The 545,509-nt window shown below is 38.3% G+C and overlaps 3 protein-coding genes, 1 non-coding gene and 1 pseudogene across 8 annotated transcripts; 2 read left to right on the forward strand and 3 right to left on the reverse strand.

The window, feature by feature from the left end:
- Positions 1-196,104: 196,104 nt before the first annotated feature.
- On the reverse strand, positions 196,105-451,575 carry DCHS2 (dachsous cadherin-related 2). Of its 4 annotated transcripts, XM_024246399.3 has the most exons (20): positions 448,849-451,575; positions 337,228-337,419; positions 326,199-326,430; positions 293,876-294,112; positions 291,494-292,510; positions 288,540-288,727; positions 287,107-287,206; positions 281,406-281,563; positions 279,448-280,291; positions 274,794-275,033; positions 263,902-264,036; positions 263,475-263,684; positions 256,178-257,035; positions 234,556-234,669; positions 224,170-224,381; positions 220,131-220,282; positions 207,410-207,540; positions 204,921-205,207; positions 203,549-203,681; positions 196,105-201,518 (listed from the first exon to the last, which is right to left on the reverse strand). In XM_024246399.3, exons 1-20 carry the CDS (start codon positions 450,883-450,885, stop codon positions 198,895-198,897), a joined length of 10,101 nt encoding a protein of 3,366 aa, XP_024102167.2. In that variant the 5' UTR covers positions 450,886-451,575; the 3' UTR covers positions 196,105-198,894. The 4 variants fall into 4 exon arrangements, with proteins under 4 accessions (XP_024102167.2, XP_054410575.1, XP_054410577.1 ...); XM_054554600.2 differs by lacking the exon at positions 263,475-263,684 and having other exon boundaries at positions 196,535-201,518; XM_054554602.1 differs by lacking the exons at positions 196,105-201,518; positions 203,549-203,681; positions 204,921-205,207; ... (7 more) ...; positions 274,794-275,033; positions 279,448-280,291 and having other exon boundaries at positions 281,527-282,398.
- Positions 451,576-488,366: 36,791 nt separating this feature from the next.
- Positions 488,367-490,448, forward strand: LOC100462450 (methylosome protein WDR77-like; annotated as a pseudogene).
- Positions 490,449-502,126: 11,678 nt separating this feature from the next.
- PLRG1 (pleiotropic regulator 1) lies at positions 502,127-516,090 on the reverse strand. 2 transcript variants are annotated; one of them, XM_002815231.6, is made up of 15 exons: positions 515,944-516,090; positions 514,475-514,581; positions 513,353-513,495; positions 512,651-512,704; positions 511,760-511,850; positions 511,476-511,563; positions 510,084-510,185; positions 507,797-507,889; positions 506,405-506,554; positions 506,214-506,315; positions 505,572-505,674; positions 504,726-504,834; positions 503,589-503,728; positions 502,906-503,099; positions 502,127-502,359 (listed from the first exon to the last, which is right to left on the reverse strand). In XM_002815231.6, exons 1-15 carry the CDS (start codon positions 515,950-515,952, stop codon positions 502,300-502,302), a joined length of 1,545 nt encoding a protein of 514 aa, XP_002815277.3. In that variant the 5' UTR covers positions 515,953-516,090; the 3' UTR covers positions 502,127-502,299. The 2 variants fall into 2 exon arrangements, with proteins under 2 accessions (XP_002815277.3, XP_054410591.1); XM_054554616.2 differs by lacking the exon at positions 515,944-516,090 and adding an exon at positions 514,120-514,191.
- On the reverse strand, positions 509,567-509,671 carry LOC112133214 (U6 spliceosomal RNA). Its single transcript, XR_002914898.1, has one exon. It is a non-coding gene; the product is annotated as a U6 spliceosomal RNA (small nuclear RNA).
- A 12,582-nt stretch (positions 516,091-528,672) lies between the features above and the next one.
- On the forward strand, positions 528,673-536,784 carry FGB (fibrinogen beta chain). Its single transcript, NM_001133381.1, has 8 exons — positions 528,673-528,790; positions 531,443-531,634; positions 532,125-532,308; positions 533,232-533,459; positions 534,022-534,135; positions 534,888-535,013; positions 535,221-535,506; positions 536,124-536,784. The coding sequence occupies exons 1-8, from the start codon at positions 528,677-528,679 to the stop codon at positions 536,353-536,355; spliced, it is 1,476 nt and encodes a 491-aa protein (NP_001126853.1). The 5' UTR covers positions 528,673-528,676; the 3' UTR covers positions 536,356-536,784.
- Positions 536,785-545,509: the final 8,725 nt, after the last annotated feature.

Here is a 545,509-nt window from a genome sequence, read left to right on the forward strand (position 1 = left end):
CCCAGCAGCTTACCTGGGCTATACTGCCACAAGGCTTCAGGGACAGCCCTCATTAGTTCAGCCAAGCTCTTTCTCATGATTTACTTTCTTTCCACCCCTCTGCTTCTCACCTTATTCAATATATTGATGACCTTCTACTTTGTAGCCCTTCCTTTGAATCTTCTCAACAAGACACCCTCCTGTTCCTTCAACATTTATTCTCCAAAGGATATCGTGTATCCCCCTCCAAAGCTCAAATTTCTTCCTCATCTCTTACCTACCTTGGCATAATTCTTCATGAAAACACAAGTGCGCTTCCTGCCAATTGTGTCCGGCTGATCTCTCTAACCCCAACCCCTTCTACAAAGCAACAACTCCTTTCCTTCCTAGGCGTGGTTGGATACTTTCGCCTTTGGATACCTGGTTTTGCCATCCTAAAAAAACCATTATATAAACTCACAATGGGAAACCTAGCTGACCCCATAGATCCTAAATCCTTTCCCCACTCCTCTTTCCGTTCCTTAAAAACAGCTCAAGAGACTCCTCCCACACTAGCTCTCCCTGACTCATCCTAACCTTTTTCATTACACACAGCCGAAGTGCAGGGCTGTGTAGTCGGAATTCTTACACAAGGATCGGGACCACGCCCTGTAGCCTTTTTGTCCAAACAACTTGACCTTACTGTTTTAGGCTGGCTCTTATGTCTGCATGCGGCAGCTGCTGCTGCTCTAATACTTTTAGAGGCCCTCAAAATCACAAACTATGCTCAACTCACTCTTTACAGTTCTCATAACTTTCAAAATGTATTTTCTTCCTCACACGTGATGCATATACTTTCTGCCCCCCAGCTCCTTCAGCTGTACTCACTCTTTGTTGAGTCTCCTACAATTACCATTGTTCCTGGCCCAGACTTCAATCCAGCCTCCCACATTATTCCTGATACCACACCTGATCCCTGTGACTGTATCTCTCTGATCCACCTGACATTCACTCCATTACCCATATTTCCTTCTTTCCTGTTCCTCACCCTGATCACACTTGGTTTATTGATGGCAGTACCACCAGGCCTAATCACCGTTTACCAGCAAAGGCAGGCTATGCTATAATATCTTCCACATCTATCATTGAGGCTACCACTCTGCCCCACTCCACTACCTCTCAGCAAGCCAAACTCCTAGCCTTAACTGAAGTCCTCACTCTTGCAAAATGACTGCATGTCAATATTTATACTGACTTTAAATATGCCTTCCATATCCTGCACCACCATGCTGTTATATGGGCTGAAAGAGGTTTTCTCACTACGCAAGGGTCCTCCATCATTAATGCCTCTTTAATAAAAACTCTTCACAAGGCTGCTTTACTTCCAAAGGAAGCTGGAGTCCTTCACTGCAAGGGCCATCAAAGGACCTCAGACCCCATTGCTGAAGGCAACAATTATGCTGATAAGACAGCTAAAGAAGCAGCCAGTATTCCTACCTCTTTCACTCATGGCCAGTTTTTCTCTTTCTCATCAGTCATTCCTACTTACTCTCCCACTGAAGTTTCCACCTCTCAATCCCTCCCCACTCAAGGCAAATGGTTGTTGGACCAAGGAAGGTATCTCCTTCCAGCCTCACAGGCCCATTCTATTCTGTCATCCTTTCATAACCTCTCCCAGGTAGGTTACAAGCCACTAGCCCATCTCTCAGAACCTCTCATTTCCTTTCCATCATGGAAATCTATCCTTGAGGAAATCACTTCTCAGTGTTCCATCTGCTATTCTACTACTCCTCAGGGATTGTTCAGGCCCCCTCCCTTCCCTACACATCAAGCTCAGGGGTTTGCCCCTGCCCAGGACTGGGAAATTGATTTTACTCACATGCTCCAAGTCAGGAAACTAAAATACCTCTTGGTCTGGGTAGATATTTTCACTGGATGGGTAGAGGCCTTTCCTACAGCATCTGAGAAGGCCACCATGGTCATTTTTTCCCTTCTATTAGACATAATTCCTCAGTTTCACCTTCCCACCTCTATACAGTTCAATAATGGACTGGCCTTTATTAGTCAAATCACCCAAGCAGTTTCTCAGGCTCTTGGTATTCAGTGGAACCTTCATACCCCTTAGCGTCCTCAATCTTCAGGAAAGGTAGAACAGACTAATGGTCTTTTAAAGACACACCTCACCAACCTCAGTGACCAACTTAATAAGGACTGGACCATACTTTTACCTCTTGCCCTTCTCAGAATTAGTCTGTCCTTGAGATGCTACAGGGTACAGTCCACTTGAACTTTTATATGGATGCACTTTCTTGCTCAGCCCCAACCTCGTCCCAGACACCAGCTCTCTAGATGACTATCTTCCAGTCCTCCAGCAGATGAGACAGGAAACTCACCAGGCTACTAATCTTCTCTTGCCTACTCCAGATTCTCAGCCATATGAAGACACCCTAGCTGAATGATCAGTTCTTGTTAAGAATCTGACCCTGCAAACTCTACAACCTCAATGGACCGGACCCTACTTAGTCATCTATAGTACCCCAACTGCTGTCTGCCTGCAGGACCCTCTCTATTGCTGTTCTAGTGATATGTCCCCCTCCATATCACTGTTCCAGAATAAAGCTGTATCTGTCAGCCAGCCAGCCTGATCTGTCCTCTTCCTCCTGGAAGTCGCAAGTACTCACCCCTACTTCCCTTAAACTCACTCTCATTTCTGAAGAACAGTAATAACCCTTTTGAGCCTAATACATCTCTTCATTCTATTACATCTATTCATCCTTACCCTACTTTTTGCAACAGGGCTTTACACAGTCACCCCCACTACTTGGACTGCACCCTAAAAACTTGTCATCCCTACTATCTTCTGTCTAGTCATACTCCTATTCACCATTCCCAACTACTCGTAAATGCCCTACCCTTGTTTACACTGCCAGTTGACACTTTTTCTCTAAACCATCATAACTGATATCTCCTGGTTTTACCTCAAACTGCCATTCTTGACTCCCTCTTGGAGTGGTTAGGTGATCTTTGCTGACAGGGCACCCTTCAATACTTTCACCCTGATGAAGTCCTATTCTTTACTTGTATACGCACTCTTATTCTCATTCCTGTTCTTATGCCACCCTCTACCTCTCCCCACCTATCTCTACCACACTGTCAATCTCACTCACTCTCTCCTAGCTGTTTCTAATCTTTCTTTAACAAACAATTGCTGGCTTTGCATTTCTCTTTCCTCCAAAACCACCTAGGCCTCAACTTACTCACTGCTAAAAAAAAAAAAGAGGACTGTGTATATTTTTAAATGAAGAATGTTGTTTTTACCTAAATCAATCTGGCTTGGTATATAACAACATAAAAAAAAAGAACCTCAAGGATAGAGCCCAAAAACTTGCCAGCCAAGCAAATAATTACGCTGAACCCCCTTGGATACTCTCTAATTGGATGTCCTGGGTCCTCCCAATTCTTAGTCCTATAATACCTGTTTTTCTCCTTCTTTTATTCAGACCTTGTGTCTTCTGTTTAGTTTCTCAATTCATACAAAACCACATCCAGGCCATTACCAATCATTCTATATGACAAATGCTCCTTCTAACAACCCCACAATATCACCCCTTACCGCAAAATCTTTCTTCAGTTTAATCTCTCCCACTCAAGTTCCCACATTGCCCCTAATCCTACTCAAAGCAGCCCTGAGAAACATCATCCATTATCTCTCCATACCACCCCCAAAATTTTTTGCCACCCCAACACTTCACCACTGTTTTGTTTTGTTTTTCGTACTAATATAAGAAGACGGGAATGTCAGGCCTCTTAGCCCAAGCTAAGCCATCATAACCCCTCTGACCTGCATGTATACATCCAGAGGGCCTGGAGCAACTGAAGAACCACAAAAGATGATATTCCACCATTGTGATTTGTTCCTGCCCCATCCCAACTAATAAATTGACCTTGTAACGTTCCTCCCCTGGACAATGAGTCTCATGATCTCCCCATCCTGCACCTTGTGACCCCCGCCCCTGCCTGCCTTGCAAGAGATAACCACCTTTAACTGTAATTTTCCACTACCTACCCAAATCCTATAAAACTGCCCCACCTCTATCTCCCTTTGCTGACTCTCTTTTCGGACTCAGCCCACTTGCACCCAAGTGAAATAAGCAGCCTTGCTACTCACACAAAGCCTGTTGGTGGACTCTCTTCACACGTACTTGCGTGACACTATGAAGATACCTGAAAATGTGGAGGTGACTTTAGAACTGGATACTGGGCAGAAGTTGCAAGAGTTTGGAAGGCTTACAAGAAGACAGGAAGATGAGGGAAAGTTTGGAACTTCAGAGACTGGTTAAATGGTTGAGACAAAAATTCTGAAGGTGATATAGACAGTTGAGTCCAGGCTGCTGAGGTCTCATATGGAAATGAAGAAGTTTTTGGGAACTGAAGCAAAGGTCACCATTGTCATGCCTTAGCAAAGAACTTGGCTCCATTGTGTCCATGACCTAGAGATCTGTAGAAATTTAAACTTGAGAGTGATGACCTAGGGGATCTGGTGGAAGAAATCTCTTAGTAGCAGAGTTTTCAAGAAGTTGACTGCTTTGCTTCTAACAACCTATACTGAGATGTGGGAACAAAGAAATGACTTAAAGTTGGAATTTATATTTAAACAGGAAACAGAGCATAAAATTTTGAAAAATTTGCAGCCTAGCCTTGTGGCAAAGAAAGAAAAAGCTTTTTCAGGAGAGGAATTCAAGCAGGCTGTGGAGCAACTACTTGTTAGAGATATTTGCATAACTAAAAGGGAGCCAAATGTTAATATCGAAGACTAACAAGGAAAAGGCCTTAGAGGCATTTCAGAGAACTTTGATGCAGCCCCTCCCATCACAGGGAAGGCTCCCTCCCTCCTAAGGCCTAGGAGGATTAAACAGTTTCATGGGCCATGCCCAAGGTTCTGCTGCCCTGCATAGCCTCAAGACACTGCTTCCTCCATCCCTGCTCCTCTTTGGGAGCCCCCTCCTCACACCAGTGTGCCCTGAATTGTGGGAGACAGAGTCAATGAAGATTACTTTGAAGCTTTGAGATTTAATGATTGCCCTGCTGGGTATTGAACTGGCATGGGGCCTGTAGGTCCTTTTTTTTTTTTTGGCCAATTTTCCCCTTTTAGAATGGGGATATATGTATATACCCCTATTGTATCTTGGAAGTAAATAACTTGTTTCTGATTTTAAAGGTTTGTAGGTGGAAGGGACTTGCCTTGTCTCAGATGGGACTTTGGACTTTTGAGTTACCACTGGAATGAGTTACCACTTGGTAACATTTGGAAGAGTGTTGTAAAGGCATGATTGTATTCTGCAGTGTGAGAAGGACATGAAATTTGGGGAGGCCAGGGATAGAATGATATAGCTTGGATATTTGTCCCCACTCAAATCTCATGTTGAATTATAATTCCCAGTGTTGGAGGTGGGGCTTGGTTGGAGGTGTTTTAGTCATGAGGGAAGCTCTCTCATGGCTCAGTGCTATCTTTGCAATAGTGAGTGCCTTGCGCGATCTGGTTGTTTGTGTATGACACCTGCGTCCCTTCTCTTGCTTACCTCTGCTTTCACCATGTGATGTGCCTGTTCCTTTTTTACCTTCTCCCATGATTGAAACTTCTTGAGGCTTCACCAGAAGCCAAGCAGATGAAAGCACCATGCTTCCTATAAAGCCTGAAACACCATGAGCCAATTAAGCCTCTTTTCTTTATAAATTACCCAGTTTCAGGTATTTCTTTATAGCAATGCAAGAATGGCCTAACACAGGGAATTTTATGGTTTCACATGTTTTCATAAGATGGTTATTGTCTTTTCACTTCTAGATGTAAGATTCTTTTGAGCATTTCTTGTAAACCTGTTCTAGTGGTGATCAATTCCCTTAGTGTTTGCTTATCTGTGCAAGATTTTTATTTCTCTGAAGGATAGCTTTGCTGGATATAGCATTTTTGGCTGGCAGTTTCTTCTTTTAAGAAATTTGAACATATAATTTTATTCTTTTGGTTTCTGCCTAGAAATCCACTTTTAATCTAATGGAAATTATCTTACATGTTACTTTATGCTTTTTCCTTGCTTTGTCTTTGACTTTTGACAATTTCACTATAACATGCCTCAGAGAGGACCTGTCTAAATTGAATCTATTTGATGTTCTTTAAGCTTACTGGACCTGGATGTACATCTCTCTCCCAAGATTCAGAAAGTTTTCTACTATTATTTCAATAAATGTGTTTTCCTCACTTTTCCCTTCTCTTCTCCTTCTGAAAGGCCCATAATATGAATATTTGTTAGTTTAATGGTATTCCATAAATCCTATAGGCTTTCTTTATTATTTTTTATTCTATTTTCCTTTTCTTGCCTGCTTGTATTATTTCAAAAGAGCTGTCTTCAAGTTCAGAAATTTTTTTACTGCTTGATCTAGTCTGTTGTTGAAGGTCATGATTGTATTTTTAAATTTCATTCATTGAATTTTTCAGCTCTAGGATTTCTGTTTGGTTCTATTTTATGATATCTAGCTCTTTGCTATATTTCTCATTCAAATCAGGAATTATTTTCCTGGTTTCATTGAATTGTGTATCTGTATTCTCTTGTATCTCACTGAGTTTCCTTAAGATTATTATTTTGAATTCTGTTTCTGGTATTTCACATATTGTCTTATGATTGGGATCTGTTACCTCCTTTGGAGGTAACATATGTACTTACTTTTTCATGGTTGATATGTTTCTACATTGATTCCTATTCATCTGGGGGAAAAGTCACCTCTTGTAATTTTATGGAATAGGCTTTGTAGGGACTTATTTGTATGAATAGGTCTTGTGGTATTGGTCTGATGGGGTACATTGATCTTGGCTCTAGGTGGATGCAGTATATAGTCTCTGTGTAGTTTCTTCAGCCGTAATCCACATTAGTGGTATTTGTGAGTTTCTCAGTGGCCTAGGCTGAGAGAATCTGTGGTGATGGTGGTTTAGCTTAGCCAAAGTTAGGCTTGTCTGACTATTTCTCTAGCTGGGGTTGAGTGAGCTAACTTGGGGTCTGTCTCTCTGGGATTGAGGCCATGGGCTATCTGGCCAGGAGCATAGACATACAGTTGCTTGGCCAGCTTGAAGTTATGCCTGCCAGGAGCAGTATGCAGCATTGTTTCTCAGGCCCAGGACACTGCTTACACTGCTCAGTTTTTCTAGTGGTGTGTTTTCTAAGGGCAGAGCACATGGCTATTTTTCAGGCCTAAGATGTAATAAGATGGCTTCTCAGCTGGCCTGCGTGCATGTTCACTGAGGGTGGCCCATGGGGCTGTTTCCCCATCTTGGACATGGGCACACTGCTGCTCAGCCAGCCTGGGGGTGTGTCTGCTGGGGGCGGCCCATCGGGCTGCTTCTCAGGCTCAAGATGTGGGCACAAGACTGTTTGGCTGGCTTAGGGACATTTCTGTAGGTGGTAGTCCATGGAGCTGCTTTGTAGGCCTGGGACACAGGTACAGGTCCGCTTTTTCAGTCTGGTGGTGTGCTCACCAGAGGTGCTACCTACAGATTTGTTTCTCAGGCCTGTTTCTTGAGCCTGGGATGTGGTTGCATAGCTTCTCAAGCTGGCTTGGGTGCATGTCTGCTAAGGGCAGCCTACATTTTTTTTCAGGTCTGGAATGCAGGTGTGAGGCTGTTCAGCCAGTTCAGAGGCATGCCCACTAGGGGCAGCCTGAAGGGCTGTTTCTCAGGCCCAGTATGCAGGCACATGGCTGCTTGACTTGTCTGGGATATGTCCCCCAGGAGTGGCCCACAGGGCTGTTTTCAGGTCTGAGACATGGGCTCTTGGCTGTTCAGCCAGCCTTGGACTATGCTTATCAGAGGCAGCTTATGGGATTGTTTTGCAGGTCCTTATGGGTGGAGGGTCATTGGGAAGGCCAGGGGTGTCTGCAGAGGGGCAGGGTACTGTGGGGCTGTTTCTCAGGTCCTGAGCCCAGGTCCATAGCCTCTCTGTTGGCCCAGGGTTGTATCAGCTGCTTGGAAGCTCAGGGGCCTCTCCCATTTGGGGGAGATCTCAGTAGTTTGGCCAATTCAAGGGCAGATTTGAACTGGGCAGAGCTGGAAGACTATTCCTCCATCTGAAAGTATGGAGGCGGGAATTGGTTTTTCTGCTGTGCAGGACTGAAGTCACAGCTGATACTGGGTTCAACTCTGCAGAGCTGGGGGTATGACATTTAGCCACTCAGGTAGGCTTGGTGAAATAAAAATGGAGTCCCAGTGCTGAAGAGGTGCAGTGACTGCTGGTCCCCAGAGTAGGGAGGACTCAAGAGGTGGCTCTGGTCTCAAGATGGTGCTGTGCCATAACAGCTTGTCTCCCAGGGGGTGGGTGGGGAGTGCACAACTTGTGTTTCTAATCTGGGGCAATGAAGCTGCATGAATTCTCTCCAAACTGGGCTCAGGGATTGTGAAGACTGTGGGATTCTCCTGTAGTAAGAACCTTAGGTATTTGCAGTGGCAATGGGAGCTGGTGGGGATCTTCTCTTACCTTTCCCTTGCAACAGAAAGTCCCTCCTGTCTCTGAGCAGATTCAATCTAGGTTGGGGAGACAGTGCTGCAGAGGCTTGGCCCCTCCCTGCTGCTTTCCTGGACTTCCAGTCACCACAGTTGCATCTTCACTTCCCTGTTGCACTCTAGCACTCTCGTTTCAAATATTAGCTGTTTGTTCTGTGCCTTGGTTCTTTCTTGTAAGAAGGGCAAATCCAGGCATCTCTAGTCAGCCATCTTGCTGATGCCACTGCAAAAGAAAAAAAAAAAACAAATATTATTTATCTTGATTACTGAGCTTTCTGAATCCCCTTAAATTTGATTTCTGTGTTGACTGCCTCATTGACCTTATCCTAGTCCTGGCCCTGATTCTCAGCCCCCATCTTTGGGACCCTTAGGTGCCAGACAAAAGTGGTAATGGCATTAAGGGAAAGGCCCTTAATATAGGCTATATGCCACATTATTTAGTAGCCTCTATAATGTGGAGATCAGTTAGTTTTATCTGTACAAAACTGCAAATGAGTGGAATCTATGAGCAGGGCAAATGTCTAGCAGTTGGTTCCATAAAAAGAAAAGGAGGGAAGGCGATACCTTCCAAGTGGGAGATGGGAGGAGCATTGAGCAGTACACTTAGGGTCAAACTGCCACCTCCTTTATTCTCATGGGCTGGAGAGCTCTGGGCCATTTGGTTACACTAGGAAGTTACTTCCAGCCTCAGTTCAGCTAGGAGGCTTTGGATGAAATTCTCTCTGGGCCTTGATTTTCTTTAATGTTAAATTAGAAGATTTTTGATTAGCCATTTCTGTTCTTTGTCACAATACTAAATATGTGTGACTTGATTGTGTTTTTCCAATGGTGATTTTCTAAAAATCAGCTCTTAAAAGTAACAGTGTTGGCCAGGCGCAGTGGCTCACGCCTGTAATCCCAGCACTTTGGGAGGCCAAGGCAGGTGGATCATGAGGTCAGAAGATCAAAACCATCCTAGCTATCACGGTGAAACCCTGTCTCTATTAAAAATACAAAAAATTAGCCAGGCGTGGTGGCGCACCTGTAGTCCCAGCTACTCAGGAGGCTGAGGCAGGAGAATCGCTTGAACCTGGGAGGTGGAGGTTGCAGTGAGCTGAGATGGCACCACTGAACTCCAGCCTCACTGACAGAGTGAGACGTCATCTCAAAAAAGAAAAAAAATACAATGTCTTCATTATAAATGATAGCAAATTTGGAAAATCAGAAAAGTGCAAAGAGAAAAAAAATTGTTCATTATTCTACTTCTCAGAGATAACTGCTGTTGATATTTTGGTGTATCTAGTCCACACACACACTGTATATAAAACATACACTAATTTTGGTAACCTTTACAGATTTGGAGGAGAGTGGCTAGAAAGGTGGTAGTGAAGGAAATCTTAATTTGTTTAGAGTCTCCTTTGGAAAAGCTCTGGATTAAGGTTTAATTTTCACAACTGGTGAGGTATTCATTTTTATTTCCATTTTACTAATGAGAAAACTGAGATTCAGAAAAATTGAGTGGCCTTCCCTAGGTCCCTAGGGAATAAATAAGCAAGGCAGGGTAACAGCTCAAGGCTATCTGTAGGAAATACCTAGATTATCTGCAGCCCACCAGACTGTTTCCATCACTCTCATTGGGAAAATAAGTCTGGCAATAAAAGCCGTATTCCATGCATAGGTAAATACATTTTTACTAAAATTAAATATATTGTGGGACTCTGAGAATTCAAATTTAGATAAAGTCTATAAGATACTCAAAAGGGTTTGTTTTTCTGTGCTATTTCTAGAGAATATCTTTTCTTGGGCAGACTTAAATTCAGGTTATGGCAAAAATGCCTGCATGAAATTTTTTTCTGAATGGAAGAAAAGCAATTTTTTATTGAATTTGGAAAGCATATACTTAACATCAATACTGATTGCAAGAGATTAGGCAAAACTTTCTTTTCTACTTTAAAACTTTAATTCAAAATGTGCTGTTGAGAGTGGAGTCAAAATCAGTGCTTTGGTGAAGTCTCTAGGGTTCAGGTGCTATGCAGGTTCTTACATTAGGTATTTGAACCACACATTCTAAGGTAATGATCTCACAGCTGCCTTAAAAATGTACTAACTATAGAAGGAGGAGACATGCAGAAACTGAACATTAGCTGGTGGAACTATGGGAACTCTTTTAGGAGCTGAACTTCAATATGCTTGAATGCTTGAGTTAACTATTACTTCAAGAGAATCTAGATTTAGGAAAAGACAGAATTTTATAGGCTAAACTGAAGCATTTGAGTCTACAGTGGGCATTTTGTTAAAAAGTTCTTCCCATTCCCCAACACACTAAAAAGACAGAAAGTTGAGTTGCACTGGTAAGGAGAGCAGGGTAGGACATAAGGCTGACTCTCGGCCCTTGCTGAGGGGGGCTGTAAATTAGCTCCTTCATTTTTATGTCTTGGGTTTCCCATCAGTGAAACCCATGATACAAAACTTTCTGCTACCTTCTCAACTCTCACCTTCAATGGCATGTTTTGAGAAGATGATTATCTACCTATATATCCAGACAGTTAATTCCAAGAAAAAACAGTGCATAAAAAATCAATGGTCTTTTGCTCTTCATCCCTTCTTTCTTTCTGCCATGGCTAGGACAAGGCAATCCAAGTGGGGAAGTGTGGAGGAAGGGATCCCCCTTCCAGAGTCTGCTCAAAGGGCAGCTCACTACACAGGTGGGAGAGTCAGGTTGTAACTTCATCTCCTTAGCTGCAAATAACCTTGCCCATGTCCCAGTTTCTTCATCTGCAAATTGGAACTAATATTTATGTTGTAGCTCAAAGGGATTTAGTCAGGCCTAATGAGATCAGTTGTGCGGCGGGTTTGGTGCTTGTTGGATGAAAGACATTATATAAATACATCGTCATTTTCATTAGGATTATTTTCATCATCATTCTATGGTAAACACAGCTGTGGCAACATATGTTTTAAAGATTTAAATAAACATTCCTAAATTTGTGAAACCTGATTCACTTTTGCCCAATTTGGCTAAATTTGCCATCATTTTGAATATTCTGAAGGCAAGCCTTTCAATGCACAAAGCCTACCTCCGTAACAAGGACCTATTCACTGACAAGCACAATTTTCTTTCTTGCAAGCTCTTGAAAAACAGCAAAATTGCCCAAAGTGATGGCCTGGTCATTTGGAGGTGGGGCTCCCTTATAGGAATGGTGTGAAGGAGGATCATTTATAAAAGTGACACTGGAGTGCATCCCAATCTTGCCTACCTCCTACACAAAAGCTTGATTCCTGGAAAGGTAGAACAAATCAACTGAAGGGGCTTAAGTAGTTGTTTTGTTTGGTTGTTTCTGTGTTTTAACTTGGAGATCAAATCATGGCTATGTCTTTAGCGGTTCAAAATATTGGCTATGGGCTACTTGTATTTTGGGTCATATCATAACTATTTACTTCATGTTTTCCCAGCATTAAGCATGTGGTGACCCAGCTGCACAATTTAAATGGCCCAAAACATTGAATCCTTTGTGCCCTGTGTGAGTTACATGGAACCAGCTGTAGGCAGTGTTGCACCAGTAAAAAGGACTCACACCTTTTTTGGCTCTTTCCCCAAAGACATTGTCTTCAGTTCTTTGGGTGGCAGAACCATAACTCTCAAGTTTCTTTTGGGGCAATGCAGATAAGTAATCAGCTAAATCAGGGACAATCGAAGGACTCCATATTTTGGCTTTTCCCGATATGCCCATAATTGAACAAACTCAGTGTCAAGGCAGTGATTAATTAGGTTTGCAACCCTGCTGTTGATTACTTATGTATCTTTACACAAACTTGTTCTCAGTCTTGAGTACATTGCATAAACTGGTGATTACCTGTCTTGGTTTTATAACATTCCACACTATCTCCAGTTGCCTTAGAGTTGTACATTTTAAAAATAATTTTATTTAATTTATTGGAAGAATAAATACATGTCCTAGAGTGCTTTTAGGGAGAAACATTTTCAAGCCAAATAATAATAATAGTTTGGGAGTATCTCGCGTAGAGAGATAGTGGTAGAGATGACCAGATTTAGAGCTTTTGCCTTAATTTAGGCTTCAGGGTGTGCCCTGGGAAAGGGTCACCCAGAGGGGGAAAAAAAAGAACATGCTTAGGAAGATGAAGATGAAACATTCTTATCAGGAGACAAAAGGAGGAGGATGTTTTGCTTTTCTCTATAAAGCTAATACTATTTGTTAAGCCAAAGAATCTCAAACCTCGTGAAAACGTTACCTCAGAATCTCATTCTTGGGTTGAGAGTACAGCCAGGAATGTTCAGCTTAACAAATTTGCTAGGTGATCCTGTTGGAAGTGGTTCCTATAATTGCAATTTGAGAATAACTGATTTAAATGCCATCTCTTCTAATCCAGTTCAAAATGAGAGCAATAGTAAATCAGTGTTCTCCAAGAAGACACTAGCTGTATTGTTCTTAGAGAGCTATCCTCCACACTCCACCTTTGTCCTTCATCCAAGAAGAGGAACAGGAGGTAGGAAATGAAAGATGTCCCTGGAGACTCCAAGAAATATCTGGGTGAGCTTTTGGGGCAGGGGGAGACAGGTGAGATAGGTCCTCGTTATCTCATGGTCCTGCAAAGAGATAGGGCCTCCAGGAAGTGGAGGAATGGAGAGCCACTGTAATTCTGGCCTTTGTGTGGTAGGAACCCAATGGGGCTATGGTAGGCTGAATAATGCCTCCTTATCCCCAAAGATGTCCAAGTTCCAATATCTGGAACCTCTGACTGTGTTACCTTACATGGTAAAGGGGACTTTGTAGATGTGATTAAGTTAAGGATTTTGAGTTGGAAAGACCCTGGATTGTCTGGGTGGTTCCAATGTAATCACAGGGCTACTTGTAAGAGTGGGGTGAGAAAGGAGGGTCAGAGGAAGGATATAAGGCAATGGAGTGACCAAAGTAGGGATATAGAGAGATTGGAAGATGCTACCCTTCTGCATTTGAAGATGAGACCGTGAGCCAACAAATGCAAACGGCCTCTAGAAGCTCTAGAAGAGGCAAGGAAATAGATTCTCCCTTGAGCCTCCAGAAGGAATGCAGCCCTGCTGTATTAGTCTGTTCTCATGCTGCTGATAAAGACACACCCAATTGGGTAATTTATAAAGAAAAGAGGTTTAATTGACTCACAGTTCCACATGGCTGGGGGGGCCTCATAATCATGGTAGAAGGCGAATGAGGAGCAAAGTCACATCTTACATGGTGGCAGGCAAGAGATCATGTGCAGGGGAACTGCTGTTTATAAAACCATCATATCTCATGAGACTTATTCACTGTCATGAGAACAGCATGGGAAAAACGTGCCCCCATGATTCAATTACCTCCCACGGAGTTCCTCCCAGGACACATGGGGATTGTGTGAGCTACAGTTCAAGATGAGCTTTGGGTGGGGACACAGCCAAACCATATCACCTGCTGAAACATTTTAGACTTCTGACCTTAAGAACTACAAGAGAATAGATTTGCATTGTTTAAAGCCACCAACTTTGTAGTAATATCTTATAGCAGCAATAGAAAACGGCATGGGAGGGATTTCCCCAAAATGACTCAGGCTTGATGACTCACTACAAGGACTCACAGGTCTAAGAAAAGCTGTTATACTCATGGTTATAGTTTATTACAGCAGAAGAATCCTGATTAAAATCAGTCAAGGAAAAAGGCACATGGGATATTCACCGTGAGTTAGATGTGCTAGCCTAAAATATTTGATCAAACTAATACAGTGTGGTTCAAGACCTCAGGCATACAAAAACCCTTTATTAGGGAGCACATTCAAAGGGTTCAGACATTGTCTCCTAAGAGTTGCTTATTTTTCTTGCATATCTTCTCTTTAGACATTTGTCAAAATGCTCATGGTTATAATAATACCTACCTCTTATGGCTGAGGGTCTTGAAGAAGATGCATTGTTTAGAAACACTTTTAAAATATAAAGTATAATTATCATCTTCATAATTCCTGATTACCAATTCAGAATGACAAATTAAACCAACAAAGAATTGGGAATTAGAAGGCTCTCTATGCCACTATACACCTGGAAGTCTTTGGGTGCTTCGCTTAACCTCAGCCTGTAAAATAAGGCGATTGTTCTAGGTGAGTGGTTCTCAACTGACATATTTTGACACCAAGGGGTGGTAGAATCACTGTGAGCTAGCTAGAAATTGTGCAATATCCATAGCTTGTAGACACACGTGAATGTGTGAAGGAGTGTGTCCCACATGTGAATGTTATCAGAAGAAAGGGGGAAATTGACCACATGAATAATCGGTAAGGTCTAGCTTGCTCTAAGAAGTTTATTCCATTATGTTTGATGTATTCTACCTAAAAAGATGTTGAAGTGTACAGTACATCACAGAATAATTTTGGCCAAAAACACTTCAATGTAAAACATTCAAGATTATACTAAATGGCACATTAATTTGCGGAAATAGAGATTATGTTGAATTCTACTTATACTGGGTTTCTGTATTTTTGTTTTATATTTTGTTTTCGGCAATAATCAATTTTTGCTCACATTTAGTTTTTCATCACTTCTGCCCTGCAGGCCTTTTTCTGATTAACAAGTGCCTTGACTGACTCTACTTAATTTGTCTGTTGGTTTATTTGTTTTTGCTGTGGATTATTTGATCTTCTATTGTCTTTAGTATCTTGTAAGAAAAATTTTTATAATTTATCAGCATCAACTTTCTATTGTATTACTGCTTCCTATATTAACTGCAAATATTTCAGGCAAAGCCAAGGGAAAAATTAACATATTCAATCTGGATATAGTTGTGGAAGTGTTCAACATTTCCGCAATTATAGAAGTGTAGTAACATTTCAGATGCTCAAAAAAGCCATTCTATTTGATTTGTTTTTTGGCTTTTGTTTTTTGGTGAGTGTAGGTATATCTGATATTCAGGAAGTTCATGAATCTTCAAATTCAAAGACTGAATATAGAATATGAATGCCTGAAAAGAAAATAGGACACATGCTGAGTGTGTTATTCCAGACCTTCCTAGCTAAATATCTATTACGTTTTCACCACAGACATAAAATATATAGCAACATTTTTCAGACTGAAGAGCTACCCATTGTTTCTGTCCCCACCCCCCATAATCCCTTTGTTTTCTGCTTGCTGAGTCCTTTTGCTTTCTCATTTAATGTATGTGTTTGCATTAGGAGAATTGATTGACTGTTTTGAATCCATACAGATGAGGGGCTGATTACAGAGTACATTAACATAAAAAAAAATTTAAGATGAGAATTCACTCCTATTTTTATTTTTAAAACTTAGGCTGCAACATGGTTAGGCACTGAGCACAAGTACCAAGAACTCAGAGGTAAACTAGTAATAAGTTTTCAACTTTAAGAAACTCACAGCTCAGTGGAGAAGTCAGATGCAAATAAATACAATAAATACTGTGAGTTGGAGTTAAGGGGCCCATTTCCTGTGGTTACACGCAATATAATTAGCTTCTGATATGTTTCCTTCTTTAGGTCACGTGTTCATTGAAAGCAGGAATTGTGTTTTCTATTAAGCTACCCACAACATTCAGCAAAATTCCTGGCATGCAGAGGTTCCTCAATAACTGATTTCTGATTAAATGTACAGAAATGATGGAGAAAAAGAGGAGAGGATGGCCCCTGTGCCTGAGAAGTTGAGGGAAGACATTCTAGAGGAGGTAGCATTTGAGCCCCACTGGGTGGAAAAGAATGGGCATTTCAAGTGGAGGAATAGCAAGGATACAGGAACAGAGGTATTAATAAAAAGAACACATAGCGTCAGACTATAGACTGGATGGTTCATGCCGGAGAGTGTCATGGGATGAGGCTGGAACAAACATTAAGGACAAGTCACCAGGAGCTTATTTGGAGATTAGATTGAAGCATCAGGGAGACTCTTGCCTGAAAATGTTGTGACTTAGTTTAAACAGTAAATATTTATCAAGTCAAGAACATTTTATATAAGACAGTTTATTTCTCAAGAGTGTTTCTTTTGATTTACATATTTCTGTAGGCCATTGATGTCATCTAGTGCAGCAGCTTGTGACTTTAGTTAACATTAAAGTTAAGTAATCAAACAAGCACACAAATTTAAAATTGCAACTGTGATAGCCTATATAATTCAGGGATTTGAAATAAATCATATTTAATCTGAGATCTGAGGGCTGCACAGTGTGTAGGGAGGAACCAGACTATGAAGGACATTGAGGAGCAAGTTAGGGTCTATGATGTTTATTTTAAGAACCACAGGGCACCACTGAATATGTTAATGAGAGATGATTTCATTAGAATTGCGTTTTGTCAGAGATCACTCTAATTGTGGTGAGGAGAACAGGTGAGAAGGGGAATAAACTGGACATGAGGAGGCCTTTTGTGCTGCAGTGAAGGTGAAATATGGCAACTGACTCCCTTGTGGTGTTGGTCCTAGAGAAGGATGGATATAAGAGCTACTTAGGAGATATTTAAGAGGCAAAATCAACAGGGCTTGTTGATGAATTGCATGTGGCAGAGTGGGACTCCAGTAGATTTCTGGTGTGTACAACTAGATTTGTGTTATGCATTAATGGAAACAAGAAACACTGAAAGAAGACCAGGGCTTTTGTGAGGTGGTGAGTAGAGGGAAATCTTAGTTCAGTGTTGTACATACTGAGTTTGCAAGGCCTTAAAGACGTCTAAGTGGTGACATCAAGTAGGCAGTGGATATAAAAAATACAAAAATTAGCCAGGCGTGGTGGCATGCACCTGTAATCCCAGCTACTCAGAAGGCTGAGGCAGGAGAATTGCTTGAACTCTGGAGGTGGAGGTTGCAGTGAGCCAAGATCAAACCATTGCACTCCAGCCTGGGCAACAGAGCGAGACTCCATCTCAAACAAACAAACAAACAAAAAAAACCCCCAAACCCCCCCCCCCCCCCACCAACAACAAAAAACAACTCAGAAGAGGTCAGGATAGAGTCATAAATCTGTGAGTCATTGGCATGTAAGTTTTAACTATGGGTCTGATGACATCAGTTTGGAAGAAAGTATTGAATGACGGGACATGGTTACAAAATCCTTAAAATTCCTCAAAGAAGTCAACAAAAACTTGACGTTTACATGGATGCAAAACCTTGAAGAAGGTTGAATTTTAGATAAAGTTTCATCTGATGAATTGATAATTAGAGGAAATGGTTTTAAACAAAATAATTTTAGGGTGCAAACTATGGAAGGGCGATATTAGATATTGTTAGTTATGAGGCTCTTGCACTTGCAGAAACAAAGAGATGGTAGGAATCTGACCAAGGAGGTGGCAAAGAAAATGGAGATGAGGGAATGGAGTGAAAGCCTATTTAGAAGGTAGAATGAACAAGACTAGGTGTAAAATGGGATCTGGGACAGAAGACAGAAAGAGGACCATTGGATGGCTCTGAGAATCCCAGCAGGAGTAACTGAAAAGAGGGTGATAATATAAACACAGAAAGGGCACAGGGAGGAAGAGGAAGCTTGTAGCAACAAGAGTGTTTGAGATGTCAGTTTAAGGTACCCTTGAGAGGACCTAGTAAGACATCCACCTGATCCCTGGAAATACACTTGTGCCACCCAGGGCAGGGTCTAGGGTGGAAATATCAATTGCAAGTTACAGGCATGGGCAGGAGGAAGAAGAGTAAATGGGTGATAGGGAAAGGAAGTGGCCAGTATAACTAGCGAAGGGCTAGAGGGAAATGGGGTGGAAGGCAGTGTGGCCAGGAAAAGCCTGAAAACTCAGATTAGCCCCAAGTCACTCCCAGGGTGGCTAATTCAGAGCTTGGGTGACTGTACCAGCAAGTAGTGGAGCACCCAGCTTGCAGGGAAGAGACACGGATTGAAGTGGGATCAAGGCCCCACTTCCTTTCCTCCTGTCAGAAGTCTTCATGAAGGGGACAGCCTGTACACTGCCTTTCAGCATTTCTTTGAAAATGAAGGCCTCAGGTAAAACTACTGTAAATTTCTTAGAGAAAATTTCTCCCCAGAAACAGGTCCTCCCTGAGACTGCCCTATTTATGAAAGATATTGGATTTCTGGGGGCAATTATGAGAACTGTGGCCTCCTTGGGTCTTGAGCCACCAGGATTCAGCTATGGTGAGCGGACAGCTGAGTGCTGGCCATTAGGCTTGGGCTTTCAAACCACTGTACTATGGAGCTTGTGCACCACTTAGGTGCTCCTGCCTGCCCATCGCATTTCCCTGGACCTTCAGGCTACAGGAGAGAGGGATCAACAGAAGGGGAACATTGGAGAGTTAAATGAACTGGGGGAAGCCAGAAGGGGAAAAAAATAAACCTCCCAGAACCTGCAATATCCTTTAATCTACAAATCTCACACTTAAACCACCTCTTCTATAAATATGATCAGCCAGCTCCAGGTCTAGGTCCATTCTGCCCACGTGCGGTAAATCAATCACAGTCACATGGGTTTTGCAAAAAAGAAAAGATTTCTTCACAAGGCCACAGAGTTCTTGCGGAATTGAGACGTGGGAGAACAGCTCTCAATTCCACTTCCCTAAAGATAAGGCTTAGGGATATCTATGGGTTAGGGAAGTGGGGTGGTTTAAGGCATGGGGAAAGCTGATTGGCAGTGGGGAAAAATGAAGTGACAGGTTTATTCTGTGCAAGCTTCGTCAGGGTTTATGGCATTTCATAGGACATGTACAGAAAATGGCGGTATTAGCATGATCTAACGGTGGAGATTTTGGCCCTCTGATGTGAAAAGGCCACCTCTTACGTACTTGCACAGTCCTATGTGAAGGGTTGGTGGTTTCAATGGTTTGAACTGGATAGGAGCTGGCCCAAGTCCCTGAAAAACAACTGAAATGACTGTCACAATGGCGACTTATGAATGTCATCTATAAAGTGGCCAGTGAAGATTAAATTTCAGCATTTAGGGGCATAGCCTTCAGCTACCACAACTTTCAATTTCATAGAAAAAGCACAGCAAAGCAAAACAAAAAGCAAGCAACCCAAAGCAAGCAGAACAGGCAGACCTGATCAAATTAATCCCTTGGGTTCATTAAGAAACCTAAACCAAGACATCATTAACCCTATTGTTACGCAATAGATAAAATGACTTCTGGTTATTACATTTCTAATAACTGAAAGCAAGCATATTGACCACAATTTTTTCCTCCTATCTTTTCCTGTAAATAAGATATTTAGTTAAAGACTTACTAAAATATACACTATTGTTTAGATAGACCCCAGACAATGTTCTTTGCATCTGGACATTTAATTAGTGGTATGTTTAAAGTGTCAACGTTATCTGTCTGCTACTAGAAAAGAGCCTAGAATTTGAATTCTACAGGGGCACCTGTGACCTTGACCAGCTCCTTTATTATGTTAAATCTTTGCATCTTCAAAGGAGAAGCAGGGACTTGGTCTCTGGGGTCTGTGTTCAAAAGGTAGTAATGTCAGTGGAGTCCTTAGAGCATTCCAGAGTCAAATGGCCAGATGTGGCAAACCTCTGGGTCATGCAGTTCCTACGCAGTGAGGGCCCAGGAGGACGGGTCACAGGGCCTGCTGTCCAGTGATGAACTGACAACAAATCTCCCATCTTCTCATTGCAATAGCAGGACAAAAAAATCTTGGATTCATTTTCAGCCTCTGTGTAAAAACTAAAAGCATGTGGACTTTAAACGTGTTTAAAATATTAAGAGTCTATTAAAGCCCAAACTGCAGAAGCTTATAAAGTAATATATAAGCAGTTATTTGAAATATTCTGTACAAGTCTGACTGATCACCTGCCAATGCCGTCACTGATTTCATCCAGCCCCACACTGTGCTCTGGGCAACAGCCCCATTCTGATGAGTTAAGTTGGGCAAACAGGCTTGGAGAACGGTTCCTTCAGAATCAGCCAAACAGTTTCTGTTAAATGTACTTCCCATGAAATTACTCAAAGACATTTTGATGATATTCTGCATTGGTCAAAACTCAATGTAATTAAATATAGCAATGTAATTAAATGTAATTAAAATTTACAACATAGCATGTTTAGGAAACAGTGTGATTTTGATTTGTGTGCTTTTTATTGTTCCCATGCTGGTCACATCCAAATGCAGTTGACATGAACCATTTTACAGATGAGTTTCTTGGAAGACAGAAGTCATGTTCGATATGAATTCAATAAGCATCTAGGGTCCCTTAAAACCTGGCTTGTCTTATCTTTTTTGATTTATTGCTGTTAATTTGCCTCCCACTTTAAAGTTACGGTTTCTGCTCTGGGCTTTCCTTGTCCTTTGTTCTTTAATTTTTTTCTTTCTTTCTTTTTTGAAACAAGATCTCACTCTGTCACCCAGGCTGGAGTGCGGTGGCACAGTCTCAGCGCACTGCAGCCTCTGACCCCAGGCTCAATCGATCATCCCACCTTAGCCTCCGGAGTAGCTGGGACCACAGGGGTGTGCCACCACACCCGGCTAATTTTTGCATTTTTTTTTGTAGAGACAGGGTTTCACCGTGTTGCACAGGCTGATCTCGAGCTCCTGGGCTCAAGTGATCCTTCCACCTCCACTTCCCAAAGTGCTGGAATTACGGGAATAAGCCACTCCTGTATTAGGCTCAGCCATAGTCCTACAGCCCAGATGCTTATAGTTGTATTTAAAGCATCAGGTTTCCAATTGTATTAGTTTTCTATAGCCACCACAACAAAGTACCACCAACCTGGTGACTTAAACCTCAGAAATGTGGTGTCTCCCAGTTCTGCAGGCAAGAAATCCAAGATCAAGGAGTTGGCAGGGTTTGTTCCTTCTGACGGCTGTGAAGTGGGAGCCTGTCTCAGATCTCACCTCTAGCTTTTGGAGGTTTGCTGGCAATCTTTGGTGTTCCTTGGCTTATAGAAGCATATCACACCCATCTCTTCCTTCTCCCTCACGTGGTGTTATCCGTGTGTGTGTCTGTGTCCAAATTTCTCTTTTTTATAAAGACACTAGTCATATTGAATTAGGGTCTGCCCAATTCTGGGATGACTCATCTTAACTAATTATATCTGTACCAACCTTATTTACAAGCAAGGTCACACTGTGAGGGTTAAAACTTCAACATATGAATTTTTGGGGAGGGTATGTGATACATAATTCAACCCGTAACACAAATAAATATTTCTTTAAGGATCAGAAGTGGAAAGAAATTAGTGAAGGGATTCTAATATACAAGTTCTCTTAAAATAACACTTAAAATATTAAGCATAAAGTTTTTTTAATTAAAAAATTGTTTTATTCTTAATTGACTAATAATTGTATATATTTATGGGGTACAATATAATGTTCCAATACATGTATACATTGTAGAATGAACAAATCAGGCTAACTAGCATATCTATTACCTGAAATATATATCATTTCTTTGTCACGAGAACATTTAAAAGCCTCTCTTTTAGCTATTTTGAAATGACAATACATATTGTTTACTTTAGTCATTGGACTATGGAATAGAATCTGAAGTTTCAGTTAGGAGGAAAAATCCCTTTCGTTTCCCAATTCTATTTCTCTTCTCCTTCATCTGTTTGTGGCAGATTGGATGGGGTCTCTCTCTTACCCCCAACCAACAGAAGAGATGTTTGGGGGTTAGAAATTAACAATCTGGGGCTGATACTATATCCCTGAGACTTCAGACAAACCCACGTTCAGTTGATATGGTTGTTTCAAATATAAGTAAGATCAGAGAGAACAAAGATGCTGGGATTATTATTTCTCAATAATATACTCAATAGTATACTCCTCCACATGAGGCTATTCTGGGTTTTTCTTGGGAGGGAAATTAACATTCACTGTGGTGAAGTGTGAGAAAACTGGACACAACCCTTACTAGTGGAAAGACAGAGCTGGAATTGACAGTGTTCATTTCCTCCCACTCTCCACCCTCTTCGTGATATCAGGGCTCACCCTTGGCACCTTCCCAGTGAGAAAAAATATTGTCCATCATCACTTGGCCAAAGCCTGAGATGCTGGCTTCTAAGATAAAAGAAAGGGCCAAAGGCCAAGTTGTATATCCATGCTATCAGGTATATAGAGATGGAGTTTTCTGGTGGAGACAAGTGCAGACACTTGAGGATGAAGGCTTGAAGTAGGGCTATGGGAAGAGGATGGAGGGGAGTGAATGGTGAGGCAGAGTGAGATGAGGGGCAAGATGGCATTCGTGTAGAGTACATGAGGCCACAGCTCCTGCTGGGCAGCCTGGCTTTCTCTAGGTTCCAGTCCCCTCTTTTTTCCCTTTGGGCTTAGGGATGGTAATAGCTCCCCTCTATTACCATCTAATTGCTGGGTACTTCATCATCCCCTACGGTTCCCCTAACATTATCCACATCTTCAAAAAGATTAAATGCTCCATCCATCTGACTGTGGCCTCGAGTTCCTGCCTGTGTTCAGGTTGCATCTCCCCAAGGAGATTTTACATTTCTGGAAGGCAGAGATCAAGTCTTGCTCACCTTTGAATCTACATAGCATTGCATGAAAAGCCTTGTGGAAAACTCTCCATGAATAGTGAAGACAGAAAAGGAAAAAGGGGAAGAGTGGGTGAGGAAAGAAGAGCAAGGAAAGCAGAAAGGAAGGACAGGAAAACATACAGGAAAGTGGAAGGATGGCGGAAAGGTGGTATAACACAAAAACGGGAACCCAACTCATTTCTCCAGGATTATGCTCTCTGACTATCAAGGTAAAGCCAAAACAGCCAGGAAGAACAGGGGCCCAACCTGCCATCTTGTTAGGCCCTGCATAGACAGATCTTTCTTATTTACTGCCCTGCCCAGCTCCTCATTCTGCAAAGTGCTTTTACTGCCCCCAGTGACTGTCATACAGTACTGGGGAGTAGCTTGGGCTTCTCTCTCTGAGTTAGAGGCCTGGGGACCTCCCCTGGGAGCCCACTCAGCACTGCATTGCATGATGTCAATCTTAGCAAGCTGGGCTATCCTGGAATAGCAGCCGCAGGCCCTCTGACTGAAATCATTGTGTTCCTGCTATGTGCAGACTCTTGTAAGTCTTAAGGGTAGAAAGATATACAGGAGACTCCTTCACCCTCAAAAGGTATAGTGGCACCATCCAGGGTCCATGAGACAAGTAGAGGGAGTATTTACAGAGCATCACATCAACCCAAATGGGTGAATTAGGAAGGTCAAGTGAAGCAGTATCAGGCAAGTGAAGTGCAGAGTGCAGATGGGAATAGTCATGAGGGATGACTCAGAAGGACTGGCGAGATTTTTAAGCTATATTTGTGGTCAGAACACTGAACCAGGTAGCTTGGAAAATATATTAGAAAGCAATCAATCAGTGTCAAGCACTGTCCTCAGGAATGTGGGCTTCTAGGTCCTCTGAGGATGCTTTATTGCTGGTGGAATAAAAACTATTATATAAGGATGTGTTCAAGGTTCAGTGTGGATATTTTTTTTTAGTTTGGCAAAGTCTACCAATAATGGTACACAGTAGAATTAAAGGGCGATTGGAAATTCTCTTCCTAGAACCCAGATGATACATATTGATGGGTATGCTGTTTTGTATCTATTCCTATTTATTCATTTACCAGCTCTGCTGGTAAGCTGATGGTGTGCCCAGCATGTCAGAGGAGTCATTGATCCTGCCTCAAATAAAATAGACTAATGCATATTTATTTTTCCATTTTCATTATTAAGTGAAATGCCAGAAAACATTTCAATATAACCTCTAGAGAAAACAAACCACTTTCCTGAAACCAGCTCTGTCTCTTCATAAAATGGAATGAAATATTTGGAAATCCTTCATTTCTTCCAGGCCAAAGGCACATCCATTCTCCTCATGCTGTTTCAAAGCTCTGATGAATGGAGTTCCTGTCCTGGCTCTCCTTCAGGAAGTCATTGATCTCCAGAACCCAATAAATAATGGGAAAAAGAATGAATGGCATATATATGCATTGAGAAAGGACTTAAACTTTCACAATTTTTCTTTTTTGGTGTAGTCTCACAGGTACTCTTTTATTGACGAAAGCAACAAAAGATGGCTCCATTTGTTTCTGTGTTAATTATAAAACTGACAAGTTAGCTCCACAGCACATGAGAAGTATGTTTAACAAATCATATTAAAGAAAAAACAGAGCCAGAAACTGGGCCAGTTTGACCATTACTTTAGAAAATACCACAGGACTGTTACTAGGAAGAACCAAGAGGCCTAGACATAGCGTATTAACTAGAGATGAAGGAGCTTCCATTGTCTCAACCACTTATTCATTCAAAAGCTGTATCCTAAGGACTGCCTCTAGATTCTGGGAATAAAAGAGTGAATAACACATTAAAAATACCTAGTGTTAGAGACACAATAAATCAGACAAATGAACAGGGTAGGGACTTACCTGTAGGTCTTGCTGCCTGTCAATCTCACAATATTCTGCATACAATAAGAGCACAATGACTGTAGTTAGGGGGCCAGTGGCTGCTGCTCCAGGGCTCCAGCTTGCTGGGGTTGGGGCTTGTGTAGCACTGAGTGGGCTCTTCCAAGTGGAGGTTTCCAGGGCCTCTATCGTAGAGAGAGAAGCCCAAGATACTTCTCTAGCATTGTGTGGAAGCCATGGGGGACAGTAAAGTCATTTACAGACTCAGAAGCCAAATAAACAATGGTAAAATATAAGGTATGCTAGATGGGGCGGAGAAGAAAAATGAAGTATGGAAGGGGACTAGGAAATGTTAAGGGGATGCACAATTTGAGACACTTTTAATTAGAACAAAAGAAATCTCTGCCATCTATCAACAAAGAAGACTGGGAAATATCATGAAAGCATGAACTTACTAAGCACCTAGTCAACAGTGAGACCCAAACTACACTTATGTAGTTGACATTCTATGCATTCAGCAGGAGCAGGATGCAGGGTACTGAGTCAGAAGTCCTGGCCCAGGTTGTCAGTTCTGGCCAGATGAACTTGGGTGAATCATCTAACCTCTCTGAGCCACTGATTCATCATCTGCATAAGGAAGAAAGCATCTTCATAGTCCACAGCACAGGGTTATAAAGAAAACCTAATAAATATTGAATTTGGAAATTTTTTGCTGAAATCAGAGCACTGAGAGTGTGCTTGGGAAACACATATTGCCAGGGATTTCTTCCAAGAACTTCTGGCTCAGTAGATTAGAGAGAGAGACAGAGTCTAATCCAGCAGTTCTCAATGTTGGATGAACATTAGGATCACCTGAGAAGTTCCCCAAAAATACAGCTGCCAAAGGCCCACACAAGACTAACTAAATCAGGATTTCTGGGGCACAGGCATAGGTACTTTTTAAAAAAGCTCTCCAGGCTATTCAAATGTGTAGACAGTTTGATAATCAACAGTCTAGTGAAGTCCATGTTACTGTGAATGATTAAAATTACAAAAAATTACAAGCTGCTAAAAGGTCTCAACCACAACTTTATCTGAAATATTAGAAGAGTGGGACACCCACACTTCATGTATATTAAGTGCTCAGGTAGTTCCAGGGTGGAAAGTGGCTTTCCAAGTAGCAGACAGATGCTTAAACATCTGCAAGTATGCAAGAATCTCCTATTTTGTGGGCATTTTCCTCCTCCTAGAGGCGTTGGCTCCCTCTCCCCATTATTTAATCACCCCATGATGAGGAACCCACCCTTTAGACATCCTAAGTCCCGATTGCCTCAGCATGATGATGCAGCACTATAGGAAATGGGCACGCCATGTGAGCATCTAGATGTAAAGATTGAGTCAAGTAGTAGCACGAGGATGCAACTTTAATAGTACGTTTCCTTACTTTTCATTATCTTTTATTGGAAATAGAAATAAACGAAGTGAAATGTATCAGTGCTGAAAACAATCCTGTATTAAAGTATCCATGAAGCATCAAGTGCAACTTGCTGAAGGAAGATAGGCATAGCCTACTGTCTACAATACTGACCAAAAAGGCTTATTTGCAAGCAGGAATGTTTCTTAAAAAAATAAAAAAGACAAAGGAAAGATGATAAAACTGGGTCAGATGATTGTGTAAAGTTTTCTACTTAGATGCAAATATCAAATGATGAAATTTCCTTCTCTTTCCCTGTATAAATCTTTCAGTGTCTTGAAATTATTCTGGATCATTTTCTCTCTATTTCATTTATTTTATAATTTTGCCAGATACTTTTGTATGGGAAAATGGGAAGCTTTGACAGGAAGAAAAAAGGAGTACTGATATCGGGTTCCTGTACTGGGGAGCAGTTTCTGTGAGTTGTGGAGCTGAGGTGGGAGCTGGGAGGAGCTAGAAGCCTGTGTTGTCTTAAGCTCTGTTAAAGGCCATACAAGGTAGTCAGGAGGCCGTTTCCCAAAGGTTGTTTTTCTGATTCACCACAATGTAAATAAAACCCCCAAAGCTCGAACAGTTATCTGCTGAGACCAGGTTATCCCTGGAGTCCTTTACACATCCCAATGTAACATCTTTCAACACTTGAATCCATTTTTTAACTGTCTTGTTTTCCTATAGTAACTACTGCATTAAATTACCACGCGGGAGAAAGATTTTAATCTTGGCTTCTCAGTTTTGTGAAAGCTTATTTTATAACCCCAGATCAGCCCTGTTTTTACATTTTAAAAAGTGAGACAAGAAACATCTCATCGTTTGCAAAGAAGGGCAGGTCTTCCATTTGGTTGTTTGAGAGCTGGTTAAAAAGGTCCCTCATAGCACATTTCAATAAAATACATATAAATGGAAATAGCTGATTTCTATTTTTCAGAAAAACAACAACAACAACAATGACAAAACCCAGCTGGGCGTGGTGGCTCACACGTGTAATCCCAGCAGTTTGGAAGGCCGAGGTGGGCAGATAACCTGAGGTCAGGAGTTCGAAATCAGCCTGGCCAACATGGCGAAACCCCGCCTCTACTAAAAATACAAAAATTAGCTGGGTGCAGTGGTGGGCGCCTGTAATCTCAGTGGCTTGGGAGGCTGAGGCAGGAGACTCACTTGAACTCAGGTGGCAGAGGTTGAAGTGAGCCGAGATTGCGCCATTGCACTCTATCCTGAATGACAGAGCAAGACTGCATCTAAAAAAAAAAAAAAAAATTAAAAAACAAACAAACAAACAAAAAACCCATTGTGTTTAGAAAGAGAATATTTTGTTAAAATTTCAAGGCTAAATTTTATTATTTAGAATATCTTTTTAAAGTGCTCTATGGAGCTTATACTGTAAACTATGCCACTTACATTCAGTCATCTTTCAATGTAGTAATTTTAGCCTTATGCTACTGTTACTAAAAAGCTATTCAAATTATTATGTTGTGACTCTACATTTCTTCATTTTTGACTATTGTTCTGTTATTCTTACTCATTTAGAAGCTCCAAAGAAGATTGTTCCCAGCATATAAGTACACATGAACATATTGTGTTAAATTTCTCTTTGCTTATTTTCTTCCCACCTTCTACCCATTCAAAAAAATCAGTCAAGAATGAGTCAGAGATAACTGAATGGAGTTTGCAGTTCTGCATTAAAATTGAAGCCAAAATTAAGAACACTTTCTGAAGGACTGATTTCAGAAGAAATAATTTGATTCTTATTTCTTAGATGAAAATTGGTTCTCCCTACTAAGCTACATCAGACAAATCCAAATTACATAAATTTACCTTAGTTATATGACTATTTCTGAAGACATCATTATAATCATTGCTATGTTTTGTATGCTTTCAGTTTGTACTCTTTGATGGTATTAGAATACCCTTTCTCTATATCTAGCACTCAGTAGGCATTTGATAAATCTTTATTGACTAAATAGTTATCTCTTCAGCTACTTTCAAGCCTATTTCTATCTTTTCTATCCCTTCTTCTTACTATTTCCATGAGGTAGGCAGAACTGACTACCTCCATTCTCAAGGATGAAGAATCTATGGCCCAGGGAGGTAGAAGACCATCCCCAGTCCTTCTAATAACTTATGCAATATCTTTCCTCTTTTCACCAGCCTCCTTCGCATTCATGATTCTCAACTGGGAGTAATTTTTTCCCTTCCTCCCTCTTAGGGGACGTTGTCTGGAGACATTTTTGGTTGTCACAAGAGGGGTCCTACTTGCAACAAGTAGGTAGCAGTCAGAGATGCTGCTAAACATCCTACAATATATAGGACAGTCCAGCAAAAAGAATTGTCTGGCCCAAATATCAGTAGTATTGCTGTTGAGAAACACTGTTTTGCATGTGCCTGCAATGCCTTTGATGGTCCTCAAAGCCCATGACACCTGAGGACCTCAGCTCCTGTGGCAGGCTGGTGGACTGGCTGGTTGTGAATGCAAGAGCCCAGTGGTAGGTAGCTGAGGGTCCACCTTTTTTCTGGAGGTTGAAGTCACTTGACATATTAATGGATGGAGATTATTTAATTTTAAATATTTTTATCTTTAATTGCAAAAGGAACACATGCTCCATGTGTACAACTTATGTCAATGACCATCTTTGGCCAAAGACCACGAGAAACACACCTATTCTAAAAGTTAGATTTATTGATTTTGCTGTAGCAAGGGAGGCTGCTGAAAACCATAGCAGTAAGAGGCTGTTACAGGGGCTTGTTAGGATTAGCTTGTGTTGGGTATTTTGGGTAGGGTTCGAGGATGTGTGGATTGGGAGGAAGTGGAAGAAGGGGAATTCTATGATTATATTACAAGTTTTTATCTTAGGAGGTAGAAGAACAGAGTAGGTTAACAAACACTATAGTCAGCAAGGAAGTTGAAGTCACTCATATTTGGCTCTTTGTGGTTTGCACAGTGTTTTTATTTTTGTCTGTGTTCAGACATGTTTACAGAGTGGTCCTGTGTTTGTTTTACTTCATCATGGTTACAGATAAAGGTCACATGCTGCTGGTGCAGTGTGAAATTATGTTCATCAGGAGAACAGTATGATGCAGCTATTAGAGCCAGTCCAGCTTCCAGCTGATAGCTGTCAGGGGCTTTTTTTTTTTTTTTTTTTTGGAACACATGAAAAGGCACAAATAAAAACAACAAACAAATAAGCAGAAAATACCTTATAATTGCACCATTCTGAAATAAGAAAATTCAGATGTTTGCTGTAGGTCTTTTCAGTATTTTCCCAGGCATGTAACTATCATCAAAATGATAGTATAATTTATCAAACAAGGTTTAGTAGCCTGCTTTTTCACTTAGCAAGATATTAAAAACATTTTTCTCATGTCAGCAAATATTTTCCTGCAACATGATTTTTTATTGGTTGCAAAACATTCTATGAGATTAATAAGCCTATAACTTACTTAATCAATTCCATATTGTTAAACATGTACATTATTCAAATTTTTTACTATTATAAAAGTATTGAGATATATATCCTTGTACAATGTGTTATTTTCCTCAGAATAAATTTCTAAAAGTATAATCAGTAGGTCAAAGAATAACCACATTTTTAAAGAATTTTTATGTTGAAATAATTATATTTTAGGATGATAGCCTTTGTCTGCTGGTCAGAAGAAAATCATAAGAAATTGGGTTAAGTGATTATTATGGAGATCTTCCTTGCCAAGTTTTGTGTTAGACTCCTGAGTCTAGAAAAGGACAAATAATAATAAGTACAAATTTATATAACTGGAGAAAATCTCTTAAGCTCGATGAGGGATTTGGGGAGAAAACTTATTTTCATCACGTGAAATGTATCAGAAAGTTTTAGCCTCTTACGGAAAAATCAACTACAAATCAGAAAAGGAAACCTGTTGATATCTTCCTCCCCCTACCCATGGAGCATCAAGTTAACTGCTTTTCTCTCTGACAATTAGAAGAGAGGGTGTCTCTGACTCAAAGCAGAGGAGAGTGGTGACTTGATTCCTCAAAAGTGAAGGTACATGTTGGATGAGGTGAGTTCGGATGAAGAGAGGGAAACTTTAAGCAGGAGAGTGAAGCTTTGATTCTTCTTTTCTAATTCCTACAAGTTTTACTTCCTTTCCTGGGCTAGTTATATTAGACAGCATCCTCAGGTATAAAACTGCATAGCAATGGAGATTAAGGGGCATCTGGTTCCTGATTTAATGAAACTGGATTAACAGTTTTACAACTAATGTACTGTTTGATCCAACTTTTTGATAGGAACTCTTTTCCAAGTTAAAGAAGTTTTCTTTTATGCCTAGTTTACCAAGAATTTTAATCATAAGGGAGTAAATGTTGAATTTTATCAAAAAAATTGTGCATCAGTTAGACAAACATTTTTCTTTTAATCTGTTAATGTTGTGTAAAAGATCAGTAGATTTTCTGATATTCAACCATTCTTCTATCCTTGTACTAAACCCAACTTGGTCAATATGAAAATGACTAAATTCAGCTGAGTAATATTTTTGTATCTCTATTTGTAAGTAAATTTGGACTATAGTTATATTGTCCTTTTTTATTTTGGGGTCAACTAGCTTTCTAGAAGTATTGGGCAACTTTCTTTCATTGTCAATTATCTAAAACAGTTTTATAAAATAGAGATTATCTGTTCCTTGTAAATTTGTTATAACTTGCTTCTAAAATCATGTCCTCTTACATTCTTACCCCATTCTCAACCCCCACCAATAGAATAATTGATAGTCAACATTTTAAATGGTTACTCATTTGGGAAAATTTTAATAATTAATATTTTATGGAATATTATACCATTTCATCTACATTTTTGAAAATTAATTAGAATATATATTGTATTTTAATATTTTCTTTTAAAAATTTCCACTGTTTCTATAGTTATGTCTCCTCTCATTTTTCCTGATAATGTTTATTTGTGTATATTCCTGTTATTTTTCTTATTTGTCTTGCTAGAGGTTGCTGTATTTCATTAGATTTTTCTAAAGACTAGTTTTGGAGGTCTTAATTCTTTATATTTTTTTCTGATTTATTAATTCTGTGTTCTATAGGTTTATTTGTATTTTCTTTTCCTATGTGTTTGGGTTTAATGTATTGAGTTTCCATTTTTCTTATTGAAAAAAATTATACAAGTGCCACTTGAATTGCTTCCTATAAATTTTTGCATGCGCTAACTTCACTGACATCTCATTCTAAATAATTTCCGCTGTGATTCCTCTTTATTTAATCAGTAATTTAAGATTTGAATTTTATATTACCTAGGATATGAAATTTTAAAATTTTATTTTATTTGTTACTTAATCAATTTATGGTTAGAGAATGTGACTTGTATGGTTCTGAATCTCCGTAATTTGTTAAGATATCTTTTATGAGCTAGAATGTGGTCAGTTCTGAAAATGCATTTATTAGCCCAAGCTTCTTAGTTTTGTGGTTCAGATTTTTAAGTCCATGCTATTTTTTTTCACTTAATCTATTATTATCTTATAGAAATATGTCAAAATATCTACTACAATTGTGGATCTGTAAATTTCTGTCATGATTTTGTCCATTTATGTGTATATGTATGTGTGTGTGTGTGTGTGTGTGAGACTATGTGTATTCAAGTGTATATTGTTGGCACATGTAAGTTCATTATTGTTATAATTCTTATTTTACTTTTATTATTATATTGTTTCCCTCTGTTTTCCAATAAAGCCTTCTCTCTTAACATCTATTTTGTCTGACGTAAATATTGTTATGTCAGTATTCCTTTCTGTGTGGTTTGTTTCAGGTGCTTTCCTTTTAAAGTACATATAACTTGATATTATATACATATATATGGTTATATAGACATCTATCTATATCAATCAATCAGTCTATAGGTCTCTTTCTTGTCTCTCTCACCACACGCACACACTCATCACACACACACACAAAGTGTATTCACATGAACCAATTTAAACATCTAGGTTCTTCAATAGCTAAGCATAATCAATTACATTGATTGTGATTAAGGATATATTTATCTCTATTTTCATCATCTTAATTTGTATTTTTGATTTATGATCATTTACCTTTGTTTCTATTTTTCTCCTTCTCTTTGGTCTTTTGAGTCAATAATATTTTCTGCAATTATTTTCCTACCTCTGCTGGTAAGGCAGCTAAAGATTATACTTTTAAAAAATTTTATCTTTAAACTTGTTTTTTTTCTGAATCAATTTAGAAAGTTTATTTTCCTAAGGATAAGGACATGCTTGTGACACAGCCTCAGAAGGTCCTAATGACATATGCCCAAGGTGGTCAGGGTATAGCATGATTCTATACATTTTAGGGAGACATGAGACATCAAACAGTGTGTGTTACATGTGCATTGGTTTTATATATCTACATACTTAAGTATAAACTTTTCAACAAAATTAAAATTGCTGGGTATTTTCAGTCTCCTCCTGAACAAGGGTCTTAGCACTCTTTAACTATACATTGAACTACACACCTGTTTTATAACTGTTAAAAGTTTCAATATTTTTGTAACAGGAAATGTTTATTATTTATTTTTATAGCTAATACTTGATTAAATTTATTGGCATTTTAAATGATTTTTCTGCTCATCATTGCTTCCTATATTCTTCCCTACTTCCTGGGTTTACTTTTTAAAAGTATTTTTTTTCAATAATTATTTTCTGTGGAAGGTAAACTATTTTTATTCTTATATGAGATATGTAGTCTTATCATTCTTATATATTCTGAAAGTTTCTTTATTTTGCCCCCTTTTAAAATGATGGTTTAGTTGAATACAGCCATAATACAACCCCTGTTTTCAGGGAGCATTTAGGAATTTTTTTGTCCTCTGGCATGTATTGTTTCTCTCAAGAAATGTGGATCGTTCTGGTTGTTCCTTTGTAGATAACATGTCTTTTTACTACAAGATGATATTTTTCCTTGATGTTTTACAGTTTTCCTATAATGGGTTTCTGTGGGATAATTTTATTTATTCTTATTGGTATTTACAGTGGATTTTTAATCTGAGGTGTCATGATTTCACTTTTGAAAAACTCTCAATAAATATTTCTTCATATTCCTTCCATTTTCTTTTTTCAAACTCTCATTAAATAAATGTTGGTGTTTCTCAAACAATCCTGATTCTAAACTCTCTTATGTTCCTGATTTCAGTACCTTTGTGTTGTGGGTGAATTTCTTAGTGCCATCTTTTAGTACTCAAATTCACTCTTCAACCACTTCTTATCTAGCATATATGTAGTATGTTGCATTTTTATTTTATATATTTTACTTTTCATTCTTAAGATTTCTGATTTTTATTTTTTCTATTTATTATACTTAATTTCTTATTATTTTGTCATTTTTGTTTTTAATTTATATATTGCATCTTATTCTTTCTTATTTCTTATCTTTTTGAGTTTCTAAATATACTTCTATTAATACTTTATCAGACTACTCTATAAAATTAGCTTTACCTTGGGTCAATTCGTATCCTAGTTGTTAGTTTCTCTATTTTAGTTTTGGCTCACAGCGGACACTTTTAGCTGCAATCATTTCATAGGAGCCAATTTTTGTTCACTCCCCCTACTTTCATTCCTACCTTCTAATACTAGATTTCAGCATGCCCAAGACTTCATCTCTACTCACCAGTTTACATTTATGATCTATTTGTGGTCAATAGAAATGTCTTATTTTTTGAGCCTAGCTATGTCTTTATGATTTTTTCTTTATGTATTTCATCTATAGTTGCTATGCTTTTAGTATAGAGAGTGCTTGTATGTGTGTACGTGCTTTTAGGCATGAATTTCCTGTGTCTTTCTGACCAAAATTATCCCTACAGTCCCTCCCAATCCCTCTCTTCCAATAGGTGATTTTTCCAAATTATTACTTTTCAAACAGTCAGTAAATGCTCATAATCACAAAGCATACTATTCTCTTGTGTTTAGGACCTAATGGTACATTTCAAGTATGTACAAGAATAAAAGACAAGGTTCCTGACCTCAAAGAATTTACATCTAGTCACAGAGACAAGTGAGAAGGACAGTACACAGGGTAGTAAGGATTAATTACAATAGCATAGATTTCCAAGAACATATAGGCACTTGATATGGTCTGGCTCTGTGTCCCCACCCAAATCTCATCTCAAATTATAATCCCCACATGTTGAGGGAGAGACCTGTAATCCCCACATGTCAGGGAGGGAGGTGATTGGATCATGGGGGTGGTTTCCCCCATGCTGTTCTCATGATAGTGAGTTTTCATGAGATCTGATAGTTCTATATGCGTTTGACAGTTCTTCTTTGCACACTCTCTCTCCTGCTGCTTTGTGAAGAAGGTGCCTGCTTCCCCTTCCACCATGATTGTAAGTTCCCTAAGGCCTCCCAGCCATGCCTCTTTCCTTTATAAGTTACCCAATCTCAGGGATTTCCTTATAGCAGTGTGAAAATGAACTAATACAGCACCCAATACTTATTTCTTATGTTTCTATGTCTTTGTCCATGAATTATAGGAGGCAGGTGAAATTATATATATATATATATGTGTGTGTGTGTATATATATGTGTGTGTGTATATATATACACATATACACATAGATAGATAGATAGATATAGATATACATATATAGACTTTTGTGCCAGATAGACAAAGTTGAGATGCTCAGTTTTACTTATGAGTTTAAAGATCATAGACAAATAATTTTAACTCTTAAAGTCTCAATATTCTCATTTCTAAAATTGGGATAATAATGTCTGTTATTATGTTAGAATCTGTAGATACAAATTTGAAACAAAAAGATCTTGCCTCTTCTCTCATGAAGCTTTCAATCATTGGGGAAGACAGGTGTTTAGTAAATGGCTCAAAGTGCTCTGAGTATTATCATGGAGAGGTTTAGGGTGCCATAGGAGCTGATCAAGAGTGAGGAGTCTGAGAAGACTAGGGTTGTGGAGGAAATAACATTTTACCTGAGACCTAGAGCATGCATTATTCAGGGAAAGAAAGTTGGCAGGTAGAAGCAGCAAGTGTGAATCCTCAGGGGCAGGAAGAAGTATGGTATGTTTGAAAAACTGAAAGAAGCCCAGTGTATCTAGAGGGTAGAGCATGGAGAGAAGTAGGTGAAAGGAGGCCCCTGGGCCCTCAGGCCCTGCTCTTTTGTTTGTGTGTTAGGGTTGTGTGTCTTTGTGTGTGTGTTTTAATCCTAAGCAAAATGGAAAGCCATGGAAGATTTTTAGCCAAGTGAATGTTATGCTCACACTTCTGGGTTCAATCATGGTGGATGAAGTAAAAAGGAGTCATTGGGAGGCAATTGCAGTAGCCTTGGGAGAGATGGAAGTGGCTGAGACAAGAGCTGGTGTGTAGAATGGAGAGGATAGAAAATATTGAGATAGATTGAGAGGGCCAAATCAGCGGGACTTGGTGTTGATTGGATGGGAGTCCAGGGATACAATGTGAGTGAAATATCTCTTCCATGCATCCATTTCTATCTGGAATTTCTGCTCCTTTTCCTCCATTCTCTCACATAATAAATTTAATGGATTGAACTCATTAAAAAGATTATTAAAAGTTGTCTTACAGAGAATGCTTTCCTTGTGGATGACAAAAGACATACATTTAATATGCTTTTATTTGTTCAGTTGGTTTCCTTAATATTCTGGGCTTAAAAGAAGCGATGATTCCTTTAAGTAATGGCCGTTCAGTGTCAAGCACTCCATGTTTACTATATAGTAGCTTAGAGTTGCCTGCCATCTACTTCACCCAAAGGCTCCAAGTAGGTAAAGTGTGTGATGTCTTTGGTGCAGTGACTGCATGTCCCTCTGCTTCTTCTCTAGAATGTGCTAAAGGCCTTTGTTTTCCCCTTCTCCAGCCACCATTCCCTGGATTGGAGAAAAGGTGGAGTTAAAGGATGAGATCAAATTGTAATTCTGTAAGTAGGAGAGACCATTCAGGTTGATGTCTTTCTCCCCTGGTCAAATTTCATCCATCAGTAGTCATCTAATAGTGTTGTCCTATGCAGCCCATGTTCCCAGGACAACAGTAAAGAATGGAGCTTGATCCTTTATAGATATGATATCCTGGCAGGCACTTTAGAAGCATTCCTGGGGTTTTTCTATAACTGCAGCAGTTCTAATCTTTGAAGAACAATGAGGCCAATATAAAATTTCTGCCTTTTCTAGGACAAGAGATTTGGGGTACTGAATTAGATTTTTTTTTTTTCAAATACCAGAGTAAATATATAGCTATGTTTATATGGAAACTCTGGAGTTTTGTAATCTATTTCCTCGTGAGAACCCCAGGTGGAACTTGTCAATGTTCTACTGGCAATTGGACCTTCTTTTTGGGATGTACTTTCAGTTGGCACTCAGAACCCCATCCAATATATCAAGTTCAAAACATCTAATGCTATGCTCTCATCAAAAACTAAGATGAAGGAAATTGCCTACAGAGAAGTTATCTGAAGCAGAAATTCTCAAGTGAAAGGAGGCAGGTCTATCCCTTGAAGAGTGGTCTTTCAGAATATCTGGTAGCACCTTTCTATCACTCTTGTCCCATCCATTTGAAAATCACTGTGTATTATAGGGAGCATTATTGGTGGAACTACAAATGCTGTGGGAAGAGAGAAAAAAATGTGTGATCTCTAAAATGAAGGGGGTAAGCTGCTTATAATTACATTCACAGACTAACACACACATGTATGTTCTTCCATTTCAGAGCATGTAAGGAAGTCTATTCAGATATCATTCATTAAATGCAAAGATCCTTACTTTCCTATGGATCAATTTACATCTCTAAGTTCTAACTTTGACTCAAATTAGACACTTAGAATGCAGAATACTTTGTTCATTCTAAGTTATGCTTTAATAGTATTATTTCAGCTTTTAGCAAAAGAATAAAAAGTTGCTACATGAAACAAGCAGATGACATTCACTATTTAATTTGCTCTGCAAAAAATACATGACAATTATTCTTTATATAACTTAATGCTTTCAGAACAAAGCTCCATGTGAGAAATTTCTTCTAGAGTTTAAGAGGTTTATTTTCTTCCTTAAACAACTGATTTGACTCCTTTTTCCAATAATGAGAGTAATGCAACCAATTATGTTTCCATTTTTGCCTTGACTGCAAGGAAACTATATAGGCACATTTTTAGCTTCAGCATTTGAATTAATATACTTACACCCTCCTATTTTATTTGTTTATGAATTGATATTTCTATTTTACTCATCTTTTTGTTAATTGGCTTCTTTTTAAACTAACTCAAAATTTCTTTTTAAGGAGAAAAATTAGGGCTAAATGTAATATGCTAGTAGACATTATGTGGCTAGCTTCAAAGTCCAAGGTTTGCAGCAGCCCTGTAGAAAGGAAGCCATTTGGGACTTTCTCACCTGCCATTCTAGCTGAAATCCTCAATCTGGAATTACACCTTATTCACAATCCCATAGAAGCTACTATTGAAGCATTGCCCTCTGTTGAATTTCACTCTTGAACAGATCTAGTGTCAAGAGGCTTAAAAGTACTCCAGGAAGCTTCATATGCAGCCTCCAACTCTAACACAAATCACTCAAGGTGGACTTGCCCAACAAACCTGTACATGTGATGTTTTAAAGATCTTGTTCCAATGTTCAGCCACCTTGAAAGTTTAGGGTTTGTTTTGCCTGAATTTTTTTATTCTTCTCTTTTTTTAATTGACATATAATAATTGTACATATTTCAGGAGTAGATATGATATTTCAATACATATAATATATAGTGATCATGTCAGGATAATTAGCATGTCCATCATTTGAACACTAATCATTTTTTGTGTTGGGAACAGTCAATATCCTCCTTCTAGCTATTTAAACTGTATATTGTTAACAGTAGTCATCCTACAGTGGTATAAAACTCTAGAACTTATTCTTTCATCTAGCTGTAACTTTGCATCCTTTAACAAATCTCCCCCTATCTCCCTTTTCCCCGGCCCTTCCCAGCCTCTAGTATCCTCTGTTCTACTTGGTACTTCTATGAGATCAACTATTTTTAAGCATCCACATATGAGTGAGAACATGAGTGTTTAACTTTCTGTTCCTGGCTTATTTCACTTGACATAATGTCCTCCAATTCCATTCATGTCGACAAGACTTCACTCTTTTTGTGACTGACTAGTATTCCATTGTGTGTGTGTGTGTGTGTGTGTGTGTGTGTGTGTGTGTGTGTGTGTTTTCATTCAACTGTTGTTGGACACCTAGGTTGATTCCAAATCTTGGCTATTGTGAATAATGCTGTCGTAAACGGGGATGCAGATGTCTCTTCAATACTCTGATTTCCCTTCCTTTAGATAAATGCCAGTAATGGGACTGCTGGATCATATGGTAGTTCTATTTGTGGTTATTTGCAGAACTTCCATACTGTTCTCCATTGTGCATTGTGGCTATCCAAGTTTACATTCCCACTAACGGTGTGCAAGATTTGGTGGGAATCCTTGCCAGCCTGCTTTTGTTTGTTTGTTTGTTTGTTTTTGACGGAGTCTTGCTCTGTTGCCAGGCTGGAGTGCAGTGGCATGATCTTGGCTCACTGTAACCTTTGTCTCCCAGGTTCAAGCGATTCTCCTATCTCAGCCTCCCGAGTAGCTCGGATTACAGACGCACATCACTACACCCAGCTAATTTTTGTATTTCTAGTAGAGATGGGGTTTCACCATGTTGGCCAGGATGGTCTCGATCTCCTGACCTTGTGATCTGCCTGCTTTTGTCTCTCAAAGTGCTGGGATTATAGGCGTGAGCCACTGTGCCTGCCCCCACCCCCATTTTTTTTTTTGTCCTTTTGTTAATTGCTATTCTAACTAGATTGCGGTGACACCTCATTGTGGTTTTGATTTGTATTTCCCTGCTGATTGGTGAGGTTGAACATTTACAAAATATATTTGTTGGCCATTTGCACATCTATGTATTCTTTCAAGAAATGACTGTTTAGGTCATTTTACTCTTTCTAAATCGGCTTGTTTGTACTTTTGCTGTTGAGATGTTTGAGTTCCTTGTATATCTGGATATTAATCCCCTGTCAGATGAATAGTTTGTAAATATTTTGTCCTATTCTTTATGGTGGCTTTTCATTCTGTTGATTTTTTGCTTGGCAGAAGATTTTTGGTGTGCTGTGCAGAAGCTTGTTAGTTTAGTATGATCTCTTTTTTTTTTTTTTTGAAAAAATACTTGAAATGTTGACATTTTATTGCAGTGAACAGCATTCCACATTATTCATTTCACATTGTGTAAGAGCCCTATAACTCAAGGCAACACAACACTCAAATTGAATAATACCCCAGCATTTTCACTTTCAGAATTATTTGACTGGAGCTTTGTTTCAAACTAGCTAAAATAGCATTTCTCAAAGGGTGGTCTTTGGACTCCCTGCATCAGAATCACATGGATACTTGTTAAAATGGAGATTCTTGAGTCCCTCCTCGAGACATACTAAATCAGATCCCTTGGGGTTGAGGTCCCTGAATCCACATTTTAACAAGTGTCCCAGGTGATTTTGGTGCCCTCTAAAATTTGAGAATTTCTAGGTGAAAGAGAAACACCCATGGAGGCAAATGACAAAACACAAGCATGTGAGGACTTGAGTTCAAAGATAGATCTGGGCCAGGTGCGTTGGCTCACACCTGTAATCCCAGCACTTTGGGAGGCCAAGGCAGGAAGATTGCTTGAGCCTGGGAAGTCGAGGCTTTGAGCTCTGATCTCACCACTACACTCCAGCCTGGGTGACAGAGTGAGACTCTGTCTCAGAAAAGAAACCACAAAAAACAAAACAAAACAAAACAAAAAACAGTGTATCAGTTAATAGGAAAAGGAATAGTCAGAATACAACAGGGCTTAAGTCTAAGAGTACTGGTCTATTAATCGGAAAAAGGAGCTCTGCTAACCTTGTGTCTGAGAATGACTCACAATCCTTCAAGTTCCTTATCCTTCAAACGAGGATAAGGAACACATTTGTAATTGTGGTAGCTTTCACCCATAATCGTGATGTCTCTCACCAGTAATGGCAGCACTTTGGGAGGCTGAGGTAGGTAGATCACTTGAGCCTGGGAGTTGGAGACCAGTCTGGGCAACATAGGGAGAACCCATCTCTACCAAAAATTTTAAAAATTAGCCAGGCATGGTGGTGCGCCTGGGACCTGTGGTCCCAGCTACTCAGGAGGCCAAGGCGGGAGGATCACTTGAGCTCTGGAGGTGGAGTGATGGCCACTGCATTCCAACCTGGGCAACAGAATAAGACCCTGTTTCAAAAAAGGAAAAGAAAAAAGAAAATACATGTACCAGAAGTTTCTTTTTGTAAGGTCTAATTCTGTGCCAAGGAATCATATAGTGTTTTTCTTAATTTGGGAAAAGAATCCTCTGTAATAAGCCATTTCTGTGGACCTCAATGCTCTGTATTGCAAATTAAGACTTTCTAGAGTTCAGATTTTATTTTTAGACTGTGATCATTAACTTTTTCTTTTACATATCTGATTAGGCTTAATGAGTTAGCTAGGTTCATGACGTGTAAGGTCCCAACAACAATTTTAAAAAAGATATACATGCACCCAAGTATACATGATTGTAAGGTCCAGGTAAAAGAACAAATTTAACAGTGCTTCATCAGTTTTATTATTGTTAATAATAGAATTGGAGGAAGTGCTAGTAGTGGTCAGCATTGGAAGATGTTGCACCAGAAACCAGTGAGTCAGTGTTGACAAGTATAGAGTTTAAGGTCAAGTAATACAGCCCCTGAAATGAGTTGAAGTAGCGGGATGGAGAAGGGAGGGAGAAAGCAGGAAATCAATTGAAGAGCTGTTAAAGTCAGAAGGAGCACAAGTTATTGACAGGATCTACATCAAAAGTGGAACAAAATGTCTCAGTCTGAGTGATGTGATGTGATGTGAACTGAGTGATGTGAATAGTCACCAAGTTGCATTGCCTTTCCCCTCCCTCATTTAGAGTCTGGATTGGGTTGGTGCATGAAGTGAGGGCACACCTGTAAGAGGTGACTACATAAAACTAGTTCCCAGAATTAGGGAACTGAGAGATATGGGGGTTGAGAGGTGGTGGAGGGAGTCCAGGCATGTATTTTTCTGTTGTCACACCTTCAGGACAGGGGAAATATGCTTTCTGAGCAATGTAATTTCCCTTCTGACCTCCATCCTCTTTAGGATTTCAGTTGCCTTTATTTATTACAAAATTACTATATTCCAGTGTCATCAAATCTCAGAGGGTAACAAAGAAACTATATAGCAGTAAATATAGAGATGCATAGTTATTTGAACCCTTCTGAGGCAAGCTCCATTCATTAAGTGTAGTGGAAAGGATGTGGGATTCAAGTCTGTCAGGAACCCCTTAAATTATTCCTGAGTTGGAATTCTTTCTCAATTTCCCACTATCTGTGTGATCTTGAATATGATGTATATGAGCCACATTTTTTGAAATCTGGAAAATGGAGATAAACATTTTTATTTAAATAGTTATTTGAAGATTAAATAAGATATAATAGAAAAAGAACCTGGTACAATAACTGGTACATGGTAAGGACCAGTATCCTTTTTAAATTGATTGATCAAATTTCAATAAGACTTATCCGATTTTCCAGTATAGTGCCTCAACTCATTACTTTAGCCTTATTCTGTGGCGTCTTCAATTCTTCCTCACTAGTTTTAGCATTTTTTGCTTGATCTCACCATCTATCTCCTTTTTTTTTTTTTTTTAGTTGAAAGGAGTTTACTGTGAATAACAAAAGACGCTCCTCTTAGGTCAGAGATTCCAAGGGTTTTAGGAGTTCTGTGCCAGTAATTGGGATGAAGACCAAATACGTATCTTTCATTATATCACAATATCACAGATGTCTTATTTTGTGAAGGGCCTATAAAAATATAAATTTTTTTTCTTTTTTTTTTCCCTTTTTCTTTTTCTTTTCTTTCTTTCTTTTTTTTTTTTGAGACGGAGTCTTGCTCTGTTGCCTAGGCTCTGGAGTGCAGTGGCACAATCTCGGCTCACTGCAAGCTCCACCTCCAGGGTTCACGCCATTCTCCCGCCTCAGCCTCCTGAGTAGCTGGGACCACAGGCACCTATCACCACGCCCAGCTAATTTTTTGTATTTTTTTTATGAAGTATTTATTGATCATTCTTGGGTGTTTCTCGGAGAGGGGGATATGGCAGGGTCATAGGATAATAGTGGAGAGAAGGTCAGGAGATTAAACACATGAACAAAGGTCTCTGGTTTTCCTAGGCAGAGGACCCTGCGGCCTTCTGCAGTGTTTGTGTCCCTGGGTACTTGAGATTAGGGAGTGGTGATGACTCTTAAAGAGCATGCTGCCTTCAAGCATCTGTTTAACAACGCACATCTTGCACCGCCCTTAATCCATTTAACCCTGAGTTGACACAGCACATGTTTCAGAGAGCAGGGGGCTGGGGGAAAGGCCATAGATCAACAGCATCCCAAGGCAGAAGAATTTCTCCTAGTCAGAACAAAATGGAGTCTCCTATGCCCACCTCTTTCTACACAGACACAGCAACAATCTGATCTCTCCTTCCTTTCCCCACACTTCCCCCCCTTCTCTTCAACAAAACCGCCATCATCCTCATGGCCCGCTCCCGATGGTCGCTGTCTCTTTGGAGCTGTTGGGTACACCTCCCAGACAGGGCAGCTGGGCAGAGGCACTCCTCACTTTCCAGACGGGGCCGCCGGGCAGAGGCTCTCCTCACTTCCCAGATGGGGCGGCCGGGCAGAGGCGCTCCTCACTTCCTCCCAGATGGGGTGGCAGCCAGGCAGAGGCGCTCCTCACCTCCCAGACGGGGCGGCCGGGCAGAGGCTCTCCTCACTTCCCAGATGGGGTGGCCGGGCAGAGGCGCTCCTCACTTCCCAGATGGGGTGGCCGGGCAGAGGCGCTCCTCACTTCCCAGATGGGGCAGCTGGGCAGAGGCGCTCCTCACTTCCTCCCAGACGGGGTGGCAGCCAGGCAGAGGCGCTCCTCACCTCCCAGACGGGGTGGCCAGGCAGAGGCGCTCCTCACTTCCCAGATGGGGCAGCTGGGCAGAGGCGCTCCTCACTTCCCAGACGGGGAGGCCGGGCAGAGGCGCTCCTCACCTCCCAGACAGGGCTGCCAGGCAGAGGCGCTCCTCACCTCCCAGATGGGGCTGCCGGGCAGAGGCGCTCCTCACTTCCTCCCAGACGGGGTGGCGGCCTGGCAGAGGTGCTCCTCACTTCCCAGACGGGGCGGCCAGGCAGACGTGCTCCTCACTTCCCAGACGATGGGCAGCCGGGCAGAGGCGCTCCTCACTTCCCAGACGATGGGCGGCTGGGCAGAGGTGCTCCTCACCTCCCAGACGGGGCGGCCGGGCAGAGGCGCTCCTCACTTCCCAGATGATGGGCGGCCAGGCAGAGGTGTTCCTCACCTCCCAGACGGGGCGGCCGGGCAGAGGTGCTCCTCACTTCCTCCCAGACGAGGTGGCGGCCAGGCAGAGGTGCTCCTCACCTCCCAGACGGGGCGGCCGGGCAGAGGCGCTCCTCAATTCCCAGACATTGGGCGGCCAGGCAGAGGCGCTCCTCTTCTCCCGGACGGGGCGGCCGGGCAGAGGTGCTCCTCACTTCCCAGATGGGGCAGCCGGGCAGAAGCGCTCCTCACTTTCCAGACGGGGCGGCCAGGTACAGGTACTCCTCACTTCCCAGACGGGGCAGCCGGGCAGAGGCGCTCCTCACTTCCTCCCAGACAGGGTGGCGGCCAGGTAGAGGTGCTCCTCGCCTCCCAGATGGGGCGGCCGGGCAGAGGTGCTCCTCACTTCCCAGACAGGGCGACTGGGCAGAGGCACTCCTCACTTCCCAGGTGGGGCGACTGGGCAGAGGCGCTCCTCACTTCCCAGATGGGGCGGCCGGGTACAGGGGCTCCTCACATCCCAGAGGATGGGCGGCCAGGCAGAGACACTCCTCACTTCCTAGACGGGGTGGCGGCGGGGCAGAGGCTGTAATCTTAGCACTTTAGGAGGCCAAGGCAGGCGGCTGGGAGGTGGAGGTTGTAGCGAGCTGAGATCACGCCACTGCACTCCAGCCTCAGCAACATTGAGCATTGAGTGAGCGAGACTCCGTCTGCAATCCCAGCACCTCGGGAGGCCGAGGTGGGCAGATCACTCCAGGCCAGGAGCTGGAGACCAGCCCGGTCAACACAGCGAAACCCCGTCTCCACCAAAAACACAAAAACCAGTCAGGCGTGGTGGCACGCGCCTGCAATCCCAGGCACTGGGCAGGCCGAGGCAGGAGAATCACAGGAGCCCGAGGCACGGAGGTTGCAGTGAGCCGAGATCACGGCAGTACAGTCAAGCTTCGGCAACAGAGGCAGACCGAAAAAAAGAAGGAGAGGGAGACTGAAGAAAGGGGGGAGAGGGAGAGGGAGAAGGAGAGGGAGAGGGAGAGGGAGAGGGAGAGGAGTTTAGTATAATCTCATTTGTTTATTTTTGCATTTGTTGCTTGTGCTTTTTGAAGTCTCATTCCTAAAATCTTTTCCCAGACCAGTGTCCTGAAGTGTTTCTTCTATATTTTCTTCTAATAGTTTTATAGTTTTGTGTCTTACATTTAGGTCTTTTATCCACTTTGAGAAGATTTTTGTATAGAGTGAGAGGTGAGGGTCTAGTGTCATTCTTTAGCATATGGATATCCAGTTTTCCCAGCACCATTTATTGAAGAGACTCTCCTTTCCCCATGAAGTGTTCTTGGTGCCTTTGTCAAAAATCAGTTGACTATAGGTTGGGTGTGGTGGCTCATGCCTGTAATCCTGACACTTTGGGAGGCCGAGGCTGGTGGATCACTTGAGCCCAGAGTTCGAGACCAACCTGGGCAATATGGTGAAACCCCATCTCTTTAAAAAAATCAGTTGACTGTAGATATGTGGATTATTTTCTGGGTTCTGTATTCTGTTCCATTGTTCTATATATCTGTTTTTATGCCAGTACCATGCTGTTTCAGTTACTATAGCTTTGTAGTATATTTTGAAGTGTGGTAGTGTGATTTCTCTAGCTTTGTTCTTTTTCCTCAGGATTGCTTTGGATATTTGGTATATTTTTAAATTCCCTACAACTTTTAAATTTTTATACTACATTTCAATAGAATTTATTTGTGTTTGGGCCACATCTAGATGCAATTCTGACCCATATGCCCTGTTCAATAACTCGGAGCACTTTTAGGACAGGATAACACTGTGCCTAATAGGGTGCCTGGTGAATAGTAGGTGATCACTAAATTGAATTGCCTTATGATGCTTCTCATCATTCTCTCTTTAAAGAAAAAAAGTGATGTCAAGTATTCTTGTTAATTTTGGTCTGCATGTGGCTTCCAAAAGCCTCCAAATGCAGAGCTCATATAGCACTGCATGAAACTCCAGGGATGTTTTTTCAGAATGCTTGTTCAGGCTCACAAAAGCCCTTTATGGGTTCCTCCTCAGGCTCATTATATCATCCTCTAAGCCATTAAATCAATCTATTTCAATTAGATAATGACTCCCACTTTGAATCTGTGTAAAATCCATCCCACCTCACTGTGTATCTCCAGCAGCAGATTTCCAATGTCTTGACAGCAGCAGGGCTTTTGTCTTCCCTGTATCCCTGCAGCCACGAGGGGCCAAAGACCAATTTGCTGTAATGAATTTAATATGTTTAGTCTGAGCCATATAATTCCAGGCCAAGCAGAGAGGGCCCCTGTTAGGGTTACTTTCCATTAAGTGAATCAAAGAGGCATGTTAGCAACTGCAGGCTGAATGTGCAAACCCTCTTGATGCCAACCTCATTTTAAATCCAGCCAGCTTCCAGTCACTTTATGGACTGCCTCACGACCATTTTGGCAGTAGTTTATTGTGCCTCTGGCTCCTAGAAACTACACTAGACCACTCCCAAGCATGTACTGCAACTCTTGGAAGACGAGCTCGTTGATTTCTCATCTAAGAGTTGGCTCTTGTTAGTGACAAGAGGTGGTTTTACAAGCAATCAATTTATTTGGATATCTTGGAAACCTGTTTCTGTGTGTGTGTGAGGCAAAATATATCTGATAGTTTTGTTTTCAAAGGAAGGCAAATACAGAAAAGGGTAAGGATTGCCATACTTTAAGGATTTTAAGAGAGTATCCATTCTAGGTCTATACCTCTAGAAATAGACTTAGACTTCCAGTGCTCAGGACATTCATCTTAAGTGGACATTCCAAAGTCCTTGACAAGGTAGATGCTGAATATCTGTTAGATGCATCCAATCATGAATTTTTTTATTTTGCCAACCTTAGCAGCAGGTACCTGGCTAAGTGTTAGGGAAATCAAAGATGAATTTAAAAAGACACCTGTGTTTAAGGAGCTCACAGTTTGAATCTGGTATAGGAAACACAAACAAGAATGATGTTATGAGGGCTTTCATAAAGATACAGGAACATTCTTATTATCAAAGGAAACTTGGAACCAAGAAAAGTCCCTTTAAATTGAATCCATTTAAAGTGGAGACCAACTTTTCTAATTCCAAGTAAATTGGAAAAGGTTTGTTTGAGAATTTGTCTTGAAAAATAAAGCTAAAAATATAAAAATAATTTTTATTTATTAAACTAAATTTAGATTATTATTTAATTTTGTCTATATTGTCATTCCTAGAACAAACAAATAATCAGAATAACATTTTTGATGGAAAGTAGCATTACGGCATGAAGGTAATACATAACAGAGGGTTATTTTGCAAAAATATTTGGAGTTTAATTGGTTTTTCCAAAGACCAGTGTTAACTTTTGATATCCAAATCATTTTATTTCACATTCCTATATTTCATTGTCTATTGATTTTTGTTGTCTTCAATGGCTAATGCATCTAAACCTCCTGGATTTTTGTTCATCAGTAACTTTCCATGTGATTCCAGCAGTTTTCTAAGAAAAAACTTTTCTCACTTTTGCAAAATCCTTCATTGTTTGCAAGATTTGCCATTTCATGTGCAGTTGAAAAGACTTTGGAACCAGAGGAAGGAGGATAGACTCCAGGATGAAGTTGGGTGGCATGTTTTGGTGGGGATTTATATTGTTGATAAACAGTTGATTAGTAAACATTTTCATGTTGTGATGACGATTGGTACTTTTCAAATTCTTAGTTATCGGGATTTTGACAATGAATATTTAGATAATAATAATAATCTGCAATCCACCAAGAGCTCAGGTGGCACAAAAACTCAGATGCCAGAATTTTTTAAAAAATTACATTTACTACTAGGTAAGAAGTGGTTGTATTCTCATGACTGATTCAAATGATAAATTCCTGTATGAATAATATGAGTTATCCATTAACATGATCAATATTAGTTGCAACTAGACTAGTGGTACTAAACTTGTTTGAGATCACAGCAGTTACGGTTCTTTCACTTACAACCAAACATGTCCCTGAGGTTTTCTAATTCTGAAGTCAGTGAGTACTGTTTCACCACACGATTGGCTCCCAAATGTATCCTGGGAGATACTACTTTTATTACTCTATTGGATTACTTTCCCAGAATCTCAATCCTTACAGGATGCTAGAAAGATAGCTCAAAGTGTCTTTTTAAATTATTTTTATTATACTTTAAGCTCTAGGGTACATGTGCACAATGTTCAGGTTTGTTACATACATATACATGTGCCATGTTGGTGTGCTGCACCCATTAACTCATCATTTACATTCCGTATATCTGCTAATGCTATCCCTCCCCTCTCCCCCAACCCCACAACCAGCCATGGTGTGTGATGTTCCCTTTCCTGTGTCCAAGTGTTCTCACTGTTCAATTCCCACCTATGAATGAGAACATGTGGTGTTTGGTTTTTTGTCCTTGCGATAGTTTGTTGAGAATGATGGTTTCCAGCTGCATCCATGTCCCTACAAAGGACATGAACTCATCCTTTTTATGGCTGCATAGTATTCTATGGTGTATATGTGCCATATTTTCTTAATCCAGTCTATCATTGATGGACATTTGGGTTGGTTCCAAGTCTTTGCTATTGTGAATAGTGCTGAAATAATCATACGTGTGCATGTGTCTTTATAGCAGCATGATTTATAATTCTTTGGGTATAGACCCAGTAATGGGATTGCTGGGTCAAATGGTATTTCTAGTTCTAGATCCTTGAGGAATCACCACACTGACTTCCACAATGGTTGAACTAGTTTACAGCCCACTAACAGTGTAAAAGCGTTCATATTTCTCTACATCCTCTCCAGCACCTGTTGTTTCTGGACTTTTTAATGATCACCATTCTAACTGGTGTGAGATGGTATCTCATTGTGGTTTTGATTTGCATTTGTCTGATGGCCAGTGATGATGAGCATTTTTTCATGTGTCTGTTGGCTGCATAAATGTCTTCTTTTGAGAAGTGTCTGTTCATATCCTTCGCCCACTTTTTGATGGGGTTGTTTGATTTTTTCTTGTAAATTTGTTTAAGTTCTTTGTAGATTCTGGATATTAGCCCTTTGTCAGATGGGTAGATTGCAAAAATGTTCTCCCATTCTGTAGGTTGCCTCTTCACTCTGATGGTAGTTTCTTTTGCTGTGCAGAAGCTCTTTAGTTTAATTAGATCCCATTTGTCAATTTTGGCTTCCGTTGCCATTGCTTTTGGTGTTTTAGACATGAAGTCCTTGCCCATGCCTATGTCCTGAATGGTATTGCCTAGGTTTTCTTCTAGGGTTTTTATGGTTTTAGGTCTAACATTTAAGTCTTTAATCCATCTTGAATTAATTTTTGTATAAGGTGTAAGGAAGGGATCCAGTTTCAGCTTTCTACATATGGCTAGCCAGTTTTCCCAGCACTGTTTGTTGAATAAGGAATCCTTTTCTCATTTCTTGTTTTTGTCAGGTTTGTCAAAGATCAGATGGTTGTAGATGTGTGGTATTATTTCTGAGGGCTCTGTTCTGTTCCATTGGTCTATATCTCTGTTTTGATACCAGTAGCATGCTGTTTTGGTTACTGTAGCCTAGTAGTATAGTTTGAAGTCAGGTAGCGTGATGCCTCCAGCTTTGTTCCTTTGGTTTAGGATTGTTTTGGCAATGTGGGCCTTTTTTGATTCCATATGACCTTTAAACCACTGCTCAATGAAATAAAAGAGGACACAAACAAATGGAAGAACATTCCATGCTCATGGATAGGAAGAATCAATATGGTGAAAATGGCCGTACTGCCCAAGGTAATTTATAGATTCAATGCCATCCCCATCAAGTTACCAATGACTTTCTTCACAGAATTCAAAATGTCTTTTTTTAAACATGCCAACCAAGCATTGTTTTAGTAAAACAATAAAGATGTCTCCTAGAGTGGTAGAATTCTACTGAATCAAGTAGCAAACCATTTGCTAGTTTGTTAAGTGGAGTATCTTGTTAAATGGACTACCATGAAGTAGAATATTTTAGGTAGATTATGCATAATTATATGTGGTAGATTATGCACAAATATTTATGCATAATCATAAATATCTACCTAAAATATTCAAGAGTTTAATCGGTTTTTCCCAGGACCAGTGTTCACTTTTGATATCCAGAGTTTTAGGTAGATTAAGCACAAATATTTATTAGATTTTCATGATACCAAGGTGTATTATTCTTAATCTTTCAGAATGTTTATTATGCATATGTTATACAAGATATACCCTTTAAGGTCTTGTGGGAAAATAGTTTGAAAAAATAGAGTCAGACCAATAGCCAAAGTGAGATGACTGCGGGCAGAAGATTATCCAAGTAACAGAAACCAACTATAGTGGTCCCATGCCAGAGTGGGAAGACAACATTAGCTTTAGGGGCTGCAGGTTTAGGACTGCCTTTTAGTTTCAAGTGGGAAAAATCTAACACAAGCTAACTTTAACTCAAAAATGGGAATTTATAGGCTCATAAAACCAAATTCAGGACAAAGGATAATACTGGCCTCGGGAATGACAATGCTGGTGGCCCTTGATGCTCTCAAGGCTCCCTCTCTCCATTTCGGTCTGGCATCTGCTTTTCATCTGTGCTGACTTCACTCTCTTACCTCTGCATCATCTTTCTGCATGTGATGGGCAACAGGAATCCTTCAAGTCAACCCAACAACTCTGCCACCAGAAGAGTAAAGAAGTTCTGTCCCATTAATCTCAGGTGGAAAAATTTCAGGGCAGATCTTAGTTAGGGTCAGTTGCAACTGACCATCACTGACCATCAGTTGTCATCCTGGCTTCCACGTCTGAGAACAGGAGGATACACTAACTGGGCTAGCCCCGGTCTTCTGAACTCTCATGAGGCCAAAGGGATAGATTATGTTACCGGAGAAATGCAGAGAAGCTGAGCAGAAACAGACAACAGCCACTGCAAGGATAAAATCCTTACCTTCTATTACTTTTTGTCTCTCATCTCTTAGTTGTATGGTTTTACATGTTGCATATGGATTCTCATATAGGCCAGTTAAACTTAGGTTAATCTGACTTGGACTTGAGTTACATTTTCATTAGTTTAGGACCAGATTGTGAAACAGGGTTTATGTGGGAAGTAATTTACAGATGGCCTGACTTTGGTTTTGTGAGCCTATTTACTGTATCTAAACCTGAGAAATAGCATGGGTTTTTTTCCTCCTTTAATTTAATTTTAGCTGTGATTTGATACATTAGGTGTGTCAAGAAACACATTGAAAGTCTCAGTTCAAAATAAATTTGTTTCTAAAAATGTCCCATTTAATCTCAAAATGCTATGAGAAAAATTCAGTAAAACCTCTTTCATATCCTTAAATGAAGAGACCAATAGTAATTTAAATGGATTTTAACAGTATTTATGGTTTTTAATGTTTATGCTGTCAGTATATTTATTAATATACATATGGGTTACATTTCTTTATGGCCTTGAAACTAGTTTTAAAAGTCATTAAGTACACCAAAAATTATTTAGCTGGTAAAATTTTCCCTTGGCTTTGTTTAAAGAATCAGTCTACCCTCAGACAAATAAATATATATTGAGCATTCAATAGTCCTGAACTCTGAACTAGGAACAGTAGCAGACAAAGCAAAAGGCTTCAACGAGTTTGCTATGTAGTTAAGGAGACAGGTCAAAGGCTTGAAATAAGAGAGAAATATGCATGGCCTTGTATCACATGTACATAAGCCAGCAATATGACAAAAGGCATTCAAGAGCATGATCAGCTGCACAGGCTTCAAGGCACTAGTTAGGTAGGAAGAACATTGCAATCAAATAATAATGACATTACTTTTCAGTCATTCTCACATTCCTGCTGACTTATGCTAGCTTAAGTCCCCATTTGTGTTTGTAGCACACATATTTAAACTAAGGTGGTGCAAGGTGATGTGACAAACAAACCCTAAATTATATAATGGCTTAGACATAATAAAGCTTAATATGGGTGTTCATGATTGCCAGTTAGTGACTCAGAAACTCAGCCTTCTTCTGCCTTGTGGCTCTGCCATCTTCAAAACAGCTTCCAAAAGGATGCTTTGCTCATCGGAGCCAATCCGGAGGAAGGAGGGAACACCAGGAAAGAGCATCCATTGCAGGTTTTTATGAGCCAAGCCTGGAAGTGGCACATATTCCTTCTGTTCACATTCTGATGAGTGGAAGTCAGGTCCATGGCTTTGTCTAACTGGCTAAGAAATGTCACCTTGGTGTAGGCCAAGGATGAAGAGACAGGTTAGGTGAATAGTTAGCCATAACATCTGTAAACATCAAATTCAAGAAACAAAAAGAGAGGGGGGACAAAGTACTACTTGACATGTGTTTGTTGATGACTCACCCACCATCATTTAATAAACTTGTACTCTGAATCTTATTAGTTTTGTAATCTGAATCTTATTAATTTCTCCAATGCCAGACAGTGATTTGTGGAATGGGTTCAAAGACGGATGAACGTCATTTAGATATGCTGAGCTTGTACACATGTATATATGCACAGCTAGGGAAGCATGACAGTAAAGCCTCATCACACCCTCATGCAGAAGCCTGTGTGGTATAAGATTGTGTGTTTGTGTGTGTGAGAGTTAAGTGGATGGGTGCATGTGTATCTCCACAAATAATACACATATATATGACACCTTGCTATTATGCATGTTTCTCAAATTAAGTGGATATAAATTTTAATATTCCCAGTAGAAACATAAATAATAACTTTTCAAAACTTGTTCTTTCATTTACACAAGGTAATTTTAACATTTTGGTGGAATTGAAACACCCTGTTTTGGAGATGCTGGTTATTATGGGTTAAATTGTGTTCCTCATGATGATATCTTAAAATCTTAACCCCTTATACCTGTGAATGTGACCTTATTTGGAGATAGGGTCTTTGTAGATATAATTGGGCTAATATGAGGTCATACTGGATTACAGCGAGCACTAACCCATTGACTAGTTTCTTTAGACAGTAGGCTTAGAGGATATTTGGACTCAGGGAAACACAGAGCACTCACTTTGTGAGTCCTCCTCACAAAGCAGAGGACACCAGGAGAAGATGAAAGCAGTCATTGGAGTGATGTGTCCCTAGCCAAAGAACATCAAGGGTTACCAGTGACCACCAGAACCTAGAAGAGAGCATGGAACAGATTCTCCCTCAGAACTTCCATAACAGACCAACCCTGCCAACACTGAATTTCAGATTTCTAGCTTCCAGAATTGTGAGAGAATAAATTTCTGCTGTTGTAAGCCATTTAGTTTGTGGTAATTTGCTATGGCAGCCCAGGAAACTAATATATATGTTATACATTTATTTATAGTATGGGTGTTTTCCTCTTATAAATGTTCAACTTACACATTTTCATGAATATAAAGAAAGGTATGAACACCATAAGCACTGTAACTATTCCCACTGCCAAAAAATAAGGCTAATAGTTGCCTTTATAAAATCACTCTGGGTGGCTGGCAAGATGGTGGAAGAGGAACAGCTCCAGTCTGCAGCTCCCAGCGAGATCAACGCAGAAGATGGGTGATTTCTGCATTTCCAACTGAAGTACCTGGCTCATCTCATTGGGACTGGTTAGTCAGTGGGTGCAGCCCATGGAGGACAAGCTGAAGCAGGGTGGGGTGTTGCCTCACCTGGGAAGTGCAAGGGGTGGGGGATTTCCCTTTCCTAGCCAAGGGAAGCCATGAGGGAATGTGCCATGAGGAACGGTGCATTCTGGCCCAGATACTACTTTTCCCATGGTCTTCACAACCCACAGACCAGGAGATTCCTTAAGGTGTCTGCACCACCAGGGCCCTGGGTTTCAAGCACCAAACTGGACGGCCATTTGGGCAGACACCGAGCTAGCTGCAGGAGTTGTTTTTCATACCCCAGTGGCACCTGGAACACCAGTGAGACAGAACTGTTCACTCCCCTGGAAAAGGGGCTGAAGCCAGGGAGCCAAGTGGTCTAGCTCAGCAGATCCCACCCCCATGGAGCCCAGCAAGCTAAGATCCACTGGCTTGAAATTCTTGCTGCCAGCACAGCAGTCTGAAGTCGACGTGGGATGCTCGAGGTTGGTGGGGGGAGGGGCGTCTGCCATTACTGAGGCTTGAGTAGGTGGTTTCCCCCTCACAGTGTAAACAAAGCTGCCTGGAAGTTCAAACTGGGTGGAGCCCATGGCAGTTTGGCAAAGCCACTGTAGCCAGACTGCCTCTCTAGATTCCTCCTCTCTGGGCAGGACATCTTGGGAAAAAAGGCAGCAGCCCCAGTCAGGGGCTTATAGATAAAACTCTCATCTACCTGGGAAAGAGCACCTGGGGGAAGGGTTGGCTGTGGGCACAGCTTCAGCAGATTTAAACGTTCGTGCTGCTGGCTCTGAAGAGAGCAGGGGATCTCCCAGCACAGTGCCTGAGCTGTGCTAAGGGACAGACTGCCTCCTCAAGTGGGTCCCTGACCCCCATGCCTCCTGACTGGGAGACACCTCCCAGCAGCGGTCGACAGACACCTCATACAGGAGAGCTCTGGCTGGCATCTGGCAGGTGGCCTTCTGGGATGAAGCTTCCAGAGGAAGGAATAGGCAGCAATCTTTGCTGTTCTACAGCCTCCGCTGGTGATACCCAGGCAAACAGGGCCAGAAGTGGACCTGCAGCAAACTACAGCAGACCTGCAGCAGAGAGGCCTATTAGAAGGAAAACTAACAAACAGAATGGAATAACATCAACATCAACAAAAAGGATGTCCATGCAGAAACCAATCCGAAGGTCACCAGCATCAAAGACCAAAGGTAGATAAATCCAAGAAGATGAGGAAAAACCAGCACAGAAAGGTTGAAAAAAATCCAAAAACCAGAATAGCTCTTCTCCTCCAAAGGATCCCGACTCCTCACAAGCAAGGGAACAAAACTGGACAGAGAATGAGTTTGGTGACTTGACAGAAGTAGACTTCCAAAAGTGGGTAATAACAAACTCCTCTACACTAAAGGAGCATGTTCTAACCCAATGCAAGGAAGCTAAGAACGTTGAAAAAAGGGTTGAGGAATTGATAACTAGAATAACTAGTTTAGATAAGAACATAAATGATCTGATGGAGCTGAAAAACACAGCATGAGAATTTCGTGAAGCATACACAAGTATCAATAGCTGAATTGATCAATCAGAAGAAAGGATATCAGAGATTGAAGATCAACTTAATGAAATAAAATGTGAAGACAAGATTAGAGAAGAAAGAATGAAAAGGAATGAACAAAGCCTCCAAGAAATATGAGACTATGTGAAAAAACCAAACCTATGTTTGATTGGTGTACCTGAAAGTGATAGGGAGAATGGAACCAATTTGGAAAACACTCTTCAGGATATTATCAAGGAGAACTTCCCCAGCCTAGCAAGACAGGCCAACATTCAAATTCAGGAAATATGGAGAACACTACAAAGTTACTCCTTGAGAAGAACAACCCCAAGACACATAATCATCAGATTCTCCAAGGTTGAAATGAAGGAAAAAATGTTAAGCGTGGCCAGAGAGAAAGGTCAGGTTACCCACAAAGGGATGCCCATCAGACTACCAGGGGATCTCTCTGCAGAAACCCTACAAGCCAGAAGACAGCAGGGGCCAATATTCAACATTCTTAAAGAGGATAATTTTCAACCCAGAATTCCAGCCAAACTAAGCTTCATAAGTGAAGGAGAAATAAAATCCTTTACAGACAAGCAAATGCTGAGAGATTTTTGTCACCACCAGGCCTGCCTTACAAGAGCTCCTGAAGGAAGCACTAAATATGGAAAAGAAAAACAGGTACCAGACACTGCAAAAACATACCAAATTGTAAAGACCATCGACGCTATGAAGAAACTGCATCAACTAACAGGCAAAATAACCAGCAAGCATCATAATGACAGGATCAAATTCACACATAGCAATATTAACCTTAAATGTAAATGTGCTAAATGCCCCAATTAAAAGACACAGACTGGCAAATTGGATAAAGTGTCAAGACCCATCAGTGTTCTGTATTCAGGAGACCCATCTCACATGCAAAGATACACATAGGCTCAAAATAAAGGGATGGAGGAACATTTACCAAGCAAATGGAAAGCCAAAAAAAAAAAAAAAAAAAAAAGCAGGGGTTGCAATCCTAGTCTCTGATAAAACAGACTTTAAACCAACAAAGATAAAAAAAAAAAAAGAAAAAACAAAAAAGGGCATTACATAATGGTAAAGGGATCAATGCAACAAGAAGAGCTATCCTAAATATATATGCACCCAATACAGGAGCACCCAGATTCATAAAGCAAGTTCTTAGAGATCTACAAAGAGACTTAGACTCCCACACAATAATAGTGGGAGACTTTAATGCCTCACTGTCAATATTAGATCAATGAGAAAGAAAATTAACAAGGATATTTAGGACTTGAACTCAGCTCTGGACCAAGTGGACCTAATAGACATCTACAGAACTCTCCACCCCAATCAACAGAGTATACATTCTTCTCAGCACCACATCACACTTATTCTAAAATTGACCACATAATTGGAAGTAAAACACTCCTCAGCAATGCAAAAGAAGAGAAATCATAACAGTCTCTCAGACCACAATGCAATCAAATTAGAATTCAGGATTAAGAAACTCACTCAAAACCACACAACTACATGGAAACTGAACAACCTGCTCCTGAATGACTACTGGGTAAATAACAAAATTAAGGCAGAAATAAATAAGTTCTTTGAAACCAATGAGAACAAAGTTACAATGTACCAAAATTTCTGGGACACAGCTAAAGCAGTGTTTAGAGGGAAATTTATAGCACTAAATGCCCACAGGAGAAGGCAGGAAAGATCTGAAATCGACACCCAATATCACAATGAAAAGAGCTAGAGAAGCAAGAGCAAACAAATTCAAAAGCTAGCAGAAGACAAGAAATAACTAAAATCAGAGCAGAACTGAAGGAAATGGAGACATGAAAACCCCTTCAAAAAATCAATGAATCCAGGAACGGTTTTTTTGAAAAGATTAACAAAATAAACTGCTAGCCAGACTACTAAGAAAAGAGAGAAGAGTCAAATAGACATATAAAAAATGATAAAGGGGATATCACCACTGATCCCACAGAAATACAAACTACCATCTGAGAATATTATAAATACCTCTATGCAAATAAACTAGAAAATCTAGAAGAAATGGATAAATTACTGCACACATAAACCCTCCCAAGACTAAACCAGGAAGAAGTCAAATCCCTGAACAGACCAATAACGAGTTCTGAAATTGAGGTAGTAATTAATAGCCTACCAACAAAAAAAGCCCAGGACCAGATGGATTCACAGCCGAATTCTACCAGAGGTACAAAGAGGAGCTGGCACCATTCCTTCTGAAACTATTCCAAACAATAGAAAAAGAGGAAATCCTTCCTAACTAATTTTATGAGGCCAGCATCATCCTGATACCAAAACCTGGCATAGACACCACAAAAAAAGAAAATTTCAGGCCAATATCCCTGATGAACATTGATGTGAAAATCCTCAATAAAATACTGGCAAACTGAATTCAGCAGCACATCAAAAGGCTTATCCACCATGATCAAGTTTGCTTTATCCCTGGGATGCAAGGCTGGTTCAACATATGCAAACCAATAAGCATAATCCATAACATAAACAGAACCAATGACAAAAACCACATGATTATGTCAATAGATGCAGAAAAGGTCTTCGATAAAATTCAACACCCCTTTATACTAAAAACTCTCAATAAACTACATATTGATGGAACGTATCTCAAAATAATAAGAGCTATTTATGACAAACCCACAGTATCATACTGAATGGGCAAAAGCTGGAAGCATTCCCTTTGAAAACCAACACAAGACAAGGATGCCCTCTCTCAGCACTCCTATTCAACATAGTATTGGAAGTTCTGGCCAGGGCAATCAGGCAAGAGAAAGAAATAAAGGATATTCAAATAAGAAGAGGAAGTCAAATTGTCTCTGTTTGCAGATGACATGATTGTATATTTAGAAAATCCCATCATCTCACCTCAAAATCTCCTGAAGCTGATAAGCAACTTCAGCAAAGTCTCAGAATATAAAATTCATGTGCAAAAATCACAAGCATTCCTATACACCAATAATAGACAAACAGAGAGCCAAATCATGAGTGAACTCCCATTCACAATTGCAACAAAGAGAATAAAATACCTAGGAATACAGCTTACAAGAGATGTGAAGGACCTCTTCAAGGAGAACTGCAAACCACTGTTCAAGGAAAGCAAAGAGGACAAAAACAATGGAAAAACATTCCATGCTCATGGATAGGAAGAATCAATATCATGAAAATGGCCATACTGCCCAAAGTAATTTATAGATTAAATGCTATCCCGATCAAGCTACCATTGACTTTCTTTACAGAAAGAGAAAAAACTACTTTAAATTTCATATGGAACCAAAAAAGAGCCTGTATAGCCAAGACAATCCTAAGCAAAAAGAACAAAGCTGGAAGCATCATGCTACCTGATTTCAAACTATACTATAAGGCTACAGTAACCAAAACAGCATGGTACTCGTACCAAAACAGATAGACCAATGGAACAGAACAGAGGCCTCAGGAATAATGCCACACAGCATGGTGCTGGTACCAAAACAGTTACATAGACCAATGGAACAGAACAGAGGCCTCAGAAATAACACCACACATCTACAACCATCTGATCTTTGACAAACCTGACACAAACAAGCAATGAAAGGATTACCTATTTAATAAATGGTGTTGGGAAAACTGGCTAGTCATATGCAGAAAACACAAACTGGACCCCCTTCCTTACACGTTATTCAAAAATTAACTCAAGATGGATTAAAGACTTAAACATGACACCTAAAACCATAAAAATCCTAGAAGAAAACCTAGGCAATACCATTCAGGACGTAGGCATGGGCAAAGACTTCATGACTAAACACCAAAAGCAACAATAAAAGCCAAAATTGACACATGGGATCTGATTAAATGAAAGAACTTCTGCACAGCAAAAGAAACTATCATCAGAATGAACAGGCAACATACAGAATGGGAGAACATTTTTGCAATCTATCCAACTGACAAAGGGTTATTATCCAGAATCTACAAGGAACTTAAAGAAATTTACAAGAAAAAAAAACACAACCCCATCAAAAAGTGGGCAAAGGATATGAACAGACACTTCTCAAAAGAAGACATTTATGCAGCCAACAGACAAAAAAAGTTCATCATCACTGGTCATTAGAAAAATGCAAATAAAAACCACAATGAGATACCATCTCACGCCAGTTAGAATGGCAATTATTAAAAAGTCAGGAAACAACAGATGCTGGATAGGATGTGGAGAAATAGGAATGCTTTTACACTGTTGGTGGGAGTGTAAATTAGTTCAACCATTGTGCAAGACAGTGCGATGATTCCTCAAGAATCTAGAACCAGAAATACCATTTGACCCAGCAATCCCATTACTGGGTATATACCCAAAGGATTATAAATCATTCTACTCTGAAGACACATGCACACATATGTGTATTGCGGCACTATTCACAATAGCAAAGACTTGGAAACAACCCAAATGCCCATCAATGATAGACTGGATTAAGAGAATGTGACACATATATACCATGGAATACTACGCAGCCATAAAAAGGATGAGCTCATGTCCTTCGCAGGGACATGGATGAAGCTGGAAACCATCATTCTCAGCAAGCTAACAAAGGCACAGAAAACCAAACACCACATGTTCTCACTCATAAGTGGGAGGTGAACAATGAGAACACATAGACACAAGGAAGGGAACATCACACACTGGGGCCTGTGGCGGGTGGGGAGCTAGGGGAGAGATGACATTAGGAGAATTACCTAATGTAGAATTAGGGTTGATGGGTGCGGCAAACCACCATGGCACTTGTATGCCTACGTAACAAACCTGCACGTTCTGCACATGTATCCCAGAACTTAAAGCATAATAAAAAAAAGAGAACGTTCAAACAAAAAAATATTAAAAAAAATAAAATCACTTTGGTCTTATAAATAAATTGACTCTGAGAATACTTTCCACAACCTAGCCAGAGTGCAAGCAAAGGAGCGTCTGTATCATTCAAGTCATTCATATACATTTATCTTATGAGAGATGTACCTAATTGCGTTACATATATAGAAGGAACAGAAAACTATATAGAAAATCAATTCTTCTTTTTCCAATTTATGGAATGTCTTGGAAGGTGGGAATTTCACTTTTCTTACAAATGAGCATTCAAAACCCCCAAACTAGCAATTCCTGTAGACCTATTTTCAAAAAATCAGTCAAGACTTAATGCCTCTAAGCTTCACTTGAGGTAAACTGGATGTTGACCTGCCAGCCAGGGGTCCCTAAGTGTTTCAGGTTGTCCTGTCTCCATGAGACCAATGAATCTGATCCTGATGTCAACAGTGACAGGGCTGTGTCTCAGGCTGGGCCACACTGAGGAGTTGTCCTCACTTTCCAATCACCTAGCCCTGTCCATTGCAGTGGATCAGACACACCACATTTGAGAGTAGGAGGTAGACATTCGTGATGGTTTTGTAAGCAAATGTGCCTTTTCTTCCTTCTTTTTAGAATGCATTTGGCACTTCCAGAATAGTTACTATTTGAGGAGCTCCCTACTTTTATTGAGGAACTGGTACAGGCAGCTGAAGCTTGTAGCAGCATTTTAGATTTTATATTTGCTTATGATTACATTCATGGAAGAACACACTTGTATGTTCTTCAATTTCAGAACATGTAAGAAAGTTTACTCAGATACTGTTCAGTTTGACATGATTATTGACAGAAATGCTAGGATAAAAAATATTCACATTAATGATGCCAGGTACAGCATCAGTTTTTCAGGTCACAGCACTTGGTGAAGTAGCATAAACTGCAATTAATTTAAAAGGTTGAATTTCTGATTCCCTGCATAAGTTGACATGTAAATCTTATAGTTTACCTGAGAGTAAGAATGAATGAATTGAGATTGCGTCATTTCTCAAGAAGATTGGGTGAAGAATAGGCAAGATTCTTTGTACTGAGCCATAAAGTATTAAGAAAGTAGTAATTGCAAAGATTTCTCTTATCCATTCTTTTAAAGCACAGGGAATACATGAAAACAATTTCCTGTACTTTTTCTTTTGATTTAATGCTTGCTATACACATGTGTTACATTTTAATGGGGGTGTGGTTAGAAGAGAAATTGTACTCAATCAATACAGTCAACAAAAGTGTAGTGCATAAGTTTCCCACAGAGGTGGTAACAATTATATTATTGACAACATAAATTTGATTTGGGATACTTGACAAAATTCTAGTATCTATTTCCATGTTGTTTATAATGCTGAGACCCCTTTGCTTCTAAGAAAGGTCCCCTATAATTCTTTCTCCTGCTGGTTTGTTTTGTTGATTTAAGTAAGCACCTTTTACAAGGGGATGCTTGGGATTGGGTCATGTATAATGTTTGTGGCAGAAGAAAAGACATTGACAATACACAACAACAACAACAAACTAATGGGGTTGGAAGTTTATAAATAGAAGTACTAGTTGAACTAAAAATGGAAAATCCAAATATGAAACTTAATTTTAAAAGTGACAATCTTAGAGTGTGTGTTTCTCAGAGTTCTGAAGACTCCTTTTTTCATTTTACTTTCCTGAAATGTTTAACTCATAAAATAGCAAAGGAATAAAATAAAATATAGGCTCAAGGTTTAAAACACTCTCCTAAAGGTGGAGCAAATTTTCTTCTAGAGTGTTGACTTTTCATTTGGACCTAGCAATATGTAGGAAAATGCCCCAGAGTTTGGAAATATTCTTTTACCATGAATTAATATCTTAATTGTTTCTAAAATCCTCTTAACTGGCCTGTCACTTCTGCTAATAAAAAATACCACAGAAATGATAAAGTCTAGATGAATTATGCCAAAGTATGATTCTAAAAGAGTTTATATCTCAGAACAGTTTGACATGATTATTGACAGAAAGGCTAGGACCAAAATATTCACATTAATGGTGCCAAGCACAGCATCAGTTTTTCAGGTCACGGCACTTGGTGAAGTAGCATAAACTGCAGCTAATTTAAAAGGTTGAATTTCTGATTCCCTGCATAAGTTGACATAGCTTTATCATCTCATGCTGGTAGACAGTAACTTTTACCATTTATTTCTATCAGAAGACAGAACTACGAAGGAAATATAATAAATGAATTAAAAAAAAGAAAACCAGAAAGGAAGGAAGAAAGAAAAGCCAGAATCCCCAACTAGGAATTTAAAAAATAATTTCTTAGAATTCAAAGCAAATAGTTCAGTCAGCTAATAGAGAACAGTGAAAAATAGGTACTACTGCAAGGCATTTGGTGTCTTCATCTTTTCGGAGTGCTGATTGGGGCACTCAGATAAACCTGAATTTTTCCAATTATACAGGGCACAGAAAAACTTTACCTTTACTCAGGAACACATAAGTCACAGAAGGAAGAAACACATAAAGCTGTCACATGTATTTTTATATCCAAAATTAAGTAATGCAGGTCAAAATATCCAGTTAGCAAGGTTTGCTTTTTATGCTAAAATTGAGCACTGATAAGAGGTTGGGTGAGATGGTTACTTTTATACATGGTTGTCTGGAAGATGTTACCAAATAATTTGACAATAGGTGTAAAAGAGCTTAAAAATGTTCATACACTGTTGCCAAGTAGTTCTATTTTTAGAAAGTAGTCGAGATGTATTCAAGGATGTATGAACAAAGATGTTCATTGTGGTTATTTACATCAGGGAAAAAAGTAGAAATAAAAGCCCTACCTGTCAGATAAGAGGAGGAAGCCGGCCTGGCGTGGTGGCTCATGCCTGTGGTCCCAGCACTCTGGGAGGCCGAGGTGGGCAGATTACCTAATGTTAGGAGTTCAAGACCAGCCTGGCCAACATAGCGAAACCCCATCTCTACCGAAAATACAAAAATTAGCCGGGCATGGTGGTGTGCACCTGTCATCCCAGCTACTTGGGAGGCTGAGACAGGAGAATTGCTTGAACCTGGGAGGCAGAGTCGAGTGAACCGAGATTGTGCCACCTCACTCCAGCCTGGGCAACAGAGTGAGACTGTCTCAAAAAAAAAAAAAAAAAAAAAAAAAAAAAGGAGAAAGCCTAAATAAATTGTCATATGTCTGTGTAATAGACTATTCATCAACCATTAAACAAGTGAGACTCAACTCAGAGCCCTAGGGTTCATGAGTAAAACTTGGATTTGGCTCAGAATGTGCCAGCTCTCATCATCTCAAACATCCTAGAAGAGGGAACAAAGGTTGAGCCTGTGAGTGAGACCTCAAAGAACTGAAACCTGAAGCCCAACTCCAACACAGCTGCCTGTTTAGGGGGTCTAAGCTATCAGGGCATGACAGCAGCAGCGACTTGTCATAGTCCATTGGACTGTGAGAAGAGGGGACGTGTTCAACATGTGAAGATGCAGTAAGAAGACCCTCACCAGATGCCAGAACCTTGATCTTGAACTTCCCAGCCTTGAGAACTGAGAAATTTCTGTTCTTTATAAATTACTTAGCCTCAGGCACTCATATAGCAGCACAAAAACAGACTAAAACACACATACTACACATACTTTGAAGAAATTTATAGAGGAAAAAGTTTATGTTGTCAACTTAAAATGTATACTGTTTATGTTGTCTTATACAGTCTGGTTTTTAAATGTCAGTACCTGTATTCTATTGTGTTTACTAATCATAACTTACTTTATAAATCTCTCATATAATTAGATTTAGTCTTTCCTAGGATTTTTGTAATTATAAGTAACACTGAAAATGAAAGCATTTAAAAGTGCTCACAGGTCTCAGGCTAAAGAGTGAAGATGAAGGCTTTTAATTGCCAAGCCATTGGAAGGGTGCCTACTGGTGCAGGCATGGAAATGCATCTTATATTGATGTGATATATTCACTAATAAACCCAAAAGGCAGAAACCTTTTGTTATGTTTACATTTGAATATTCACCGGAGGCTACAACAGTGGTTACAATGGTTACAAGTGATAAATTCCATTGGTTTTCCACAACGAGAACAAAACCTTTGAATAGAATGTGTGCAGGCATGCCTTGTTCTATGCCCAGCAGAGTGACCATTCCACGTGGGCTGATTTGGTGTCTCACCATTCTTTCTGCATTCAGCCTGAGGCCAGGCGTGCTCCTGGAGAAGTCATACGAGCTAGGGAATGACCATGGGCCTCTTCATTACCTATCTCAACCCTGCCTCTTGGAGCCTCACTGCTCCGGCCTGTAAAAGACAAGTAACAGTAGTTTCCATCATCATTGTTATCTCACATGAATAAACAATATGATAGCATGCCATATATATGCACATCTGCTTAGTGAATTTCATAGGTAATCTTTACCAGTGAAGGTGAGCTGGGAGGAGGAAGGACAGGAGGTAGTGGCATTGTTCCCCTCAGGGAGTCCCTGCCTCAGCCTGAGCTGTAAGGTAGCTATGTCCTCGGGGTCTCCCTTCTCCTGCTCCTCAGATGGTGAGTGCTCCACCCAGAGGAAAGAGACATGCACAGCATCCTTTAATGTAGCACCTGAATGCAAGCACCATCTTCATTTGGTGCTCAAAGAAATAGATCTGTTCCAAGCTGGAGATTTTCAAGTGCAGTATTGATAATACGAGTGTTGTTTTGCTTTATGTGCAGACTTTGAAACCAAAATCCCTTGTCACTCTTCTCAGAAGCAATTCCTTTGTTACCTTCATTGTATGGAGGAGAAAGCTGGCACCCCAGAGACTGCCAGTCACCTGAGGCCGCAGGGTCATATCCACTGACTTCCAGGTCAACATCACTGCAAAATGGTGGCATGCACGAAGACCCTTCATTTTTACCTGTGGGTGTCCCAGAAAGTCGTGAAACAGAAAATTTCACTGATGTCAAAGGGTCTTCTTCCCCTGGAAGGCCCTAATGAGTAAAGGTGCCCATGAAAACAAAAATTTAATATGGGAGAAACAAAAGTTCTGGTAAATCCATGTATGATAAAGGATCATTTGTTCTGGAGAGGTTTTTACTTCCATCAATCACCCTTCATCTCACTTGGGGATTTCTTAAGTGTTGCTGGGGGAGGAGAGTGAGAGCTGTCTTGTGGCTTGGCTGAGGGATGACTCTCTGGGAGCCTGCCTGGCCACCAGGACAATTGGGCCCCAAGAGGACTTAGTTTTCCTTGAGTTTGAGGATTTGAATTATTTTTCATCTATTTCATTGCAAAAGGGTTAATGTCCTTGTGGTTCCTGGCTCATGGCAAAAATTCCTCCATGACTGACAGTTTTATAGATGCTGGTGAATTTGGTCTGGGATAACATCTTACTAGTTTACCAGGTAAATGCTGGCTTTCCTTGTGTAAATGGAAAATTTAGTGTGAAACTGATTTAGTTGCAGGTGAAAATTGACTGTGTGTATCACAGAGGCGGTTTCTTACCGCTGAAAAAACCATGTCCTGCTTGGGAAAGAAAGCACCAAAAACCAAAACCGCCTTTCGTTTTCATAAGCAATTTTCTGCCAAAAGGAAAAGCAGTTTTATTTTTTGTGAACCCACAAAAATGTGATATTCGCCAGTGAGGAAATCACTTTTGTATAACTGTATTAAAGATGTTTTTCTTATCCAGGCAAATGGAGAGAATTTTACCTGGAACTACTTTGGGGGCAGGAGCAAGAGATAATGCTTTTATATGTTTTAAAAAATAGTCTTCCTTGTCTTGGAAATAGAAATTGCTCTAAAAAGCAGACTCAGAAGCACTTTCTAGTCTCTCTGCAGCTGTTAGTCCATCATTGACTCAGGTTTAAGTAGAACTTCCATAAACCACACTTTGAACTTTTTTTTAGTGAAACATTTTTGATGGATTTAAGCTGTGGCTTAAATCAGTGGCATGAAAGTATGGACGTGACAAGATCACATTTCCAAAGAACACAAGATCATCGGATACTTCCTGGGGGAGGTAGGCATGCTCTCCAAGTCGAGTTGCCTGCAGGAAGCAGACCACACTGGCTTCCCAAACTTGTCCTCTTGCTAATTGGTTCTACTGGGCACTCCAGGGTAGTAAACACTGATCTCCAGGGTCCAGATGAGAATGCATGATTTCTGAGGTCCCACCCTTCTGGAACTTATAACCACCCATGGCTCTGCAATGCTGGCCTGTATGCCACAGGGTGTGGCAAATCCAGAACCACAGGCCAGATGGTCTGTGAGGGAGGGAGTTGCCTACTCTTGCTTAGCTTTAGGAAGGGGCAGGCCTGCCCCCAGCATGTCTCCTCCTTATGCAAGCACAGTCCAATGTCAGGTCTCGGCTCAGTGTTTTCAAAGCAGTCAGAGGCTGTGGCCTTCGTGCCAACAGGGGCCTTCTCAGATTCTGCCTCCTGGAATGGTTCTTAACCTGTCCCTGCTTTTAAATAATTCATATCTCATTCTGTCTATTCTCAGTCCAGAGCTTCTTTACCTAGAGAGCTCTGGACTGAGAATAGATTGAGATGCCTCTCAAAAACTGGTGCATGCTCTTGTTATGTTCCTGCTACCCACTCTGTTTAAAGGAGCCCTGGAGAGTGAAGAGTAGAAGAATGCTAATCACAACCAGGTTTATCATTCAGTTTAAATTGAGTGAATAAAGAAAGGAGAGTTTATGATACACTAACATTTGGATATTAATGATGGTGGGTATCAGCTATAGTTTTCATGAGAAACAAAAAATGCCCTTAAATATCAATATAACAGGTTAGTGAGCATTTGATATTAGCATAAATTGCTGAAGAGAGGCTGTGACAGCTCCAACTGAAGGTAGCTTCATAAATTTAGAGCATTGATGGCCTAATAGATCTCGTTTGAAATGCCACAGTTCTGCTTTAAGGAAGATGATGTGGACAACATATTGTCATCCCTGCCAGCCTTGGTGTTAAAAAGAGAAAAGCCTAAGAGGCAGAAATATGCTGGAAAGCAGTTAGCTTCACCCCCTCCCTCAGTACAGAGCCTGCTGGAGTACTTGAGTTGACCAGGAGGACTTCCATTGACCACACAAGTGAGCCTCTTCCATTGCCAGACAGACCCAACTGCCCGAACATTGCTTTTTATATTAAATTAAAATCCACTTTGTGCGAACTTTCACCAAGTCCAATCTCTGGAGTCCCACAGCTCCCATCTCATTCCCCTCCTTCGTGTGAGCTGCAAAAGTCCCCAGTTTGTAGTGATGAGTGTTCTGGCTCAGCCATCAACATCCCATGGCAGGTGATGTAAACCATGCAAGCTAGTCAATTTTGAAAACATAAATCACAAGCCTAAAAGTGACTGAATACCAGCAACTTGGGTCTCTACTGCCTGTGTTGGCTACAAGGATATTTATTATAACCCAAATGGCTCCAAATTTTACCGGTCTACATCAATGAATATTGTCACCTCCACATGAATACTAGAACCAGGCTGCTCCAGTCCTCGCCTGCTTGTACCTGAGTTTCAATCCCAGGAACCGTCCTGTACCCCATTCCATTGCCCAGGTGAGTTAATCTGGAATGCCTATCTGCCTCCGTGAATCAGTTTGGGATTTTCTGTTGCTATGGCCGCAGCGACTTCCCTCAGGCCTCCCTGCACCCACTTCCCTGCTGCTCTGGTCCAAGTTGCTCTGTGTGCTCCCACTTCCACCCCAGCCATTTCTGCTGTTCGTCCTCAACGTGCTGTGCTAGCTTAACTGTTCCTTGCATAATGAGATGTGAAACTCACTCATTAGTGAGGAAGCCTGCTTCATTTTTGGGGTAGTTAACATTAGAAAAACTTATATTTATCTGAAATTCATATTCTTATATTTTCTACAAACATTTGTTCCCTTGTCTTTTGGAGCAGTTTAGACCAAGTTTCTTTGTTTGTAGGGTATGGCATAGCCTACGTGTGTAATTTCTCTCTCTCTTGCTCTCACTGTTATCTCTTTCTTTCTTGAGATTCCTAGATGGCAGAATATGTATCTTGATGACTGGCCTGTAATTTTTGTGTAGGAGAATGCCACATTTAAACAGAAGCTTCAGCTAAGCATAGTGGCTCATGTCTATAATCCCAGCACATTGGGAGGCCGAGATGGCAGGATCAATTGAGACCAGAAGTTTGAGACCAGCCTGGGCAACATAGTACCTAGTCTTCACACATACACAAAAAATTAGCTGGGCATGATGACATGCACCTGTAGTTCCCGCTACTCGAGAGGTTGAGGTGATTGCTTGATCCTGCAAGGTGGAGGCTGTAGTGAGCAGAAATCACACTACTCCACTCCAGCCTGGGTGACAGAGTGAGATCCTGTCTCAAATAATAAGAATAAGAATAAGAATAAGAATAAGAATAAGAATAAGAATAAGAAGAAAAGTAAAAAACAGAAAAAAAAACCCAGAAACTTTATATATGCTCTAGATGATTATAAAAATTATATAGCCAGGGTGGATTGCAGGTGACTACCTTCGCAGTGTGATATAGACAGTCCCACAAATTTCTTCCCCTATTTAAAATACCTCCTTTATTAGTGTGCCTGTCTATCTGCAATTCCAAGGATTCCATCACTACATCCATGTTCAGATGATGTCCTGGGGCCTTTCAGATGAACATCTGTTTCTGTGGCACAAACACACTAACACAAATCAAAACATTGCTCTAACAGGATTCTAGGAGGAGCTACCTCTACTACTTATACCTAAGTGATGGGAAGAGGGACCTGAAAAGTTTCAGTGAAAGGATCCTGGTCGAAGAACAGATCCTCTTAAGGTGTCTTAGGGGGTGTCTGTTGCAAATTGGGGTGGTGGGTTCCAAAGAAACTGCCAGGCACGTTTAGATTTGCAGCCTTGCATTAGCCTGTTTCTAGCTTCTGTGAATTTGATGCTTTAACCTGCCCTACATGCTAGGCATACCCTGTTCTGGACAACCTCATAATACCCTTGAGTCGCCCTGCCTTTCTGCCTCCCTTGTCACCTCCCTACACCCTTTGGTAGGAGTCCTCCTCCTCCTGTCTCTGAGATCTTTTCTTAAGTATTACCTTAGCATGCCTACTGGACTCTCTTTGGAGGAGGACACGGTGTCTCTACCAAACCTTCCCATTGCCCCTATTGCACTTCCTCTTTTTTGTCCTTCCTAAGGCCTCTCCCTGGCCCTTCTCAATCCCAGCCCCCATGTAGTCAGTCTCATTTATTCTGCTAGTAATTGTCCTCATCACTAGCCTTTCCTCCTCACAGAGTGGTCTCATCAAAATGTAAAGTAGACTGTATTTTATTTTATTTATTTATTTATTTTTAAGATGGAGTCTTGCTTTGTAGCCCAGACTGGAGTGCAGTGATGCGATCTCGGCTCACCACAACCTCCGCCTCTCAGGTTCAAGCAATTCCCCTTCCTCAGCCTCCCGAGTAGCTGGGATTACAGGGACTCACCACCACGCCCTGCTAATTTTTTGTATTTTTAGTAGAGACGGGGTTTCACCATGTCGGTCAGGCTGTTTTCAAACTCCTGATCTCAAATAATCTGCCCGCCTCAGCCTCTCAAAGTGCCGGGATTACAGGCATGAGCCACCACCCCCGGCCAATATTGTATTTTAATAGGTTTCATTATTATTTAGGGATGTCATGACCAATGGTCTTAGGCCATTCCAGCTGCTGTAATAAAAATAGCATAGACTGGGTAGCTTAATATTTATTTCTCACAGTCCTGGAAGCTGGGAATCTAAGATGAAGTTACCAGCAGATTTGGTATGTGGTGAAGGCCCGCTTTATGATTCACAGATGACTGTTTTCTCACTGTGTCCTCATGAGTCAGAAGGAGTGAGAAATCTCTCTGGAGTCTCTTTTGTAAAGGACACTAACCCCATTCATGAGGTCTCTACCCTCATGACTTAATCACCTCCTAAAGGTCCCACCTCCTAAGACCATCACACTGGGGGTCTAGATTTCAACATATAAATTTGGGGGGAACAAAAGCATTCAGAGCACCAGAGGACCAACAGATCAAGAGACAACAGCCATTGAGAAGGTAGTCTGCTATACTCCCAGATCCCAGGAAAGGGAGGGCACATCATGCCACAGGCCACACAGGGAGGCACGGGGAGGAGTCTGGAGGCAGAGAAGGGATGCTGTGGGTGAGATTCTCTACTGTGGCTCCTACAGGAAGGAACAGACATGCAGGAGAAGCAGATGTAGGACTGGCTGGTTTGAATGATTTCAGTGACTCTGGGGCACAGGGGCTGCCCCTGGTTGTCTAGTTCTTGACCTAGAGGTGTTTTGGGCAGGTGGACAGGGGCCCAGCGTGTGAGAGCCTGGTAGAGAAGGTGCTTAGGGGTGTGAACTGTGGATTGGTTGGTTTTGTGCATTTGAAAAAACTGTGCATTTGAAAAATGTGCCCTAGGAGGGGGAACACGGTCTACTTTACATTTTGATGAAGACCACTCTGTGAGGAGGAAAGGCTAGTGATGAGGACAATTACTAGGAGAATAAATGAGACTGACTACGTGGGGGCTGGGATTGAGAAGGGCCAGGGAGGAGCCTTAGGAGGGACAAAAAAGAGGAAGTGCAATAGGGGCAATGGGAAGGTTTGGTAAAGACACCGTGTCCTCCTCCAAAGAGAGTCCAGTAGGCATGCTGAGGTAATATGTAAGAAAAGATCTCAGAGACAGGCAAAAATAAAAGCTGCCTATGCAAAAGATATACATTGAGGAAAATTAGAGAGAAAGAGCCCATCGGGAAGAAATCCATTCCCTCAGTGCAAGGAGTCCAGTACTGTAGAGGAACTTACTCTGACAAATATGCCTGCCCTGCATTTCCAGGAAGTTCCCCCAGGTGAAGGCTCAGGCTTGTTTCTGTTTCCTTTTCTGAGGTTTAGAACGGCTCTGTCTAAACATTTAAAGATCACAGAGAACACCTGCTGTTGTGTGTCCTATGTGAGGTGACTCTGGCAGGAAAGGCCCTAGTATCCCGTGTCCCTGCATCCCTGGACCCTGGCCCGGGGTGGCGGTCGTCTGTTCTGAATGGGCATGTCCGGGGTTTGCCAGATCTCAACCCTAATGGGCCATGTTGTGTCTCTTATTTACTCTTAGCATGGGGCTTTCTATATCCCGTCTCCTTCATCAGTGAGCAAAGCCTCCTTGTTGGCTGACAAGTGTCAGGGAGCTCATTAAGAGCTTTTGGGGTACTCTTCAATGAGCATTCCCCATCCCCATTCTGTTCAGCTTCACTCCATCTATTTTTCCTTCTGTTTATAGCAGGGCCCCCAGTTTAAACCTAAACTTTGAGCAGAGGATCTGGCATGGATGGTGGGTTAATTGATTTGTATGAGTCCATTCAGCTAAAGAATTTACTCTTTGACTCAGTTTTTCCTCCAACTGTGCTCCTGCTCCATCTCAGAAAATGATCCCAACCTTTACTCAGGTCTCAGATCATCCCTGCCTTCTTTCTTTCTCACACCCAATTCATCAGGAAGTCTAGTCAGCTTGGCATTCAAATGATCCGTGAATTCACCCATGAATCACCTCCTTCACTGTTGTTACCCTTGGCCAAGCAGCCACCCTGTCTTGTCTAGACCACTATCTGTCTCCCTGCTTCCACTCTTTCTTTTTAGTAACAGGGTCTCACTCTGCTACCCAGGTTGGAGTACAGTGGCAAACTAACTACAACCTTGACCTCCCAGGCTCAAGTGATTCTCCCACCTCAGTCTCCCAACTATTTCTACTCTGCAGGTCATTATTTTAATTCTTAACACAGAAGCCAGAGTGACCTTTTACAATTTGAAATCAGATCATGTAAAACCGCAACTCAAAACCCTCTGTCTTCCCAACATGCTTGAGATAAAATTCAAACCCTTCAAACTGCCTGGCCTCTGTCCATATCTCCACTTGCCTTCCTACCAGTATCTCCACACCCCTCTGAAATGGGAGAGTTCCCTGACCCCCTCACAGGATATGTGACAGTGGTGTGGTTCATCTGTTTGGGTGGCTGCTGCACTGTGTGCTGAACCCCTTACGGGAGGGGGAACACACAGACAGGCAGGAGCAGGAGCCAGGGTGAGTGCTTCTGGTCTCCAGCCTCATGGTAGTGTCTACAGATTGGTGCCTGTGACTCTTGAATCCCCAGTAGGCATACTACAGTGCTCTTTCAACTCTGCTGTCTGCTGGTTAACTAAGTGTTAACCAGCTCATTGCCCGGTTGGTACTTGGGTTTTTGTTTAATGTCCAGAAAGAATCAGGTCACACACAGACTTGAAAGATTGTGAATGTGGGGATTTTATTGCCAGATGAAGGTGGCTCTCAGCGGGATGGATGGGGAACTAGAAAGGGGATGGAGTGGAAAGATGATCTCCCCCTGGAGTTTGGCTGTCCCACAGCTGATTTCCTCTCCAACCATCCCCAGCTGAACTCTTCTCAACGTTCAGATGCTCCTTCTCTTCTCTCCCTCTTTGCTGCGCCACTTTTCTGTTCCTCTGCTCTTATGTTCGTCTGCTCATCTGCTCATGGAGCCCGGGGTTTGAGGTTTATAGGGGTACAGGATAGGGGGTTGTGTTGTGCCAAAAGGCAACATTTGGGCTCAAAAACAGGAAAACCTATTCCCATTTAGGGCCGCAGATTTCTAGGCTTGAGGATGGGGGCTTTGCTGGGGAACTGCCCTCTTCTACCCAGTATTTCCTGTCCGTATCACCTCCACTGCAGCCACACTGGCCTTCTTGCTGCTTCTCTAAAAGGTCATGTTCATTGCCATCTCGGGTCCTTTGCATTTGCTTTCTTGTTTGGAAAGTTCTTCCTTTAGATCTTCACTCAGATGTCATTTAAGATGTTACCCCTCAGACAGGTCTTCCCTTATGATGTGGGTTCACATAGAATCTTTTTCCCTGGTCATTCTCTTGCTTTGTTCTTTCCACATAAAATGCATGTATGTATTAATAGGTTGCTGTTTCTTCTCTTACCGGAATGTACATGCTGCGAGGTCAAGATTTGTCTGCATTGCTCATTGCTATATCCTAGAGTTTTGAACGGCATCAGTCAGCATTCCCAGCAATGTTCAACTCTTGCTCTAGGTTCTTCCTGGCAAATCCATAAGTTGCCAAAGTTGTGTTAAAATTCATTCAGGGGCAGAGATTGAAATCTCTTAAAAAGAGTACAACTGACTATGCTAAGCAAGAAAAGGGGAAGGAGCTGTGTGAAGTTTAGAGGCACGTGAAGGCAGGGACTGAGCTGGCCTCCTCTTCAGGAGTGTTGTAAATGGCCGTGCATGGAGGGAAATGGCTTGGACGGATCAAGGCAGGGGTGGCAGCAGGCAGTCCTAGGGCTGGCTCACTGGGAGGCAGCCTGGGGTAGGAGATGAAAAGTCTTTCTCAGCAATGCCAGTTTGGACAGAGCTTTGCAGATTCCTGGAGTGTTCCAGCATGGGGCCAGGGAGGACAGGTCAGGAGGGTGGGGTGATGTGAGTTGGGAGATGTTAGAGGGAAACAAGACCAACAGTCTTCCAACAAGTAACAGAAGAAAGTGGCAAAGTGAAAACAAAGGAGGCAGCTCCAATCACATTATGGATATTTCTGTTAATTTGCAAATAAATCAATATTTTAGATTCCAAGAATTCTCAACACTCCTACTCTTTGGTGAGATGGGATGCCCCTAGAGCAGTGTTTCTCCAAGTGTAGTCCTCAGACTTCAGATAGCAAAATCAGCCTCACTTGGGAACTTCTTATAAAAGCAAATTCTCAAGCTCCACCCCAGACTTCTGAATGAGAAACCCTGGAGGAAGGGCCCAGAAATCTGTGTTTCCACAAGCCCACCAGAGGATTCTGGTGCACATTAAAGTTTGGAAACCAGTGCTCCAGAGTAGGCCTTCTCAGACGTTAAGGTACATGGGAATCAACAGGTGATCTTGTTATATAAAAATACAAATTCTGATCAGTAGGTCTGGGTTGGGACGGAGATTCCATGTTTCTTTCTTTTTTTTGAGAGGGAGTCTCACTCTGTCACCTAGGCTGGAGAGTCTACATTTCTAACAAGTGCCCAGATGCCACTGATGCTGCTGGACCACGGAGCCCACAAAGTGAGGGTCTGTGATCAGAACAAGACCAAGAGTTCATGACCTGTGTCATGGGCTTTGTGGGAGCTTTTCTACATGGCCAGGGAGGGAATAGAAGCTAAGTATAACCTCCTCTAGGAGTCCCTTGTGGGGTGATGAGGGCTGGACTGCAGGTCTTGATGCTGCTTTCTGGTCTGTGGGCAGGTGGGAGAGGGGCTGAGTTGGTGGTAGTAGAGTTAAGAGCAGCCACATCTGGAAAACATTTGCTAGATCTGGCCTTGTGGGGAAGGACCCTGGAGTACTTCCACTCAAATTCCTTCTGGGGGTTTCCATGGATGCATCAGTTTCATGCTCTAGACTGTGATTTGAAGTTTCTTTCTTTCCTGGGGGTATAGAGGAAGATGGGAGGAGGCAAACAAAAACAAAAATCAAAAAGTTTGGAGGGAAATTGGCTTGAGAATCTCACAAAAGATGTTTGTTATATTTAATTGGAAAACAAAGGGTTTAAGGTGGAAATAGGTGTCCAGAGTCAGATTATTTTTATTTCTGATCTAATTAGTTGCTTAATGTAGTACTAACATGAACAAGTTTTTTTTTTTTTCTTTTTTTTTTCTTTTATTATTATTATTATTATTATTATTATTATACTTTAGGTTTTATGGTACATGTGCACAATGTGCAGGTAAGTTACATATGTATACATGTGCCATGCTGGTGCGCTGCACCCACCAACTCGTCATCTAGCATTAGGTATATCTCCCAATGCTATCCCTCCCCCCTCCCCCCACCCCACAACAGTCCCCAGAGTGTAATGTTCCCCTTCCTGTGTCCATGTGTTCTCATTGTTCAATTCCCACCTATGAGTGAGAATATGCGGTGTTTGGTTTTTTGTTCTTGCGATAGTTTACTGAGAATGATGATTTCCAATTTCATCCATGTCCCTACAAAGGACGTGAACTCATCATTTTTTATGGCTGCATAGTATTCCATGGTGTATATGTGCCACATTTTCTTAATCCAGTCTATCATTGTTGGACATTTGGGTTGGTTCCAAGTCTTTGCTATTGTGAATAATGCCGCAATAAACATACGTGTGCATGTGTCTTTATAGCAGCATGATTTATAGTCCTTTGGGTATATACCCAGTAATGGGATGGCTGGGTCGAATGGAATTTCTAGTTCTAGATCCCTGAGGAATCGCCACACTGACTTCCACGAGGGTTGAACTAGTTTACAGTCCCACCAACAGTGTAAAAGTGTTCCTATTTCTCCACATCCTCTCCAGCACCTGTTGTTTCCTGACTTTTTAATGATTGCCATTCTAACTGGTGTGAGATGGTATCTCATTGTGGTTTTGATTTGCATTTCTCTGATGGCCAGTGATGGTGAGCATTTTTTCATGTGTTTTTTGGCTGCATAAATGTCTTCTTTTGAGAAGTGTCTGTTCATGTCCTTCGCCCACTTTTTGATGGGGTTGTTTGTTTTTTTCTTGTAAATTTGTTGGAGTTCATTGTAGATTCTGGATATTAGCCCTTTGTCAGATGAGTAGGTTGCAAAAATTTTCTCCCATTTTGTAGGTTGCCTGTTCACTCTGATGGTGGTTTCTTTTGCTGTGCAGAAGCTCTTGAGTTTAATTAGATCCCATTTGTCAATTTTGGCTTTTGTTGCCATTGCTTTTGGTGTTTTAGACATGAAGTCCTTGCCCATGCCTATGTCCTGAATGGTAATGCCTAGGTTTTCTTCTAGGGTTTTTATGGTTTTAGGTCTAACATTTAAGTCTTTAATCCATCTTGAATTGATTTTTGTATAAGGTGTAAGGAAGGGATCCAGTTTCAGCTTTCTACATATGGCTAGCCAGTTTTCCCAGCACCATTTATTAAATAGGGAATCCTTTCCCCATTTCTTGTTTTTGTCAGGTTTGTCAAAGATCAGATACTTGTAGATATGTGGCATTATTTCTGACGGCTCTGTTCTGTTCCATTGATCTATATCTCTGTTTTGGTACCAGTACCATGCTGTTTTGGTTACTGTAGCCTTGTAGTATAGTTTGAAGTCAGGTAGCGTGATGCCTCCAGCTTTGTTCTTTTGGCTTAGGACTGACTTGGCGATGCGGGCTCTTTTTTGGTTCCATATGAACTTTAAAGTAGTTTTTTCCAATTCTGAGAAGAAAGTCATTGGTAGCTTGATGGGGATGGCATTGAATCTGTAAATTACCTTGGGAAGAATGGCCATTTTCATGATATTGATTCTTCCTACCCATGAGCATGGAATGTTCTTCCATTTGTTTGTATCCTCTTTTATTTCCTTGAGCAGTGGTTTGTAGTTCTCCTTGAAGAGGTCTTTCACATCCCTTGTAAGTTGGATTCCTAGGTATTTTATTCTCTTTGAAGCAATTGTGAATGGGAGCTCACTCATGATTTGGCTCTCTGTTTGTCTGTTATTGATGTATAAGAATGCTTGTTATTTTTGCACATTGATTTTGTATCCTGAGACTTTGCTGAAGTTGCTTATCAGCTTAAGGAGATTTTGGGCTGAGACAATGGGGTTTTCTAGATATACTATCATGTCATCTGCAAACAGGGACAATTTGATTTCCTCTTTTCCTAATTGAATACCCTTGATTTCCTTCTCCTGCCTAATTGCCCTGGCCAGAACTTCCAACACTATGTTGAATAGAAGTGGTGAGAGAGGGCATCCCTGTCTTGTGCCAGTTTTCAAAGGGAATGCTTCCAGTTTTTGCCCATTCAGTATGATATTGGCTGTGGGTTTGTCATAAATAGCTCTTATTATTTTGAGATACGTCCCATCAATTCCTAATTTATTGAGAGTTTTTAGCATGAAGGGTTGTTGAATTTTGTCAAAGGCCTTTTCTGCATCTATTGAGATAATCATGTGGTTTTTGTCTTTCGTTCTGTTTATATGCTGGATTACATTTATTGATTTGCGTATATTGAACCAGCCTTGCATCCCAGGGATGAAGCCCACTTGATCATGGTGGATAAGCTTTTTGATGTGCTGCTGGATTCTGTTTGCCAGTATTTTATTGAGGATTTTTGCATCAATGTTCATCAAGGATATTGGTCTAAAATTCTCTTTTTTTTGTTGTGTCTCTGCCAGGCTTTGGTATCAGGATGATGCTGGCCTCATAAAATGAGTTAGGGAGGATTCCCTCTTTTTCTATTGATTGGAATAGTTTCAGAAGGAATGGTACCAGCTCCTCCTTGTACCTCTGGTAGAATTCGGCTGTGAATCCATCTGGACCTGGACTTTTTTTGGTTGGTAAGCTATTGATTATTGCCACAATTTCAGCTCCTGTTATTGGTCTATTCAGAGATTCAACTTCTTCCTGGTTTAGTCTTGGGAGGGTGTATGTGTCGAGGAATTTATCCATTTCTTCTAGATTTTCTAGTTTATTTGCATAGAGGTGTTTGTAATATTCTCTGATGGTAGTTTATATTTCTGTGGGATCGGTGGTGATATCCCCTTTATCATTTTTTATTGCATCTATTTGATTCTTCTCTCTTTTTTTCTTTATTAATCTTGCTAGCGGTCTATCAATTTTGTTGATCCTTTCAAAAAACCAGCTCCTGGATTCATTTATTTTTTGAAGGGTTTTTTGTGTCTCTATTTCCTTCAGTTCTGCTCTGATTTTAGTTATTTCTTGCCTTCTGCTAGCTTTTGAATGTGTTTGCTCTTGCTTTTCTAGTTCTTTTAATTGTGATGTTAGGGTGTCAATTTTGGATCTTTCCTGCTTTCTCTTGTGGGCATTTAGTGCTATAAATTTCCCTCTACACACTGCTTTGAATGCATCCCAGAGATTCTGGTATGTTGTGTCTTGGTTCTCGTTGGTTTCAAAGAACATCTTTATTTCTGCCTTCATTTCGTTATGTACCCAGTAGTCATTCAGGAGCAGGTTGTTCAGTTTCCATGTAGTTGAGCGGTTTTGAGTGAGATTCTTAATCCTGAGTTCTAGCTTGATTGCACTGTGATCTGAGAGACAGTTTGTTACAATTTCTGTTCTTTTACATTTATTGAGGAGAGCTTTACTTCCAAGTATATGATCAATTTTGGAATAGGTGTGGTGTGGTGCTGAAAAAAATGTATAGTCTGTTGATTTGGGGTGGAGAGTTCTGTAGATGTCTATTAGGTCCGCTTGGTGCAGAGCTGAGTTCAATTCCTGGGTATCCTTGTTGACTTTCTGTCTCGTTGATCTGTCTAATGTTGATAGTGGGGTGTTAAAGTCTCCCATTATTAATGTGTGGGAGTCTAAGTCTCTTTGTAGGTCACTCAGGACTTGCTTTATGAATCTGGGTGCTCCTGTATTGGGTGCATATATATTTAGGATAGTTAGCTCTTCTTGTTGAATTAATCCCTTTACCATTATGTAATGGCCTTCTTTGTCTCTTTTGATCTTTGTTGGTTTAAAGTCTGTTTTATCAGAGACTAGGATTGCAACCCCTGCCTTTTTTTGTTTTCCATTTGCTTGGTAGATCTTCCTCCATCCTTTTATTTTGAGCCTATGTGTGTCTCTGCACGTGAGATGGGTTTCCTGAATGCAGCACACTGATGGGTCTTGAGTCTTTATCCAGTTTGCCAGTCTGTGTCTTTTAATTGGAGCATTTAGTCCATTTACATTTAAAGTTAATATTGTTATGTGTGAATTTGATCCTGTCATTATGATGTTTGCTGGATATTTTGCTCGTTAGTTGATGCAGTCTCTTCCTAGTCTCGATGTTCTTTACATTTCGGTATGATTTTGCAGTGGCTGGTACCGGTTGTGCCTTTCCATGTTTAGCGCTTCCTTCAGGAGCTCTTTTAGGGCAGTCCTGGTGGTGACAAAATCTCTCAGCATTTGCTTGTCTGTAAAGTATTTTATTTCTCCTTCACTTATGAAGCTTAGTTTGGCAGGATATGAAATTCTGGGTTGAAAATTCTTTTCTTTAAGAATGTTGAATATTGGCCCCCACTCTCTTCTGGCTTGTAGGGTTTCTGCCGAGAGATCCACTGTTAGTCTGATGGGCTTCCCTTTGATGGTAACCCGACCTTTCTCTCTGGCTGCCCTTAACATTTTTTCCTTCATTTCAACTTTGGTGAATCTGACAATTATGTGTCTTGGAGTTGCTCTTCTCGAGGAGTATCTTTGTGGCGTTCTCTGTATTTCCTGAATCTGAATGTTGGCCTGCCTTGCTAGATTGGGGAAGTTCTCCTGGATAATATCCTGCAAAGTGTTTTCCAACTTGTTTCCATTCTCTCCGTCACTTTCAGGTACACCAATCAGACGTAGATTTGGTCTTTTCACGTAGTCCCACATTTCTTGGAGGCTTTGCTCGTTTCTTTTTATTCTTTTTTCTCTAAACTTCCCTTCTCGCTTCATTTCATTCATTTCATCTTCCAGGGCTGATACCCTTTCTTCCATTTGATCGCATCGGCTCCTGAGGCTTCTGCATTCTTCACGTAGTTCTCGAGCCTTGGTTTTCAGCTCCATCAGCTCCTTTAAGCACTTCTCTGTATTGGTTATTCTAGTTATACATTCTTCTAAATTTTTTTCAAAGTTTTCAACTTCTTTGCCTTTGGTTTGAATATCCTCCCGTAGCTCAGAGTAGTTTGATCGTCTGAAGCCTTCTTCTCTCAGCTCGTCAAAGTCATTCTCTGTCCAGCTTTGTTCCGTTGCTGGTGAGGAACTGCGTTCCTTTGGAGGAGGAGAGGTACTCTGGTTTTTAGAGTTTCCAGTTTTTCTGCTCTGTTTTTTCCCCATCTTTGTGGTTTTATCTACTTTTGGTCTTTGATGATGGTGATGTACAGATGGGTTTTTGGTGTGGATGTCCTTTCTGTTAGTTTTCCTTCTAACAGACAGAACCCTCAGCTGCAGGTCTGTTGGAGTACCTGGCCGGCCGTGTGAGGTGTCAGTCTGCCCCTGCTGGGGGGTGCCTCCCAGTTAGGCTGCTCGGGGGTCAGGGGTCAGGGACCCACTTGAGGAGGCTGTCAGCCCGTTCTCAGATCTCCAGCTGCGTGCTGGGAGAACCACTGCTCTCCTCACAGCTGTCAGACAGGGACATTTAAGTCTGCAGAGGTTACTGCTGTCTTTTTGTTTGTCTGTGTCCTGCCCCCAGAGGTGGAGCCTACAGAGGCAGGCAGGCCTCCTTGAGCTGTGGTGGGCTCCACCCAGTTCAAGCTTCCAGGCTGCTTTGTTTACGTAAGCGAGCCCGGGCAATGGCGGGCGCCCCTCCCCCAGCCTCGCTGCCGACTTGCTGTTTGATCTCAGACTGCTGTGCTAGCAATCAGCGAGACTCCGTGGGCGTAGGGCCCTCTGAGCCAGGTGCGGGCTATACTCTCCTGGGGCACCGTTTCCTAAGCCCGTCGGAAAAGCACAGTATTTGGGTGGGAGTGGCCCGATTTTCCAGGTGCCGTCTGTCACCCCTGGAAGGGGAACTCCCTGACCCCTTTCGCTTCCCGAGTGAGGCAATGCCTCGCCCCTGCTTCGGCTGGCGCACGGTGCGCTCACCGACTGACCTGTGCCCACTGTCTGGCACTCCCTAGTGAGATGAACACGGTACCTCAGATGGAAATGCAGAAATCACCCGTCTTCTGCGTCGCTCGCGCTGGGAGCTGTAGACCGGAGCTGTTCCTATTCGGCCATCTTGGCTCCTCCCCATGAACAAGTTTTAATAAAACAAAATGGAAAGACTTCTAGGCAAGACTGAAATCCACATTGCATTTTCTTTTGACCAGGAGATTTTCTTTGTAGTTGAATAGGAAAGCAAATGAGACTGGATGGTCTGGTATTAACCCCAATTTGGATGGACAAGAGACTCCTTGAACTTCAGTGCATAAGCAAAGAATGAAGTTGAAGTAGCTGAGGATATCTGACTCCCCGTGTAACTGCAGAAACAGAATTGCCGTGTAAATGGGTTTGTGATCATATGGCAGAGAGAATGTTCGTTCAGTGTTTAGTGCTATGTTAGAAAACAAGAAAGCTTTTTTTACTTTCTCCATTCTGGTGAAAGTTAAGTATGTGCTTTCTTCTTTAAATGAAAAGCAAAGGCAAGAGTGTTGCTCTTTTACCTTCAATTTTTATGACACTGGAACGAATCTCTCAGACTCCTGAATTATACAAGTCTAGAAGGAACACAGGTTATTCTTCAGGCTAATTTAATACAAATTAATATGAGTTGCTTAAATTTATGTCATGTGTGTCAGTCTTGTGGGACCTTTGCCTTTAAAGTACTATGATTATTGTTCAACAAAACAATATTAAGGGGTCTGACTTCAGGTGGGAGAGTTCTCAAAACATCTAAGTGGAGAGCTACAATTCCTGGAACAAGATGACCTTCCTTTTCTTTGCTTTTGAGTATGTCTCAAAAATTAGATATGACATCATACTTAATGTGAGAGGCTAGATGCTTCCTTGCTAAGATCAGGAGCAAGACAAGAACATCTGCTTTCACCAATTCCATTCAACATTATATCGGATGTTTTAGCTAGGTCATTTGGACAAGAAAAATAAATAAAAAAAATCAGATTGGAAAGGAAGAAATAAAACTGTTTCTTTCTTTTTCTTTTTTTTTTTTTTTTGAGACGGAGTTTCACTCTTGTTTCCCAGGCTGGAGTGCAATGGCACAATCTCAGCTCACTGCAATCTCCGCCTCCCGGGTTCAAGTGATTCTCCTGCCTCAGCCTTCTGAATAGCTGGAATTACAGGTGCCCGCCACCGCACCCGGCTAAGTTTTGTGTTTTTAGTAGAGACAGGGTTTCACCGTGTTAGCCACAATGGTCTCAATCTCCTGACCTCATGATCTGCCTGCCTCGACCTCCCAAAGTGCTGGGATTACAGGCGTGAGACACCGCACCCAGCCTAAAACTATTTTTATTCACAGATGATATGATCTTGTATATGGTAAATGTTAAGAATTCCATGAAATAACTCTTCAAACCAATCAATCAGGTCAGCCAAGTTGCAGGATACAAGATGAGCAATAAAATTAAAATTAACTGTCTTTCTACACACTGTCAATGAGTAATTTGAAAAGGAAATTGAAAAAACAATTCAATTTAAAGTAGCATCAAAATGAATACTATACCTAGGAGTAAATTTATCAAAAGAAGTTCAAGACTTGTACATGAAAAACTTACAAGACACTGTTGAAAGAAATTCAGCATCTGAATACACAGACATCTCATGTTCATGGATTAGAAGACTTAATGTTGTAAAGATAGCAATGCTTCTCAAATTAATCTACAGATTCAATGCGATCCCTATAAAAATCCAAATAGCTTTTTTTTTTTTTGGAGAAACAGAAAAGCTGATCATAAAATTCATATGGAAATGTAAGAAACCAAGAAGAGCCAAAACAATTGTGAAGAAGACAACATTGCGGGACTCACACTTCTGACCTTCAAAATTTGCTACAAAGCTACAGTAATCAAGACATAGTGCTGGCATAAGGATAGACATAAATAGCAATGCAATAGAATTGAGAGTCTAGAAACAAAACACTTACATTTATGGTTGATTGATGTTCAACAGGATGCTAAGACAATTCAACACATAGTAAGTCTTTTCAACAAATGACATTGGGACAACTATATATCCATATGCAAAAGAATGAAACTGGATTACTTTATATTGTGAAATTAACTCAAATGGATAAAAGATAAACACTTAAGAGCTAAAAGTGTAAAACTCTTAGAAAAAAGCAGTAGTAAATTTTGATAATCTTGGATTAAGTAGTGATTTCTTAGATTTGGCACCAAAATTAAAAGCAACCAAAGGAGAAACAGCTGAGTTGAATTACATCATAATTAAGCAAGTTTTGTAATAAAGTGATAAAATTGAGAAAGTGAAAATACAATATACAGAATGAAAAAAGGTTGCAAATTATGTATCTGATAAGGGAGCTGTATCTGGAATATATAAAGAAATTTTAAAACTGAATAATGAAAAGAAAGCCCAATTAAAAAGTGAGCAAAGGATTTGCATAAACATTTCTCCAAAGAAGATATTCAGCCAATAAGCACATAAATATACCCATTATTATTAATAATTAGAGAAATTGAAATTAAAACCATAATGAGACACTACTTGCCATACGCTAGGATGACTGTAATAGAAAAGACAGACAAGAACAAATGTTCATAAGATGCAGAGAAGTTGGAACCCTCATAAATTTGTTGGAGGGAATGTAAAATGGTGCAGCCATTTTGGAAACAGCTTGGCAATGGAGAATTATCATGTGACTAAGCAATTTTACTCCTAGGTTTTTATCTAAGAGAAATGAAAACATCCAACCCCAAAAAACTTGTACATGAAAATTCATAGCAGCATATATGAATGTTCATAACAATGTTTGGTTATTATGAATAATGATATCCAATAATAATAATAATTATGAATAATAACCAAACATTGGGGACCACCTTAAACTGATAAATGCATAAATAAAATAAAATGTGCTATATCTATACAATGAGATATTGCTCTGAAATGAAATGAAGTTTTGACACATGGTATGACATAGTTGAAACTTGAAAAGTGAAAAAGGCCAGAAGCCAGCTGCAAAACCCCCACATATTTCATGATTCCAATAATATGAAATGTTTGAAATACACAAATCCGTATCTAGAGGAAGTAGATTAGTGGTGACTCAGGCTGTGGAGGAGGGAGTTGGGGGGAATAAGGTGGGACTGCTAGTGTGATGGCTGTGGCGTTTCCTTTGGGGTGATGAAAACATTCTAAACTTAGATTGTGGTAATGGTCACACATATCTGTGAATATGCTAAAACCATTGAAATGTCCAGTTTAAACAGGTGAATTCCTTGATATGTGAATTATATCTTAATAAACATATTTAAGAATAAATAGGATTTTAAGTACGGAAATCTAAGTTGTGCACTACATAATAATTTTCTCTTCCTATTTCTCCTTGTTTGGTTGATATTAAAATGAATGTATGATTATTTTTTCTACTTATAGGTGGCCAATCACATATGGTTAGTTCCCTTTCTTATGCAGAGCTTCATTGTGTGTAAGCAAAGAGCAGATCACTACAGTGAAGAGGAAAAAGTTATATTCCCTAAACACTGAAAGCCTGATTGCAGTACGTGCCTAGTGCTTGGTGCTCCAAAATAAAAGAGACTTCCTGTCTCAAAAACTTTTTTCTTTATTTATTATCTAATGTATCGATTAGGTCTAATCAACAATGAAACCTTGACAATCCAATACAGGATGGTAAATGGAGTTTTACAAATAGTGAATAAGAATAAGAATAAGAAAGTTTTATTCTAAGTCTTATTATAAGAAATAGAATAAGACTCAGCTTTGGAATGTTGTAAAGGTGAGGTGTGTCTCATTCCATGGACATGTTTCATTGAAGAGGCAGAGTAATAATAACTCAGTAAAAATCACTGCAAACATTCGTACTACTCTTTTTCTAGTTTGCATGGCCCCTTGCCTAGCCATTACCATTGCTTTGCTTAATGCTCCCAGCATCCTATGTAAGGTAAATATTGCTACATCCAATGTAAAGAAGAGGCAAGGGAGGCTATGCACTAAGATCCCCTACTTCAAACTCTGGGCCACTACTGGAAGTCAGTGATTCTGTGAGATTTTACATGGAATAATTTTGGAGAATACTTGGAAGACAATTTTTTAAAAAAGGAAATAGGAAAAACCTTACTGAGGGAGTAAATTCAGGCAGCCCAGCCAATCTCTAGAAAATGGGTAAGACATTCCTCTGTAAATTGTAACACCATCACTGAAGCACCTCACAGTAGAGATAAAGAGCTTCATTGATTTGGACACCTACTTAAAGGCTCATTTTGCTCAATGAGGAGCCTTTGTTAAGTTTGTTATTTTTCTCACTACAGAGAGAAAGCAATAATTGAAATTGCTACTTCGTTTTAAATCTGAATCATAACATAGATCCAGGTGGTATCTGGAAATAATGGGAACTGTAGAAAAGTGTGAAAAGGTTATCACTGAATGATTCTGTCCAGAAATGGATGTGTTAGGCATCAGACTTAACTTGGAGTTTGGGAAAGCAGTTTCAAAAAAGTCAGTAAAAAGTTGGATAATTCCATAGCCAGAGACTCTAAAGGGAAGATGCCCAAGAGGTATGGAAAGTTCTGACAGGCAAAATTCTGACCTTTAAACCTGAAGAGTAAAAAAAGAAAAAGACTCGAGAAAGCGGCATGTTTTCCCAGGGTGCTCTTTGAGAAACTGGGGAAGGACTCAGCCTAAAAGGTGGAAGGAGGGTCCCAAAATTGTGGCTATAAAATCATGGCATGTTCTCTGATAATAATGCCAGCTAAGCACAGCATCAGAGTGGGCTGAAGTTTTCTAAAAATACCAGAGAAATTTAAAAAGAGACATTTTTAAAAGTGTTGATTGAAAACAACAAGAAATTATGGGGCTCGTAACAAGGACAATAGAGGTGTAAAGAGACCTCTAAAATAGCACCACTCTTCTCCTGCCCAAGTCCGTATTCTCCACAAGAGGGAAAGAACTTTAAAAGCAATGGGTGCCCAGACTCAGTGGAGATGAGACCACCAGAAACTCAGCACACATAGCTAAGGAGCATGTCGACCCTAACTGAGGTGGTTGCATGGAGGAAATGAGAAAAGAAGTAAATAAGCAAATAAATAATACAAAAGTAAGTGTGTTTGTTAACTGGCAATTCAATATGAGGCTACACAGCACAATGACGTAACCACATAATGAGTGGGTTTGAAAAACAGTCAAAACTGCGGCTTTGTGAGTAGACTGAGAGTGTTGAAAGTGGAACAGGCAGTCTTACCCTTCAGTGCTGGCTAGACCACATTTAGAGTGTTGTGTTCCATTCTGCGACCCACACTTCAAGAGGGGACACAAGAAACTGGAGCACATTATTCTTGTTGGAATAGAGAAGGAGTTGAGGGTAGATAGACAAAATGGTGTCGAGTCCCTTCTAATGCTATGATGGAAGAACCCTTGAAAATTCCCTTCCTAGCACTGTGCACCTCCCAAGCCCTAGCAAAGTAACTGCCTTTCCTCCAGGAATGCTCTCTGCTAAAGGGGAGCGACTCAGCTCTTCCATGTGAAGGTAGGAGCAGCCTCTGGCCTGGACTCTCCTGGGAGACAGCAATGTAGCAGGTGTGAGAGAGTCAAAGCAAAGCCACCATGACTGCGGTGCTGCTGAGGACCTGAGGGAAGTCCCTTTCTTCTGCACCTCATTTTGCTCAATTGCAAAATGCGGAGAGTATGTAGGGAATTTACTCCAGTGGTTGACATGTGGAAAACCACCAGAAACACGCATGGAGATGTTTAATTTTGGAAAGAGTCTACGCTGAGCTAGTCCAGCAGCGCCAGTCATCCTTCTTCCTACAGTCCTGTCTGTACTCCACGCCTTTCAGAAATACCATCCCATTCGGGGTGGGCCAATGCATCCCGAAGAAAAGAGGGAGAGGACGGATCAAAGGTACCGTCTGCTACTTACTAAGCAATTTCAGATTCCAGTTCTGCATTCACTTTTCTCAAGGTTGGATTCATTCCCCACTGCTACCGAAATAGAGACAATGGAGGCATTCTCCGCTGCTAATCACCCCCTTGGTCTCAATATTGATATTTAATAGGGTCATGTGGGCTGCAGGGGGCTTGGCTCTCAAGTCCTCAGGGTTACCAAGATTCACGGAGGCAGGGCTGGAATTTCGAAACACTCAGTTCTGACCCAAGCGCTAAAATGGCAAGGACCTTCCTGACTACTATTAATAATTGGTCCCTGTGCCCAGCAGAGTCTGACGGCACCGTGGCGCCAGGGCCTGGGGTGGCAGTGCGTCGTGCCAGACCCGGCAGGTGGACCTAGTGGGCTCCGGGAAGGGCTGAGCGTGAACCATTCCCGCTTCTGCGCTGGGGCGCCCAGCACACCAACCCGCTCCAAGTAGAAGGGCCTACTGGGGCTCTCGGACGCCAAAGAAATGTTAGAGAGTAGCATTTTAATGAACTGAGTGTAAATGAATTAAAAACACATGAAATTAATGCTCCTTGAAATAAACATAGGTTTAAAAAAATGAGGAAAGCAAATGTTTTGGCAAAACACATTCTGGGTTTTTTGAACCCCAAATATTTGAAAACTATTCATGCAATCTTAATCCAGAGTGCCATTTAGCTCTCCTGTGGTGACGAATAATATGAAAGTAGGAAAATTCAGCGTCTTTCTCTATATTCATGGGATTTCCACAAAGACACAGACCAACAGGAAGGCTTTCAGGGAACAGTTTAAAAAATACTTAGGAAAGGCAGGTTTCGGTGTTTGAAAAGAAATGACAGGAGGTAAACGTGTGTTATTGGATTGATGGAAGGCAAAGGAGTAAATAGCTGCCATATTATTAATTTGAACGCTGAGGTGCAGCACTAACCAAACACTGAAGCTTAATGCATATGACTCAAAAAGCCACGATGTTATTTAAAAAGAATAAAAATATGAAAAAACCCTTTCTCAATACATTTTGAAATCCTGTATTTATGTATGGGACTTGACAAGAAAGTAAAACTGAAATAGGAGAGTTCCCTGATCCCCCTTGCAGGACATGCTCACCTGCCTGTAGGACAGGCTCACCTGCCTATCAAACCCCTAGCGGGAGGGGGAGCACGCCGACAGGCAGGTGCAGAGGCAGGGGGAGTGCTTTGGGCTCTGGCCCCGAGGTAGTGTCTAGGGGTGGGTGCTTGCAACCCCAGAGTTACAAAGCTCTTTCAGCTTTGCTATCTACAGATGGCTTGAGTGTTAAACAGCTCAGTGGACCCTCTGCTTTTTTGCAAAGGCAGAAGACCAGTGTGACAGCTTTCTGTATACTGAGCTCTTGCCCAGCATCCTGGAAAAATTGGGTCACACTCAGGCTTGAAGGGTGAATGTGAGGTTTTATTGAGTGGTGGAGGTGGCTTTCAGTGGAATGGATGGGGAGCTGAAAGCGGGGGTTGGAGTGGGACGGTAATCTTCCCCTGGAGTCAGGCCACCCAGTGGTTGGACTCCTCTCCAACCAACCCAGCCAGACTCCTCTCGGCATTCAGACGATCCTCCTCTTCTGTCTTTCTCTGTTGTGTTGTTCCACCATCCCTCTGCTGGTCTGCTGGCTTGCTGGTCGGCTTCTGGAGCCTGGGGTTCGGGGTGTATATGGGTGCAGCATAGCGGGCATGGCAGGCCAAAAGGCAACTTTTTGGGCATGAAAACAGGAATGCCTGTCCTCATTTAGGACCATGGGTCTTCAGGCTTGAAGGTGGGGCCTTTGCTGGGGAACTGGCCTCTTCTACCCCGTATTTTCCTGTTTCCTATCTGTATCAAAACTACCTGGAAGGCTGAGGGCACTGAGGCCAGGAGCACACCCACCTGCCATATGCCCCACCTGGGTCTGTACCTTGACCACCAGGCCCAAGAAAGATAGACCCCTTCAACCCTCTCCACCACCTGTTTGGAGTGCTCACTGACAACTGACATTCCTAACCCACTCCTAGTGCCAGATCCAGCCCTGGAAATCTGACAGTTTGAGCTTCATCACCCTAAGGTCCTTCAGCTGTCCTCCAGCTGCCCCTACTATTTCCCCACCTCTCTAGGAACTGATTTCCCAATAGGCACGTGCTCTCAGATGGCTGTTGGCTCAGGTGTTAGCTAATAAGCAAGGCGTTTGCTGACAAGGGCTTAACGCCTCCCAGAGGCATTTGTATTTTAATAGGGACTGTTACAAGAATTCAACCCTCAAGGAACGAAGTTATGATGGTAAAATGCCAGGAACCCACGTGGATATTTCAGAGCAGGGAGCCCTCTCCTTGGATCCTAACACCTGGTTAGCTAGCCTTGTCTATAGCTCTCTGGAGTGGAACATGAGATCATTTCTCTTCAACCTGCAGGGGCTGGCAATCAGCTCACAAAATGAGGTAGCCATCTCTAAACAGCAGGATCCAGAGTCCCAGAAATCTTGACTCAGCCAGATGGAATGTCAGAGGAAGCTTCTGAGGAACTGGAGACCAGTTACGGGAAGCCACTATGGAACATCTCTGGGCCAGATTCGGTGTTATCTTAAAGGTACCAGTTTCTAAGCAGTTCCTGACCTCAGGGAACTCTCTGTTTAGTGGAGGGTGGGCCCTCTCAATGAAGATACAGGAGCACAAAGAGGGAGAAGGGGTTTCTGCAGTTGGCTGGGGGAGCTCTCATCTTTCTCCCCGCACAAGCTATTCACCACGCCACTGCTCCGTCTCATCTGTGCTCCTTGCATCTTGCTCCCTGCCACCTTATGCACATTTGGGGCCTTTTTAAAGTTATAAAACTAAGGTAACTTTATTTTAGAAATTTTCAAATTACAGAAAAGCACAAAGCAGGAGATAAAAATCACCAGTAATATCACCATCCCTGGGATCACAGGATTAACTACTATTTTATGTTCTTCTAATCTTTAATCTACACTTAGGGATCTATTTTTTATAAGCTAAAGATCATAAATATATAATTAATACAAATATATTAAATTCTTATAATTTGTAAAAGTCCCATATTGTTAAACATACTTTGAAAATGTATGTTTTTATACATATTCCATATTATGAAAGGTGATGATCCATCTTACAAAGGGTAATAATTAACAAAGAACTTTGCAATATGTTTAGGTTTTAGCAAAATGTCTTTAATTCTTTATTAAATAGTCAAGCTTATGGTGAAGGAAATTGTAAAACTGTAAAAATCTTAAACACAGGAGCTTGTATTGAGCAATATATAACATTTTAGGATGATGCATCTCTTAAAGAAGGTTTGATAATGTTGCATTTTCATTGAAATTAACTCATAGAAATGTGAAACATTATCATTTTTCATTCCAGCCATTGTTTTGTGATTTATATTACCTAAAGTGTAAGTTAACCTTGAGGTTAATTTAGGTTAGAGGTCTGTATTGCATAACAGAGAAAAACCAACAAGTCTTACTATTTCTAGGAGAATTTAGTATCTTTTTTCCCTCGAATGTCAGAATCTTAGGGAACAATGAGGCAACATACTTTGCTAGCAAAAAGTGTATTTGCTTTGAGATTTTTTTCCCCTTTGGCTTAACATATCTGGCAACAAGGATCTTACACGAATTTATTTTCTTAAAGGGAAACTCACACTTCTGTAACAAATACATGTTTTTCTTCTGAAAGAGGAGCTTTCTTGCTACTGCCCATAGTATGTATGGGTGTAGCCAGCCACTTGTCTAAGACAAAGCTTATTGTACAAACTATATGTTTGGAAAACATACTTTGACTCTTCATAGTATCTCAGTATCTCAACCATGACTATAAACAAGAATCACCTGGAAAGCCTGTTACAATGTCCCAGGCCTTATATTCCAACTCATTATTGGGGTGCAGAATAGGAGGCAGGGGTCCTTATTTTCACGAAGCCACACAGGGGATTCTAATGTCCAAGGGCCACACTTTGAGAAACACTGCCCTACTGAATAAAAGCCCAACTCCTTAGCATGGGATGCAAGTCCCTCCTTAATCTCACTCCTATCAGGCCCATCTCCCAACACTAGACCCATCCATTCTTTGTCACACTGATGACTCATTCTTCCCTAACACACCATTCTGCTCCATGCCTTCATCCCTTTGGTCAAGTAGCATAGCTGTCTTTTCCTTTCTGGTCTTAAGAACAAGTAATTCTTGTTCTTAAGAATTTTTCTGCTAATTGGTGCATATCATCCTATCCTGTGCCTGGTGGTTTCCTAGTGCTGTTCTAAGCAATATATATGTGTGTGTGAATATGTATATTTATATAAAAATAAATTTATGTTTATATATAAATTTATAATTTATATAAAATTACATAAATAACATAAATCATACATAATTTCCATATAAATGTATAATATATAAATTATATAAAATATACATTATATATAATTTATATATGATAATTCATATAATATAATTTATATGTTCATATATATGTATAAACGTATATGTTAATATATTATATATAATTATATATAATTTTTAAATATATAATATAAAATATTATTATATAAAAATTATGCTATATACATTATAAATTTATTTATGTATGTATCTTTATAAATATTAAGTATTAAAATATTGATAAATTAAAATATTAAACATTAAATATTTATGTAGAAATTTATATATAAATATATACACACACACACATAAAAATTTATTTCCTCCTCCCCACCTCTCTATTAATGTATTATCATTCTTATATTGCAGCTTAATAAACTATGGCTGAATTAAATGAGTAAAGAGATGAATGAATATTATGAATATTTGTTCAATGTAAAAACAGCTGGAGTAGTGGAGGGGAACAGACCCCACGTCCTAGGCCTGAGACTCGGGGGACATGGGAAATGACTGTTCACATTTCATAGGAATACAAAGATAATGGGTGCTATGGTCTGCATGTATGTTCCCCAAAATTCATGTGTTGAAATCCTCACCCACAAATTGATGATATTAAGAGATGGGGCCTTTTTGGGACATGATTAGGTCACGGGAGGAGACCCGCCCTAAATGGAATTAGTGTCCTTATAAAAGAAGCAGGAAGAGTTTGTTTGTCTTCCACCACAAGGACACAGTGACAAGGTGCCATCTGTGAACCAGGAAGTGGATCTTCACTAGACACTGAATATGCTGGCACCTTAATCTTGGACTTCTCAGCTTCCAAAACTGTGAATAAATTTCTGTTGTTTATAAGCCATCCTATTTATGGTATTTGTCCAAAAGAACTATGATAACGGGATGCTGATCATTCAGAATTTGAAAGAAAAGTATTTTAAAAACATCTGTCTCAATTTTTTGTACATATTGTGTTGAAATTACAGCATAGCAATGCAAATCTTTTTATAATTTTTCACACCTACTAAAAAATATGCTATGGAGACCTTTATTTATGGGCATAAAATATGTTGCTTCCTAAGCCTATTCTTCAGGGGAGGCTTTTCTTCTGGCCCTGTACTGCTCTTTAGTCAAGGCTCTCTGTGTGCCAGCCACAGTGGCCTCCTCTCAGCTCCTCAGACACATCATTTTCTCTCTACCTCAGAGCCCTGACACATGTGGGCCCCCTGCGTAGAGGCTTTCTTCTTGCTTAGTTTCAACTTGTCTTGCAAAGCCCAGATCAGATGGCCCCACCCCTAACATTTTTAGGGCTGGAAGCAAGAATGCAAATGGAAACACATGCTATAGACAGAATTTAGACTTCTCAGATTCCATGCAGTTTCACACGAGAGCGCTGTGGTGTAAGAACAGGGGCTCCTGACTTGTGGCCGAAGCCTCATCTTTCTACTTTCCCCATCCTTGGCTCCTTCTCTCATCATGAAAGGAAGAGCTTGTGAATATCCCAGTGTGTACGTCAAAATCCACACATACACACACTGCAAGCAATCTCTCTTGGTCACCACCCTGAAGCCTTCAGGTGTACCTATTTGTCTTAGTCCCCACTGGCATGATAGACCCAGGGAAGAGGCTTGAGGTGCTTTCAGGAATTCAGAGGTACAGGGCACCCTGAGCCTGGTCTAGAATGGAGGTGTGGGCTTCTTTAAAGTGCTGGTTGTGGTGACTCTTGCCTGGGGCCATGGGTGGCACTAAGCTCAAACATCCGTTTCTCCAAGTTTAATCTTCCAGATAAACTTTCATACTTCTCTTTGAAGTACTTAATAAGGAGAACTCATTCAAAGTTTAATGAGTTATTGTTCAAACTGGTGGTATAAGGTCTGACTCCCTTGCAAAAAAATCAGTTTCACAAGGGCAGAGCTGAATCTTGTCTCGTTCACCTCTGTTTTTTCTGTTGTCCAAAACAATGTCTGGCAAACAAATGGTGCTCATCATATATTTGTTGAATGGATTAATGAAAGGAAAGTCTGCTGAGACTTCTAGAAATAGTTTGGGTCTCTCAAAAATATTTTAAAAACTCTGCTTGGCTTTTTCTTGTATATCTGCATTATTATCAACATTAACAGATTTACAGACTAAAAGTTTAAATATCACAGAAGATTTTTCTAGCACTTTGGATCTAAAGATAAAGTCCTCAGTGGGAACTGTAGGGATAAAGGATTTAGGTAAGATTCCCAGGCACAGGCCCATACAAATATGTGTGGTGTAAATCCTATAACAGAATGCCAATATCATATACAGAACTTTTTCTTTCTGGCAAATTACAAAGTTAGCATTAAAAAAATCAAACTGGAGGTGAAAAAGAATAACATTTATCCTTCACAGGACTGCGTGCAAGTCTACTTAGAGATCTTCACAACATCTTAAGGGAAAAATCCTTTTTGAAAGAAAAACAACTCTGGGTGGTGCTTGAAAATTCAGAAGGCAGCTAGAAACTTTGCCAGTGACAACTGTAAGTAATAACACAGCATTAAATTTTATTTTCCATTTTTAAGACTGAATTTTTTAAAAGCAGATATGTTGAGTGATATTTCTAACAGACGTTCTGAAAAAAAATTAATAGTTTTATTTATCTTGGTTGGTATGAAAACTTTGACCTTCAAGGGTAAGGTTTTGATTCATTGAGAGATGGGATCCTTATGGACAGAGGCCTGAATGCCTCCGTTTTGGGTTTTAGTTATTATCAAAGTTTTTGTCCTCTTTTTCCACCTTACTGATTAGTGGGCAAAAATTATGATCTAAATTTGAAATTCTATTCTCACTTGAAGCTTATTCTGTAATTCTGAATAATCTAGAAAAGATAATATTGTCTATATATCGGTCTTCTTGCAAAAAACACCAAGAGATGACAAGGCCACTTTAGCCGGAAGCCACTGTGGACAGTGACTATCCTTATTTATTGAAAACTGTATTACAAGCCATGGAAATTCAAAGTGCTGCAGGAACAAACACTCTTCCTTCAGAACCTGCTGAATTTCCCAGGAGCTTAACAGAACTCTGTCTTATATTCTCTCTGGGAAAGATAAAATAGCAAACAACAAAACTCAAGGTCTAAAAATAAAACCAGTTAAATCAACCCACAGTGTAGCAGAACACTGCCACTCATCTGGTCACCTCTGTAAGACTCACCTATCTAACCCTGCAACCCAGAGTTTCTCAGTATTGGCACAGTCAACACTTTGGGTTGGATAACCCTCATTTAACTTCTCTCCTTTAACTCCTACTTTTTCTCATTGTGATAAATATGCACAACATAGAATTGATCATTTTAACAATTTTTGAGTGGCAGTTCAGTGGCTTTAAGTACATTTATATTGTTGTGCAACCATCACCGCCATCTAGCTCCAGAAATTTCTCATCTTCCCCAACTGAAACTCCATGCCATTAAATAATAACTCCCTGTCATGTCCTGCCCCTAGTCCTGGGAACCACTTTTTTTTTTTTTTTTTAATTCTAAAACTACCCACATCCTTGAGGCAAAAGTAAAGTGTGAAGGTGCATGAGTGTGCTCATATGGGTGTGAGTGTCATGATAATTTCATTAATTTAAAGGGCCAAGGACCAAGTGCTTTCCTTCCCATGCATGAATGTTCTGTGGGGATTAGAAGACCAGGCTGTACCATCAAACTGCTCAGCTTCAATCCTGCCCAAACCCATTGTTGACTAATGTGAAGGATGTTTCAGATCTGCCTGCCTCAGTTTCCTCATCTAAGCAGGATTGGTTATAGTACTATCACGTAGAGTTTGTGTAAGGATTAAGTGAGTTAAACACTAAGTGCTAGGACTACCTCACAATCCATCAAGTTCAAATTCTGCACAGCAGTGATCTCCAGATCAGTTGCTGATTTTGGCCAAAAGCCTCATGGCAGAACAGTTTGTTGCCATAGACATAGTAGATATTTAATCCCACTGTCTTCTCCTTGTTACAATGGATATCTAACTTGGAGTGTAATATGTTAGCTACAAGAATCTGGATTTCGTTTTCACACTCTGGGATCAGAAGACATAATCATGAGCAGACTTGGACTGCGACTCAAATGCGTGCAGTGTATACAGATGCGATGGCTGCCAACTCAGCCAGGAGACCAGCGTTCTTGAATCAGATGTTTCTGTTGTCCTGCAGGTGCATAAATGCAAACTACAAACTTCACTGAGCTCCCCCTCTTCTCTCTCCATAGTGTGAGCCCCAGGCACATGGTTCCTCCCTATTCTTCACCCTGTAAATGCTGTTTCCTCTTCAACCATGTAATTTAAATAAATTAACATAGAGCCTGAGAGATACTAAAAGTTGGTGATTATTATCTAACTTCAGATTTCACATATTTGAATGCTCCTTCCACCACTTGACTGCCTATGTAACCTTAGAAAACATTTTACCCTTAGTTTCTTATCTAAAGAATTGAAAGAATCATGGTTCCTGCCTCACATGATTATTGTGAGAAATAATGAGATAACCAAATATAATATGCTTGGCATGCAAATGCTACCTTTCTTGTCCATGGGAATACCAAGACTTAGCAGGCACACATCACTCCCATTGCCTAGACAGGTGTAAGATGAGTTCAGCAAAAATCAAAGTTTCTCAAGTAATATCTATCAGCACTAAATGTATTAGTACTGTGAACCAAATTGAATACTATTCTAGAAAGAAAGCATCTAGAGTAAAAAAGAAATGCTATCAGTAATTGTGTATTATGTGCTAGGAACTGTGTTAGTGATTTCACAAATATTTTCTTGTTCAAATTTTCATATGGTCTACTTGAGAGAAGATATTATCCCTATTTTTCTTTTTTTTTTATTATACTTTAAGTTTTAGGGTACATGTGCACAACGTGCAGGCTTGTTACATATGTATACATGTGCCATGTTGGTGTGCTGCACCCATTAACTCGTCATTTAGCATTAGGTATATCTCCTAATGCTATCCCTCCCCCCTCCCCTCACCACACAACAGGTACCGGTGTGTGATGTTCCCCTTCCTGTGTCCATGTGTTCTCATTGTTCAATTCCCACCTATGAGTGAGAACATGCAGTGTTTGGTTTTTTGTCCTTGCGATAGTTTGCTGAGAATGATGGTTTCCAGCTTCATCCATGTCCCTACAAAGGACACGAACTCATCATTTTTTATGGCTGCATAGTATTCCATGGTGTATATGTGCCACATTTTTTTAATCCAGTCTATCATTGTTGGACATTTGGGTTAGTTCCAAGTCTTTGCTATTGTGAATAGTGCCACAGTAAACATACGTGTGCATGTGTCTTTATAGCAGCATGATTTATAATCCTTTGGGTATATACCCAGTAATGGGATAGCTGGGTCAAATGGTATTTCTAGTTCTAGATCCCTGAGGAATCACCAGACTGACTTCCACAATGGTTGAACTATTTTACAGTCCCAACAACAGTGTAAAAGTGTTCCTATTTCTCCATATCCTCTCCAGCACCTGTTGTTTCCTGACTTTTTAATGATCGCCATTCTAACTGGTGTGAGATGGTGTCTCATTGTGGTTTTGATTTGCATTTCTCTGATGGCCAGTGATGATGAGCATTTTTTCATGTGTCTTTTGGCTGCATAAATGTCTTCTTTTGAGAAGTGTCTGTTCATATCCTTTGCCCACTTTTTGATGAGGTTGTTTGTTTTTTTCTTGTAAATTTGTTTCAGTTCATTGTAGATTCTGGATATTAGCCCTTTTTCAGATGAGTAGATTGCAGAAATTTTCTCCCATTCTATAGGTTGCCTGTTCACTCTGATGGCAGTTTCTTTTGCTGTGCAGAAGCTCTTGAGTTTAATTAGATCCCATTTGTCAATTTTGGCTTTTGTTGCCAATGCTTTTGGTGTTTTATACATGAAGTCCTTGCCCATGCCTGTGTCCTGAATGGTATTGCCTAGGTTTTCTTCTAGGGTTTTTATGGTTTTAGGTCTAACATGTAAGTCTTTAATCCATCTTGAATTAATTTTTGTGTAAGGTGTAAGGAAGGGATCCAGTTTCAGCTTTCTACATATGGCTAGCCAGTTTTCCCAGCACCATTTATTAAATAGGGAATCGTTTCCCCATTTCTTGTTTTTGTCAGGTTTGTCAAAGATCAGATAGTTGTAGATATGTGGCATTATTTCTGAGGGCTCTGTTCTGTTCCATTGGTGTATATCTCTGTTTTGGTACCAGTACCATGCTGTTTTGGTTACTGTCGCCTTGTAGTATAGTTTGAAGTCAGGTAGCATGATGCCTCCAGCTTTGTTCTTTTGGCTTAGGATTGACTTGGCAATGTGAGCTCTTTTTTGGTTCCTTATGAACTTTAAAGTAGTTCTTTCCAATTCTGTGAAGAAAGTCATTGGTAGCTTGATGGGGATGGCATTCAATGTATAAATTACCTTGGGCAGTATGGCCATTTTCATGATATTGATTCTTCCTACCCATGAGCATGGAATGTTTTTCTATTTGTTTGTATCCTCTTTTATTTCATTGAGCAGCAGTTTGTAGTTCTCCTTGAAGAGGTCCTTCACATCCCTTGTAAGTTGGATTCCTAGGTATTTTATTCTTTTGAAGCAATTGTGAATGGGAGTTCACTCATGATTTGGCTGTTTGTCTGTTATTGGTGTATAAGAATGCTTGTGATTTTTGCACATTGATTTTGTATCCTGAGACGTTGCTAAAGTTGCCCATCAGCTTAAGGAGATTTTGGGCTGAGACGATGGGGTTTTCTAGATATACAGTCATGTCATCTGCAAACAGTCATGTCATTTGACTTCCTCTTTTCCTAATTGAATACCGTTTATTTCTTTCTCCTGCCTGATTTCCCTGGTGAGAACTTCCAACACTACGTTGAATAGGAGTGGTGAGAGAGGGCATCCCTGTCTTGTGCCAGTTTTCAAAGGGAATGCTTCCAGTTTTTGTCCATTCAGTATGATATTGGCTGTGAGTGTGTCATAGATAGCTCTTATTATTTTGAGATATGTCCCATCAATATGTAATTTATTGAGAGTTTTTAGCATGAAGGTTGTTGAATTTTGTCAAAGGCCTTTTCTGCATCTATTGAGATAATCATGTGGTTTTTGTCGTTGGTTCTGTTTATATGCTGGATTAGGTTTATTGATTTGTGTATGTTGAACCAGCCTTGCATCCAAGGGATGAAGCCCACTTGATCATGGTGGATAAGCTTTTTGATGTGCTGCTGGATTAGCTTTGCCAGTATTTTATTGAGGATTTTTGCCTCAATGTTCATCAGGGATATTGGTCTAAAATTCTCTTTTGTTGTTGTGTCTCTGCCAGGCTTTGGTATCAGGATGATGCTGGCCTCATAAAATGAGTTAGGGAGGATTCCCTCTTTTTCTGTTGATTGGAATAGTTTCAGAAGGAATGGTACCAGCTCCTCCTTGTACCTCTGGTAGAATTTGGCTGTGAATCCATCTGGTTGGTCCTGGACTTTTTCTGGTTGGTAAGCTATTAATTATTGCCTCAATTTCAGAGCCTGTTATTGGTCTATTCAGAGATTCAACTTCTTCCTGGTTTAGTCTTGGGAGGGTGTATGTGTCGAGGAATTTATCCATTTCTTCTAGATTTTCTAGTTTATTTGCGTAGAGGTGTTTATAGTATTCTCTGATGGTAGTTTGTATTTCTGTGGGATCGGTGGTGATATCCTCTTTATCATTTTTTATTGCTTCTATTTGATTCTTCTCTCTTTTCTTCTTTATTAGTCTTGCTAGCGGTCTATCAATTTTGTTGATCTTTTCAAAAAACCAGCTCCTGGACTCATTGATTTTTTGAAGGGTTTTTTGTGTCTCTATTTCCTTCAGTTCTGCTCTGATCTTAGTTCTTTCTTGCCTTCTGCTAGCTTTTGAATGTGTTTGCTCTTGCTTCTCTAGTTCTTTTCATTGTGATGTTAGGGTGTCAATTTTAGATCTTTCCTGCTTTCTCTTGTGGGCATTTAGTGCTATAAATTTCCCTCTACACACTGCTTTGAATGTGTCCCAGAGATTCTGGTATGTTGTGTCTTTGTTCTCATTGGTTTCAAAGAACATCTTTATTTCTGCCTTCATTTCGTTGTGTACCCTGTAGTCATTCAGGAGCAGGTTGTTCAGTTTCCATGTAGTTGAGCGGTTTTGAGTGAGTTTCTTAATCCTGAGTTCTAGTTTGATTGCACTGTGGTCTGAGAGACAGTTTGTTATAATTTCTGTTCTTTTACATTTGCTGAGGAGTGCTTTACTTCCAACTATGTGGTCAATTTTGGAATAAGTGCGATATGGTGCTAAGAAGAATGTATATTGTGTTGATTTGGGGTGGAGAGTTCTGTAGATGTCTATTAGGTCTGCTTGGTGCAGAGCTGAGTTGAATTCCTGGATATCCTTGTTAACCTTCTGTCTCGTTGATCTGTCTAATGTTGACAGTGGGGTGTTAAAGTCTCCCATTATTATTGTGTGGGAGTCTAAGTCTCTTTGTAGGTCTCTAAGGACTTGTTTTATGAATCTGGGTGTTCCTGTATTGTGTGCATATATATTTAGGATAGTTAGCTCTTCTTGTTGAATTGATCCCTTTACCATTATGTAATGGCCTTCTTTGTCTCTTTTGATCTTTGTTCTTTTAAAGTCTGTTTTATCAGAGACTAGGATTGCGACCCCTGCCTTTTTTTGTTTTCCATTTGCTTGGTAGATCTTCCTCCATCCCTTTATTTTGAGCCTATGTGTGTCTCTGCACGTGAGATGGGTTTCCTGAATACAGCATGCTGATGGGTCTTAACTCTTTATCCAATTTGCCAGTCTGTGTCTTTTAATTGGGGCATTTAGCCCATTTACATTTAAGGTTAATATTGTTATGTGTGAATTTGATCCTGTCATTATGATGTTAGCTGGTTATTTTGCTTGTTAGTTGATGCAGTTTCTTCCTAGCCTCGATGGTCTTTACAATTTGGCATGTTTTTGCAGTGGCTGGTACCAGTTGTTCCTTTCCATGTTTAGTGCTTCTTTCAGGAGCTCTTGTAAGGCTGGCCTAGTGGTGACAAAATCTCTCAGCATTTGCTTGTCTGTAAAGTATTTTATTTCTCCTTCACTTATGAAGCTTAGTTTGGCTGGATATGAAATTCTGGGTTGAAAATTCTTTCCTTTAAGAATGTTGAATATTGGCCCCCACTCTCTTCTGGCTTGTATAGTTTCTGCCGAGAGATCTGCTGTTAGTCTGATGGGCTTCCCTTTGTGGGTAACCCGACCCTTCTCTCTGGCTGCCCTTAACATTTTTTCCTTCATTTCAACTTTGGTGAATCTGACAATTATGTGTCTTGGAGTTGCTCTTCTCGAGGAGTATCTTTGTGGTGTTCTCTGTATTTCCTGAATTTGAATGTTGGCCTGCCTTGCTAGATTGGGGAAGTTCTCCTGGATAATATCCTGCAGAGTGTTTTCCAACTTGTTTCCATTCTCCCCGTCACTTTCAGTACACCAATCAGACGTAGATTTGGTGTTTTCACATAGTCCCATATTTCTTGAAGGCTTTGTTCATTTCTTTTTATTCTTTTTTCTCTAAACTTCTCTTCTCACTTCATTTCATTCATTTGATCTTCCATCACTGATACCCTTTCTTCCAGTGGATCGAATTGGCTACTGAGGCTGTACATTCATCACATAGTTCTCATGCTGTGGTTTTCAGCTCCATCAGGTCCTTTAAGGACTTCTCTTCATTGGTTATTCTAGTTAGCCATTCGTCTAATTTTTTTTCAAGGTTTTTAACTTCTTTGCCATGGGTTCGAACTTCCTCCTTTAGCTCGGAGTAGTTTGAGCGTCTGAAGCCTTCTTCTCTCAGTTCGTCAAAGTCATTCTCCATCCAGCTTTGTTCTGTTGCTGGTGAGGAGCTGCGTTCCTTTGGAGGAGGAGAGGTGCTCTGATTTTTAGAGTTTCCAGTTTTTCTGCTCTGTTTTTTCCCCATCTTTGTGGTTTTATCTACCTTTGCTCTTTGATGATGATGTACAGATGGGGTTTTGGTGTGGATGTCCTTTCTGTTTGCTAGTTTTCCTTCTAACAGTCAGGACTCTCAGCTGCAGGTCTGTTGGAGTTTGCTGGAGGTCCACTCCAGACCCTGTTTGCCTGGGTATCAGCAGCGGAGGCTGCAGAACAGTGGATATTGGTGAACAGCAAATGTTGCTGCCTGACCATTCCTCTGGAAGTTTTGTCTCAGAGGAGTACCCGGCCGTGTGAGGTGTCAGTCTGTCCCTACTAGGGGGTGCCTCCCAGTTAGTCTACTCGGGGGTCAGGGGCCCACTTGAGGAGGCAGTCCATCCATTCTCAGATCTCTAGTTGCGTGCTGGGAGAACCACTACTCTCTTCAAAGCTCAGTTGGAAATGCAGAAATCACCCGTCTTCTGCGTTGCTCACGCTGGGAGCTGTAGACTGGAGCTGTTCCTATTCAGCCATCTTGGCTCTACCCCTATTATCCCTATTTTTCAAATGGGGAAACTTGGGCAGCAGGAGGTTAATGAACATGCCAAAGGTAACAGAACCAGTAAATAGCAGGACAAAATACAGCTTGGTCATATTCTCATCTCCTGTGTAACATTGCCTCCATGCTAAAGTGTTGACTGATGAGACCCTGTAATGCAGTAATGATAAATAATGAAATAATAATTATATTATATTGTATCATATATCATACTATGCAGTGCTACAATACACATAAAATTCCCATGTTATCTTTTAAAGGAAATCTATTTGTATGGGTACTTGCAAACTGAAACTAATTTTTATTTCCATGTATAACATACATTTAACTATAGTATTTGGTCCAAACCAAAACAAAATATGTTAATGATATTAGCGTTCTTTTTTTGCTTTGAAATTTGGTGATTATAATGCTGCTCTGTGCACAGCTTTTGCTTGATTTCTGCTCACTAGTTCAGGCTTAAAAACCTAATAAATATCTCTATATAGTCATTGTTGAATAGATCTTCACATTTTGATGAATGAAACTGGTTGAATTTGAAAAATCTACTGTTTGAGATTGGCACATAACCAAATTATAACTTTAGGAGGAAAAAATACCTGATTGCTTGTTACTTTCCAAATTTTTGGCATGTTTTCAATGTTACAAAGCTGTTTCTAAATAAAATTTGTTGGGGGGCAGAAATCTTGAGAACTCCACAATATACAATTTGCGTCATTTGCTTTTCTAAATTGTTGTTTCTCGCCAGTGTCAATAAACTGCTGTAAGTGGTTAAGGATGTTTGGTTGGCTGTACTTACATATAAAATAAACAACGTGGCTAGTATTCTCTTTACAATTGATGACCATGGGTGCTGTGTAACTATGCTATATAACCCTTAATGAGAGAATACTGAAATTTACCTTGCAGAGGTATCAAAAAGCAAACATGTTTTTCTAGTGCCTGGGTCCATGACTAATTTCCCAATTTCTGTGTAAGAATTTTATATATAGGATGTCTTAAATTCCAATCCACATGCCTAACAAGCATTTTAAAACCTGTGCTTGTCTTATCTGGAATGACATTGGAGTGATTAATTTTTTTAAATCTTTTAGAATGGTGTCAGCTGGGATTGAGAAATTAATCAAGGGTAATCAAAGTCTGAAGAAAATTTGAACTGTTGAATTAAGACAAGATGTTTGCACTGAGTGCCAGCAGGAATGGGGTACTATATGTAGTAACTTGTTAAAAAAGTCATGCATTGAGGTATTTACATAAATTTTCATAGGAATATATTAGTTATACTTTTAAATTATACAGTTAAGGCTTGAGAACAACAGGCAATACATTGTGTAAAAGTTTGTCCGAAGAAACATCAGGTGGATTTGGAAGCACAAGGCAAACTCATTTTTCAAATTATAAAATCTAGTGTCAAAGGGATAGAGTTTTAGTTTTGTTGCTTTTTAAAAGGTATAATAATAAACAAAATGCCAATAAAAAGTATATTTGAGTTATCTTAAACATAATTATTTTTTCAGAAAAAAATGGCAACAGTTAATTACTTTGTTGTGTGAGAATCTTTGTGATTCTTAAGGCTGACCAAAAAAGGGAAGGGATTTTTAATAAGTAGGTTTGGAAGGCCAAGCTCATGGTGTCGTTCCAAGCTGGATAAATCAGGCAGCATGCTCCTTACCAATAAAGGGATGGTCTTTTGGAAGAAAGGATAATCAAGCTAGATTCCTTCTACTCGGCATAAACATCAAAGTCCTTGTAGTGGTTCAAAGAAGAAGAATCTACTTCCATACATTTGGCCAGATTTTTGGCACCTGGTTAAAGAGATTGAGCAACAAAAAGCTTGGCTTGAATTTCATTAAAATTGAGTATTAAAAGCATACTCTTACAATTGAAGTGGAGTGGATTGAGTCTCTTGATGGGGATGGACCCTTAGTATATATGCATGGCTTGGATAACTTTCTTCATTTGTTTAATTGGAAAACTTGCTGTTTTTATCTCTCTGTCCAACCATAGCCCCCTCTCTCCACAATATTCTTTGAAGAACATCTAGCTCTCCATAAAATATCTAGCAAAAGAGAGAGAAAAAAATACTTTAACAAATGCTTGTCAAAATAAAAGAAAGCAAACGGAATTACATACCAAGTTTTTATTTCCTCTTAGACCTAAATTTGATTAGATGTGATGCTAATGATTAGGCTAAAATGAGTGATGGTAAGCTTCTTTGTTAAACTAATTAATGGCATAAATGTGACTTCCCAAAACAATCCCGCTGAAATCCTGCCTCAGGTTTCCAAAGAAGCCTGTGCTTTCCATCCATTCCCATGGAATTTGAGGGGAGCCACCCATTTTTGCCAGTGGTTTAGCTAGAATTAAAATTAATAACATTTTGGCCCCCTGCCTTTGCTGAAACTGCTGGGAAGCACAGACTTCTGTTGTTCAGTGCTACAAGCATCTTCCAGATTCTCAATTGGGAAAAATGCGAAGTCCACATTCTGGCCTTGGGCAATAGAAAGTTAGGCATGGAAATCAGCGCCTCGGGTTTTTACAGCAACGTCAGCCCCTCACAGGTCAGCAACCACAGCGGCTAACCTCTTTCTCCCAACCGCAACACAGAATGCATTTTCCAATGAGATGCCAATACATCTCTCAGGCCTTTGCTTCATTGGGATTGAGAGTTATTTTTTCTGTCTCCAAACATTTTGTTTTGAAAGTTTCAAAATTTACATAAAAGATAAAGACTAGTACAATAAAAAAAGTATATATCCTAATCTAGACTTATCAGTTGTTCCCACTTTGCCATTATTTTCCCTCAATATCTCCTATTTATTTATTTATGTATTTTTGCTGAACAATTTGCAAGTAAGTTGCAGACACTATGAAATTTCACTTCTGTGTACCTTATCATGCATCTCTTAAGTATGAGCTCATAAGCACAGCACCATTTTTTACATGCACAAATTAACATGCATTATGTTTAATATGAACTCCATATCAAAATTCCCCAATTATTTCTCAAATGTATTTTGTTTTCTTTATCTGCAGGATTCAGTGAAGTTTGATGCATTTCATTTGGTTGTAATCACTTTTTAGTTTTGTTAAAGCAAACCAAATATGGCCTGAGAAGGACTCCATACTTCTATATTTGAGTCCTTTAGGATGAACTGCAACCTAACTTAATAGGTAGACAAGATTGAAAACCTAACTTAAAAGTATGCACCTGTAACAATCGCTGAGCAGGTCAGCGATTGGCCAATCCCAGCAGCCTTATTTCAGCCACTCATACACTGCTGAGTGTTTAAACTGTGTTTAAATAAGACAAACGCCAAGCTGTAACCAATCCAGTTGTTTCTACACCTCACTTCCGATTTCTGTACGTCACCTTACTTTTTCTGTCTATAAATTTATTCTGACCGGGAGGCACCCCTGGAGTCTCTCTGAATCTGCTGTGATTCTTGAGGCTGCCCTATTTGTGAATTGTTCATTGCTTAAACTCCTTTAAATTTAATTCAGCTGAAGTTTTTCTTTTAACAGTTTCTTTTAATCTAGAACAGGTTCCTCACATTTTGTTTTGTTGTTCTCATGATAAATACTTTTCTGAAGAATCCAGGTTCATTTTCTTGTGGAATTTTCTACGTTGTGAAGTTACCTGATTAATCTTTTTCATTGTTAGATTCAGGTTAAACATGCTTTGGCAAGAATACTCTATCAGTGTTGTACATTTCTCAGTGCTTCATATACATGATGTTAGACTGTTCCACCATAATGATGCTAAGTTAGGCCACTTGGTTAAGGTGATGATCGCAAAGATCTCTTCATTGTGAGGTAGATTTTCTCCTCTGGGATTAGTAAATAATTTGCAGAAGAATACCTTGACTGTGTGACTAATCTGTTCCCTAACCTTTCATGTTATATTTTCATGATCTGTTAATCATCCTTGCTTGCTACACTTATTACTTAGGGGTTGCAAAATGGCATTTTTTCCAATTCTATTATTCCTTCTTCATTTATTAGCTGATATTCTCTCACATTTTCTTATTTCTCTATCTTGTTTCTTCTCTATTATCATTATGAACTCATTTAAAAAAATTCACTAACCTGGATTTTTCAGAAAAGTCATTATCATGAGAACAACAAAACAAACAAAATGTGAAGAACCTGTTCTAGATTTAAACAAAGTGTTAAAAGAAAAACTTTAGCCGAATTAAATTTAAAGGAGTTTAAGCAATGAACGATTCACAAATAGGGCAGCCCCAAGAATCACAGCAGATTCATATTAATGTATTACAATTAATTACCATCATTGTTCTTTTATAGACTCAAATGTGCAAAATTTGCTTCATGGGAGCCACTTTAACAGGCTCATGTGCTCCTCTGACATGGTCTTAGTATTTGAGCACTTAGAAACAAGTAAACTACATTTTATTTTCCTTGCTCTGGACTTGGAATTAGCCATTACTATAACAAGTTATGATATTTTATACTGTGGAATGATGTCTAGAAATCAATAGCTGAACATGAACTCTGTTCATTCCTATTGGAGTGTCATTATTTCTACCTGCTTTAGGTAGAGAGTGCTATAATACATGTGAATTTTATATTCAATTAAAATTAGTATTGCAAGATTGTTTACTTTCTTTAATTTTATATTAATACCTCTTTTACAGTTCAAATCTTAAATTTAATATGCTTAGTATTTGCATTAAAATTGGTAGTATAATTATGAAACTATCTTGTGTATAGTGTACGATAAGTATAGGATCTCTTAATGGGATATTAATCCTGCACTATACATAACATTTAATTTCAGTTATTTTTGTCCTTGAATATATGCCACAGAGAATGTACAATCAGGGGAATTATATTAAAAACTTACTTTAATTATTTTCTTCATTTGATTATCTACAATTTTTGTCATTTTATTGAGGTATACTTTACACATGATAACACTTACCCTTGTAGAGTTCCAAGAATTTTGACAATTGCATGCAGTCAGGTAGCCATACTACAAACAAGGTATAATGCACTTCCATCACCCCACTGTTTCCTCATTCCCCCTCCTATTTAATCCCCTTCCTCCAACACCCAGCCCCTGGCAACCACTAATTTGTCTTCTGTCTCTATGGTTTAGTCTTTTGCAGAATGTCATATGAACAGACTCATATGTAACCACTGAGTCTGACTTCTTTCATTTAGTATAGTGCAATAGTATTGTGCAACTTAGTTCACTCAGATCATTTTTTTTTATTGATAGGTAGTATTTCATTGTATTGGTGTACCAAAATTTTTTTTAAAAAATCTATTCAGCATTTGGACATTTGGCTTGATTTTTGAATAAAGCCATTACAAATATTTATACGGACACATTTTCTTTTCTCTTAGGTGAATAGCTAGGAGTGGAATTGCTAATTTTTAGATGCATTTTTAACCTTATAAAACACCTCTAAATTATTTTCCAAAGCGTCTGTACCTATTTTTATTTCTGCCAGCAATGTACAAGAGCTCTATTTGCCTTTCACATCCTTATTAGCACCTATTATTGTCAAAAGTGGTTTGTTTATTTGCTTCTCTATTTCTTTCCTTGTTTACCTTTTTGAGATGGAGTCTTGCTCTGTTGCCCAGGCTGGAATGCAGTGGTGCAATTTTGGCTCACTGTAGCCTCCGCCTCCTGGGTTCAAGCAATTTTCTGCCTCAGGCTCCCGAGTAGCTGGGATTACAGGCACCTGCCACCACGCCCAGCTAATTTTTGTATTTTTAGTAGAGATGGCATTTCACTATGTTGGCCAGGCTGGTCTTGAACTCCTGACCTCATGGTCCACCCACCTTAGCCTCCCAAAGTGCTGGGATGACAGGTGTGAGTCACCGCTCCTGGCCTCTTTTTTCTTTCTTATCATTGTGATAGTTATGTAGTGGTACTTCACTGTGGTTTTAGCTTGCATTTCTCTAAAGACTAATGATATTAAAAATTATTTTATATATTTATTTGCCTTCTGTGTATCTTCTTTGGCAAAGAATCTGTAAAATATTTTCTCCAGTATTTTAAAATTAGATTGTTTGGTTTCTTACTGTTGATTTTTTTTTTTATTTCAACATGCATCTTTTTTTTATTTTTATTTTTAAAATTCCTCCTACTTAGGAGGAAGGTAGGGTTTAGCAATGTGGTTTATTTTATTTTTTATTTTTATTTTTATGTATTTATTTTTTATTTTTTTAACATGTTCCTTTTTATTACTATTATACTTTAAGTTCTAGGGTACATGTGCACAACGTGCAGGTTTCTTACATATGTATGCATGTGCCATGTTGGTGTGCTGCACCCATTAACTCGTCATTTAGCATTAGGTATATCTCCTAATGCTATCCCTCCCCCTCCCCACACCACACAACAGGCACCGGTGTGTGATGTTCCCCTTCCTGTTCCGTGTGTTCTCATTGTTCAATTCCCACCTATGAGTGAGAACATGCAGTGTTTGGTTTTTTGTCTTTGTGATAGTTTGCCGAGAATGATGGTTTCCAGCTTCATCCATGTCCCTACAAAGGACATGAACTCATCCTTTTTTATGGCTGCATAGTATTCCATGGTGTATATGTGCCACATTTTTTTAATCCAGTCTATCATTGTTGGACATTTGGGTTGGTTCCAAGTCTTTGCTATTGTGAATAGTGCCGCAATAAACATACGTGTGCATGTGTCTTTATAGCAGCATGATTTATAATCCTTTGGGTATATACCCAGTAATGGGATAGCTGGGTCAAATGGTATTTCTAGTTCTAGATCCCTGAGGAATCACCAGACTGACTTCCACAATGGTTGAACTAGTTTACAGTCCCAACAACAGTGTAAAAGTGTTCCTATTTCTCCATATCCTCTCCAGCACCTGTTTTTTCCTGACTTTTTAATGATCGCCATTCTAACTGGTGTGAGAGGGTATCTCATTGTGGTTTTGATTTGCATTTCTCTGATGGCCAGTGATGATGAGCATTTTTTCATGTGTCTTTTGGCTGCATAAATGTCTTCTTTTGAGAAGTGTCTGTTCATATCCTTTGCCCACTTTTTGATGGGGTTGTTTGATTTTTTTCTTGTAAATTAGTTTAAGTTATTTGTAGATTCTGGATATTAGCCCTTTGTCAGATGGGTAGATTGCAAAAAATTTCTCCCATTCTATAGGTTGTCTGTTCACTCTGATGGCAGTTTCTTTTGCTGTGCAGAAGCTCTTGAGTTTAATTAGATCCCATTTGTCAATTTTGGCTTTTGTTGCCATAGCTTTGGGGGTTTTAGACATGAAGTCCTTGCCCATGCCTGTGTCCTGAATGGTATTGCCTAGGTTTTCTTCTCGGGTTTTTATGGTTTTAGGTCTGACATTTAAGTCTTTAATCCATCTTGAATTAATTTTTATATAAGGTGTAAGGAAGGAATCCAGTTTCAGCTTTCTACATATGGCTAGCCAGTTTTCCCAACACCATTTGTTAAATGAGGAATCCTTTCCCCATTTCTTGTTTTTGTCAGGTTTGTCAAAGATCAGATGGTTGTAGATGTGTGGCATTATTTCTGAGGGCTCTGTTCTGTTCCATTGGTCTATATCTCTGTTTTGGTACTAGTACCATGCTGTTTTGGTTACTGTAGCCTTGTAGGATAGTTGGAAGTCATTCAGGAGCACATTGCTCAGTTTCCATGTAGTTGAGCAGTTTTGAGTGAGTTTCTTAATCCTGAGTTCTAGTTTGATTGCACTGTGGTCTGAGAGACAGTTTGTTATAATTTCTGTTCTTTTACATTTGCTGAGGAGTGCTTTACTTCCAACTCTGTGGTCACTTTTGGAATAAGTGCGATATGGTGCTAAGAAGAATGTATATTGTGTTGATTTGGGGTGGAGAGTTCTGTGGATGTCTATTAGGTTGGCTTGGTGCAGAGCTGAGTTGAATTCCTGGATATCCTTGCTAACCTTCTGTCTCGTTGATCTGTCTAATGTTGACAGTGGGGTGTTAAAGTCTCCCTTTATTATTGTGTGGGAGTCTAAGTCTCTTTGTAGGTCTTCAAGGACTTGTTTTATGAATCTGGGTGTTCCTGTATTGGGTGCATATATATTTAGGATAGTTAGCTCTTCTTGTTGAATTGATCCCTTTACCATTATGTAATGGCCTTCTTTGTCTCTTTTGATCTTTGTTCATTTAAAGTCTGTTTTATCAGAGACTAGGATTGCAACCCCTGCTTTTTTTTTTTGTTTGTTTTCCATTTGCTTGGTAGATCTTCCTCCATCCCTTTATTTTGAGCCTATGTGTGTCTCTGCATGTGAGATGGGTCTCCTGAATACAGCACACTGATGGGTCTTGACTCTTTATCCAATTTGCCAGTCTGTGTCTTTAATTGGGGCATTTAGCCCATTTACATTTAAGGTTAATATTGTTATGTGTGAATCTGATCCTGTCATTATGATGTTAGCTGGTTATTTTGCTCATTAGTTGATGCAGTTTCTTCCTAGCCTCGATGGTCTTTACAATTTGGCATGTTTTTGCAGTGGCTGGTACCGGTTGTTCCTTTCCATGTTTAGTCCTTCTTTCAGGAGCTCTTGTAAGGCAGGCCTAGTGGTGACAAAATCTCTCAGCATTTGCTTGTCTGTAAAGTATTTTATTTCTCCTTCACTTTTGAAGCTTAGTTTGGCTGGATATGAAATTCTAGGTTGAAATTTCTTTTCTTCAAGAATGTTGAATATTGGCCCCCACTCTCTTCTGGCTTGTATAGTTTCTGCTGAGAGATCTGCTGTTAGTCTGATGGGCTTCCCTTTGTGGGTAACCCGACCTTTCTCTCTGGCTGCCCTTAACATTTTTTCCTTCATTTCAACTTTGGTGAATCTGACAATTATGTGTCTTGGAGTTGCTTTTCTCAAGGAGTATCTTTGTGGCGTTCTGTGTATTTCTTGAATTTGAATGTTGGCCTGCCTTGCTAGATTGGGGAAGTTCTCCTGGATAATGTCCTGAAGAGTGTTTTCCAACTTGGTTCCATTCTCCCCGTCACTTTCAGGTACACCAATCAGATGTAGATTTGGTCTTTTCACATAGTCCCATTTTCCGGATGCTTTGTTCATTTCTTTTTACTCTTTTTTCTCTAAACTTCTCTTCTCACTTCATTTCATTCATTTGATCTTCAATCACTGATACCCTTTCTTCCAGTTGATCAAATCAGCTACTGAAGCTTGTGCACGCGTCACGTTGTTCTTGTGCCATGGTTTCCAGCTCCATCAGGTCATTTAAGGTCTTCCCTGTGCTGTTTATTCTTGTTAGCCAGTCGTCCAATCTTTTTTCAAGGTTTTTAGCTTCTTTGCGATGGGTTGAAACATCCTCCTTTAGCTTGGAGAAGTTTGTTGTTACTAATCTTCTGAAGCCTTCTTCTCTGAACTCATCAAAGTCATTCTCTGTTCAGCTTTGTTCCGTTGCTGGTGAGGAGCTGTGTTCCTTTGGAGGAGAAGAGGCGCTCTGATTTTTAGAATTTTCAGCTTTTCTGCTCTGGTTTCTCCCCATCTTTGTGCTTTTTATCTACCTTTGATCTTTGATGATGGTGACATACAGATGTGGTTTTGGTGTGGATGTCCTTTCTGTTTGTTAGTTTTCCTTCTAACAGTCAGGACCCTCAGCTGCAGGTCTGTTGGAGTTTGCTGGAGTTCCACTCCAGACCCTGTTTGCCTGGGTATCATCAGCAGAGGCTGCAGAACCGCAAATATTGCAGAACGGTAAGTGTTGCTGCCTGATCGTTCCTCTGGAAGCTTATTCTCAGTGGGGCACCTGCCCGTATGAGGTGTCAGTCGGCCCCTACTGGGAGATGCCTCCCAGTTAGGCTACTTAAGGGTCAGGGATTCACTAGAGGAGGCAGTCTGTCCGTTCTCAGATCTCAAACTCTGTGCTGGAAGAAGCACTACTCTCTTCAAAGCTGTCAGACAGGGACGTTTAAGTCTGCAGAAGTTTCTGCTGCCTTTTGTTCAGCTATGCCCTGCCCCCAGAGGTGGCGTCTACAGAGGCAGGCAGGCCTCCTTGAGCTGCGGTGGGCTCCACCCAGTTCGAGCTTCCCAGCCACTTTGTTTATCTACTCAAGCCTCAGCAATGGTGGGCACCCCTCCCCCAGCCTCACTGCCAAGTTGCAGTTCGATCTCAGACTGCTGTGCTAGCAGTGAGCAAGGCTCTGTGGGTATGGGATCCTCCGAGCCAGGCGCAGGATATAATCTGGTGTGCCGTTTGCTAAGACTGTTGGAAAAGCGCAGTATTAGGGTGGGAGTAACCTGATTTTCCCGGTGCCGTCTGTCATGGCTTCCCTTGGCTAGGAAAGGGAATTCCCCGACCCCTTGTGCTTCCCGGGTGAGGTGATGCCTCACCCTGCTTCAGCTCACAGTCTGTGGGCTGCACCCACTGTCCTGCCCCCAGTGTCCAACAAGCCCCAGTGAGATGAACCCAGTACCTCAGTTGGAAATGCAGAAATCACCCATCTTCTGCGTCGCTCATGCTGGGAGCTGTAGACTGGAGCTGTTCCTATTCGGCAGTCTTGGAACCTCCCCACTATTGAGTTTTGAGTCATTTATATCTTCTAGATACCAGCATTTATATGTTCTAGATACCAGTCCTATATCAGATATGTGTTTTGCAAATATTTTCTGCAAGTTTATGTTTTATGTTTTTAACATTATTCTTTGAAGAAGAAAAGTTTTTAATTTTAATGAAGTCCAATTAACCAATTTTAAAAATAATTTGTGCTTTTTGTGTCCTGTGTAAGAATCTCTGTCTGACTTAAAATGGCAAAGATTATCTCCTGAATTTTCTGGTAGTAATTTTATACTTGTATATTTTAAATTTATAGATATGATCCATTTTGATTTAGTATTTGCATATGGTACACGGTAGATAGATGTCAAGCTTTATTTACTTGTATATAGATATCAGATTGTTCCATCACCATATATGGAAAATAATATCATTTCTGCATTAAATTTACTTAGTACCTATGGCAAAAAGCAATTGAGTATATATGTGAGAATCTATTTCTAAAATCTTTATTCTGTTCCACTGATATACATGCCTATCCTTTTGTCAATATCATATTACTTTAATTATTATAGATTTGTAGTAAGTTTGAAACCAGATAGTGTTAGTCTTCCAACTTATTTTTTTCAAAATCGTTTTGACCAGTCCCTGCTTTTCTGGTTATTCATTTCTTTATCTTAATAATTTGATACTCAGCTTGTCAATTTCTACAAAAATAGCCTACCCAGAATCTTGCCTGGTGTGCTGTGAATCTATATATTGGTTCAAAGGAAAATTAACTTACTAAGAAATTGAGTCTTCCTTGTGTTGATTTATTTTGCTCTTCTTTGATTTCTCTCATCAATGTGTTTTAGTTTTCAATACAAACACTCCACATATTTTGTTATATATAATAATTTTATATTTTGTGTATTATGGTAAATCATACTGTTTTCCTAACTTCAATTTTCAATTCTGTATATTAGCTATATAGAGAAGTACAATTAATTTTTGAATATTAACATTCCTAAATTCATATATTAGTTCTAGTTGCTTTTTAATAAATTCTTAGGGTTTTTCTATGTAGCCAATCATACAATCTATGAAAAAAGGCAGTTTTAATTCTTCCTTTTAAATCTATATGTCCTTTTTTTCTCTTGTCTTATGAGACTGGCTAGGTCTTCCAGGTGACACTGAATAGGAACCATAAAAGAATATATTCTTGCTTTGCTACTGACATTAACGTGGAAAGCTTTCAGGATTTCACTCTGAATTAAGGTATTAACTGTAAATTTTTCAAAGATGCCTTTTATCAAGAATTAAATTCCTTTTAATTTCTCATTTGCTTAGAGGCTTTTTAAAAATCATGAATGGACTTTGAATTTTGTCAAATTTTTTTTGGCATCTATTGAGATGGTCTTTTTTATCCTTTAGCCTATTGATATGATGAATTATATTGATTTTCAAATATTAAATCAACTTTATGTTTTTGTGGTAAACCCTCACTTGGTCATGATGTCTTATCTTCTTTATAAATTGCTGAATTTGACTTATTAATAATTGGTGAAGATTTTTAGGAGTGTTTTTATGAAGAGTAGGTTTTTCTCTTATAATATCTTTGTCAGTGTTCCATTTTGGTTGCTTTCTATTGAACTATCTCTAAGTTCACTGGCTTATCCCTCAGATCAAGTTTACTCATAACCACATTGATGACATTCTTCATCTCTTACATATTCATCTCTATGCCACATTTGTTATATATAGCATTTCTAGTTAAGTCCTTCTTTTAGTTTTTATCACTTTGCTGAAGTTTCCCATCTGTTTGTACATGTGGTAAATCTTTTCCACTAGATCCACTAGAAGTTTTACATATTAGTCATAGTTATTTTATCATTTCTTTCTGATAGTTTCACATCCACATCATCTCTGGCTCTGGTTAAGCTGATTGCTTTGTCTCTTAATAATGTTTCCCACCTTGTATGTGTATGTGTCTCATGATTTTTTACTAAATATTAAACATTTTTGTGTAAAACAGGAGACTGATGTAGATAGCATGTATGCCTGGAAGTAGGCATACCTCCTTTCAGACAGCTACAGCAGAAAATTGAGTCAATTTAGTCAGGATCTGAGCTAGGTTTGAGTTTTTTGTTGCTTTGATTAAATTTCCTCTAGTGATGTCTTATGCTTAAAACTCAGATGGAAGTGATGGAGACTCTGTCTCAATATTTTGCTTCCTTCTCAGCTTCCATCTCTATCCACTTGTACCACAGAGAGGATCTTTCTCTGTGGTCTCACCCCTTCCACAACGACAGACTGCTCTTTCTTGTTAATCAGTTCTTGCTAGTCTGGAGTTGGGGGCTAGGGGAGTTCTCTGTTGTCCTGATGCAGCCTCAGTCTTAGATAGACCTTATACGTTTGGGCCTCAGGGGTGAAGTTTTCTGCCCTTCCTTCCCAAGGCAGGCAGTCAAACACCACCTTTTATCTATAGCAGGTCTTGGCTAGGAGACCTAGCCACCTTCCTCTCCTCCAGGAGTACTATAATAGTGTTGATATGGAATCCTGGGTTCAGGACTCTTTCTTACCCATTTGCCAGGACTAGAGGGTTCTCTCCCTTTCTCCTTTTCCCAGCAACAAGGTATTTCTACCTGTGCTCTGAGTCCATAGGGTTTACTACCTCTCCCTAGAAGCTTAGGGCTTTGAAGAGAAGAATCCAAGCAGAGGAGGGGCTTTGTGACATTCCCACAGTGGTGGCTGATCCACACCAGGGTTTTCCTGGCAATTGTATGTTTTTGTTTGCCTAATAAGAACTTTAGAATCAACCTATGAAGCTTGAGGTGAAAAAAATCTGTGGTATATTTATCACTATATATTCACACTTTACTTGGTGAGAAGTGGTATTATTAATATGTTCAGTTCTCCTAGCCAAAAACAAAGTATATCTTTTTTATTTGTTCAAATCTACTTTTATGTCTTTCAGCCATATTTTTAAGTTTTCTTCACAAACTTTTTTTGTTAGTTTGCCTTAAAGTACTATATATATATGTATGTATATATATATTTTCATCTCTTATATATTTGTATATATATTCATCTCCATGCTATATATATAAATATATATATACACACACGGTGGCTCTTATGACTCTTGTAAATGATGGGGGTTTTTCTGATGCCCCCAAATCCAGGTCAGAATAGACTCTCAAGGCAGATTTACACGTTGGTTTTCCAATTCTGTAGTCAGTCTTGTGATCCAAGACTGGAATATCTTTCTCTCAAGGCTTCAATGATGATATTTTTTAAAGTCCTTATTAAGGAAAATCTTACCAGTAGAGATTAGAAGCCCCTGAGTTCTTCCTGTTCTTTTTGGTTACCTCATTTCATGGGTCCAACTGAGCAGAGGTGGGCTATGAAGCACAGCTAAAGTGCTTTGTAGCACTTCAGCTACAGGGGATATCCTTGTTTTCTGGCTGGTCAAGAATCCTAATGATGGCAGGCAGTGGGGGATAACAGTGCTATAATCCAGATAGGCTGGCCTTCAGGGAATGGAAACTGGGTAACATGTTCTCTGAGTTAATCCCATTTCTTGCTATTCAGCACCATCAAATTCAACACACACAGACACTGGCAAAACATTTTTAGCTTAGTTGAACTACAGCTGAGTTCCCCATTTCTCAGTGACTCTACGGGACCCCTGGTAAATGATACTTCCATGAATTGTTATGGTGCATGGGATATAGACAAAATTAAAAGATCATTAGAGTGTTTCAGAAAAGCAGGAGGCACTTTGGCACCAGGTGCTAGCCTAGCAGTTTTGGTTAAGGAGGTGATTTGCACATAGATGTACCACCAGGAGGAGGCCAAGGCATGGTCAAGAAAGGCATGGGGGAGGCATGGAGGAGTGATGCTAAGGGGAGAAGCCAGATGACTAACTCCAAAGAGCTCCACAGTGTAGCCTCTTTACCTTGCAGATTTTGTATGTGGCTGAGTTTGGCCTTTAACCTTACAGGCTTTGACACAGGACTGCAGGGCTCCATCTCTCAAAGACAGACTGGCATTCACTGAAGAACAACACTGACTATATCATCAGAATAAATAGGTGCTATAGCAGTGATCTTCATTGGCATTATCAGGAGAGCTTGTTACAATGCAGATTGGGGGCTCAGCTCCAGAGTTTCTCATTCAGTAGATCCAGGTTGGACATGAGAATCTGTATGTTTAACCATCTCTCAGGTCCTGTTGGTGCTGCTGGCATTGAACATCCGGTATTTACAACTTGAGTTACAGAAAGGAGTCACCTGTGGAGCTCTTAAAAACACTGTTGCCTGGGCTTACCACAGACCAATTAAATAGGGACCTCTGGGAGCAGAGCCCAGGCACTTTTATGCTTTTAAGTTGAGCTTCTCTGGTGATTTTCGGTTGTTTTTTTTTTTTATTTTTTTTTCCCCAGAGATGGAGTCTCAATCTGTTGCCCAGGCTGGAGTGCAGTGGTGCGATCTCAGCTCACTGCAACCTCTGCCTTCCAGATTCAAACAATTCTCTGCCTCAGCCTCCCGAGTAGCTGGGACTACAGGTGCACACTGCCATACCCAGCTAAGCTTTTTGTATTTTAGTAGAGACAGGGTTTCACCGTGTTGCCCAGGCTGGTCTCGAACTCCTGAGCTCAGTCAATCCGCCTGCCTTGGCCTCCCAAAGTGCTAGGATTACAGGCATGAGCCACCGCGCCTGGACTCTCAGGTGATTTTCTTATGCAGAAAGTATTGAGAACTACCAGTATAGGCATCACAGAATTTTTCCTCCTGGAACATTCACCACTTTCAGCTAGCTAACTTCTTTCCTGTCCTTCAAATGTCACCCGAAGTGTCGCTTCATTTTTTATTAGCCCTAAAATATCTGTGTCTCTTTCCTTCAGAAACTGTCTCAGATTGTAACAGTGGGTCATTAGTATGATTATTTAGACACTTCCTCTTTCCTTAAAAGGCTCTAAGCTTCATGTGTCTACTGGGCTCATCACTGAAGCCTCAGCCACCCTCCCACAGCATGGGTTTGAAAATCAGCACTTAACTAAATGGAACCTCCAAATAATGAAGAAAGACCAACCAAGTTGGTCACTGTGGTAACTCTTTTAATATCTTCTTTTTAATTTCCAAGTATGTTTTAAAGGTTTTGTGCTCATTATTTGCTTGCCTGGGCTTTACTGGCTTTAAGAATATGCTTAGTCTCCTTGTTGAACAATAAGCATTGGGAGAACAGCGTGTGCCAAGGTAGTGGGGATGGGGAGATAAAATGAAACATTCAAAGAACTGAGGAGGGCAGCCTGGATGAGCACAGTGTAATTAAAATGAAAGGCGGTACCAAAGGGGATTGAAACCCAGGGAAAGGCACAAGGCCAAGGATGGGCTCTAAGTAGTGTACTTAGACATGTATTTTGCAAAGATCAGTTTGATTGTTGTGTGGGAAGTGGTCTAAATGGTCTCAGAATGAATGCTAGTCCACAGGCAGTCACAGTCAAGATGAATAATGATGGGGACTTGTGGGTGAATGTTTGGGTCCTAAACTCTGGAGCAGAATCTCATTCAGGTAGGTTGGTAGATTGAGGTTTTTTAAAAGAAGGACCATTGAATAGTGAGGCTGGTAAGACAGTGTGAGACGAGCCAGCCACACTAGTGGGTGTAGTTCTCATCTACACCCACTAGAGCAGGACGTGTAGATGAGAACGAGGAATAAAATAAATCATCAACGTTTCCTGGAGACATGTCAAATATTCTTAGCCCCATCTCCCTGACGTCTCATCTCAGTGTGACCATAGTGAGGCCCAGAGCAATACTGTTCACATGCTCCCAAGTGACTCCATCCATCAGCCAGGATTGGGGAACCATTTAAATAGATGGAGCTCAGAGTGGACAGGGTAAGGTTGAAAAGATGACTGGCAACCAAATTGGGCAGGCCCTTATGCTATTCCTCAGAAGTGATGATGATGACATAATGTGGAGTAATAAGAACACTACCATATTGGGGCAGGGCTGTTGAGGGAAGAGCCCTGGCAGTTGGAAATGGGTGCAGAGCATGTTTTTATCCTGTGCGTCAGCATAGAGTGGGAAGTTTGCAAAATTTTGTACTCTAAAGCCTATAGGTGTTCCTCTGGATGGCTCCATTATTGAAGCATCTTGGAAATAGTTTGTGAAGAAGTCTGAGCACTAGAAACAAAGTAGGCAGCTGTTGCCTTTAAATAGTCCTCCACACCAACTGCAGTGCATTCTCCAGAAGAACTCTCTAACAACTGCCGTCAAGCTAGAGGAGGAATAACCGCCAGCATTCAGAGATGCACCAAGTAGCTCCTGCCCTCAATCTCCAAGTGCTCTTAGCCTTCCTTTTAAACATCCTCTTTTAGAGTTTATTGAAACCCACTAATGACGTTTGTATGGTTAATTTACATGGTCTAGTGTTTAGCCAGTTTACCGTCACGTAGTAAAATATGTATGGCTTTTTTTTCCTCATGATCTAAAGCAAGTTCTGGGAGGGTGAGTGTGCACAGGTGGGTATTGACTGGGGTATAGACAGAGCAGAGGGGATGGAAGGAAGATGCAGGGAATGGTGTTAGTTTCTGGGCTTTACTAAGTGACACTGAAGGGAGGAGGGCCTGAAGTGTAGGTGGAAGGAGAATCCAGGATTAGGGAATAGGGGTAGGAAGGACAAGGAGCATCCCAAAATAAATCAGCACAAGTTTTTCCAAGGGCTTGCCCAGCCTGCCTGAACTCATAGGAGTTTATTATTTCTATGTTCATAAACAACTCCCTTGTTCCTTGGCCCCAGGAGCAAATCCAGGTTTTTTGGGGTTTGAAGCTTATATAATTTGGGGTAGTTCCTCTTTGAGACAAAAATTCAGATTATGATATGAAAGTGAATATTATGAGATAGGTAATCATAGAAAATTACAAAATTTAAAAATACTATAATCACATTGCAAACTTCCTAAAATTACATAATTTAATTAATTAACTTCATGGCTCACCTATAAAATACTTTTTCCTACTTTTTGTCTGCACACTCTTTGATCACTTCATATCAGAATGCTTTTGTTATATTATTTTCTAATGAGAGAAAAGAAAGATAATTTAATATTTCCTTTAGCATGGATGATCAAAATTTTTTATTATTGTTTAATGCATTCTTTTAGCTTTACAACTTGTTAATGGTATGCTATATAAATGTTGAAGATTATTGCCAAATTTGAAACAAGCGCCTTTTTCATTAGAACTGTAAGACTGAAGTTATTTCAAGTTTCATTGTGCAAGGATGAGCCTTAAATTCTCTTTGAATTTGATGATATTCAAACACCAGTTTGTTACCACAAGCATATATTACTTCTTCAAACTTTACAATTCTATGAATGTTTTACTGCATTGCTGGGGCTCTTTCCAGGTGAGAGGGGTGCAAGCATCATTAGATCCACCTCTGATTGCTTCACGTGCTTGTGTCTTATTGTTAAAAAAAGATAGATAATAAAAGCTAACATTTGCTGAACAGGTTCGCTAAATTGCCTCATTTAATTCGACATTTTTTTTTTTTTTTGAGATAGAAATTAGTGTCCCCCTGTACAGACGAGCAAACTGCTATTCAGTGAAGTTGACTTTGGCCAAGCAAGCACCTGAAATTAACTGAAATTTCCTGGGTGTCATTCCATCCATAGAGCTCTACTCCTTGCTTTTCTCTTCATTGCTGCCTATGAACTTTGAACTGTTCTTTGCAAACCAAACCAAAATCTCCACAGAGAACCCTATAAGTCTGCTAAGAATAAAGAATAATCACGGATATTTTATGGATTTGGGCAAAGAAGGTAACCACTTCTTCACAAGAGACTTTCAACATCTTGACTTTGAGTCTCTGTTTTATCCCTAAGTGAGAGGGAAACATCCCAGATTCAGACTCCAGAAGGATCACAGAAGTCCTATCAGGGGCTCGGCTATTTGCACGTCCAACAATGTGAGGCCCAGAGGCTGGGAGTGTTTGGCAAATGTGATGTCTTAATGGGCCAAAGCTGTTCAGTGGGATTTGTAACTAAAAAGAGATTTCAGCCCATCTGACTGAATGTTAATGGATTGGTCTGAGGCAGATTTTTAAAAATATACTGTTTTATCTACTCATAACAGAGTTAACAGGTTTTGATGACTCTGGCCCTTTCTTTTTGCTCTGTGTATGTTGCCAGTCCAAATAACCTAGCTGTGTTGGAAACGAGTTTCAAATTACTTGCAGGTGGCTGGAGGCAGATGAAAGCTGCCATAGAGGTGTTCCTCATTCTATTCTCTAGTCCCCAGACTATCGGGCCATGTGCTGACACTTGGATGCTTGTTTTACAATATCATTTGACAAGTGGGATTTATGTGTCAAAACTTCAGTAGAAGCCAAGAAAATGTCAGAGTAAGCAAAGAGAGGCAGCATGAGAAAAGGGGGAGGGGGCTGCTTTTTAAACCCAGGAGTGTGTGAGTTAAACTGTGCCAAATCCCTACTCTGTATGAAACACACAGGGAGATTAACCTGGCTGCCAAAAGCCCGAGATTTCTTTGGTGTGTTTTTGTGTAGTGCTGTTACTGCCTTTATCATTAAGGAAACAATGTAATACAAATGAGAACTTTTCCCTGAATACATTAATAAAGATAACTTATTGGTCCTGGTCCCAAACCACTGGAGCCACATTTAATTTGCTGCGTTTATTGTTCTGGGCTCTGGTATACAGAGGTGCTCAGGAGCACAGCAACATCACTGGAAACACTGATAGAAAGGACAGAAGGAAAGGTTCCTGTTCTTACTTAGAATTTCCAAAATGCCCTAGTTACTAAATATTCATCAATCCTCCTAAATTTGTTTGAACTTTCCCCAAAGTTTTTATCTTATGGTTATTTTAAAAAGATTAAACACCTACACATATACACAAGTCCCCAAACCTTACCTGAAACTGTTAGAGTGTCCCATTAATTCCCACTTAAAATAACTTTTCCCGTATTCTTTTTTTTGGTGTAGGGGAGGGAGAGGTGGCAAGAGATTGAATGTTTAAGTTTCTCTAAACCGTGTGCTGTTGCTCACCATATTAAGAGCATGTGTGCATTACTTCATAAACTATCAGATGACATGCAACTTTATTTATACTCAATAAAAAAGAATAATGAGTTACGCAAAGTTATTTCTGACACAGGGCAAAATAACTTTGCAAAAAGGCACCATTCATGGGGGCCAGCCCAGCCTGGCTCAGGGGCCATCATCCACTAGCTCCAAACAAATTTAAGAAAGAATTACAGCTGTGGACACCATGTCATGTGCCAAGGGTAATATGTACAAGTCATGATCAAGCATAATAACAAAAGCCCTTATGCCCTCTATTCTATTCCTCTCTGCAGATTAAGGGCCTCCAGGGTCAGGACCAACTGCCTAGGGAAGGCTTAGGAAGTCTGAGTTTCTGTATTCTCCAAATTTATGAAAGACAACATCACAGTGGCCATCAGCCTGGGGTTTGAAAATATCTAAACTGAAAAAGCTGAGATTTAGCCAAAGTATGAAGTACATTGGATCTCCTTATAATCTGTTTTTTTTTGTCTGTTTGTTTGTTTTGTTTTTTGCTTAATGACAACCAAGATTTAAGTCAAGAGGTAATTAAGTGAACACTTAAGTTTAGCTGATAAGGAGGGGCAAATACTGAGGTTTCTTTGTGGGATGTCATACCTTTGTATTTTTCTCAACCATCCTACGAGAAACATAGAGTGTGTTTCTGCCAGGATCCGGGGCCATCAACATGTCAATTTTTCTGATCTGCAAATGTCTAATTTCTCTTAGTAGAAATGGTGTTTACGGGGAAAATATCATGTGTACAGCTAGTTGTTGCTTAGTTAAAATGAATTCTGGGAAACATACTTGGGGCTCCTAGGTATCATAAATACCTTATAAAGTAGCCCCAGAGTAGGCTTGCTAATTTAGAAATTTTGGAAATAAAAAGATTGAGATTTTGGAAAACTCCCACTTCATGTGATATCAGCAGGTTAACTATGTGCTGTTAATTGCTGATAACTGGCATTTCATTACTGATGGAACTACTACCAACTGCCTACTGGGAGGGTGTATAGAAACACCATGACCAAACCTAGCATGCACCAGTACTTATTTTTCCCTGAGCTCTATTAAGGTGATTTATTACTAAATATTAAGATGATTTATTACTATTAAGGTGATTTATTACTAAATAAAGGCACTAATTTCATGGGCTCATATGAACTTAAATCCATGTCTGTATGTGTCTCTGTGTGTGTGTATTTCTTTCTCTGTGTGTGTGTGTGTGTAACTTAGAGAAAATTAGGCAAAGACGTTCGATTAGCAAGTACAAAGAGGGAAAGAGGGAAGTTTAGTTTCTCCCAGTAAAATGATTATTTTTAATGTTTCTGTACAATCAATAGGAAAAGAGGATGTGGGTGAAAGGGGAAAGTCATAGGTATTTATATCTAAATAGCTCCATAGGTTTTAGAGAAGGTTAAAGAAGGTAAGGGTGGTGATGTGTTTATTGGAGGTGGGAAGGTGGAAGTTGGAGGAGTGTACATCAATGGGCCCTTTTTTGTTTAGTGTCCTGGGAAATGCGGCCATTTCTGAAAGTCACGTGAGTCACATGGAAGAGGTAATTTGAGAACTCTGATATTGCTGATATACAGGAAATAAGAAATAGGATGAGAATAAAAAGATTGAGCTGTAATGAAGGCCCATGTGAGAGTGGAAATGACAAATGTACACTAGTGGTTAATTGTTACAATGTTGTCATTTTATTCAACTGAGCTCAACATATCAGGAGCAGAAAAAATGAATGTGATAGGATTAAGTAAGGTGTATTAGTCTGTTCTCTCATTGCTATAAAGAAATACCTGAGACTGAGTAATTTATAAAGAAACAAGGTTTAATTGGCTCACAGTTCTGCAACTGCACAGGAAACATGATTCTGGCATTTGCTTGGCTTCTGGGGAGACCTCGGGAAACTTACAATCATGGAGGAAGGTGAAGGAGAGGCAAGCCTGTCTTATGTGGCGGAAACAGGAGGAAGAGAAAGAGGGAAATTCCTGGTTTCCCAGAAAGTCTGTGACTCTAAATCATATTCAGTTTCAGCAGAATATTTGTGTCTAATCTTTCCCATGCTGCTGCTACACACTTTTAAACAACCAGATCTCTTGAGAGCTCACTCACCATACAGTACCAAGGGAGGATGGTGCTAAGCCATTCATGAGAACTCCACCCCCATGATCAAATCATCTCTCGTGAGGCTCCTTCATCAGGACTGAGAATTACAATTCAACATGAGATTTGGGTGGGAACACAGATACAAACCACATCAGAAGGATTTGCTGGACCCAACACCCAGGAATCAGGAAGGTGGGAGACAAAGATGTTGCAAAGACATGGCTGAAATTATTGACTGTGTGGTCCAAGCTGGATGAGAAAATTGAAACCAAGAGGAATTTAAGAGGGTGGGGAGGCATGATAAGAGTGAAAATGTCACAGTACAGACATAGTTAGAGTGTGAGAAGTGGAAGAATTAGAAGTAGAGATTGGAGAGTGAAATTTTACTAAGAGAATCTGCTAGGGTCTGAATGTTTGTGTCCCCTCAAAATTCGTATGCTGAAAACCTAATCATCAAGGTGATGATATTAGGGGGTGGGGTTCTTGGGAGGTGATTAGATCACGAGGGTGGGGCCTTCATGAATGGGGTTAGTGTCCTGATGAAGGAGGCCCCAAAGAGTTCCCTTGCTCCCTTTCACCATGTGAGGACACAGCTAAAAGGCATGACCTATGAGGCAAAAAGCAGGCCAGTGGCAAACATGGAAACTGCTGGCACCTTAATCTTGGACATTATAGCCTCAAGAACTCTAAGAAATATTTCTCTTGTTTACAACCCACCCAGTGTATAGTATTTTGTCATAGCAGTCTGAACTGACTTTGACAGACAATTCCTGGTAGTGGCTGGTATCTGGACTGTGGCCCTGGGAGTGGACTGATGTGTAAGAATGAAGGCAAAGTTCGATGATCTGTGAGGCTGGGAAGATACCCAAATCAACACATACATCGCCTCATGTAGGATACATTAAGACTCTGGTTAAAGAGAAAGTCTGCATCAATTTAGATCACTTGGCCTCTGAAAAGATGTTGCCCTTGTTGATTTTCTCTGTATATATTGCTGAGTCTTTGGTTGATAATGCTCTTTTTTTTAAATTCTCAAGAGTCAAAAAGTCCCCACAGAGAAGACCCACATGCTAATCCTGAGCAGACCACGCAGTGGAAGCATCTTGAGGCAGAGTGGTGAAGTTGAAAGCCCTCGACTAGGAACTGGAATTGTAGAGTCCTGCTGTGGTTCTGCTGTTGACTTACTTGTTTAAATCAGAGATGAAAAACAATCTCTCTGGGCCTCTTATCTGTGAAATGAGAGGTTTGGCTAATGTGGTTTCCCAGGAATTTTCTGGCTCTAAGTTACATTCAATTTCAGCAGAATATTTGTTTCTAACCTTTCCCATGCTGCTGCAGAGTTGGCCTAATTGCTAGCCCTCCACTGATTTCATTCTGCCCCACCCCACCCTCAGATGACTCCTTCTTTCCACTTAGAGATAACAGCACCAATTAACTCAGGATAATTTCCCTCACTGCCAAAACTATTTCCAAAATGCAAACTTGTGGCTGCTGATTCATGCTGCTAGAGAAGCACTGTTTCTTTCTGACTGGCTTCACGTGTGTTGACACTACAGGAAAAGACCAAGTCACTGGTAAAAAGCTAGGGTAACCAGGAAAAATGGCCCCTTCAGATGACACTATGAGAGTCAACAAGGTAAGAAAGAGGAAGCTTTAAAATCACCAACATCATCATTTCTGAAATGTGGAAAGTTAGTTATGCATGGTGCTTGCCCTTGGGTACCTTAAAATTGAAAACATATAAGCAAAACACCATATATGGCCTGGCACAGTGACTCATGCCTATAAATCCCAGCACTTTGGGAGGTGGAGGTGGGTGGATGGCTTGAGCCCAGGAGTTTGAGATCAGCTTGTGCAATATGGTGAAAGCCTGTATCTACCAAAAAAAAAAAAAAAAAAAAAAAAAAGAAAAGAAACACACAAAAATTAGCCGGGTGCAGTAGTGCATACCTGTAGTTCCAGCTACTCAGAAGGCTGAGGCAAGGAGAACGCTTGAGCCCGGGAGTTTGAGGATGCAGTGAGCCATGATTGCACCACTGCACTCCAGCCTAGGTGGCAGACCAAGACCCTGTCTCAAAAGAAAAAAAAATCAAAAACCAACAAAAACCGAAAACCATATAAACATCATCTTGTAAAGTGAATAAATATATAAGTGATTTAGGAGTCAACACATATTACTCAAGAGCACCCTATTGAGGCCCCAAGTCTCATTGACAAGATCTAATTGGAGTTTATATGTGTAAGGCCAATACTATGAGAATGAATGGGGTGATGAGCAGAAAAATAGTAGGGCTGGGGAGGGGACACAAAGAGAGACATTCTCAGCACAATGCCCAAAGGAGCTCCTTCTTTTTCATGGCTAGATGACAAGAGGAAGTGATGAAGTCATAAAAGGAGTCAATGAGAGAGAAAGAAATGGGTGAGCGAAGTTCCTCAGTATCAAAGAAAATGTAGTTCAAAGGAGGAGAGGCTGGTGGGAAGAAGAAAATGACAAAGATGAGTCAAAAAAGCTAGGCCTGGAATAGGTTTTTGGAATTATCCATTATGAGGTCATTGACAACTTTGTCGTAAGAGTTTCTGTGGAATTACAGGGCAGGATCCAGACAACATGAATTTACATAGCAAACGTTTGGAATGAAAGTGATGTTTCTAAGTCAAGACTATTCTTTCAGAAAGATTAACAGCAAAGTTTGGTACTGATGGGGATAATAAAAACAAGGGAAAAATTTTGAGGAGGAATAAACCTTGGCCTGAGGTTAAAATAAAAGGGAAGAATTGATTGGAAGCAGGGCATTAACAATACATAGAAGAAGAATGGCACAATGGATGAAGCAGAAACCAGAGAAAGGAGACGAGATCACAACCCTGGGTGAAGGAATGAGGGGAAAAGAGGGTAAAGAGATTCTGAGTTTTCAAGAATAAAGGGTATCAGCAGAGAGGCAGATATAAAGCTGGCCAGTAACTTTTATGTGGAGAGTTTCTTGAAGATTTCAAGCACAGGAAGAGGGAAGAAGAGCAGAGTGCCATGATCCAAGATCTAGGCTTAGAAAGTTCCAGAAGAAGAAGAATTAGAAAAAGTAATTGGCTTATCTCCAAATATGCCCAAAGATGGGACTGAAGACATTGCCTCACCTGCATAACAGGGAACAATTTACTGTAAAACTAGAAATGACTGGAACAAAGGTTGATTCTCTCACCTCTTATTACTGTTGTCTCCATCTCTATTACTAACATAGAGGGACAGGAAAAAACAAACAAACAAAAAACATTGCTGATCCTAGCAAGGACTTCTGCACATATGTGACCAACTGCTCTGTAGAGTGTATATTTGACAACCCAGAGTTCTGCTGGTGTGACATACAACCATTAAATTACCTAAAACTTCTCGTTAGCTAGAAAATTGTTTCTACTTATATCATTTGTAAGTATACTCTAATTTTTTGCTGACTGGAGACCTATTTTGGGAAATATATACAGGTCCTCAACTCCTTATTGAAACAGCACCTAAGTAAGGCTCAGCCTCTTCTACTGAGTTTCACACACTATAGTAGTAGTCAATAAACTTTATTCTCAGATATACATTCAAAGGTTTTAAAGAAAAAATACATACTCTTTCATAAATTTTTAGGTTAACATCTAAAATTTTTCATTAACACTATAAATGATTACAAAGGATATCATTTTCCTGTGTGTTATAAATGAATGACATTGAAAGTTAGAACCATTACTTCATTTTTTGAAAGGTACTAATGATATCAAAATACCATAGAGATCATTTAAAAACAAATTTTTGATTGACATATAACATTTAAAAATGTACCAAATTATGAGTGTACATCCCACTGGTTCCACAGAGTTAAGACACTCATGTAACTAGCAAACAAACAGTTTAAGAAGTTCTTCGCTCCTTCTAAGACAGTCCTTTGCCACAAAGGTAACCGTTATTGGGACTTTAGTATCACAGATTAGCTTCCTGTTTTTAAACTTTATGTAAATGGGATGATACAGTAGTTATTCTTTTAAATATGGCTTCTTTTGCTCAGTATTAAGTTTATGGAATTTATTGTTGGGAGTAGAAATACGTCATTCTCCTTGCTGTATTGTAGTCCTTAGTAGGAATATACTGCAATTTATTTATTACATTTGAATTATTTTCAATTTGAGGCTATTATGGGTAGTGCTGCTGTACATATTTTTATTCATGCTTTTTTGTGATGTATGTAAACATTTATGTTAGTTATATGTCTAACAGTGAAACTGTTGGAAGACAGGGCCATGCATATATTCAGCTTTATTAGCTATTACCAGACATTTTTTAGGGTATTTGTACCAAATTATCTTTTTATTAGAAGTATGTGAGAGTTTTAGCTGCTCTGCATCATTTGATAGTCTCTGCTTATTTTTCCTTTTACCTATTCTAGTGAGTATAAAATTTGAGTACTTTTCAAATTTTTTTGGTTCTTTGGATATCCTCTTTTTGTAAGTCTCTTTCCATTTTTCTATTTGGTTATTCTTTTTCTTATTGATCTGTTGGTACTCTCTATATAGTTTCTATATAAGCTCTTTGATGTACATATTGCAAATATCCTATTTCATTCTTTGCCTTTCAATTTTACTAGTGGTGTCTTTTATATGCAAGTTATTAATTTTGATGTGTACCAATTTTTAACTATTTTCCTGTATGATTAGTACCTTTTATATCCTGTATAAGAAATTTCTGCCAACTCAAGATTATGAAAGTGTTCTTGCAAGTATTGATCTAGAGGTTATATTATTTCAGCATTCACAAAAATATAAATATAATCTCAATATTATATAATATAAAATTACTACTGTATTACATAATTAATTAGGTAAAAATCAATTTTAAATGACTTTTGTGTACTGTGTGAGGCAGAAGTAAAAGTAATTCTCCCCTGCTTCATAGCCAATTGACCCAAGAATATTTACTAAAATGGCATTTATTTCCACAACACAGCAAGGCCATCTTTGTCATAAATTAGGCAACCTTATATTTGTGGCTATGTTTCTATTTGGCTATTGTTGTGCAGATACAATGTCATCTTAATCACTATAGATTTATAATGTGATCTGGTGATTCTTGTAATTATAATTCTTTTTCAATATTGCTTTGGCTATTCTCTACCCTTTAAATTTCTATACAAAGTTTAGTATCTTCTGGTCACTGTAAACACACACATCCACACCCTATCTGGAATTTTTATTGAGATTATATATTGTGATATATACATTATATATTAGATTAATTTGGGAATATCTTTATACTATTGTATCTTCTAACTCATGAATATGGTATGTCCACCATTTACTTAAATCTTGTTTAATTTTTCTTAATAATGTTTTGTAGTTTTTAATGTAGAGGAATATGTGTAGATATATTTCTTTAATCTTATAACTAATTGTATCTTTTTAAGATTTAATTTATCCTTATTGTTGAAATATAGAAATATGCTTAATTTTTGTATATTAATCTTATATCCAGCCACCTTGTAAATTTTTTACTTTTTAATTTTAATAATGTTTAAATTGTGAAGGGGGTTATATGCATGCAGTCATATAATCTCCCAATGTCAGTTTTATTTCTCTCTTCCCATTTATTAAAATTCTATTTTTCTAATCAAAATGGGTAAGACCTCAAATACAGAGTTGAAAAGAAAAGGTGATAGTATCTTTTGACTTATTCTAATCTCATGGTGATAGCTTTCAATATGAAATGATTAAATATGGTGTCTGCTATAGTTTTTCTAATTATTCTTTGTCAAATAAGAAAATTTGTATCTATTCCTAGTTTACTAAAAGTTTTTTAAGATCATGAATTAGCACCAAATTCAATTAAATATTATTTTCTGCATTTATTGAGTTAATTATGTAATTTTCCTGCTTTTTTCTGTTAATATAGTAAATTACCTTGTCATTATATGTGTATATGTGTATGATATGTATCTAGATTTAATTTGTTAATATTTTCACAGATTTTAAAATTTTATGTCCTTAAGGGATTGGTTCATAATTTTGCTCTCTATGGCCTTGTCATATTTTGAAATCACAGTTTTAGTGCTCTCAGTAAATAAACAATTACTTTTGTAATTGCTTATTTAATGAAGGCATTAAAAGTTTGTGTAAGATTTGTATCTTTTTTTTTCTTAAATATTTTGGAGAACTTATCTACAAAGCCAGGTGGGACTGGAGATATCTTTGGCAGAAGGTTCTTAAATACAGATTCAGTTTCTTTAATGAATGCAAGAAAATGTTTTTCTTGTGTTAGTTTTGGTAATTTGTGTTTTTTGAGGTATGTATAGATTCATTTAAACTTTTAAATATTTTACAATAAAATTATTAATAATATTCTCTTATTATCTCTTTTTATTAGTAGGCTTTACACTTTATAATAGTTCTAGATTAACAGAAAAATTGAGTAGATTATAGAGAGTTCCTATATAGCTTCACACATAGTTTTTCTTATTAACATTTTATGTTAGCATAGTATGTTTCCTATAATTAACGAATTAATGTTGATACAGAATTATTAACTAGAGCTCATAGTTTATTCCAACTTCCTTAGTTTTTAACCTAATATTTATTTTGTGTTTTGAGACCTTGTCTAGGATACCACGGTACACTTAATTGTGATGTCTCCCTAGGCTTCTCTTAGCTGTGATCGTTTTGTAGACTTCTTGTTTGTTTTTTGATCACCTTGACAGTTTTGAGCAGTACTAGTCAGATGTATCATAGTATGCCACTTTATTAGAATTTTTCTGATGTTTTTCTTATAATTAAACTGGACTTATTTCTTTTTTTTCTTGTTTTCTAAGGTGAAAGCTTAGATTATTGATTTTAAATCTTTTCTAATACACATATTTAATACTATAATTACCCTTCTAAGCACAACATTAGCTGCAATCCACAGATTTGTGTTTTTTCATTTCATTTTCATTTAGTCTGAAACATTAAAAAAATTATCTTGAAACTTCATGAATTCTTGTGTTATTTAGACATGTTATTATATTTAGAAGTTATTTAATATCCAAATATTTGGGGTTTTTTTCCAGTTATCTAGTTTAATTCTATCATGGTATAAGATAATACCTTGTATAATTTCTATTCTTTTAAATTTATTAAGATGTGCTTTATGGCCCAGAATGTGGTCTATCTTGGTGAATGTTCCATGTACACTTGAGAAGAGTACATATTCTGCAATTGTTTGATGAAGTACTCTATAAATGTCAATTAGGTGCAGTTGATGGTACTGTTCAGTTCAACTATATCCTTAATGATTTTCTGCTTACTGGGCCTATCAATTACTAAAATAGGAGTGTTGAAGTCTTCAGTCATGATAGTATATTTGTCTGTTTCTCCTTGAAGTACTATCAGTTTTTGCTTCACATATTTTGAGGCTCTCTTGTTAGGTGCGTGCATATCAAGGATTGCTGTGTTTTCTTAAATAATTGATCTCCATTTTCACGATATCGATTCTTCCTACCCATGAGCATGGAATGTTCTTCCATTTGTTTGTATCCTCTTTTATTTCATTGAGCAGTAGTTTGTAGTTCTCCTTGAAGAGGTCCTTCACGTCCCGTGTAAGTTGGATTCCTAGGTATTTTATTCTCTTTGAAGCGATTGTGAATGGGAGTTCACTCATGTTTTGGCTCTCTGTTTGTCTGTTATTGGTGTATAAGAATGCTTGTGATTTTTGTACATTGATTTTGCATCCTGAGACTTTGCTGAAGTTGCTTATCAGCTTAAGGAGATTTTGGGCTGAGACAATGGGGTTTTCTAGATATACAATCATGTCATCTGCAAACAGGGACAATTTGACTTCCTCTTTTCCTAATTGAATACCCTTTATTTCCTTCTCCTGCCTAATTGCCCTGGCCAGAACTTCCAACACTATGTTAAGTCAGGAAACAACAGGTGCTGGAGAGGCTGTGGATAAATGGGAACACTTTTACACTGTTGTTGGGACTGTAAACTAGTTCAACCATTGTGTAAGTCAGTGTGGCGATTCCTCAGGGATCTAGAGCTAGAAATACCATTTGACCTAGCCATCCCATTACTGGGTATATACCCAAAGGACTATAAATCATGCTGCTATAAAGACACATGCACACATATGTTTATTGTGGCACTATTCACAATAGCAAAGACTTGGAACCAACCCAAATGTCCAACAATGATAGACTGGATTAAGAAAATGTGGCACATATACACCATGGAATACTATGCAGCCATAAAAAATGATGAGTTCATGTCCTTTGTAGGGACATGGATGAAATTGGAAATCATTCTCGGTAAACTATCACAAGGACAAAAAAACAAACACTGCATGTTCTCACTCATAGATGGGAATTGAACAATGAGAACACATGGACACAGGAAGGGGAACATCACACTCTGGGGACTGTTGTGGGGGGTCGGGGGAGGGGGGAGGGATAGCATTAGGAGATATACCTAATGCTAAATGACAAGTTAATGGGTGCAGCACACCAGCATGGCACATGTATACGTATGTAACTAACGTGCACATTGTGCACATGTACCCTAAAACTTGAAGTATAATAAAAAAAAGAAAACAAATAATAATAATTGATCTCTTTAAGAGATAAACCCTTTTATCCCTGATAATTTTGCTTGTTTTGAAGTATTCTTTATCTGAAATTATTGTAGCTAATCCAGCTTTTTTTGTTAAGTATTAGCATGATATATTGTTTTTAACCTATCTGTGTATTTGTATTTAAAGTGGGATTCTTATAGGTACCATAGGGTTAGACTAAAAATGGTTTTTAAAAAATCAACTCTGATACTTTCTGCTTGGTAATTGGTACATTTAGACTATTCACATTATAAGTTATTTTTGATTTAACTGGTTTAATATCTACCATAATATAACTGGTTTAATGTGGCAGATATAGCTTTTTTCTGTGTGTTGCCTTGTTGTTTCTTTTTTTCTCTCCTTTTTTCTGCCTTTTCTGGTTTTAATGAAGCATTTAAATGATTCTATTTTCTTTATTTTAATGCCATACAAATTATAATTATTTTTAAAAATGTTAGTAGCTAGAGTTCACAATATAAATTTATAACTAATCTAAATCCACTCTCAAATACCACTGTACTGCTTCAGAGGTGGTACAGGTATTTCATAACAGAGTAGCCCCAATACCTCCCTTTCTCTCTCTCTCTTTTTTTTTTTTTCTGGAACGGAGTCTCGCTCTGTCACCCAGGCTGGAGTGCAGTGGCACAATCTCGGCTCACTGCAAGCTCTGCCTCGCGGTTTCACACATTCTCCTGCCTCAGCCTCCCTAGTAGATGGGACTACAGGTGCCCGCCACCACGCCCGGCTAATTTTTTCTTTTTGAATTTTTAATGGAGACGGGGTTTCACCATGTTAGCCAGGATGGTTTTGATCTCCTGACCTCGTGATCCGCCCGCCTCGGCCTCCCAAAGTGCTGGGATTACAGGCATGAGCCACTGTGCCTGGACCCTTTTTTTCTTTTACAACATTCCTGTCATTCATTTTAGGTTATCTGTATACTGTAATTATCCAATATACTTACTCTATTATTACCTTGAACAAATAATTACCTACGTAGTAACATATTTCAAAATGGTTACTTTTCCCTCTTCTGCCTGGAACATGAGGAAGATTTTTCTCATTTCTTCACCATGAGAATTTGATTTGGTCCCTGGCAGTAAAACCCACAAAACTGAGTCCCCAGAAGTTCACCCACTCTTAAGCTAGTCCACAGGCATACTGCAACAGTTCCTCAACAATTAAGTGTTCCTACAATTTATGGCTCCAAGTGGCTTCTGCTTAAGGTGAGCTGATCTCAACTGTGATTCTCTGTATTCACTTATCTCTTCAAATTTCATAGTAGCTGTTTGTCTTGCAACCTCAGTTTTTTGATGGATCTAAGAAAAGTCATTTATTTTCAGTTTCTTTAGTGTTTTTTTGTAGTTGTTGCAAGGGTGGAAGAGACAACTTCTAGGCTCTTGTTGAAACTGAAACAAGAAGTCATCCTATCTTTTTAATGTCTAAAAAAATCAGTGGTAATATCCCGTTTTTTGTTCATGATATTGGTAATATATGACTTTCCCCTTCTCTTCCCTTCCCTCCCTCCCCTCCCCTCCCCTCCCCTACCCTACCGTTCCCTGCCCTTCCCTGCCTTTTCCTTCTTCTTTCTTTCTTTCTTTCTTTTCCTTTTACTTTGGTTTTTGTTGTTGTTGTTGTTGTTTTCAGAGTCTTGCTCTGTTGCCCAGGCTGGAGTGCAGTGATGCGATCTCGGATCCCTGCAACCTCCGCCTCCCGGGTTCAAGCAATTCCCTTGCCTCAGCCTCCGGAGTAGCTGGGATTACAGGCATATACCACCATGCCCGGCTAATTTTCTTGTATTTTTAGTAGAGAACAAGTTTCACCATGTTGGTCAGGCTGGTCTTGAATTCCTGACCTCAAATGATCCACCCGCCTCAGCCTCTGAAAGTGCTAAGATTACAGGCGTAAGCCACCCACTCAGCCTTTTTTTTTCTTCATAGTTCCTGTCAGAAGTTTATTAATTTTATTAATCTTATAAAATAAGTACTTTTGTTGACTCTATTATATATATATTTTTTTCTTTTTTTTTATTATACTTTAAGTTTTAGGGTACATGTGCACAATGTACAGGTTAGTTACCTATGTATACATGTGCCATGTTGGTGTGCTGCACCCATTAACTCGTCAATTAACATTAGGTATATCTCCTAATGCTTTGCCTCCTCCCTCCTCCGACCCCACAACAGGCCCCGATGTGTGATGTTCCCCTTTCTGTGTCCATGTGTTCTCATTGTTCAATTCCCACCTATGAGTGAGAATATGTGGTGTTTTGTTTTTTGTCCTTGCCATAGTTTGCTGAGAATGATGGTTTCCAGCTTCATCCATGTCCCTACAAAGACATGAACTCATCATTTTTTATGGCTGCATGGTATTCCATGGTGTATATGTGCCACATTTTCTTAATCCAGTCTATCATTGTTGGACATTTGGGTTGGTTCCAAGTCTTTACTATCATGAATAGTTCTGCAATAAACATATGTGTGCATGTGTCTTTATAGCAGCATGATTTATAATCCTTTGGGTATATACCCAGTAATGGGATGGCTGGGTCAAATGGTATTTCTAGTTCTAGATCCCTGAGGAATCACCAGACTGACTTCCACAATGGTTGAACTAGTTTACAGTCCCAACAACAGTATAAAAGTGTTCCTATTTCTCCATATCCTCTCCAGCGCCTGTTGTTTCCTGACTTTTTAATGATCGCCATTCTAACTGGTATGAGATGGTGTCTCATTGTGGTTTTGATTTGCATTTCTCTGATGGCCAGTGATGGTGAGCATTTTTTCATGTGTCTTTTGGCTGCATAAATGTCTTCTTTTGAGAAGTGTCTGTTCATATCCTTTGCCCACTTTTTGATGGGGTTGTTTGTTTTTTTCTTGTAAATTTGTTGGAGTTCATTATAGATTCTGGATATTAGCCCTTTGTCAGATGAGTAGATTGCAAAAATGTTCTCCCATTCTGTAGGTTGCCTGTTCATTCCAATGGTAGTTTCTTTTGCTGTGCAGAAGCTCTTGAGTTTAATTAGATCCCATTTGTCAATTTTGGCTTTTGTTGCCATTGCTTTTGGTGTTTTAGACATGAAGTCCTTGCCCATGCCTGTGTCCTGAATGGTATTGCCTAGGTTTTCTTCTAGGGTTTTTATGGTTTCAGGTCTAACATTTAAGTCTTTAATCCATCTTGAATTAATTTTTGTATAAGGCGTAAGGAAGGGATCCAGTTTCAGCTTTCTACATATGGCTAGCCAGTTTTCCCAGCACCATTTATTAAATAGGGAATCCTTTCCCCATTTCTTGTTTTTGTCAGGTTTGTCAAAGATCAGATAGTTGTAGATATGTGGCATTATTTCTGAGGGCTCTGTTCTGTTCCATTGGTCTATATCTCTGTTTTGGTACCAGTACCATGCTGTTTTGGTTGCTGTAGCCTTGTAGTATAGTTTGAAGTCAGGTAGCGTGATGCCTCCAGCTTTGTTCTTTTGGCTGAGGATTGACTTGGCAATGCAGGCTCTTTTTTGGTTCCATATGAACTTGAAAGTAGTTTTTTCCAATTCTGTGAAGAAAGTCATTGGTAGCTTGATGGGGATGGCATTGAATCTATAAATTACCTTGGGCAGTATGGCCATTTTCACAATATTGATTCTTCCTACCCATGAGCAAGGAATGTTCTTCCATTTGTTTGTATCCTCTTTTATTTCATTGAGCAGCGGTTTATAGTTCTCCTTGAAGAGGTCCTTCACGTCCCCTGTAAGTTGGATTCCTAGGTATTTTATTCTCTTTGAAGCAATTGTGAATGGGAGTTCACTCATGATTTGGCTCTCTGTTTGTCTGTTATTGGTGTATAAGAATGCTTGTGATGTTTGCACATTGATTTTGTATCCTGAGATTTTGTTGAAGTTGCTTATCAGCTTAAGGAGATTTTGGGCTGAGACGATGGGTTTTTCTAAACATACAGTCATGTCATCTGCAAACAGTCATGTCATTTGACTTCCTCTTTTCCTAATTGAATACCCTTTATTTCTTTCTCCTGCCTAACTACCCTGGCCAGAACTTCCAACACTATGTTGAATAGGAGTGGTGAGAGAGGGCATCCCTGTCTTGTGCCAGTTTTCAAAGAGAGTGCTTCCAATTTTTGCCCATTCAGTATGATATTGCCTGTGGGTTTGTCATAGATAGCTCTTATTATTTTGAGATATATCCCATCAATACCTAACTTATTGAGAGTTTTTAGCATGAAGGTTGTTGAATTTTGTCAAAGGCCTTTTCTGCATCTATTGAGATAATCATATGGTTTTTGTCGTTGGTTCTGTTTATATGCTGGATTACGTTTATTGGTTTGCATATGTTGAACCAGCCTTGCATCCCAGAGACGAAGCCCAGTTGATCATGGTGGATAAGCTTTTTGATATGCTGCTGGATTCAGTTTGCCAGTATTTTTTGAGGATTTTTGCATCAATGTTCATCAGGGATATTGGTCTAAAATTCTCTTTTGTTGTTGTGTCTCTGCCAGGCTTTGGTATCAGGATGATGCTGGCCTCATAAAATGAGTTAGGAAGCATTCCCTCTTTTTCTATTGATTGAGATAGTTTCAGAAGGAATGGTATCAGCTCCTCCTTGTACCTCTGGTAGAATTCGGCTGTGAATCCATCTGGTCCTGGACTTTTTTTGGTTGGTAAGCTATTAATTATTGCCTCAATTTCAGAGCCTGTTATTGGTCTATTCAGAGATTCAACTTCTTCCTGGTATTTTCAATATTATTAATTTCTACTTAAAAAAATTATTTTTGCCTTCCTACTAATTTTTGTGGGTTTAACTTGTCCTTCCTCTAAACTTACATAATAATTACACCATAGACTTTCATTCTTTTTTGTTTTCTAATATGTGTATTTAAAGATATAATTTCTCTCTTAACATTGTTATGTGTATCCTACAACTTCATACACATAATGTTTTTATATTTATTCCGTTTAAAAAATAATGCCATATTTTTGTTATCATTAATTTCAAATTATTTTCTGAATTCGTTGTGATTTTCTCTTTTGGATTATTTAGAATTGGATGCTTAATTTACAAAAAGAAAATCTTAGTATTTGGATAATTACTTTATGTTATTAATGGCTAGCTTAATTTCAGATAATATATTCTAAATGATTTTAATCCTTTTAAATGCATTGAGTTTTATTTTATAGCCAAATATAGTTGATATGGGTAAATATTTTAAATGTACTTGAAAGGAATGTGAATTCTTTTGTAAGTACATTGTTCTATATATGTCAGTTAAGTTTAATTGTGTTGTTCAGATTTGTGTCATTAATTTGTTGTTGATTTGCAAATGGTGAGAGATGGATGTTAGTCATCCACTTCTATTTCTCCGTTTAGTTCTTTCAACTTTTGCTTTTTGTATTTTGAGGCTATGTTATTCATTGTATAGAGATATAGAATTTTTATATCTTATAAACTATCTCTATTTTTAGTAATGTTTCTTGCCTTTTTATTTAAAGACTACTATGATGTAAGTGTAGCTACACCAGCTTTCTTTTGGTTATTGTTACCATGTTATCTTTTCCATTCTTTTACTAACAACTTTTCTGTGGCCTTATTCCTAATACATGGATTTTAGAAGAAGAATCTGTTTTCTAAAAAATCTAGCCTGATAATTTTTGTCTTTTATTTTGAGTATTTAGTATCTTATATTTAATGCAATTTTTATACACTTCAGTTTTTACTTTCTATGTTCCCTTTCTCTCTTTCCTAGCCTTTGGTTGTATTAATCAAATATTTTTATTGTTCCATTTCATTGCTTTATTATATTGGTAATTGTACGTTTATATTGTTGTTTGGTGATTATCCTAGAGATTATCGCATATATCTTGAATTCTTTGTAGTCTTAATATAAATTAGTATATTTATCCATTCCCAGATAGGACCTTGGAGCACTTTTATTCTATTTACTTTCCGCCTTTTATGTTACTTTCCCAGGGATTTTAACTCTACATATATTTTTGATACCACAACTCATTATTATTATTGTTCCATATAGTCAATTTTTTTTGTATTTATCAATCTGTTTGGTTTTGACTCCTTCTTACATTCTATTCTTTTCCTTTGGTTGGGGAGGAGGGGATATTATATTATTTTTCCTTTTGCTGTAAAAATTCTCAGCATTTCTTTCAGTAAACATCTGCTAGTGAGGAATTGTCTGTTTTTGAAGAGCTAAAAAAATCCTCATTTTGCCTTGTTTTTGTGACAGATATTGTTACCAGGTATAGATTTCTATGATGACAGTTGTTTTCTTCCCATACTCTAAAGATGTTTTTTCTGTTGCCCTCTGTAGACAAGTCAGCTGTCCATCTTATTGTAGCTCATTTGAAGATAATGCCTTTTTTCTTTGGCTTGCTTTAAAATTTTTATCTTTTGTCTTTGGTTTTAACAGTTTTTTTCTCTAATATGCCTAGATGTCATTTTCTTTGTATTGACTCTACTTTAGTTTGTAGCACTTTTCATTCTGGAGGAAGGATTTTCATCCTGGAGGTGTGTTTACATCTGTAGACCAATTTCATTATGCCCCAGATATCTCTTTTTTTCTCTTTCTCTCTAGAATATCTATTATTCTGTCTTTTAGTTCACTAATTTTTTTTTGCATGTCCAATCTGCTGTCAAAATCTTCTCTTGAGTTCCTTATTTAAAATATTAAATGTTTCACTTTCATAATTTCCATTTGATGTTTTAAAACATTTAGTTTCCAGCTGAAATTCTTCACTTTAATAACTATTTTCTTGAACATGTCCATCACATACATTTTAAAGTCTGTTTCAATAAATGGGCCATCTATAATTCTTTATTTGCTTTTTGGTTTCATTTCTTGATATGCTTGCCAAACTTTTAAAATAAACTACTTTTTAGAGAACTTTTAGGGTCACAGCAGAATTGAAAAGAAAGAACAGTGAGTTACCATCTTCCGCTTGCCCACACACTCACTTGCACCGTGTCCCCCACTATTAACATCCTACCCCAGAGTTGTACATTTGTTACAATCATTGAATCTACATTGACACATCCTTATCACCCAAAGTCCATAGTTTTCATTAGAATTCATTCTTGTTGTTTATTCTGTGGGTTTGACAAACATATAATGACTTGTACCCACCTCTATACTATTAGACAGAATAGTCTCACTACTATAAAAATCATCTGTGCTCCATTTATTTGTTCCTCCCTCCTTCCTTACCTCTGGCAGTCACTATCTGATCTATTGTCTCCATGGCTTTGCCAGCCTGCTTAGCAATTTGTGAGTGAATGGAAGAATTTTTGAGTGAATGTAAGAGGAAGTACAGAGGCTCTGGATGATGTTGCCTTCTTCTGGAGGGGCATCATTTTTATTTCTTGATAGGCAGCCAGGGTGACACAGATTATTTCAATCCAATCAATGACTGAACTGACTGAGGCTGAGTTTCAGTTTTGTGAGGCCTAGTCAATTCTTTTTATCTTTGCCCTGGAGTGTATAGTGTATAGCAGCCTCACCGAGAATTTGGGATGCTTCTTTGGAGGTTTCTAAATGTTTTTCCTTTCAGCTCTCTGAGACAGCTAACATACCACTCTGCTTTTCAGAAACTTTTTGCACAGTTACATAGAATTCTACTCTGGCAAATTCCTCTGAGGGAAACAAACACTAAGTATTGGCCATATTTATTTGTATTTTCTTCCTCCTTGATCTTAGCCCCTCAAGCCCTGGATGTCTTTACTCCCATAAGTATTATTTTTGTCCCTGCAGCCCATCAGATTGCCTAAAACTCTGCTGGCTTCTATGCCTCCCCTCCATGTTGTTCTACTTTGGTTTTTAGCCTCCTGTCCAGGACTAGAATTAACAAATGGCTCATGGGGAAACTTGTTTCAGTGAATGTTAGCTCATTCTTCTTCCTTTCCTCTGAGATCATGGCCCATGAAGTCTAGGTTGCTTTAGTATATCTTTGATACCTCTAAGAGAATTTTTGTTTGTCTTTTATTTAGCTTTTTTAGTTGCTTCATCAGAAACATGGTCTGCTGGAAGCTACTCTACCTTAGCAGAATGTGACAATGATTTGATAAACACCATTATCCTTTTTTTAAAAAACAAGCCCTACAATGCTGGAAATTTTACATTGTTCCTTTTGTTCTTTGGACTGGTTTATGTCCATATTTTATTCTGCTTCCTCCATAGGAATCCTATGTGATTTAGGATTCTAATGTGGTATAACTTTTTACTAAAATGTCTATGCATCACCCTATAATAGTTTTCTGAAACAAAATGGACACATACAACATTTTTAAAATATTTAACATCTTATTATCAATAGTCTCTAATTCGTGAAGTCTCTAATTCTGTATTTCTCAATGTTACATAGTTGAATTACCTAAGAACATTTAAAAATTGCTGATGTAATTTTTGTCCTAACCCTAGAGATTCTAACTTAATTGATCTGGGGTGCAGCTTTGCCACTGAGATGTCTTTACATCTCTTCAAGTAGTTATAACGTGAAGGGAATCCTGCTGTAACTGCTAAAAAAAGGTTCTTCTGGTTTGAGTAACCATTGCAAATGTGTTGGTACACAATCACAATAAATGAAATACGTTATATATTTTGATAAAAGATAGTTCACAGACTCTCTTTCAAATTGTACCTTTGTCACTTTAAAAGTTTTCATAGGTAAGGGTAATACATAAGTGTGGATAAGAGGCATGCCTTTTGTTCCAGATAGGTAAGATACGTCTTTTCTTTTCTTTTCTTTCTTTTTTTTTTTTTTTTTTTCTCTGAGATGGAGTCTCACTCTGTTGCCCAGGCTGGAGTGCAATGGTACAATCTTGGTTCACTGCAACTTCCGCCTCCCAGGCTCAAGCGATTCTCCTGCCTCAGCCCCCCTAGTAGCTGGGATTACGGGCACACTCCACTGCACCCAGCTAATTTTTGTATTTCTAGTAGAGATGGGGTTTCACCATGTTGCCCAGGTTGGTCTTGAACTCCTGACAGGTGATTCACCTGCCTTGGCCTCCCAAAGTGCTGGGATTATAGGCATGAGCCACAGTTCCTGGCTGTTTTTTCTTTCTTTTTCTTTTTCTTTTTTTTAAAGGTGAATAAGGGCATTTGTAAAAGGGATAGTAGGAAAGAAGTGGCCACAACCAAAGGCATATTCTCAGGCAGATTAATATTAGGAAAGAATACAAATGCAGCTGGAGGATCTGGAACTGGATAGACTTAAAGCTGTTCTTGCCACATACCCCTAGGAAAATCTTCATGTATCCCCCAAATTAGGTAAGGGGTATATTACTTTGAAAACTCTATTTTATAATATGTTAGATAATGTTCTTTTTCCCTTCCAAATTAATTGTTCACCCTCTTCCTCCCTGCTCTCTGCCTCTGGAGGCTGACCTCAATGAATGCCAGCAGACTTTCTTGCCCTCTGGCTTCTGGTTAGGTTTATTCAATGGATTAGGGAACAGATCAGGTCAAGGTGTTTATTTTCCAAGCTCCCTTTCAGCAGGGTTTTCAGTCAGCAGGAAGGCTGACTCCCTTGATTCAAGGTCACAGTTCCTCCTAGGTGGCCATCTCTACCTGACTTTCTTCTTGTTCTTGGTAGTCATTCCATCTACTTCTCCCCTTGAGAAGGTAACACCCCCAGGGTATTATATAATGCTTCTGATTTTCCCATAACATTTGAAAACAGCCTCTGCATGAAATCCTCCTTAAATTATCCTAGTTTGCCTGGCTGGTACACACAGGAACAATGGTATTCTCGGTGGGACTCAGTGGTTTCCACAGAGGTTAACTGGGATCAGGAATGTTATTGAACAGGATTTCTAGTTCCTCATCCTCTCTAATTAGACAGTACAATAATCTTTTATGAACTAAATCTCAATTTTGCCTGACAAACCTGGTATTATGGCTCTGTTGATACACAGATCCCAGAGAATGAATGCTTCAGCTGATATCATTTCAAACTAATACGAGGAGAACATGGGTATTCTGTTCCGGATCATTTCCTGCCCACATCTTTATCCTTGGCAAATGAGGGATAATTTGACAAACACTAAAGGAGGAATGTCAAACCTATACAATACGTACATTCCTCTGTCACTTTTCCCCCGCTTACCCCTTATTTATATGCAATTCTGTCTTTTATTGTTTGTAAATTGTTTCTTGGACGTCAGTCTCTTCTTAGCTAGATTGTAAGTTTCATGGGGACATCAGCCGCAAACTTATATGTCTTTGCAGTGTATGCAGCCTGAAAATTTTCTACTCAGCTCTCTTCCAGCCCACCTATCTTTTGCATGTCCAATCTGGTGTCAAGCTCATTTAGTGAGTTCTTAGTTTTAATTATTACATTTTCTTCATTTATTTGTTCAACAAAAATATTGAGCACCCATTCCATGCTAGGGATTGGGTGGATTGTAGGATATAAAAGTGAACAAGGACCCTGACTAGTATTATTAAATAAGGATAATAACTGATTTTAGAAGACTGGTTGCTTTAAAAGGGTCACATGCCCTTATTCATCTTTCATGAAACCACATCCACCCTCATGGTGGTTGCCAAGGATTTTGGTTGAAAACAATATAAACCAACTTTTGTGTAAGGACTTTATTGTAGATTACAGACTTCACCAAAAGTTGGAACACCGGGTGATATGGCTTGGATTTGTGTCCCTACCAAAATCTCATGTTGAATTGTAATCCCCAGTGTTGGAGGAGGGGCTTGGTTGGAGGTGACTGGATCATGGGAATGGACTTTCCCCTAGCAGTTCTTGTGATAGTGAGTTTTCACAAGATCTGGTTGTCTAAAAATGTGTGGCATTTCTCTCTCTTCCTTCTCCCTCTGCTTTGGCCATGTAAGATGTACGTCATTCCTTTTTGCCTTCTATCATGATTATAAATTTCCTGAGGCCTCCCCAGCCATACTTCCTGTATAGCCTGCAGAATGGTCAGCCAATTAAACCTCTTTTCATTATAAATTACCCAGTCTCAGATATTTCTTTATAGTAGTGTGAGAATGGGCTAATACACAGGCAGAAAACAGGTAGAGACATAAGGAGTCTACCAGGTGAGAATTTAGTCAGAGCACACAGGGGGTCACAGCACCGAAGATGAACACCTGGCTGTATGACTGACTCTAATGTCTCTCTAGAAACTGGACATCAGAAGTCAGTACTTCCCCTGATTCAGGAGGATGTTGTCAACTGTCTGTTCTCCTTGGGTCATACTTAGTCCAGACTCTAGGATCCCATGGTGATTATCTGTGGAGCTGAGTTTAGGTCCCTACCAGTTGCTAGGGATCTGGAAGAACAAGGATATTCAGGGATTCTGAGAAGTGACATTCCACTTCAAATTATGACTCACATAGTAGAAGATTTCCCCAATATGGGAAGGGGCCCCAAATGCTTAGTAGCCAAAAAGTGCTCATAACTGTCCACCCCACTTATAATAAAGTTTGCAGCCAACACATTGGCAATGGTATTATGTGCAGGTAAACTACTTTGAAAGTGCTGAATATTTCAGATGCCCTTGAAGCCAGCATTTTTGGGATAAATATTAGTGACTTCTTTAGGAATGGAACTATTCAGAGCAAGATTTTCAGTTCACCCAAATATTTGTAAGGACAGAACAGAGCACAATGAATTCATTCATTTACTTCTGTAAATATGTATTGACCACATGTTAAATGCAAGGTCAAGAGTAGAAAGGACATAGCTGCCCCACCCCCGACCATCCCAGCATCAGCTTCTAGCCTAGTTTTGGGAGCTGTGAAATTACAAGGATTTCACTTTACTAAAATTTAACCCAGAACATTCTCTCTCTCTCTCCCTCTTTCTCTCTGTCACTCTGTGTTATTATACTTAGTGTTTCTCTTATTGAGAAACTAGTATTAGTTTTCTAGTTTACTAGGTAACTAGTAAAATGCAGAAAATGACTCAGTGTCAGAAAATTTACTACCCAAAATAAAAATTTTGGGTAAAAAACATCAAAGAAACCCAAAAGTGAATGCTGGCAACAAAGATAATGATATAAAAGAGAAAATACATCTATAAAGCAAAAGTGAATGCTGGCAACAAAGATAATGATATAAAAGAGAAAATACATCTATAAAGCAAAAAATTGGAAAGATTTTTGCTTTTCTTTTTCCCCTATATTCAACATCCACTGGATGGCAGCTCTAAGGTAACATCATGAGAATGTGGCCATTGCAGCTGCTGAGATAGAGCAGCTAATCTGTCCCGTGCAACTGACTAGGCTCTTCATGATTTCACTTGGACTTTACAACAATCCTATGAAGTAGTAGATATTATTATCCTGACTTTCTAATTAACAAACTGATTCTTCAAGAGGATAAGTACCTAATGTAATCACACAGTTAGTAAATAACAGAGCAAGGAGTCAAAATCATCTTTACCTGACTGTAAAGCTGAGCTCTTAATGATAGCTCTATACATCTTCTCATTGAAAAGGCAAGGTCTGTGGCAAATACATGTCTGGAAGATGTTTGTTGAACTTGAAACAGACATCTCTGCAGGTGGCCCTGGGATCTGGTTTGATAGGAGGTGGTGGTTGGGACATTTTATTTTTGAATTTGCATGTGTAAGCTTGTTCTTTGGAAGAATGTTGATGATGCCATTTTTAGCCATTCAACTGGTTACTGAGCATGTGCCAATGAGGCATTTTGTTGTATTGTGTCCTGACTGCTGTCTTATATGTCTTTATATAACTACATGATCATGGTGAAGACACAGCCTAGAGATTTCTGTGACTGCCTGCATCTGGCTGTAGTGTGTACAAGGTAAATTCTAAGGAAATGGCCTTCTGGTTATTTCTGTGGAAGATTTCTTTTGCTATGGACTCACAATCTCCAGTCTTTTATCTTATCAATATTACTGCTTTATTTGCAAGTATCTTAAAAATAAAAGAAAGGCTGCTTCTTGGACTTGACTTTATAGAACACCGCACGTGCCAAAGCCATTCCAAATCTTACCTCATTTTGAAATGCCTTTGTGGCTGGTTTTATTTTTCCTTCCTTTCCCTTATTTTAGATCATTATAACACATTTTATAGGTCGGCGTCAAACAGCAAGGCTTCAACAGTGTGGGGACTATTGCTGGAAGTCATGCCAGAACACACAACTGTAATCCACTAAGTTAATGGAAATGCAACATTATGACTGAGATTTTATGTGTGTGGAAATCGTGAAAACTCACAAACCCAATTCGTGCGACACAAAGAGAAAAGAGAACTGCCCTCTCTTCTATAAGCAGCTGGCCCGCACGCGGTTAAAGACTCCATTTGTGGGGTAGGAGACCCTTGGTAGTTCACATTTCAATAGATCATAAGCTTTTACATGCATATTAAACACCAAAGGGCTTGCAACCATTTCGCTATTATCTACATCTATTGAATTTTCACTGATGCCATCAAAAACCAAAGTGCAAGACAAAAAGCTGTTTTATTAAAAACTTTACATTTGATCAGATCAACATCTCCAATGTCCCCAGGAGAGTAGCAACATGGAAAAGAAGGTTTTGTAGTCCCATTTGAGCTCACTGTATGCTCTGTTTTACAACCGCGGTTTTCATCCCGATACAAACCTCACATCTTTTTGCTAAGCAGAGTTAGCAGGGAAAAAAAACTTTAAAGCAATGGTTCTCAACCTTGGCTGCACTGGAATCATCTGGAAAGTTTTATGAATCCCGATGCTTAGGCTGCACCCAGACCAATTACAACAGAATCGTTGAGGGTGGGACCAGGGCATTCATATTTTCTTAAAACTTCCCATGTGAACATGAGCCCATGCTGAGGCTCCTGTTGCAAACTTTGCTCATGGTAGTATTTCTTTTTTCCTTTTCCATGCCTCCTTTGTTCTTCATTGGGTTCCCCCACTTGCAGATCTGTCTGGGAAGTTCCCTGAACTCCAAAATAATTTTTTACCCTTCATAAACTATTTCATAATAACATGAAAGCTTAATGTTTTCTTTAAAGGAAAATGATCTCCAAGGAGGGAAAATGTTTTAAATGGAACACCTGATTTCCAATACCATCACAGGGCCAATATCAGAGAGGTTGTGATGTGGATTTTATCTCTCTCTTCAACCTCAAGGCACTTCATGAAAGAAATGGTCTGTTCTGACTATTTCAAGAAAACTCGGTTGCTGTGGATATACATGCAGTATGAATAAGAGCAGCATTTTAAAATATGTGGGCCATGGGCCATTGCATCAGTCACCTGGGCTCCAACTCCAGACACCTCAATGTCTCAAATAGGGGCCTGGTTATTTGCATTCTAATAAGCTCCCCAGTGATGCTTATGTAAGCACATTTTGAAAAGTCTGGAACCAGCACGTTAACTCTCTGACAGGAGTTCCTTCTGTATAATATCAGTGATATGGTCTGCCTGTGTCCCCACTCATATCGCATCTTGAACTGTAGTTCCCATAATCCCCATGTGTCATGGGAGGGACCCAGTGGGAGGTAATTGGATCATGGGGGTGGTTACCTCCATGCTGTTCTTATGACAGTGAGTGAATTCTTACAAGAGCTGATGGTTTTATAAGGGGCTTTCCCTCCCACCTTTCACTCTGCACTTCTCCTTCCTGCCACCATGTGAAGAAGGACGTATTTGCTTCCCCTTCTGCCATGATTGTAAATTTCCTAAGGCTTCCCTAGCCATGCTGTACTGAGTCAATCAAACCTCTTTCCTTTATAAATTACCCAGTCTCAGGTATGTTTTTATTAGCAGTGTGAGAACAGACTAATACAATCATTTCATACAAAATATAAGAAAATTAAAGTGGAAGAAATATTGAGTCCTATGCTAATACAATTAATAGGTGGGAATGAATTTTTATAAAGAGTTAAAATACAACAGAAATATCTATCGTCCATGAAGCTGTTGGGTTTCACTGATGATAAACGTATTTGACTGTGTGTTTTGGTGGATAAATAAAAGGGTCTTCGAGGGGATTTGCATCATCAAATTCCATGCACTAAAATTTCATGCTTCTATGTCAAAATCTATGTTTGGCTAGGCATGATGGCTCACACCTGTAATTTCAGTGCCCTGGGAGGCCAAGGTGAGAGGATCACTTGAGTACAAGAGTTTGAGACCAGCCTGGGTAACACAGTTAAACCTCATCTCTACAAAAAATTAAAAAAATTAGCCAGGCACAGTGGCACATGCCTGTAGACCCAGCTATTCAGGAGGCTGAGGGAGGAGGATTGCTGAAGTCCAGCAGCTTGAGATTGCAGTGAGCTGTGATCCTATGACTATGCCACTGCACACCAGCTTGGGTGACAGTAAGAAACCCTGTCTCAAAAAAAAAGAATCTGTGGTTTGATACAGCCTTGGCCATTCTCTGTGTGACCTTGGACAAATTACCCAATCCCTCAATTATCATTGTCAGATGGGGGCCCCAGTGCCTCACAGACTATGTAAAAATGTAATTAGATGATTTATGTGCTTTATAACTGTAATGCACTACACAAGTAGTGGCTACCCCTGAAGATCCCATTGTCCAGACCCACATCATGCTGCACAGAGCTCAAGAAAGGTCTAGTCTTAATGAGGGGCACATCAATCAGTTTAGTGGCTGGGCTGGGACAGCAACCCAGGACTACTGGCTGTATCCAGTCTTTTTTCCACTCCCCCCTCCAACATCTAAATTGAGATGTTTGGCTCAAATTTGTATCATATGGAGCAAGGAACTCAGAGCAATGATTTGAATTCCTTGTGTGACAGACAAAAGTAAAATTTAAGTATTTTCAATCCTTCCTTTCTCATGTCTTCTAAAGAGAAGGGACACTTTTTCAAGTTAGGTACCTGAAGTTTGTTCTGCTAAAGAAAGAGGTAATAGGTAGAGAGAGTGGGAAGCGCTGAGAAGGCCAAATTGTGCTACAGGAGAGAAGGCTAAGAGCAAAAACCAAGATGAGAGGTAAGAGGAACTAAGCAGAAGAGGGCAAGGAGGATGAGGAGATAGGAGAAGCAGGTGGAGACGGGGGAAGGCAGTGGGCACTGCCTCAAGGAGTGGAATTCCTGGAGGGAAAGAGATGTTCAAGGAGGATTTTTAGGAAACTTTGCTTTCCAAAGATGCACAACACAATCTCTTTCTTCTCTCTGCAAGGCACCTTCAGGGATGACCTGCATTGCTTTTAAGTGCTTTTAGTGTCCAATTTGGGTTTACCTGTATGTTTGTTTTTCAGAATGCATTGGTGTATTGAGTTTGGCATAAGAAAAGAGTAAAAATTTAAGATAGTTACATCTATTTAGATAAATGTTTTATCACCATTTTTCTCTCTGAGGCTTAAAAAAAATTACCGAAGGTAAATAAACCACCATTCAAAACAAAATAAACATAAATTCACACACAGTAAAGGCTTGTTAAGTGGGTCAGGCCTTGTCTTTATTTCTGGAGTTCCCCTGCTCCCCCGCAGGATAAGGAGACAACCCTAGGCTAGGCCCTCAGAACAAACAGAGTTTTGCAATTCCTTTGTCTGTTAAATCTGTGGTTCCAGCATGAGGCATTCTGAGACTTTCAGTGCTCATCCAGTGTCACAATTTTCTATAACTGTTACCATCTCACTGCCTTTCTGCCTCATGACCATCTATATCGTGATTGTTTTGCATCACTGCTATGGTTTGAAAAATGGTGTCCCCTCCAAAATTTATATTGAAACTTAATTCCCATTGTGGCAGTATTAAGAGGTAGGGCCTGTATTAATCTATTATCACACTGCTTTAAAGAACTAGTGGAGACTGAGTGATTTATAAAGAAAAGATGTTTGATCGACTCACAGTTCCACAGGCTGAGGCATGGCTGGGGAAGCCTTAGGAAACTTACAATCATAGCAGAAGGGCGGAGGGGAAGCAAGCACATCTTCCCATGGCAGCAGGAGAGACAGAGAGAGAGAGAGAGAAAGAGAGAGAGAGAAGGAGAAGAAGAAGAAGGAGGAGGAGCAGGAGGAGGAGAAGGAGGAGGGGAAGGAGGAGGAGAAGGAGCTACACACTTTCAAACAACCAGATCTCATGAGAACTCACTCTCTATCATGAGAACAGCAGGGAGGATATCCGCCCCCATGATCCAATCACCTCTACCAGGTCCCTCCCTCAACATTAAGGATTACAATTCAACATGAGATTTGGATGGGGACACAGAGCCAAGCCATATCAGGGCCTTTTGGAAAGTGACTAAGTCGTGAGGGCTTTTGCCTCATGAATGGATTAATGCCCTTATAGAAGAGGCTTCAGAGAGAATGTGCCCTTCCCTGGTCCTCTGCCTTCTGCCATGTGAGGATGCAACAAGAAGGCTCTCACCATATATCAAATGCTGACACCTTGATCCTGAACTTCCCAGCCTCCAGGACTGTGAGAAATAAATTTCTCTTTATAAATTACCTAGTTTCAACTATTTTGTCATAGCAGCACAAATGAACTAAGACAGAAATTGGTACCAAAGAGGTGGAGTGTTGCTTTAACAAATACCTGAAAATGCAGAAGCAGTTTTGGAACTCGGTAATGGGTAGAGGCTAAAATGGTTTTGAAATAAATGCCAGAAAAAAACCTACATTACCACTAATAGAGAATTAAGGGCAATTCTGGTGAGGGCTCAGAAGAAGAGAGCTATGGAGAGAGCCTAAATCTTGGAGATTATCTAAGATGTGAACAGAAATGTTGGTAGAAATGTAGACAGTGAAAGCCATTTTGAGGAATATATTATTGAAAGCTGGAGGGAAGGCCATCCTTGTTACAAAGTGACAAAGAACTTAGTTAAATTGTGTCCATGTCCTACTGCTTTAAGAAACCCAGAATTTGAGAGCTATGAACTAGGATATTTGACAGAAGTAATCTCTAAGCAGAGTGTTCAGGGCACTGCGTGACTTCTCTTAACTGCTTATAGTAAAATGTGAGAAGAGAAAAACAAGTTCAAGATGGAATTTATAATCAAAAGAAAAAGTGAACGTAAACATTCTGGAAAATTCCCAGCTTGGCCATGTAAAGAATAAAAAAATTGCTTAGAAGAGGAAACCAAGGGTGTGGCCAAGTGACCTTTTGATGAGGAGATTAGTGTGGCTAGAAGGAAGCCAGATGCTATTCATTAAGAAAATTGGAGAATAACCCCAAAGGCATTTCAGAGGTAATCAATGCTGCTACTCTCATCACAGGCCCACAGCACTAGGACCTTAAAGACAGGACCCTTTCAAAGGAGTAAGGGACCCAGGACTTCCTCACGTCTCTTCTTCCTGCATTCCAGTGCAGCACTCCTCTGTCCACTCCCCCCACCCTCTCACCGCACTGCTGGGGCTCCAGTGAGCTGAGGTGCAGCACATGGTGTCCCCCTGGAGGGCACATCTACAAACCTTGGCAGTGTCCACATAGTGCTAACTCTGCAGGTGCTCAGAGTGCATGAGCTGTGCAGGCATGGCTACCTCTACCTGGATTTCATAGGATGCTTCAGAGAGTCGCAGGGTCCTGGCAGAGAATTGCCACAGGGTCAGAGGCATGTGAACCAGAGCAACTCCATCTTCAATAGGAGCTGGGTAAAATGAGGCTGAGACCTACTGGGCTGCATTCCCAAATGGTTAAGGCATTCTAAGTCACAGAATGAGATAGGAGGTCATCACAAGACACAGGTCATAAAGACCTTGCTGATAATACAGGTTGCAGTAAAGAAGCTGGCTAAAACTCACCAAAACCAAGATGGCTATGACAGTGACTTCTGGTCGTCCTCACTGCTACACTTCTACCAGTGCCATGACAGTTTACAAATGCCATGGCAATGTCAGGAAGTTACTCTATATGGTCTAAAAAGGGGAGACATGAATAACCCACCCTTTGTTTAGCATATCATCAAGAAATAACCATAAAAATGGGCAACTAGCAGCCCTCGGGGCTGCTCTGTCTATGGAGTGGCCATTCTTTTATTCTTTTACTTTCTTAATAAACTTGCTTTCACTTTACTGTGTGGACTCTCCCTGAATTCTTTCTTGTGTGAGATCAAAGAACCCTCTCTGGGTCTGGATCCGAACCCCTTTGCTGCAACAACAGGGGTAGGGACACTGCAGCGAACTCCCAAAAGGGCAATGCCTCATGGAATTGTATGGTGCAGGGCTACTCCTGAGATGCTAGATCTGTAAAGCAACCATCATGCAATTCCCCATCCTGGGGAGAGCCACAGACACTCAACGCCAGCACATGAGAGCTGCAGTATGGGCTGTGCCCAGTAACACCATGCAGGTGGAGTCCCTGAAGCCTGGGGGACCCAAACTTCACCCTAGTGTGTCTGGAAGGTGCAATCTGGAGTCAATAAAGATTGTTCTCAAGCTTCAAAGTTTAATGTTGTGTGCCTTGTTGGATTTTGGACTTACTTGGGAAGCTATTACTCCTTTCTTTTTGCATATTTCTCCCTTTTGGAATGGGAATGTCTATCCTATGCCTATCCCATCATTGTATTTTGGAAGCACATATTGTTTGATTTCACAGGCTCACAGCTGGAGAGTAATTTGCTTCAGGATGAAGAGTACCTTGAATCTCACCCATATCTGATTTAGATGAGATTCTAGAGTTTAGACATTTGAGTTGATGCTGGAAACAGTTAAGACTTTGGAGGCAATTTGAATGGAATGAATGTACTTTGTAGGTAACAAGGTTATGGATTTCTGGGGGGCCAGGGGTGGAATGCCATGGTTCAAATGATGATGTCACCTCCAAAATTTATGTTCAACCTTAGTCCCCATTGCGATGGTATTTAGAGGTAGGCCCTTGGGGAAGTAATTAAATAATAAAGACTCCACCCTCATGAATGGATTAATGCCTTTATAAAAGAGGCTTTGGAGAGAATGTGCCCTTTTCCTGCCCTCTGTCTTTTGCCATGTGAGTGAGGATGCTGCAAGAGGGCCCTCACCAGACACCAAATGTCAGAACCTTGATCATGGCCTCCCCTGACTCCAGAAATGCAAAAAATTAATTTCTATTCTTTATAAATTACCCAGTCTCATGATTTTGTGATAGCAGCAAAAGCAAACTACGACAATCATAGTCCATTTTTAATCCGTATCATACTACAGTTTTCATCTATACCCAGTCTCTTTGGTTTCTGATCCTTGGCCCAGTTTTCCATTTATAATATATAGTTTGTACTAGTTTCTCAAACTCGTTTCCTCTCCTTCATCCCAAGGACTAACTTCTGGCTTTCACCATTCTCTGTGGTTCCTGTGCACCTCTTTGACTTCCTTGCTCTCAGACCTTTCTGGCAACACCTTCCACCATTCCAACTCCCCACCAGGCCTTATTTCCAAGACTAAGACCCAGAAGTTAGCTAACAGCTCTTGTTAACCTCACTCCTACCCCAAAAGCACCAAGGAAAAGGTCCATGTCCCTTTGAAAACAAGGCTACAGGGTATTGTATTCCCTATCCATACTTTAATATCTCAAGGACTGGACTTGCATGTTAAATGTAGGCATCTACACACCTGACTGGAATAACCATATCTGTTGTAGTTCTGAGGCAGTAATGAGTAAACACACACACCCCAGAAAACTACTCCTGTGCCTCCACACTTAAGTATGTGTGTGTTCATGCTAGTGCATGACTCTATCTAGACCTCTACATTTGGTGTTTATTAATTTTTAAGATATTTTAATTAGAAAACACTACATGTGTTCTATGCTATTTTCATTTGTTGATAAATTCTTTAATTCTTAACCAATTCTATTCAAGCTTAGCAAAGACGAACAAAGATACATTTTGTATTCTTAAAACCCCATCTGTTTTCTCATGTATCGAAATAGAAGAGAAAAAGAAGAGGAAAACCTCACCTGGACTATGCCATTTTTCCCATGAGATGATCTTGGAGGTCACATTCTTTTCACCATTATCTCCAAGTTGCCCTCTGAGGGCAGAAGCATAATGCAATTGAGCTCCAAAGCTAATTTGAGCAAAACTATTTATAGTCTGAATAAAATATTTTTATAGACTTAAGTAGCATTAAAATCAACAGCAAAACAGCTGTATTTTTGTGAGAAATAAGAAGTGAGTCTACAGAACTGTATCGTGGATGCTCTTTACTACCTTTTAAAATCAGCACATTTTCACCATTAGCACTACTACATTCTTCCTTAGACACCCAGCCCCACATTTCAGCTCTGCCTCTTCACTAGGGAACACATGAGGGGGATGCAGAAGAGAGATAATTGCAAAAACATGGCGCTTTATGCTTCAGTTGCCAGCTTTTCCCACCCCAAATAATACACTGGAATCTCAAGTCATGTGTAATTCTTTGTGGAGGAAGCATAGAATTATTTTGAAGGAAAATGCATAAAGAAAAAGTGATTTGTTTGAAGGGAGAAAAATGCTACTTTTTCCTGTTGTCAGGATTATCAAACTTTTTGTTTTTAACTGCTTTTACCCCTGTATGAGATGAAGAGAAGTCAAAATGAATTCATTCAAGTCACGTGAGCTTATTTTTCAGGAGATGGGTATTCATATTTTATTTTAGAGTCTCTGTCATTCAATCTGACAGGTGTGGCCAGGCAGGGTTGCTGAAACCAACTCATCCGCACTCTGGTCTCATTTCCTCTCCTTGGATAACAGTCACAGCAGCCACATGCCAGTGTGCTGAGAGTCACATTTTCCATCAGCAGCATTTTGCTAAAGTCCTCAAGCACTTGTGCCGGCTGCCTTGGAGTTGCCTGCAATATGGCTCATGTGTTCCTCACAGACCGCCTGGGAAGCTTTGTTAGTCTCAGGGGCATTTATTACATGTCTAAAACAAAGGCAAGTTACCTTTGTCTGTCAAATCTGTTTCTGAACATGATCTTGAGTTACTCTGTGTTTCAGGATAGCGCAATAATTCTGTGACGATAAACGAGAATTGGATTTGAAAACAAAGCACCAGTTGTTCCTACTTCTGTCCTTTTCTGCAGAAGGAGCTCTGTGTTGTGTAATTCAGCTTTCATATGTGCCTCTTCTGGCACCTGTTTTTGCATTAGGATATAGAGTACGCAGAAATTTATTGTTTGCCTAGAAATTTGTTATGTTCACAAGTTGATTGCTGCTCAATCTGTGGCTCAATGAATGAATATGAAGTGTAAAAATAGTTAAAAACATTTCTAAACATTTAGTTTCATTGTTTTGTTTCATTAGTTCAGTGTTCACAGCAATAAATGGTTCTTAAAACATCTCTGAAAAGTCCAGTGGAAAACAGAAAGTATGAAGGAGGAAATGACCCTTTCTAGCAGAGGGTAGGTGCAGAATCTCAAACCTCCCTTTCTTTTCCTGATTCCATTTGTCAGTGCTCTGCAGAAGTGACCCCTAGAGAAAAGTTTCTCTACACATGTCTGGGTGATAGTGTGGAAGCTCAGCTAAGGTGCACCCAATCTTCAAGGTCCTGAGTAAAATAATGAGAATCTCTTCACCACTTGGCTAAAAATTTATTCTCCAGGAAGAATCTAAACATTGGGAAAACAAATTAATTAATAGCAGACAATGAAAACATCCCCCAGATTGGTACTTCGTTACTGAAATCAGTCCCTGAGCCATCCTGAAGACTCTGGAAGGGATAAACAAGGGACTGGTTCAAGTTTCTATCGTTTCTGGCATGGTCTCCCACAAACCTGTCAAGGAATTTCCCTTTAATCCAATGTTCACATAAAAGATAACAAATAAAAAACCTTAAAGAAAATCAGAAAGAGAAAAATTTACAAAGAATTATCAAGAATGTTTGGTGTATTATTGGTGAGTAAGATGCGTTACCTGTATGGGGAGTAGGACTTACCAGAGAGAACCTATTGATCAGTTCCATTTGTCCAATAGCTGTGACTGCTCAAAATGCTGAGGTACCACCCCAGCCACCTGCAACAAAGTCTGAGGCCAGAGGTGGCCAAATTGACCAAGTGTGCAGTGACTTCAATGTAGTAGGTACATTGTATTGTACCTGGGACAGTGGAATGCAGAGAAGACCTCTATCAGACATGCCCTCTGTCTTTCCTAATTCAGCAGTGATTTTATGAATTAGATAATTGGTTTTCCTCTGCAGATGTTTGCAAACTTTAAGCAATTAGTCTCAATATTTGCATGAACCTTTATTTATCTTAGAGGAAGGTGATCTTGTTGCTATCTGGAAAAAAATGTCTTTGAAATTGTTTTCTAGTCCTTTTCCACTTGTTTCCCTAGGCACCGACTGAAGACGAAAGAAACTTCTCCAGTGGATGAAGGTTGTCCACTGGCATCCACAGCAATGATGTCCTTGCTTCCCAAAGTGTACACATTCTTTGCTGGTGAGTGAGCAGACTGGGTTGTGGCATCCTTCCTGCCCCCACACATGAAGACACATTCCTTCTGCTCTCTAAATAACCTTGAAACAGGCTAAGCTTTCCAGAGCTCCTTTATAGAAATCCTCGATTTATGCAAACACAGTATCATGCAAAAGAATTAGAAAGGAGAAACAGAATTTTGAAATAGTAGTGCAAGGGAAGAGCTCAATGAGGACCACCCTGGAGATGGAGAAAAGATCCAAAGTCTGTTTCCAATTATGAGCTTCTAGGAGGAGAATGAGTTGTATTTAAAGTAGTTCCAAACCAGGTGAGGATGGAGAGGTCATCTGTGTTGAAGAGGGGTGGGGCAGCATGGTTGGTGGCAAGTTGTGACCCTTGTTTATAACTAAAAGTAGATAAGTTTGCATACAAACAAAAAACAATGTGCCTTTTTGGTATAGTGACTACAGTTGGGCAGACAGAATGGGGAAATAGAGAAAGGCTTCACTTAGGATGAAGGAGAGAGGGTCAGACCGGTGTTATTAAAACATTTCGAGTGGGAAATCCTGGCTTTGTGTCTGAGCTCTGCCAGGTTGTAGTTACTTTGGGTGATCCGTTTCAACTCTGTGGGTCACAGCTGAGTTATCTTTCAGTGGTGGTATTAGCCAGTGATTCTCAAACTTTTTGATCTAAGGATGGCTTAACACACTTAAAAACTGTTGAGACTCCAAAGAGTTTTTGTTTATGTGGAATCTATGTGTTGATAATTATATTAGAAATTAAAATGATGAATTTAAATAAAAATATGTATTAATTTAATTATAACAGTAATAAGCACTTTACTTATTAACATATATCATATTAACATAAGATATATTTAAGAAAATTAACTATATTTTCCAGAACAAAAAACAGGTTTGTGAAAATGAGAGACAGGACTAGCTGGATTTCCTAGGCCGACTAAGAATTCCTAAGCCTAGTTGGGGAAGGTGACCATAATCACCTTTAAACAGGGGCTTGTAACTCAGCTCACACCTGACCAATCAGGTAGTAGAGAGGGCTCACTAAAATACCAATTAGGCTAAAATCAGGAGGTAAAGAAATAGTCAAATCATCTATCATCTGAGAGCACAGGGGGAGGGATGATGATTGGGATATAAACCCCGGGCATTCAAGCCGGGAGTGGGCAAGCCCCTTTAGGTTCCCTCCCATTGTATGGGATCTCTGTTTTCACTCTATTAAATCTTGCAACTGCACAATTTTCTGGTCCGTGAATGTTCTGGCTCGAGCTGAGCTTTCGCTCATCATCCACTGATGTTCACCATCGTGGCAGGCCCACCATTGACTTCTACCCCTCCAGATCCGACAGGGTGTCCACTGCATTTCTGATCCAGCAAGGTGCCCATTGCCCATTGCCCATTGCTGCTCCTGTTTGGGCTAGAGACTCGCCATTGTTCCTGCATGGCTAAGTGCCCGGGTTCATCCTAATCGAGCTGAACACTAGTGGCTGGGTTCCACTGTTCTCTTCCGTGACGCACAGCTTCTAATAGAGCTATAACACTCACTGCATGGCCCAAGGTTCCATTCCTTGGAATCTGTAAGGCCAAGAACCCCAGGTCAGAGAACAAAAGGCTTGCTGCCATGTTGGGAGTGGCCGCCACCATCTTGGGAGTGGCCCACCACCATCTTGGGAGCTCTAAGAACAAAGACCCACCCAATAACAAAAAGAGTAATGTTGGTTTGCATTTTTGCAAATCTCTGTAATGCAGCTAGATTCTCATATCTGCTTCTGTAGATTGTGTGTTACAATATCACATATCATGTAGTCTCTGGAAAACTCCACTGTGTAAGATAAAGAATGAATAAGTGAAACAATAAGTAAGTATTATGAAAATCGTTTTGACCTTGCAGACTCCCAGAAAGGGTCTTGGGAATGGGAAAGCTTACGTTTACATTCCCAAGGCATAATAATATCACTCTCTTCATTTTGTGCATGTAAGATCCTCACAAAGTCTTTGGTCATTATGCACCTATTCCTTTATCTGTGATCTTCAGACCCTTGGCAAAAGGGGAGATATATTAGAGTCCTAAACTTCCCCCTCTATCCTCCTTCATCCTTCAAATAATGCAGTGGAATCTTCCCAGGACACATCAGGCAACTCTAGGCCCCAATACCACCTGGTATCGCCCTATCCATTTCTTATTCTGGAAGCTAGTCTCTCAGAACAGACAGGCAGAAGAGGTAACTCTGACCTGACTTCAGCAATGCTCCTGAGCTAAGGGCATTATTTCATCACTTTACTCTGACCCTGATGTAGTGGAGAAACATGGGCTTTTGAATTGGACAGGATTGGACTGAATTCCAGTTCTTGATTTATGTGGACTTGGGCACATTAATTAATATCTTTGACACCCATTTTTCTTGTTTGCAAGAAGTTAATATATATGGTTGCATAAGGATTAAATGTGATACTATATGCAGTGCTTGTGAGACTCACGGAAGCACTTAAAAATGATAATCATTGCCGGGCATGGTGGCTCACGCCTGTAATCCCAGCACTTCAGGAGGCTGAAGCAGGTGGATCACCTGAGGTCGGGAAGTTCGAGACCAGCCTGACCAACATGGAGAAACCCCATCTCTACTAAAAAAAAAAAACAAAAACAAACAACCAAAAAACAACAACAACAACAAAAAACCAATTAGCCAGGTGTGGTGGTGCATGCCTATAATTCCAGCTACTCGGGACGCTGAAGCTGGAGAATTGCTTGAACCTGGGAGGTGGAGGTTGTGGTGAGCTGAGATTGTGCCATTGCACTCCAGCCTGGGCAACAACTCCTTCTCGAAAAAAAATGATAATCATTATTATTAGAAAAGAGTATCCATAAGCCCTGGAGAATAAATAATGAAGAGAACTATTTGAGAGGGACATACTCCCCACCATTCATTTGTGCCTATGTGAGAAGTTCAGTAGATCAGTGGTACTTAATCATTTTTGCTTTTAGGAGCAAAATTCTTAACAATTCTTAAAACCAAAAAGAACTCTTGTTAATGTGGGTTCAATCTACAATGTTTACCATAATAGAGTTTTTCCTTTTTTGATTTTTAAATTAATATATGATTTAAATACAGTGAATTTTACCTAAGTTTTATAATTAAGTCTATGATCTATTTTCAAGTTAATATGGTAGTGTACAAAATATAAATAGAAGTTCATTTACACAGAGACAGGGTATCAGAAATGTGCAGACAGCTCCCTCAAGTCTTCATCTGAGTATTAATGAGCATACATATAAAAGAATACAATACTGAGAAAGAACTATCTGAAAGGAACACCCAGAACCATTCATGAGACTCACACCTGGCTGGCAGTAGTTGGTGTCCCCAAGAGTCAAAGTGGAAAAATAATTCTGTAATATGTAGGCACTGGGTACTCAGAACTATATAGCTTCAGTACTAAGGAAAAATTAGCCCTAGACTAAAAGTTCCTTTGATCTCCCTTAAAAAAAGATGAAAAGTACACCTCAAAAGGGTTAAGCTATTTACGAGAAACTTAACTGCATCTCAGAACAAAGCTAAAAAATATTTTAAGTTATATTAGTTATTTTAAAATATTATGTTATATTAAGTTACTATAACTTAAAATATTATAAAATAGTATAAAATTTATTTAATTTACTTATTAAAAATAATATAAAATATTGTACAATATTTAAGTTATATTATGTATTATATCCAGCACCCAACAAGATAAGATTCACAATATTTATATCTAATCAAAAGTGACTAGGCATACAATGAAGCAGTATGATATAATTCATACTGAAAATGACAGTATATTTTTCATCAAAAATAATCCAACTTAGAATTATATGCTGAAAAAAAATACATCTTTTAAAAGGAAGACAAAATTAATACTTTTGCAGACGTTCAAAAACTGAAAATATTCATTATTAGCATACCTGATTTGCAGGAAATGATAAAGTCCATCAGGCAGAGAGAAAATAATACTGGAGGGAAATATGTATCTACATGCAGTAATGAAGGGCACTGGATATGGTTTTTTGCAACTGCTTTTGAGGACTAAGTCATAAATTCTTTGCCAAGGCCAATTTCTAGACACATACTTCCTAGGTTTTGTTCTAGGATTTTCATAGTTTGAGGTCTTACATTTAAGTGTTTAATTCCATCTTGAGTTAATTTCTGCATTTGTAGGGATTCAGTTTCAGTCTTCTGCATATGGCTAGCCAGTTTTCCCAGAACTATTTATTGACTAGGGGATCCTTTTCCTGTTGTTTTTTTATGGGTTGATTTTGTCAAAGATCAGATGCCTGTAGGCACGTGACTTTATTTTGGGATTCTCTAGTCTGTTCCATTGCTCTGTCTATTTTTGTATCAGTGCCATGCTGTTCTGGTTACTGTAGCCTTACAGTATGGTTTGAAATTTGATAATGTGAAGCCTCTGGCTCTGTTCTTTTTGTTTGGGATTACTTTGTCTATTCATGCTCTTTTTTTGGTTCCATATGAATTTTAGAATAGTTTTATTTTTAAGTCTGTGAAAAAATGACGTAGGTAATTTGATAGAAGTATCATGGAAACTGTAGATTGCTCTGGGCAGTATGGTCATTTCAAGGACATTGATTCTTCCAATCTATGAGCATGGAATATTTTTCCATTTTTTTGGTGTCATCTATGATTTCTGTCAGCCGTGTTTTGTAGTTCTCCTTGTAAAGATCTTTCAACTCCTTGGTTAGCTATATAAGGTATTTTATTTTTTTGTGGCTATTGTAAATGGGATTATGTTCTTGATTTGGCTCACAGCCTGTATGTTATTGGTGTACAGAAAAACTGATTTTTATATGTTGATTTTGTATCTTGAAATGTTACTAAAGTTGTTTATCAGGTCTAGGTGCCCTTTGGTGGAGGCTTCAGGGTTTTTTAGGTAAATAATCATATCATCAACAAAGGGAGATAATTTGACTTCCTCGTTTCCTACTTAGATGGCTTTTATTTATTTCTCTTGCCTGATTGCTGTGGGTAGGACTTCCAGTACTATGTTGAATAGAAGTGGTAGAGTGGACATTCTTTTTGTGTTTCAGTTGTTGGAGAAATGCTTCCAGCTTTTTGCCAGTCAGTATGATGTTGACTGTGGGTTTGTCATCAATGACTCTTATTATTTTGAGGTATGTTCCCTCAATGCCTAATTTGTTGAGTTTTTTTTTTTTATCATGAAGAGCCGTTGAATTTTTATTGAATGCTTTTTGGCATCTATTGAGTTGATCATATCTTTTTTGTTTTTATTTGTGTTTATGTTGTGAATCATATTTATTGAGTTGTGTATGTTGAGCCAACTTTGCATCCAGGAATGAAGCCTACTTGATCATGGTGAAATAACTTTTTGATATGCTGCTGGATTTGATTTGCTCATATTTTGTGGAGGATTTTATTAGGATTATTGGCCTGCAGTTTTCTTTTTTTGGTGTCTATTTCACTGATTTTGGTATTAGGATGATACTGGTTTCGTAGAATGGGTTAGGGAGTGATATGGTTTGACTGTGTCCCCATCCAAATCGCATCTTGAATTGTAGCTCCCATAATTTCCATTTGTTGTGGAAGGAACCCAGTGGAAGAGAATTGAATCATGGCGGTGGTTTCCCCCATACTGTTCGCTTGGTAGTGAATAAGTCTCATGAGATCTGATGGTTTCATAAGAGGAAACCTCTTTTGCTTGGTTTCTCATTCTCTCTCATGACTGTTGCCATGTAAGACATGCCTTTTGCCTTCTTTCATGATTGTGACGCCTCCCCAGCCACATGGAACTGTGAGTCCATTAAACCTCTTTTTCTTTATAAATTACCCAGTCTCGGGTATGTCTTTATCAGCAGTGTGAAAATGGACTAATACAGAAAGGAATCCTTCCTCCTTGACTTTTTGGAATAGTTTCAGTAGGCTTGGTACTGGCTTTTCACTGGTAGAATTTGCCTATTAATCCATCTAATCTAGAGCTTTTTTGTTTGGTAGGTTTTTTTTTTATTACTGATTCAATTTCATAACCATTCTTAATCTGTCTAGGGTTTCAATTTTTTCCTATTCCATCATGTGAGACTGTGTGTTTCCATGATTATATTCATTTTCTCTAGATTTTCCAGTTTGCGCACATAGAAGTATTCATAGCAGTCTCTGAGGATCTTTTGAATTTCTCTGGGATCGTTTGTAATCTGTTCTTTGTCATTTCTGGTTGTACTCCTTTGGATCTTCTCTTTTTTTTTTCTTTGTTAATCTAGCTAGTGGTCTATCAATCTTGTTTTTCCTTTCAAATAACTAACTTTTTATTTTGTTGATACTTTGTATGATTTTTTGAGTCTTGATTTCGTTTTGTTTGACTCTGATTTTAGTTATTTCTTTTCTTCTGCTAGCTTTGGAACTATTCTTTCTTTTCTAGTTCCTTACATATGATATTAGACTGTTAATGTGAGATCTTTCTATCTTCTTGATGTAGGTTTTTAACTTTATAGACTTTCCTCTTAACACTGCTTTAGATACATCCTAGAGGTTTTGGTATGTAGTGCCTCTATTTTCATTTATTTCAAAGAATTTTTAAATTTCTGCCTTATTTTTTGTGTATCCAAAAGTCATTCAGGAGCAAGTTGTTTAGTTTCCATGTAATTGTGTGGCTTTGAGAATTCTTTTATTGTTGGTTTCTATTTTAATTCCACTGTGGTTGGAGAATATGCTTGTTATAATTTCAATTTTTTTGAATTTATTGAGACTTTTTTATGAATGAATATGTGGTTGATCTTAGAGTATGTTTCATGTACAGATAAGAATAATTTAAATTCTATGGTCGTTGGGTGGAATATTCTTTATAAGGTCCTATCGGTTAAGTGTTCAATTTTTAAGTCCAGAATTACTTTGTTAGTTTTCTAACTTGGTGATCTGTCTAATGCTGTCAGTGGGATATTGAAGTTCCTCACTGTTATTGTGTGGCTAAGTCTCTTCCTAGGTTTAGAAGTAATTGTTTTATAAACCTGGGAGCTCCAATGTTGGGTGCATATATACTTAGGATAAGTAAGTCTTCTTGTTGAATTGAACTATTTATCATTGTGTAATTCCCTTTTTTACCATTGTTGGTTTAAAGTGTGTTTTATCTAATACAAGAATAGTGACTCTTGCTCTTTTTTTTTTTTTTTTTTTTTGAGATCTTGCTCTGTCTCCCAGGCTGAGTGTAGTGGTGCGATCTCGGCTCACTGCAAGCTCCACCTCCTGGGTTCACGCCATTCTCCTGCCTCAGCCTCCCGAATAGCTGGGACTACAGGTGCCTGCCATCACGCCTGGCTAATTTTTTGTATTTTTAGTAGAGACTGGGTTTCACCATGTTAGCCAGGATGGTCTCGATATCCTGACCTCATGATCTGCCCCCCTCGGCCTCCCAAAGTGCTGGGATTACAGGTGTGAGCCACTGCCCCCGGCCGACTCTTGCTCTTTTTTGTTTTTCATTTTCATGACAGATCTTTCTTAATCTCTTTACTTTGAGCTTTTGGGTGTCATTGCATGTGAGATGGGTCTCTTGAAGACAGCAGAAGGTTCTGTCTTGCTTTATTTCAATCCAGTTTGCAACTTTGTGTCTTAAGTGGTGTGTTTGGACTGTTTACATTCAAGATTAATATTTATATGTGTGGTTTTGTTCCTGTCATGGTGTTGTCACCTTGTTGCTTTGTAGACTTGATTGTGTAGTTGCTTTATAAGGTCTGTGGGCTGTGTACTGATGTGAGTTTTTGTGGTAGCAGGTGTCCTTTTTTCATTTCTATGTTTAAAACTCCCTTAAGCATCTCTCGTAAGGCCTGTCTAGTGGTAATGAACTCTGTTAGTGATTGCTTATCTGGGAAATATTTAATTTCTCCTTTGCTTATGAAGCCTAATTTGGCAGGATATGAAATTCTTGGTTGAAATGTTGTTTTCTTTAATAATGCTAAAAGTAGACCCTGATCTCTTCTGTCTTATAAGGTTTCTGCTGAGAAGTTTGCTGTTAAGCTGATGGGATTCCATTTGTAGGTAACATGACCCTTTTCTCTAGCTGCCTTTAAGATTTTTTTTCCCGCATTGACCTTGGAAAGCCTGATACCTATGTGCCTTCAGGATGGTCATCTTGCATAGTATCTTGCAGGAGTTCTCTGAACTTATTGAATCTGCATGTCAACCTCTCTGGTAATATTGGGAACACTTTTGTGGATTATATTCTCAAATATGTTCTGCAGGTTGTTTATTCTGTCTTCTTCTCTTTCAGGTATGCCATTGAGTTGTGGATTTGGTTACTTTATATAATCCTGCTTTGTCCATTTTAAAATTTATTAGGTTTTCTTCATTTTTGTCTGGCTTGATTGATTCAGAGGACTGATCCTTGAGCTCTGAAATTCTTTCCTCTGTTTGGTCTAGCCTATTGTTAAGGCTTCAAATTATATTTTGAAATTTCTCTAGTGAATTTTAAAATTCTAGACATTCAGTTTGGTTATTTCTTAATATATCTATGCCATCTTTCAAATCTAGGATTGTGTTTCTGGTTTCACTGGATTGGATTTCCACTTTCTCTTAGATCTTGTTGAGTTTCCTCACTATCTAGGTTCTGAATTCTATGTCTGTCATTTCAGACATTTCAATCTCGTTAGGATCCATTGCTAGGAAGCTAGTGTGATCCTTTGGATGTAATGAAATGCTCTAGCTTTTTGAATTGCCAGATGAACTTATGGTTTTTAACAAATACATGACAGATAGATAGATGGATAAATAGACATTAGTTTGTATACATACATATATTTCTATACTGTAGGGTCTGGAAACAGTGATATTCCCACAGCAATGAGGACACCCAGCACTCAGAGATCTTGATTTCTAAATACCGTCTTCAGTAAAAGGAACTAGGCTTCTTGGGAGAACTGGTTGATCCAGGGCTGGAGCAGGAAAAGTACAAAATGAGGTTGAAACATTTTGTGGTATCAGATAGTAAGAAAGTCTCAGAGGAACAAATGAGCCAATAAGAAAAACTTCCAATGGCCAAAGATGGAACAATTGGAGCAATAACATAATTTATGATAATATATGCAATCTAAAGAATAAAATAAATGCCCATGACTCCACATTGATATGTTAATGATTGAATAAATAAATAAGTGAGCGATAAAGAACAACATTTACAGAGTTATTTAAACTACATATTTACACGGTGTATTAGTCCATTTTCATACTGCTATGAAGAAATACCCTAGACTGGTTAATTTATAGGCAAAAAGAGGTTTAATAGAATCACAATTCCACATGGCTGGGGAGGCCTCACAGTTATGGCAGAGGTGAAGGACATCTTACATGACAGCAGGCAAGAGAGCATGTGCAGGGGAACTGCCCTTTATAAAACCATCAGATCTCATGAGATGTTTTTGCTATCAGGAGCACAGCCTGGGTTTTTGCTATCAGGAGCACAGCCTGGGAAAAACCACCCCCATGATTAAATTACCTCCCACTGGGTCCTTTCCACAATATGTGGGGATTAGGGGAGCTACAATTTAAGATGAGATTTGGGTGGGGCACAGCCAAACCACATCAAATGAAATGAGGGAAATAGGAAATCACCATTAGAACACCATAATAATAATTACTTCAAGCAATCCACCAATAAATGCTAAAATTAGTGGGCAAAAGTTTAAGGAGAAATAAGATTTTGCATAGACCAAATTTTTATTGATTACAAAGTGAAAAGTTGTGATTTACTATGGAGAAACCTGGTAGACACAGCCTTAACCAAATAATTAAATTTATTATCGCCAGTGTCAAGACATATTGATATCATACATTCCTGGAGAAATACACAACACCACCTCTGTGGCATTCCCTTCCCATATCCATAACTTTAATCTAATCATGAGAAAATATCAGACAAACCCAAGTTGAGGGCCATTCTACAAAATCTCTTACCAGTACTTCTTTAAAATGTCAAGGTCATGCAGGACAAGTACAACTGACTATCAGATCAGACAATGCTAAAGAGATATGACTACTAAATGCAATGTAGTACCGTGGACTAGATCCTGGATCAGAGTAAATATGTTAATGTAAAATCTTGTGAAATCCAAATAAATTCTGTAGTTTAGTTAGTAGTATTATATCAATGTTGATTCCTTAGTTTTGGTAGCTGCATTATGATTATATGAAATGTTGACAGAGGAAACTGGGTGAAGGGTATACTGGAACTGTTTGTGCTATCTTTGTAACTCTTCCGTAAGCTTAAAATGATGTCCAAAACTAAAAGCATTTAAAATAGTTCAAGAAATAACCTAGTGAGAAAAGTGGCATTGTTTTACATTTTTGAAAATCAATTTAATGAATGTCTTTAATGGGAATCAGATGGATTCTGAATTTTACATTCAATCTGTTACAATATTATGTGTCATGTAGCCTCTGGAAACCCAACTATATATTTGTAAGAAAATGGGAGTGAAAAAGGCAATGGTGTCATTATAAAAGTAATTTTGACTTTGTGGATTCCTGGAAAGGGTTTATGGGTCCCTTGGCCCTGTAACACATTTGAGAACCAGTGAATTAGAGTAACACTCTTGAGTTCTCTTTACCATTTGGGGTGATTGCTGAGTTCCAGAGACAGACTGGGCTTCTGCTTTCTTTTGGTGGAGGTGTCTGCTTGCAGAAAATTTATGTTCTGGGGTGATTATTTAATTTTGAATAACATTATCAAGCCCATTTTTGGCTACATCTAACTGTATTGAAAAAAATAACTTTGTTACTATTAAATGAGACCTATTGATCTCTATCTACAAGAGTCCTGATGTACATCTTGGTTAATTCAGAGCTTGGCTACATCTAATTATTGAACAAATAGCTTTGTTACTATTAAATCAGACCTATTGGTCTCTATCCACAAGAGTCCTGCTGTATGTCTTGGTTAATTCAGAGCTTGGCCTGGGATCAGAGGTGTTATTTTCCTCCTACATCCATGATATGAGCTTGTGTGATTCACAATGGAAGGATAAAGGAGGGCAACGCGGCAATAAATAGGGAGTGATGGGAAAAATTGTCCAGAGTAAAGTATCAGGTTCACCAGGGTAATCCATGGATCCTTTCTCTGAGTTCATTCCAGCCCAAAGAAGGATTCCTTCTTTGTGTGATATCTGCAATACTAAATTTACTTAGGTTCAAAAGCATTAATAATAAAGTAAATGACTATCATATGTGTCTGGTTATAAATCTTTTCTTTCTCCCATGATGAAAGCTTGGCTACTCATTTTTACTCTGAAGTTCATAGTCGTCTTCCTCTTGAACTAAATTCTGGGGAAAGATTGATAAGCCATTTCAATATGGCATCCTATGACAAATAAAGCTTTGGAAACTCAGACATTTAGCGCCTTCCAAACTCAGAAGACAGCTGCTACCCACACGGTCACTCAGTAATCACAACATGATCCCAAATCTTGCTTTGTGGCTGAATTTTTAAAGTACCTCTAGAGTTATGATTGGACAATCTGTTTCTGTTTTACTATAATTACTATTTAATTTGTACTCTACTAATCCAGAATTTTGCATAAACATCCCTCCTATGATTCCTGTTTAATAGAATATTGAAAATCATTTCCTCGTTGAAAATGTTTTGGGCTATTAAGAATGAAATACTCTATTTTCAGAGCAGTTTTTACATTTTCCAAACTAAGGGAGCTGAAACAGTAAAGATTCTTTTAGCTTGCCTTTCATTTTCAGGACTAGCAGGTTCCTGTAATATAAAGGTCTTTGGGGTTTTTAGTGCAAGCCTATTGAGAACTATAATTTATTTCACCTCATTTCACTTATAAATAATACTATTTTACATATTCTATGTAAAAGAAAAAATAATATTTCCTTAAAAATTATTCTATACATTCCTTATAATTTAGCCTTGTGTGTGATGATGACCTTTTTCTATAAAAGAAAAATGTATGTAAATGCTGCTTTAAGTTAAGTTAATTATAAATAACGTTGTTGACATGTACAACTTAAGGCACACTTAGAAAATGTATTCATATAGCTGGGCACGGTGGCTCACGCCTGTAATCCCGGCACTTTGGGAGGCCGAGACAGGTGAATCACGAGGTCAGGGGTTCCAGACCAGCCTGGCCAACATGGTGAAACCCCATCTCTACTAAAAATACAAAAAATTAGCTGGGCATGGTAGTGGGTGCCTGTAATCCCAGCTACTCAGGAGGCTGAGGCAGGAGAATGGCATGAACCCAGGAGGTGGAGGTTGCAGTGAGCTGAGATCACGCCCCTTCACTCCAGCCCAGGCGACAGTGCATGACTCCATCTCAAAAAGAAAAAAAAAAAAAAAAAAAGAAAGAAAGAAAGAAAAGAAAATATATTCATTTAACCCTGATTTTGGTAAAACACATTTCTACATATTCATTTCTGAGGCACAGGATTTCTTATATAGTCACCTGTTTTGAGGTATTTAAAACACTTTTTAGTTTTGCGCTAGTTGCAAAAAACAACATTTTAACATAAACTATCAGTTTTACTTGCAGAGTTTGGTGTAAAAAATATGAAGATTTTATCCCAAAATTAAGATACTTCTATATACCTTTCCACACGTCTCAAATTTGTGAAGTTTAAGAGGATTTTAGAAGTGATCAGTATCAGTTTACAAAATTACTTGGAACATGTGTTAATCAGTCATCTTCATTTGCCAAACTGACTCTGAAATTCATGGAATGTACCTACACACCAAACTTTAAGTGATTGCATATGATAGCTTCTAAATATTTTGAAGGATTCTTTCAATTGTAGCATTTTGGGTGCTAGCAAATGGTCTATTCCCATTACTAAATTCCTAAGCACAATGTTGTTTCATTATCAAAGAAAATAACATCTTTTGGGGGCTGTAAATACTCTGTGAGGACAAATGGATTTTCTAAAGGAGACTACTGACCATGTGTTAAACTATGGCATTTCAATACACTTGTTTGATTGTTGGTCAAAAACATACTCAAAGGTAAACAACTTGAGGAAATAATAGGCAACTGAAGTTGACCATTTAAAGAGACGGACAATGAGCATGAAAAATCAAGATGAATGCATTGCTTCAATTTCATAGACAACGTGAATTAAACGGAAGCCACTGCCATTCTGCTTTAATTTAAATAAATCAAATGTTTTCACTGTCGCAGAAAACTAGTTTTTTCAATAACATTTATGACATATTTTTCTTGGTTTGTGCACCTATTTGGAAAAGCATCACCGAGAGAGTTGTTGGTTATGAAAAAATACAATTCCCTTAGCCATTTACTGGACTACATCAGCTGGTGGAAAACAGATTTCTCAAGATAAATTGTTATTGGTCATTAAAAACATATAATGCTTCTCCTTAGACAGACTAAATTTATCTGATATGTTTGTATTCCAGGATGAAATCAGAAAAGTGACTGATGGCAGGGAAACAGGATAAGATCTATTTTCACACCAGATTTGTTATTCACGTTAGCTTCAGAACTGTTAATAAATATTTCCAAGAGCAGTTTTCATCAACTTAGATTAGACCAAGAATTATGACCACAGACCACAGACCCTCTGCCATCCCAGCTGGCCTCTCCCATCAAGTAGTGCAATAGGGCTATCAAATTTTTTATTTTATTTTAGTTCTTCTAAAAACTATTTATTTATTCTAAAACCTATTTCTATTTATTTTAGTTCTTCTAAAAAAATGGGTATACATGTGCAGAACATGCAGTTTTGTTACATAAGCCATTACATGGGTATACGTGTGCCATGGTGGTTTGCTGCACCTACTGACCCCTCCTCTAAGTTTCCTCCCGTCAACCCCCACCCGCCAACAGGCTCTGGTGTGTGATGTTCCCCTCCCTGTGTCCATGTGTTCTCATTGTTCAACTCCCACTTATGAGTAAGAACATGCGGTGTTTGGTCTTCTGTTCCTGTGTTAGTTTGTTGAGGATGATGGCTTCATCCACGTCCCTACAAAGGACAGGATCTCATTCCTTTTTATGGCTGCATAGTGTTCTGTGGTGTATATGTACTACATTTTCTTTACCCAGTCTGTCATTGATGGACATTTGGGTTGGTTCCATGTCTTTACTATTGTAAATAGTGCTGCAGTAAACATAAGTGTGCATGTGTCTTTATAGTAGAATGATTTATATTCTTTTGGGTAGGGGCTATCAAATTTTTTATGAAGACTAGGTGGCCAGGCAGCATATCTGCTCAGTTGTTCCTCCATTCCTACCCATTTTCCATACTCTCTCACACTCACTTTCACCCTCATCCTCACCAAAGAATGATAAAGCAAATGCCTACAATTGCAAGTGAGTGAGCGAGCAAGTCAAATGGAGAAAGACGAGCTATAGGAAGCTAAGCAGAATCATATGCTAAAACAGGGAGGTGCCTGCTTCGCTTGGGATAAAGCCAGAAGCTTCCTTCCATCTCTTTGGTATCATTTCAGGCCTAGTTGAAAGTAAACGTGAACAGTGAAACGGGTGACCTTGAGCACAAGCTTATGGATAATGATAGTAAAAAAGGAATTTTAAGTGTTTCACAAAACCACAGGTTTCAGTCCCTTGAGTTTCTGAGAAAGTAAAGAAGGAAGCTGACACATGACAGCATATCTTGAGAGCACACTCAAAGAATTTTTAGACACTTGTGATAAGAAGCTTTTTGGGGAATGTTTAGTTGTTTTTCCCTCCACACAGAAGCAGTGGGAGGCAGAGTTTAGATTTCTGAGTATTCCAGAACCTGGGGAGGGTCATAGCTGCTGCTGTTGCTAGAGAAGTCTGTGGTGTTAAGAGCAATAAAAGCAGTAAAAATAAAACCTAAAATAAGTATTTGCCCTTCTGTTCCTCAGCCTTCTCACTGTGTGAGGCTCTTAGACTTCCTCCCTACTAAACAGTGGGCCAGACCTGCCTTCACTGTCATTTTCACCCTTGATTTATCTGTTTTCTTCAATGGAATTTTTGTTTTGTTGTTGTTGTTGTTTTTTGTTTGTTTGTTTGTTTTTGAGACAGAGTGTCGCTCTGTCACCCAGGCTGGAGTGGCACGATCTCGGCTCACTGCAACCTCCGCCTCCCTGGTTCAAGCGAGTCTCCTGCCTCAGCCTCCTGAGTAGCTGGGACTACAGGCGTGCGCCACCATGCCCAGCTAATTTTTTGTATTTTTAGTAGAGATGAGGTTTCACTATGTTGGCCAGGATGGTCTTGATCTCCTGACCTCGTGATCTGCCTGCCTCAGCCTCCCAAAGTGCTGGGATTACAGGTGTAAGTCAGCATGCCCGGCCTCAATTGAATTTTTAGTGAACCCCTCAGAGGTTCACTTTGTATCCGAATAATTACTAGGCGAGGTTTAGATATATCGAGTATGGTCAACTTCATTTGAACACATGAAAGTTGTGACTATTTTCTTCTCCCTCAGTTAGTTCATATCATCCTGTTTCTCTAGTGATAAAATATGAAAGATTCCAAAAGTTATAAAAGGAGAGAAAACAGGAATACAGAAGCAGGGAGTGCATAGGGAAGATAAGGAGAGTGGCAGGGAACTAAATCTTGAGAAAGCACAGAACTCAACAGACACAGACCGAAAACCTTGTTTGTTATTAAATCTTACATTAGATTGAACAAGTGAAACTCCATCCCTGAGAAAGCTCACCTGTGAACTGGGCGATTTCAGTGCAGTCTTTTTTTTTTCTTAGAGTTATTAATAAGATGAATTGAGATAATGCCAATGCCTTTTGGAAATAAGAACCAAACAAATGCAAGGTGGCCTGGAAAATTGTCTCCAAAAAAAGGCAGTGAGACCCCCATGAAACATTTTTAACTATATTTTTCAAAATTGCTTTTGTTTTCAAAGATTTACAACTTCAGGGAGACAAAGGAAACTCCAGGTCATCTCCCACATCATTGATTGAGAGGACCATTTTCTGACTGTCTGCACACGTAAGTACCTTGCTTTCACTAGTTAGAAGCTCTTGCACTCCAGTCCTTACCTCCTGGTGCACTTTGTTCCTTATAGTCTGTCTGTGACTAATGTAGGTAACTTCCAACTACACCTGTCACATTTTAATCTAAGCTAAAGGGAGAATTATAGCCTAAAGGCACAGTAGGTAATTTCATGAACTTGTTTCTGAAAAATAGAGAATGACTGAGTAATGGAAAATTGTGAGATCCTTCTGTCTCAACTCAGTGCATTACCAAATTGAGTGCTGGAGGAAGATCCCAAGGAAAGGAGAAAGAAGGACCAATTAGGGAGAAATCATAAATACTCGAATAGTTAGATAAGCTTCCCATTAATTATAGAAAAAAATAAGTTATGAAGAGATAAAGGAAAATTATGAAGGAGAGCAGAGAAAAAGCACCATGTGAGGAAGCTTGTAATTAAAAACAGAATGAATGAAAACGGATCACAACTGGCTAAGTGGATGAAAAGAGAGGAATGGAAAAATAACATAGTTTTAAAAAATGACAATGATAGAGGTAAAGACTCTTCCCACAAAAAGCAAGGATTAAAAAAAAAGAGATGATCTTCAAAGCAAAAAGAGACCCAAAAGGCTACCTGAAACTGAATGACAGAAACAAGAAAGAAAAAACCTGAAAAGGGGAAAAAAGACAAAACATACAGGAGAAGTAAGTAGACCCAGAAACACACATAAGAAAACATTGTAAAGCAGACCTATCTTATTCAAACATTAATGAAAGAATGAAGCTCTGAGAGTAATAAAATATTAATTATTATCCCACTACCTGCTAGTCTGTCTCTGCTGGCAGCTTTAGCATATCTACTTGTTTGACAACCTCCTGTCTTTGCTATTTCTCGCACTTTTTAAAGTCCCTCTCCCCAGGGGAGAACTTATTTTACTCTTATAGAACCAGCATAAATAATAGGCCAAGAAATCTTCTGTTTTGAAGATTGACTGAGAAAAAAATTTCCAAAATGTTCTCCAAGTTGAAAAAGATGTAGAAGCCGTAGACAAAATGGTAGGTCAATACCCAGAATATTCCCAAATAGATTTGTATCTGTAATTGGAAATAATGGCAATGTCTAGGGTTATTTGAGGACAAAATGAGATTATACACTTAGAACATGTCTGGCATCTAGCACACACACAATAAATATTAGCTATTATTGTAAGCAAGGACACTCATTTTTATCAGATGGTGGGCCAAACCCTGTTGGACTGTGACATACTTATTGTTTCTTCCTGGGTATCTCAACCCAAGTGAGAAGTCAGCAAAGAAATCATTTGGGAAACCCTCTGTTTTTGTTTGTTTGTTTGTTTGTTTTTAATACCATAATTAGATTAACTAATGCTTGTTCCATTATTTCCTATGAACAATCCAAGTTTTTTCTTTCAGGAAGCTGTGCCCTGTGGTCAGGGCCAGACATGTTTCTGTGCTTTTCCTCTCCATCTGCTTCTCCCCTGTGATGCAGAGGGAAAGGGGCTGTGGGTGTGGCTGAGTGCTCAGGAGGGCGCCGCCCAGTGAGGTCAGTGAGTGTCAGTGACTCATGTCCGCCTAGAATTGCCCCCACCAGGGCCTTGCTGAGTCTTCTCCCTGCTGCTGGGAATTTTGTCCCACCTTCATGTAGATGTGCATTACTGAGTTTATCTGTATAGGAAGGGATATGAGCTCTGAGTTCCTGGACTCTTCCTCCTCTCAGGTTCCTTAGAACGATTTAGGAGTAGGATTCTGAGCATCTAGGGGAGCTCTCCTGGGGGGTCTAATTGCCCATGTCTCAGGGACATGGGAAGGCCTAACAATCAAAGTGCACTTGGTGCTAGACATAGAAGTGGCAAGAAAGTGGAGAACAGAGGAACAGGAGGCTGGCTATCTGGATATCTGGATGATGCGCCCAAAGGACCATGGAGACCACCCAACCCATGGGATAGACAAAGAATGGGCAGTGTCCAGAGGCAGAACTGGAAAGACCCCCATACACACACGGCCCACCCATGCTAGATTTTCAATCCCTGGAATCAACACTGCCACTGACAAATATGTTATTTCTGGGAGATTCTCTGACCTCACTTATCCTTAGTTTCTTCATGTATATAGCGGGAATTTTATAACTCATTTGTCAATCTTTTCCTGGAATAAAAACAAATGAGATACAGAAATGCTTTGCAAGCAGATGAACTAAATAAATACATCCAGAGAACTGGCAAACTGTACTGCTCCTTCCTACCCACTTCTTTGCTAAGTTTTGGAAGAGGGTTTGTGGACAAACATCCTATTTTACATCTCCCATCTGGGGACAATATATCAAATGACTTACAACATTTTAATCATGTAACACAAGTCTACAGTTATGAGTATTTAAAGTGTTGAAGAGTTAAAAAGAAATGAAAATGACAATGCCTTCATTTAAAAGTGGAATGTTCTCTGAAAAAGTCAGAAAGAACTCCAAACTCAATTATTATTATTGAATCATATTTATTAAACCGTGTATGCTGTGTCCTCAAGAAAGAGACTACACACAAAAACAGATTAAGAAACACAAAACTCCAAACCCCAGAACCAACACTATGGTTGAAAATGCCCAGAGCACATGTAACTTTTCAGGAACCTCTGATGACCCTGAAGCCATAGACAGGGAACCCTGGCTCTAGACTGTTAGCAACTCCAGACAGGAACAATGCTTTATTTGTTATTGTACCCCAAATCCCAGCACAGTGCCAGGCATCTAAGAGATGTCACTCTGAATTGGCAGGGCTAGACTCATTGTTATTTATGCTCTTTTAACTCAAGCACAGGTATGAAGGACAGCTTTGGACCAGGGACTCAGAGGGAGGATAACAATAGCTGAAGAGTTTGAAAAGCAAGACAAGAGCACAGGTATCCAAACTGCTGAGAAGTGACTCCACTTCTCAGCTAACTATGAAGGTGTGGTGGACAGGGACAGTCCTGACAGCCAGCTAAGAAATCAGGAGAACACTTGAGGACAAGATCTTGATACAGTTATTGGAACCACGGTACAAGATGAGGTGTGACTAAGGGCAAGCCAGACCAGAGGCTAGTTACAGAAAATGGGTGCAAATCATAGAGAAGGGTATTCCCAGCCTCCTAGGGTAGGGTAATGAAGGGTCTAGGAGTCAGGGAAATTATTGCAGGAGGCTCTGTCTTTGACTGTGCCTGGGACTGGAAGAGATCACTCAGCTTCTCTGAGGTTGTTCCATGGAGCTTGCAAGTTTTCAAAGCACTCTTAGGCCCACTTTTAGAGGTTCATAAATACAAGACAGCTTCTTAGTTTCGATTGCTCCTACCTTATGCCAGGCATATGGTACTGAAAAAATTAAATAGTAGACATTTTTTTACAATAATCAGTTGTCAAAATAATCAATTGGTGATATTAAAATGTTGTTTACCCGTATTCATCCTTCCACGTAGTATAGTCTAACAGACGTCATTTAACCTCAACACTTAATCATCTGCTCCTAAAACTCTGCTACTCTTGTGGGGTATTATACTCCATTATTCTAAGACTAGGGAGTACTTGGAAGAGAAGATCCAGAAGAGTGGCATCATAGTTGGGTAGGCTGGGCTACATCTCATGAAGATGTATTTATAAGAACAAAACTCATTTGAAGGGAAAATAGAAATGATACCTACATTAGCTGATAAATAGAAGCTAATTAAGAGATTTTCTATAAATTTTAAATTTACAGACTGTTAGAATCAGAAGGGATCTTGGAAATTACCACATTGCCAATTACTAATTTTCAATTGAAGAACCAGGTTTTAAGGTTGAGTGGGTTGCTGAAGGCCAGGAAGTTAGAGGAAAGGAACAGGATCTGTTTCCTCTCATCCCAATCAATGCTCCTTCCGGGGATCTCCCTGGCTGGAGGAAATGGGGTGGGGATAATAACCAGGAGGAGAGATGTGTAGATTACTCCTTTCTTCTCAATGTCCACCATACAGAAGTCATTTTGTCCAGTGGGGGAATTGTAAGGAAAAAACCATATTTTAAAATTCCCTAACAAATATGACATCACAAGTCAGGTTTCTTCTCTAGAATTTCTAGGTGTTTCTAATGACAACCTTATTTATTAACTCCCATAGCATTATTTTTACTTGTTTTCTAAGAAAAATAAAGGTTTTGAAAGTAATATTTTTGAGTTGGAAAAAACTAGGAGATCAAAAACGAGAAAAACATGAACAAAATTATTTTAAAATTTGTGTTTCCATTTAAATTGTATTACTTTTTATAGAATAAACCCATTTTAAGCAGTATTATATTAATGAAGTTTACATTGTGGCAAAATTAGCTTTTGATTTATTACAAACAATATTTCTGATAATATTTTTTGAGGAATTTGTAACCCCATTAAAATTTTCCTTACATCTCTACTTGAATGTCTGTAGTTTCTGGTTAAGACTGATTAAATCTAAGGAAATGTTCTTCCTAGATGAAAGAAGGGGTTCAATGCGTCATGCTTCCTCTGTAAATGCTTTTGCTGATGGAGTGCTCATGTTCAACCAGATGTGGGAAAATTCTATCGACAGGCCCTTGAATAACTAATTGACAATTACCATGGGAAGTCTTTTGATAGAAGGCCACTTGACATTTATTAAATGTCAAACTTCCTTAGACCACAGATATCACATGTTTCTAACGTGACTTGAATCCTTTGAGAGAAAGAAATCAGTCATGTCTGATGCCAGGGTTAATATAGATTTGGGGCTGTCTTTATTCTTTAAGGAGGATGACAGCTAACATTTATGGAGTACTTATCATGTGCAAGTCTCTGTTCTAAGTATTTTATATGGATTAACAACATTATTATTGTCCCAATCTTACTGTTGAGGGAAACAAGGCACAACAGGTTAAGAACTTGGCTAAGATACACAGCTCATAAAGAAGTCTAGGTCCAGAGACTGTGCCCTTTTATGTTATACTGCCTTCTTCTTTTTTTTTTTTTTAGGCTATTAAATTACTGTAATTGTGTTTTTTAGTGGAGAAAGACAGCTAGATATAATTTATTATAGGTGGTGTATTCCGTGAATTCTGGATCTGTTTGCTTCCTACGGTTTTTTTATTTTTATTTTTTTTTATTATTATACTTTAAGTTTTAGGGTACATGTGCACAACGTGCAGGTTAGTTACATATGTACACATGTGCCATGTTGGTGTGCTGCACCCATTAACTCATCATTTAACATTACATATATCTCCTAATGCTATCCTTCCCCTCTCCCTGCACCCAGCAACAGGCCCCGGTGTGTGATGTTCCCCTTCCTGTGTCCATGTGCTCTCATTGTTCAATTCCCACCTATGAGTGAGAACATGCAGTGTTTGGTTTTTAGTCCTTGTGATAGTTTGCTGATAGTTTCCAGCTTCATCCATGTCCCTACAAAGGACATGAACTCATCATTTTTTATGGCTGCATAGTATTCCATGGTGTATATGTGCCACATTTTGTTAATCCAGTCTATCATTCTTGGACATTTGGCTTGGTTCCAAGTCTTTGCTATTGTGAATAGTGCCGCAATAAACATACGTGTGCATGTGTCTTTATAGCAGCATGATTTATAATCCTTTGGGTATATACCCAGTAATGGGATGGCTGGGTCAAATGGTATTTCTAGTTGTAGATCCCGGAGGAATCGCCACACTGACTTCCACAATGGTTGAACTAGTTCACAGTCCCACCAACAGTGTAAAAGTGTTCCTATTTCTCCACATCCTCTCCAGCACCTGTTATTTCCTGACTTTTTAATGATTGCCATTCTAACTGGTAATACTGCCTTCTATGAGTAAAAATTTCTATACATTGTTATCATTGTCCCTAATAGGGCATGATTTTAGATTATTCACTAGGGTTCTACTAAATAAAGAAAATATGGATCCTTAAATTAACTCATTATCTCTATTGTCCCCTCTACATGAGCAGTGATAGCAATGATGGCTATTATTATTATTTTGGACTTTTAAAATAAGTTTTTATTTCCAGTGGAAATAGAACCTTGTCACCATTATTAATCTAGCATTGCACTGCACAGTACAGTTGGCATTAGTTTCCTGTGGCTATTTAAAATGAAATTAATTACAATTAAGTACTGTCATACTCTGTTTTCTGTTGCTTCTAAAAGAATAACTGAAACTGGGTAATTTATAGAGAAAAATAATTTATTCCTTATGTTATATAGGCTGGTAAATCCAAGGTCAAGGGGCTACATCTGGTGAGGGCCTTCTGGCTAGTGAGGGCTCTCTGCAGAGTCCCAAGGCAGTTCAGGGCATCACATGGTTAGGAGCTAAGCTTGCTAGCTTGGGTCTGTCTTCCTCTTGTTATAAAGCCACAAATCCCACTCCCATGCACCCACTAATCCATTAACATATTAATCCATTAATTCATGAATGAATTAATCTATTCATGAGGGCAGAGCCCCCACGACCCACTCACCTCTTAAAGGCCCTACCTGTCACTTCTGCCACTTTGGAGATTAACTTTCAACATGAGTTTTGAAGGGGACAAACATTCAAACCATAGCAAGTACAATTTAAAAAGTAGTTCTCAGTCATACTAGCTATGTTTTTAGTCCTTAATAGTCACAGGTGGATAGTGGCTACCATAGATATAAAAAACTTCTATCATAATAGAGAGTTCTGTTGAACAGCAATGTGTTATAGAATGCTCAGCTGCTTTATATGTAACTAAACAAATCAATTACTAGCTGCAGAATGCAGCCAGGAGACAGAACTTCATCTATTTGGGGGGGAAAAAAAACAAACTCATAAATTTATCTTTAAACTTGTGAGGTTGGAACTAATTAAAGTTTCCTGTTTGACCTTGAACCAAGTCAACATAAAGTGAGAAAGTTACAAGTGAGAGGAGACAGATTGGCTGATGATTTGATGAATCAGTAAGTTATTTATGTAAAGAAGGGAGGATCTTTTCCATGGAGCTAAAGGGAGTGTGTTAAAAGGACTCTTTGCTCCCCAAAACTAGAATAACTCACTTTTGATGTGTAGTAACATGGATATATATACCATTTAGAATGTCAAAATGAGCAGAATATTTTTGCCATAGGAACATGTTTTGAAGATTTCTGAAAAAGAAATGGGATTTTAAGATCTTTTCCAGTCATGTGAAAGGGACTTGTTTTAGTCAGCTTTCTCCAGAGAGACAGAAACTATAGAATATAGACAGTAATACGTATAAAGGGATTTGTTAGAGGAATTGGCTCCCTTGATTATGGAAGCTGGGAAGTCTCAAGATAGGCTGTTTGCAAGCTGGAGAACCAGGAAAGCAGATAGCATGGCTTGGCCCATGTCTAAAGGCCTCAGGACCAAGGAAGCCAATGGTGTAACCCTCAGTCAGAAGCTGAAGGTCTAACAGCATGAGGATGGGGAGGTGGGTGTCACATAAGTCCTGGAGTCCAAAGGCCAGAGAACCTGATGTTTTGATACCCAAGGGCAGGAAAAGAAGAATGTCTTGGCACTGGAAGAGAGATTAAATTTGCCCTTTCTTCATCTTTTTGTTCCATACAGGTCTCCATCCAATTGGATGGCACCTGTCCACATTGAGGGCAGATCTTCCCACTCAGTCCACTGGCTCATATACCAATGTCCTCTGGAAACACCCTCGTAGACACACCTGGAACAGCCCCATCATTCTAATCAAAAGCAACACAGGAAGGGGAACATCACACACTGGGGCCTGTGGTGGGGTGGGGGGAGGGGGGAAGGATAGCATTAGGAGATATACCTAATGTTAAATGACGAGTTAATGGGTGCAGCACACCAACATGGCACATGTATACATATGTAACTAACCTGCACATTGTGCACATGTACCCTAAAACTTAAAGTATAATAAATAAATAAAAAATAAAAAAAATATGTGGTAAAAAATACCCCCCCTCCCCGCCAAAAAAAAAAAAAGCAAATCCACCTGGGTTTTCCTTTCAGCAGAAGCAAGACAGGCTCAGTACCTACCGGTACATTGAGAATAATTGATGCTTTACCAGCTATCTGGATATCCCTCAATCTAGTCAAGTTGACCCCCAAAATTAACCATCACAGTACAAAAGGACTGACTTGTTTAGGATTATGCAGGTCAGACTGGCTTTTAGATTTCTGTGTTGGGACCAAAGATACCAGGATCTGTGGTCATGATTCACTCTGGTGAGGGAAAAATGTTGTGGGTGAGGTATTATCTTTTGTGCAAGAGGTAATTTTGACTCCAGGTCTGTTTGTCCACCAAAAGCCTGTCTTCCCACTATGGCACATGTCATTGGTACATATCCCACAAGTTTAGCAAATTTAATTGGGGAAGTCAGAAAAGATGTCACCCGGAAGAATGGCCTCAGGAAGAGGAAAGAGTGGGGGCCACAGGCTGATTGGATGTAACAGGAGAGCTGCTCTAGGGAAGAAGATTGGCCAAAGTGGAGGCAGTGGGATGGGGAGGAGGAGACACAACACATTTAATAGCTCTCCTTTGGCCACAGTAGCCTTGAAGAAATGGAAATTAGTACTTAAATTATGTAGGAAGGTAGACTATAGTACTGAGCACAAGAGACGATTTTCCCTACTATTGCTGTCCGAAGGTGTTATCCTGTGAAGAAGCTGAGACTGACTGCATCAACAATAACTAGCCTTCGTTATGGAGGTTTCCTATGGTCCTAAACTTGACTTCAAGGTTAAGTTCTGTGAGGCACTAGCACTCCAGAAGGGTCAACCTCCTCTGAATCCTGATGCATTCATTTATGTCTCAATTAAGGAAAATGACATCATTTTAGAGAATTGGCACTTTCAAGGTGGTCAGTAAGTAAACTTACAGTATTAAATGGACTCGTCAAATGGCAAACAACAGACTTTCCAGTGCACAGAAATAAGCAATGTTTTCCTCTGAGACTCCTCTTTTCCTCCTCCGCCATAGGTAACAATCCTAGACCAGTATTATTCAATATTCCTCTAGGTACCCTCTTTATTTTCCTGAGAAGGTAGAACATTCTTCTGTTTAGCATTTGTTTTCCTGTCTTTTCATCTAAAAACCATCTGCTGTATTTTCAGAAAAGGGTTTCTCAGGAGGCAAGGAGTTAGGACTGATGTAGAGGTGATGTGAAGTGGAGGTGGAAAAGAAAATGAATCAGTAGAGCTGCTTGTGAAAGCTGACACAAAGTCTGTATTAAGACTTTTGGCTCAAGTTTTTGTATATTTTTGGGTGCATTCTAGGTTTACAGAAATAATTTTTAAAAGCAAAAATAAAAATAATAATTGAGAGCTAGGCTGGGCACGGTGGCTCACACCTGTAATCCCAGTGCTTTGGGAGGCTGAAGCAGGCAGATCACCTGAGGTCTGGAGATCGAGACCAGCCTGACCAACGTGGAGAAACCCTGTCTCTACTAAAAATACAAAATTAGCTGGACGTGGTGGTGCGTGCCTGTAATCCTAGCTACTCAAGAGGCTGAGGCAGGAGAGTTGCTTGAACCTGGGAGGTGGAGGTTGTGGTGAGCCAAGATTGTGCCATTGCACTCCAGCCTGGGCAAGAGCGAAACTCCAACTCAAAATAATAATAATAATAATAATAATAATTGAGAGCTAAAACATATGTCACCTATAGGGCACTACCTCAATCTATTCTGGGACTGAGATCATTTGGGGCTGCTGAGAGAAAAGCCAACATAAAATGAATTTTTGTGGCCTTGTTTAATGTGTAAGGTTATAAAAATGAGTATCACCACCTCAGATTGGAGCAGAAATGCCAAAAGTCAGCTTCTTTGTGCCTTTTATCAAAGCCACGCCTGCACTATGAATCATGGTCAGCTTGTGGGTCCACCAATAATATCGGTATTGTGAATAGTTTCGGGTTAATATGTCCAGAGATATTTTAGTGATTGAAGTGGAGATCTTTGGCTCTACAAACCCATTGGTGCTGGCAGGCATTTGTTGCACGTGGAACCAAGTGTCTCTGCACACAGACTAGCTATATTCCAATCGGTGGAAAGGATGCTGGGGATGGGCTCTTCCTCTTCCCGGTCCCACATAGTCATCAGTGTGTGATTGTGCTTTTGGAATGACCATGGGTACGCCAGGAACCCACTTGTTGCCAGACACTTCTTGTGGGCTTGCAATAGTTTCACTCTCCTGAGAAAACTGGGGTTTGCTTGGCCATAGTGAATACCATACCCTTTCCTTCCACCTACCTCCCCTTGAAGGAAGCTTTATGCTCAAAGAGATAGTAGCTACTAAACATCTCTTTTCCTTTAAAGGAACGGGACGTGGAGTTACAAAAATATGACTCTAAATCTGTGTTTGTCTTTTCTCTACTTCCAGGATTGTTAGGTTACCATTGTAAAACAGTTTTCAGCATACAAAGCGCTGTCCTGTACATTTTTCTTTTTTTTCAATTTTTTTTTTCAATTTTTTTTTTTTTTTTTTTTTTGAGACAGAGTCTCACTCTGTCACCCAGGACGGAGTGCAGTGGCATGATCTCCGCTTACTGCAAGCTCCGCCTCCCGGGTTCACGCCATTCTCCCTGCCTCAGCCTCCAGAGTGGCTGGGACTACAGGCGCCCGTCACTACGCCCGGCTAATTTTTTGTATTTTTAGTGTAGATGGGGTTTCACTGTGTTAGCCAGGATGGTCTCGATCTCCTGACCTCGTGATCCACCCGCCTCGGCCTCCCAAAATGCTAAATTATTTATTTTATTCTGGCAAGAAGATGTCAGTCATAATTCTGCTAGGATGCAACATCTGTGTATGTAAAGATATGTCAAGGACCTAGACACTTAAATTGGCCCATTTATTAATAGAGGCAAGGCAGTTAAGGGAGAAATATCACATTGGCAGCATTTAGCTAGAAGGACAAATTCTCAGTCATCATTAAATGCCCAGATGATACAAAGACTCAGCTTTTTCCTGGGAGAACTATGGCAGCTAAATAATAGGATAAACACCCTGCTTGTCTATACCAAACAAATCTCCAAAACTTATACTTCTTTGGAGACATACCTCCTCTTCTTATTCATTTTTACATAGGCAAGTAAAAATGTAGACATGATTAAGAAATCAAGGACTCAGCTTCCAACAAATGCAATTAAGGCCACAAACAAAACTACACTTAATTACGAAGTTGAATGGTGACATGATCATTCTCCATGTGCTTTCTATGGGTCACTTGCCAATCAGAAAATGCCACATCTCATTCATCACAGAAACAAGGGGCTCTTTTGCTCAAAGTTAAAATGTGTGTTTTAAAAACCCCAACAGTTCTCAGGTTCTGTGGTTCACCCCTAGTAATGTTGTAGAGTTACATGATTGCATTCACTACTGACATTCTTTGTAATGTGAAAGAAAAGAAAACTCATTGGCAGAGGATGCTGATTAAAGATATGCCTAAAAAATTTTCCACAGCACTTAAATGCTTAAAGATTCGTTGCCACAGTTTGCATAGAAAAAACACTCTTTTAGAAGACAAGTTAGTTTTCCTAAGTAAGCAGTATGAATATGAATTTAGAAGCAGCCAAGTTTTTAAAGTAAAATCTTTTTATTTGATATTGATACTTGTAATCATTATTTTTTATTTGAAAAATACTACCAACTACTCAGCTCTGTGAAAGCTTACTATGTTGCTAGATTTGCTTCAGATCTTTAAAAGTAATAAAATATTACAACCACATTTGAAGACCCCATGCTCCTGTCTTCCCAATGGTGAGCACCATGGTGTACTTGTATGACATTGAACATGTATATGTTTATTGACTGTACAAATTTCCTTTTCTGTAATTTTTCTTTGTCATTTATCTATTAAGCTAGCACTTTCTTACTAATTTGTTATTAGGTTGTTGCAAAAGTAATTGCTGTTTTTGCCACTACTTTCAATGGCAAAAACTGTTTTGCACCAACCTAAAAAAGGTTATGGATATTAAGGCTTTTTTTCATGATGTATATTATAAATGTCTTCTTCTAGGTTATGGATTCTTTTATAACTTTGTATAGCATGATTGTTTCAACACTACTTCTTAATTTTAAAGTAATTTATGAATCTTTTCTTGTGTTTTTGTATTTTGTATTTTGTTTAACAGTCTTTCCTACTCTAAGACTATAAAGATACTCTCCGATATCTTAATCTCAAAGTTTAAAATTTAATTTTAATTTCGTATATGTGATGAAGAGATCAATTTCATTTTCTTTTTTATAAAAATAACAATAATTCAGAACCATTTATTAAATTATACACTCTCTATTTACTAAGCTATCTCCGTATCAAATTTCCACACAGGTGTGTATTTCTAGGCTACTCTAATCTATTCACATCTTTCTATCTCATAGGATCCTCCTATGCTATCTTTTTTCTTCAAAGTTGTCTTCATTGTTCTTGTATCTTTATTCTTCTGTATTAACTTTTAAATAGTATTGTCAAATTCCACAAAAATCCAGACTGGCCCTTTGATTAAATTGCATTGAGTTTATAAATGAATTCGTAGAGAATTATCACAGTTAAATTATTATTATTTTCCACTATATATCATCATTTAATAAGGTATTTTATTTCCTAAAATAATAATTTAAAATTTTTTTCCAAAAGATCTTCAAAATGTTGTTATATTTATTCTTAAACACCTTATAGTCCTTGTTATTGTGAATGAGATTATGAGCTTTTCTTCTATTACATTTTCCATTTGATTGTATATAAAGGTGTTAAAGATATTTGATATTGATCTTGTATTCACAAATGTTATGAGTTCTCTGTTCTAATAGTTTACATAAAGAATAGATGTCTAGATAGTGCTATTGGCTATAAATATGGACTGTTGACAGTTTTTTTTCCCAAATTTCCCTCCTTCCCTCCCTCCCTCCCACCCTTCTTTCCTTCCTTCCTTCCTTCTTTCCTTCCTTCCTTCCTTCCATCCTTCCTGACTGCCTGCCTACCTTCCTTTCTTTTTTCCCTACTATTATATACAGCTATTGGTACACTTTTAAATAGTAATAGAAGTGATCCTTAAGTCATGGGCAGATTGACTTAGTTCTTATTCATGAGATCGAGTGTCTATCCAGGTTCTCAAGTTCTCAGGTGGTCAGCAACTTATCTTGTTCTATCCTTTTTTGGAGGAGGGAGCTCAGCAGCCCTAACCTGCTTCTGGTTTTAAGCACTTAGCTTAGCTATGTTCCCCATCTTGCAAAGAACATTTTAAGCACTTTCCTTCATAAATGTAAAATGTCCATGTCTAGCAATGCCTACTTCCTGGAGTAGACCAGGCCCAAACTTCAGCCTTGCACACTGCTCATTTCTTGTTCAATATCTTGGGAGATTTTTCTCTAGAGTACATACCAAGAAATGAAATTATCCCACTTTCTAAGATATCTTCAACTTTACTGGATATTGCCATGGAGATGATTTTCTTGTGTTTTAATTTGCCTATGCCATTTTTACTTTTATTTGTGCTTTAAGCATTTTATCTCTTGTTGCTATTTTTCTGCAGTGAAAACTGAAGCAATATATGAACTTTTGGAGCCATTTTGGCCAGAAAAGTCATCAGTTCTATTTTAAACATGACTTTCTTTGTATGTAAGAAAAGGTGGGAATCAGAACAATTATATTTATGTGTCTGCAGAATAATCCTTCAATTATGAATTCACTATGACTATAGATTCCAACACAAGGAAAATATCTGCCCAATGGCCATATGGCTTATTTATCATTTGTTGAACATGATCTGTGCATATTAAAGAATTTTTAAAACAGGATCTGACATACAGTGGATATTTGTCCAAAGCTCATGTTGAAAGGTGATCCCTAATGTTGGAGGCGGGGCCCAGTCGGTGCTCTTTGGTCATGGGGGTGGATCCCTCATGAATAGGTTGGTGCCCTCCCTGTGAGTTCTTGCTCTGTTAGTACACACAGCTGGTTTTTTAAAAAAGCATGGCACCTCCTCCCCGTCTCTCTTGATCCTTCTTTCACCATGTGACGTGCCACTTCCCTTCCCCTTCCACCATGGTTAGATACTTCTTGAAGCCCTCACCAGAAGCAGATGCTGGCACTACACTTTTTGTACAGCCTGCAGAACCATGAGCCAAATAAATCTATTTTCTTTATAAATTGCCCCTTCTCAAGTGTTCTTTATATCAGCACAAAATGGAATAACTTAGGGCCACTATAAGTTTATTGTTTTAAAAATTAGACCTTCCTAAGGTGCTTTCAAGTGTGTAAAAGACACACTTTAAGACAATGTAGTGAAGGGGTTAAGAGAAGCGCTTCCAGTCACACCACTGAGTTGGAGTCCGGGTTCCACCAATTACTAGCCATGGTTTCCTTATTAATAAAATGGGACCCTATTAGTACCTACCCTGAAGGGTTATTTTGAAGATTAAACAAAATATACTACACTTAAAACATTTAGCACCGGATTTGGCACATAACAAACACTCAATAAAATTTAGCTATTATTTATTTAAGTTCACAAAGGTTAATATATTATCTTTTATGTGACACATAATCTGACAATAATCTGAAACCTTTATTTTCATTACTTTCAATTTGTCCATTTCATAAAATTAACCACATATGCTTCCTGTAATTAACATTTAGGATAGGGGTTTTCCATAATTTTTAGATAAAAATAGAAGCTATACTTTTACATAAATTAAATCAGAAAAAGTTGAACTTCATAATCAAAGTCTATTTGCTTGTGTCTCATTGCTGAAGATTACTTTAATATTCTAATAATAGGCAAATTATTTCCATTATATTAGCTGAAGAGAAAAATGAATGACAGACTAAAAATGATAGATAAGGAAATGAGAAATAAAAATTAAAAGCCAAGTTTAGAGATTACCTGCAGATTCAATTACTAGCATTATGAGGCTTTACTCTTCTGCTCTGCTCTGTGCAATAGCACTTAAAACTGGTGAATTCATGGTTTAGCCAGGTATACTTACAAATCTGTGTTATAAGTGAACATGCAACATAAAAATAGTATCGAATTGATGGTGTTATAGTGACAGAAGTATGTTCCTTTGAGGAACTGGTCTTTCTCCACCAAGTGCTTGTCAATCACATGACCCAAACTTTCACATCACAAGATTGACATGAGGCCAGAGAACCCATCCTCCTGAATATTGTAATTGATTTAGAGTTTGTTTTTGCCATGCAAAATATTTTTTAGTCAAATTTGTCACCAATTTCTGTTATTGCTTCTGGATTTTGAGTTTATCAGAAAATATTGGCTGGGCGTGATGGCTCACGCCTGTAATCCCAGCACTTTGGAAGCCGAGGCAGTTGGAGCACCTGAGGTTGGGAGTTCGAGACCAGCCTGACCAATATGGAGAAACCCCATATCTACTAAAAATACAAAATTAGCCAGGCGTGGTGGCACATGCCTGTAATCCAAGCCATTGCACTCCAGCCTGGGCAACAAGAGTGAAACTCTGTCTCAAAAAAAAAAAAAAAAAAAAAAAGAAAATATTTTCCTATTCCCAGTTTATGCACTTGGGTTTTCTTCTAGTATTTACTTATATTTATTTGTATAGTTTATCCTGGTGTGTGGTATGAATTCAGCTTGATCTTTTTTCATAAAACTCTCCAGTTACATCAACCACACTGATTTAAAAATTCCTCTTTTCTTAAATGTGTGGCCTTTATCATGTGTTATATTTCCATATGCACTCAGTTCTTTGAAGATAATGTGTCATTTCTCTCTGAATGATTTTAAGATATTTTTATTTTGTTTTATAGCAGTTTTGCTGTGATGTGCTTCATCATGGTTTTCTTTTTGTTTATCATGTCTGTGGTGTGTAGCACATACAAAATTGTGATTAAATGTCAGTTTTGAAAGATTCTCAGCTGCTATCTTATCAAATATTTCTGCTGGCCCATTATCTCCATCCTCTTTTTGAGATTCCAATTACACATAGAATCTGTGTGTAATAAATTAAGGTTTATGTTAGATCTTTTTATTTTGTTCCACTCATCCCTTATTTTCTTTACAGTATTTTCCAAACATCTCTCCGTGTTTCAGTCTGTATATTTTCATTAGCTATATCTTCTAATTTACTAATCCTCTCTTTATTTGTGTCTAATCTAATGCAAACATCGAGTTCTTAATTTTCACTGTATCTTAACTCATTTATTAATATATAATTCATATATAATATAATTCACACATCATGTAATATTTCACCTATTTAAACTGTACAATCAATAGATTTTAGTATATTCACAGTCATATAACCACCACTACAATTAATTTTATAACATTTTTATTATCAAAAAAGAAACCCCATACCCATTAGCAGTCATTCACCATCTTCTCCCAACTCTCCAACCTCTAAGCCCCACTAATCTGCTTTCTGTTTCTCTATATATTTGCTTTTTCTGGAAATTACACATAAACAATCATAAAATATGTGATCTTTTGTGACTGGATTTTTTTCACTTTGCATAATTTTTCTCAAGTTCATCTGTCTTACAGCATGTGTCAGTACTTCATTTATTTTTGCTGAATAATATTCAATTTTATCGATATACCAAATTTGGTTTACATATTAATCAGTTAATTGACATTTGGGTTGTTTGCACTTTTTGGCTTTTATAAATAATATTGCTATAAACATTCCTGGACAAATGTTCATATGAACATAACTTTTATTTCTATTGGATATATACCTAGGAATGGAATTACAGAGTATTATGATTTGACTTTTTGAGAACCTCCTGGACAGTTTCCATACAGACTGTACCATTTTACATTCCCATCAGCAGTATATGAGAGTTCCGATTTCTCCGTATCATCACTAACTCTCACCTGTTATTATCTTTCTTTTTATTATAGCTATCTTAGTAGGTGTGAAGTGGCAGTTGCATTTTATAATTTGGAATTTCTTTTTCATTAAAAAAATAGTTTTCAGTTCTCTCCTGATATTCTCTTTTATGGCATCTAATTTCTTGAACAGCTATTTGAAAGTCCACATGGGGTAGTGCAATACATGAATTTCCTGTTGCCTGTTTCTATTATGTATTTATAATAGAATATGCATTTTATAATATTATATATAATATATTATATAATATATAATATATAATATATAATATAATTATATAATATATTATACTATATTATATATAGTATAATATATAATATACTATATTATATTATATATAGTATAATATATAATATACTATATTATATTATATATAGTATAATATATAATATACTATATTATATATCATATATATAGTATATATATAGTATTATATATAGTATTATATATAGTATATATAGTATATATATAGTATATATATAGTATATATATAGTATATATAGTATTATATACTATATATAGTATATATATAGTATATATAGTATTATATACTATATATAGTATATATAGTATATAGTATAGTATATAGTATATAGTATATAGTATAGTATATAGTATATAGTATAGTATATATATACTATATATATACTATATGTAGTATAGTATATATATAGTATATAATATAGTATAATATATAATATATTATACTATATTATATATAGTATAATATATAATTATATTATAATATAATTATATAATATATAATTATATTATAATATAATTATATAATATATAATTATATTATAATATAATTATATAATGTATAATATATAATATAATATAATTATATTATATAATATATTATATAGTATAATATATAATAATATATATTATTATTATAATTATTATAATATATTATATATCATTATAATTATTATAAGTATAATATATATTGTATATTATTATAATTATTATAAGATATTATATATTATTATAATTATTATAAGATATTATATATTATTATAATTATTGTAATATATATTATTATAATTATTATAATATATATTATATATAAAAATATATATAATAATTATAATATATATTATATATCATAATAATTATAATATATAATATATATAATATATAATAATATATATTATTATGATTATTATAATATATAATATATAATTATATATTATAATTATATGATACATATAATTATATTATAATATAATTTTATATAATATATAATATATATATTATATATAAGCTGTGGTCATGTGGCCTTTTCCTCAGTATCTCTAGCAATTTTGGATTGAATGCTGGACATTGTTGTGAATAATCACAAATGCTCTGAATGATTTTATCTTCTATAGAGGTCTAAATATTATTTTTGGCAGGCAGTTAGAGTAGTGACAGATTACCAGACTCAAATACGTGATTGATTTTATTTGAAACTTGGCAATATACTTTGTGAGAGCTTGTCTTTTCTGGTTTACCTCTGCTCCTGAGGTGTAGCTTTCTAAGATTTCCAACTTACAGGCTGGCATATTTATCAAAGGCCTGCCTCCTTGGTAAGCAAATCAAAAATAAAATTCTAAGACCCCAATTATCTGAATGAATTCCTCCTCTCAATCAACAGCATTCCAAAGTTAACCTGAATAACTAGTTCAGGCCATGATAGGAAGTGGGAGTTGGAGATGCCTAATTTTACCTCCTGTCTTTTGGAATTCAGGAAAAGCCAACCAACATTCACCTCAACACAGACTTTAAGTCTGGTAAGAAATATTTACAGTTTATTCTCTCTGAAATCAGCTACCTTGAGTCTTCATCTACATGATAAAACTTTGGTCTCCATGACCCCTTATTGTAACACAGACATTCCTTTCTACTGATGCCAGGTGTTTAGATAATTTCACTCTTTCAAGCAATTGCCAATCACAAAATCTTTAACTGTTCCTATGACCTGGGAACCCCCACTTTGAGTTGTCTTGCTTTGCACATTGAATCAACGTACATCTTACATGCATTGATTGATGTATTATGTCTCCCTAAAACGTATAAAAACGCAAGCTGTACCACAAGCACCTTGGGAACATGTCATCAGGATCTTTCAAGGCTATGTCATGAGCATGTCCTTAACCTTGGTAAAATAAATTTTCTAAATTGATTGATACCTGTCTCAGATACGTTTGGGTTTACAACCCTTAACTCTAATTTTTGTCCCCATGAAATTGCCACTAGTTCTGTTTAGCTACTTCACCTTGCAGTTGACATTGCTGCTGAGCCTCAAGGGGATTAGAGGCACAGTGTACTATTAGGTTTACTCTCTGTGTTTCTCATCTTTCCAGGAGCATGGCATCTCAAGTCTTAACTGCCTTGGTGGTTCTCTGATGCTTCACATACAAACACACATACACAAAACTGTTTCTTTTTCTTCTTCTCCTTTTCCTTCTACTCTTATACCTCTAGCTTCCACTCCTCCTCTGTCCCTCCTCCTTTTTTTAATCCAGCTTTTTGTACTTATTCTCAGCGGTGGGGTTGGTATACAACAACCTAATTCATCATTACAGGAAGCCTTCCATGCACTTGGATCCATTTTTGTATTTTCTATTCTGTTCCATTAGTCTATCTAGTCATGCCCCAGTGCCATCCTATTTTAATTATTGAGGCTTTAATAATACATTTGTTATCTGATAAGGTTAGTGCATGAGTGCATGTTTGTTACACATGCGTACGCACACACACAGCTTTTTTTAGTGTTTCCCAGTTATCTTGTCTGTTTATACTTCCAAATAAACAGTATAATCAAGTTCTTGAACTCCAGAAAAAAATATAATAAGTATATTAAGATAAGGTTAAATTTGTAAATTTACTTAGGAACAACTGGCATTTTTCTAACATTTACTATTTCTATTCAAAAACATCTACTCGAGTTTACTCTATGCACTTCTGGAGATATAATTTTCCTCACATAGAAGTTAGACATTTTTGGGGCTAAGTTTTTGCTTAGATTTCTTTAATTGTAAATGGAATCTTCTCTTTCATTCATCCTCTGATTGTTATTCATATATGTAAAGAGTAGTGATGTAATTTCTTGCATATTTATTTTATATCTTGCAACTTTACTAATTTTTTTTGTTTATGGTAGTTTTCCATCAATTATTTTGAGCTTTCCAGAAAAATAACACAGTGTACCAATCGAGATAGTTTCACCTTATTCTTTCAAACTCTGATGTTTCTAATTGCTGTCTTGTCTACTTGTATGGACTAATTTCTACAATACAACATTAAATTTTAGCAGAGAGACTAGGCATGTTTTCTTGTTCTTCCTTTCACCAGAAAGAATCTAGAGTGTCTCCATTGGGGAAGATCTGGCTTTTGGATTAAATATCATTTTAAGGATGATAATGATTTTAAAATTTAAATGATATTTAAAATAACGATTTTAAGGATTAATCATTGATGATTATTGAGTGCTTTTTACATCACTGGGTATTGGGTTTTGTTAAGTGCCTATTTGCCACTTAAGAAAATGTTCTTATTTTTTTTTCCCACAGCTCTATTAATGTGAATTACATTGATTGTTTTCTTAATATTGAATCATTTTGTGTTTATGAAATAAATCCTACATGTTTTGAGGTATTATTTTAAAATATGCTATTAATTCTTTTTGCTAATATTTTATTTTAGAATTTTGCTTACCTATTTATAAGTGGGAATAGTTATAGTCTTCTATTTTGTACAGTTTTTAAGATTTTGGTATGAATTCTACATTCAATTCATTAAAATATTTTAAATATTTTCCTTATTTTTTCTTGCTTTGGAATAGTTTATATAGCATTTGGATGATCTAGGATTTAAAGGATTTTTAAGATGTCACTCTGAAACTTTGTGAGGGTGCTTCTTTATATCTTTATTTTTTTCTTTTAAGTTTGGTCTATTTAGATTCTGTGTTTACTGAGATCAATTTTAGTAAATTAAATTTTCCTATAAAATGCATTTTTAAATATTTCAATAAATTTCTATATAGTTGTGAAGAAAAGTCTCTTTTGATGTTAATTCCTCTCTTTGGTGGCTCTCATTATCCCCTGTTTGCTCTTTCTTATTTTGTATGCTATTATTTTTTACTTTCTCACATTTAATTTATTTAATTTTATTGATTTTTAGGGAACAAGATTTATTTATTCATAAATTCTGTGAGTTTTTTGTTAATTTTTTAACCTTTAATATTTCTTTTCTTCTAATTTCTTCACTTTTCTAATTTATGGCAATAGCTGTTACTCCCAGTTAATACCTATCAGGCAATTAGAAAGCATTCTATTTCCATATACTCTACCTTTCTTCTCTCATTTTTGTAGTTAAAATTTATTCAGATTATCAGGGCATATATTAAGCATATACTATTCTATCACCTTTATATCCACCATCACCTCTACAGTTAAATATCTTTAGTGGCCTTATGGTGGACCTGCCCCAGTATTTCCCAGTTGTCTGAAACTCATTTTCTACTTGATTCTTGAAAAATGTTCCTTGAGGTCTTACATACTCATAGCCTTCTCTATGACATATGTATATATAGTATGTCGTGTGTGTGTATATATGTGTATACACATATGTCTATGACATATGGTATAATTTATCATATTTATCATATGGCATGAATTTACTATATTTTCAATTCCATTTGATTTTTAATATTTTTTCCTTTCCATTTTCTATTTCTCTTACTGTATTTTCATTGGGGTTTATTTACTTTTGTTCTTTCCAGTTTAGTCTTCTGAATTTTTCTCTCATTTTCAATTTTTTTGTTTACACTTTTTTATTTTTAATTATTACAGATACTAGTTGTACAGTTATATATATTTATGGGGTACATGTGATATTTTGATAAAAGCATATAATGCATAATGATCAAATCAGGGAAACTGGGATATTCATCACCTCAAGCATTTATCATTTCTTCGTATTAGGAACATTCCAATTTTATGCTTTCAGTTATTTTGAAATAATCTTATTCCTTCTATCTAACTGTATTTTTGTATCTATTCACCATACCCTCTTTATCCCCCCTCCCCACTACCCTTCCTGCCCTCTGGTAACCATCATTCTACTCTGTATCTCCATGAGTTTAGTAATTTTTAGCTCCCACATATTAGTGAGAACCTCAATATTTGTCTTTCTGTGTCAGGCTTATTTCACTTAGCATAATGTCTTCCAGTTCCATCCATGTTGCTGCAAATGACAGAATTTCATTCTGTTTTTATGGCTGAGTAATATTCTATTGTGCATCTACCTGTACTACATTTTCTTTATCCATTCATCCACTGATGGACACTTGGGTTGATTCCATATCTTGGCTATTGTGAGTAGTGCTGCAATAAACATGGGAGTGAAGATATCTCTTTGATGTACTGATTTCCTTTGTTTTGAATATATACCTAGCAATAGGATTGCTGGATCACATGGTAGTTCTATGTTTTTGTTTTTTGAGGAACAGAGGAAGAGGAACCCTCTACAATGTTGGTGAGAATGTAAATCGGTACCTCCACTAGGAGAACAGTATGGAGGTTCCTCAATTATTTCTTGAGGAATAATGTTTTTAGTATCCTCCTCTTGGTTAGCCTTTTAATTTTCACCTTGTCTGATTGATTATGCAACCTTTACAGTTTTTATTATTTTCCTAATGTTCTTTAGCTGGTTTTGAAATATTAAGTAAAAAATACTTTTATTGGCCTTTTTGCTATATTTTTCTAGTGTATCTTCACTGTTCATTATTGTGTCAGTCAGCACATGTACGAAATAAAATGTCTTTGCTTACAAGACATTTTATTCTGGAATTATTTTCTGTTGCTCATGTTTTATTGAGATGGATTATATTATATTTTAGGGGTTATAATGTAAGGGCGGTAGCAGACCAGAATAGCCTTCCTAGATTCATGCATGGCTTTAAGACTCCTTCTTCTTTTGTTTCTGCAAAATATTTACAAATAAGACCTCTTTGTACCTTCTGCTTTCTCTGGTCCCTTTTCTCCTTTACATCTAGGACTTCTCTCCATTTTCTATTTATGTGGATTTGAATTCTATTTTCAGTAGACTTTACTTAGTGTGGGGTTCTCTTCTTACAGAAGGAAATTTTGGTTGACTATTTCCAGAGGCTCTGGGACTTGAGTGCCCCTGCATAATCTGATTTCACTTTAGTTTTTCTACACCCATCTACAGAGTTGCTGCTCTGTAACCTCTCTCTAGTTTTGGCAATTATTCTCAGACCTGCCTGCTAGGTTTCCATCCAAGAGCAGACTTCTGCTTTAGTAGGTGAGTACTTGTGGATTCTTGGTACTCCAGCTCACAGAAAGTTGGAAGTTCCCCCTTTCTCCTCTCTGCTACTGCCAATAGTTGGTAATTTTTCTTACCTACCCATGCTCTAGAATTTGTAAGAATGACCCTTGTTTTTGTTGAAGATGACCATGAGGTTTTACTTTTACTATTCTAGATGCTCTAACCATTTTGTAAGGGGAATTGGGATGGTTTAAAAGTCTGCACTGATGCTGCCATGTTGCCCTGACTAAAACCTAAATCACTTTCTTTATTTAGTTTTGGAGAGACATCATACTACACTGTCTTTCTATCCTATCTCACTAGGCTGGTTTTTCTGAGAATTACTTGTTTGTGGTGTGAGGAGAAATTTCATGTTTACTCCCTTCCCTAATACCCTGGCACATACTTATGAGATAATCTGTATTTGTTTAAAATGTTACCCTTGACGCACACTAAGCATATGCACATATAGAATATCCCTCATAAATTCCTTATGTTGTTTGTACTTTAAATATTGATACATTTCAATGTAAACATTCTAGGCATATCTACTGAACTGCATTTTGTTATCATCCTGATAGAACTTCATTCTGCCATGCTGCTATAGGGCAGTTACAGTTTATTATGAGATCAGAAATTAAATTAAACCAATGTGCTTGGTCATGTCATGTTGCTGTCTCAGACAATATGCTTTTGAATGTCATATATAGCTTGTTTCTCTTATGTCTAAACTTCACAAGATATATATGTATATTGTGGGGAAGGCAAAGAGAAGGAAAAAAACCAAACCAGATTACAGAAGAAATTACTATTCCTTTGGCATTTTATAAGATATTCTATAATATTTTGATATAATGTTTAAACTTACTTTCTCTCTGCTTTGTGACTGGCTAAAATCACAGAACTATTGTAGCATTCTCACCTCATGGGTTCAAGGCTATGTATCACATCCTTGCATTACAGCATCCTCTGTGCCCGTTCACATATGTACTCATTCATTCTAGAAACCATCTGTACCTCATAATGCAAGTGGAGACAGGCCCTGAGGGTTTACTATCTAACAATGAAATACATTTATTTAGTTTTCTAACCAAAATAATGCTTTCTCATTCAAGAGATGTACTTGTGCATCTGCTATTTATTTGGCATGCCTTTCCCCTCTCTATTACTCACTTCACAGTTTTGGTTTAGCAAATGCATTGGGTGAAATGAATAAAGATATGTAGACCAAAACAGTAGGAAGTGTTAATTGTCATCAAATAGCCAAGTTCTGAGTTTATAAGAGAAAGGTATAGTTTGATACTCCAGCCACTTTAGGCTGGATCTTTCTAAGATGGCCACATTCTGTTTCTAATAGACAAATTTATTTGATCTATATGGAATAATTTAATTTATGAATAATTTATGCACCAGAATTCAAATAAAATTGACAATGTTTGAGAACAAACTATTGACCATGCCCTTGTGTTATTTTATACTGTGGTTTAAAAGTGATATAAAATGTAATATTTTAACATAAACTCACAACTGTCAAGCATGCACTCATTTTAAAAACGGACCAGCCATCAGGAAAAAAGATTAGGTAATGAAATTCCACATTCTGACCCACTGTCTTCTGAATGTCCATTTACTTGTTTGTGTGACTGAAAGCAACTACTTAAAACTGTGTCATTCTCAATGCCAGTGTAGAGTGGGAAATAAGGTAATCATTCCTACCTTTTTGTTCTGAAATTCACCCAAAAAAACACAATAAATGCAAGTTTTCATGGTCAAATGTATTCTCATTCATTATCATCTAGCTTTCAATTCACAGCTTGATACATCTAAATTGTCAGACAATGGAGAGAGAGATTTGAGAGGAACACAAAGGAAGGAGGAAAAGAGATTCTTCAAAAGGATGAATCTGTGAAGGGCAAATGACTCAGAAAAATCTTCATACACTAAAAATTACTTTTTAAAAGTCCTTACCCATCTACTTTCTTGTATTTCTTTACTTGTGTCCTAATTATTCATTTTAAGATTTAATTGTCTATTTCTCTTCTGTCCCTCCCTGCCTCTCCCCCTCCCTTCCTCTTTCACTTTTCTCCTTCCATCTTTGTGGTGGGTAAAAACTCCTACTGAAATGCTTCGTTTGGGTCCTAAGCAAATCTTCTGCAACTCCGCTGGATCCCAGTATCCCTCCTGTACAGGACCATCTTCCATTCTAATTTCCTTCAGTTATGGCCAAATAGATGGCTCTATACCTTTGAGCTCAAGTAAAACATGCTGTGAAAATAAACTCAATTTGCTTATCTGGAATATCACGTGAGAATACACTGACCATATTAACACCATATATTTTATTGCTTTGAAGTGGATTATCTTAGATCCTTAGTTATGTCTTGCTTTTTAAAGTTAAGGTATGTATAGAATGGCAGAACAAAAGTAACAAAGCGTCTGTTTGGATGAAAATAATTTTAAAATTTACAATTAATTCTCATTGCTATAACTTCTAGAAAACACAGCAAGGAGGGCTAAAGGTGAAGGTGCTGAGAAACACAAATCCTGTCTCAACTGGATGTCTATTATAGATTGAATATGAATACATGGAGGCAGCCAGTAATGTAGAGTGCATTTTAATAATTTTTAAAAGAGTTAAATGATCAAATCCCTAAAGATACAGAATTTTTCTTTCTCTTTGCCCAGGAATCTGTTTTGGACGCCAATTCAATGATTACTACTAGGACATGGAATTTTGATATCCATTTGGTACTGATTTATACCAGTATTTTTAAGGCTGCCAACAAGAAAGTCCAGAATTTCAGGCAGCCAAAATTCCACAAGAGACAACTGTCTTTTATTTTATAGCTTATGAATTTGGGGCTTAATATGATTTTCCACTAACAAGTTCTGTACCCCTTCCAGAGTGCTAAAGCCAGTGCATAGATCAGCAAAGTAACCCAGAACATATGAGGCAAGTTAATATTAAACTTGAAGGAAAAATGTACAAATTATATTGTTTACTTAGGAAAAAAAAGCACTGTAGTTGAAAGAGCTGACATACGATTTATTGCAAACACTTAACCAGCGTGTTCACATTTTTACCCCCAATCCCACTTGTAGTACTTGTTTGGTGGCATCGTGGCACTGGATGCAGACTAATAAACCCATCAATTAAAAATCCATTAAATATTGGTAAAAAAGCTCTATTACATGTCTTCTGTTGTTATGCAATGGCTAGAAAACATACAGAATCACATCCATAATGAGTAAAGAAATCACAGTAATAAATAACTTAGGGAATAGGTAGACGAATAACTCTTTTTAAGCATAAGTAAATGAAGAACCTGTTTAATTAAAAACAACAAAATGTTCTTGGTTTCCAGAAATAATTCTATTGTGAAAAAAACTTCCATATATAATTAGGAAAAAATAGTATAGGGTTTCTTTCTATGCTCAAAGCAATGTTTTCAAAAGAGTCAGAGATAATAAATACTGGAACACATAAATGATTAAATATGTGTGGGTTTGTTTTTTTTTTTACATAAGTCATGAAATCTTCTTCCCCAGATGCCAGGAAGAAAAGGAGAAACATGTATCAGTCCCATAATATTTAAATTTTCTACTCCTAAAGGATTTTTCCTAGGATTTCAGGCTTATTCAAAAACCTTCATGTTTCGTACAATTTGTAATATAGCTTTATACATTTGTTCTCAATCTGAGTCAGCATAGATAGATAATGGAAAATATCAGCATAGGAAGCTGTAGAATTATTTATCTACAAAACCAGATATCAAACACTGCACCCTGCAATATTTTTTAGTAAAGAGAAATTATGTCAAAAAATTTCACAGATGAGGCCTATGGAAGAAGAACACAAAGGAATTATTTCTGTAGTAGAAGCCCATCCTAACTACTAAGAAAGCCACACGATACCCTTTAGATTTCACATTAGAATTCCTAAACTGTTAGCCTAACACCTGGCCCTGGTGCTGACCACGGGAAGAGGACTTCTGAACCACCATTGTCAGGATGCCCTCCATCTTCCTGACAGGCATGAGAATCTGCGAAGGATTCCCAGGCTCATCAGAAAGAAGGCTAGAGCATTGTATATGAGCACCATCTAGCACTGCTATATTTCTAAAATAGTAATTGTACAGAGTCATTTTAACCATGTGCCAAACTGCTCCATCTAATGACAGTTAAAGCTGCACGTGTGTGAGCAAATGGTAAAAAGACTTGTGACTTCTATTCGTAACTTTTATAGTAGAAACATTTCCATAAAAAAACTTCATTTAAAAATATATTGCTAAATTACTCTATGAGATTTTTCATTAGCTAATAACATGATTTTTATCTACAGAAACTTTAAAAACTAACACTGAGTGGATACATTATTTCACACAAAAGTTACTGTATCTAGAAGAAAATACAATGAAGAAATTGCTATAAATTAACCTTTGAAGTTTAATGTCTTTACCCACACCGACTTATAAGACAAGACCTGAGAAAAAAATCCATTCTGTTTGCAAAGAAGGCCAAGATAATACGTCTCAGGTGGTAGCAAACCACATAAATATTGTGAGTATCAATCCTGGCCCTCTATCAGGAACGTGCATTTCTGGTTTATTTAACCAAGAGTAATTATTTATATTACCTATCATTATAAATCCTATTTGTTTCTCCCTATTGGCACAGAGTTATGACAAATTTCCTTCTGAATTTTTTATTAGTTTTCCAAAAGACTCCACATTGAAATTCAATTACGGCTAAACTCTACAGGTATGGTATATGGGGACAGATGGAGAAATACTCCTCTAAATATATCAGATCCACCGACTGTTGCTCTATCTTAAAGTGAAAGTTTATTCCTCTAGACTTCCCCTCTCTGTTATAATATGTTCTGACCTAAACTCATTCTCCATTTAGCCTTTACTAATTTGTTTTCGATATAGCAGTGTGATCAGCAGCAACGTGACCAGAGTACACTGTATTTTGTTTCCATATAAACATTCTGGCAGTCAGTTAAGTTCACTGTGTTCTTTGGAAGTCTAATCATACAGACAACAGATCTGACAGAATATACACTACTTAATATATACAAATGTGAGTCCTGAGAGCAACACATAAGGATTAAAAGAGGAAATAACTTTTCATTAAGGCTGGAAGAAATTTGAGAAACTTTAATGGGGAAGTTTTAAAAACTCTAACTAAATTACATCACTTGCTTTTAGATAAAAATGAGCCCAATCTCGAGTTGCTGGTTTGAAAACATTTTGTTAATTCATTCATGACCGATGGTGAGCAGGTACTTGCCATCCCAGTGGTTTCATATTTGAACTTCATCTTCTGCTTTAAGTTCATGGCGTGTACCACTGACGTGTGTTCCTAATAATTCTCCTTCTGACAACAGTGGAGACAAGGCAGGAGGCTGCATTGTCAATAGGGAAAGAGATGGAGAAAAACTGGGAGTCATGGCTTCTGGCAGAGAACCAAGATGGTAGGGGATGGGAGAGCGTGGGTGTTTTGGAGGCACCCGCCCCAGGGTTACTGCTGGCATTCTTGGTGGGACTGCTTTAATCCCAGGCTGGGCTACTGCTGTTATCAAAGGGGGTGGAAAAACAAAAGATTTCTTCTCTCTTGGAATGCCAGGCATATGCAAATGTTCATCCTTTAGTTTTGCAATATCATTAAATACTGAGGCAAGAGGTTGGAATTTGGGCTCCCAACTGAGAAGATAATTCCAGTGATAGTTGCCTTTTCCATCATGATCAGAGGTTGTCTGAGTTGAAAGAGCTGCACACCTTACTTCCTGATCACCTGAAATAAAGACAGACTCTTTTCTAACGTCAGCCAGGATGCTCTCTTTTGCCTCTCTCTTCTGAACTGTCTGGGGTAACACATTATTTTGAGCACAGGTGGTGCTGCAGCCTTCCCCTTGATCTCCTTCCCCAAATGTTTGGCTGGCTTCTGCTGTTTCGGCAGTCACCATCACATCGGTTTCCCCAGATAGGCAGGAGAGCTGGTCTGAGTCCCTCGGGATACCCGAGTCTGGCACCCTGGACTCGCGGTCACTCAGAGCTGAGTCTGAGCCCTTTCTGTAGGGATGCTCATTTATCCTCTGGATTTCCTTATCTTCTGCAGTTTCTCCTTCCACGGAACAGTGGCCACTGGAGTTTGAGTGTCTGTACAGATTGACAATGTCCTTCTCCATGATACTTATTAAACTCAACCATTCCGGCGTGGCATCCACAGGGACCACCTCGTTACTGCAGTCATCAGTTTTCTGGAAGGCTTTGAGCACACTGGCATCCCGGGTCACTCTCAAGTCCATATCTAAAGATGAGGTTTTCTTCTCCTCATAATTGTTTATTGTGTCTTTTTGTTTATGTCTTAAAATCATTACAATTAGAATGCAGATGAGTATCAGAAACACTAAAAAGGAGACCACCAGGCTGATCGAAAAGCTGCTGGCGAACACTGCCAAGGGTGTGCCTTCATAGGAGAAAGACACATTCACAAAAACAGTGCAAGATGAAAACTTGGAGTCTGATTTGGGACTATGAGCGATTATTTTCATTTCCATGGTGTCTTCTTTGTTGAGTTGACTTTCTATTAGGGGAAGGGCTCTAATCAAATAAATATTTCCATTGGTTTTATTTACTGAAAAGAAAGGAGATGAGGTTCCAAGGGAGTAAAGAATGACTCCATCAATACCAGCATCTGCATCTGAGGCTTCCACTCTGCCGATCAACTGTCTGTCTTTATTCTTTTCTGGGAGGGTGAAAAAATACTGATCTTGAGTGAAAATCGGCTCAAATTCATCTATCCCTTCAATATCCACCCAGACCACTAAGGAGGCTGTTGCATCACCTTTGTCTTTGGCTTGGACTGTGAGGCAGTATTTATTGCCATTTTCATAGTCAAGGATTTGCTTAGCATGAATATCCCCTGTCAAAGGGTCAATGAGGAAGAGATCGTGATCGTAAGACATTCCATGAGTGAGAAAACAGGGTGATACAATAGAATAGGTCAATTCTCCATACGGACCTGCGTCAAAATCCAGAGCATTTATAGAGCATATGGTAGAGGAAATAGGCAGATTTTCTGGAACAATACAGCTGAAGCTTGAGAACATAAACTGAGGTGCATGGTCGTTATCGTCCAGGACACTGACAAACACAACTGCAAAAGAAAAGTGTTTCTTTTCTGCATCTGAAGCTTGGACAGTTAAGGTGAATTTTGTCATTTCTTCATAATCCAGAGGTTTAATCAAATAAAGAACTCCAGTGTTTTCTTCTAAGTAAAAATGTCCCTTCTCATTTCCAGAGATGATGTTGTAGATGATTTCTGCATGTGACCCTGTGTCACGGTCATTTGCTGAGACCACAGTGATGTGACTCCCTAGAGGGGTGCTTTCCTTGACATGGGTGTGATAGCTCAGGCTGCTGAAGTTTGGAGGATTGTCATTGACATCAACTACTTGTATTGATATGACAGCTGTGGAACTCAATGGAGGGCGGCCACTGTCAGATGCCAGAATGACAAGCTCATGGCTAGCACTTGCTTCTCTGTCCAGACTGTGAAGCAACACAAGATAACCGACTTGCTTATGAGGATATTCTGAATGAAAGAAATTAGTTTCCACATGAAAATCGTTCTGTGAATTACCACTGATGATGGAATATTCAACATATGTGTTTTCACGGGTCCAGTCATGGTCGATGTTTGAAAACGTAACAAGCGTGCTTCCAACCAGAGCATCCTCACTTAGGCTAAGATTATAGGATTTGACTGTGAATTCAGGGGCATAATTGTTCATATCTTGTATTCCTATCTCCACTAAAGTAAGAGCTCTCAGGTCAGGATTTCCACCATCACTGGCTTCAACAAGAAATTGAGTTGTTGATATTGTATCCAGAAGTAATACGGGACTGATAGTAAATATTGTGCCTGAAAAATAAGACATAGTATTTCAACACTGTGAGGTGCAGTTTTGATGATCCATTTAATCGGCAGTTGACTATCCAATGTCTACTAATATGTGTTTAATTCTTTGTTAGATTTGTTAAGTCACAATGAACAATGACTCCAAATAGAAATACAAATTATTGTATTTATATGTTTATAACATGTAAGATACAGAAATAATATTCATGACATTCACTCTGTGAAATATGTGTGCCGCTTGAGGTTGCTTTTGCCACAAATTCCTCTGAATTTTATTTTTGTATAGTAAGTGGTTCCACTATTCTTAAAAAATATTTTTGTTTGTAAAATTTATACCCCATTCTACTACCCACAAACACATATTCTGGCATAAAGATACTTATTCTGGAAATACTTGTTGATATTCAAGCCAAATGAAAGCAGTAAAAATGATAATGCTGAGTTACTATTATACTATTGCTTAATTAGAGAGATGGGCTTTCCTACAGATCATGCAAGTCGATATTTCCCTTATTGCTGAAATGTAGTTAATAAAGTTTATTGTACTAAATATAGAAATATTTAATTTTTATAAATATGTGTGTTAAAACATTTTTAAGATAAATATGTCTTAAGGATGGTCACTAAGAAAGAATACAGAATGCTGACATTTAAATGCCATGTTTCAGTTAGAGTCTCACCATGAACTAAATCAGCCATCATTTAATGTTTTAAAAATATTTGAATCAATAGCTTAGTGCGTTTAATGTTTTAAACATTGCATTTAATATTTTCAACATTTCCTTTAATGTTTTAAACATTGCATTTAATGTTTTAAATTAAACATTTAATGTTTTAAAAATATTTGAATTAATAGCTCAGTGCAAAATTTGTCAATAGCACATGTCAAGTAAAAGTGTTGCTAAGGATTGAGTGCTCAGAAGAACTGCCTTGCACACTGTGATTTGCTGTGGCCAGGGTGGCAGTTGCCATCATCTGAGACTAGAGAAAGAGAGACAGAGAGAGAGAGAGAGAGAAAAGACGGTGGGGTGGTGAGGTGGGGATACAGAGAGAAGAATAGAAAAGCCAAATTCGTGATATGTTTGTAATCATGCAGTAATCGTTCATCCACAGGCAGCATGATACAGGACGTAATTCTCCATTTACAACACCCGGTGGGCTTCATGCTGGTATTTTGGGACTAAATTCCCCTTTCAGGTAATCCCAAGGTTAATTTTTCAATGAATTCTCACTTGTGAAATGATACAATGGTGGATAGAGATGGGGAACACAGAGTGTGATGTCTCCCAGGCCCTGTTATTTTCTAGTATGCTCTGCTAGGGACATTGTTTTGCTAATTATTCATCTTCATAAAATTTAGCTTTTAAATTAAATTAAATGTCCACTCACTGTTCAACTTTCTCTATATACTGTTTAATTGAATGTAGAATCACTTGCCTGAAGGCATTTCACAACCACGAATGTCTTGGTCTCTGATAAAAAGACAAAAGCCTTGGGAAGCATCAAATAAACCAAAACACCACAGTGGTTTCTAGTTGGTAGAGATGCTTAAATAATTTTCTTTTTAAAATTATTCTTGTGCTTATTGAACATATAATGCTATTACTGATTTTTTTAACTTGGCTTGGGAAAAAAGCATCCAAACTCTAGTCATATGAAATCATCAGCACTATCTTAATCCCTTCAACATCATTTTGATTCTTGCTGAATCCTGGGATAATTGCCTGAACTGGGCTTGGTTGGACGGATGTAACTGGGTGTTTATTATACTGGGGTCTCTGAATTTGTGAGCATTTACCAGCATTTAAACAGTGACATTTGCTTTCCAGCCACTGAGATGTTGGAGAAGAGAAATAACACTGGCATTTGCTACTGCAGCACTTGATGTGAAGAGTAATGAAACAGTCGTGCTTATAATTCCGTGGGGAGTGGGGAGGTGGGGAACTTTTATAGAGGCATTTAGAAAGGGTTATTTCAGGTTTCTACTTTGAAAACCAAACCTATGAGCACTAATGCAACTATAAATAACTCACCATTCTTAGGATCAATGGAGAATTCCTTAGAAGACGATAGAATTCTGTAAGAAATGTTCTCATTGCTTTCTAAGTCTGTGGCTGACAGAGTCAGCACTGAATACCCCACAGGTATTGATTCAGGAACTGTGACCTGAGGGAAAAAGAGAAAAATAGGGACATCATGCTTAAAGGCTGAAGGTATTTTCACAAACAGGGACAGAACATGAGGTCGTTTGATTCATTTTGATTATGGAAACCATACAATACAACCTGACTTTGTTACACATACTAATTTATGGAATTGACATATTAAAAAGATTGTGTGAATAGTCCCTGGATTCAGAAAAAAAGGTGTTGTTTTGTTTTGTTTTGTTTGAGATGCAATCTTGCTCTGTTGCCCAGGCTGGAGTGCAGTGGCTTGGTCTTAGCTCACTGCATCCTCTGCCTCCTGGGTTCAAGCAATTCTCCTGCCTCAGCCTCCCGTGTAGCTGGGACTACAGGTGCCTGTCACCACACCAGGCTAATTTTTGTAATTTTAGTAGAGATGGGGTTTCACCACGTTGGCCAGGCTGGTCTTGAACTCCTGATCTCAGGTGATCTGCCCACCTCAGCCTCCCAAAGCGCTGGGATTACAGGCATGAGCCACCACGCCTGGCCAGAAAAATATGTTTTAAAAATAATTTTATTCAGTTTTTTTTTACTATGAAAAAAAGTTCTTCTAAACTATTTCTATGTGGCAGAGAATAGTTAATACATTCACTAATATATTATTCCATTACATGCATGGCGTAATTCAAGCAAGCCTTCACAGGGGATCATTACTTAGGTTACCCTCCCCTTGTGTTTACACTTAAATCTTGCATTTGCTACATTCAAAAGTTCTGGAGTCCATTTGCAAGTATTGAGTTGAGCGCTATCCTGGACCTTACTTCTATAAACATATACTATGCTCTAAAAGCTAAAATTTCCACTTTATAGTTTTGTTCGTGATTTTTTTTCTGTAAAATTTTAATCAATGCATTCCAAAAATATGCCTATGAAAGAAAGAATTTTCCCAAATTAACTGCAGATAATGCAAACAATCTTATCAGTGGTTTTGCAAATATTAGGCAGGTTCCAATTGTCATGACAAACTGGACTACAACCTCTAAAAACTAAAAAAAAAACAAAAAACAAAACATATGTAGTAAACTAAACCGAATGAGACATTCATTTCCATATGTACTTATAGACTCCGTGATATTAAGTGTAAAACCCTCAGCGTTAACTTAGGCACTAAAAACAGTGAATGCTGTCTATCTGAATTAGTCTATCAGAGATGGAAGACTTACATTATTCTCTATTCTTTCTAGTTTTGGCTTTGGTTTCAGCATCACTTTAAGCCCTTTACCTGATAGAAATCTTGAGAAAACACTGGTGGATTATCATTGACATCCAGCACACGAACTACGAGTGCTCCCTCTGTGTGGTGCACCGAATCAGAGATTTGGATGAGCAGCTTGTATTCAGACATTTCTTCAAAATCCAATGTTTTCACCAACACCACCACTCCAGTGTTCTGATCAATAGCAAACTTGGTTCCAGGATTACTGTCTTTGGCAAAACTGAATATGAAAGCTGAATTCAAATCCACATCATGAACTGACACATGAGTCACAATTACACCAGGCAAAGAATCTGAAATAGTCATGACCAGTGTCAGTCTCCATTAAAATTCATCCTTTGAAATACATTTCTTTAGTAGTTCCATCCAAGTATTTTTATTCTAAGTCCAATATGATTTGCTCTTTCTTGGCTTGATTTCTCATACAAAGTTCATTATGCACTGAACAAAAACTCTGAAGAATTTATGAGACCAATAAAAGTGAACATTTACCACTGAGTAGGGAATTGAGGAGGTAGGGTATATTCAATTTTTATATTACATTATTTTCATTATATGCTTACAACACAATTCCAGTACCAAGAAACATTCTAAGCCACTTATTTATAATATACAGTTTCTATATCAAAATCATATCTTCATGGGGGATATGAATGGGATGAAGGGTATTACTCAGGGACATTAATACAAAACATGGCATTTTCAAAAATAGGCCAGGTTTAAATATTTGGCCACTAATGTTCGAATTAGATACTTATTTCCTTATATTTATTTTTGTACAATTATTTATTTTGGAGTGGTGCACACACTGCTTCCTTTTCTTAAATCTGACTCTCAAAATTATTAAGACTATAGAAAAACAAAGTCTACATAGTACTAGTGAGGAAAGCAAATCTCAAATATTATTCACCAAAAAATTACAAAATAGATGAAATGTTCAGTGCCTCACTCACCACATATGTTCTCTAGCCTAAACAGCCCATGAAAGGGACTTTGTTTTTAAGCTTACAGATATGGTACAGCTAGAAAGAATATGCCAAGATGCTCAGAATAGTTCCATTGTATATGAAACCCATAATTTTCCATTTTCAAGCTTGAACACTCTCGATGTGCACCAACCACACCGTACCCTATTCAGTATGTTTTGATTTATGTAGTTTCTTCTTGTGATATATTTATATTAGGCCCATTGCTATATATTTTTTTTTTGCTTCCCCAGAAATATAATTTTATTTATTTATTTTATTTTTTTTAGCTTTAATTTACATCTTTATTATATTATAAATAAAGTTGTACATTTTTTCATATGAATTCTCTTTGCTAATTTTTCTACTGGATTATTTTCTAGTTCTTTGTATTAAGAGGAACTTAGCCCTTTGTGAAGTATACAAATAAGTTTTACTAGTCTGTTTCTCTTTTAACTTTGTTTGATTTTTTCCCCTATACAGAATTTTATTTTTATGTCCTAAAATCCAGCAACCCAGTATGCTATTAAAGGACTTCACCAATCCTGGATTATGTAAAAAATAATTACCCTACACCCATTGCTATATTTTAACATTAATTGCATGTGCTGAAAAATAGAACCTTCAATAAAATCAAATGAAAATATATCAAATATGCAAAAGGCAAAACTAGAGAATTTATTTTATTTGTAGGCTGTAATATTTGTAGATATCTCTATGCATAGACATGTCTGGAATATTTCCCTCTGTGAAAGGTTATGGTTGTACTTTGTTTAGAAAGTGAACATGATAAAATGTTAGAAACATTTTAGGAATTAATGTAGTATTACAAGTGAAGTAGAGAGGCAAATGAGGGATCACCATTATTTTCATCTTCAACTATAAAGACTTAGGTTATGTTTCACCAGCGTAGCCATTGACCATGGACAACTTTGGGTCCACAGACTATGGGACCACTGTGTAACCCACAGACCCAAATAATGAAGATTAACCAGCATCTCACTTAAAAATTTCTAGTTTCAACCTCTACCATTAGTGTGGTACAAACATTGAAGATAAGGTTATTCTGGGAAAAATGATGGCTTTGTGCAATAAACATCTAATTCACTTCACTAATTAGCTGTTATTCGTATCCTGAAAAGACTGACAGTTATGAATGTTGATTCTTCTTAGAGGAGGTTCACAATGGTTATCACAGTCAACAAAATATGCTTCTTCATAGAGTAGATATAATTTGTAAGAAATGTCTGCATTATAAACAGATACTATAAGGGATGATGGTTGGAGCATGGGGACTTGGCCTTCAGCTGATCTGAGTGCAAATCTCAGCTTTGACATTTTACTCCTTTGACATTTAATATTTAACTTATGATCATCCATTTTTTATTCTGCAAAATGAAGACAAAAATGATCTAGTTTGCATGGTTGTTGAGGATTAGCACTCATGTTAATACAGTGTCTGGCTAAAGAAAATAGTAAATGAGATTATACAAGTTAATCAAAACCACTATGCCAAATTGTCACACTTACCTTCTGTAATTTCCACTGCTTCAGAGGGGAGAAAAGCTGGGGCATTGTCATTTATATCAGTCACCTGTACCTTGATTATAGTCGTATTAGAAAGCCTGGGCATCCCTTTATCTGTGGCTTGGACAATCAAGCTGGTTTAGAAAAAGAATCAAAGAATGTGATTCATCATCCAGGAATTAGAAAAACAACATAAATATCAAATATCTAGTTGAAAATTTTAAAATGAGCTGACTAGCTACTTTTATTTCTCTCTTGGATTTTCTAAATGGCATCATTTAAAATGTGTTTCATAAGAATGGTACTCTGAAATTTATTTATTTTTGGCATGTTCAGAGAACCAAATCCAGCAAGCTGCCAGGGATCATGAGGCATTAATGTCAGAATGGACCATTTCAGAGAGCCAGACTGTAAAATTCAATCCTGTCCTGTGAAGAATAATCTTAAAAAATAGAAACACCAATACCTGTACTTTGGATATGTAGATGTCTCCACCTTGCCATGCCATGGTCTGGATATTGCTACATATTTCCATCTTACTGAACCAACAAAAGATGTAGCCACTAAAAGATTGCTTTGTACTGATATTTTTGGATCCAAATAGCAAATCAATCGAAATGCTAGAATTAAGACAGGACACCGCTATGATGAACGCACTTACAGAAGATGCATGATTGGCTAGGATTGTGAAATAGAGGTAAAAGTCCATGATCTGAAAGAATTTACATAGAGTAATTTAATCTCTCTTGGGTGATGCTACAATGAGCTTCTCCATCAAACAAACTACAAACCTTGTTACTGTCTTCAACTTCTCCCTTTCTCTCACTACCCTTCCAATGTTCAACTAATTATGTATCTTATCAGTATTACCTCCTGGATGTCACTTGGATTAGTGTCCCCAGCCATTTCACTCCTACCTTCAGAGCCCTCGTGTATGGTAATCAGCACATTTTGCTTTGTCTGGGAGTGAAGAATTTCCTGGGACATGAGACTTGCAGTGTTTTTAAAACCAAGATACTCCAGGCAAACTGGACATAGGACTTTCAGTGCTACATCCACTAAAGTCCCAGGCATACCCGGACAAGCCAGTCCCGTGTAGCCTCAGCCCCTCACCATTTTTACCTGGAATGCTTTATATGTATTGTATCTTTTCTCACCAGGAGTACCTGATAAATTACCAACCTCCCTACTGTGAGTCTCCTCTTGTTCCATCCACCCTCTATATTGCGCTCAGTTGCTCTAACTAAGATCCTAATTTAAAAACCTGACCTCCCTATTTAAAACCCTTCTTTAGCTCTCCATGTCTGTAAGAGGTTATCCAAACCCCTGAACATGTTCACATAAACTTTTTTGTTCTTGCTTTTACATGGAATCCCAGCCCTTACACCTTCTTGGGTTTTCAAAGCTCACATCTCTGCGAAGTTGTCATGGACCTTTCATTTGATTTAAGTGCACCTTTATGTATTCGCATAGCACCCTGTACATTCTTCTGCCATAGCAATCATCACTCTTTTTTCTTAATAACATATTTGTCTGCCTCTTCTGTAAGTTTCTTATGGGCAGGGAGCTGCCTTATTTGCTTTTTTTAGTAAGTATTGAATGTTGGTTTCTCAAGATTTCCCCCAGGTTATACATATATTATATGACAGAGCTGGGATGCAGGCTCATGTGTTGGTCAACTGGAAACCTGTGCTTCATAATACTTGTTGAACATGCTTCTCTTATTGTGTATATATCACATTCTAATGTATAATTATTGGCTTATTTTTCACTCCCCTCTAAACATGATGAAGGCTAGGAGGGTGGCTGAGTAATAAAATGAATTATTAATTAGAAGATGCTCTTTATTTCAGAAGTGGAATTAGTCTCAGCTGGTTGTGGGAACCACCTTTTAAGAAACTATGTCTTGAAAGTTGATACACTTTCACTTTGTTTTCATTGTTAGCTCACTTGATGAATGTTCTTTCTCTTTCCAATCCTAAATTTAAAAATGACATGAAATAAACATCAACTCCTTCTTGGTTTGAATTCCACTTAATATTAAATCATCAGGGCTTATCTACTATTCATGAAGAACACAGGCTGCCTTCTGCATTATCAGAGTTGGAATATTAGTAGAACAACCACCTGAATCTCACATTTCTGGAGCCTAACTTCTGGAATAATTATATGCTGAAAGTTTATTTTGTTAGTATGAATGTCAGTCAGATACATATGGAAATATTTTACCAAAAATAATCAACTCATACTGCTTTCTCCCCTGCTGCTTGCCCCTTCCAATGTCATCTAAAGTCTCAGCCAAGACATCAAAGTTAAGTTTCTATCAACTCTTCTACTGTAGCCATAATTACTGTTATTTTCACAGTGTTACAACTTCAGGCATCCTACATAATGTCTTGTCAGATTAAAAAGAAGTGAGATTCTTTGATATGGAGAGAAATATGTTGTTTAGCATCAAAATAAATGGGAAAGGAAAAGATTTCTCAATGACTTGAAGAACAAATAAAAAAATACGAAGGTAGATGTGCAGATATTCTGTACACAACCTCTGTAAGACTTCAAGCCATCTATGATGGCTCTTTCGCAGTTGTGAAACTGTTGGTTGTAGCCAGTCCAACTCACTCCATGTTCCACAACTGTCGCCCTGATTACTATTATCACTAGAGACAATAAATGAAACTGATCAGATTTAAAACAGGCCCATTCTAAGCCTTTTAAATTCAGAGCATTTTTTTCTATTCTATCAACCATGGGAAGCTTCTTTTACCATGTTAAACTTTAAATAAGGCCTTTGACCAGGAAGGATCTTTTTGATTGTCTTAACAAGTACTAAACTTCTTGGTAGAGGATTTTTCAAAACTCTCAATTATATCTTAAACATCTAGCAGGAATTTTCTATTCCTTCTGAAATTCTGAAAAAAATTAAAATATCAGCCACCAGCAGAAATAACTATGAAAAGAAAAACTATGATTTCTGGTTAAAGACAGCAACCTGACTACACTGGTTTTATCTTCTCTTCCTCTCAAGATTCTTCTAAAATGATATCAGAAACCTTTTATAATAAGTTATAAAATGAATGAGAAATATCATAATAAGTTATGAAATGAACGAGAAATATCAACAATTTCTGGAAGATACAGGCAGATTGAAGAGTGGTTGCAGATGAGTGGGCCAAAGGAAATCAGAGATTAAAATCCACTCAGAATGTACAACATCAAGAGTGGATCCCACTGAAAACTGTAAATCTGAGTGATAATGATGTGTCAGTGTAGCTTCATCAAATGTAACAAATGCACCACTCTGGTGGGGATTTTGATAACGGGGGAGGCTGTGTATGTGTGTGGGCAGAGATATACAGGAAATCTCTGCACCGTCTCCCAATTTTGCTGTGGACCTAAAACCACTTTAAAAGAAGGCTTTTAAAATGCATTCAGAGGAGCATAAAGATACGTGAGGAGCAGAGCTGCTCCCAGGTCACCAAGGAGAGGCTCAAGACATGGCAAAAATTGCAGTGAGGTATTGAGATAAAAATAGGAAGAATATTTTAAATTCAGATTATTTAAATAGAAAGATTATTTATGTTATTTTAAATACAGGGTAGTTATGTCCCTCTTGCCCATTACTCTGCATTCTCAGCCAAAGAATGCCTTTGGTTCATACTTGAGGTTAGTAATATTGAAAGACCTTCTCTGGAGAACTGAAAGTCCCCTCCCAGAGAAGAGTGAACTCCATATACTGCCATTTGTATGTCATCCTGAAAAATAGTCGACTTCCCCTGTGGTTCATCTGAAAGTGAAGTGCACTAGTCAAGTCCCTCTAGCCCACTCAGAGGTTCTAATGACTTTGACATTGCCTCACTTATACCTAAGAATCAACACTTATTTACAGAAAGCCTTCAGCATGAAAAAGAGAGCTCAATATAGACAAATTAAAAAAAAGGGACCCAGTGGAAACAGATATTGAAAGGAACAAAAGAAAATTTAAAACAATTCTAATTAATACCTTGGAGAGATATCAGAAGACAACATGTGCATAAAACAAGAGTTGGATATTATTTAAAAAGTCAAACATCAAAGAAGAGCTTTTAGAAGTAAAAACAAATATATAACATCGTCTCCATTTTTAATTAGAAAATAAGAAATTTTAGAAGATTAAAATTCAGGAAATATCTTCCCAGAATAAAACAACAAAAACTAAACCCACACACAAACAATAAATGGAAAGTAGGAAATAAAATATAACTAACAAAGAATCCATCTAGGCAATCCAATACCTAATTGAATAGGATTCAGGAAAACGAAACAGGGCAAAACAACAAAACAAAACTAAAAAAAGGGGAGGAAATTTTCAATGAATTTCCTCCCCTTTTCAATAATACAAGAAAATTAAAAGAAACATGTCTTTTTATTAAAAGGGAACACTGAATGCACAGCACAAGGAGAAACCCACATCAAAATATGTACTCATATTTTAAAATATTATGGATGATAAGTATAACCTATAAATTTCTAGAGAGAGGGAAAAATTATACAAAATAAAAGAATCAGAATGGCGGCCAGAAAGGCACAGTGGCTCATGCCTTTAATCCCAGCACTTTGGGAGGCTGAGGCAGGTGGATCATAAGGTCAGGAGTTCGAGACCAGCCTGGCCAATTTGGTGAAACCCCATCTCTACTAAAAATATAAAAATTAGCTGGGTGTGGTAGCGGGCGCCTGTAGTCCCAGCTACTCAGGAGGCTGAGGCAGGAGAGTCGCTTGAACCCGGGAGGCAGAGGTTGCACTGAGCCAAGATCACACCACTCCAGCCTGGGCAAAGAGCAAGACTCTGTCTCAAAAAAAAAAAAAAAAAAAAGAATTAGAATGGCACCAGACTTGTTAATAGCAACACTGGGTTTCAGAGAATAACACAGCAGTGCCTTCAAAGTTCTAAAAGATACTTTCAACTTCTGTATTGTCCATTGCATATATTACATGAAAGAGTAGAATAAAGACATTTTCAGACATGCAAAGGCTCAGATAATTTACTTCTCTGGCACCTTTTCCTGCAAACCTATCGGAAGAGAAAGACATGGGATCTGGAAGTGCTGGCCTGACCTAGGAGAGCTATAAACCAAAGTTATGGGATCTCAGCCTTGCAATAGGTTTATTAACCCAAACTGTTCATGCTAGATGGAGAGGGCATAAAGCAGTAGGAACCAGGTCCTCATGAAAAAAGAGGGCTTGATAGAATATTTGATGAAAGGCAGTTAGAGGAAAAATTAGATGCAGATAACAGAGCTTATGGGATATTTACAAGGAATTAAGTGCATAGATACAGCCAATTGGGCAATCAAGAAAGAAACTGGGGGCTTGAGGAGTAGTGATAAAAGTAAAAAAATCATATAATATGATCTGACTATGAAGTAAACATGAATATATTCATATAATATAAACACTAATTACTGATTAAATGAAAAACAGTGATATGAATATAGAAAGAGTTGGAGTGTGAGAAAGTAAGGATTTTACACCTATATCTATTATAACAGGAAGTTAAGAGATAAGGTTTAAAGTTACAAATTATTACATACTTGTATTCATAATATCAGAGAAAATCAGTTAATAGTGTGTTTCTGGAGGGCTTTAGCCTTCAGAGAGGTGAGGCAGTGGTTGCTGACTTTCATCTACACACTATACACTATTTGATTTTTTTAAAAATGTATATATTGCTTTGATAATAATAAAAATCAAATTAAGAAAATATGCTTAGATCAAAATATTTAATCTTTATGTATCTATCGAATACTTTTCTGCCTAAACAGGCTCTATCCTAAGCAAAAAGAAGAAAGCCGGAGGCACCATATTACCTGACTTCAAACTATACTATAAGGCTACAGTAATCAAAATAGCATGGTACTGGTATAAATGCAAACACACAGACTGACGGAACAGAATAGAAAACTTAGAAATAGAACCACACACCTACAACCATTCAATCTTTGACAAAGCCAGCAAAAACAAGCAATGAGGAAAGCACTCCCTATTCAATAAGTGGTACTGGGATAACTGGCTAACCAGATGCAGAAGAATGAAACTAGATCCTTACATTTTACCATATACAAAAATTGACCGAAGATGAATTGAAGATTTAAATATAAGACCTCAAGCTATAGAAATCCTAGAAGAAAACCTAAGAAATACCCTTCTTGAAATTGGCCCTGGCAAGAAATTTTTGGCTAAGTCCTCAAAAGCAATTGTAACAAAAAACAAAAATTGACAAATGGGATCTAATTAAACTAAAGAGCTTCTGCACAATAAAAGAAATAATCAACAGAGTAAAGAGACAACCTACAGAATGAGAGAAAATATTCACTAATTATGCATCTGGCAAAGGTCTAATATCCAGAATCTACAAGGAACTTAAATCAACAAGCAAAAACCAAATAATCCCATTAAAAAATGGGCAAAGGACATGAGCAGACACTTTTCAAAGAAAGACATAGAAGCAGCCAACAAACATAAAAAAATGCTCATCATCACTAATCATCAGAGAAATACAAATCAAAACATAATGAGATACCAGTCAGAATGGCTATTATTAAAAAGTCAGAAAACAACAGATGCTGGTGAGATTGTGAAGAAAAGGGAACATTAATACATTGTTGGGAATGTAAAATAGTTCAGCCACTGTGGAAAGCAGTTTGGAGATCCCTCAAAGAACTTACCACAAAGTACCATTGGACCCAGCAATCCTATTGCTGGGTATATTCCCAAAGGAAGGTAGATCATTATAGCAAAAAGATACATACATTTATATGTTCATCACCACGCTATTCACAATAGCAAAAAGGCAACCTAGGTGCCTGTTAATCGTGGATTGGATAAGGAAAATGTGATCTATGCAGCCATAAAAAAGAATGAAATCATGTCTTTTGCAGAAACATGGATAGAGCTGGAGGCTATAATCCTAAACAAATTAACACATAAACAAAAAACCAAAATAGCTCATGTTCTCACTTACAAATGGGAGCTAAACATTGAGCACACATGGACATAAACATGGGAATAATGGACACTGTGAACTGCTGAGGGGGAGGGATGGAGGGGGCACGGGTTGAAAAACTACCTGAGTACTGTGCTCACTACGTGGTACAATACACCTCTGTAACAAACCTGCACACATGTCTCCTGTATCTAAAATAAAATTTGAAATTAAATAAATAAAAATAAACTATATGAGAGGATTGCACAGGTAATATGCAAATACTATGCCATTTTATATAAGAAATGTGAGCATCCATAGATTTTTGTATGGGGGAGTGGGAGGGATGCAGTGGAGAATCCCACAACCAATACCTCATGGATACTGAGAGATGACTGTATTTTTAGTGATTCTAATGCAAACACATTTTGAAGTCTTCTTTCATTCAGCCCAACCTCTCCCCTTGGTCTCCATGACATTATCTTTTTCTAGATCTTTCTATTCCCTAAATATATTTTGCAGTTCCTATTTATCGGCCGAATCCTGAGGTGGTGATAAGTCACCACTCCTCAATTCTCATTTTACGTATTCTCCCTAGGTAATTCATTTTACACATTTTCCCTGGATGAATCTCAAATCCATATCTTAAGTGAAGACCCCTACCCTGAGTTACAGATTATTATTTTCAATTGCCAAAAGGGTATCTTCACTTTTGTCCTTGTATTGGTCCTTTCACCTCAAAATACCCAGAATAAAAAAATCATAATCTCCATCTGTTCCTCTCCCTTCCTTTCCTAAGCAGAAATTTCAGGACCATTCTATCTCTTTTCTTGCTCAATAAATTCAATTGGTGATCAAGTTCCTATGGATTCCATATTTGAATCAACATTTTAGTATGTACCTTCCTTCTGTCCGCACTGCACCATCCATGTAACAGACTTTTCATTGCTGCAGTCTAGCTCAGCTTGTTGGCCTAAGCTAGTTCTGTCTCTTGCAGTGCATCCATTACGAGGTGTCTTTAGAAATAAAGATACAAACATTCGTTCAACTGCTTATAGTTGTATGTAGTTCACGGAATAATGTTTAGTTTCCACTATGAGACACAGAAAGTCTTTCAAAACTTGCCTGCTGCTTCTTTTATTACCCCACACTTAGTTGCTTCTTTGGTGTGCTGTACCACTTCCTACTTCCAAACATACCAAACACTTTCACGTTCCCATGCCTTTGGCCCCAAATCCTTTTTATTCCCTTTTTCTTAGGGCATCAATAGACTGGGATTCCAATCCCAGCTTTTCTTTTCATGAATTGTGTATTTTGAAAAAGATAATTAACATCTCAGTCCATTTCCTACATTGCCTGTAAAATTGTTTTCTCCCACAGTCATAATGAGCATTCAATGGGGAATACGCTGAGTTTAGCATTGCCCCTGAAAATAACTGCTTGCCTTGAATATTTATTTATTTTGTAAATGTACATGCATATGCTTTTAAGATTCATTCACATCATAAGATAAGCCCTGCAATCATTCACATTGGCTAGAATCATGTTCTACCGTGTACTAGTTTCGGATTCTTGGCCAAACCACTTTACCTCTCTGAGTTCCCATTTCTTTATTTTATAAGTCATGTCTATTACAAGAATTCAATTAGATAATAAATGTGAAGCAGGAGTTCCATAAATGGCAACTATTGTGATTATTAATGTGCCTTCTGCCATATATTTTACTAGGACTTGATTTTCTTTTTCTTTTTTTGAGACAAAGTCTTACTCTTGTTGCCCAGGCTGGAGTGAGTGGTGCGATCTCAGCTCACTGCAATCTCCACCTTCCGGGTTCAAGCGATTCTCCTGCCTCAGCCTCCCGAGTAGCTGGGATTACAGGAGCCCGCCACCATGCCCAGCTAATTTTTGAACTTTTAGTTGAGACGGGGTTTTGCCATGTTGGCCAGGCTGGTCTCGAACGCCTGACCTCAGGTGATCTGCCCACCTCAGCCTCCCAAAGTGCTAGGATTACAGGCATGAGTCACTGCACCCAGCCAGGACTCGATTTTCAAACTCCTTGAGAACAAGGGCTGTTACATTTGTCTTTGTGTCCCCAGCTTCATGCTTGATAAATAGCTTTTTATATATTCATAAACATCAGACGGAAATTAATGCCTATTTTATAATTTGTCATCGAATTTCCACTGAATTTTCTTCTATGTGGCTTAATATGAAAACTAAAAATTATTTAACACATTCATATTTAGTAGAATCATGACTGACACTATCTCCCTTTTTCCATTTTATGTTTTAATTTGTTATTATTTTAAAAAATGTATCACTAATTAAAGGTTAAATATCCCAAGTCTTGGAAATTGAAGAGTATAATAGGAAATCTTTTCTTTTTCAATTTTTAATTTTTGTGGGTACATAGTAGGTATATACATTTATGGGTTACATGAGATATTTTGATACAGGCATGCAATGTGTAATAATTACATCAGGGTAAATGGAGTATCCATCACCTCAAGCATTTATCCTTTGTGTTACAAACAATCCAAATCTTTTAGTTATTTTTAGTTATAATCTTTTTGTTATTTTTAAATGTATAGTTAAATTTTTGACTATAGTTACCCTTTTGTACCAGCAAATACTGGGTCTTATTCATTCATTCCAACTATATTTTGTAACCTTTAACCATCCCCACTTCCCCTCAATCCTCCCTGACCCTTCCCAGCCTCTGATAACCATCCTTCTACTCCCTATCTGCTTGAGTTCATTTGTTGTAATTTTTAGCTCCCACAAATAAGTGAGAACATGTGACGTTTGTATTTCACTTAACATAATGACTTCCGGTTCCATCCATGTTGTTGCAAGTGACTGGATCTCATTCTTCTTTTTTTTTAATAGCTAAATAATACTCCATTGCGTATATGTATCCCATTTTCTTTATCCATTCACCTGTTAACGGACACTTAGGTTGCTTCCAAATCTCGGCTATTGTGAATATTACTGCAATAAATTGTCAATATAGTGATTTTTTTTGGTGGGTATACACCTAGGAGCGGGAATGCTAGATTGTATGGTAGCTCTATCTTTTTGAGGAAATGTTTTATATTTTAAAACAAAGGGCTGGAATTGGGATACTTTCCTCGATCAGACAAAATAGCAATACTTCAAAAGTAAAAAGCTGAAAGCTAAATGAGACTGTTTCCAAAATATTCACTAAAGGTGTGGCAGACTAGGGAAAATCCTCCTTTATTTCTTATTGCCTTCAATATCAAGAAAAGCACTAAAGGATAGAAGCCACGCCACAGCAGGTGTTGTGGGGTGGGGGTGGGGGGGCGGGTTGTGGGGAGAGCCCAGGGAGGCAGGAGGTTTAAAATAATTCCTTGCCTTGGTGATGCTGGGGAGGGAGAGAGAGAAAAAAAAAGAGAGAGAGAGAGAGAGTGTGTGTGTGTGTGTGTGTGTTGTTACCTGTGTGTATCTCTCTGTGGCAGTGTGTAGGGGGTTCAACTTTTCTCAGTTCTTGCTTCTTCAAGCCTAGAGTTAAATTCTTCATGGGGATGGGAGAGAGTCACTTTTTAATGCTGGGACCAATTTAATATTGTGAACATAGAAACCATGACGCAAATAGGAAAAAGTTGAAAGAAATTAGATTTAATTGTTAATTAGGTTCCATTGAGTAAGAAGAACACTGTAACAGAAAGTCCTTAAAATCAGAAAATGCTTAGTTCTTAGAACTTGGCAGACCTTTAATAATTCCTGAATTTGTAATCACTCAATTAGATTGAGATGTATCTGCAGTCATCCATGGAAGAGGAGAAAAGTTTCATGCTTAAACAATTAGTATAGAAACAATGTAGCAGGGAATAGGTTTTAATATATCTAAACAATAAGTACCAACAGCTATTATGCTAAAATATTATTTTAAAATTTATAATAGTTAATACAGGATAAAGTCTTAAACTTTTAAAATACTTTTGAAGTATATTAAACAAAAAACTAAACATTTAAATTTTTAGCATTGGGAGGTTTTCCAGAGGGTAATTAATCCAATATATCCAGTAAGATATTCCAATTTAATCAGCTCTCATTGCTCAACCACATGCACATATTATAATTTTTTCATAAAACATAAAAGTAGTCTGGTGTAGAAGCATACTGACACTCACTGTCTTTGGTATACTGTACCTGTGTTTTCCTTAAATAGGACGTCTGCTTTGGAGCCCTACAGTGGAAAGAGTGTGGCTTAGAAGCAGAATACTTAAGTGCAAGTTCACGTTTGAACCTCAAATTATCCTATGACCCTGAGCAAGCCACTGTATTTCTGTTGCCTTATCAGCAAATAAGAAAATGCCCACCTTAATATCCTCATGAGGTGCTTGCGAGGATTAAATAGAATACAGTATAAGCAACGCATTTTGGAAAAATCCAAAAATACAACATCTATCTAAAGCATGCTAAAATGTTCAGTAAGAGAGCTAAGCCTCTCTTGGACCACAGGCTGCCTGATTGCTTCTCCAGAGACAAATAAGGTGAACAGTTTCTTATATTTTCTTCCAGAAGCATTCTCAATATGCGGGTGTGCTTTTACTCAAACAGGCATGCTGGATGAGCACGGTAGTGGGTCTCGTTACTGCCTTCACTTAGTCACATATCCTAGAGCTCCATCCTCATCGGCACATAGAGTTATGCCTCTTTCTTTTGCAAAATCAGCTTCATGGTATTTCATAGTATTCTATTCCAGGGTTTTGTTAATTCTTTAAGCAGTCCTCACTCATGGATATTTTGGAATTCTTAAGAGTCTTTTGCTGGCTGGGTGCAGTGGCTCATGCCTGTAATCCCAGCACTTTGGAAGGCCAAGACAGGTGGATCACTTGAGGTCAGGAGTTTGAGACCAGCCTGGCCAATATGGTGGAACCCCATCTCTACTGAAAATACAAAAATTAACCACGCATGGTGGCAGGTGGCTGTAATCCCAGCCACTTGGGAGGCTGAGGCAGGAGAATTGCTTGAATCCAGGAGACAGAGGCTGCAGTGAACTGAGATTGTGCCACTACACTCCAGTCTGGGCAACAGAATAAGACTCTGTCTCAGAAAAGGAAAAAAAAAAGCCTTTTGCTTCCACAAATTGTGATGCCATAACTATCTCTCTGTATAAGTCTAGTCTTTTGTAGCACTGATTTTTTTAAACGCCAAGAAAACTTAAACATTATTATTATTTCCTTCATTGAATTCTGTATAAGGCTGGCATATCTTAGATTCTAGGCACAAAGTTTTAATGTTAAATGTATGCTTTTAATAATATCTTTTCTACTAGAACACAGAACTGCAACAGCACCTTGAAGACAGCGTTGTACTTTCACATTCAAGAATAAAGAATCAAAAAGCAAGGTATCCCTCAGCCTTCACCGTTTTTAAAAAACAATAACAACAAACACCTGCAGAGGGCTCTCTAGTTCATTAGACATCTCACAAACATTATCTTTTTAGTGTCCCCCATTTAGTGCTTAATAGCATCACAAATTCATAAAATCTTAGAACTAGAAGGGACCTTAAAGTTTTGCTATTTTAATCACTTTTTCCAAATACAAATAATTGCTGAGACTATTTTTAATATCAAAAAGAGTGGATCAAAGAGAATATCAACAAGTTGGATCAAAGGGATAACACATTTTATTACAACTAAGCTTACGTAACAGGAAGTTATGAACAAAACAGCAATGTTGTCAGTAAGCAGGCAGAATAAATGGAGCCAATGGATCTGAACCCTGGACCAACCTGTAGGAGCTGGTGAGCTCGTAATCTAGAATCGCTTTTGTTGTTATCACACCACTCAGTGCATCAATCTGGAATGCTTCTTCTTGGTTGCCAGAGAGAATAGAATACTCAATCAGGCCGTTCAAACCACTGTCCAGGTCGGTAGCAAAAACCTGTGAGGAGCCAACTGTTTCATTAGATAAGATTTATTCTGCAATATGGGTTCAGTCTGTTTTTCAGAGACATGCATTAAGAGAGAATCACAGCTTGTCAAACATATTTTAAAAACAATGATTAAACGAAATACCAACAGGCAACTGAAGCTTACATTTAACTTTATGATAAACTGAGTGATGGGGAAATTCTTCATCCAAAGAATTTCCAAATAGCTCTCAGTAGACATGGTACATGTTTTTGAGGTATAATTTTGTGCAGTGAGAAGAAATATTTTTAAAAACATCTAAGTTGCTTGAATAAGAGAGTTCCAATAGTGTATATGAATTCATGCTAGCACAAGTAAAGGAAAAAAATGTTATGGGAAATCTCCACATAGTGAGTGATAATTTTTTTCACTTGCTCTTTTTTTTCTGCTTAAAGAATTACCTATAAAATTGGCCAGGTATGAATTTTTTTATATTGTATTTAAAGTTTTATTTTATTTTATTTTATTTTTGAGATAGAGTCTGGCTCTGTCACCCAGGGTGGAGTACAGTGATGTGATTCATGGTTCACTGCAGCCTCAGCCTGCTGGGCTTAAGTGATCCTCACACTTTAGCCTCCCAAGTAGCATGCGCCACCACGCCCAGCTAATTTTTGTATTTTTTTGTAGAGATGGGGTTTTCCCATTTTGCCCAGGCTGGTCTTGAACTCCTAGGCTCAAGCGATCCACCTGCATCGGCCTCCCAAAATGCTGGGATAACAGGTGTGAGCCACTGTGGCTGGCCCTAAAGTTTCATTTTAAAGGGATCACTAAATAAGTGAAACAAAACCTGGATTTAGTGCTAAGAAATGTAGATCCTGATCATGTATTTGATGAGTTATCAAAGTTGTGTTGAGGATAAAACAGAAGTTTTACATCATTCTCCATCATTTTGCAATAAACTTTAATCACTAAACCAATTATGTTACTGGATTCGATATCTTGATTAAGAACTAGTTGACAAATTAATTAATTACTTTTTACTTGTTTATATCTTCTATGCCCCTGAGCCTTAGTCTTAGCTCATGTCCCCTGTCATCTCTCTCCTGGGCTACTATACTGATGAATGTCCCAGTGGGTTTTCATTCTAATTTCCTGCCATCTCAATTTATCCTTCACTTTGCTGCCAGATTTCTCAGGGGACCCTGAGTGACCCAGGTGCAGTATCCAGGCGCTCATCAGACAGGGGACAGCTCTTGGGACTGAAAGGCTGCAATATGCAGTTTCCTTTGGGATCACCAAGAAGAGAAACCCGTCTGCATCAAAGTCTACTGTATCCCTTGGAGCTGTACATTTAAAAGTGCTACAGAAGCACTTTGGGAGGCCGAGGCGGGTGGATTATGAGGTTAAGAGATCAAGACCATCCTGGCCAACATGGTGAAACCCCATCTCCACTAAAAATACAAAAATTAGCTGGGCGTGGTGGCACACACCTGTAGTCCCAGCTACTCAGGAGGCTGAGGCAGGAGAATTGCTTGTACCTGGGAGGCGGAGGTTGCAGTGAGCCGAGATCGTGCCCCCCTACTCCAGCCTGGCGACAGAGCAAGACTTCGTCTCAAAAAAAAAAAAAAAAAAAAAAGTGCTACAGAGAATATCTCTGGATGGTCTATCAGCTACGGTTCTAGGGTACTGGCAACACATCTTAACTAGGGCTAACCAAACCGGGGAGAGATGTATCAGAAAGAGTGCCCAGTGAATACAAGAGCCTGAGCAGCTCTAGGGAATGTAAAGCACAGCTTCTTTGAGTTGTGGTCATCAAGATGAATTGGCTGTAATTTGTCTCTGTCTTGGTGTCCCTTCACCCAAGATTCAAATTTCAGGGAGAGAAAGTCTGTGTGACTGAGAGAAGCAAGGCAGTTCACCACACCTTTGGCGGGATGGGAGTGGGAAGCAGGTCAATATCTTGACGACAACCCCACCAGGACTGCATCGACAGAGGGTCAGACCCTCAAAGGAAGTTTGTGGGGCTGTAACCAAAGGAGGGCATTGAGCAGTGTGGGGGCAAAAACCAGGAAGCAACCACCACAACTGGTATGAGTTCCAGAGCCTCTGCCATTTCTAATTTTCTGAACAAGACACAGCAGAATGGTAGTGCTAGCTTCCTGGGAACTCAATGATTGAAAAATGGAAAGAAAAAAGTTCATTCTATCTGTCCCTGACTCAGCCTTCTACAATTCTGCCATAATTTGAAGTGCTGGTGGGTCAGGCTCTCTCTCATTCAGTGCACCCGGGCTTTATATGGGTCTTTGCCTTCACTTATTTCACACTGAGCAATTTAGCTCCATCCCAGTTAGCATGTGGGACAGAGAAATGAAACGATGCAGGGCCCCAGTGTGGGGATCCTCTTGTGACAATGTGGCATTGGAGGCATCTGTCATCCCCACTGATCAGCCTCACTGGGCAGGGATGATAAAGACTGGAAAAGTAAATGTCCTCACTTTCTTCTGAAACATCTCAGTCATGGCTGAAACCAGGGTAAAGACACAGCACATCTGGAACAGGCTGGTGACTAGAGCAATCAGGCTGGTATAATACAAAATACCTCTGCAGTCATAGCCTAGGGGATCCCAGATATCCTGGATGGAGTGTAGGGGCACAGAGCTAAAACTCCAAGGCAGCTGAGACTCTGTTGGTCTTGTTTTCACCAACAGCAGGGATATGTGCATCAGAAACTGGAATTGCAGTAAAAGAAAGGCTTTTTTTTTTTTTTTTTTTTTTTGAAACTGAGTTTTGCTCTTATTGCCCAGGCTGGAGTGCAATGGCATGATCTCAGCTCACTGCAACCTCTGCCTTCCGGGTTCAAGCAATTCTCCTGCCTCAGCCTCCCCAGTAGCTGGGACTACAGGTACCCACCACCACACCAGGCTAGTTTTTGTATTTTTAGTAGAGATGGGGTTTCACCATGTTGGTCAGACTAGTCTCGAACTCCTGACCTCAGGTGATCCACCTGCCTTGGCCTCCCAAAGTGCTGAGATTACAGTTGTGAGTCACTGCAGGGTCTTTTTATACAATGAGGTGAAGGTGTCTGCACAGTAAAGAACTGTTGCAGGTTTTGTCCAGAAAATATGCTGGCATGCCATGTAAACGCCTTACACCACCTAGCCCAGAGAAAAAGGGGTGTAATAAGCATGAAGTGCTGACCACAGCCATGACATTCCAGGGGCCAAAAGGAATGACCCTCCCTGTGGCTAACTTTGCCTGGAAGTTGGATTTATACTCATTTCCTTTCCAAAGTCACGGGAGGTTAGAGATCTCCTAATGCCCAGCTTCATGACTACAAAAACTCAATTCAATCGTGGAGGGAAAGACGAAACAAGCACTTGTCCTGAGGCAGGTGGAGAAAGTATCAAGGATGAGTGGGTTTTACAGTATGAACAAAACTGCCCTGTGAATGGATGCCTCTCCAGGACTTGGGGCCTTTTACTGAGATGGGGCTAGTCCTGAAAGCAGATCCGTCCACATGCCTGTTCACCTTGAAGACTTAGTGTAAATATCACTATTCTGTGAAGTCTTATACTTTTCCTCCAGGAGGAGGCTGTGTCTCCTCTTTTCACTCATTACACTAAATGCATACTTCTATTGTATTAATAAATGCATACTTCTAGTGCTCAACAGTGCTCCTAGAGAAAGCAGGTGTCAGTAACTGAGCACTGAATAAATAAAGAGGAAGAGACAGTGCAAGAATTTCAGATTTTCTTTAAGGTTTCATCCCATCTATAAAATGTACATGCCCTGGAAAGACTGTTGGACCACAGGGCTTGGAAATTTTGATGTACATTGACTTGTAATAATTCTCTCTCTCTCTCTCTCTCTCTCACACACACACACACACACACACACACACAAATGTATTTCTGTTACCTGTATGACATGAGCATTGTAGAGTTGGCCTTCAGACACTGATGCTTGGTAAACACTTTGTTCAAAGCATGGTGAATTATCATTCTCATCCTGTATCAAGACTGCTACTTTGCAATAGGCTCTATGCCCACTACTTTCAGCTAAAACGATGAGTTGTACCTCATTTCTGACTTCAAAATCAAGAAACTTGGGTTCTTTCACAGTGAGTTGTCCTATTTTTATTTCCAAGGAGAAAAAAAAGAAAATGATGTTGTAGTTATTCTTTTATTTTTTATTTTATTTATTTATTTAGTTAGTTAGTTTTGAGACAGAGTCTTGCACTGTCGCCCAGGCTGGAGTGCAGTGGTGAAATCTCGGCTCACTGCAACCTCCACCTCCTGGGTTCAAGCGATTCTCCTGCCTCAGCCTCTTGAGTAGTTGGAGTTACAGGCACCCGCCACCATGCCCAGCCAATTTTTTGTATTTTTAGTAGAGACGGGGTTTCACCATGTTGGCCAGTCTGGTCTCGAGCTCCTGATCTCGTGATTCACCCGCCTTGGCCTCTGAAAGTGCTCGGATTATAGGCATGAGCCACAGCACCTGGCCATAGTTATTCTTAAAATGACTCAAAGCATCTTTGCCTCATGTGCTCACAGCTCACCTGTCCCGCAGAAGCCTCCAATTGGCGGGCCTCCTTTCCCCACCAACCGGGGTCATTGTGAAAAGATTTGGGATCTTGCAGATGTTTGCAGGTTCAAATATGCAGAGAGAAAGAAACTATGAAATACCAAGACCTGGGAGCTATCTCTCTCCATATTTACCCCCTGGCCCTGTCTGGAAAGTCTATCTTTCAAATATATCTTCACTCCGGCCCCATTACTGCTGCCTTCCTTCAAGCCACCAGCACTTCCCACCTTGTCCCCTGCATTGGCCACAAAACTGGTCTCTCCCTAATCCAGTTTTCATTCTGAATTTAATAATAAAAAAAAAAGATGCTGTCGTTGTTCTGCATGAAACCCTTCCATGATCATAATATGCATCTGATCCTTGAATGCTTATTAAAGAGTCATCACGCATGCGGTTCCATCAGCCTGGAATGGCTCCCACAGCTATCCTTCCTCAGGGATTTTTCCAGATCACCATCCCTGTACCATCAGCCTCCCAAAAGTCTGTTACAAAGCCTCTGCATTTCCCAGCAGCTGCATCATCACTTTGTTCACCTTCACCTGTTTTTGTCCTATTATTCCTCTTGTTTATAAGCTCCATACACCATCTCTTACGTACCATCATATCTCCAATGTCTGGCTCAGGGTCTGCCCTCCAGAAGGCACACAGTAATACTTTTATGCCCGCATATAAAAGGCAGATCCAGGTTAGGGAAGCAGATTTTTGAGGGTGATGCCATGCTCTAGTTTCCCCCACCCCTGGCAAATTAAGAAACTTACTCTTTTAACATAATTTCCTTGTCTAGTTTTTACTGTTTTTTCCTCCACTTTACAACAAAATTTCCGACTCAATGTATTATTTTTATTTACTTGGCTTTCACTGTCAGCAAGTCCATCAAATAGAGAGTTGCTGAATGAACACTAATTTGGAGTTAGAGAAACCTGAAACCAGGCATAAATCCCAGGCCTAGAAATTTAATTTAGGTCAATTACCTGGCTCCACCACCTCCTAACTTTGTGACCTGGACAAGTTATGCAGTTCACGTAAAGCTGAGTCTCCTTTTCTATATAAAATGGGATGTTAACAATGACTTCAAAGAGTGGCTGTGAGGAGCAGGTGACATAATGCATATTTGGAATGTCTCTTTGTAGTAACGTAGATTCCACGATGTGTTACTCGTGTTTGTCTGCCCCTTATCATCACATATGGATTTAATATCTCTGTGAACTCTGAATTTAGAAAGAGAACATTTAATAGCCATAAACTACTAGAAGTTCGATCCTCTGGTGAAAGAATCTGTACTGTTTCTGGAACTATGGCCTGGGAGCTGCAGTTTTTATTGCTGTATCTGAATCAGCTTCCCCAGATAACCTAGTCCAAGAAGATTTAGGTCATCTGGCACCTACTTGAATTCTAGTGGGAGGCATATCCTGTTCACATATTCTATCTTTGTTATTGGGTGTTTTGGGAGAGATTTTGTAGCTTATATTCTGTTAGAAAAAAAACAATATATTATATATTAACTCACTATACTACCAAATTTAAAATTTCATAAACTCAGTATCATTTTTTGATATCAAATTTAGTTACCAATTTAGTACTAGAACCAAATTACTTCACAAACCACAGTCCGTTGTGACCAACAACCCTGGCAGAAAATTTAGAGTAGCTCTAACTTTGGCCCCTGGAGAATAATTAAGATGCCTTTTGATATGCTGGTGATGAAACTAGGTGGTCTTCAGAAACCTCCCTGAAACAAAGGCTGATTCCCACACCCAAAATGTCACCAGAGCCTGAGTCTGAGGTGGGTCCACAGCTCTCACCTAGATCTCTTGTCTCCACCAAACAGAGCACTTGCCTGGCTATCATGTTCTGTTACTGTTTGTAAAGGAAAAATAGAATAGAAATGCAACACTAAATTGCCCATGTCACTGAGTAGAAAGTGTGCCAATTATAGTGCAGATCAAAGTCGATTTTTAATAAAAGGCTTGTGTTTAGGCTTTGATAATTGGAATTTTGCACTTGGAATGGATCGACGGTTCTAATGCTTTCCTTGCATGGTTTTTATTTTTGGGGTAATAACTGGCATATGCTGTGAAAGTCGTGCAAGTAGAAAAGACAATAACCAGTCTGTGGGATGATTCAAGGCTGCTAGATCCACGTTTTTCCTTGGATAATACATGTGTAGTTTTCACAAAGACATCAAGCGTGTACTGTCATCAGTGAGAGGAAAGTACTACTGGACTCTGTCTAATGGTATACGCAGAAACTAACACCTTCCTTAGAGTAAGAAGCCTCACAAATACTAACTTCATGTTCTTGCTTATATGTTAATGTGCCAGTTATGTAATAACTTGAGAAAAAAATGGTAGTAACATTTTCTTCTAAAAAATACGTACGTTGTATAGCTTTTGGCAAAGTTATGAAATACACATCCAAATGAGATTAAGATTCATCAAATGCTACATGCTTGATAACATACTCAGGTTACTTCCATCCATCAGTTATATACTGTGTACATGCATTTGTACAAACCAAAGCAGAATGTGATAAATATTTATGTTATTCAGTAGCTTTCAAACCCTCTCCTACTTAAACAATGTCTTTGAAACATTGAAAGTTTGATCAGTTTTGTTTTGTGCCACTCTAATAAATACTAAAATGAATGCTGCCATCTGTTATTTACATAAAAAACCTTAGTCAAGCTCTAAAATTGCTGCTGGTTTAGACAGTGAGAAATACATGTTTTTACACTAAAGTGGTATGAAGTTTAAATACAGAGTCAACTTGGTTTGTGACTATAGAACAGAGGGTAAACTGGCACAAATTGCCAGAAAACAGAGTTCTCATCAGAGATCTGTCTAATGACAACTTATTAAACTAATTACTAATAAAATGGTTTTCTCATACTTTTATTCTTAAGTTACTATAATCTTAGAGATAAATATTATTGATTTATTATACATATCAGTCTCACATTTTAAGTGGTGTATGTTTAAAATACATACATTCAGAAAACCTATTCAATTAGATACCATTTTAATGATAATTTGTCAAAGGCAGCATAAAGGATGCATTTAATATCATAATTAAAGTTTTAAAAAAGCTTTCTTGACAGCAGTATGGTAAACTATATACTTGACCAATCTTCATGATAAAAACAACTAAAATGCACGATAAATTATATATATAATACATATATATGCATAGACATATATGTGTATGTATTACAATGCATTATTGAGTTGGTACAGTTGTAAGAATTCTACAGAGGACAAAACAGAAATGAAGACAGAAATCCTGAGTGGTTAGTAAGTACTAACAGCTCATTTTTGTTCCAAAGATTTCTACCACAACCTTCCATCTTACTATTCATTTCTGATAGTTGCATGGAGTGTGGAAAATAAGGTGAGAACCCACAAAAGGTGAAGGGGCTAATAGGAAAAACTAGCATAGAGCTGGAAATCTAAAGGCTACATATATTCCAAATCAGTGGCCATTATTGAAAAAAAAAAAAGAAACAAAACTGAAACTGAAGCAGAATTAGCAATGTGGACATAACTGAAATTTGCTGAAGTGTTTCAAATTGTGTAGATATTAAAGAACAAACTCATGAATACAATCCACAGATGGAATGCAGCATCAAAGTCACCCGTATGATCACAGAAGGATTACAATCTGCAGCAACAGTGATGAGTTAAAAAGAAAGAGACTACAACTTCTAATTACAACGTTCTTCCAAAAGGTTTTGGCCAAAAAACCACCAGAAGCTTGACTTTTTTTTTTTAACCTTGGTGTTGATTGAAAGGGAGAAAAAAAATCTTCCGTATTAGTTTAAGCCTGAATTTATGGTAGCTATACTATCATAATTATACACATTTAAAACTCTTAGGAATTAAATTTAAACTAGCTTCTCCCTGATGATTCTCCAGGTGAATTGCAGAAAAGGAAGCAAATCCTCTTTTAAGGGCATAAATTCAACTGAGGCTTCAAAGAATCGTCAAAGAGCTTTCAAGGATAATGAGTAGCTCATAGTCTACAACCACTAAAATCATAGAGAAACAAGGCACCATAAATGACAGCAAGCAAACCCATAGACAACAGAACCAAACATCAAAGATTTCAGATGCAGGAATTGTTGGGCACATAATTATTATATATGTTTAAATACATTAAAAACCCTTGGAAATATGAGCAAGGAACAAGAGGCTATTTTTCAAAAGACAAAGAAGAGTTGAAAAAGAACTCAACAGAACTTCTGGAAATGAAAAATACAATTCCCCAGAATGAAGAGGAAGACAGATGAAAAATATGAAAAAGAGATGTAGCAGAGAGTCACATAGCTCAACATTTGTCTAATTGGAGTTCCAAGAAAAGATACAAATGAATGGTGTTTAGATCAACAGCTGGCTTCTTAATGCAACAATGGGATGCCAGAAGCCAGTAGAATAATATCTTACTATGATGAGATAAAATAACTGTGAGTCTAGAATTACAAGACCAGCAAAAGTATTTTAAAAGCATGGATTAAATAACTACATTTTTTAACTACCTGAATCTGAGAGAGCTTACTATACAAACCCTCACTAAAGGAGATAGTTCAAGCAGCAAAAAAATAATACTAGAAGAAAGGCTGAGATGTAAGAAAGAATGGTTAGCAGAGACATCAGCAAGGATGCAGCTAAATCAACTGAAAAATACTAATAATGCCTAATTTGAAAGAACCAAAATTGTGGTCACAAAAGCATGGAAATTGAAATAGGAGCACTTTGAGATCAATAATTGCAAATCTCTTGTATTACTCAGGAAGAGAATATTGATTAATGTTGGACTTTATATATGTTAAAATAACTAGGCTAGCCACTGAAATAAGAAAAATAACTACATAACTTCAGACAGGGGGAAGTGGTCATTTTCAGATACGATTTTGTGTGTCAAATATACAGAAAAATGTCAGTCTCTAGTTTGCAAATTTGCCAGACAAAAAATCAAAAGACAAAAATCAGTTTCAAATACATACACCAGCACCGTCAGGAAAAGCATTTTTTTTCATTTACCATAGCGAGAAATAGTATAATGTACTTAAGAGAAATCTAAGAAGAGACATACAAGCCTGTACATTTCATTCTTTGCTATTTCTCTTTAACATGTAATGGTTTATGCACTGTAAGTCATAGTAAAAATGTTGAGCAAAGGAATAAAGTCATAGAAGAGTACGTAGCATGATTCTATTATCATACTTAAGTCAAGGTAAAAGTAAATGACATATTGTTTAGAAATTCAAATACAGTGGAAAAATTATAACCAAAAGTGTCAGTGATCAGTTGGGTGCAGTGGCTCATGCCTATAATCCCAGAACTTCAGGAGGCCAAGGCAAGGAGATTGCTTGAGTTCAGGAGTTTGAGGCCAGCCTGTGCAACATAGTGAGAACCTGTCTTTCTTTATGAGAAAAAAAGAAGCCAGTGATCAATACAAATTCAAGTTACTAATTATCTCTGGGACAAAAAAAAAGAGAGACATAAAGTGATGTGTATGTTAATTGGCTCAATTTAGATATTCTGCAATGTACACATATTTCGGAACAACAACAACAAAAAAAAAAAGAAAGGAAAAAAGAGATATAAAAAGGAAGGGGCACACAGAGGCTTTTGAAAATTCAAAAATTCTATTACAGTAGTTCCCCCTTCCCTGTGGGGGATATATTCTAAGACCCCCAGTGAATGTTTGAAACTGTGGATGGTACCAAACCCTATATATACTATGCTTTTTTCTATATATGCATACTTATGATGAAGTTTAATTTCTAAATTAGGCACAGTAAGAGATTAAAAATGACTAATAAAATTGAACAATTATACTGTAATAAAAGTTACGTGAATGTGGTCTCTCTTGCAAAATATCGTATTGTACTGTATTCATCCTTCTTCTTCTTGTGATGATGTGAGATGACAAAATGCCCACATGATAAGGTAAAGTGAGGTGAATGACGTGGGCACTGTGACGTAGCAGTAGGCTACTACTGAACTTCTGATGGTATGTCAGGAGGAGGATCATCATCTGCTTCAAGTGGTCTTGGATCACCGAGCCACGATGATGTCAATGGTTGGATGTCAGGAGCAGATGATGTTGATGGTTAGGAGTACCTGAGAGTTGCAGGGTTTTTTTTTTTGTTATTGTTGTTGTTGTTGTTTTGCCAAAACCTTTTGGAAATCATTGTAATAAAAGCTTATCAGTTTTTGGCCGGGCGCGATGGCTCACGCCTGTAATCCCAGAACTTTGGGAGGCCGAACTGGGCGGATCACGAGGACAGGAGATTGAGACCATCCTGGCTAACACAGTGAAACCCCGTGTCTACTAAAATTACAAAAAATTACCTGGGTGTGGTGGTGCACAACTGTAGTCCTAGCTACTTGGGAGGCTGAGGCAGGAGAATCACTTGAACCCAGGAGGTGGAGGTGGCAGAGAACCGAGATCATGCCACTGCACTCCAGCCTGGGCAACACAGCAAGACTCCGTCTCAAAAAAAAAAAAAAAAAAAAAAAGAAAGCTTGTCAGTTTTTAATCAAAGTGTTAGTACAGAGTTTATAATCCTGTGATCATATGGGTGACTTCAATCCTGCACTTTATCTGAGGATTGTATTCTATAATTTTGTCTTTTCATATCTGTGTGATTTGAAACACTTGAGCAAATTTCAGTAATGTCTACATTGTTGGTTCTGCTTTAGTTTCTTCTTTGTCTTCCCTTTCTCTGTAGATGACTCAAAAAGTTCTTCCTCATTTATTAACACTTCTCAATGGCCTTCAATATGTTCTTCTACTTCTTCATCAAGCATGTCGGCAAACCCTTCTCCACCAACTTGTCTTGCTGTGTGAATTATTTTCCTAACTTTTCCATCAATCCCCAGGAAGCCATTAAAATCATTCATGACTTCACTCTAGAAGTTCTTCCAGCAGGCATTTACAGTTTCTGGTTTTAATTCATGCATGGCGGCTTTGATGAATGTTACTGCGTCAGCAACAGTGAATGATTTCCAGCATTACATTACATCCAGATTATGATCTGCATCAATTAATGGCTGATCAAATACCAGGCAGGTGTGTGACCTTGACAAACCAAATAATGCCTGCTCAAGGGGCTGAAGCAATGAGGTTTTATTTGGAGGTAAAAATACAACCTCAACATTTTCATTTTCATAGCAAGATGGCCAGGTGCATTGTCTAATATTAACAGAACTTTGAATTCCAACCTTTCCTCATCCAAGTATTTTTTTTTTAACCTCTGGAATGAAGCACTGGTGGAACCATTCCATAAACAAGATGTGTGTCACCCATGCTTTCTTATTATGTTGCCAGAACATAGGCAGATAATGTTTTGTTTTAGAGAGCATGTGGGTTCTTCACTTTGTATACTACACTTGATTTTATCATATGTCCTGCAGTGTTACCACATAGTACCAGAGTTCATCTGTCCCTCCATGTTTTATGCCCTGGTGCTTCCTTTGTACATTTATGAATGTAGGTTCCATTGGACATCTTCTTCCCGAAAAACCTAGTTTTACGGCAATTAGAGATTTGCTTTAGATGGTTTCCTTTCTCCTTATTCAACATTTTCAGAAATGTGGCAGCACCTTCTTTGTTGGCAGATGCAGCCTCTCCAGTAGTTTTTGTATTTTTCAGTCCAAACCTATTTCCAAATCTGTGTAGCCATCTCTTACTTGCAGTAAATGGCTTAGGGTCACTCATTTCAGGGGATTCCTTGCTGAAGCCTTCATAGAGGGCTCAATGCTTTCTGGTGCAACATGTTACTGTCAAATTGAACACGTTTTTCTATTCAGGTCTTCCACCCCCAAATTTAATGCCTTTTCCATTCTTAACTAAGCATTTACCATGCCCTGTGGCCATGACTTTTGCATCGTGAGGTGCCATAGCAAAACTAGCACAAATTTTTTTTTTCTTTCTTCACAATTTCACAAGTAGAATATTCATTCTTACTGTAGATCTTAGCAACCTCAGCATACAATCTTTTTCTCTTTTCTTATTAAATCGAGAACTTTCACCTTTCACTTCAAAAAAAAAAAAAAAAAAAAAAAAAAACACTTTACCACTTCTCTTCGGCATATCCAAATTGCCAGAATCCAGAATACTACACTTGTGCTTTGGGGCCATTATTAAGTTACATAAGAGTGACATGAATATAAGTACTGCAATATATGACAGTGAAACTGAGAATTGAGACAGCTACTGACTAATAGACAGGGAGCACGTACAGTGTGGAGACCCTGGACAAAAGGAGGATTTACTTCTGGGTGGGACAGAGTAGGATGATGTGAGATTTCATCACACTACTCAGAATAGTGAGAAATTTAAAACATATGAATTGTTTATTTCTAGAGCTTCCCATTTAACATTTTTGGGCCATGGTTGACCACAGGTGACTAAGCCTGGAGAAAAAGAAACTAAGGATAAGGGGGGACTACCTTAATGTCTATTTCCAAAGATGGGTGGCATGCATATGGGTTTTTATTTTACTATTGTCCATTAAACAGTCTTACATGTTTCAACATACCGTCTGGCAGATATTTCACAATAAAATTTTAAAACTCAATGTAAATAAGTTATCTAATCAAAAAATAAAGATGTTCCTGTGAATGACCTCTTTGGACTAACCCTAGGAAGATTTTATCTGCATTTTAATGATGGACTGTAGAAGAAATAAGACCGGGTCTGGGCCATGTTAGGAGTGCGGTGGCAGAGGGTCTTGATAGCCTGGGAAAATATGCCAGCTCTGCTACTCTTCTCTGTTCCTAAGCATTTTAATCTGGGCTGCTTTCCCAGAACCCTCAGACACCTGGACTGCAAGAAAATTAAGACTTGGTGATGTTCACAGATGATCCTTTTGAGAACAGATTTCCTATACAACCCTTTAATGCAACAATGGGACGAAGAGATGAAGACTTCTAGCAGGCTACCTCAGAAAGGTTGCTGACCAAAGGCTGTGTGGACCAAAAAGTCATAACACCATCCTGGATGATAGGACATTTACCTAAGGAATTACCCTCTCTCAATTCTTCCCAGGTGCATGTAGTATAGATTAAATAAGGTGGTTGTATGGCAACATAGACATTATTAGAAACATTCTTCTTGAAGTTTGACAACAAAGCGGTAGATGTGTATCTACTACAGAGTTGTTAGTGAAAAAAAGTATGTTTGAAATAATCAATTGGTATTCATTTAAAATAGTAATGGTCTTACTGAAGCTAAGTTTAATACATGCTGTATTTGGAAGTAATTTCTTTACCACTGTGTAGAAACCTTCTCAGCTGTTCTTTTTTTTGTTGTGTTGTTGACATTCAGTAGCAAATTACAAGAATCTCCGATGAAAATTCCTTACAGCTAGACGTGTTCTTATTTTGAATTCAGACTCAGTGTCAATGATTTCACTACTCTATCTCCAATTTCCCCAAATACATGGGTAAATTGTAAGTGGAAGCTAATTTATCTTCAAAAGTTTGAAGGGCAGGATAGACACTGTCTAATTTGGAAATATTAAGAATATAATGCTTAGTGAATATAAATAAATAGTTCTTGATTTCCCATAACTTTTCATAGGCTAGCGTAAAAAATTCTTTCTTGCTTACCTTTTAAATTATTTAGCTCTAACAATTTCTACTTTGCAAATTTTGCAGAAATAACATTAAATGGAGCAGAAAATAAAGCTAGCATAGGGTAGAGAAGGATTACCTGACTTAGAGCACAGGGAAAGAACTCCATCTTCATTTCCACTAAAAATTGAATATTTCATGCTGTCCTGAATTGAGTCAGGAGCAAAAGCTTTTACAGTCACAATAGAAGTACCTGTAAAAATTAGGTAAAAAAAGAACTCCATTAGGATAAAAAAATTTCATGGAAACACAAGAGAAAATACTGATTATTTATTATTTGCCTACTATGTTTTCACTTGGTCATTTATTCAACAATAACTTATTGTCTTCAATGAGCCAGATTCCATGCTAGGTACTGGGGATATACTAGCAAACGAGATAGAAAAGATCTCTGTCCTCATGGTGGTTATTAACTTGTGTAAGGAGACAGACAATAAACCATTAAAACATACATAATCATAGAAAAGTTTCAATTGTTCCAGGCTCCTAGAGAGAGAGAAATAAGGTTACTTGATAGAAGGTACTTCTTTTTCAGGGGAAGCACTAGACTTTAGAGAGGTCTGGGGACAGTGAAGGATGAGAAGCCATAGAAACAGCTGGAAGAAGAGGATTTTGGGAAAAAGAGCCACCACTACAAAGGCTGTGGGCTAGGAAAGGGCTTGGTTGGGTAAAGCACAACGAGTAGCGGAAGAGGAAGAAGGTGGAGATGGCAGGATAAGCAAGGGTCAGATTTTATTGTAAGTGCAAAGGGAAGTCATGGAAGCATTTTAAGGAGTAGAGTAAAATATGATTTACTTTTTAAAAATATCATACTAAGTGCTGTGAGAACAGAGAAGAGAGGGGTAAGAATGGAGCAGAGAGGCCAATTAAGATAATACTGCAAAAGTCCAAGCAGATGACAATGACCTAGGACTGTGGGATGGGAGATGGAAAGACATGGACAGATTAAAGACATTTGACACACTGCCCCAAAACACTGGAGGTGGGAGTGGGAAAGGAGGCTATGGGAGCATAAAGAAAACGAATATTCCCTCAACCAGCTTCCGATCTAGCTGTAGTTAAAAGCAACCCAACTAGAGAGTAACCAACAACTTAACTGCAAGACATGAATTAATTCAAGATTTATTCAGATAGAGCGGGGGCAAAGAGATAACTTTAAGGGAGAAACAGAAATTCAGTTAGGTATAGGAATTGGAAAGACAAAAGAGAAGGAAGTCATTTTAAGTTATGGGAACAGACTAAATACCAACATGAAAGAAGAATTAGCAAGGACTGATAGAGGCAAGAAGACAATCCTTGTAATTAGATCTAGAACCAAATAAGGCAGGAGTGGGGAATAAATTTAAATAGGAAGTATAAATACAGTGTGACGAAGGGTAAGAGAGGTAGGCAAGAGAATGAGAGAGCTTGAGAGCCAGGGAGATAAGTGTGGCTTTATGTCAAGAATCAGCTAATTAATTTTTCTGTCAAGGGCCAGATATTAATTATTTTAGGCTTTACAGGTCACACAGTCCTGTTGCAAATACTCAAATCTGCTATTGTAGCATGAAAGTAGTCACAGACAATGCATAACCAAGTGAGTGTGGCTGTGTTTCAATAAAACTTTATTTACCAAAATAAGTAGATGAACAGATTCTCGCTTTATGTGACAGGAAGCAATGAAGAAATGCAAAGTTCTTGAGGGGACTGATATACTAAGAGAAGATGCCAAGCGCCTTTAAGGCAAACTGGGTAGGGCAGCTATCTGTATGGGAAGCTCTGGGGAAAAAGTCATCTACAGCAGCTGGAAGGGTCCCATGGATTCATTTGGTCCCCAAGTTAGTACTTTGATGTCCTTGTAATATTTTATATCCTTTACTGCTCATCTTTCCCAGTTGTCTATGTGTCACTCTCCTAGGATTGCCTGCCTTGTTTTGTAAAAGTATTTTTTTACTTAATCAATTTCATTTATGTGAAATTTACATACAATAATCTGTACATATTTTAAATATACAGTTCTATGAATCTTGAAAATATATACACCTGTGTAATCAGTATCATAAGCATAGAATATTTTCTATGATCAGTGTCATGATCATAGAATATATTCAACACCTCAAAATGCTTTCTTATGCCCATTTCAGTTTTCTCTCACTTTTGGCCCCAGTAAATCACTGATCTGCTTTCTATAACTCTACATTAATTATGCCTCTTAAATTTCATACATTTGTGAATTACAAATGTGAGGAAAAAAATAGACATCCATATTCATGATACTTAAAGGACTATACATAGGATAAATCCAAAGAAGTCTACATGAGAACACATTAAAATCCAACTGTATATGTCAAAGATAAAGAGAAAATCTTAATAAAAAAAAAAGAGAAAGAAAAAGTGACTCATCCTGAACAAGGGAGCTCCCATAAGATTAAGTGGATTTCTCAGCAGAGACAATAGAGATCAGAAGGGAGTAGGATGATGTACTCAAAGGGCTGAAAGTAAGAAAACTGCCAACCAAGAATACCACGTCTTCCAAAACTGTCCTTCATAAATGAAGGAGAGGTGACTTTCCTAGATAAACAAACATTGAGGGATTTCAGGTCTATTAAACCTGCATTACAGGATATGAGAAAGTGAGTCCTTCAAGTTGAAACAAAAGGACACTAGACAGTAAATGAAAACAAAAAAATATATATACAGCACTTGTAAAGGTAAATATAATATGGCAATAGTGATGAAAAAATCACTTTTATTCTGGTATAGAATTTAAAAGATAAAAGAATAAAAATATAACTACTAACTAGGTTAATGGATATGAAATATAAAAGATGTAATCTGTAACATTGATAATATAGAATGTGTTGGGGATGTAAAGGAGCAGAGTTTTTTGTATGTAATTGAGCTAGAGCTGTTAGAAATATAAAGTAAATTGTTATTAATATGATATTTTATATAGTCTCCATAGGAACCACAAAGAAAATATGTATAGAAGAAACACAAAAGGAAATTAAAAAAATCAAGTTATGTTGCTACAAAAAATTAACAAAACACAAAGGAAGGTAACGAGAAGAAAATAAATGAAAAATAAGATCCAGCTATATGCTGTCTATTAGAGACTCACTTTACATAGAAGAACACACAAATAAGCTGAAAATGAAAGCATAAAAATATTCCATACAAATGCTATCCAAAAGAGCGTAGGGGTGGCCATACTTTTATCAGGAAAAATTGGCTTTAAGTTAAAAACTGTCACAAGATGTAAATAAGAACATTATATAATAATAAAAAGTCCATTCAACCACATGGAATGAAACTCAAAATCATTAGCAAAAGGAAAACTAGTAAATTGTCAAGTACATGGAAATTAAACAACACATTCTTGAACTACTGATACATCAAAAGGAAATCAAAAGAAAATTTAGAAAATATATTGAGATAAAAACAGAAACAAAACATACCAAAAGTTATGGGATGCAATGATAGTAATACTAAGAGGAAAGTTAATAGTGGTAAACACTTACATTAAAAAAGAAGAAAGATCTCAAATTTACAATCTAACATTACAACACAAGGAACCAGAGAAAGAACAAACTTAACCCAAAGTTAGTAGAAGGATGGAAATAATAAATACTAAAGCAGAAATAAATGAAATTATAGAAAAACAATAGAAAAAAACAATGGAACTAAGTTATTTTTTGAAAAGGTTAATAAAATTGGCAAAGCCTTAGCTAGACTAATGAGACAGAGACAGAGAGAGAGAGAGAAAAAAAAATGAATCCTTAATTAAAGAGGAGACATTAAAACCAATGCCACAGAAATCCAAAGGGATCATAAGAGACTAATTTGAACAATTATACAGCAACAAATTAGATAACCTAGATGAAATGGATAAATTTCTGGAAATATATAACCTACCAAGACTGAATCATGAATAAATAGAAAATCTCAAGAAACCTGTAATTAGTAAGGTGATTGAGTCAATAATCAAAACCTCTCAACAAAGAAAACTCCAGGACCAGATGGCATCACTGGAGAATTCTAAGAAACATTTAAAGAATTAATGTCAATTCTTCTTAAACTCTTTCAAGAAATTGAAGAGGAGAGAATACTTTGAAACTCATATTATGAGGCCAGCATTATTCTCATTCCAAAGTCAGACAAAGATACTAAAAAGAAAGAAAGTTTTCTTCAGACCAATCTCCCTGATAAATATATATGCAAAATTTATCAATAAAATACTAGCAAGCATAATTCAACAGCACATTAAAAGGAGTATACACCATGACCAAGTGGGGTTTGTCCCTGGGATGCAAGAATTGTTCAACATACAAAAACAAATTAATGCAATACACCACATTAACAGAAAAAAAATTAAAATTACATGATCATCTCAGTAGATGCAGAAAAAGCATATAACAAAATTCCACATGTTTTCATGGTAAAAACTCAAAACAAACTAGGAATAGAAGGAAATTATTTCAACACAATGAAGGCCACATATAAAAATCCCACAGCTAACACAACACTCAACAGTGAAAAACCGAAAACATTTATGCTAAGATAAGGAACAAGACAAGAATGCTCACTTCTTTTTTTTTTTTTTTTAAGACGGAGTCTTACTCTGTCACCCAGGCTAGAGTGCAATGGCATGATCTCAGTTCACTGCAACCTCCGCCCCCAAGGTTGAAGTGATTCTCCCACCTCAGCCTCCTGAGTAGTCAGGATTACAGGCACCCGCCATCATACCCGGCTAATTTTTGTATTTTTGTGGAGACAATGTTTCACCATGTTGGCCAGGCTGGTCTTGAACTCCTGAACTCAGGTGATCCGCCCACCTCAGCCTCCCAAAGTGCTGAGATTACAGGCGTGAGCCACTATGCCCAGCCAGAATGCCCACTATTACCACTTCTATTTAACACACTATACAAGTCCTATGAGCAATTAGACAAGAGAAAGAAGAAGAAGAAAAAAAATAGCATGCAAACTAAAAAGAAAAACAAAGTAAAATTATCTGTGCAGACAACATAATCCTATATGTGGAAAACCCTAAAGATTCCACAAGAAAAACTAATAAACAAATTCAGCAAAATTGCAGGATACAAAATCAATATGCAAATATTAGTTGTGTTTCTATCCAGTAACAATAAGCAATCTGAAAAGAAAATTAGAATAACAATACCATTTATAACATCATCAAACAGAATAAAATACTTAAGAATAAACTTAATGAGGTAAGTTTATTTATATGTTGAAAATTTCAAAACATTACTGAAGGAAACCAAAGAAGTCACAAATAAACGGAAAACCATTCCATGTTTATGAAGTGGAAGACAATATTGTTAAAGTGACCATAGTACCAAAAGGAATCTACAGATTCAATTCAATCCCTACCAAATCTCCAATGTCATTTTTTGTAGAGTTCATATAAGCTACCCTAAAATAAATATGGAATGTCAAAGGACCCTGAATAGTCAAAATAATCTTGAGAAAGTAAAACAAAGCTAGAGGCCTCATACTTACTGACTTCGAAATATTTTACAAAGCTACACCAATCAAAATGTATGATACTGGAATGAAGACAGACATATAGACTAATGGAACAGAATATAAGGCCTAGAAATAAACCCACATGTATACGATCAAATGAACTTCAATAAGGGTGCCAAGGTTACACAATAGGGTATGAATAGTATCTTCAACAAATGGCGTTGGAAAACTGAATATCCACATACGAAATACTAAAATTGGACCCTTTTCTTATACAATCTACAAAGATCCACTCAGAATGAATTAGAGACTTAAATGTAAGAGCTGAAACTCTAAAGTTAATATAATATAGGAGGAGAGCTTCATGATATTTAATTTAGCAATGATTCATTCTTTGGATATAAGACAAAAGCATAGGCAACAAAAGCAAAAAAATAGACAAATAGGAGTATATCAAACTGAAAGCTCTTTCACAGCACAGGAAACAATCAACAGATTAAAAAGGGAACTTATGTAATAGGAGAAAATAGTTGCAAGCCATATATCTGATGAGAGGTTAATATCCATAGTATATAAATAACTCTTGCAAATAAACAAGAGAACAAAAACAAATAACTTGATTAAAAATGAACAAAGGACTTGAACAAACATTTCTCCAAAGACGATATCCAAACTGTCAATATCATTAAATATCAGGGAAGTAAAAATCAAAACCACAAGATATTACCTTATACCCATTAGGATGGCATTTATTTTATATTAAAAATTAAAAAAAAAAACAGAAAATAACAAATGTCGACATCGAGAAATTGGAACCTTTGTGCACTGTTGCTGGGAATGTAAAATGGTGCAGCCCACTATGGAACATAGTACAGAGGTTCCTCAAAAAATTAAAAATAGAATTACTTTATGATCCAGCAATTCCACTTCAGGATATATATCCCCAAGAATTGAAAACAGGATCTCAAAGGGATATCAGCATACTCATGTTCCTTGCAGCATTTTTTTAAGTAATAAATGAGAGGGAAAAGCAACCTAAATGTCCCTCAATGAATGAATGGATAGCCAAAATGTAGTATATACATTCAATGAAATATTATTTGGCCTTTAAAAAGAAGGAAATGAAATCCTGTTATATGCTACAAAATGGATAAAGCTTAAGGACATTATGTGAAATAAGCCAGTTACAAAAACAAATACTGTCTGATTCCACTTATATGAAGTATTTAAATAGACTCTTAGAAACAGAAAGTAGAATGACATTTGCTAAGGGTTGGTGGAGGGGGCAGAAGAAAATAGCTCGGTGGGCACAATTTGAATTTTACAAAATGAAAAATATCTAGAGATCTGTTGTGTAACAATGTGCACACAGTTAACACTGTCGTAGATTTAGAAATAAACAAGATGGTAAATTTTATGTTATGTGTTTTTAACACAATAAGAAAAGAAGAAATGCATTGATTTTTTTCTACCACCTTCCTATCATTAAAAATGGCTGAACCGTTACTAAGGCTTTTAAAAAAAATCACTCCTGATGTGAGACAAAGCATGGAAAATGTATGCTCAAAAGAAATAATTTTCCAAAATTTGTGGATAGGTGAAAATCATGCTTTAAAATGAAAATGGTATACATTCTTAAACTTATTTGCTTTTGTGAACACCTAAAGAAATAATACAGAAGCCAGAAAACTGCTTATTTTTTTATAAGTTTTAGCAAAAAAAAAAAGATGTGCAGAAAAACCAAAATAAAGTTAATGCATGCAATGAGAAGTAAACACAATTGATTAAGTCTGAAATAGGTTTTTAATAGGATTATAGATTTTAATGGGCAACTTTCAAAGAAGTGATTATAAATTTTTGCACTTAATTATTTAAAAATGCACACTTAGCAACTTAGAGAAAGGCAGGTGCTAAAATGATCCCTAGATGTTCCAACTACATCTCTAATTTTGTGATTTACAGAAGACTGTATTTAAGACATGAGTTTGAGAATTTTCACTGCTGCTTCAGTGTTGGATCAGAGTCAACATCTTGCCTGTGGACCTGGTGCTGCCAATTTTCCCTCACTTCCCAACCATTTCTTGTATGGGCTGTTATCCCAAAGTCGACACTCAGACTTTAGATTCCCTGAATTTTCAGGAGCCATCCTCATTATCTTTTCCAGCTCCCGGAACTCCAGATCAAGCTAGAATCCAGAGCCTGCATGTGTTCAGAAAGAAAGGTTGCACAATTTTTCTATGTGAGTAATTCTCAACTTTGGTTTTGAGATAACCCAGAACATTTCCAATTATCTCAAAAAACAAGGTAAATGTATCTACCAAAATGTACAGTTACACTTCACTTAAAGAAATGCCTTTTAAGATGTTTTTAGTTGCCAAATAATAAAAACTACACTACAGTATTTCCATAATTCAATGATTATTGCAGCAGCTCTTCATGAAAACAGCATTTTTATCCTCAAAATAATCTAAAATCAGACTTCAGACATCCACAAACAATAGATGCCAATTAAAAACAAAAATAAAATCCCGTTATTTCTACCAAATGTTTTATTCTATTTTTGACTTAAATATTAATAAGGAGGTTAAGCAAGATGGCAAAATAGAAGTCTCCACAGATTGTCCTCCCAACAGGAAAACAAAATTGAACAATTATCTACATAAAAAAGGACCTTCATAAGAACCAAAAATCAGATGAGCAATCACAGTACCTGGTTTTTACTTCATATCACCAAAAGAGGCACTGAGGAGTGTAGGGACAGTCTTGAATTGAATACACCCCCACCTTCCCCATCTCCTGGCAGTGGCCATGTGCTGAAGAGAGAGAATCTGTGCCCTTGGGAGAGGGTGAGCATGGTGACTGTGGGACTCTGCATTGGAACTCAGTGTTGTCCTGTCACAGCAGAAAGCAACACTGGGCAGAACTCAGCCAGCTCCCATGGAGGGAACATTTAGTCCAACCCTGGTGATAGGGGAATCTCCTATCTCAGCAGTTGGAACCTGAATTCCAGCAAGCCTTGCCACTGCAGGCTAAAGAGCTCTGGAAAGTTTGTCTAGGCCACAAGGACCACAATTCCTGGATAAGGAATTGTGCGGGGCTTGAAGCCAGTGGGCTTGGGGGAGCACATGACCTACTGAGACACCAACTGGGGTGGCCAAGGGAGTACTTTCACCACCCCTCCCCTAACCCCAGGCAGCACAGCTTATAACTCCAGGACAGACTCTTTCCTTCCACTTGAGCAGAGGAGAGGGAAGAGTAAAGAAGACTTTGTCTTGCAACTTGGATACCAGCTCAGCCATAGTATGATAGGGCATTAGGCAGAGTGCTGAGGCCCCCATCCCAAGCCCTAGCTCCCAGACAACATTTCTAGACACACCCTGGGCCAGAAAGAAACCTGCTGTCTTGAAGGGAAATACCTAGTCCTGACAAGATTCACCACCTGCTAATGAAAGAGCCCTTGGGCCCTGAAGTACTCCTTGGTAGCCAGGAGTATTCGCCATGAACCCTGGGTGAGACTCAGAGATGTGCTGGCTTCATGTGTGACCCAGCATATTCCCAGATGTGGTGGCTATGGGGAGAGACCCCTTCTGCTAGAGAAAAAGAGAGGGAAGGGGAAAGGGGACTTTGTCTTGCAGTTTAGGTTCCAGCTCAGCCACAGTGGGACAGAGCACCAAGTGGACTCTTAGGATCATTGATTCCAGACCTTGGCTCTTGGACAGCATTTCTTGAACTGCCCCAAGGCAGAGGGGAGCCTACTGCCTTGAAGGGAGAGTTCCAGGTCTGGCAATATTCATCACAAGCTGACTAAAGATTCCTTTGGCCTTGAGTGAACATTAGCAGTAGCCAGACACTATTCCTCATGGGCCTGGAGTGGTGGTGGCCCTATGAGAGAGACTCTTATGCTTGTAGAAAGGAGGGGGAAGAATAGGAAGGACTTTTGTCTTGTGGCTTGGGTGCCAGCTCAGTTGCAGTAGAATAGAGCACCAGGTAGATGTGTCAGGAGTCCTGACTTTCTGATGACATCTCTGTATCCTAGGCTTCAGGGGAACTCACTGCCATGAAGGAAAGGACACAAGCTTGGCTGGCTTCAACACCCACTGTAGAGCCCTGGGGCCTTGAGTGAACATAGCTGGTAGCAAGGCAGTGGTTACTATAGGCCTTCGATGGGACCCAGTGCTGTGCTGGCTTCAGGTAAGACCCAGTGCAGTCTCAGTGGTGGTGGTCACAGGGCTTCTTGGGTCACTCCTTCCACAGCTTCAGGCAGCTCAGCACAGAGCAAAAGAATTTGTTTGGGAAGAAGTAAGAGAAGAGAACAAGAGTCTCTGCCTGGTAATCAAGATAATTATTCTGGGCTATATCCAGGACCACCAAGGTGGTGCCTCTGCATTAGGAACCCCCTAATGCAGATATGACTGCAGTGACCAAAAACTTAGATCACAACACCAAAGTCACTTCGAATACCTGGAAAGTCTTGCCAAGAAGAAGAGGTGCACACAACCTAGATGGCAAAGACTATAATAAATACCTACTCTTCAATGTGCAGACACTGAAGAACATCCATAAGCATCAGTACCATCCAGGAAAACATGACCTCACCAAATGAACTAAATAAGGCACCAGGGACAAATCCTGGAGAAACTGAGATAGGTGACCTTTCAGACAGAGAATTCAAAACAGCTGTTTTGCAAAAACTCAAAGAATTTTAAGATAACACAGAGAGGGAGTTCTGAATTCTATTGGATAACTTTAACAAAGAGATTGAAATAATTGAAAAAATTCAAGCAGAAATTCTGGAGTTGAAAAATGCAACTGACATACTTAAGAATGCATTACAGTCTCTAAGCAACAGAACAGATCAAGCAGAAGAAAGAATTAGTGAGCTTGAAGGCAGGCTATTTGAAAATAAACAGAGGAGACAAAAGAAAAAAGGATGAAAAAGAATAAAGCACGTCTACAAGATTTAGAAAATAGCCTCAAAAGGGCAAATCTAAGAGTTACTGGCCTTAAAGGGAAAGTAGAGAAAGAGGTAAGAGTAGAAAGTTTATTCAAAGGGATGATAACAGAGAACTCCTCAAACTTAGAGAAAGATACCAATATATAAGTATAAGAAGGTTATAGAACACCAAGCAGTTTTAACCCAAAGAAGACTACCTCAAGGCATTTAATAAACTCCCAAATGTCAAGGACAAAGAAAGGATTCGAAAAACAGCCCAAGAAAAGAAACAACATGCAGTGGAGCTCCAATACATCCGAAAGTAGATTTTTCAGTGGAAACCTTACAGGAAAAGAGAGGGTGGCATGACATATTTAAAGTTTTGGAAGAAATAAGCTTTTATCCTAGAATACCATACTCAGTGAAAATATCATTCAAATATGAAGGAGAAATAAAGACTTTTCCATACAAACAAAAGCTGAGGGATTTCATCAACACCAGACCTGTCCTACAAGAAATCCTACATGGAGTATTTCAATCAGAAAGAAAAGGACATTAATGAGTAATAAGAAATCATCTTAAGGTACAAAACTCACTGGTAATAGTACACAGAAAAACACAGAATGTTGTAACACTGTAACTGTGGTGTGTAAGCTATTCTTGTTGTAAGTAGAAAGACTAAACAATGAACCAACCAAAAATAATAACTACAACAACTTTTCAAGACATAGTCAAGACAGTACAATAAGATATAAATAGAAACGACAAAAAGTTGAAAAGTGAGAGAACAAAGTTAAGTATAGTCTTCTTTAAAAATTTTTGATAAGGAGCCTTACTCTCTCTCCCAGGTTGGAGTGCAGTGGTATGATCTTGACTCACTGCAAACTCCGCCTCCCAGGTTCAAGTGATACTTGTACATCTGCTTTCCAAGTAGCTGAGATTACAGGTATGTGCACCATGCCTGGCTAATTTTTCTGTTTCTTTAAGTAGAGATGGGTTTCATCATGCTGGCCAGGCTGGTCATGAACTCCTGGCCTCAAGTGATCCACCTGCCTCAGCCTCTTGACATCCTGGGATTATAGGTGTGAGCCACAGCACCCTGCCTAAAGTGTAGTCTTTATTAGTTTTCTCTTTGTTTGGTTGATAGTTTGTTTATGCATTCGGTGCCAAGTTATCATCAGTTTTATTAATAGGCTATGAGATATTATTTGCAAGCCACATGGTAACCTCAAATCAAAAAATATACAATGAAAACAAAAAAGCTAGAAATTAAAATACACAATCAGAGAAAATCACCTTCACTAAAAGGAAGTCAGGAAGATAAGAAAAAGGGAAGAGAAGACCATAAGACAATCAGAAAACAAATAACAAAATGGCAGGAGTAAATCCTTACTTAGCAATAATAACACTGAATGTAACTGGAGTAAACTCCCCAATCAAAAGACATAGTATGGTTAAATGGATATAAGAAGAAGACACAATGGTCTTTTGCCTACTAGAAACACACCTCACCTATGAAGAGACACACAGACTGAAAATAAAGAGCTGGAAAAAGATACTCCATGCAAATGGAAACAAAAAAAGAGAAAAAGTAGCTATATTTATATCACATACAATAGATTTCAACACAAAAACTATAAATATAGACAAGGAAGGTCATTATGCAATGATAAAGGAATCGATTCAGCAAAAGGATATAATGTTTGTAAATATATATGCACCCACCACTGGAGGACCCAGATATATAAGGAAAATATTATTAGACCTAAAGAGAGATTGACCCTAGTACAATAATAGCTGAAGACTTCAATACTCCACTTTCAGCATTGGATAGATCATCCAGACAGACAATCGACAAAGAAATAGCGGACTTAATAGGCACCATAGACCAAATGGACCCAATAGATATTTACAGAACATTTCATCCAATGAAATGAATGGAGAATACGCATTCTTCTCCTCAGCACATGGATCACTCTCAAGGACAGACCATATGTTAGGCTGCAAAACAAGTCTTGACAAAATATTGACAATAATTAAAATTATATAAAGTATCTTCTCTGACTGCAAAGGAATAAAACTAGAAATCAATAACAAAAAGTATTTTGGAAATTATACAAACACATGAAAATTAAACAATATACTCCTGAATGACCAGTGATTCAATGGAAAAATTTAAAAGAAAATTTAAACATTTCTTGAAACAAACGATAGTGGAAAGACAAAATACAAAATCCTGTGGGATTCAGCAAAAGCAGTACAAAGAGTAAAGTTTATAGCTGTAAGTGCCTACATCAAAAAAGTAGAAAAATGTCAAATAAACAATCTAACAATGCATCTTAAAGAATTAAAAAAGCAAGAGCAAAACAAACTCAAAATTGGTAGAAGAAAAGAAATAACAAAGATCAGAACAGAAATAAATGAAACTTAAATGAAGAAAACAATACAAAGATCAATGAAACAAAAAATTGGCTTTTTGAAAAGATAAACAAAATCAACAAACCTTTAGCCAGACTCAGAAGAAAAGGGAGAAGACCTAAATAAATAAAATCAGAGGTAAAAAAGAAGGCATTCCGACAGACACTACAAAAATTTGAAGGATCATTAGTGGCTACTATGAACAATTATACACCAATAAATTAGAAAACATAGAATAAATGGATAAATTCATAGACACGTATAACCTACCGATATTGAACTATAAAGAAATCCAAAGCCTGAACAGACCAATAATATGTAATGAGATCAAAGCTGTAATAAAAAGTCTCCCAGCAAAGAAAATCCCAGGACCTGATGACTTTACTGATGAATTTTACCAAACATTTACAGAAGAACTAACACCTATCACACTCAAACTATTCCAAAAAATAGAGCAAGAGTGAATACTACCAAACTCATTCTACCAGGTCATTATTATCTTCATACCAAAATCAGACTAAGAGACATCAAAAAAAGAGAAAAGTAAAGGCCATATCTCTGATGAACACTGATGCAAAAATCCTCAACAAAATACAAGCAAACCAATTCAACAACACATTAAAAAGATCATTCATCATGACCAAGTGGGATTCATCCCAGGGATGCAAGGATGGTTCAACTTACATAAACCAATGGATGTGATACATCATGTCAACAAAATAAAGGACCATATGATTATTTCAATTTATGCTGAAAAAGCATTTGATGAAATTCAACATCCCTTCATGATAAACACCTTCAACAAACTGGGTATAGAAGAAACATACCTCAGCAAAACAGAGCAATCAGACAAGAGAAAGAAATAAAGGACATCCAAATTGGAAAGGAAAAAGTCAAATTATTCTTGTTTGCAGATGATATGATCTTATATTTGGAAAAACCTAAAGACTCCTCCAAAAAACTATTAGAACTGATAAACAAATTCAGCGAAGTTGCAGGATACAAAATCAACATACAAAAATTCATGGCATATTGCCATGCCAGCAGCAAACAATATGAAAAAGAAACAAGAAAGTAATATCATTTACAATAGCTACAAATAAAATACCTAGGAATTAACTTAACCAAAGAAGTGAAAGACTTCTGCAATGAAAACTATAAAAGATTGATGAAAGAAATTGAGGAGGCTTCACAAAAAAGGAAAAGATATTCCATGTTCATGGATTGAAGAATCACTATTGTTAAAATGTCCATACTATCAAAAGCAACCTACAGATTCAATCCCCACCAAGATACCAATGACGTTCTTCACAGAAATAGAGAGAAAAAATCTAAAATTTATATGAAATTATAAAAGACCCATCATAGTCAAAGCTGTCCTGAGCAAAAAGAACAAAACAAAGGGAATCACATTACCTGGCTTCAAATTATACTACAGAACTATAGTAACAAAACAGCATGGTTCTGGCATAAAAAGAAACACATAAACCAGTGAAACAGAATAGAGAATCCAGAAACAAATCCAGACATCTACAGTGAACTCATTTTTCACAAAGGTGCCAAGAACATACACTGGAGAAAGAACAGTCTCTTCAACAAATGGTGCTGGAAAAACTGTATATCCATGTGCAAAAGATTAAAACTAGACCCCTACCTCTCACCACATACTAAAATTCAATCAAAATGGATTAAAGATTTAAACTTAAGACCTCAAACTATAAAACTACTAAAATAAAACATTGGGGAAACGCTCTAGGAAATTGGAGTGGGAGTAGATTTCTTGAGTAGTGCCCCACAATCACAGGCAACCAAAGCAAAAATAGAAAAATGAGATCATACCAAGTTAAATGAGATCATATCAAGTTAAAAAGCTTCTGCATTGCAAAGGAAAGAATCAGAAAAGTGAAGCGACAACCCACTGAAGGGAGAAAATACTTGCAAACTATCTATCTGACAAGGGATTAATAACTAGGATGTATAAGAAGCTCAAATAACTCTTTGGAAGAAAATCTAATAATCCAATTAAAAAATGGGCAAAACACCCAAATAGACATCTCTCAAAAGAAGACATACAAATGGCAAACAGGTATAAGAAAAGGTGCTCAACACCAATGATTATCAGAGAAATGCAAATCAAAAAACTACAGTGAGATATCATCTCACCTCATTTAAAGTGGCTTATATCCAAAAGACAGGAAAAAAAAAATGCTAGTGAGGACGTTGAGAAAGGGGAATCCTTATACGCTGTTGCTGGGAATGTAAATTAGCTCAACAACTATAAATAAATAACAGTGTGAAGGTTCCTCAAAAACCTAAAAACAGAACTATCATATGATCCAGCAATTACACTGTTAGGTTATATATTTAAAAAAGAGAAAATCAGTATATTGAAGATATCTGTACTTCTATGTTTATTGCAGCACTGTTCACAACAGCCAAGATTTGGAAGCAACCTAAGTGTCCATCAACAGTTGAAGGGATAAAGAAAATGTGGTACATATACACAATAGAGTAGCATCCAGCCATAAAAAAGAATGAGACCCAGTCATCTGCAACAACATGGATGGAACTGGAGGTCATTATGTTAAGTGAAATAAGCCAGGCACTGACAGAAAACCTTCATATGTTCTCACTTATTTGTGGGGGCTAAAAATTACAATAATTGAACTCATAGAAATAGAGAGAAGAAGGATGGTTACCAGAAGCTGGGAAGGGTAGTGGGAGGTTAGAGGGGAAGTGGAAATGGTTAATGGGTACAAAAATATAGTTAGATACAATGAATAAGGTCTAGTATTTGATAGCACAACAGGGTTCTTACCATCAACAATAATTTATTGTACATGTAAAATTAGCGAAGAGTATAACTGGATTGTTTGCAACACAAAGAAAGTACACAAGCTTGAGGAGATGGATACTCCATTTAGCCTGATATGATTATTACACATTGCATGCCTGTATCAAAATATTTCACATACCCCATAAATATATATACCTACTCTATACCTGCATAAATTAAAAATTAAAATTTTTTGAAATGTAAAAAAACAAATTTTCTATAATAAAAAAATAATGAAAGTTTCTTGTAAATTTTCCAGTGCTTTAAATCACAAATACTTAAACCTGTTCCTGCTTTCAGAAACAGAACAAAATAACCCTCTGATTCTTCAGGGTTCTTCAAGCTATTGCCACTTTTCTTTCTTTCCCTTCATAGGAAAAGCTTGTGAAAAATAAACTGATGTCCTTGTCTGATTTCAGGGACTGATTTCACTTTTTCACTCTGCACTTCACTATATTCTGGCTTTTAAAATAAATCTCTATGGAATTAGTCCACTCCCAAAATCCCAATTCCCTCCCAAGTTCTTGGCACCTTTGTGAAAAATGAGTTCACTGTAGATGTCTGGATTTGTTTCTGGATTCTCTATTCTGTTTCACTGGTTTATGTGTTTGTTTTTATGCCAGAACCATGCTGTTTTGTTTTAGCTATGAAGAATTCCTATAAGAAGCCACAGCTGACTCCAGAATTCACATTAGAAAGCCTGGGCTGCTGGTACCTATTCTTGGCCCAAATCCTGAACAACTTCAACAGAGCAAACTTACTCCTCAAAACTTCCTCTCTAGACTCTCCAAGCACCTTATTTTGCTTTTAGTGCCATTCCTTTATTGTCTTATCCTCTATATTTAACACATGGACTTGTTATTTCAGACATGCCTTCCTTTCTCCCATGTTCATACCTCCCGATACCAAGATGGCATCCCCAGAACATCTCAGGTAATGTTCTTCCCAACTCAACCAAACCCAGGGACTCAATGAGCTGTAGCCCCACTCCCAGCAGGTGGCAGCCCACTATCTCACTTACTTCTGCTTTTGGGACAGGCCCCCAAATGAACCAGTAGCCATTTTTCCGTCTCTATCTTACCTAGCCCCTGCTCTATATTAAATATGGTTGACCGCCCCGTTTCTTAAATGTGCCACTTTCTTGTTTCTCTAACACCATCCTCCCAGGAATTGTCACTACCACCCTAGCCCCCCATCTCAATCTCCTTTTTAAATACATTATTTCATCAACTCCTGTAAAATATTGATGTTACTTTAGATTTTCTTCTCAGCCCTCCCTCTTCCTTCACGCTTGGCTGCACATTGGAATCGCATGGGAGCTTCTACAAATAAACAATGTGTGGTCTACCTTCAACGATTACCATTTAACTGGATGCAGGAAAGGGGTGGATGTCCAGGTATTCGAATTTTTTTTTTTTTTCCTCTGAGATGCAGTTTCGCTCTTGTTGCCCAGGCTGGAGTGCAATGGCGTGATCTTGGCTCACCGCAACCTCTGCCTCCCAGGTTCAAGCGATTCTCCTGGATTACAGGCAAGTGTCAGCATGCCCGGCTAATTATTTGTATTTTTAGTAGAGATGGGTTTCTCCATGTTGGTCAGGCTGGTCTCAAACTCCTGACCTCTGGTGATCCACCCACCCCGGCCTCCCAAAATGCTGGGATTACAGGCATGAACCACTGCGCCCGGCTGGTATTGGTAACTTTTTAAAGCTCCCCTGGTATTTCGATGTGTAGTCCTGGTTGAGAACCTCAGGTATAAACAACCCCCAGGCCTCATTGAGGCTGTCTTGGAAACACATGAGAAGCACATTCCTCCTTGTCATCCCTCACTGCTGTGGCTTTCTTCAGGCCTGGGTCATTATCACGTAAATCACCACAGTATCCTCCTAACTCATCTCTCTCCTCCAAGGTACACTCCACACAGCTTCCAAAATGAGCTTTCTACAATGTCAAGGTTGATTTTGATAATTTAAAGGCCATCAGTGTCTCTCTCTTCCAAGTTATCACTGGAAAGCACATGAGGCTCTGTGCACGCTGCTCTCCAGCTATTCCAGATGAGACGCTTGGTCACGGGGTCAACTCACCACACCCCTTGGAGGCCCCAAGCTTTGTGCATGACATTTCCACTGCCTGGCACAACTGTCTCCCCGACCCTTCCTTCTTACCCCATGAGGTTTTTTTTTCTTCATTTGTGCATATATATGCCTTTCGTTATCTTAGAAGTAATGGTTAAATGGTAAAATGATATCAATAAACATTTGGGGAATACCCACTAGGAGCAAACATCCTCTAGCTCTGCTATCCACAGGGTCTGGCTGCACTTTCATCTTCATATCTTAGACTTATAACTACTGGTAATCATGATGGTGAAATGCTTTAGAGATTACAAAGTGCTCATTTGATCATCAAAACCACCTTTTAAGACACTAAATGAATAGATGTTCGAGGCCCCTTAAAATTGAATATTGTGTATAATATATCAAATATATAGTCAACATATAATAGGAAGCATGTTGGGGAAGGAGAAAAACTGTGAGGGGTATCCTCAGGAATACTGATGAGTGGCCTTAATAGTTAAAGATGTATGAAGCGGAGTTACAGTTTTAAACAGTACAGCTGATATGCACACAAAATTAGTTGATTTCTTGATGCTTGATCTAATATTTTTTATGAGCCCCACTCAGTATTTTATCAAAGGCAGAATATCCTCTCTTTGTACTCCTGCTATAATAATCCTAATGCTATCCGCAGCAAATGGATGTGTTTTGTAGAATAGGCGGAAGGTCTTATCCACAGATAGGCAACAGAAGAGTATTAATATAGTTCCAAAATATTAACCCTTTACATTTATAAACAAAGCACAACAGTTCAGAACAGAGTTATGCAAAATCATCATAAAAAATCATAAGTGGCTTCCAGGGCCGAGCCTTGACAGAGGTGTTAAAACACCAACATGGAATGTGTAAATCAAAAGGAAATTGGTGAGTAATGGATGCCCAGACAGTCAATGAAGGCATCATAAAATCTGACTTGGCAGGGCTGGGTAAGCTCTGCCTGAGGAAAGAGTAATGTAGGCTGATGACACTCAACACTTGAATGACATCCTACTCCAAATTGTTGAGGATTAGCAAGTAACTTTCTGTTTACAACTTGGCTTCTTGTGTCTTTTATTCCTAGAAAGAGAAAACTGGTCATTCCAATATGACTACTGTAATCCACATAACAATCATAGCTCACCAAATAAATAACAAAACTGTCATGGTGTATATATCAGTCTCTTTCATATTGGTGAATAAGTTCCCACCCCTGGGGAAAGGAACTCCTTGGTGGGTTAATCAAATGAGGTCTTGTGCCTGTATGGCTGAGGGCCAGTGTGGGACTTGGGTGAATTTGCAAAGATAAAAACTGCTTTGTGAAGTACGTACCTTCTTCTGAGAATAAGACGTTTCTCTATCTTTCTTCTCCAGAGCTAACTTGGAGTCATGTGATTAAATTCCATACCATTTTAGATGCCTAGTTAGATAATGCTCATTCCAATGAATTTATAATAAAATATGAGACAGTCCCTAAATAACAAAATAGCAATGACAGATAACACGTGCTTCCCTCTTTCATTATCATAGGAATTCATACGTGGAAACATTCATACATTCCAAAGCTGAGAATAACACTGTGTTTATGGAGAAATTCATCGCCTTGGAAAGTATCATTCTTATCTGATTTGAAGACAAAATAAGATGTACCGTAGGCCCCTAACAACCACTAGTTTACTGTTGTAATATAATTGTTATGTAACAACTGGTTGCTCTGGTGAGAATTTATACCCAACTAACTTTACAAAATTCATAGACTTGGGACAGGAAGATAACAAAAATAACAACCAAAGGAAGCAATGACTAGTATCCTCTTAAAACTTAATCTTTACAGTATCCCTGTGAGGAAGTCATCAAAGAGAATATGCCCAGTAGAGCTATCACAGAGACCGACCCACTCAACTACACTAACTGGTGTCACGAGTTTCACACTCTAACACACATGTGCCCAGCCTTACCAAGAGTGGAGCCTCAATTCAACAGATCAACTACCAAAGGGCTGGAAGAAGCGTTTTTCCTTCAAAACATCAAGATCTAATTTATGTATTGTACAATAGTAAATACATTTTACTAGTGAGAGTCCTCCCATGTGTCATCAGGTTTTCATTTTATTTCATTTTCAAAGTCTCAGTATTTACTTTTAATCGGGGTATCAGTATCATTCATAATTTCAGTTTCTCCCCTCCTGGCAATTCAATGAAATGCATGAAGTTGTGAATAGTCCACATCATGGACTATGGTTGCTGATTCATTCTTATCATGACAACCAAAGCACCGGAAATGAAACCGAAGAAATAAAAGCTGGTTTCTAGGAGATTCGTTTAAATTGTTTAGTTGAGTTAAACATCGTGGGCAACCAAATGGTTCATCCTTAACTTTTAAAGAGATTCAGAACAGCTATGTTTTCTCTAATCTGGCTTGGAAATGTGGAGGGTGGGGGGGTAGTCAGGAGGGGTGGCATTCACAGTAAAGAGTGGGGAGTCACTTGGTTAACTTTTCTTGTCACACTGCTGTGGGGCCAGCCTGTGTCTTACCAGAAATTCTGAGTGCCTCTTCCTACAATTAAGTAAACATTTCATGACCGACTCTTAAAGAAATTTTACCAACCAAAAGGCTGACTTTAAAATAGAAACTATACATTATTTTAAACAATTGAGGTGTTAAGTTTAATAATGTTAATAGATGAATGCAATGTTAATCAAAAGCTGAACCTGTGGGCTTTCCAACAAAGAAATGTTAAACAAATAACAATACACTGGAGTTATTTGTTTTAACTTTTAATTTTTTGTTTTCTTAAAAGAATAAGAAAATGTTAAAAGCAGTGTGAAGTGATGAAAATGTATGATAATACCAAAAATAATTCACTCAGGATGCCAAGTGGTGCCTACTCATAGATCAAATGTGTGAGTGGCCCACAGAAAACTTAAGCTTCCGATAGGCATCTATTTTTCATTTGAAAATAAAGGTTAAAATTGCAGGCATATTTGGGGAGAAAGTAATGCTGGCAGCTATAAAATGTTATTAAATAATTTATATCAAGGCTATTCTAACACTGGTAGGTGGATTTACAATCTTTTAAAACCACTAGAATTTGGGAATTTGAAAGCAAAAAATGAACAAATGAGGAAAAATAATCTTCGGGTGTCTAAAATATGATCTGGCAGTTTGTAATGAGTTCATGTTCCAAGCAAAGCATCAGCCAGCTTGAAATGTCAATCAATATTTTATGATGTTGTCATTATTTTTCACAGGGACCCAAGAAACCCTGCTGACCCAGGTGTAGATTAATTACATCTAGTCAGCTTCAGCAGCCTCCTTAACTGTCATTCTTTCCTTTTGCCTTTCTCTTTCCTGTTACACCTGCAACTTTTAGTTCGCCTCTCAATTTAGACTTACGCCCTTCACACGTTATATTTGCTCTTCAAAGAGAGATCCCAACCTATTGCTTCAGATGTCTTGACATGTACACCTACCTGGATATTTATGGATACCACATGCTTATATTATTTCCAGAAGTATCTATAGCCTTTTTTACGTGTAATATTTAATAAAGGAATTTTCAGAGTAAGTTCTATTAAAAAGACAAAAGCTAAATTTAATTAAGTAATTCCAAACATAAGGGAACTAAGAACAACTCTGACAAGAGGTCAAGAAAACACAGTAAGAATATCAGATTGAAGGCTCCCCATCCACTTATTCATTAGCTTTTCTAACTGAATCTTTAATGGGAGGGCCCTCCTTTAGAGGTCAGAAGGAATTTGGTCCTCACTGTCTTCTGCCCTGTCATTTCATCTCAGACCAGGTTCCATTTAACCATGTTTATTCCAATATCAAGAACAGGCATTGAACTAAAAAATGTATAACTGAATGCGCAATGGCACTCTTGCAGTATAATCCGTACTCTTAAGCATTTTGTCTAAACAGGTACAATGTATGAAAAACTTGAAGGGACACTCACCTGCCTCACAATTTTCAGTCACGAGCCCTTTGTACAGATGGTGGCTGAAGGAAATCTTTACATCTTCTCCTTCCATGTGAATGACCAAGAGACCTGTGGTTGTCCTGGCTGGAATGCCCTGGTCTGTAACTTTTAACTGCAGCCAGATAGGGAAGTATTCTGAAGATGGATTTTGCTGAAATTGAATTTCTCCTGTGTACTTATCAATAGAAAACATAGACTGGGTCTCTGCAAAACTAAAAACCACAGTTCCATTGGGCCCCAAGTCCAGGTCATCAGCTCTCACAATGACAGTTGTCTGGTTTGTAGGCGACTGGGGAGAAAGAAACACATCAAAAGGGTTCTGTTCCAAAACTGGATCATTGTCATTAACATCAGTGACATACACTTTTATAATTACGGTGGTGCTTCGTGAACCCTGGATGCTACAGTCTCTGGCCACAGCACTAAATGTATGCTGAGATCTGGCTTCACGGTCAAGGGCGCTGCTGGTTTTCAGTGTGCCTGACATGGGATCAATGGTGAATGCACCAGAAGCCTCATCAGTCAGAAAATACTCAGTTTGCCCATTCAGGCCTTCATCCTTGTCCACAGCTGAAAGCACAAGAACCACTGTTCCCACTTCAGCATCTTCTCTCACAGAGGACTGGTAATAAAGTGTGGGAAAAGAAGGACTGTGGTCATTGGCATCCAAAACTCTAACTTGCAGGTGTATTACAGAGCTCCTAGGTGGATCTCCCAGGTCAGAGCACAGAACGGCAAGGGTAAAATTGCTGACTTGCTCCCGGTCCAAAGCACGAGTGGTTGAGAGTTCTCCTGACATCTCATTTATAGCAAAGTACTCATCGGTATTTCCATCTATTAAAGAAAACAATTACAAATTCATTTGAATTGAAAAAGTAGCAGCTCTTTGCTAGCACTATCTATGGTATTCATTTATACATTCATTAAAAAATATATTTATTCCCGATTATGTTGTATCCTAGCACTTTTGTAAATATTGGGGATATAACAGTAAACATGATAAAGGCTCTGCCCTCATGAAACTTCTATTCTATTGAGGGGATAAACGGAATAATATGATTCAATGCCTATCTTTAACCAGTCAATAATTAGAACACTTGCTTTCACTGATTTGCAGCCGTATAATTTTTTGTGTGCATCTACAACTTTTAATTTTAATATATTTTTCCTCATAAGAGGATGAAGATGTATGTTTTATTTAACACAAAACAATAGTTGAGGATAAACAACAGAATATAATGTCCTTTTTTAAGATATCAACCAGAAATGAACAGATTTGATTTGTAGTTATTTTCTCAAATATTACCCACTACAGATTTCATGCCTGTTATACTATTGCAGTAAGCCTTCTCTTCTACATGTCCACAGCATTTTGTACATGAATCATAACACTTTGGTTAGAGTTAGTTGGACACTTGACTATTTCTTCCAAAACATAAATAAGGACATTGTTCTATTCATCTATTCCTTAAAAAAATCTGCCCTTTATTATATTCCAGCGTATCAAGTAGAATAAAACTTAAAATTGAACACAGGGACAAAAAGCTTTCAAAGACATTTTTAAATAACCCTGAAAATTAGTGAGGAAAAATGTGGTTCATATGCTTGCCAGCCACATTCTTGGATGAAGAGCAGGCCCAATAGTGTGGGAACTTACTAGAGTCTGCATATCAGAGGCATATGAGGACCAAGTGGAATGGCATTCAGAGGAAACAACAGCAATAGGTAGTTTTAGGGAGGAGGAGAGGGCCCTGCATTTGTATTCATGAGGCATAGTTAATTTACATCAAAAGTAGAGATGATTGGACAAACCCACATTTCTGTAGTATTTGTGGCTGATAAAGTGATTCAGTCATTCAGCAAACATTTGATGAGCATCTACTATGTGCCAAGTTTGTGCTCAAGATCACAAATATGAAGGGAGTAAGACATGATCTAGCTCCAAGAGTTCACAGTCTAAAAGGAAAGGCTGGTCAATACTCGGGTATTAAAGTACCATGTGAAAATCATATGTGCAGAGTGCTAAATGAGTACATATAGATAGTGCTAGCCAAGGGGTGCTGTTTCTCTGAGAAGTACAGAGAAAGGGCACATAGTCCTATGTTAGTAAGTTCAAGAAGTGCTTATTGGAAAAAGTGACATCAAATCTCACTCCTAAAGTGGAGAAAGCCATACCACAAGTTTTGGGGAGAGTGTTCTATGCAGAGGAAAGAGCCTGTGAGAAGTTCTAGGAATATAAGAATTAACAGGCTGCAAATGTTTGGGTGTGACTAGTACACAGGGTTCTTGGGTGTTTGTATGTGGCAAGCAGGAAAAGGGCTGGCAGTAGCAGTAGAGGAAAGACATGAATTTGGGAGGTAAGCAGGGGGTCAAATTGTGAAGTGCTCTCTGTATACTGCTGAAGATGCTATAGTTTCTCCTGAAATCCATGAGGGAGCCCACTGAAGGATTTTGGACAGGAAAGTGTCATGAATCAAATTTCTATTTTAAGAATAGTATCGAGGCAGCAATGTCAAAGTTTGTTTAGAAAATAGGATGGTTCCTGTAATCCCAGAACTTTTGGAGACCAAGGCGGGAGGATTGCTTGAGTCCAGGAATTTGAGTCCAGCCTGGGCAACATAGTGAGACCTCATCTCTATGAAAAGAAAAATGTTTTTAAGTTATTCAGGCATGGTGACATGTGCCTGTATTCCCCACTGCTCAGGAGGCTGGGGTGGGAGAATTGCTTGAGCCTGACAGAGAGTAGAGGCTGCAGTGAGCTGTGATTGTGCTGCTGCAGTGAGCTGTGAATGCACCACTGCACAGCCTTGGTAACAGAGTGACAGCCTGTCTTTAAAGAAAAAAGAAAAGAAAATGAAAATGGGAAGGTTAGGAGTCATAGTAATCTACTTGTGCAACAAGGAGTATCAGAAACAATACGTGCGTGCAGGAAGTGAACACATTGCAAAGATATTAAGGAGAAAACATAAGAAGTTACGGAGAAAGGATTCATGATCTGTCTTAGGCGAATACGTGAAGGGTGTTTAGACCAGTCAATCATCTTTAAAATGAGGGCTGAGTACAGCTAGGTTACTTGAAGTTTTCTAAGGAATTCACTTGGAAACAGATAGTTTCGTGGTAATCTCCGGAAGTTCAATTTAAATATCCTTATTCCTAAAATTGCTCTACCTGAGAGCGCACCTGGGATCATGGAATTTATCTTTCCCACATTCACCTTTATAAGCACTCTTCTCGCAAATTAAAAAAGAAAGTCTCCCTCTCACCCAAATAAATGGCTGCCAAATAAAGTGGTCATTCCCAATGTTGAAAGTTCAATGTCAAAACAGTGACTGACTTTAATGCCTGGGAAAATATCCTTATGCAGTGGGAGAGTGTCTCTGCTATCAACCAAATTACAGAGCCTATTCAAGTTTTCAAGTGGTAGATAAATAAAAAATAAAGACTATTCATTAAGTTTTTGGCATACAACTCAGAAGGCGTACAAGTACTAAATTAACTTCTGTAACAATACTTCCATTTTTAAAAAGGTGAGCAAGAATTTTCAGTTCTTACATCTGTAACAAACAGAAACAGCAACAGACTTGGCACTGTGCTTTGCCTTTTGCCTTATTTTTATTTATTTATTTATTTATTTCTACATTAATTAATTAATTAATTTATTTATTTATTTTTATTTTTTGAGACAGAGTTTCGCTCTTGTTGCCCAGGCTGGAGTGCAATGGTGCAATCTCAGCTCACCTCAGCCTCTGCCTACTGGGTTCAAGCAATTCTCCTGCCTCAGCCTCCCGAGTAGCTGGGATTACAGGCATGTGCCACTGGCTAATTTTGTATTTTTAGTAGAGATGAGGTTTCTCCATGTTGGTCAGGCTGGTCTCAAACTCCAGACCTCAGGTGATCTGCCCACCTTGGCATCCCAAAGTGGTGGGATTACAGGCATGAGCCACTGTGCCCAGCCGCTTTGCCTTATTTTAGCAAAAAGGAACATGCATTCTGAGAATCATGAACTCACTGGAAAAAAGGATCCCATTAATCTGATTCGGAGATGCATTTACAACTCAATTTTACTTTTTATGTTATTATTGGTCAAAATTGGAATACACTTTTGCTATTTTAATCTTACAATCATAATAATAACAATCTAATATAATTTTCAAAACTGAGACCTTATGTTCATTGGAAATTTTTAGAAATCTTAAATTTATCCACATATTTTAATTGTAGAAAAGTATAATAAAATGATCAATACTTTAAGCATAAAAGTCCATTACATTATGGTAAAATTCTGCAAGGATGTAGAAAGGTAATATTGATTGAAGAAGTAAAAATGCAAAACATGTAACTGAAAATGCTCATTCATACATATAATTGAAAAAAACTAAAGTAAAATTCTACATTTTTATTAACTTAAAAAAATCATATTTCAAACAGTAGAGTCTGTGAGCTACGAAAATGTACAATTCACTTGGCATTCCCAGTGCCCTGTGCTCCTTGTGACTGTGCTGTGCAGGTGTCTTGGTTTGTGCAGGGTGGTTCTCATCCTTGCCAGCATCCCCTTCCCCTTTCTCCCCTTACGCACCTCATTCCCTTCTTTGCCGAGTTGCGGGGGCTGTTTTAGGCCTGGGTTCTGTTTTTGGAAGAGCAGGTTTAGCAGACAACCCTGCCTATCTCCTGTGTGGCTCCTCTATCACCTTTGCTGTGTCGCCTTTTTAGCCTGTTTCCTGGGCATGGTGGCTTGGCAGGCAGCTTTGCCAATCCAAGGTATGCTCTCTGCTCCTGGAAAGATTTCTGAGTCCCATGGCCATCCGAGGGCTACGGAGCTCCCAGTTTCCAACCTGGCTGAGAAGGTGGCCTCAGCTTGGGCAGAACAGGTGGAGACTTTGGGACCATGAAGAGACATGCAGAGCCAGGACAGAGGAAGGTGACACAAGGGGAGGATGCCTTTCATATATATATATACACACACACATATATATATGAAATATATATGAAATAATAATATATAATATAATAAATATATATGAAATGTATACGTATATATACTTATATATACACACATATATATATGAAATATATATGAAATAATATATAATATAATAAATATATATGAAATGTATACGTATATAAGTATACTTATATATATACACACACATATATATGAAATATATATGAAATAATAATATATAATAAATATATATGAAATATATATGTATATATACTTATATATACGTATATATATAAGTATATAAGTATACTTATATATATATACACACATATATATATGAAATATATACTCTGATGGCAAAGACACACTTTATATGAAATATATATGAAATAATATATAATAAATATATATGAAATATATAAGTATATAAGTATACTTATATATATACACACATATATATATGAAATATATACTCTGATGGCAAAGACACACTTTATATGAAATATATATGAAATATATATACATGTATATATACACACATATGAAATATATATACACATACGTGTGTATATATAGATATACACGTATATATATATGTGTGTGTATATATAGATATATACACGTGTGTATATATATATATATATATATTTTTTTTTCTGAGACAAAGTGTCACTCTTTTCCCCCAGGAAGGAGTGCAATGGCATGATCTCAGCTCACTGCAACCTCTGCCTCCTGAGTTCAAGTGATTCTCCTGCCTCAGCCTCCCGAGTAGCTGGGATTACAGGTGCCTGCCACCATGCCCGGCTAATTTTTGTATTTTTTAGTAGAGGCAGGGTTTCACCATGTTGGCCAGGCTGGTCTCGAACTCCTGACCTCAGGTGATCCGTCCACCTTGGCCTCCTAAAGTGCTGGAATGACAGCCATGACCCACCGCACCTGGCCGCCTTTCATATATTTTTAAGGTATTTTTTATTCTATCAAATACTTTTAAAAGGTGATATAACAGTCTTATTTTAATGTGCCAATATTTAGGATATTCTGGGAAACACACCTTGGTTACTCTTTAAGCTTACGGGAAAAAGTTTAGTTGACAACATAAAAATATGTCTGTGTTGGTACATAAGTTTTCAAGATTATTTTAAGGGTAAGTGAAGCAAAAAAAAAAAAAAAAAATAGCTGAAGCTCACTGGCAGAGACTAACAGAAGGACCCAGACCATGATGGGGGAGGTAGAAAGGGGGTGAGGCTGATGTGTCATTTTGGACACATTGATAATGCAATGCTGTTGGATATAAAGACTGGGTCCTTGGAGCTGTTAGGAAATTGTGAAACAATTTGAAATAGGAGGAACAAGATGAGTAGGTGTCCTGGTATTGAAGAAAGAAGGGTGGGGCACAGGTGCCCAGTATGTCTTTGCCATCAGAGTGCTCTTCCACCTTCACCGCATTTTGACCACTCTGTAAATTGTTGAAAACTGATCATAATGTAAATGATTCTTGTCCACAGAAATGCAAGTAAATCTGGTGAAATGCACTGATTGTTGTCTTGCAAATACACCTTTTCTGCATTTCAGAATTCCTTATTCTCTTTGTGTGTGTATGTGCCTGTGTATGGCTCTTGGAATTCTCCTTGAACCCATTTTAACATCTTTTTGGTTTACTTATTCATTAGTGAATTAAATAAAAGTTATGTGCAGGTACCATTTTTATATTTGTATGAGAGTTATTACTTTACTTTTAAAAACAATATCCTTTAATGGGACCTAGATCTAGGATGCAGATAGAGATGGGAGCCATTGGCATCCCAGTGGTAGCTAAAGACAGGGACTGGATGAAATGACCCAGTAAGAATCTGTCTATGAGACGAGAAAAATTAAAAAAAATTAAAACTGATCACATGAAAGCAACAAAAATAGAAAAACATTATCTGTTCCATCCTTACATCCACTAATGTTAGCATAGAAAAAAATTCACAGCAGTTTGCAGAGGCAGATTTTTAAAGAATGTGGAGGGCAGTGGTTCAAGGTGGCTGTGAGAAGGAGGTAGAGAGAAAGCTCATGGCACCAGTCAGTTCTGACTGGGTGTGTATTTTGTAGAGAAAAGCAATAGGTATCAAACACAGAGTAATCAACAGAGAGTGTGTGTCAACTCAGTCAGCATCCTGGAAGAAATTTTAATTTAAAAATACTTACCAATTTGGGAGGCTGAGGCACAAGAATTGCTTGAACCTGGGAGGTGAAGTTGCAGTGAGCCATCGCGCCACTGCACTCCAGCCTGGGTGACAGAGTGAGACTCTGTCTTAAACAAACAAACAAACAAACAAACAAACTTACCAATTATGTGATATTCAACAGCTCTGTTATTGCCAGCATCCATATCAGAGGCTAAAACAGTATAGACAACCTCTGGTTCCTGGTTTTCCAGAACCTCAATGTCATAACTGGAAACTATAAACTCTGGTGCGTGATCGTTTTCATCTTCAACAGTGCAGAGGATTGTTGTGGTACTGGACAATGAAGGGAATCCCCCATCTCGTACTAGTACTGACATAGAACACAAAGACGGCATGAATTGTGGCCTTTGATTCATACCTAAAATGTGTTGTTCTAACTAGACAATGTCAGGCTAACCAGGTAGCACTGGTTCAATAATATTTTATTTAAAAACACCCCAACAAAATATAACATTTCACCACTTAACAGGTTTTTTAAAATTTTATTGTTTATTTTTATTTTTTAGCATAGTCAAAGAATCCCTTACCTCGAAGGGTGAAGACTTCCTGAATTTCTCTGTCAAGTATGGTGGTTGTCACTACCTCTCCAGTGTCAGAATTTATCTCGAATGATTCAAATGAAGCACCTGGCATGATTTCAAACTGAAGCTTGGAATTGACTCCTTAAGAAAAATATAAAGAAAAACTTAGCAATCATTTCTTTGAAATACATTTATCCACTTTCCTATTTCTTTTCCTTGGAACATGTTAAGCCATAGATGAAAATGGCAAGATTCTCAAACAGCCTTTAAATTAAGGTAAAAGAAAATCTCTTTTGGCTGTTCTTGCTAAAATAAAAGCCTCATGGGCTGAAATGCTTGATTTTCAAAAGTCTTATGAGACTTCCCCACAGTGAATGCTTAGAATTTTTTCCTTCCCATAAAAAATTTCTTATGAGTGTACAACTCTACAACATATTCCTAATTACTCCTTCTAACACCCCTGATTGTGATTTAATGACTTAATTGTAAGCTTGCAGGGCAAATGACAATTTCTGTAGATTGACCTGCTGTTTGAAAGCCCGTGCTAAGTTATATAGAACTCTGTTTATGCTCAACCTCAAGAAGCAAGCACCTAGAATTGCTTATATACGTATTTCTGTTTGTTTTGTTTTCCACTTAGTGTTCAGTCTGCTATCTGGAGTGAGAAATGTGGTACCACATTATTACGCATTTTGGAAATAATTCTTCCCATATTTTTGTGGTTTCATTTCTCCCCAGAGAAAAGTATCACGTCATTTCCATCTCTGGTTATGAAGATAATTCATACTACTAATTTTAATGAGTCTGTCCCATGCCATTGTAATTTATTTGCATTTTACACAAGTTCCTCTCAGTTATTTTCCTATGTTCCTTTCTTAACTGACAAGAATCTAGGTGTGCACACAGTACTGAGAATATATGATGTTATACTTTAATAAAAGATGAAATGTCATTCTTTTGGCCTTAACAAAAAATCTTCAATTACAGATTTCCATCTTGCCAGTCTTAAAAAGCAAATTTTCATTACATTATGATCTGGCAGATATTATATAGGACTGAGAGCTGAAAGGAGTGAAATAGAATTCTAGTTTTATATAAGAATGAATATACATATCTTATTACTATATAACTTGGAGGAGAAATATATTTGAGATATAATCCACAGGCATTGGAATTACCCTGAGAAAAAAAGTCTAATAACATAGGACCAATGTATTTGATATGACATTTTCAGAGGTCACCAAAATGTTTCATTCTATTATTAGGCATTAGGCATATTATTAATGATATTACTGAAGAGTCAGTGATTATTTCGGTAACTTAAGGATCACATAATCTATTCTATAGCCAAGACAGAATTTCTTAAAGTTCCAGGTTGTTAAAATTTGTTATTCCTATCTCTGCCTACATTATAAAAATGGGAACAATATTATCTTATATTTACTTTCCTCTTCCTCAAAAAAAAGAGAGAAATATCAGTTGCCAAGCATAGTACTGTGTGCCAAAGACAGAGTGCTGAGTCAGATATGACCGCTGTCTTCAGAAAGATTACATGGATCTTTTAAATGAATGAGCTCCTTGCGATAGTTTACTGAGAATGATGGTTTCCAATTTCATCCATGTTGTGGGGTGGGGGGAGGGGGAGGGATAGCATCAGGAGATATACCTAATGCTAAATGACGAGTTAATGGGTGCAGCACACCAGCATGGCACATGTATACATATGTAACTAACCTGCACATTGTGCACATGTACCCTAAAACTTAAAGTATAATTAAAAAAATAATAAATAAATAAATAAATAAATTATAATAATTATTTATATTTCAAAAGTATAAAAAAAGAATGAGCTCATTTATATGATTTTGTTACACATTATATATACACACCATTTCATATTATTTTATATGATTTTCTTACACATTATATATACCATTGCATATTATGTATTGTATTACATATTATAGAATGCTATATATTATACATTTTTAATTCTCACCACTTGCCAAACCTAGAAAATGTCTTCAATTGTTTATACATAAATTCAGATCTTTCTGCTGTCCCTTCCCACTATCCTCTAATGTGCTTCACCACTCTACTCAATATTTCTCTGACTTTTTAGAAACTTCCAGATTTTATTTTTTTCTATTATTCTATACAGGCTTTTTATCCCTAAGATAACAATACATTAACCTTCAATCCTCCTAGTATATTATTAAGGATAAATAAGATCTTTACCTATAACTGTAGTCTGCATACACACATTTTTCATATCTCAAATTTCATACCCTTTACAACTAAGGAAGTAAATTAAATGTATTTTACTATGGCTTATTTGGAATTTAACTAGTGCCTTGGTTTTTCCTCCTTACACCCTTATAATCCTACAGAACAAACATAGCATCATCAAACTTGAGAAATAAGAAAATAAAAATTAAAAAGAGGTTATTTGGTCTCATTCTATCACCTCACTGAGCAAATTGGAAATTTGGATCTGAAGACATTTAGTGATATCCTTATGACACATGCCCACTAAAGGATATGTGTGTATGTGTGTGCCTGTGTATATATGCCCATACCTATGTGTGTATGCACGCCAGTGTGAATACACACACACACTCACACATATCTACCTTCTCTTAGACTTCAAGACCTGCAGTCCCATGACTTCTTAATCCTCCCGCTCTAGGATACCTCTCCTCAATTCATTTCTCTCCTTCTCCAGTCCGGCCCCATGAGCTATTCCTCTAGCAACCTTGCATAGTTTCTCAGGTCCTGGGGCTTTCTGCCAAAGATTTCCAGCAAAGCTTCAGCCTGGGATCATTCCAACCATCTCTTTATTCCATTTGAATATCCAACAGATGGCTGGGGCTACAGAAAATTTCACAACAGAATGGATTGAAACAACTGCGGTGCTGTTGTATCTGGCAGTCTTTCCAGGTGTCCATAATCACCCCTCTTCCATTCAGGTCTCCTACCTGACCACTACCTGGCTTACTCTCACAGATAACTTCCCTTTCCATTTCCCAGAGAGAAAGGAGGCATTGGGAAAGAACTCCCTCACCCTCTGCACCTGTACTCAACTGTACCCCTTACTCCCTGTCTCAATGGCAAAAGTCATTCTTCAAACACACTCTCAGAATTTTCCTGTCAGGTCTAGTCTTTCTCCTAAAATTTTTTCCCTTAAATTATATCCTTCTCTAGCTATAAGAATTAGGCTTTTATCTCCTCCTCTTTGTGGCCAAATTTCTTTTGAAAATCATATTCAGTCTGAAGCTGGCTTCAAACCATGCCATTCCCAGTTACTCTTTCTACAGCGACCAATGACCTCTGATTATAAAGTCTACTGGCCATTTCTAGTTCTTACCTAACTTGTCTTCTCTGTGGCATCACATATGGCTGACCAATTTAAAAAAAAAAAAACAAAAAACAAAGAAACAAAAGAAGGGAGGGGAGGAAGGCATGAGGAAGAGAGAAGTAAAAAATAAAAGAAAAATAATATTTTTGTTTGTTTCTCTATGACATATTTTTCTCCTGGTTCCAGGAGTGGGGTGCATTGACAATCAATGTGCTGGCCATCATGCCATTGTCATCTCACTCTACACATTCATGTCTTCAGTTTGCATCCATATCTATTTGGTTGGTTCATTCATTTATTCATTAATGTGTTCATTTATGAATGCACAGATACTGAGTGTCAGGTACTGGAAAGGCACCACTGAATAGTTACCTTGGTCCTCAGAGTTTCTCTCTAGAGTGGAAGATGATTAAATCAATGAGTAATGGAAAGTGTGATGGAATATATGAAATCATCGAGGGAGTGGATCATAGAAGACTTATCTCAGGTGTATAGTTTGTCATTAATTATCTCATTGTATTAACATATGTAAAGAGTGATCTTAGGTGCCAAGGTACCATACCATGTGCTAAAAATATAACTGCTAGTAAACAGATAAATTCTCTAGCCTCACGGTGCTTACAATATAGCACTGGATACAGATAAGCAAGCTGGCAGTGACAATTCCCCCTGAATAGACACGATGGGTAAGTTGAGTTGCCTTGATATAACCGGAAACCCTAAAGATGAATAGGAGTTAATGGGTAAGAGGGAAAAAAGTATGTTTGAATGAGTTCAAAATAAAATCTAAATACCTTACCACAGTCCGCAAAGTCCCATATGATGTGAGCTCTGCGTATCTTTCCAACCTCTTTTCATGGACTTGCTCCCTTGCTATATTCTTATCCCACTGGCTTCCTTTCTGTTCTCTGAACATACTAAGCATCTTTCTGCTGAGGCCTTTGTAGTGGCTGTTCCCTTCTGCCTGCTCTTTTCTGTTCTTCACATGGTGTATTATTTATTAAACCATAGTGTCTCAGATCCAAATCTGTTCTTCTGTACTCCACCCTGTGATGCTGGGTCTGGGGATCTGCGAACCACATTCTCCATCGCCAACTACCTCTCTCCTAGGGTTTGCCACAAAAGGACACTAGAAGGAGACTGAAAGTCAGAAGGACAGAAAACGGGACTTCCTTCTTCCTAGTTACTTACTGTCGTCATCAGCAATGCTATTCAGTCTGTTTTGCTACTCCTTTGCAAGGCCCCCTCTCTCATTTCCTTCCTAGGGTCTGATAATCCAAACCTCTTCTTCTTTCCCAGTATTAGGGGTGGTAGCTGCCTTCTAGAGTTTTGTTTTTGTCTTTTTGGTTACCTCACTATTCCCTTCTTGCTTACTCATTCATCCAACACCTGTCTGTAGCATCTATTCTTCCTGACTAAATGTGGCTGATAGAGTACTTGGCACCAGAATTGGGTCTCAGGTAACAGGGACTCTGAGATTGGTTTGGTTATGTCTTAGGCTTTGAATGCAGCGATGAGTTCCTTAACCATGGGAAATGGAATGCTAGGAATTCAATACTTGGAGTGCTGTCACGATTAATTAAATTATCAATCATGTTTGACTGTGATAAAGTGACTATTAAAGGACTCAAATTCCTTAGAGAACCAAATGGCGCTGACTTTGACCACACAATAGTAAAAAGGACTATGATGCAGAAGACTGTTTTTCAAAGGACTAGGAAATTATAGTACGATAACTACGAGCTGAGGCTTTAAACCTGTAACTCAAGTCATGGTTAGAAAGCTGGAAAGCTCCTATATAGAAGGCCTAAAATTAATCTCCCTGAAGATCAGACCCAAATTGAGTAGCAGGTGTAACAAATACCTTGTAAGGAGATGACTATTCGCGTAAATACCCATAACCAGAGTCAGATTTCAACATAACTCAGGTAGCCAAGTGCAAATCTGACTCAGTCAAAGAAGCTTATAGTTTCAAAGAATAGTAATATTTTCTAAGTTATATTGGCATAAACCTGGGGAATATGTGTGAAAATCAATTCTAAGAATGTGAGACCTAGGAAGATATAACATTGGTTTAGGCTGGATTTATTGATAGATAAATAGACAATATTGATACTGTTTGCTAGAGAGTCAGAATTTAATGTGTTAGCCCATAGAGCTGTGTCTCTTGAGAGTTTCTTTGATTGGCTGGATTCAATGGGAGCCTATAATCACTGAGGTTGAGACATTAGGTCTTCCTTTGAATACTATAAATAATCCAAAGCTTAAGGAAATGAGAATGTTAGAGTGAACTTATCATGCATGACATGCTCACCAAACACCCCCACTACCTTTCCCAAGAGATCAGAGGACCCTCCCTTCATAAGTACACTGGGAAAGGTATTAGAAGGCCACCAGCATCCTGGAAAAGCAGAATGGGTGCTGTTTTCTGTAGACTGGGGATGGATCATGGTGCCACTGGTCCCAGGGACCACCTTTTGAGAAGCAACATTTGATACTAATTTATAAGAACTATCAGAACTCATTTGCTTTCACCCATCTTTATGCAAACTCTCCCACCGTTGACATCATCTAATTGGTAGAAATATTATGATGACATCATGATAATTGGATCTGATGAGCAGAAAGTAGCAAGTAACTTAGATGTCTTAATTAGACACATGCATTAGACTAGGGATTGGCAAACTACAGTCCAGTGATCAAATCTGGCCTGCTCCCTGTTTTTGTAGTTTTATTGAAATACAGGCACAATATTAACTATGGCTGCTGTCTTGCTATAGTGTCAGAGTTGCACAAAGGAGACTGTAAGGCACACAAAGCCTAAAATATTTACTATCTGGTCCTTTAAAGGAAAAAGTTTTCCAGAATTCTATCCTAGAGTAAAAGGTGGGAGAGTGATAGGAGCTAAGAACAGACAGGAAAGCTGATTGTTAAGCTAAAAGGGATAAAACTTTATCCTCCTCTTCCTCAAACTATGGGGAATTAATAAAGAATTCTTTTCAGGGTTGTGTTATTTTTAGGAAGATCATTTTCCTTTTCTTTTCTTTTTTTAAGACAGCATCTCACTCTGCCACCCAGGCTGGAGTGTGCAGAGGCACAATCTTTGCTCACTGCAGCAAATTCCTGGGCTCAAGCCATCCTTCTGCTTCAGCTTCCTGAGTAGCTGAGACTACAGGAGCATGCCACCATACCCAACTAATTTTTATATATTTTTTTGTAAAGGTGAGGTCTTGCTATGTTGCCCAAGCTGGTCTTGAACTCCTGGCTTCAAGCAATCCTCCCACCTCGGCCTTCCAAAGCACCAGTATTACAGGCATGAGCCACCGTGCCCAGCCAAGATTCTTTTTTGTGTAATGCCTCAACTGTACAGTGCCCTCACAATCAGGCATTTCTAAAGCAAAAATAGAATTATGCCTGGTTGATTTAATAAAGGAATAAATAATAAATAAATTCTAAACAGTGAGGGCAGCTTGAGGAAGCTTATGTCATACGTGCTTCAGTTTCTCAGACCATATGGTCAAAACTACTTATTGAGTTCCTATGTCATATCTTGCACTACTCTAAGAACCTGGAATAAATGTATTAATAGATAAAAAGTCCTGAATCCAGGAGAAGTTCACAGCCTAGAGAAAAAGCAGATGAATAAACATTTACACAATTATGATACTATATATTAAATGTATTAAGAATATATACCAAAGTTTTAACAGTGATTGTCTCTGAGTGAGTGAGGTTATGACTGGTCCTTATTCTTTTTCATCTCCTTATTTTTGATATTTATGCAAATGTATTTATAATAGAATTTTTTTATATATATATAGAGAAAATTTATATAGACAGAGACAAGGAAAACATAACAGCACTAAGGGATTAGCAGAAATACTGCAGCCTAAGTAGGTGATGGCTTCAATTAGCATGTTGTTGTGACTTTCTCTAGCAAATGTTCCATAGCCTTGGATTGGGAAATTCAACTTTTGAAATGCTCTATAATCTAGCCTGCCTTTAAATCCTTCTCTGGGACTTCAGTATAATGGAGGTTGCTAGAATGGCACAAAGCCAGTAAGATCGGCTTGTGCTTGAATCCTATGGATCTCCTTATGTGCCCCTGGATTAATTAGATTGAATCTAAAATGATGGACAAATGCCACTGGGGAAAGAATGAGGGGGCACGTCAATGAATAACTACTAATAAAGTGCAGAGAGACCCAGTGCGGTGGCTCAGAACTGTAATCCCTCCACTTTGGGAGGCGGAGGCTGGAGGATGGCTTGAAGCCAGGCATTTGAGGCTACAGTGAGCCATGATTGGGCCACTGCCCTCCAGCCTGGGGAACAGAGCAAGATTCCGTCTGTATAAAAATAAAAAACAAATAAATAAAAATAAAGGATCAGGGATATGTTCTCTTTAAATGAAGTATGGAGGAAAGTTGATGGATATTTTGCCTGAGTATATGATACGGAGAAAATATCACTCCATAAAGAAACATTTAAAATAAACTGAATAGCCAGATAGTATTGTCCACTCAAATGAGAAACTGTTATTACAAAATGCCATAGATTCAGATATTTTAGCATCCTTATCCTTTATTCTTTGGTATGCACACAAATAAGTCACCTTCTAAAGGGTATACAGAATGGCACCTTATAACTTCCTAGGAAGATAAAGCTATCAGCCCAGTGGAAGTATTCCAAAATTAGATGCATCTTACAATTAATGGTGTCTTAGATTTGATGAAATAAGGTGTTTCTCCCTGGCTCCAAGTGTAGACTTAGGCGGTGCAGCTGTACATCTAGTGCAGCACCAGGGATTCCAGAAAACCAGATGTAGTTTATTGAAGATGACCTCAGATAGAGAATACATTCTTATGGAATACAGAATAACATCTCACTAATGAATTCTATATTTCAGTGTGGCAATGTACTGTTAAGTTATTTTATGTTCGACACCCTTGAGCGAATGTAAGTGAGTGGTATACCCAGTGGGGCACCCTTTTCTCTTGGGAGTGGGGGAAGGGCACTGCAGGGGGAGATCTTTTTTCACTAACAATGGAGCTCTTGTTGGTGGCACCAAATGCTGCAGCAGTTTTAATACCTTAGTTAAAATCTGGTAGTTGCTTTTTCCTTAATACAAGAAGAAACTCCTGCTAGAGCTAGTGTGAGTCATACACCATAAACATTCAGTGCTCAAATCCCTGTGGGTTTTGAATGCCAAATAACACTGTATACTTACATTTTTACAAACTGCATCGTAGAATGCTAGAAAACACATGTTAAGCTCTCTAGTATTAAGGAACACTGTGGCATTTTTTTTTTTAAATACGTACTATAAAGTAAACCATTCATAAATTCCAGTGTAATGCCAGTTATGTTAACATCTTGACTACGTCATTTAATTCTCATGCATAATCCTGTTTCATTGTTTTAACCCAATAATCAAAAAAGAAAAAAAAAGATTGAGGGAAAATATATTCGAAAGTATGTGCATACACACAAATATTCACATGTGTTTACGTAACCACCTACTTAACAGATCTGGCCTCATTAAAAACACTGAGATTTCCAGTAAATCAAAATTGTCTCCAAAATATGTAAGGTTACATGAGACTCATGAAGATGTTAATGTGTATTTCAAACATCCATTAATTCAGAAAAACAATAATTTTGTATCTAAATTCTCAGTTGGCATACCATAATCTCTAGAATAATAAAGTTTCAGTTCAATTACAATTAGCAGGTTGCAGATAATTCATTCTAAATGAAAATAACATTAACACTGGGCAACTTGACAGTAAAAATCAGAAGAATATATTTATGGTAATTGTCTTTGGTTAATATATGCAAATTTTGAGAGAAATTCTTTTCTCCCTCTTCAAGCGTTAAAGCAAGAGGAGCCTTTTTAGTAGAATCCATTACAAAAAAATAAAATTCATAAAATAAAGCAAGGCCAAAGGGAGGAAGCATTTTGCATATCTTGCTGTTTGCAAAATCACACAACATCAGCAATAAGTTCAGTATATGTCTATATACTTTGGGAAGGAGTTTTTGCATTGCTCAGCACCCTGTATTGCTCTGTTTCTACAGAGAACACTCTAAGAGAACTTTACTCGGCTGAAATTATTGTGAAACACAAAGCTTATGTATATTCTTCATTGTTCCTGACACTCTAAAAATGAATACTGCCAAAAATGTGCTAAGTTCTAAGCACAGATTGGAGCAAACAATCATTAGCATGCTTCGGACTCAACTCTTAGAAAAGCCCTTTGATCACACTGCCCCACTCTGGTCAAAGATAGAAAACTGGGTTAGCCCTTGAAAAGAGTGTTAGTAACATCACATACAAATTCATGTAAAATGCATTTCGTTAAAAGATAATGTTTTCCAAGAGGGCAAAGTATTCCAATATTTTATAATTTACTTTAAAATTTCAAGTAAATGTATCTTTTGCCCCTTAAATTAACAATGTACAAGGAAATGCTATTGTTAATACTATTTCCATAAAAATATCTATTACAATTCTTGCAAAACTATAACAAAATATTACATTGATATATAATGCCATTTGCTATATACAAACGTAAATTTTAAAACACCAGATTATTAAACTGAACTAACACGAATAGTTTATATTCATATAATATTCACGTTTACATTAGTTCAGTGTTTCACATGTGAATGGGACTATAAACTATTCATATTAGTTCAGATGGAAAAATTCAGCATGTTCTATGAATAAGAAACACAGCACTGTAATTTTTGTAATTATTCTGTTTAAGATAAAAACAGAATATGGTTAAAGTTGCTGAACCTTAGTTGCCAAAACAGCCACAGTGATGTTGAAAAGCAAGTCTAAGAAATTTATAAATTCCTAGCCATAGTAACTATTTACTCCAAAGTCATTTGTCTGGACACAGTGTTTGAAAATAGTAAAAATAGTAACAAAGTTAACATATTGACCATTTATTGTGTCAGACACTGGTCTAAGCTCTTTACATGTAATAATTCATTCATACTCATAACAGAACTATAATTTAGGCACTGTTATTATCTCCATATCACAGATAAGTAGGGAAATAGAATTAGTAACTTGTTCAAGGTCACATGGCATAAGTAAATGGTAATTTTGGATTCAAATCTAGGCGGTCTGACACCAGCACCATGCCTCTTCCACTATGCTATATACAGTGGAAATAAAGAACCATTTATCTTCTTCTTCTCAATGTATCTAACTATTATACTCCGAAAGAAATGTGATGCTTTGTCCATACTTCGATTATCAAGATGAATTCAATAAAGTGTATGTTAATTAGGTGTGTATCACCCTAATATAAATAATAATAGTTAATACAAGCAAATCTTATGTGATATATCTGTATCTTTACAGGTGTATGTGTTTCTATGTGGATGCAAATGAAATAAGTATTAGAAATTTGAGATAACTAGCAACTGTTCATTTTTTCTGAGCCATAACTATTATAAATTATGTCAATTATAATCTTCAATTTTTTTAAGCATTAAATGCCCAGTTTCTGTATTTTTAAATTACCTGAATCTCTGTCCAGAGCTTCAACCCTGGTAACAAACTCCCCTGGTTTTTGGTTTTCTTTCACTGAAGCTTCATACAGGTGCTGCTTAAATACTGGAGCTTCATCATTTACATCAAGAACAGTAATTGTCAAAGTCTGGGATGAAGAAAGTGCTGGTGTGCCGTCATCCAGTGCCAGAACAGTCAGAATATGCTGAGTTTTCATTTCATAATCCAAAGGACAGGTTGTAGTTAGTAAGCCTGTTTTGAAAATGGAAGAAAAGCAACATGTAATGAATATTCTTTAGAGAAGTCATGCTTACTCCACTTATATCTAACTTGTCTACCTAATAAAAATTCAGAAGTCTTAACTACTAAAATATGAACTGCATTAAATAATCTTTAAATGTATACACTGTCTACAATTAAAAGCAAACATTTTTAGTCAGAAAAGTCATCTCAATTTAAATTATATCAAACAAAACAATTCAAGAATAATCAATGTTATGCAATTATCTACTGAGAGGATTACATTAAAATTATCTAGCCAACATCTACCTCCTTTTTAAAAAATATCTAGGATACTAACAATATATATCTTCATGTCACATAACACCTCATGTATAAAAGCGACCAAGTTACAAAAATGTGGGTATGGCTATATTCTTTAAGACAGTTGATTTTTGTTAAAGAATTATGACCTCTTAATATTTATTCTCAGTTAATTGGATTTTTTTAACAATAAAGAGCAGGCTGGGTGTAGTGGCTTAAGCTGGGTGTGGTGGCTTACACCTGTAATCCCAGCACTTTGGGAGGCCAAGGCAGGAGGATCACTTGAGGTTAGGCATTCAAGACCAGCCTGGCCAACATGGTGAAACTCTATCTCTACTAAAAACACAAAAAACTAGCCAGGCATGGTGGCGGGTGCCTGTAATCTCAGCTACTCGGGAGGCTGAGGCAGGAGAATCACTGGAACCTGGGAGGCAGAAGCTATAGTGAGCTGAGATTGTGCCACTGCACTCTAGCCCAGGCAACAGGGCAAGACTCCATCTCAATAAAAAAAAAAATTAAAAAAAACGCAAAGATGTTATAACTCAGACAATACACTTCACAAGTAAAACATGTCTCTATCCCACTGCCATTTAAGCATATAACCCACATAAGTCAGATGTAATACGTACTGGCACACAGATAGCCATTATATGATTCCAATTATCACATTTTTCTTTTAGGATTGCTGTTTGCTTCTCCCTTTTATAAGAATTTTTCTTGAAATAATGAAAGAAGTTTACTGAATTCTATTTTATAAAATAATTTTTCAATAATTACTCATCACTTTATATTTCACAGCCATAGCCACCAAAAAAACTCACTGTCTTCTTTATAAGAAATATGAGCTTTGTGAGAGAAAAAAAATCCCATCTCGTATGAATGCATTTGACAATTATCATTTTATGTCTTTGAAAAACATCTCCATTGAAACAGTCACTGCAATCACTCAAGAGATTCACATTACCTATATTACCAAAACACAAGTCTAATTTTATCCATTCTTTTTAACAATCTGAAATATACCTTCCTTAGCCATCTTGGAACACATTCCAAGTATTACTGAAACAGGTCCTTGCAGAGCCTCAGCTCTAACAGATATCAGCAGCCTGTGTCTGGACTATTTCTCTGTCAGTTGGGCATTTAGGTGGTGTCCATGCATGCCTCAGAATGAAACCATATGTACAGGATTTAATAAATATTTTGATGAAATTTTCCAATGGAATATAGCCAGACTATAATCATGACTTCCAAATCCTCCACATTTAATTCCATTCCAAATAATGCTTTTAACTAACAGTTGGGCCAAATGGTGTATATCTGAGATTTTTTTTCATTCATGTAGAAATAACTTTATTTTTTAGTGAATAAGATGAGAGTTTATTAATTTTTCAATATTCCCTGAAAATCAGGTAGAAGGAGGTTCATTTTTAAAGTCACAAGACTGAAAATTTGTACATTTACTCTTCCATCAAACTACGTAAAAAACGTATAGTAGATGTTATCTAGCAACATGGTGACAGCCAGACAAGTGAAGTTGAGGGTGAGTGACATTTCTGCAGAGTACCTGACAGTGAATAAATGCTTCTTCAAAAAAAGAAATGTTACAATTGATGTGAAAAGCAGGGGTCTTAATGTCCAAATGAATTCAGCCATTAAAAATATTTATTATTTCCAATATTTACAAATACATGTTTGTATAATCTCAAAGATAAATTTCCATACTAAAGTCTTTGAACAATGCTGTCGATTTGTCATACTGCTACCTGATTCACTATTGGTACCATATCCTACCCTGCAAGGACTCACAATGGGGGCAAAGAAGTTTTCTGTTGTATATTCAGCCCATAGTGTCAGCTAGCTACACAGCATAGTTAATATTAACAAACAGGACCATTAAAGTTAGTTCTCCAAATACAAACTCTGTGTCTATTATATATATATACACACATATATACATATGTATATATGTGTATATATGTATATACATACACATATATATATATCTAAGTTAAACAACAGAAGTCAAAAATGTTTAAAGCATATGTATCTTAAGAACCATCATTTTAAGAGAAGAAAATGAAAAATTTAAATATAAGCAAGCGATGAGAGGGTTTAATTGAAAGTGGCAGAAAAAGAAATGAAAGCCATCCAAATCAGAAAGGAAGAAGTACAATTATCCCTGTTTGTAGATTACATGATCTTATATATAGGAAACCCTAAAGACTCCACCAAAAAACTGTTAGAACAAATAAATTCAGAAAAGGCAAGATACAAAAATCAGCTGCATTTCTATACACTAACAAGGAACTATCTGAAAAGGAAATTAGAAAAACAATTCCATTGACAATAGCACAAAAAGGAATAAAATAAAACACTTAGGGATAAAGCTAGCTGAGGAGGTGAGTACCTTGCATATTGAAAGCCACAAAACAATGATGAAAGAAATTAAAGAAGATACAAATGGAAAGACATGTATGTTCATAGAGTGAAAGGTCTAATATTATTAAAATGTTCATACTACCCAAACTGATATACAGATTCAATGCAATCTCTACCAAAATCTCAGTGGCTTTTGTTGTAGAAATAGAAAAAAATATCGCAATTCAAATGGAATCTCAAAGAACCCCAAACAGTGAAAATAATCTTGAGAAAGAACAAAGCTGGAGGCATCACACTTCCTGGCTTTGATATATTACAAAGCTACCATAATCAAAACAGTATGGTATTGGCGTAGGACAAACATTTAGGCCAATGGAACAGAGTAGAGAGCCCAGAAGTAAATCCACCCATATATGGTCAATTGATTTTGAACAAGGTTTCCAATCATACACGTTAGAAAAAGGCTAATCTCTTCAACAAATGATGTGGGGAAACCGGATATCCACATGCAAAAGAATGAAGTTGTATCTTTATCTTACACCATACAAAAATAAAACAAAATAAAATGGATTAAAGACTTAAATGTAATACCTGATACTATAAAGGTCCTAGAAGGAAACACAGAGGGGAAAGCTTTGTGAAGTGGGTCTTGGCAATTATTTCATGGGTAGACAACAAAAACACAGACTACAAATCAAAAATAAACAGGGGGATTACATACAATTAAGAAGCTTCTGCACAGCAAAGAAAAAGGCAACCTATAGAATGGGAGAAAGTATTTGTAAACCATCTATCTGATGAGGGGTTAATATCCAGAATATATATTAAAAAACTCCTACAACTAAACATAAAAACACCCTAATTTTAAAATGGACAAAAGACTTGAATAGAAACATCTCCAAAAAAGACATACAAATGGCTAACAGGTATATGAAAAAATGCTCCATGGCACTAATTATTTGAGAAATGCAAGTCAAAACCACAACGAGATATCGCTCATACCTTCATACCTGTTAGGATGGCTATTACTAAAAAAAAAAAAAAAAAAAAGACAAGAATTGGTGATGGCATAGAGAAATTGGAACCCTTGTACACTGTTGGTGGGAATTCAAAATGTTACAGCCACTATGGAAAGTAGTATGGATGTTCCTCAAAACATAAAACTAGAACTACCATATGGCCCAGCAACTCCACTTTTGGATATTTATATAAAGAATTGAAATCAGGATCTTGAAGAGAGAGTAGCACACCCATGTTTACTGCAGCACCATCCACAATAGCTAAGATGTGGAAACAACCTAAAAATGTTAATCAGCAGATGAATGGATAAAGAAAATGTGGTATGTGCATACCACTGAAGACAATTCAGCCTTAAAAGAGAAAGACATTCTACAAGATGTGACAGTATGGATAAATCTTGAGGACATTTTGCTAGGTAAAATAAGCCAGTCACAAAAAGACAAAACTCTATTATTCCATTTACATGAAGTATCTAAAATAGTCTAATTCATGGAATCAAAGAGTGCAGTGGTGATTGTCAGAGGCTGGATGGAAGGGAAAATGGGAGAAACTAAAGTTTCAGTTAAGCAAGGTGAATAATCTCTAGAGATACAATGTGCAACATTGAACTCACAGTCAACAACAATGTATTGTACACTTAAAACTTTGTTAGGAGGGTGGGTCTCATGTTGTCTTAGCACAATAAAATAAAATATTTTTAAAAGTGACATGTAGAGCACTGTACCTGATGACTCATCTAGCATAAACGCCATGTTTTCATTTCCTGAGAGGATGCTGTATGTTACTTTTCCATTCCTTCCTTCGTCTGGATCATGAGCAGTTATGTGGTGCACCAAGGAGCCCACTGTGACATCCTCTTTGACATGGGCAATGGGGAAAGACATAAAAGTGGGGTTGTGGTCATTTACATCCAAAATCACTATTTGTGCTGTCAGTGATCTCAGTCGCCGGTCTGTCACATTCACAGCCTGATCAGACGCTGTTACTGTCAGGATGACAGTTGGAATGCTCTCTCTGTCAAGAGGGGACACAGTGACTAGTGTGCCAAATGAGGGGTGGATGAGAAATGGATTCGTGCCAGGGTTGTGGGATTCAATGTAGTATTGTATTCTACTGTTCAAAAAACTGCCGTCACCATCTTTGGCATTGAAGACATATACCAGGGTTCCTATGGGAACATTCTCCTCTACGCTGATCACAATGAGCTCATCCTGGAAAGATGGGGAATGGTCATTCTGATCTTCCACATCAATACTAAGGAAGACTGTGCTACTCAGGGAAAGGTTTTTGCTATGGTCTGTAGTAATCACTCTGAAAAGATAATGAGATGTCGTCTCATAATCAAGTTCCTTAGAAAGAAACAAGTCTCCGGTTGAGCTGTCTATTTCAAAGTGTCCATCCTTATCATCTGCAACAATACTAAAATGTAACTTTCCATTATAATGCTGTTGAAGGTGATCAGGTGACTTTATCAAGCTCATTATTTTTGCGGGCTTCAAATTTTCTGGTATAACTAAATGTCTAATATTCTGAGACATGATTGCTCTCCCTTTGGATAGTGGGATCACCTGAAATATGAATAAAAGAGATATTAATTTGGGGTATTTTTAAAACAGTTTAATCAATATATGTAATAATACTATTTTGAAAGCAAATTCCTTCCATGTATGTGATCATATGTTAATTACTGAGAAAAATATCATTTTTATGTTATATAATTCCAGTATGTCTCAGAAGATCAAAAACTGCATAATATTTAGGAGATAAGAGCTACAGAATTTTCTATTTCTGAGTTTGCTGTATTGTGTGAAATGACAGTTTGGTAAAGCCATGTTATAGTTAAGCTGAACTGTAACCTTGTGATTCTTCAATGGGAGTGCAGGGTAGCTAGTTCTCCAAATTATTTTAAATACTACAGACCAATCTATCCATAATGACAACATCTGTGTACATTTAAGTATCATATGTCTTTGTTTGTCTGAAACAAGAAACTGGAGGTATGACCATATAGATTTTTCTCTTAACCCACACATCCCTAAGCAGTAAAGAATATAATTTGGAAACAGAGTTCTTGTGGATATATATCCTTGGTTATTGTATATACCTGTATTAATATTTCTGATTATCACATGCACGCACAAAGAAACTAACTATGCACAGTCATCTTCTTTTTGAGTGGTTGGTGTAATTTTTTTCCTACTATGGAGACTTCCCACAACTTGCTTGCCCATTATGATTAGAGTAAAGCCTTAAAATATGAATCTGAAGTTACTTTTCTAAATTTAAAAAAATTACAAAAAATTGTCATTTATTATATGGCCGTTTGTTTACATACAAGTGTCTCCTGCAAATTTACCAGGTCCTTCACATTAGAAATAAGCACAAGAAAAGATACCTTTTGTCCATTATAAACAAAGCAACATAAATGCCAATATAGTGATGATTATCTTGTCAAGAACTGTACAAAGCTAATTTGCAAAATAATTTGGATCTAAATCATTTCTCTAGTGATAGCAAAAAGCTAAGTATGCTATGTGCAATGCTCTCTTAAAATAGCATTCGTGTCACATACATACGTACTCATATACACACATATTACATGTATCTTCACTCTATAAACTTGTAATAAAAGTCAAATGAAATCTTTGGATGTCCTTCCATATTTTATGGTGACAACATTACCTGAATATTAACAATTGCCTGTCCTTGAAGAGGAGGCACTCCCTGGTCAGTGGCAATGACAGTCATTCTGTAGGAAGGTTTATAATCATATGAAAGTATTGTGGTTGTTCTTATTTCACCACTGTTGGCGTCAATCTTAAAGTGATCAGAACTATCTTCTATACACACAAGAAAATTAAGAAATGAATGTTAATTGACAATGCAGAAAACAGAAAATCAATTAATCCAATATACCGATCATTTGGAAGATTTATTTGCTTTGAATTCTATGACAGTATGAATACAAAAATGACATTAAAAATAGACAACAAACATCACTTTTTAAAAAGTTTTATTATGGAAAATGCATATAAAAAAGTGGATAAAATGGTATAATAAACTTTCACGAGTCCACCACCTAGCTTCAACAATGATCAACTAATGGCCAATCTTATTTCATCTATTCCCCATGTATGTACTTCTCTTCTCCCATTTTTTTTGAAGTAAGTTCTAGAAGTCATATTATGTCTTCTGTATATATTTCAAAATGCATCTCTAAAAAATAAATATTTTTAACACAATCACAGTACCATATTATACCTTAAAAATTAATAATGATTCACTAATATCACCAAATATCCAGTAAGTTTTCAAATTTTCAACAATCCCATAAATACTCTTTATTTTTCTTGTTTGTTTACATTAAGATCAAAATAAAGTCCATATATTGCATATTTCTTTAATCTGCAGATTCCTGCCACTCATCTCTATTTGTCCTTGCAATTTATTGGTTGAATAAACTGGAACTTGTATCCTGACATTTTCCATGATCTAGATTTGCTGTTGCATCTCCAATGTATAGCATAATATGTTCCTCTATTCTCTGTGTTTTCCTTAAATTGGGAGGTAGATTTAGAGAACTGACCAGATTTAGGTCAGGATTTTGTTTGTTTGTTTGTTTTTTGCACAACTGCTTCACAAATGCTATTTTTCCTTTCAGAGGCATATGTCTAGCTGCCAAAAAAAAAAAAAAAAAAAGATGAGGTCTCTTTCTGTTACCCAGGCTGGAGTGCAATTGTGCAATTGTGCCATGATAGCTCACTGGAGCCTGGAGTTCAGGGTCGCAAGCTATCCTCACACTTTGGCCTCCCAGATAGCTGGGACTACAGGCATGAGCCAAAAGCTAGTTGTTTTTGATGTTGGCCCCCACTGATGCACAGCCTAGATCCATTAATTATTCTTTAAGTTTTGTGAAGCATAATGCAAGTTGACATACCAAATCCAAAAAATATGAGATCCAAAATATTCCAAAATCCAAAACTTTTTGAGTACTGACATGACGCTACAACAAGGAAAACTCTACGCCTGATTCATCTGATGGGTTGCAGTCAAAACACAGTCTAAACTTTGTTTCATGTACAAAGTTATAAAAAATATTGTATAAAATTACCTTCAAGCTATGCATATAGATATATATAAAAAATGAATTTCATGTTTAGACTTGGGTCTAATCCCCAAGATATCTCATTATATATATGCAAATATCCCTCCCCCCAAAAAAACCCACCAAAAAAAAAAAAAATCCAAAAGCTGACACACTTCTGGTGCCAAGCATTTTAGATTAAGGATACTCAATATGCACTGCATTCTGGTTTATCATCCCTTTTTCATATATTAGCTGGAATATTTCAATAAATAGAAACTTTCAGAGGAGTTCATCATAAGAAAGGCAGGATAAATGCTTGATGAGTTAAACTTTTATTTAACAGTTTTTGAAATAATGGGTTAGTTCACTAACATCCACCAATGTTCCAACTATGATAAGTAAAATTTTGTCTTGCTTTTGTTTTGGAAATCATTAAGCATGATTTCAATATATTGCCATTATTATCCTTATTGATGCTCAAATTGTCCCATCGCCGAATATTGGGATCTTCTTAAAGTTGGTTCCTGGGTCTCTTTCCATGATCCTAATAGTGTTTAGTAGCCTCCTTGTAACTGGTATGACAAAATGGTGCAGACTCATCTTGTAGATTTCTTGACCGTGACCTGACATCACCATTTCTCCAAGGACACCTGGTTCCTTTTGGTGGAAAATAGTTTTGGGAGAACATATTTGGGACATTAGGGGTGCTCATTGTTTCTGGGTTTGTCATCACTTCTAGGCCTTTTCAGTGCATGGAGAATACACATGCACACATCTACACATTCATATTGATGCTTATAATTTAGATTGGTATCACAAGGTTTTGAGTTAAATAACAGATTTGTATTCGTCAATAAAATCTGAACATTTCAAACAGTTCAAACCTCAGACAAGTCTTGAGTGGAAGCTCCCCTCCATTCTTTAGTTCAACAGTTGCTGAGTCATTACGATGGAACAAATACCTTAACAGTTATTAGGGATATAAAAGCAAATAAAAAAGAAGCCCTGTCTTCAAGAAACTCATAGCATGGAGCAGGCAATTACGTAACATTTATTAGTTGTATTTCTATGCTTTAATCGATTGATTTTGTTCTCATAGAAATACTATAGAATGCATTCATGAATATGACACATACCTTTATTCCCCTTATACCAATTTTCATCTCGTTATTTTACCATATATTTTGTAGTTGCTTCTATTTTACTATCAGATAAAAAATAAAGATAGGAATAATGTAATATATATCTCCATATTTTTGTATTGACGTGCCTCAAGTATCATTTAAAAGCTAATTTTTAAAAAAGAATATTTTGATGAACACCAAAGTATCACTTCTTAGACTGATTAGTTTTCAATATTTTTTCAATTTTTTCCAAGAAATGGCAGAGTATGAATAAAGGAGTGGATCTGTATATAGCTCCAAATCTCATTCCCCTCCTCTTTCCCTGTAGAAAGTCACTTTTACAACTGAAGTTGAGGTTTATCTTTCCAGTCCATACATCCATAAATAACATATACCATGGCTTTGCTTGCTTTTAAATACTGGTATTATAGCAGGATTATAGCTGTGTGTGTATCTTCCCTCTTCACCATCACTGTCCTTCACAGGCACACTATGTTGTCTTCTCCACCCCAAAATAAGATAGGAAAAAAAGATATAAAGATCTTATTGACCTAACTGACCTCATAGCCAGAGGAAGATTCTTGAATGCATACCTGCAAAGCCAGTTTTTCTTCCTCCCAAGGACCAGATTAAAATAAGCTAAGACAATAAAAAGAGAAATTTGAGAAGTAACAAAAGGGAAGACAAAAAAAGAGGGGGAGGATGGGGAAAGACTCTCTGACGGAGGGGACAGCAGGAACACAGAGGAAGGGCTGTCTCCAAATGTGGATCTGCTGCAGGCTCACTACCTCTGTATAATCCCCCACTCAAGTGTCCTGAAAACTTGGGAAGACATTTATAGGTAAATAAATTCAGATGGTTTATATGGGCATAGAAACATCAGAGAAGAATTTGGTTCCCTGACCAAGGAGGTATTGAGAAGAACTGCATATGTAACTTTTCCAAGGAAAAGCAATGCAATGAACTCAGAGCTGCTGTCTGCGTCAAATTCTTTTTATCTTCTGTAAAATCCTTGCCTTCCTTGCTTAACTTTGGATTCAATATTTATCCACACTGCCATGTATGAAACTCTATTGTATTCATTTTCATTGCTGTATAGTATTCCGTGAATATACCATATTATGCAAACAACTGAAACAATTCTTCAATGAATATCCTGTTACAGTCTCACTCTGCACATATAGAGTTCCTCCAGGGTAACAGAAGTAGAACTGCAAGGGTATAAGCATAAGCACATCTCCAATCTTATCAGATATTGCTTCATTGTTCTTCAAAGTCATCACATCAAGGAGTCTGGGCATGCTTTTAAAACCCTTTTAATTATTCAGGCTTCTTTTCTTTGAGTTGTCTGTTAACATTCTTTGTCTAGTTTTATTATTTATTTACTGGTTTTTCTTACTAGTTTGCAGGAGTTCTTAATAAATTCTGAATACCAATTTTGTATTGGTTACTGGACTGTAATTATCTTTTCCCAACTTGTGATTTGACTAATTAAATTGTAAACAATGGCATATTTTGCAGTGTTTTCAATTTTCATGTAGTTTTATTTATCTATTTCTTTTTGAGCTTCTGCGTTTCTTCTTGTTTAAACCACCTTCTTTATTTTCAATGCCATATATATAACCAGTCTCATATTTTCTTTTGTAAGAGTTAAAGATTTCTACATTTAATAAGACTCATCTTTGATATGCTGAGAGTAGAGACATTTTTCTTTGTAGGTAACCAATCACATCAGCATCACGTATTGATAGTCCATCTTTTCCCCATTTATTTTCTACCCCCCATATGCCAAGTTTCCATATGTGTAAACTGTGACCCCTACTCTTTTCAACTGGTCCATTTATTAATGAGTGAATCAATACAATAGTGTTTTAATTATGAAATTTTATAAATTAAGACTGGGTAAGGCCAACTTCCCACTTGTTCTTTGGACATTGTCTTAGTTATTCCTTGTCTTTTGCTCTTCCACGTGACTTTTAGAATCAGCTTGTCAAATTCTATCAAAGCCTCACTGAAAATTTGATTGAAATCATACTGAATTAATAATTATATTTTTGTTAAGAATTGTCATCTTTAGGATATTGAGTCTTCCCAAGCATGAACATGATACAGCTTTTCATTTCATTGGTTTATGTACTTCATTAATATTTTGTACTTTTCTGTATGAAAGTCTTGTACAAGTTATATTGGAATTTTTTCTATGCCCCTAATAGAGACAGATCCTATTTGTGTTGTTTTGAAGTTTGTATAGTTTGAGAGGCACTCCTTAAGAAAAATAAATTGTCCCTGGGGAGGCTATGCAAGTAAAACACCGCAAAACTAAGCTTCATTAGTTTCACAGTAGATCTGCCCCTACACCCTTTGATTTTCTTGGTGAATTCACCATAGTGAATGAGACCTTTGGAAACTGCTAAGTTTTAAAGATACCAGTGAGTTTCGTATGTTGACATTATTCTCAGAAAATTGGCTATTTTATTAATTACAAAGGGTTGCCAATAGCATCTCTTGGGTTTTCCACCAAGACAATCAAATTATCTGTGGGTAAGGGCAATGTTATCTCTCCTTTCCTATGTCCTATGTTTGTGTTAAACATGACAAGGCATCAAATGTCTTTTAAAATGATACAAAACACAATGCCAACTAAAGTAAATAACTGGAAAAAATCTGGGGCCTGCACATTCCAACAGAAAACATAATAGTAAGCCCACTTCAATAAAATTTCCCCATACACACATGTATGTATACATGTGACATTTTCTAGGCATGATTTACTCTGACCTTACAAGTATTCAGTCTTCATAAAGATTCATAGATGCTTGGAACTCTTAATCACACTTAATACCAATTCTTATCCCCTAACTAACACTTTCCTATCAATAAAAGTAAATTTGTACTTCACATTATTGCAAATTATTCACTAAAGATGAATGGTTTCTATTAAGAACATAAAAAGCTACTCTGATTTTTTATTAAACTTTAAATTATTTTTCAAAAACTGAAAGTAGTTCTTGACAATAGCAAATGTATTTTGTTTGTAACTTGGTGTTTTTTCAAAACTAAGTACAGCATTCAAAGTAATCAAAATAGAACCTCTTTTCCCAGAAAGGGATAGTTGATAAATGAAAGCAGAAATCCTAAAAGTTCTTAATCCTGTATGAACAGTAAATTTTACCTGAAGATACTGAGTATATAACTTCTGCATTATTTCCTTCATCAGGATCCTTTGCAAACACAGTTGTAACCAGCATATTTACTGGTTGACCTTCCAGAACCTGCCATTAAAATGAACAGCTTACAAATGAGTCAGCAAAAGTTTAAAAAGAAATATCAGTGGACCTTTAAATGAATGAATACATTATACTAAACATTTTAAACTATCTTAAAATCCACATATAATTCAAATGCATACCATGTAAAAGTTATATGGGCGTATGTCCATGAAAAGAATTCTCCTTACATATTAAATCTTTTATTCAATTAGAATGAATTATCTGAGGCATCTGAACTAATTCTGACCAAAAGCAAAAGAAATTGAACTTACTAAACAATCTTAGATTTTTGGTGTATTTTAAGATTTCTAGCATATTCTCATTCATCATCTCTTAGGACATTTTTTGAAAGGTGGTTGCTATGGCTTAAAATATGCTTAAAATAAGTATGAACCTTTAATTCAGAAAACAAAACTCATGCAGGACATATCAATTATCAGGAGCTGTCCTGGAATATTGAAATGCACATGTGAAGTTCAACTGCATGTTTAGAGTCCAACTGCCCAATTAAGCCACAGGACATTTTAATGATATGATTAAAAAGTGCAATGATAATATAATAATATTTTGCTTTGTTAGAATTTTTCTTTAAAGCTGGATTCAGAAGATCAGTTTAAAGTTATGAGTTCCTCAATACTTCCGTTGAGTTGTTCAATATGTATATTTGAGCACAATTTGAATATGTAATTCAATTGTTCTGGAACAGTAGCTTCTAAACTTTTCATTATTATAACCCATCCACTAAAAAAATTGTTAGTAGGTCCAAACATATTTATTAATTATGTGAATGAACTGATATTCTAATATATTATGTATATTATAAAACATACAAAAAGACAAATGAAAAAGATGAGATAATATAAATATAATTGCAAGTTTGTGCATGTGATTAAAAGGATCAACTTTTACTATCTCTGGATGTCCACCTACCCACTTTAGAGCTACAGGTTGTTCCCCTACCCTTAAGTAACTATCTTAGAGACATGTATCAATTGCCCTTAAGAAGCTCTGCACAAAGAGATGCACGTAAACTACTGGAAAAACAAGCCATTTCTGAGCATTATCCTGAAGCACCATTCAGTTTGTGTAAAAAGGGCTGAACTAAACTTATTATTATAAAGCAACTGGAGGTACAATGCCAAAGAGCACATATACTCATTTACTTTTTAAAAATTTTCTTTTAAAATAACATGTGCACAATATCTAGGTCTTCTAGAAAAAGTATGTTTTGCCACACCAAGACTGATGTGATAAATTCACATGTTTTACCACAAGATGGTGCTCAAAACAAATGACTTAAGATATTACAAATTCATTGCAAGGTTACTTCACAAACCTTTAAGTGTAACTCCTTTCCAGGGACACACTGGGGGAAGAAGGGCCTGTTATCATTGATGTCAGTAACTGAGACATAAACCGCCATGGTGGCATTTCGTGGTGGGGAGCCGCAGTCTGTCACTAGCACAGTCATCTGATGGTGCCCCCGGTGCTCACGATCCAGTGCCACCCAATTGATCAACTCTCCTGGGGAGTACAGAGCAGAACAAGACACAGGCACTGTGTACCAGGTGCACCACGGCCAGAACAATTTCCAGAAGGAAAACCAAGTACAAAGCTTCGAGCAAACATGCGACTTCTAAGGCTATCTACATAGTAGTTTGGCTCTATTGTACTGTTGAAAAAATTTTCTCAAGTTGCTTCTGAATATGTCACTTTAAATTTGTTATTCTTTGTATTTCAAATTATCATCCATTAATCATTTGAACTAATAAACAATGAATTCATAAAAATGATAAAACTCTGTGGGAACTTAGTAATGATTTGGAAGATTTAAAACTGCTTCTTATCCCTCTTTATGCTGCTATACAGAATGACGGAAAGCATGTGAGCTCTGACACAAGTTCTGGATTTGGGCCCCAGTTTCCCCACCTCAGACATGGAATGACCCCTCTGAGCCTGGGACTGCTGTCAGGAAGAAATGTAATCACACATTTAAAAGTATTGTGCAAGCTATACATGACGACACAAATGGCAGCTGTTATCACTACTTTAACATAATGGCTAAATACCTTTCTGGAAATCAAATAATATTCCTTAGGCAATAGTTTGTGTTTTATGTACACAAGTATTTGTTTTTTATCTCACAAAATATACATGTAGCAATGGATAGTGACTTCCTAAAAACTCTTAATGCTTTAGAAGCTTTATTTCAAATACTTCTGCCCAGAGCTATACTACCTTTGGTAACTTTCCTCTTGTGTCAGCCATGCAGACCCAGGCATAACATCTAACTGCCTTTCCCTATTGCCAGGGACCTTGGGAAGACAAGCACTTGGTCCAATAGCCTGTCAGAGCTCTGCCAAGCATTGATTTCCTCACCATTTACGAAAAAAAAAAAATGTACCTGTGAGAATGTGAGCATGAAGCAGCTACCAACAAACTTTCCTATGGCTAAAAACTTTTTTCCTCTTAATACAAATAAAATAGCATTGCATAAAAAAAAAGTGGAAACAAGGAACAAAAATGAAAATTCTCCTTTAGGTAAGTTGCTGAATTGGTGAGCTTAAATGCAGTGTTTATCATAACTGTTTACTGTTAATATATAAACTATATTTATAGTGTTTACTCTGAGGTTTTAATATAGATCATACACATAATTGCTTTTTTTAAATTCCAAACTATAATTCTCCTCTGAAGACCTTAACTTCTGAATGGCAAACAGATTTTTATTCATAAAGCAAATCTGATGGATAAGCAGCAGCCTTGGAGGTTGGGGATGTAAAAGACTGTGCAGCTCAGGCTGCAGCTGGGGATGGGTGACACCAGGGTATGAATCCACGGGAGCTCAAGTCCTGGTCACTTGTAAGACTGTCCAGAGAACTGGATGAAAAGGGGGTGTGCCTCCCAGGCTCTGAAGGACACCCTCCACCCTGCCTTGCTATGCTGTCCTTGGGAGGAGGAACAGTTTACAAGCACATAGTCTTCCAAGCCCCTTCATACTCTTTAGCTCTTTACCCCTCAAAGCATGGCACAGGGCATGTCAGCAATTGTCTCCTGTATTCATGGTAAGGAAGCAGCTCTGAGCTTAAGCTACTTGCTTAAAGCCATACAATGAAATTAGGAATGGACACCTGGTCTTCTTGCAGGGGAGGGAAGATCACGGGGGAATCAACTGTAGTTTGCCTATTTTAAAGAAAAAAACGAGTGAAATAGAAGACCTTGAAAACTAGCCATATGGAAGTAAAGTGCAAACAGGGTCATCCTGTATAGCTGTATGGTTTGTGCCCTTGCAGAAGGAGTCTCAGCTTAGGGAGTGAATGAGAGTGGAAAGGCAGCTTGCAACCTTCTTGGCAAGCTATGTGCCCTGTGAAAACCTCCATCTGCTGTGAAAGGTCACCTTCTCCTAACTCACAGAACAGAGACTTGAGAACAAAGGCTTGAAGTTCATCAGAACTGAATGCAAAGTCTGTCCCACTAAAGGCAGTGGCACCATCTGCCCAGGTTATGACATAGATGGTGCCTGCTGGACCTGCACAAAAGGGAGCTTCCTCTCATCTTACCAGCTCCATGACCTTGGGTGTACTACTTGAGCTGTCGGAGTTTCAGTTTTCCCGGGTATGTATTTGCAGTATAGATATATTTCATTGTAAGGATTAAATAAACTGCCCGTAAACTTATTCAACACAAATTTTAAAATATAGTGACTTTTAATCTTTGATTTCTTAATTCAGACTTCAAAAATTTCACTGTAATTATTCCCCCTTTTCCTCTGGTTCCCCTGTCAGAATGAGAAAAAGGATATATATTCTTAGAGTGATTTTGAAATCTTAACCAATGAATTGATTTCTAGCTTTACACTGATGATATTTATATTTCACAAAATACGTTTTGACATTTTTTAAATGTCTACAAATGGAAAAGGATGGTTGTTGAAAAAATTAGCCTTTACACAAGGATATATTCAATCCAGTTCTGACTAAACCTCTAGTTCAGAAAAAGAACCATATATTGGCAAGATGCGGATGTGATGCAGAGAAAGTATGAGTTATTATGGGTGCAACTCTATTCAATTTTTAATCCATTTTTAAGACCTCACAATACAGTAATCGAATACCTTATTTATTAAAAACCATTATTTCAATTGCATGTATGCACTAATGCTATACCTAACGATTTGAGTTTTCTCAATCCTGATTTTGTTTAATTTTAATTTTAATTTTTACTTAAAGACCAGTGTGATAATACTCAATCCTCATTTTAAAGGAATAGGTGGAAACTATGAAGTGCTACCTGTATTAGGATTCATCTTGAAGAATTTCCCATCAGACAAAAGGAAATATAATAGCTGTCCATTCTTTCCAGAGTCCATGTCAATAGCTGTAATTTTGCCTATTACCCCTTGGGGAACGGGGCTCTCTTCGACTTTCAAAAACAACACATCATGCAAGAAGGTGGGGGAATTGTCATTCTCATCCCGGACACGAACAATGACTGTAGTGCTCACATTTTGCAACAATCCGTCCTCGGGGATCCAAGCAAACACTCTAAAATTATATGTTTGGGTGGATTCATAGTCAAACTGTCGCCGCAAATAAATCCAGCCCGTGTAAGGGCGGATTCCAAATATAGCAGAGCCTACGCTGGGTTCCAGCGAGTACCTAAGCGGCGAGGCTGCACGCTGGGGGCCAGGTGGGTGCGCCTGTGTTTGCAGTATTTGTGTCATCGGTGAGAGAGACTCACTGACTTCCACTTGATAAACCAAATGTTCGAAAGCCCAGGATGGGCTGTGTTCGTGTTTCTCGATAACGACTGTCAGCACCAGCAGGGCTGCCTGAGGAGGCACGCCTTGGTCCTCGGCCCTGAGAGTCAGCGCGAGCTCCCGGTGCTTGCTCGCGCCCAGGCTGCCGTTGAGGAACAGCACCCCCAGGGCTCTGTCGATGGCAAAGACGCCCGGCTGCGGGCTGGCGATGGAGTACCGGATGAGTCCGTTCCGCCCACTGTCTCTGTCTTCCGCACGTGCGAGGTACAAGGCTGTGCCAGGGGCCGTGGTCTGGGATATTCTAATCTCATCCGAGGTCCTGAGGAACGCTGGGTGGTTGTCATTGACATCCACGACTGTTATGTTGACCTCCGTGCTGCTGCAAGCTGGGGCGCTGCTGAGCTGCGCCTGCACCGTGAGCACAACCACGGGCTGCGTCTCGTGATCCAGGGGCTTCCGGGTGCGAATAGTGCCCAGCCACGGGTGAATGGAGAACATTCCGCCGAGATCACCAGAAGAAATCCTGTAAAAGATTGGTTCTGAGGAGTCTGAAAAAGAAAGAGGGGACAACCACTGTATGTCAAAAGGGTGGACTCACTGGAAACTTAGAAATTGAAATAGTAATACAGTCATCCGCTGCCTAATGACACTTCAGTCAATGATGGACCGCATATACTATGATGGTTCTGTAAGATTCTGACGCCGTATTTTATTGTACCTTTTCTATGTTCACATACATAAATCCTTACCATTGGGGTACAACTGCCTACAGTATTAAGTGCAGTAATATGCTGTGCAGGTTTGTAGCCTGGGAGCAATCGACTATAACATTTAGCCTAGGTGTCTGGTAGGCCACACCATCTAGGTTCGTGTGAGTACACCCTGTGATGTCTGCACACTGACAAAATTTTCGAATGAGGCATTTCTCAAAACATTTCCCATCGTTAAGGACGTGTGATTGTATGTTCTCCATCTACAGAGACTACTGTGCAATGTCTTACTTCCTCCGCTCTCCAAAACCTGTTGAAAAGTGGATACATGGTTTTAAGAATTTTTTGGTGTATTAAAAGAATGCCCAATGGGCAAAGAGCAAGCCACAGGTTTCACTTTCTTCCTTCATCCCTCTTGCATTAGATAAAAGGGAAAGATATTCAGAAAATAATTCGGGTACCTTTTTTATATATTTGAGGAAGTCAAGTTAAATTTATGTTGATGTTTCTCTATTATATCTATCTATGAAGGGCAAATACTCTCCATAGAGATTGAAGGAAGGGAGAGAGGAAGGAACAGGAGGGGACCAGGAGGAGGACAAGCTCTTTGGAAAGGTAATTCATTTCTAGGAATTTATCCTGCAGAGGTTCCTCTACAAGTGTGAAAAAGACACACATGGCTATTTGCTCAAGTACTATTTGGACTAGAAAGATTTTTTAAATCATTCAAATTGGTAACAAATGTAAACATAAAACATATCTAAGTTGAAATACTATAAACTGTCTTTTAAGGAGACAGAATGGCATCCAGTTATCTGGAAAGTTGTTCAGTATATAGTGGGGAAAGAAGCTCTATAACAACAAATACAGAAGGATGCATTTTTGTCAAAAATTTGTAAATTGTGTGTGCATGTGTGTGTTTTTGTGAGTGGGTTATAGGAGACATATATTTTGTATATTATAATCTGTATTGTTTTAAACATTCTTTTTAAAATGCCTATTATTTTTGTGGTCAGAAAAAAAATTGTGGGATGGACAGAAACAATGTTGGAAGAACAAAGAGCAACCCACAGGTTGTGTTATCTCCCTTGTTTTGACTTGTGTGGAAAGAAGAAAAAAATTATTCAAGATTGTACCGCCTAGGAAAAAACAAGAAGTGTTCCAATAATGGACTTCCATGCAGCATAAGAAATAAGTACTTACTCAAGGGCTCTCTTGCTTTCACTGTTCCAATGGGACTATCTTCAGGCACATCTTCATAAACTAAGAAAGTGTACTTAGGCCTTTCAAACTCAGCAGGTGCCAGAGTTGTCTGGAAAATGTGTATGGTGATGTCGGCATTAATGACAGCTGTGAGCCCACCACCGTCTTGAGCAGAGACCATCAACGAAATTGTGGTAGATTCCAAATGACTAAGAGGTGACGTTAAGTAAATAATTCCTGGGTAAGAAAAAGAAAACATTGGTAAACAGATAACATGTAATAAATACTGATGAGCAATAGTAACACCTGGTCTGTTAAGTGTATTGTGATGTTTTATTTTCTGTGTTAACTGGGCCACAGGATGTCCAGACATTTGTTCAAACATTATTTTGAGTATGTCTGTGAGGGTGCTTTTGGATGACATTAACATTTAAATCTGTAGACTGAATAAGGCAGATCATCCTCCTTAATGTGGGCGGGCCTCATCCAATCCATTGAAGGCCTGAATAGAACAAAAAAGCTGACTAAGAGAGAATGGTTCCTGCTCCAAACCTGGGGCACTGGTTTTTCTCCAGCCTTCAGACTCAGATAGAAGCATTGGCTTTTCCTAGGTCTCCAGCCTGCTGGTCTTCAGTCTCAAACTATATGACTGGCTCTCCTGGCTCTCTCAGGTCTTTGGACTGAGACTGAAGCAACACTGCCAGCTCTCCTGGCTCAGCTTGATGGATCTGCTCACCCTGCAGATCTTGGGACTTGCCAGCCTTCATAATCACATGAGCCAATTCCTTGTGATCAGTCTCCTCATACATAAACACACACATACACACATACGTCCTGTTGATTCTGTTCTCTGAAGATGAACTGATACATGTATTTGCCAACCAAAGAACTTGAGCATATTTGCAAAACAATGTCAAATTATGTTAGGTAAGCAATATTTTCCTAGAGCTAAAACATTAGACATTTTAGAAGTATATACAGGCACTAGAAAAAATATAAATTGTGTTGTCTTTTTTAGGGCTTACCATATCACCAGCCCGAGATGACAGAAGATCAGATTACATCCCACAGTCCAGTGTATTCTAATGCAGGCTAGCACGGGGTTGTAGGGTGATTACAACCTGCTCAAGTGCCAGAATCCCAAGTCTACAGGATGAAACTAAAATTTTATCTTCTGAGGTATTTGACATTTGCCCTGAACTAGACCGTGTAGGGTAGCTCTCTTTTTAAACTGACTCCACTCCACCTTTGTTGGTGAGAAGATATAATACAATAGCTGTGTACAACAAAACTTCAGCAAATGTAAAGACAAAGGGGACAAGAGTGATGACTTAGGCTTATGTATGCAGAGTATGTGAGAGGAGAACGTATTTATGGCTAAGTTGAGAAGAGATTCGGTAATACTGACACAAATGAATTATTTAATATTATTAATACTACCACTTAGTGTACTAGTTTAAAAACCTGAAAACAGATCTAATGCAATCAACTTAATGTTAAATGACGAGTTAATGGGTGCATCACACCAGCATGGCACACGTATACATATGTAACTAACCTGCACATTGTGCACATGTACCCTAAAACTTAAAGTATAATAATAAAATTAAAAAAAAAAGAAATGAACCTGTTTTGTTTAATGAGAAAAATGTATGCAAACTTATTAAATGAATTTGCAAACAAATACGTATGGCTGGCCTTCATGGAATTCATCATGTACAACTGGCCATAACAATTAGTTAAATGAATGAATACTGCAGTCTTTGCCAGTTTAGGAGAAGTTGGCAAAAACATCAGGGATATCAGTTTCTAGGCATTAAAAGGTGACATCCATTTGATTTCTTCCTTTTTTATATAAAAATCTGCCCTCTTGCAACTTAAATTTCTTGTTTCTGTTTCTATTAGAAATTTAATAAAATATTCTTATTTATTGAAATCAAATATCTTACTTGGCCTGCTCTAGACACATACTCATTTTCCTTTTTTCCCCAGCTTTCTTAAGGTATAGTTGACCAATAAAATTACATACGTTTAAGGTGTACAATTTGACAATTTGTGATATATGTACATATACATACATATATAACCATTTTCTTTAATGATTCCTTATCTAATATGATTTTAAGTCATTTCTCTCACAGTTGTTTCTCCTAAACATGGTCCAAGTTGATCATCTCAATTTTGACACCCAAAGTGAACAAACTTTGTTTCCAGATACAATTTTACTATTAGAAAGCAGAGTATAAACACTCTTTACTAGAATACTATAAAATACAAATGTAAACAGCTATTAGTACACCAGCTTTTAGTAGCCATAGTCACATCTGGTTTCAGACTGATTTGATGGTCCATCAAAGCGCTCAGTACTTAACACAAAAAATTTCCAAGTCAGATCTTTCTCATCTGTTATTGCTGCAGTTTTTAAAAAATATTGCTTTAGTATTAAAGTCTCTGATTGATTGAAAAATAAAACTTGAATATACACAAATGTGTACAGAAGAAAAGAAAAAGTCCCTCTACCCCAAACATCCCCACTCGCCAGGTATATATTCTTCCAGAGCTACTACTAAATTCCAATTACAGAGAAATTTTAAAAGATTTTATGTTGACCTCTGATGATTCTGACAGTGAAAAACTTAATGTCTGCCTCAACACAACCTGGTCTTCGTGCGTCCTGATTGACTCCTTCTGAACTATTTTTATATTTGTGTTAGACCAGTCTTCTTGAAATCCAAATCTAGACACATCGATGGCTCCCCAGGTTTTCAGGGTAAAGCTTAAATGCCTTATCTTAACATACCAAGCCATTCATAAATGGCCCCTCTCCCTCTCTGTAACCCCATTTCATAGCTCTCTGTGTCATAGCTCTCTGTACAGTACCTTTTTCTCTACGCAAAGTGAACAACTTGTAATTTCCAGAAAAGACCTTGCTGTCTTCCATCCGGATTGCTGCGTCCTCTTCCCAGAACAACTTCTTCATCTTCTTTGATGTAACAATTTCTAGCCATATTTTATTATTATTATTATTGAGACAAAGTTTCACTCTGTTGCCCAGGTTGGAGTACAGTGGCATGATCTCGGCTTACTGTGACCTCCACCTCTTGGGTTCAAGTGATTCTCCTGCCTCAGCCTCCAGAGTAGCTGGCATTACAGGCATGTATCATCATGCCTGGCTAATTTTTGTATTTTTAGTAGAGACAGGGTTTCACCATGTTGGCCAGCCTGGTCTCGAACTCCTGACCTTGTGATTTGCCCGCCTCGGACTCCCAAAGTGCTGGGATTATAGGTGTGAGCCACTGCGCTTGGCCTCTAGTCATATTTTAAAACACAGCTCAGGTTTCATCTGGTGCAGCTGGCCTTCTTTTTCTCTCCACTTAGCTCTAGCTATCACTATTCTATGATCCCACAGCAGCCTGGGTACATGTGCCTGTTATGAACTTAACATGCCTTACTTAATTACCAGTTTTTAATATTTTATATCAGTCCTTCATTTACTCATTAGTTTACTCAATGATTTATAAATAAAATTAAAAGACATTTTGAAAATACATAAACAACAATTTACTATACATAAGGAGAAGAGAGTTCTGTAAGCAAAATGGAAAATAACTGAAAGTTAGATTAGCAGTGGATAAGAACAGGTAGTTTAGACAAGAAACAATAAAATTTTAATAAATATAATACTGCCTAAAATCACTAATAATAATGAAAATACAAAATTAAAACGACTACCTCATTTTTACCTCTCTGTTTTCCTAAAATATTTAAGTGACAATACCCAGAGTTAATAGCAGGTTGTTATTTATGTACATTCTCCAAAAGGCACTTTGGTGATATTTATCAAAATTTTAATTGTTCATATTCAATAACTCAGAAATCTACCCTATATTTGTGTAAGTACACAGAAATAAATCAAGAGGATGTCATTTGGAACACTGAAAATGACCTTAATATCCATCAAGAAAAGAATGGATGGTGCACTCTATTGTGGTATATCAATACAATAGAATATTGTGTAGCATCAAAATGAAGTAAACATACATGTTTTCACCTAGAAAGACTTTACACACTACACTTTATGTGAAAAACAAGTTGCAAAAGTGAGTCTATGTTATCAATCCATTGTGCTTAAAAAAATAATGTCAGTACAGCATTAGCCAGGATTCTCCAGAGAAGCAAACCAATGGGATCTCTCTCTCTCTGTAGATATAGATATCTATAGATCTTATATCTCTCATATCTACATATAGAGATAGATAGATAGACATCAATAGATAGATATAAAGTGAGATTTACGTTAAGGAATTGGCTGAGATTATGAAGTCTGAGAAGTCCCATGTTCACCCATCTGCAAGCTGGAGACCTAGAAAAGCTGATGGTATAGTTTGAAAGCCTGAGAGCCAGGTAGTCAGTGGTGTAGATTCTAGTCAGGGTCTGATGGCCTGAGAGCCAGGAGCACTGAGGGCAAGAGACTGATGTCTCAGCTCAAGCTGTTAGGCAGAGAGCAAATTCAACCTTCCTCCGCCTTTTTGTTCTTTTTCAGGCCCTCAGTGAATTAGATGATGCTCACCCATTCTAGGGCCGGCCATCTGCTTTACACAGTTCACCAATTCAAATGAAAATCCACCCACAGAGACACCCAGAAACAGTGTTTAATCAGCTATCTGGGCATCTCGTGGACTATTCAAGTTAACACAAAAAGTAATAATCACATGAACAAACTTTTTTTTTTTTTTTTTTTTGAGATGGAGTCTCACTCTGTTGCCCAGGCTGGAGTGCAGTGGCGCGATCTCGGCTCACTGCAACCTCTGCCTCCTGGATTCAAGCGATTCTCCCGCCTCAGCCTCCTGAGTAGCTAGGACTACAGGTGCCCACCACCACGCCTAGCTAATTTTTGTATTTTTAGTAGAGACGGGTTTCACCATATTGGCCAGGCTGGTCTCAAACTCCTGACCTCGTGGTCCGCCCATCTCGGCCTCCCAGAGTGCTGGGATTACAGGTGTGAGCCACCGCACCCAGCCAAACATTTTAAAAATCATGGTATATCTCTATTTAATGTAAAAGAAAAATTCATGAAAACCTGCTGAGAATATTTGATTACAGAACACTACATAAAGTTTGAGTACAAACACTAATACATATACGATGTGTATACACACAGAACTATGCATACTGAAAAATATGAAAGGATAGGAACTGTCAAGGGAAGTCATCTTTGTGTGTTGAGATTACGGGAAGCTCGCTTTTTACTTCTTACATTCCTATAGTTTAAAATTTTTTAATAATTGTATGTTAACTTTGTAAATGAAAAAATATATTTTAAAGATATTCAGCAAAAGAAGATATGTTTGGTTATTTATTTAACTTTTTCAGGACTATGAAGGAAACTTGTAAGCTATAGTGTAAACTAAGATTGGACATTAAAATGTGGGCTTTTAAAAATAATTGCAGAGCACACTTCCTTAAAAAGAGGATTCTTATTCTACAAAAAATTTCAAGAATGAATATCATGGATATTTCAGAACCATCAGATAAAGATATTAAAGGGATTAATTTCCATTAAATCAATCCCTGAGGTTATAATAAACAAACTCTGGAGAAGCTGTCTATATAAAGCTGAACATGAAAAATAATGTTTCAAATACTCAAATTACTAAAATGTGTCTTAGTAACATATGGCAAATTGTGAAGTCTAATAAAATTGATATCTATACTATATTCACTCTGCTACTGAAAAGCATTCTCTCTGGTAGGACTATTTGGTGTCTAATTATACCCCCTCCAAATCCCCAAACTGGCATTTTTAATTGAGACAGTTTAATAATAGTTTTTGAGGTTCCCGATGATTTGACATTGGGGAGCAAGAAGCAACACATCACTTATTTTATCCTTGATACCACCTAGAATGTTAGTCCATGAAGCAAAATTAAGTTTACTGTCTTAACAAAATTTTACTGATGAATGTCCATTTTATTTGCCATATTATGAGTTAACAAATAAATTTGAAGGAAAGGAAAAGGGAAGAAAAAGGGAGACATGACATCAATTATAGAGAGTTATACAAATGTAACCTTTTCAAGAATCTTTACCCTTAAAGAATTTATACAAGCCAATCAGTAACTAAGTGTAATGTCAACAAAGACAAATAAGAGCTGTCGGTTATAGGTGAGCAGGAGATAACGAAATTTAAAGTTGTATGTAAATAGTGAAACATCACACAAATGTTAGCTACTACGAAGAGGGCTTAGCTTAGAACCTTGCATATGGTAGCCACTCAAAGAAATGAATTTATGTGGGGGGAGAATCGTGAACCTTACTTCTCAAAGGGAAGTGCCTTGTTAATAATTTGAAAAAACGTTTTCGCCCGGGCGCAGTGGCTCACGCCTGTAATCCCAGCACTCTGGGAGGCCGAGGCGGGTGGATCACGAGGTCAGGAGATGGAGACCATACTGGCTAACACAGTGAAACTCTGTCTCTACTAAAAATACAGAAAAATTAGCCGGGCGTGGTGGCGGGCGCCTTCAGTCCCAGCTATTTGGGAGGCTGAGGCAGGAGAATGGCGTGAACCCGGGAGATGGAGGTTGCAGTGAGCGGAGACCGTGCCACTGCACTCCAGCCTGAGAGACAGAGGGAGACTCCGTCTCAAAAAAAAAAAAAAAAAAAAAAGAACGTTTTCAAGTATTTCAAAACACTGCTCTATAAGCACCTAACCATAAAAGGTAAATCTCTGAAATCTCAGTTTTCTGCTAGGTTTTAAAAAGAAAATGCCTGTTATCATATTCCTCCATTTTTCATTTCATAGAAGTCTTAGAAGTAGAGACCATCACTCTATATACTGTATATGTATCTTAATGCATACATTCATATATATACACATACATTCATATATATACACACACATATCTATCTATATATAATATGTTGATCTATCAAAAATTCCTGTGTGGTAATGGGATTATAAATATTGTGAACAAAAAACCTGTCCATCTATTGCTAGGCTCTAAGTAATTTTTCAGTAACATGAGAAACTCCACTGTTTTCTGTGCATACCCACAGGCTAATCACTTAAACCTACCATGGTTTTACCTTAATCCCCCCGGTAATATCGGACAGAAGTATTTCCTGTCTGAAAGTGCTCAATCCTTGGGTTAATTATTTCCAGAAGCCCAAAAGTTTAGTCTTTTTAATTTTATTTTTTTATTAAATGAAAGCATTATACTCAACTAAATATAACCATCAAAAGAAATCAACACAATTGGTAAATTCACTTGTCTTTGAACTTGAAGGGCTTTAGAGATACTGTGGGCTTTATTCCAGACCACTGCAATAAAGCCAATACTGCAAAAAAAAGTGAGACACTGAAATTTTTTGATTTTCCAGTGCATAAAAAGTTATGTTTACACTATGTTGTAGCCTATTCAGTGTGCAATAACAGTAAGTCTAAAGAAAACAACATATATACCTTAATTTAAAAATACTTTATTGGTAAAAAAGAAAAAAGTGTTAATGGTCATTTGAGATTTTAGTGAGTGGTAATCTTTTTGTTGGTGGAGGGGCTTGCCTCAATGTAGATGGGTACTAACTGGTCAGTGTGGTGGTTACTGAAGGTGGCGGTGGCTGTGGCAGTTTCTTAAAATAAGACAACAATGAAGGTTGCCACAGTGATTGACTCTTCCTTCCACAAAATATTTTTTTCTGTAGCATGCAATGCTGTTTGCTAATAGTTTACCCACATTAGAACTTCTTTAAAATTGGAGCCAATCCTCCTAGGCCCTGCTGCTGATTTATCAACTAAGTATATGGAATATTCTAACTCCTTTGTTGTCATTTCAACAATGTTCACAACATCTTCCCCAGGAGTAGATTCCATCTCAAGAAACCATTTTCTTTGCTCATCCAAAAAAGCAATTCCTCATCAGTTTAAGTGTTATCACGAGATTGCAACAATTCTGTCACCTCTTCAGGCTCCACTTCTAATTCTATGTCTCTTGCTATTTTTACCACTTCACCGAAGTGGTGATTCCCTCAAAGTCATCTGTGAGGGTTGGAGTCAACTTCTTCCAAACTCCTATGTTAACCTCCCTCCATGAATCACAAATGTTCTTAATGGCATCTAGAACGGTGCATCCTTTCCAGAAAGTTTTCAATGTATTTTACCCAAATATATCAGAGGACTCACTATCTATGGCAGCTATAGCCTTAGGAAATGTATTTCTTAAATAAAATACTTGAAAGTCAAAATTACTCCTTGATGGGTGCATGGATTGTAGAATGAACCTTGTGTTAGGAGGCATTAAGAAAAAACCTCCTTGTATATCTTCATCAGACCTCTTAGGTAGCCATGTGCATTGTCAGTGAGCAGTAATGTTTTGAAAGAATTTTTTGTGAATAATAGGTCTCAACAGTGGGTTTAAAATATTCTGTAAACCAGGCTATAGACAGATGATATCTGTAAACAGATAACATCTGTTTGTCATCCAGGCTCTGTTGTTCCTTTTATAAAGCATAGTCAGAGTGGATACAGTATATTTCTTAAGAGCCCTAGGACTTTCAGAATGATAAATTAGCATTGTTCCACTTAAAGTCACCAGCTGCATTAGCTCCTAACAAGAGAGTCAGCCTGCCCTTTTAAGCTTTGAAGCCAGGCATTGACTTCTCCTCTCTAGCTATGAAAGTCCTAGATGGCATCTTATTTCATATAAGGCTGTTTCATCTACATTGAAAATCTATTGTTTAGTGTAACCACCTTCAACAATAATCTTAGCTAGATTTTCTAGATACCTTGCTGCAGCTTCTCCATCAGCACTTGCTGCTTCATCTTGCACTTTTAGGTAATGGAGATGGCGTCTTCCCTTAAACCTCATAAACCAACCTCTGCTAGCTTCAAATTTTTTTTCTGCAGCTTCCTCATCTCTTTCAGCCTTCCTATATTTAAAAAGAGTTAGGACCTTGCTCTGGATTAGGCTTTGGCTTAAGGGAATGATGTGGCTGCTTTGATCTATCCAGACCACTCAAACTTTCTGACTCAGCAATGAGTCTCTTTTGCTTTCTTATCATTTGTGTGTTCACTGGAGTGTACTTTTAATTCCCTTTGAGAACTTTTTCTTTACATTCACAATTCGGATGACTGTGCAAGCTGCCTAGCTGTTGGCTTATCTGCACTTTTGACATGCCTTTGTCACTATGCTTAATCATATCTAGCTTTTCATTTAAAGAGAGAGATATGCCACTCTTCCTTTCATTCGGACACTTAGAAGCCATTATAGGGTTATTAACTGCCAAATTTCAACATTGCTGTGTCTTGGGGATTAGGGCAGCCTGGGAAGAGAGAGAGAGACAGGAAACAGCCAACGGGTGGAGCAATCAGAGCACACACAACATTTATCAATTATGTTAGCAGTCTTTCATGGCTATGGTTTGTGGCATCCCCAAACAATTACAATAGTAATATCAAAAATTATTGATCACAGATCACCATAACACATATAATAATAATAATGAAAAAGTTTGAAATATTGTGAGAATTATCAAAATGTGACACAGAGACACAAAGTGTCCCCATAACACTAATAAATTTTCTTGAGGAGAGTGGCCACAAACCATGAATTTGTAAAAAGCACACTATCTGTGAAGCACAATGAAGTGGGGTATGCCTGTATAAATAGGCTGGGCTTAGATCTGAGCATGGCTACTAAGTCATTTATCAGCAAATATGCATATCTATACATTCAGTCACTTCCTTCATTTCTTGAATTATATTCAGTATATTTGTTTTGGTCAGGGTCTAATCAGGGAAACTGAAACTGTCCTAAGAATTTTAGAGGCTATTTAATTAAAGAAACTGATTACACAAGTATGGGAAAGCCAAAAGAATAAGAAGGGGATGATGAACAGTAACTCCAAGAACCTGCAACCTTCTCTAGGGTTGCAGAAACAGAAGGAAAAAGGCAGTATTGCTACCTCTATCAAAAAGAGGAAGAGGGTGAGCCATGGTGTCTTGGAGCCCTGCGGCGGTGCCACAGGACTGGCATCCACAGCTCCGAGGCGTCTCTGTGCAGCTGAGACTCAGGTGTCTCAGAGGATGAGTGCACAGCTATGTTCAAACCTTTAATGGCAGGATCCAGGAAGTACTCTGGTCACCATGGTGTGGCTGCTATAACCCAAGGAGGCCTGGTGAGGGCAGTGCTCACTGTCCAAAAGGTCTTGCGTGGCTGATATAGCTGATGGTGGCATTTCTGAGGAAAATGGTGCAGTTGGTGCCAAAGGACTTGGGAGGAATGCTAAACACAGAAGAAAGCATGAAAAAGCCCCTTCTCTCCTCCTCCTGATGTCCAGTTTCCTACCAGTACCTGCCACTGGTGAAACAGATCTGAAAGCCGGCATAACAGTGTCTTGGGGCGTCAGTCCCCATCTGGCTGTGCCTTCTCCCAAGATGTCTAGGTCCCAGCTCTGCAGGGCCTCCTCACTAATGCTAAGTTTTGATGATGCCAAATGTTTAGCTTAGTTCCCCCAGCCTAGGGGTGATAGTTGCTTCCACCATATGTTAACCTTGGTGTTTCCTTTTTGCCTTTTCTGTCTTCCATTATCCACTTAACAAGCTGTCTATATTAAATTACTTCTGTTACTATAAATGTTATTGTTTCTGTTTTCCTGACTGGATGCTGACTGGCGCTGATCTAACTGATTCTAGTGGCCTGCCTTGTACTAATTAGATGTAATAATCACTATGGCTTGAAGGGATGTGATGTTTGACCAATGTCACCTTGTTCACATGTCAAGGTTCTCCAAGCAAATAAACAAGTGCATGCTGGGCAGACAAAAACTACAAGTCCTAATTATGCCTCCCTTACAAAACAGGCTCTTGTTATTCTCTGCCTAACTCCCCTGTTGTTTCCTTCATGAAACCTATCATAACCTGTGGTATTTTCTGTTTTCCTGTTTTTGTTTGTCCCCTTCCACAAGTTAAGGCCCATGAGAGCAAGGACTATGTCTGTCTCATTCACCACTACCAAACAGGGTCTGGCACAGTCCCAGGCTCAGAAAAGGTGCTTGGTAATTATTTGTTGAATTAATTAACAAATGAACAAACCAACCTGGAAAAAATCATGGCTTCAGATTAGTCAGAATTACACAAAGAAGAAATAAGATGTCTTAGTCAGTTTGGCTGCTATAGCAAAAGTAGCATAGACTGGGTCGCTCACACTTCTGGAGGCTGGGAAGCCCTAGATCATGGTGCTAGCAGATTCAGTGTCTGGACAGGGCTCTCTTCCTGGTTTGCAGACAGCCATTTTCTTGTATCCTCACATGGCAGAAGAAGCAAGCTCTAGTCCCTCTCTTCATATAAGCCACTCATCCCATTGTGGAGCACCACCATTATGACTTTATCTAAACGTAATTAACTCCCAAAGACCCTGTCTCCTAATTCCATCCCATTAGGGGTGAGGGCTTCAACATATGAATTTTGGAGGGGCACAAACATGTAGTCCATAGCAGAAGAGTAATGTGGTGTCAGAACTCCAGATCAAATATTTACATAATTATACATCTGTAACAATTTATAGTGTGGGCTACCAAGGCAAGAATAGATAATAGAATGGAACAGATAGTCCCTACAAAGATGCTAGTCTACTTAAGTGGCAGTTATGATATTATTGAAGGAATTCCTCTAGGTCCTGATGTATTACATTTAAAAATCAGTCAACTCAGAGAGGGAAAATCAATCCACAACAACTTTGTCCCAAGCAATGTAGTTTCAGTGTATAAAATCACTTTTGTCCCTTTGGTAAAAACATGTCCTTATTTAGTCAACATATATAATTATTTTTAATACATTATACATGAATTCTACCTAATTGCCCATTTAATAAAGAAAGTCACCAGATCAGGTGCCTATGTAAGTAACTCTTCATGCTTAAAGTCGAATTCATGGAACCCTGAAAAGTCATTTATTGAGCTGCTTCTACTTAAGACCACAAAATTTGTCCCTGGACAGTGGGAAGCTATTTTATGTTCAAAAACTATAGAGAAATAATTCATAATTCCTAGATACCCATCAAAAAGTCTACCCCATATTTAACTGTACTCATTTGCATTTTAAACCCATACTCCCCCTCTTGATGTGGAGTATTTACCATAACAAGCTGCAAACTTTGTGTCACAAAACTGGACCTTTAAAATACCCTGATTTTTAATGATAATGTCTGACCTTCAGATTTGTATGTACCTAACTCTTGTGAACCTGCTTAGGATGATATATTAAAGATATGTCTGTGACAGTTAGAAGACCACTTTAATCAATGCAATATATTCAGAGGATATAATCATTATTTCGGTTTAAAATACGAGTCTCCCTCCTGCATCAGTACTGCACAAACAAATGAGTGACGTTTGTAATGTTTTTAATCCTTGCCTTCAAATGCTATGAATGTTAGATTTCTGATTCTATATGCTAATTTTATGTTCTCAGTGCTAGGTTTATGTGGGAATGATTTTGATTAAATCTTAGCAGAACCAGACTTCCTACATAAACCTGGCATCCTAGATATTTTCCATATGGGGAATGGCTTCTTAAAAGCAAGGCAAGAAATCTATTATTTAGGGTTGATGGAGTAAGAAAAGAGCATAGAGTCAGATTTTTGCATCAGATACAGCTGGGTTCAAATTTTGGTTTTATCAATCCCTAGTTTGATCTTCAGCAGTTTCTTAAGTGCTCTGAGCTTCTGTTTATCACTTTAAACAGACTGAAGAATCAGACTAATACCATTTACTGTGCAGAACTGCTATGAGGATAAAATTACATCGTATATACAAACAAAGTACTGTTGTACTACAGTATAGTACTACAAAGTACTGTAGCATAGTGTCTGACATATACTGACTGCTTAATACAATACTAGTTCCCTTCCTTCTCTCCTAAGGACTACAAGGTATTAGATGGGTAATTCCATGCACCAAGAAATAATCAATAATGAATGATTTAAAAATATTTTGGGGAAAGGGAAAGTAGGAGGAACTGGAGTAGCATCAATACTTCACTGCAAAGCATGCATAGGAAGTCCGCTGGAAGAGCTGACCAGTGGCCAATCTGACCTGGTCAGATTAAGCCCCTCTACTTAAATGGTACAGATTTCTGGTCCATAGACTTATCTAAACCAGTCCTGGATAGATGTATATTTTGCATTTGTCCCACTACTGCAGATGGCGGACTCTTATAGTTTGCATGGGGTTTACAATGTGTTCCCCTAAGTTAATATTTCAAAATCTTTTCAATAAATCTTTCTGATTTTATAAAGCTGGATAGTGACACAAGTTGGCAACAGGGATGTGGGCTGATAGTCCCTTTTTGGGAGGCCCAAATACATTTCCAGTGGACACAGATGGCTTAACTATTATTCTCTCTCACTTTGTCATTTGAAACACTGATCATTTGAGAGAATCAACTCTGAACACCACTATTTACACCAACCTACCACCACCAACAGACATAACACTGATTTAAATATTCAGTTTAAAGGAAATAATTTACTTAAAGCAAAACCCAAAACCCTTGAAGACCTGGACCTGACAGTGGTCCTCACAGTTGGGAGTACCATGGAAAGGTCATAAATTTGGCAATAATTGAGAAAAGAATCGAGTATTATTTTAAGATAACATACTTTTAGAACGGTAATATAGTAAGTTGGATCATGTCTCACCAACTTTATGTCCACTTGGATCCTCAGAATATGACCTTATTTGGAAAAGGGTCTTTGTAGATATAATTAGTTAAGGATCTCAAGAGGAAATCATCCTGGTTTTAAGGGTGCCCTAAATACAGTGACCAGTGTCCATCCACAAGGAAGGACACAAGAAGACACAGAAAAGAAGGCCATACAAAAATGGAAACAGAGATGAGAGTTACGCTGCCATAGACCAAGGAGTGCCAAAGATCACCAACAAACACCAGAAGCTAAGGGAGGTTCCGGAAGGAAATAATCCTGTTGACACCTTGATTTCAGACTTCTGGCCTCCAGAACTGTTAGAGAATGAGATTCTGCTGTCTAAGCCACCCAGTGCGTAGTGCTTTGTTATGGCAGTCCTAGGACATGAACACCGGCAGGAGGCGTACGGTAAGGTGGGAACTCTGAAGCCAGACTGTCTCAGTTCACATTTTGGTTGTCACTTTCTCATCATGTTTATGGGCTGCTGATCTTTTTTGGATTCGTTTGCTCATTTGTGAAATGGAGACAAAAATAGTTCCTACATCAAAGGTTTGGCATGACAGTTAAATCAGGCAGTTAATGCTCAATAAATATTGCCAAAAGACAAAATGACAACAAATTTAGTTTAAATATCTTAATTGGCTTTTATTTGCAATTCTAGAATTGAGAAAAACCTTGATGTGTTCCAACGAGCTGAACAGAAGTGGCTGGCTTTATAGACAGGAAGTGGCTGGCTTTACAGACAGAAAAGGAAAGCAGAAACAGAGAACAAAAAGTTGTTTCACAGTTACTTTCCTTGTAAAGGTTAAATCAGACGGGACTTTCTTATCATGCCAGCTAAAACTGGCTCGTTTGGGGATTTGGCTATTTAATATCCCTCTCTCTTCTGATTTCTCGGAAGGTGAAATAACTTCATTTCAGCTTGGTGGCCATGAAACTTTAGCATGAGTGGCGCCATTTTCGTCTGGTCCATTGGGCCTAGTGCAGGAGCTCCATTCAAACCAATGGCTTCCTATAAATTTTATTTAACAACACTCATTATGATTTACAGACTGTGTCTCTATGTCCCTGTATCTTCAAAAGCATATTATTTCTGCCTTCTCCTTCCTTCATGGGAAGATTTGTGACAATGGACATGAACTAATATTTTTATAAACATGGTGAATATGACCAAGCCCGTGTTTCTATTATTACTATCCTTTCATGTCTACTTAGGGTTCAACAACTAAGGGAAATCACAGCCTTTATGGTAAAACTCATGCATTTTATTGTGTGACAGTTGTAACCAAATGCTGATTCACATGATATGTATTTCAATGTATTGCTATGATTACTTTAAGAAAATAACAGATAGTTGATGAATACTATTTAAGTAATAAACCAGAAGCCTTATTTTGGAGTTTTTGAAAAACAAAAGTTAGAAAATGCATAGCTAATTCCAGAAATAAAATCTTTGTGAAATGATGATAAATAAAAATGCCTTCCACTTCCTTGAATTTCATTCTACAGTTTTGGTTCTATCTCAGAGTCTGGAATCTGCTCATTTGAAGTTTTCTATTGTGATAAGGTGAGCAGGTCCTGGCTGCTCCACCTACTGATGTTACTTGATAGAAATCATGAAACTTCTCTCAGCATCTGCTTCTTCATTGGAAACATAAGGAAACGTGTAGGCTCTACCTTATGGAGCTCTGAGGAACTCAGCTGACAGGACACAAGTAAAGAAAGAACTAGAGCATGAGCACATGGCGACTGTTCAACAACTTTCTGAAAAAGTTGCTCTTATCTCCAAGACATTTTACCCTGAATTTCTTTGATTTTAATTACCTTAACATGAAAGATCTCATCACAATCCACAACCTAGATTATACATTTAACAACTAGTACCAAAAACAAACAAATCATTGGAAAACATCTCTGCAGAAAGAACTACATAATTAAAGAAAAATCTGTGAAGATCTATAGTTATTTTTTTAAATTGTTTTCAACTTGAAGGTGAAATTTTACATCTATGCTTTGCCAACTGACTACTTTCTGGGGCTGATTTGAGTCATGTGCACACACTGGTCCCCAGACACACAAAACAGAAGCAAGGCCTTGGCTTACGGTGACATTGCATGTGTAAGAGTTATGTAAATACCTGCTACTCGGTATCTTCTACATCTTAAATATTTATTTTTATTCTAAAGCCAACCTACATATCCATAACTGCACAGCAACGATTTATACATCTCCATATTTGTGATTTTGATTTTTAGACAACATTTACCATCTATTTTTTTTTGCTATCAATCTCATCACAAAAGGTATAATCACATGTATTTTGTATATTGGAAAGTAAATTTACCAATATTAAATTTAGGTAGAAGATGTCAGAAAATCCTTTTAATATTATTTTTGACCTTTATTTTCACCAACAGCAATAGGTTAGTGTCCATTAAAAAGATGAGCTTTACGAAAGTGCAAGGTTTCAAAAATTATCTGAGAAGTCAGATCTCAGGGAAAATGCAGGAAAAGAAGGGATGGCCAGAGGTTCAGGAAGAGGGACACCCATTGGCCATGCCTTCAGGAAGTTCTTGTTCTGGTTTGCTGGCATGAAAGCTATGTCAAGGAAACTGCCTTCTAGTGATGAAAAGGTTCATTTAGACAATGGCATTTGTGATGGATTTGTCTTATGTTCAGCATGACCAACGAGAAGCAGAGGGATTTGGGGAATGGTGGACAACAGGCGGGAAAAAGGGGGCAATTGAAGGAAAAGCTTTTAAGTGACTCCAATAAAGTATGAACCAAAAGATGGTCCTTTTGTCAGGAAATGCTAGTAAGGGATTACACTACAGGCTCTCAATGGGAGTGTAAAGAGGAGGTGTGTGGGTAAATTTGGAGGGGGTTATAGTCTGGAAAGCGTATTCAAATACTTGCCATTTTTATAATACAGTTCAAAAATTACAGAAATTAATGCAACTGCAATAAAAACATTACAAAAATATTTAGAGTGGTATTAATACTGAAAATAGAAATCTATAGATGATATAGGTTTAGCAGTTTGAAAAATGCTGCCTTCATAAACAGTTTCTTCTGAATAGATGCCTTCTTATACAATAGTTTTTAGCTATTCAATATATTTAACCTCCAAATCAGTGATCCTCAACCTTTTTGGTACTAGGGACCGGTTTCGTGGAAGACAATTTTTCCACAGGACAGGGCTGGCGGGGGAATGGTTTCAGGATAAAAGTGGTCCACCTCAGATCATCAGGCATTAGTTAGATTCTCATAAGAAGCACGCAACCTAGATCTCCTGCATGCGTAGTTCATGATAGGGTTAGTGCTCCTATAAGAATCTAATGCTTACACTGATCTGACAGGAGGTAGAGCTCAGGCGGTAATGCTCACTCACCTCCCATTGTGCAGCCTGGTTCCCAACAGGCCACAGACCAGTACCAGTCAGTGGCCCAGGGGGTGGGAACCCCTGCCCTATGAAGGCACTGATTGCTTTTAGTCATTTTGTTATTTCTATGAATTATGTATATTAGGCAATTTAATCACAGTTATAGCTAGGTGCGTTCAACTCACCTGAGTATAGCATGAACTAACTCCACACACACACAGACACATGCACACACACATACACACATACACACACAGAGAGACTTGCATACACACACAAATTATGAAGGACTCCATGTTTGTCCAGCAATAAATGGCTTATTATTGTTATTATGTGCTTCGTTAACTTTTTATTTTCTATATGGACTTTCAAGAATTTCTAGTTCCCTACTAGTTCCATCACCCCACAAGTCACCCCAACCTGCCAGACTAAATATGGAATCTTCTCTAAACCAATAAGGCTGAGATAATAAGAAGCAACAGCTTGCTTTATCCTCATCCTCTGAGAAGCTCAGGCTTCTGGGAAGAAATGAGTAGCCACCCCCTCTAATCACAGAAGGTGTTGAATCTAGAATCTAGTTGTCCTTACAGAAAAATCAAGTGTCCAGATAAAGACTCCCTTACCTGTCTTATTTGTAAATGTTCCCAATTTCTGGTAAACGCAGAGGTTCCTCTTGGGCCTCTTTCATGGCCCCCAGGTAATATTGGTAAGATTAAGTGTAAAATAAAACAAACACAGACAGATAATTTATATCTCACAGACCATCACTGAAAGGACTACTAAAGGAAAGTTTTGTGTTCTAGCACTAGGGACTCTGACCAACCTTCCTCCTGAAAGCAAGTGCTCCATAAAATATAAAAACACATCCTCATAAATGCTTCAATAAATTGACAATAAAGAAGGCAAAAAGTTTAAGTGATGTCAGAAACCTAGAGAATAAGCAGCATACTGAATTTGGCTTTGGCCCTCAGGACATTCGCAAAATCCTAGTGACCTTAAACTTTCCTTTTACTGACCTTGTGGAGCTCATGGAGGGCAGAAGACAAGACCAGAGCCATCTGAGGGTACGAGTAGACTGGGGATGGAGAATCTCAGAAGAGTTTCTCCAATAAAATTAGGTCCACAAAGGTTTCAGTTTAAGGGTGAACTAGAAATAAGCTTCTGTATCCCCAATAGATTGCAAATAAAATTGTCTGGCTTGAAATTCAGTGATAAATAAGAGGTGGTAAAAATTTCCTTTGAGAATTCCTAACTATAAACCAGATTCACACCAGTTTTTAGTCTGAACTCACAATATAGGATGATGTGAAAAATTTCAAGCCAAGAATTTAGATTAAAATGGTAGGGAGAAGTATGTCTCTAGGACACTCGGGCAAAAGAAACACAAATACCTAAATACCTTCGAAAGAAACCCACCTTCATCCAAGGATTCGAAGAATTCTCTCAGATAAAGATCCAAGCCCACAATTAAAAAAAAAAATCACACAAAAAATGAGGAAATATGTCAACATGAGTGAGACCAAGAACCAATGGCAGATTTAAAGGAGGAAAGACTTCAGAAAAGACAAACAGACAAAATGCTCTAGTTAAAAGACAAACATTATCAGAGTGGATTTCAAAATAAATCCAACCATATATTGTGTATAAGAAGCACCCCTGAAACAAAAGAATACAGACAGGGTGAAAGTGAAAGACAGCCAACTGGAGGTCATCTCCACCCTCATGTTCCCTAACTTCTATTATCTATCAGAGCCATGATGACCCCTTGCTCTTTGTCTCTTTCCTTTGGTTATATTACAGTTTTCTTTTTTGCCTTCCCTAACAATCCCCTGGACTTTTCCAATAGTCCTCCTTCCTCCTCAGACTTCTAAGCATTCCTCTAGCAAAGTGCTACGCTCTTTGTTCTATTCCCTGGAGGGTCTCAAAGGGTGTCCCCTGACTACCTGCATTAAAATCATTTTGGCTACTTGTAAAAACAGAATTTCCTGGGCAATTAGCCAGACATTCTGATTTTTAGATTTGGGAAAGGATCTAGGAATTGCATTTTTAACAAGCTCCACCAGTAATTATTATATATTCTAAAGTTTGAAGACCTTTTTTTAATTGTTGTTTTTATTTTTCAGACAGGATCTCACTCTGTCACCCAGGCTAGAGTGCAGTGGTATGATCTCAGCTCACTGCACCCTCCGCCTCCTGTGCTCAAGCAATCCTTCCACCTCAGCCTCCAGAGTAGCTGGGACTACAGGCATGTGCCACCACGCCCGGTTAACATTGTATTTTTAGTGGAGACAGGGTTTCACCATGTTGCCCAGGCTGGCCTCGAGTTCCTGGGTTCAAGCCATCCGCCTGCCTCAGCTTCCCAAAGTGCTAGGATTACAGGCATGAGCCACTGCACCCGGCTTGAAGATCATTTTTATGTATTCTTTCTTTCAAAATGTTCATGTTTTCATGTTTCATGGCTTTAATAATTGTTAATACTTTATTTTAGTATTTTCCCCTGTCCTGTCATCTAAATTACAGTTCTGTATTTTAGGTGGCACTTCTAAGGCATTTGTCAACTTGATGTCAACTGGACCATCAATCACGTTAGTTAAAATTAAGAAATTATGTATGGCTCATCCTTTCATTAATAAATCCAATTAGTTACAACTCATGTTCTTTTCCTGTAAAATATCCCTAAGTTCCTTTGGCTCTGTCTTTATTGCTATCTCTTTAGCACGACCCTCGATACTTTACACATGGATTTTTATAACCAGTTTTTCTATTCAAATGTTCTAGTCCTACAATCCATCTAGGACACTGCTGCCAGAATAATTTTCCTTAAATATCACTTTCACCATATCACACCGATGCCAAATATCTTCATATCATTCCTTAGTTCCTTAATAATCAAATTTAAACTTGTCTGTCATGTTTTTGAACTTCAGAATCCACTCCACTCAATGTGCCTTCCCATCATCCAGTAGTCCATACTCTCTACGTCAGACATGCTGCTCTCCTGCTGTCATGAATGCATGCAGCAAGTATGATGACAAAGCACAACTCGTGGCAGGCAATCACAGAGTGACTTTTTTTTTATTTTTTATTTTTTTTTTCCATTTTTAATTTTTTTATTTTTATTTTTTGCTATTGAGTTGAAAAGTTTCCTTACATGTTTTGGAATATTAGCCCTTTATCAAATATATGGTTTACAAATATATTCCCCCATTCTGTAGGTTTCCTCTTCACTCTGTCATTTCCTTTACTGTGTAGAAGCTTTTTAACTTGATATAGCCCCACTGTCTGTTTTTGCTTTTGTTGCCTGTGCCTTTGGTGTCTTATCCAATAAATCATTGCTAATACCAGTGTCAATGAGATTTTCCCCTATGTTTTCTTCTAGGAGTTTTAGAGTTTCCAGTCTTACATTTAAGTCATTTAATCCATTGAGAGTTGATTTTTGTTTATGGTATTAAGCAAAAGTCTAATTTCAATTCTTTTGCATGTGAATATCCAGTTTTCCCAACACCATTTGCTGAAGACTATTCTTTCCTCATTGTGTATTCTTTTTTTTTTTCAGAATTTTTTTTTCTTTTATTATTATTATTATTATTATACTTTAGGTTTTATGGTACATGTGCGCAATGTGCAGGTAAGTTACATATGTATACATGTGCCATGCTGGTGCAACCCAAATGTCCAACAATGATAGACTGGATTAAGAAAATGTGGCACATATACACCATGGAATACTATGCAGCCATAAAAAAATGATGAGTTCGTGTCCTTTGTAGGGACATGGATGAAATTGGAAATCATCATTCTCAGTAAACTATCGCAAGAATAAAAAACCAAACAGCACATATTCTCACTCATAGGTGGGAATTGAACAATGAGAACACATGGACACAGGAAGGGGAACATCACACTTCGGGGACTGTTGTGGGGTGGGGGGAGGGGGGAGGGATAGCATTGGGAGATATACCTAATGCTAGATGACTTTTTTTTTTAATTTAAATTTATGTTGTGCAGCTAGCTGTTTTTCCCCTACTCCTAAGTGAAAATTTAGGAAGCTCCTATGCCTTCCACAGCTGCCATCAACCAATTAAAATTCTTAGTTATTATCAGTGATGAAACAGTCTCAATTTAATACTGATATTAGAGGTGCTTGAACCAGAGTGACTCCATCTTGAATAGGGGCTGGGTAAAATGAGGCTGAGACCTACTGGGCTGCATTCCCTGGAGGTTAGGCATTCTTAGTCACGAGATGAGATAGGAGGTCAGCACAAGATACCAGTCACAAAGACTCTGCTGATAAATAGGATGCCATAAAGAAGCAGGCCAAAACCCACCAAGACCAAGAAGGCAATGAAAGCAACCTATGGTTATCCTCTCTGCTCATTATATGCTAATTATAATGCATTAGCATGCTAAGAGGCACTACCATCAGCACTATGACAGTTTGCAAATGCCATGGCCACGTCAGGAAGTTACTCTATATAGTCTAAAAGGAAGAGAAATCCTCAATTTGGAGAATTTCCTGCCCCTTTCCCAGAAAACTCAGAAATAATCCATGCCTTGTTTGGCATATAATCAAGAAATAACTGTAAAAATAGCCAACCAGCCACCCTCAGGGCTGCTCTGCCTATTTTATTCCTTTACTTTCTTAACAAACTTGCTTTCACTTTACTCTATGAACTTACCCTGAATTCATTCTTGTGTGAGGTCCAAGAACCCTCTCTTGGGGTCTAGACCAGGATCAGCATTCCGGTAACACTGTCACATACACAATGACATTTTGGTCAACAATGGCCCACGCACTTATGATGGTGGTCCTATAAGATTATAATGGAGCTAAAAAATTCCTGTTACTTAGTGATGTCATAACAGTCCTAATGTCATAATGTAATGCATTACTCACGTGCTTGTGGTTATGTTGTAAATATACCTACTGCACTGTCAGTTGTATAAAAGTATGGCACATGCTTATGTACATAAGTACATAATTAAGTATATGATACTTGATAATGATAATAAATGGCCATATTACTGGTTTATGTATTTATTATACTATATTTTTCATTATTTTAGAGTCTTTTCTACTGATTGAAAAAAGAAGTTAATTGTAGAACAGCCACAGACAGGTCCTTCAGGAGATATTTCTGAATGCATTGCTATCATAGGAGATGACAGCTCCATGTGCGTTACTGGCTCTGAAGACCTTCCAGTGGGACAAGATGTGGAGGTGGAAGACAGTGGTATTCATGATCTTGACCCTGTGTAGGCCTAGGCTAATGTGTGTGTTTGTGTCTCATTTTTAATTAAAAAGTTTAAAAAGTTAAAAAAATTAAAAACAGAGAAAAGCTTAACAATAAGGATACAAAAAAAGAAAATATGGTTGTACAACTATACAACATGTTTGTCTTTCAAGCTAAGTGTTACTACGAAAAGTCAAAAACTTTAAAAAAATTAAAGTTTATAAAGTTAAAAAGTTATCATAAGCTGAGGTTAATTTATTTTTGAAGAAAAAATTTAAAGAAATTTGATGTAGCCTAAGTGTAGTATTTCTAAAGTCTACAGTAGTGTACAGTAATGTCCTTCACATTCATTCACCACTCACTGTCTCACCCAGAACACCTTCCAGTCCTGTGAGCTTTATTCATAATCTGTGCCCTATACAGGTGTACTATTTTAAATCTTTAATATTGCCTTTTTACTCTACCTTTTCTAAGTTTAGATATACAAATTCTTACCATAGTGAAACAGTTGCCTATGGTAGTCAATGCGGTAACATGCTATATAGGTTTGTAGCCTAGGAGCAATAGGCTATGCCATATAGCCTAGGTGTGTACTGGGCTATGCCATCTAGGTTTATGAAAGTACACTTTATGATGTTCACACAACGACGAAATCACCAAATGATGCATGTCTCAGAATGTATCCCCATCCTTGAGCAATGCATGACTAAAATTAGATATAAACGACCACATAATAATCCAAATTCTAAACTTACTTTTAAGTTTGGAGAAGCACAGACTACAGGTCAGTAGTAGTTGGCTTCTCTCCTTATCTAGTAGTTGTTTTCTTCCTTCATCATTTTGTTAAACTAAATCTCTGAATCATCCAGGATTAAAGCAAGGGAAAAGAAGAGGAGGAGAGAGGGCCAGAAATGTGCTTTCTTGACAAGCACTACTATAATAATCTAACATCAACGAACCTTTGGCCTGCAAAGTTGTTTAAAACTCACCTTCTCATATAGGTGCTTTCATGGCCTTTTTGGTGAATGCTTCTGACTCTGGCTTTTTTGGAGAAGGCTAACCTCTACTTGAAGTGCCTTAGCAGAGGTAAAAACATCACTAAACTGTTCATTACTTCCCTGTCTGCTGAAAAGTTGACAGTACTCAGAATTTCTACCTCTGGACTATAGAGTCCTAATTAGGGAAAAGGAGCCAGGCTGGTGGGAGCAGGGAAAAGCAAAAAGAAAAAGCAGGTAAGCTGTAAGTCTGCCTTTCTTCATAGTCCAGGACACATAGCACTCTTGTGCAAATAATTCACAATCTTTCTGAGCCCAGCTATCACCAGACCCTTGGATGACAGTAAAACGCAGGTTAGTTCACTGCAACCTTGGTGTTATCAGTACTGCACAAAGCCCTCTTTAGCACATCACAGAAAATCCCCAGCAAGCTTTTGTCTCCTTACAGTCAGCTCCTTTCTTGCTGACCTGCCCGTTGTACGCTTGCAATGTATTTTCATACTTTCTTGAATAATCCTGCCTTTCTTTACCTACAACTGTCTTGGTAAATTCTTCTTACTGCCCATGCCACTGGCCCCAGATGGTTGCTGATCACTTGCAGTATGGCCCTTTCTGGACAGGGCTTAAAAACAACTCTATACTAGCTCTCCCTCAAAAATGATCCATATTCAGAAGAAAAACTTAAATACTCTTTGCACCTACAAACTCCTGGAATGTAGTGCGTCTCCACTTCAGAAACTTCTGCTTTATTCTATCAGTCATTCCTTTCTTCAGATTTCTCAGGTGAGAATCAGACAGGAGCCTACAGTTAGCCAGCAGACTGCAGGGAATACATAGTAAGTTCTCTGAGTAGCTGGTAAGGTGCAGGTACCCCATCCTGGTACCCCAAAATCAACAGCAGCTCTCTCCAAATTATCAACCTTTTATACCATTGACAAGGTGGATCTCCTTTGTAAATCTTGCACAAAGTCTCTGTGGAATGTAGAATTTGTATATATCTTAGTTTCTCAGTCCAAAATTATATTTTCATTTCTCATTACAAATGCTTAATAATTTCCATCTTCATGTGTATTGTTTTCCTCTCTGGAATCTATCTATTCTTTCCCAACTTGCTTATCCAAATCTGAGCTATCCTGCAAGGTTGTGCTCAAGTTCCATCTTATTTATGCTCTCTTGCCTGACTGTTTTAGATTTTCCAGCATTCTCTTTGGAAGCCCTACACTACTTGCAGAAGTTACTGTAATCAATACATAAAGTTTGCCTTTAGCATTTCTTTTTCATGAAAGAAATACAGGCACCTTCATGAGACAGTGACTCTGTGGCCTACAAACTTAATTGTACTTGAAATACAAAAATATCTTTGAAAAATGTGCTGACCCAAAAGGTGACTTATAAGTCTAAGAAACGTGGGACAAAGAGAGGCAAATGTTAGGCATGCACATCTAGGTTCATTACATTTCTTTGAATGAACACTCATCACTTAGAAGAGAAGGGAAGTATTAGGATAAAGCTGGTTGTTCTATATTATATATGCTGAATATTTCAAACATTCACTTTTTTAAACATTTATATATAAACAGGAGCTAGGAAACCTATTTACTTGACTCTAACTTTTTTTTCAACTTTATTGAGTATAACTGACTAGTAATTGTATATTTGAATCCAACATGCTTAAATAAACTAAGCTCTCTATTAGAAGTTGAGGGGCCAGAAAACATGTAACTCCCATATTTTTTATTAATTGTTTACTATATATAAATATGCATATATGTAATATATGTGTGTATCATAATAATTCATGTTATTTATTAATAATAAATAATAAAATCATAAATAAAATGAATAACTCTCTTTGCCTATATATTGGTCAGAGTAAAATTTATGACACTATATTTTAATACTTTAAAGTACAGTGATTATTTAGCTCACATTTTTCATGACACTTGCAAATGGTAATTAACCACCAGTGCAGGGACCAACATTAACTTTAAAAAATGTCATTAATTAATTTACAGAGCACTGGTTATTTTCTATTTTAATGACTCCTTGGATTTATACATACCAATTATAATATATAATGTTCGTCTATGCTCCTCATCTTGTCACTTTTTATTTAAATAGAGGAAACTGTTGTAATCAAAAAATGTTTTGAACAGATGCAGTACTAAATGAACTTAAAGACATATATAAGTATATAATCATGCTCTTCTACTAAGCAATACTGACTTTCAGAATAAAATATCCTGGAAAAATGGAATTTTTAACCAAGGTAGCAATTCATAATTAGAAAATAATCAGTAAATCATTACTAAAATTATAAGCTATGAAATAGTTAAGAACAAAAATAAGCACAAAATCATGACCTTCAACAGATACGGAGTTTATAAGTGAGGTTCTCTCACAAACAGATACAAACCAAAAGCTACAGGATATCAATACCAATTTCTTATTAGTTGTAGATATTTATGAAGTATCTCCTATATTCAGTTTGTGAGAATATAAAAACTTATTTACCAAATAGATTACACTGTGCTATTTATTTGGCACACAAATCTTAGTGACTAAGTAGTATTGGCTGAAAAAACTAGAATGGATTTGAAATTCTATCTCATATTGAGAATTTTAAAAAATTCTTAAGAAAAAATGTACCTGTTTTGAAAAAGTCCACTGAGTTCTACTTACTCAATTGGAAAGAGTAAATAAAATTCAACAGATAATTTGGTGTTTAGGTAGTCTCATAAAGAAATTCCTGTCACAATGAGAGGTCATTTTTCTAACTTATTTAGTTGAATCAATAGAACCTATATTTATCTTAGCTTCATCTTTAGTGTTTTTTTAAGTCATAATTATGAAACAAGCCTTGAAATGGAAGTGCAAGAAGTAAATTCAAGTGTCAGGTTTACTACTGTGTCTTTGAGTAAGTCACTAAGACTTTTAGAGTCTTCAGTCTCTTAATCTGCAAATGAACATAAAAATATTTGCCTTGTTTATCCCATGTAATTAATGTAAGACTCAAATAGGCAATATCACATATGGAAAAGACACGGAAAAGTATTATTATCTAAGACAGAGCAGCACAGGAACAGATCACAGGTTTAGAATGGGGTTCAGGTCCAATTCCACCATCACCAACAGTGTATCTTTAGATAAGTCATCAAGTCCCTTCCAGCCTCAATTTCTTCCTCCACTAAATGAGGCAGCTAATTTGTAAGGTTCTTTCCATCTTTATATGAGTCTGTGATCTGGTACGAGAAAGCCAATGAAGAAATTCTCTAACATGCTTTTGTTTCCTATGAAAGTAACATACACTGATTAGGTGCTCATGATTAATTTTAGACTCTGTCTTGCAAATAAGAGAAAGTCATCATTTATTTGGCAGGAACAGGCTCACATCCCTTATGAAATGAGGTGTGGTATTAATTTATTAACTGTATACCAGAATGTTCAATGTTAAATGTAGGAAGGTGGCATTCATGAAGAATTACAAGAATCATTACATGGTATAAAATCTGAGCATAAAACTAACATTGGAAAAGAATATGCCCTTGAAATACAGAAAACAAGTCTGTAGTACATTACTTACTGTCTATGTTAAAATCACACACCCCATACAAACAAAAGATTACAACTAAACACTGAGGATCAGCTGCCCTTGTCTGGCAGTTTGATATCCTTTCAATTACTTGTTTTTCTGTAGTGCTAAACTTGGATTTTGTGTACACCACAACTAAATATAGAACAGACAAAGGCTAAGCCACATAAGCTTGTTGCAGTAAGTGCTACAAGAGCAGGGATTCTTGTCTGTTTTATTCACTGATGTATCCCAAACACCTAGAACACGGCTTGCTGCATCATAAGCACTGAATAAATATGTATTGAACAGATGAGCTGGCTTCCATTCATTCCTTGAATAGATAAGCTACATTCTGTTTATGACTTTTATTGATTTGCATTTATATCATTAACATGCTTCTATAAAAAAAGAGATAAACCACAAGATTTAACCAATGGTTGCCTGAATAAAAGAGATGGTTTGGGATGAAAATAAATGACCAACACAAAAGCTTGAAACCTGCCTGTTGCCTTAAAATGATCTGAATTCCTCAAACCTCAAACCTTGGCATTATGCATTATACCCAGGTAACTTCACCTGCACATGTATCCCCTGAATCTAAAATAAAAGTTGAAAAAAAAGTAGTTTCTTCCAGTGTAAAACTACAGAATAAACAGGACAAACCCCAAAGCTAAAGAACTGCTCTTTTAATGTTACTGAAGAGAGCACTTCAAACAATGGAGGAAGAAATCTACATATAATTCACAAAATGGGATTAAAAATACATGAAAAAAGAGCTATTAATAAATATGCCTCTTGTGTTTCTTCCCGTTAAAACTCAAAACAGTGTGGTCTGCCTTGTGCCCACATCAAAGAAAGCCAGTGAACTAAGAATAAGAGAAATGAAGGCTCAACTCAGTATCTCTCTCATGGCGCCTAAACACATTTTACAAAAATGTTCTTTGAACCAGCAACAAACCCAGAAAACTAGAAACAGAACAGGAAGATAAACCCACAAGAGAAAACAACCATGACATCGCCACACCCCCTTCTAGTTTTCTCCAAAACATTTTTCATACCAGATGAACACAGTAAGTCAAACAGCTCTATTTTTAATGCATGAGTCTTGGTTGTGGCATAACAGATCAATGAGAAATCTTTTGTCTTCAGGAAAACACAAGCCTATAACAGAAAGCACGTAAGTTTATAAAATAGCAGGTCTGATAGAGAAAGCATCAAAATAAAGAATGAATGAACCAGTGTGCAAATGAAATCTCTAAGAGAGAATTCTAGAGTAATTCAGGAAGAAGTAGCAATGTATAAACGGGTTCATCAATTCTCAATCTTCTTCTCATATGATATAACATCTCAACCTGCCTATATAAGAACTTAGGATAAAAAGGAAGAAGGAAAATTAAAAGGTGTTGAGACTAGCTTGAACAATTCCCATTGTCAAGGGCAGAGAGTTATTCTGGAAGAGAATAGAATAAATCCAGAGACAAAGGGAGGTAAGAAAAAGTAAAGTGCCAGCACAGGTAGGCTGGAGAGAAAGTCTAGGGAGAGTTTTGAGGAAATGTGGGGTAGGCCATAGAGTCACTTACTATGCTGTGATTCAGAAAGAGGATTTTAAATAAAGTTTTGCTCTATATATCAATGAAACTTCCATGCAATTTTTAAGAGGCTGTAGGAAGGATTTAAGGTACTTTTTCAATATTTCTAGATGTTATTTATTCATTTATTCCACAAATATATGATAGGGGCACTTTCTTAGGACTGTGTTTACACTGGCAGCCTCTGTAGAGACCGGCCATATGATGGGAGCAAGAAAGTCCAGCTTTATGTAGGTTCCTGAAAGAAAATATCCAGAAGAGGAAGACTACAGTTGAGCCTTGAATAATATGGGTTTGAACTGCGTGAGTCCACTTATACACGGATACTTTTCAACAACAGTTACAAGTATGCCTGCCTCTCCTGCCTGCCCTTTCCTACGTCTCTACCACCTCCACCACCCACGAGACCGAAAGACCAACTCTTCCCCCCTTCCTCTTCCTCCTCGGCCATCTCAACATGAAGATGATGAGGATGAAGACCTTTATTGAATGAATAGTAAATATATTTTCTCTTCTTGATGATTTCCTTAATAATAACTTCCCATCTCTAGCTAATTTTATTGTAAGAATACAGTATATAATACATAAAACACACAAAATATGTGTTAACAGCAGTTAAGTTTTGGAGGAGCCAGAAGTTATGCACAGATTTTCAACTTTGTGGAGGGTTAGCCTCTCTACCCTCTGCATTGTTCAAGAATCAGCTGTATATTCTAATACTGCTTCTTGTTCTATTCTTTGAGAACATCCTTGTATAGAAAATGTGTTACAGTCATTATGGAAAAGAGTATGGAGGTTCCTTTAAAAGTTAAAAATTCAACTAAAATATGATCCAGAAAGTCTACTTCTGAGTACATATCCAAAGGAAAAAAAATCAGTATGTCAAAGATATATTTGCACTAGTATGTTCATTGCAGCATTATTTGCAATAGCCAAGATATAGAATCAACCAAAGGGTCCATCCATAGATAAATGGATAATGAAAATGTGGTATATATAGAGTACTATTCAGCTTTAAAACAGGACAGCCTATCATTTGTGACAATAATGGATGAACCTCAAGAACATTATGCTAAATAAATAAACCAGGCACAGAAAGACAAATACTGCATGGTCTCACTTTTACATGTGGCATTTAGAAATATTGAACTCATAGAAACAGAGAGTAGAATGGTGGTTGCCAAGGGCTGGGGTAATTGGAGATGTTGGCCAAAGGTTACAAAGGTTCAGTTAGACAGGATGAGTAAGTTCTGAAGATCTATTTTATAGCATTAATAATAACGTATTAATAATAATATATTCTATACTTGAAAATTACTAAGAGAGTAGGTCTTAAATATTCTCACCACAAAAAATTGTAAGTGTGAGAGGTGATGGATATGTTAACCAGTTTGATTTAATCACTTCACAATATACATATAGCAAAACATCACCTTGTACACCATAATTATATACAATGTGTTCTCAGTTGCTGTCAACCAACAGATGAACTTTCAGAACTCAACCATTCAACTTAGGGGCCGCCTGTTCACCGGACAACTTTTTCCCATAGCTACTCACGATGCTTTTTCATTCTCTTCTAAAGGTTAAAGTAAAGCACTACGAGTCCTCATGAATTTCTCATGAGTTATGATTAAGTGCGACCAAATTCCAAGCACTATTTGACTGAGAAATGTCTTCAATCTAAATACACGGGTATCAAAACGGCCAACAATAACAACCCAAGGCTATTTCCATATAAATTTGGTCTTTGCTTAAAAATAAAATTCCATGAAAGTTCCCTAAGATAATGACCCACACAGAGTGTTTTCCACGATTAACAATGGCATTTGTGCTATAGTCGTTGCCAGGAAGGGAAGCATGAGTCTGGCTTCGGCCAGGACAGCAAGAGAGATCTCTTCTAAACACAGAATACAGTATAGCTCATTCTTCCAGATCTTCCAGGGAAAACTGAATGATGAGTGTGAGAATGTCTTTTTAAAACAATCTGTTAAATGCTTTTAGATCCTGTGCCCTGATTACTGGCTGACCTATATATTTTTGGCAATGCTAGTGCCCTAGAGGGCCTGATGATTTGATGGGCAGTTAAGTCCTCAGTTAAGATGAATTTTGAAAAAGCTGAGATTAAACAGACTAATTTCCCACAAAAGTATTTTCTTCTGATCTTTGAAATGTTAAAGGGGCCACATCAGTGTATTATTTTGAGCAAGGAAAGTTTTGCCTTACAAAGACTGCCAGTATAAACAACTAATCCCTGGCCAGTTGCACAAGCCAGACAAAGCACAGTTTCCAGGCAGAAGCAGCGGCTCTCTACCTAATGGGGCTGGGTGAGAGGGCACACTCACATAGCGCATTAGATTTCCTGTGTAAATTATCATTTGTTTCTACCGTATATGGCTATTACAAATCATGTTGTGAAGATCCAATAAGACAATGTACAGAAAATGTCTAGTGTAGCATCTGACATTATCCTTATCATTACAATAGAAACACATTCTACCCATTATTTGGATCAGGTGGAAAAATGCAAAAGAAAAAAATTCTTTTTTTTTCCTTTTTTTGCAGCCTCATTTTTGGACCAGAGTATCTTTAAGTATCTCAAAAGTATTGTAATGTCATATTATATATTTGAAATTTTTTATTTTCTTATAATTAAATATTTAAACCATTATTTTGTTAGCAACAAGCTAGTGAATAGAAAATGGAAGGTAACTTCTTAAATATTCATTATTTCTGAAAGACAGCTTGCCCACTGGGATTCTTTGGCAGATATGCAATTACCATTGTAGAGAACTAAAAGGAGCCTTAGGTATCATTTTTAAAACAAGGAAACTAAAACCCAAAGAGACTAAGGGAATGCCAGACCTAGTACAAAGAAAATGATCTACTTTGGACGCCTGTACAAATGTCTTTGCACTAATCTTAGCTATTAATACATCCAAATGAGGCTCAGTCACCCTCGAGTCACCCTCAGATGGCATGATCATACAAAAAAAGGGAAATTAACATTTGCAAAGTAAATACTGGCCAACCGTTTCTACATAAATTACTGTCTTTAGTTCTCTCACAAAAACTTTGCAACATAGGTATTATCAGTGCTACTTTTTTGTTTTTTTTTGGAGACAGGGTTTTGCTCTGGCACTCAGGCTGGAGGACAGTGGCCTGATCATAGCTACATAGCTCACTGCAGCCTCAAACTCCTGGTCTCGAGCCATCTTCCTACCTCAGCCTCCCAAGTAGCTGGGATTACAGGAGTCAGCCACAGAGCCCAGATAACACTACTTTTCTTTTTCTTTTTTTCAGACGGAGTCTCTCTGTCACCCAGGCTGGAGGGCAGTGGCGTGATCTCAGCTCACTGCAACCTCGGTTTCCCGGGTACAAGCAATTCTCTGTCTCAGCCTCCTGAGAACCTGAGATTACAGGTGCCCACCACCACGTCTGGCTAATTTTTGTTTTTTTTGTTTTTTTTTAATAGAGACAGGGTTTCACCATCTTGGCCAGGCTAGTCTTGAACTCCTGACCTTGTGATTCACCCACCTCGGCCCTCCAAAGTGCTGGGATTACAGGCGTGAGCCACCGCACCTGGCCAACACTACTTTTAAGGTAAGGACACAGGCCAATAAAGACCACAGGATCAGTAGTAGGCAAAGCTGGGACTCAGATCCAGGTCTAACCCACTACAAAGCCTCAGCCCTTTTCAATATACTTCAGTGTCTGCTAGAAGGTTAAGTGAGTCCTGCAACACCCCCATTATTGAAAAAAAAGTCACTTTTTCTAATTTTCTGGCTGTTAAGTAGTTAAGCAGAAACTTTATAGCCAAAGGATGAAAACTGTTCCAAGATCACATACCTGTGGTGGAGTCAACGGTAAAAAGGGACGACACGTCTCCTGGAATAAGCTCATAAGCCACTGTCCCATATATCCCAGAGTCCTGGTCAGTGGCAAGAACATTGATGATCTCGGTGCCTGGCTGGGTCTCATCACTGATGCTCGTCACATAGGTTGATGGGTTAAACACGGGATGATTATCATTCACGTCCTCCAGGTCCACACGAACAAAGGCTTGGGCACTTAGCCCACCCTGGTGGATGAATGAGCGGTGATTACAAATGGGTTTTTGCTGAACACTAGGATGTAGAATAATTGACAATGGCCCTACAATAGTCTTGAAACAACAGAATTTGAATATGTGGGGGTGTGTATATGTATATGTGTGTATACACATATACACACACCCCCATATATACACATTTTGTCATTTCAAAAGTGTGTATATATACATACACACACACACATACACAACCACAAACACGTCTATATATTCATTTTATTTTCAACCTTGATGTATGAATTCATAGGTAATAGCATGGTATGTATACTTCACTGCTGATTCTTAAGCATGGAATGAGATTTCCACTTAGAGCAGCTGTGATGCAAAAATTTCAGAGTAGAGGCCAAATACATTCAAGGAAATTTGTCCTGATGTCCAAAAAGAAATCAAAATCATTTTTATCCCTAAGATAATTTTTAAATGAATGCTGGTAAGTGCTAAGAAGAAGGTGTGAGGGAGCATGGGCGGGGGTGTTCCCTGGTGAACCCTCACTAGGAAGGTACCATTGGTGTGCAGACCAACCCACATGAGGCAGCTAGACTTTAGTTACCAGAAAGGAAAGAATAACAGTCAGAGGAAAGAGCAGAGCCAAAGGCCCTGAGGCAGGAACGTGGTGTGCCTCTCAGGCCCGCTCAGCCACAGCAAGGAAGCAGGAAGGGCTGAGGTCAGAGAGGCAGGAGTGAGTCCTAGGGACCTCTGCAGGTCTCTGGAAGGACATGGTTCTTCCCCACAGGAGGGCTTTGAGCACAAGAGTGGCCTGATTCCACTGAGATGTTAACACTGCTCTAGCTGCAGTGTTCAGAACAGACCGAAGAGCAGCAGGGTGGAAGGACGGAGAACGGGCAGGAGGAGGCTCTTTGAATCAAGTCCAGAGTGGATGGGGCCTGAAGGAGGACAGGAGCAGTGCAGGTACTCATCCCAGATCCTGGGGGCCAGATTTGTTTGGGAATTCTGAATTTTTCAAGTTTTAGAAGCGAATACAGCACCTAGAGTAGTGAGAAGTGGATCCCATACTGCTTATATTGTGTTGCCTCCATCTAAAATCAAGGAGAAAGAGAGCAAATGAAATAGAAGAAAATAATCCTCTGCAATTTTTACTTTTCTAAAGTAAAACACATGTTCCTACTTTAAAGCACCATTTTCCTTTTCTATCTGGTACATTTTGACACTTTCATCTTTGACAAAAATCCTTGGTAAGTCACAACAGCCTGGGTTTTCTCACTCATGTATCCTCCCCCTCCTCATCTTTTTTGTTTCCTTTTTCTACTCTGGCAGGGAGGCACAGAGCAAGGAGGAGAAAGGACAAGGAGGAAGAATTGGCAAGAGACAAAGGGAGAACTGCTGCCATGCAGAGAGGAAGCACTTGTGGACAGGGAAGGAGGCAGGGAGGGCAATAATGAAGATTGTATGGGAGGAAGGTAAGGCAAACCCAGAAATGGCTGTCCTACTCTGAGCTCTGAGCTCTGAGGTCCCCTGTACTCCAGGCTTTGAGGACTAAAAAATGATGGGGAAATAATTCAGAAATAGTCTGATTTTCCATGTTCTGAGTTGAATAAAGTGCCAGAGTCATGCCGAGTATCAATTAGAATAGGAGAAATCGGGCTGGTTATGATTCCACAAAGAACAAGGCAAGTTCATCCATCTGGCCTTTATGCTTAAAATGCAGGGTGGTCCTATATCTGCAGCCACCTGAAGTAACCTGTATGTCTCCAGGTTCGACGTAGTAAGAGGGGACTGCGAACTGGTGATAAGCTTATAGAAAATATTCCTTCACCTCTGCCACAGACCCTGCTGCTGCTCCAAACTGCCTTCCTTCTCAGTTTTGCTTTCCCTTTTCCTTTCCCCTTCCTCTTTCTTTTTTATTTCTCCTCAAATTCAAGAAGTCACTTAGGGTTGAGGTAAGAGAAGTAATGAAAAAGTGGGGAAATATGAAGAAATGAATATTGCCCCAGCTTAAGATATTTAAAAACAAAGATCCTAAATCAGGCAATGCTGTAAAAAATAAGCAAATGTTAGATACACAAAGTAGAAAACGTATAATACTTTTTTTTTTTTTTTTTTTTTTGAGATGGAGTTTCTCTCTTTTGCCCAGGCTGGAGTGCAATGGCACGATCTTGGCTCACCACAACCTCTGCCTCCCGGGTTCAAGTGATTCTCCTGCCTCAACCTCCTGAATAGCTGGAATTACAGGCACGCGCCACCACACCCGGCTAATTTTGTATTTTTAGTAGAGATGGAGTTTCTTCATGTTGGTCCGACTGGTCTCGAATTCCTGACCTCAGGTGATCCACCCACCTTGGCCTCCCAAAGTGCTGGGATTACAGGCATGAGTCACCGTGCCTGGCCAACAATACATTTTAATTGCTGGTAGGGTAAGCACACTAGTGGGGCTAGAGAGGGCTGGATGTGTAGTGACAGAGGCTGGGCAGAATCCAGAGGACAGGCTTGGCAGTCAGATTCCTCTCACCTGATTTAAGTGCTAAGAAGGACAGATTTATTCTACACAGCAGTAGACTCTATCAGTATAAAATGCGGTGTGTACATTCTTAATATATATTTTTTATCTGTTAATAAACTGTATATACATTTATTGTGCTAATGTATTATTTATATTACAAATATCAGAAAAATAAAATGTAAAAGGACAGAATTCTAATGTTGTCTTCTTAAACACCCACATGGGACACCTATTGCTGTCCTCAATGAAATGACACGATCAAATCTAGATTTTAGAAAGAGGTATCTGGGATAGGGAAGAAGACATGCATCTTTACAAAAAAATAAAGAAGTTCCTCAGACAAAAAGGTGGGAAAATGCTGAATTCACCAAGTTAAGTGGATGCATTCTATGCCTCAGAACTTCTCACAGAGCCTTTTGCATGTACATTTCTAGAGGGAGTGAGTTCTGAGGTGTTCCCCACTCTTTTTAGGCCCCAGAATGCTCTTTGAAAGAAACATGTTGGGAAACCAGTTTCCCACAGAACACAGTGCAGGAATAGCTGATCTAAACTAATTTTCTCCATCCACTTAGAGTGTGCACTTCCCAATGCTGTGTAGCTAAACTTCTGTCCAGCCCATGGAAACTGTTTCGATAATGCAACCTCATGAGAGACTGAGTCAGAGCCACCCAGCAAAGCCACTTGCAGGTTCCTGGCCCTTAGAAACTATATAAGATAATGAATGTTTGCTATTTTAAGCTGCTAGATTCAGGAATAATTTGTTATACAGCAATAGGTAGCTAATACATCCCATAAATACCATGCATGAGTATGTCTTAATTTTGTCTTATCATTTCTTTTTCCACCAATGATTCATGTGGCATTTTTATTTCATTTTCAGCATTTAATTGTGAGGATTATGGTAGGAAACCCAATTTCCTCAAGTTATACTGTAAAAGATGAAAGTAGTTTGGGAAAGCTCCAAGCTTGAAAACATATAATATTGGAGGCAGGAGGGTCGCCTAGGGCAGTCAGCAGGTAGGGAACATTCTCTACTGTTACTTCTACTTTGGTAATTGTCTGATTTCCATTCTCTTTGTTCTTGCCTTCTGGGACTCCTGAATAGTAGAATATTAATAACATCTCTCCTTCACATCTCTCAGCTCTTGTGAGCTGTGGTTTCATTCCAGTGAGCTTTCTATGTCAACGAACTCCAGTCTATGTTTCATGATTCAATAAACAAAGGTGGAAGGAAATGAGGTTCCAGCTTCTTAAAGGGGAAAAAAAAGAAACATAAGTTGTGACATCACCAAATCCAAGAGAAGCGGCATCTAAAGAATATTTTCAAATTCATTGAGAGGATGAATCAGATAAAAATAAATAAAGAACCCCAGGTTATGGCACGACAGTAACCATGTAGAGAAAAGCAGTCTTATAGAACAGGTAGAGAGGCAAAAATAGATCAAATAAAGATTGAAAAGTGAGGAAATAGAGACAACTATTTTAGTAGACTTGCTGTGAAGGAAAGAAGAGGAATAAAATGGTTTTCTGAAAAGGTACATGACATCAAAAGGAATCCAGAGTATTTTTTACGATAGAGACTATTATTATGCCCTGTATGCTTATGAGGGTCATCCAAAAGAGCTTGATAAATTAATGATGCAGGAAAAAAGAGAAAATCATTATAGAAATGTTATCTGTACGAAGGCCAGAATGGATGGGACCCTAAACAGTAGAGAGATTTGCTTTTGATGCAAGCAGGGACATCTCTAAAAAGATAATAGAAAAGAAAGCAAAGAATGTGAGCTGATACACAGGTAGGTTAGTGGATTTGGTGGCAGGAAGGTAAGACCTTCCTCTCTCAAGCAGACCTGTTATTTTTCTCCAAGTACTTCAGCTGCTGAGGTGGAAGGGCAGAAAATGCAGTCAGATTTACGTAGGGCTGGGGTTTTACCAGGAGAGTTCTACTGAATGGGAAAACTAAAGGGAGTTTGCAACTGAGTGACTTTAGTGATGGGTAACAAATCAATGATCTTAACATGGGAGAAGAATTATTGATTAAAGCTGACGTGCTATAGTAAATTAGACAGAAAGATAAAAATGTTTATCAGATACAGCATGCTTGAAGCCAAGATCTCAAAGCTGTGCAATTACTGGTGACAATCCTTGGAAATGAGAAAGTCAAGGAACTGAGAGGCTCAGGGTGCTGGGTTGTTCAGCAAATGAATAGTAAAGTCTCCTAGAATGATGAGGAAACTGGTGAAGAGGAAGACTGTGAATGAAGTGTGAAAGTCCTAAGTGATAAGGAGGTTTAAGTCATGACAGGAAAAAAAGAAAAGAGGAGAAGTATCTATGGTATAGTCAGACAACAAGAACTTCAAAAGGGATTTGTTTTTGATGGAGAAAGGAGTAGAAATTATTTGGATGCTGCCCTGGGCAATAAGCAGGGCACCCAACTCACTTCCTGTCGGCTTGTGGTTGGTGGACTAAGGGCTTCCTTGTGAAAGTGCAGAAAGGAATGGGTATCCTTTGGGGGTAGATTGTTTTTAATCAGGGCCGTAAGTTAAAGGAACAATCAGAGACCAGCTTAAGTTCATAAAGGAGTTTGCTAAATAATGGAACACGAGTTCCAAAGGGCATGGTAGAAGCATTTCGAAGGGCAGAGAAGGCAGGTAGGTGTATTAGTCTATTCTCACATTGCTATAAAAAAAGAAATCTGAGACTGATTAATTTATAAGAAAAGAGGTTTAATTGGCTCATGGTTCTGCAGGTGAACAGGAAGCATAGCAGCTTCAGCTTCTGGGAAGGCCTCAGGAAGCTTCCAATCATGGCAGAAGGCAAAGGGGGAGCAAGACATCTTAAGTGGTAGGAGCAGGAGCAAGAGAGAAGGCGGAGGCGGAGGGGTGTTGCTACACACTTTTAAATAACTAGATCTCATGAGAACTCACTCACTATCAGGAGAACAGTACCAACGGGGTTGGTGCTAAACTATTCATGAGAAATCCACCCTCATGATCCAAACATCTCCCACAAGGCCCCACCTCCAACACTGGGGATTACAATTCGACATGAGATTTGATGGGACACAGATCCAAACCACATCAGTAAGAGATTGATTCAAATTAAGGGATGAACTGGGCAGGGTGGGGAGGAGAATATGGATAATAATAAATGGCTTGGATGCTTAAACTTTTAGAGATTAGAAGGAGGTAAAGGAGTATTGAAGATATTTTGGGATACATCCTGGTCATATATTAAAGAATGATGGGAAATCTAAGACATGGTCCAGGCAATTTAGTTAGAAAACATGGGACAATGGGGCGACGGGGCAACTGCTCATTCCTAGAACAGGTGGAGGGTGCTAATGAAGGAAACGAAAGACAGGAATAAGCATTTGAACATTTGTTAGAAAGTGAAAGAACATAATCTATTAAAATGAAAATGAATGTGCCTTTTTACTCAGCAAGTTTACTTTTTGGTAGTAACTGCATTGCACACGAACTATGAGCACAACTTCAGTAGCCAACTTTTCTCATGAATGTAAAAAACAGTGAAGAGCTCAGTCTGTTTACTTCCTTCCTTGCTCATCTGACAAAATCCTCTCTTAAACCTTCAGTGGTGAGATGTAGTTGAAATAGCTTTATCTCAAACACATATGTCAGCTACAGAATCCAGGATGTAACAAAAAATAGAGATAGAGTGTTAATAAGCATATACACCAAAAAATATATATTTGGTAAAAATGAATGGGAAAAGGAAACAAAAAATTAGATATAAGCATGGAATAATTAAACTGTAGAGCTTTATTGTGAAAAACCACTTGATTGCCAATGTAATTCAATTGTTTGGTTCCATTATGTAATTTTATAGCATTCTCATGACTTATGAGATAAATAGCAGCAGCAGTAGCAGCAAAAATAGAGTATTTCTTCAGAAGTAATATCAGTAGAGTAGAAGTGACTCAGTTGAAAAAATATTGACAGTCATCACAAGGATAAATAGAGCAGTAGCAACGAACATCAATGTATATTACAAGAAAAATTCTTTTATTGGCAGATAAAAATCTCTTAGTACCCACCAGCAAATGGGTTCTCAGCAATTTTCTTCTAAAGAGCTTTCAGGACATTTATTAGAAAGAGAAGGAATCAGAGGAAAAACCAGAGATTGTCAAGGTAATAATATAAAGTTAAAGGACTTCTGTCAAGGTTCAGTTTATTGTTTTAAATAAATTCATTATGGCCTAGAATCCAACAATGTAAACCTAAAATATCCTGTCTGCCTTAATTTATTCTTTGAATGCAGTCTACATTGCTTTCAGGGGAAGACTACTGAGTCATTACCAATCTTTTCATCTTTCTCTTTACCAACCTTTTTGACTATGCATTTCTGAGGGACATGTACTGCTAATTAATATTGCAAAGAATAATTATTATAGATGCAGAAATCACCCTGTAAAAACTCAGTTCATCACAGAAGAAATTCATGAGGATTGTGCAATCAACAGAATAAATGCTGCACACTGGATAACCTTGTATTTGTATATATGTTTACATACATATATACATACTATATGTGTATACATACACATACACTCACATGAAAACACATATGTTGCTTTCTCTCCATATATTCTGAGGCAAACATAAGGAATGCTGGAGGCAGTTTTAGGTCCAGAGTGAAGGTTGGGGATTTGTTAAAAGCCTGTGATGTGGAGGCTTTTCTAGAATTTGTTTTTGCATCCCTGAGATGGTGCCAGGCCCCGTTTTCACATAAACCTACTTCCAGGAGGGGTCCTGCTTCCAGGAGGGGACCTGCTCACAAGAGAGTTCCCTCCTGCACACAGCTCCCTGCCTGGATCTCCATTCAGCCTCATACCTGCAAGACAGGCAAGAGGGCAAGAAGGAGAAAATCACAGCCAAGATGGAGAAGGTGTGCAAGCACTTATGGAAGAAGGAAAACTCGAAGCTCTGATAACCCATTTCCAGGAACCAGATGTTAAAAAGACTCAGATTATAGAAACATCACGTTCCTCACCTTCACCAGGGCTAAATGTGTCATTCTCTGCTCATCCTGAAAACAATGAATTGATCCTTTTTGGAGGTGAATATTTTAATAGCAAAAAATCTTGCTTATATAACCACCTCTATATCTACAATACCAGAAAAGACACCTGGATTAAAGTCAAAATTCCCAATGCACTTCTGGGGCACTGTGCTCTCCAGGCTGTGGTGGTGCATTGATGTGACAGACAGGTTATGCATGTTTGCAGGGGAGCTTGCTTCTCCTGATGGACAGCAGTTCTACCACTACAAGGATCTCTGTGTCCTGCATCTGGCCACCAAAACCTGGGAGCTAGTTGAATCAACAGGGGCTCGTTTAGATCACAGTGGACAACAGACAGTAGCCTGGAAGACACAGATAATTCTTTTTGGTGGTTTTCATGAGAGTAGTGTTTTAAACGCATTATTCAATTCTAGGATGGCATTATACAATTGTCTCAAAATCTATAAAGAATACATTTCTAAAGCCTTGGATTAATATTTGAGTGTGTGTCTATCGGGCTTCAAATAATTACATAGACTTGAATTACTATAAATTCTGTTTACTCCTATTTTTTGTTTCCTACATATTTTCTTACATAGAGTCAGAGATTCCTGAAACCACATAGTAAGGTATTGGCAAAAATCTAACCAAACAGATCATGAATATTTTATTGAATATAAAGGGCTTTACTTCATGTTCATTTTTACATGTTTACTTGCAATATGTTTAGACTCATTCTTGAATCGGTGGATTCTCTCACTAATTTCAAAAGAGAATGATTAGACCAGAGAGGTGTTTGTAGGGTCCGTCTATACAAAGGAGTAGTAAGCAGATGAAAAAGAAACAAGGAAGGTCTTCAAAATGTATAAGTGAAAAATATATTTAAAGTCTGCAAAATGAAATAAGTGAAAAAAAATCAAAGTGCAGAACGGTGTGTATAGTAGGTCACCTTTTCTGTAAAAAATACAAATTGAACGCATTGTTTCTAAACTGTATTTGGAAATGTAAATGGTCAAGAATAGTCAAGGCAATCTTAAATTAGGATAAAGCTAGAAGAATGTATGATACCATGACCTATGATAAAGCTAAAATAATTGAGAGATGTTGCTAGCACTATGGTGGATAAATAGGTAAAAGTGAGAATAACCATTTCAGTAAGTGGTGCTGAGTTAACCATAGGGAAAAAAATAACAAAACTTCTTCCCACTAGATTGAAAAAAAGGAAGTATGAAAGGTAAAACAAAACAAAAGTTTTGGAAGAAAACAATAAGAGAACATCTTCATATCCCCAAGATAAGCAAATATTTCTTAAAAGAACACAAAAATCACTAGCTATAAAGGGAAACAAACTGAGAAACAACTAAGCTCTATTATAATGAAGAACTTCTGTTCCTCAAAAGAAACCATTAAGGATAGAAAAGGCCAGCCATGGAATGTGAGAAAAATATATAAAATAAATATATCTAACAAAGGACTTTCAGGCCAAAAATATAAAGAACTCATGCAAGTCAGTAAGAAAAAGATCCAACAATAACAATGGAAAATGAATAAAGGATTTTCTTCTGTGAAGAATAGACACTTCACAAATTATACAAATAGCAATAAACATTAAAAAAACCTCATTAATTATCAAACAAATACAAAGTAAAACCCCAATGTGATATACCATTACATAAGTACTATTATTGCTATAATAGAAAAGGCATTAAATATCAAATGTTAGGGAGAATGTGTAGCAAATGAAACTTTCATACTTTACTGGTGGGAGTGCAATTCTATTCCTAAGTATATACTCAAGAGAAGTGCTTACATTTGGCCACCACATTGCAAGTATAAAAATGTTAAAAGAAGCATAGCCTAAAATGGATACCATCAATTATAGAATAGGTTAAAATTATTGTATATTCACATAAAGGCATACTATAAACCAGTGAGAATGAGTGAACTATTGCTATACACAACAGCATAAATGATTCTGGTAAATAATGTTCAGCAAAAGAAACTCGATAGAAACACATACTGTATGATTCCATTCACTGAAAGTTAAAAAAATTGGTATACTAATGCTTGGTGTTAGAAGTCAACAGTGGTTTCTAAAAAGGCAGGGATGGGGGGATGGAGGGGTGCAGTGGGGACAGTTACAACAAGAGGCAAAGAGGGGGCTTCTGGGTTCTGGTAACATTTTCTCATTTGCTTTTATGGGTCTGTTCATTTTGCAAAAATCCATCGAGTTATACACTTATTATTTGTGCATTTCTCTGTATGCATTTTATATATCAATTAAAAAGTTTAACAACAAAAAAAGACAAAGGAATCAAATTGAAACTGCCTTCATTGATCAAGAATGGGTCAATGAGAACATCAGAAAGGATAGGGTCAGCAATGTATTGAAATACATCAAATTTTTTAAAATCCAGGAATTTATACTCAAACTAGGAAAAAAAAATTATTGTTTACCTTTGGAGATAGTTAAGACAGCAAGTTACTATTCAAAAAAAACTGGTAAAATAAAAACAAATAATCAAGCCTTATCCTGCAATTCCTGTATGAATTATACTTAAGAGTAATCAAATAGTTGTTGTGAGAACATTTTCCTTAGTTGAAGAATTCCAGATGATAAATGCAAAAGGAATAATAAAATTCAAAAGTTACCATTTTTCAGCCTCTAATAAAATAATGGTATGTGTCTGCTGTTGCAATAAGAAGCAAATGGCATCACCTAAATGAATCTGAAAACAATCAGCACTCTGTCTCTAATGCCAGTTTATAAGAAATAGAGGGAATGAAAGAACACAGTAAATGAATCCCAAGGATGTAATCAGCCACATTTAGCATGTGGAAAATCTACCAGACAAATGACTTGGTTTTTTAAAAAAGCCATAGGAGAACAGGTAAGAGGCCTGTTATAGATGGAAACTTAAAGAATATATCAATTAAATCAATTTGTGAACTTATTTGGATCTTCATTCAAAGAAACCAACTATAAAAGACATGTTTCCACAATCAAGAAAATTTAACATAGAAAGGATATCAGATATCATTAAAGCATTATCATTAATGTTTTGTAGTTCTGTGTTTTTAAAGTCATTTTTTAGAGATATTATTGAATTATTTACGGGTGAAATAACATGCTTGATATTTGCTTCAAAAAAATTCAGCAAAAGAAAGAGGGAGTGACACATGAAACAGAATGACCCAATTGTTGATCATCATTGATCCTCTGTGATGTATACACAGTGGCTCACTTGTGATTATGTTTAAAATAAACTTCATATGTAAAAACTTACCCCATCCTTAGCTTTCACCAGGAGATCATAGGTAGCTGGATCTCTTTCCCTGTCGATATCTTGAGAAACACAGATTTGCGCATCATGAGGGTCGATCCGGAATGCCTGAGGTGCTTCATAGCTCAGGAATCCATCATAAAGAGAATACTCAATAAAGCCATAGAGTCCTGAATCTGCATCAGAGGCTGTCACCTATGAGACAGGAGGGTGATCAGGAGGAAATAGAAATGCTAGCATTACTTTTCAGTTAGTCACGAATTATTAAAATAATTTGCACAACCACATAACCCCCATAGCTATTCACAAAGCCTAGGCTTTGGTTTCATATCTCTCTCCTCGCTTACCTTCTGTGATAATTCCCCCTTCACTTTTCTTCTTTCTTTGTGAGTTCTCCTTTTCAATATCTCTTGCCCACTCCTATCTTTTCAGATGATCTCTGAAAGTCTGAGGTCCTTAGGGCTCAGCCCTGTGTTCTTTTGTCTTTTTATTTCATTCACTATACCTAACTAATCTCATCCAGTCTCAAAGATTTAAGAATACCCATAGGATTAAGGACTTGACAGCCAAGCTGTTGATTCCCTCTCATACCTAGGCCTTCAGGTGATAGGCTTGATGCCCGCCACCTTTGAGAGCAGCAAGGGGAGGGCCAAGAAATCAAGACAGTAAATGCCACCATTACTAGAAACCCAATCCCAGTGACAGAATTCTCACTGGAATGTGAGAGTTGAGTCTCCCTGGCCAGCTTTCCTTCTGGGAGTAATGTCCCAGTCAGGGCCCTGCACAGTGGCATAGCATTCAGTCTGCAGGTGCCTGTAGGTACATGGGGAATGAAATGCAGCCCATGCTGTGCTCGCCAAAACAGGCACAAACACTGACATGCCTAGAGGAAAAGGCACTGTCTTATTTTGCCATAGGTACCACTTATGTTACCAGCAATCCTGTGCCTGATAGAAAAGATGAAGCAAGTGAAATTATGAAAGCACTTAACTTATTTATACTAACTGTGGGAGTATATGGTGAGAAATACAGCAGGCTCTATAGAACTCAAAAAATTCTCAAGCTCATAGGCTTATGATAGATAATGCTTTTAATTTACAACCCAACTAACAGTAAGAGCAAACACCTACATAGCACTTACAATAAAAGCAGCACTTTAAGGGAAGACAGAAAGGAAGAGAGGAAGAGAGGGAGGAGGGAAGGAAGGAAGAAAGGAAGGAAGGAGGGAGGGAGGGAGGCAGGCAGGGAAGGAGGGAAGGAAGGAAGGACGGAAGGACGGAAGGAAGGAAGGAGTCTATGCTACAGAACACATACTCTTATAAGAGCTAAAAGTACATTACGTACTTGCAACCTATAGGTACTAACGTTCATTCTTCAGATCAGACAAGTCAGGCTCAAAGAGTTTATGTAATGGGCCAAAGGTCACATAACGAATAAATGTCAAAACTGAAATTCATATCCATACAATTGGCAGCAGAGGGCATGCTCTAATGACCATGATCTATGTGCTGCCTCCCAAGTCTGACACCTTGTCATATAATCCTTTATTTACAGAAAAATCAGACCCCAAATCTCCTGACCTTCCTCTGATGCAGAATGTGCTAGATTATGTGTAGCACCATTCCAAGTAAATGTTTACCCCAGGTATATGTTGTTTCTCACCATAATATCATTAACATGAAGAAAGGCAACTAGTAGTGGTGCCTGTGCTCTTAAGTCTTAGCTGAACCTTCTATTCCATGTGATCAAATTCCAAATGGGTTCCAGAAAGCAGAAATATAAAGTGATGACAATTGGAAATGAAAGAGAATTAAGCAGATTAATTCAGAAAGTCCAACTTCCCACTAATGGACATCACAGAAAAAGAGAAGAGAAAACAGATAAAATGGAAAAAAAAGGAGCAAAGGAGCAGCTATTTCTTTGGTTCACAAGGACACATATACGCAAGGTCCCCAAAGTCACTCTGACAGGGAAGGAGAGAGATGGAAGAGGCATTCTGGCTTTTAACTTCTTTGGCCCAGAAGCTGTGCTCAGCTCACATTCCACTGGGCAGAACCAGTTATGTGTCCCCAGCTTAGCTGCAAGGGAGGCTGAGAAAAGGAGAGGAGCATAAGGATATTTGGTGCATACAAATAGTCTTTGTCATACATATCATTTAGTCTAGAATATATGAAGACAGGCACATAAGATCATGTAGGTCTCCAAGTAGATGTAGTGAAACTTAAGCAAGAGGAAAGTTATACCCAGAAATGGCTACCCAATGCCACCCTACTGTAGATTTAGTTTTGGAAAATAATTCTGGCTGTCTTGCATATATTTGTAAGGCTTTTAGGAGGGAGGCAAAAATTAAAGACAATTTCATCGCCTACAATATTTGTGCTCCTATTATACTCATTTAACTCTGGACTGAAAACAAAATAATCAGCTTTTCATCAATATCATATACATGCAGGAGCCACACCTTAATTACAGTACTTCCCTAATAAAGCTTCATCCCGATAACATGTTCAACAAAGTTTTCAATAAACCTTCTCCTTCATCCTGTTCCATCTTGAGCATATAACCAGAATGTGACTTTTGGAGCTATTTTGAAGTAGTCTAGCTTAGTGGTTCTCAACTAGGGACAAGTTTGCCCCCCAAGAAGACATTTAGTATGTCTACAGACATTTTTGATTGTCACAACTGGGGAGGGGTTTCTACTTTCATTTAATGGATTAATTTAATGGGTTAATTCGAGAGATACTGCTACAATGTATTATATAACATCCTACAATACATAAGATAGACTTCACAACAAAGAATTATCTGACCCAAAATGTTAGTAGTGCCTAGACTGAGAACCCCTGGGCATGATGAAACTCCTACCAATTGGCAGTGTTATTTTCCCACTTTAATTGTCTGTTTCTTAAACTGATGATACAGCCTTTAAATTTATCTTTTCTCTCATCTATCTCATATTCTGTAGCAAAATTATTCATCCTGTGCAACCATCTAACATATTTATAAGTTCTTCTTATCACTTCTTCTCATATTGTGATTCTTCTCATCAGTTGGGCTGAAGCAGGAAATCCACAAATTTCCCCACTACAAAGAACTAAACTCCAAATACATTTGGTCTATTCTATTCTGACAGCTGTTAATAATTTAGCAGCTTCAGGTTCCTGAAGACACCAAATATATCTTCTAAAGCCATATGGTATTCTCAATAACTTTGGCTTCATTGAAAGACACATACGATGAACTTTTAAATTCCAAAATTCATTCTTAGCCTTTAATAGTACATATTAATAAGTGATTCAGCTTATATAAAACAAATTTCCTTACTTCCACTTTCAAGACCTTTTTCTCATCTGGACTTTTGGCAAAGCAAAATGTAAGGAGACAAAAGTAGGATAAGAGTACTGATCTTAATTTATGTTAGCAATTCATATTCTGAGTTTCAGAATCATAATATAAGAATGTTTTTCTCCCTGTTTTGACCAAAATACCTAAAAATATTGACCTAGTATTCTCAATAACATATCCCACCTATAGGGTCTTGAATGCCTAGAATTAATATTGAGTCATGAATGCCTAGAATTAATTTGACATCTTTCTAAGATTTATATTTTCCAATATCCATTGACTGATGCATAAAATTTAGGCAAATTGAATAATAGAAAATGGAAATGGCTTTGTCAAAGCTTCAAGAGGAAATCTTGCTTAGTTAATAAGCTCCGTGGGTCCTTTCTCCAAAGATGGTTGTTTAAACTGAAGCAAGAGGCACCTGGCCAACTCTATTATCGCAATCTTATGGTGCTGATTGAGCATCAGAGGATATCTCAAGAGGATTTTATCCCTACTTCTACTTACTGAGCCACATTACAGCACTCTCAATAACATTCCTGTGTTCTTCATCCTAATCCCAATTTACCTATTTTAGACAGAGATGAATCTGATACTTTTTACTGTAAACTTCTTCCAATTCAGAATTGTTCTCCCCAAGTCTGATCTTTCACAAGTTTGATGGAAACATTATAAAAATTAAAATCCCCCGATTCCATTGTTAGCTTTCTGAGATTTAAATAATTTTTATCAGACAAGGATATACACTCTCACCACTCCTATTCAACATAGTATTGGAAGTCCTAGCCAGAGCAATCGGGCAACAGAAAGAAATAAAAAGCATCCAAATAGGAAAAGAAGCCAAACTATCTCTCTTTACTGACAACATAATTCTATAGCTAGAGAATTTGTAAGACTCTGCCAAAAGGCTCCTGGAACTGATAAACAACTTCAGTAAAGTTTCAGGATATGAAATCAATATACAAAAATCAGTAGCATTCCTATACAGCAATAATGTTCAAGCTGAGAGCCAAATCAAGAACACAATCCCATTTACAATAGCCACCAAAAAATAAAATACCTAGGAATAAATCTAACCAAGGAGGTAAAAGATCTTTACAAGGAGAACTACAAAACACTGCTGAAAGAAATCATAGATGACACAAACAAATGGAAAAACATTCCATGCTCATTGATTAGAAGAATCAATATTGTTAAAATGGCCAGACCGTCTAAAGCAATCTATAGATTCAATGCCATTCCTGTCAAACTACCAATGTAATTTTTCACGGAATTATAAAAAAACATTCTAAAATTCATATGGAACTGAAAAAAATGCCCAAATAGTCAAAGTAATCCTAAGCAAAAAGAACAAAGCGGGAGGCATCACATTATCCAACGTCAAATTATACTATAGGGCTACAGTAATCAAAACAGCATGGTACTGGTACAAAAACAGAAACATAGACCAATGGAACAGAAGAGAGAACCCAGAAATAAAACATCACACCTACAGCCATCTGATCTTTGACAAAGTTGAATAAGCAATAAGGAAAGGACTCCTTATTCAATAAATGGTGTTGGAGTAGCTGGCTAGCCATATACAGAAGATTGAAACTGGATCCCCACCTTTCACCATATACAAAAATTAAATGAATTTTAATTTCAACTAGATGAATTTTAATTTTAGTACACAATAATTCACAATATACAAATATTTAAATGGACTAAATATTAAAATGTAAGACCTCAAACTATAAGGATCCTAGAAGAAAACCTAGGAAACAACATTCTGGACATTGGCCTTGGCAAAGAGTTTATGACTAAGTCCTCAAAAGCAATTGCAACCAAAACAAAAATTGACAAGTGGGATCTAATTAAACTAAAGAGCTTCTGCACAGTATAAGAAAATTTCAACAGAGTAAACAGACAACCCACAGAATGGGAGAAAACAATCACAAACTATGCATCTGACAAAGGTCTAATATCCAGAATCTATAAGGAACTTAAATAATTCAACCAGCAAAAAACAAATAACCCCATTAAAAAGTGGGCAAAAGACATTAACAGACACTTCTCAAAAGACGACATACAAGCAGCCAACAAACATATGAAAAAAATGCTCAATATCACTAATCATCAGAGAAATGCAAATCAATACCACAATGAGATGCCATCTCGCACCAGTCAGAATAGCTATTATTGAAAAGTCAAAAAATAACAGATGCTGATGAGGCCATGAAGAAAAGGGGACACTTATACACTCTTGGTGAGAATGCAAATTAGTTCAGCCACTGTGGAAAGAAGGATGGAGATTTATTAAAGAGCTACCATTCAAACAATAATCCAATTACTGAGTAAATATCCAAAGGAAAATAAATTATTCTACCAAAAAGACACATGCACTTGCATATTCGTCACAGTGCTATTCACAATAGCAAAAACATAGAATCGACCTAGGGACACATCAGTCATGGAATAGACAAAGAAAGTGTGGAACATATGCACTATGGAATGCTACACAGCCATAAAAAAGAAAAATATCATGTCCTTTGCAGAAACATGAATGCAGCTGGCTGCCATTATCCTAAGGGAATTAACACAGGAACAGAAAACCAAATACTGCAGTTCTCACTCATAAGTGGGAGTTAAACATTATGTACATATGGGTATAAAGATGGGGACAATAAACACAGGAGACTACTAGAAGGGGGAGGTTGGAAGAGGGTTGAAAGTCTACCCATTGGTTGCAAGTTCATTGCCTGGGTGATGGGATCAATTGTACCCCAAACCTCAGCATCACACAATACACTCACATGACAAATCTGCACATGTACCACTTGAATCTAAAATAAAGGTTGAAATTACAAAAAATAAAGTAAAATACAAATAAATAATTTTTATTACTTCCTTCATAGTAACATCTAGGTAAGAATTCCTCCCTATGAATGTGTCGTGAAGACAGGAGACAAATTGAAATCACTGGCCCTTGAAGGCATGTTCCATGGTTTTTGGATGTTCTACAAGTGGAATGGATCTGCTTACATCCCCCTCATCAGGATAACAGGGCTTCCTCCCCTTCAACATCAGTGGTCAGTCCAGCCATTTATACCAGCCAGACTCCACCCAAAAGGCACGATGTGACAGGGTTGGCCATAATTCCTGTATCTACTCCTAAGCAACTGTATACCTAACTCAGCAAAATTTGTGAAAAAAAAAAAAAAAAAAAAAGGTCTCAGAGCCCAGTAGCCCAGTAAAAAAGAGTAATAAAACAGGAGTTCTAGTGGGAAAAAAATAGCAGCACTTGCAATGAAATTTAAAATTAAATAACCCACTTTAATTTTTTTCTTGTTACAATTTCCAGTTTTTCTATCCATGAGCATTTAACAAGTTGTTTGAAGAAACAAAGTTATTAACACAAAACACACATAGAACTTTACATAGAAAAGAAGAAAAAAATCATTAAATAACGTTTTACATTTGAAGCACTGGACAACCACTGACCCTGCAGCTGAAATAGGACTATAATATTCCAGTGGAACTTGGAATCAGCATCGGGGCCCACAACTAATGCAAGTACGCCACTCTCTGAACACCACTTGGCAAGTTCACCAAGTTCCAAAGTCTAATGATCGAGGCTTGATCTTTATTTTCTGAATCATTTGGCAGCCTTTCACACAGCTAGTCATTGCCTCCTTATTGAAACACATCCTTCATCAGACACCACGTTATGGCCCTCCTTCTCATGCACCACCTTACTGACCTCACCTCAGTTTCCTTCACTGGTTTTGTGTTCTCTTCCTGGCTTCTGAACACTATAGCACCCCAGAGCTCAGTCTTGGGACTACCTCTTTTCAATCCACATTGACTGCTTGTAGGGGACTGAATGCTGGCCTCCAAAAAAACTCTGTCAATGTTCTAATCCCCAGAACCTGTGAGATTATCAAATAAGAGAAATAACTATTCTCTTATTTGATAAAGTAGTGACTACTACCTTATATGGCAACAGACATGATTAAGTTGAGGATTTTGAGAGGAGAATCTTATCCTTGCTTATCTGGGTGGGTCCTATATCCAACAAATGTCCTTACAAGAGATAGGCAGAGGAAGGTCTGCCCAACAGAAGAGGAGGAGGCAATGTAACCAGGGAAGCAGAGATTGAAGGGATGTGGCCACAAGTCAAGGAACACCGACAGCCACCAGAAGCTGGAGGAGATAAAGAATGGATTGACCCCAGAGTCCCCAGAAGGAGCAAAGCCCTGCTGGATTGCAGACTTTTAGTCTCCAGAACTGTGAGAAAGAATAATTTCCACTGTTTTTTTTTAATATGGAAATGTTTTTTATTTTTATTTTTATTTTTTTTATTACACTTTAAGTTTTAGGGTACATGTGCACAATGTGCAGGTTTGTTACATATGTATACATGTGCCATGTTGGTGTGCTGCACCCGTTAACTCATCATTTAACATTAGGTATATCTCCTACTGCTATCCCTTCACCCTCCCCCCACCCCACAACAGGCCCCGGTGTGTGATGTTCCCCTTCCTGTGTCCATGTGTTCTCATTGTTCAATTCCCACCTATGAGTGAGAGCATGTGGTGTTTGGTTTTTTGTCCTTGCGATAGTTTGCTGAGAATGATGGTTTCCAGCTTCATCCATGTCCCTACAAAGGACATGAGCTCATCCTTTTTTATGGCTGCATAGTATTCCATGGTGTATATGTGCCACATTTTCTTAATCCAGTCTATCATTGTTGAACATTTGTGTTGGTCCCAAGTCTTTGCTATTGTGAATAGTGCCGCAATAAACATACGTGTACATGTGTCTTTATAGCAGCATGTTTTATAATCCTTTGGGTATATACCCAGTAATGGGATGGCTGGGTCAAATGGTATTTCTAGTTCTAGATCCCTGAGGAATCGCCACACTGACTTCCACAATGGTTGAACTCCGTTCTCCAGGCTGGAGTGCAGTGGCTCAATCTCAGCTCACTGCAACCTCCGCCTCTTGGATTCAAGCAATTCTCCTGACTCAGCCTTCCAAGCAGCTAGGACTACAGGTGCATGCCACCATGCTCAACTAATTTTTTTTTTTTTTTTTTTTTGCATTTTTAGTAGAGACAAGGTTTCACCATGTTGGCCAAGATAGTCTTGATCTCTTGACCTCGTGACCCACCCACCTCAAGCTCCCAAAGTGCTAGGACTAAAGGTGTTAGCCACCACGCCCAGTCCAATTTCTGCTGTTTTAAGCCACCAAATTCTTGGTAATTTGTTACTGCAGCCCTAGGAAATTAACACACTCCCTGAGTGGTCTGACCAGCCCACGGCACTACACCAGTCTCTGTGCCAATGACTCCCCAGTTCTAAATCTCCATCTGGGCTCCAGACTCTGCATCCTCCTATGCCAACTCACACCTCACACATCTCAAGTGACTAATTGGCATCTCAAATGCAACCTGCTCAAAGGGAACTCCTGATTCCCACCCCACTCCACCCCACAATCTGCTACCCTCCCGGTCTTTTTAGTAAATGATACCACCACTCACTTTCTGCTACACGCAGTCAGAGAGATACTGTCTAAAATGACACCAAATCCTATTACTCTCTTGCTAAGAATCTTTCAACAACTTCCCATCCTACCCAACATAATCCAAGTCTTTAATCTGATCCCTGGCTACTTCTCTGATCTCATCCTCCACTCCTGTCCGACTCTCTCACTCCCCTCTGGACACACCGGTCTCCTCGACAGTCCTGGAAAACACTGGCTTGTTCCCACCTTAGGGCCTTGTACTTGGTGTTCTCTGTGCCTGCAAGGCCTTTCCTCCACCCTTTAGTATAACATGCTCACATCTCTTTACTCTTTGTACACCTAATCAGACAGGCCTTGCTTGATGCTCTAGTCAAGGGTCACTTTACCTCTGTCTCACCTTTTTTTTTTCTTAACCCTGCTTTGCTTTCTTCAGAGAACTTATGTCCAAGATATGTTGCATTATATATTTTTATTTATTTGTATATTGATAATAACATGTCTTCCCCACTGGAATTTAAGCTTCGGGACAACCATTACACTGATCTCGCCCCATCCCTAACCACCCCTGCTGCATCTCCAGCAGCCATAGCACTGGTGCCTAGTTCATACTGAGGTGCTAGAAATGTTTGTTGCATGAATTAATGAATCTAATACTGTGTATAGGATACAAGCACGTTTAAGAAATAATCTTTATGACTATTCTTTCTGTTTGCCCTTCAGAGGAAACACATAAGAACAAGATGGTTCATGATACTCATCAAAAACTCATTGAGGAATAATATTTTTACTCATAAAACACTATCTATTAATGAAGCTATATTATCATACAATAAGATCCATAATGCTTTTTCAAAGGCACTAAATGCTACGACTAAAATCAGCTAGGCAAAAAGAAAAGTATCTCAAAGCATGTGGAACTATTAAGATATTGGAAACAGAACATCTTTTAAAAGGTTTTACCTTTTAAAATGTATGTTGAGAGAGACTCTCACAGCTATTAGATGAATAGGCTGAATACATATCCTCAAGTTACAGCCTGCAAAAGTTGTTATAATAGCATGTTTTTATTGCCTTAACTGAAGAATGAGTTTAAGCAAACACGAATTCTACTACTTAATTATTGTCCTTTCTTCCCACCTCAAAAAAGCAGTCTAAGGAAATTTTTTGAAAGGAGACCAATGGGGTTTAGGGAGATGGAAAGTAACTTGTCCTATAAGGTGTTACAAAATAAACAATTAAAATAGTGTGATCTAATAAAAGAATTGGCAGGCAGATCAATAGAACACAAAAGCAAGACCTGAAACAGATCCTACTAAAACTAAAAGTGTATATAATAAAGAAAACCATTGAAGAATGTGGGTTTATTCACATAAATTGCTAGAAAAATTGGCAAAGTACATGAGGAAAAATCAGGATTGATATTAACCTCAAACCAAAATAAATTCTACAGCAGTATGTTAATTTTAAATAATGAAATCATTTAAAGCACAAAGAATATATAAAGAAATATTTGGCTGATCCTTACATTGAAAAGAAATTTCAAAGCAAAGAAGAATTTCAAAATTAAAGCAGATCACAAAGGAAAAAGTCAATAAATTGACTACATAAAGGCTTGAACACCATTATGTCAAAAATATACACAAAATATTAAAGGCAAATGAGGTATATCTGCAACAAATATATAGTAAAATGTTAATGTCCTTAATATAGAAAGAGGACTTCAAAAATAAAAATAATACAAATTTCCCAGTAAAAACAAATAGCCAAAGGACATGAACAGACAATTCATAGAAAAATATATTTAAGATATTCAACTTCACTTGTAATTAAATAAATAAAAATAAAATAATACTTTTGCCTTCCAAATTGGCAATCATTAAAATAATATATTAAGTTGTAGAAAGATGTATTAAGTATATGCTTCTTCTTACAGCCCATCTGAAAAGTAACTTTGTGTTTACCACATATACATGTTAAACATTCTCCCAAATCTAAAAATATTCATCTCCTTTGACTCTGTTGGCATATTTCTAAGAATATACATAGAAAGATATTTGTATGAAAAACACATAATGTGGCATTATTTATTCTAAAATCCAAATGTCCAATCAGAAAAGAGTTGTTAAATAAATTAAAATTCATTCATAAGACAGAATTCAATGTAGGCATGAAAATTGTATATTTAAAGGCACAATAAAATGTCCAAAATATTGTGGTGAGTAAAAAAAAAAAAAGGTAACTAAAAATTACATATACAAATCCCATTTATGCAAAAAAATTCAATGTATAGAATTAAAAACTGAAAGGAAATAAGCAAAGGGTTAAGTGATTTAATGTGGGGAATAGGTGATTTTTTTTTATTCCATTCATTTCTTTCCCAAATTTTCAAAAATACATGTAATTTTTTTTTTTTTTTTTTTTTTTTTTGAGATAGAGTCTCCCTCTGTCACCCAGGCTGGAGTGCAGTGGTGCAATCTCAGCTCACTGCAACCTCTGCCTCCCAGGTTCAAGTGATTCTCCTGCCTCAGCCTCCCGAGTAGCTGGGATTACAGGCGCACACCACCATGGCTGTCTAATTTTTTGTATTTTTAGTAGAGATGGGGTTTCACCGTGTTAGCCAGGATGGTCTCCATCTCCTGACCTTGTGATCCACCTGCCTTGGCCTCCCAAAGTGCTGGGATTACAGGCGTAAGCCACTGTGCCCACCCAAATATGTGTAATTTTATGGAAACATTATTACGAAAAAGAAGATGAGCATCAAAAAATATTAATCCTAAAAAGAAATTGTATTTGATAGGCATTGGCCGTCTGTCTATTGAACTATTGTGAGTGCATCTTCACAGTACTGGGTTCTTGAAGATCCACTACAGCATGATGGGGAGGAGTCACAGGGCTGAAGGCATTACTGAGGTCTAAACCAGGGGTGAGCAAGGGCCTGACAGTAAATATTTTAGGCTGCACAAGCCATAAAGCCTCTGTTACAACTACTCAACTCTGCCATTTTAGCATGAAAGAGCCGTGGACAATAAGTAAATGAATGGCTGTGTTCCAGTAGAACATACCAATATTTGAATTTCATGTCATTTTCAATTGTCATGAAATATTATTTCTCTCTCTCTTTTTTCAACCATTTAAAAACGTAAAAACCATTCTTAGCTTTTGTACCAGGTGGTACAAAAACAGACAGGAGGCTGGATCTGGCCCATGTGCCATGGTTTGCTAACCCCTGATCTAAAGCATAAGAAGTAATCTTAGAAAAACAGTCAACACTGCAGGCCCAGGAATACCACTTCAGAATGACCTCAGTCCAGTGCATATCAGGGGCTTGTTTGACATCCTGGATTTGAGCTGGTCTCACAGGCAGGTTTACTCTCCATTTATTGCTGTCTGTATGTTCTATTCCTAAAGACAAAGGCTTTATATATATATTATATATATATATATATATAAAAAACCTTTTTTTAAGGACCTAAACTATTTGACTTCAAAATGCTTTCACTGAGTGAAATTTTTATATCATGACTTTATATTTTACAAAAATTTCATTTTAATCGTTTGTCATTGGAAAAACTAAAACAGAAAATGGATCTATTACAGGATCCAGTAATTCTTTTATCAAGATCCTTTTAACTTTAAATCTAATCACGCTCCATGACCCCCACCCCTCCATGAAAAACACACACACAAATCAAACAAAACAAAAACCTCTCATGGTACCTATGCTAAAAGGAATTGAAGGAAGTTAAAGTTAGAGGAATAGAGTGTCTGCACAGGAGCTCTCATTCCAGAGCTCTTCTCTACCAAACACCCTGTTTCAATAAGGCCTTGTCTGCCCTCACAGGTAAGATACTCATATTTAAGAGAATAATTAATTTATATTTATGGCATAAAAATTAGGTTGCTGGTAGCTGATCCACAGACTGGCACTTCAACATCTTTTTAGATTACTTGCTTTTGAGTTATTAAATTATTTCAGTGAACTGACCTAGGCTGTTGATACTCTTAATCCTGTGGCCAAAGAATATATCAAAATACTGGTAGCAATTGTAAGTAACTGGCTGACTAATGCTGAAAAGTTACCTCACTTTTATATCACTAAGTCATTCACACACACACACACATGCACACACACACACTAGCCCAAATACACCTACATCATCTTTCATTTCCAGATACTACTGAAAAACAAGTTATGATGCCTACTTTCCCAAGTTCTTACTATATGACTTCATATTCTCTTTTTAACTGTTTATTATTAGCATTAACAGTGTTAGTAACAAGTGAAGTTCTCTTAGTTCTGGTTCATATGATCATTTGTCATGTACAACTCTAATTATTCAGGACAACAATCATTTTCAAATACATTTGTACTATTCTTCATCACCAAACAATAATAAAATAAAGAGAAAGCAACCATATGTAAACAACAAAGCAATCCATGACTGAATATTTTCATAGTATTCTTACAGGTATCTGGAAACACAAAAAAAGTATATGATCAGAAAATTTTATTTATCCAAAAATGAATTTGGATACAAATACTATATGTCTATCATAGATATTGGTAACATCTAATACCATAAATCTTTAAATGACAAACAAATTCATGAGAGGATCCTAGCTAAGTATTTCTTCCAAGGCTTTATTTCCCTGAAGCTCAGAAGTAAATTCTTTGGCCAGTATGAATCTCATATGTAATTTAGCAGAAGGAACAGACTTATAAAAGCTGATGCTTATTTTTAATTTTTGTTCTTACCTCTAAGATTTCACAATGGAATTTATTTTCACATATGCCTCATATACACAGGCATCAGTACTTTCAAACTGCTGAGTAAACATCTTCTTTTCTCCGTCTTCTTTCTCTGGTTTGGTTATCTCATCCAGTCTCATGATTTTAAATATCTCCTATATGAGGGTAGCTTCAACTTCATGTCTCTGGCATGAACCCTTTCTTTGTGCTACAGATTCACATATGGAAATACTTCCATGACTTTCCCATTTGTAGCATAAAGAAAGCGTTCAAAACTAAAAATAGGCAGATCAGAGAGTCACTGATGCTGAGTTTGCAAGAGGAGGCAAAGTGCTGAAGGAGAAGAGGAAGAGTTAAAAAGACTGAGGCAAAGGAGTGCTTCTCCAGGAGAGGGACCATATGCAAATGAAAACAAAAGTCCAGGCAAAAAGACAAGGCGATGGGCAACTGGGCCAGCCAACCTCATCTGACATCTCAACACCATCTTGACACCTTATGGGTTGGATTGCATTGCAAGAATCCAAAGCAAAAGGTGACTTTCAATGTTTTGTGGGTTCTGTGTGTTCCCAGCAGACGAAGAAAACAAGGTATTGTTTTCCCTGCAATCACCTGTACTCCACCAATGTGAACTGCAGGAGATGAAGGCGATGGGCCATGTGATGGCCCTGCCTTGTTGAAAGCTAAAGCTCATTTCCTTTTGACCATATTCTAACTCAAGATAGAAGACCATTGTGCAGAGTTACATAAATGTTACTATTCCCAGAGAAAATAAAAATCTGAATAACATACCCCAAACTACTAACAGGTGTTCTCTCTTGGGGTACAATCATGGGAAAAGTTAACTTATAAAATGACACAGTTTTGTAAACAATGTTTTACACTGAGCCTGATTTACTTTATATAGACCAAAAGCTTCCACGTGCTATGATTGTTAAGGGCCACCCTCTTCCCACTCCACCCACAAAGATACCTTGAAATGCCCACGAAGTCCAGAGAGGAGAGCTGGTTGTTGATTTTTTTCCAAGCGATTCACATTTAAGCATCTCCCTCTTTTTTGGGAATGAGTATCATAATTCAGAATCATTTGACTTTTATCTTTTAGCTGTACCTTCCCATATATGTTTTGTAAAACAAAGAGATACCCTAAATTTATGCACAAAGGTCTTCCCAGTGGAAGGATGCATTCCCAGATATAAACATGAACAGGTGCACTCTAAACTCAAGGGAAACCCATCGTTTTAAAAAAAAATTCTAATGAAAAAGACAAAGAGTAGGAAGGCAAAGTAAGTAAGTTCACAATATAACCTTAAGGGCTGTGATTTCCAATATGGACTGTGACTGACTGCACTATAGCTAACTGCTTCAGTTTTCACACCTGCAAAAGGGTCATAGTCACAATGGTCAAATATTAAGGTTTGGAAACCTATTCTTAATTTAGCAGCTTTGCTTCATGGAGGAAAAGAGAAAGCCATGCACATAGATCTAACTATGGAAGTGTGGGATGCACTGTTTTTTATACCAGCTCCCAATACAATCACTTTTACAGAACTGTATATTTATTGTAAACATACTATTTATGAGACTTCCTATTACATTTTAGAGTCTGCTTTATAAAGACTTACAGGAAAAACATTTCCTCAGGGCTTAGTGTCAGGGAAAGTCAATGCTGCTTCTCCTGATCTGTTAGGAATGTTTCTAACTTGGGGACTATATGAGTCTTACCACTTCATTGATGTAGCTTTAATACTTGTGCATAATCTTGCATAATCCACTTGCATGTACTAAGGCTTCCTGATTTCATCTCACTATTCCACTTGACTTTTGTCCTGATTTCTTTAATTTTATCTTCATCTCACTGAGTTATTGTAGTTTTGTTAGTAGCTCATATTATATTTTTTAAGTAGATTGATAATAAAATACATTAACTTAAACAGTATCCAACAGAAATGGATGTTACAAGCATACAGCTATATGATTAATACCTGATTAAAGAATTTAAACTAGGAAATGTTTTCAGCCCAGAAGAGACCAACAGATAACTCTAAACATGCCACTAAAATGAATTTTGTGTAAAGCCCATTCCTTGCAAGTTAGAACTTCTACATGTTGATTCAAGTCCCATTCACATGGCTCTTCAACTAATCTCTAAGTGTTTCAAGTCAATGATTGGGCTTGAAACCTTTTGGTTGGGGAAAAAAATGGGCTTCATATTTTAACACATACGGAGTTAAGACAAAGACAGTATGGAGATATAAAGTGATTCTTTTAAAAAGATTCTCTTTATGTAATAGTTTAATCAGATGTTGTATTTCATGGTGTGATAGTCACAATGTCTTCAACATCCCAATGTCATAAGTGCTGCCTAAGTTCTGGCTATGTCCAAAAGGTACTTTTAAGCCAAAAAGCAGGATTTTCCTGCCAAGGTACCCTATAGGACGTTTCATTATGTCATATGCTAGTCTAATCTCTACAGTCTTCCAGAAATGTCCCACCAGTCTACTCTTTCACTGTTTCAGCCTGACTTGGACATGCTCTTGTCCATGATCCTGAAGTCTAAGATGTGCCACATCACCACTCCCAACAGCATGTCCAAGGACTCCCAGAATTAATTACATTATGTCCTGATGGTGTCTGTCTCTACAAGGAAGAGGACTGACTCTTAAGGTGACTTTATTCTTAGGCAGGTACAAACCATCAAGTAATATTTATGTATATAAATATTTATGATGCACATATGGGATAATTCCTCTGTCTCAGACACATCCATACTCAAGAATTAAAGGAATCAATCTAAGTAAGATTTATCATGCAGTTAAAAACACAGTTGACAAAAACTAAAATTTTACACATCCATTGGATAGATACTCCCTCAAATCTGTAATCACAGGTAAAGAGGAGGTGTGGAACAGAAGGCTAGGAGAGGACCCATCACATTTCTCTTCTGCTGCTTCATAACTGTTATTAATGAGGGAGCCACAGTCCAGGGAGGCCTCAGGGTCATCAATAATCTTACTCTAGGCCAGACTAACAACACTGTACAGCAAATTTTTATTCTTGAAATGCAATGCACTTAAATCAGCACTATTCTGCTCATACAGAATTGAAATGTCAAGGTCAGTGCAAAGGGAGTACAGCTGGTCATTAGGCACAAGGCCCCCCTCAGGACTCAGACAGGTTTTGGACTCTGGTTTTCCCTCTTAGCAGCTATGTGACCTTGGACAGTAACTTAACTTCTCTGTGCTTCAATTTTGTAGAAACCGAATAACTCATCTCTAGGCATTCTCTTGGTTACAAGTAACAGAAAATCCAACAGGAATATCTTAAACAATAAGGACATTTATTATCCCTCTTTGTCAAGATCTGGGCAGTGGTGGGGTGGGCAGTTCCAAGACTGGTTAATTCAGTAGCTCAATAATCCTATCAGGGTTATAGGTCCTGTGTATCTCACTCCTTCCATTCTCTGACCATACTTGATGCATTGGCTTATCCTCTTTAGCCTGGTCCTCACATTGGGCCAAGTTGCTGTTTGGTGCTATACATCAGTTGCCAATGACAATATCCACAGATAGAAAGGACAACATATTTACCTTGCATACATATTTTAGAGCAAGAAAACTCTTCTCATAAATTCTCAACAGTGTTTCCCTCAAGTCTCAAAACTGCATGGCCTTTCCAGGCCTAGCCAATTATTTGGCAAGTCAAATTAGACCACTATGATTTGTTTATACCAATTACAATTTACTCCAAGTGGAGGGACTGAGAAAGAGCCAACCAGAATGTGCCCATTTGGAGAAAGGTGAAAAGCAATAGGGACTCTGTAGCAAGGACAAAAGGCGTGAGACTGTTGGACAGGAAACTACTAAATCTGCCACTGTCTTCTTGAAGCTATTTTGAATTTTAAATGAGATAATGTGTGTAAAGCTCCTAACACAATGCTTAGCCGCTAGTGCAGAGAAGTAAAAATATGTTAGCTGTTTATATCATTAAGGGCATTATTAATAACATCATTAAGTATGAGTACCACATAGTCTTTCCACAACGTTCATAATCCGTTTATTTAAACACTTAACACCTGCCTGGTCGCACTCCACCTGGAGAATCTGATGAACTTTTCTGCCAATCTAGCATGCAGCTACAGGTGTGTGCCTCTGTAGTGACCATACACACACATTTTTCTATACTGTTTCAGCTGAAGGTTCTTGGCCCTCTGAATGCCATCTAGGAGACTCTGGATTAAATCTTTAAAAAATACTTCCTTATATAGGTCTTCCCACTGATCCTCCTATCTCCTGGATTGCTCCCCCATCACACTTGTGGTCTGCCTCCTGCCATAGCCCATAAGATCTACAAGGAGAGAGACCATCTCTATATCCTTCAATGCTAGTTCCCACTGCCCAGTAGGGTTTTTGATTCAGCACGTTGACCAAATTCCATTTGTAAAACTGAGAAGTTGTCAACTTTAAATAATGAGTTAAAGCATTTTCAAAGCACAAGCAAATTTTCTTTCCAATGCAAAGTTGCTATAAGACTATTATATAAAACTCAAGGGTGGGTTTCTTGGAAAGCCCTCAAATATCCTTAGTGGAGAAAAGCAGGCAAGAAGGAAAGTAGATGAATGAATAAGAGGACAAAGAGGAATTATGGTAATAAGAGTTGCTAAGTAAGAAGAGGGAAGAAAACATAAGGTTTATTAACTCAACTTGTCTCTATGTGTGAACAGTATGCTAAGATATTCAATGTGCTTTCATTTGACTTAAAAAATGGAAGAGTTATTCAAGGGAAGAGTTCGTATTACCATTTTGTAGGTTAGGAAATTGAGCGAGGTAAACATTTGTCATTTCTGTGGTTATACAGCATCCTGAGTTTAGGAGAAGAAATTGAGCATGATCAGCTGAAGCTTTTCTGGGATTTTTCTTTTCAGATCTGGTCTGCCTTAAGAAGACTTGAACTCTTTCTTAAATGTAAGTCTTATGTCTTTCTTGTTCAATACTTTATTCTCAGCAGTAGAAGTGTACCTGGCACATAATAAGTACTCAATATATATAGAAGAAAAGAAGAAACAAAGGAAGGGAGGGAGGGAGGGAGAGATGGGAGATGGAAGGAAGGGTGGGGGAAGAAGGAAGGAATTGAACAATTTCTGATGTCTGTCGCATGGTACAGGTTCTGCCCACAAAAGAGAGGCCTTCAGTTGACCAGTAATTTTGTCTAATGCAAGGGTGGAGTATTAATAAGCCCACTTGGCCACCAATTAAAAGTCCATTCTCTAACCAGCTCTAACAGTACTGATGATGGCATTATAACTCCAATTTGTTGACACCTAAAACCTCTTAATTGGCTCTGAATTCAGGAAGGGAAACAGTTTATTGAGCTCCCAATGCCAACACTTTGTGCTCAAAGTTTCGACGGTGTCTCTAACCTCCTTTATAGCCTTTTCTCTTATTTTTTGCAACGCCTGTTCCTGCCAAAATACACAATCCACTGTTTCACACACTCCTCACTCCAGTGTTTGCCTCATGGTGTTCTCTTTGCATGAAATTCCCTTTCCCACTCTACTTCAGTATAACAAAATGCTACTCATAATTCATTTATTTGAATACAAAGGCCTAATGCAATTGTTACCACTCCAAAAACTCTTCCCAGATGCCCGCAGCTGAGGTAATCTTCCCTTCCTCTGAATTCTCAGCGCCACTTCTCTGTATCATTCTGATAGTGACCATCTCCTATTTGATTTATTTGTATATCCTAAACCTTCCTGATATGACTTCTTCAAACAGGATCTGAAGGAATTGGTAGGAATAATAGCCTAAGAGAAGAAAGGCATCATTGTTGAAATCAGCCTGAGCAAAAAGTAAGACTCATGACTGTCTAACTCATGTTCATGTGGAGTGCAGGAAGCACAGGGGCATGTAATATAAGCTAAGAGTAGAAAAGAACACCGCACTAATCTAATTACACTAATGCTAATGACAATGGGAAGCCAACACAAGTTAGCATAGGAAAGAGACATAAACAGTAATATGGGCAAACATTTACCAGGCTAAACAGATTCTTACATATTTGTCAAAATCTATTTCATTCACACATACCATTTGTGCTAAGACTTACTGATTGATTGTTTTCTCTATTTCTGTTCTTAATTTCTTTTGCAAATTAAGCCAAAAGTTTGAACTAAGTTTAGTCTAGGTCTAGAATACCTATTCTATATTTGAAAAGAGAGCCCATTTGTATACCTGAAATTGACCCAATTTAGGATATGGGCTCAATTTAAGTAAAATATTGCATCATATTAAATAAAAAAGCTCACTTATACTTCTCATAATAAGGAGATGAGGGAGGTGGTTGAGCAGTAGTTTTTTCTTCTCTCTCATTCCCCTGAAAATGAATAATGAAAACCTGGCACAAAATCTCAGAATATCTGCTCATCTCTGTGTTGGGTAGAGTAAACCTACAAAGAAGGAAAATGGCAAGTGAGGGGAGAGTTTGAAGGCATAAAAAGAAAGAGTTAATAAATAGACCAAGGACTGAGAACGGAAAAGGAGACAATAATGGGCATGAAAGTAGATATGCTTTGTTTTGTTTCTGTTTTGGCTTTAAGGAGGAAAAATCCCATCTGATACATGTTTATCTTCTACGTTTTCTCAGAGATTCTGAAATCTATGTCGCCATAAGGCCTTACACTATGATCAATGGATATTTGTTGATTTCATTTTAATTTCATTCAAATCAAGAATTGTACCCATAAATTCTCTCCATGCCCTTATAGGAGTAGAAAAGAGGAGTTTGAATCCTGGGTCCACCATGTACAGACTTTATCAAAGTTAACTAGCCACTTCCCAGGGTCGCTGCAAAGATTCAGTGAAATAATGTGCAGCAAGTGTCCAATGCCTGACATATAATAAGCACTCAATAAAACATAGTTATTGTTATTATTCTTGTTCTCATTTTCCTTCCAACTTCCCTGTCTTTAACGAACACAGCCCCAGCCCTTCGACTGTGACACTGTGGTTCCGTAATTCTCAACCACCACACCTCAACACATCATTGTTGGGATCAGTAATGAGGCATGCCTCAACTAATGTGCTTATGATATAGAATAACTTCCAAAATTTTTGAATGATTTTTTGGAAAATAAATGTTATTGAATTCCTATCCCTGTAAAGCTATCCCCATGATAATATCACTCTTAGTCATTCACATTCCAGTGCGCTCTCAAGTAGGACCTTCTCCCCAAAACTGACTGCCAGCCCTAACCAATGAAGTCACATTTACTATGTAAAGAGACTTAAGTCTCCATTCCTACTTAGAACTAAGGTCTGAGTCTAAATCTGCATAAGCAAAAACTCACTAAGTTTTTCTACTAAATAGAGGATTATAGGTCTATATCCCTCCAGCCAAAACACTGGCAGAGGCTTTAAAAGGACAGTTTTTCCTTTGACATGCTCAAATTCTTAGGCAGGACCCTGCTCGCCATCACCCCTGCCTTCTCACTAGGTCTAAGGGAAAATGGGAACAGAACAATCAGCACGAGCCCTCCGTGTCTGTGGGCTTTTTCCATGCCTCCAAAAAACATCATCTTAAGAGGAGATTTGGAGTTTCATGAACAATTTCATGATGTATGACTTCTGGGAGAACTGGAAACAGAAACTGAGCTGTAAATGCTAGACTGTCATGCCTGAGAGCAACTTCCATTTTCCATTCTGGATTGGTTTTAAAATATGGTATCATTCCCAGAACCGTTAAGAATAATTCAACTTTTACCTACCCACCCTCTCCCTTTGCTTTTAATCCTTCCCCCAAATCAGATGCCATGCAAGAGTTTAACATTCAAATCTGCCAAAAAATATAAAAAACTAGTGAGTACAAATCTGTTAAGAGTTAGAGACAGTTTATGGAAATACATATTTTAAGTACTCTGCATTAAAAAGAGAGAGAGAGAGCACATTATCTGAGACATGCCTCACTGGTGACCCCAACAACGATGTGTTGAGGCGTGGTGATTCAGAACTACAGAACCATACAGTATGACCTTAGAGGGCTGGAGGTAATGGCTAAAAACAGGAAAGTGGGAAGGAAAATGAGAACTGCGAATAATAAAGTAAGTTTCATTGAGTGCTCACTTACAAGTGAACATCATCTTGTTTTTGTTTGGAGTTGCTATCTTTAATATTCCAAGGAAATACAAGACCAGCAGAGGGAGTTGGTGACAAAGGGATTCATGCACCAAAGCAGAATCCGAAACCAATGTTGGTCTATAGTGGCTGAGAAATAAACAAAGTAAATTCCAGCAGCTCCCGGAACATTCTGCTGAGGTTTTCATAGAATTTCAAGTTGTTTCAGAACAGCAAGGGACACCTAGGGGGATCCCTCGGTGAGCAAACGAATAGAGAGGATATGCTACGCTGCTGTGAATGAGCTGTGAGAGGGTATAAATCCATAGGGCATTTCGCTCTGTTCAAGCAACCCATGATGGAATCACCAGGATTCTTCACTTATAAATCCAGAGTAGGATTTTCCTTTAAAAGTAAGTAGGCTTTCACGGCCGGGCGTTGTGGCTCACGCCTGTAATCCCAGCACTTTGGGAGGCCGAGGCGGACGGATCACGAGGTCAGAGATGGAGACCATCCTGGCTAACACGGTGAAACCCCGTCTCTACTAAAAATACAAAAAATTAGCCGGGCGTGGTGGCGGGTGCCTGTAGTCCCAGTTACTCGGGAAGCTGAGGCAGGAGAATGGCGTGAACCCGGGAGGCGGAGCCTGCAAGGAGCCGAGATCGCGCCACTGCACTCCAGCCTGGGCGACAGAGCGAGACTCCGTGTCAAAAAAAAAAAAAAGGAAGTAGGCTTTCAAGACTAGCCCTTATTGTTTGATGATATAAGGACCCCTGCAGAATGTCTTTCCAGGGTCCTTCTCATCCAGGAAATCAGAAATGTACACTATACTCTTCAGTAACCACCCATCGACCCTTGGCCCCCATGCTGTCAGGGTGTTGAGTTATTTGATGATTAAATGAGAGTTGGATGCTACCTGACACCCTTGCAAATCAGAGTCCTCATACAACTAGCCTCCGTATAGTGACACTTTCAAAAGCAATAGGAACCTACTCTGAACACCAAAAAGAAGGATGCGGCTCTTGACTTCGGGTTTTCTTGAAGGGATAATGAGAATCTACATGCGGCTTCAAACAAATAAAACTTCCTTAAAATCTGCCTTAGACATTCTTCTCCTTCCTCTAAGGTTTCACACTCATGCTAGCTACAAAATCCCTCCCTCTGTCTCATGTAACGTTGCACACATTCACTCTTTTTTTACCCTGTCCCCACCAGTTTGCTCTCTGTCCACCTACTCCATGCTCCCAACTTGGGAACTGCCAACTGCATGCAGTTCCAGAAAATTAAGAAGTCCATTCTCTCAGCCAAACCTTTTCTCATCACTTTAATTGCAGTAAATTTATATTCAGAGTTATGCATTGACCTTAAGGTATAGTTAGATAAGTTTTGAAACGTGTATGTGCAATCAACACACCAATCAAAATAGAGAACATTTAAATCAGCCCAGAAAGCTTCCTTGTTCCTCCTCCCAGTCACTCCCACGCCCCTAAGCAACCACAGCTTTCATTTCTATCACCGTAGATTAATTTTGCTCGTCCTTAACTTTACATAATGAGATCACACATGTGCTTTTTTCATTCTTTTTTCATTCAACATAAGTTTTGAGATTCATCCCTATTGTTTCATGTTTTAGTAGTATTCTATTAACTCTATACACCATAATTTATTTATCCATTCACCACTGACATCTGTTATTTCCATTTTGGAGTGACTATGAGTGAAGCTGCCATGAATATTATCGCATGAGTCTTTTTGTAGACATGTTTTCATTTTGGGGGGGGGTAAAAATCTAGGAGCAGAATTGGAGGGTCATAGGGTACCCATCTAACTGCTACAGAAACTACCAAAACACTTCTAAGTATTTTACCAGTAACACATGAGTTCCAGCTGCTGCTCCACATCCTCATCAACATTGGTGTTATCAGATTATATTCTCCCAATATGTAGCAGGCCTTTTTATTTTCTTAATGATGTCTTTTGATGAGCAAATTTTTTAAATTTTGATGAAGTTCAATTTTAGCAGTCTTCTTTTTCTTTTATGGTTTGGGCTTTTTGTTTCCTCTCCAAGAAATACTCTTATCTCAAAAACTGCACTGTCTCAAAAGTGCAATGGTGGCCAGGTATGGTAGCTCATGCCTGTAATCCCAGCACTTTGGGAGGCCAAGGCGGGCAGATCACTTGAGGTCAGGAATTCAAGACCAGCCTGGTCAACGTGGTGAAACCCCGTCTCTATTAAAAATACAAAAATTATTCTGGCGTGGTGGCGCATGCCTGTAGTCCCAGCTACTTGGGAAGCTGAAGCAAGAGAACCGCTTGAACCCAAGAGGTGGAGGTTGCAGTGAGCTGAGATCATGCAACTTCACTCCAGCCTGGGCAACAGAAAAGAAAAAGTGCAATGGTATTCTGCTGTGTTGTCTTCTAGAAGCTTTAAAGAAACTTTTAATCTTTGGGTCTATAAGCAATCTCAAATTAATTTTCATGTGTGAGATTGTGAAGTTTTTCCCCAAACAGATGTCCAATCATTCCAGAATGATTTATTGAAAAGATTTTCTTTTTACCACTAAATTGCCCTGGTACCCTTGTCAAAACTCAATATGAGGATATCTTTCTGCACTCTAATTCTGTTGCACTGAATTATTTGTCTTTCTTAATGCTTATTCTGCACTCTCTTGATTAATATAGCTTTATACAAGGTTTTAAATCAAGTAGGGAAAGTTCCCCAACTCCCAACCCCCAAATGTTTGGCTGTCCTAGATCCACTATATTACCATATAGATTTTAGAATCAACTCACAACTTTTATAAAATAAGCTTGTTGGAAATGTCAATTGGGACAGTGATAAAGGTATAGATCAATTTGGGAAGTAGTGACATCTTAAAAGTACTAAGTATACTGTATTAGTCTGCTCTCACACTGCTAACAAAGACATACCTGAGACTGGTATAAAGGAAGGAGGCTTAATGGACTCACAGTTCCATGTGGATGGGGAGGCCTCACAATCAGGGCAGAAGGTGAATGAGGAGCAAAGTCCCATCTTACATGGCAGCAGGGACTTGCCTTGTCTCAAATGAGGGTTTGGACTTGGACTTTTGAGTTAATGCTAGAATAAGTTAAGACTTTGGGGAACTGTTGGGAAGGCGTGCTTTGTTTTGAAATGTGGGGACATGAGATTTGGGGTGGGGACACAGCCAACCATATACACTAATGCATGAACATTATATACCTCTTCATTTATTTAGATCTCCTTTATTTTCTCTAAGCAGAATTTTGTAGTTTTCAGTGTACAAGTCCTCATGCATTTTATTAAATTTATTCTTAGTTATCTTATTTTTGAAACTATTTAACAATTGAATTTTTAAAATTTCATTTACTACTTTTATGCTGACATATAGCAAAACAATTGCTTGTGGTGTATTGACCTTGTATCCTCACACCTTGCTAAATTCACTTATTTGTAAATTATAGATTACTTAGGCTTTTCAACGTAATCATGTCATCTGTGACTAAAGATTATTTTATTTATCCTTTCCAATATTTTGCCTTTTACTTCTTTTCCTTGCCTTACTATTCTGACAAGGACCTTCATATTACAATACTGATTAGAAGTGGTGAGAAAAGCACATTTTTCTTTTCCCTAATCTTAGGAGGAAAGCATTTAGTGTTTCATGTAAGTATAAAATTAGCTATAAATTTTGGGTAGATGCCCTTATTAGGTCCTACTTTCAGTTTGTTGACAACTGTTTTATTTTAATCTCAAATAAGTGTTGTTTTTTCACACACTTTTGCTGCATTTATTTAGATGATTATATAAAATTTTCTCTTTTTTCTAGTAATGTGGCTAATTTACATTGATTTTCAAATGTTGAACCACTTATATTCCTGGGATAAACTCCACCTGGTTTTATGATCCTTTTCATACATGATTGGATTTGATTTTCTAATATCTTACTGAGGATTTTTATGTCTATGTTCATTGGAGATACTGGCTGTAATTTTGTTTACCTGTAATGCTTTGGTCATGTTGTGACATTAGGATGATCCTGGCCTTATAACATGAGTTGGGAAACATTCTCTCACCCTATATTTTCTGAGTTTGTCTGACATTAGTACCAGTAAACTATTTGGGCCTGGTATTTCAAGGAAAAAGAGTGGGTAATTATTAAAAATTCTATGTCTTAAGTAGATACAGAGCTATTGAGATTTTTCATTTCTTTTTGTGTCAGTTTTGTAGACTTGGTAATTTGCCCATTTCATGTAAGTTGTCAAATTTACTGAAACAAGTTTACATACCCTTTTTAAGGTATGTAGGATCTGCCATTATATCCTCACTTTCATTCCTGCTATTAATAACTTATTTTCCCTCTCTTTTTTTCTTGATTATGCTTGCTATGGGCTTATCAATTTTTTTCAAAAAAACTTTCCTATGGTAATTTTCTCTAATATTTGTGTTCTACTTCATAGGATTTCCTCTTTATAATTCTTTGCTTCTATTTTCTACCTTGCTCTGTCTTATTTCTTTTTTCTTTTCTAATATAAATATGTAAAACATTTCCCTCTAATAATTACTTTAACTGAAGTTCACAAATTTTTATATTGTATTTTTATTACCATTCAATTCAAAATATTTTCTAATTTCCATTTTAATTTCTTCTTTGACTCATGGATTATTTAGAGGAGTATTGATTGATTTTCAAATACTTGGGATGTTTTCTTCTTTCTAGAAATCCTATGGTTATTTATTTCTAATTTAATTCCATTATGATTACAGAACATAGTCTATGACTTCAGTCCTTTAAGTGCATTGGTAATTTTTCATGGTCCAACACGTGATCTATGATGCTGAACATTCCATGTGTACTTGAAAACAATATGTTCTGCAACTGTTAGATAGAAAGTTCTATAAATGCCAACTGTGTTAAGTGGAGGAAAGAGTTGTTCAAATCTATATTCTTGGATTTTTTGTTTGTACTTTTGCTTACTTGACCAATCAATCACTAAAGAAGAGTGTTAACATATCTAATTTATGTATTTTATTCTTTCTCCCTGCACTTTTTTCAGATTTTTCCCCAAGTATTTTGAAGCTATTATTAGGTCCATGCACATTTGGGATTATTATGTCTCCAATGATTAATTGACCTTTGATGGTTATGAAATATCTTCCTTTATTTGTGGTAATAATATTTGTATTGAAGTCTACTTCATCTGAAAAGACAAAGCCACACCAGCTTTATCGTGCTTATTGTCTAGATAGTGTATTTGCTAACCTGTCATTCCCTGCTACGTAATGTGTTTCCCCTACCTTCACTCGCACTTCTACCCCAGACTCTGGCCACTTTAAACATTTTCTCTTGGCGTGGGCACAGTGGCTCATGCCTGTAATCCCAGAACTTTGGGAGGCTGAGGTGGCTGGATCACCTGAGGTCAGGAGTTTGAGACCAGCTTGGCAAACATGGTGAAACCCCCTCTTTACTAAAAATACAAAAAAAATTAGCCAGGCATGGTGGTGGTCACCTGTAATTCCATCTACTCGGGAGGCAGAGGCAGGAAAATCACTTGAACCTGGGAGGTTGAGGTTGCAAGTGAGCTGAGATCACGCCATTGCACTCCAGCCTGGGCAACAGAGCAAAACTCCATCTCAAAATAAATAAATAAATAAATAAATAAATAAATAAATAAATAAAAATAAAAAATAAAATTTTATCTTTATCTTTGGTTTTTTAGCAGTTTGAGGATGATTTGCTGAAGTGTATTTTGCCTTTTATTTTCCCTGTTTGGGATTTGCTAATGTTCTTAGATACAGACATTGATGTTTTTTTCCAAATTTGGGAGATTTTTAGCCCTTATTTATTCATATATATATATATATATATTTTTTTTTTAATTGCTCCATTCACTCTCTTCTCCCTAAGGGATGCCAATTATATGTAAGATAGATTGCTAAATATTGTGTCAGAGTTAACTAATGTTTTAAAAATATTTTTTAAATCTTTTTTCTTTTCATTCTACAGATTAGACTTATTTCAGATATTATCTTTTTCATTTCTGAATTTCCTTAGCTAATTTTCATAGGTTTTTATTTTCTACTGTCATTCCCACATATTCTCTCATTAGAACCATGCTGTCCTTTAAGTCCTTGAACACATTTTTTAGCAGCTGTTTAAAAGTCCTTGTCTGCTAAATCTAACATTTGTGTCAACTTGGGTTATTTTTCAGGGTTTGATGTTGGATCACACAGTTTCCTGCTTCTTAACACGTCTCATAAGTTTTTTTTATTGTATGCTGAATATTGTGCGAGATACATTGTAAATAGCCTGAATTACGTTGTCTCCCTTTAAAGAGTTGACATTTTGTCCTTAGGGGATGGCCCTTACTTGAAGGCATAATCCTTATTGCTAAGGTGTGGGTTTTCTGTAATCTCAAAAGAATGCCCAAGTTGTACAGCAAATCTCTTCACCTCTGTCATGGAAAACCAATATCTCCTAGCACTGAATGAACTCTGGCTTCTCCATGTCAGCTCTCTTCCCAGCTGCATCTGTTCTCTGCTGCACCTCAGAGTCTCGGCCAGCATAGGCACAGCCCAGGCCTAGGCCATGGTCCTATGGTAAATACCCACGCAGATTTTCAGAACTCCCCTCTGAGCAACTTCCTTTTCTCTAGCACTCTACCCGCAAAGCTTAGCAGCCCTCAAGTCCCAATCACTGCCTCTCAGTTCAGCAAGAACACTGCTCCTTAAACTCCGCCTCATTTTGCTACAATTAGAAAGGCGCCCTGAATCAAAGTGCCAGGGCCAACAAAGGTATCATTCCTGTTCTCTTCTCTCAAGAATCCCAGTCCTGCTCTGCCTATTGTCCAACACCTGAAAACATCTGTCTCATATATTCTGTCTGATTTTATAGTTGTTTGTGGTGGGAGGACAAGTCCAGTATTGGCTACTCTGTTGTAGCTCTGAAGTGCAAATGATATAGCTCTTATTGTTTTTCTTGTGAAAATCAACCCCACCCAAGAATGTTAATGACTGAATTCCTTCATCTCATTACATCTTACTCCAGGAAAGTTTTTTGGAATCCTGACAAATCTATTACACAGTTTTCTCTCAGAGGACTTACATGCTATATATACTTGTGGAAAACAAATCTCTTCTGCCTTGCAGCATAGATCCTACCTTCCTTTCTTCTTTTGCTATTGTGTTGGACAACATTGTCAATTTCTCAATGGCATCTGACTGTATATCCCACAGTTTCTTCCAACAAATCTTGAGACTGAGATATAAGTGACTGTGTTGGAAAGGAAGTTATCAGCATCAGGTTCCAATCTTCCCCACCTTGGGGTCTCTCTCACAAAAGAAAAAAGATGCCAGGTCTATCAATCATTTTCCTCATGAATGCAGTGAGATACCAAATACTGCAAGAACTATGAAAGCACCCACACTCCCAAGTTCTAGGCAATCCTGAGACTGTCCCACACGTACTGGCATCTGCAATGAGTCAAAGAATAAGTGGTCACAAAAATCTGTTTTATGGCAACATGAGGGAGGACAGTATACACAAGGAAATGCCCAAATTCTGGGACTCAGGCATCTTTTGCTTGGGATTGAGGGCTCTCTAGCTCCTTCACCATCATGGGGATTTTCTTACTTGTTACAAATCTGGCTTTAGAAGGTTGAGTCATATGGACCTTAACTTCTATTTCTCCCAGGTATCTTGTATACGATCTCTGTTAATTTGCTATTGAAAGGTTGCTATGTTCTCCTCCTTTTTTATATCAACCCCAACTTGCTTAACCAAGAGCAAAAACTTGGAGCTTCTCAGGTATGTGGTGGAGGCAGAGGTTATGGTTAACTCTGAACTATCACATAGCCCTCGTCCAAGTAGACATTCCAAGCTGAACATACACATAAAACCTTTTCTTTTTCTTGTGACAGGAAGTCATAATTTTTTCTAAATCCCAGGACTGCTCTGCCTTTCCACATACTTGTTTTAAAGTAGTCACACATTTCACCAGAAACAAAGTCCTGGTTGCTTTCTGTCACAGCTGAGAGCACTGACTCTGAAAATCCCCCACTATGCCAGTGAGGTGCCCCACACAACCCCGAGACTCTCCCCCTCAGTCTTGGTACAGTGCTTCCTATAAGTTCCTGCAGCGTCTGGGAGGGTGCGGTTGCACCAGTGCTTGCAAATATCTGCTTAATGGCAAACTCCACAGTGGCAGTCCCTGGGAAACCATTTTCTATTGGTAGGTCAGGGCAAAAGCCCTGCATAAAGATATGCATTCCCTTTACTAAATCCCACATTTTCTCTTTTTTCATGACCCCTTTCCTCCTCATCTCCTTACAAATGCAAAAGTTTCTATAACTAGACCCTCCCTACTGTTCCTCCCACCCACCCCAAGTACCATCCACCTCTCACCCTCAGACTGCCCATGTCATGGGAAGTTTCTCTGGGTTTCTGCTCAAATAGTATCTTTCATCTCTGTATGTATTTGATATGGAATTAACCTTAGAAAACAAGTTTAAGAATGGAAAGTTAATACTAATATAACTTTAAAATTAACTTCTCAATACCTAGGTTCCAGAATTTTAGTGATAAAAATGCAAATTTAAAACACTTCTCTCATGTGTGAAAAACATTCAGCCAGATCATTTTAAAATTACATTAATCATATTATCTCATTTTTCACTCAATGATTACTCTGATTTAAATATTATGATGGTGCCAGAGCTATATTTAATGAGCAAATTTAATAAGAATAGCACTGAAACTCTATCCAAGAAGCTTAATAGTCCTTGAGGAAAACTTTCATAGGAGATCAATCTGTAATTCGTATATGTTGACCATGGAAAATAAAATGTACTGGCTTTTCCTAATATAGGCCATCATTATTTTGTATATAACTTATTTTTTAAATTAATAGTTTAAAGTTAAAAAGGAAAGACTTAAGAATTATGAGAGGAAAGGTCAAATGCAATAGAGCAAGATAGCCAACTAGAAGCCCTTAGCACTCATTCCCACACAAATACAGCCAAAACAAAAAATAAACAACTACATCTTGAGGAAAGTAACTAAAGGAGAGTGCTGGAGTACATCAAAGGAATAGCAGAAACCCTGTGGAGTGCAGTAACCTAGGACAGACACAAAGAAAAGAGAGGAAAACATCTGGCCTCCACCACCTCATCACCCAGTTGGGATCAGCTTGGAACTAGGAGGTACTTTTTTTTTGCAGAGAAAAGGTAAGCAAGGGGACCCCAACAGTCCTCATCACCACTTTTGACACCTACAGACCTCACCACTGGGAACATCTGAGGTTCTCACAGAGGCTAAGCCCAGATGAGTGAGCTGCATGGAGTTCCCCTGGGGAGATGACGCCTTGGATGCCCAGAGCAGCCACACGCAATGGGCCTGAGATAAAGGAGCACATCATCTCCTGTGGAATGAGTGCCTTGGACAAGCCAAGCAGTCAAGCATCCCAGGACTAAGCTGATGTGGAGCCCCACGTCCTAGAGAAACCGAGCATTGGCTGAGCTCAGACACCTAGTCCTACAGGCCAAGCAACTGCAGTACCCTGTTTCCCTGGAAGTGGAGTAGAGTCTGGGCTGCTGGGAGGGAGTGGAGTCATTACTGTGTTGCCCCCTGCCTCCCAGGGCCCAAGTGACAGCTATGCTCCACCATTCCAGAGTACTTGCTGCTGCCATACTTGACCCCACAGAATCTGAGATACTGCCATGTCCCATCATCCTAGGGTCCAGAGTCACCATTATGCAGTGTCTTATCTTGTGGGGCCTGAGTTTCCACTGTGCCCTATTGGCTCTGGTTCCTAAATTGTGATTGTACCCTGTTTACCAAACTCAAACCTCCAGAGAATCTCTTCTTTCCCAGAGACAGGCCAATACTGTGCTCTGTCCCCAAGGGTCAGCTACAACCTGGCCTCCTGAGCCTGAGCTGACAGGGGATTCCTCAGAGTAACAGATCCCAATGTTGTGGGTAATCTTCATCCAAACATGCCTTGGAGACTCACCCTGTACCCCAAGACCCTGGTGCCGTAATAGGCTCATAAGCTCTTGAGCACAGGACTCTGGCTCCACAGCCACTCTGAGCATTTGTGTCCTGGAACCCCTCACCAATGCAGTTGCTTAAGGGTCATGTCAGACATGACACCAAGAGGGATCCCCTCAACTAAGATTACCCATTATAGGGAAAACAAGAAGAAAAGGTCCCAAAAGCCCTCACCTCTGAGGACCCTAACAACCTATGCTTTTGCCACAACTGCCACAAACTCCTGTAGCCTAGCCCACTGAAACACCACAGTCATCACTGACATTGATTGCAGCTGAAGAAGCTGCACAGAGGCTATACTACTGCATCTACTTGGAACCAAAGTCATCACACTGTTCCCAACTGGCACACTAAGACCCATCTGTAGTGAAAGTTTTTCCCTACAAAAGCCACTCCGTAAAGTTTGGAAGAAGTGATTATTCCACCAGATGCTCAGCCAGCAATGCAGGGCCACAAAAGAATGAAAAAGCAAGGAAACATGATACCACCAAAAGAACACATGTCTAGTAACTGACCCCAAAGAAAAGTAAATTTATAAATTGCCTGAAAAGGAATTTAAAATAATAATCTTAAGGAAACTCAGCAAGATACAAGAGAATACAGATAGAAAATTCAATAAAATCAAGAAAAAAATTCATTACCTTAATGAGAAATTCAGCAAAGAGATGGATATCATACAAAAGAACCAAGCAGAAATCTTGAAGCTGAAACATTCAATGAATAATATAAGAAATAAAATAGAGAATTTCAACAGTAGACTACATCAAGAAGAAAAAAGAATCTCTAAACTTCAAGATAGGTATTTTGAAAATACCCAGAGGGCAAAAAAAAAAAAAAAGAAAATATAATGAAAAAGAGTGAAGACGGCTGGGCATGGTGGCTCACACCTGTAATCCCAGTACTTTGACAGAGCGAGACTCCATCTCAAAAAAAAAAAAAAAAAAAAAAAAGAATGAAGGCAGCCTACGAGACTTATGGGACACCAATAAGCGAACAGACATTCACATTATGAGAGTTGCAGAAAGAGAAGACAGAAAGATAGGGACAGAAGTTTATTTAATGAAATAATTGCCAAAAGTTTCTCAAATCTTAGAAGAGATATGGACATTGACATCCATGAAGTTCAAAAGTCTCCAAATAGATTCAATTCAAAGGGGTGTTCTCTGAAGCACATTATAATTAATCTGTCAAAAATCAAAGACAAAGAATTTTTAAAGCAGCAAGAGAAGTGTCAAATATCGACATATATAGGAATCCCCACTAGACTACTAGTGAATTTCCCAGCAGTAACCTTGCAGACCAGGAGAGAATGAGATGTTATACTCAAAATGATATAAGGAAAAACAACAAAAACTGTCAGCCAAGAATACTATACCCAGGAAATACGTCCTTCAGAAATGATGGAGGAGATTCTGCCATTTGTTATAAATGCCATTTGCTATAAACCTGGAGAACATTATGCTAAATGAAAGAAGTCAGACACAGAAAGAAAAATATTGCATGATCTCACTTACATGCAAAATCCTTTTTTAAAAGGTCAAATACATAGTGATAGAGAATAAAACAGTGGTTATCAGGGTAGGATTGGGATGGGTGGGAGGAAATAAGGAGATGTAAGTCAAAGAATACAAAGTAGCAAATAAAAAGAATAAACAAGTCTGGCGTGGGGCACTGTGGCTCATGCCTATAATCCCAGTACTTTGGGAGGCCGAGGTGGGCGGATCACAAGGTCAGGAGTTCAAGACCAGCCTGGTCAATATGGTGAAACCCTGTCTCTTCTAAAAATACAAAAATTAGCCAGCTTTGGTGGCGCGTGCCTGTAGTCCCAGCTACTCGGGAGGCTGAGGCAGAAGAATTGCTTGAACCTGAGAGGCAGAGGTTGCAATAAGCCAAGATCATACCACTGACTCCAGCCTCGGTGACAGAGACTCCCTCTTAAAAAAAAAAAGAAAAGACTAAACAAGTCTGAACAAGTCAAACCACCTAATCTACAACACAGGCTATAGTTAATAACAGTGTATTATATTCAGGATATTTGCTAAATGAGAAGATTATAGCTGCTCTTGCCACCAGGTGAAGGGAAATGTATAACTATGTGAGATGATGAATGTTAATTTGTTCCACTACAGTAACAATTTTACTATATACAGTATATGTATCATATAACATCATGCTGTACACCTTACATATACAAAATACATTTTATTTTCTAGAAAAGCCTGAAGGTTTTATTTATAGAAATAAAGAAAACACAATTTATTTAGTGTAAAAACACAGAATTATTCTTACATGCAATTGACCCAATTAACATTTTATAATGTAATGTTTATGGGTTTACTTTCAGAGGAATAGAGTTTAATATAGGGCTTAAATAATTTTTAAAAAATGAATTCTATGTTCTAATTTACCGTATCATGCATTCTCAAATATGAAATAAATTTGATTTGGTTTAATTATAAGAAGAAAGATAGTTATAAGGGAAATACAGTTCTCAAAGAGAGAGAGAAAAAAAAGCACAAAATTGCTAAGATCTCTTTTTCCAAGTGAATTCTCTCTCGTCAACATTGGGAATAAAGAGAAACCTCTGCACTGCATGTCTCTAAAGAAGCATCTCTCTGAGCACAGAGCAAAATCTTATTTCTCACCTCCTCTGTAGAGGACCCAACAACGTTTTACCCCCATCAATTTCAGCATGTCCTCAAGCTGAGCCTCCAGAGTGAGGAATCCTCTTTTCAGTCTAGCTGTCTTTCTCATTCCCCACCATCAAGATGTTTGGAATTCCAGAAAAAGAGGAAGAGAAGGAAATGTTTCCATTGAGTGAAAGGATATCACTCTGGACCCAAACTCAATTTCAATGGGCCCCTCACCAAGAAAATGTTCCTCATCCATAATATACACAAAATTGAAATCTTATCCACACTTGATAAGCAGTAGGTTGTCCAGTCAATTTAATATTTCAGCAAACGAGCACTTTTAAAACAATCAAACATAGCTTTATAGGGCTAAAATGTGGGAGATCATTTCAGTAATCCCTTCTAAGCTTTTCACATGTTCTTCCTAAGACAAACCAAGTCTCCTTGAATAAGAACAGTATCTGGCATATAACAAATGTTCACATAAATGTTTGCATTATTATTACCTTGTTGAATTACTGAGAAACCCTGTGGAATGCTGAAGTTCAAACTAAACTCGCTGATAAAGTAGAAAACATGGTCTTGTTCGACACAGTGACATACTGCTTACTTATTGCAACTATGCAAATCATGGGCGCTCAATACATTTTTGTTGAAAAACACAGAAGAAAGAAGAGAGGAGAAAGAGAAATAGAGAAGAAAAGGAAGAGGAGGAGGAAGGAAGAAAGCTAGCCAGCACTGACAGACATAATTTCTACACTGGGTAGGGAGGTTAGAAGAGAGCAGGCTTATTTTTAATTACAAGTCTGATTCTGAAAGGATTATAGAAACATCCAACCACTGGAGCCAATTTATTTCTAAAACATGTCCTATCTGTGCACTTTGGCCCATGACATTTTGTATTCCTGGGATGCTTCCTTCTTCCTTTCCAACTATTAACAATCTATCCATTCCTTAAGCCCAATTTCAATTATACTCCACTAAATGTTTCCTCTTCTTCCAAAGTAGAAGCAATCATTTCCTGTTCTCAAATGTAAGAGTTATGGTGTAGATGAACACCACTTTTTGTCACCTATATCCAGTTCTATATTGCTACTTATATTTTCATGAATTTATTTTTAATCACCTTAAATAAACTGTCAGCATCTTTGAGACATTGCATTTTAGGTCACCAAGAAATGCAAGTTTTATATAACATCTCATTTCTCTCTGATGCTGGATATCGCCAGGTGGCTCCAGAGCCACATGCTCCACCTTTCTCCCACTTGATCTGTGTCCCAGAAGGCTGACCTGTAGGGATGGATTATGTCATCCAGCTCCCTTGCAATCTGACTTCCAGTAGGTTAGGCCAATGTGGGAGCCAGTGAGTTTGGGTACTTACTTCTCCAGTTCCTTCCCTGCAGAAACCCAAGGGCTGGCTGAGGCCCTCACTGAAGGTCAGAACCCCTACAAGACGGCCCTCCTTGCCTGGCCTCCCTGTCCCTCACATAACTATGCCCTCCACTTCAGCGTTTACTTCTGTTACTAACCCCAAAGCACTGCATTAATTGATAGCTTCCTACCAGGCCCTTACCCTTACCCTTGTAAACAGAACTTTTATTAAACTTTTCTTAAATTATACTAATTTGCATGCTCTGTCTTCTTGAGACCCTGGTTAATATATGTGCTTTATTTTCCTTCTTGCACTTAAGATCTGAAATAATCTCATTCATTTATTTGCTTACTGGGGTTTATTTTCAAGACTCCTCTCCTCCCTACAAAAAAAAAACAATAAATTCCATATGGCAGGCCTTTTTTCTTATTCACCACTATTACCTCAGCTTCTAGAATAGTGCAGATAGAGGGCAAACAGTCAATAAATATTTCTTGAAGAAATAATTCAAATAAATCAATTATATATATAGATATATATATAGATAGATAGATATATGTTCCAATTCAGAGTGATATCTCTTTATGTTTAGAAGAAGATTCCAAAACACTAGCTCAGTTACTAATCTACTTTTTCAAGATTTAAAACAAAGTACTAACTCAGAGCTTAAATCTAGCATTTCTTTAAGCCCAATCAAAACACAAAATGCTTAACACTATACATTATCCTCCTAGGTTGAGTTTCTAACATTAAAGGAAGCAAAGCAGAAAATTCCCAGAGAGTGTAATATAAAGTGAAGACAAAAAATATCTCCATACAACTTTTTTTTTTTTGGCCAAGGGACATATGATAACTGCCAAAAATTAGGCTGTAATTCAAGAAGCATTCCTGACATCAGTGTACACTTGTTTCTCTACTCAAAACACAAATTTATCACTAACTGTCACTGGACTGCTATCCAACTACAACTTCCCCATCTCATGCGTAAAACTATGCTTTTAAAGTACTAAAACATTAATACCCACCAAGATGGGGGATAGGCCTTTTCTTACATGAATATCTAAAAGTTGATTTAGGTATTCGTGATAGAGAAGTGAAGGAAAGACTGAAAATGAGACCTTGCTCACCTCTTTGCCAAATGGGATACTGCAAGTTATAAGGAAAATCAAGAGTGGATAGAGAAAAGGGAGTTTAGAATGATCTGAACCTGTGTTGGCAGTCACGCCACTGGGGAACGCAGCCATTCAACAGCGGAAGTACTTGCCTTCCTTGACAGCTGCTAAGAAGGTGATGCTGCGGCTACAGCTCCCAGATGAGCTCATGTGGGTATGGCAAAAGGTTCACCCCGTAACATACTGTCCTCTTTAGCAGCTGTTCAACTGTCTAACACATGGCTATTTTCTCTGCCTAAATCAGTATCATTTAGTTATACTAGTGAAGACTGGGAGGGACCTGATATAACTGATGTTATTTGCAAATCAACAGATGAGGAAACTAAATATAAAAATTTTTTCAGAAATCTGATAGCAATTTGAACAGTATTTTCAATCAATTACAAGGATTCATTTCTAATCTTCTCTCAAATATTGATTAAACATTTCATAATTTGTTTTGACCTATACATAGATTTAATTGCATATACATTTAATTGGAGCCCATGACTCATTAGCAATAGAATTCCCTAACTTGCTCCACATTTTCAGTAGCCTCAGGTTTCCCAGAGACCCAGGCTTTCTCAGTTGCCATGGATTTCCTGCCTCTGGGGGTGCCGCCACATTATTGCTTAGAGGCATTCCTACTCCTAAATCTGCTCTTGAATGAGCTGGCATTTGACAGAATTCCTCCTTGCTTGGAGAAGCAACCAGAGGCAGTCTGAGATTATTCAGATATTTATCTTTGACTTCTGGTACTGGGGGAAAGACAGAAAGACTTAGCTAAAGAATCTCAAGTAAGCCTGACCTCGGGTACTGGGGACCTAAAGCTATGGTATCTCCAGGTCCCGAGTGTCAGTAAGATGGAGCTAATTAGGAGGAAACCGAGGCCGGTGAGGAAAATGACTATGAGATCAGATTCAGACCAAAGTGTGGCCAGGAATCAGCTCCACCCAGAGGTCTCCAAAAAGTGGCAGAACACTCTGAGTTTTCTCCAAGGGAATTGATGGACAGAGTTGTAGGAAGAAAACATAAATTCACTTAAATACGTTTTTTACCTCTTCCATTTTATTATTATGTTTTTAAATATTTTTATCTTATATATTTTAAATTCATATTTTATCTTCTATATTCATTTTTATTTATATATACATTCACATTTATACGCCTGTATACAAAATTCTTGCACGTGGTTTATAAGGAAATAAACATATACTGGAGATGAGTACTCAAAACTTTTATTAATAGGTACAGTCAGTCCAAAAAGTTTGAAGGCTGATGCAGTAGAACTGAGATGAGCACAAGAGAAGGTGTAGGAAAAGGGCGCTAAGTCAAATGGTCATGATCAGCTGTCTGAAAGTTGGGGAGATCCCACAGGAAGAGAGCCCAGAGACGGGGGACAGGATAGGCCCCGAGGACAGCCTGGAAGGAGGGTCCACACCAGAAACAGAGGAGCACAGCTGCATCAGTCCCGTCTTCTATTTCCTGCCAGAGGGACGCAGTTGACCTCACAGCGCCCCCACCTCCCATCCCAGGATCATTAGCAGCTGACAGCGCAGGGAGGTTGTGTTTATCCAACATCTTTTCTTTTTCTTTTCCTTCAGGCCTCTGGTGTTATTCCCCACCCGATGAGGAATACGTCTTTCTTCTGTTATTAAATCTTCAGGCTCCCTGAGTCCTGCTACTATTGTTTCCTCTTTTGTGCCATCTGATCCTCCAAACACCTTGTCCTAGGCTCTAGCCGGACATTTCTGACATCTCAAGACTTGAGACTTTGATTTCTGAGCCCCTCAGATCACACGGTAGCTCCACCCACTTTCCTAAGCAACCAACTCGGTACCACAGAAGAGGAACTGGGGAAAATCAAACTGAATAAACACTTATAAATAAGCTAGTTTCCCCATGTGTAACAGCACGGTTTCCCCGGTGCTGCTTGTTTAAATCTCCGAGCTGGCGGCGCCAGGCAGGGAAGTGTCTGCTCCAGCTCCTAGCTGCACCTTCATCATATAATCTTGGCGAACGTTCACATTTCCAGTCAGCGTGGCTCATTTTATTTCCCAGATGTTTTTACACTCCAAGGCCAAAACTAACACGAAATCGCTCCTTTCCTGTCACCCCCGGCCTCTGTCTGTCCCCGTCACTCCCGTCCTCCCATTACCGCCTCCCAGCTGCAGGGATCACCGGACGCCAAGCGGCACTATTTTACTAGGAGCTGCGACTACAACCACAGGATCGCGGCGGGGTCGCCCTCTGTGAGAAGCCACACAAACGCGAATCACATGGCTAAAACCACACAAAAGCCACCTGTCCCACCTCAGGCCGGTCCCGAGTGTGTGTGTGTGTGTGTGTGTGTGTGTGAGAGAGAGAGAGAGAGACCCGTCAGGGGAACTGGGAGTCATTCTTCCCGTTTACAGTGTAGACTCCCAAGTGCACTGTGAGCACATTTTTGACAGTTTAACGTTCAGGATTAGTAGCCTTACCAGACTTCTGTGGCCAAATTCAAGAACTATTTCCATTTAAGCCAAAGCACTTTGTTATTACTCAACAGTTATTTTAATTAACTCCCTCAGAGCAACTGTGGCCCCAATAAGCTGCTTCAAGGCAGGGATCTCACGATATTTTTGGACCTCACACAAGAAAAACCTACAAACATTAGTAGTGGACTGGTTAATCTGAGCTGTTTTAGAAATCAGATTGTTTTATGCACTATTTGGGACATGATTATACTAAAAACAAAACAAAAAACTATTCATTGTTTATCTGAAATTCAGATTTCACTGAGCACCCTGTCTTTTTCTTTGCTAAACTGAACAACCCTAACGTGGCCAGGGGGAAAAAAGTGTCCTGGTTCTGTGAGAATTAGTATTGTCTTAGGAAGACCTGGAAAACAAAACATAAAAACCTTCTAATAGCAGAAATTATCTTAAAAATCAACTAGGCTTTCAATTCTCTTTCTATATTCTACTACCAGAATATGGTATTTTCTCAACTTTCAGAGAACAAACTAATTAAAATTTCTCAATGTTAAGCTTTTTTCCCCAATATTTTTTCTAACCCTTTCATCTTTGCTTATTTGCCAGAAAACACCAGTGGATGTCAGAAAAAGTGAACAATCCTTAAATGATATTAGTAGGAAAAATGACCAACCCATTCTTAGTTTGGAAAGTTGACTTTTTCTGGACAAATATTCTTATTTTTGTTACATTTATATAATATGGTCAAATTTCTGTCAGTAAAATTATTTCTAGTTAATACAATAACTTTAAATGCACCTGTATGTCATGGTATTCTTCTAGGGACATAGTTATCAGAATAAATGTGAAAACCAGCAAATAACTGCATGTATTTCTTTCATTTTACATATGTAGAAACCAAGGCTCAGAAAACCGATGAATGTGCCCAGAGTTAGGCACATGGCCCCGGTGTATCAGCACTAACGCCAGGTGTCTCAGTGCCCAGCTCACTACCTGATTAAAAACAGGACACTGCTTTTCAAATGGCAGAGGCTCCTTGCCGGGTGTTGCCAGCTGAGAGTGCCTTTAATCCACTCACTAAGACTCCCTTTTCCTCTTCCACCATTTAGAAAGGATGATTATCACACCACTGCAGCTAAAACACAAAGGAACATATCAAAGGAATTTGTAAAGTATGTATTAAAAACATTTATTTCAGAAGAGCCAATGTAACAAAATTTTGCTATTAGAAAATTGACACAAAATGCCAGTTGTTCTCCTCTTTTAGATCCACGCACTCTTTTTAGTTAAGTATTTTGTAATATCTCCTTTTCTACCCTGATATAAATTTTTTATGACATCGATATAATGTCCTAGCTGTAATATAAAGGGAAAATAAAAGTGATTCATAGTAAAATAGCATGTATTTCAATATGTAATTATGCAGGTATGACTACAATAGGAAACACAATGAGGTAGATATTTGCACATATTTTTAATGAGTAAGTTTGGAGTTATGAAAAGACACCATTCAATAAGATTTTGTACATATTTTACAATTTGAAATAAGGACTAAATAAAGCTATACACATAGAAAAACAGCATGAATGCTGAACATGAGTGAATGCTTCATATTTGACATTTTAAAAGAAAAACCAAATAAGCCTATATGCATGTGTACATGTGTGCATGTGGGTGCACACGCAAACACACATGCAATCAGCATGAATGTAATAGCTACAAAAATAGGCCTCCTGAGTTGGTGACTCAATTTAATAGGCAATGCTGCCATCAGTGATGCATTTTGCAAAATGGTAAAGTTACAAATAAAGTTTCATCTTACCTCAATTTACTCAGTAGTTGTATTCTTGGGTAATTCAAAGTATATAAAGTCAGCACAAAAATTATTTTGTGTGTTTATATAGAAAATAGAGTAAGGTTCTGGACTTAGGTAGGTTATTATAAGCAGGTTTTTCACCTGCTTGGATATCAAACTACTCATTCAAAATTTATGAGGAACTCAAGCAACTTTTACATTGTGTGAAAAAATGAGATGCAGCAATTATATTTAAAAAATGCTACTTTGTGAGGCTGAGGCGGGTGGATCACCTAAGGTCAGGAGTTCAAGACCAGCCTGGCCAATGTGGTGAAACCCCGTCTCTACTAAAAATACAAAAGTTAGCCGGGTGTGGTGGTGGGCACCTGTAATCCCAGCTACTTGGGAGGCTGAGGCAGGAGAATCGTTGAACCTGGAAGGCGGAGGTTGCAGTGAGCTGAGATCACACCATTGCATTCCAGCCTGGGCAAAAGGAGCAAAACTCCATCTCAAAAAAAAAAAAAAAATGCTGGATGCCATTACGAAGGATGTGCAGGACACTGCAGGAATATAGAGGAAAGGAGTCATCTAAGTCCACATGAAGATGGTGAAGAAGGTTTCCAGGACAGAAAGCAGGGTGATGCTAGAACTAAATGTTTGAACTAGAACAAGACCAAAAAAAAAAAAAGCCAGAGAAGAACGTATGAGTGGACAAGGATTGGGGCATGAGGGACTGTGGTGTGTAGGGGGATGGACATATATAAGCAGGGAGGAGATGATGAAAAATCAGAGTATACCCTGGAGTCCTTCAAGCTGGAGTGACATCCAGTTTGCATTTAAGAACATCCTCTTTGGTAGCAGTACAGAATGATTTCTAAGAAGGTAAATTAGATAAGTTAGGAGATTGTTAGTTTAACACAGGTAGAAATAGTTAAGGCTTAAAGTAACAGCCATGGGGGCTGACTGAACAGGGCAGACTTGACATATATTTAGAGGTAGATTTGATGGACTGGGGAGACCAGATGGAGAGAAGAAGTGAGAGAAAAAAGGAGTCAGAGTTCTCCAGAGAAACAGAACCGATGGGAGATAGATAGATAGATAGATAGATAGAGAGATAGATAGATAGATATACATACATACATATGTACGTACGTACGTACGTACATACATATGTACGTACGTACGTACATACATACGTACGTATGTACGTACATACATACATACATACATACATAGATGGATGTGAGAGAATTTAACACGGGAATTGGCTCACACAGTTATAGAAGCCAAGAAGTTCCACAGTGTGCTATCTGCAAGCTGGAAAACCAGGGAAGAGAATGGTATACCTCAGTACGTGTCCAAAACCCTGAGAACCAGAGAAGACAAAGATGTAACTCTCAGTCCAAAGCCAAAGGCCTGAGATTTGGGGCAGGACACTAGTACAAGTCCCAGAGTCTAAAGACTGGAAAACCTGGAGTTCTGATGTCTACAGGCAGGAGAAGATAGTCCCAGCTCCAGGAGAGTCAGTGAATTCACCTTTCTTCTGCTTTTTTGCTCTATCTGGGCCCTCAACTGATGGGACAGTGCCCACTTACATTGGATGAGGGCAGATCTTCCTTACTCGGTCCACTGATTCAAATGCCAATCTCTTTCAGAAACACTCTCACAGCCGTACCCAGAAGTAATGTTTTTCCAGATACCTGGGTATCCCTTAACCCAGTCAAGCTGACACCTAAAATTAACCATCACACCCTCATAGTAGGACAGTTGTAGAGGACTGGTAGCTATGCAGGGAAGATACTCTTTTAGCATGAGTGGATGGTGCATACTAACTAAACTAGTAATTACCAAATTACTAGTGCCTACTTGTAACCTGGTAATTACTACTACTACATATAATATATACACTACCATCATTGGAAAAAAAAGGCCCAGAAATCACACTCACTGACAGTGATTTGAATAACACAATTCAGCAATTTTTATTGACATAGTTGCTATGATAGGTATTATCTAGATACTGGGGAAGCATAGTGAAGAAGACTCAAAATGCAGCTTTATGGAACTTTAGCTACCTAGAGGACTTATAGAAAGTATCCTGAGAGCAGAAACTGGTTTTCATTGATATAATCCTAGTTGTAGCATATTGCCTAGTAAAAAGTAAAAGTTCAGGAAATATTTATAATATAAAATACTTCATTAAACATCAAAATAGTTTTTTAAAGAATCACTCCTTTGCAGTCTGAAAATTTCCTCTCTTTATTAGACCCTTCTCATCTGTGTTAATTTAATTAATTTATTTATTTGAGAGGAGTCTCACTCTGTCGCCCAGGCTGGAGTGCAATGGCATGATCCCGGCTCACTGCAACCTCTGCCTCCATGGTTTAAGCAATTCTCCCGCCTCAGCCTCCTGAGTAGCTGGGATTACAGGTGCCAGCCACCATGTCTGGCTAATTTTTGTATTTTTAGTAGAGACAGGGTTTCTCTATGTTGGCCAGGCTGGTCTCGAACTCCTGACCTCAAACAATCCACCGCCTTGGCCTCCCAAAGTGCTGGGATTACAGGAGTAAGCCACCACGCCCGGACTCATCTGTGTTTAAACATGCTTTCGTCTGCTTTAAAAAATAAAAACACTAACCTTGCACCCATTTTCCCTTCTAGCCACAGCCTTTTCTCTCTCCATCCTGTTGCAGCTGAACATTTCAAAATGGTTTTCACATGCTCTCTTTCTATTTTCTCACTTCTCACTTCCTCTTTAATCTGCTGAAATCTGGTTTAAAATCCCATCACTCCATTAAAGTAATTATTGCTAAAATCACAAATAGCCAAAGTTGATACATCCAATAAACATTTTCTATCCTCTTTTTATTTAACCTCTCAGCATCATTCAATAAAGGTCACCACTCTTTACTTCATGATAGAAAGTTTCTTCACCTAATTTCACTGAATAATACTCTTGGTTTTCTTCCTACTTCTCTAAATATCCTTTTTCAGTCTCCTAGGCTGATGCACCCTCTTCTAGTCAACCCTAAGTGTTAGAGTTCCTCCAAGGTTGGGTCTTCAATCTCTTCTTAGGTTATACTCTCTGCTTAAGCTATTTCATCTGCCCATGATCTCAAGCCCATATGATGCCAGCTTTTGGATTTTATCACCTGTCCAGCACATTCATCTGAGCTCTAGTACTCTAAATACAACTCTTCAGCATCTTCACTTGAGTGACCACAGCTCCCTCGAACTCAATATGAACTCATCAAGACATACTGGTCAGAAACCTAAGAGTCACCCTTGAGTCACCCTTTTCTTTACCCAGTAACCCACTCCATCAGCAAGTTCTATTGCCTCTACATTCAAAATATATCCTGAAACATCCACTATTCTCCTTCTCTATCAGAACCCTGGGATATTACATTAATCTCCAAAGGTCTCCCAGTCTCCATTCTTGGTCCCCATCCAATCCATACTCCACCCAAAAGCAAGAGTGATCTAGAAAACATATATATACCCATTCATGATTGAGGCTGTTTAGTAATCTTTTATTGTTTTAGCATAAAAATCAAAGTCTTCTATGTCACCTGGCCTTGATGCCTCACCAGGCTTGCTCATGACGCTCTCCCACCTCAGCCCCATGCTCCATTCCACTAGCCTGTCAGGTCCTCAGATGTTCTATGTGCTTCCTGCCATAGGCCCCAAGCAATGCCACCCTTTCTGCCTGGAATTCTCTGTGGCCCCACTACACTTGTCCAGGCAATTCCCACGCATTCACCAAAGCTTAGCTGAAGGGACACACAGTCAAAGAAACCTGCCTGTCCAGGCCTGAAGTCTCCATTGTACACACTCAGAGCACCCAAGACTCCTCCATAGCTCTACCCAAAATAATTTTAACAGTATTATAACTGTTAAAATTTTATGATATGTGAGATATAACTCACATACCATAAAATATATTTATTGTATTGATTTAAAATATAACTCATACCATAAACTCCACCCATTTAAACTGTACACTTCAATGGTATTTAGTAGGTATGTACATTTTAGAAGTTTTCATCACCTTGAAAAGAAACTCTGTAGCCTTTAGCTATCACTGCCTGACCCTCCAGTCCACTGGCCTAGCCCAATGCTAACATTTGACCAATTTCTGCCTCTATAGATTTCCGTATCCTGGACTTTTCATATGAAAGGAGTCATGTGATATGTGGTCCTTTGTGACCAGTTTCTTTCCTAGAACATAAAGTTTTCAATGTTTATCCATTTTGTAGCGTGTGTCAGCACTTCATTCCTTTTTATGACCCCCAAATTATTTTTAATAGTTGAATAATTGGTTGTCTCTCCTGCTAAAATGTAAGTCCTACAAAACCAGAGACCATGTCTCATTGCTTCCCGTATCACACAGAGAGGTGATCAAAAATGATTTGTTGAACTACTAACAAATCAAAAAAGTGAACTTGGCTCAAAGCCTATGCAATACATCACTCCAATTTTGAAGGCTAAGAATCCAGCTGAGCTTCTTTTCATCACTGAAATAATAAAACTCATTCTGCATTCTGTATTGGTACACTGTAGCAATAATTAGAAAATAATTAAAATCTAGGAATATATCCTCAAATTTGTGTTATACAACTCTGTACACATTTCTTATATGCATATGTTAAAATGCATATACTTATACATACTTATATGTGTGCATTAAAATGCATATAAACCACTTGGGGATCTTGGTAAAGTGGAGATTCTGATTCCCTAAATCTGGGATGGAGCCTGAGATTCTACATTTCTAACAAGCTCCTGGGTAATGCCAGTACTGCTGGTCCAGGGACCAAACTTTCAGCAGGAGGGTCGTAAAATATCATGGTTTATCTTCTTCAAGCCTGCTGGCATTTTAGAAATATCTTCAAATCATTTTTGATAAATTATTGTACTTACAATATACATGGTAGGAGCTTAACAAATGCTTGATGAATTAGTACTTAGTAAATGTATAAATTGCCTCCAGACATAACAAGGTTTCATTGCTGCATCCTTGGTCTGATTTATGTACACAAACAACAAAAAAATAGGGCTGAAACATCAAGTAAAAGCAAGGAGCTTTGAGAATCAAAGAATTCAAGAAAAAGAAAAAGTAAATCAGATCCTAAACTACTGTAATTCAGGGATATAAGTAGAATATGTTACTAAGCTGAAAGTAAAGGACAGTAAAAAGGAAGCCAGAAAAGAACATCTTAACATTCCAAGCAAATGTGTGTACTATCTAAAAAAGAAATAAAAAGCTTACCTTGTCTTTATGCGGTGATTAGAAGGAGCAAAAGAAAATGAGACAATTAGGATGTGCAAAAATGAAACTTTACAGTGGATAGGAAAAACTGTGCAAGAACCAGAAAATGAAGACGAAAGCAAGCTACAGATCCAAACAACTAAAATGAGATCTCTTTTGAGAAAATGAAGCAGGCAGACATTAAATTGAATTACTAAATCAAACTAGAATCTCTTGGATTTTAGAACAAACAGCACAAAGGCACACTGTGAAGAAGTAAATGAATACTGACACTGGAGGTTCTAAAAACTGCAACTTGTCAGAAACCTTATAGGGTCTCAGTAAATTAGTTAGGTCTATGTGTTCAAGTAAGCCTTTACTTCAAATCAGATGTTTGGCAGAAAACAGAAAGAGTATCTTCATTCAAACCCTCCTATTTAAGATTCAGGATTGTGTTATCTGCAAAGTCTGTGCACTCCTCTATCACAAGGTAATGGCAGCTGGAAGTCTCCAGCTACAGAGACCCTTCCCATGATAATGACATCTACAACAGGTACAGAGTCAAAGATAACGTGAACGCAATAATTCACTTCTGGCAGCTCTATTTCTTTTTAATTAACATCTTTTCCACGCAAGAGAGAAGACTGCACTGCAGAAAGCAGATTCCTGATAAGCACACCTTGACAGCAGCAGATAAACAGGATCGCTGGGCTGGGGGATCACGGCCAAATAACAGGTGACAGCAGTTATTCACCATGGCTGTGCAACAGGATCTAGAGGGGTCTACCCCTTCAGTAAAGAGATTGACAATGAAAGTCATCCCAAAGCCACAGCTGAATGAAAGGACGAACTTCTTTTCAAGGCTCTAGCCCCATCCGAAGAATAGGTAGCTCTGTACCATGCCTGCGTTGTGCAAACGCTTAGAGCCCTCATGGTTATACCCAGTCCCTAAAGTAGCGTGTGGAGGACTCTTCTCTATATTTAAAACTTCTAAGCTAAGTAAAATTTCTGAGCTGAGTGCATTTCTTCCAGATAGGATAATTTCATCTACTGAGGTCACTTGCATTTCCAAATGTTGCTGAAAAACATCTAGAAAAAGTACAAACTCACTGCCCTATTTAGAAGCCAAATGCCAATTAGCAGGTGCCCTTCATCATTAAAACCGGAGCTGTGAAACTGACATGGTAGTTAGCTCATTTGGAGATCTCAGCGTTTAACACTTAGCAGGGACTGAATTTCCATTCCACCCGATCTCTACATTATATAATAGAAAGTGCATTTCTGGTTCATCAGGCTCCACATAACTAAGGCAAAACACACAGCTCTGAGGGAACTCGCAAAGCCACAATGCTTAAATGAACCATAACCAATTTTAAGCAGAGCTTTTTAAAAGTAATACTGTCATCAGCTTCTCAGTGTGCACACCACAGACCCCTGGCCCCAGCCAAGTGTGGCTAATTGCGTCTTTGCTAGGCCCACCCACAGTCTGAGAGCTGTTCTGACCCTGGGCAAAAAAATGAGGAAGAATTCAGTATCACACTCAATTTTACTGTTAAAGCATTCCATTAGCCTGCCTGCACCTTTAGATTTGGCTGCGTTGGGGCCCAGGCTACATGGATCCCTGGGCCTTTCTTTGATCGCCCTCCCCTGCCCTATTTTTTGTTTCCTTCCTTGGTTGCTCTCTTGGCCTCTGTTTTTTTCTCAGGATTAATGTGCAGCCTGTCTAAACCAGAACTACAAGCCAGACTCTTCCAGGAGCTTCAACACTGTTCCCTCACTCTCAACCCCCACCCCAGACCCCACTTCTACTGGCCTATTGCCACCAAAGTCCTTGAATGACTAACAGGTGACAAAAAATTCTAGTTCATTTTATCACATCTAAAAATACACTGATATATCTCATGTCATCTTCAATTAGTTTTTAGCGGCAGACAGTGAAAGGCTGTAGTGAATACCTAACAGAGAAAAGTTGCCATCAGTTGGTGACAGTAATAGTACCATAGATTCTTTAAAGTCACCTGTTTTCTCACTTTGCAGTCTTTAGATTGGGAGGCATTCCATTCATCATGATGATCTAGGTAACATAAGGGAATAAGCAGGAAGCTACACAGGTCTCCGCATAAGGTTATATATGAAGAATTGTAATACAAAGTGCAGGTCCACAAAGGGGAGAAAAATGCCATGTAATTAGTACAAATATATAACTAGATAGAATAAGATTATTTGACAGCACAACTAGGTGACTATAGTCAACAATAACTTATTGTACATTTTAAAATAACTGGTCAGGTGCGATGGCTCATGCCTGTAATCCCAACACCTTGGGAGGCTGAGGTGGGAGGATTCCTTGAGCTCAGGCATTTGAGACCGGCCTGGGCAACATAGTGAGACTTTGTCTCTACAAAATAAAAATAAAAATAATATAAAATAACTGAAAGAGTATAATTGGGTTATTTATAACACAAAGAAAGGATAAATGCTTGAGGTGATGGATTCCCCGTTTACCCTGATGTGATTATTATGCATTGTATGACTGTATCCAACTATCTCATGTGCCCCATAAATATATACACCCACAAAATTTTTACATTTAAATTTTTTAAAATAACATACAAAATCAGAAGAGGTAGAGATTTCTCAGAGCCACAGTGATTCATCAATGTTTCACTTGATAAATGTTTGAGGTGATGGATAGGCTAAACACTGTGATTTGATCATTACACACTGTATACATGTATGGAAACATCACAAGTACCCCTAAATACATACAATTATTATGTGTCAATTAAAGAAAAATAACATGTTTCACTGAGAAGTGGTAAATTAAGTCTAGCCTAAAGCTGCCTCCTTACATATTTTAAGTTCAGCTTTAAGGTTTCTCTGTACATAGTGAACTGTAACCTAACTGGATGTATAAATAGACTGACTTGCTCTTGTACCACTACAGAGTTTCAGCCACCCACAGGTGAAATGTTCAAACTGTGTTAAAATAAGGCAAACGCCAAGCTCTGACCAATCTAACGGCTCTAAGAGAAGAGCTGTTCTGTACCGCCCTTCTCTTTTCTGTATGTCACTTTCCTTTTTCCATCCATGACTATTGACTGACCACGCAGCAACCCGGGGAGTCACTCTGAACCTATTCTGGTTCTGAGGGCTGCCCAATTTGCGAATCATTCTTTGCTCAATTAACTCCGTTAATTTGTCTAAAGTTTTTCTTTTAACAGAGGTAGCATCTGATTTATGTCTTGAAAGATGGGAAAATTTAGTCTTATTGAAGTAAAAGGAAAGGGGATCCAAGACAGAGTGAACTGAAAATGCCAACAGACAGAGGTGATAGTGTCCTGATGAGAGCAAAGGCTCTGAGCTAGAAAGAGTGGGTCTGAAGACTCCCTCTACCACCTCCTGTCAGAGACCTGGGGAGAGGCCCATAATGTTAACTACCTTTCTCTCCATCTGTAAAATGGAAAATATAAAACCTTGTCACATAGGAATGTTGCGATTGAAATAAATACTAGAAACAATCAACAAAATCAATTGCTCTATACATTGAGAGCAAACAAGGTATAGATTATTCATTCACAGTTCAGCTGGAGAGAAGTGCATATGAAGGCAGTCTGGAGATGCGCTCTGGAGCCATGCCATGTGGTTCTTTGAACTCAAACTCAGGAGGCTACAGCCATTGAATAGTGGAGAGCAAGAGAGTCATAGAACTGGAGCTGAGCTTCAGAGTAACTTAATTTGGTAGAAAAGGAAAGGCAGACTGGAAGAGAGACACACTGGAGATATGAAATCTAGTAGATATAAAGCAAGTCATACAAAAAAATAACAAGGGTGAAAATAAAAAGAGAAGGCCAATTCTAGAGGCGAAAAAAGACTGGCCAGGCACAATGGGTCATGCTTATAGTCCCAGCACTTTGGAAGTTGGGGCGGGAGGATCGTTTGAGGCCAAGAGTTCAAGACCAGCTTGGGTAACACAGTGAGAACCCCCATCTCTACAAAAATAAAAATTAGCAGGTGTGGTGGTGCGTGCCTGTGATTTCATCTACCCAGGAGGCAGAGGCAGGAGGATTGCTTCAGTCTAGGAGTTCGAGGCTGCAGTGAGCTATGATTGTACCACTGCACTCCAGCTTGGGTAACAAAGTGAGACCCTGTCTAATAAAAACAAAAACAAGAACAAAGAAACAAAACATAACTGCTGAGGTTTGGTAAATATGTGGTTGTTGAGGCCAATGAAAATGAAAAAAAGGAAAGTGGATACTGTAATCCCAGCACTTTGGAAGGGCAAGGCGAGTGTATCATTTGAGGTCAGGAGTTCAAGACCAGCCAATCAACATGGTGAAACCCCGTCTCTACTAAAAATACAAAAAAAAAAAAAAAAAAAAAAAAAGCCAGGAATGTGGCACGTGCCTGTAATCCCAGCTACTCAAGAGGCTGAGGCAGGAGAATCACTTGACCCCAGGAGGTGGAGGTTGCAGTGAGCCGAGATCGCACCACTGCACTTCAGCCTGGGCCCTGGGTGACAGAGCGAGATTCCATCTCAAAGAAAAAAAAGGAAAGTGGGTAAAAAGGCAAAGCTACTGACAGAGAACCAAAAGAAGGGGTAAGTTTAAAAAGAAAAAGGAGATGAATGAAATTAAGTTCAGGGTTCTAGCAGAATAGTTGTTAATAGTTCTAAACACACACAGAAATCTTCAAAAGCAAGAGTACAATCTGGCAATGGTTTATAAACGGGGTCACTTATGTCCTATGCAACTATGAGGGGCTATTGTTTAATGTCTTTAATCTGGCTTATGCACACAGCTCTCCTATTTGCTGGCATAGAATGTGAGTGCCTATTGGGCCACTTTTGGTAGACAGAACTGGTGCTTCGGGATGAACACATGACAGCAAATTGGAGAGCCGAAATGACTGCTCATCATTTTTTTGGCTGCTTGACACCTACCTGCCCTCTTTCCTTCCTTTTGTGGGGGACATCCTCAGTGCATGGGAAGCCAAGTCCTACTTCTCACTACAAAAGCCAGAGGAGGCCAGATACTCCCTCTCCTCATTCTTGGCAGATAGACTGTGGACAGGTGTTCTAGGTTTAACCAAACAAAATGTTTCCACACAAAAACTTAGATTTGTGAGGAAAGGACACATGGAAAAGGAGGCAGCATAGAACTCAGCCTCAGCAGCAGCACCCAGCGGCAGCACATTTCTTAGACCACCTTAGCCATCTGACCCAGCTCTCCCGGCTTCTGCCCAAACTCTTTATTCTCGTTTTCTAGATTTTAGATCAATTTTTTAAAGTTACTCGATATCCTTCCCATAAGTTTTTTTTTTCTATTAGGTACGGTCTGTTTCCATTGTCATATAATTTCAAAATTTCAAAACTTCTCTTCTGTCATCAATGTCTCCGGTCTATAACAAGGATCATCCAGTAGTGAGTAGCCACGACTCTGGAATAAATCCCTGCTGGGTTTTCCCCTAGCTCTCCTCCTTACTAGCTGTGTAATCTTATGCAAGCCACTCACACACTGTGCCTCAGTTTCCGCATCTGCAAAATATGGGTCATAACATTAACCCATGTCATGGTGGTGTGTGAATAAATGAGATAATATGAAGTGCTTACCACAGGGCTTGACACCTAGTAACCATGAATGTTGGGGGTGATTATGATAGTGTGATGACAAGAGTAATGTAGGTGTCTCCTAAATAAGCCATGACCTCTGTCCTTAGCACTTTGGGACCTATGTGAAGAGGCAAGAGGCATATATGTGAAATATTCCATAAGTAGAAAAGAATGGCATAGCATGTTTGCAAATGACACAAATATGAGTCTAAAACCTGTTGTCATGTCAATTCATAAAATGCTCTTTTTTCAACCAGCCATATTTATGCCACTGAAATATTAGGCCATACCCTACAGCCATGAAAAGTTTTCAGAGTCCAACTGAGAACTTCTGACAGGCTAAGATCAAAAGAGAAAACTAGAAAAAGGTATTCATTTCAAGCCTGGGCAGCATCAAAAATCCAAAAGCACTCCCCAGGAACATGAGTCTGTTTCCATGTGCCCTAGGGATTCTGGTCAGGCATATGGAGACCCAAGGCAGAATAAAATTAAAATATGACCCCACAGGATCCTCCCTGGGGAATGTGGGAAATAATCCCCCTGGATGAAGAGTTATCTCCAAAAGGAGTCTCTTCTGTAGAGCAGACAATGCTGTAGAATTCTTGGACCTGTTCTCACAGCAAAAGTCTGAATTACGTACCTTTTAAATTCTAAGCATGAGTTGTGTGATGTAGCATCTATCAATATTCTTCAAAATATATCCATCCCCCACTTATCTAAAACAATTACTTATAGGAATTCAATTTCAGGATCATCTAGTACATTGCTTTTGGGGATTCAATTTCATCTTTTCACTCTAAATTCCCAATTATTCCAGAACCATTTTTTACCAAAGACCATCCTACCCTGTGGCCCTGCAGAGCCACTTCTGAAATAAATCAGGTGTCCACACGTGCAAGTGCTTCTGGGCTCTCTTCTGTTCCGTTGATTGATCTGTCTATTCCCACACCAGCAATGCCCTAATCTTAATTGCTATGCTTTTATTATTAGCCTTCTTATCTGGTAGCTCAAGTCTCCTCACCTTGTCCTTCTTTCAAACGTCTCAATTATTCTTAGCTGTCTACGTGTTTATGTGTATTTTAGAATCAGCTTGTCAAATTCTACCCAAAAAAATCTGCTGAGATTTTTCTTGGGATTGCATTGCATCTACAGATCAATTTAGGGCAGCATTAGCATCTTTACAATATTGAAAACTAGAGTGAACAGACCTCAGCTTGGATGCAGGCAGGGGGAGATTTAACACTAAATTTTCTAAGTTTGGACAATTACAGGAGGGTTGGGATCCTGTTTACTGAAACAAGACAGTGTGTGTGACTTAAAGAAATCATAAAACTTATTTCATAAAGAAAACATAAAACTTATATCATAAGCGGTAGTACTGGTTCAACATACCAGTATCATTCAGCACTAATATATACTTTTCTCTTTTTTAGATACTTATATATATATTGTTAGATATATCACACATCTTTTGTTAGATATATTCCCAGTAATCTTCTTTTATATTTTCTTATTCCTTATATTATTGTATATAGGAATACTCCTGAGTTTTTATGTTAATCTTATATATTGTAAAAAATCTTCTTATAATTAGTTGATATATTTTCTCGGAATTCTCTATGCAGATAATAACATCAGTCCCAGTTAAATCTCTTCCAGGACTTGTAATGGTGTTTCAGGATTCTTGTCCCATGAGGACATAGGGATATCATGATTCCAGCCTCAAAGCCCACAGATGGCCTGAATCAGTTTTTGGTCACCTGGCTCTAAGTTCCCAGACTCCATGGGCCTTCAGCCTTCTTTACATACAGAAGCTGAATTCTTAGCCTTCACTTTCTGCTTTCAGACCAGCCCAAGCCGAATGCCCAATAAGCCTGAGGCCTTGGTTCCAATGAACATTTAAAAAATTTCTGTCCTATTTGTATTCCACAGAGAGGAAGGTGTTCATTTTAAGCCTGGATACATATTTTTGTTTCATATTTTAATATTTACCTGCCATTGTTATTTGTTTATAAAGAAGGGAATGCATCAAGAGATAAACCACCTGTGCCACTTTGTCAGAAGTTAATACAACCACTCTTACTATCTCTCAACTATGGGAAATGTTTTGAACAAATACTGTGTCAAAAAAATTAGCATGAAGTTCTAAGAGACCATAAAACAAATCATTTTAAAAAGATGATGTTAGCTATTTTGTCTAAAGAGCAACTTGAATAGTCCATCTTTTTACATATTCTCCTGGAGGTTACAACATAGATTATATCTTATCTTTATATTCCTAGAGTCAGGCATGCAATAATGCTAAAGACTGTCAGCTTATCTACAACTATGATTTGTCAATTTAATTTTAAAAAATTAAAATAAAAACTCAGTGGTGTGCTGGTTGTCTTAAAACAAGCCACATAACTTTCAGTGCCTCATTTTCTTTATCAGACAAAAGTTGTGTTATAATAACAACTATTTCAAATAAACCATGATGACATATAAGTTGGGAGGGAATAATAGGAGTTAAAGATCTTACATTGTTCAGTAAGAGAGTAAAGGTCCTAATTTGTTTTAGACTTTAAGTTAAATATGCATGTTAAAATAGGCCAGGTGAACACTAAAAGAATAGGCACAAATAATAAAATTTTCAGGATAATGGAGTAATAGAATGAAAAAAAAATTAGAAAAAGACAGAGAATCTCAATCAATCCAACAGCTGTGCCCCAGATCCAGTCCTAACCCTTCTGCACCAGGATCTGTGCCCTTCAAGCCTAATCTTGCATGGACCACAGACTGAGGCTCCCTTGCTTCTGGAGTTCCAGTGAGCTCAGCCATCCAATAGGAGAAAGCAGAGAGAAGAAAGGGAGGGAAAGCAGGATGTCTACTCCCTGGCTCCATTTTACAGGGCCGTCAGCTTCTAGAGGGAAGGGTCTACAGATCTCGCTCTATATATATACCTGGTTCCAGAACTGCTACCTTCCTTAGTGGGTTGAATCATGTCCTGCAAAAAGATGTGTTCAAATCATAAACTCCGGCACCTGTGAGTGAAACTTTATTTGAAAATAGGTTCTTTGCACATGCAATAGGGTTAAGAAGAGGACATACTGGATTAGGTGGACCCTAAACCCAATGACTGAATTTTTATTTATAAAAAGAGAAGAAAAGGGACTTCAGTTACAGAACCAGAGAGGAAACAGGCCATGTGACAATGGAGGCAGTTTGGAATGATACAGCCACAAGCCAAGGAGGGAGGAAGGATTACTGAGAGCCCCCAGAAGCTTGGAGGAAATGAGGAAGAGCTCTACCTTGGAGACTTCAGAGGGACCATGGCCCTGCCTAGTACATTCATTTCGGACTTCTCATCTCCAAAACTGTGAGAAAACAAATAACTAGTTTTGTTGTTGTTTTTTTTTCCTTTTTTTTTTTTTTTTTTTTTTTGAGATGGAGTCTTGCTCTGTCACCATGTTGGAGTGCAGTGGCGTGATCTCCACTTACTGCAACCTCCGCTTCCTGGGTTCAAGTGATTCTTCTGACTCAGCCTCTCAAGTAGCTGGGCCTACAGGCGTGCACCACCACGCCCAGCTAATTTATGTACTTTTAGTAGAGTCGAGGTTTCACCATGTTGGCCAGGTTAGTCTACGATCTCTTGACCTCTTGATCCACCTGCCTCAGCCTCCCAAAGTGCTGGGATTACAGGCGTAAGCCACTGCGCCAGGCCAGTAACCGTTGTTTTAAGCCACTCAGTTTGTGATCATTTGTTGCATAGCCCTAGGAAACTAATGCACTCCTCTCACTAGGCTCCTGCAGTGGCCTCGCTGCTCTCACTGGCTCCGGGCCACCTTCTATCTCTTGTGGTTTTCCTACACCTTGTCCATGCCTTCATAAATAGTCACGTAAACAACAATCTACAAATTACCAAAATACCCAGTTTCAGAGTTCATCAGTTTCATGCCAGAACCTTGACCGATACAGAAAGCAAAAGAGAAAAGGAAAAAAGAAACACAAAAAGCTTGACAAAGAGAAAGTGCATATGGTGGTAGATGAAGATAGTCAATCCAAATATCAGTCGTAGACATGGATAAATGTCATGAACTAAAATTGAGCAAAATAAATCAAGTTACAGAGAATACATACAAAATTACATGTTTACATGAAATTCAAAAACTGGCAAATAATGGGCTGGGCATGATGGCTCATGCCTGTAATCCCAACACTTTGGGAGACTGAGGGGGGATGATTGCTTGAGACCAACCTGGGCAATAGAGTGAGACCCTGTCACTACGGAAAATTTTAAAAATGTAGCCAAGCATGGAGGCACACACCTGTAGTCCCAGCTACTTGCGGGGGGCTGAGGTGGGAGGATCGCTTGAGCCTGGGAGGTGGATACTGCAGTGAGGTATGATTGTGCCACAGCACTATAGTTTGGGTGACAGAGTGAGACCCTGTCTCAGAAAAAAAATAAGTCACTGGCAAAAATAATACAATATATTGTTTAAATTATACATATTGAAGTAGTAAATTTTATGAGAAAGATTAATACAAAATTTAGAATTATAGCTATAAAGGTGGAATACAGAAAATTTCCAAGGTGTTGGTTTCTTAAGCTGGGTAAAGGGTACATGAGTGTTTTTTTTTTTTTATCATAATTAACCTGTACCTATATGTATTCTGTGTACTCTTATGAAGATAATGTGCTTCCCAATAAAAATTGTAAGGTTAAAAAGTGAGTTAACATTATCAGTGATAAGCCATGTTGATAGCATGTACTTCTGATATGATGTGATGAAAATGGTATTTTACCTCTATGGTCTTCTTTCCCCATAATTTATCAGCCCAGTCAGATCCTGAGAAAAATGTAGGACAAATCCCAAATTAAGGGGCATTCTACAAAATACCTGATGAGTAATCATCAAAACTAGCAAGGTCATCAAAACCAAGGAAAGTCTGGGAAACTGTCACAGACCAGAGGAACCCAGGGAGACACGCTGCATAAAGGTAATGTGGTGTCCTCAATGGGATCTCGCAATGGAGAAAGGACAAGAGGGGAAAACTAGGGATATTAAGAATGGAGTTCAGTCCATAGTAATGCACCAAGGTTGGTTTCCTTGTTTTGACAAATGCACCATGGAAGTATACGAGGTTAACAATAGGGAAAACTGGATGAGGGGTACACAGAGAATCTGTACTATCCTTGCAGTTCTTCTGTAAATCTAAAACAATTCTGAAAAAAATTATAAAAGTTATTAGAAGCAAAAACAAAGCTAACTTTTTAAGACTGATCAGCAAATTCTCAGTCATCACAGTTACTACGCCAGATAACATTTAAAAATTACAGAAATTATGGCTGGGTGCGGTGGCTCATACCTGTAATCCCAGCACTTTGGGAGGCTGAGGCGGGCAGATCACAATGTCAGGAGATCGAGACCATCCTGGCTTACGTGGTGAAACCCCGACTCTACTAAAATACAAAAAAAATTAGCTGGGTATGGTGGTGGGCGCCTGTAGTCCCAGCTACTCAGGAGGCTGAGGCAGGAGAATGGCGTGAACCCGGGAAGTGGAGCTTACAGTGAGCCCAGATCGCGCCACTGCACTCCAGCCTGGGCAACAGAGTGAGACTCCATCTCAAAAAAAACAAAAAAAATTACAGAAATTGTAAGACTAATATTACTTTAGAAATAATGAATACCTCTGGCCAATAAAAAAAGGGTACAGATTTTATATCCTCTTATTTATCTCCCAACAAAATAATCCAAATTGTACCTACCAGCTACCAAAAATTAAAACCGATAAACTAGATTAGCATCTTGAAGATTTTGTAGAGGACTTGTTACACAAATGTTAAATGCAAGCTGCAAAAATTTATCTTGTTGTTAGTGCCAGTATTATTTGAGTCTGAGCTTGATGAGAAACCTGAAATAGGCTCAGTGACAGCAAAAAGTGAAGGCCAAGGCAGAGTGGAAAGTAGTATAGCTAAGTGTTGAAGGCATACGATATAATCATATGTAACATCATGATAAACATCCTTATTCACAAACTTTGTAAACCTCTCTGCTTCTTTTGCTAAATTCCCCAAAGTAGAAACAATGCTGGGTCAAAGGGTAACCTTTGCTGCTCTCTGTAGGGAAATCCTGTCAGGGGGTTCCCCAAAGACTGAACTAACCTGCCCTCTACCTTCATGTTATTTTTCCCACAGTAATGCTCAATTGATAAATCTCACTGCTAGTTTTAATGTTTTTATCAATAATAAGGTTGAATTTTTAAAATTTTATTGGTCCTTTGTGTGTCTTTCAACAAATTATTATATCATGTACACTGCCCATTTTTCTTAAAAATATTAAGTAGCTCTTTATAGTTTATTATCTATACTATATGTTGTAAGTACTTTTTTCCATCATCATTGCTTGATTTCTAATTTGGGATGCAGTGTTTCTGATTAATTAAATGTTAGATAGATTTGACTACATGAAAAGCTATTATTTTATTTTATGGCTGCTTTTCCCTGTGTTTTCATGTTAAAAAATACCTTGTGGTACTCTCAATATCAGAAAATGTGTCACCTATATTTCAACCACATTAGTGTATGGTTTATTTAAAAATCCTTTATCCAGAAATTTATTTTGGAATATGTGACGTGATATATACATATACAATAAACATATACTGTAAACATGTATTTGGCTCGTATACATTAAGTAGGAACCAGCATGTCCAAATTTTTATTTGGGCTAAAATTTGTGTAAATCAGAAAGGATTCTTTTACTGTTTTATGGTTCAATATGGTAGCTAGTAGCCACACGTGGTTACTAAGTGCTTGAAATGTGGCTGTATTACAATGCACATGGAGGTATATTGTAAGTACAAAATACACAGGGGATTTCAAAACTTAATTTGAAAACAAAGTATGTAAAATATCTCAATAATTTCTTCCATCGATTACATGTTGAAATAATAAGATTTGGGATATATTCTTTAAATAACGTATATTATAGTATTACAATTAATTTCACCTGTTTCCTCTTCCTTCTTTTGGTGTGAGTACTGGAAAATTTTAAATCATGTATCTGGCTCACATCGGTGGCTCACACTACATTTCTTCCAGACAGTGCTGATTTAGTTCCTACATTCAAGTTAGGCCTCCTTGGCTCCTTTTCAGTTTAGCCCCTTGCTACTCAAAGTGTGAGCCCTAGACCAGCCTTAGACAGTTCACCCAGGAGCTTATTAAAAATGCAGAATCTCAGGTCCCACTCCTGAACTACTAAATCAGAATCTGTATTTTAAGGAGACACCTCCAGGTGACTCCTTTGCACAATAAAATGAGAACCACTGCTTCCATCAATAAACGTCCAAAACTTGGCCATCTCACTCTTACCATTAACCACCCTCATGATGAAAAAAGGATAGGAAACATAAATTCAGTGACAGGGAAGGGAGGGCAGCGACTACTGAAAGCCTAAAACAAAACAAGCCCTATCTAGGCTTTCTCTGGCTAGAAAGAACTCCCTAGAGCAATGATCCAAAATCAGGTAATTCAACAAAACAAAGACTTTTGCTTGTTGGGTTTATGTTTGTAATCAAGCAATATAAATACTATATGTATTTTATAGGTTTCTTTGGAGGTGAAATCTTTTAGAATCTATACAACCAATTTGTGCTATGGCCCCTGACATTTTTTCCATTCCTGCAAATAAACTTTGATTTTGAGTAACATACTCGTTGAAACTGGCTTACTTTGTTCTTCCTTGACTGACTTACAGTACGTCTTTCAACTCTTCTCTAAAATAATATGTTTTTAAATCATTATATATAAGGAAAACTGAAAAAGTATTCCTTAGTCTCCTACATAGAAACACACTATTCCAAAAATTCTTTTTTCTTAGAGGCTCAACGGTTATACAGTAGATATTTGAGTATTATTTCTAAAACTACTCCCTAACTGGGCATGGTGGCTCATGCCTGTAATCCCAACACTTTGGAAGGCCAAGGCAGGAGGACCACTTGAGCCCAGGAGTTCAAGACCAGCCTGGGCAACATAGTGAGAACCTGTCTCTTAAAAAAAATTAATAAAATAAAAATAAATAAATGAGATTACTCCTCTCAGTCCCTCTGTACACTTCCTCACTGTCAGTCACCCTCCTTAAGGAGGTTAGGGTAACAAGACATTTGTCCCTAAAATCATCTTGCCAGGTAAACCTAATCGAATGGTCATCCTCTGCCTGCCCTACCTAATACCAAATACTGAAATGGCACAAGGTATGGTGGAAAGTGCAAAGGAGACAGGGCTGAGTCTGGCCCACTTTGAGTGATAATAAAGAGCTTGGAAGGCTAAATGTGAATCTCTAGTAGGAAAATGGCAAGCGATGCCCAAGAGACTGTAGAGGCCAGGCCACTAATTTCTGGCTTTCCATTCTGTTAAGTGGATCTTCTTGTTTAATCATGAGCCAACAGTTTGCCATTTTCATTACTTTAATTTTAGGGTAGCTTTAATATCTGGTTGTACAGGCATACTCTTACAATTCTTTTTCAAGATTTTCTTGGTTATTCTCACCTATATTTTTTGTTCTTGCAGAACTTTAGGATAATTTTGCCAAGTTTAATTTCTCATGGGTTTTGACTAGATTTGCACTAACATCGGTAAACTTATATTGAATCATTCAATTCACCAACATGTTACAACTCTCCATTTATTCAGGTCTTCTTTTATATACATCCATAAAATTTAATAGTTCTCTTTCCAAAAGTCCTGCACATTTCCTAGTAGTTTTATTCCTAAGTTGTCTATATTGCTGTTGTTGTAGCAGATGTAATCTTTTTAAAATTTTTTTCTCTTACTTAATTATGCAGCAATACATGAATACAAAGTCATTACAAAACATTACAGAAGAGTAAAAACAAACACTCTTGTCATTAATCCTACAAACCCTCACTCCTCCCACCAAAGGGGACATCTATAAAGAGTTGGGCTCATGTCCATCAAGACAATTTTCCATGCCCCTTAACTACTGTTGAGTTTGTGGCTTTGTTATGTTTTGCATAAACAAGATTGTACTATGTATTTTCTTTATGACTTTTCATACAGAAGTGTTGTCTTAGAAAAGTTCCCAGGTGCATAGATATGGCTATACCTGTAGTTGCATATTATGCTATTATAAAATTTGACAATACATTTAATACATTTCCCTACTAATGGACATTTAAGTCACTTGAGGCTTTTCAGTGAAAGCACTATTTCACCAAACATACACATACATAGATTTATGTACATATTTATGCCAGTATTTTTGTAGGTGAGATTTATAAAGATGGGAGTTCTCGGTCAACATAAGAGCATTTTAAGAAATTGAAAGATACCATCAAATTGCCCTGAAATAAGGATTTACCACCTTCTGCCAACATTCTGAAAAAGTCCATTTTCCCATACCATATATATTTTACATTTTCACTCTTAATTTTTGGCAATTTGCCAAAATGCTATTAAATAACTGTTTTTTAGTTAATATTGCACTGAAGAACAGAGAGATATTTATATTTGCATTGGCTATATCAATATTTTCTCCTATAATCTGTCTTTCCCTAGCTCCTCTTTGATAAGCCATGAATTTTCTCCTTAATCCCATGAATCTGCTGAAGGAGCTCTATTTTATTATGAATACGGATTTCTTGTCTGTTATATATGCATTCCATACTGTCATTTTCCTTTTAACTTTGTGGTGTCCCTGGTCAAACAGAATTTTTGCATTTTACATAGTTAAATCTGAGCTATACAAAATATGTGCTTTATTAACAAAATGTTAAGTAACAAAATCTAGAGGTGTATCTAGTAACTACTATAATTTCAAAGTAGTTATGACCACAAACAATATTTCAAGATATCTGCAACAACCATAATGCTCTATGGAAATAGCTAGTATTTCTATTGTTGACAAAATCCAGGTCCTGCTAATACTACTGAGGTTTGCCACATTGTAATTAAAGGAAACAGTAAATTTTAGATGTGGTTAATTGATAACAAAGATGTGGTTGTTTTCCCATTCAATTTTGCAAACTCCTTGGTCCAAAGTCATCTATTTATTGAATTCTTTCCTAACCACCTTCTGGCAAAGTTAACTATTCTGCCTCTGTGATCCCACAGCTGTCTACACTTGTACTCACAGAATGATCCATGCCAAGTGCTTCACTTTCCTTATCTCATTTCCCTCAAAAGACAGCTCCTGGAGGAAAGGACTAGAGTGAGATGAAGCTGACGGAGCCAGTGCCCTGCGTTAGAACCCTGGCATACATGGCCTAGTGTGAGTTATAAAGAGGCTGATGTACTAAAAAAAGTGTAAGATTGATGGTTAGCAAACAAATGAAACTGTACTTGTAATGCACAATTGGAATTTATTTTCAAAATCTGTCTATAGTCCCATTGTGCTGGTGGCTCACATTTTATTGTGGTGCTGAGCTTCTATTTCAAAAGACTCTATCAGCGATTCTCAACCTTGTTTTGAAATTATTGTCCCTCAAAAGGGCCTTTTTGGGCATTTTTTTCCTAATTGCCCGCATGAAATTTTAATATTACAGACTATAATGTACATGTATAGCTTATTCATGTACCATGACCATTTGGAGGGCCAAAAACCATTGTTGTTAATTTTTTTTTATTTCTCCAAACCAAGTTTTGCCCCTTCTAAGGATTCATAGACTAAAATGAAATTCTAAGAACGATGAGTATATCTGTATTCTATTTTAATGAGACATCAAAATCATAAGCCATCGTGTTTCTTACACAGAAACAATGTTATGTTGTACCCTTCTTATCCCTACAGGCTAAGAAGTTGTAAGACCGAAGAACAGAGCATTAAAGAAAATATAAAGAGAGGCGTTTAAAAAAAATCACAATTGAACCCTATACTCCTTGCCACATAACTCAAGACTCTCTCAGTTTCACCAAATAATGTCTTTCACATGTTTATTATTCCATATGTCATTAGAGAAAGTACAGGATGCCTCGAGTTATAATGTGCAAAAGGCATACACATATATCTCACCAGTAAGTTGAGAGTTACTATGAAGTCTCTTTGAACTTTGCCAGCATTTTAGAAAAATGACTCAAACTTTTGCTGGCATGGGCAAAAATAAAGCAGAGTCACAGCACTGACAGTCCTTTGATATTAGATTGTTGTTAAAAGAAAGGATGCAAAGTCTTTGTTGGAATCATGTACTAAAATAGAATGGAAAGCCTCATTGACTTAAAAGCTAAATGGAAATTGGTTTGGTCATATTTTAAAACTGTAGCCAAAATATCTTCAGTATGATAATACAGTATGTTCAAAAGATTTCTGCATCAACTGTAGCAACCTGTTGAGTCTTTGAGAGCAAAAAAGATAACACTCTGAATCAGCATTTTGGGAAGAAAAGGGATTACACAGTTCATGAATTAATTAAACACAGTAAATAATGTTCTTTTTCCCCAACCTTCTTAAATCAAATACATGTAAAGTCTATTTTTTAAAAGCACACAGTATGCAAAATATTTGTCATAAAATAAAAGTAAACTGAAAATGGGTAAAGCTCTTTGTATTTGCTGTGATGATTGCTGGCAAATAGGATAACATAAATAAAACTTTTTCAGAAAAGTTTTTTCCTATTTTCATTTTGAAAACTCCTCTTGTACCAGAACATTCTTTCCTCAAATTAAAAAAAAACTATTACACAACATTTATCAGTTAGCAAAACTCAATTTAATTTAGTTTAAAACTATTAAATTTGTATTGAACGAGCTATGTCACCCTTTATTAGGCTGTTATTTTTTACTTGAAAGTCTCAGTGTTTATAAAGCATTTCTTGTTTTATAAAAACAGCTATTTATTTATTAATAAACATAAATGTACACGTATGATCAATAAGCTCTTGTGGTTGAAAGGTTTGAGGAGGGAAAAAGACATAAACAGGGGCCACAGTCGATTGCATCCAGGTAATATTCTGGTGAGTGATATCACCAGGAAGAACTGAGCTTTGTTTTGCCTCTATCTTCAATAACCATTGGGTAAATAAATGGGTAAATTTTATTTACCGCTAAACCAAAGTCTCCTCCATATCCTCATCAAATATACCACACTCATCCCCTACTCCAAACATCATTATATCATCTTCATCTGGGTGACCTTTCAGCCTTGTTACCGCTGGTGACAAAATTTAGTGGGCAGGTACACAGAATTCAACTTGCTCCCAGTCAGACCACCACTTATCCTTCCTAACTCATGGTGCCCCATTTTACTGCCTAAATGAGTCATCCCAAGGAAGCTACAATCTTCTGATCATCTGTCTCCCCTGTGTGACTTTCAGGGCAGACCTTACTATCATTCCTCCATCTTGTTGACCTCAATTCCCATAAAAATGTAGAGTCTCAATCCGTAGACTCTCTTACCCTACATGGCTGTGTATATACTGTAACTGACTCAAACATGCCCTTCCTGAATCCCCCAAACCCCTCGACTGTACCTTGAATAATCCAGGTCTATGACCTCAGGAAAATCCCCTATGTTCTCACCCTCTTCTCTGAATATTCTCTTCACTTTTTTGCTGTCACTGAAAAGTGGACACTGCTCCCCCTGCCCACACACACACACATACACACACACCAGGACATTGCTTACATTGACACCTTCTTGTGTAGCAGCTGTTATTTTTTCCCCATATCTCTAGTGCCAGTGGGCTGGAAGTGAGGTGCATATCCTCTTTGCTGCTTCCAAGCTATTTCTCTTTCCTCCTTCTTGGAATCCATAATCCCTTTAAGGCACATGTCATCAGATACACAAGCTACCTCTCCCTATGATAATTATCTACTATATTCCTGAGGACTCCCCACTTATTGTTGGAAGATTTTGCTATGGTTCCCTGTCTTTCTCTTGGTCACTAGTTTTCTTATCTGCATAGATGACTCATCCAGAACCCTGGTGCCAAGGTCCATGCCCTCCTCATGCAGAAAACTCGTGTCTCCCAGTCCTCCTCAGGCACACACCCTTCTGCTCATGCCTGTCATCATGAATGCCAATAACTGCACCACCTACAAACACCCCAAACTCAACTTTCCATTTCTTTAACCACCTCTTCCCCTCTCTCCAGCCTACTCACTCCAGTATCCACTCCAACCACCTCCAACAACCACCACCGCCTCATGCCCTCACTTCCGCCTTGTATTATTTATATTCCGTGGTCCACTGTTAAAGTCACTCCCATGCCCAAACCCTTACTCCCATTGCTCCTAAGTTAGTTAAACCCAACTCTTCACCTATTAGATGTTTCTCTAGACTAATATGGCTAAACAAAAAAACAGTTACACTGGCTCAACTCCCTTAAAACTTATTAACACAACCTCAAGTGACAATTGAAGCTACCTGGAAAATAAAATAAATTACCACTTAAGGTTGTGGTAAAATAAATTTCTCTGCTGAGTGGACATTTTCATTCTCACATACACATTGTGGAATGCTCTGTCTTCAAAAGGCTCTATTCCCTCCACCACCTGCACTCTGAGATGACTGTGAATCCTGTTTCTCTTATTTCCCTGAGAACACAAAAGGTAACCAGAAGAGAACTTCCATATTTTCTTACCCACAAACTACCATCCCCACTGCAAACATACCCAGAGACTACACCTTTCCCATAGAAATGGATTAATTGTACTCTCTCCACTAGGGCTCTGGGCCCCATCCCATCTCACCTACTCCAGGACTCTGCACCTGCAATTATTACATATCATAGGCATCATCAATTGTTCCCTTTCTCAGGATCATTCTTTCAGTATACAACACGCTGTTAGTTCTCAAAAAATCTCCATTGAGACCACACAGTTCTCCAGCTACACCACCCTCCCCATTCTGCTATCCAAATGAGTCATGGAAAGTGAGGAGTGTCTTCTTCTCTTTATATTCCATCCCATTAAAACTGATTGTCAAGATCACCAATAAGCTGCTCACTGCTTGTGGCCCATTCTTAGCCCTCATTTGTATCCAGCTTTCATTTGACAGAATTGATCACTTGCTGATTATTGAAAACATTTCATTCTCTTTGCTTCCAGGATCCAGTATTCTCCTGATTCCTCTCGTCCCTGCCCAGCTGCTTTTTCTCAGCCTCCTTGCTTCCTCCTTCTGTTTTGGGATGGACTACTGCATGGCTCAGCCCATGGGCCTCTTTCCTATTTACATTCAACGCACTGGCGATGGGGCTCAAACTAATGGTTTTGATACCATCTGCTAGCTGATGACCCATAAATTCATATCTCCAACTCAAACCTCTTCTGAATTTCAGAATTGTATATCCAAGTGCCTAGCTATTATCTCACTTGGATGTTTTGTAGGTTTCTCAAAATTAACATGCCCCCAAATCAACTCCTAACTTCTTCCCCTAAACCTGTTCCCTCAGGTGCCTGCATTTTCATTCACCCCATTACTCAGGCCAAAATTCATACAGACAGTCTTTCTGGCATTACCCTCATCCAGTTCATCAGCCAATCTTGTCTTCTCCACAATGAGAACATATCCTGAATCTGATTTATTCTCCCCACTTCCACCTCCACTTCTACCACCCTGGGCTGAGCCAGCACCACTTTGCACCTGCATTACTGCAACAGCCTCTTCACAGCTCTCCCTGCTTGGAATCATGCTGTATCACCCCCTGCACCACCCTCACAACACCATCCCACCACACAGCTCCAGGTGATCTCCTCAAAGGATAAATCAGATCATGTTACTTTGCTGGTCTCAAAAGCCTCCACTCACTTTCCTCCACTCTCAGGATAAGATGCAAAGTTGTTGCTGTGGCCTACGAGGCAGGCCTCATATCGGCTGGCCCCTGACCATCTCTCCACATCTCTTCCATGCTCCCCTTTCATTCCTCATTTAGCTCCAGCCACACTGCCCTTCTGGAGTTCTGCAAACCCAGCCAGCAGGCTACCACCTCAGAGTGTTTGCCCTTTACTTGCTGTCTCTTCTACCTAGACGACTGGTCCCACACAGTTGGGCATGGCAGCTGGCACCTCACCACACTCAGGTCTTGCACCAATGGTTACCTCTTTAGAGAGGCCTTCCTGATCACCTTATCTGGAAGAGCAATGGCTGTCACTCCGTCTCCTCATGCTGCTTTAATTCTACTCATACATTTGTCACTATGCACCATGAGTTGTTACTTCATTATCTTTCTCTCCCACTAGACTGGCTCCCTTAAGGCAGAGATATTGGCCCACGATGTTATCTTTAGGGCTTAGAATCGAGTCTGGAACCTAGTAAAGTCCCCATAAATAAATATTTCCTGAATGAATTAATTCATAAATCAATCTTGTCTTCATGCTCTGAGAAAACCAACCCTACTGAACAGGAAATCAATTTCTCTAGGGCATTTAAGAAAGGAGGCAATTTCCCAGGTCACTTACGCAGGTAACCAAAGGATACTTTTGTTTTGTTCTTAATGTATAATTCATTCTTCTTGCTCCTCCAAGCACCTCCTAGAAAAGCCTCAAATAGCTGGTTTTCTAAGTGCACCTCCCCTTACAACGAAAGCATAGGCCATGCCGGGCATGGTGGTTCACACTTGATCCCAGTGCTTTGGGAGGCCAAGGTGAGGGGATCACTTGAGCCCAGTAGTTCAAGACTAGCGTGGGCAACATAGTGTGACCCTGTCTCTACAAAAAATAGAAAATAATTAGCTGGCTGTGGTGTTGTGTACCTGTAGTCCCAGATACTAGGGAGGCTGAAGTGGGAGGATCACTTGAGCCTAGTAGTTCCAGGCTGCAGTGAGCTGTGATCAGGCCACTGTGCTCCATGCTCCAGCCTGAGTGACAGAGCAAGACGATGTCTCAAACAAACAAACAAACAAACAAAAAAAAAAACAACGAAAGAAAGCAAGCATAAGCCACCTGCCCTTCTGGTCGAGCCACCAACATCCCTCGAGTAAAACAAAAACTGATTATAGAATCCTCATTATAAGAGTGCATTTGTCCACCCCTGAAAAATGACTTCAAAATCTCTCAGGGTATAATCAGAAAAAGAGTTTCATTACTGAATTTATAGAAGATGAGAATATTCCTTGGAGAACTTCTTTAAATAATTTCATCTACATTTTCCTGTCAGAAAGAACTCTTCACCTTCTCCTTTTCCAATAATGAGTCTAACTCTCCTATGTTAGACATGTGGCATCAGCTCTTCATAAATCAATAAGATTTCTCAGGAAGTAGATAAGATTTAAAAGTCTAATCCATAATAGCTTACATTAGAAATCTGAAGGTTAAAGAGGTTGCCTTTAAGGCTTTTATCATGGCTCTGAAATGGAATTTCATGAATCAATACATCCTTGAGAGTCAAATGTAGAGCAACATATTTCAATTTGTACCAAAAGTTAAACATACACTAAAGTTATCACAGACCCGCTGTCAAGAGAAAGTCTTGCTTTACACAGAGTGAAGAAGGTAAAGCCCAGAGTCTGTTTCTGGAATTTTCACTGACAGACAGATTATAGTTTTGAAAGAATTAACTGTAAAAATAATGAGGCAGTTCTTAGTTACACAGTATACTATTTAATCCTCAGAACAACTTCAGTAGGTGGGTCCTATTATCATCTGCATTTTACAGCTGAGGAAACCGAGTCAGAGAGTGCTTATGACCTGCCTGAGATCACATACAGAGAGTAAGGGATTGAGCTGGAACCTGAGTGCAGGCGGTCTGGCTGGAGTCCAAGCTCAGCAAGTAACCAAAGGATCCTCCATATGACATTACATGATGGGACCTACAATGCTGCCTCTCCTGACATTTGGAAATTATCGGATTTCAAGAGTAAAGCAAGTTACTGGCTAGAAAAAAAAGGAGGCAAATAAATTAGTTAGAGTTGCTCTTCGACCTATTCGTTTAAAATTTACTATCAACTATGCAAACTTAGAGTGTTAGCTTGTTTTCTCATCAAATTACTTTTGACTGAGGTAGTGGACACACAAACCTACACCTGTGATGAAGGTGTATAGAACTACATACATGCACACTCATATACACACACACACACACATAATAAGTGCAAGTAAAACTAGGGAAACTGGGCCGTGCACAGTGGCTCACGCCTGTAATCCCAGCATTTTGGGAGGCCGAGGCGGGCAGATCACTTGAGGTCAGGAGTTCGAGACCAGCCTGAACAACATTGCAAAATCTCATCTCTACTAAAAATACAAAAACTAGCCAGACGTGGTGGTGTGCACCTGTAATCCCAACTACTTGGGAGGCTGAGGCAGGAGAATCGCTTGAACCTGGGAGGCAGGGGATGCAGTGAGCTGAGATTGTGCCACTGTGCTCCAGCCTGGGCAACAGAGCCAAACTGTCTAAAAAATAAATAAATGAATCAAAAGAAAAAAACTAGGGAAATCTAAATAAGTGGTTTATATCAATGTCTATATCCTGGTTATAATATTATACTATAGTTTTGCCTCTATGTTGCTGCTGAGGTAAGCCGAATAAATAGTACGTGGATGTCTCTGTATTCATTATTCCTCCCAAATACATGCACATCTACAATTATCTCAATAAAAATTTCAATTAAAAATTATTAAAAATATATATCTTTAGGGTTTTTGCTATTTTAGAAAATCACTTTCAAATGGATTTGGATTCTCCATACTGAATTTCAAACCATTTTTTGCTCTTAACAAGATGGAGTTTGAGGAAAAATCACCTGGAAACTTTATACTGTGAGGTGTTCTCAAGAGGGCTTTAATAACAATATTCAACTGCAGTTCTGATGTGGTGCTGTCTTTACTGAGACGTTAAAACTATTATATGATGGTCAGTGATGTGGAAGGCGCACTACCTTTTTAGATAATTTTTACGTAACTGAAATAGATGAATAAGAAAATTGTAAACAAGGAAGGATACCTTTTCGAAACAACCTGAATGTGGCAGACACCTTTTGATCATAAAACATATCCCTTAAACAAACTCCCTCAATCCTACATTTCTTTCCATGCAGAAGACAAAATTCTCCAAAGAACTGCCAAATTCCATGTTGACTTCCTTTCCTCACCTCCTATTCCCTCTTCAAACGACCTCAGTCCTGTTTCAACCCTCACAACTCATCCCATTAAATTCAACTGAAAATTACTGCACTCAGTTCCTTGCCTTGTCCTCACCCTCCAAGGCTGCTTTCCCTCCCTGCTTCTGCATTCCCTCTTCCGTGGCTCTTCTGGTTTCCTCCACATCTCAGGTGCTCCTTTGCACTCTGCCCTGCGAGCTTGCCCTCCCATTCCTGGCTATGACATGTGGGCGCTCCTCTCTCCCTAGGTAATCTGATGCAGGCCCATGACTTCATTTTATATCTATAAATTTATCTTTTGCTCACTATTTTATGTCTCAAGACGAGAACTCTATATCTCAGATGCCTCAAGTGTCCTCAATATGAAATCTGGATGTATGATCTTTTCCCCTTTACAGAAGCAAGTAACCCAAGAGTTCTTTTACACCACTCTCAATATCCAACCCCTTAGCAACCCACTTACCCGCTTATCCTTATAAGGATTTCTCAAATCTGTGCACTCCTCTCCATCACTCCTGCCACCACCGATATCCCAGCTACCACTATTTGTCACCTCAACTAAAGCAAGAGCCTGCTAACATATCTCCCTGGCTTCACTCCTGCCCCGACCTCCATCCAAGTGAGCTTCTTGTGACCCCTGTGCTTAAAACACTTTGATGACTTTTTACTATAAAGACAAAATCCTTAACATGGCCCCCTGCTCTCTACTCCAGCCATATGAGCACTTCTTTGTGGTTTTCACAGAAGCTGTCTCTGTTTCCTCTGGCTGAGCCAATCTTTCCAGTTTGTTTGCCAAATGAATTTCTACTCACCCTTCAGCTCCATGAACAATATTTCCTCAGGCAGGACGTGCCTGTCCTCTCCATCCCCCAATATAGGCTCACACATTGCCATATGCCATACTTTGTAGCACTCATTGATATTTAAATGCAACTTCCATCTGTGTGATTGTATGGTTAATGCGTGCCTCCTTACTGGACTGTAAACTCCCAGGGAAGAATCATGTTTATATGTACTCATCACTGAACTCATGCTTGACACACTCCCACAGACACACCAATATTAAGGAAATAGCATCAAAAATAAAAGGTAGATTTTAGAAATGGTAGAAATGGTGCCTCTGCCTTTCTGCCCCTTCGCACCCTGGCTGGAGAAGAATATGAGGTTTTACAATTATATACATTATAAAATTTGTCATTTAAACATCTCCAAAACTGAAATCAAAACACTCATTGATATGACTGTTATTTAAATATTACCATTCATGTTTTAATTGAATTATGATATTTTCAATTAATCTTGATTTTTCCCCATATCTCCATTCCACAGGTAATAAAGAAGTAAAAAAAAATGAGTAAGAAAGTTTTTTAATTAATTTTTTTTTTTTTTAGACAGTGTTTCTGTCACTCAGGCTGGAGTGCAATGGCACAATCATGGCTCACTGCCATCTCCACTTCCCAGGCTCAAGGGACCCTCCCACCTCAGCCTCCCTAGTAGCTGGGACTACAGGTGCGTGCCACCACACTCGGCTAATTTTTGTAATTTTTTGCAGAGATGAGGTTTCATGATGTTGCCTAGGCTAGTCTCGAACTCCTGGGCTCGAGCAATACTCTTGCCTCGGCCTCCCAAAGTGCTGGGATTACAGGGATAAGCCACCATGCCCAGCCAATCTTTATTTTCTCTCAAAATTTTAATTCACAAGTAAAAGCTGAAAATGTGTATAAATAAGGAGTTTTATATTGTTAACATAATAATACATGCAATTTTCAGATTTTTAAATTATTAGACAAATGGCATTGCTAAAAATTTCCCTTAGGGCATCATTTGTTTGCCTTCACGATTGTGATAATCAACGTCATAATTTTATCAGCGCCTTCATAGCTTTTGTAACTACACAAAAAATCATTAACATGAGCATCACACCCTTTCCTCCTTCCACTCTCACCTTTCCACAAACAAGAGAGAGTTACCAGCTTAGCCTTACCCTGTCCCTTGTGGCTTTGAGTACAGAAAGTGGGAAATTCCATGCAAGTGGATCTTCAAGAGGAAAACGGTTAAAGAACTATACTCCTCATGGGCTGAACATGCAGAAGGAGCCGACCCCTGGGAGAAGGTTACCCTGGGGAAACAGCACAGAGTTGCTGAGAATCCAAAGAGAAAGGCAACAGTGGGAAAGGGAAGACAACATAGATGAAGAAAACACTTCTTGGCTAGGAGGGCTCCAGTCTCCCAGTTATAAGTGCCAAAGAATAGGAAGGGGACAAGGGACTTTAATGAGATTTGACTTGAACAGTACTTGAATGCTGTTAAGTACTGGAGGGAGTTTCAGGTGGACTGGAATTCTTGCTTGGACTGTGCATCTTCCAGTGGACAGGCTCACATCACACTTTCTTTACCAATCACTAAAAATAGGAATACTTATTCTGCACTTATTCGGTGCTGGATACTACAGAGAATGTTCCTGGTTCTAGCAACTATTCTAGATTTACTAGTAAGAATTTTTTTTTTTTTTTGCCAGAAGGTGAGAAATGCATCCATCAAAAATTTAGGAGCCAGCCAGGTGCGGTGGCTCATGCCTGTAATCCCAGCACTTTGGGAGGCCAAGATGGGCGGATTACCTGAGGTCAGGAGTTCAAGACCAGCCTAACCAACATGGTGAAACCCCATCTCTACTAAAAATACAAAAATTAGCCAGGCATGGTGGCACATGCCTGTAATCCCAGCTACTTGGGAAGCTGAGGCAGTAGAATTGCTTGAATGCGGGAGGCAGAGGTTGCAGTGAGCCATTGCACTCCAGCTTGGGCAACAAGAGTGAAACTCCCATCTCAGGAAAAAAAAAGAAAGAAAAAAAAATAGGAGGCTTCCACCTTGGTGATATTCTAGGGGTCCAGTGGTGTAGGGCACATTGAGATATCCCTTCTAAGATGAAGGATAATTTGTTGCATCTGGTCCCTCCTACAACCAAGAAAGAGGCATATGCCTGGTGATCCTCTTTGGATTTTGGAGGCAACATATTTCCCGTTTGAGTGTGCTACTCCAGTCCATTCACTGAGTGACCCAAAAAGCTGCTAGTTTTCAGTGGGTCCTGAACAGAATAAGGTTCTGTAACAAGTCCAGGCTGCTGTGCTGGCTGCTCTGATTCTTGGGCCAAAGGATCTGGCAGATTCAATGGCTTGACGTGCCACGGGCAGACAGGGATACTGTCTGGAGCCTTTGGCAGGCCCAGCTAGGTGAATCACAGCACAAGCCCTTAGGATTTTAGAGCAAAGTCCTGCCATTCTCTGCAGACAACTACTCTCCCTTTTGAGAAATAGCTTTTGGCTTGCTACTGGGCCTTAATAGAAATTGGACACTTAACCATGGGCCACCAAGTTACTACGCTCATCATGAACAGGTTGTTAATGACCTTCCAAGATATAAAGTTGGGTATGCATAACAGTAATCCACTATCAAATGGAAGTGTTATTAATATATATAAGCTCAAAGTGGCACTGAAAGTACAAGTAAGTTACATGAGGAAGTGGCCCAGATCCCCATGGACCTGACTCCTGCTATGTTATGTCCTCTCCTTCTGTCCACAACTATGACCTTATGGGAGAAAACTTGGGCCTGTTCACAGATGCTTCCGCATGACATACAGGCACCATCTGAAAGTGGACGGCTACAGCACTATAGCCCATTTCAGGAACACCTATAAAGGACAGCAGCGAAGGGAAATCCTCCCAGAGGGCAGAACTTCAAATACTGCGTCTGGTTGTTTATTTTGCTTGGAAGGAGAAATGGCCAAATGTACAGTTCTATACTGATAAATGGGATGAGGCCAGTGATTTAGTCATATGTCGAGAAACTTGGAACATGATTGGAAAATTGGTGAAAAGGTCAGGGGAAGAGGTATGAGGACAGACTTCTGTAAATGGGCAAAAATACTTGAAGATATTTGTGTCCCACGTGCATGCTCATCAAAGGGTGGTTTCAGCAGAGAAAGAGTTTAATATCAAAAGGACAGGATGACTTGTTGTGTTGATACCAGTCAGCCACTTTCCCTAGACACTCCTGTCATTGCCCAAAAGGCTGATGTACAAAGTGGCCACACAGTCACCTAGTGCTTATGACACACCACAACATAAACACAAAATCCATAATGCCAATTATCATCATGGGTTTGTTCCCATGTTGATATATATAGCTCATCATATAGCTTCATACTATAGTTCCGCATAATTTCAACACAGAATGGAAAGAATATATTTGTTTATTTACATCTTTAATATAAGGTAGCATTAAGCCTCTAACAAATATTCGTTTGTCAATCTAATACTCTCCTAACATGTATTAACTTGTCAGTTTAGCACCCTACTAAAGAAGCTTTAAAAATTAAAGGTTGAGGCTGTAATTCCAGCAATTTGGGAGGCCCAGGCGGGTGGATCACCTGGGGTCAGGAGTTCAAGACCAGCCTGACCAACATGGTGAAACCTCATCTTTAATAAAAATACAAAAATTAGCCAGGTGTGGTGGCACGTGCCTGTAGTCCCAGCTACTAAGGAGGCTGAGGCATGAGAATCACTTGAACCCAGGAGACAGAGGTTGCAGTGAGCCAAGACTGTGCTGCTGCACTCCAGCCTGGGCAACAAGGCAAGACTCCAACACACACACACACAAAAAAAAACTATTAAAGGTTGAGTTTTATTTCATATATCTCAAATGTGAAAAATCTAAATCCATCCAAATAACCCTAAATTTTTTTTCTGAAACTAAGAAGGATCTACATAAGTGTTCCAGGAACAAAATGTTGTGAGAAAAACAAGCAGTACTTGTTACTTATTACAAATATGAGTATGATAGAACCAGGCAGCTGGAAGTCCTTTTATTTGACAATCACAAAAGCATCGTCTTCAGGACAACAGCTTTACAAACATCTCAAAGGACACAGTAAGCACTTCTACTTCAAGCAGTATGAAATGCTAGATATTCTAAGAATCCCTCAGGCAATAAGTCAAAGAGAAACTGGACTGACTACAACAAGCTTATTGCCTTGCTAAGCTCACAGCAAAGTGTAAGCTGAAGTCCAGGTCTTGGGAAAGAGGAGCATTAAGAATAAAGAGATGCAGCTAAACTTTGAGACCATCCCGTGCATGCAGGCAAAAATGGAGAGCCAAACCTGAGAGGCCCACATCCAGCTGGAACTCCTGAAGGAAGCACTGTCTTTCCTATTTAACAAGGGCCTTACGGGACTGCAGTTAGACATTTTAGGGGACTGCATAGTAATACAACACTGCTGGAGACAGAAAGGGGCAGACACAGGGGCCCTATTGCATCCTAGATGTGAAATCTATTTAAGGGGGTGGAGGTGGTGGGCAAAGATAGAGAGAGCTCAAGAGGGTTATATTTAGGAAATCGTAAAGATTTTTTTCACCATTTCTAGCAAGACAAGGATTCCAGACATCTTCAGAGTATCCAGCAGTTAGCTGACAGCCTCCAGCTGCCATGCCTTCAGGATCTGTGGCAGCATCCTGTCCCCAAACCTCTCCTCGTCAATGCCTAAATGTGTTGGGGCTGGGCTTTCCTGCTCAATGGTTGACTCATCTGCTGCGCAATCTTTGCTGTAGAGGACCCTCTGGTCTAACCAAGATTTTTTCAAAGCTATATTCAGTCTGAGTCTCTTCCTGCCCAACCTCCTTCCTTCCTTCTTTCCATTCACAAGTGTCAGACCTGCATCACAGTCTGAGTCCTACCCAGCTATTCCTGCTCCCTTGTTCCTGTGTGCTTCACAAACTTGTCTCCCAAAGAATCTCTTGCCTATCTAATTCCATCATGGAGCCTGATCCTCAGAACATCTCTGAACTGACATAATAATCAACAGTGCTATTTTGTATTTGTTTTATTTTATAAGAAGGAAATACTGTTACTGTGATAAAAGCACATTAAACTTCATGAATGCTATGTAATTACTTATTTTTAAAGCATTAATGTGACAAATACTAATATAGCTCTTAGCTTTCATACACTAAAACTAGTAAATTATTTAACACATGCAATTGATGAAAATGAAATATTAAATAGAAACTATAACTAGTTATGTACGATGGTCCAATCATTTTATATATTCCCATCATTCAAATAGCATTTACACACATACACACACACACACACCCCTTGCCAGGATATCAATGTACTCAGCATAACATGTTCAGGCCTTTCAAAAGAAATTGTTTTAATCAGAGAAATAAGACAACAATCTGCCTATTCTTTTGTTTTGAGATGGTGTATCTCTCTATCACCCAGGCTGAAGTTCAGTGGCATGAATATAGTTCACTGCAGCCTCATACTCCTGAGCTCAAATGATCCTCCTGCCTCAGCCTCCCAAGTAGCTGAAACCACAGGTGTATGCCATCATGTTTGGTTAATTTTTCTTTTTTTTTATAGAGATGGGGTCTCACCGTGTTGCCCAGGCTAACAATCTACCTTTTAACCCCAAATTAAATATTATTCTACATATGGACTTAATAATTATTACATTTGTAATCTGAATTATGTTAGTTATCACCAAACAAATATTAATTTTGTTTCAATAGCACCCTGGGTACTACAACCAGGCAAAATTGCAAAGCAGATGAAGCTGAAGCTGCCTATGACCCCCTCCCATTCTTTTTTAGTCTTTCCAAGTTCTTCTCCCCAGATGCTTCTCCATCCCAGTACTACTTCAAGGCTATAAACGAGGCTCCCCAGAGTCCACAAAATGTTCCCTCCAAGGGGACATCCTCTAAAGTATTAACAAGTGATACCAGCTCATAGTACAGTTGCTTTTCAGAAAGAAAATAATCTGAGCTGCAGTGAAAACTCTCCCACAGAGCTAACCCTGTGACCTGGATCTGAGGGGATTAAAGGCAAAGCTCATTGATTTGAAAAGTGAAATACAGCTGACTTCAGCTTTCCTGCTGAACCACAGCTTTCTAACTATTCCCTGTCAAAATGTGTGTCGCTACAGGCTTTGTCATCAATGATGTCAATGTGAGGCAGCAGCTAAAGAACTGCGTGAAGACAAAAATGTTAAATAAGAAAAATGCACATATAAACTTTCAATTACCTGTAAATATGTCAGAAGTCCAGTGTAGTAAACACTCTTTCACAGGTCTTAAAAATCCAAACCTCTGTTAAATTCACCAGGTCTAGGCCTACTTTCTGGTACTGGTGTTCAGTTCATAACACTGGATTTCCTTCTTTGAATTTATAATTCATTTACCAACCATTTAGGCTCAGTAACAAACCTACTTTAGAAAGAGCCAGGCCAGCTCAAGAGAACAACTGGATCTGGGCCATTTTGTGTAAACAAAGAATCATCTGACTTCATGAATTGTCAAGGGAAATACCATAGGAAGGAAGAAATGGGAATGGAAAAATTAAATACTTCTGGCAATTGCTTGGATCCTGTCTTTTAACATGCATTTTGTGATATGAGTTCCCACCATGTCTGCAAGTGATTTTGTTTAATAAATGCCCTTCACACACATTATTTTATTTAATTATGAAAACAATTCTATGTTGTAGGTTTGCTTGGCTCCATTTTGCAAAAAAGGAAATCACTTCTGGTGGAATTTTAGTGATTTAGATGAAACTCACACTTGCCATGTGGCAGACTGGGGAGTAGACTCCAAATAAGAACTGTACTATGCAGCTTCTTTGCAAAATGCCACGCAGCACTTTTCTTTCGCTCAACACAATATTTCAAAAAGGTATTCACAACTGCTCAAGAAAGTGTTTCTTGGCCACAAAAGATTACCACACTATAGGATTTAAAAGATTAAAAGTAATAATTTGGGGCTGGGTGCAGTGACTCACGACTGTAATCTTAGCACTTTGGGAAGCAGAGGCAGGTGGATCACTTGAGGCCAGGAGTTTGAGCCCAGCCTGGCCAACATGGTGAAACCCTGTCTCTATTAAAAATACAAAAATTAGCTGAGCATGGTGGCACATGCCTGTAAATCCCAGCTACTCAGGAGGCTGAGGTAAGAGAATTGCTTGAACCTGGAAGACAGAGCTTGCAATGAGCTGAGATCACGCCACTTCACTCCAGCCTGGGCAACAGAGCAAGACTCCATTAAAAAAAAAAAAAGTAATAATTTGTTCTCCAGCCTGCGCTTCTATCTAGGCTTCTTTATATATAGTGTATAGGTTTTCTGTTTTGCCTTTTGTTGTAAAGTTGTCAGGAGTCTGTCTTCGCTGCTATAATATCTCTCCACCAGGAAACTTTCTTTCAATTTGCTATCTCTCAGGGGCTGTGAGATTGGAAACCAGACTACCATGTTAAAATCATTCATGTAGCAAGCATTTATTGAGCCCCTTTTATTTATCATCAACAGTGCAGTAGCTGCTGATGATCTGAGCTCCTTGAGACGCAGTCCCTGTCCTCCAGGAATCTGCAGTCCAACAAAGCACACAGAGAGAGGAACCCAACAGTGGAGCTCCAGATGCTAATGCAGATATGACATGCTGCTGTGAGTGCACAGGAGATGCGGAAACTAGCTCAGTCTCTGAGAATGGTTCTCGGAAGTGAGATGTGAGCTGGATTTTGAAGAATACATACAATTTTATTAAGCGAAACAGAGGAAGTGAGGGCATTACAGGCACAAAAGAACAGCATGAGAAAAGTCATGGTGTACTGGAAGGACTTGATGGATTCAGAAAAGGTAGACAACTTAAAGTAACAAGTCAAGGAAGTTGTTCTATAAAAAACTATGAGTCAGAGCTATAGGTAAAGGGCATGAGGTTAGTAGATGAACTTGTTGACATCTCTTTTGGGTTTGCAGAGGACTTTTTTCTTACTTTCTGGTTAGATGTGTTTGATATTATAATATATTTGGGCTATAAGTAGGTAAACTGTTATTGCCATATGGGACTTTTTGCATTGTGATTTTTTCCACTAATCAACCTCAGTTTACTCATAAGTACCCATGTATAGCTTACCTATAACATGTGCATACTAAAATATAACTGCAACCCACTAGAGTATGAGTTCCGTGAAGGCATGGCCATCTGTTTTCTTCATTGTTGATTCCCCAGCCCCTACAGCACTTAAATGTTTGTTGACTGAATAAATGCACAAGTTCATTTATGTTGTGCTTTACGTAAGTTTACCTACTTATAGTCTGATTATATAGTAATTTCAAACACATCTAACCAAAAAGTAAGAAAACAGGCCTCTGTGAACCCAAAATAGATGTCAACGAGTTCCTCTACTAACCTCATGCCCTTTAGCTCTAGTTCTGACTCAAAGTTTATTTTATAAAACATATTCCTCAACTGGTAACTTTAAGTTGTCTACCTTTTCTAAATCCATCAAGTCGTGCAAATCATTTTCATGTCTATTACCTTCTTTTATCCGATTAATATGACACAAATAAAAGCAAGCACCATTTTAACTAAATGAGAAAGTACTCACCCATGCCTGGTTCCTCTAGCTCCCATCACTACGGCCTTAATGCTTCCGTGGCAGCATTTAAGAACGGCGCACACATCCCTGCCTTTAGAGCTACTATTGGCTCATCTCCAAAACAGACATGCAAATTTTTCTTCACATGAAAGGCCTCTACAAATCCAAAAACCAGCAGCGGTAGTGTTGACGATTTTGTTTTTTAGAGTATCGATGCCATCTGTTACATCTGGCTTATAACAGGGTGAGCTGAATTGACAAGTGATACCCAATTACAGTAATTATTCTAGGGTCCACAGAATCACCTGGAGGGCTTGTTAAAGCACAAATTGCTTCTCTCCCCCACCTCTTCCTACTGCCAGTTTCTGCTTCAGTACACCAGGGGGGAGCACGAGAATTTGCATTTTTAACGAGTTCTCAGGTGTTGTTGATGCTGCTGGTCCAGGGACCACACCTTGAGAACCGCTGATCTGGAAAATCAGGATAATCCATTCACTCTACTATTGTAATTACATCAGTATGCCCTCTGCCTTTTTGTTTAACTTTTTTTCCTATTTTTAATCCATATCAATCTTCAGTCATATACAGAAATAAATGTTCAGATATAGAAATAAATGTTAATTCGAATACATTATTTTATGAAAACTGAAGTTTCATTCACCTTCTTGCTAATTAAAATGAATTAAAAGAAGAAAAAAGTACACAAGAGGGGTAGGTAACTGCAGAGAATTAGTATAACACTATTTTTAAATGAAATACTTCAATTTAGAACAAGTTTCTAGCACCAAAAGAGAAACAATATTTTGCTAAAATTCTAAATAAAATTCTCTAACTGTATTAATAGAAAATCAAACCCATATTTCCAAATGAATGGAATTTTCATTATGGAATCAAGTTACTTGGTTCATAAACTTAGTATGTAGAAGCTCTATGCTTCCTAAGGACAAACTGGAAAACAGCTGTTATGGTTTTTCTTCTCCAAGCCTTAATTTCACAGAGAAGCGCTAATATTCTCTTGTTCATTATATCATATAAGCACCTCACAGTGTTTCCCATTATGAGATTTATCTTGTTTGTTTTGAAGTTCAAAAGGGAATGATTGTCTGGCAAAGTCAGGACTCATGAAGTTCTAAAAGTCGATGAGCTCAATTTTGAAATAAAATGCCGTCTCTTGCACACACCATATTAAATCTAGGAATCTGTATTTACGTGGCTGTTAAATGATCTTTCATGTTACAATCCAAATATCTACATATACTATACAAATATGTGCAGATATATGCTGAAAACTCTAAAGAAAATAAAACAAATGGAATTCTCTGTTTTCAAGTGTTGATAATTAGAATGTTCACTGATTCTAAAGTTCATTAGACTGGTGGTAGTATCAGTTCAAATACTATCCTCTAAGGTTGCAGTTTCTCAGGTGCACACACAAATATTCCACAGATGGATACAAAGCAGATTTAATCCCCACAAAACAATAAAAACATCATTACAATACTCTGATGTACCCAATCTTCTGATCTAAAAAATACCAAATGGAGATTTGACAACAGAAAATACTACAGTGATAACTGCTTTCATCAACTGACCCAAAAATATTCTATGATATTTCCAAGAAGATAATGTCTTTGCAGTTACATAATGGAGGCCAGAATTTTAAAGAATTATGAAGAATTCCTACTCCCCATGTGTGGAAATAAGCCAGATCAGAAAGTAGCAGCTCCCACAGAACATTTCAACATTAGGTTTGTCAGGGGAGTTATGCTTCCTCTGAAGCATATTCTCATGACAAAATGGAATAGCCCTGAAGGTAGAGTGTATTTGAGAATCTCTCGTTTAAAAACCCTGAGAGGGAAGGTTAGGATTGAAGCATTTGTCCAAGTGATAAAACTCCCGCCTTCAAAACTCTCATTATAGAATTTCTTAAAAGGAATTTTACGTTTCATTAAAAAAAAATGAAACAAAGGAGACTTTAAAAAAACATCAAAAAATCCAAAAATCAAAGTTTTTGCTCTTCTCTTCTCAACAAAAGGGAAAGCAAAGGCAAACAGCCCCGACCACCTTCCCCACAAATGCTGTGCCAGTCCTCCCTGTCTTATATCAGACCCTTCCCTTCCCTTGCCCTGCTCTGCCTTGCCCTTCCCAGGAATGACCCTGCAGGCTACCTCTCTCAGGCACCCCTGAGAAGTGGCTTCTAGTTAGATTTACATAATGGGATGTGGCAGGAGACTGAGGGCCAAAGGAAGGTCAACTCCAAGATGTGGCAGCCCTTTTCTCTGTCTCCAGCAGGATCTACACATTCTCTCTCTCTCTCTCTCTCTCTCTTTCTCTGTCTCTATGTCTCTCTCCCTCTCTCTCTCTCTTTCTCTCACTCATTGTTTCCAACTACAAAACCCAATCCAGATGTAAAAATAGAATATTCAAGACCTAAATGGACCCACTTAACCCAACAAGTACTAATCTAGTACTTAGGTCGGGTCTTCCCAACATTAAATCTGCCAGGCCACCAATTCTACACCTGATGGACCAGCAGCTGATTGGAGCTTTTCTCTGCATTGTAACCAATATTATTAGCATGAATAGCTCAGCAATACCAAGGTTGTACACAGAGCACTGGTACATTTCTACTGTTACAAATGAATTAATACCCTATCTATGAACCTGAGCTTCAGTGCCCCATCTTAAGCTGGCATTAATTATACTGGTTCAACTGACAAAAGTCTCCAATGATTTAATTAGAGATGGATACAGAAGGGAAAAAGCAAAGAAAAACACAAATATATACTGCTATGTAAATGCTAAGTGTTATTTTGATGAGCTCAAGTTCCAACCCCTTCTTAGACACACTTTGTGCTGAATGATTTTGTCAATGCTGATACAAACATTTTCCATGTGAAGTGGAACATCTTCCTAAGGGAGATTTGTTTCCTGAGACATTTGTAAACCTCCTTAATATCACCAATTAGGCATCCTGACTCCACCATTTATGATCTGTTTGACCTCAGGCACATTATTTCACTGATATTAAAGCCTCAGTTTCCACATCTATAAAATGGTTTAGTAACAGGACCAACCTCATGGGGTTTTAGTGAAGAACTTTGAAGTTTAGCCATGCTATTACTTAGTATGGGTCAGGGACTAGGATTGGAAAGGGCTCTGCTTGAGCTCTCTTTGGAGCATCCTAAGGCTGGTGGAAATCGTTTTCTGAAAACTTGGTGGTTGTCAGAAACTTGTGCTTCTGACTCATAAATGGGTTAAATAAGATATTCCATATAAAGTTAAATGGTATTGCCTAGCATATAGTAAGAAGTAAATAAATCTTAGCTATGATATTATTGCCAGCTACAACTTCATGCCAGTAACTGGAAAGGAATATAATAAGAAAAAGTTGCTGATCTATATGTTATTTGGTTAAAACAATAATAATAAAAAAACTAGCAGGGTAAAATATCTACAGAACATGTAAAAACCCTATTTTCAGCCTCCACTTTCAACTGAAAGGCATAATTGAATCACTGTATGCCATTGTTCCCAAAATGGGCTTCCAGACCAAGAAAAGCTCAAATGTGTTTAAAAGGAGAAGCAATTCAGTAAGCAGAGGAATAATATACGAATCACAAGCTTCTGACAAACATCAGGTCTTCAGAAAACTACTTCCACCAGCCTTAGGGAGCCCCAAAGAGGACTCAGGCAGAGCCCTTTCCAATCCTAGGCCCTGACCCATACTAAGCAATAGTATCACTAAAATTCAAATGCAATTTTAGGCCGGTCATCTAACAATCTAGAATTTTTCATTGAAAACACATTTATCCTTTTCTTCTATGAAATATCATTTCTGTTTTCCTTCAGTGTCCATTTGTTATATATCTAATATGTAGCCATCTAGGGCTTAGCTAAATAAAGCTGATGGATATAGTTTTTTTTTTTTTAAAAAAAACATAGTTCTGAAACTGTAAAAACAAATAATTCTACTTTGTATCTCAGGATATATCAGTATTTAGTATATCTCAGTGGGAAATTTATATTTATCTACACTTTAAAAGCTAACATTTGTTTTTCTATCCTGCTAAGTCTATTTTCTGAAAGAGAGTAGGAAAGAAAGAGAAAATATATAAAACGGAAAAGATTGTGACATGGTATAATGACAGATCATAACTTAGAATAGAAGGTATATAGGTTATTAAATTTAAGAAATAGAACATATTTTTATAAACTAAAATGAAATACACTCTAAACATTATAGGTTTAAATCCATGTATTGTAAGAAGGGATAAAGATGTTGCCTTTTTTTTTCCTTTGTGCTCTTAAGATTATTACCATCTGGCTGCAGCAGATAGCTCCTTAAGTAACTGTATTTATCATTTAGAGAAACACAGAGCAAGAACCTGGACATTTGCGGTGGATTGTCCAAGGGATAGGTGAGGAGGGGACATTTGCAAGAGGAAGACTTTCCCATACTTATTCACTTTCCAAGGCTTCCCAGAAAGTTCTCCCTGAGGTCAGGAGCTGACATTCAATGCCCTGCACTTGATGTTAAACTTATCAAAGGCACAAGAGGGAGGTCATGCTTTTAAAATTCAGAGGAAGGAAAGTGACAGAAACCACCTGGTGGGAACACATCCACCTCACCTACCCCACTCCCAACAAGATGAGGTGCCTTCCTTCCCTTCTCTTCAGTACAACAAATATCTTTTATTATCCAGAATTTTTATCCCCTTAACATACAGTATCTTTGGTTGCTCTTTTTCTCAAGTTACAAATGATGTATCTAAGTTTTGCCTTAGATTTTTGGCTTCATAAATATTATCTGACTCCTTCAATGTCTTTTCTTATTTCAAAATATGGGAAAATTGGACATCTCAACTCAGTGGTCTTTACTTAACACTCTACAGTCAAGCAAAGCACTACGAACAATCACACTTTATGTTTGCATATTGTTTTACAGCATACGAAAGCTTTCATGTATATTCTCTTTTGTTCCTCATCACAAACATATAAGGTAGGTAAGAAAGATGGCATCATTATTTATGTTCTCTGAGAGAAAACTGAGGGTCTGAAAAATAGTTGTGAATGTTGACTCTATGCACATGGACAGACAGAGAAACAGAAGAGTTGGAAATGGTTAAATTTCCCATACAAGGTCTTACAGCTATTAAGTGATAGAATTTAAATTCCTTCCAGAATGTCTGACTCTGGATTTTGTATATACAAATTGACAACTGTTCCAATCCAAAATGTGGCTTAGGGAGATTTAGCAACTTTAATACATATAACCAAAAAGCATTAAACACTGGGATAGAGGGGAAAACATTATCTAATAGATTTAAAATTTATACTATCCATAGCTAAAGACATAAATGTATAAACCCAATATGTAGTAAAAAGACTATGAAAGACAGATCCTAAAACAAGATGATAAAAGGAAATAATTGTATATAGTTCTCTACAACTAATGTAAGATTGCACAACTAATACATATATGCTCAATGTTTAAAGTAACTAGCTAGTTAATTGGGAAAATGACATGAAGTGAGAAAAAGCCAAAACCTCAAAGATGAATCATGAAAAAGTAAAACTCTTCCCCATACTAAATCCTCAACCTCATTCCTCAATTTCCTCTGTATCCTTCTAAATGTTTTGTTTACATTTATAAGTATATACATATATATGTGTGTATATATACATATATGTATACATATATATACATATATATATACACACACACACATATATATATATACACACACCCACCCACACACACACAGGAATTTGGAGGGTTTTGTTTTTGTTCTACACCAATGGCAGCATACTATAGAACTGCTTTTTTCATTCAGGATATATCAGCACATTTTCTAAATCAATATACATAAATCTACTTCTTTAAAAAATTATATAGGCTTTTTTTTCCCAATATAAGACCTTAAGATCCCCAACTATTAATTTCCCTATCATAGCATTCTTCAGGGACATAAATTGCATGACTAGAGAATGAACACTTTATTGTCATGAAACTAATTCATACCAAGCCTGACATATTTTTAACAAAACTAAGTAGGAGCATGTAATAAAAACTGTATGCTAACAATTTCAAAACTCTTTAAGAAAGCCTCTTTTCATTGATTTCTTGAAGGAGAATCAGAATCTTTTGGAAAACAGCACTGAGCTATTAAAATGTTAATAGGAATGTATCCCTTAAGTCTTAGTACACATAGTACAAGCAGAGGTCATTAGGGAAACTAAAAATCCTATAAGCTATTCTCTCTTTTCTCTCTCTTTCTCTCTCTCTCTCACTCTCTCTCTCTCTGTCCCCTTCTCTCTCTCTCCCCAAACCAAAGTTGATATAATACAACAAATTTTTAAAAGTCAGGGCTCTATATACATCAGCATAGAGACTTCATATAGATTCCATGTGATTTGGATTTTATGCTTAACTCAGAACAAGCTTATTTACTTCTTTACTAAAAAGCGTGTGTAAAAATAAAAACCATCAATAGTGACTTTGCAGAGAATAGCAAATATTCAAAGAGATAGAATATGATATCTACTTCCCTATTACCCAAGTAACATCAAAATACAACTCTAGCCTTCCAAAGTATGAGTTGGAAAATGAGTGAATGTCAGAATTAACACCTTAATGCACATGTATTGTTGGAAAACAGCAATGTCACCATGTAAAATGTGTGAGCGGGCCAAATTAGATTGGTCACCAAAAAAGCACTCTCCAGCATGTTAGATAGAGGGTACACTGAATTCCTATAGAATTCAATAAACAGCCATACTGAAACATATCACCAAAAATGCTTTGCGACTTAAGTAGTATTTGCAGGAAAAACACTTTTCCCTCATTGTTTTTTAACTTCCCTGAGAGAAATGAATGTGGAGTTTGACTCCTACTTTTGATTACACAAGATTCCTGATTAAAGAATAATTTGAGGAAAATTCACAGCAAGAGATAGCTCCAATTACATCCAGAGATCATTCTAACTAACCTGGTATACATTTTTTTAAATAGAAAAAAATCAAAATGTGTGCAAGGATATAAAATCCATGTATATGTTTATGGAATATATTAGCATAGAATAGAAAACTAAGAAACTAAGTGATTCAATCCTCTCAGAGGATGACTAGAAAAATTGGACAAAATATTTAAAGAAATAGCCCATTAAAGGCACACAGATCTCTCAAGTATAGTAAAGATTTACTGGGAAAAGAGTCTAGGAAAATATAAGTTTGAAGCAACTTCTTTCCATGGGAACTTACATGGATTCCAGCAGGGAGAACTAGAGACTGAGGCTGAACAAGATTTGCAATATCCTCTTGGTGCCAGGCCACAGAGATTGGTCTCCAGGGCCTATAAAGGGTTGGGGAAAGCCCTGCTGAACTCCCTCACTTTTGGCTATGATCCCTAAAGGCCGTTCCTGAGGAGTAAAGGTGAACCACAACTTCAGCCCCTGCAACTCAGCTTTGAATTATTGCAATATTTGAGACTGGAAAAGAGATCTTTCTTTTTTTTTTTTTTTTTGAGAGGAAGTCTCGCTCTGTCGCCCAGGCTGGAGTGCAGTGGGGCAATCTGGGCTCACTGCAAGCTCCGCCTCCCGGGTTCACGCCATTCTCCTGCCTCAGCCTCCCGATTAGCTGGGACTACAGGCGCCTGCCACTACGCTCGGCTAATTTTTTTGTATTTTTAGTAGAGATGGGGTTTCACCGTGGTCTCGACCTCCTGACCTTGTGATCCGCCCGCCTCGGCCTCCCAAAGTGCTGGGATTACAGGCGTGAGCCACCGCGCCAGGCTGAGATCTTTCTACCTCCTAGTCTCCCCAGGTTTCTTAAAGTGTTAGCACCCCCAGGCAACTGGCAGAAGGAAATATAAACCCTACTATTAAAAAGAGATCATCATCTGCATTAGTTATCAATTGCTGCATACAACATTATTCCAAATTTAGTGGCTTAAAACAAGATATATTTATCATCTCACAGTTTTGAGTCAGGAATCTACAAGTAGCTTAGCTTGGTGGTTTTGCTTCAGGACTTCCAACAGGCTGCAATCATGGTGCCAGATCGAGCCGCAATCATCTAAGCCTTGACTGGGTCTGAAGGAGCCACCTCCAAGTTGACTCATCTGGCTGTTGGCAGGAGCTTCAGTTCCTCACTGTGTGGGTTCACCATAGGGCTGCTCTCAATGTGCTTCTCCCAGAGGGATCTAAGAGCACAAGAGGGAGTCCAATATGGAAGCCACAATCTCAAAAGTGACATACTGGCCAAGTGCAGTGCCTCACTTCTGTAATCCTAGCAGTTTGGGAGGCCGAGGCAGGTGGGTCACCTGAGGTCAGGAGCTCGAGACCAGCCTGGACAACATCGTGAAACCCTGTCTCTACTAAAAGTGCAAAAATTAGCCAGGCATGGTGGTGCACCCCTGTAATCCCAGCTACCTGGGAGGCTGAGGTGGAGAATTGTTTGAACCTGCGAGGTGGAGGCTGCAGTGACCCGAGATCTCGCCACTACACTCCAGCCTGGGTGACAGAGCAGGACCCCATCTCAAAAAAAAAAAAAAAAGTGACATACCATTACTTCTACCATTTGCTATTAGTCAGAATTGAGTTACTAAGTCCAGCTCACCCTCAATAAAGGACAATACACAAGGATTGATGTCGTTGGGGGCTATCTTAGAGCCTGGATGCCTCATCATGCTGGGCCTCAAAGTATTTTTACAAACAGCTTTTCAAACACAATATCCACATACAATCAAAGGTAACCAGGAATACAAAGAAAAAAGACAAAAAGAAAAATACACTAGAAACAACAGATCCGTAAAGCTTCAGATATTAAAGCTGCGTTGTCAGACAGAGGCTTTAAAAGCTGTATATTTTTTGTTGTTGTTGATAAGGAAAAGATGATAAATTTTAACAGATAACTGCCAAAAAATAATTAATTAATTTAAATTAATTAAGTTTCAAATTTCTACTTCCCAGCATGCTGCTGTAACTGGGACTGGACCTACCCTTTTGTCATAAACAACTAGAAAACTGGACAAAATATAGGAACTAGCTCCTCTAAGACAACAGAGAACAAGCAGGACAAAATTGTGATCCCTGGGCTGAGAGAAACAAGGTGATTCTTACAATTACCCAGTTTAGAGGCTGGGAGAAGACACAAGACTCCTGGATCAGAAATGAAAGACTTCATTACTCATAGCAAAAGCAGTAGCCACATATCAGCATATTCATATCAATTACCCAAGCCTAAGTTTTAAGGGCAAGGTAGATGGCCAGATGATGCCTGCACACAGAGTAGAAACACTGAGCCTAAAGAACCCATCACTTTATAGCAAGCGGTAAAGAAGCCAGCTCCTCATTCTGAATGGAGACATTACCTCATCCCTTGAGACTGCTTGCTGAAAATGCAACCCTGATAAATAATCCAGGTAAAGAGTAGACAAGACCTTGCATTCTTGGCATACCCAGCAAGACATGTAGGACCTATGGGAAAACTGATCTAGTCGAACGCTAAGTGCATTTCATGTCGGGTAGATTAGAATGATAGCTCTAAAAGCTGAACTATTTTTTGCCAACTTAAAAAACCAGACTGTTTATATTCAATATTTTTATTAATCAAGTAAGACAATTATTGTTAAAGCTAGGTTTTAAGAAACAGAGACAAGACTTTTTGTTTTAGTTCAAGAAATATAGGTAGTTCATTTATACTTCTTATACAAAAGGAAGCTTAAGGTTTAACTAGATTTTACTCTAATTCCTTTTCTATTTTAGCTTCCTTTACTGGCATACAAGTAATACTTGGTCAAAAAAGTTCCAAGAGAGCTCTCTTTCCCATATTCACAGGTATTAAGTATTAAACACAAAAAGTTTGTCAGCATCTGGTACAGTATTTAGTGCAGCATCTATGAAGGTTACACAAGATTCCTGATTAAAGAAAAACTTGAGGAAAATCCACAGCAAGAGATAGCTCCAGTTACATCCAGAGATCACTCCAACTAATCTGGTATACATTTTTTAAATAGAAAAAATCAAAATGTGTGCAAGGATATAAAATCCATTTATATGTTTATGGAGTATATTAGTATAGAATAGAAAATAATTTATAAGCTTAATATACAATCCACCTGATGGCTGTCGAGTTGTCCTATACTTTGGATAGAGTTCCTACTACTAAGTTGCATATTTAACTTCAGTCTTTTACAAGTAAGCAAGGATTGCCAGGCGTGAAATGATACCAGGTTATATTTCTTATTAGCAAAATAAGGTATATCTCAATAATTTACTGTTTTATACTATATTTTAAGTGGCTTTAATTCTAAATATATACTCTATAGCCACTGTAATAATTTAAATATGGAAGCCTATCAATTAAAATTGCTAAAATAATGAAAATATTCAAAAGAAGCATTAGCCAATTCTTTTAAGGAATTTGCAGAAATGTCAAAAGTTTAAACAATGTTTGTAATTTTACCAAGAAGAAAGAGGTATATTATGTCCAAGTATAATACTTAATATATTTACATGTTTCTGGAAAAAGTGGAATGAAAATAGGTATTTGTAGGTTGAATTATAATTTGAATGCACGATGAAAATTATACCTAAAGGCAATTTTGAAGAAATCATTTATAAAGAAAATAATCTCTTCATAAAATAAGTGTATTTTTATAAATCAGACTTGTTTAAAGCAAGGTATGTCTTATATGCTTTATAAATGTTTGCAGAATGATATTCAATATCATAATCCCTGTAGTCCGATGAAATCATTCTGTCATATGTTCATGCCAAGATTATTGAATAAGCATGAAACAGTTTTGAAGATACATGCACATTTAGTCATTGTGATGTGTAAAATCTGGCAGGTACACATTTAAATGAGTCTGACTAGGTAGTTGGTTTGAATGCCTGACCACCATTACCCTAAAAGCAAAACCTCATCAGCTTGCTATTTGGTGTCCACAGTTTTCTCTGATTAGTTGTTTCATATACAAAGGATTATTAAATATGGGCAGTTCTCCAGCCGGACATTCTTACCCAATGACTAGAGAATTTTATTGCACATACATGTTTCATGAGCAGTAATATCACATTTTGAATGGTTTAGAATGTTTTTTCAGTTCATCTAGATACAAATCATAAAATAATCAAGTCCAAAATGTGCAGCAGTATTACTGAATGCATAAGGTACAATCATATACAATTACACATAGAAAAGTTTAAGCATTTTCTTTTAAAATTTTTTCCAGGATTTTCTTTGAACACTCATGTCATCTAAATGTCCCCAATGCAGAATTTTCTCCTCAGAATCATTCTTTTGCCTGACCATTTCTCTATGTTAGCTTCTAATTATTCACTGGACACTTTTCTTTATGAATGTGTTCATTAAAATTCTCATCTGCCATACAGTATAGAATTTCATTTGCTCTAAAGTCATGTTTTGATGGGATATCATGTTAATTTATGTTACACTAGCATCCAGTTAAATAAGACAAGATTAGTCCATTTCATAATGATAATATTTCTTTATTGCTATTGATACAATGGTTTCTCTTAAAAATCCTACATTCATTAACTAATTTATTAAATTTATTCACTGATTCCTTCTCTGAATACCAACTTGGCTCTATTTGTTAGGTCTCCTAGGCATAATAGTAACATATTACAAACTATTCATTAAAATACCAAATATTTGTTGCCTACTATGTACCAGGCATTGGGTTCCTAGGACTACTAAAACACGGATCATGCTATTGTGAAGGCACTTAGAGACTGGTGGAAGAAGGGAGGAAGGGAGAGACAGTGAAGAAGGAAGGAAATGGTAACTATGTAAAGTGATGAATATGTTAATTAGCCTAATTGTGGTGATCATTTCACAACTTACATATATATCAAAACATCAAGTTGTACACCTTAAATATATACAATTTTTATTTGAGAATTATAGCTCGATAAAGCTGAAAGATAGCATATATATATATTTATACTTGCTTGTATATGCACGAAGAAACACTGGAAAGACATAAGAAACTAAGAGAAAAGGTTGTTTATTGGGGTCAAGGGAGGCTGGTGAACTGGGTAGACACAGGAATGCAAACAAATCTTCCCAATATACAAACTTCTATTTTTTTTTTTACTTTTGGATGTCATAAATGTCCAAAATTTATGACATTTAATTTAAAATTTTAAAAAGTGTATTCAATACAACAGTGTACAATAATCTATAATTACTGGACGAAAGAAGCAAATTAGCTTTGAACTTCCTAGAGGTCATATCAAATGGAGAATTATGTTGTTTCAAAATTCAGATTTTCTCAATATTAAGACCTGAAAGGAATTTCTCTACTGTATTCTCATTAATTGGATATTCTGTGATGTAGTGAATGAGAATCAACATCTTCTTAATACATACTTGTAAGTTTCAAATCATTCTCGTGCTTAAACTCTCAATACCCTCCAATTTGATTGGAATAAATCCAAATCTCTTATCACAGTCTGTGACAGCCTACGTGACGTGGCCCTCACCTGTTCTCCCCTTTGATCACAAAGCTCCAACAGCACTGGTCTTCCTTCTGTCTCTTGACCATAGCAAACTCCTACCTGTCTCAGTGCCTTTGTACTTACTGGTCCTTTTCACCTTTGATGTCATTCTCCCAGGTAGTATTAGCACGGCTGCCTCCTTATCATTCAGTTCTCAACTGTAACACCAACCTGTTAGACAAACCTTTTCTTCCTACTCTCAATAAGAGCACATCACCTTGTCCCCAGCCACTCTTGAGCCCATCCTGCTGTTTTTATTCTTTAAGCACTTTTTACAGTCTTCTATTTTATTATTTCTATTTTCTGTCTGTCTTCTCCCCAAGAAAATAACTCCTAAAAGTTGTTGACTACCATCTTGCATCACCTGCTTTCTACAACAGGACCTGAGACGTAGTGGGTGGTGAATAAATAGTTGAATGAATCAGTGAATGACAATGAATTAGTGATTGTGAAAGAGAATGAGAGAAGGAAGAAAGGGAAAGCTGGAGAGCGATAAGAGAGAGAAAGGAAGGAATCTCTTAATATTCAACAATTTTTAGCTAGGCACAGTGGCTCATTCCTGTAATTCCAGCACTTTGGGAGGCTGAGCTGGGAGGATCAATTGAGCCTCAATTGAGGAGTTTGAGGCTAGCCTGGGCAACAAAGCAAGACCCTGTCTGTACAAAAATAAAATAAAATAATTAGCCAGGTGTTGTGGCACTTGCCTGTAGTCCTAGCTACTCAGGTGGCTGAGGCAGGAGGATCACTTGAGCCTAGAAGTTCTAGGCTGCAGTGAGCCATGATTGCACCACTGTACTTCAGCCTGAGTGACAGAGCAAGACCCTGTCTCAAAAAAAAAAAAATGTCAAACAGCTGTGGCTAATATTAAATAAGATCTGTCAGCTAATTCTGATATTACCTTACATGAGGTTTTTAGACTTCAATGGCTTATACACAATATTTAACCAATATTTACTTAGAGTACAAAGTTTTAATGCTGCTGTACATATGTCATTCATCTCATAAGCTATGTATCTCAAGAAAATTATTATTGGAAAAGTCCTAAAAGTTTAACTAATACCTGTAGTTAGATTAGATTTATCATAAATTTATGTTTGTCAAACCATCTTCCCCCCAAAAAAAGAATTCATGAAGCAAGACTAAGGATTCTGAAAAAGATTTTACCACCTACCACCATACTTTTCCATTGTAATACTTGGTCAAAGTTAACTAACAATTATTACAGTATAGCTAGAGCTTCACGTAGACTGGATTTGGGCAACCACATTTGGATATCAAGAGAAGGAACCTGAACAAGGATCTACTGGATCACTGGATTTCTGCAGTTGCACAATAGAAGCCATGTAACATCAAAATTTACCTTCTTCCAGCCCTTTGCAGTGGATGAAGAGAAGAAGCCTACAAATGGTTTCTATTGAATTTCACATCCTTTATTTCTTTGTGTGCTGGCTAGATTTTATAACCATTGCCATGTGGGTTCAGGACAAACTGACTTGCTTAAAATCACACATTAAAAATGTTTCAACTCCACAGTGTCTCTGACAGCCCAGTTTTTGTTTCAGAATGATTCCACAATCTACACAATATGTAAAATTACTCATACAAAGATTACTCCCTATTATTTGCATCTGTTAAGGTTCATGTGTATTATTTATTGCAGCATAGGTCTGAAATAAATTATGGTTTAAAAATATGTTTCTGACAATGCCCTTTTCATATCACAGCATGAGGGCAACTGGTGTGAAAGCCTTCCCACTTTTGATCAAACCATGCTTCCCTTTATTTTCAAGGTCAGCTATAACAAGAGTTATGTTTCTAACTGAGTTAGAAATGGTTTATCGTAGTACCTTAACTGGCTATACTCAGTCACAGATGATTTTTACTTTTCAGTTAATAAATCCAGGGTTAAATTTAATATCCATTGGCCCTCCTGAGACACATATGCACAATCCTAAGAGGACATCTGTCTCAGAGAGCAAACATCTCTGCCATCCTCAAAACTAAAGTCTAATTATGGTCACGTGCAGAGCATTTGTTTTGTGTCTTTTCCATTCTGTAAACTTTAGAGAATGCTTTAGAGTGTGAGATTGAACTTTTCCCTGGAAGAGTAATTGTTCATGGAAATCTGTGCCCAATCTTCACAATAAGTGTGGAAAAAATATGCAAGCAGAAGCAGAGAACAGCAATGCTCACAGTCCAGATTTTAAAGGTGATGCATAGTTAGGTCAGTGATTTGAACACTGCTGGAGCTTTCAGACTGAAAAATCATCTTCTTATTTCAATAGTAATGGCATTAAGGATTCTACTATACTACTACAAATATTGTACGCCTTATGTCCTGTTAGTCTCTAACAAAAACAACTTGCTATTTAAAGTACAGCTCTGGGCAAAAAAAGGTGGTTTGGATTGCAAGAAGTTATTAATTAACATGACAGCAAAGCTTCAGGACATGAAACCACAAAGCAGCTCTCTGGCTGGTTGTCAACAGTGTCACACATATGTAAATAATCCACAGTTTTAAAAGGCTGTTTTCTCTTCTATACTTTATCCCCTTGACAATGATTGTAATTTTCTGTACTGAGATCTCTTCCAAGTCTAACATTTGTGACTACAGAACAGTATGAAAGTAATCTTGGTTCCAATTGTTTCGTTTTAAATCTCATAATAATAAAAGCATCCTAGAAATGAGCTCTGTCATATTCTTAAAGACAGCTGAGACAACTGTCAGTATATCTATCCACTGTAATCTCAGCTAGCAGGTAACAATTAAATTAAATTAAATTAAACGTTGTGGGATATTTTAAGCCATTTTTAAAGAACACTACATTTTTGTCAACATATTAGAAAGTCCTCATTTTTCCCCTAAACTTTTGGCATACACGATATTTCCAGGAAACTGTTCATTAAGACTAACTGCAAGAGAAAGACTCACTCTCTCACCAAAATGTCTACAATTGAGTACATTTTATAATAGTAATTTTTTAATGAACCGCTAACACTGACAGAAGCATAAAGACTTTGTAAAACTGCCTTGGATATGAAAACCCATATTAAATATGTAGGTTTCAGAGATGACCCCACCCTGCCCACAATACACAAACACCCACACATACACATTCACACACACACACATACCACATCACACATAGAGAATAAAATCTCTCAATTGGCTTCATTAGAATAACTTTTCAGTTAGAAACCAAATTTGAAAATCATTCAACAGAAATGTATATTTTAAGTATCAGCCAACTCATATTCATTATTAAGTAAAATTAATCCATGTGAAGTCAGGGGAAGCCGCACAGTGCCTCACCAAGATGGGAGTGTCCAGGGCCCAGTTCAGCTGCTGCTCAGCTGTGTGACCCTGGATAAGCTACAGCACCTCCCTGAGCCTATAGAAATGAGGAAAGCCAATCAGGTGGGCTCTATCATCTCTTCAGCCACTGCTCCAGAAATCCTCAGGCTAGGGTTACTTCAAAGCATCCCTTCTGCATAGCTGGTTCTACTGACTACTCCAACTCTATGTGAAAAACCTTGGCCACCACCACAACTCTGGGCTCAGTGCATTCAGACACTCCGATTCCCAGAGTCAGGGAGCACTTCCCCATGGGACACAGTGATCATTCCATTAAACTAAGCAGAGGCTGCTATCTGGTTGGTTATTCGGTCTTCTTGTGCCAAGCGACCAGCTGCAAGGAAAGAAGTTACTATGCTGTCAGGAATAATGGACTCTGATCATTAAGAGGAAGGGAGAGCTAATATTATACAATGCAGACGGGAGAATTCATTTGACACCCAGGTGACACATGGAAATATTTTTTGGTACTGCCTTGCCCAATTTTGATAGCAAATGGACAAATGTAGTGGATACAGCCCTAGAAGGGTTATGGTATTCAGGTGTTTGACCCCTCCAGGATGAAGATCTGAGTCACACCACCTTGACGGAGAGGGGTGCTAGCCAAGCGTGAGGGGATTCTAGAATGGGCAGGAGAAGAGGAAGACGATGAGTATCAGCTGCAGTCCCAAAACCATCTGCAGCAGAGAGTTATGGCTCCTCCCACTGATCTTCTTGTAAGTTTCCCCAGAAAAAGAAACCGACCAGAGTCCAGAGTCTTGGAGGAGCAGTTCCCGGATGGAATAAACAAACATTTAGGAAGTAAGTGGACCCAGGAAGCCCAAGAGGCGCTATATTCATTTCCTTAGGTGCCAAAATAAAGTACCACAAACTAACTGGCTTGAGACAACAGAAATTCATTATCTCACAGTTCTTGAGGACAGAAATCTGAAATCTGAGCTGATATTAAAGGTAAGTAGGTATCAGCAGGGCCATGCTCCCTCCAAGGGCTCTAAGAAACAATCCTGCCTTGCCCTTTTCAGCTGTTGGTGACTCCTGGCATTTCTTGCTTTATGGCAGTGTAACTCCAGTCTCTGCTGCCATCTTTACATGTCCTTCTCCCCTGTCTCAAACTTCCCTTTCCCTTGTCTTACACACCAATAACTGGAATTAGGGTCCACTCTAAATCCAGTGTGATCTCATCTTCAGAGCGTTAACTTACATCAACAAAGTTCCTATTTCTAAATAAGGTCACAGTCACAGGTGGGCTGCAGTGGATGGCCCAGTGCCCCGCCCAGAATCCCCTTTCAAGCCCAGGCACTTATTCCTCCATCAGGCAGTGTAGTGTCCCCCAGAAAAATGCCCTCAGCTAAAGGGAGCTTCCTCACGCAAGGCTATGCCCCTTCCTCAGGGGCAGCCCCCTGACTCAACTGAGCACAGATCTGAAGGGCGCCTCCAACCCAGAGCTCCCTACAGGAGAGGCTGAGGTCTTGCTGTGTTTGCATCATGGTTCACCTTCCACTATGCCCGACGCTGCTGCCCTCACTGCTTTCCAGGTGTTGTTCCCAAGAGCACACACCAATAAACTACGTCCATCTTCACCTCAGCAGTTGTTTCCGGGGAACCTGACCCTCAGGCTCCCTGACCCCAGGCCAAGCCTCTTGGCCACTTACTAGCTGGAGAATTTTGGACAGGATACTTAACCATGCTACTCCCAATTTTTCTTATCCATGAAATTAGGATAATAGCAATACCTTCCATGTAGGGTGTTGTGAGAATGAAACAAGTTAATTAATCCAAATCTCTTAGAATACTGCCTGGCAATATAGGAAGTGCTCCATAAATGTTGATTACAAGCTATTATTATAAGCATGTTTTCTTCTGTAGGAAAAACATTCATTAAGGAATGAATTCATTTTTATATTATTATTGTATTTTTTAGCTTTTCCTAAGTTATGAATCAGTAGGACAATGAATCTAAAATCAAGTTATAATTTACATTATTTCTGATAATCTAATTATAATAAAATTAAGGTATTACTACTTTTTAAAATCGCTATTACCTTATCCTAATTGCCACATTAATTAATTTTCAGCAAGGGAATGTAATAAGTGGTTTTTGAATTTTTTATACGTATCAAAGAAACAAATGTACTGAACTCCTTCTGTAAACTTATATATTTACTCTAAATTTAATATATCAAACCCAACAAAATCAGAAAGGGGCAAAACTGTAATTTAAACTGAAGGTTTAATATTTCAGAGTGGCTCTGGATCTTAAAATTTATTAGCCAATTAAAGTATCAAAAAAGTACCCTATAGAGTTCTTCCCATCAAGGCTATAAATTAACCCTTGGAGAACAATATAAAGTTTCAAGGGTAGAGTCATTTAATTCATAAGCTTAAAGGACTGAAATCTTAAAGGAATAAATTAGCCACACTTTTTTTTTTGCATTTAGTACAGCCATATCTTAAATTAGTTTTTCTCAGGATTAGGGTGTATTATTTATGACCACGTCCAGTCCCATTATTTGTTAAGACAAAAGCAAGTAAGTCCTAGTTAGTCAAAGTAAATCAAGAAAATTAACCCAGCAGACAGAGGACTCACATGCTATTTACCTTTATGTAGTAAATATTTCCCACATTGCTTCACCCAGAAATCTCACCCAGTCCAGTAAGAGCCAGTCCTAACAACAATGACTGGTTGACTTTCCATGCCTCCACTTATAAGAAATAGCTGAAACTTTTTAAGTGCTTACATGTGCTAGTGCTTTAAATACATTATCTTCAATTCTCAAAATAACCCTTCAAAGTACATACTATTATCCCATTTTCTAGATTAATAAAATGAGGTTCAATACACACAGCTTATGAAACACAGAGCCAGATAGATTCAAGCCTATCTGTTCTTTCCTCTTGCTGTGTCTCACTGAGCACATAACTATTAATAAATCAACTCATATTCTGCTTAAAAGGATTGGGAAAGTGCCTCACAATATTGGCATTTCTCCAAAAACAAGAGGAAATATATCTACTATAATTGTTTTTTTAAGTTTTCAATTGTTTTATTTTTCAAACTAGAGAACAGAATAAACTAAAAAGTTAAAATATTGTGTTCTCAAATCTGCCACCCAAATTTTTTGCATAACAATGAGAAATATATATGCTTTTTAAAAAGTGATTTCTTACAAGTGGAGACATGGAAACTCAAGGTTAAAAGACAAAACAGCAGATTATTAACTTGAGACATTTAAGAAACAAAATCACTCTGGTAATATTTCTGTTAATATGCAAAATTCATAGCTTCATATTCTAACAGTAAAGAGGCACAGACAAAGATCATGTTTTTTACATGAAATGGAAAGATCTGTCTGATACTAAATTACAACACAAAAAGGGTATTAATTGTCTTACTGTTGTATAATGCTTATGGCAGGCATTTCAATGACAGCACTGCTTTTCAGAAAGCTGTAAGAACATGAAAGATTATAGACTTCACTGTTACCCTGCAGAATGTGCCCAATTCTTCAAGCAATCAACACTCTTTTATGTGGCTACCATGCAGGATATTTCACTTTATCATTGAACAAATTTTACTTTTATTATGTGCCAAGCATTTTACTAAGCACTCAGCAGTAGGCAAGATGGGTAAGGTCTCTGCCATCATCTCATGATGCTTATAATGAGCAGGGAAGCAGATACTAAGTGGTTACCTGTGAGGAATGCTGCAGAACATAATACGCATTACGCAGTATCAGGAAATGTCAGGTTCTATCTGATATATGATAAGAGATATTATCTTTGCTATCGCATAATGCATATTATCTTTAGGTGTTTATAAGATGGGAACTTAACTAACAGTGGGCAAGTGGGGAGCTTAGGTGGTCAAGGAAGGCTTCCTAAGGACATGATATTTTTAAGAAACAAGTAAAAGTTAGCTAGGGGAAGGGGAGACTCATGGCAGAGAGGACAAGGACAGCATATTCACTCTAAAGGGAAGAACTAGAGTGTCTTACTCAGCTCAGGCTGTCATAACAAAATACTGTAGGCTGGGTAGCTTAAACACTTAAACAACAGAAGTTTATTTCTCATGGTTCTGGAGGCTGAAAGTCCAAACTCAAAGTGCCAATATGGTTTGGTTCTGGTGAGGGCCCTCCTCCTGGTTTGTGGACAGGTGACCTCTTGATGTAGCCTCACGTGGCAGAAAGAGATTCACCTCCTCTCTCTTTCTCTTATAAGGACACTAATTCCATCATGCAGATGCAACCCTCATAACTTCATCTAAACCTAATTATCTCACAAAGGCCCCACCTCCCAAAAGGATCCCATTGAGGATTAGGACTTCAACGTATGAATTTTGGAGACATACAAACATTCGGACCATAACATAGCACAAAGGCCTGAGCTGAGAAAAAGCATGGTGCCTTTTTGAAATACAGAGAACTGGGGAAGAGTCCCTTGAAACAAGGATAGAGAGGCAGGCAGAATGGGTTAGATGTGAACTTGATCTTACAAGCAGTGCAAAGCCACGGAAGGTGCTCAGCATGAGTAACATAATCAGATTTGTGTTATAGATGATTTGGAAAGAAAGCAATTATCAAAGGAAATGTCAGTTTCTATCTGATACATGATAAGAGAACATCGTACTCTGTGAGAGATATTTGGGTCCCAGAGCATTGACTCTCAAAAAGAGAAATAGCAAAATAAATTTCTACTTAAGATGAAAGTGTCTTTGGCATTCAAAACTTAGTCTTTACGATTTTTAACAGTCTTAGGTGGTTCTAATCATGTGGTCAGGGCTTGCTAAAGACTGATGTTCCTCAAATGGGCCACAGTGAATGACTTTTCCTGTATGTCCTAGTCAATCCCAAATAGGGTGGGAAATATTATCAGCTAATTCATGGAGTTGATTTCTATTTCTACTTTTCCGTGAAGGATTATCACAATTATTCAATTAAAATTCCATAATCATAAATACATGCAATAATTTGTTCACACTAGGTGAAGCTTAAAAATACTTAAATAATTTTAAACTGTTAGCATTTACTACTAGTAACACTAGTTAATCCAAAACACATTGACCTAGTAAACCTTTGCAGCTGTGCACAATAGCTATCACTCAAGAACAATATAATATATTATACAACTAGAGTAAAATTCTACAGGCTTTATTTTCAAAGGACTCTTAATATTAAGTCTTAGTCATCTGAATCTCATTGAAATTAATAGAAATTGAAATGCAAGAATAAAGCAGGAGTTCTGCTTCTGGTATGACTGAGTATACGCCTACTGAAACCTACCCTCCTGCATGTAACAACTGTAAACTTTAAATAAAACAGAAACAAAAAATATTTGAACCTTCTAGGGGCAAGTAAAAGCATTCAACTTTTTACAAGGGGTCCAAAATGGAAGAATGGACTTATATGGAGTGAGTTTCCCATTTTTTGAGGATTATTTATTTGGGCTGTGAACCTGAGGGTGAGTAGCAGTCAAGGTACCATGCAGGCTGGCTAGAGTCACTAGAAACACACAGTCTTTCTGGACACAAGAACCTTAGGATAGGGTTCCAGGCAACCATAGCCATTAGAGAGAAAGACGGAAATCTTAGAGAGGGGAAATCCAGGCAAGCTCGAAATTCTGTACATAAACTATGCCCAAATTTCTGACCGACCTCTGAGCTCCACATGCATGGGATATGGACTGAAAACAGCCCAGTTAAGAAAAAACAGAACTGAAATGGGGCTTTCACAGGTGCCTGAGAGTCAGAATTTGCAGTGTGAGTCCAATCAAGTTGATTACCTGCTAAAACAAAAACATCAACATTATTCAGAAGAACGTAACACTCAGAAGAATCTACAGTCTCCACAACATAATGCACACAATGTCCGGAATACAAGGAAAAAGTATTAAATATCTGAAAAACTAGAGAAATATGATACATTTACAAGACAAAAAACAATTAAAGAAGCCAAACACAGATGACTAGATTTCACAGATAAAAACTTTAAAGCAGCTATTATAGTTATATGAGGTAAAGGAAGACACTCTTGTAATGAATGAAAAGATAGATAATATCAGCAAAGAAACAGAAACTATAAGACAGAATAAAATGAAAATTGTATAAGTGAAAAATATAATAAATTAAAAATGTGTTAGAAGGGCTTAACAGCAGGATGGTGATGAAGAACATGACAGTGAATTTGAAAATAATACAAGCCATCTGATCTGAAGAATAGAAAAGAAAATTATTGAAAAGAAAAATGAACAGAGCCTCAAGGCCTCAGATCTAAAGGTCTAACGTGTATATTTGGAATCTCTGAAAGAGAGAAAAGAAAGAATAGAGCAGAAAAAAATTTTTAAAATAAAGAAAAAGCACTCTCTAGAAAGATTCCTGTTGGCACATGGAATAAGGTATCTCATTTAAAAAAAAGTTTTCTTCACAAGTAACAGACAAATGTGGTAACTGTACTTCAGATGTTAAAACACATTTAGAGAAATAATGATAAAGTAGCCTTAAGATATTATGAATTTAGATTAGAGCACAGTTGTACTCCTCTGTATAAATGGCAAATCTGAATACTACTGTGTTCCAAAAAAATTATCTTTCTTTTAAAATCTACTAAGATTCAAGACTCAAGGTAAACTTATTAAATTCATGTTGTGGTATTAAGAGTATGCTGTGATATATGTAGAATCTATATGTTTAATGCCAGCAAGCAAATTACCTCTAATACCGTCAAACATTAATTTATAAATTGGCCTCCCTGTCACCTCTCTTCTTTATGCTGGACGCTGATAGAGGCAGTGGAAGTGAAACAGACATAAGCATGACAATTAGATTCTACACAAGAAAAATGCCATATAAAAATTCTTGTAAGATGAGTCCAGGAAATATATCTGACAGCACTGAAATATTGTGTTCTTGTTTATACACAATGTAACAGAACAGCCTTTGTATTATTTTTAACTGTTCCTACTTAAAATAATCTGTACTTCAAAGGAGAGTAAACAGTGCATAAGCTTAGGTTGCTCTTTACCTCATAACTTGGTTCTTGTATAATAGATATTCTTAGGACCAGACAAGTCAATCTCTAAATAAACATTAACTTCCTCTGTGTTTCCAAATGTAGAAATAAAGATGAACATAAAACATGAGGAGTTTCTAACTAAACAATTGTTAAAAATCAAATCGTGTTTAAGGCCATATACGGTAAGGCTAAAAATAATATTTAATCTCTTGAAATCATACCCATAACAATTGCTAATTCTACACAGTTAATTGAAATAAAGAACAAAGGAAATTTCAGAATAATCTGAACAAAAGAGCTTTGAAAGTTGGAGGACGGTTTGTCATATTGAACAGAATTTTTAGATTAACTGTCATCAGTAATGAAGCCACTCAAAAATTGCCAAGTTCTGTTTTGTTCTTTCTTCTTAGCTATTCTCATGAAAGTGAAGCTCTACTACAGGTCTTCCCTGCCTTTTGCCGTAATACATTTTTCAAAAGCATCAAGGAGATGGCATTTTCTAATCTGAGAATTTAGCATGAGATAAATCAACAGTGTCATCAAAGCAAGTATGCAATAATTACAAATTACTATAGCCATTTAAAATAGAAAATAAAGATTTTAATTTCTATAAAGCATGTATAAACAATTTACTTGATTGCATGAAGGGCTATCAATATATCTAGTACACACACAATACAAATCAATTCAACTGAAAAAAGTTTTACATTAATATTCTTTTTAAAATGTATTTTCTTGAAATAGAGATAGGGTTTTGTTATGTTGCCCAGGCTGGCCTCAAACTCCTGGCCTCAAGCACTCACCAACATAGGCCTCCCAAAGTGCTGAGATTACAGGCATGAGCCACTGCCTGGCCTAATATTCTAATTACAATAATATGTTAACAATTATTTTAATAATGTTTCCTTTAATATGCAAAAGAACTTTTAAGGAAAGATTTGTGTTGTTCAGCTTTCTTAAAAGTGGTATACAAATAATTTTTAACTGATGTCCCTTTTTGTTAGTAAATTTTGTACAAACAGCTCCTGTTTAGTTGTCCAAGGTAGGAAGCTGACTGAATTTGGGATGGAAGCCCTGGGTATTAATTAGGACAATGGTTTTCCTAGAGTATCTATTGAGATCATATCTCTAGCCATTTAACATGACTAGCCATAGGAATTTTTAAAAGAAAGAACTGACTTTTATTTTATTTTATTATTTAATTTTATTTTATTGGAGACAGGGTCTTGCTCTGTCACCCAGGCTGGGGTGCAGTGGCGCAATCATGGCTCACTGCAGCCTCGACCTCCCAGGCTCAACTGATCCTCCCATCTCAGCCTCCCAAGTAGCTGGGACTACAGGTGCACATCACCACACCTGGCTAATTCTTGTATTTTTTGTAGAGGTTTTGCTCTGTTGCCCAGGCTGGTCTCAAACTTCCTGGGCTCAAGCTGTCCATCCACCTCAGCCTCCCAAAGTGCTGGGATTACAGACAAAAGCCACCATGCCCAGCCCGACGTTTCTTTTTCTCACTCTCTCTTAGCTCCATAGTTTAATCACACTCAAGTGAAATTACATATAATGGTAAACTTTCCTGGGAGTTTATCATGTGCTAGGCAGTGCTCTGTGTCCTGGATATGCATCATCTCATTTAATCTCCACAATAACCCTACCAGGTGAATCCCATTATTATCCCTATTTTATGGATGACAAAATTGAGGCTTACAAAGGTTTAGGAATTTACTTGAGGTTAAGCTATTAAGTAACAGAGCTGAAATTTAAACTTGGGTATGTTTCACTCTGCATTGCAAGCTTTTATCCACTGGATTACTCGTCTTCTGTCCAAATGAAGGACACCTGGAAATAATGAGAACGAGCAAACCTCTTCCATCCTCTCTACCAAAGAGCTTTCACACACTTCATCAGTGGACTCTGAGATCTGCATGTTTATGGGAAAGTGATAAAGCCTGAAATGAAGGTAACAGCCTGGGCTATTTAAAAGGAAATTCAAAACAGAATTATTGAGAAAGGAAGACACGGTGTCTTACTGTACATATATGGTAGGGTTAGTATGCCCAAAAACCATCCAGTAAAAAGTGAATGTAGCAAGATGATTTAAACAATAATCAAGACTAAGACACTTTTGCCTATTCAATAGAATATACTATTTTGCTTGATTCAACCATTTCTTCTCATATGAAACATATTAGTTAATGGCTTCCATCAATTACAGTGTATAACATTAAGAAATGAGCAAAAATAAATTCCATATGTCATTTCTTACACTTTAGCAGCTACATTTTTTTCACAACTTGTTGACACTAACAAATGAGAAAGAAGGCCACTTTTACTCAAGAACCAAAACAGAGTACTGAGTCCATCATCAAGAGATATCAGATATTGGTTTGATAGCAGCACAGGTTTCCAGAACTCTTCTTTGATTAGGAAAGGCCTGGGGAAAAAAATGGGCCAACAGGTAGCGGACATCAACTCCTACAGGACATTGAGGAAAGAAGTGAGTGAAAAAGACCCTCACATACTTAGTTTTTAAATATTACAAACTATGAGTCATGTTATATGCTAAGAGAATAAGTAAGTATAGAGGTAGAGGTAAAAGATAAAGGAGAAATGGAGTGATTGAGAATCCATGTCAGAGAAGATGGAATAGGGGATTGTTGGATGGATGGATAGATGGATGGGAGAATATGAATGGGTGAGTTTGATTTGGACAAAGAAAAATCACCTAGTCCCTAGGGATTGGATGGTGCATTTACAAAAAGCCTCATGGTGGCAGGCAAAAACACAAGCAAGTTTTCAACTACTAGCGTCTACTAAGTAGGAAGCATAGTTACCTGTAAAGAGTAAAGGCAGCAGGCTATGATGCTTAAAGCGAATGAGGTTGTGGAAGAGATGCTTAGATGAATACAACAAAATTACTCAACAGAGTTGAGGGCCTGGCTGATACTAAAATACCATACTTAAATTCTACTCTAAGTAGACTCTGTTATCACTTGGAATTACTCGAGCAGTCCCCTGTAGTCTGAGTGTTTCAGAGAGTGTGTGGGGCAGAGGGAGATATAGTTGGAGAGATCTACTGTTGGTGATATGTATACAAGTATGGAAGAGGAAGGATTAGTTTGGTGCATAGAAGAATTACAACTGAACAGAGAAGGAACTAAAGCAAGGAGGAGAGTGATATACAAGAAGAGAAAAGAAAGAGCAAGTAGTCTAGAAAAAAATCTAGATTAAAAAATAAATGCAAACCAAATCAAAGGCTGAGAAAGCGGAAAGGCCGGCAAGCTGTGATCAGAGAATGAGATGAGACATAAGAGGTAGAGTTGTTCTAAATGATTCCAGATTACAGGGAATGGCTGTAGGGTAGGGTTCCCGGAGAGGAAGTAACAATAAGGACATCAAAACTGGGTCAACTGAAGAAACATGAGACCAAATTGCCTGGATGACAAGAGTTACAATGGGGACAACAATGACTAAAACAGGCTGTCATTGTCTTCACTGCACATAGGGACTGACCAGATGGTCCATAGGAAACAGGAATAAGAGGAGAGAGAAACAGGCAGATTCAAATAACGAGTGCCTTAATGCCTGGGATTGTGGCATGGGAGGCTGAATATCTCAGAAGCTGTGTTGAGGAGCTCAGAAAATGGACTAAGATTCCAACCATCTCTCTGGGTTGTGGTCCTTAAGGCTCAGGAATACAAGCACATAGCATTATCATCACAGAGACCTGCCCCCCAACATCATATGAGTCGCAAGACCCTCGTCCCAGCCAGCGTCCTTAGCCATTGACTCTTCTCTCATTATCCTGTCACTTTCACAGCTTTAAGTATCACCTCCACATGAGTAACTTCCAAGTTTATGTCTCCAACCTTACACTCTCTCCTGTTAGTAGTTCTGAAGCTCTAAGTATCCTTCAAGATGTATTTTCCTATACTACTGGCCATTAATTCACACTGAAATAAAAAACTCAAGAGAGCCAGCATCTTTCCCCCAAAACTCTCTCCTCCAGCTTTTCCTATTCTTCCGACTAATCCAGATGGAAAACATGGTGTCATTTTTTACTCCTTCCACCAGTTTCTCACTCACATCTATATATTTATTCCTTTGTGATACCTCTAAGGCCATCCTTCCTCTTACGCTTCACTACCATTCCCCTAATTCAGGCCCACGTAGCTGAATATGTGTTATTACAAGAGACTCAGAACTCTCCTACCTGGTTTCCCTCCTTACTTCTTTCTATTCTTTCTACTAATTTAAGATGACTCTTCCTAAAACGTTACTTTTCACATGTCAATCTCTATTCACAAACCTCCCATATCTCCCATGTATTTCCATAATAATAAAGGCCAAACTCTGTGCAAACACTGACATCTCCCATGTCTCCAAAACGGCCTCCCATTACTTCACTACAGGAACCAGACACACCGTGATTATTCCAATTCCTCCTATCCCCATGGATGACATAGATTTTCAATTAATTTATATTTCCGATTATATTTACCTGATCTACTTTCACTACAAAGCACATATTTTGATTAAATGAATATTTTAATTCAGTAAGATTCAAATAACCTGGCATTTGTAAAAATGATTTAGCATAATTTCCCTAATGGGCTATGAAAATATAAATTACTTCCACAGTTGCTCACTTTTCATTTATAATTTAAAAGGTGAGGGGACCATTAATAGACATCTGGAGTTTAGTTGTTAGTGAAATCAACTTATTGTAAGATTTCAATCTTCAGAGAAGGGAAATCTTACTGATCACAACTTTCTGAAGTCCATCCTAAGTGGTTCTCTTTTGGAGATGATCATACCTAGAAATGCATTACACATTACTACATACACGCAAAATGTGCAGCTGCAGTGGAATGCATCCATGACAGGTTGTAAATAAAAATGTATATAACAGAGAATCCCCGACCTACTGGATAGATCTACTTTCCCACCCATAAAGCTCTACATACCACTTTCCACCGTGAAATACCAGTTATCTCCAATCCTTACATCCATGTGGTGTTATGAGCTTTTTTTTTAAAATAAACTTCTGGGAATATACAGGAAGAGATTATAGAAAGGCAAGGAGTGAGGGGAAGACAGAGCCTTTGGGAATGCCTCTACCACATTGAGTGTGGGGTGGCACAAGAGAAAAAAGGAAAAAGAGGAATTGGCAAGAGAGAGGCAGAATGTAAGGAGACAATGGGCAGTGAAAAAGATGCACGCAAGAAAGAGGAAGTGGTCAGCAGTCCAAAATGCTTCAGAGAGCATGAGGGAGATTATGACTAAGTAAAGCCCATTGGATTTGAAAGAAACATAGATACACGCCTCTTGAAAGGCAGAATTTAGTACAGTGATGGGAGAAGGTCAGAACACATGGAGAAGGGGTGATCAGCAAGTGGGAGTCAGGCACATGTCATTCATTCACAAGGACTGACAGAGAAGGAAAGGAGATGGAGAACACACACTATAAGCTCTGCTAGCAAGCACCTTGCCCGTTTTGCTTATTGCTGTCCCCAGCACCAAGAACAGTTCCTGGCATGTAATAGATATTCAATAAGTATTTGCTGGTTAGATGTTGTTGAATTCAATCAATGTTATTGAATTAATGAATGTTGTTGTTTGGATAAATAAATGAATTAATGAAAGAACATAGTACTTGTATTTGAAGGAGTATGAAAGAATACTCTTCATGTTATCACATGTAATTCAGGTCTCAATGCTGGAGCTATACTTAGTACAGACTAAGATCTGGTTATGAGATAAAAGTTGCAAATGCAGCTCACAACATCAGACTTAGTGTAGGGTGGAGGATGGAGATCTTGTCTAGAGGTTGAAGTTAATCTTTTTGACAGTTATCTGAGCGAAAATGGAATCTTTCAGACCAAACATGAGAACTGGAGGAAAATCTCTGGGTGTCTTCAGAGTGGAATTCCCTCTCTGTCTTGACCAAGAAGGCAGCAAGATATTGAAAGGAACTCCTGAGGGGTGGATTGTTAAGAAGAGGCTGTCCACCTGAGACAGGCAGGGACTGAGTTATTAAGAAGTCCAGACGAGTGCCTACAATGTTGTAAAAACCTTTTGCAGCTAGAGGTTATCTATCTCAGTTTGCTAATGGTTCTTGTCCTCTGCATTAATTCCCTCAGTTCTGCCTCACTCATAAGTCTTTGGAAAGGTCTCGTCTGGGCATGAGAATATAAGAGTTCAGCCAGCACTCGGAGAGGGGAGGGTGGCCAGCACCATAGTGCCAGCAGGAGCAGCAACTACAGTGGTAGGACCCCAAACATTGGGGATGTGGAGTAACCACTAAGACAACTTGAAGTTTAAGGGTTTGTTTTTATCAGACGACATGGTATTATCTTACAGGAAATCTAGGAAAGATTTTGTTTTTCCTGTATTTCCTTTGCTTTGTTTGATTTTGACAAAGTCATCTTGAGCAGATATAAGCTGTAAAGGAGGAAAACTTGTAGATGGCAACAGAAAGAAGGTACAGTTACACGGAATGTATGTAATGTCATTAAGCAAAGCCATGGAACACAGGAGGTGTCATGAGATTCAAAGGCAAGATGGGGGAGTTGGTTTTCGCAAAGTGGTATAAAGAAAGATTGAGAGAGTAGAAAGAAGGATGACGCTTCTTTGAATCTCATATGGAAATTAGGGGGTAAGTCAGCTGCGGGGCATACAGAACACAGAAAGTTCATATAGCTGCCTTGGAGAGGCCACCAGAGAGCCCAGTGACTAAAAGCCTTTTGCAAATCTTGAGGGGCTAGATCGCTGGAATTTCCAGAAATTCTAGTCAGCACAATTTAATGCTGTCTGCAGCAATACTTGGCAACCTGGAAAGGTCTGTTGCAATTGTTGGAGGTGCAGTCCTACATGTAAGCCAAGCTGAGCTCACCATAATGGATCTACCACATACAGAGTCGTAACAATGGGATAAACTCACACCTCATAGAAGAATCGTCTCACGATGATAGAAACCACTCTAAAGACAGGCTTTCATCAAAAAAGTCATAATTAATCCACCCTGCTTATTTTTCTTCCAATGGAGCCAAGTTGTACTATTCATACCAAGATCTTCAGGGAGTTCCAGGTGGAAGGAATATTGGAAGTCAGCTTGTGCAACCTGTCACTATTTATGACTTTCATTTTTAGAAATCCATGGAAGAAACTATCAGTGGGCACTGGCATACCTGGGCTCCTCTACATTTCTCAGCCTCCTTTGCAGTACATCTGAGGCTGCATGGCTGAGCTCTGGCTAATGTGACATTGGCGGAAGTTGTGTAAGTCACTCTCAGGCCTGGCTCTCTCAGATGGAGGAGAAACAGCCAAGTTGCTTCACATCAGACTCTGCTTGAGAGAGAAATATACTTTGACAATGTTAGTCACTAATATTTGTGGATTTGTCCATTTCATCAGCAAGCATTAATTCATATCAAGACACTTTTTAATAATCTAGCAACTCAGAGCTGTCAATCACTCTAAAGAAAGGGATGGAGATTATTATCACCCATATACCCAAAAGATTAAAATGGTGGAAGCAGTCATGAAACCCACTTTTAGTTTGCAGTAGCACCTCAATTATCTAAAGGTTATTATTTGAGACAACTTGCAAAGCTAAAGCCTGAACTCCCTAACTGAGAACCAGAAAGTAAGCAGCAAACATCTTAAAACAACCCAGGCTGACAGCAAAATAAAGCTTTAGAGCTTCATTCCCTGGTAAGTTCTTCAGGCTAGATGTATTTACTCAAGTTATTTCAGAGTAAATAAATCAATCTTGGAAATTTGATTATCTCCATCAAATACGAAATAAGAAATTGGCCAGGCATGGTGGCTTATGCCTGTAATCCCAGCACTTTGAGAGGCTGAGGCGGGAGAATCACTTGAGCCCAGGAGTTGGAGACCAGCCTGGGGAACACAGCTAGACCTCGTCCCTACAAATTATTTAAAAATTAGCCAGCCATGTTGGTGCATGCCTGTGCTTGCAGCTACTTGGAAGACTGAGGTGGGAGAATCACTTTACCCTGGGAGGTCCAGGCTTCAGTGAGCCATGATTGTGCCACTGTACTCCATTTTGGGCCACAAAGCAAGACCCTGTCTCAAAAAAATAAAAAAGAAACAAATAGGAAATCAGAAGCAAAAAAAAGTAATGGCCTGGAAGGGGCAAAACATGCCATTCTGATAGTGAAGGAGAGATCAGGAAAACCACAAAAGGCAAAACACCCAAATCAAAAAGCAGTGTACAGTGCCCCATTTTATAAAGGGTAATTGAATCCCACTGCCCCTCAGAGTCCTGAAAGCGTCATGGAAGGAGCTTAGCTCACACCTGATGCTAACTAATAAAGATGACTTCGGTCTTCATCCAACCTTTGTAAGCTTCGAAGGAAGGTAGGAAAACATGTAAGAAGTCTCTGGAAATGGTAACTCAAAACAGTGTCAGTGTATAAAGACATACACTTGGTCATTTGAAAAACTCACTTATGAGAACTACCTTATTCCCTAGGTTGCCTCATAAAGCTGTTAAAAAAAAAATATATGAGACATTGCTGGGCGTGGTGGCTCACCCCTGTAATCCCAGCATTTTGGGAGGTTGAGGAGGGCAGATCACCTGAGGTCAGGAGTTCGAGACCAGCCTGGCAAACATGGTGAAATGCCATCTCCACTAAAAAAATACAAAAATTAACCAGGTATGGTGGCAGGCAGGAGAATTGCTTGAGTCTGGGAAAAGGAGGTTGCAGTGAGCCAAGATTGAGCCACTGCACTCCGGCCTGGGCAACAGAGTGACACTCTGACAAAATACATATATATATATATATATATATATGCGTGTGTGTGTGTTTTATATATATATATATGCATGTGTGTGTATACATATATTTATATGATATGATGTGAGACATTGTCAGTTGGAAGAGATCTGATTTAGAATGGGCGGTTCCTCCTGAACCTATTTAGGTGCACACATCCAGCATGAAAGAAATCAGGCTTCAATAAGATAAATCAAGATCTAAAAGTCAAGTTGAAAGGACCTTAGTGATCATGTAGCCAAGACCCTGGCAAAAAAAAGTTAGGTGACTAGTGACAGTTCCTCTCACTGTAGAGGGGGAACTACAGCCAGTCTTGTGTTTGAGAGCCGGAATATTATCCTCGACATCACAATATCCTAGGCCAACTCACAACCCTCTCCATCCCTTCCCAAGCCTTCAGGTTGGCCCACAGGCCTGATGCACTCACCTGCAGAAAGCAGTGTCCAACCGGGGCATGCTCTGCAATGGTGGCATTGTACACCTGCCTCCAGAAGATGGGCTCATTGTCATTCACATCATCTACAGTGATGCTCACCAGGCAGGTGGCAGAGAGTGGGGGCTCTCCGAGGTCCTGGGCCACCACTCTCAGCTCCACCACCTCCTGGACCTCTCGGTCTAGAGTCCGGATAGTGCTGATCGCACCGCTTTCGGAATCAATGGCAAAAGATGGTCCACACTCTGCGGTGGGCAGAGCCCCTTGATTGCAGGGAGCCGAGAGTTGGACTACAGTGTAGCGCAGCCAGGCGTGATCAGTGCCTGCCTCGTCGGCATCGGAGGCGCTGACCCACATGACTACAGTGCCAGGGGCCGCGGCCTCGGACACTGAGGCCTTGTAATGCTGTTGGGTGAAGAGAGGTGGTTGGTCATTGAGGTCAGCGACCCGGAGCAGCAGCGTCTCCTCCGTGCTCAGCGGCGGGGATCCCGCGTCCGTGGCCACCAGTAGTAACTCATACAGATCGCGGCTCTCTCTGTCCAGGGGCCCCTCCACGCACAGGAAAAATACCCCTGGGGGGCCCCCGGGCAGCAACGCGAAGTCTCCCTCTCCTCCTTCCAAGGACAGCGAGATGCTCCCGTCTCCAAGACCCACACCAAGCTCCCCTGTGGCCTTATCTTCCTTCTCCCAGTCACCGTCCGCGTCAGACACCGAGACGCGAGCCACGTAGTCGCCCGGTCGGGCGCCTTCAGAGACATGGGCGACGCCTCCCTCTGTGAGAAAGAGCACGTGAATTGATGGCCGGTTGTCATTCACGTCCAGCACGGCGATGGACACGCGCACCGTGGCAACCTCAGGCTCGGCGCCTCCATCGCGGGCCTCCACCACCAGCTGGTGCCAGGCCTGTGCCTCACGGTCCAGAGGTCTCCGCACTCGCACCACGCCGCTCAGCTCCTCCACGGCGAAGTAGGCCGCGTCGCCCAGTGCCCCGCCGCTGCTACCCGCCCCGGGCACTTGCCGGGCGCGGACGCTGTAGCGCACGAAGCCATTGGGCCCCAGGTCGCGGTCGGTGGCGCGCACGCGACAGACCTCGGCGCCCGGCTGGGCGTCCTCGCGCACCGCGGCGCGGTACTCGTCCTGCTCAAAGACCGGCGGGTTGTCGTTCTCATCCAGCACGCGCAGCTCCACGCTCAGGAGGCCGGTGCGCCGGGGGCGGCCGCCGTCCCATGCCTCGATCTGCAGCCGGTGCGCCGCCTCCTCCTCTCGGTCCAAGCGCCGCAGCAGCACCAGATCTAGAGGCTCCAGGGGCGACGAGGAGCCTGGCAAAAGCGGTGACGGTAGTGGCCCCGGAGTCCGGTAGCGCAACTGGAAGAACGGGCCTGCGGGGTCCTTGGGCAGGTCGGACGGTTGCACCAGGGTGTAGCCCTGAGTGCTGAACAGTCCGGCGTCGGGATCGTGGGCACCTGGCAGGCGGAAGGCGGTCCCTGGCGGGCTGAGCTCGGAGACGTCGAGTTGCAGGGAGTCGAGGGGAAAGCGGGGCGAGTGGTCATTCACGTCGTTGACGTGAATCTCCACCTGCACCACAGCGCCCAGCAGCGTGGCGGCGACGAAGCTGTAGTGGTCCCGCCGCTCGCGGTCCAGGCGCCGCGCAGTGCGGATGATGCCGGTGTCCGGGTGCACGTGGAAGTCGTCCAGCAGCGGGGAGTCATCGGAGTCCTCCGACAGAAAGAAGCCGCTCCCCTCCTGCTGCTGCGCGGCCGGCAGCCCGGCGCGGATGTCACCTACCAGCGTGTCCGGGGGAAGCCCCTCGTCTACGGAAAGGGCGAGGTTGAACAACTGGGCAGACGAGCCCGAGGCCGCCCACAGCCACACGTGCACCAAGAGCCAGAGCAGGGAGCGCTGCGTCCTGGCGCTGCTGCTGCCTGACCGCCCATGGGGTGTATCTCTCCTCCCCGGGAGCAGAAGGAGCTTCCCGACGGGAGCCCGCCGCTGCTGACGACCTTCGCCCATCTTCCGCCCACAAGGGCTCATTTCTCCTCCAGCTCCTTGGGAAGGCTCTCGGGTAACTGCCAGCTTGTGGCGGGATCGCAGAAAAATCCAGGAGCCTCTTCAGTGTCTGAGCCAGAGAAGAAAAGACTTTGTTTGGCAAACAAACCGACGGACCCAGGAATTCCCGAGGTTACATCTGCAACTGGTGAAAGCGTCCTCTGCCTGCAGCTCACGCACACAGGGAAGCTCTAGCTGCCTCTGCCGCGGCAGCCACCTCTTCTGCCCCTGGATTTCTTTAAACGAGTCTCATCTCTTTTTCTCTCTCCTTTTATTCCTTTTACATCTGTTCCTTGTTCTACTCGGCTGGTTGTTCCCACCTGGTAAAGTCAGGTGCATTACTTCTTTTGCCAAAAAGGAGGAGATTATTTGAAGCGCGCACACACAAGGAGAGGATGGGGATCTGGCCGGAGTAGGGGGTGGAGAAAGGGCGGGGAGGCAAGGAGTCAGGGCGCTGGGGAGGAGGGAGAGAGGGAGGGGGGAAAGGAGGTCTGCGGCCCTGTCCACTGCTCCGGGGGCGGGGCGGTCGTTCCCTGCGGTGTCTCCGGGCGCCAGGGACCGGACCGCGCGACTCCTGCTCCGACCCAGCCTCCGCCGCCTGCCTTCCCCTGCCCGCCTTGTGACGCGGCGCACACGAGGGCAAACTCCAACCTGCGAGCCGCGCTCTGCAGCAGGGCGGAAGAGAAGCAAATGCAAAAGCACTGGGAGACGTGCACCGCGGGGCGGGTGGGGGACGCGCAGGCGGGGCATCTGCCTGGGCTTGGCCAAGTGCCAAGTGATGATGGGTGCGGGGAGGTGAGGGGAGCAGCCTCTCAGCGGCCTCCCCCTCCATTCCCTTGACCGTCCCTCTGCAGGCCTGACGCTTGGCTCGCTCTGAGCCGAGAAGGTAGGGGTTATCATCACTTTGGGGTGCCAAACTTGTGTTCTCCATTTGGCGAGAGGGAGTCCCGTCCGCAGCGGAAGGACAGATGGAGTCAAAGGCCGATGCACAGCTGGGGCCAGGATGGCTGCAAAGGGGAGAAGGCGGAACTTGGAAAAACCTTCCAGAAAACCCGAGAAATCTGTGGCACACATGGTGCAAACCACACTTTATTATGCGTGCTACTACTCAGCGACGTGTGAGCCTCTTGTCACTCCCCTCTGCCACCAGGAATGACGACAATATATCCGCCCTGAAAACCCTTTTTCCACATTCAGCGCCATCATAACACTTCAGGATGTCTGACTATGCTGATTGATGAGCAGAAAGCCCTGGTGGCTGACACCCCCGCAAGCCCTCAGCGCTCCACCACCACCCCTAGGCAAGGAAGTTTGCAAGCGGGATAACTCTACGGATACCACTTTCAAAACTAGCTTCTGTCTGAGCCGAACGCAAATGCCAATAAATAGCCATAGTCGCAGATTTCCCTTCAATTAACCGTAATAATCGGTAGAAACTGATCAATGGCCTCTAATAAAGTATGCCTGAGAAAAGGCTTTCTGGACTCTTAAGAATGGCTGGCCATATTTAGCAAGTGGTTTCTGCAATTTTGCATTTGGGCCTGAGAGAAGAATTAATTTCCTAGATACCGTTTCTCTCCTTTAGGGAGGACCAAAAGCCCTGCATAGTGGTTTCTTGCAGCAACAATAAAATGCCTTTTTAAATGTGCAGTGGAGTTATATATAATTGCTAATCCACAGCCACACCGTTATCTCTACCTGTGACCAAATAGCAATAAAATAATTGACTTTGTAGCATATATGTTGCCGAAAATGGGGACATTATTAAAATAAATTCAGCTTTCTTTCCCCCAGTGAACTCTCTTTAACCATTAAAAAGATTTGTTATGAGTCTTTAGAGTTTTTTTATCTTCAGTCTCTGCATTTGCACCCTAACTAGTCCCTCCCCTCCCACTCTTGCCCCTTTTTAAGTAATTCTTTTTTGTTTTTGCTATTGTTGTTGTTGTTGCTGTTTTGTTTTCTGAGTCAGGGTCTCACTCTGTCACCCAGGCTGGAGTGCGGTGGTGCAATCATGGCACACTGCAACCTCTGTCTCGTGGACTCAAGTGATTCCATCACCTCAGCTTCCAGAGTAGCTGGGACTACAGGTGCCCACCACTATACCTGGCAAATTTTATTTTATTTTATTAATTTATTTGTTTTTTTTTTTACTTTTTGTAGAGATGAGGTCTCACTATATTGCCCAGGCTGGTCTCGAACTCCTGGGGCCAAACAGTCCTCCTGCCTAGGCCTCCCAAAGTGCTGGGATTACAGGCTTGAGCCACCGCAACCAGCCTATAAGTAATTCTTGAACAAGCATCTGGATTAATGTTTTTAAAGCTGTCTCAAATCATATTACCTCCTGCTTAGAACCTGAAATGACTCCATTATACTTAGATTATAATTCAGACTCCTTCAATCAAGCTCCTTTTAATAGTACAGGATCCTATCCATCTTTCTGACCTTGCCTCATACCACCACTCTGGACTCAGCCATCTGCCTTCTTTTTCATCTTGTACCTTTGAATTGTTAGAACTTTCCATGCCTGGGAGTTCTTTTTTCTGCTTTGGAAAGATCTAGCTCTTTCTCATTCAGGTCTCAACTCCAATGCCCTCTGTTAAGAAAGATCTCCCCTAATCACCCTACTTCAGATAGCCTTTCCACTATAAACCCTATATCCTTTCAGTATATTTCATTCACAACACCTATCAGCATCTGAAATCAACTTGCTTTTTTCATTTATTAGATTATTACAACCTCAAAACCCTCATTCTGCTTTATCTCAGCACCTAGAACAGTACCTAGCATCTAGTGTGTCTCTATTTACTAAATATGTGTTGGACAGATGGTTGGTTGAACCTATGGGTAAGTGAATGCATTTGTCTGTTAAAGTAGAAGTTTGAAGCCATAACCAAGAGTGAATTGGCCATGAGAATCTTCACTGTGATGAATTATATCTTTGCAATCTTACTCATCTTAATTATTTCATAGGACTTCTTGAACTTATTTTTCAGCTTCGTCAACTTACTTTGTAAACCATTGTATTAGTCTGTTCTTGCATTGCTATAAAGAACCTGAGACTGGGTAATTTATAAAGAAAAAATGTTTAATTGGCTCATGGTTCTGCAGGCTGTACAGGAAGCATGGTGGGATCAGCTTCTGGGGAGGCCTCAGGAAACTTACAATCATAGCAGAAAGTGAAGGGGAAGTAGGCAGGAGGAAGAAAATGAATGGGGAGGTGCTATACAGTTTTAAACAAACACATCTCATGAGAACTCGCTTTCATGAGGACAGCATCAGGGGATAATGCTAAAACATTCATAAGAAACTGCCTCATGATCCAGTCACCTCCCACCAGGTCCCACCTCTAACACTGGGATTACCATTCAACATGAGATTTGGGCAGGGACACAGATCCAAACCGTATCAACCATATTGTTAACAAATATTTACTTGAGTCTAAAAATAAAGGAAAAGAAGCATCTTTTACTGCATCTTTCACTGACACATTCTTTGTAAACAGTGGTTTAGTTTAGAAACAGTGGAAAACAAATGGAAAATCAAGAACCTCAGACATCTATTTTCCCATTAGTTCTAAAGCTTTATATTTCCAGCATGTACAATTCAAGGTCTCCCGTCCATTTCACAATTACCCTTCATTGAACGTCCTGAATGTCCTTAATTATAGAATTAAGAATTCAATTTGTAAAGTAAGAGAAATAAGAGCATTTCTCAGATATGTGAAAAATAATTTTAGATAATACAGAAGCCAACAGCCTGCAAGAAATAGGTCAAAGTGTGATCCTTGTAAGGGAAGCATCATGGCGTAACTGGCCAGAGTTTTAGCTTTAAAGTTGGAAAACCCTTATTCTGCTCTATAATTTGGGGCAAGTTATTTAAATCTTAAGCCTTAGAGTTTCCTCCTTTCTAAATTGGGGATGATACATCTAATTTACAGGGATGTCATGGGCCTTAAATGAGGCAATATATGTGGGTTGGTACATAGAATGCATGTGGTAAATTGTATTTTTCTTGCCCTCTGTTGTTTGTATGATTAAATGTTTTAGGAGTGAATTATTTTTGAATTCTCAATAGTATCAAACTCCCACTTCTTAGCCCCCCAGAGTGTGTGAAGGGGGAGGATATAAAATTCCCACTATCTGGCTGGATACAGTGGCTCATGCCTGTAATCCCAGCACTTTCAGAGGCCAAGGCAGGAGGATTGCTTGAGCCCAGGAAGTAAAAACAAGCCTAGGCAATGTGGCAAGACCTTCTCTCTACCAAAAAAAAAAAAAAAAAAATTTAAAAATAGCCAGACACGCTGATGCATACCTGTAGTCCCAGCTACTCAGGAGGCTGAGATGCCAGGATGGCTTGAACCCAAGACATTGAGCTGTGTCATTGCCACTGCACTCCAGCTTGGATGACAGAGCGAGAGCCCATCTCAAAAAAAAAAAAAAACAAATCCCCAGTATTGTAAACAGAAACTTGGACAAAAAGGCTCAAGGCATTTCTTCACTTTGTGTTATTCAGTTTAAGTAATACAGGAAGTCCATCTTCAGAAACATTTTCCCTCAGACTGTAGGTAGCCCTCAGCTTTGTAATAGTTAATTTAAATAGTGTAGTTACTAAGTGCTCAAAGCAGTGTTCAAAGCACCTCATATCAACCTTTTAGGAAAGGAGTTATAATTAGTATTCCCATCTTACAGATGAGGAAACTGAGGTTCAGGAGCATTGCAAGTCATGTGACCAAAGTCCCACAGGTAGTAGAATTGGAACCTGAACCCAGCTTTGCTCCAGTGTCCATGGTGTTCACTGGTCATTTATTGTCTTCATGATTTTCTTTAATAAGATTGTCTTCTTCTGAATTCTTGATGAAATCAGTACGGTGATATAGTGAGTTTTGGGAAGACCTGGGAGAACTACAGAAGGAGGAACTTGTGAGCATGTTAGTGGGAGTGGTGGGGAGGCACAAGAAAATAGTCACACGTCAGTACTTGAAAACGCAACCAAAAAAAAAAACCAACTCCGTACTTAGAAATGGTACTTAAAGGCCAGTAAGGAGAATCCTGTGACATGGAGGGCTTCTTCCCAACTTCTCACCCACGGGGATGGCCCTCTGAGGGTTAAGAAGGGTGCATGATACCAGGAAGCCCCCCTACTCCCTTGACTCACATGTCATCTTTCTGAAAATGTTTGAGCCAAAGAGTGTTTGGAGCTTGTGATGGTTAAATGTGATGTGTCAAGTTGGCCAAGGCTACAGTGCCCACATTGTTTGGTGAAACACTGGTCTAGATGCTGCTAGGAAGGTTATGTCATGCTGGGAAGAACCCTAACTAATATAGAGCTTTGTGAAAGTGGAGATAATTTAGTATTTAACATTATAGCTGGTATTTAGAATCTACAAAAATTTTGTGTTCTTAAAGTTTTTAAAATCAGAATCCTGGACATAATAGGGATCTTAATAAGTAATCAAGCACATCTTTCTGTCTTAGATTCTAAGCCACTCAAAAGAGATGATAGTCTTTTCCTTTTTTTAACATTGAGAACCAATTCCGCACATGCCTGTATGATATTGTCAACTCCACAGAATATGATCACATTTTACAGATTATAAATCTCTGATTTGAATATCAACATATAGTTATTTGCTTTGATTTTTGGGAAGAAGAAGAAAAACTGGTCGATAATTTTTTATGCCAACACTTCATCATATAGTTGAAAGGAACTATAACAAGGCTTATCGTTAAGTTGGTTTTATCATACTATATTGAATCATAGTTTCAGATCTAGCAGAAGCTGGAATGTAAGAAGTGCATATACCAAAGTTGTCCCTGCTTTTGAAGATTGTGGTGTTTGTAGATCTCAGAACCCCTAGCTAAGGTAATTCCTGCCTAATTTCCCCTTTTCTGTCCTAACTTGCTTATTCTCCTTCCCAATGCTCGGTAAAGCAGACCAACTTCTCCCCATTCCCTCCAACAGACTCAGGATGGCCTACAAAGGCCAATCGAACCTGCTCAACCACATAGGCTCTACAATTTGGCTTTTCTAATTCTGTCTTTGGCACATACCCCATTTTGCCTTTTGTAAAAGCTTTTCTTTAGATGAAATAATCCCAGCTCCTCATTCCCTCAACCCTTTAATCATTTTGTTTCTGTTCTCTGAACTCTTTCCAATTTTCCTATATATTGTATCAGATGCGGAAACCAAAACCACACACCATTTTCTAACAGGGCCTATGCATTGCCAAACCTGGGGAGGCTGACTTACTTCTTCAACCAGAAATTGAAGCCAAGTCCAAAAGGTTAACAAGTGAATGTTGGAACAGGTGTGACACCCCCATTCCAATAAAGCAACACTTTCTGAGTTGGTAATTATTCAGTGTGGAAAGTGTAAACTACTCGCTTTCACATAAAAGAAATTTTAGAATATTCATGTATTTGTATAAGACAGCATGATAGATAAAGCTGGTGAAGAAAAAGATAAATAGCATTGGATCCTGCCAATATTTTTCTAAGTGCTATTGTTCTTTGTGAGAAGTTAAGGAAGCCGATCTGTTTCCTGGGACAAAGTAAAGTTCACTGAAATATATATATATATATATATATATATATATAATATATGTTATAATAATTCCAGGCAAGAGAAAGCAAAGGAAATACCCAGGACCCTGCCAATCCCACAAATATTCAGTGAGAAGAACACCTGGATTCTCCCCAAGCCACAGCTGTTTGTTGGAAAATGCCTGGTTCCCATTGAATCAAGGCAGTCAGGGAAAAGAGCCACATCCGGCCCAGTGTGTCTACTGCATACGACACACACACATGAATCCTATTTGATCAAGACACAGTTATTTTGGAAATAAATAGATCCTGCTGGATTCAAGCACAGTTCATGACTAGCACACACAGATGGGGGTGTACTGAGTGCAGATATTATCTATGAGAAACTCCAATACACAGATATTTGGTAAGGAAACTTATGCCACAGATTTTTGGGCTCTGTTACTATCTCGGTTATTTCTCTCCTGGAACATATCTGGGTTTGGCAGTGCTGCTCCTTGATTAAGTTTGCTTGGATCACCAAGATCTGAGCATGTCCACTCAGATTCTTTAGGTCGAGCAGCGAGTATATGTAAAATGAAATGCAAAATTGAGAAGTCAATCTTGTTTTCCTTTAGTATACAATCAACAATATAGTAGCATAATCATAATAGGAAAGTTCCAGGACTTTCTGAACATATGTGAATTAGGAAAAAGCCTGTATCTCTATCATCACAATGTACACTTTCCACATATTCCCGTCTTTTCCTTTACTGGCATAAACTTTTTTTGTGTCAAAAGGACACATTTTCACTACATTTTCCAAATAACTTTTCGTCAATCCATTATTTAAAAAAAAACCACTGTTGGCCCTGAAATTAATCTGAAAGTTAGGCAGATATTTCCAATGAATTAAGTAATCATTTATACTTAAGATTTACCTACTTTAAATCCTACAGAGGTTTCTTATTGTTAACATAATTTGTAAGGAGTGAGTCAGTGGTTAATCCCTTTAAATGTGTTTTTAGTTTGCTATCCAAAATCAACCTGAGGAGAGAACCTGTGTTTTGAGAAATCACAGACTTCACATCTGAGGGCTCTAGAATCCTGAGGCCTTGGGAGAATTTCTTTTATCCAATTACTTGCTCCAGAAATCAGGAGAGGTTATGGTGGAAGCAGCTTCATGAATTCAGGTTCTCCTCATCTTTCCTCTGTTGACTGCCAATTCCTTATTTCCCATAACTCTTTGTATCTCAGTGCAAAAAAAAAAGGAGAGAAAGAAAAGTAGAGGAATGATATTGCAGAAGCTTCTAGCCTCAAAGGATGCATTCAATTAATAAACAGTAATCTTTCAGGAAAGCAAGCCTAAATCCCCTGGTCAACAATGTCCATTCTGACCACTGCACATTGAGTGTTTTAGCCATCAAGCTGACCTCCAGGGTATCTGCAGTAGCATTACTGCATGTGCAGGAGCTTCTCTTCAAACACAGCTTCCTGTGTTTGCAAATGTATATGTATAATTTTTTTCTCTGACTTCAAGGACTTTTATCCCCGACCCTGTACTTTTTTTTAAATAAATGTAGCTTCCACGTTTTTGCTGTGTGCTTTATCTTGAAAATCCTTTTTGAAGGCCTCCAGCCTCTCTTCTCATGCATTTTCATCCCCAGTCTGCCCTGTTTCACCTGTGGGCTTTATTCACTGTTCTTCCTTCTGTTAAGCCCTGGTCTCTTATCCAGGCATAATGGAGAAGCTTAAAAATAGCCATCAAAAATGTAGTTTAGAAGAGATGCTTTAAAGCTCAAATGATAAAGCCCTTCAGGGGGCACAGATGAATGTTAAATGCTGGGAAGCAAACACCAGTAATCAGAGATGTAATCGTTCATTTTTGAGCAGTGCATTGTGTGGCCCAAGAGGAAAAAGGCAGAGCTGTAAACGGCTGCAGAGTGGCCACAGCTGCCAATCCTTGAACTTTGCAGGTGCCCAGAGTGAATGATTCCAGGAACTCAGCTCTCCTTCTGTAAGAATATCACCAGCAGAAAAGCCATATTCACAAATCAAGGGAACCTGAAGGATTATTCTAGACCTAATCTCCATAGTCCCCTGTGGTAGGCAGAATGATTTCTCCTCCCCCACACCCACAAAGATGTCTTTGTCATAATCCACTGAATCTGTAAATACATTACTTGACAAAAGGGACTTTGCAGATGTGATTAAGTTAAGGAATTTGAGATGTGGAGATTGTCTAGGCAGACCCAATGTAATCCCAGGAGGCCTTAGAAGGGAAAAGGGGAGGAAGGAAAGTCAGAGCCAGAGGAGGAGATGGGGCAAGAGGTTGGAGTGAAGGAGCCATGAGCCAAAGAACTCAGGCAGTCTCTCAAAGCTGGCAAAGGCAAGGAATTGGATTCTCCCCAGAGCATCCAGAAGGAACACAGTTCTGACAACACCTTGATTTTGGCCCAGTGAGACCTGTGTGGGATTTCTAACCTACAGAACTGTAAGATAATACATTTGTGTTGTTTTAAGCCACTAAATTTGTGATAATTTGTTACAGCAGCCACAGGAAACTAATATACCGCTTGGCAGTGCCGAGACCAGTTTTTCCTCTTCACTGAATTCTCTGAAGTAAATATTCACATTCCCAGTGCCATTGTTCCCTCTCGAACATGAACATGTACGTTCTCACTGAAAAGAAGACAGAAATTATCACAGCATCAGTTTTTGCCTCCAGCCAACAATATCTCAAGAGATCAATTCCTGCTGGAAATTTGGGCAGATTCCTTTCATAGAAAGTGTCTCTCAACAGTGTCAAGATGAAGTTTTTCTTTGATTTAAATGCATTATTTGAAGTTATGTCTTTGTAAACATGTTTTTTAGAAAAAAACCTGTCACAAAACAACACTTTTGTTTAAAATGCTAAAGATATAACAATCATGATTGTTAAAACTTTAACTAGATGTGATTTGGGGATAATATTGAGTTAGCCATAATTTATCAGACGGAGAGAATAGAGTATTTGGGAAAGAGAGTCAAGGACACAAAGGTTCTGTTTAAATCAAAGGGCTTGACCTAACAGCCAGAAAATGGGGTTCTGGTTATACTGTGGAGAGAAATAAATCCCTACTGTGGAAACAAATCTAAGTGCTGTATAATGGGCAATGAAATCTATTCAATGGGAGTCAGTGGCTCCAGAGGTGGGAACCTGCTAGTGTGTACACAAAGAATCTGTTTCTTTTCATCTCCTCATACTCAAATGTAAATGTGGTGGTTTCCAAACTTTTCTGACGCACCTTAAATAATATATTTTATATCATAGGCCACATATACACATATACAATGTAATTAAAACCATAGTTTCATGACATCTTACTTACCCTTGCAATGTGAGCTATATTCTGATATTTCCTAATTCTTCTTGTTATTTTTCATTGATGTTCGTTCATTTATTTATTTTTCATTTTTAAAATGCTAGTCAGGATCAACTAAGTGGTCATGACTTGGAGTTTGAAAACATAGCTTCAGTAGGACTATTATCAAGAAGGTAGGTATTTTCTTTGGGTTGTAGTAGTAACAGTTATTCATTACTACCTAGTAACTTCAAACAAAATGATAGCTTGGAACTCAATACCTTTAAGGTCTAAGTCTGTAATTTATAGTTTTTCATCAAAAGAAATAATACTTTACCTAAAGTTTTTTTTAATAAAATAAAGCAATGACTAATAACTTGAAACCTTCTCTCCAGCAAGTTTGTTTAATTTTAAAAAATGGTTTTACTAAGATAATTCTGATTCCGTCTCGGTCTTCAATTATTAATTCTAAACCCCAAACATGTCTTTCTAATCAAAATCAGGAATTATTGAAATTTTGGGCACACCTTTTTTATCACATTGTTCATTTGTGTTTCTGAATTTTGATTTCAGGAGTTGGGGAACTAGAATCTCTCCTAACGGATAAAGCATTTTGAGTCACTTCCAGAGAGTGTTTTGATTTATGCTGTAGCCAATATCACCTTGAAATTGTCCTCCCCTTCTCATCACTAATATTGCTGAAGGCAGGTGAAGCTAGTGTCCTAAGACTCACAGAGAAACTGCTCACTTTCACTTTGTTTTTAACAATTATGCTGCACAACATACTTCTCAGATTCTTGCCTGTAAAATAAAAGTGATGCTAAACTCTCAGGGCTGAAGAATAGCTAATAAACTGTGCTAACCCTTCAGAGATGCAAAACAATAGCAATCACTCATCAGTTTGCTGAGAGGTGACAAATTCCAATTTCCTATTTTTCCAGAGACACTCTCCTCGTTACCAAGCAAAATCAGACCAGTTAACTTGCCCAAGATCTATAGCTTGCTGCAGTGATCTCATCGGTCTGTGTCCCTGATGGGAACTCAAGCAGGTGGTGCAGAGAGCAGCGAGATGACATATGGAGGCATATTGCCTAAATAGGCTGATCCACCAGGCCAACTAATTTTCCTTCTGAGAAGAGCAATTATTTTAAATTGCCATATATCAAAATGACTTTGTTCTTGCCACTAAAATATAACATCAATAAACCATAATGTAAATGAGTCCCTCCTGCTACACTGATTTTTAAAAATTAAAGATTAAAAAAATTAAGAAGGAGAAGCAGAGCTCACATTGCTTCATTTAGAATTAAGACAGGATCACAATTCAAGGCATTACAACATTAAGCTGGGATGTGTAACTCACACTATTTTAGAAGCCTTTTGACAATATCACAAAACTACTCTGTAACTTTGTTTTTAAATCGTATTAATTCTGTTGAAAAGTGTCCTTTTGTGTGAGAGAACATGGTCTCTTATAGAAAGTGATAGATACAAAAATAAGGATGCTGGAAAGTAGATGTTGGATACAAGAGAGATTAAAAAAACTCACCTGCCCAATCTGTCTAGAACCAGAACTTAGGCTGGTTCAATCAAATACTCCTTATGAAAGAAATGCATTCAGAATTCCAAATAAGGATTTTGAAGGAAAATTTTGATATCTGTATTTAGATGTAGTGGCCCTAAAGGGAAATAGGGTGTTGATTTATGAAATTGAGAGAAATTTTAAGCAGCTGGAACATTAAGGGCACATTGTCAGAGTTTTCATTGCCAATTTGGAATGAAGTTCCAGCATAGTCCAGCGCCATGATTTAAACACATAAGATCTTAGACGCCCCAATCTAGTTAATTTTAGCATATGTAATATCCAATCCTTGGATTATTTGATTGACAGAGCCATTAAAGATACAGCAGTTAAAGATAGATACAGAATGTAGTTAAATTTCATTACATTTTACAGTTTTTTCTTTAGAGATAACTATTTTTTAACTGACAATGAATGATTTTTGAAATAAAAGACATTTTAACAGAACGACTGAGTAAAAATAAAGTCTGAAAATCTTTTTATTAATTCTAGAGAGCTTGACAATCAAACTACAAAGCTGTTCCCAAGGTAAAGTATCTAAATGCATATAAGCTTCCTCATGTGGGCTGAGCTTGCAGCAGAGACATAAAACAATAAGAAGAACGTTTCAGGGTAGACAAAGACATAATTATCTTCTATATTATTGAATAAATACATTACTGCATAATAAATCATCTTAACCCCTTTTTCTTCAAATTCGGATAAAAATTGTTTTCCCAGCTTCTTGCAAAGAGCTTCCAAATAATACATCCATTCCTGATCTCTTGGTTTTCTCCCAGAAATCTTTAAATCAAATCAAGATAAGCAGTTTAAACCATTGGATTCGTTCTGTTATCTTTAAGGATTTTCTCTAACATTACTCTTCATTTGTCTGGACAAACAAGTTACCTGGGGTTGTGGAGGACCCTATCATCTCCCTACACAAGAGGAAGATCATTTGGGGTATATTAGACTACCACAAGGGGGAGTGAGTGCTAAATATTTTCGGTTGGGATTTTAGAAGGAAACCATCCTGACCTATGAAGTATTTATATTAGGAATTCAAGGAAGAATCTGGTGGAGAAGGTCCCTTCCCTGGAAGAACCCAGGATCTAGTAAGGAAGTAGGTAACAAAAATTAATTACATTACAAGACAAATAATGCTGTGGGAATAAAGACTTATGGAACTTAGAAGACAGCTTCGCTTTCATTCATATCCAATCTGGCTAACAGAGTTCATTGCTTCAACCGTCTCTTAGCAACATACCTTAATATCCTTGGCAGCTGGTCCTTCCAAGGCATTGTCCCCTTGCACAGTCTCCTCGTTCCCCACATCCTTTTGGATTAATCCAAACAAGTGTTTCCTTTTGTTTGGCCTTCCTTGAGGTGCTACCTGCTCCTGTCTGTGTCTCGCCGCTGCTGTTTGTTTCCTGCAACAGCACTTATCACTTTCTAAAATGAACATCTTTGTTGAGTTACCTGTTTACTGTCCGCCTTCTCTCTAAAATGTACGATTCTGGTGAATTTTTACTCACTTCTCTGTCCTCAGTGCCTACAACAGCATTGACTGAATTTATGAATTCATGCAAACTGAAATCATTTTAAATCTATAGATTCCAATCCCAATTGGGTCCCCACTGCTGTTCAACAAACCTTTAGTCAACAAATTCCTTTCCTTGAGTTATAAGAACCTCCTTCACCACTGTTACAAATTCACTTCAGCAAACGATCTGGTCCTTCACACCCCAGTGGCAGCCCCTCTAAGGACCTCATGGGTTTAGGGATATTTAGGGTACTGTCCGGTCTGTCTCGTAGTTAGCATCTCTGCTGCATTAGGCAAGGTTTCCCAGTCTCTCTTTTAAATCCTTCTCCTGTGGCTTACACAAAACCATTCTCTCTTGGTTTTCATTCCTCAGACCTGCTGGATCAAAATCTCCATAGACAAGGCCCAAGTGTGTAGTGTGTGTGTGTGTGTGTGTATTTCAAGACAGAGTCTTGCTCTGTCACTTCACCCAGGCTGGAGTGCAGTGGCAGAGTCATGGCTCATTGCAGCCTTGACCTGCTGGGCTTAAGTGATTCTCCCACTTCAGCCTCCCAATAGCTGGGTCTACAGGCATGATCTGCCATGCCCATCCAATTTTTTTAATTTTTATCTTTTTAGTAGAGATAAAATCTCACTATGTTGCCCAGGCTGGTCTCAAACTCTTGAGCTCAAGCGATCCTCCCAGCTCAGCCTCCCAAAGTGCAAGGATTACAGGCATGAGCCACTGTGCCTGGCCTGTTTGGTTTTTGTTTTAAGAGCCACTGATACACAGGTAGGATTGACAACTTCCTCTGGATTTCTTCTCTTCTCCTTTTCTTGTCCAGGGACAGCTTTAAACTTAGCAACTGGGTAAAAGCCAAGGTAAGGTTACAGGGGGCTGGGCTTGGGGGGGACACATTTTGCCTTAAAACTGCCTTTGCATGACAAACGCATCTCTTTTATTTGGATTACATGTTTCCAGATCATTACAAATAGGAAATTTTAATCAAGATGACCATATACACAGCTTACATAAAGGCAATTGCAAGATACATGTATTCAATATTTATATGTTTCAGAAAATATTAGTTGCCATATGGAAGAATATTGCTATGCCATGGTGATTATCATTTGGGGGAAAATCATTCAAAGGGATGAGCCTCAGAAGGACCAGGCGCCAAGGATGTTAAGGTATGTTGCTTAGAGATGGGGTGTCCCCACTATTGACATCCCCTCATTTTCCCACTCTCTTAGCTTCAGCTTCCTACCTAGACCCCAACGATACTCAAATCTATGACTTTAAGAACACATAGCCTCTTTCTCCCTCAAATGTGAATTCCTCATTCTCAATGGATGACGAATCTTTTCCAACTGATATTTAACAGGCCCCATTCTCTCCTAAACTTTCTCTCCTAAACTTCTTTTCTCTCCTAAACTTCCTTTCTTTCACTGAGTCCAATGGACTATATTTTTGATTTAAATTTTTTCTCCATCTCTCCACCATTTCTTGAATCTGGATAATCAGGTCTTATTTAAATGATTGGAATTGCTTTTTGACAAGCCAGCCTACCTCCAATACCTAAAGATGTTCCCTCCCTCCACTGACAAACTACTAAATACTTCCATAGTTATCTTTCCAAACAGACAATCTGATTATTTCCACTACCATCCCCTCTTGTTTTAAAACCCTTCAGTGGCTCTCTCATTAAGGGCTAGAGTCATATCTCCTTATTCCTGCATGCAATATCCTTTGTGATCAGATCTCAGCTCATTTCCCAGGCTCATCACCCTCCTGTCCTCCCCAGGCCTTAACCAGCTCTCATTATGTGAGAGTTTGAGAAGATGTCACTAAATTGTAGCCTTTCAAATGCCTTCAACTCCTAGGCATGGACTTATGCCTCCAAAAATGCAAAGTAATAAAATATGGAAAATAATCAGTTTATTTTTATTTGCTGGTTGGTTTTATTTCACATGCTAAGGTTCTTCTAAATTTATTCTGGCTTCCCTGCAGCAATTCTGCCCAATTCCATTTTACGTGAAATGATAACAGCAGCAAAGCTCAGAAATACTGCCACCTTGTGATCACAGAGTAGGTGAAAAGCCAAGTGGTCCTCCCTTTATAAACATGTTTATAAACAGAGGAGCTGAGAACTGGAGAGATTCCCTGACCAGTCCCTCTTCCCAGGCCTTAAAACTAGCAGCCACTTGATTACTGCTAGAAACTCAAAATTGCAAAACTCTACCTTTAGTGTCTACTTTTAGTGACTCTCTTTTGTAGAGTTTTGTTGATTTCCCTCTACCAGATTATTTAAAGATACTGAAGGACACACTTATTTAAGCCATCTTGAGGTTCAGGTCCTTTGAAGCCCAGAGAACTTTTTTAAGCCTTTTACTTTTAGGAGGTATGTGCTCCAGACCATACCTGTCAACTGTATTAGGACAGCGGTGAGTTGATGCTGTTTGCCAATACAAACCCAAAACAGGGTGCGTAAGAAGTCCTCAAGAGCTACTTATTGAGAGAATTAATGAGTAAACAAATGAACGGCAGATACGATGATGATTTTAAGAGTGGAGAAAAATGTTTCTAATGTTTTTGAAAGCAGTCATTTGATTTTGAAATGTCCAGTCCATCTTGAAACATTGACATATTCTATACTCTTGAGCTATTTAAGGTGGGTTTGAATAAAAGAATAATGGAGGTGTAGAGAGGCGAAGTGACCTATGTCTAGTGGCATACCAGCAATAAATAGGTTCAGGGCAACTCAGGGCATTGCAAAGATGGGTGAGGCTGAAAGGAAATGTAAAACATATTAATTCAAACCCCTTTTGGTACTGCTTTGCAAAAACAGGTTCATCTAGTTCTTCCTTTCTCGCTCTCTGTCTCTCTCTCTCTTTCTTGAGACAGGATCTTACTCTGTCACCCAGGCTGAAGTGTAGTGGTGTGATCATGACTCACTGTAGCCTCAATCTCCCAGGCTCAAACAATTCTTATGCCTCAGCCTCCACACCTGGCTAATATTTTGATTTTTTGTAAAAACGGGTGCCCATGCTGGCTCAAATTCCTGAGCTCAAGTGATCCATGCACTTCGGCCTCCCAAAGTGCTGGGATTACAGGCAACACCCAGCCTTCTTCCGTTCTTTGACTCTATTGTTAACTATTATTTCATCACATAGACTAGCTTATTTTTTAAGGTTTGTTCTCAGAATGATTGTTTTCAAATGACTTAGAACTGGATCTCTCATAAGCAGCATAGTAGCCACTGGAGACTTTTGTACACAGGTAGAGAATAAGCTGCTTTGAAAAGTCATTGGTCATTCCAAAACTCATTTGTATCATGAGACATCACAGAATATATGCTTCGTAAATAATTTGTTTTTCAGAGTCAATAACTAATTACCAGTTCATGCCCTATAAATAAATCAATATTGGAAATTATGTCTAAGTAGATTCATCACAGAAACGATTGGCCAACTGACCAAACAGCAAACTTCATGATTTACTTCTTGGCTTAGCTGCTCTCTTTGCATTTCTTTTTTAAGCAGTCCTCCTCCCCCGTCATTATTATGATAAAGAATGAAAATGGACAAGGTGAGGCAAGGCTAGACAGGCGTGAATTAAAAAATCACTGATCCTAGAAAATGTTTGCAGCTTTTGGGTTGTAAGAAAGTGAAGTAGACCTGACATGCTGGCTCATGCCTGTAATCCCAGCACTTTGGGAGGCTCAGTCAGGAGGATCACTTGAGCCTAGGAGTTTGAGACCAGCCTGGCAATATATGGAGACCCCATCTCTACTGAAAGTACAAATAAAAAATTAGCAAGTCATGGTGGAGCATCCCTGTGGTCCTAGTTACTCAGGAGGCTGAGGTAGGAGAATTGCTTGAGCCCAGGAGGTCGAGGCTACAGCAAGCTGTGTTCGCAAGGAAGAAGATGAAGCAGGTTCTGTGACACAGAACTGGGCAAGTGCAGGGCTGGGCAGCCTCACACTGTAATTCACAGTCAGGGCAATAAACAGAAAATAATTTTCAGAATGAAATCATGGCATTGATCTTGTCATCATCTCTGAGCACTTGAGTTTTTGAAACAAATTAACATTGTCTCCTTAAATGCAATGTATCCTTCTTAGGCTGCTTAAGGAACTTTGCCATTTAAAAAAATTAAGTTTTCAAGATAAAGAGAACTACTCTGGTCACAGTGAAGATTATGACTAACCAATTGGCAAATGCCAGAAGAAATCCATGTCTTTCTTTTCCTTTCACTCTGCCCATGTTCCACGTATATCAGTTCCACTTAGCTAAGTTGTCTGCTCCTTTTGACTTGCTGGAATATCACAATGCAAGTCTGGTGGGCACAGAAATTCTGGGATAGTGTCTAGCCTTAATTAAACACCCCCAACTGTGGTGCAGTCAAACTTTGAGATTTTCATGACTACTGAGACCTGGACAAAAAACAAGTATTTTTTGCCCAGTAGAGTTGAAAGCCGAAATAAGCAGACAAGAAGGAGGAAACAAATAAGTAGGAGATTGCAAAGGCAGAGAGGTAAAGATGGCTTCGCTCCAGGTGGTCAATGATGCTCTATCCAGATGAGGGGCTTTGGGGCCCAGAACCTACATGTCCTGATGGGTTTTCAATTCTGAGCACAAGATGTTCATCTGAAATGCTAATTTTCCATTTTCAGACATTTGCCATCCGGGTAAAATTCCCAGCACAGCTTCTGCACAAACTCAGGATAAGGTGGCAAGTTCTTAACTGCCTTGACTGGTAAACCATGTAACTAACCCCTTTTCTTTGTTTTTTTTCACAGGCAAGATAGAGTAGTCTTTCTAATATTAACTTCAGCATAAATATTGAAACTCACATCACTTGAATATTGAAAAAAACTTCCAAATGGTCTTTGAATTTAAATAACACCTTGAGACTCATAGGCCCCAGAACAGCTCTAAATATCAAATGACTAACCAACTTGCCATTCTTTGCCTTCTCTAATTTCTATATTTCTTTTTTTTTGTGCTAATAATGAGCCATCTCCCACATTCTTGATCACGTGTAAACAGTAGACCAGGCATGGTGGAGAGAGCAGCTAATTAATATCATTCAGATGGAAGGGCTTTCATTTTCTGCCTGCTGTTGGGAAATTATTCCCTGGAAGAATTTCTTTGTATGGAGATATTGGGCAATCCTATGTCCATCCTGTGGACAACAGGAGATATTGTCTGGGGTCTGTAACATGGATTTGATAATTCCAACTGTCTGCTTTTAGCAGTGTGTGATAACACATGGTCGGATGGCTTGCCCTGCCCTAACATATGCACAATCATGGTTCAATATCACTTCACTGGAGTACCCAAATGTTTCTGGTTTACCTGCAAAAAATTCAACTTTTTTTAAACAAAATTGGGAAATAGTATAGGTCATGTACAGCATTCCAGTCATGCACCAAGCACACACCAAGGATTGTTTAGTAGGTGGCCCCATGTTGGGTACAGTTCTCTCCCTAAAACTACAGGAAAGGCACTCCATTCTCACACATTGGATACTTCTTGCACTTTCATTCTTACACGTAACAAATCTCCCACAGGCAGACAGTTCGCAAAGACCATATGGATAGAGAGGCATTTTGTCTTATTTTTTTTAATTTTTTTTTTTTACAAAACTGATATGCAGATTTAATAAACTATCTAACAGTATTGTCAAGGGAGTTGGGCAAAATTTTCAGATAATTATATTTGGCCCCATTTCACATGAAAATATCCTTTATGACTTAGAGTACATTCTTGGTGTATATATTTTAATGTATTACTCACATTCTGCCTTTTAAATAAAATATGCTGAACTTGAAGTATCCTCCATGAATCTTTGATGTAACTAAGAATATCTGATTCTTCCACTCCCCAGTGCCCCCAGGGCCTGCTTAGGTATTTGAAGCTGTTTCTTGCTACATAAAACATCCCAGACTGATTTTTTGGGCTGTCTTTTTAAGTTGTAACATACTTTGTTTCTTGGAGCCACTCTTGGTGTTTTCATTGTGTTGATTTCTGGTGGCCTTGCTCCTGAATATTTTCTAGGTTAAGCCTTGCATTGCTGTGATAGGTGATTATTTTATACTTACTGGCACACAGCAGGACATTTATATGTATCCACATTTATGGCTATCTTGATAGTTCATTATTTTACCCCTAATACACAGAAAAATCTACTTTTATGTTTGCAGAACAAAACTTGGAGATGTGAGTTCTGGTGGTTTCAGGCTCACATATTTGTGGCCCTGTGTGACATGTTGGGCAGGATTTAAAAATTGTACTAATAAAATTTAAAAGAGCTACAGGTAACACACTTCAAAAAGTAGATATGCAAATGACAAGGATCCAATACATTGCATTTATACCTACAGTCACAGATGATTTAATTAATGACAATTCAACTCTCTTCAGGAGCCAGTGAGTAATATAAATGTGTGAATGAGCCAAGGTTAAGATTGCAGGGAGTAAATGAAACCAGGAGTGCGTGCTCCTCCTAATAATACAGATACCTTTAGAATTCGTGCTGGCTCAGGCAAACACATCTCCAAGTCTAATATGGCCTCTGGAGCATTATAATTTTATTTTTTAGGCTATCTCCGTCACTGGTTTGCTTGGTTTTTTTTGTTGTTTTTTTTTTCATTTAAGGGCAACATAACGTCATTTGCCCTTATATGGGCAAGATCAACTGAAGAGCTTTTTCTTTTTGAATGTTCTGGTAGAATTTTATTCTGGAAGTGATCTTCCTTTGAAAGTGTGAAACAGTATATAGTTAACATAATATGGTGGAAATGCTCTGATAATTGTTTTAGTTCTTCTGCAGTTTGGGGGATGTTCATGACACTCAGGGAGGGAGGAATATGGTAGGTGATTCTGAACAAGGGCCCCAGAGTCAGATTGCAGAGGTTCGCATCCCTTCTCCTCTAGTTCCCAGCTGGACAATCCTGGTCACATGTGCTGTCCTTCCTGAGACTGGGGATTTCTTCATCTGTAAAGTAGGATGGGAGGCCAGGGATGGTAGCTCACACCTGGAATGCCAGCCAAGGCGGGAGGACCACATGAAGTCAGGAGTTTGAGATCAGCCTGGTCAACAAAGTGAGACCCTGTTGCTACAAAAAATATATATATTGTTTTTTAATTAGCCAGATATGTATGTGCCCACCTGTAGTCCCAGCTACTCAGGAGGCTGAGGTGGGGAGGATCACTGAACCAGGAGGGCCATGACTGCAGTGAGCCATAATCGCACAACTGCACTGCAGCCTAGGTGACAGAGTGAGACCCTATCTCAGGAAAAAAAAAAAAAAAAGTATGATGGGAGCAGTGCCTACTTCACAGAATTGGTCTGAGGATTACATGAGACAAAGGAAAATCTCACAACAGTGCATGGCAAATAATAAAAGCTCAACATATGATGGTTATCACCATTATCATCATTATAGCATTATATTTGACCTTGTAACTAATGTATTTTCTTTATTCCCTGTGATTCTAGTATTTTCTAGTAGCCTCTGGGATCGGCACCCAATTAATCAAAGGCATTCATTGTTCCCAGGAGGAAGGTGGGTAAAACCTACAACAAAGACATCAATTAAAGTGCTAAATTAATTTCTGTCCCTCTCTAACATAAATAACAAACTAGAAAGCAAGGCATTCATTTGCAGGAGGCTGGCTTTGTTAAGAGAGACAAAGATTTGTGTTTCCAAAGAGTGGAAACACTGGAGAGTGGAGCACTGGAGGCTTTGGGCATGCAGTAAGTCACAGGGAGAGGAAGAATGCACACGTGTGTGAACAGTTTCCTTCTACACTGAGGACAGACAGCAGCCGTCCCTGGAGGGCTGGAGGGAGGATGGAAAAGAAAGGAGAGAGCAAAGGCATTTAGACACCAATAAAACGGTGACTCACTGCCCCCGCCATCCCATACCTCATCCCCAGCATCTACCCCCAGAAAGAGGCAATATTGAACCCCCAAGTTTGTTCTGTGTATTCAAAACTATGGGAAACCCATGCCCCAATTCCTGTATAGAGCTCTAGGAGAGCAGTTTCAGAGTGGACGGTGTAATACCATAAACCACAGTAGAGAAAAATAGCTGCTTCTCAGATTTCAGACACAGGAAGAACATGCATGGATGTCTAGGTGTGTGTGTGAAGGAGGAGGGTTTCGTAAGGTTGAATTCTGACCTGACTGTATTTCAAACCAGAAGCGATTGAGTTTTGTTGAACTGGCAAGGTTGTTTTTCTACCACTGGGCCAAAATAGGGCTTGCAGTTTGATTAGCATAAAAATAAAGGAAGTTACCAATCTGAGTCTAATGAATGTTTAAAATGCTTCCCCTTTTATTACGATCTATTCATTTATTTCCAGGAAGGTGTTTTTTGCTTTGCTTCCCTGTGCTCTGGATTGCTGGCTGCTGGCTCTAGTTGTTAAGGAAACAAGATCATGACCCTGAAACTTTTAGACACTCAACCAACTCTGTGCATCTGTTTTTTCTCTGCCATGATCTGCTGTCTGTATTTTGCAGCCACATGGAAAGAGCAATGTTTTAAACCTTCATTAGTGCTATGGATCAATTCTGGCTTGGATTCTCATTTGGAATTGATTCCCCTTGGGCAGGAATGTGGGTGCTATATCACTCCCTGAGCATGTCAGTAAACATCCTCCCTGTCAGCATTGCTATTCAATCATGTCTTGTCCAGCACCCTGCAGGTACAAGAGATCAAAGAGCCTTACATTTGGCCATTTTCTAGGAAGCCACACTTTTATACATTAAGTCAAATTCTCAGGTATCTCTTGGTTTTGCTCAATTCTCACCTCTCAAGCCGACATATATTTTCTAAAATTAAATCTTCCAGAGACTTATCTGTAAAAATATTTTCTTAAGAAATATTTTTCATTTTATGGAAGAAGAAATATCAACTTAGAACTACTTTGTGACAGCATCCAGGCTGGGTGTGATGGCTCACGCCTGTAATCACTTTGAGTGGCTGAGGCAGGAGGATTGCTTGAGCCCAGGAGTTCAAGACCAGCCTCCTAGGAAACATAGTGAAACTCTATCTCTACCAAAAAAAAAAAAAATACAAAAATTAGCTGGGTGTGGTGGCACATGCCTGTAGTCCAGCTACTCAGGAGGCTGAGGTAGTAGGATCACTTGAGCCCAGGACACTGAGGCTGCTGTAAGCTGTGATTGTACTACTGCAGCCCAGCCTGGGCAACAGAGGGAGACCCTGTCTCAAAAATTAAAAAAAAAAAAAAAGAGAGTAAGAGCATCCATTTTTGACAGGCACACATTTACTGCTTGGCCCCCATAGCCATGTGGGAGCTAAGGCTCCAGTTGGGGGATCTGTGCTGGCAGTGGCCTGAGCTGGATATTTCACTGACCGGTCCTTATGTAATCATCCAGTGGGTTCTTTCTGCCCACTGCACAGACAAAATCAATTCATTGAGATCATGGCATTGCAGTAAAGATGGAGTTTAATCCATGGGAGGCCAGCCAACAGGGAAACAGAGCTATTACTTAAATCAGTCTCCCTGAAGGCTTGGAGTTCAGGTTTTTCAAGGAAAGTTTGGTGGGCAGGGGGCTACGGAATAGGTGCTGCTGATTGGTTGAAGAAGCAATCGTAGGTGTGGAAAATGGTCCCATGCGCTGAGTCTACCTCTGAGTGGGGCCATAGGACTGACTGAGTCATGAGGGTCCATGTGGAGACAGCCAGTCATCAGAAACTCAGAAAAAACATCTCAGAAAAACATCTCAAAAGGCCAATCTTAGGTTCTACAAATAGTGCTGTTATCTATAGGAGGAATTGGAGAAGTTACAAACCTTGTGACCTCTGGAACAATGGTTAGTCATTGTTTAATTACACCTACATCTTCGCAGATTTCAGGCCCCTCTCTCATGATCCTAACCTTGTGGCTTTTCTTTAGTTTTACAAAGGCAGTTTAGTTTTCGGAAGGGTTATTACCATCTTTACTTTAAGGTTAAACTATAAATTAAATTCCTTCCAAAGTTAGCTTGGCCTATGCCCAGAGATGACTGAGGAAAGCTCTGAAGTTACAAGCAAGATGGAATCAACTATGTCAGATTTCTCTTGCTGTCATAATTTTGCAAAGGCGGTTTCACTGTTGTCTAATACCCAAGTCCTCTCAAGGTCTCAGTCCAGATGGATTTGGAATACAGGATCACTGCAATCCAGTTCTGCTTCATCTTCTCCTCCAAGGCACTGAGTTATTTCACGTGCATAGGGCATCAAAGCAGCTTATTAACGTGGTGTATAAGTAGAAAGAAAAATAGACTAGGAAATCCAGAAGAAAATCATGTTATATCTTTTGAAATTCGTATTCATTCCCAAACATGAATGCCAGCATTTGCTCATGTGCTGGCCAACTAATGGAAACCAAAAATGGAATAAAAAATAACAATGTCTAAGGCTTTCAGACTATCCCATATTAACTTATCTTGAGGTAGAATTTTATTGTTTCTGACCTGCTGCTCCTACTAGTACCATAAACTTTCAGATTTAAATTTACAGAAAACATCAATTGCATGATTGTCCCAAAGTACTTGTCCTCTCCCGTTCTTGCCCTCTGCAACTCTTAGTTGTATTCATAATGTTAACTTACCAGTTTCCAAAATTCCTTTTTCAACTGGATAGGACTATATGAAAAAAAAACCTAATGTGTAAATATGGTGAGAAAAATCTAAGGATGAAAGTAAAATTCAGAGAGGAAATTTCAATGCCCCTCATACAATGAAACCTTTTCTACCTGAAATTTCTGTATCCAAATCTAATCTGTGGACGCTCTCCAGAGCAGCCTCTGGAGCAGCATTGAACTTTCTGGAATGAAGGAAATGTTCTAAAACTGACCTGTCCAATATAGCAACCATTAGCCACGTGTGGCTATTAAACACTTGAAATGTGGCTGATGTGAGTGAGGAACTGCTTTTTTATTTAATTTCAGGTAATTAAAATTTCAATCTTTTAATTTAAATAGCCATGTATGATATAAGAAATATATATTTTGGTCTTCTTTCCCCATTTCTTGGCACATAGCTCTTAAAACCCTTGCAATCTCTGAAGTAATCATGTCTTTCTATACACTAATTAGATGACTGGTGTCTGGGGGCCCTGGACAGCCTCAGAATAGCGGGATGGGTGCCAGGGAATCCAACCACATGATTAGAGAGTTGGAACTTTAAGCTCCAATCCACCCGCCTCTGGAAGGGAAGAGGGCCTAAAGGTTGAGTTGATCCCAGTGCTCAACGATTTGATTAATTACGCCCACAAGATGAAGCTTTCATAAAAACCCAAAAGGATGGGGTTTGAAACGCTTCTGGGTTGGTGAATGCGTGGAGGTGCTGTGAAAGACAGTGGCCCAGAGAGGTCATGGAAGCTCCTCATCCCTTCTCCCGTACCTCGCCCAATGTGTCTCTTCCCTCTGGCTGTACCTAAATTGTATTCTTTGTAATAAACTGGTAATCTTGTAAGTAAACTGTTTTCCTGAGTTCCGTGAGCTGCCTTTGCCAGAGGGGACCTGTTATTATTAGCTAAGTCATACGGAAGTTATGGGCAACCTGGGGCTCACTACTTGTGATTGACATCTGAAGTGGGGGACCATCTTGGGGGACTGAGTCCTTAACCTGTGGGATCAGATGCTGTCTCCTGGTAGATGGTGTCAGAATTGAGTTAAATTGTAGGACATCCAGTTGGTGTCCTCAGAGAATTGGAGAATTGCTTGTCATAGGAAAAAGCTCTACACATTTTGGTGACCAGAAGTGTTGTGGTGGTATAGAAGAGAAAATACTGGTTTTCCCCCTAAAACCATGAGGCTAGTAGCTGCCATTTTTGACAGCACTACTGCGGAGGATTTTACTTTTAAGGTTAGAAAGAGCAAAGCTCCAAGGGGCTGGGAGGGAAGAGGCCCCAGCACCAGGCCTAGGCATAAGGTAAGCCACTACATTTGACCTTGCTGGTGACTCTGGAGCTTCTGAGAATCCCCAAAGCTGACAGTGGGAGAATGGAAATGGGCTAAGATGCCCTTTATGAATCTCTTCCAGGCTCATGAGAATTCTGTTTTATTCATTGTGTAATTGTAGTTTCTCCCTTCCTCCAGACATTTTTCTCATTTGGAGAAGTGTTGGTTGCTAGGAGACTGAACTGCCTTTTCAAGGAGAGTACTTTAGAGAGAAACAATTCACATGATTTTCTTCTTTTATAAAATGAAAATTTATAAAATATTTGCAATGCATAGTGAAAAAGTCAAGCTTTTACATTTCTTTGTATATTTGTTTTAGCAATCATAGAACTTTTCAATTACTTTTCCCACTGCTTCACACTACAAGAAAGAAAACAAAAACTGACTGCCCTTTCTGTAGTATTTCTTAAGAAAAAATAACATTCCCAGGCTTGTTTCCAGAAATGGTGAGGTGATATCTATCCTGCTTACCTCACAAGGGAGCTGGGAGTGAGAATCAAAAATAATGACATTTATAATGGAAATGGAAATTGCAAAGCACCATGCACCAGAAATAAATCAGTATTGCACCCAACAGCTCATAGTTTTATCCAACTACTTATTCTTACCATGATTTTCATAAACTTACAAAATCATGCAGTCTGAACACATCATTTAATAAATAAAAGAGCCACGACTTGGAGAAATGAATAGGTCTCTTAGGTTTCTAACTTCCAGACAAAGATGCCATTATACTGCAATGACTTCTCAGAGAATGTGAACAAAACTCCTTTAAATGTTTGACTAGCTCTTGTAATCACTGTCAACAACATTTAAACCTTGGATAGGGAGTAGTCAGCATGAAACGACGTTTCCTCTCTAACTCACCTAATACGATGCCTGGCACACAGTAGGTGCTCATTAAAGAGTAGTTGTTAATAATGATGATAATATCCTAGCTAATAAGGATCTTTTCTTTCAAATTTCTTGGCCCCTGCTTTAAAAATCCAGCTGTAGTAATTTTTTTATTGACCAACTGCAAAATTCTTTAATGTTTGAAAAATTTGCCTATGTTAATTGACAGTTTGAAGCAAAAGAGCTTTCTTTCTTTGTATATATGAGCAGCAGAAGAGCCACCAAAGAGGAGACTAGGAACAAATTATTTTACAAAGAAATATTTTGGCCAGGCGTGGTGGCTCATGCCTGTAATCTCAACACTCTGGGAGGCTGAGGCAGGAGGATCATTTGAGCCTAGAATCCCAAGACCAGCCTGGGTAACATAATGAGACTGTCTCTACGAAAAACAAACAAACAAACAAACAAACAATCTGGGCATGTTGGCACACACCTGTAGTCCCAGCTACATGGGAGGCTGAGGTGGGAGAAATGCTTGAGCCTGGGTGTTTGAGGCTGCCGTGAGTCGTGTTCACACCACTGCACTCTAGCTTGGGAGCCTGGCCAACAGAGTGAGACTCTGTGTCAAGAAAAAAAAAAGGAAAGAATTTATAATGTAAGAATAATATGGTTGGAAGAACCTATTTGATAATTATCATAGATGCTATATTTTTTCAGGTTACCCATGGCTTTTGTGGAGCCCATACTCCTTAGAAAGAGTTCAGCACAGGAGAGCAACCCACTGGTCCTCTTTTGTTAGATGAGCTAGTATTTTAAAAGTACTTACATGTAGACAAGCTCCTCAGGGTGACAACTACCTTACAAACAGCATCCCACAAGCACACAAAGCCAATTTCATACTTCCCCAATGTCTCCAGACCTGCCTAGGGTCTCTACCATGACTGGGCATTAGAACTACCCAGCGAACTTTAAAAAACATTGATGTCCGAGCCCAGATCAATGGGTCCCTGTTTCTGGGAGGTGAGGCAGGTCTAGGCAGCTTTTAAAACTCCCTGGGTGGATCTAATGTGAAGCCAGAGTTAAGAATGAAGTCCTTAAGCTGTTCTGACTCCAGGTTTCTTTGATCTAAACCAAACACTTGTAGGTCCACAGCACTAGCTAAAAGAACTGAGAGATCAAAAGTTTCTCTGCCCCATCTGAAATTGCCGACATCAGATCCTCACTGAATCTCCTGCGCTCCTAATTCTGCTCCTCTCTCTCCTCCTTTTTCTCCCTGCCTTACTCTTTCCCTTTGTCCCGTGCTTTCTTTTCTCCCTTGCTCTCATCTCCTTTTCTCTCTCCTTACTCTCTCAGTTCTGCTTTGAGAAATCTTCCCCCTCAATATGTCCTTTGATCCCTTTCACTTTCTTCCTTTCTGATAGTTTATCTCAGGAATCCACCTTTCTTATTTTTCATTTATTGGTCCATTTTTGTTTCATTTGTGAGCCAAACTAAAAGATTGTGTGTGTGGTGAGGGAAGAGCAGGAATGTTGGAGGGCAACAATCCAGACATACACATAAAAACATTGAAAAGAAAAAAGTTCAAAAGGAATCAATGCCACCAACTTTCAAAGCACTTGAAAGCAGCCACAAGTCCCATTCCAAATCTCCCTATCCTCCTCTAATTAGACTTTCCTTTCCTTAATCACCAGCATTCAAGAAAACAAAAAACAAAACAAAACAAAAAAGCCCACAATTTTGTTTTTAATGTAATTTGATGCTCTTCTCTTTTAATTAAGGGTACTACAACACCACTGTGCTAGTCTTGGCTGCTTTCAGTATTCATTTCTCCAGTTCAGTGGCTGAATGCCTGCCACCATGGTGGCTGTGAGAGCTGCAGATTGAGAAATTTAAGATCTTAAGGAAAAACTGTTTGGAGGTCATCAAGATTGAGAGTAAAACCATTAGTAATGATAAGTTCTATACCATGAATTTCCATTTGACATCTCTTGCTCTCTGGAATCTCTTGAGGATCTCCCACATAGGCCATTTTAGTGAGGTGCTCATAAATCTGTTTAGCATTGTTGAAGATAAAACGCAGACTAAAATGTGTCTGTACTACCATCCCAAGTGCCCCACATATTCGATAGTTTCACTTAGCGAGTGTTTGTGCTTATCTCTTCCTCCACTGTCCTCAGTCCTCTGTGCTGGAATTATTCTCCAGTTGTCACATTTGCTCCAGGAACAGCCGTCTGAGACTGCAGCTCACATTCTGTGCTCATTTTTGCCATCCCTGTCTATTTCTCCCATTACCTCATTTAACCCTGGAAAGAGTGACTTAAAACTTACTCAATAAAAACCTAATTCCTTGGATTGTTGTAAACATATACAGAGAAGACTTCAGTATGCTAGGATTTTTAAATAATATATAAAAGAAAAAAGGGGAAGAGTCAGACTGGTTCAGGTTCCCTGGGCTTTTGCCAACTGACCTAGGAACCCAGACACAAGAATGGGAATGTTTCTGGAAAATGCTTCCTGAGTTCCAAACAACGAACTTACAGCAAATATAGGGCATAAAGTCAGCATACAGCTATTCAGTCAATAATTGCTGTTCTGGGAGTTGTGAATTGAGGACTGCCTAACGTGATGGGAATCCAAGTGTGCTGTTTGAATAAATAAGACAATTTTGGCTTGTAAAGCCTTCTTAGCCTGTGGGGGATGCTTAAATGGTGCTGGCTAAGATTATTTGGAGAATCAACACTGACGGCCTTGGGGATGAGAGAAGTCAAAGGAGAAGGACCATACCAGGGAAGTGGATGGGTTCCAACAGTTTCCACCTCCCTAGTGTGGGCCCTTGCTGCTGCTGTCACCCTGTCTCAGACTTCCTTGTTGCCAACAAAAACTAATAATAACCTGACTCCTCTCAGGAAACCAAAAGATAAAGGAAAACAAATAAAGCAGGATTCAATGAGCTAAGGATCAAATGTTTAAGAACAATAATCTTTCAAACTAACTGGTTAATAATAGATGCAACAAATAAAAAATAAGCAAACATGATGAAAAAAGCAAAAGTAATATTTTTTTTTCTTTTTTATTCTTTTTATTATTATTATTATTATTATTATTATTATTATTATTATTATACTTTAGGCTCTATGGTACATGTGCGCAATGTGCAGGTAAGTTACATATGTATACATGTGCCATGCTGGTGCGCTGCACCCACCAAACTCGTCATCTAGCATTAGGTATATCTCCCAATGCTATCCCTCCCCCCTCCCCCCACCCCACAACAATCCCTGAAGTGTGATGTTCCCCTTCCTGTGACCATGTGTTCTCATTGTTCAATTCCCACCTATGAGTGAGAATATGCGGTGTTTGGTTTTTTGTTCTTGCGATAGTTTACTGAGAATGATGATTTCCAATTTCATCCATGTCCCTACAAAGGACATGAACTCATCATTTTTTATGGCTGCATAGTATTCCATGGTGTATATGTGCCACATTTTCTTAATCCAGTCTATCATTGTTGGACATTTGGGTTGGTTCCAAGTCTTTGCTATTGTGAATAATGCTGCAATAAACATACGTGTGCATGTGTCTTTATAGCAGCATGATTTATAGTCCTTTGGGTATATACCCAGTAATGGGATGGCTGGGTCAAATGGAATTTCTAGTTCTAGATCCCTGAGGAATCGCCACACTGACTTCCACAAGGGTTGAACTAGTTTACAGTCCCACCAACAGTGTAAAAGTGTTCCTATTTCTCCACATCCTCTCCAGCACCTGTTGTTTCCTGACTTTTTAATGATTGCCATTCTAACTGGTGTGAGATGGTATCTCATTGTGGTTTTGATTTGCATTTCTCTGATGGCCAGTGATGGTGAGCATTTTTTCATGTGTTTTTTGGCTGCATAAATGTCTTCTTTTGAGAAGTGTCTGTTCATGTCCTTTGCCCACTTTTTGATGGGGTTGTTTGTTTTTTTCTTGTAAATTTGTTGGAGTTCATTGTAGATTCCGGATATTAGCCCTCTGTCAGATGAGTAGGTTGCAAAAATTTTCTCCCATTTTGTAGGTTGCCTGTTCACTCTGATGGTAGTTTCCTTTGCTGTGCAGAAGCTCTTTAGTTTAATTAGATCCCATTTGTCAATTTTGGCTTTTGTTGCCATTGCTTTTGGTGTTTTAGACATGAAGTCCTTGCCCATGCCTATGTCCTGAATGGTAATGCCTAGGTTTTCTTCTAGGGTTTTTATGGTTTTAGGTCTAACATTTAAGTCTTTAATCCATCTTGAATTGATTTTTGTATAAGGTGTAAGGAAGGGATCCAGTTTCAGCTTTCTACATATGGCTAGCCAGTTTTCCCAGCACCATTTATTAAATAGGGAATCCTTTCCCCATTTCTTGTTTTTGTCAGGTTTGTCAAAGATCAGATAGTTGTAGATATGTGACATTATTTCTGACGGCTCTGTTCTGTTCCATTGATCTATATCTCTGTTTTGGTACCAGTACCATGCTGTTTTGGTTACTGTAGCCTTGTAGTATAGTTTGAAGTCAGGTAGTGTGATGCCTCCAGCTTTGTTCTTTTGGCTGAGGATTGACTTGGCGATGCGGGCTCTTTTTTGGTTCCATATGAACTTTAAAGTAGTTTTTTCCAATTCTGTGAAGAAAGTCATTGGTAACTTGATGGGGATGGCATTGAATCTGTAAATTACCTTGGGAAGGATGGCCATTTTCATGATATTGATTCTTCCTACCCATGAGCATGGAATGTTCTTCCCTTTGTTTGTATCCTCTTTTATTTCCTTGAGCAGTGGTTTGTAGTTCTCCTTGAAGAGGTCCTTCACATCCCTTGTAAGTTGGATTCCTAGGTATTTTATTCTCTTTGAAGCAATTGTGAATGGTAGTTCACTCATGATTTGGCTCTCTGTTTGTCTGTTATTGATGTATAAGAATGCTTGTGATTTTTGTACATTGATTTTGTATCCTGAGACTTTGCTGAAGTTGCTTATCAGCTCAAGGAGATTTTGGGCTGAGACAATGGGGTTTTCTAGATATACTATCATGTCATCTGCAAACAGGGACAATTTGACTTCCTCTTTTCCTACTTGAATACCCTTGATTTCCTTCTCCTGCCTAATTGCCCTGGCCAGAACTTCCAACACTATGTTGAATAGAAGTGGTGAGAGAGGGCATCCCTGTCTTGTGCCAGTTTTCAAAGGGAATGCTTCCAGTTTTTGCCCATTCAGCATGATATTGGCTGTGGGTTTGTCATAAATAGCTCTTATTATTTTGAGATACGTCCCATCAATACCTAATTTATTGAGAGTTTTTAGCATGAAGGGTTTTTGAATTTTGTCAAAGGCCTTTTCTGCATCTATTGAGATAATCATGTGGTTTTTGTCTTTGGTTCTGTTTATATGCTGGATTACATTTATTGATTTGCGTATATTGAACCAGCCTTGCATCCCAGGGATGAAGGCCACTTGATCATGGTGGATAAGCTTTTTGATGTGCTGCTTGATTCTGTTTGCCAGTATTTTATTGAGGATTTTTGCATCAATGTTCATCAAGGATATTGGTCTAAAATTCTCTTTTTTTGTTGTGTCTCTGCCAGGCTTTGGTATCAGGATGATGCTGGCCTCATAAAATGAGTTAGGGAGGATTCCCTCTTTTTCTATTGATTGGAATAGTTTCAGAAGGAATGGTACCAGCTCCTCCTTGTACCTCTGGTAGAATTCGGCTGTGAACCCATCTGGTCCTGGACTTTTTTTGGTTGGTAAGCTATTGATTATTGCCACAATTTCAGCTCCTGTTATTGGTCTATTCAGAGATTCAACTTCTTCCTGGTTTAGTCTTGGGAGGGTGTATGTGTTGAGGAATTTATCCATTTCTTTTAGATTTTCTAGTTTATTTGCATAGAGGTGTTTGTAGTATTCTCTGATGGTAGTTTGTATTTCTGTGGGATCGGTGGTGATATCCCCTTTATCATTTTTTATTGCATCTATTTGATTCTTCTCTCTTTTTTTCTTTATTAATCTTGCTAGCGGTGTATCAATTTTGTTGATCCTTTCAAAAAACCAGCTCCTGGATTCATTTATTTTTTGAAGGGTTTTTTGTGTCTCTATTTCCTTCAGTTCTGCTCTGATTTTAGTTATTTCTTGCCTTCTGCTAGCTTTTGAATGTGTTTGCTCTTGCTTTTCTAGTTCTTTTAATTGTGATGTTAGGGTGTCAATTTTGGATCTTTCCTGCTTTCTCTTGTGGGCATTTAGTGCTATAAATTTCCCTCTACACACTGCTTTGAATGCATCCCAGAGATTCTGGTATGTTGTGTCTTGGTTCTCGTTGGTTTCAAAGAACATCTTTATTTCTGCCTTCATTTCGTTATGTACCCAGTAGTCATTCAGGAGCAGGTTGTTCAGTTTCCATGTAGATGAGTGGTTTTGAGTGAGATTCTTAATCCTGAGTTCTAGCTTGATTGCACTGTGATCTGAGAGATAGTTTGTTATAATTTCTGTTCTTTTACATTTATTGAGGAGAGCTTTACTTCCAAGTATATGGTCAATTTTGGAATAGGTGTGGTGTGGTGCTGAAAAAAATGTATATTCTGTTGATTTGGGGTGGAGAGTTCTGTAGATGTCTATTAGGTCCGCTTGGTGCAGAGCTGAGTTCAATTCCTGGGTATCCTTGTTGACTTTCTGTCTCGTTGATCTGTCTAATGTTGACAGTGGGGTGTTAAAGACTCCCATTATTAATGTGTGGGAGTCTAAGTCTCTTTGTAGGTCACTCAGGACTTGCTTTATGAATCTGGGTGCTCCTGTATTGGGTGCCTATATATTTAGGATAGTTAGCTCTTCTTGTTGAATTAATCCCTTTACCATTATGTAATGGCCTTCTTTGTCTCTTTTGATCTCGGTTGGTTTAAAGTCTGTTTTATCAGAGACTAGGATTGCAACCCCTGCCTTTTTTTGTTTTCCATTTGCTTGGTAGATCTTCCTCCATCCTTTTATTTTGAGCCTATGTGTGTCTCTGCACGTGAGATGGGTTTCCTGAATACAGCACACTGATGAGTCTTGAGTCTTTATCCAATTTACCAGTCTGTGTCTTTTAATTGGAGCATTTAGTCCATTTACATTTAAAGTTAATATTGTTATGTGTGAATCTGATCCTGTCATTATGATGTTAGCTGGTTATTTTGCTTGTTAGTTGATGCAGTCTCTTCGTAGTCTTGATGGTCTTTACATTTCGGTATGATTTTGCAGTGGCTGGTACCGGTTGTGCCTTTCCATGTTTAGCGCTTCCTTCAGGAGCTCTTTTAGGGCAGGCCTGGTGGTGACAAAATCTCTCAGCATTTGCTTGTCTGTAAAGTATTTTATTTCTCCTTCACTTATGAAGCTTAGTTTGGCTGGATATGAAATTCTGGGTTGAAAATTCTTTTCTTTAAGAATGTTGAATATTGGCCCCCACTCTCTTCTGGCTTGTAGGGTTTCTGCCGAGAGATCCGCTGTTAGTCTGATGGGCTTCCCTTTGATGGTAACCCGACCTTTCTCTCTGGCTGCCCTTAACATTTTTTCCTTCATTTCAACTTTGGTGAATCTGACAATTATGTGTCTTGGAGTTGCTCTTCTCGAGGAGTATCTTTGTGGCGTTCTCTGTATTTCCTGAATCTGAATGTTGGCCTGCCTTGCTAGATTGGGGAAGTTCTCCTGGATAATATCCTGCCGAGTGTTTTCCAACTTGTTTCCATTCTCCCCATCACTTTCAGGTACACCAATCAGACGTAGATTTTGTCTTTTCACATAGTCCCACATTTCTTGGAGGCTTTGCTCATTTCTTTTTATTCTTTTTTCTCTAAACTTCCCTTCTTGCTTCATTTCATTCATTTCATCTTCCAGGGCTGATACCCTTTCTTCCATTTGATCGCATCGGCTCCTGAGGCTTCTGCATTCTTCACGTAGTTCTCGAGCCTTGGTTTTCAGCTCCATCAGCTCCTTTAAGCACTTCTCTGTATTGGTTATTCTAGTTATACATTCTTCTAAATTTTTTTCAAAGTTTTCAACTTCTTTGCCTTTGGTTTGAATATCCTCCCGTAGCTCGGAGTAATTTGATCGTCTGAAGCCTTCTTCTCTCAGCTCGTCGAAGTCATTCTCCGTCCAGCTTTGTTCCGTTGCTGGTGAGGAACTGCATTCCTTTGGAGGAGGAGAGGTACTCTGCTTTTTAGAGTTTCCAGTTTTTCTGCTCTGTTTTTTCCCCATCTTTGTGGTTTTATCTACTTTTGGTCTTTGATGATGGTGATGTACAGATGGGTTTTTGGTGTGGGTGTCCTTTCTGTTAGTTTTCCTTCTAACAGACAGGACCCTCAGCTGCAGGTCTGTTGGAGTACCTGGCCGGCCGTGTGAGGTGTCAGTCTGCCCCTGCTGGGGGGTGCCTCCCAGTAAGGCTGCTCGGGGGTCAGGGGTCAGGAACCCACTTGAGGAGGCAGTCAGCCCGTTCTCAGATCTCCAGCTGCGTGCTGGGAGAACCACTGCTCTCCTCAAAGCTGTCAGACAGGGCCATTTAAGTCTGCAGAGGTTACTGCTGTCTTTTTGTTTGTCTGTGCCCTGCCCGCAGAGGTGGAGCCTACAGAGGCAGGCAGGCCTCCTTGAGCTGTGGTGGGCTCCACCCAGTTCAACCTTCCAGGCTGCTTTGTTTACCTAAGGGAGCCTGGGCAATGGCGGGCTTGCTGTTTGATCTCAGACTGCTGTGCTAGCAATCAGCGAGACTCCGTGGGCATAGGACCCTCTGAGCCAGGTGTGGGCTATATTCTCCTGGGGCACTGTTTCCTAAGCCCGTCGGAAAAGCACAGTATTCGGGTGGGAGTGGCCCGATTTTCCAGGTGCCGTTTGTCACCCCTGGAAAGGGAACTCCCTGACCCCTTGCGCTTCCCGAGAGAGGCAATGCCTTGCCCCTGCTTCGGCTGGCGCATGGTGCACTCACCCACTGACCTGCGCCCACTCTCTGGCACTCCCTAGTGAGATGAACACGGTACCTCAGATGGAAATGCAGAAATCATCCGTCTTCTGCGTCGCTCGCGCTGGGAGCTGTAGACCGGAGCTGTTCCTACTCGGCCATCTTGGCTCACAAAAGTAATATTAAAAGAGCTCAAAGAATAACTGAAAGAATAAAATTTTAAATAATTCAGAGCACATTTAAATAAAAATACTGTAAAGAATAATTAGTATGGTGAAATAAACAAATCGTTATTAAATACCTATTTTTTCTTTTTTTTTTTTGAGACGGAGGTCCCCCAGGTTGGAGTACAGTGGTGTGATCTCGGCTCTCTGCAACGTCTGTCTCCCAGGTTCAACCAATTTTCTTGCATCAGCCTCCTGAATAGCTGGGACTATAGGCATGAGCAACCATGCCTGGGTAATTTTTTTTTTTTTTTTTTTTTTTTTTTGCATTTTTAGTAGAGATGGGGTTTCACCATGTTAGTCAGGCTGGTCTCAAACTCCTGACCTCAAATGATCCACTTGCCTCGGCCACCCAGATTGCTGGGATTACAGGTGTGAGCCGCTGCACCTGGCCAAATACCTAATATTTTGAAAGGAAAAATATTCTATATAAATTCAAACTCTGTTAATGGGTATTGTGCCAGAAATAGGCTATCAGTGTAAATATCAGCTACTAAATGCTTAAAGTATTCATTTGTTCACCAGCGTATATCAAGGAAACATTAGTCAGCCAGCTGAATTATGAAAATTCTCTCCCTATAATTAAATTATCATAGTACTAATGAAAACAAGTGTATACTTTTTATGCCTGCATGTCCTTAAACAAATGTCCACTTCTATCTAGCCAAACACTAAATGAATGTATTGTAAACATTGCATGAATTCTAAATCCCAAAGACCAATGCACGTAACAATTTCATTTTGCTTTTCAAGATAGCAAAAAGACTGAGAATAAGTCTCGCTCACCCATATGAATTTCCTATGCCGGCATTATTCCCGGGTTATCTAGAGTTGAATTGTTAATGCTATTTAATTTTAATAGCCTTCTCAATTTTAAATCCTACTTGCAGAATGTATACTCCATTTATGCTATTTCATGCTTGACTTGTCTACATACCTGGGGAAAATTTTTATTTTGATTTGCGTTCAGAATTAAAAAAAAATTCACAACTTGGAAACAACTAATATCTGAAAGCACAACCAAATAAACCTTCTCTCATTCATAGCACCCAGGAAAGCCAAGATTGGCATGAATGAATATGCCTTCCAAGCCTTGGCTTTTCTTGGGATCAAGAAGATTTTGCCTTGTATTTTTGCATGTACAGAAATAAAAACAAAAAGCACAAATATATATTCAATTTTCGCACTAAGTTTTCGGCTGCTTATACAACTTAGAAATATTTCTGTATGTATCCATCTTTCTATTGTTAGGTAGAGTCTAATGCCATGAAAGGAGCTATGCTGAGTGGAAGAACATCAACTATGTTTTTAATGGTCATTAAATGAAGTCTCAAAAGTGAAGATATCTAATCAAGTCCAATCCCTGGAACAATGTAGAAAAGATGGACCTAAGAAACTAAAATTGAAATGTCTTTTTCATGGATTTAGTGCAGATTCCCTTTAAGAAATTGATAAATTTCACTGTGGACTGGTTGCTAGGATACCCCTAAAAATCTATTAAAGTAAGCTCTTTCCTTTAAAGGACTGGGCAGGGTTTCCATTATTTCAAAATGACTTTGAAAATCATGATGGGTGTTCCATCTAACTGAATGAAACAGGTAAATGAATGGCCCTTAAGAAAAATAAATGACCATGAAGGTTCTAAAAAATAATTAGGCTCTCTCATAATGATATATTTAAAAGTTAGCTTTGTCAAGGAGATTCAGATTTTCAAACCTGAAAGGAAGAAATAAAAATCAAATGTGAAATGGAAAATGTGAAGTTCCTTGGGGGTAGTTAAAGGCCTACTGTTGTAGAAAGCAAGGGACAGAGTTTACATTTAAAGTGGGCATGTTGTTTGCCACTTATCATCTTAAACGTCATTTTTCTCTGGAACGAAAAGTAGCATGGGTACTTAAAACATTTCACATTTTGAATTTCTGTCAATTAGTGAAAATTTGGTAAGCGCTCTTACAGGAGTGTTCATATCCAGTTCTGTTACAAGGAAGGCAGGCTGGGGTAAAAAAGATGAATGAGTTCTAGAAAGGAAACTAGAAGCCTGACTCCTGAACTGAGGACACAGAGTGAATGTTCTTTGATATTTTGATATTTACATCTCTGGAAACTCATTACATATGGCTGCTTTCCTTATCTCTTTTTGTCAACTATGGATAAAAATTCTGAAATCAAGACTGATCCTGTATCACCAAAAATGGGAACTTTGATGTCAATACTACCCAAAGTAATCTACAAATTTAATGCAATTCCTATCAGAATCCCAATATTTTTGCTTAAGCAGAAAAAAATCCATCCTAAGACTCATATGAAATCTCAAGGGACCCAGAATAGCCAAAACAATCTTAAAAAGAACAACTTCAGAGGTTTCACACTTCCCAGTATCAAAATGTATTACAAAGATATAGTAATCAAAATAGTGTGGTACTGGCATAAAGGGACATATAGACCAATGGAACAGAATAGAAAGCCTAGAAATAAGTTATCCATATGTGGTCAAATGATTTTCAACAAGGCTGCCAAGACCAGTAAATGGGGAAAGGACAGTCTTTTCAACAAATGGCGTTGGGAAAACCAGATATCCACATGCAAAAGAATAAAGTTGGACCCGTAGGTAACACCATATACAAAAATTAACTCAAAATGGATTAAAAACTTAAATTGAAGAGCTAAAACTATAAAACTCTTAGAACACAACATCGGAGAAAAGCTTCATGACACTGGATTTGGCCATGATTTCTTGCACCTGACACCAAAAGCACAGGCAACAAAAGTACTAATAGATAAATTGGACTACATAAAAAGTAATCATTGTGCATCAAAAGACACAATAAACGGAATGAAATGGCAACGAATGAAATGGAAGAAAGTATTTGCAAATCATATATCTGGTAAGGGTTTAATATCCAGAATAGATAAGAGCTCCTACAACTTAACAATAAAAAAAAAACAAACATGATTTAAAAACGGACAAAGGACTTCAATAGAGATTTCTCCAAAGAAGACATACAAATGGACAATAAGCACATACAAATATGCTCAGCAGTACTAAACACCAGGGGAATGCAAATTAAAACCATGAGATACCATCTCATACCGATTAGGATGGCTACTATCAAGGGGAAAACAACAACAACAATAACAACAACAACCAAAAGTAAACAGGAGGTGCAGCACGTGGGAGTTACTACCGGAGCAGAATCCAGTTTGGAGTTGGAACCCTGGAGATGCCGAAGGAAACCCATCTTCCCTACCGCCCCCTAACGCACCGGCCTGCATGGAACGCAGTTGGAGGCTGCGCGGTACGTGTCCCATGGGGGCTTCTGCTCCGGGTCCTCCAGTCTCAGTGGCCGCTGCTGAGCCGACTCCCTCTGACTTTTTTTTTTTTTTTTTTTTTTTAGACGGAGTCTCGCTCTGTCGCCCATGCTGGAGTGCAGTGGCGCGATATCGGCTCACTGCAAGCTCCGCCTCCCGGGTTCATGCCATCCTCCTGCCTCAGCCTCTCGAGTAGCTGGGACTACATGCGCCTGCCACCACGCCTGGCTAATTTTGTGTGTGTGTTTTTAGTAGAGGCGGGGTTTCACCGTGTTAGCCAGGATGGTGTCGACCTCCTGACCTTGTGATCCGCCCGCCTCGGCCTCCCAAAGTGCTGGGATTACAGGCGTGAGCCACCGCGCTCGGTCCCCTCTGCCTTTTTAAGGACCCCTGTGCCACCCCCAAAGAAGGCTTCTGCTCTGCTGGAGCCCAGATGGAGGCTGGAGTGGCTGACCTCACTTGGATGGAGGAGAGAGTTATCATAGCGGCTTCTGATTCAGGTGCTGGTGAGTTGTGGGAGGTGGATGAGAACGAGCCACTTATCGTCAGCAAGTTCTGCAAGTATGAGCATGGCGACATTGTGTCTACCCTCAGTGCTCTCGGCTGTCAGCGGCAGCAAAGACTTCAGCATCAAGGATTGGGACCTTTCTCAGCAGGTGGCACTGAATTCATACCGATCTCATGTTGGGCAGGTCACCTGTGCTGCTGCCTCTCCCCTCAAGGACTCTGTGTTTCTTTCCTGCAGTGAGGACAGTAGAATTTTATTCGGCGATACTCTCTGTCCCAAGCCGACGTCACAGGTGGGCTGCAGTGCCTCTGGCTGCCTTCCCACCTCACTGGCTTGGCATCCTCAGCAAAGTGAAGTCTTCATCTTTGTGATGGGAATGGGACAGTCTCCCTTGTGGACACCAAGAGAGGGAGAGGTGCCCTTGGCTCAGCTGTACAAGACCAATGTGTCATTGGGCTGGTGTTTTCCTCACACCATGTTCCCTTCCCAGCCTCTTACAGCGAAGATGGCTCACTAGCTGTGCTGGACTCCAGCCTTTCTGAGGTGTTTAGAAGCCGAGGCCACAGTGACCTTGTGAGAGATGCTGCTTGATCCCCACTCAATCACTTTCTGCTTACCACAATGGGCTGGGACCATCAGGTCGTCTGCCACAAGTGCCCACAGAACCTCTCCCAGCCCCTGGACCTGAGAGCGTTGCTGAGTAGATTGGACTTAAGACAAACAGCAAGTCCCCCATGAGAGTCCACTTCTTTGCCCCTGTCCCCTCAGCTTGTGAGATAACACAGGAGCCTTCTGTAGTATGTTGAAACGTTAGATCTGTGCTATTAATTGGCATCGTCTCGCAGCCTGAAGGAGGCTGGATGCTGGGATCCTGTAGTCACAGGGAGGCAAAGCTTTCTTAAAAATGGGCATGCAGGTGCATCTGAGTGTGTGTGTGTAGGTTTTGGTGGGGAGGTGGGGCAGTGGGGGAGGGATTAAAAAAAATCTATCCCACATCTCCCCTGAACACCATCTCTCCCTCACTCCCCAAAAAAATTGACAGAAGGGTTTTATTCTTCCCATGTAGCCTTCTGAGAAATTGGCCATGTCTGGGTGGGTTATGGAATGTGGGCATCCCTAGGTTCCTGGAAGCAGCTCTTATGCTACTCATAGAGATGGGATTGATTTTATTTTTTTATAGCACTTAATTCACCATTATGGGAAATGCTTCCAATCACAAAAATTCAGCCCAGCTCGTTTTGAGGAAGAGGCAGGACATGTTATAGTTTTATACAACTCCTTGCCATTAAACTGAATCAGAAATCCTTTTTCTGGATGAATTAAAAATGTGGCCTGTGCCTGTCTAATGTCCACTCCTTTCTGCCCACTCCCTTCCTTCTGCTCCCTGCTGGTGTTGTGTATATGAAAGAGGAGTGTTTTTCTGTCATAGATGCCATAGAAGAAATTTTGTGGATGATGGAGAGCTTAAAGGCATTTCAATTATTAGAAAACTGACACAAACTGTTACGGAGAAATCTTTGCCACTTTTCCCACCCAAAACCAGTCTGGGGCCTGACCTCTTCTGCTCTCAGCCCCTTTCTCTGGATATAGAAAGTCTAAATGCAGTATGTATAGACTTCTAAAGTTTTAAAATTCAGCCTCAGGAAGAAAATCAGAAATACTGGCTGGTGAAATAAACAGTTGAGGCATCTTGTAAGCCTGCCTTTTTTGAAAAACAACAAAACAAAGTAAATGTTGGTGAGGATGTGGAAAAATCGGAACCCTTGTGCACTGTTCATGGGAATTGAAAATGGTACAGCCATTATGGAAAACAATGTGACAATTCCTCAAAAAATGAAAAATACAATTACCATGTGATCCAGCAATTCAATTTCTGGATATACATCCAAAAAAATGAAAGTAAGATCTCAAAGAGATATTGTTATACCCATGTTTAGAGCAGCATTATTCACAACGGTCAAAAGGTGGAAGCTCCCCGAGTGTCCATTGACACATGAGTAGATGAATAAAATGTGGTATATACATAAAATGGAATATTATTCAGCCTTAAAAGGCAAGGAAATTCTGACATGGGCTACAACATGGATGAACCTTGAGGACACCATGCTGAGTGAAATAGACTAGCTATAAAAAGATAAATGCAATTCCACTCATATGAGGAACCTAGAGTAATCAAATTCATAAAGACAGAAAGTAAACAGGTGGTTTCCAGGAGCTGCGAGGAAAGGGGAATGGGGGTTTATTGTTTAATTGGTGCAGAGTTTCAGTTTTGCAGATGAAAAGCGTTCTCAGGATTGGTTGCACAACAATGTAAATGTACACAGCACTACTGATGTGTCTAATTAAAAATGGTTATGATAAATTCTATGTGTATTTCACCACAATTTTAAAAAAATAAAATACATGAAAATTCTTTGGAAAGTATAAGATATTACAGACAAGAGGCCTCAATTATTGAAAAAAAAATTAAACACTGTCCTGAATATCCCAAGGGGAACAAAATCTTGAGCATGTCACCTTTGACAGCAGCATCCTGATCCATGTGTACTAAACCAAGTCTAGCATGATATAAAGTTCCATAGGCTGCATGTGGTATTATGTGCTACCCTTCAAAATTGATTTCAATCCAGGAATGAGAACAAATCTTGATTCCCAAGTCTTTCCACAACTTGCTTGCTTTTCAAACATAAATCATACATATTAAATTTAACCATTGTCTATAAAAAGCCAACCACACATTTAAAATGTGTTACTGGTAATAGAGCAGCTTGAGGAGGAAAAGGAGGAAGAGGATGAGGGAACCGAAGGCAAGCGGAGGGAGGTCTGCGGAGTGGGCGGGGTGGGGTTACCTGCCAGGCTCTGGGAAGATAAAGGACATTGACAAAAAAGAACAGATTTACCATCACAGAAAAGATGAGGATAAAAAAAACAACAAACAAGCAAAACAACAGGTTACAGGACAGGACATGAGGGCAGACCAACCGTTTAAGGAAAAGAAGTCTCATTAGAGGGTTAGAAACATTAAAAAACTTTTTTCACTTTATCCTCTGAGGAGAATATTTCCAAAATTTCTGCTTATGGTTATATAAAACTGGGCTGAGGATTTTTTAAAAGTAAAGTTGGTAGCAGACTTTGATTGGATATTTTCATATTTGTTTTTCTGCCTTTAATAAAATAGTGTGTATGTTTTATTTCAGAAGATATCAAAGACCACATTTTGATTGGTCCACACAATCAAACCAGAAGAATGTTCCAGTTTATTGAATTTGTCTCCTTATTTAAGATAAAGAAAATTAAGCCAGGAGAAGTTAGAGCTCCATCCACCAGCTGGGTCTTTGATGAAGGGAAGTGAAATGAGGATTCTGCACAGGTGGGCGGTAGCTGGTGGAGTGAGCGCCCTGCAGTGCAAGTCATGACAACAAATGGGGAAGGATGCTGTGAAGACATTGCCCCATTGTGTTAGGAGAATTCCCAGACACCGCGTTCCACTCCTCCAGCTCTCTCCAGGATGGAAGAATGGGGAACTATGAGGTGCATGCACCATCCAGGAAGAATCCTAAGTCACATTTACCCTGAAAAGCACGATTCTGTCCATGAATGTCTTCCACCCTATGGCTGGGGCTTGGGGGCGGGTAGGGAACAGTGTGGCTGGTGATATTTATATTTTTCTTTATTTACCAAGAATCTTGTAAGTGGATCTCTTTCTTTTTTATAAGTCAGTGTTAATGAGTGTAGACCTCAGAGATTTAAAATGAGCTATCTGCAAATCTGTGACGTTACACTAGAATAAATGTTTTATTACCCCCTCAAATCCAAGTCTCACTTAAAAGATGTTGAACAGAAAGTGCTTAAAGGAATATCTTACATTTTTCATCCATAGTTCAAGTTAAATGATAGGGTAATACTAACACATTAGCTGTCCTTTTTACATATTAATCAATAATGCAGTTTTATTATAAATAATTGATTTAAGTCTCAGTAGTGGACAATTTTAAAACAGTCTCAATGTGAAAGCCTTCAGCATTCTAATTGTTCACAGACAAGCAAGTTAGTGTGAACATATGACACTATCTAAATGACAATATATACATCCAAGTTTAAGTGTATAGTCCAATATAAGGTTACAATTATGTCAAGTCTTAGAAGAATTTTTTTCATCGATATGGACTTCTAACCTATGTATCTCACTCTTCTGTTACTATACTTGATAAAATACATTTTGCTAGCTAGAATAGACTTATACTTAGAAAGTTCCATTTACAGTTACACAATTTAATAAAGTTTGATTAAATGAACTAGCAAAATCTGTAATGTTATAAAGTAATAAAATGTAAAACTAAAACTATGGCACATCTGAAAATCAAGAATGACTTGTTGGCCCACATTATAATTCCTGTATACTAGAATAATAATGTATGTTATGTAGTAATTTTTCATAAATGATTTTTCAAAATTCAGCAATAATTTTAAATAAATGTGTGCATATATATACATTTTGTATATAGTTACACAGGTTTCCCAACTGAAATAAGTAGAAGAAATAAAAACAGAGAAAAACCTGCCTCTGTGCTGGAAGGAGCGAAGGGTGACATGTCAATAAGTGTTTGTTGAATGAGTGAATGAATCACGCAAAGATCTAATATCTTAGTAAAATAAGATAGGAGATAACCTGCCATAGCTAGGACCCAGAAATAAAGAAAACAGAGTTACTTTCATTGTATCTAGGGATCATCCCTTAGCTATTTCTCTCAGTATTTTGAGCCTATGTTAATAATAGTTGGATATCAAATTTTTCAAACACCAGCAGAGGACAAGGAAGAGCTAACATTCTGACCCCAGTGAAAGTGGACTCTGGTACTTTCATTTAGTCACAGGCTCGCTCAGGGAGTCTTGTTTCTTATTTCTCACTAATAGTCCCAGTCATATGAGTACTTGAGATTATTTTGGCTCCATCCTACTTCCCTGTAGCTACTATGGCCTCCCACTCTCTCATGGACATTCATCATATTTTGCTCTTGCAACATTCCCTCTCTTGGCCACACTCCAATGTAAACAGTTTACTGTAATACATCTCCACCTTCACACCTTGTACAAATGAAATGAAAAATCCTACAAGTAATTCCTAAGGAAAACAGTACCTTCGAATGCCACCAAAGGTATTGGAAGCAATTATTATTAATTAATAATATAATTATTATTAATTGCAATTGTCATTGCAAACAGCTTCCAAGAGGATGGTAGACAGCCAAGACTTTTTATTCAAATAGCTGTTTTCATTCATAAAGCAATCTACTAAATGATAATGTCATGCTTTTTGGCAACGTCAGTATTTATGGGTTCTCCTTGTAAGAATTTTCTCTTACATTTGGCATGCTCAGTACAGGACAATACTTCTTAGGAAGTTTGATGGATATTTTTCTTTTGTATTTTTTTAATCAACAGAAACTATGCTGATTTTGATTTGCTTAAACGAAAGTATTTTTTCATATTAACAATCATTTTACCATAGTGTTAGAAGACACCATGGTGGAGGTACTTGTAGTGAGATAACATCCTGTGTATTAATCGTTGTGTTTTTCTCTCCTCCACTTCCTGACTCTTCCCCTCATCAGTTGGAGGCACTCATGTTGCCTGGGAGAGAATTAAGATTGTTAAAGCAGGAATTTAAGGAGAAAGAAAGTATTTTAATATTATTTTTGAAGTAGAAACTAGGGTTTTAAGATTCAAAAGAGAAGCTCCAAGGAGAACAGAACAGAGAGTTTATAACCTCTTCAAAAAGAAAGAGTCAGCCAAGACTCAGCTCCACCCCTTGGAAACATCAAGAAGCCCAGCCAACACCTACAGACCATCCCTTGCCATTCCTGTGAGCTTATCATCATGCCCCTGGCAGAAAAGCTACAAGTTTCTTCTCGTGACTTTCCTATGAATGCCTTCCTCGTGTTGTTGCCTATACATGGACCGTTGTTCATTCAACAAAAGCCAACTTCTCACCATTCCTCACCCTGTCTCCTGCCCTGAGACTTTAATGAGCTCCCATCTGAATTGCCATGGATATGTACCCACTTCTGGAGGCACTCAAAAGCAAGTCCCCTGGGTCTGTTAAGAAACAATGTGGCTGCCTATAAAATAGAAAAGTCAAAATAACAGTAGCTTAAGGAAGATAGAAGTTTATTTATCTATGATGTAATAGATATCTAAAGGTGAGCAGTCTAGAATTGGAATAGCAGCATTGTATTCATAACGACCTCAGGCTGCTTCTGTATCCCTGCTGCATTATCCTAACGCTGGCTTCCATTTTCAGGGTCACCTCTTGTCCTAAGATGGTGGGAAAAGCTGTCACATTTATATGCCCCAGCTATCACATTTGCTTTCCTGACAGGAGAAAGGGTGAATGCCCACATCTCCCAGGTGAGTCAACAACTTTAAACAAACTTTCTGAAAGTCCCACACAACATTTCTGATTAAATCTCACTGGCTAGGACTTGCCTTCATGGCCACACATAACTGAATAAAAGTCTGAGAAACATAGCATTTTATGTGGATGCATCCCCTACACCTTCCCCACCGACCCCTGCCAAAAAAAAAAAAAAAAAAAGAATTAAGTGAAAAAAGTGAAAGAGGAAGATGCTTATTGGAAATTAACTCACCCTACCATATGCCCCTCTCCTAAAAAAAAAAAAAAATAGAGCTAGCTCTTTAAAGAGAGTTGATGTGGAATTAATTCACAGGTACATATCTAGGGGAGGACTGGATAGTGGGGAAAATTAATCCTTGTTTCATAAGAAATATATAGATAAATAACCAAGTAATTAAGGTTCCATTAAGATTTTTAAATGGCAATTAACAAAGTCAAATATTTCAAGTGTGTTATATATAATACAATTATCTATGTTACATGTAAAGATGAAGATGATTATATAAAATATAAATTATATTAAAAATAAACATACAGTAAATTATGTATAATGTATGTGTATAAATTCTGTGGGGGAAAAGTAGTATGTGGGAAGATATGGAAACACATTTGTAAGGGGAGCCTGAAAATAACATAGATGCCCCCTCCAAGGCATCTATGTTATTTTCTCCTTGAATGCTCAACATGACATTCACCAGAAACTGGGTATGTCTAGAGACATCTTGATTTGCACCTAAAACATGAAGAGCCGCTTTACCAAAGGCCTTGGGAGAGACGGGTGTCCTAAAGTCTAGAACTAATTCAGCAGCTCAAGATAGAAAGGAGAGCAAAGAACTTGTGACAACCATAAAAAACTTCGCAGCAGTAACCAATCATGATGGCAATTAACATATCCAGCAAAATAATAGCTAATATTCACAGAGTGTTTACTATTTGGTAGGCCCTGCAATGACTTTACTCTTTAATAGGCACAACAACTCGATGGAACTAGAACTATTATCACCCGTTTCACCAGTGAGAAAACTGAGAAACAGAAAAATGCAGTCACTGAAGTCACTTGTAGATGAGCACATTGCACAATTAATCAGTGTCAGAGCCAAGAATAAACTCAGGGTGAATTGTTCTGCTCTGAACTACACCTTCCCTTCCAGAAGTGCAGACATCTGATCAGAAGAAAAGATCACATGATATCACCAAATCATCAGGATGGTGCTGAAGATGAACAAACTGAAATGTCCGAAAGTTTTTAAGAAACTCATAGGCTGTCTTTTAAGTATGATGTTAGAGATGCCAACCAAATATTGCTCTTCTCAGGGGTGGGTCATTTCAATTTCATTTTCAGAAATTTCCGGTTGATACTTATCACCACAAATGATAGCTATAAAGAAAGGCTACTTGAAATGCATGTCAGTCCTTGTCTTTAATAAATTCAGTTTATGGTGAAGCCACAAGACAAAATATGTTTATCCCCAGGGGGTATAAACAACTCAGTGCAGGTTATAGGAATCTCAGTTTTGTATCCAAACAGGTGAAATGTTTTTACCACTGACTTTCAGACCATCCTCACTTATCTGAATTTCTGAATTTCAGACAAAAATTAGGCAAGGATGTAATGCATACTCTATTTACTTATATTATTTATATATATTCAGAGCTAAATTTTTTAGAAATGCAAACACTATCTTTGTTTGTGAGACAGGGTCTCACTCTGTTGTCAACTGCACTGGAGTGCAGTGGTTCCATCACGGCTCACTGAAGCCTCGACCTCCCAGGCTCCAGTGATCCTCCCACCTCAGCCTCTCAAGTAGCTGGGACTACAGGCTTGTGCTAACATGCTTAGCTAATTTTTTAAAAAAAAATTTGTAGAGACTGGGTCTCACTATGTTGCCCAGTCTGGTTTTGAACTCCTGGGGCCAAGTAATCCTCCTGCCTTGGTCTCCCAAATTGCGGGGATTACAGGTGCAAGCCATCATGCCCAGCTGACACTATCTTTTAACCGTAAGCTATTTAAAAAAAAGAGCAGTAGAGGATACAGTTTGTTCAAAGAAGAAAATTTTACTTCTCGAAAAATTGAACAGTACAAATGCTGTGAGATTGTAACTCACACTTTCTAAATTCAGCTTAATCACATCAAAGTATCTTCCAAATCTGTGAGTTTGCTGTTAAATGTTAATTACATTTTAAATTCATAAATGTATAAATTAACCTTGTTAAAATTACTTCTGAAATCCCATTGTTTAATAATTCATTCAATAATTTGCTTTTGTTACAAAAGTTTAAAAATTCAAATCAGATAACTGAAGGTGATTCTTCCAATTTCCTAATTATTAAAATTTCTGACTTCAGTTATCTAACAAAACATAGTGAATACCAGCCAACACACTGGTGATTAAGATAGACCTGTTATTTTGCAGCTTACGTTCTATTGGGTGAAACAAACAATAAAAAATAATAATTGAGAAAAATAGAGCAGAAATAGGCGATAGCTAGGGTGTACTACGTGATTTAGATAGGAGAGTCACAATTTTAAATCAAGCAGAAAGCACATCCATTCCCCCCATTCTAAGGCAGAGGAGTCCAGTAAACTTCAGTTTTTACAAAATTGAAGTATAATTTACGACTCTTAGGTATCAATATTTCTATTTGATATGTTAATTAGGTAACAAATTATTCTCAGTGAAAGAAAGACAGAAATTCTCCATGAGAATTCTGGTTTTCAGCTTTCTAAATTCTCCTAAAGAAGTTTCAGGAGAAATTTCCTCTGACCAAGTTAAGAAAGAAGAGTCGTATTTAATCAAAATATCTATCTACTGCTATGGTAAGTTTCTTAACCAAGAATAAATTTCAAATTATATGGAGAATTTCCGGAACCCAGGAGGCAGAGGGTGCAGTGAGTCACGACTGTGCCACTGCACTCCAGCCTGGGCAACAGAGCAAGACTCTGTCTCAAAAAAAAAAAAAAAAATATATATATATATATATATATATGCTTTTTTCTATATATAGAAACCCTTCTTTGGCATCAGTGAAGATGCTCATATTTTCTACCTTATCTAAATCAATATAGCTAATTATCAATATAGCTAATTAACTTAATTAGCTATATTAATTAATAGTAAACTATCCTTGCATTCTTAGAATAATCTCCACTTGGGTATGTGGCTTGATTCTTTTATTAAACTTTCCTAATAATATTTGCATCCATAAGTGAGATGAAACCACAATTTATTTGTTCTTTATTGGATTTAGGTGTCTTTGTTATAGTAACATTTAAAAACACACAAAAGATTTCCTTCTTTATCTAGGTCCTAGGAAAAATTTCAAGTGCATTGAAATTATTTTAGGATTCAATTCTGAAGTTCTTCGGGTTTAGTGATGTATGTGTTATTGATGGTAGAGGTGGCTGTCTTTGACAACTTCTTTTTTTTATGGCAATTAATCTGTTTATGTTTTCTGTATCTTTTTGAACTAGTCATAGGCTATTTTTTTCTTTGAAACTAATCATTTTGTTTGGCGAATGGCATGGAATCAGACAGAGCTCTTTTAACTATTACTTCCCTCCTCCCTTTGTTTCTATTATGTATACTTCTGTTTAACTGGCTTATCTAGTTTTACCTATTTTTGTACCAAAAAAATCAGTATTTATTTACTATTTTTCCTTATTTCATTAACTTACCAATTCCTTTTTTCAAAAGAAAAATGTTTAACACATTTTCATTTTTTTCTTTTTGCAGTTGGTTGAAAAAATGTAAAGTGAGGAAATAGAAATAAGTTTATCAAAAACTCTTAAGAGTTTGGCTGTAAGAGTAGAGAAATGGGTATATTTCTAGAGGGAAACAATAGGTTTAGTGATTTTTTTTTTTTCTAAGAAGCAGTATTGCAACCTATTTGTTGATGACACTCATATAGGGCAGAGGGAAGAAATTCATGGTACAGGAGAGAAAGAGTTTAATCATGGGAGCAATGTCCTTGAGTGGGCAAGAGTGTATGGCAACAACTGCACAGAGGGAATTGTTGTGAGGCAGATTGCTCATCCTCTGTAACAGCAGGCAAAAGGCATTAACTACGGAAATGTGTATTTGGTCATTATTGATGGCCCACTTGAGATATGTGGTTACAGACCAAGAATGAGTCCAGTCAGTGGAGTTGTTTTTCTTTGGTAACATTTTATAGCTTGACTACACTCAAGCTATACAGAATGGGCAGTGGAAGATTTGAGCTTAACCCTGGTTGGGTGTCTGTCAGGTAAGTAAAAGGGCACATGCATGAAATTCTGCATCTTTCACAGGGTCCATGAACACATTATGGTAGATGAACTTAATGCAACAGAGGATTCAAGAACACTGTAATACAGGGCAGCGTGGAGCAGGGAAACAGATTATTTTTTAATGCTTTTCAGAATTTGATACGTATACCTAACTTGAACACAATAGTTGAAGCTTTGCCAGACAGGTTGGTAGGGGCTTTCTCATCTCCTTGTACTAGTAATTTCTTCTTGGCCTTTAGAGATGGAACAACATCCACCTCTGATTTTTCTTATTAGAAGGCATATCAGAATCTCTCAGGAATGCAAGTGTAGTGTTTTTTTCTTTATTTAAGTTTATGAAATACATGCTTATAGAAAATTAAAACATTATAGAAATATGTAAAGCCAGCCATGAAAGTTCTTCCATAATTCTGCTTCCTAACAAAGCCACTGTTAGTAATGTGGTGTTACTTATATTTTAGAGCATCAAGTTGTTCACAAAAATGCTTGCACAACTTTTTTTTTACCCAAAAGTTTAGAAATCTTGCCCTAATAATCCAGACATTCTTCAGTCTCTTAATGAATACTTAGAAACAAATTGCATAAAGGTACCATCTATTAAACCAGTCCCTTATTGACAGGGCATTTGGGCTAGTTTTAAGTATTAAAAACAAAGGTGCAATGAATTTGCTTGTGTGCACTTGTCATATTATTCCCATTCGGCAGTTTCCTAGAAATGAACTTAGTAGGCCAAAAGTTCCAGTTTCAATAAATCCTGGAAAACTACATTCCTAAAGGCTGTGCCAATTCTACTCCCACCTATGGCATGCAAGATGGGTAACGTAACTGGAAGTGCTCGTTCAAAATCATGGTGCAATTTTTTAATTTGGAAAATTTTAAAAATTGACTGTTCTTATAACTGTGTTTTCTAATTATAGAAGGTGAAGTCTGACAAATCTTCTTGACTAATGGGGAATCAGGATCCCAGGGCAGGATTTATAAAACTTGTATTTACCAAAAAGAGGCATCAGTATTAGAAACTTTAAAACTTCTCTTTAAAATCTCCACAAGATTGCAGCCCTTGCTACAGCTTTAAATAGCTGCACTGGTATCTCCAGTTATTTTCCCCAAGTTTCAACACCAGTATTGGTATCCTACTAGTTGAGGAATAAAATCCATACTTATATGAGCTTTCCCGAGAACAAGCCAGCTTTACTCCCCATTATTCGACAGTAGCAGAACATTCTTTGTCCCAGAACATACCGCACACTTTCTTGTGCCTGGTTTCATCACTTTATGCCTCATCTCTTTTCCTTCTTTTTCCTCCTTCGCTTCAAGGTAATCTCCAATGCCACTTACTCTATGAAGTCTTCCACAATCCTTCCTGAGAAAAATAAATGGTCTTATCCCTTCTGCTCCCCCAGCATTTCACCTGCACCTCTGTTACAGAATTTCTATACTAAGCTACCAAACTGGAAGTCTTAGAGGATAGACACATCTTACTTGTTTATTTCCTGAACAGTATCTAGTGCAGAACTTTGTAGAACATACACTCAAAAACTGTTTTTGGAATAAACATACATAAATTAAGACTTCAAATCTTTTAATCTCAAATTATTAGTCACAGATATTAGTTTTTAAAGGATTAAAAAAAAAGCTACTGCTCCTTCAAATGTCCTAATAATCAGTTTCATACATTTTTTTTGAAAGGGGGGTTTTCTAATAAGACTGTCAAAATATTACATCTAGAATAGTTATGTTCAATAAACCTGCATTTACTTGATATCTGCATCTTCCTAGTATCACAAATTGTTTTAGAAATAAAAACACAGGGGTAGGGGACAGGGGACAGTTTATTGTAAAATATGAAGCAGCAATGATTGAAGCAAGTGAATTTCTCCTTTATATTCCCAGCCAGAACACAAAATGACTGGATATCCTCATCAACGCCAAGCTTTTTTTTTTTAATTAAAAAAAAAAAAAAAAGAGAGAAAAAATTCCACATTCATTAAAATCTCTTTCTCTTGATAATTTCTGGTTTCCAGCTGACTGGATGAGTTTCTTCTGTCTAAAAATAGAAAAGTGAGTTAAAATAAAGTATTATTAGTTTGCTTCATGTCTAATAGCCTTCCTTTCTAACAAAAATAAGGTATCTACTCTAACATTATTCATTGGCATTATACACTTAGTTCTCTGACAATTTTAGGAAGACCTGATAAACTTCTGGCATTATCCAAGTCTAATAACAGATGGATGGATTCATCATGTTTAGTTTGTAGTTTTCCATCTAAAATAACATTTCTACTTGGATATTCTACTAACACCAAAGCTTATGATTCTCGAATTAATTTACATAGCAATCTATTTATTTGCTGTTATTCTTGGTGCAACATTTCCCAGCAACTATAACAAAGAAAGTTGGGATAAAATTAAAGCCATCCATGGATTCACTGGCATCAGTGAAACAATATAGAAATCTATAAATGGACACTATTCAAGAAGACAAATATCCTAAATACTATAAAGATTATTTTTCCTTCTGATAATTAAATGAGAATACGCTGCCAAATTGGTATAGCTGTTTTACTTAACGAATGTGAAACAGAGAACTTACGGCTGTGTCATCCTCTCTGTATACTTTAATGGTTTTATCAGCTTCAGCTGTTAGTAATCGACTTTCAGACTGATCAAAAGCACAAGCAAATATTCCTGATTCACTGTCCAAAGACCCAGGTTGCACAGCTGCATGAACTCTCTGAAAATTGTAGCCAGTTCTCCAGTCCCAAAGATGCATGGTGCCATTGTCAGCTTAAAGGGAAAAATCTAGTTACACCTGGTATCCCCTCAGCAGTACAGCTTGACAAACATTTATTAAGCATCATTAGCCCAAGCATGGGAATACTATGGTTATAAAAATACCTAAGACACAGGCACTCCACCTTCTCTTAATATTGGTTTGTCTACTTTCATTTGTGCTGGGTTCAGAATTTATAGATCTTAAAAAGCACCTCAAAATCTGACATCCAATTCCAGAATAATAAACAAAATTTTAAGCAATTCCCAGCATAAATCACTGAGATTCATTAGATGGGAACTCAAAGAGGACTAAGCTATGAAATATACTACATGTATTATGAATATGCATGAACACACATAGTAACATGCAAATATGCCCTAACCAGGCAAGTGCTGCTATAATACTTAAGTGTGACAGCTTAGAAGCATTACAAATGTTTATTCATCATTAAAAGAAAAAATAACAGACTAAACATATTTATTATAAAAATCTTATTTTACCTCCAGATACAAGTACTCCATCAGAATTTACTGTCAATGTGTTAATAATAGCATTATGACCGGAAAGATTTTGAATGAAACTTCCATCAGGGAATTTCCACTGCTTTATGTTATCTGGAGAACCAGATGCAAATGTGTAACTGAAATAATATTAAAAAGAATTAATGACAAAGTAAACCAAGTTAAATGAAGTGGGTTTTAAAAAGCTTATTTCAGTTATATTTTGCATTGTGTACTCAATGATTTCTATACTCAGCAAAATAGTCATATCAAAATGTAAAAATATTAAGCCATTTGTTCAAAGTTAAATCAGACCTTCACATTTTTAACAGTATATTTTAAGTCCTAGATTAATGCTTTATTCTCCTTTCATTTCCTTAATGCTCTGCACTAAGCCAGAGCAATAAATGTGCAGAAGACCTATTTCACATGAAGGGCAATGTGTTATGCAACTCTTTTGGAGGGAGGGAGAGCAAGACAGGAACAGGAAGAAAGGGAGAAAAGGAATAGAGTGCAAGAGGAAGAGACAGAACGGGAGGGAGGAGAGGAGAAATGGGAGTGAGAAAGATAAGCAAAGGAAGAAGAGAGGTGGAAAAGGGTATGGAGAGTAGAAGACAGAGAAAAGGAAAGGGAGTAGAGAAAGAGTATGAATATAACCAGAGAAGTGTCAGAGTGATCTGATACAACAAACAATAGTTGTGATATTATGCTCCACCTTTTTGGATACCCTGACTATAATGTTCACGGTTATTATTTCTCTTTCTACATATATTAACTTCCTCCTTAAGAATTAAACTATTCAATGAATGTCTCAGTGTCCAATATCATTTATGTCCAAAACATTAAGCCCAGCCACTAATATCTTTTATTTTGACATGTAGCATTTAATCATGATTTACATTGTCTCATTTGACATTATTTATTTGTTATCAAGTAGAAGGCTTTCCTCATGTTTTATAGGGCATGAAGCAAAATAGTGCATGAGGAAAATAAAAGAAACACACGTTCCTATGCGGCACAGGCCTAGAAATGACAGCAGCTAAATGACTGCCAAAAGCAGTGCTAATACCACTAGCATTTCAGCATTATATTAAGAACTGAAGAAAAACAAGAAGCTAATTAGGAAAATACACTTACTGTCTTGGATGTAAAACCACAGCTCTAACTGATTTTTTGTGATTTGTTAATGTCACTCTTGTTTTTCCAGCCACCAGATCCCATAATCGAATTGTAGTATCATGGCTTCCTGTAATGAAAACACATATATCCCTCAAAACATAGACCAGGAAAAATAATGCAAAAGTTAAATAAAATACAAAGCATTCTTCCAAAACACGTATGTTCTAAATGAAAGTCATATCACATGCAAATTAGTCTTGGCTAATTTCTTCATAGTTTCAAATTTTTAGGTTGATTTTAATTCTTTAAAAAAATGCAATGCAACATTGATTCAGTCAATTGAACAGCTAAAACACATGCAAATAACAAATAAATATACGATTGTATACCCTAGTGAAAAGGAAAAACTTCAATGATTTTTTTAAGTTAATAAAATACATCAGGCAAAGGAATTATTTTCTAGTATTAAAGATCCATTGTTACTAACTTTATTTAGAGCAAAGTAAGATTCAAATCAGTTCTAAAGGTTACTAGTCTCAAGGTATTTTGTCTTCTAACTTCAATTTCCTAGAAAAATAATTTTGACACTATAAAATAATACTTAATTGTTCACAACACAGTTTTCTAGTCAGACATTACAGGATACTATGTATGGCATACTCTATGATATGTAAAAAGCATGAGGTAAAAACAGTGGAATGAAATTCCATTTGAATACATTTCAATTGTCTATGTTTAAAATATGACACAGAAACACTGTAAACACAATACAGAGCAAGAGTCATCATGAATATGAAAAGTACATGTATAATAACATGGATTCTGACATGAATATTCTGTAAACTTGAAAAGTATCAATCATACCTGTAATAATTTGTGGTTCTGCAGCCTGACATCTCACTGTAGCAACTGCATTTGTATGTCCAGATAATGTGTGTACACTGGCTTTAGTTCTCACATCCCAAATCTATAAAAACACAATAGACATATTAGGAAAAAGAATAGGTATTCATTATCTCAAGAAGATAACTGGATCAATTCAAGGCTGAAAATTTACTACACAACTAGTGCCTGAATATAATAAAGAAAATGCTTAAGTGAAAGATAATGATTTATAAACTGGAGGACGAATATAAATAGCAGACAACTTGCAAGAATTCTAAAAAGCTAAAAGATCAGGTACTGAAAATCTAAGAATGGGTATGATGGGACTACTTTTTAAGACTATTGAATGAAAGAACTAATGGACAATAGTTGTTACAGAATGCAACGTGAGAATATCACATTTCAGGGGCAGGGCACTAGTAACACTAACATGGTGAGGCCACAGAACTGAAGACTAGGGTGGAAAAAAATGCAAGTTAAGAAACTTAGGGACTAGGATATTGATGACTCAAGACAACTATCTTTCATTCTCTATCAATCAATTGAAGACTCTGAAACCAAACGTGCACCCTAGAAGATGCAATATATTTACAGATAACTACACAACTCTATTCCGTTTACCCGTGCAGTTGAATCTCGGCTACAGGTTACCAACACATCGATTGTTGGGTGCAAATCCAAACCATACACTGCACTTAAATGTCCATGATAATGCCGTATAACCTAAAGACAAAGCAGGAAAGTTAAAACTTCTAGAATTAGAAAGATAAACAGTAGTTCATAATGTTTTAAATCCTTAACTCCAAGCTTACCTTATTGTATTCGAGATCCCAGCATTTCACTTGTTTGTCTTCTCCACAAGAGAACAGGTATGGGCTCCTTGTGCTTACTATCACGCCCCGCACAGTACTAATATGCCCAGTCAATGACAGTTTTAATTTGCCACTAGCCAAGTCCCAGATCTGCAATCAAAGAATATTTAATTTTTTCTTTCACTGGTTACTGCAAAACAAAATTTTAGAATCCTGATTATTAAAAATGAGCTTTCAAAGAGAAAAGGAAAAAAGATAACAAATACGTAAAAATAAAAAATTTTGCAAAATGACTGCCCTCCAAATAAAAGAAAAAAATGGCATGCTCAAACCGGAAAAATACTTGCAATTAGATGACAAAAGGTTAACCTTCTTATTATATAAATGATATCTTTGATAATAACAGTAAGAAAAGTATGGTATTAAATTAACTGAGGATGGCAACAACTTAAAGAAATCCTAAAAGCAGCAAACACAGATATGAAAAAGTTCAAACTCATTAGAAATTTTATACAAGGTTTTTAAAAAAGATTAAGTATCCATTTTTTGCTTACCATATTAGATATTTGTAAAGGAATGTACAACCAATGTGCTGAAAAGGATCCTCTCATACACTGCAAGTATCAATTCACCCATTTGGAAAGTAATTTGTACTTTGGGTATCAGCTTCAAAAATATTTGACCCATTTATTCCATTTATGGAACTCTACCATAACAAAATAATTTAAAATACAGAAAAAGTCTTATATACAAAACTTAACAGCATTACTTGTAATGGTGAAAATCAGACTAAAAACTCTACTGTCCAATAACAGGAAAACAGATTATAGACTATCTAAATGATATAATATTATGCAACCACTTTAAAAGATGGTAAATTTTTCACAGGAATATGCCTTTGATACAATGTTAAGTGAAAAAAGCAAGATACAAAATTACATACTGAGTTTTTAAAAGATACACACACAGGAAAAGAGCTTAGAAGTAAAGGTATTGATACTTACAGAAATAAATACTAAAATGAAACTCATCCAAATATCTAACAATGGTAGGATTATATACAGGTCTATGTACTTCACAATTCTCTATATTTTCCACATTTTCTATGAATGAGCATGCTCTTAATTTTGTAACCAGTCGGAGAGAACAATGTAAGTATAAAGGAATTAGTGGTAGGTATTCAGTAGGTAAAGAAAAAGTGGTTTAAATAGCACTTTTCAAACAGATATTTACTTAGAACACTTACTAGTATAAATGATAAATGTTACTCCTTATTCAGGTCTAAAATAACAGAGGAACTGCAATAGCAATTCCTGCCACAGGAAATAATAACTGATTAAACTTACATGACAAACACAAAGTCATGTTTATTTTTTCTTCCTTCATTATTACCTTTATAGTTCTGTCAGCAGATCCAGTAACAAACCACTGATTTCCAGGTTCCACAGCAATACATCGAACCCAGCCAAGATGCCCACTGATAACCTGCATAAAACAAAGTAGAATGGGCAGGCTAACATAGAAGTTAAAATGTATTTAAGTTTAACTGCAGCCCGAGTTTGAATTGCCCTCCCATCTTCAAATCATAAATTTAAAACATAATGACTATTATATTTTACAATAATATGAAATTATCTTCAGTGAGTTAATAGATAACACAAATTGTGGCTCATCTATATAATGTATACTACTCAGTAATAAAAAGGAATACATTATTAATACTTGCAACAACTTCAATGACTCACAAAGGTACTAAGCTGTGTGAAGGAAGCCAGTCTCAAAAAGTACATATTGTATGATTTCATTGATATGACATAGTCAAAAAGACACAGCTAAACCAACCTAAGTGTCCATCAAGAGGTGAATGGATAAATAAAATGTGGTACATACACACAATGGAATACTATTCAGCCATAAAAAAGAATGATATTCTGTTATTTGCAAAAACATGGATGGAACTGGAAGACATTATGTTAAGTGAAACAAGCCAGGCACAGAAAAACAAATATTGCATGCTCTCTCTCATATATGGTAGCTAAAAAATAAATAATCTTGAGAGTTGAATGATGGCTACCAGAGGTTGGGAAGAATAGTGGGGAGGCAGAAGATAAAGAAGGGGTGGATCACAAGTACAAAAATACAGTTAGATAAACGTAGTAAGATTTAGTGTTTGGTAGCACTAGTTTGGTAGCACTAGTTTGGCTAGTTAGCTTGGTAGCACAATAGGGTGACTACAGTTAAGAGTAATTTATTGTATATTTCAAAATAACTAGAAGAGTAAAACTGGAATGTTCCTAATACAAAGAAATAATATCCCAATTACCGTGGAGATAAATATCCCAATTACCGTGATTTGATCATTACACACTGTATGTTTTTCTTTGTTTTTTGTTTTGAGATAGGGTGTCACTCTGTTGCTCAGGCTGGGGTGCAGCGGCATGATCCGGGCTCACTGCAACCTCCGCCTCCTGAGCCCAAGTGATCCTCCCACTTCAGCCTCTGGAGTAGCTGGGACTACAGGTGTGCGCCACTACACATAGCCAATTTTTGTATTTTTTTGCAGAGACGGGGTTTTGCTGTGTTGCCCAGGCAGGTACTGAACTCCTAGGCTCAAGAGATGCGCTTGCCTAGGCCTCCCAAAGCACTGGGATTATAGGCATGAGCCACCATGCCTGGCCTACACACTGTATGCTTGTACCAAATTTGATATGTAGCCCATAAATATGCACATCTATTATGTTAGCCATAAAAATTAAAAATAAATTAGAACTGAAATTATTGAAAAACAATAAGACAACTATAGTGGTAGAAAACAGATCAGTGATTGTCAGAGGTGAAAGAAAGTGTAACTACAAAAGAATAGCACAAGGGTGTTTTCTGAGGTGATGTAACATCTGTATCCTAATTGTGGTAGTGGTTACCCAAATCAGTACATCTATTACAATTCGTTAGACCAGTATGTCAAACAAAAAGGCTCTTACTGTACAATCATTTGAAGAATAAAATTTTTAAAATACGTATTAAATTATGTGTAGCTGTACATTTCCTACTATGTACATTTTCTTTTTTAAAATTTTCTGTTTTTAATTTTTGTGGGTACACAGTAGAAATATATTTATGGGGTACATGAGATATTTTGGTACAGGCAAGCAATGCAAAATAAACAGTATGGAACACTTCACGAATCCGTGTTATCCTTGTGGAAGGGCCATGCTCATCTTCTCTGTACCATTCCAATTTTAGTATATGTGCTGCTGAAGTTAGCATGCATGTCCATTTTCTTTTAGATGATAAACGCTGAATCATTTTCATTTACTGTAGTTGAAAGAATAACTGGTAGGCCCAAATAAATTTCTTTATATGGTGTTTTCCCCCTTCACCTTCAAACTAAATACTTTGAACACTTTTTCTAAATTTATTTAGTCTGCCATCCATATTTAGTAGCTTTATCTTGACATTTCATACTATTTTATATAAAATACAAGTATAACTTTTACTTAAGGAAGTCGCCTTCCCAAGAGATCTTTTAAGATACTCCCTAAGACTCTTCTCAATCCACCTCAGATCGCTCTACCAGCTTTTCATATTCACTCTTTTTCCTCCTTATTCTATTCTTCAGTGCTTGTCAACTAGAAAGCAATCATGGTTAACATAATAAAATAAATGCAGAGTCACTCACTCTGTAGAGTTTCCACGGTGGGTGCCACTGGGGTTTTGGCATTGTAGGGGCTTTTTTAGCCATCAGTGCAGAGTTCTTGGTATTGCCAGTCTCCATGACAATCTAGACACAGAAGAGACATTATTATTATTAAAGACATCATACCTAAGGCTTCATGATACCAATTCAGAAATGGAAATGGAAAGAGGGAACTTACAAAAGAATTTTTCCATAAATGAAGAAATAAAATTTTCTGTATGTTAATTTAAAAAAGCAATTATAAAATCACAGAGAGGCAGAACATCAGACTTAAGAGCGCACATCACTGTGTATGGGTTCAAAACCCAGCTTGGCCAATTACTAGCTGTTTGACATTAGGTAACAATTATGTAACCTCTATGTAGCTCACCTGTAAAATGGGAAGAATAGTGCCTATTTCATAGGGTTACTACAAAGATTTAAAAAGTAGTAAATGCTCCATGTAAGCTCCCAATATTAAAGTCATTTTAAGTGTATTAATGCCACTGCCTTTCATTGTCATATTTTAACATTATTGGTTTAATATAGCAAAGACTGGCAGTTCCTTCTATTTATCTTCTAATACAATATTTAAATACCATTTTAACAGGTATACTGCCTGATATACCATCTATTGTTAGCAGTCATCTCGTCATCCAAAAAATAAATAAGCCCATAAAGTTCCTGCCCTCAAGAAGCTTAAATTATACCCTCATAAGGAGGGTAGAGAGCCTGGACAGAAAATGTGCTCTGAATGGAATAAAGGAGGAAATGAGATGTGGCAGTTACACATGCATTCACCGCATAAAGTCAAATCAATTGCATAATGAACTGAGAAGCAAAACCAGCACTTATTTCAAGTGGCCGCATATTTTATTATGCTGCAGATAAATCAATAAAATAACTATAGAAAATAATTCAACAACTATTTCTACCATACTAATACCAGTTGCCATTTACTTACAAACAGATAAACTTATTTCTAAATGCTCATTTATAAGACTAGTTGTATAGCCCATGAATAGTACAACACTAACAGCACTCAACATAACTGTACACACCAACTTAAAATTTAATAAAAAAAAAGACTTTCATATTTAATACATACTAACACAAGTTTCAGAAAAACTCCCCTTGCATTTTTAATAGTGGGCAATAAATACCAACATCACATTATCTTTATCAAAATATATATTACACACAATGTACAAGTAGACAAATAACAGAATTAAATTCCAAAAAATACGTTAATTTACTACCAACTTGAGTTTTAGGGCTATGAAATATGAATGACTAGCCCAGGCTGCTATTTATCTTAATAATTCCAAAGAAGAGGGAAATAAGGCAACATGTCCCAAAAGTTAGAAACCTGCTATTTGATGCAGAAAAACTTACTGAATTCATTGCTGTAGGCTGTGGACGGTCAGAAGCCCCAGGATGTCGGTATTCACTTCCACTAGGTGCAGTACGATTTGCATCAGCCCTGAGGCAAAAGAAATAATATATTCAAAGTAACTAATGCCTCCAGTCATGTATTCTGCAAAACTAACCCTTTATTTAAAATTGTTATTAAGTCCTGATAAAGGAAAATGTCATATAACAGTTATAAAGAAATTTTAAAAAGGAAAAATGTGAACAGTGAAATATGCTTTTAAGATCTTTGTAATTATATTTCATACTTGGTCTGCGAAGGTAATGCCACCGCTAAGGACTGTGCAGCTGATTCACTTGGCATTCTCTGGATCTTAGTATCTGCTGTCAAAGCAACCCCTATTAAAATGAAAAATCAACTTCTTTTAGTAGCTGTGTATTATTCATTTACATGCACTTAAAATAAAATGATGAAGGAAAACATATACCAAATGTTTATTATCTCCAGGCAGTGATATTATACAAATTTTGATTAAGTTTTGCTCATCTTTGTTTTTAATTTCTACAATAAATACTGCTTAATAACACGCAACTCAAATTTGATTTGATCACAGCCCACATGGTATTAAAGCAGCCCAGAATAGTAAAGTTAATTTCCATTATATTTGGGTATTAGTTTCAAAAGTCAGTATTAAGCAGTTCCTCAAATACTAACAGAATGTTTCCAAGAGTGGATGTAACTTACTAAAACTAGAAACACCCAATTTCCCTGTACTTTCTTTACATACTAAGCCTTTTGTCCTCTACCCTGTTATACTGGCCACTCCATCTGTGGACCAATGCCTTAATACAGACAGAGGACATGTTTCTCAGATACTGCTTCTAACATTTCCATCATTTTTATAAGCTTAGTGATATTTACATGTCTGCCTAAACCACCAGATAATAAATAACTAGGCCTGCAACAGTTTTACTGTCTTTGAATTCCTAGCACATTGCCTGAAAAATTATATGTACTTAAGAATGTTTGCTGAATGAAGGCATATGAGTATTCATTATCACCTACAAAGCTATGCATGGATGCTTGGCTATTGAGCTTATCTTGCATTTTATAGGCAACAAGAATCTCATTATTGGCTCGTTAGTGAAAATATATGTGACATTTTTAAGACATTTTCAATATATAACAGCTCACTAACCAGGTCCTGGTGGGTATGGATGTGTACCTGCCACAAAGTATTCAACTTCTTGTCCTAGAAAAAAGACAAAAAAAAATCAACAGTAGTGAATTTATCTTATACAAAAGTTATCATCTCTTTAAATGTATCAAGTAATATTAAATTTTCAACTGGATCTATCAAATTTTCTCAATTAAAGTCAAGCCTCAGAAATAAGGGAAGTTGATCACTTTTGCTTTGATCTCTGTAAACCATGTCCTTGACCATTTGCTATATAGCAATGGTATACAAAGAAGCCCTCCTATCAAGTGACAATCCACTCTGGTACTTCTTCCAAGCAAATGGTTTCTTGTGGAATCTTGAATTCTCTTTACTTACTAAGATTTCAGTATTTAATTTCATCTTTCTGAATTACAGACAAGATAGATGGTATCCCCACAGGTTAAGAATATTTTCCAATTTTTTCCTTTAATCTCTACTGTGACCTTCTCCACATTCTAAGAATCTCTGCCATCATTATACTACCATTTTTATTTCCTATAAGAAAAAAGTCATCAACAGTATTCCCATGAGGATCAAAACTTCCATTATAATACTGGTACGGCCATTAAATACTGTACGACCACAATAAGTCCTGCCAGGAGGGGCAAAAATAACACATTTTATTTTTCTGTTTTTAAAATTCACATATAAGTCTGACATTTCTGATAATACCATACTCACCTTGATTGGCAGGGTACTGTTTATGAACATATGAATCCGATGCATTCTGAGGACCCTTCTCTTTAAGATTTTCTTTTGAAGTAGGCATATGCAACACAGGACCATACTCATTACGAAGCTTGATTGCCATTTTTCGTTTGTGACTATTTAGAAATTATAAACATAAGAACGTATCCATAAATACTTTAAAACAAACACTTAGCTTAAGTTTGCCCATTCATGTAGAAAAAGTTTGTAGTACGATTTTAAGTAGTATTTAAAAGAATCAAAAATTTCCAAGTGCATTTCCCCACCATATCTGTTCTTTTGCTTACATTCGACCACACAGCATTCATTAAACCTAAGTAATATTTTAGTTTGTTACCTAATAAATAGAAAACCTTTTATGATAAATTGTCAAGGGTCTGACTGAAAGATATACAGAAACTAACAAATCCTTTAAGAAACCTCAAAGTCAATATACTTTCCTTCAAAATATAAATATAGTAAAAACTCTATAGCAACCTTTACTAGATGTATCCAAACAGGTTAGTTAGAACTAATCAAAATACTTAATTGGTTCAATATCTTAAAAAGAAATGCACTTATATTACTTTTAAAAATAGTCTACTTTATAAATTAAATATAAATGCTTGTTTGAGGAGTTAAGTAGATTTTAAAAGGGTAAAGGACAAAGAAGGAACACTGCACGTAATGCAATCCCAGACTGGAGCTGGATATGTAGAACCAAAAATATGCCACCACTCAAAAATCTTCATCATACTAACGAGAAAAGATGGGAGTAGAGGTACTGGCCAGGTACAATTTCAGCTCAGCAAGGCTCTGAGAGCAGCGGGAAGCTGAAAGCACATACAAAGTGATTGATTATAAAATAAAATACCTAAGAGGGACTCTCTTAATTACTGGGTATTTGTAAAATGCAATTAATTAATGGAACTTTTACTGTAAAAGGCCAAAAAAAAAAGTTAAATCAGTTTAAATTATGCCAAAACACCACTCATTATTGAATAATTAGCCCATGAGTAGCTTTATCTTTAAAGGTCTCCCTCTCCCTGCTCTCTTCCCCCAGTATTAGAATGTTAAGTATTTTAGCAATTGAAAAAAAAAAAAAACGACACCAACCTCTCTTCATCTAAAGGCACAGGTTTTCCATTATCAGCTACAAACATGTCATGGGTCCTCTTCAATGACCTGAACACAAGGGTGTGTACAGAATGTTTCTGTACCTCCTAAAAAAAAAGAACGTGATTACACACCTATCTACAAATTACACAAATCATAACCTAACGTCAGATTGATTACACACTTCACATGTTTAAATATGTAAAAAACTTTATACCACTCACCATAGCTACTTGTTGCAAGCTACAGGAGTCAAGTTCAGAGAAGAGGAGGAAGCTCCTCTTTGGCTAGAACCTCAGGTATAGCAACTGAGTGATGCCGGAGTTTAACTTATTCAATAAATATTTACTGAGCTCCTACTGTGTGTCTGGCAGGTATTGTGCTAGAATCTCACAATAGAATGATAAAAAGGTGGTCATGGTCCCTGTGCTCAAGAGGAAACAGACAAATAAAAAGTAAAATAATTCCACATTTTGACAAGTGCTATGAAGGCAACAAGCAAGGCGCTGAGTCAGGGATCGAAGGACTAAGTATAATTGTGAAAGATTTCACTAAGGTGATATTTAAGCAGAAAGGGAGTTAGCCTTGCACAAAACAGAGGTAAGAACGAACCAGGCTGATGGAAATGTCATGTAAAAAAAAGTTCAGTTAACTGAAATAATACAAGGAGCGCAGTACAGCTGTGTATGGTGGATGAGATGGTGCTCTGTAGTTGCAAGGGTAGACAAGGTCCAGATTAGGTAAGGTCTTTTAGACTATTACAACAGCCTATATTTTGTTCTAGCAACATAGGGTCAGTAAAGGGTTTTAAACAAGAAAGGTATGAACAACTTACGTTTTAAACAGAACAACTTATAGAACAAAATGGAAGCAAGGAAACCAACCAACGGGGAGCTAATGCACCAGTCCAGGTGAAACATGATGTTGGTCTCAATTAAGGTGGACTGCAGCGGATATGGAGAAGAGTGAATGGAATCAATAAACATGTGGGGTAAGATGGACAAGACCAGCTAACAGCGTGGCTGCTCATGCCAGGGAAAGATGTAAAGAATGGCAAGTTTTTCTGGGGGTAGAGGTGAAATAAGAGACGGCCTGAACGCAAGATAGAGAAGACTACCAATCTTTTAGGGCACAGAATCACTGACACTGCCCCGAGGGCGGCGAGTACCAGTGGTCGAACACCAACAGAGGCCCCGCCTCCAAGGACAGTTTCCAGCTCCCAAGAGTCAAACGAGGACTGGACGGATTACCTCAGGCTTCGTGGCCGGACTGAACCTCCGACTCGGGTTCTCATCCGGCTTCTACCCCTTCCCCGAAAACCCGAAGAAGAGACCACCCGGCCTTGGCCAAATAGCTCCCCTCGTAGCCTCTTTTCTCTCTGGACTCCAAGTACTCTCAATCCCCCACGCCCACTGCCAAAAAAACAGTCCAGAGACAAACGACTCTTGAGAGCCCCAGTGTCACTTTACCTCGACCATGATGCTACCGTGTATCCCACCTCCGGCAGGGAAGAAACCCTAATCACTAACGTAGTACCCGCCGCCACAGCTGTGCTGCACCTTCCGGAATTGGGCGCCCAGGCGGCGGATGTGATGCAAGCTCTGCGCATGCGCGCTAGTCTCCCTCGGCCATCAAGGATCAGGAGGCGGGTCTCCCTCCTCGGGACCGCCTCTAGGGCGGAGTCTCGAGGCTTAAAGCCGGAGACTCCTGGAAGCGCTTGGGGAGAGGGTTTCACTCGCCCCTCTGAAGAAATCTTAGAATTATGTTTTCTGCCTTAGCTGGGGTCCTGGTTATTCGTGCTGTATTCCCCGGAAGCTTAACGCTTTTTATTCAGAGAACCTAAGCGTCTGGAGAGCAAACTCCCGTGGGCTCTATCTAAGGCACTTCCACTACCTTGATCTCTGGAGGTCGCCTGCGTGCTTTGTGTCTCCTGGTTCTAATCCTGGCGAGAAGCAGTTGGACACTTGTAGGCTTAACACCTGAAAACGATTTCTCTTAAACAGTCCAGTAAACACTTGTTAAGTGAATGTTGAGGAATAGCTGTTTTAATTTGGAAAATTTTGACATGTAGATATAACAAAACCCCATATTTATTTTCTGCTAATAGATTTTTTTTTTTTTCTCAAAACTTCATAGCTCTTGGCCATTTCCTAGTTGCCTGCTGATTATTGTGGCTTCAACAATGCCAGGGTACAGCTTTTCAAAGCTGGTAGAAGAAAGACACAATTGGAGACTTTAGCCATTTTTATTTATTCATATCCTTGTGCCAAGTATTGGTATTTTTGCTTTCTACCCTGGTAAAATCTGTGGTTTGTGATCAACCCTACCCAATTATTTTTCTATGTAAAAAAAAAATGGATGGACTTGGGCATTTGCAAACTTAAATAGACAAACATTTTACTGGCCCTGTTTCAGTTTCACTAATCCTGTCCTGAGAGCATACTGCTTACACTTTGAGAGGGGGAAAAAATCTAGCAAAAGAATAGCAATATAAGTCAACCTCACTTGGAAATTCATTAAAAACACTAAGGTCATGGGTTTTTGTTTGAGACGGAGTTTTGCTCTTGTCGCCCAGGCTGGAGTGCCATGGCGCGATCTTGGCTCACTGCAACCTCAGCATCCCAGGTTCAAGCTATTCTCCTGCCTTAGCCTCTGGAGTAGCTGGGATTACAGGCGCCTGCCACCATGCCCGGCTAATTTTTGTATTTTTAGTAGAGACAGGGTTTCACCATGTTGGCCAGGCTGGTCTTGAACTCTTGACCTCAGGTGATCCGCCCGCCTAGGCCTCCCAAAGTGCTAGGATTACAGGCATGAGCCACCGTGCCCTGCCTTAAGGTCATGTTTTTACTTGAAGATACAACATCTCTGAATTTAACTGTGAGTTTGGCCTAAGAATTGATTTTCTGTAAAGGTGGCAAGTGATGGTATTTCCTTGCAAGAAAATACCATAGTTATAAAATATATACTTGATGAACTAAATAATATACTCACCTATTAATAACAACTATAGAAAATAACATGATTTGAAATGACAATAAAACCATAGAAACCTAAGCAAGACTAATATCTATGGCAATATATTAATTGCCTAGTTAGACCTATTAACTTTTTACATATTTAATCATCCTGGAGACATTAATTTAATTTCTCAATAACAACATGGTAATGATTGAGGTAAATTGCCTCGAATTTGCTCCTTTTAAAACACTGTCGTGAATTTATAGAATTATGTCATCCACTTGAAAGTTTACAATATTTTAGGTAAATATAGAACTCAAGTGACCCTATTATTTAGTTCAGGGATTCGTGAATTATGTATATTGTAGGAAAATTTTGTATTTATGTGGGAATATGTTTTATTTTCTGGAGAAAGGATCCACAAGTTTAATTGGATTCCTGAAGGGCTCCAGGATACACACATGGCCTGGCTGACACCCCAAGCTGCCTTATTTGAACAGCAGGTGTCACTACTGCTCTTCATACGGGCCCTCAGGGTTGTCCTTAAAGCAGACATGGCAAGTAACTTATTATATAAATTATTAGTGTTATGTCTGTGTAAAACCAAGAACACAAGTTTTAAGGAAAGCCCTCCTTCTTTAGGCAAGATTTTTTAAACTCACCAATACAGAAACTCTTTTTATTCTCCTTCAAATATTGTCCTTTGCTCTTGAACAGTGATAGGTCATATAAGTATAGATTTGAGTGCCATTTTCATCAGCTTTTTATGATATTTTTATAGGAAGTGTTTTCTGATTCTTATAAAATAATAAATATTACTATTTATTTTCCTGTTTCAACTTAGAGGGTTAAATATACAAGCTTTAAAAAACACTATATGCAATGTTCTTTAGAGTTGTGTGGCTCGGTATGTCCATCCCTTAAATTTCATATTTGAAATTGTTCATTAATTCAAAAGGAAGTAATCATGGAAGTTATCACTGTTTATTTGAATTTCTGAGGTCAAAACCTGTGAAAAATGATACTTGGACATTTCTTCCAAAAGTTTGGTCTTTAATTGTTTAGCACAATGCTATGAATTTGCCTAAATACTAAGGTAGTGTTAGCAGATACCTTCTTGTAGCATAGTTGAAACAAGCTTCTGGGACTATAAGGAACAGCGAAGGGGCTGTTCTTCCTGTTAATGCCTGGAAATACTTTGGGAATAATTAGATTGTACTATCAGTTATAAACTGTCAGTTATAAATATCTTAGCAGGGTGTATGTGAGAGAGAAAGAGAGAGAGACAGAGAAAGAGAGAGTCCTTGGGTCTTACTTATCACAATTTCACCATCCTCTACTACATGAAGCCCCATCTCATGTGTATTAGTTTGCTAGGGCTGATGTAACAAAGTACCACAAACTGGATGGCTTAGACAACAAATATTTATTGTCTCACGGTTCTGGAGGCAAGAGGCTTGAAATAAAGGTGTTGGCAAAGTTGGTTCCTTCTAAGGGCTGCGAGAGAGAATGTGTTCTATGCCTCTCCCCTAACTTCCAGTAGTTCTCTGGCAGTCTTTGCCGTTTCTTGGCTTCTGCTGCATCACTCTCATGTCTGCCTTCATCTTCACATTTCGTTCTCGCTGTGCATGTGCCTATGCCAAATTTCTCCTTCTTAAAGAACATCAATCATATTGAATTAAAGGCCCACCCTACTCCAGTATGGCTTCATCTTAACTAATTCCATCCAGAAATATCCTATTTCCAAATAAGGTCACATTCTTAGGTACTGGGGGTTAGGAATTCATAATGTGAATTTGGGGGGACACAATTCAACCCACAACACTATATCACAAAATAAGTGACAATATTGAACATAATCATGACTTTTGTTGTTTACCTTTACAAATAAGAATTTGTACTTACAAATATTTGCAGGCATTTACAAATGTTTTTATTTTACAGAAATATTTTTGGTGTTTGTACTGCCACAGAAGAAATAACAATGTCTTGGTTCCAGCTTTCTTAGCTGAATGTTTGGTTGTAGTATTTGTTTAAATATCTGTATTTCCCAGTAGACTTATGGGGTGAATATGGCATGATATTTACTATCACACAGTCAGAATCTAATTGACTTGCAACTGGTAAGTTTTCAATATTTATTGAATGAATGAATAAGTAAGCTATTATATTGTACACTTAAATATGGGTTTAGGTGGCTTTGAGAGCTTAATTTTTTTTGAGACGGAGTCTGGCTGTGTCGGCCAGGTTGAAGTGCAGTGGCACCATCCCAGCTCACTGCAATCTCTGCCTCCTGGATTCAAATGATTCTCCTGCCTCAGCCTCTGGAGTAGCTGGGAATACAGGTGCGCACCACCACGCCTGGCTAATTACTTGTATTTTTAGTAGAGATGGGGTTTTACCATGTTGGCCAGGCTAGTCTCGCACTCCCAACCTTAGGTGATCCACCTGTCTCAGCCTCTCAAAGTGCTGGGATTACAGGTGTGAACCACTGAGCCCAGCCGAGACTTTAATTTTGATTTGGAGTTGCAGCTACTGAACATATAGGAAGGATAGTCTGTGTGTGTGCGTGTGTGTGTGTGTGTGTGTGTGTGTGTGTGTGTGATGTGCTCACCCCGAAAAGTCGCTATTTCAATAACCATTAATTTAATCACAGTCTTTGTGTGTGTGTAATGCAGATAATTGCTTATAAAAGGACTGTTCAGTTCTGTATTTCTGATCTTTGTAAATTTTATGACAATGAAAAATATTTTCCATTACATTTAAGTAAATTCTAAATTTTATTTAGTTTCTATAAAACTTAGCAACTTAGTTACAAAATACAATTTATCTGTAGAAATATTTTCAACAGTCAGTTTAGCTTGCAGAAATACCTTTTGACACGAATAATTAAGAAGAGTAAGGCATTTGATTGAATATTTTACTATTATTATTAATTCATATTTATAGATCCCATTATATTTATATTACATAATGCTATTTAGACACTTTAGGCTTTATTTTAGAAATATGCTACCAAAAGCCAGTATCATGTTCACAGAGAAACATCAAAAATAGTCTTATTAGTCACAATACAAGGATGTCCACCATCACCACTATTATCCACGTTTATTTTTTATGAAAGTACTAGTCATTCAATTGGACAAAAAAATTAAATTGAATAAAATAGGAAATAGGGATGCAAAGTTATCTTTATTTGCAAATGGTATGACTTTATACCTAAAAAACCAATTGAAAAAACTATTGGAAACAATATGAAAATTCACTAAGCTGAGTATAGAAATGTTATTAAAAATCAATAGTTTTCCTTTATGCAGTTAAAAATACAGCAGGGAAAGGAATTTTTATTTTAAATAGCAATAAATTTTAAAATGTGCAAGGCCTAAAGGAAAAAAAAATTAAGAGACGTGAAAACGTGAATCGGGGACCTCCCTCCTGCCTGTGCATGTGGCCCCACTACTGCTGCTTCTGGAGGGACTGCAAAAGCTCTCAGGGATGCTGGTCTGGCAGTCAGAGAGGTCTCTGAGCTGACAGGATTTCCTGAAATGCTGTGAAAATTTTGCATCCTGAAATCCATGCTGGAATCCTGGCTCATAAGATCCCAAAAGGTAATGCTGACACGGCCAGGCCTGATTGTTGCCTGTAATCTCTATCCCTTCCTGAAGACAGTGGCTTCTCCAGGTGTTAACGGTTGAGAGGCTGTTGAGCAAATTGATACTGGTAGAGTAACTTTACTGAGAGATGCCACCAAAAACCACAATGCAGTGACAGTGGTGTGTCAGAGGACTATGAGGCAGTGTCCACAGAGAGGCAGAGCTCCAAGAGTAAGGACACCTTCTTGGAGACTAGATGCCAGTTAGTCTTGAAGGCATTCACATTCACTTATATGGCACAATATGATGAAGCAATTTCAGATTACCTCAGGAAATAGCACAGTAAAGGAATATCTCAGATGCCCTTGCAGTATAGAATGATCCCTCATCAGACTCCTGTACAGCTATCCACACTGAAGCCTAAGCTTCCCATCACAGTTCTAAATGGAGCCCCTGGATTTAAAAAACATGTGTGATGCTTTGAATGCCTGGCAGCTGGTGAAGGAACTCAAAGAGGTATTAGCCATTCTAGCTGCTGCCTTTTTCAAACATGTCAGCCCAGCAGATACTGCTGTTGAAATTCCACTCAGTGAAAATGAGGCCAAAGTCTGCATATATCATAAGCAAAGTTAAAAGACAAATGAAAAATTCGGAAATATATGCAATGTGTATGTTAGCCACAGGGCTAATTTTCTTAATATGAAAAGAGCTCTCATGAATCAACAGAAAAAATGAACAACTCAAAAGACAAGGCACATGGACAGGCAGTTCACAGAAAGACCACTGACATTGTGGCTGATATGTAAATTGAAAAGATTCTCAGTGTGCTCATGATGAAAGAAATTTTAATCACAATAACAATAAGATAACATATTTCACCTAACAGGTTGGCGAAAAAATTTTAAAATTTGACAAGAACAAGTGATGGCAAGGATGAGGGACAACCTAAATATTCATGAGAGTGTAAATGGTGGCAATCATTTTCATAGGCAGATTAGCAATAAGCTGACAATTTTTTTCGAGACAGGGTCTTTCTCTGTGGCCCAGGCTAGACTTCAGTGGATGACCTCCTGGGGTCAGGCAGATCCTCCTACCTCAGCCTTCCAAATAGCTGGAACTACAGGTGTGCACTATGATGCCTGGCTAATTTTTTATTTTTTTTGTAGAGACAGGGGTCTCACTATGTTGCCTAGGCTGCTCTCGAACTCCTGGGCTCAAGCACCCTTCCTGCCTTGGCCTCCCAAAGTGCTGGGATTACAGGTGTGAGCCACCACTCCTGGCCCCAAAATTGTTTGCATACCTTTTCTTACAATGGATTTACTTTCTAAAAATGTCCTTGGTATGTATGTATGTGTGTTGGTGTGTTTGTGTGACAGTGTGTATGTCTGTGTGAATGCACGTATGTATTATATATAATCTTCATAAAAGGATGCAAAGATATACATACACAGGTGTTCATTTTGCTAAAGTAGGAACACCACATCAACACAAGAGAAAAAATAGCTTTGTGCACAACAGGAAGAAACTGTCCATCATAGTAGGTAAGGGTATAGAGTCAGAATGCCATGATTCAACTCCTTCTCTGCAAGTTGCCTGCAGCATCATCTTGGGCAACTTTCTTCTTTTTGTATTTCAGTTCTCCCATCTGTAAAATGGGAATAATAGTACTACTCTACCTCATAGAGTTATTGTAAGAATTAAGTGTAACGTACTAGTAACAGAGACTGGCACAGAATTACTTGACCCATAAGCACTAGTTATATGATAATAATTATCCCCGTTGTTCTAAAAGGGGAGAAAGCTGCATAAATGTAACCTAGAAGTCAGAGGTCAACACAGGCAGCTTCTATTTTCATCCTAATCTAAACCTAAAGTGGGCCTCGATTCTCCCCACAAGGAAACCTAGTACACAAAATACGAGTTAGCACATATATTAGTCTGTTCTCACACTACTAATAAATACATACCAAAAGTGGGTAATTTATAAAGGGAAGAAGTTTAATTGACTCACAGTTCTGCAGAGCTGGGAAGGCCTCAGGAAACTTACAATCAAGGCAGAAGGGGCAACAAACATGCCCTTCTTCACATGACAGCAGGAAGGAGAAGTGCGGAATGAAACAGGGAAATCCCCTTATAAAACCATTCAATCTCGTGAGAACTCACTCACTATCACAAGAACAGTGTGAGGGTAACTGCACCCATGATTCAATTACCTCCCAACAGGTCCCTCCCACAACATATTAGGATTATGGGAACTATAATTCAAAGTGAGATTTGGGTGGGAACACAGCCAATCCATATCAGCAAAGTAGATTGAAACATTGAGCAAATAACAAAGGATTGAAGGGAGATCCTGGACCCAATAGCATACTTTGTCCATCCTCATTCAACCTGCCTCTTTTTCTTAGTTTGTCATTACCTCTTTATTATGTGGAGAGGATAGAGATTTTTCTGCCCACGTCTCCCCCTTCCCTAACATTGTATCCGTGTTTCTAGAAACCAGCCTTTCTGGCTTTCTTTGACTTATATCTAGGTTCCATATTTTTTTCAAGTACATGTTTGTGTTTTTTTAAATATATATATGGATATATATACATGTATATATATCTTTTGCCCACTTTTATCTATAGGGCTCATGCTTTCTTATCAAACTGTAACTCTTCACAAAAATTTTATTGAACCTTTGTCTAATCCTGTGCACATTTTACAGAAAATATTGTTAATCTAATTCAAGAAATATTTATAAGTTATTAAATTGTGAAAGATTTTTGAAATTTTTGAAATGCATGTTACTGACATGCACCAAAATAAAAGTTCCCATTTTCCCTAGAGTTTCACTGCTAATACTATCAGACTGGCTGTCTTATTTTTAAGCATAAATTCCATGTTGGAAAGAGAAGCTTTATATTCAAATAATGTAATCAATCACTAAAAGTTTTCATATACTAAGTATATGGGCTGGGCATGGTGGCTCACAGCTGTAATTCCAGCACTTTGGGAGGCCAAGGCTGGTGGATCACTTGAGGCCAGGAGTTCAAGACCAGTCTGGGCAACATGGTGAAACCCTATCTCTACAAAAAAATACATACATACATACATATATACATATATATATATATATATAGAGAGAGAGAGAGAGACAGAGAGAGACAGACAGGGTCTTGCTTTGTCACTAAGGCTGGTGTATAGTGGTGCAATCTCAGCTTATTGCAGCCTCAACCTCCCAGGCCCAAGCAATCCTCCCACCTCTCAGCCTCCCAAGTAGCTGGAGTGGCTGAGACTGCAGGTATGTGCCACCATGCCCAGATAATTTTTTCATTTTTTGTATAGATAGGGTTTCACCACGTTGCCCGAGGTGGTCTCGAACTCCTGGGCTCAAGTGATCCTTGACCTCCCAAAGTGCTGGAATTACAGCTGTGAGCCACTGCACCCAGCCCATATGCTTAATATATGAAAACTTTTAGTGATTGATTACATTCTTAGAATATAAAGCTTCTCTTTCTAACATGCAATTTATGCTTAAAAATAAGACAGCCAGTCTGATTCCTAAAAATTTGATCTTAATTTTTTCAACAAATGCCAAAAATCATCTCAGTCAAAGTTAATGAAAGGTAAAATGAGTACTATAGAAAGGACATCAGGTGTCTCACAGATTGGGCTGTGAAGAATCAATGTATTATGTTTGGAAGTTTTGGTTACTTCTGTTGATGCAGTTAGTAGGCTTTCCCTCTAAAACGCTGCCATGGATATAACATAAGGCCAATTAACCCAGTTCCCTTCCCCTTCCCCTTCTCCTCCTCCTGCTCCTCCTTCTCCTTCTTCTTCCAGCAAATATCAAATTTGGAGAGACAATCTGGTAGATTTAGCTTGGGTAAGGGGTCTGTCTACCCCTAGCTTGGTCACCTGTGGTTAGAGCGTCAGGGTGTTGTAGTACTGACAGGACCACTGGAGCTTCACACCTCCATTTTAGGGGTCATTCCAGGAGAAGGGAGCAGCACTCCCAGAGGTGTTCATTACACCCTTAATGGTTGTGGGTCTCAATGTGACAAAAGCAGAAGAGCAACTCTATCTTTTCTTAGCTCTTGTGATCTCCATCCAGTTGGAGGAGAACATGTCCTATTATCCCTTATTACCATGCTCTATGTCAGCTCCCATAAGAAATGGAAACTGACATCTAAGCCAGTAGAGGGAGACATTCCACAAGAGATGGCATCATCTCCTATTTCTTCCCCACCATATGCTTTCCCACTAAAGATGACTAACAAATTGCAGGTGTCACCACTGCACTGGTCTCAGGCTTGCCCCAAGAGCTCTGGTCCAGCCTGGCCTCCAACTCTTCAGTGTTAATTTCCCTTTGGATAGTAGTTCTCAAACTGTTTTTCAAGGTAACACAAGGAAAATATATACAGAGACTAACAACTTATTACAGTACCTCAAAACCTATGCATATTTAGACAGTGAGAATCAGTATTCCTTTTAGTCATTCGTTTATTTATATATTCATGAATTTGCTCAACCGATATTTATTAAATACTGGCTATGTGCCAGGTTCATGACATAAACTCTACAGTCATTCAAACCAAGTTTCAAGTCTAAAAGCCCTTTTCCTTTGAAGTTTGTTTCCCCCTGAAGAAAGTTAGATCCTTAAGTTACCAGTCCCAAAGCCTCACCTCCCCCAGTCTTAGGCTCAACACTAATTATTGTAAGTAGTTTTCATTTTCTGTCTTTCCTTTTAGACTTAAGGCTGCGCCAAGGTCTCCCCGGCCCCTAGCAAACTACCTGCTATGAAGTAGATGCTCTGTAAATAGTTGTTAAGCCCAAATTGCCTTGTGCTATGGAGACTGGGCCTGACATGACTTGTAAAAGTATCAACAAGTGTATTGACAATTGGTATCGGCAAGTCTTTGCCCTTCCAGCCATAGAGCTGCTGGGCAGGACAGATTATCTCTGTTTTCTCTGTCACTGATTTACCACCCTTGACTTATGCAACGACATCAGCTAATGTGAAGAACACTGCACTAATGACCTCAAAATAACTGAACAAATAGTACTCCCTTTCCCCTCCACCAATGGCATCAACATTCTAAAAAAATTTAAGCATCTTAGTAAGCAGTGTCTCTGCAAATATATTTCTTCCCTGAAAACATGATCATCTTCTTTGTAATATTAGGCAATTTAGATTCTCAGTGTAACTGTATATAACTCTACAGAAAAAAGACATATCTAACAAGAACTAGAATTAAAGAAACTCATTATCACTGCATTGCACATGCCTCACACAGACATGAATACTATACCCACACATAAGGGTAAAAAGATAAGTGAAAGTAAAAGCTATGAGTGAGTGTGTCAGCCTGATACATTATAGTCCCAAGATGACGGGCTGGCCAAAAAACTCCAAAAGAACAAACAAACAAAAAGAAGGTAGAGGTAAATTTTTATAATGTTTATATCCTGTTGGGCAATATGATGTAATGGGCACAGAGTGTGGACTGTAGAGTCAGACAGTCATGGGTCAAGTCCTCATACCAGCACCTACTACCTATATGCTCTGGGGTAATTTACTTAACCTCTCTGAACCTGTTTCACCACCTGTAGAACATAGTGGTTTCAAGAATTAAATACGATAAATGACTACCATAATTTGGCATCTGAGGCTTGTACCAATGATGGCTAGTTCACTCATTCATCCTGTAAGTATGTATTGAATGCCTACTATGTCTGTCTTGCTCACCAATGCATTCCTAGCCCCTATCACACTACCTGTCACTGAGGAGACTCTCAAGAACTATTTGTAAGATGAATATTAAGTCTGTGCTGTTACAGTGCATGCATGCTAGATTTAATCCATCCTCCTTCTGACCATAGGAAGAATGCCAATCAGAGTAGAACAAAGTAGGAAAGTAAAGGAACCTTCACTTTAGTATTGAACAAGAGTCTATTATAGACTAGAAAAAACTTTACAAATTTACAGACTTCTGAAAGTTAAATGATGATTCTATTGTTAGTTGATCAAACATCAGTCATTGAAAATGTGCTAATATGTTACCTCAAAATGAAAAAAAAGGTTAGAGTTTTCTTAACAGATAATTCTTTTTAAATCTGTAAGAATCTGTACATCACTAAAATAAAATCCTGTCCAGATTATTAAAATAAACTTTGTTATCAGTTATATTTTCATGGGAAATATTCCTGTATATATATTAATTAATATCTACATAGATATTTGCTTTTTCTGTCAGATCATATATCCCTTTAAGAAACATTAAAGCTAAAGAAAAAAATCTTAAAATATAATATTTACTCATTGCTAATAAAGGGAACACAAATTTGGAAAGACTCAATATTTTTTTCTTAATTTAAACTGAGTACTTTGTCTCTATTAAGCTAAGTTAAAAGAATTTGGGAGGACAACCTATGCTACCAAGAGAATAATTTGTTTCTAGGAATCTGAGTTAAAAGAATTTGGGAATGCAATCTCTGCTACCTAGAGAAGAAAGAAAAATGTAGTGGGTCCCACACCATTCTCAAGACTCTGTTTCAAAGCATTGTTTCAATACTCTGCTGATCCAAACCCTGATAACCTGCCATCTTTTTAATAAAATAATTTTTAAATTTAATGAGAATGTTTCACTTTCCATACAAAAAACAGAAAAATGCTTTGAATCAATGCACTTACTGGGATTTGGATTACTGACTGGTGTTCCTATTGATTCTTGTAGGAGTTATTAATCCTGATTGCAACACACAAGTGAACAGACAAGAGAGATAAATTTTGTGGCTTGTGGGAAATGAAGGAAAATGGGCCTCATTTAGTCTGTGAGCATACTAATTGAAACAGATATATGAAGACTTCGCCAGTGTTAAAATAACATTGTTTTTATAAATCATATGATATAAACTATATAACAATAAAATAGAATGTTAAATATGTATTTAATCATCATCATAATTTTGATTCAGAAATCTATAATTTATTAGTTATCTTAATAATGTTTAGAACTTGTTGAACATTTTACCTTATGTGAATTAAGGACAAAATATAAAAGCTATTCAGCACAAAAAAAAAGGTCTTTCTGATATTTATCTTTCATAGAATAGGATATGAATTTGTTATTTTGTTATTTTGATTAATGCCTAAAACAAAAGATAAACACATTATGATATAACATTACTATTGATTTTAATGGCCCCTTTTGAAATAGAATTATGTGATTATCACAAAACATAAGCATTTATGGTATATCATTAATGAGTCATGATTTCAGTGATTGCCTTGTGAGTAGGTAAAATTTACTAAGCTTAGATTTGTTTTCTCACATATTCTTTCAGAGCTTGTGTAGTTTCCACATTAATTTACCAGAAATAAGATACACATCTCTCTTTGAGGAATGCCCTAACTTCCCATCATTTTGTCCAATTAAATGAATTGAAGAAATTTAATGTTTCTAAACTAGACCAACAGAGAATAATAGTTGTATGGCAAGTAAATAAGTTTTGCTGGGAAGATGTTGCTTAAGTGATAAAATGGTTCAGCCAACAAGTGAACCAAAAATTAAATATTAACTAAGGAAAGGTAACCATTTCTAAAGTCATTCCTAGCAGAGGACTCAGATATATATAGGATTGAAGATCTCTCAGTTAAGTCTACATGAAAAGGATGGTTCCTTGGAGCTTCCACAAACTTAAAACCATGAAACATCTATTATTGCTACTATTGTGTGTTTTTCTAGTTAAATCCCAAGGTGTCAACGACAATGAACAGGTGAATTTTTTAAAGCATTATTATATTATTAGTAGTATTATTAATATAAGATGTAACATAATCATATTATGTGCTTATTTTAATGAAATTAGCATTGCTTATAGTTATGAAATGAAATTGTTAACCTCTGACTTATTGTATTTAAAGAATGTTTCATAGTATTTCTTATATAAAAACAAAGTAATTTCTTGTTTTCTAGTTTATCACCTTTGTTTTCTTAAGATGAAGATGGCTTAGCTAATGTAAGGTGTGTTTTTCTCACTTGCTATTCGGAGTACTGTGATTTTCATTTACTTCTAGCAATACAGGATTACAATTAAGAGGACAAGATCTGAAAATCTCAGAAACTATAAAATAATAAAAGAGCAGAATTTTAAAATAAAAAAAACTGGTGGTAGGTAGATCGTTCTTTGGTGAAGGAAGGTAATATATATTGTTACTGAGATTATTAAGCCTAAAAGCAAAATACATCAAGTGTAATGATAGAAAATGAAATATTGCTTTTGTCAGATGAAAAGTTCAAATTAGAGTTAGTGTGTATTGTTATTATTAATAGTTATGAAACACGGTTCAGTCTAATTTATTTATTTGTAGAACAGTTTGTCCTCAACTATTATTTTTGCTGACTTATTGCTGTTAATTTGCTGTTACTAAAAATACAGAAATGCATTTAGGACAATGAATATTTAAGAAATTTAAATTTTATCATCAAACCTATCATGGCCAAATTTCTTACATATGGCATAATATCATTAAACTAGAAATAAGAATACACAATAATATTTAAATGAAGTGATTCATTTTGGATCATTATTGAGTTTCAAGGGAACTTAAGTGTTGTACTTATCAGACTCTACGTGTAAGAACGTATAGTTAATCTGGTTGTATGTGTAAAAACATATGGTTAATCTGGTTAAGTCTGTTTAATCATATTAGGTAAGAACAATGTAAAGAATGTGTAAGACTAAATTTTTGTAAAGTACTCTGCAAAGCACTTTCACATTTCTGCTTATCAACTAAACCTCGCAGAGATAGTTTAGTAGTTTAGGCTTCAAAATGGATTTTGATTATTCAACAAGTGGCCTTCATAATTTCTTTAAGTGTTTTTCTTTAAGTATATACTTTCTTTAAATATTTTTTAAAATTTCCTTTTCTCTAGTAAAGCCAGACCATCCATGCTACCTCTCTAGTGGCACTCTGAAATAAAAAGAAAATAGTTTTCTCTTGTTATAATTGTATTTGTAATAAGCAGATGAATCACATTTCTTAAAATTTGTTTTAGAGAGGGTAAGCTCTGACTAGGACCATGCCTTCAATGTGAAATATGTATATATCCTCCAAATCTTTACATATTAAGGATGTATATAGTCAACTGGTTAAACAGGAAAATCTAGAACCAGCCTGGCTGGGTTTTAATCCTAGCACCATGCTACTAAATGTTAAATAATATTATAATCTAATGAATAAATGACAATGCAATTCCAAACAGAGTTCATCTGATGACTTCCAGACTCACAAAATTGCAAGAGAGCTCAGTTGCTCAGTTGTTCCAAATCATGTCGTTTGTTAATTTGTAATTAAGCTCCAAAGGATGTATAGCTACTGACAAAAAAAAAAAAGAATGTAGTTAATCCAAATCAAAACTTTCCTATTGCAATGCATATTTTCTGCTTCATTATCTTTTAATATAATATTTTAAGTTAGCAAGTAATTTTAACTATAATGCACAAGCCTTGAGAATTATTTTAAATATAAGAAAATCATAATGTTTGATAAAGAAATCATGTAAGAAATTTCAAGATAATGGTTTAACCAATAATTTTGTTGATAGAAGATAAGACTAAAAGTGAAATTCGCAGTGGAGAGGACACTTAAACTGTAGTACTTGTTATGTGTGATTCCAATAAAAATAGTAATGAGCACTTATTATTGCCAAGTACTGTTCTGAGGATACCATATGCAATAAGTTATTTAATCCTTACAATAATCTTGTAAGGCAGATTCAAACTATCATTACACTTATTTTACAGATGAGAAAACTGGGGCAGAGATAAAGCAACTTGCCCAAGGTCTCATAGCTGTAAGTCAACCCTGCGGTCAAGACTTACAAGTAGCCAAGCTCCAGAGTACCTTATGAGGGTCAAAGATTGTCTTATTACAAATAAATTCCAAGTAGAATCAACCTTTAATAAGTCTTTAATGTCTCTTAAATATGTTTATATAGGAGTCTAATCATCAATTCACAAAAATGAAAGTAGGGAAATGATTAACAATAATCATAGGAATCTAACAATCCAAGTGGCTTGAGAATATTCATTCTTCTTGACAGTATAGATTCGTTAAAATTTCGTAAGTTCCAATGTATGTTTTAGGAATACGAGGTCATTACTATTCATAATCTGATACAGCTTTATCCTAAGGCCTCTCTTTAAAAGCTACACTGCATCATAGCTTTTTTGTGCAGTTGGTCTTTCTACTGTTACTGAACAGTAAGCAACCTACAGATTCACTATCACCAACCAGCCAGTTGATGGATCTTAAGCAAATCATCAAGCTTGTGATAACCTAAATTATAAAATGAGGGTGTTGGAATAGTTACATTCCAAATCTTCTCTAACACTCTGTATTATATTTCTGCCTCATTCCTTGTAGGGTCTCTTCGGTGCCCGTGGTCATCGACCCCTTGACAAGAAGAGAGAAGAGGCTCCCAGCCTGAGGCCTGCCCCACCGCCCATCAGTGGAGGTGGCTATCGCGCTCGTCCAGCCAAAGCAGCTGCCACTCAAAAGAAAGTAGAAAGAAAAGCCCCTGATGCTGGAGGCTGTCTTCACGCTGACCCAGACCTGGTGGGTGCACTGATGTTTCTTGCAGTGGTGGCTCTCTCATGCAGAGAAAGCCTGTAGTCATGGCAGTCTCCTAATGTTTCACCGACCCACATTACGATCACTGTTATTTTGTTTATTTATTTTGGAAATAAAATTCAAAACATAAACATATTGTGCCTTTGGTTTAGGCTTGCTTTCTTGTTTTCTGTGGTCTGGGCCCAAAATTTCAAATTAGGATATGTGGGTGCCACCTTTCCATTTGTATTTTGCCCACTGCCTTTGTTCAGTCGGTAAAATTTTCATAGCCCAATTATATTTTTTCTGTGGTAAGGAATATTTTAAATCTCTATAAGAGTATGATGATGACTTTCAAATTTCTGGTCTTACAGAAAACCAAATAATAAATTTTTATGTTGGCTAATCGTATCGCTGAATTTTCCTATGTGCTATTTTAACAAATGTCCATGACCCAAATCCTTCATCTAATGCCTGCTATTTTCTCTGTTTTTAGGGGGTGTTGTGTCCTACAGGATGTCAGTTGCAAGAGGCTTTGCTACAACAGGAAAGGCCAATCAGAAATAGTGTTGATCAGTTAAATAACGATGTGGGAACTATTTCCCAGACCTCCTCTTCTACCTTTCAGTACATGTATTTGCTGAAAGACCTGTGGCAAAAGAGGCAGAAGCAAGTAAAAGGTAGATATCCTTGTGCTTTCCATTTGATTTTCAGCTATAAAATTGGAACCGTTAGACTGCCACAAGAATGCGTGGTTGTGAGAAGATTAACATTTCTGGGTTAGTTGAATAGCATTCATACTGCTTTTGGGCACCTTCTCCTGCAACTTGCCAGATAAGCACTATTCAGCTCTTATTCCCAGTCTGACATCAGCAAGTATGATTTTCTATGAAAAATTCTACTACGACTCCTTATTTTAAGTATGCAAGAAACTTGTGACTCAGAAGATAATATTTACAGAGTGGAAAAAAAAACCCTAGCATTTATAGTTTTAACATTTGAGGTTTTGAATGAGAGAGTTATTCATAATATATTCAGTAGTGTTGTGGATAATGACACCTAACCTGTGAATCTTGAGGTCAGAATGTTGAGTGCTGTTGACTTGGTGGTCAGGAAACAGCTAGTGCGTGAGCCTGGCACAGGCATCTCAGTGAGTAGCGTACCCACAGTTGGAAATTTTTCAAAGAAATCTAAGGAATCATGACATCTTATAAATTTCAAGGTTCTGCTATACTTATGTGAAATGGATAAATAAATCAAGTATATCCAGTCTGTAAGATTGAACTTCTCAGATGGAAGACCCCAATACTGCTTTCTCCTCTTTTCCCTCACCAAAGAAATAAACAACCTATTTCATTTATTACTGGACACAATCTTTAGCTTATACCTATGGTAAATTACTTGCATGGTAGTTAGGATTTATGTTAATTTGTATATGTCATGGGCCAAATCATTTCCCCTAAATATGACTATATATCATAACTGCTTGGTGGTAGCTCAGTGTTTAATAGTTTATTCTCAGAAAATCAAAATCATATAGTTAAATACATTAGTTTTGTGAGGCAAAAATGCTGACTATTTCTACATAATTTCATTTTTCCAGATAATGAAAATGTAGTCAATGAGTACTCCTCAGAACTGGAAAAGCACCAATTATATATAGATGAGACTGTGAATAGTAATATCCCAACTAACCTTCGTGTGCTTCGTTCAATCCTGGAAAACCTGAGAAGCAAAATACAAAAGTTAGAATCTGATGTCTCAGCTCAAATGGAATATTGTCGCACCCCATGCACTGTCAGTTGCAATATTCCTGTGGTGTCTGGCAAAGGTAACCGATTCATAAACATATTTTTAGAGAGTTCCAGAAGAACTCACACACCAAAAATAAGAGAACAACAACAACAACAACAAAAATGTTGAGTGGATTTTCCCAACAGATCATAATGACATTACAGTACATCACAAAAATATCCTTAGCCGGTTGTGTTTTGGACTGGCCTGGTGCATTTGCTGGTTTTGATGAGCAGGATGGGGCACAGTAGTCCCAGGGGTGGCTGATGTGTGCATCTGCGTACTGGCTTGAACAGATGGCAGAACCACAGATAGATGTAGAAGTTTCTCCATTTTGTGTGTTCTGGGAGCTCATGGATATTCCAGGACACAAAAGGTGGAGAAGAGCTTTTTTCATCCTCTTAGCAGATAAACGTCCTCAAAACTGGCTTGGACTTACTAAAGTAAAATGAAAATCTAATATTTGTTATATTATTCTCAAAGGTCTATAATAAAACACTCCTTAGTAACTTATGTAATGTTATTTTAAAGAATTGGTGACTAAATACAAAGTAATTATGTCATAAATCCCTGAACATAATGTTGTCTTACATTTGCAGAATGTGAGGAAATTATCAGGAAAGGAGGTGAAACATCTGAAATGTATCTCATTCAACCCGACAGTTCTGTCAAACCGTATAGAGTATACTGTGATATGAACACAGAAAATGGAGGTAAGCTTTCGACAGTTGTTGACCTGTTGATCTGTAATTATTTGGATACCATAAAATGCCAGGAAACAAGGCCAGGTGTGGTGGCTTATGCCTGTAATTCCAGCACTTTGGGAGGCCAAAGTGGGCTGATAGCTTGAGCCTAGGAGTTTGAAACTAGTCTGGGCAACATAATGAGACCCCAACTCTACAAAAAAAAATACCAAAAAAAAAAAAAAAACAGCTGGGTTGGTAGTATGTGCCTGTAGTCCCAGCTATCCAGGAGGCTAAGATGGGAGATCACCTGAGCCCACAACCTGGAGTCTTGATCATGCTACTGCACTGTAGCCTGGGCAACAGAGGATAGTGAGATCCTGTCTCAAAAAAAAAATTAATTAAAAAGCCAGGAAACAAGACTTAGCTCTAACATCTAACATAGCCAACAATGAGTAATTTTATTTGGAATTCAACCTGATATTTAAAAAGTTATAAAATATCTATAATTCACAATTTGGGGTAAGATAAAGCACTTGCAGCTTCCAAAGATTTTACAAGTTTTCCTCTCATATTTATTTCCTTATTGTATCTATTTTAGAGCACCAAATATATAATAAATGGAATAGATAGGGGATTCAGATATTCTTTTCAAAGTGACATCTATTTTAGAGCACCAAATATATAATAAATGGAATGGACAGGGGATTCAGATATTCTTTTCAAAGTGACATTATTTGCTGTTGGTTAATATATGCTCTTTTTGTTTCTGTCAACCAAAGGATGGACAGTGATTCAGAACCGTCAAGACGGTAGTGTTGACTTTGGTAGGAAATGGGATCCATATAAACAGGGATTTGGAAATGTTGCAACCAACACAGATGGGAAGAATTACTGTGGCCTACCAGGTAACAAACAGGCATGCAAAATAAAATCGTTCTATTTGAAACGGGTTTTTTTTTTTATTAAAAAACATACATTGTTGGAAGCCTGTTTTAGGCAGTTAAGAGGAGTTTCCTGACAAAAATGTGGAAGCTAAAGATAAGGGAAGAAAGGCAGTTTTTAGTTTCCCAAAATTTTATTTTTGGTGAGATTTTATTTTGTTTTTCTTTTAGGTGAGTATTGGCTTGGAAATGACAAAATTAGCCAGCTTACCAGGATGGGACCCACAGAACTTTTGATAGAAATGGAGGACTGGAAAGGAGACAAAGTAAAGGCTCACTATGGAGGATTCACTGTACAGAATGAGGCCAACAAATACCAGATCTCAGTGAACAAATATAGAGGAACAGCCGGCAATGCCCTCATGGATGGAGCATCTCAGCTGACGGGAGAAAACAGGACCATGACCATTCACAACGGCATGTTCTTCAGCACGTATGACAGAGACAATGATGGCTGGTATGTGTGGCACTCTTTGCTCCTGCTCTAAAAATCCCACTAATATCATTGCTCAGAATCATTAACAATATTTTTAATAGCTACCACTTCCTGGGCACTTACTGTCAGCCACTGTACTAAGCTCTTTATGCATCACTCGAAAGCATTTAAACTATAAGGTAGACATTCTTATTCTCATTTTACAGATGAGATTTAGAGAGATTATGTGATTTGTCCAATGTCACACAACTACCCAGAGATAGAACTAGAATTTGAACACAGTTACTTTCTGAGTAATGAGCATTTAGATAAATACCTATATCTCTGTATTCTAAAGTGTGTGTGAAAACTTTCATTTTCATTTCCAGGGTTCTCTGATACTAAGGGTTGTAAAAGCTACTATTCCAGTATAAAGTAACCAATGCAGTCCCTAGATGGATTGGCCACAAAGGCCCAGTTCTCTCTTTCTTGCTATAGGGCACAGGAGGTCTTTGGTGTATTAGTGTGACTCTCTGTATAGCACCCAAAGGAAAGAGTACTGTGCACACGAGTGTAGCACTCTTTTATGGGTAATCTGCAAAACGTAACTTGACCACCGTAGTTCTGTTTCTAATAACACCAAACACATTTTCTTTCAGGTTAACAACAGATCCCAGAAAACAGTGTTCTAAAGAAGACGGTGGTGGATGGTGGTATAATAGATGTCATGCAGCCAATCCAAATGGCAGATACTACTGGGGTGGACAGTACACCTGGGACATGGCAAAGCATGGCACAGATGATGGTGTAGTATGGATGAATTGGAAGGGGTCATGGTACTCAATGAAGAAGATGAGTATGAAGATCAGGCCCTTCTTCCCACAGCAATAGTCCCCAAAACGTAGATTTTTCTCTTCTGTATGTGACAACATTTTTGTACATTATGTTATTGGAATTTTCTTTCATACATTATATTCCTCTAAAACTCTCAAGCAGATGTGAGTGTGACTTTTTGAAAAAAGTATAGGATAAATTACATTAAAATAGCACATGATTTTCTTTTGTTTTCTTCATTTCTCTTGCTCACCAAAAAGTAACAAAAGTATAGTTTTGACAGAGTCGGTGTTCATAATTTCCGTTCTAGTTGATTGCGAGAAGTTTCAAATAAGGAAGAGGGGTCTTTTATCCTTGTTGTAGGAAAACCATGAGGGAAAGGAAAAACCGATGTTTAAAAGTCCACTTTTAAAACTGTATTTATTTATGTAGGATCTGTCAAAGAAAACTTCCAAGATTTATTAATTAAACCAGACTCTGTTGCAATAAGTTAATGTTTCCTTGTTTTGTAATCCATACATTCAATGAGTTAGGCTTTGCACTCGTAAGGAAGCAGAAGCGTTCACAACCTCAAATAGCTAATAAACCGGTCTTGAATATTTGAAGATTTAAAATCTGACTCTAGGCCCGGCACGGTAGCTCATGACTATAATCCCAACACTTTGGGAGGCCGAGGCAGGTGGTCACAAGGTCAGGAGTTCAAGACCAGCCTGACCAATATGGTGAAAACCCGTCTCTACTAAAAATACAAAAATTAGCCGGGCATGGTGGCAGGTGCCTGTAGTCCCAGCTACTTGGAGGCTGAGGCAGGAGAATCACTTGAACCTGTGAGGCGGAGATTGCATTGAGCCAAGATCTCAACACTGCACTCCAGCCTGGGCAACAGCGTGAGACTCCATCTCAGACGAGATCGGGCGCGTTCAGGGTGGTATGGCCGTAGACGAGACTCCATCTCAAAAAAAAAAAAAAAAAAATCTGACTCTATACCATGGAAAAGCCACCACTCTGCCACTTAAATAGACATCAGGATCAGAGATTCCAAGCGGACAATCTGGATCAAGTCTTCACCAAGTGTTTTTTAAGGGAAATAATGAAATAGGGAGCAGAATGTGCCTGTTGCCCATAGAAATGAGGTCTATTCTTGTCCTCAATTAGGCTTTTTTTTTTTCGTAGTTACACCGGCACTAAAGTAAAAGTGGTTTTTCTGCTCTTTCTACTTCTCCCGATGAAATGGGCATATCATCTCAACACTTCACTCCAACTCCCCATGGGCAACCTTATGACCCCAGGTCCTCCACCCCTAATGTATCATCATTGCCACCCATTTTTATGGTACTTATTGTTCTTAAGCTTATCCTCTTAATCTTTGCATGTAAGCAAAGCTCATTAATTTCTATCTTGGAAATGCTACTACTCTCTTTAATTACTCATCAAATCCAACTTTAACTTTTGACCTGGTTTCCTGCCACAAGTTCTGTCCCATTGGAGCCCATACTCACCTACCGCTTTGCCATCACATTTAACAGAAAACTCTTATCAAGTTACTTTCCTGCTTAACATTAGCTCCTTCCTATCTATATCCAAATTTCTTAAATTCGAATTTTTTAGTTGGAGTAAAAATGGTCCCAGTACCATTTCCTGTTCCCTTCACTATAACCTACATTTTTGTCACATTAAGTTTTTCGCCATTCCAGGACAGGTCAGGCCCTTTAAAAATTTCAACAGCTTTACTGAGATATAATTGATATAATTTTAAAAATCCTGCACATGTGTCATGCTGGAGCCCTATTGATTCCAACAGGGATGGCACCATGTCCAAGAAGAGACCCGGAGCCAGTGAATGGGACATAGGGTTTATTTAGGACTTAAATACAGATGTGGTCCAGTGGCAGTGGGCTGGACAGGACCGCTACTGTTTGTAAAGAGTATGCAGTTTATATAACATTTCTACTTAGCACTCTCCACCTAGCAACCTCCATTTAACCCAAAATAAAAGGCCTTGGTTCCTTGCACATCCTGAGTTCCAACGGACAGGCAGGGAGTTCAAGTGTCCTTCACAGATAAGAAGTGAATCTCTCTGGGTTGGCCATTCCTGGATTCCTTAGCTTAGGACTCTGAACACATATTCTTCTTAGACCATACAGTCATCCTCAGGGTATGCTTGAGTTATTGCTGTCAGGTGCATCTGTCATACAAAGTGTTTAACGTGCAATTTTATGATTTTGGAAATATACATACACCCATGATATCATTGGCGCAGTCAAGATATTAAATATTTCCATCACCTCCAAAAGTTTCCTTGTGTTCATTTATTTCAGTTTTTCATGGTAAGAACATTTAATATGAAATATTATCAACAAATTTTTAAGTGCACAATACTGTATTATTAATTTTTGGCACTATGTTGTACAGCAGATCTCTAGAACGTATTCATCTACTAAAAATGAAATTTTATCTCCATTTCCCCCTACCTCCCATCCCCTGGCAACTACCATTCTATTTTCCACTTAGACTGTTTCAGATACCTCATGTAAGTGAAATCACACAGTATCCTTCCACACTGTTGTTGGGGATGTAAAACGGTGCAGCCACCATGGGAAGAAATGTGGAGGCCCCTAAAAAATTTTTAAAAAATTCTAATTATCATATGATCCAGCAATCTCACTTCTAGGTATCTATCCAAAAGAACTGATATCAGGATCTGGAAGCGATATTTGTGCATCTGTGATCATTGCAACATTATTCACAATGTTCAGGTCCTTTCATACGATGCCCTCATTGCAGCAATGTCTTCCTCCCAACACCATCTGACAAACTGCTATTTGTTTTTAAACCTCACTTTAACTGTCACCGCCCAGAGAAGACTTTCTAAAACATTTAGGCAAATTTTATTACTTTTTGACAATGAATGCCTGAGGCTTATCCAGCTTTGATTCCAGAATCATCAGCCTGTCAGAATGGCTAATTTTCATGCGTTTGTGAATGCTGGATGGCTAAATCCAGTGATTTTCAAAGTCTCGAATATCCTCCTTTTTAAATGTAGAACCCATTTTCCAATAAAGCCACAAACAGAAACTCAACATGCAAAATTCTTGAATATAGAACTTTTGGGGCAATACTGAGAGTCACAAAAGTTCACTGAATGAAAGATGGGGGTTGGGAAGACTGCAGTCATCAGACCTTTGCTCACTCCTTACGTGTTCATGAGGATCAAATGAATCCCTAGAGCTTGAAGTAATGCCATAGAAGAAAAACCACCAAAGTAGATAATCTGATGGTCAATTCTTAGTTAATGTACAGATAGAAAAAACACAGAGACCACTCCCAGGTAATATGGAAGTCTATCTAGAAAGAAATGCACTTTCTTGGCTGGGCACAGTGGCTCCCATCTGCAAACCCAGAACTTTGCCGGGATGAGGTAGGAAGATTGCTTCAGGCCAGGAGTTAGAGGTCAGCTTGGCAACATAGTGAGACCCTGTCTCTACTAAAAAACTTGTAAAAACAAACGAAAACACAATAGCAAAAAAAAGAAATGCACTTTCTTAAGGTGTCATTTGGTAAGAAATGTTATGTGTCTGATTTTGCCCCTGCACAATTTTGAATATAATAAAAAAGATAGCTTCCCCTAGTTAGAATATGTAAAACAGTATCAACAAGATTATATAACTCATGGTTTTAAGATGATAATAGAAAGATTAGTTGAAAGTTTTTAATCCCACACTCTGGCACGAGAACTATTTTATATATATACACATATATATTTTATATATATATACATATATAATTATATATACTTTTTTTATATGTATATATAATTTTATATATATACACATACATATAATTATACAATGAGGACTGAAAGTCTGCAACAAACTATAATGGATGTATGCACTTGGGACATAAGCCTCTAGTTCCTCTTTATTTATGAACCAAGAGAAACAGCTAACTCAGGTACTGTTTTTAAACTGACTACAGATTCCCACCATGGGGCAAAAATATGAGTGACATGACACATCACCAGCTGCAGTAGCTCAGCTCACATTTCTGTTTAAGCATTACACATGTAATATCCTGTATGCTGATCATTTAAACCTACTGACGCTTATAATCCCAGCACTTTGGGAGGCCGAGGCAGGCGGATCATGAGGTCAGGAAATTGAGACGATCCTGGACAACATGGTGAAACCGAAACCGTGTCTCTACTAAAAATACAAAAATTAGCTGGGTGTGGTGATGTGCACCTGTAATCCCAGCTACTCAGGAGGCTGAGGCAGGAGAATCACTTGAACCCGGGAGGTGGAGGTTGCAGTGAGCTGAGATCACACCACTGCACTCCAGCCTGGGCATCAGACTGAGACTCCAAGTAAAAAAAAAATGCAGATTTCTTGGTACTAACCTAGGTTTATTACATCAGAGACTCTAAGGGCAAAGAGCCTGAGTCTCCATTTTAAAATAAATGTCCCTGAGAGTTACTGATGACTGGTTGGATTTCAGAGTTACCGATAGAGACTACATTTGTATTTACCTGAGACTCCCTTGATATTTCTTACCTAGTATCCTTTTCACTCAAATAGTGACCATGAGGCAATATTTTGAGCAAATAGTCATCCTTAAAGTTACCTTGAATAACTTCATAGGTGACCACTGCTTATGTTTAGGACTGGACTTGGGTTTAACATGTCTCCAAATGCTAGAATCACTATTTCCACTATACTTCCGCTAGTCTCTGGTGATTCTCTGGACTGGACTTCAAATTCTCTTGCAGTATAGAAAAGAATTACAGATGCTACCTCTCATATGTACATAGAGCAGACACTTCAGTTTTTGAATTCCAACCTCCCCCTCACTGTTGCATGTGATCTGATGCTCTTGCTTGAACTTCTTGTGGTGTGCAGCTCTGCACCGAATAGCAATGAATTGGTACATAGTAATGCATACACATGGAAAGTGGAATCACTGATTTTTTTTTTTTTTTTTTTTTTGAGACGGAGTTTTGCTCTTGTTGCCCAGGCTGGAGTACAATGGCATTCGCGATCTCAGCTCCCGGCAACCTCTGCCTCCCTGGTTCAAGCAATTTTCCTGCCTCAGCCTCCCGAGTAGCTGGGATTACAGGCACGCACCACCACGCCTGGATAATTTCATATTTTTAGTAGAGACGGGGTTTCTCCACGTTGGTCAGGCTGGCCCCAAACTCCCGACCTCAGGTGATCCACCTGCCTAGGCCTCCCAAAGTGCTGGGATTACAGGCATGAGCCACCATGCTTGGCCAACTGACATTTATTTTAACAACATTAATTGTGGTATTAAATAATGAAAGTAGCCCGTATTCTTTGTAGACATTTTGGGAAATATAGAAATGATTAGACCCATTTATAATTTCAGCACAAGCAGTGGAACAGCTAATACCTTCATTTATGTTTTTTGTCTTACCCTGTACATGTTTTAGTACCTGAATTTTTCACACTGAGTCACAAAAAGTTTTCCATATTATTTAACATTCTTCTATAGTATCACTTTCTGTAATTTGCTTTTTAATGGCCATATAATATTCCATTATGGGAATTTATTTAAACAGTCTCCTCTCATTTCACCTTTAGGTTTTTTCCAACCTTTTTCTATTAAAGAGAGTACTGACATTAACATCTTTCTCCATAAACCTTTTGTGCATATATATTATATAATACATTGTATACATTATTTATAATATAAATTTATTTTATATTTTAAAATATGTATTTTATAATATTGTTTACACATTATAAATGTATATTTATAATATTTATGTATTTATTTCTAGGATAAATTACTTGAAGCAGAATATCTGGAGGAAATAAAAGGTTTTGGGTTCAGCGTAGTAGCTCATGCCTGTAATCCTAGCACTTTGGAAGGCTGAGGTGGCAGGATTGCTTGGCCCAGGCTGCAGTGACCCCTGACTGTGCTACTGCTAGAGCACTACAGCCTGGATGACAGAGTGAGAACCTGCCTCAAAAAAAAGAATGCTTTTGGCATTTTAAACTTAAAATATATGTATATATATATATGTATATATATATATATATATATATAGCCAAGTAACTCTCCAGAAAGATTGTACCGATTTACCTTTGATGCACAGAATAACATATTTAATTTTTATTTTGCTTCTCCATCACTAATATTATGGTTAAAATATTAGTAATTACTTTAATTTTAATATCTTGAATTAGTGGTACAAGTAAGAGATTTAAAAATGTTTAATGACAATTTTACTATCTTCTGTGAATTGCCTATCCATGTCCTTTGCTCAATTTTCTTTTTTTTCTTTTTGTTTTTTCTTTTCTTCTCTTTTTTCTGAGACAAGGTCTCGCTCTGTTGCCCAGGCTGGAGTACAGTGGCGTGATCTTGGCTCACTGCAACTTCTGCTTTCTGGGCTCAGGTGATTCTCCCACCTCAGCCTCCCAAATAGCTGGGACCACAGGCATGCACCACCATACCTAACTAATCTTTTTGTATTTTTTGTAGAGACTGGGTTTCGCCATGTTGCCCAAGCTGGTCTCGGACTCCTGGACTAAAGCGATCTGCTCTCCCTGACCTCCCGAAGTGCTGGGATTATAAGCACGAGCCACTCCTCCTGGCCCTTTCCTCAATTTTCCATTAGCAAAGTCATCTTTTATATGAGTTACTCATTTTGTAATATGTAGGATAGCAATCAGAAACATGGTATTTTCCTCTATACAAATATTTTAATTTGTAAGTGATTACACTGGGAGTCATATACTCATGCAAATAATCTTAACTGGTACTGATATTCACCATCAGACACTTTCTTTTCTTCTCCCAGCCAAGATGTGATGAACAGGCAATACATCTTTTTGTTTGTTTTTTGATTCAATTATGTTTATTTCTGCCCCAAACTTTTTATTTTGAACAGTTTATACTCTACAGAGAAATTGCAAGAATTTTAATAAATACCTCTCTGTCCTTCTCCTAGCTTCACCCATTGTTTGTCGAAAGGAGATACTTTAGTGCAGTATTGCAACAGCTTATGTAGACATGCAACCTTGAGGTCATAGACCTATGAGGGATTGAGACAAAGGTGAATTTAGCAAATATTTTCCAGAGTACTCTGCTGCAATAACCATGTACCCACCACCTTCAGTAATGACCTGGTGAACAGGGTGACTACTGCTTAGTAACCAAGCAATTCTCAGCTCAAATCTGGCAGGTTCTAAGTTTTCTTGCCTCTGTGGTTTTGAATGGTTGCTCTTACTATGTGAAAATGGAAGACATCATGTCCTGTTCATGTTTAAGAATTAATTGAGATTTCCCCAGGGGCAAATTCTTCACGATACTGCTTTCCTCAGTGATATTTAATGCACTTCCAGCCCTCATCCCTAATTAATTAAGCATTTTCCTCTATACATGAGATTTATAAAGTACTTGGAATTCCATTAAAAAGAGATAATATGTGACTTAAATGAATGCATAAACAAATACATCAAATATAAGATATTGCAGAAATGATTTCTGTGTAAATTTTGTTATCCACAAGCAATTTGTACTATGTTCATGGCTACGAGAAATTTAAATGTGGCTGCTTCCCAAGCTGTTTCAGCAAGTAATAAACATTGTATTACTTTATTTGAATATAACAAAGCTTTAATTTATGATTGCATGTGCTTACATTGACACCTTGGCATTTCCTTTCAGGCTTTTCTAGACATGAAAAAGGTGAGTGAACTTGGCTGGATGGGTCTTTCTGTTCTGATTCACCAGCTGCATCCATAGCATCAGCTAATTAACTTGGAAATATATTTTTTTTGGTGGGGAACCTATGACAAAATATAATTAGATCAGTGATACCACTGGGCCAATAATGAAAAGCAAATGCTATATACAATAGTGTCATGTTTATTTATGAAGTGTAGTATCATTATCCCAGAATGAATAATGAGGCATGGAACTTATGTGGTTAGAACCTGTAAGAACAATACTGTGGGCTTCATCCCCAGGTGTCCTCCTTTTCATCACATTGTTTCACCTCCTTAAACTACTATTTACTCACCTGAAAAATCAGCATAAAATGTTCTCACCTTCATTAAAAGAACAGTAGTAATAATTGATTATCCACTAAAAGTATCCACATACTTGGGGGGAAACTTGTAATTATTTATTCTATAGAGTTTCCAGGAAATGAAAGTAAATACATAAACACAAGACTTGGATTAAAATGTAAATAATACCTTTTAATAAGAACCCAACAAGGCATCTTAACTTCATTATATTATGCATTCTGCAGAAAGTTAAAACAGATGATAAGTTCCTTGTTTCGTTTTGTTTGAGATGGTGTTTCACGCTGTTGCCCAGGCTTAAGGGCGTGGCACAATCACGGCTCACTGCAACCTCAAACTTGATCTCCTGGGCTCAAGTGATCCTCCCACCTCAGCTTCCCGAGTAGCTGGGATCATAAGTATGCAACACCACATGCAGCTTATTTATTTATTTATTTATTTATTTATTTATTTATTTATTTATTTAGTAGAGACAGCATCTCACTATGTTGTCCAGGCTGGTCTTGCACTCCTGGTCTCAAGCTATCCTTCTTCCACAGCCTCCCAAAGTGCTGGGATTACAGGCATGAGCCTGTGCCTGGTCCCAAAAGTTCCTTTTTAACTGTTAGATTCCTTAGCTCACAAAAATTTATTGAGTCATTATTATGTGTCAGGCCTTGTGTTAAGTACTAGATATCAAATACAGTTCCTATATCTAAGAAAAGAATAACATATACTATAGTATACTAAAGGAGAACATCAACGACAGCTTCAGGCTAAAGGATGGAGATAGATTTACCGGGAAGTAAAATTAAAATCTAGCCAGATGTTTTTTCTATTCCTGACTCAGGATTAAAAACCCCAATTCAACGTTTTTCTCTCTAGCAGAAATATTTAAAACCATGTCTTTTCGTGGCAAAATTTTCACATTTATATCTGTTTTGTTCATTAATCCATTCATTCAGCTAAGGACTAATTTGAAATGGATAGCCTGAATAGAACTTGCACGTTAATGGAGGGAGCCCATCTTATATAAGTAAAGGAGCAAAAGTTAAGGAAAGAGGAAACATTGAATCTGTAAATTACCTTGGGCAGTATGGCCATTTTCACGATATTGATTCTTCCTACCCATGAGCATGGAATGTTCTTCCATTTGTTTGTATCCTCTTTTATTTCCTTGA

This window comes from Pongo abelii, chromosome 3, assembly GCF_028885655.2.
Source record: "Pongo abelii isolate AG06213 chromosome 3, NHGRI_mPonAbe1-v2.0_pri, whole genome shotgun sequence".
In the NCBI taxonomy this organism is placed as follows: Eukaryota; Metazoa; Chordata; class Mammalia; order Primates; family Hominidae; genus Pongo; species Pongo abelii.

What these genes read in the sequence shown, in the direction of transcription:
- FGB (NM_001133381.1), top strand. Translation starts at nt 528,677, where the DNA reads ATGAAAAGGATGGTTCCTTGGAGCTTCCACAAACTTAAAACCATGAAA. An exon ending in GAGGCAGAAGCAAGTAAAAG is followed by an intron (nt 532,309 to 533,231) that starts GTAGATATCCTT and finishes TCATTTTTCCAG; the next exon opens with ATAATGAAAATGTAGTCAAT. An exon ending in TCCTGTGGTGTCTGGCAAAG is followed by an intron (nt 533,460 to 534,021) that starts GTAACCGATTCA and finishes TTACATTTGCAG; the next exon opens with AATGTGAGGAAATTATCAGG.
- PLRG1 (XM_002815231.6), bottom strand. An exon ending in TCCATACCCACCAGGACCTG is followed by an intron (nt 511,851 to 512,650) that starts GTTAGTGAGCTG and finishes TCATTTTAATAG; the next exon opens with GGGTTGCTTTGACAGCAGAT. An exon ending in ACAGAGAGGATGACACAGCC is followed by an intron (nt 502,360 to 502,905) that starts GTAAGTTCTCTG and finishes TTCTATTTTTAG; the next exon opens with ACAGAAGAAACTCATCCAGT.
- DCHS2 (XM_024246399.3), bottom strand. Translation starts at nt 450,885, where the DNA reads ATGAGCCCTTGTGGGCGGAAGATGGGCGAAGGTCGTCAGCAGCGGCGG. An exon ending in CAAGATGAATCCTAATACAG is followed by an intron (nt 288,728 to 291,493) that starts GTAGCACTTCAT and finishes TGTACTCCCCAG; the next exon opens with GAGAGTTGATCAATTGGGTG. An exon ending in TATATACTCAGTATCTTCAG is followed by an intron (nt 281,564 to 287,106) that starts GTAAAATTTACT and finishes TTGTGTGTATAG; the next exon opens with AAGATAGTTCTGATCACTTT.